The sequence below is a fragment of the Pelodiscus sinensis genome, chromosome 7 (assembly GCF_052426305.1).
Source record: "Pelodiscus sinensis isolate ZL-2025 chromosome 7, ASM5242630v1, whole genome shotgun sequence".
NCBI classification, from domain to species: domain Eukaryota; kingdom Metazoa; phylum Chordata; order Testudines; family Trionychidae; genus Pelodiscus; species Pelodiscus sinensis.
Window position 1 is genome coordinate 8,007,046 of NC_143058.1, and position 576,716 is coordinate 8,583,761.

Genomic DNA, 576,716 nt, shown 5'->3' on the forward strand with positions numbered 1-576,716 from the left:
TTTCTCCCGGACCCCCATATTTTAGACAGTGGATTAGAAAGGGCTACGTAACTTCAATGAATCTATAAGAATGCATTCCCACTGAGTCTCTGGCCCAAAATTATCTTACTGCTGTCACATAGGTTTCTCACTGAGCTGTGGGTAGCCTGGTAGCATAAGGATGAATCCTGGCCCTGGGTTTTTAGCAGGCATTTTGCAATTCACGTCAATGGGACCAGAATTTCACTTCTGCCTGCCATTGTCCTAGAGAAGCAAATGGCTAGGTATCAATCTGCAATTAATGTAGTCCACGGTCCTTGATGACACTAAAGTGTTAAAGGACTAGAGTTGACTCTATTGCATTCTTGCTGGAATCCCTTTCTACTTGGATCTACTAGCTAGCTTTAAAATCAAATGTATATTAACTTCTGATTATGAATCATAGAAGTCCAGCCCCCTGCTCTAGGCAGGGCCAAATGAGATTTCTTCTACAAAGAGGCCAACATCTGCCGTCTCTAAGACCATCCTGTTAGAAATAATCTGGTTTTTATGTCCTGTTTCTATGGGAATTTGTTATTGGTTTATTTATTTTAATCCAAACTTATGGGAATATTTCCCAGAAGCTCTCTGTATCTCGAGTCACATCTGATCATTGTATACTTGAAATTACGGTCCACCGAGTTTGAAATGTCCTAATCATTTCTTCAGCAAACAACTGGTAGCATGGAAGATTGCAAAGTGGGAAATAAGCAGGAACAGATTAACTCTAAATTAAGTACAAAAGCAAACGGGGAAGATGAACACAACACAAACTAGGGAGACTGTGGAATCTCCATCACTGGAGATATTTAAGAGCAGGTTGGACAGACATCTATCAAGGATGATGTAGAATAGATGGTGCTTAGTCCTGCCATGAGGGCAGGGGACTGGATTTGATGACCTCTCGAGGTCCCTTCCAGTTTTAGTATTCTATGATTCTAGGTTAATCAAGTTATTTGTAAATAAAAGTGATTCCCAGCAGGCGTCTCCTATCTGAGGCTGTCATGGCTCCTTCCCCAATCTGGCATGATAAATGCAGACGTGGGGGCCAGCAAAAGTACCTCAAAACCTTATCTACCAGGCTTTGGTATAAAACATCCCCCCAAAATCTTAACAACCTAGATTTTGGGGATTAAAATCTCTGCTGCCAACACCCAAGTATTGGTACAAAAATCAGGGGAAAGATCACTTGGGAAAACTCACCTCTAAAGTACAAACCAGGACACAACCATTAACCAATACCAGGTTAATAAAAAGGAAAGAGAAAGAACTTTATTATCACCACAATATTCCTGTTGCAAGCATAATGACTAGATGGAACAGTAACAAAATAATATACTCATGGAGGAGAAATTTACCATGGGCCAGGAGCTTAGCTACAAAGGAGAGCAAAACCCATTTTTAAATGCACAGGCATCAGATCCCATTTCCTAAACCATAAAACAATAAAACCTAATGGATTTACCTAAACTTTATCCTACTTACAGACTGTGAAGAGTATTTTCTTAGAGAGAGACATCCTGCCCCTTCAATAGCTGGAGAGAAACTATGCAGGACAAAGGAGGGAAAAACCCAAACATTCCTTTGTCCCAGTTTGAAATTCCTACCTACATTTCTATTGGCTGCCTGCCACCTGGTTTAGGTAAGGGACATATTTAACCCCTTAGTCCCCAGGATGCTGGCTAACCTTCATGATCACGGACAGAGGCTATGTCTACATTTATGACAATGTGTACACTGCATAGCTCCTCACCGTGGTACAAATAGCAGTGAAGAGGATGAAGCACTGGTTAGGTAAGATACTCCAAAACTTTACAGCACGTACTTCACGTGGCTCTCTGCACGCTCAAGCCGCGTCTCCCATGTCCACTGCTATTATTAGCAGTGCAGTCACCCATTGCCTCATTGCCACTAGAGCCTTTCTCTGCCCCAGGAAAAGGCTCCAGCAGCAGGGAAAGTCTCAGGTAGAGGAGAGGCGGTGGGAACCTTTCTCTGCTGCCTGGCCCCTGACAGAGCCATTCACATGTAGCCACACACCTCAGTGGTGAGTAGCTACATGCAACCTACACGCTGGGGCCAGTGCAGACAAGAATACGATTCTGTTCCAGATTCCCTGCCTTTGAGACCTCCATGACGTTTCCCATTTCAGCCCCAGGCATGGGCTGGAGCTGTCAGCAGATGGGGACCCTAGAGCGCCAAGCTGTTGCCATGGCGCTGGGGGGAACCGGGAGCGTTGAGCCACCATGGGCAGCAGGGGCACCTGGAGCTCCAGATGGAGGCAGTCCCTGAATCTCGGGTGGCAGGGGTCCCTTCCGGTGTTTTAGGTGAAAGGGGCCCTCACTAGGGGATGTCAATGGTTAACCGGATAACTGGTTAACCAGTGGCCTGGCTGGGTTGTGGGCCTGGCTGGAGCAGCCTGGCTCTGTTTAAGCAGTTAACCAGTTAAATATAACCGTAACTGGGAACAGGAGGAGCCACAGTTCGGAGCTATGGCAGGGGTGAGGGGGGAATTTGGAGCTTCCATCCACAGTGAGGGCAGATGCTGCCACCCTCCCTGCCCCCCACAGGAGGGTTCAAGCTTTCATTCCCCCACCGCACCCCCATTTTGTCACATTTATTTTTAGTAAAAGGCTGGGGCAGGGCTACAGGTTTCTGTGAAGTTTTGTTTATGGCCGTGACCTTTTACTAAAAATATTTTTGACAAAAACTTTACTAATAAGTCATGAGTTGTGTGTGGGGGGGGGGGGGGAGCGGATGTTTTGGTTTTACTCAGAATGGAAGTAATGGGTTTTGCCCAGTGCCTCTCGGTTCATCACTTTGGCTGCAGCTGAGGGCTGCTCTCATGAATCCACGAGCCATACCCACCACTCCATGTCACACACATTCAAGGAGAAATGGATCTAGAAACATGGCTTGCGAAAACACAGACTGAGGCCACCTAAGCTCTAGGACTCCCTGACCAAGGAGTGGGTATCTTATTCTCTGTGTGGACCATCCCCCTGGAGGGTGACGTCTGTCACTCAGACACGGCGTGTACACTATGAAGTGGCCAATAGAAGCTGCCATTGGATGAGGGTTCAGAGGGGTGTGTAAACATGAGTTTGCTGGGCTTCATCTAGAGTCAAGTCCACAGATGTTCATTCCTCAAAGGTTTGCCTCCCTGGGAAGCTTGAAAGAATGAGCAGCAAAGCCCAGAGTGGATTGGATGAGGAGGATGAGCAGCTGTCTCAATATTAGAGGTGGCTGGGCGAGGTCCAGGGTTAGGCAAAACAGTGTCCCAAACGTTGCTCTGTCATTGCTTGGCCCTGCCCTGGGGGTCAGAGTGCACCACCCTTGGTGGCTGTCCATCTGGCGGCTTTCAAAGTACTCCATTTACATGAGCAATTTTGAATGAAAAGAAAAAGTATGCAAGCAAAAAAAAAATCTAGTGGAAAAAAAAGTCAACCAGTCCCAGCAAACTCAGAAAGGGGCAGAGGGTAGCTACATGAGGCAGCATGTCCTGTGGTCAGGTATGGTGGGAGGACCTCAATTATAAGCTGAGTGCCCTTCAGACAGTCATTTCTAGAAGCCCTCTTGGCTACAAAATGTGTATCCACATCCAACCGCAATCCACGCACATGGTCTGTGGATATAAAGCGTGTATCTGCACATTGGCCTGGCTCTACCCATTTCCTTTCTCCATGCCTCAGTTTCCCTCTGTAAGCGTAGCTAATGGTAGTGAATGTCTTTGTCAAGCCCTTTGAGAGCTTCAGATGCAAAGTGCTATATAAGAACTAGATGTTATTTATTTCTGTCCCACACGCACTTGAGGAAGGGGAGGAGAAGGCAATCAAGGTTAGGAGTGGGAAGCCTGCCTAAAAATGAATCTCTCCTCTGCCTCCACCTCCAATGGTATTACCTGGATAAATTTCTCTATCCCTTCCACACTGTAGGGACACACACCTTTACCCAGTTCCTAGGGCTCAAGGTGCAACCCTGTGAATTTACACACCCACCCTTACCCAGTTCCTAGGGCTCAAAGTGTAACAAACCATGGGTTGGCAGGATCTTTAGTCACTGAAAGAGCCTCACACAATAACGTCCTTATCCTCTAGTTATTGACAATTCCCTAACAGGCAGAATGCACGTGCTAAGCACACAGTGTCATGCTCACCAACCCTGATAAAGGCAGACAGACTTCCCCAGTTGACCAGGCAATATCAGTTTCTCTGGTCTTAGGCTGTTTCTCAGAGGTGAATTCTTCTTTTCCAAGTCTTCCCCCCTCCTCCTGGTCCTCTTCCAGCCTTTTCTTCCTTCTGTTACTTCTGATCTTATTCTTCTCCTTCTTGAACCCCAGTTTATATAATGAAACCTGAGTCTTTCTTAGCTAGACCTTAACCAATTATTTTAGTATTATTTTACTAAGCAATCATAACAAAATTACCTAACCAATCATACCCCACCACCTTAATTGATTTACATCTAGCAAAATTAATTATACAGCAGACAGAAAGAGTTACAAACCAGACAGAGATCACACAGTCAAACAATAGGAAAGTGCAGTGACAATGATCGTAGGATGAGGATTCCACAACATGCTCTATGGAGAAGCAATTTCTTGCCAGACAGAATGGTGTGACTTAAGTTTTCTTTACCCATCTTGGGATCTGTTTCTTTATCAGGTGACAGTGGGGGAGCTATCAGCGCGAAGTCCCCTCCTCACAGCCCAGTGTGACACTGTGTAATACAATTTAGATGAAACTGTGAGTATGTGACTCCAGGCCTTACAATAATGGCTGCTACTTTTCAGTCTGGCTACAGAAGGCGGCTTTAGTTCAGGCCTAGCACAGGCCTTCCAACATGGCTACAAAAAGCCATACTGTTACAATGGAGTCACTTTGCATTTGTTTCCTCTCATCATGTGAGCAACAGATGTACAGTAACCGCGCAGACAGCATCCCTGAAGTTGTGGCCACTGCCTGACAACACACAGGATGGACAGGAACTCAGTTACAAACCGCTTTTCATTGCAAGCATCACCACAGAGGGATAATATCCATTTCAAAGCAAGCTGCAGCGATATTGTGGGACACTTGGGGTACATGTGGCTGCACCACCTTCATGCCTCTCAAAAGTAGGAATAAGAGATCCTCCGGAAAAGGGCTTTATTCCGGAGGATCGTGCCAGTCTGGATGCTCTTTTCCGGCTTTTCCCCAAGCCAGAAAAAAAGTGGTGGCCATGTTTATTTAAATCCTGCGGGGGATATTTAAATCCCCCGCAGATTTCCCTATTCCAAAGTTAGAAATTAGCATGCCTCTTCCGAAGAAGGGGCCAGTCTAGACACAGCCTTCAGTGTGCTGTTTGTGCTTACGTGTGCTCTCATATGGAACTGAATTCTCCCTGCTGCCAATTCCCCTTCCCACTGGAGCTCTCCTGCAGGAACTAGGTTCCTCAGGATGGGGTTCTTACCACCTTGGCAACACACACAGACACTCACACCCACTAATCAGAGCACATCTGAGAGGACTGGGTACTCAGCCCTCACAAGCTGACCCTCTCATATGTCCCTGGTCTCAGCTGACTGGGTTTCACAGCAATGCCACACTGCTCCCTCATGTGCCTTTGGACTTCGTGGGCTGGATTAAACAGCACTTTAAGCTGCCATCCTCATAAGACCCCAGGTTCAGCACCCCTATCCCCACTTTCACACCAAAGTCATTCACTGGTAAACCACACGATGAGCAAACCCCACAGGATTTTGGGCACTACAGGGATCTTTTGCTTGGGTACAAGAAGCGTTGTTGCAGAGCGAATGGGGAAGCCAAAACAACACCCCTTAAGGAAGAGTGAGCAAAAGAGAAAGAAAGAGAGAGAAGCAACCAGTTTAACAATGAAAGTGATTTATTTCTGAGTAGTGAATAGATATCAAAAAGTTACAATATTAAATCTAACAATTACAATATTAAATCTAAATTGAAACTGATTACAAATGTTAGGTAACCATATAACAGTTTACATAGGGCAGAGTCAGGAGGCTATGCTTAGAGAGATAGTTGATGAGAGAGAGAGAGAGAGAGAGAGACCTCACCACTCCACAGAGCTTGCACTGATTGGGGTTCCCAGATGATGATGGTAGCCGGGGGGTCCAGAGGGCAGGAGAGAAGCAGAACAGAGCCCCCAGCACGATCAGACAGGAGATGAAGAAGTCTCAATGGACTATTGCAGTTTTAGTCCAGGTATCAGAAGAGTTTTTCTTGGGGCAAAGATAGGCATTTTTATAGGGATAGTTCAAAGAGAAAGAGGAGAGACAATAAAGACTCTGGTTATGGGTGATGTTCTTTGAACGAGCTCACAATGCAACTAGGCAGTTTCAGTATTTTAGATGTCAATAGGATCATTACTAGAATTGGTCTGATAATGACTAATTTGGGTGTGAGCAGGCCTGGGTTCATTAGCATCTGGAGCAGGGATTTCCCATCAGGCAGTGCTTCTCTGCTTTCAGTGTCCCATAGTTCACTGGGGTTCCTGCCTTGGAAGAGCTGCTCTCCATTCTGTATGCTAATGAGATGTCCCTCTGTTCCATCTTTAATGCAAATGAGTCTGGGGTGTTTCCTTAATTGTATCCCCCTTGTCTGAAGCAGTTTAGGTGTGTCTTCCCCGGCCTTTTCATTGCTTTGTCTTTGATTCTAGCAGAGGCCTGAGGGAGGGGGATGGTTTTCCATGAATGTCACTCCCTGGCTCCCCAAGAGCACAAGGCTGACAGGTGACCATGTTCTGGTTCCCCAAGAATCACAGAGCTGGTGGGGAACGCATGGCTAAGAAATCATTAGGTGGTTCCTCTAGCCTCACTCTCGCTCACAGCTCACAAGGCTTTCATGGGTCCGATTTATGGACGATTTTGCTTGTCACCGCTCATATGCTTACTCAGGATGGGGCAGTGAGCACAGGGAGGGTGCTGCAGAGAGGCAGCTTTTGCGGGCGTTGAATTGTACCCACCAAACATGCAATGCCACTTAGGTTGTGCCCTGCAGTGGGTCGGGATGCATCCTGGCCCATAGCCTCTCCGGGCCACGTCGGTTTGGCACCCGTTCTCAATAGTGCAGAGAGAGCACTTTGCCCCAATTATCCGGAAGCCCCCCAGGATGGCCAGCGTAAGAGCCCCGAGGGAGGAATGGGGCTAAGAATACTGCTTCAGCCAAAAGAAAGGCTGGAGATCAGGGAGGGGTGGGACCAGGATCTCCCCCACCTCCCAGTTGCATCCAGGGTGGAGATATCCCATGTCCCTGAGGGAGGGTAGGAACGCCACAGGCCTGGGCCCTCTCCACTCCTCATTCCCTTATTCAGCCCTCTCCCTTCCCTAGCACAGTGCACCCATTGAATCTGGAGACGACGTTCACCCCCTAGCTTGCAAAGAATGCAGCCGATACACACGCACATCCTGGCCCTGTGGTCCCAGAGCAGTTTGGCAGCCGTCCTCTAGGCCAATGATTCTCAAACTTTTTGGCCCATGGCTCACCCTGTTCACTGCAGACCTTTCCACGAACCACCCACCCATGATGACAAAATGGGTGCAGACAGGGGTGCGGGATCTGGCTGGGAGGTAGAATGCAGGCATGGGCTGGAGCTGGGGGGTCAGGAGGAAGAGTGAAGAAGTGGGGTGGAGGTGTAGGATCTGGACATGAGAGGGATGGGGAGCACAGGTCCCAGACACCGCCCCCACTGTCCACTGCTCCCATTGGCTGTGATTCCAGCCAATGGGAGCAATGAGCAAAGCCTCCAGGTGAGCAGTTTCCCCCACTGCCGTTCCTCCAGCCAGTGGGAGCGGGAGCATGTGGAGACATTTCCATCCTGCACAAGCCAGATCCAGCCTACAAGGCTCCCCCCACCCACAACAGGAAGCCAGCACTGGTACTCCAACGTCATGTGGGGGGGGCAGGGCTAGAGTCAAAGTGCATGCTCCCCACTGCAGAAGAGGGAGCCCCGAGCCCACAGACCACCTGCAAGACAGTGGTGGAGCATTAATGGTCCATGGACCACACTTTGAGAATCACTGCTGTAGGCCGAAGCACAGGAACAGATCTGGGGACTTGCAGAACTAATGTATGAACTGCCATGGCTTGAGCTAAATAGCCACGGCTCTCCAGCTAATGCGGTAACTGATTCCTGTCCTACATGGATCAAGCATGGGGAGAGACCTGCAACCCACACCCACCTGTGGGTTACGCTCACACACCAACAGTGCTATGCAACAACTCTGGCCCGGGTGAACACAACGGTGATACCTTTGCTCACACAGTCACGTGGAGTTATACTAGCCTGCTAAGGCAGTCAGTGGCAATGTGTCTGTCCAAAATTGACGTGCAGAGACAAGCAAAGCAAGGCTTGATTTTTGCTTTGCAAACTCTTGCTAGTCTGATTGAGCTGTGGAGGGGCTGATTTGACTCCGGTCTTTCTCTGGGTTGAGTGCCTTCCGATCCTGTCATTGCTTTCCACTCTGAGGTTTGTAGAGCCCCCTGAAAAGCAGGCAGAGGAGGAAGGGTTCAGATAAAACTCTTCTGGTTTTGCTTTGTACATTCCAAGGAGACAGGATGGGCAATAGCAGGGGAAGCTGCGGGTTTGTTTCGGATCCTTTTCTCTCCAAACCTCAAATCTTGAACTCAAGGGATGGTTACGTGGTTCAGGTTTTGGTCCACCTCTTCTGCAAATACAGCCTCAGCAAACCCACCCAGTCAAAAGCTGCTTCTCTTGGGCCAGCTCTGGCAATAGAGGGCATTGATATGCAGCCGTTGCACCACAGTTGTGACTGAGTTCAGGAATCATGCCAAGCAAGGTGGTGCACCTTGGTGTCCCGGGAGCCCTCACAGCTCATAGTGCTAGTACTGCTGGTGCCTGAGATCTGGGAACCTGCTGGAAGGCCTTGGCAGGTGCTCTGGGTGCAATGTGTTCCTTTCTGTGCGCTTCATCGTAAAGCCTGTGGTTTGAGTAACAGCGCTTGCAGTGCAAGAAAGCAGGGAATTCCAAGCAAAACCTGATCCACCGGACTTTGCTTTGGACTATTGACTTTGGATCAGGCCTTAAGTTTCTCATGCTATTGTAAGGACGGCCAATACTGTTTTGAATCCGCCTCTCCTACAAGAACCCTAAGTTATGTGCACACTGTAGCTCCTGTGCTCTCAGCAGATGTCCAGATGCAATATCATTAAGAGCTGAGGCCCTGTCTTAATTAAATCAGATTCCATAATGAATTCTTTTTGGGAAGCTGTACTGGTGACCTGCGTGGCTTTGCGCCTCTGAGACCGGCCGCCCAGACTAATGAATTGGATTGGGAACAGCAGTGGGGAGGGACACTTTGCATCTGAGCTGTGCTGTCTGACGTGAGGCAGCTTGGATTTCTTGCCAGAGAAATCAGCCTCTCTCAAAATACAGGACTATGTAGCACTTTAAAGACTAACAAGATGGTTTATTAGATGATGAGCTTTCGTGGGCCAGACCCACTTCCTCAGAACAAATAGTGGAAGAAAATTGTCACAACCATATATACCAAAGGATACAGTTAAAAAAATCGAACACATATGAAAAGGACAAATCAAATTTCAGAACAGAAGGGGAATGGGGGGGAAGGTAAATGTCTGTGAGCTAATGATAGCCTCTCTCATGCACCGGCATCAAGTGGCTCTGTCGCAGGAAGGCCCATATTGTGTTAAGAAGCGCTCGCTGCTGAATGGGAGGATTTATAAAAGCTGTGTGAAAATGCTTGGACGGCTACAGCACAGTGACGAGGGAGATCACTTATTTGACCCTCTACCTCAGAGGTCCCCACACGGTGGGTCACACCTGCCTGGGGGCATGAAGGAACATCCAAGGGGGCATAGAGGGGCCTGGGCCAGTGGGGAAGCCGCATTAACCAGCTCTCCCCACCCCCACCTCTGCTCCATTCCCACCCTCAGCTGCAGCCTGGGCTCCCTGCCCATGAATCTAGCTCCTTCTGCAGCCTCAGTGCAGCTCTGTTCCTGGTCCCACCCCAGCCTTGACCCTGGCTCCATTGCCAGTCCCGTCCCCAGCCTCAGCCCCCATTACCCACGTCTGCATCCCCCTACCCACCCCAGAGATCATCGAATCATAGAACCCTAAGGCTGGAAGAGATCTCAGGAGGCCTGAATGATAACGGGATCGTTAACGCCTCCAGCCACGGTGAGCCTCAAGCACCTCAACAGACCAATTTTTACTGTTCATTTCAAAGAAGGCCTGTCTTTCCTGACTTGCATTGTCTGTTGGAGGCTGCTGTATTCTGCACTTACATAACTCCTAGCGTCTTCATTGTTTATTCACTAGCCCGTGACAGGGCAAAATACTTCCTCAGGAAAAAGTTAACTTTTCACTTAAAAAAAACCCCAAAAAACACCACAAAAACTCAATACTTTTCCTCAAAAAAACAGCATTAAAATGGAATTTTGAGTTTTGGCAGAAAATATTCAGTTTGGACGGGTTGGGGTTTCTCACCCCAAAAAATCAAAAAGAGCGGATGATGTTTCCACACAAAAAATTTCATTTAGGCTACATCTACACTGCAGGCTACTTACGCGAAAAGCCTTTTGCGCAAGAGTTTTTGCGTAAAAACTTCTTGTGCAAGAGCATGTCCACACCTCAAAGTGCATCACAAAAGCGATGTGCTTTTGTGCAAGAGAGCGTCCACACTGCATGGACATTCTTGCACAAGAAAGCTCTGATGGCCATTCACAGAACACCTGTGCTTTTCCCCTTCTGGATCGTCCACACTTGCCTTCTTGTGCAATAGCTGTAGCGCAAAAGGGAGTTATGCCTCGTAGAAGAAGGTTTACCTACACTGGCAAAAGCCCTCTGTTCTGCCATTTTACTGCTGAGTTACTTGCGCAAAAGCACAGTTGAGATGTGGACGCTCCACAGGTTTTTGTGCAAAAACGGCCATTTTTGCGCAAAAACCTTGCAGTGTAGACGTAGCCTATATCAATAACCCAGTTTTCCAGTTATAGTGCTGATGGGTTTTTGTTTTGTTTTTGTTTGGTTTTGAGCAGCTTATATATTCACAGCAAAGGACATGCAGCACTAGCAAGAACCCGAAAGTCCACCATAATGCTGAACCTCTCATCAAACAATAGCCCATATTTGGCAAATTAGAGTGAGGCAAAATACCCTTCTAAAGCATCTCACTGATACACAGGAAAAAACGTAGGAAAGCATTTATTCTTTGCTTCTGCTGGTGATAAATGTATGCGCTTATTCATGTGAATTAATCAGACTTGTGAATGTGAATTTACCTATTTTGAATGAAAATGCTATTCCCACTTGTCTACACTTTTGAATCTCCCTAAATTATGTGCTTCGAGGACCATGTTGGGGGATTTTTTTCAGTTTGTACCGCCAGTAGCATAATAAGATCCTGACCCTTCACTGGGGTTTCCAGCTGCTAATGTGACCGAAATAATAAAATTACAATGATCATGTCCTCCCACAGTGAGATATACTGTAGTAATAGGTCACTGATAACTGTGGTACATTTTTCCCAGGAAAAAACAAAGTGAAGCGCACACATTCAGCCAGGTGATCTTTTAATTTGCAGAGGACTCAAGTACATGCTGTGAGCAGTCTTTGCCAGCAGGTGCAAAAATCTTGTACGTGAACATACTACACACCATCTTGTACATGATGGCTACGTCTAGACTGGCATGATTTTCCACAAATTCTTTTAACGGAAAAGTTTTCCGTTGAAAGCATTTGCGGAAAAGAGCATCTAGATTGGCACGGACGCTTTTGTGCAAAAGGACTTTTGCCCAAACGGGAGCAGCATAGTATTTCCGCAAGAAGCACTGATTTCTTACATGAGATCATCAGTGTTCTTGCAGAAATTCAAGCGTCCAGTGTAGACAGCTGGAAGGTGCTTTTGCGGAAAAACTTGCCAGTCTAGACGCAGCCGATATCCAGTCTGAGGTTAGAGGTACCAGAATCACACTGCACAAAATAGACTCTCCCTAGAAGGCTGGGGTTTTTTTCTTTTGAATGCTCAGGTAACTGCTTTTCCCCACCCTCTCTCTTACCTATGCACTCCACTCATCCATAGCTAAAGTCCCTTCACATCATTCCACTACGAATGAAGTAAAAGCCTTCACGTGCCTTTGTTTTTCTGACTCATCATCCTGCATTTCTCTTTTAAACATCTCAGATCATCTGCAAATCTCATTTTATACATATGATTTGACAGGGATTCTTTGGATTAGTCCTGCTTTTAGCAGGGGGTTGGACTCGATGGCCTTCTGAGGTCTCTTCCAACCCTGTGATTCTGTGAAAGTATTTTGGAATAGTGCTTGCCTGAAAAACCTTCTGCAAAAGAAAGTAGTACTGGACCGAGGGCCTTATACAAAGCTGATTGGGGTCAAAGGGAATTTTTCTGTTGACTCCACCAGGCTTTGGATCCAGTCTTATTGTATGTATTGTTTTACAGGAGCTCAGCAACATGGGTGACTGAAGGGGGTTTACTAACACACACATGGGGTGGTAAACAGACAATGTCAAGTTTAACACTGAAGCAATTTTTTCCCATCTTCCAGCTGCAGGCCTGAAACAGCAGTGTAAGCAGTGTTAGAATTAAGCAATTCTATCTCATTGGAAACCCTACTGTGTGTGACATGCCAACTGCGTTATGCAAGCGGCCATTTTTCATGGGAATGAGATGCTGAAGTACCTCATTTCTGACATGATAAAAAATCATATGTCAAGGGTATGCAATACAATTATCCCTCTCTCCAATTCAGGGCGCTTGTGAGGCATTTATTAATGGCTAGATTGTTAGTTTCCTTTACCCATTTCCATTTGCCTTCCACTGTTCTTCATCTTCAAGCACTTTGTGTCTATTTGCTAGCACGATTGTAAACTCTTGCTCGTTTGTTTTTGCTTGGTGATGCTGTGATGTGGGCATCTGGTCTATACTTCTTCTTTACATTTATTCTCTCATTAGCTGCCCACTACAGTCTAATTTGTTGCCACATCTTCCTTGTTCCTACAACATACATCTAACTTCGTTCACCAATATTTGCAAAGAGGTACTGGAATTCAGGAAAAAAACATCACAACGAATGGGTCTCTGGGGATACATGGCAAAAATAGAAGAAAGATGCAAAATTAAACTGAAACTATGGCCTAGTCTACCCTTCACTGCTCGGCCTAGGTAAGGCAGCTTACGGTGACTGAAGTATGTTAGTGTACACACTACAGTCTTCTGCCACCGATGTACACCGACATAACAACTCCACCTCCACAACAGGCTTTGGTCAGTGTAGTAAGAGCGATGCAGTGTCTCTGCAGATGCTGTCTTCCTCAGACTGGCTGTTGGATGTCTCGGGAGCCAGATTTCCTCTCTTCTTCAACTCAGGCAGCTGCCCAAACTCCCCTCTCTCCCACTGGGAGCTTCCTGCCTCTGGGTCTAGGCTCTGTGTTCCCCATCAGGGGCACACCAGCCAATTGGACTCTGGGTGCAAATCTCCCTCCCCTGAGGCAAGAACCCTAGGCAGTTTCCAGCCCCCCCACTTCTGGCTGGGAGCCCAAGCTCCTTACAACTGACTCCTTTGTCCCCCACTGTTTGCAGGCCTGCTGAGACACACACACACACACGGAGACACCTCCCCTCTTTGAAAACGTTTCTCTTTGGGAGTGCATTTTTGGTTTTAAATTGTGCGCATGTGAAAACAGGGAGACTTGGGCACCTCTCCCTTGTAGTGCTGGGAGACTGTAGTTCTTAAAGGGGGTCTTTTTTTATTATCCTCGCCGTTGCTTTTTGAGCAACAGGAAAAGAAAGTTATTTTCCAACTTTAAAAAACCATTGCTTTCCGCACTTTGCTGAGCAGGGCTATTGCAAGAACAGCTGGCGAGTGAAACTTGGCCTCCTTTGAGACCAGTGCTTTCGGTTTGTTTGAAAAATAAAATCCTGCCTTGCCTTAATAAAGCTGCTAAGAATCTAGGTCAGGATGATCTGTGCCTCTTTCTAATGCAGAACACTCAGATCGCACTGTAAACGGAAGCTGGTCTGAATACAGATTTAGACCTCAGTCGCACAGCTAGCTCTCCACAAGCAGATCCTTGCAGTGAAAACGCTGTGGTTCTGTGTGGATCCAAGGCCCCCTACGGGAGCTAACTGAAGGATCAGGGTCTAAATATGAGTAAGCCCACGGATTGCACAGTATTTAATGGGCTTGCTGGAGAAATGCTTTATGCGGAGTCTGGATCCAGCTGGCTGACCATAACAAGAGCTTCATAAGTCTCCTGTCCACATTCGTCTAGACGCTCCGTCCTTAAAGTCACAGCCACAGCTCTTCAGCCAGGCCCCTTGCCACTCCCTGGCACCTGGAAAGCAGCTGTAAAATTCTGGCTTGGTATATCAGGCCTGGATACCAAAGGAATTTAGGCTCCTGACTTCCAGGATCAGGGCCTGAAGCTCTCTCTGCCCCCACAGTTGTATATAACTACACAATGGGCCAGAGAGTGGGGAAACCAGGGGCATTGTTCCTTCCACTGTCTTCAAAGTGAGTCTGTGTGATGGGGAGTACAAACTCCGTAGGCGCAGGCACTGACTTTGCAGTGTGCTGGGGAGAGGGATGCTCGATTCCCGCCTTTGCCCCAGGCCCTGCCCCCACACAACCCCATCTCCCAGGAGTATCCAAATTGGTTTGTGCTTAGAGGAGTCTCTTCACCGCCTGGTACCTCAGTTTCCCCTCCATCAAAGGGAGAGCTCTGGTTCACAGGAATGCTGGGAGAAGCCAGTGTGCCTGGGTGCTCTAGTATTGGGCAGGGGCCATCAGCAGCAAAGCCTAAGGACCTACACCTAGTCTGTGAGACCGAAACTCACAGATGTTGGTGACAGCGCACGGGGGCCACTCATGAGGTCCCTCAGTGGTCTGAGGAACTTGCAGTGGCAGCAGGAGAGGCAGGGAAGGGCCTGAAACACAGAGAGAAGAGGAGTTGTCCACCCACGGGTGTATACCTGGAGAAGCAACCACTGACACAGGCAAATACACCCCGAGGCTCATGAGTGACTGAGGCTGGGTGGAGAAGGAGACTAAGGGGCAATGGGTATAGTCAGGGGAAAGCACTTCCCAAAGCGCCAGCCTGGCCCACCCGTTCTCTGCCCCCTGAATGCCTGCTGTAGGCGTACTGGGGGTGAGTGTTGCTGCCCCCAAGCACCCGCCCTCCCCATGCTCTGGGGCCGTGGGGGCTGGGACCATGTGCCACCTCGCTTGCCCATGCTCTGGGGTCAGGGAAGCTCAGGCCAGGCTTTGCCCACCCCACCCCCTGTGTACCGGGGTTGGGGCTGCACTCTACTTGCCCTCCCCGTGCTGTGGGGCTGGAGAGGCTGGGGTCACCGGTCACCCGCCCTCCCTGTGGTGCGGGGGGTGGGGCAGCATGGCTCCCGTGGGGGCAGAGCCTGGGCGGAAGGGGTGGAGCTGGGGGCAGGGCTGGGGACTTGCCTCCTCCAACCCTCCCTTCACCCGCTGCCCATGTTCCTATTTAAGAAGAGCCTCAGGCAAGGCAGCTTTAAGAGCAGACCTACACCAAAGTCTCGCTCTGCCCCAGGAGAGAGCCACCCTGCTTGCTTCCTGCCATGATCCTTCCCCGCTTTGTTGGCTTGTTTCACTGACAAGCGGAATGTGGCTGAGGGAAGCTGGGCGCAAAGTCTGATCACCTGGGCCTCAGCTTGGGCCACCACTACGTTGCAAACCGGGCTGGTGCAGGGCAGCAGGAGGGTCTCACTCTCCTGAGAATCTTGACTTCAGCTCTGGGTCACACCTGCATCCCCCTTGCTGCACACCTCACGCTGTGCACAAAGGTGCGTGGCTCTGCAACTTCCTCACCACAAGCTGCGGGTGGAAACCGTAAACATCAAGAGATGTTATCTGGAATCTTCGGTGCAGTAGTTTGTGACTCCATTAAAGGACACTGTTGTTTAAGGCAGACAGAGAGTGAAGGAATGCAAGAGAGTGTCTGAAAGCACAAATAATTTTTTTTCAGAAGGGAAGCTATAGGTCAGATAATATGAGTCCCATAATATAAGAACTAGGGTCCACCAAATGAAATTAATGGGCAGCAGGTTTAAAACAAATAAAAGGAAGTTTTTTGGCACTCAGCACACAGTCAACCTGTGGAACTCCTTGCCTGAGGAGGTTGTGAAGGCTAGGACTATAACAGGATTTTTAAAAGAGAACTAGATACATTCATGGAGGTTAGGTCCATTAATGGCTATTAGCCAGGATGGGTAAGGAATGGAGTGCCTAGCCTCTGTTTGTCAGAGGATGGAGATGGATGGCAGGGGAGAGATCGCTTGATCATTACCTGTTTGGTTCACTCCCTCTGGGGCACCTGGCATTGGCCACTGTTGGCAGACAGGGTACTGGGCTGGATGGACCTTTGGTCTGACCCAACATGGCCATTCTTATGTTCTTATAGTCTTAAAGACCCAGTTGCGGAGAAAGTAGACAACAGCAACAGAGGCATTCCAAGCTGCGGTAGGAAGCAACACAGTAGAAATGGTTAATTGCCTGACTCTTATATGGTATTTTTCATCCACAGGTCACAAAGTGCTCCACGAAGGCAGCAAGTGTTCTTATCCCCATTTTCCAGCTGGGAAAATTAAGACATGGGATGTATGCCCAGAGTTGCCCAGTTCTCTGTCCAGTGGCAGGTTGAATGTCTTAGCATAATTCTGCAAGGCTGGATGTGAGATTTGGCCAGGATGAAGGGCAGTCTCGACTTTTGTTGTGTATTACTTCATCAGCAGTATTGCCTATAAGCTGTGTGTGTGTGTGCAGACTCTCAAGAAACATTCCGATGCTGCCCAGATGATTAGCAGAAGGTCCACAGCTAGGTTTTGTGTTTTTATTGGTGGTGCACATTTGCGCATGCTGTGGTGCACATAAAATTATTCCACACGTGGATGGAAAAAATCCATACATGGATGGAAAAGATTAGAGGGAACATTGCTGACCACTGCAATATAAATTTGGCAAATATGCTCTTGTGTGCTGAATATAGGGCAGGAAGCAGAGACTATTGCAGCCACGACAGCAGTGAGAAATGTAAGCATGGTAGATGGAATTTAATAACTGAAGTTGTCATGTAGTCAAAACACGAGGGTAATAATCACTCCCTTCTTGAGTAAAGCTGATGAGACCTTTAATGAGCATTAGGAATCAGGATGCTGATTCTGGGTAAAGCTTACTGGAAAAAAATGCCTTGCAAATGTATCTGCCAGGTTTGGCCTGGCCTTGTAAGTAACTATTTCCAAAGTGTTTCTTTACTCTGTGGATTTATTGCTTTTAAGGGGATCTGATGCTTGAGCTGTGTTGGTTGGTTCTGATTGATGAGAAGCCACATGGTATGTTTTTCGGTTTCCGGCTTGGGCGAGTACACCAGCACTTCCAACACAAATATTTACGCATGCAAATCTAACACTTGGTTACTGCACATACCCGTATGCTGTGAACAATCAGGCCAGTGAAACAGGGTCATAGTAGTGCCCACTGAAAGTGAACACAAGAATCCCAGGGGAATGAATTCCATTGAAGTACCACAGTGGTTTGTCATTTGTTGGGTGATTGCGGGGATGGGTGGCCTTGTGGTCCAGTTCTAGTTCCAGTCTGACTCCAGAAATGCCAGCCCTCTTGTTGCAGAATGCCTATCCCGGCTACCGCACTGGGGCACTGAGTCAGTACTGACTGCCCCTTTGAGAACAATGCACCTTTGGTATGCCCAATACCCTTTCCCACAGCATGCTGGGTTATTACAGCCTCACCCAGGCTGGTATCCGTGTATAAACTAGAAGAGCATGTTCCCTCTGCGCTAAGGGAACAATAAGCTAAACTCAAGCTACTGCAGAAGGACTGCGGGGAGCATGAACTATGTCACTGCGCACACAAGGCTGCACGCTGTGGTTTTTCACTTCAGCAAGAGTGCTTGCACCAGCTGCAGCCCTACCTCACGCCTCAGGGTGGATGGAGGGTAGCTTTGCTCAGATGCCTTGCATGGCCCTCGTTCCACATTTTGCATTCTGCCTCCTCTCCCTGCACTTGCGACCACAGCGCTGCCTGAGAACGTGGCGTGTGAGGTTTCACAGCAGCTCTGAGGGGGCTGGGCGCTGGCAGATGGTGGGTTTGAACGACTTCCAAGCCCCTCCTCCCCCACCTTGAATCTCTCTTTTGCTGTACAGTGAAGTGTGGCGCTCTAATGCAAATAGAGGGAAATGACCAAGCCAAAGCAGCAAGGGGCCCCCTAAATGCAAGGTTTGGATGAGCTCATCCCTAATTTACAGTCCCACCTTCAGTCCCAAATGCCCAAAGTCATTGCTCCATTTTATAGGCGGAGCAGCGTCAATGAGACATACAAAGCACAGAAGCTTTTCTTTAGGACATGTCACTGAGACCTGATGCACAATGGAAGTGGAGCTATTACATTTATTGTCTTTGCCTAACGATTGCCTGCAAGGAAGCAGAATGTGGTGAAAGAGGAGGGGTTGGGAGAACTTAGTGCTGTGGCTGAATTTACCACTGCCTCCCTATGGCAACTCGGGTGAGTTGTTACACAGCTCTGTGCCTCAGCATCCCCAGCTGTAAAATGGGAATACTTAGGCATTCAGTATCACATCTTGAGATGGAAGAATGTCCTATGAATAGTTTATAGTAATGGCTTCAGATAAGGGGGTTCCAAACAGTCTGGTTCAAGATTCACACTGAATACCATAAGCCAGGAAAGACAGCAGGGCCATTTGATACAACACTATACAGCAGGCATGTCCAAAGTCCGGCCCGCGGGCCAATTGCGGCCCGTGTTCCGGTTTAATACGGCCCCCCAGGTAATTTGGCAATATCTATCTTTTATGGCCCCCAACGAATCCATATGTATTGAGATGAATACATTGTAAAATCTCAGTTAATGTCAGTTGGTCTAAATCAGTTATAAATATATTTGGACACAACATGTATAGTTGGTGTTATGTTCCTGTTCATATTTTTTTAACTTAAAAGTTGACAGACAACCTTTATTACCAATAATATGTCATGTACTTTACAATGTTCCTGACATATATTTCAGCTTCCTGGATTTTTTTTTTTCATCTGGCCTTCAGATATGAAAGGCAGAGTGATTTAACACCTGTTTAGATTTGTCATCCATGTGACGAAATGAAAAGTATGCCGTTTGCAATAAACTTTGCATAAAATAGTTAATTTGCATTTAATTTTAATGGTTCAAAGAATGTCAGGCAAAATGGTCGGCCCTCACGCATGTTCACTTCATCAAATCTGGCCCTTGTGGAAAAAAGTTTGGACACCCCTGCGTTTCCACTGCCTTTCTCTGAAAAGTATGATTCTCTCTAAGCCAGGGGTGGGGAACCTTTTTTGGGTCAGGGGCTGCTGGCCCACAGAAAAATCAGTCAGGGGCTGCACGCAAGAGAGAAGTAGCAAAACACAAAAACCAAAACCCTCACTGACATGCTCCCCCCCAACCGAGAAGGAGAAAGACACTCCCCCAAGTTCCCTCGCACTCCAGAGCCTAGATTGTGTGTGCTCTGGGGGAGGGAGGGGTGCACCAGTGTGGACTCCCTCATGCTGGGGGCCAGGTCCATGCAACCCAGGGGCTGCATCTGGCTCCCCAGCCTTAGGTTCCCCACCCCTGCTCTAATCCAAGATAGGCCAGCTCGCTCCAGTGACAGTAGTCTGATTCTCTAGCTCCTACCTCAGGGAAAAACTGCCATCTGAAATGGCTGCTCATCATTGACAATGGGGTAGACCTGCTGGCTTCTCCTGCCCTGGCTGCCTCCCTGCAGCCCTAGTGATCTCAGGCCTTGCTTCAGACCCTGCAGCCTGAGAGTCTGCCTGGCCAGAGCTCCCAAGCCCTGCTCTAAGTTAGGACACCTCTGGCAACTAGCTCCCACCTACTCCATAGCTAGAATGAGTCTGTCTCCACCCCTTCAGGTGCTCTTATTTATATATCCCCAGCTAGGCCCTAATTGGCTGTCTCTGCCCCAGCTGCTGGCTCTCCACCCCAGCCCTCTGGCAGGGCTGGGTTTTAACACTTAAAGGGCCAGTGTGGGGCACAAGGGCATTCAGCCAAATCCCACCACGAGGTTGCATTGCCCCCACTGGAGTTGCCTAGGAGTCATTCTGGTGCAGCCATGCCTGGCTAGGCTCAGACCCGTGAATGAGGTTGGGCTTGCCTCAGGCAGGGAGAGACAGTCACCTGCTGATTCCCAGTGTCTTGTGCATTGTGCCTGTGAACTCCATGTCCAGCTGCTCATGGATTTCTGTGTCCAGCTGTTAAAAGTAGACAGACCTCAGCCTATTCCAAGCAGAGGTGGCACTAAAATTCAATGCAAAACTCAGTGGCTGCGTCTAGACGGGCATGATTTTGCGCAAATACTTTTAATGGAAAAGTTTTTCCGTTAACCGTATTTGCTCAAGAGAGCATCAACACTGGCATGGATGCTTTTGTGCAAAAGACATCTTTTGTGCAAAAGCATCCGTGCCAGTGTAGACGCTCTCTTGCGCAAAAGTGCTCTGATGGCCATTTTAGCCATCGGGGTTTCTTGCGCAAGAAATTAACGTTCCTGTGTACACTGGCCCTCTTGCACAAGTATTCTTGCGCAAGAGGGCTTATGCCTGAGCGGGAGCATCAGAGTATTTGCGCAAGAAGCACTGATTTTGTACATTACAAAGTCAGTGTTCTTGCCCAAATACTCGCGGCCAGTGTAGACAGGTGGCAAGTTTTTGCGCAAAAGCAGCCACTTTTGCACAAATCTTGCCAGTCTAGACACAGCCACTAGTAAGTTTCTCTGGGCAAAAAACTGCCCTTTACTACAGCCAGAGAGAAAAGCAAAACTGGAGACATGCAAACCCCCTTACCTCACCCCATCCCCCCGCAAGGGTGAATGAAAATCCTGGCTCAGAGCCTCAGGTATTTGGACTCCTGACTTCCGCTGATTTTGGCAGCACGCAGAAGGGGAAATACTTTTGAGGCTCTGTGTCTTTGCCACCAGCCTTGCCAAGGGCTCTCAAAAATCCCTGTAACGAGCAGTGTATTAGCCCAAACCACATTTCATGAACAGGGGAGGCAAATATTATTATGGAGGCAGAGGGACATAATCCTGCTCTCATGAGAAAAGTACCAGCTATCACTGAAATCCCATGGGCTGGTTTTACCCTCCAATGGCATTATGGTAACGGCAGCATCATTTAATCTTACTCGCCCTTTTCTCCCTCTTCAACACACACTCATTCCTATCACACCTGTTGATATTCCCACTAGGACAGTCTCCTGGATTGTATTGTCAAAATCTACACAAGAGATTCCAGCTGGGAAGTAGAGCACACAGAGCCCAAAGCTTTGGGGAATCGCTGTTTGTCAAATTGACACTGTTTGTGATTACAGGAGCTGCATGCAAGCTCCTTAGAGCAGGGACTACATCCCTGATCCTCCTCTGCCTTCTTCCTTCTGCAATCTTCATGCAATGCACAGTCAACCTGTGGAACTCCCTGCCAGAGGATGTTGTGAAGGCCAGGACTTTATCAGAGTTCAAAAAAGAGCTAGATGAATTCATGGTGGTTTGGACCATCAATGGCTATTAGCCAGGATAGGCAGGAATGGTGTTTATCAGAAGCTGTAAATAGTTGACCGTGGAGAGATCTCTTGATGATTAGATGTTCTGTGAATTGCTTCTGGGGCACCTGGCATTGGCCACTGTCGGCAGACAGGATACTGGACTAGATGGACCTTTGGTCTGACCCAGTATGGTCGTTCTTATGTTCAGTCACATTTGTGCAAAGCAAGTGTGCTGTAAAACAACTCTATGCCACCCTCGTTGTGTAATCAAAGCAGCTGCCATTCCACCCACGCTCCCTTTTCAGAGATGTAAATTACCAACGGAGGTACAAATTTGTGGAGAATCTGGCCTTGCTTTTTAAAGATTCCCCATAGATTTGCATCTAAGCACCCAGGACAGTCAGGATGGTACCTAATAGAGAGGCGCACACTCTGTGGTTAACCTAGACTAAAAGGACGTCTACAGTTTGCATGGGAACACTGAAATGGATGTTGCAGGGAAGAGACATTGGGAGAAGCAAAAGCCACCCCTGTGCAGGCAGTTATGAATGCAACAAACATCCTTCAGGGCTGCTAGGCTCTTGTTCAACAGAATCATGTTGTCATTAATTAAGGCTCAGCATAAGATGCTTCACAACAAGCGTCCACATGGCTGGCTTCTTAGCTCATTCTGGTTGCTGCAGCTTTTCCCTTCTCCCAACTCTCACTTTCCAGTATTTTAATTTATTTCCCTCTTTAAATTCCCAGGCAGGATTATACTGAAGAGACTATAATGCTCACAGCAAATCTCTCCCCTGATCCTACTGGCTAAGCTGCTGCTCTTCGTTAATGCAGGCTGGGCCTACCTCAATCACTTTAACCCATCAAATGCCAGGATCTCCTAAACAGCTGGCGTAACAAATGCTATGGAGTATTGTTAAACAATTGCAATGCACATAAGGAAAGAGAAGCAACCACATGGGTGAAAGGGGACACTGGGGGTATGTCTAGACTGCATCCCTCTGTTGGCAGAGGGATGCAGATTAGGCAGGTCGACATTGCAAATGAAGCAGGGATTTAAATATCCCGCACTTAATTTGCATAAAAAATGGCCGCCATTTTTGCAGACTCAGCACTTTATCCACAAAAAGCGGCAGTCTAGAGCTGGATCTGTCGAGAAAGAAAGCCTTTTTTGACAGATCCCTTATGCCTCCTGCAAGGAGGTTTCTTTCTCGACAGAGCCCCTTCTAGACTGCCGCTTTTTGCCGACAAAGTGCTGAGTTGGCAAAAACAACAGCAATTTTTTTATGCAAATTAAGCACGGGATATTTAAATCCCCGCTTCATTTGCAATGTCAGCCTGCCTAATCTGCATCCCTCTGCTGACAGAGGGATGCAGTATAGACATACCCACAGTATCCTCAACTGCACTAACACAGAAAAGTGATAAAAGACAAAACTCACCCCAGGGATGAAAACTTTTCACAAAGTGATCACTCCACATCTGACCTCACAGGAAACCTGCACAACACCTTCAGAAAAATATGAGGCTGGGAGCTTACATTCATTGCTCTGCCAGAAACTAAAAATCATGGACTGACTTGAGATACTGGATTTATAGCTTATTACAACAATCTATAAGCAACATGCCTCCATTTTTTGGCCTATAACTACAGAGGTGTTAACTGGTCAGGACACATTGAATGGACTCTTACAATATGTGTTAAGAACCTACGCTAAAAAATCTGCTCCACTTAGTATTTATCTGTGGCATTTACCTAACCTGTGGAACTCCTTGCCAGAGGATGTTGTGAAAGACCAGGACTTTAACAGGGCTCACAAAAGAGCTAGATACATTCATGGAGGCTATTAGCCAGGATGAGTAGGAATGGTGTCTATAGCCATTGTTTTGCAGAAGCTGAGAATAGATGACAGGGGTGGGCTCATGTGATGATTGCCTGTTCTGTTCATTCCCTCTGGAGCACCTGGCATTGGCCACTATCAGAAGACAGGATACTGGGCTAGATGGATCTTCGATCTGACCCAGTGTGACCATTCCCAGACCTGAAGGTGAGCTCTATGGATGCACAAAAGCTTGGCACTTTCCCCGTCAGAAGTTGATCCAAGAAAAGATTTGTGCTTCACCTACCTTGTCTCTAAGCCTTCCAGGCCACTTCCCCGCCAGTGACAGAGAGCTAGGCCACACTAGAAGTGCTATATCACATTCCTGTAGTGCAGCTGGTGCAGGCACTTTATGCCAGCCAGAGAGAGCTCTCCCATTAGCCTAATTACTCCACCTCCGCAAGAGAGCCCCTCCTACCACCACAGAGCTGTCTGAACCTCCACTTGGGTCAGTGTAACTTGTATCAAGCAAGGGGGTGGCTTTTTCACATTATGATGTAAGTTATAGCAACAAAGCAATAGTGTAGACCTGCCCTGAGTTCAGTCCCAATGCCTAAGGGTTAGAAATAGGGGCTCTCTAGCCCAGATGTTCTCAGTTTTCTGATGGGCTGCAGAGCAGTTGTTCTTGGCTTTTGAAGGCCTTTAGAGTCACAATATTGTTATAGAATCAAAGGGTTAGACAGGACTGGAAGGGCCAGCTAGTCTAACCCCCTGCCACAATGCAAGATGTGTTGCAGCTAACCCACCCAAGACAGATGGCTAACAAACCTCCATTTGAAAACCTCCAGGGACTCTCCCCAGGCAGTTTGTTCTGCGTCCTACTGTTTTTACACTGTTTTTCCTGGGATTTCATCTCAATCTGCTGTGCTGTAGTTTCAGCTCACTGTCTCTTGTCCTGCTGTGCCATGCACAGAAAAGCTAGTTCACTCCATTTTTAGCAGTTTCTAAAAATAGGAGTTACTTTTCTCTCCCCCACAGGGCAGTCTACTGGCTGAATTCTGATCGCTGTTACCCTGTTGTAAATCCAGAGCACCTCCACGGATTTCAGTGGTAATTTAACAAATGTAAAAGAGGTAGACATTAGCCCAGGGTAAGTAAGGTACCAGGCAGAAGGACACCAAAACCAACAATACCATTAAATGGTAGTCCAGACGCTCTCAAACATTTTCCCACTCTCCTTTCCGTAAAAGTATTTGGCTACTGGAGACCTGGAAGCCATGTATATAAGTAACTAGCTAAATGCAGGGGGAGGGGCTCTGCAGAATTTGTGATGGGGGAGGAGCGCTATGAAGACCTCACAGGCACTCTTGAAACGACATGTAAGTCGTGCGTTGATTCACCATCTGGTATTATGCTGATAAGCGCTTATCACATTCGCTACAAGCAAGGTTTAATTCTGCCTTTGGGTAACTTAGTAGCAGCTCAGCAGCAGATCATTTATTTAAAAAGGAAAACCTACTCCTGTCCGTCCTCACGCCCAGCCTACACGTGGAAGGGGGCGTGCAGCACTTCAGGCATAAGCTTGGTACTTGGGAGACCAGGATTCAATTCCCTGCTGTCACAGGCTTCTTGTGTGACTGATGAAGGGCGCTGTTTCAGGGGCGCTGCCGCGCGTACCAAGACATGGCGTGCTTTTCTGCCCATCCCCCTGACTATCAGGGAGCGAAGGAAATGTACTTGGATTCTGTGCTTGCCTCTCACTCCTGGCTGGAGAAGGGAAGGGACAGAGGAGAAATTCACGTACTTGCCCGACTCCCTGATAATCAGGGGAAGAGGAAGAATAGCCAGCTGTGTCCCAATACACACAGCTGCTGCCACTCCTGCCCCCTGCACTCCTGAAACGGTGCCCTTGTGACTGGACAAGGGCATAGGTGCTGCAAGTAGGAGTGCGGGGCTGGGGGAAAGAAAGTAGTTTCCATTATGCAGAGGGTTTACAATTTGGTTCAATGGCTCTCAGCACTCCCAATATACAAATTGTTCCAGCCCCTCCCCTCCCGGGCAAGGGATTTGCCTTGATTTCAGGGAAAGCCAGGAGTCTAAATATCTTAGTCTCTGTGTCTCAGTTCCCCATATGTGTAACGGGGATAATAGCACTGCCCTGTCTTACGGGGGGGGTTGTGAACATAACTGCATTAAAGATTCTGAGGGGTTCAGATGCTGTACTTTGAGGGGCCCATATAAGTCCACATGCTAGACAGAATCATAGAATCACAGAACACTAGAACTGGAAGAGACCTTGAGAGGTCATCGAGTCCAGTCCCCTGCCCTCACGGCACAATCTAGACCCGTGGTCACCAACCGGTCACTCACGAGCTACTGGTCGATCTCGAGGCCTCGACCAGTTGCTCGCGAGGCATCCTGTAAGCCCCGCCCCCATTTCCCTCCCACCCCCCAGAAGCCCCACTACTTACCTCCAGAGAAGACGGAGGTAGTGTCGGCTTCCGGCGCACTGGGGTTTGGCCCCAGGGCTTCCCGGCGCGGGGAGGAGGTTGGTGCCAGGACAAGCGCCCGGGGGGCTTCCCGGCGTGGGTAGGGGGGTCGGATCCCTGGGCAGGCGCACGAGGCTTTCCTGCACGGGAAGGCAGCGGGGGTTTGGCCCCAGGGCAGGTGAGCGCGCGCGGGGCTTCCCTGCGTGGAGGGTGGAGTTGGCCCCGGGGCAGGCACTCACGGGGCTTCCCTGCGCGGGGGGCTTTGGCCCCGGGGCAGGCGCATGCGCGCGTGGCTTTCCCTCCGCAGGTGGGGGGGTCGGCCCCCTGGGCAGGTGTGCACACGCGAGACTTTCCTGCGGGGGGGGGGAGGGGTTGGCCCTCTGGGCAGGCACGCGCTGGTTTCCGGGGGTGGGGGAAAATGCTGGGAGGAGGGAGATGCAGGGGACTCTCTGCCTCCACTGGCATCCCACTCCCCTGTCCCCACTCCCTGAATTCTGTCCCCATTCGCGTCCCCACTCCCCGAACTCTGTCCCCACTGGCACTCTGTCCCCTGCTGCAGAACCCTGTCTTCTGCCCTCCCACCACCCTGTTCCCTCTCCCCTGCCCCCAGCCACAGTACTCTGTCCCCACAAAATGTATAATTATAAATGCTTCATTTTAGATTTAAAATAGCATGAATAAAAAACAGACCATTTATTTCATAGCTATAAACACGTGATTTTAATTGTATGTGATTTTAATCGTATGTATCGCATAATTTAAAAATAAACTGTTTATCAGAGTGTGTAAGTAAGGGCTGGGGATAGCAAGTGATGGACAGGAGGAGAATAGAGAGGGCGGGGCTCCAATGAAGGGGCGGGGCTTCAAGGAAGGGGCGGGGCGGTAGATCTTCGCCTGTTCTGAGATTTAAAAAGTGATCTTGGGTGTAAAAAGGTTGGAGACCACTGATCTAGACCATCCCTGACAGGTGTCTGTCTAACCTGCTCTTAAATATCTCCAGTGATGGAGATTCCACAACCTCCCCAGGCAATTTATTCCAGTGTTTAACCACCCTGACAGGTAGGAACTTTTTCCTAATGTCCAACCTAAACCTCCCATGTTGCAATGTAAGCCCATTGCTTCTTGTCCTATCCTCAGAGGCCAAGGAGAACAATTTTTCTCCCTCTTCCTTATAATGCCCTTTTAGATACTTGAATGTTTCTATCATACCCCCTCTCAGTCTTCTCTTTTCTAAACTAACAAGCCCATTTCTTTCAGTCTCCCTCATAGGTCATGTTTTCTAGACCTGTAATCATCTTTGTTGCTCTTCTCTGGACCTTCTCAAATTTTTCCACATCTTTCCTGAAATGTGGTGCCCAGAACTGGATACCGGACTCCAGCTGAGGCCTAATCAGTGCAGAGGAGAGCGGAAGACGTGGAGTACCTTGTATTTGTCTTTATTACACTTAAGTGAATAGTACATCTTTTGCTTCTCCCTCCCAAATATGTTTAGATCCCTGGCATAGCAGAAAGCAGTAAACACTATCTTGACACCATGCTAGATCCATGCTTTGAACAATAATGCCTCTAAACTGTATGCACGTCCCCACATCGGAATAAGCCACACTGACACATTCATCTCAGGTAGTTGCATATGCAAATAAGCACTTAAACAACCACTCTTTATGGACTAATGTGCACTTTGCTGGGACTGTGAATGCATGTGCCTTTTAAGAGGTATGCTCTAGGCCCACACATATCAAAATTTGACACTTGATGCATGACTTATCTCTCTTTGGTAATTTGCCTTTGCATTAGCATCTGGTAGCACGATCAAATCAGAGTTTCACATACCGCATCTGCATAGCAAACCCAGTAACTCTCAATACAACTTCCTCACCTCATGCTATTTCTCAGCAAAGACTTCATTCCAATCCGATGTCATGGTGGCCTCTTAATTGCTAAGGTTTCATTACTGTTGGCTAAACATGCCACACCACTTCCGCTAATACACTACGAAGCATTATTAAAGGCAATGAAGCTTAAAGTACATTTTGAAAAGGGCAAAAGTTAGAGCAGAATTTGACGTTGCTTTTAATTCGGGTCTCTTTTCAGATTTTCTGAAGAAGGAAAAAAGTTACACAACTTGCTAGTCTAGGAGCAGTTTGCCGTACACTCACTTGCGCTCACCAATACCTTCTTCCACTTCAGCGGGACTATGTAGCCCACCAGGGCTCAAGGAGGACCTGTTCCCCCTCTGGGTCAGTGGGCGGATACTCCGCCTCAGTCCAGCAGGTCAATGTCGTCCTTGTGCTTGGGCCTGTGGTCATACCGAGCCGACAATTAATAGGTCAAGGCCTCCCGGGCAGGCGACACTAGTCCTGGGGCTCAGGCGGGTGGTTGGGCCGAGCCAACAGTCAATGCTCTATCGGACCCAGGCCCTAGGTCAGGGCAGGGCAACAACCAAACAGTTAATCCTCTTAGGCCCAGGCCCTGGTTCAGGGCAGGGCAATAGTCAGACAGTTAATAGTCTATAGCAGTGGTCCCAACATCAGGGGCGGCCTGTGACTATAGGCAGTCTCGGCTGTCGCCTAGGGCGCCGCCTTCAACGGTGCCTGATGATGATGTCATGGGGCACCCGGGGGGCCCGATGATGATGTCATCCCATTGTCGGCCGTGCAGGTGGGGTTGCCGATCGTGCGTTCTGCCTGGGGCGCCAGCTGCCGCAGCTCACCTCGGGCCACTCCTGACTAACATGTAGATTGGGATCTACCAGAAGTTCTTGGAGCCTCTGATAGGGGATCCTGACTGGTTCGGCCAGGAAGCTATCAAGAGCTGGCACTTCAGTTGCCCCACCTCCTACTGTCATGCTGCTCCTGCCCTCTGCTTTGGAGCTGCCCTTCTGGGAGCCTCCTGCTTGCTGTGCAGGGTGTGGGAGAGAGAAAGGAGGGGGCTGATGTCAGCATGTCCCTTCTCCCACCACTCCTGTACCCGATCTCCACACAGAGAGAAGGGGGTGGAGGGAGCTTGGCCATTCAAATCTCTGTCACTCTCACGCACTGTGTGTGTCTCTGTCATTCTCACACACACACACACACACACACACACTGTCCTTCCCTCTCGTCTCCTGACCCAACACATGTGGGGGTTTGTTGTTACTTCTTCTACTGCTTGCAAAGTGGGTTATTTTGGGGGTTTGGCTGGTCTGTGCATTTCATAATGTTCATTTCCCTCTTATGCTTAAATTTCATTCTTTTGAGTAGTGAGTTCTAAACTATCTAAGCTGTCACGGCTGGAGTCATTATCCCTGTGGTAATTGCTGCTCCTCAAAGTGGCTGGCATGTCCCTGCAGCCCCTGAGAAAGGCAGAACAGGGGGAGTCTCCACATGCTGCCCTTGCCTGCAGACACCACTCGTGAAGCTCCCATTGATACCAATAACTGGGAACCACGATCAGTAGACGCTGTGGGCTAAGTGCCTGTAGATGAGGGGCAGCACATGGCACCATGGAGCCATCGCTGTACATGCCAGCTACTTTGAGGAGTGGTCCAGGACCAGGGCAGGAGTAAGCCTGCCTCAACCCCACTGCTCCACCACCCAGAAGCCGTCTCAGTTAAACGGTGCTCAGCCAGAGCCTGCTCCCTGAACCCCTGTCCCTGCCCTGAACCTCCTCCTGCCCCCAGCCTCCTGCCCCAAATGTGAGTCCCCCGGTGCCCAAATTCCTTCCTAGAGCTTGCACCCTCAACCGCCTCCTGGACCCCAATCCCCCAGCCTCGGCTAAGCCCGGAGCCCCTCCCACACTCCAAACCCCTGGCACAAGACCAGAGCCTTCGCCCCCAATCCCTTACCCCCGGGTGAAAGTGAATGAGGATGGGAGAGGAAGGAGGATGGAGTGAGCAGGGTGAGGCCTCGGAGCAGGGGTGGAGCAGGGCCGGGGCCTCAAAGAAGGGGAGGAAGGAAGCAGGGCAAAGGTATTTGAGTTGAGGTAGATCTTACTGTACAAGGGTGACCCTGCCGGCCCCGTTTCGGGGTCCTCTGACCACGTCCCGCGTGGGCTTGGTTCCCACTCAGTGGTTAGTCTTCCCACTTTCAAGGCGGTGGATTCGGGCTGCCGGTCGTGCCTTGTGTCGCCGCACGGCCGGCCCCTAGCTCAAACGTTTCTCCCCCCTAGGGAGGGGGAGGGAAAGGGGGGCCCGGGCCCGCCCTCACTCACGGGCCCCAGCCCAGGGCCCTAAGGACACGGAGATATTTAGCTCCGGTCCGGCTGACGGGGCTCCATGCCGAAACGCGTCAGCCCGCCAGCTCCAATGAGCTCTGCCCTGGGCCGCTTCCTTTCCCTCCTCAGGTGCCCTTCCTCCCCCTCCTCGGGGCGGTCACCTTGGGCTCGTCCGTCAGGCTGGCGGTCGGGCGTCCGTATGCCCGCACCCTGCGCTGGGCTGGCTCCACAGCCCAGAGGACTGTCGTGGCCGGGCTCAAAGGGAGGTGGTTTCTCCCGACCCCCGCCTCTTTGGCAACAAGCCTGCTCGCGGCTGCCGCCCGACTCCTTTCTCTCCTCCCCCCCGTGAGCGGAAGGGGGTCCATTTTAAATTCCCCGCCGGGCGCCCGCCTCCGCCTACGTCACCGGGCGGGCGATTCCCCTATCGCCCGTCCGGTTTCCCCATTGGCCGGCTCCCCTGTCCCTCAAGGCGGGGAAATGCCGCCCCCGCTATCTCCGCGCTGTCCACCACGGCGCTACCGCTTCGGGGGGGGGGGGCGGTCGGCTTTCCCTGCCCCGGCGCGGCTCGCGTGCTCGCCGCGCAGCCCCGGCAGGGCCCCCCTATTTCCCCCAGGAATGCCTGCTCGGCGGCGCCCCAGGGACGGGCGGGGGACGCCCCGTCACACTTACATTGCACTTAAATTGAAAAAATGAGCTTGTGTCGTGGCAGTGTGTCGGGGACCCCCCCAATCCTGCACCCCCGTAGCAGCCAGAACAGACTCCGCCAGCCAGTAGAATAGAGAGGGTTTATTGCTTCTCCAGGATGCAGCACAGCACAGACGTGATGTGGCTACAGGAGTCAGGGCCAGGATGCCTCAGACCCCTTGCGTTAGGGGGTCCATCGCCCCCCTCATCCCTCAGCAGTCAGCTGAGTCTGTTCCCTTCATTTTTCCCAGCCAGAAACTGCCTCACTCCCAGACTCTGCCCCCCAGCCAGGTGTTCGTCTCCGCCTCCCTCCTTTTGTCTCTCCCCCTGGGAAGAGCTTTGCTAACTGCCCAGGCTGGGACTAGGTGTCTGGGCCAATCCACATGTGGGTGAGTCAGTGGGAATCACACATCAATGACATTGGTGCTTCCCTTGGCTTGGGCCTGCCATGGTGATGCCCTGCAGGAGCCAGCTGCCCCCTGTTCGGCTGCTGCATGGCTTTGAGGGGGCCGATGGGGCCCACTCTCTGCGGTCATACCAGCCCTTCCACTTCCCTAGGGCTCTGCCCACGGTCTCTCTGGCCGGGCCCATGAGCTCAGCGAGACTTTCCCAGAAAGCCAGGGCATCCTCCACCCCCGACTCTCCATTCAGGGAGGTCTTCCCCTCCCATCGCTCTCTCAGCATGTCCAGCATGTCCCCTTCTGCACCCTGACTCGGTCAGGGAAAACCTGGCAGACCCTCGGTGTGCCTCCCTGTGTGCAGACAGCAGGTGGGGCAGGTACTTGTCCCAGGCCTGCGGGTGCTGGTGCATGAAGGCCTCCCCTGGAACCTCCTCACCAGCCCGCTGGACCAGGAGCCATATGCTGGGGCCCAGGTGAGCCAGGCCCTGTGCTTCTCCCACAAGCAGCGGAGCAGAGCTGACATGAAGTTGGATCCCTGGTCCGTGAGGACCTCCTTGGGGAACCCCACCCTGCTGAAAATGGCCAGCCGTGCCTTGATAGAGGGCAGAGCCACGGTCTCGGGAACTACCAGGATGTATTTTTTCCCCATCCCGGTTGCCTGGACGACAGGCCCCACTATCTCTATTGCTGCCTTCCAGAACAGCTCCTCAATGATGGGCAGGGGCCTCAAAGCAGCTTTCCTCCCACCTTGGGCCTTCCCCCACCCTCTGGCAGGAGTCGCAGGACCGGCAGTACCGCTGCACGGCCACAAATATCCCCGGCCAATAGAAGTTTTGGAGCAGCCTCAGCCGGGTGCGCCGGATCCCCCAGTGCCCTGCAAATGGGACGTCATGGGCCCGGTACAGCAGCTTGCAGCGATACTTTTGGGGAACGACCAGCTGCCACTGGAGCCCCCATATCCCCACCTTCCCTGGGGGAAGCCATTCCCGGTACAAGAATCCCCGCTCCCACAGGAATCTCTCCTGGCAGCCTCCTCCCAGGGGCTGAGCTGCGTGGAGGCCAGTCCGGTCCCTCAGCATCTGTAAGGAGGGATCCGCCAGCATCTCAGCCTGGAATTCCATAGCTGGGGCAGGGACAAAGACCTGTCCTCTCCCCCCCTTTGCCTGCTGGGCCCTGTGTCTGCTGGGATGGGGCCCTGAGCCCCCTGTAGGGAGCCCTCCCCTGGGTCAGGATCGCCAGCCCCTCGCTGGCTCTGGCTACGGGTGGTAACTAGAGCCCTGTGGGATCCATCTGGCCACTCCTCTAGGTCCCCCCCCCCCATTAGCACCACCGTGGATAAATGCCGGTGCACCCCCACTTCCTTGGGGCCCTCCTTGGCCCCCCATTTCAGATGCCCCCAGGCCACAGGCACCTTAAATGGGGTCCCCTCTATGCCCCTCAGGGTCAGCTGAGTGTTGGGTACCATGTGGTCTGGGGCAACTACCTCAGGCTGGGCCAGCGTCACCACCGCACCCGTGTCCTAGTAGCCCGTCGCCTCCCTGCCATCCACCTGCAGGGGCACGAGGCAGTCACCCCTCAGGGGCTGCCCTGCCCCCACCCAGAGGGTCAGATCTACCAGGGGAGTTAGCCTGAGCGTCCTTCCCCCCACTCTGAGCTGAGGTTTGCCTTCTGGCCCCTGCCTCTGGGGCGGCCTGCCCTTCCCTCAGCCCCAGCCAGTTATCCCTGGAAAGTCTCGGTTTGTGGGACTTGTCCTGGTGCCTAGGGCACTGAGCCCTCTTGTGGCCTCTGCCCGCAGCGATGGAAGGTTAGTTCCGGCAGGACCCTTCAGGCTGTCTCTATCCAGGCCCTGGCTGTCTCTGGGGGGCCGCTGACCGGTCGCTGTCTTCTGGTCTCTCCCCGTAGGTGATTCTCTCCGTTGCTCAGCCGAGAACTGGTCTCTCCGGGACTCCCTTTCTCTCCGGGACCGGCTGTCCATGAACTCGTCCGCCAGCTTCCCGGCCTCCTGGGATCTCTGCCTCAGGCTGGGCAGACACGCTTCATAAAACTGACCCAGCATCATCAGCTTACGCAGCTCCTCTGCGGTCTGGGCTCTGACCCCACACACCCGCTTGAGGCAGGATTGCACCATGTGAGAGGCCATATCTACATAGGTCTCCCTTGGCTCCTTCTGCACCCCCCGCAACTTCTTCCTGTACGTCTTCGGGGTTAGCTCAAACTTCTGCAGCCTCTTTGACCCGTTTGTAATCAGTCAGCTGCAGATTCTCCAGCTGCTTGAGCACCCTGGCGGCCTCCTCATCCAGCAAGGGGGTGAGCTGCTGGAGCCGGTCCGCTGGGGGGATCTGGTGCAGTTCACAGACCCGCTCAAAGGAGCTAAGGAACCCGTCCATGTCCCCCATGTTTTTACATTGGGCCAACACGAGCTTCTTAAAGTATCTGGCCACCCTGGGCTCTCTGGGGTCCTCTCCACTCCCCACAGCCGGGGACCCTTGGCTTCTCCGCTCTGCCATGGCCAACTCATGCTGCCACGGCCTCTCTCGGTCCCGGCGTTCCTTCTCTCATTCCTGGCGCACCTCCCTACGATCGTCTAATTCCTCAGCTCAATCTCCAGCCACCGCAGCTCTGCCGGGATGGACCCCGCCCTGGATGAACCGCTGCTGGTAGAGTGTGGCCTGGTGGGCACCGCGTCTGTCTAGTGGACTCCAGCCCTCCCTCCAGTCTGAGAGCCTGAGGCGCTCTCAGGAGGTGTCTGGCTGCTCTCCGCTGGGACAGGATCCAGGCCCCTGGACTGGTCTTTCTCTTCCAGCTGGATAATCAGCTGGGCCTTGGTTGCTTTCCCCATGGGCGGGCCCCTCTCTCTGCACAGCCCCACAAGGTCTGCCTTCAGGAGTCAGGTGTAGGCCATCTCCCGTCGATCCCCGGGGTGTAGACTCACCGTCCGAGTGCTGCAGTGCCCCACAACTCCCAGGAATCGCTTTGCTCTGCCTCCAGCACACTTGGCTCTTGCAAGCCCCTTCCTTCTCCTGCTCCTTGTCACTCGCTGCTGGAAGCTCCAGCCCAGGGGTGCAGCGCAACCCACTCCTGTTGTCACTGTGGCAGTGTGTCGGGGTTCCCCCGACCCTGCACCCCTGTAGCAGCAAGAACAGACTCCGCCAGCCAGTAGAATAGAGAGGGTTTATTGCTTCTCCAGGATACAGCACAGCACAGACGTGATGTGGCTACAGGAGTCAGGGCCAGGATGCCTCAGACTCCTTGGGTTAGGGGGTCCATCGTCCCCTCAACCCTCAGCCCTCAGTCTGTTCCCTTCATGTTTACCTGCCAGAAACTGCCTCACTCCCAGACCCTGCCCCCCAGCCAGGTGTTCGTCTCCACCTCCCTCCTTTTGTCTCTCCCCCTGGGAAGAGCTTTGCTAACTGCCCAGGCTGGGACTAGGTATCTGGGCCAATCCACATGTGAGTGAGTCAGTGGGAATCGCACATCCCAGCGCAGGGGAACCCCGGGTGACAGAGCAGACAGCACCCCCGCTACATCACAGTGGTTAAAAAGGTTGGAGACCACAGGTTTAGAGACCCAGGCCTTGGTTCAGGGCAGGGCAACCAAACAATGAGAAGGCAGTTTGGGCTTAGGCCTACGCTCGGACATAGCAATAGGGACTAGACCCAGGCCCTGGTTTAGGTTGGGGCTGCAAACACACACACAAATTCCAACTGGGGAAAACAATTGGGTCTCCTTGTTCCAGCAGAGATCCAGCCATGAAGCATGGCCTCACACGTACAGTGCATGCCAGGTCACACTGTGCTGAGGTTGCCATTTTGCATTACAAAAAATGGCCTTCTCCATGCAGTTGGGAACCATCCGTCTGAAAAAGGGGTCAAGCATGCAAAAAGTTTGGAAATCGCTGCTCTAAGACATGAGCCTGGATGACCCAATCTACCCTTAATCCAGCCAAGTCCTGAGACTCCCCTCTGAAGTGCCTGTCTTGACAAAAGTGACTCACATTCACAAGTGTTTATTTATACAATGAGGCCTCATACCCTGGCTTCTCCTTTCTTAGCCAGCTGGGCACTGAAAGACTGTAAATATTACCGAAGCTCCTCAGGATGTGGTCCTTTTCGCTTTTATGATAACATCACTCTGTTTTCTTTCCCTGCCACAGTCTCCAGTAACTCTGTCCGTGTCCTATACCTTTGCAGAACTGTCAGAAGCCATACACTTTAATTTCCCTCCACAGACATGATGAAACTTCTTAATTACGAAACCGTCTGTGCTAGTTCACTGGCAAGAAGGCAAGCCCTGTATGTTCTAACTGTTTGTTCCCCTCTGTTTCCTTGGCACAGGATTTTTTTTTTTTCTTGTCGTTGAACTAATTCTTTGGACTTGACATTCACAAGAATCTGTTGAATTAAAACCAGTTGAAGCTTGCAGCCCTAAATCTTTCAGTGAAGGAAGGAATGGAGAAAATCTCTTCCCGGGAATAATTTCTTAGGGTGGTTAGTAAGAAAATGTAGTGCCTAGAATGCTAGTAAACTAGAAGAGCTGACACTGGGCAACTCAGAGCAAGATGTTAACCCTCCCATTCCTAAGGCCAGGTCTGCACTAGACCCAGCAGCTCGGCTAAAGGTATGCAACTCCAGCTATATATTTTACATAGCTGGAGTTGGCTTACTTTAAGCCGAGTTTGGCAGCATCCCCATAACAGGAAGCTGAACACTCTTGTCGGCTTCCTTTACTCCTCACAAAAGGAGTCCCGGATGCCAATGGGGGCACCCTCTGAGTTCGATTTAGCGAGTCTTAACTAGACTCGCTAAATCAAACTCTGGAAGATCAATCAGGGCAGCGGCAATCTTCCTTTTAGTGTAGACAAGGCCTAAGTGCTTACATCTGCACCTCTCTCATTGTCTCGTGTCCATCATTAGACTGGAAGCCCCGCAGGGTTAGGAGTGTGTCTGACTCTATATTGTCTAAGGCAACTAGCATAGTATGGAACAAATAATGATGCAAAAAAAGTGAGAGGAGAACTAAAGCCCAGGAACTTTAAAATGAAGGGGAAACCAACAGGGAAAGCTGATCACCCGAGTCCTTTGATGTTACCCTGAGATTCTGAATTCCCTACAGGGCTGACAAGGGAGCACAAGCCCTGCCTTAGCTGTAACACACTCCGACTATCACTGAACTCTCAGTAAAGTTTTTGCCAGGAGATGAGGTCTATGCCATGTTTATCCAGCACTGATCCTGTAATAAGGGTCTGGTATGAAATTCATTAAGGCCAATACCTATTTCCTTGGAAGTTTCACTCTCATCCTATAGGAGCACTGACAGCAATCTTACAGCTAAATAATCACAACAGCGGCTTCTGACTATGCAGAAACCTGAGGTACCGCCATGTTAACTCTTCGAGCTCTCTTCTCGTTACACCTGACCCAAAGCCCAGAGAAGTCCATAGAAAGACTCCACATATTTCAGAAGACTTCGGCTTCATTTCTTCATCTATAATCATTTGATCACAGCCCACACAGGCTCCGACTCAGTGGGTTCTCCAGGGTTGGAGCACCCATGGAAAAAATAGTGGATGTGAGTCAGCATCCACTGGGAGTGCCATGGATTGGCTCCAACTCTCCCTCCCCACTACCTCCTGCCTGCCAGTGCACCACTGATCAGTGACTCCCCTTCCCAACACCTCCTGCCTGCTGCAATCAACTGTCCAGTGGTGTGCAGGAGGTGCTGGGGGAGAGGGAGAAGAAGGGTTAGGGTATTCTCACCGAAAAGGGTGACGCAGGTGCGGGAAAAGGTAAGGTGGGGGTGGGGCAGGGGCAAGAAGAGGTGGGGGGGGCTTGGGAAAAGGGACGGGAAGGGGTTGAAAACCCAGCTCCATGTTTCTGCCAGCCTGATTCCTACTGTACCCATCACAACTTGAAACCAACAGAACCCACTAGGGATGTAAAAAGTCGTTTTTAAAATGTAACCACATAAGTGGTAAAAATCCTAATGGTTACACTCACAGTTTACATAAGCTTTATACTGCCAAGCCCTCTGCAGGGGGGGGGAATATCTCAGTGGTTTGAGCATTGGCCTGCTAAACCCAGGGTTGTGAGTTCAATCCTCATGGAGGGGATTTGGGGCAAATATTTGTCAGGGATGGTACTTGGTCCTACTGTGAAGGCAGGGGACTGGATTTGATGACCTTTCAAGGTCCCTTCCAGTTCTAGAAAATAGGCAATCTCCATTAATTTAAATTTAATCCCTGGGAGGAAGGGCTGAGCCAGGTAAGAGGCTGGCAGCAGTGGATAAGAGCTTGATCTCCCAGACCATCAATCCAGTGCCACTCACCAACACTAAATTCACTCTAAAAATGAGCTGAACACAGCAGACCACGTACCAGATTCATTCTGAGACTCAGTGCGTGCACCTAGAGCAGAGACGACACCAGAAATGCAATTGGTGAGAGCCACAGTCTGTACTCCCGGAGCAATGGAAACGTCTTTCCTTCCATTTTCGTTATTTTGTGACACTGAGTCAACTATGACTAATTGGGATTGGTCCTGCTTTTAGCTGGACTCACTGACCTTCTGAGGTCTCTTCCAGTCCTATGATCTTATGATTCTATGATATCGGCTCCTACAATGGCAAACTTAATACCGCAACATTCAAAGTGTTTATTTGCTCCACTGTTTTGGGGGTGAGATTATTTTTTTTGCCCAGATGTTATGCGCATTCACTTATTGCTCTCAGCAAGCTCCAAGTGGAACAAAATGGAAATAAAGAGCTTCCTTTTACAGAGTCAGAGCTATCCATTTTTGTAAGGGTTTGTGTAATACACAACCTGACTTTACAGAGCACCTTGCATGCTGGCTGCATGCGATGAGGTAAACAGTCCCTACAAGCAGCCCTGCCTGCCTCCCCTGGGATGAAGAGCGGGATGTGGAGGAGATGACGGCCCTACTGTGATCAACAGGAAGCTGTGGAGGGAGGGGGGAACCGCTGAAAACTGTGGAGAGAGCAGGCCTGCTGACAGGGGACAACCAAGGGGGAAATTGCCTCAGGACCCTGAGATTCAAAGGGGCCCGGAGCTCCCAGCCAAAGTCCCGGACCCCTCTGAATGGCCACTAGAGCTAGGGTTGCCAGATAGTTGAAATAAAAATACTGAACATGAGCCCCTCCCCCCCCCAAAAAAAAACACCAGGAAAAAATTCTGATGAAGGAGGAAAAAAAGGGGGGGGGGGAGACCAAAGTTGTTGAGCAAAAAAAAAATTAATATAAAACAGCATGTCCCCTTTAAGAGTGAGTGCAGGGATAGGAACAGGGGAGCGGTTGAGCACTAAGACTCTGGGGAAGCATTGCTTCCCCTTTGTCGGCAGCCATTTTGTGCCGGCAGCCTTGCAGAACCAGGTATTTTCATCTCCTGGCTGGGTAAAAATCAGAAAATACCGGACATTTTAGGTGTCCAGTATTCTCTGAATTTTTTTACGGGACAGGAGCGAAAATACCGGACTGTCTGGATAAATACCGGTCACCTGGCAACCCTAACTAGAGCGCTGCTCCATGTGGCTCTGAGGGCCAGAGAGTGCGTGGTCTGGGCGGCGCTGAGAGCTAACTGCTCAAGGACCCCTTCCCCCTCAGCCGGCCCCCTCACACCTTGCCCCGGGGCTTGCGGTGGCTGTTGGATCCGCTGGGGGATAGTGAGAAAGGGCTTGCCAAAGGGGGACAGTTGCTTCATCTAGGAAGGGTTGGGAGCAGCTTGCCAAAACAGGGAAGATCACGGTGGCTTAGGTCGGTGCCCAGCTGAAGGCCTAAGGGAAGACTTTTGTTGTATGCTTTTTTTGAACTTAATCTGCTAGGCCCTGAGGAGAGATGCTGCTGCCTGTGTAAAAGCCTCTGTTGGTAAGGGGTAAGAACAAGTATCACAATATACAACAGATGTCCTCATGGCTAGATCTTTGAGAAGCCTTAACGTTTGTATTACAGGTTGAGCTTCTCTAGTCCAGCACTTTCTGGTCCGGCAACATCTGTGGTCCGTCATGATTTTAGTTAGCCAGATGTCCTCTTATCATGGATGTGACCAAGTTTCTCACAGTCCCATCAAGTTTGTTTTCAGCCACCAGCCCCGGGTCTCTGTGTTCTGTGCTGTTATTTAGTTCTAATTTACCCCTAAATGTCTTCTAACAGCCCAGTAAGCAGTGGAAGTGTTGGTAATACTGCTAGATAATATTGACCTCCCATGGTCTGGTAAATTCCTTGTTTTGGCACAGTCCAGGTCCCAAGGGTGCCAGATGAGAGAGGTTCAACCCGTATTATCTTATGCACACAATCTCTACCTGCCAGGCACTATGGTCATTCCAGAAACTACATTCTGTGTGAGTTAAAACTCAGGTTGTCTGTTCCAGCATCTCAGAATGTACTTTGATCCTGAACTGGGACAAAAAGATTAGATTTCCCATAAAACAAAACTAACAAAAAATGTCATTTCATAAATATCAAAACAGCTATAAGTAAATGATTTATTTTAACTTTGTTATACAGCCGGTCCCTGAGTTGCGAACGGTCGACTTACGGCCGTTTTCATTTATGACCGAAGCTGTCGTAAATGGTGGACCCCGAGATACAAACACGATCCGCGCTTACAAACAGTGCGTTCACGTGCAACTCTATGGGGTCTGACTTACGAACAAACCGAGTTACAACCAATTGCTTGGTCTGTAACCGGTTCGTCAGTCAGGAAGAGGCTGTATTAGTCCGAACGTATCAACTTTTATATCAAATACATGAATACAACAAAGTTGAAACAAAGCACGCTGAAATGTTTTCGTCAAAATAGCAACAGTGTCACAAAATGTTTGGATTTTGTCAATTCGCTATTTTACTAGGAGAAAACTCTTGTATCTTAACAGCGTGAATTTTCCAGCCTACCTTTCATACTGGCCCTATTGGCCCATTCCTGCCCACTCACAAACCTCCATTGGAAAATGGGGGCTAGCAATTCTAAAGACATGAGTATGAGTCTTGATGAAGAGGGTCTTTTCCCGAGGTATGATGGCAGCCCAACACACACACACACACACACACACACACACACACACTCATTGTGACATTGATGTCACTCCAATGTGTGGCCTTTAAACGCGAACACAGAGGAGCAATATAAGCAAAGGTTTTATCCAATGTTGAGTTGTGAGTTGTGCACTTACAACTCTAACTAACTGCAGTGAGAACCTTGACTACAGGAGCAATGCAGGATCAGGGCGCAGTGGTGAGTGCAGCAGTCAGAGACCGCGGATGCAAGGTGAGCAAAATGGGGCCACAGTATCAGCAGAGCACCACATACTGCCCAAATCTGCAGGCACCGCCCCTCAGCTCCCATTGGTTGGGAACCGCAGGCAATGGGAGATGCAGGGGCGGCATTTGCAGGTGAGGGCAGCACACAGAGCTGCCTGCCCCCCTAGTTGCCGCAGGGACATGCCAGTGCAGCAACCGTACACTTCTGAATCCAGGAGCTGCCAGAGGTAATCACCCACACTGCCTCCCACAGCCCAACCTTGTGCCCCATCCTGCACCTGCTCCTGCACTCTAGCTCCCACCCAGAACCCGCACCCCTATCCCTGACCCAGCCTTGAGCCCCCTTCCACATCCTAACATCCCTACCCAGAACCCAACCCTGAACCCGCACCAGCACCCTACCTCCCACCCAGACCACACATCCCCACCCCTACCTGGGGCCCTCTCCTGCATCCAAACCCTTGGCCTCAGCCCTGATCCCCCTCATGCACCCCGACCCCTTCATCTCAAGCCCCACCACAGAGACTGCATCCCAATCACAGCTCTCACTCAGCTCCCAGACCCCAAACCTCATTCCACGAGGCGTACAGATAGTTCGGATTAGAAGCCTAATCCGAACTATCTAGTCCGTGCCGCGTGTAGCCGCGCGGCACGGGGTTCGCACTAGCCGGCTTTTAAAAATGGCGGCGCCGGCTTTATGCTAATGAAGCCCGGGAAATTCAAATCCTGGGCTTCATTAGCAAGTTCGGTATGCATACATTACCCCCCTAGTTCGAACTAGGGGGGTAGTGTAGACATGCCCTCTCTGTGCTCCTGCTACTAGATTTGCCTGCAGAAATAAGACAGCCTGTGTGCAAAGCTTAGGGAATCAGTAAGGTATTTCTCTCCTCATCAGAGTGGAGCTGTATGTGTTTTGCTGGAAACTAAATGGGAGTTAAAGTTTAGCAGATCCTGTGTCACGTTCTGGTTTACCTTGAGCACAGACACGCACCAGATAACAGCATGCAAATCCACGATCTTGCAAGAGCCCTTCAAGGAAAAGGACTGCGCATACATCTCCAACTTTCACATGCTCTTACATGCTCTCTTTCCCCCCTAAGCCACTTCCTGCATCTGTACACACACTAAGCCTGGGCCTACTCTAGGGAGTTATTTTGAAATAACCCTCTGAAGGTCGAATTCATAAGGGGAGCGTCCACGTTACCAAGCCAGTTATTTTAAAATAACGGGCTGGTTATTTTGAAAATCTATATTCCTGCTTTCCTCGGGGAATGACACTAATTTCAAAATAGCTATTTCAAAATAGCGGTCGTGTGGATGCTCCATTGCTGCTATTTTGAAATAACGACTCCCCAAAGTCATTCAAAGTAATTACTCCCCAGTACATCCACACTAACGGCGCCCGACTCGGACTAATTTCGAGGATTCCCCATAGTGTGGACACACTGCAGGTTGGACCTCCCTGGTCCGGCACCCTCAGCACCAGACTGGTCCCTAACAAGAGGGTTTGCCAGACATGGGGAGGTCCCTTGTCATTGGTATTCCAGCTCCCATCCCCCTTGTCCCTCCCTACTGCCAGCTGCTTCTGGCCAGCGCCTGACCCCACTGCTCCCAGGCTCGGGCTCCAGCCCTGAACCTGCTTCTGCCAGGCTTCAGTACCAGCCCCCCAATGCCAGCCCATCGGGGCACCCCAGAGCTGGAGCTCCCCACTGTGCAGCCAGAGCCAGAGCTCCTTGGCGGCCAGAGCTCCCCACTGGACCCACTGCTGCGGGAGCCTGGGCCGGGTCAGAGTTTCCCCCTGCTTGGCCAGAGTTCCTTACCAGCTGGGACCAGAGCTCCTCATTGCACCGCCGGAGGCATTGATGCTAGGGCTGGGGCCAGAGTTCTGCACTGTGCCACCACACCCTACCTCCCCCCCATCACGACTTCCTCTGCCATGCTGCTGGCCTTGTCGCTAGACCTCCCTGTTGCTGGGCTCTGTGGTCTAGCAACCGCCATGGTCCAGACCAGAGAGTACCAATTTAGGGAGGTACAAACTGTATTTTGATTTTGTTCTTTTGGGAGTGTCATGGCCATGAGGGATGGCCAGCAGCCTGGGGACTAAGAGGTTAACCTAGCGAGGTATCAGGTCAGCCAATGGTAAGGCAGGTAGGGATTTCCAACAGAGACAAAAGAATTTTTAACTTTTCCCTCCTTTGTCTCTGAGCCATTTTTGCTCTCTAGATACTGAGGGAGACAGAAGACATGTCTCTCTCCAATAAAAAGACTCTTCATAATGTATAAGTAGGGTAAAGTCTAGATAAATCCATCAGGTTTTATTGTTTTCTGGTTTGGGAATTTGGATCTGAGGTCTGTGCTGTTAGAAGTGGTTTTTCCTCTCTTTTGTAACTAAGTTTTGGCCCATGGGGGGATCCCCCATGAGTATATTAATTGATGGCTCTTACCATCTAGCCATTCCAACTACGCTTATAACTGTGGTTTTGTTTTGACAACAAAAGTTTGTTTCTTTTTTTTATTAACCGCTATTAGTTAATTTTTGTTTCCTGGTTTTACTTTAGGGCTGAGATTTCCCAAGTGATCTCTCCCTTGGTCTTTTTCTTACAAATACTCGGATGGTGGCAGTGTTTTTTATTTCCGGGTATTGGAATTGGAGGGGGGCGACTTTTGTGCCAAAGCCTATAGCGATCAGGTTTTGGGTTGCTTTTGTGGGCCCCCACTTCTGCATTTATCATGCCAGAATGGGAAACAGCCTTGACTGCGAATTATTAAATCGATTTTCATTATTTCGAATGAGTTTTCTGGTGTAGACATGCCCTAAGTGTTTGTGCTTGTTACATTGTGTATCGCTACATTGTGGATATGAGAACCAGCAACTAAAGGTAACATTGCTGAGTGCTAATAACATCTCTACCATTGACCTGCTGTGTGGCCTTGACCATGTAAATCATTGTGTGGCAATTAGGGATGAGGATAATACAAGCGTGCTGTGAGTTTTAATAATTCAGGCCCCTGCAGAAAGAGAAGATGTTTAAGTGCAATAAAGCTGTGACATCCAGGACTCTGGTAAGAGACTGAGCCTCATTATCTGGCCCAAGTTATGCATCTGGGTGAGGATTATAAAAGTCTCACACCCAGGGCCAGCCTGAGCATAGAAGCGAACTAGGTGGTGTCCTAGTGCACCAGACTTTAAGGGGAATCAAATTAGATGGAAGTAATTCTTTTCTCTATTTAAAAAAATACATTAATACTAGCAGATGTACCTAAACTCCCCGCTGGCCTCCCAGCCCCCTGCCCTGAGCCCTGCACCTCCCACTCCCTGCCTATGTTCATTTTCCTTTTATTTTCCAAACAAATCCAGAAACCCATTACCGTGAATTAGCGTCTATAACCCGCACTCGAGTATAACCCGCGGCTTTTCCTGATTGTGTAGAAAAAGTCTTAGGTAACCCGCAGACGAGTATATTCTGCAGGTTCTATATGCTAATTCACGGTGATTGCACATACCAGCTGCCAGCGGGGGAACAGAGAGCACAGTGCAGGCACGCTGGCTGGCCTGCAGGAAGGGAGCCGCACTTGCCCCCAGACTCTGCGCAGCCTCAGCCAGGCAGGAATGGACAGCACAGCGCAGGCTTGTGAGTAAAAATAAACGAGTATACCCCGCAGACATGTGAGGGCGGCGCTGCTCTGGTGGCGGGTCTGCCATGGAGCTGGGGCTGCACACCCTGGTTGGTGGTTCCTCACCAGGGGCCGTGGCTACATTGACCATCCAGCAGCTCCTCCTTGGGGGGGGGGGGGGCAGGGATGCACAATCCAGCTGGTGATTCTTCCCGGGGTGGGGGGGGGGGAGCCTCAGACTTCAGATTGTCCACGGGGAGGGCGAGGGCTCCATGAGCTGGCCCTGACCTCCAGCTGCCCCCCCCCCATCTTGTTTGGGGGTGGGGTGGAGATCCGTGTGCTGGCCATGGCCTCCAGCTGCTCCTCTACCCCCTGGGGCTCTTGCTTGTCCAGGGAGGGCCTCTGTGGTCAGGCCCCAGCTGCTAGCCTGGTGGGGGAGGCTGTAGTTCCGTGGGCCAGCCCAGCTTCCAGAAATCCCCCCTTGCTCTGCAGCTAGTTCAAGGGGCAGGGCTCCAGAGGCCAGTCCCAGGCTCCAGCAGCCCCTCCCCCGCCTTGCAGCTGGTTGGGGGAGGCGGGGCTCTGGGGTCTGGCCCCGGCCTGCAGCTGGTCCAGGGACAGGCTGCAGTTCCCAGCCCCGGCTTCAACTCCGGGAGGCTTTTCCTCAGGTGGGTCTCCTGCGGGGGGGCCAGGCCATGGTTCCCAGCCTCAGCCTCTCTTTGGCCACTCTCCTGCTGGTGCGGCTGCCCCCACTGGTCACCCTGGAGTATCCGTGTCCCCCATGCTCACCGCCCCCACTGGTCACCCTGCAGTATCCGTGTCCCCCACGCTCACCGCCCCCACTGGTCACCCTGCAGTATCAGTGTCCCCCACGCTCACGGCCCCCACTGGTCACCCTGGAGTATCGGTGTCCCCCACGCTCACTGCCCCCACTGGTCACCCTGGAGTATCAGTGTCCCCCACGCTCACGGCCCCCACTGGTCACCCTGGAGTATCGGTGTCCCCCACGCTCACTGCCCCCACTGGTCACTCTGGAGTATCGCTGTCCCCCACGCTCACCGCCCCCACTGGTCACCCTGGAGTATCGGTGTCCCCCACGCTCACCGCCCCCACTGGTCACCCTGCAGTATCAGTGTCCCCCACGCTCACTGCCCCCACTGGTCACCCTGCAGTATCGGTGTCCCCCACGCTCACCGCCCCCACTGGTCACCCTGCAGTATCGGTGTCCCCCACGCTCACCGCCCCCACTGGTCACCCTGCAGTATCGGTGTCCCCCACGCTCACCGCCCCCACTGGTCACCCTGCGGTATCGGTGTCCCCCACGCTCACCGCCCCCTATGGTCACCCTGCAGTATCGGTGTCCCCCACGCTCACCGCCCCCTATGGTCACCCTGCAGTATCGGTGTCCCCCACGCTCACAGCCCCCACTGGTCACCCTGCAGTATCGGTGTCCCCCACGCTCACCCCCCCACTGGTCACCCTGCAGTATCGGTGTCCCCCACGCTCACGGCCCCCACTGGTCACCCTGCAGTATCGGTGTCCCCCACGCTCACGGCCCCCACTGGTCACCCTGCAGTATCGGTGTCCCCCACGCTCACGGCCCCCACTGGTCACTCTGGAGTATCGGTGTCCCCCACGCTCACTGCCCCCACTGGTCACCCTGCAGTATCAGTGTCCCCCACGCTCACTGCCCCCACTGGTCACCCTGCAGTATCGGTGTCCCCCACGCTCACGGCCCCCACTGGTCACTCTGGAGTATCGGTGTCCCCCACGCTCACTGCCCCCACTGGTCACCCTGCAGTATCGGTGTCCCCCACGCTCACCGCCCCCACTGGTCACCCTGCAGTATCGGTGTCCCCCACGCTCACCGCCCCCACTGGTCACCCTGCAGTATCGGTGTCCCCCACGCTCACCGCCCCCACTGGTCACCCTGCAGTATCGGTGTCCCCCACGCTCACCGCCCCCACTGGTCACCCTGCAATATCGGTGTCCCCCACGCTCACTGCCCCCACTGGTCACCCTGCAGTATCGGTGTCCCCCACGCTCACCGCCCCCACTGGTCACTCTGGAGTATCGGTGTCCCCCACGCTCACTGCCCCCACTGGTCACCCTGCAGTATCGGTGTCCCCCACACTCACGGCCCCCACTGGTCACCCTGCAGTATCGGTGTCCCCCACACTCACCGCCCCCACTGGTCACCCTGCAGTATCGGTGTCCCCCACACTCACAGCCCCCACTGGTCACCCTGCAGTATCGGTGTCCCCCACGCTCACCGCCCCCACTGGTCACCCTGCAGTATCGGTGTCCCCCACGCTCACTGCCCCCACTGGTCACCCTGGAGTATCGGTGTCCCTCACGCTCACCGCCCCCACTGGTCACCCTGGAGTATCGGTGTCCCCCACGCTCACCGCCCCCACTGGTCACCCTGCAGTATCGGTGTCCCCCACGCTCACTGCCCCCACTGGTCACCCTGGAGTATCGGTGTCCCCCACGCTCACCGCCCCCACTGGTCACCCTGCAGTATCGGTGTCCCCCACGCTCACCGCCCCCACTGGTCACCCTGCAGTATCGGTGTCCCCCACGCTCACCGCCCCCACTGGTCACCCTGCAGTATCGGTGTCCCCCACGCTCACCGCCCCCACTGGTCACCCTGCAGTATCGGTGTCCCCCACGCTCACTGCCCCCACTGGTCACCCTGGAGTATCGGTGTCCCCCACGCTCACCACCCCCACTGGTCACCCTGCAGTATCAGTGTCTCTCCAATCAGCCCCCTCCCTTTCTGTGTTATGGAAAACAGTCCCAAAGGAGGCACTTCCCATTTTCCTGGCACAACCAAACCCTCTGCTTTAAGTTAGAGTAAGAGGAAGCTGCCTACCAAACGTGGTGGTCCTAGCTTTTATCGTTTAGGAGGCGCTCTTGAACAAACAAACTCACAGGCAGACACACCAACTCTCTAAAGTATACAGCGAAATCTTCTCACTCATCAACTAAAGTGTCAGATATTGTACTTATAAAACAGTGCAGCGTTGCCTTGTCCGAAGCTGAGTTATTTATTTCACACTGTGGAGCATGACTGTACAGTATATGTACACACAGTTAAAATGCTTCCCAAGAGCACCCCTGCGTTTGCTGCCTGGGGGCACAGGGTCTGGCAGGTCAGTCATTCTCAGTAGCCCAGTCTTGGCCAATCATACAGCTGAGTCAGTGTTTCTTGCCACTTAATGAAGGCCAGCCAGAGTGCTGCAACAGCTGTTCTCCTGTGTTATGAGCCATGATCTCAAAGATGCTGTGCCCACAAAGAATCCGTATTGTGCTGGAGACTAACAGAAATGAATCCTCGGGTGTTTTTCATCCCTTGCAGTGCACATTCCCTGAATTTGGTTGTCAGTGATGCTGCCAGATGTTGTTTGGAGGCAAATAGTTTCTTTGATCTGGTGCAAGACACATGTGCGCTTTTTTTCAAGTTCAGCATGCCCAAATTCATGCATATATTTGCACAAGGAGAATGGGGGAAACATCGCCCTAAGAACAAGTAGTGCAGGAGATTCAGAAGGATGGAGCTAGGCCCCTTTTAGCAAAGGCATTGCAATGACTCCGTCGAGGCTCCTTTCTACTTTTCGCTGACTTTCTCAAGGCAGCCTCAGTGGGGTTTCTGCTTGCCTTCAAACAGCTGCTCCCTTATTCTTAGGGTGAGGTTGTCTGCAAGCGTAACTGCTATTGATTTTTAAGATTAAATCTGCTGATTACAGCACTGCCTTTAATCAAGACCCGCCTTTCTCAAACTGGACTATCTCTAATTCTGACGGGACATGGTACAAATCAGTCTCACAGGGTGAGGCACGGCATTTTAATTCACTATCGCTAGCAGCCTCCCACCCGAACTAGTTAATTGTGGAGCTGCAGCTCTTGAAATAAAAGCTGTATTCATGGCAGACAATATGCTGTTGTCCTTATTTCTATGGTGCAGCAAATCTGTCCAGTATGCACTGGCTAAGCAGGTCCAGATGAAACAATGAATCCATTTCTGAGGACCATGTTTGTCCTAGTGGCAGGATGTTGCTCTGTGTCATATAAACACACCTAATCTGGTTTAAAATGCCAAGAGGAGTTAGCAGTGAATTTTTTTAAACTATTCAATAATCCTGTGTAAGAAAAAGAATTTAAATCTTTGGTCATTTAAATCATTGCTAGAAAAAGCCTGATACTGTGGCCAGCTAGGGACTTTCAGTTCTCAGGTTTTACCCATGAACGCTGATGCTCAAATAAATCTGTTAATCTCTAAGGTGTTACAGGACAACTCATTGTTGTTTTTTTCCAGTGAAGCTGGTAAGTATCAAAGAAGCTTCGCAACATGTGAGACTGGGTCCAGAATCTGGAGTTGCTTTAGCTACAGTGGAACGATAAGAGTTGAAACATCTTCATGTTCTTCTTATTCCCTATTGGTCATCCTGCTTGGATTCTGTTCAGGTCTTGACTCACACCAGTGGAGGGATAGTTCTGCTTGCAGTATGAGACCATAACCCGCTGGGATCAGAAAGAAGTTTCTCATGCACTGCAGAATTGCACAGCTAGCCATTCTAAAGCCAGAAACGGATAGAGCGATGCTGTATGCTGAAGTGAGGAAAATCTCACCCAGGCCTATTGTATTAATTTAGATGTAATATAGGGGCTAAAGATGTTAACATAATCTAGTCATCATCCAACATTACACAGTATTAGACAAGGTCAGGGATTTGATATCTAGAGACATTTGCCTGCTTCGTACCATGGCAAACACCTTACAAAATTCAGAGCAAAGGTTAGAAATGTATTAATTGAAACTCACAGAAAGAAAACAAGGTAAAAACATTAGAAAGAAAAGTGATTGTTTATGCAAACCAAACCAAATCAAAACTTATCAAAGTCCTTTCTGGAGACAGTGAATATTGGTTGAATTGTTTTATTCAAACAGTCCTGGGGAGGGGGGAGTAATAGAGAAAAGAGAATCACTTTCCTGGTTTTGACTAAACAGACAGACACAGGAGAGAGAGAAGAGATGGGATAGGACAGATGAGGGAATGTGGCTTTTGTTGATGTCGTTGTGGCGTGGGCACATGCTTTGGCCTGGCAGGTCAGCCATGACAGCTTTTGCTCTGGACACTGGCTCCCTTCTCTGTGACCGTATCATGTGGCTGGTATGGTCAGGTCCCGCTCCTTCACTGATCCTTCTTAGTGTGAACTGGATGGGCCATGTCATCTCCCCATGCTGCTGTTGTGCAGTGCTGTTGATCTCAGGGTCCAGTGAAAAGCCAAGAGGGAGGAAGAAGATGGGGGCAGGCAAGCGTGCACGAAGGAGAAGACAGAGCAGGATTTCATACGTATTAGGCTGGCGTCCAAGCTGGGGCAATGGTGATGGTCAAATGTCCCCACTAAAATATCAAGGTCTAATATCATAACAACAGTCCTGCTGATCTCACCTAGAGCCTCTTTCTAAGGATCCCAAAAAAGGCCATGATGAGCCAAATAGCCCATTCTCATGATTCCGTCCACCAATTAGGTCTCATTTCCAACACTTCAGTTTTGGTTCTTTGATTTCCAATTTTCTGCTGCTCTTCTTTACTAGTCAGTCTTGACCCGTCTCCCTGAGTGGTATCAGAAAACCCTTTTGGCTTAAATTCATTCATTTTCTCCTCACCTCTTCTCTGAAACAGAGCATAGTGGCAATTCATGAAATGTTGCTTGCTTTTCACCAGTTGAGCACATGAAAGTAAATTTGTGGGCCCACCTATTACCACAGGCCCCTCTGTGCAAAAATTCAGATCCCGAAGCTGAGGTTTGATTCATTTAGCCTGCATAACTACAAATTGGAATGACACACGAGCGACGACATTTTGACCAGCTTCTGCAGCTCAGGCGCTTGAAGGTTTGCATGAGATGAAATGGAAGCCCAGCTCACTCCCACACCCTCATTTACTGTCGTCCTTTATTATGTTTGTCCAAACTCTTCAAACAAGGGAGCTGTCATCTTATACGGCTGCAAAGCTGCATATGCTCCAAAAAAACAAATCATTTCCCCATGCGGGAAACACCCATTCAGGGGAGAAGAATCTTTTACCCATAGATTATTGTGGCTGGAAATAGGAGCTCAAGTGACAGTTTGGGATTGGCAGAGGAATTAATATTCAGGCCAAGTCCTTACTGGGGGAGGGAGGTATTTTACACACGTTAATTAACTCATAATAAAATCCTAGTGTAAAAGGAACCTTAGGGTTTCCCTCCAACAGACTGAAACCACAACCGCCTAATCTACATTTTCTATGAATTTGTCATGGGGGGGGGGTTCCCAAAAAGTCTTTTTTAAGCTTCCTGTTGGACCAGTACAACTCCTGGTGCTTGATTATATTCCTTCAGCAGCCATGCCAAGAGTGCTACTGACACAGCGGCCAATAGTCAGTTCCCACACTAGTTTCTAGGGAAGGATCCAGTATTAGAGGCGGCTGCCAGGCCTAGCTAGTCCTATCTTATTTCAGGTTCCTTAGCACTGCCCGCCTGTCTACTATGCAGTCCTAGTAAAGGGTGGTGAGTATGTCCACCCAATTAGCCCCTCAGATGTATCGCTACTCGGTTAATTGGCACCCTATGCCAGAAGCCTGTCTTTCAATCAGCTCCCAATTATCTGCACCCTGGTGGGGATTTGAGTGACGGGGTATGGAGTCAGCACATCCTGTTACAGGGTGAGTTAACACAGATTCAAATGCACTTTTTTTCTATTCCACAGCCTGAGGTGCTACAGGGATGAGGCTTGCATGGGTACTCAGATAGGGTCCATCAGCAGTTGCCACCATATCAGCCTAATGCAGGGTAGAACAGACAGAGCCTTGAAACCCCATATGGGCAGATCTCTTCCCCCTTCAGCTAAGAGGCCTGTAACTTTGCACTCCCTCTCACCCGTCTGTGAGTTTTCAGTCCCTTCCACCCTATCACTGTTGCAATAGGATGCACGAGCCCCTGAAGATTGGCAAGCCTGGGAGAGCTAGATAGCCTTTAGCCTTTCCCCCCTCATGTGTTTGGTTCATTTCCTGCTGGCCTGCCTGCCTCTGCTGATAAACCCACACAGAATTGCTCCTCGTTCTGTATCACCTGTGTTGAGAGACACCTTCCCCAGGGGCCACAGGGACATGCCAGGCACTTCTGACAGTGGCATAGCATGGAGAGAGGGAATAGGGAGCCACATTAGCCCTGCTGTGCTGCTGCTGGCATATCTCTGCACACTTCTTAACAGGAAGAGGCAGCGGGTCCCGGTGTGCTGCCTCGGGGCGGGGGCCATTTATGCAAAGCCACCTCCCCCCCCCCACCAGGGGCACGCAGAGACGTACTAGCAGCCAGCCGCTTCCGGGAGTGGCATCGGACCAACAGCCATGACATGCAGAAGCCTTCCTGCCTGAGCCCAGCTGCGCTGCTGCATTTGGGGGGGCTGTTATTGGGGGGTTCATGCGATATCAAACAGTGTGTTTAATGGTAAAACCACTCCTGCCACCCATCCCTCCTGTTAAATGTAAATGCTATGAGCTGCTGAAACTAGCATAAAACAAGTGTTCCAGCTTCCTGAGTCACTCTCAGCCAGTGACTAAGCCTTCCTGTGTGGTGAAAAACAACAAGTAGTCCTGTGGCATCTGAGAGACTAAAACAAATATACAGTGTCATGAGCTTTCGTGGGCAAAACCCACTTCCTCAGATGATAAGCTGGAGTGGAAATAAAAGACCCAAGATATTTGCAACAGAGGGGGAGGAAAAAATACCTGCCAATTGTAGGACCAGTGCTAATAAGGATAATTAAGTGAGCTTGAAGTGTCCCATTCTTAGCTTTGGATGTAAAGATGCAGTTGTTGCAAGCAAGGGAGAATGGTTTTATAATGCGACATCCAGTTAATGTCTTTGTTCAAGCCCAGGGAAAGTGTCAAATTTGTAGATTAATACCAATTCCACTGTCTCTCTCTCTCTCTGTAATTGGCTAGTGAGATTACTTTGTAGAAGGACAGCTACTTTTAAATCCATGACCGAGTGACCAGGCAGGTTAAAATATTTCCCTACAGGTTTATGTGAGGTGAAAAACAGAATCTGATTCAGTCACATCCTTCTTGACTGGATGCTCCTCAGCTATTTCATCTCTGCTGCCTGTAGGACTCCATCACTCTTCCAGAGCCTGGTCCCTTTCAACCAGAGCCTCTTCTGTTCTCTGAAGCCCCCTGTGTCATCCCTCAGGCTTTGCTCCCCCTCTGTGCTTCAGGCATTTTCTTACTGGTGAAATCCTGTCCTGAAGTCATCATATGTGCAGTTCAAGTCATATATCTGATGGCTGTAGGATTGCTTTCTTTTCAGTAGCGTCTCTCTCTTGCTCTCTTTCCCCTGTTTCTATTCTAAGCTCTCACGGTGTCTTTCCTTTTCCTCCATGCCCTCTTTTTATTATTAACTAACAGATTTACCTGGTGTTGCTCGGGTCCTTAATTCAATTCATTTTTTTAAACAAAAGGACATGTACGTGCTTTATTTGAAACGATTGTATTTTTCAAAAATAAAGCGTTATTTTTATTAAGTTAATTTTAAGTAAATGTTTTAATTGGGAATCCCATCAAGTGTATTTCTTTATCTTCATCCCCCATAAACGCTTATCATTTGCTATGTTTTAACAAAAAAGAGCTATCGCCATTTGGTTTCCAATAACGTTGCCTTCTAGTTTTCCAGCCTTAATGATTAAGCTGTGCCAAAACAGAGCACTATTCCAAATTTCTGTTGTATCTCTTTTCTGTAAGGGTACGTCTAGACTACCACGTTTTGTCAACAGAAGTTTTGTCGACAGTACCTGTCGACAAAACTTCTGTCGACAAAGAGCGTCCAGACACATTGAGTTCTGTCGACAAAGCAAGCTGCTTTGTCAACAGAACCCTGTAGTCTAGACGCAACCCTACAGGCAATAACACCTTCTGTAGACAGAACTCTGTCGACAGAAGGTGTTATGCCTCGTAAAATGAGGTGTACCAGCGTCGACAAAACTGCTGAGTTCTGTGGACGTTATGTCGACAGAACTCAGCGGTAGTGTAGACGCTGGTATAGTTTTGTCGACAAAAGTCCACTTTTGTCGACAAAACTCAGTAGTCTAGACACACCCTCAAGTTTATTGAGAAGCAATCCTCTTGCAGGTTCATCCTATTTTTCTGGCTCATCTTGTTTCAGTCTCTTTCAACATTCGCTCAGTTATGTCAGTTCTGAAGACTGTACCTGATGTGGTGATTCCATCTCTTTTCTGTTTGGTTTTATGAGAAGAAATCCCATTCCAGGCACATCTCATTTTCCTGGCGCAACCAAACCCTTATGTTGTTTTAAGTTATGATAAGATGAAGCTGCAGGCTGAATGTGGAGGTCCTAGCTCTTACTGTTTAGGAGAAGAACTTGAACAAACAGACAATCGCTCTAAAATATATAGTAGATTATGTTTATTACCGTAGGAACCAGTCAGAAACAGGACCCAATTGTGCTAGGCACTGTACAAATACTGCTCCAGAGAATTTAGACCTATCCACACGGTCTGTACTGCAGCTGCAGTGATGTAGCGCTTAGTGAAGATGCTACCTATGCTAATGGGAGAGCTTCTTCCATTGGTATAGGTACCCATCTCCCCAAAAGATAGCTATGCCAAGGGGAGAAGCCTTTCCATCAACATAGCACTTTCCACACCAGGAGTTAGGACAGTATAATTGTATTGGTTAGTGGGGAGTGGAGATTTTCCATACCGCTGGGCAACCTAGTAATACCAACATACATTTTTAATCTCTTTTCCTGTTATCGATCCCGTTCTCCTACCAGGGGCTCACACGATAAATTGCACAAATGTGCAATCCATGACTCTGTTCTTCTTGCAATATACAAGAGCCACAATGAGTAGGGACGTGACTGAGACACACAATTCTGATATAGTTTGGGGTCTGGATTGTGTAACTTCCCTTCTGCACCACCACTAATATTCAGGTACATTTGGTTTCAAAGTGTAGGTGCAAGCCAGCTCTAGGGATGCATCGCATATAACACGACAGAGAATCCAGCATGGACTCTTTATGGATAGTTTCTATAGCTCAGCTTTAAACTCATAAAGAATCACTAAGCTAACCATACTTACCTAGGTGATCATACAGTCAAAGAAGCCACAAATGGGCATAAACGCTTCACCAGAAACTGAAGTTGGTGACCCAAAGGAGTTCACTCTTTAACAAGAACCAACATTTCAACTGATACAAAGTATCAATCAGCGAGGCTTTATCCAGAACATTGTAGATTTGAGCATGGGGGAACAGGTTCTATAGAAATCTATTTATTTTCCTGTTATAGACCGAAATGAAAATGTGATTTCTCATGGAATGAATAGCTTACAGCATGGCCTATAGCACCACCTAGCAGGCTAATTGAAATAGTGATCTATGAGCCTAGATCTTTGTTCATGTGTATATAATAAAGTGACAGCAGAGTTCTGTCCTACCATATCATCCTTGAATGCAGAATCCAGTCAAGTTTGGGATTAGACACTGAAAGTTGACGTACGATACATGAAACTCAGCAGGGTTTGAGGCTCCACTTTTTTCAAATAAATCTTATTTATTATGAAATCTGTGACATGGCTGCTAATTCCCATGAGGCTTTGGACATGAAGCCATCCACCTTAGGAAACTGCATCTGGTACAGAAAGTGGTGGAGTAACCCCACAGAAACATGGGTCACTATAAGCTTATCAGACCTGTTCATGTTCTGGGCCAAAAAGACTGTAGAACTCTCTGATGAGGATCATGATGAATCAATTTGCTCTACTGACATATGGGGACTTTCTATTGCAAGAGTAAGGCCAGGTCTATAGTAGACCCAGAAGGTCAGCTTAAGGTACGCAACTCCAGCAACATAATCATGTTATCATAACATGTTATCATAGCTGGAGTCGACAACCTCAAGCAGAGTTTGGCTCCATCTTCACAATGGGAGGCCGACAGGGGCAAATGCTCCCATCAACTTCCCTCACTCCTCACAACTGCAAGGAATACCAGTGCCAAGTAGGTGTGCCCTCAGCGTTTGATTTGGTGGGTCTTTACTAGACCTGCTAAATCGAATGCCAGAAGAGCGATCTCCAGCACAGCAAGTGGAGACGTGGCCTTAAGATCATCTGTGCAAGATAGAGTTTCCTGGAGGGCCGATGCCAGAGAGTGAAAGGAACTCTCACAGGACCTAAGAGCCATCACGAACCCCACCGCTTCCATTCCAAGTGCAAGACTCTATGTAAAAAACAAACAAAAAGTAAAATAACTTTCTACACACTGCCCGTGCTATCCTCCCTCTGCTGAGAGGACGGCACAGGGAATGACCACACACAATAGACGTTACTCACATCATTGAATCCATGGCTACTAAGATATTACAGTGAAGAGGGTGAAAAAGACCCTACATAGAACCTTTTTCAGGAAAGCATTTGGAGTTGCTGCACTGGAGCACAGGTGGATAGAATGGATCCATGGAAATTCACTTTCTCCTAATTGAAGTTGGAATAATGACTAACATTTTTTTCTGAGCAAAAACTACTATAAGAAATTTGTAGTCTCCTGGCATTTGAGTTACATTTATGTTGCACATCCCACAGACAAAATAGCTTGTGTCTCCAAGATGTGAATTCTCTTTTCAATACACAACTTCTTGTAAAGTTGGGGCTACACTGATTGTAGGCACAGCCCCAAGGAAGGAGTTGAGGTGCCAGTGATACCACCTCTGGGATCCCATTAGCTTCAGTGTCATGCCCAGGCAATTAAGACCTTAATCCAGGAGTGGGCTGAATCAGGCCTGCCAAGCGTATTGATCCAGCCCGCGGAGGCCCTTCCGCTCCCCAGACCCCAAGCCAATTAGGGCCTGGGGGCGGGGGAGCACATAAAGCTTCCTCCTGCCCTGCCAGGAGCACTCAGCGCTTTGAAGCGCTATGTGCTCCTAGCAAGGTGGGAGGAGATGTCATGCGCTCCCCCACCCTCAAGTAGGGTTGCCAGATGCTCTCCCAAAAAAAACCCGAACACATGGGCTAAAAATTTTTGTCGAGCAAAAAAAAAAAAAAAAAGAACACACGTGCATACCAAAAAAAACCAAACCCCGCACCTGCACCACCCAGCTTCCAGCCAGTGCCTGCCAAAAAAAAAGAGAAAATATTCTTTTCTGAATTTTTTTACCAGACAGAGGGCACAGCACAACCACAAGTGATCCACCCCCTCTTGCCTATTCCCAGCCTCTGGCAAACAGAGACCAGGGACACTTCACGGCTCGACTTCGCAGGATATTGGGGCGTCTGTCAAAGCACCCTGGGATGAAGTGGCGGATTGAGGGGGGCTCACAGAGGGAGGGTGGGAGGAGGCACGTGGGGCGAGCTGTGGGGAGTGGGGGGTTCACAGGAGCTGCCTGCCCAGGGTGAGGACCTGGCGCCCGCACGTGCCGTGTGTCTCTGACCTCACACGGTGCTCCGGGCGCGGCTGCCGGGTCTGTGCGCGGGGCGGGTCCCAAGCCCGGCCAAGCCAGAACACTCCCACTGCCGGGACCCAAGCGGCGGGTCCGTGTCTCACGCCGGAGGCGGAGCCCAGTGACGTCGCAGGGCCAGGGCAGCCACTGGCCACAGCCGGAGTCCAACAGGCCGAGCCCACAGCAGGCAGTCCCTCAAGTCGCGTGCAGAAGCCGGGCGGGAGCGGAGGGAGTCCCAACCTCTCCCCCCGCACGGCTTTTGCAGGCGACCACAGGCTCCCAGCGCCAATTACGGCCCTGCCTCCCAGTCGCTCCCCCGCCCTCGCCAGGCTTCCCTCCGGCGCCCAGCCGGAAATTCAGAAAATACCGGAGATTGCACATGTCCGGTATTTTCTGAATTTTTTTACCGGGCAGAGAGCACAAATATCGGACTGTCGGGTAAAAAACCAGACTCCTGGCAACCCTACCCCCAAGTCCTGATTGGCCGGGGGACGGGAGGAGTGTGTGAAGTTTCCTCTGCCCTCCGCCACCCCACCCACCCGCAAAAAGGGCATACGCACGCAGGATGGGGGCAGGGTGAAGGAAGTTTTGCGCTCTCCTCCCGCCCCCAGGCCAATCAGGGCCTGGGGAGCCGCTCGAAACTTCCTTCCCCCTGCCCCAGTCCTGCGAGGAGCATGCGGCACTTCAAAGTGCCACGTGTTCCTTGCAGGGCGGGAGGAGGCTTTGCATGTTCCCCTGCCCCCAAGCCCTGATTGGCCTGGGGGTGGGGAAGCATGTGAAGCCTCTTCCCACCCTACCAGGGGCATAGGTGCCTAGTGGGAAGGGGGGGCAAAGGGGCTCCCCCAACCCCCAGACCAATCATGGTCTGCAGGTTGGGAAGCCCAGAAGCATCCTGGCCCTGCCCCTACCAGGGCGGCCCTGGGCCACTTCAAAAATTATTGTCCACCCCTCCCTTAATCACATGGGTCAGAGTTCAGGGATCTGGCTCTTCGATTGTTGGATTGTCAGGACAGAGAACTTATCACTTTTTTTTTAAGCCAGACACCTCTCTGCAGCGTTTTTGTATTACCCATAGCAGCAAACCCAGGGCCAACTGCAGGTTGCAATATGAGAGATAGATGGGCCCCGCTTTTGATGGTAATGCAACATTAATTTCTGCTAATATTGTGGACACACATCCCTCATTGGCACATGCTACACTCATAACATTTTCTGGTTGTTTTGTGCTGTCAGTAGCCTATTCTTTATTTGTTGACATAGACTTAACCGCCTCCTAACAAACCAGTTCACTCTTCTTTTTGAGTTAGGAGAGATGGTTTCTTCTTCCCATAATGCATCAGTGTCAGATCCCTCCCCTCTCTGCATGCTTTAAATAACTGCTTGTTCTTTGCATCTGTACTGGATACACTTTGCACAGCTGCATACAGCATATGTGAACAGGCAACTTTTCCAGCTGGCACCAATGAACAATTCAACAGCTGCTTCTGGTTTTTCTTCCCCAGAGGTATGGTCGTATCAACAAACCATTACATGTTTTAACGGAAACCTTGCGATGCCAGTGTGTTTGGGGAAGTTTTGTGTGATGAATCATGCCTTTCTGTTAATCTTGGTGATATGCACAAAAAAAATCACAGGGTGAAATCCTTGTCCCATCAAAATCAATGGGAGTTTTGCCTTCAGAGCCAGGATTTCACTCAGGGAGCCTAAAATATTGCAAGTGAAATGCAGAACTTCTGACTGGCAAAAAAAAAAAAAAAAAAAAAAATTGGAATAGGACAGGATGAAAATGCTCTATATTTTTCACAAATAACGTTTTACAAAAAAAAACCCCACCCAAATATTGTGATTTGCATTTAATTATTTAGATGTCGTTTTTTAAAAAATCCAATAAAACCAAAAGACACAATTTTTGTTTTTTGGAAAACAGACACTTTCAGAATCACTCAGCCCTTTTCCTCTTCCTTCCTTCTACTGCCCTTGAGGAATCTTCTATAGTCAATATAAGCAGGCACGCTAACATCCCAGAGATGAACACACCTAAAGTTGGGTTTCTTTGATCTCCAGTCCTGGTTGCAAATTCTGTGCCACTTGCTTCTCTGGAAACAATATTAAAGCCTGCAGAAGTCTAACATGGGTTGCCAGACTTGCCACGGTAGCTGATTTTTCAAGTTGAGCTGTAAGTAATTAAAACACAAATGCACTAAAAGAGGTGGCACGTCCTCAGCGGGGTGTAACACTAAGAGAGTCCTGTCTGCCTGAAGGTGCAATCACACCTGGAGCTTAGGACTTGAGCTTCTACCGCATGGACTACAAGTCAGCCGGCTATTAGCTAAGAGTGCAGAGCAGACTCATTATTCTCTCTGTAAGTGGTCTCAGTGCCACTAGAAGGGACAGCGGGCGTGTGGGTTACACAAGCAGCATTCACTGGCTGCACTCAGCCTGTGTCGCTATGACAACCGGCCACTTCCCCTGGCTGCTTTGCAGCCCTTCTTAAGTTTCTTTTTCACTACAGCTCTCTGCTTTACGGCCAGCGCTTCCTCCCCTCCCCCAAGAGGCTCAGCTTCCCAAGTTCCTATTGCCCCAGCTGCTGCAGACTAGAGAGGCAGGTGAGACTCTGGAGGGGTTAATGCCTGCTTTGGGAATACCATGTGTAAAGCCAAGGGGGGGGACTTGAGTTTATTTTTTGCAGTGATTTGCTGTGTTTCCTTTGGCTGCAGTGAGCATGCAGCTGAGTTACCTGCCCATAAGGGAGAGAAGAGTTGAGCTCTGCACCCCCCAGCTGTTATAAGTCTTGTGAAATGCCTTGGCTTTGTTTTCTTTTCATGAAGCAATGATGAAAATCCGGCTACCTCTCCGTTTGAACCCGATCCTGCTTTCAGTGACCAACAAAATTCTCAGGGCCTTCAAGGAGTCTGAAACCTGATTCCCAGTGGTTCTGTCAATTACTTATGCTAGTATCGCTCCATTGAAATCAGTTACAGTGGTGCATAGGAATGGGAGGGAGTTTTACTCACATGAGTAGAAAAAGAGACGTTTAAGCACCTGGTTCCCAGCAGACTTTCACTGGGTGTTACCATGTGCACAGCAATGCCAGTTATGATATTTGGTGTTTTCGGTAAAGTTCAGGTTCCAGGGTGATGGGATTAGATCAGAGTTTCTGCTTTGATGTTTAATAAATCATTCCTACTCCTTGAAATGGCAGGAAAAAAATTGAAATCAGTAACCCCTTAGGGGAAAGGCAGGCAAAGGAAAAGACTTTTCTTAAAACTTCGTAACTTTTAAACCAGGTCTTGTAAAAACTAGGGATGTAGAAGCTTGATTAATCAGTTAACCAGTTAACAGACTAAGCCAGAGCCCGGGCAAGGACTGCTCCAGCCTTGCTGGAGTGCCCTCCTCTCACTGGGGCTGCCTGCCAGCTCCTAGCCCCTGAGCTGGAGTAATGGTGGCTTTTGGTCCCACCGTTGTCCAGATGTGACTCTGTAAAGCAGAGGAAAGAGGAGAATCGGGTGCATTTATTTTAAGTAAAGGAACCTCTCTTACGCTGGGCACTGCAAGGCCAACACTAATTTGGGAGTATAATTGGCAGTATAAAAATTATTAATGCTGGGGGAAATTGAAGGGCAAAAGTTTCCTAATATAGCTTTTGCCCTGCCTGCCCTCTATTAAGAAGTCATTTCAGCAGGGAGATAATACAACCAAAATAAAGGGCTGTGATCTTGCAGTTCTTTGCCACTAATCCTCATGGACTTTAATAAAATCTCCTTCTGTGAGTTAGGGACTGCAGACAGGATGAGGCCCAATGATAGAAACATAGCATCATACCTTTTGTTAGGGCCTAGTGTTGTAATTCTGTGTGTGACTTCAGTGCGGACTAATCAAATGAATAAGGAAATCCAGGGTTTGTGCCATAAGAACAACCCTTTGTGTGTTGTAGAAAGTTAAGGGTGGAATAGGTACATATAGGACCATGTTCTCAGCTGGTGCAGACCTCTTCTAAAGTAGAGATGTGAGTATATAACCGTGTAAATGGTTAAGTCCAGGCTTATTGGTTATCACTTCATGTTCACGGTTACACGCAGGCTCCTGCCCTGCTCCTAGGGAGCCAGCTGCCACCCTCCTACCTCCCTGGGAGCCAGCTTCCTGCACACAGATGCTCCCTGCCTCTGATACAGCGCTGTCTGGGCTGCACACACTGGCTCCCAGAGAGCTGGCTGCAGGTGTATGTAACTGTGTAATCATTGAGTTTTTCAGCAGTTAACGCATTTACACAATTACCCTCATTTTAACATCCTTAGTCTAAAGATTGGGTACAATTTGAAAAAACTATTGAGAACCAGTTCCTTGTTTTTATTACGGTAGGCTTTTATGGAAAAAACTGCATGGTTATTTCTTCCAAATTCCCCTCGTTCTTCTGCTTATTTCTCACACTGTGTATGTGGTACAGCAACTTGGTCCAAACCTGTGTTGAGCTCAGCCCGGACATAAGGGTCATCCCACATAGCTTCTGAGCTCTGTGCAGAAAGAACTCATTTGTAAGACCTAATGAACCCTTATCTGCTATGGAAGTTACTTTTTCAAATTGAGGATCATGACTTGAACAAGGAGAATAGGAGAAACTGTGAATGACAGTGTTGAAATGTGCATCATCTATGCAGACTTCTTCAAACTTTCAAATTTTGCACAAGGTATTATTTTGTTTTTGTTTTTTTCTTATATGATTTTGCTTTTTCCTTTTTTTTTTTTTTTCTTTTTCCCCTTTTAAACTTTTTCTGAAATCTTGGTTCCAGCTAAGCCAGCCCCACAACTGGAGAGTGGAGTTTTAAGAAAACTGTTTGTAGGCCTGTTGTTTTGTGCTGCTGTAATCTACTGATAGTGGCTATCCTGTACCTCCAAGCATATGAACCTTTTGACCACCTCTTAAGAGTCTGGCTCTTTGTCTGAAGCTGAAACAGGGTGTACTTTTAGTTTGGAAAGTCACTGGTTCAACTCCCCATCTGGCTGAAGATGGCATTTGTCACATTAGTTTTTCCTTCTGAAGCACTGGCTGCTTCACTTTTAAATGAGTGACATTTTCAGTCACACATTAGTCTTGTGAATATGCCAAAGGATCACTAATGCCAAAGAGGTTTTTTAGGTTTATCCTTAGCAGTTCCCGAAATGTACGACTCTGCTGATATCAAGCGGTTTTATTTCAGTGTGTTAGGGCCTAATCCAGCAAACTGTGCTCTTTAACCTGATCTTCAGGAATCAGCTGTCCTGGCTCGTGCTAAGTCCCTCCTGCTGCACTTTAGTCTGACAGGCTCTTAATCCATTTAAAAGGTAGAGTGGGGTTAGCTCCCAGGCAGGAGCTAACCCTGCTGTGGCTCCCCGCTTATTGAGTTATTGACTAGTTGATTAAACTAAATTTAACATCCCTAGTCCTGAGAGTTTTCATAATGAAATCTACTCATAGTGGCACTTTGTGCCACGTCTAGTGGTTAGAATCCCTTCCCAGGTGTTTGGACAAACGATTCCCCTTTCCTTTATCTTAGACCTTGTCTATGTTGACCTGGAAGGTAGAATCAAGATCTGTAACTCCAGCTACGTTAATTGTGTAGTTGGAGTCAACATACCTTAATTTGACCTTCGGTGCCATCTCCACAACAGGAGGTCGACAAGAGCATACGTTCATATTGACTTCCCTCCTCACGAATCAAGGAGTACCAACATTGATGAGGGTATCCTCAGTGTTCGATTTAGTGGGTCTCTACTAGACCCCTAAATTGAACTCTGGAAGATTGACCGCTGCAGCCTCAATTTTACCGGAAGTGAAGACCTGGCTTTTCTATCTTCTCTCTTACAGACAAAGAAAACTAATTCTTCCTTGGTTGTTAGATTTAATTGTTAGAAAGCATACATTTTTAAACAGTTCTGCATCTGATGAGTTTGAAAATGTTTTATTTTCAAATAAACTGTTTTTTGTGGGGGTTTTTGAAATTTTTTCAAGCTCTGCTTGGAAAAGCAAATGCATTGGTTTTCAGTTGTCGAAAACCGAATCATTTTCAGTATTTCACTCAAATTTTGAAACTGGAACTTTGCTTGAAAATATTTCTGCTTTGTCAGTAAGTCTTGATGAACTCTTAACCATCTTTTCTTTGATGGAAAGCAGTACAGTGAAACCTTTGTTATTTGACACTCTGTTAACCAGAAAATTTTGTTAATCAGCATTGCCACCAGCCACAATACTGTCACATCTTCAGGCACACAGGCTTGGCCTGGTTTACTATGATTGGCTTAACAAATTTTTATTTAAGAAGTACTAATCATCTTAAACTCAAAATAGAAATGTGAGACCAACTACGTCACATAGGATTGCCAGGTGTCCGGTATTGACCCGGACAGTCTGGTATTTTCACCTCCTGTCTGGTGGAAAAAATTCAGATAATACCGCACACCTAAAATGTCTGGTATTTTCTGTTTTTTTCCCTGCCAAGAGGCAAAAATACCAGGCACCTGGCAACCTTATGACACACTCAGCAACTGGGTCCAGCCCCCGGCCTGCCCCTCTCCCCCAATTTCCCCACCCCTGGGCTCCCTGCTTACCTGGGGGTGCTCGATCAAGAAAACAAGATGGCTGCCGGCAAAAAGCCTAAGGACCTGAAGCAAGGAGAAGCAATGCTCAACCTGTCCACTCTTCCACTTAAAGGGGTTATTTTATTTTAGCTTAATAACTCTTGGGGTCCTTTTTTGGGGGGGGAAGGGAGAGGTGTTCTGCATTTTTGGTTAAACCATGTGGCAACCCTAACCTCACACTACAAAACTACCAATATTAAAAACTTGAGTTTTATTATTATTGTCCGTTGGTTTTTCCTAGGTTGATGGGACCCTTAGATAACTGGAATTTTTAGATAACCGGAATGCCCTAATCCGCGAGCATGCTAGATAACACAGCTTTTACTGTATATAACATAGCGCATGTTACAACAATTAGTGCCAGTCACTATGCTTTTATGGAAAGTAGGCATTGTCAAACAAACTAGATCTTGTTCTTTGAGGAGATTACACATTTGGTTGATTAAAAACAACTGTGCATGTTATTGTATTTAGAATTTAATGAGGCATTTGACTTAGTGCTACACAGCATTCTGATTAATAAGAGGAGTTATTACTAAAAATTATTAAGAGCACAAATTAAATGAAAAAATGATTGCCAATGGGTAATCCTAATTGAATATATCTCTTATGCATCCAAATAAAATTAAGTTAAAAATTTGGGACCAAGGAATGCAGGTGATGCCTACAGAATTAGAGATTATATCCTGGAATGCAGCAACTCTGAAAAGGAGTTAAGGGTCATAATGGACAAGTGAGTCAATGTGAGCTTTCAGTGTGATGCTGTGGGGGGAAAGGGCTATTGCCATCTTTTCATGTATAAATGGGGGAGCTTTGAGTAAGAATAAGGAGGCAATTTTACCCCTGTATATGACACTAGCCTGGAATCGATCTCACCATGATGGCATGGTGGACAAAAGTGGACAGTTCTGGTGTCCACATTTTTGAAAGGTTGTTGAAAAGTTGGAGAAGGAGCAAAGAAGAACCACAAAAATTATTTGAGGGCTAGAGAAAATGTGTTGCAATGAGAGTCTTAAAGCGCTCAGATCTGCTCAGTTTGTCAAAAAGAAGACTGAGAAGTGACTTGATCACAGTGTTTAAGTTCCTTCATGGGGAGAAAATACCAGGTATTAAAGGGCTCTCTAATCTAGTGAAGAAAGGCTTAACAAGAACCAGAAGCTGAAACCAAACAAACTTAAATCAAAAATGAAGCATGCATTTTTTAAGTGGTGGTGTTTTTAATCACTAGAACAGACAACCAAGGGAACTGGTAGATTCTCCAATGCTTGATGTCTTCAGACCAAGACTGGATGCCTTTCTGGAAGATATGCTTAAGTCCAACACAATTTATTGCATTTGATACTGGGTAACTGGATGAAATTTAACAGCCCATGTTATGCAAGAAGATAAGACTATGATCACAATGATCTCTTCTGCCATTAATATATCAACTATAACAAAAAACAGGACTATGTAGCACTTTAAAGACTAACAAGATGGTTTATTAGGTGATGAGCTTTCGTGGGCCAGACCCACTTCCTCAGATCAAATAGTGGAAGAAAACTGTCACAACCATATATACCAAAGGATACAATTTAAAAAAATGAACACATATTAAAAGGACAAATCAAATTTCAGAACAGAAGGGGGGGGGGGTAAATGTCTGTGAGCTACTGATATTAGAGGTGATAATTGGGGAAGCTATCTTTGTAATGGGTAAGATAATTAGAGTCTTTATTCAAACTTAGGCGTAAAGCGTCGAATTTAAGCATGAATGACAGTTCAGAGGATTCTCTTTCAAGTGTAGTCTTAAAAGGCCTTTGAAGCAGGATGCAGGTAATCAAGTCTGGTTAAAATGGCAAGAAACTGTTTTTTCTTTGTGATCCTGTCTTATATCTGTTTTGTGGGCATTGATGCTTTGGCGAAGTGTCTGAGACGTTTGTCCAATGTACATAGCAGACGGACACTTTCGGCACATGATAGCATAAATTATATTTCTGGATGCACAGGAATATGTGTTCTTGATCTTATAACTCACTTGGTTAGGTCCAATAATGGTATCAGCAGAGTGAGTATGTGGACAAAGCTGGCAACGGGGTTTGTTGCAAGGGAAGGTACCAGGGTTGGTATTAGTGTGGTATGTCCTGTGGTTGTTGGTAAGAATCATCTTGAGGTTAGGTGGTGGTCTATAGGAGACTATGCTTCAAAGGCCTTTTAAGACTACACTTGAAAGAGAATCCTCTGAACTGTCATTCATGCTTAAATTTGACACTTTACACCTAAGTTTGAATAAAGACTCTAATTATCTTACCCATCACAAAGATAGCTTCCCCAATTATCACCTCTAATATCATTAGCTCACAGACATTTACCTCCCGCCCTCCCCATCCCCCTTCTGTTCTGAAATTTGATTTGTCCTTTTCATATGTGTTCATTTTTTTTGTAATTGTATCCTTTGGTATATATAGTTGTGACAATTTTCTTCCACTATTTGATCTGAGGAAGTGGGTCTGGCCCACGAAAGCTCATCACCTAATAAACCATCTTGTTAGTCTTTAAAGTGCTACATAGTCCTGTATTTTGTTTCAGCTACACCAGACTAACACGGCTACATTTCTATCACTATATCAACTATGATTGTGATGGGACAAAAGTTATCTGAGTCTCAGAAAACTGGTGTGGCAAGGAGCAGATACGGGATATTGAGTAAAATAGGGTACAGGTTGAACCTCTCTAGTCTGACACCCTTGGGTCCTGACTGCTGCTAATCCAGAGAATTTGCCCTATTAGGGGAGGTCAGTATTGTCTTGCAGTACTATTAACACTTCCACTGCTTACTGAGCTCTTATATTTAGGGGTAAATTATAACTAAATACCAGCACAGAACACTGAGAGCTGCAGGAAACTTGGTCACACCCATGATAAGTGGACATCTGGCTAACTAAAATCATACCGAACCATGGATGTTGATGGACCAGAATGTGCTGGATTAGAGAGATTCTACCTGTACTACCTTCAGCATCTGCTAGTTAGTAGTTGGCTGTTGTGATGTTACCATAATATTTCTGCATTACCCTTAATACAATAAACTGGATTAATGGAGGTAGAAGGGAATTAATTGCTTCTGGACCTGTTGGTTTGCATTCTGAAGCATGAGAGTTTGAGATTAAATCTTTGTATAACAAATGTATTCAGCATTTTCATTGTTATTGCCGTTTCACTGCTCTTGTTTTTGTATTTCTGTCTAAATACAGTGAAACGATTTCCCAGATGTTGTGCTCTGCTTGTTGAAAATAATCTGGAGAGGGGATCCATATGTGCATCTTTTAATTCCCTGTTTCTATGTTGTTGTGAACAGATTAGAAGTTGGCTATGGCTGTTCTGTTCCTGTGGAAGGCAGCTGCGTTTGTACAGAAGCACAGGACTGGCTTGTTGGCAGTTTCCTGCGCAGGACTGTTTGGGGCTAACCTTTCCTATCATGTCTGTCCTGAGCAGACGTTCAAACTGTGGTATCAGTGCTGGACTCGGGGGCAACCGGCTGAGCTCTCAGAGAAGCTACGCAGCCTCTTCAGTGACGTCCTCCAAGATGTTGGCGTGAAGTCTACGAATTGTTACCAACCCTTTGCAGCTTTTGGCTTCCATCCAGTGAGCGCTGGGATCCCATGGCTGCCTGCAGGCTCTCTGGTGGGCCTCCCTGCCAATTTCAATAGCACAGCTGAGGACAAACAAGGAATTGTCAACCGTGTCATCATGATAAATGGCAAAGAAGTGGATTGGGAGAGTAAAGAAGGGCTAACTTTGAAGGAAGCCCTGATATTTTCACCAGAGGCTCAGAAGTTTGCCATTGCCAGAGAGATTGTGTATTTGCAAAGCAATAGCCCTGTAGTTTATGCAGCTGTGCTGCCTGTTTGCCTGGCTGGCACATGTCTCTCTGGAGTGGCTATAAAGCAACTTCTGGGCTTGTATTCTGGCCCCATGGTGTTTCGAGGCATTTATAACATCACCCTGGCAGCCGTCGGCCTTATTGGCTACTTTCTTGCTTACGATGCCGTGAGCCAGGCACTTGACTACAGGTCGGACAGGCAGGTGGCCATAATTTCCAAAGATTACGCCAAAGGAGGGGTGGAATTCTACAACAAAGTCCTGTCCCGCAACAGGACTCTCCGTACTCTTTTGGGCAAACAAGGAGAGAAAATGTATGCCCCTAGTGGTAATCTTTTCCCTAGGTATGGGTTCCGATTAAAACACGCTCCATACACCTCCAGGAGAGACTTGATCATTAATATTTTAAGAGTGCCCCAAGCATAGGAAGTGAGTGATTAGATTTAAAATTTGTAAATTATGTATTCACTTGGAACGCCACTAAGATGCCTCCCTCCCCACGCCCTCGCAACTTCGTGCGTGCTCTATTTTTTATTTTGGCATATAGTCTTGAAGTAGTGTTTAATTTTTCATTCACTAGATGCGTCTCTTAAAAAATTAAAGACCTATTTCAAGCGTTCTCTGTCCTACATGCATCTTAAACCCCGAAGCCCACGGAGGGAGTGTTACTTCTCAGACACTGCTCTGGAAATGCTGGCTCTTTACTGGCCTATAGTTTTGAAATAATTTCTAAAGAATGGAAAGGTTGAAGTATGATGCAGAGAATGTTTGTGGAATTGATTTAAAGATGGGTAACCTCAAATATGTAATTGAACAGTTGTGTAACTGCATAAAGTTTTATGGGGTGCCAGATGGGAGCCAGTCTGTGAGGGGAAACCGGTTTAAAACCTGCTCCCTGTGCAGACCGGCTGCCTGCCGCCCTGCACTGCTGCCTCTGATACAGAGGCAGTAGCACGGGGTGGCAGCAGTCCCTGTCCACGGGACAGAGTCCAAGTTCCCTGCGGACAGAGGCAACAGCAGGGGCAGGAGGAGCAGCCTCTATCTGTGGGGAGCTCGGACCCCCCACAGACAGTGGCTCCTGCCGTAGAACACCTTCTGTCCATGGTGGACCCAGGCTCACTGCAGACAGAGACTGCTCCGTGGGATGCGGAGCTGCCTCTGTCCGCGGGGACCTCGGACCTTCCCGCAGACAGGGGCTGCTTCTGGACCAGCCTCTGGCCATGGCAGGCCCAGGCTTGTAGGGGTCGGGGGGGAGGCAACTGGCTTGAAAGCCAGCTCCCTGTGTGTATTGATTGGCTCCAGTCAATCCCTCACCTTCTGCGTTGCTGCCTCTCAATCAGAGGGCAGCAGCAATGGGGGGGCAGGAGGGGCAGGCAGATCTTGTGTTTGTGGGGAGCGGGCTTTTAAGCTAGCTCCTCCTGGACACCGGCTCCCATTCTCCCTTCCCTCCTCCTACCCCCCATTCCCTTGCTGCCACTGATACAGAGGCAGCAAGGGGAGGAGGGGGAATGCATATAGTCAACAAGATTAACCAATAAGCCCAGGCTTATTGGTTCATCATTAGTCATCTACACATTGACATCCCTAGTGAATATTATACCTGTTCTCCCTCCCTCAAATGATACATTCCAGAGGAATGGAGGGAGCTCTATTGTTTCCAAAGAGGCATTTAAAATAACTTAGGCCACACAGTGTAAGTTGCTCTTGTTCTGCTCATGAATTACATTTCTTTGCCGCTTATGCTGTAAGGCACCGTGGTTCCAAGTGGTCCAGTGTCTTATTCTCCTCAAGTCAGGGCTGTGGCGAAAAGTCAAGAGGGCCATTAACTGTTCCATTTTCAGCTCACTCAGAACTGGGGAGCTACCATCTTGCTGCCCGTTAGTGAATTAAGACCTGAAAAAACTTGCTCTCCCCATTCAGTTGCATGGGAGAAGCAAGGTGGTTTGACCAGGGTTTTTACTGTTTTGTTTTAAGTTGGACTCTTTATGGAAAGAACATATTTCATTGTGTAGCTTTGCACAGGAAGGGTCATGGGAGGGAGGCCAGTAAGAAGAGCGGAGGGAGCGTGGCTACTGCCAGTGAGGGGTGAATCTGAAAAAGTCTGGTGGAAAAGCAAGGCTGGGAAGAACTGTAAGTTTCTAGTGAGTGAGATTGGAGAGCTTGGGCAGGGAGCCTGGCATTTGAGCAAAGCTTAGGCTAAAGTTCGACTGATTTTGAGGCATACAGAGGTTTTAGGAAACAGTTTGATGGAAGCTTTAAAGACCACGTGTAGCCCTGGTGGATAGAGCCCTGGATCAGGACACTGGTCTATTCCTGGCTCTGTCATTAGCTGGCTGGGTGGCTTGGGCAAGTCTGTGTGCCTCAGTTTCTCCATCTGTAAAGTGAAGACAGTATTGACTTTCCTAAAGCACTTTGAGATCTGCTGATAAAAAGCTCTATCTAGAAGAGCTGGATTTTATAATTATTAAGGAAAAGCAAATAGAGCTAAAGGGAGGGTAAAAGCAAAGCGAAGTGTTTATGGGTAGGTGGGTGCTCTTCCAAAACCGGTTCATACTTGCCTAAAAACAGCAGCATTCCAAGACCTCCTTTAAACTTAGAAAACAAGTGGACCTGGTGTGCCATTGCCACACGTAGTCATTTTTCCCAGCGCAAAGTCAATATGAAATGCCACCATTCTGATGTGTCATTTACAGAGTGGGTGTAAAATGCTTACACCAAGCAAAGGTGTTTGTTCTTTCAAAGTTCTCTCTAACAGTAGCCACCACAGGCTACGGACCCAGCCAAAGGAATATTCCTACTTCTTCAGGAACTTCTATAGCTTGGAGATCGTGTGTATGCGATTATTTTTATGGAGAATTTTGATGACACCTCGCAGGAATTTTCTCTTAATATCTAGTGACGTAACAGAAATATTTGACTTGGGTAAAATGCACTGCACAACATGTGCCAGATGAAGAATTGTATTGGGTTTGGCACCATTTGCGCTGTTGCTTGCTCCTTACTGGTGACCACTGAATGTGTTCAGATATAAAGATATTTGTAGAAAGAGAATAGACACCAGGGATGTAAAGTCCCATTTATTTGGGTAACCATCTAAGCATATTGTTTAACCGGTTGGCCTATTAAAGTAGGGTTAGGTGGGGAGGCCAATGGAGCAGCTCCTATCTGTGGCACCCTTCCCACCCCCACCCCCCTCCTCGTGAGGCTGAAGCAGCTCTAGCCTGCGGCAGGTGGGGAGCTGCTCCAGCCCCCACCAGTTAACCTTAACTGTTAACTCATCTCACCCGTTAAGGTTAAACATTCACATATGTAATAGGCACCCTTTCTGAAAGGAAAGCATAGAACCCTCTGGCTCCTAGAACACAAGTTAACATGAATCTGTATTTCATTTTTCTATTAAGCATTCCAGAAGCTCATCAAATGAGGGACAGGGGGGAGATGAAGTAAGCTTTGGAAACCAGACATAGAATTTTCAGCAATATCCATATCTAGAAAGGACTGAAGCTTGGAACAACAAATGAGAGTAGAACAGGAAATGTTTAGTTAGACGCAATCAGGTTATTTTCTTTATTTTGAGGTTTGGTTAAATTCTGTGCCCTTCCCCCCTCCCAGGGACGGACACACGCACATACAATAACAGAATTGCTTCTCTGGGATTCAGTTTCACTGTGCCCTGGGACATTGAACAACCAAGTATGACTTACCAATTTGTTTTGTTAATAAATTTACTTCTTTTAAGACTATGATCTGTTTCCTAGAAAGCAAAAGATTCTGTGTGCATGTGCCTGAGACTTAAGGTCTGCTGTTAGGAGTTAGTTAGTTTCAAGCTCTCTTCTAAGGGAGAGTTAAAGAGGTTGGAGGTACCCCACCAGAAGAAATTCCCAAATGTGTATTCCTTGGTTCCAAAAGGGGGGGTTACATTTGGATGGTAGCAGCGTACCCCCAAAGTCAGGGAATCTGTGACCTTGGGTTTTTTTAAACAGAAGATCTTAGTGACAGGGTATTTTAAGGTCTCTTAGGGTACGTCTACACTACAGCGCTAGTTCGAACTAACTTAGTTCGAATTAGTTAATTCGAACTAAGCTAGTTCGAACTAACGCATCTAGAACTAAAAACTAGTTCGAACTAGCGTTTTGCTAGTTCGAACTAGTAAGTCCACATTGAGTGGACTCTGAACAGGGCTTAAGGATGGCCGGAAGCAGTGCCGGCAGGGCATAAAAGGAGGACTTAGAGCATGGAGATGCTGTCTCAGGCTAGCCGAGGGCTGCGCTTAAAGGGTCCCGACCCCCACCCCGGACACACAGTTCTAAGGGGTGCCCCGCTTGCAAAGAAGTTCTGGCTTGGAGTGCCCTGAGTGCCCACACTGGGCACATCACACCACTCGGCCATCAGCCCGGCTGCACTTGCCGCAGGCTGCCATCTGGGGAGAGGGAGTAATTGGGGGGCTGCAGGAGAGCTTCCACCCCCAGAAGCCCGCAGAGCCAGCCCAGTCCTCCCCATCGGGGGCTCGTACCCCATTCCTCCCTCACCTCCTTCCACTTACCCTTCCCTAGCCCCCCTTCTTATTGATGTACAAAATAAAGATAACGTTTCTTCCAACATTGACTCTGTCTTTATTGAAAAAAACTGGGGGAGACTGGGAAAAGGAGGTGGGAGAGGGGAAGAGAAAGGCTGGGAGAGGGGAGGGCAACTAACATGATCAGGGGTTGGGAACAGGTCCCAGATGAAGAAAGGCTACAGAGACTGGGACTGTTCAGCTTAGAAAAGAGGAGACGGAGAGGGGACAGGATAGAGGTCTCTAAAAGCAGGGGTTGGGTGGAGAGGGTGCATTCAGAAAAGTTCTTCCTGAGTTCCCATAAAGAAGGACTAGAGGACACCAAAGGAAAGGACTGGGTAGCAGGCTTGAAACTAGTAAGAGAAAGTTGTTGTTGTTGACAAAGCAAAGAGTTAACCTGTGGAACTCCTTGCTGCAGGAGGCTGTGAAGGCTAGAACTAGAACAGAGTTTAAAGGGAAGTGAGATAAAGTCATGGAGGTTGGGTCCATGGAGTCCTATTAGCCAGAGGGTAGGAGTGGTGTCCCTGCCCAAAGTTTGTGGAAGGCTGGAGAGGGATGGCACGAGACAAATGGCTTGGTCACTGTCTTCGGTCCATCCCCTCCAGGGTCCCTAGGGTCGGCCGCTGTCGGCAGACAGGCTACGGGGCTAGATGGACCTTTGGTCTGACCCAGGACGGCCATTGTAAGCTCAGGGCTCAGTGTCGGGGGTCTCAGTGGACCCCCTTGATTTTCATGCACACCTGGTCCTGGGTGGCCAGGCTGGCAGCTCTCCTGCCCTAGACGGCCACTTTCCTGTGCCTAGTGCGGAGATCGTGGACGAGGTCCACGATGTCCGCACTAGCCCAGGAAGGTGCCCGCCTCTTGCGGTCCAGGGCAAGCTCCCGGGAGCCGCCAGCCTGGTCCCGGCAAGAGGGGGTGGGCTGGGGGGCATCGGGTGGGTGGCTCTGTGCCGTGCCAGGTGCAGGGTCTGCTAGCTGGGTGCTGGCAGGCTTGCACCCGGCACGGGCACCGTAGCCAGCCCGTGCCCCTTTAAGGGGTCCGGGGCCAGGAGGGGGGCATAGAGTTTCCCTGGTGTTGGCCAGAGTGGCCACCAGGGAAACCTGGGGAGGGCTAGCCTCCCACTAGTTCGAACTAAAGGGCTACACAGCCCTTAGTTCGAACTAGCTAGTTCGAACTAGGCGTTAGTCCTCGTAAAATGAGGTTTACCTAGTTCGAACTAAGCGCTCCGCTAGTTCGATTCAAATTCGAACTAGCGGAGCGCTAGTGTAGCACCTATTAAAGTTAGTTCGAACTAATGTCCGTTAGTTCGAACTAACTTTGTAGTGTAGACATACCCTCACAGGCCCCCTCCTTCTGCAGCTGAAGTGCCAGACCAGGGAACAGCTTTGACAGTGACGAAGACAAGATCCCCACTCTTGAGTGTGGGAGTGGCCATATAAGTCCTGACCTTCCATAACAGTGGGAGCTGGGTGACAAAAATGGAAGTATCTTCAGAAACTGACACTTGAGGACTTCAGAAATTCAGAGTTTGTGGTTAGAATTATAATTAAATCTGCACTAAATCTGGAGTTAAAATGTTGAGGCTTATGAGGAATTGGGTTTAATAAATAAGCTTTTTTTTTTCTGGTAAATATTTACAATTCATGAGTAAAGAACTGAGTTTCTGGACTTTTGTATAATGTTAGTACAGAAAATAACCAGGAGTTTAACTTAAATGGAAGTTTGGGGAAGATGAAGATAGGAACTAATGACTGGTGTGGAAAAGGTAAAGTGTTATTTACTCCTCATAACACAGAAGTAGGGAGTCACCAAATGAAACTACAGGCAGCAGGTTTAAAACAAACACAGGAAGTGTTTTTTTCATACAACACACAACCTGTGAAACTCTCTTCCAGAGGATGTTGCAAAAAATAAGACCGGTTCAAAAGAGAATTAAATTACATTCATGGAGGATAGGTCCATCAATGGGTGAAAGGGATGGTGCCCCTAACCTCTGTTTGTCAGAAACTGAGAATGGGTGACTAGGAATTAATCGCTTGATTCATTCTGTTCTATTCATTCCCCTGGAGGTACCTGGCATTGGCCACTGTCAGAAGACAGGACACTGGGCTACATAGGCCTTTGGTCTGACCCAGCATGGGCATTTCTATATTCTTATAGCAAGTTTTAAAAAGGAACAAAGCTTCAGATATTGGAATCTACAAAATAATAAAAGCAGAGGCCATTCATAAAAATGCACAGTAATTTTCAGACCTGAATAAAATATCATTAAGGGTAAAATCTAAACAGTATTAAAAGAAATGGACAATAACATTACTAAACAATGTACAAAACGGATATCAGACAAGATCACAAAGAGAAAACAGTTTCTTGCCATTTTAACCAGAAAGGACACTCTCTCAATGACTTAGCCACCTGCATTCTACTACAAAGACCTTTTACATCTGCACTTGAAAGGGAATCCTCTGAACTGTCATTCATGTTAAAATTCGACACTCTCCAAAAAGGAATGAACAAACACTCGAACTATCTTACCCATTACCAAGATAGCTTCCCCAATTATCACCTCTAATACCATTAACTCACAAACATCCCACTCTCCCCACCTCTAATATCATCAATTCACAGACACTTACCTTCCTTCCTCCCCCCCCCCCCCCGCATCCCCCTCCTGTTCTGAAATGTGATTTGTCCTTTTCATATGTGTTCATTTTTTTTTAATTGTATCCTTTGGTATATATGGTTGTGACTATTTTCTTCCACTATTTGATCTGAGGAAGTGGGGCTGGCCCACGAAAGCTCATCACCTAATAAACCATCTTGTTAGTCTTTAAAGTGCTACATTGTCCTGCATTCTGCTTCTACTAAAAAATAGTTTTTAAAAAAATTTATCACCACTTCGTATATCAGATTAAGTGACTGCTGAACATTTTTAAATCTCTCCTTTTATACCATCTTGGATTAAGAGTAAGAGTGAGACATGATTGAAAACCAGTCAGTCTCACGGTTGGATAGCCTTTCTTCTGGAGAATTGAGTAAAATTAAGGTGAATCATTCTAGGGCAATGAGCATGATGGAGACGTGATGAAATTCAGGTTCTTTCCTAGTTAGCTATTCTGTGCAAGTACTAAATGAAATGAGATGACCATGTTTAGATAGAAAAATGATGTTCAGTGATAACTAGAGTTGAGTGAATAATTGATTTCTTTAAAAAATATAATTAATTTCCTGAATTTTTTTCTCTCTGTTTTTCTTACATGTGAAAAAAACATGGGTAGTTTTGTGTCATTTTGGGGTGGTTTTGCCCTTTTTTTAAATTTCGCCCATTTTCTAAATAAAATGTCATTTCAAAAGGAAAAGTCAAAGTATTGTTTTGAAATAGTCATAACAACCCATTATGATCCTTATTTTTAAAATTCAATTTTTTATGAGAACACTGTTCACCAAACTTGGCCTGAATTTGTGAATAATTTAGGTGCCCATAAGAGATGAATTTCTCTGTTAGTTTATTTTTTGCTGAGAAAAAAAATCACCTAACTCTGCTTACAGCAGCTAAGTGAAAAGAGTGTAGTAATATGAGAGCCTGAAACAAAAGCTCATGTAACAAAGGCCTGATTTGCGGCTCGAGGCCTAGCTAACAGTGGCCAAATAGGGTTGCCAGATGGTTTAACCAAAAATACCGAATTATCCCTCCCCCCCAAAAAAAAACACCAGGGAAAAAATTCTGTTGGGGGGGGGGAAGGAGAGGAGACCAAAGTTGTTGACCTAATATAAAATAAAATTAAAAAATAAAAAAAAAAACAGCGTGGGCCCTTTAAGAAATGTTTTTGAGGATTTTTGGCCCTAACGGGCTGCCGGCTGCCATCTTGTCTCTGCTTCGGGCCAGACAGCTCCCCTGCAGAACCAGGTAAGCACCCTAGATTTTTCGCCTCTTGACTGGGAAAAAAATCAGAAAATACCGAACATTTTAGGTGTCCGGTATTTTCTGAATTTTTTTTTACTGGACAGGAGGCGAAAATACCGGACTGTCTGGGTCAATATCGACACCTGGCAACCCTATGGCCAAAACTTTGCTAATACAAAGCAAAGCTAAGCTGGGAGCAAGAGGCAGGCTCCTGCTCACAGAACTTTGCATGAACAGAGCTGATAGTATAAAACTCTAAGGGTAATAGGCCCGGGTGTAGAACAGTAATTGGTACTAGGTATTGTCTGTAAAACAGTAATTAGTATGGGGCAGATGGTAGAAGGATGGTAACAACACCTCATTTAAAAGGACCTTGGTACCCACCCTCCCCACAGATAACAGGAAAGGGTCTGTAATGACAGCAAGATGGATAGATGTTCTGATGGAACCAGGAGGCGCAGGGTGGTAGCTAAGTAATGTCAGAGGTGGCAACCTGATATGCCAGGACTGATGTGTAACTTGTTTGTATCTTGACACCTGTATATACAGTTGTGTCTTGTAGGGGCTGTCTTTTCCTGCCTCGGAGGCAGCATCTCATTCCTGGCACTGATTGCATCCTATCCATTGTCAGGGGGGACATATGCGTAGTGGTTCAGTAGAGTCTACTTATAACTATTACTATACTTCATTTGACAATAAACCTGGCCAGGCGTCTTATTTGTGGTCTTGTGGCTGTCGCGTAGTCTGCTGTGTTGACTACTTGCACAAAGGCAACACAATGCATAAGAGGTGCACGCATACACTCAGCCGAATGGTTATCCTCACTGATGGCGCAGGAGACCCGCCAGGACACCACACCAGTGTATCCTCACTACCACGTAAAACTTCCCTGTTGTCTTCTCAGAAAAGGAAACTGAGCTCTGGAGATGGCAGCCATGAATACAAATCTCCTGTCCTGGTGCCATGTGATGAATGGTTAAAGTGTCATTACCAAAAGGAATATGTTTGTGATGAAGGAAATATTTTTGTAGTAAAGTATCATAGCCTGTATCACAATAGAATCTTCTTAATAGGAATACCCTCTTCCCCATTGAAAGGAATTCCAGCACCTGCTTCATAAGAATGACCACGTTAATAGTAATGCAGCTGTCTGAGTAGCACAGTCTATCATGTTACTGGAGCGGGAAGAGTCAGGACTGGGAACTGAGCCTGCTGCTTGCCCACAGCCTGTAGCAATAGCAGCTGTGAGATGCCCATCATAACGGACAGCATGTGTGGCTGGCATAGGAGCACATTTATTGTTGTGACTCGAACAGTACTTTCTGCCTGACTCACAGCAGTGGGTTGGATCTCTTCAATTAAAGGTGAAAACTCCGAGAAACTTCCGATTCAGACCAGCAGAATAGTAAGCCCAGTTAACTTCATTGAGGGCATACCCGTTAGATGGAACGGTCATCCCTATTAAGCAGTAGTCTCACAGCCCAAAACGTGGGGTACATCCAGCAATTGATCTATGCTCCGTTCCAGTGGGACTTCCGCGCAGACCACATGGGCGAGGCCTTGCCTTTTAAAGCTTTATGCTGCATGTAGTACACTCATGCTCAGATAAAATATAATAAAGCAGCCCAATGCACACAGCAAGCGCTTGCTGATTTACATTCATCCCAGGAGGAAACATGTATAGCTGGAAGAAACAAAGTACTAAGTAGATGCATGTTAACCTAGGAAGGAAAAAATAATTAGGATCCCAGTAGAGAAAGTACCAGGGGAGGGGGAAAATTGAGAGTCTAAATCTGACTGCTGGAGAAACTAGATTACTACAAACACACACACAAGCTGTAAAATTATTGTAAAGGAAACAGGCTGCAACTTGTTAGACAAATCCTAAAAGAAAGCTGAAAAGTGACTGGTACGTAATTCTTGATAGTTTTCATTACAAGTACGCATGTACATCCCACTGCTGTCCCACAACCTCCCTGTGTGCCAAAGTCTCTCTCTGCCCCGAACCTGTAATGCGGAATCACAATTAAAGCTAAGCAGAGACTAGGACTAGAGTTTCTAAGGAATTTTTTGAGGTTTTGATGAAAAATTGAAATCCAGAGTATTTTGATTCCCAATGCTGTTGCCACCGTGCTTCATGGGAACTGTAGTTCTGATGTTTCGTACACCTGTGATTGGGCATGCTTTCTAGTCGGATCACCTGCTTTGGAGTGTACCAGTCTCTTTTGGGAAGGGGAGGCGGTATATATGGCAATCGTATGTCTATGTTGAATCTGAGGTGATGTAGTCAAGCCAGAGAGCCTACCCCTTAGAGGACAATGGGAGCATGAGACACCAGAGCGACATTTCCCAATCAAAAGGGATGGCTCGAGGTGGGATTGCAGCAGGCACAATCTCTGCAGCGTACAATGTTAAATGGGAACAGAATTTAGCTCAGTATATTACAGGTTGAACCTCTCCAGTCTGGCACTCTCTGGTCTGGCAACATCCATGGTCCGGCATGACTTGTTAGCTGGATGTCCACTTATCATGGCTGTGGCCAAGTTTCCCACAGTCCCATAAAGTTTGTTTACAGCCACCAGTCCTGGCTCTCAGTGGTCTGTGTTATTTAGCTCTAATTTGCCCCTAAATGTCTTCTGAGAGTCCAGTAAGCAGTGGAAGTGTTGGTAATGTTGCTAGATACCATTGACCTCCCATGGTTCAGCAAATTCTCTGGTTCGGCAAAGGTGAGGTCCCAAGGGTGCCATACTAGGGAAGTTTAACCTGTACCTCTAATTTATTATCTGGAACCTGGCCTCCAAGCTGGTTGCACTGCCAGTTTCATCAAACTGTTTATGAGTTTATTTTACTTTTGCTTTTTGGGTATTTTAGAGGGGGCGAAGGAGGTTTCCCATTTGCTGAAAAGAAGCAAAAGCCCATTTTCTCTATTCCCAAAGCTTTAGGATGAACACATCACAGACTTCTTGTTCAAAGACATTTTATATTTGCTGATGGGAAAATATTCTTTCAAGAGACTGTTGCAGCCATGAGGATTTAAACATCAAGAAGAAAACGTTATGCAGAACCAAATGGAATAATCACTCATCCCTTTATTATTATTCATTGGAAACATTTAAGTTCCCATCCTTACACAACTGCATACAGTATCAGAATAGCGATAGGTTTTAAAAACTTGCATTTAATTTTTGGGATGTCTGTTTCACGGTTTGCTGGTCCACCTTTTGTACTCCCCGCACAGTTACAGTTAATGTATACTATTCTGGGTGATGTTTTTGGTCACGTCTCCACTTATCAGAGGATTGATGCTATGGTGATTGATCTTCCAGATTCGATTTAGCAGGTCTAGTAAAGACATTCTAAATCAAATGCTGAGGGCACTCCTGTAGGCTGAGAGTACTCCCATTGACTTCTGACTGTGGAGATGGCTCCAAGATTGGCTTAAGATATGTTGATTCTAGCTACATTATTTACATAGCTAGAGTTGCCCACTTAAGCTGACATTCCTCCCCCCTGGGCTACGTCTACACGGGCCCCTTCTTCGGAAGGGGCATGCTAATTTTGAAAGTGGGAATAGGGAAATCCGCGGGGGATTTAAATATCCCCCGCGGGATTTAAATAAACATGGCCACCGCTTTTTTTCCGGCTTTGGGAAAAGCCGGAAAAAAGCGTCTGGACTGGCCCGATCCTCCGGAATAAAGCCCTATTCCGGAGGATCTCTTATTCCTACTTCAAAGTAACTGCATAACTTCAAAGTAGGAATAAGAGATCCTCCGGAATAGGGCTTTATTCCGGAGGATCGGGCCAGTCTAGATGCTTTTTTCCGGCTTTTCCCAAAGCCGGAAAAAAAGCGGCGGCCATGTTTATTTAAATCCCGCGGGGGATATTTAAATCCCCCGCGGATTTCCCTATTCCCACTTTCAAAATTAGCATGCCCCTTCCAAAGAAGGGGCCCGTGTAGACGTAGCCCTGCAGTATACACCTGGCCTTTGTCATGAGGACAAATCCCCACTAGGAATTAGGCTGACCTTTCAAAACTGTCACCAGCCCAGTGCACTCATTTATTATTCCAGTACAAAGACTCACTGGCCAGCTCTCCTCCATAACCTGCAACCCAGACAAAGTTTCCCCTCCCTATTGTGACACACATATTGTTTTGTTGTCTTTTTTCCTTCAGCTAACTGCCTCACTTCCACCATTTCTGTACCAGTGCAGACTTCTGTGGGATTACTCATAATTTACACCCAATATGATAGCAATCAGAATAGGATCTTCTGAGTCTCTTTGCAAATTAACCCTCCTCTAACTCAGATTTGCCTGTCAAAAAATTAATAATTCATCCCTCCATCTCAGGCAATTGGACAGAAAGAATTTTGCAAATCGGGTTGCCATTCAACTCAACAGATAAGCACCGGGACCTTAATTTGTGATCGAAGACTCAAACCCATATTCCAGATGTGTGAATATATAGAGAGCAAATTAATGGACATAAGTATAAGATAAAGCCATATACATTATGCCAGTCTGAAGCTGTATTCATTTTTAAACACAAAATTAATTACTGTAAATTGAAATCCTGGTTCTGTGTCTTAATAAATAATGCCTTTTTAACCCCCTTATGTATTTCCTCGTTAGAGAACAGGCATGAACAAATACGTTTTTAAAACAGAACAGGAGAAGAGTTGTTTGGTAGACCGACTTTCCTTGTAGGATTGCTTCTTAAATTAAATGTGTTCCATCCCCTCTATGGCTGTATTATAAAAGCATGTTATATAATTCTCTATAGATATCAACAGACAGATGTATCTATGGGTTTTGGCAGCTCAATGTAATTTGAGCATAAAACTTGAAGTATGTTTTATAGTTTCTCATTAATAATATTTGAGAATTATGTTCATCGGAGGCAGCAAACATAAATTTTAATGTTTAGGCATGCTTTATACGGGGACCCTGCAGAGAGCCTCATCGGGTCCTATTCTGATTTCTGTTGCATTGGTGTAAATTCGCTATATGCCTAAAATGATTGGACGTTGTCACGGGAAAATAAAAGCCAGGGATCCCAGAAGCCTTTTTTTGTTTTATAATCTGTCAAGCAAATGTGGAAAATTCTATTCATTACTCTCTCCCTTGACATTCTGAATTGTAATGAGAACCATTGGTTGAAGAACTCAAATTGGAAATGAGACGTTTCGCCCCATAGTTAGCTAACTGTCGAGGCACCTTACCAAGGGAAGTGTTAATTGCAATGCTTTTTTTGTGATGGTACCCACTTTTTTGAGGAGCACTCACTGCTTTCCCCCGGCACAGTCCCCAGCTGGCCCTGGGAGCACTTGATCCACACAGAACACACGGTAATTAAAGGGGGCCACGTTTCATCTTGGTGGGTAGTTTGGGTTTTTTTTCTCGACAATTTTTTGTTCAGCAACCCAGTACCGGCACTTTTTTTTTTTTTAACAAAAAAAAGTACTGGTTAAGTGTTACATCACACAGAGATTTTAAATCAAGACCAGTTGTCTTTCTCAAAGATATGCGCTAGTTCTCTAGTGTTTGATTGCCGTTGATATCAATACTCTTCACTTCAGGGCTACTCAACACACAGCCTCTCTGTTTGCGGCCCACAGTGTGGTTTGTGTTTACGTGAGGCTCAAGAAATGTCCTACGAGTGGGAGGCAAAGCAAAAAAGTAGTCAATGTAGTCATCTTCTGTTGATATGCTTTTTGGTAGTTATATTCCTGGACTGTCATTGCTCAATAAAAGTGCTGTCATATGGGTGGAAATCAGGTAAATATTGCATTTTATTAATATCAGCAGAGCTGACTTAAATGGTGCCTGGGTATTGTGTAGTCTTGCCTTAATCTTTATATTCATGCAGTCAGTGTGAAAGAAGCTATTTGCATATTTTGCACATATATGCAACCACGCTTGAGTTGTGGCCCTTGGCATGTGATATGAGTAGCATTGTGGCCCCCAGGGCTTCCAAAGGGGAGTAGCCCTGACTTACATCAGAGGGAAGAACAATTCTTGCCAAACCAGGAATTCCTGTGTTTCTTAAACTGTGTGAGGCTGTTGGAGGTGTGCTGCAGAGAACAACAGACCCCACTCATGCCGGTGTGTGTGTGTGTGTGTGTGTGTGTGTGTGTGTGGAGATGTCCCCTGCCTCTGTGTAGACTTTGTGGAAGGAGGGTGTCCTGCTTTGTCCCACCCCAGAGTCAGGTAGCTGGGGCCACATGCCCAGGGGTGGTGGTATGGCACAAACTTGCACATGCATAGGTTGCTGCATGATCCGTGGACAGCAAGGCCCACACACGCAGTCCCTGGTTTCCATCCCCCTCCTGAATAAGGGGACAGTGATGGCACTTACAGATCATGCGTACCCGAGGGCTCTGCAGGCCCACCTGTGCAGTGGAGGGGTACCAACAGCAGCTCCTGGGGGCACTGCGAGACCTGCTAATAGATATTTCGAAATAACACTGTAGTGTAGACACACCCGGAGGGAAGAGCTGAGGAAACTTTTCAAAAAATATTTATTTGAGGGGTATTTTCCCCCTCCCAAATCTTTATCTAGGAGTATCTGGAATGAAATTCAGAGAAGGTAGATTTGAGCTAGAAAACACAGGAAATAAATCTAAACTGGAACATAATCTGTGAAATAAATACCCCTGGGAAATAGGGGTATCTGCATTACCCTCTGATATCTGCATTCAAGGGAATAGAGGGCCTGTGAAAATTATTTTGTCTTTTAACTCACTAACTTCTGATTCCCGGCATACATCTATCTGGCCATATACTTCAATTGGCATCCTGGGTTTGAAACCTATTTAACATGATTTTTAAAGCTGATCAATAAACTACTCCCAGCCTTCTGGGTCTGGGATTGTTCAGCTTTGAAAAGAGGACTGGAGAAAGTGAATAAAGAAGTGCTGTTTACCTCTTCACATAACAAAAGAACCAGGGATCACCCAGTCAAATGACTTGGCAGCAGCTTTAAAACAAACATAAGGGAGTGCTACTTCACCCAATGCACAGTCAAACTATGTACCTTGTTGCCTGGGTCTGAGGTGAAAGCTAAAAGTGTAACTAGGTTCAAAAAAAAGAAAGGTTAATGGAGATTAGGTCCATCAGTGGCTATTAGCCGAGATGGTCAGGGACACAACCCATGCCCTCTCTGACCCTAAACCTGCCTGCCAGAATCTAAGACTGAAAAACAAGGAATTATCCTGTTCTGTTCATTCCTTCTGACAGATCTGGCACCAGCCACTGTCAGGAGACAGGATGCTGGGCTAGATGGACCTTTGGACTGACCTTGTATGGCCATTCTTAAATTCTTATGTCGTCTTTCCAGCACTGTGTTAGAGATTGGACACTCCCCCTCAAAGCAGCATGTATCATTTTCCTCTCATTACCTTAAGCAAAGTATTAATGATTTTCTTCTGACTTCAGTAGCTTCACTGTGTAGACTATCTTCTGTATCTTTTCTAAATGTCTGTGACAACAAAAGGTGCAGATATTTGCATTGTATGCTTCTGATTTCCAAGTGGGTTGTGCAGTTGATTGCTGCTACTTTTTGGAATATTTGTCCTAGCTGGCGAGGAATGAATGGCTTTTTAAAGAAATTTCCTTTGGCCATGTTTCTTTTTCATCATTATCATGAATGGCTAATCCATTTGGACTTGGCTGTATTGCTTGTGATGACTCTATTCACAGCCCCAGAGGTTGGAACACTGCGGACTTTCATTTCTCCCCTCAACAGGTATAGTATAGGCCGTAGCAATACAATACGTTGTCCCACCAAAGTACCTTAGTCCATGTATCTTGATGCATCATCGTTATGGGGAAGGGAGTAATTGAGTTGGTAGACCCTTTTAGTCCAAGACTTCTTTGCCAAGAATGTAAACCTGGGACTCAGTTAGGACAATGCACGTTATGAGGCAGAGACTTCTCCAACCGGAGCTATACTGAACATAAATTCATTTTACTTGGGCCCTTGGATGTTAAAGACTTCCTGAGATGCCTAAGGGAGTAGAATACACAGTGTCCATTAATTTTAATGGGAATTTGGCATTACTTAGGCAGGTCTGAAAATATCAGCCTTGATCTCTTCATCAAGCACCAACTTGTGTCCTGAAGTAGGCAGCATTTCAAAGCCAATTTCAAATCCAATTGAGCCATCCAACCCTACAGGTGAATGGTTAATCTTCATTGGAGCAGTGTTATAATATTTGATTATCTTTCTTTGGCACACATTGTTGTATTCTTTTGCACATCTGGAGTGAAATCCTGACTTCAGTGAGACCAGAATTTCATCCCTGATTTACCATACTGTTAGGTACAGTATCACAAAGCCATTTGTCTGTGAACAATTCAAATTTCTTCCATGCCTGTTTTGGAGAGCTAAGGAAGTTGAATATTTTCATAGTTTGCTTCTCCAAAACTTCCCCCTTCCCACTTTTCCCTTGTTTTACTTTCCTTTTGACAACAAATAACTTGTCTTTGGAAACAGATGTGCTTGTAGGGGGAATCTTGAGAAAAGGTGATTTAACTTTGTCAGCTGACAGAAAACGTTCCATTCTTAGGACTAATGTTTCCCTCGGGGATGTATGTCAAGATGAGGTTGCCGGTATACATCTCAGACGCAACTTGCACTAGGATTTCTGTAATTTTCTCTGGTGCATTATGGACATGTTACCAGAGTCACACATTTACAATTAAAACTAGCTCATTTTTTATTTCTTTGTGGCACCCATTTATTATTTCCAGAGAACTTGGTTTTCTCACCTCTTTGATTTTGTGCTGAGAGTCCAATAAGAGATTCTCTCTTGAAAAGTCAGGCTTAGGCCAGACAGATTTCCGAGGGAAAATCTTGGGTGTCTGTATTGGCTATCTCAGGCCAAAAACTGATGGGCTCTTTTCCCCAATATAGCAAGAAAACAAAAAAATTTTGGAGAGGTAACCAAAAGTTCCAGTATGTAGATATAAATTTCAAGCTTAAAATGTTACTGCTATAAAAACAATGAGGAGTCCTATGATACCTTAAAGACTAAGGCTGTGTCTAGACTGCAGGGTTTTTTCGAAAAAAGTAGACTTTTTTTGAAAAAACTTCACCTGCATCTAGACTACAGCCATGTTCTTTCAAAATTAAATCGAAAGAACGCGGCTTTTCTTTCGACGGCGGAACTCTTCATTTCACGAGGAATAACGCCTTTTTTTGAAAGCGCTCTTTGGAAAGCATCCAGACTGCCTGGGTGCTCTCTTTCGAAAAAGCAACTTGCTTTTTCGAAAGTACTGATTGTAGTCTAGATGCTTTTTTTCGAAAGAAGCTTTTTCGAAAGTATCTTTCGAAAAAGCCTCTTTCGAAAGAGGCTTGCAGTCTAGACGTAGCCTAACAGACGTATTTGGGCATATGCTTTTGTGGTTAAAAACCACTTTGTCAGAATCAAGATGTTATTTCTGCGTTATCCTTTGTATCTTGTCTGCCCTTAAGTGTGCTAAATTTCACTTATCAGTTCATATGTGGAGCAGAGTAGTTAGGAATTGATTAAGCAGGCACTCTAGACGCATGCTAGGGCCCTGGGCCCTGGAATCATAGGATGGCATCAGAAAATCTCAACTTTAATTGAGGGGAAATAGTTACTAAACGTCAGGGGAGCTGACAGCTATGCCGAGCCCCTGGGCAAAGTGGGAGAGAGGGGGCAGCTCCACGCTTCTGGGAGGGACTGGGCCTCAGGGAGAGGGTCATAGCTGAGGCAGCCAGCCCTCAGCACTGCCTGGAGCATGCCAGGACAGCCCCCTCTCCACCCCAGCCCTGAGAGTTGCCCGGAGCATGCCACATGGTTCTCTGGAGGTGATTAAAAGAGCCCCGGGCTCCAGCCGCTGCACGGCTGCAGTAGTAGCAGCCAGGAGCTCCTAGCCCTTTAAAACTGCTGGGCCCTGGGGCAACGGCCTCCTTTGCCCTCCACCCACATTGGTGGGTCTGCTAACCTGTGAGTAAAACCTTGGAAATAGGTTCTGAAGGTAACCAAGGCATTTATTTCTGCCTGAGTCGGTTATGAAACGATAGCTCTGAGAGGTGTGAATGGCTCCATTCCTCTTAAAGGGGTATTTACTACTACTATATCTTCTCATAAAGGGCTATTAGCCAGTCTGGGTAAGGAATGGTGTCCCCAGCCTCTGTTTGTCGGAGGGTGGAGATGGATGGCAGGAGAGAGATCGCTTGATCATTACCTGTTGGATTCACTCCCTCTGGGATACCTGGCATTGGCCACTGTCGGCAGACAGGGTACTAGGCTGGATGGACCTTTGGTCTGACCCAGTATGGCCATTCTTATTTCACGTATTTATTTTTAAATCAAATGCAGATAAAATGTTGTATCAATCCAAAGTAACAACACAAACTAAGGGAGCCAATTAGTAAAAACAGAGAGCTAGGAGGGAGGTCAGAGTAGACAGGATTATTGTGTGGAATCAGTTCCTTATTGGACAAATCTCAATCATGGCTCTCTCTGAACTTGGGGGGGCTCCGTGATCACATGGCCACTGATTGTTCTCAAAACACTCCCTTCTATACTGTGGTGAATCTGCCACCTGGTGTCTAACTGTATTTTTTCCCACTGTCAGTGATGAGGAGGGTATGAGTTTGTTCTGTAAATACATGAGCACTCTCTCTCATTTCCTGAATGTTATCAGACGGAGCCAGGATCCTTCTTGGTCTTGCTTAAATGTCTTCTCTTCCTCCTGTGAGACAGACCCTTAGCAGCAAGGGCGATTTATATCTTTGGTACAAAGAGTACAGGCATTGCTTTTGCAGGTTTTCAGCCACCCTCTCTTTGAAATCTGCAGTGGGGAGGTGTGGCTTGCTTATCACATCCGTTTTCCCGATATAGCACCATTTTGAATCTGCATCAGGGTTTGCCACATTAGCCTCAAGATTTTTATCGCGTCGATGCTAAGCTTTTTTTTTTTTTTTTTGCCTTCCATTCATGAACATCAGAGCGCTGGTCCTCGTCTTGCCTTGTTGTGAGGAGCATTGCGACGTTCCAACAAAACTAAGCCCTGAATCCCTTGAATCACAAAGGTGATTTTAAAAACAAGCTTATCGCTACTTTTGCCGACTTGAACTGACGCATCGGAAAAAATTGCCAAAATGTGACATTACCAAATCATGCCAACTGGAAAGGAAAAGATGAGACGACTGGAAGAGATGCATATGAAAGTCTGGTCTTCAGATAACACTGTGGTAGCATGAAGCCCTTGGTGGTCAGAGTAAAGAAGATTTGTGCTGGAGAAGCCCAACGGAACCTAGCTTATACAGAGCACTTCTACTTTCTCCTGAGAAGTAGGGTTAAATGCTGAAGGCTTGCACTCTGATCCTACAAAATGACCCATATGTGGGTCATTCCATACATCTTTAATTCCTGCTCTTTTACTTCTGCTGCTTTATTAATTTGTTCCTCGTTTTAGCAATACACAAGCAAGCAACAAGCTGTACCGTATGTCCTAGGGGTAATGCCTGATTTGCTGCACTCAATTAATTAGTCCTACAAAACCCAGGAACAATCTACATAATCTTGAGCAGTATCTTCTAATCTAGTACCTTATCTATTAACTAACTGGGTGTCACAGGACTACTACTCCTTTTTAAAGATACAGACTAACCCAGCTACTCCTCTGAAACATTTGATGAGGTTCCCAATACACACTAATCCCCTTCTTCCTTAACAACTGGCAATAGGAAATTAACTAAAGCTTAAAAAGGCACCCATGCCATGTTCTCTTTATCTTTCTTTCTTAAAAGTAGCTATGACTGATAGATATTTCATTGATAAAGTGCATGATTAAATTGCTGCCCAGTGCAGAAAATGCCTGATTGACTATGTATCAGAAGATGTTTGGTTTAACTGCAGCCTATCATGCGAAGCTGAGTCACAAAGAAGTTAAGTGATTGGCGAAGTGGGAAATAAAATCTGAGTAATCTCCATTCCCTTCATGTGACTACAACCTGAATGCTGGAAACGGTAAGAATTAAAAGAAGATAAATAGGCAAAGATGAGAAAACAAATCACAATGACAGTGAACAGAATAAAAAAATCCCCACCAATCTATACAGTTATACTAAGCCAACTCACGGTGTTATATTTGTAACCCTGGTTCTGTATTTTTCCTACTTCCTTCTTCTAGTTTGTCTTCTCTCATTTTATCTCTCTGCTTTGGGACCAATCCTGCAAATCTTTCATGTAAACATAGGATACTCCTGTTTAGAGCAGCTTATGGAGTTGAAATCTAAGATTGTAAGCTCTCTGGGGCTGGGACTTATACAAGCCAGTGTAGCACCCAGCTCAGTGAATCAGTGATAATTAACAAATGATAAATTGATTTGTAAATAATTAAATAGTAGGAAATGCCAATACTTGCATAAAGTATTAGCTGCATGCTATTATTCAACTACCTATGAAGGCACTGAATACGGAAAACATTTATTTTCATTTAAAAAATTGCCCAGATTTGCAATGAATTATTTGACCTATTTTAGTAATGTGTGTGCATGACAGTGTAAATTATTCATCTCTTTATGCTATGGTAGAATGAATTGCTATTAGCTAATAGATGTTTCTGTCCTTTGGTCTGCAGAATTCTATCAAGGCCTTACTTGCAGAGGTGATGAGCATCCATAAGTCCAGATGACGTCAATGAGAGCTGTGGGTACTCAGCCATCTGTAAATCAGGCCATAAAAGCCATAGGGAATCTAATTTATAGAACCATAGAAATGGAGAGCTGAAGGAGACCCTCACAGGCTATCTAATTCAGCCCCCTATATTGAGGCAGGACAACATATAGCTGCACCATCCCTGAGCAGTGTTTCTCTAACCTGTTATTAATGAATTCACCCTTGCCTACATATGACAAAGGGTAATGTGATAAACTGAATTCTTAGATACATTAATTTCACGGAAATACGCCAACGATGAATTTGTGCCTAAATCTTTCTTTCTCTGCACAAATCAAAACTTTAAAAAAAACCATTTTGCGTATACAAGTTGATTAGATGCTGAATCAGTGGGCACCGCAAATAATACTGGATCCAGGAATGAAGTATGACAAGGTGTAAAGATTCGAACATATTTTGCAAAATAGTCTAGAAACTACATATCAGCGAAAATATCTCTGCAGTGTCACTACTTCTGTTCAAATGTCACAGATATTTAGGAAGGCAGTTCAAATCAACAAACAGAATACAGAACAAGAAAAGATTCTTCCCTTATGTGGTTACAAATTAAGTTATCCTTGACAGAGATACAGAAGTTTGGTTATTTGTAAAGCAATAGGAAATGTTGTGCAAGATAATTAATTGATTGAAAACAGTTTGTGGCAAGTGTTTTGTACCAGTAATTCAAAATTAAGGATGTTTGGATAGTTGGGGTTCAGTATAAAACGGCATGTTGAACTTGCATTGCATATTATTCTATCGGGTTTCTATCACTTCTATGATTCTATCAAGTGCTTTGGAAGATAGGGTCATAATTCAAAACGATCTGGGCAAACTGGAGAAATGGTCTGAGATAAATAGGATGAAGTTTAATAAGGACAAATGCAAAGCACTCCTCTTAGGTAGGAGCAATCCATTTCATACATGCAGAATGGGAAGTGACTGTCTAGGAAGGAGTACGGCTGAAAGGGATCTAGGAGTCATAGTGGACCACAAGCTAAATATGAGTCAACAATGTGACACTGTTGCAAAAAAAGCAAACATGATTCTGGGATGCATTAACAGGAGTGTTGTGAGCAAGACATGAGAAGTCATTCTTCCTAACTGTCAGGATGGTTAAACAATTGCTTAGGGAGGTTGTGGAATCTCCATCGCTGGAGATATTTAAGAGTAGGTTGGATAGACCTCTATCAAGGATGATAGATGGTGCTTGGTCCTGCCGTGAGGGCAGGGGACTGGACTTGATGACCTCTTGGAGTCCCTTCCAGTCCTAGTGTTCTATGATTCTATGATAACCTGCAAGTAGCTGACCTACTTTATCACACAGGCTTGTTTTCTTTTATTTGGAATAGAAGCATTAACAATAGATCTGATTATTTTTTATCATCATCCTTATTTTATTCTGCATGAAGCGGTTGATAACCTTCACCTGCTCCTCCAATTCCAGCATAATCTATCCTGGTAAATCTCCAGGAAAACAGTTAAGAAGGAGATCTAGTTAGAAAGAAAATATGGGTTGGAACTTACTTCCCTCCTACTGTCTTCATGAGAACAAGATTATGTGATTTCTATGGCTGAAGCTGGAGATAATACAAAGCAGTTTTGTTTAGCTTATTGGCTATTATTTTATACACCAGCCAATTAGCCCATCATAAAATGGGATTTTCAGGTCTCTCCTCCACGTCGGTCTTCTCTCCTGAGCCTCCGGTCTCTCTCTCTCCTCCTCCTACTGCCTCCCTCCCTCCCCCTCTCAGCTCTCTCTGCCTCTGTCTCTTTCTTTCTCTTCTCCTCCCCCTCCTGCCTCTCACTCGGGGGACCGTGGAGCCCAAACAGCCGTGGGATCTGCACTCCCTGTGCTGCATGGGGAGCGCGGAGCCCAGATGGCTGCTTGCGCCACTTAATCCCACGCGGCAGCCTGGCTGAACAGCACGGAAGTCAGCCGAGTGCCGCGAAAGGGGGCGGGGTGGTGACGTTCACGGCCGGGGGCAGGGCCTGGAGCCACTGTCACACCGCACGTCACCGCCTTGCCCCCCTTCACCTCCTCCCGTGGTGCTCGGCTGACTTCTGCGCCGCTCAGCCAGGCCACTGTGGGGGCGCAAGCGGCCATTTGGGACCACACTCCCCATGCAGCACAGGCCGCCCAGAGGGAACAGCCAGCATTTCAGGCAACAGCACCCCCCAGAGGGAACAGCCAGCATTTCAGGCAACAGTGCTGCCCATAGGGAACAGCCAGCATTTCAGGCAACAGCACCCCCCAGAGGGAACAGCCGGCATTTCAGGCAACAGCGCCCCCCAGAGGGAACAGCCAGCATTTCAGGCAACAGCACCCCCCAGAGGGAACAGCCAGCATTTCGGCATTACAGACTCACAGACCCTGGGCTACTATATATATGATGATAGGCTGGCAACGCAAATAATTAATTATGTTTGCACAAAGCAAGCCTGGAAGCATGTAGCTGTTATGATACAGTCACATTTGAGCAGCTGCAGATGAACCACCCCACTATAGGAGATGTAATCTGAAGAAATTCCTGGTGCACTGGGAGGGGCACCATAGCCTATTTACCATAAACGACTTTGAAACAAATGCTTCAGGGGGTAGCCGAGTTCATCTGTACAGGATAAACTTAAAAAACAAAAACTGGTCTGGTAGCACTTTACAGACTAACAACAAATGTAGATGATATCATGAGCTTTTGTAGGCATAGCCCACTTCTTCAGATGACCGGAGTTTTGAGTTTAGGATGTGCAGACTCAAAATAAATAGGGGAGAAAGGGAAAGGGGAAAAAAGGAAGGGGGGACAGAAACAAGAAGCAGAGGTTATGAAAAAATCAAAAGGAAAAACAGGAAGGCAGAATAGGCAATCAGTAAATTCCTGAAGACTCCTTGTGGAATGAGGAGTAATGGTAGTTCGAACTAGGAAGCCTAGTTCGAACTACCTAGTTCGTGCCGCGTGTAGCCGCGCTGCACGGAGTTCGAACCAGCCGGGATTTAAAAATGGCGGCACCCGGCTTATGCAAATGAAGCCCGGGAAATTCAAATCCCGGGCTTCATTTGCAATTGCGGTATGCCTACATTACCCCGCTAGTTCGAACTAGTGGGGTAGTGTAGACATACCCCTAGTCAATAGATTGGGTGGATACTAACACAAGAATCTACATAAAGAGCCGTTTGCACCTTCATTGAATGTTAGTTTGGCAATGGCCCAGCCATCCCTCATCCCCATTGAGCCTATCAGCATGAGAATTGAACTTGCAGATGAACTGTAATTCCAACACTTCTCCGTGTATTTGACTGGTAGAATTTGTTTGTGACAAGACGGCCACCTGAAGATCTTTTAAAGAGTGATTAGATAGACTGAAGTGCTGTCCAACAGGTTTCTTATGTTGTACCTGTAAATGAGTTGTACCCTCTTGTAAGCTTTGTCAGTTGTAGCCCTGCTGAAATCTGGGCTACATAGGAATGCCTTAGTTACTCAAATATCTCCCCGAGGCAACAGTCTTTCCAGGTAATACTCACTCTTCTGTTCAGAATACTTATCTGGGCCTCTACTTTAGTACAGGCCTCATTCTGGGCCTTTAATACAAGGTCTCATATCTCAGGCTGTCTTTCTATTACTACATCTTGTAATTGTCAACATCAATTTAAAGCATCCCATTCAAGCTTAGAGAGACTATAGAGCAGGGGTAGGGAACCTAAGGCCCAGGGGCCACATCTGGCCCCCGTCTTTCCTGGATCTGGCCTCTAAAGCTTGGGGCTCCCTCCCCAGAATTGGGGAGCCTGTGCTGGTGCTTCAGCCCCTCCCAACTCTTTGTGGGGCTGGAACACACAAAATCTACTAGCCATGCCCCCCCCTCCCAAGCTCTGGTGTGTGAGGGGAATGTGGAGAGTGTCTGATAGAGGCAGCAGCGGGGGAAGGGGGAAGCAGGCAGCACCCTGGAGCCAGCTCCCCCCAGCACTGGCTCTTGTTTTCCTCCTCCCCTTGCTGCTTCTGATACAGAGGCAGCAGAGGAGGGGGGAAGCGAGTAGTCGAGTACTCGACTCGACTACTTTTTGACGTCTCTATCTGGTTCCTGGCATCTCCTATAATCAACATCTGGTTCGTGATACTGCAGATGCAAAATCCCACATTCATATTGCACTTTCACTGATTGTATTTGCACTGATTCGTACTGTATTTTCAATGATCTGTTACGGCCATCTATGGAACTGACATCCTTCCCCATGCTGTTGCTGCCAATTGGCGTTATCAAGGATGACGTGATGGATGAGAGAAAACAAAGGAACAGCTGCAGCATTCTCACCAACAGTTCATCTCTGTTGCTGCAGCTACCACCCTGCTTTCTGAGTAAGACACGGGGAGAAGCTCTCTCCACTGATAGCCCATGCAGCATGCAACGGGGGAAATGGACATCTACTGCTTCCCAACATTCTGCTACCCGACGTCCATATTTATTCTGCAAAAACATGCTGTGCACATATTGTAAATGGGAGGCTTACTAAAGCTGTGTCTGCACTACCACTTATTTGGGGTTTGTCTACACTACAGAAAAGATGGAGGCTGCCGCAGTGGATCTTCCAGGGTTCGAATGAGCAAGTCTAGTGAAGGCCTGCTAATTCGAACTGAGAGCGTGCTCCTGTCAGCGCTGGTAGTCCTGCTCCTCACGAGGAGTAAGAGAAGTCGACTCCAGCTGCATACTTAACGTAGCTGGAGTTCCGTATCTTAAGTCAACTTTCTTCTTTAATGTAGACCGGGCCTTCAGTATAAGATATGTGACTCAGAGATGTGAATAAGCCACCTTCCTGAAGGACATAAGCCTCACTAATCTAAGTGCCAGTGTGGACAGCAGTAGCTATCACCATTCAGTAGAGTGGATTAATGATATTGACAAGAGAGCTCTCTCCCATTGGCTTAGCGCATGATACAGCAGAGTGCTTACAGTGGCCCAGCTACATTGGTGCAACTATGCTGCAGTAAGTTCCCTAGTGTCTCCCTAGTGCTGGGTTTCCCAGCCTATGGGTTTGGACCCAAATATGGGTCACCAAGTGTCTCCGCCCTCCCTCCTCCCTCTGTTTTTGAATTGCCTTGGGTCACCAAGTCTTCCTGAATTGTCAAAATGGGTCCCCCTCTGGAAAAGATTGGGAACCGCTGCCCTAGTGTAAGAGAAACCCATAGCTACACTACATGCTTTTGATATTGGCCGAAAGATCAGTACATGGCTGGGATAGGGGAGAGATTTGTGTCCTGCCTATCCCTGCAGCGGGAGACTCTTGATCAGAGGTGGGCAAAAGGGCCTCCGCAGGCCGAATCCAGCTCGCCAACCAGGTTGATCCGGCCCACGGAGGCCCAGCTGCTCCCCCACCTCCAGGACAATTAGGGCCTGGGAGCAGGGGGAAGCGCATAAAGTTTCCCCGGCCCTGCCCCTGCCCTGCCCTGCCCTGCGAGCAGTGCACGGTGTTTAAGAAGCGCCACATGCTCCTGGCAGGGCAGGAGGAGACTTCGTGTGCTTCCCAGGCCTTGAAGTCTCCTCTCACGCCTGTGGCATGAGCACCAAGGGAGAACTGGTGGAAGCGGGTAAAGGTGCTCCCTCAGACCAATCATGGCCTGGGGTGGGGAACCTGGAAGTATCCTGGCTCTGCCCCTTCCACTTGAGGCCCCGCCTCTTCCAGTGTGGCCTGGGGGCAATTCAAAAATTTCTGAAGTGGCCCCCATCAAAAAATTATTGCCTACCCCTGCACTTCATAACAGTTGCCTGTGATCAGGCTCCATTTTTCTAGGGCTCTATTCAGAATGTATGTTTTTATCTTGATTCCAGCAGAGGGCGCAGGTGTGCTTGAAAAAAAAGACTGAAAAAGAAATACTGCATTTTCCCACATAGCTTCTGACAAGGAGCAGAATTTTTCAGCACTGTAGAAAGAAATCAGTTTTGACACCCAAGAACTAAATTCCACCTGCCACGGGAAATACGCAGGACCAAAAGGTTAACTGTTGGAAATGAAATAAGAGTAACTTTATCTATTGAAAAATGAGTAGTCCTGTGGCTCCGTAGAGACTCACAAAACTACATAGGATCGTGAGCTTTTGTGGGTAAAACCCACTTCATCAGATGAGTTGGAGCTACTCATTTTTAAAGTTACAGACTAACATAGCTACTTCTCTGAGACTTTATCCATAGGGAATATAACCTGATATACTGCTTTGGTAAGAACCAGAGCTAGGAAATTAAATTTTCTTTGTTCCTTCTAGTTTGTTTGGACCATTTTGTCCAGTCCTGCTAGTGATTTACTGAGCTTCTGTTCGAGAGTGTTAAGGATGAAGCTTTCTCATATTAAAAAGCAAAAATAACGCAGTTCACAGAAAAGCTGGTATCTGGGCAGCGGCGGATTTAGGGCAGGGCGAGCCAGGCGGCTGCCCCGGGCCCCACACTTCCCGAGGCCCCGCGCATGCGCCTTGGCACCACGGCGCATACGCTGCATCAAAGGGGGGGGCTGCGAAATTTTGCTGCCCAGGGCCCTGCAGCGCTGCCCTGGGCCCCGCGGCACTCTCATCCGCCCCTGTATCTGGGTATCTCAAATATTTCCGTTGGGAACATGTGCCCAGAACTTATACAGGTGTTCTCTGCTGGAACTGGAAGCCTGCTTTTGGTATGCGTATCCAGAACCGACCCACACTTCCTGAGCCTGCAGCATTTGGTTGAAAGTCTCAAGACTGAGCTCTCTGGTGTGATACCTACCGTAATTCTTGCTTCTAGTTTGAGATATATGGCAGATTCCCCCCCCCCCCCAACAATTTATTCACAAAGCTGGTATTGCTGTATTCATCTTCATACAAAGAAGACTTCAAAATGCAAACTGGGTCCAGATATTTAGTAAAATGGCTGCTGCTATGTGATGATAACCTTTTATAGATAGACTGACTACCCTCTCTGCAGCCTCCAGCCACCATAACAGACCTATTTTCCCTTTCCAAACCTCTGTGGCTTTCTTTGCTGCCCACCAAGACCCCTGAGACCTCTCTGCTAGGTAGCAAGTGCAGAGTCTTAAAATGCTGCTATGGCAGAGGGAGGGGACAGGTAGGAATGTCAGGGTATAGAAAGGGTTATGGGGAGGGAGTTCTGGCCTGAGGGAGAATGAAACAAAGAATACTGAGGTTCTGGAGAATTCCAGAAGGGTGCTGCTTTGTCTGAGGGAAGGGATAGGAGGGAAAAATTCCCAGCGATTTGGGAAGATATTTGAAAAGAAGCCTCAGGAAGGAGGAGGAAAAGAGACAGGGAGCAGTATCCAGATCCATGTGTCTAGAATCTGGTGGATGCTGATGAATAACCCCGCTCCGATCAATCGAGAAACAATGGGATTAGCTCACACACTCTTTTGTTCAGGCCTGAAATCCTGCCAGAGGGACCGTTGCAAGCACAAGGGTTATTATACAGAAGGGTGAAGAGAGAAATAGGAGACGGATACAATAGGAACAGTGAGGAGGGAAGTCTGGGCTAAGTGAAAGGGGATTGTGGCATGGTTGCCACAGAAAAAGGGGTGTAATTTTTCTGTTACTGTACAGAAAATAAAACTAGGGAGACATTGCTCAGTTTTTATTTCACAGTAAAAAGCTTTGTGGGATCTAGATGGCTCCCCTTTTCCCCAAACATGCTCCATAATAGGAATGACATTCATCCAGATTTTTCTGGGATTTTCCTTACTTAGAATGGGTTGGACATCCTGCAATCGTGATCTTGAAATATCAAGAAATTCGTGATCGCAAAAGAGGCTTGAAATATCTTTAGGTGCCAAAGAAAAAGTCATCCTAGAACAATGCTACACTTCCACTGGTCCACTGCAACATCATGATATGTAGTTATGGTGCCACATGATTATCACATGCAAGAACAATAGTTACTGCTAAACTCGTGACATTTTAGAAAGGGCTAAAAAAATCACGCTGAAAAAGCATCACCTCTTCCTTTCAGTAACAAGTTCATCACATGGGCATTCTTGTCGAGGAGATATCTTTTCTAATTTTTACAACTAGCAATGCTTTCTATTGTTGATGCTGATGAAGTGAATATGTTGCTTTTGGAACCTTTCTGCCATGGACTTAATGACAGCAAAATGTCTAGGGTCCCCCGTAACAAATAACTGTACACTGGGAGCAGGACTAACACCCCCCCCAATTCATTCACACAGGGTATTCACACAGCCATGATACCATAACATCTTTCAGTCCATATTGATCTGGAATGAAGCTGAATCAGTCAGCTAGAGATTAAATGTTCTGTATGCCATTTACTATTCCTCTGAGGCATCTAATCCCCTTACAAATAGCAATTTTCCAATTTTCAAAGACCATAATGACGCAAATTCCATTTCAGACATTTCCTTTCGTTAGGCTGCATAGAGAATTATGACTTAATCAAATTCACTGCTTTTTCTTGGTTTTGCATGTAAAGAAGTTACTGACCAAATACATAATCAGAGAATTGATTATTTAAAAAACAACAACTTTATTTTCAATGTGCATTCAGCCATAGACTAGTTGGCTGGACTTCCTTTTTAAATTAAGCTACTCGTAGTTCTGAGCCTGCTGCTTTTTCTCCTGACTGTGCAAAACTCTCCCGCGGCTGCTGCCCATGGCTTTCTGCCAAAATGAACACTCTGTCCTGGAACACTCTATTGAGAAAGGCCATGGCTCAGGGCAACGTTGTAGCTCGTCACTGGCTAAGCTGGTTGAACTTTAGCACAGCTACTAGGAAGAAAGAAAAGATTTTGTCCCAGGTACCCCAACCCATATTTTTGCCAAGCTAATGTGAGGATGGACATAGTGAGACTGGTCAGTAGGAAGGCAAGGCCCATGACAATGTGTTAACATCCTCGGCCAGATCCACAGCTAGCATAAATCATAGAAATCAACAAAGCTGGGCCAATTTACCCCCTGCTGAAGATGTAAATACAAACTACTAAACTGATGGCTTTTCACCCATCCAATTCTCCATTTCACATTAACAGAACATTGTTTTCTATTCAAACTTTTGTCCTAAATCCTATCCATATATTTAAAAATGGTGCAGCAGGTCAAGGAGCAGAGAGGGTGTTTTTGTGGAGTGTATCCCTTTCTGTTTTTGCAGAAGAGACAGCACATCAAGGATACTATCAGCGAACCTTTAATCAAGACACATTTCAGTTTCACCACATTATATTTATTGTTGTTTCTTATGACAATAAAACAGTTGTGTTGTAATATACTGTATGTGGACTGCACTTCCATGAAGCATTCCAAATGACAATTTGTGGGTAAGAAACAGCTGACCTCTATGACTGTTGGGTGGGAAAGAATCTGGAAGCCTTAACTGGGGCAAAATGCCAACTGGATTTTGGTTTGTTTTGCTTCAGTAAGGACCCCAGAACAGGCCTAATTTATTTATCATATACACTTGTCATACAAGAAAGCCTGTGCAGAAATGCTTGGTCTAGCCTGCATAAGCTGAGAGGTAATATGAGCCTATTCTGGTTTGCTAGGAGTATATTGCACAATACAAAATATTTACAAGCTAAAAAGCTTTGGCAGGCTTCCTGAAAGCTGCACTATGTAACACTTCCCGGACTGGTGGTGTCAAAGGCTCACACAATACTAGAGAAAATGATGTTAGGCTATAATATTATTTGAATGGTAACCATGCACAGTAAGATTCCTGGAATGTATCATTTAATGTACAGCTTCTCCTGTTAGTCATGCCTAATTTATGCTTCCTAATATGAAATGCATAGGAAAAATGAATGAGCAGTCCCTTCTATTGAGGAATATTCTGGTCTGTAAATTTCAGATAGTGCAAAACATTCTCAGTAAACTATTACACATGTTAGAATGTTTATAAACTGTGACTCCACTTGAGCAATATCAATACTATACAGTAGTATGAAATCTCAGTGCCTAGTTTTAATTTCACTCACGCTGCTGTAAATCGGAAGTAAATGATGAAGACATTGGAGTTTCATCAGTGTAAGAGATATGAGAATCGGATTCTCACTGTACAGTGATATAAAAAAACCAAATGTAGACGTCTGATAACCCAGAACCTTTGGGACCTAGGTGGTGCCAGAATATTGGATATGCCGGACTATCAGGAGGTACTATAAATTGGTTTTATATATATATATACAGAGAGAGAGAGAGAGAGAGAGTATATTCTGTATATAAAGTGTTTTTAACCCTTTTTATTATAGCACAAGCACTCTCCAGCGTCACACGATGCCAGTGGCAGCCTGACTCAGTCCTGTCCGGTTTCGCTCAGTTGAGCTGCTGCCGCTGCTACCTTGTGACTCGTTTTTTGCTGAAGCTCGTTCACTAGGCTCTTGCCATTTTGATGCCGGACTATCAGGAGTGTCGTACAATTGGATGCTGGACGATTAGAGTTTTACTGTAGATAGTCCCTGTTCATTTTAAATACGTTATTCTGCAGTAAACGTGTTATTTGGCTCAATAAATGTTTGATGGTCTCAGTGTAGCATCTAGTGGAGAGAGGTTAAATCGCATAGCCAAATCACTGTGGCTATGTCCACGCTACAGGATTTGTGCGCAAAAACAGCCTTTTTTGCGCAAAAACCCGCGGAGCGTCCATACCTCAAGACTACGTTTTTGCGCAAGAAAATCTACAGTCAATCGACAGTACAGTGGGCTTTTTGCAGTGTAGATATACCTCCTTCTATGAGGCATAACTCCTTTTTGTGTAAGAGTTCTTGTGCAAAAAGGAGTGTGTGGACGCTCAACTGGGGTTTCTTGCGCAAAAAGAGCCTATCTGAAAAAGCACAGGTGTTCTGATGGCCATTGCTTTCTTGGGCAAGTATGTCCATGCACGTCTCTTTTGCGATGCGCTTTTGAGGTGTGGATGCGCTTTTGCGCAAGAAGTTTTTGTGGAAGATCTCTTCTGCAAAAGCTTTTTGTGCAAAAACACTGCAGTGTAGACAAAGCCTGTGAGCACAAATAAGACATAAGTGGGTGCCTTGAATATTACATATTATAGGGATGAGAAATGCTGCAGTGTGCAGAATATTCACTTCCCCAAAACTTTCAGCAAAAACTCAGAGGATTACAAAAAGTGGCTACAGTTAGCTGTTTAGAGTGAGGGTCTTGTAATCCTGGAGGAGGATGATGATAAATCTGGCCAAAATCCAGTTCAAACATGGCTCCATGTCTGATGCACATAGACAGGCTGGAGGCAAATTGTCCTTTGAAAACTGCTCTCCCTCCTTTTAATTCTGATCTCTCTCCTGCACTTGCACAAGTGTTTCCATGTTGGCTTATAGTCAGCTTTGCTTTTCATCCCTTTCTGCTGAATGCTGTTTTCATCCTATCTGCAGAACTGATCTGCAAAGGGACAAATTCTGCCTGATTTCTAACCTGTACAAAGCTTGTCAATGTTAATGCAGTGATGAGTGCATTGAAAATATCTAGACAATATTTGGTTCATTGTGTGTGCTTGGCTAAAGACGAATCTCTCCCACCCAAACCTCTCAGCCAGGAAATTTTGGGTTTGTGCATAAATGGGTTTTTACTACATCCCTCATGGCGTTAATCCAGAGCTAACATACTTATTTTTACTCCTATCATTTCCCAGCAGTTCCTGGATAAAATGTGGTAATCAGTGCCGTTTTTCTAACGATAAATTGTCCATAAAGCATGGGACTAAACTAAGTTGCAAGTTAAAAATCATATTTGACATCTCTCCTTTTTTTTCTGAACAGCATTAATATTCATAGAATCATAGAACCATAGAGCTGGAAGAAACCTCAAAAGGTCATCAAGTCCAGCCCCCTGCTCTAGGCAGGACCAATCCCAACTAAATCAACCCGGCCAGGGCTTTGTCAAGCCAAGACTTAAACACCTCTAGGGATGGAGACTCCACTACTTCCCTAAGTAACCCATTCCAGTGCTTCACTACCCTCCTAGTGAAATAGTTTTTCCTAATATCCAACCTGGACCTCTCCCACCTCAACTTGAGACCATCGCTCCTTGTTCTGCCATCTGCCACTACTGAGAACAGCCTCTCTCCATCCTCTTTTGAACCTCCATTCAGGAATTTGAAGGCTGCTATCAAATCCCCCCTCACTCTTCGCTTCTGCAGACTAAACAGATCCAGCTCCCTCAGCCTCTCCTCATAGGTCATATGCTCCAGCCTCTGCATAATTTTGGTTGCCCTCCGCTGGACCCTCTCCAATGCATCCACATCCTTTTTGTAGTGGGGGGCCCAGAACTGGACACAATACTCCAGATGTGGCCTCACCAGAGCCGAATAAAGGGGAATAATGACATCTCTGGATCTTCTGGCAATGCTCCTCTTAATGCAACCTAATATGCCATTAGCCTTCTTGGCTACAAGGGCACACTGTTGACTCATATCCAGCTTCTCATCCACTGTAATCCCCAGGTCCTTTTCAGCAGAACTACTACTTAAACGGTTGGTCCCCAGCTTGTAACTATGCTTGGGATTCTTCCGTCCCAAGTGCAGGACTCTGCACCTGTCCTTGTTGAACCTCATCAGATTTCTTGTGGCCCAATCCTCCAATTTGTCTAAGTCACTCTGGACCCTATCTCTGCCCTCAAGCATATCTACTTCTCCCCCTAGCTTAGTGTCATCTGCAAACTAGCTGAGGGTGCAATCCATCCCCTCATCCAAGTCATTAATAAAGATATTAATAAAGATATTTAGAAACAGGGCTCAGCACGGAGTCCTGCATAAAGATACTTCACTCCAGGAGCAGCACCAGAAGGTGATGTGACTCAGTGACAGTCCTCTGAGGCACAATTCCCTCCCCTGTTCTCCCTTGTTGAAGGAAGATTTGCGTTTTGCCTTCCGTCTCCAGCAGCAGCAAATTATGACACTACTAGGGTTTGCCAGGTGTCCGGTATTGAACTGGACAGTTTGGTATTTTCGCCTCCTGTCCGGTAAAAAAAATTCAGAAAATACCAGACACCTAAAATGTCCGGTACTTTCTAATTTTTTCCCAGCCCAGAGGCAAAAATCCCAGGCTGTCCAGCTCAATACCGAGACAACCAGGCAACCCTAGTGCTTACCGGGATCCACAGGGAGGTAAGGGCCAAAAAGCCTCACCATGTGGTTTTTAAAGGGGCCACAGTGGTTTGGGGTTTTTTTTGCTTAACAACTCTCAGGGTCAACAAACTTTTTCCTGGCGTGGGTTTTCTTGTTGTTGTTTGGTATTTTTTCTGAAACCATCTGGCATCCCTAGATGCTGCCCAGATTGGCTAACTGATTTGGCTGGTACATTAGTGGGTGCAGAGCCTTATTCAGGCCATGTTTACACCAGTCGATTATTTAAAATTTACTAAGTTTGACTTCTGGGCACCCGATTTTACAATCAAAGTTCCGTGTCCTCGTTATGGGGAAGAATCAAATATAGTCTGAGGTAGCACGTCCACATTAATGGAGCCTGCCTCAGACTCAGAGCCCCAGGAAGCGCTCTGGGGAGCTGCAGGAGATCTCCCAGAGGCCAAATAATTTAAATAGTGGCACCAGAGCATCCACATTAACGTTATTTCGGACTTCAGGAATAGCGTTGCTCCTTGTGAAAAGCAGGACTGCAGAGTTTAAATTCCATGGCCCCTTAATCCAGAATAACGGGCTTGATAGTATGGATGCATCGCTTAGAAAATCAACCTTGAGGGGGCTAATTTTGGACTAAAAACTCAGAGACTTTCCTTATTCTGTCCTACTCACTCCATGCCCACCTGCCCTGAGCAGAACAGCACCTACTTCTGTGCTCTATGATCCAACATCCAAGTAACCAGGAGTACAGGCAGTCCCCGACTTACGCGGATCCGACTTATGTCGGATCCGCACTTACGAACGGGACTTTTCTCGCCCTGCAGCTCGCGGGCGGCAGGACCGCCCAGAGCGCAGCGGTCCCGCCACCACGTCCTCCGGGGCGAGAAAAGCTGCTCCGGGTCTCCCTGGTGTGCTGGGGGGGACTCCCCCCCAGCACAGCAGGGAGACCCGAGCAAAGCCGCAGAGGCGCGGGACCCCGCTGCCTCTGCTGCTTTGCTCCAGGTCTCCCTGGTCTGCTGGGGGGGGGGCGCAGCTAGTGCGCCACCCCCCCCAGCAGACCAGGCTTTTGTTGTGGACGCCTGGGGTAGAGCAGCTGGGGTGCTGCTGTGTTGGTCCTGGGGGGACCTACCCGGCAGCGCCCCAGCTGTTCTGTCCCAGGCTCCAGATTCAGCCGCTGTTGAAACTGATCAGTAGCTGATTCCAGGAAGCTGGGGGCAGAGCAACTCTGCCTCCGGCTTCCTGTAGTCAGCCCCTGGTCAGTTTCAGCAGCAGCGGCTGCATCTGGAGCCAGTTCCGAGTTACATACAAATTCAACTTAAGAACAAACCTATAGTCCCTATCTTGTACGTAACCCGGGGACTGCCTGTATATGCAGGAGTATACAGGCAGGGATTCTCACTTCTCTGCATAGTTATATAGTTTGTCACAATCTACGCCTTTCTAATTTATTTGTTTAAATGGTTTTCCTATCTAGTTGTCAGCTAGCAACTAACTGTGGGCTCTGATTATAATCAGATTCTGCAACAATACACCAATGTATAACGTATAATGATTCTGCAACAATACACCAACAGGAATCATGATTACCTACATTACATACTAAGCACCAGGTGTGATGAAAGTACAGTGGGGATACATGAACCTCACCTTTTCATCTTTGCAAAACACAAGTAAGTACAGAAGCAAAGCTCTAGCTATTTGTCTCCTTTTCTAGAAGTGGTTTTATTTATGGATGTGTCATTATTGTCAGTGCCAAGAATTCAAAAAAATCAAGAGCCAAGTGTTCAAAGATCATGAGATTAGTTTAAAGACTATAAGATTTCAAATCCATAAATGAATTGCATTTTTATTTCCCCTCTGGTGTTTGGATGCTTAGAAATAACATTTTCAAGCTTTCTTTCTGCAGTTATGAGGCTTAGAAACAAACTTTTTTAAAGAAAACAAAAGCTGAGATTCTCATATAATAAAATAATTCCAGAAATTCTGTCTTTCGAAATAATGAATTATCATGAGACTTGCAATGAAACAATGGGAATTGGAAAAACTGAATTCTGGTTATAAGGGGATGTGTGTCTATATTAGAGATGTATTCCACTAGAATTGGCACTAGTGGGCACCCTTGTTGCTGGCATCATAAAAAGTCTGAAGGACTGAATGACTCTGGAAAGTGAACTACCCTCTGACCTAGACGGTGGTTCCTCCGTGATAATACTGAAATACGTTGGCAGGCCGGTTGGAGGGAACTCATATCGTATCTGTTCTGTGGGGAAAGAATGGACTCCAGTCTCCAGGTGTGTCTGTCACCTTTCATTGACTTCTGTGTCTTGTGACTCCTTCCCTTCTCAGGGAGCGGTCATTGTTGTTCCTGAGGTGGAGTCTCCTTTTAGGGTTTAACACACAGCACAAAGGTCAAATAGACTCACACTTTTATTGGGTTATATCTCTCTGTGGTTCCTGTGTGTTTGGTGAGATGGTGGCATTGAAGTTTTTGTATTGAGGCCCCAGGCATTCCACAAAAGTTGCCTGGTACCTTTCACCAGTTTTAAAAGTTTAGCATATATATTTGTAAACTAAACACAAATAATTGGTTTTGCAGACTATGGTTGTTAACACCATTTTCACTCAGCAGTAAAGTGCAGAGGACCAAATATGCTATAAATCCTGACACCTTCATTTATTTTGACTTGGTCCATTTCTTTACAATATGGCTGTTTTGGAAATTTTAGTGAATATAAAGTAAAAACCGTAAACATTAAATAAGCCATGAAATGAGTAGTCTAGGACTTGAGGATTGAAAACAATTTGTACTGTTCCTAGAAGAACTCAACTGGTCAAAATTCCTCTTGCTGATTTTAATTACCTTGTGGTGAAACCCAAATGTAGGCAGTTCAGGAAATAGTTTGCAAACATGTTTTGGTTAGCTAAGTTGCTGATGTGCAAGTTTTTGTCTTCTCTATAAAGGTTGTTTTTGGATGGATTTGGTACTGTGCACTCAATACAAAGTAAAACAAAGCTACCATGGTCACTATACTGTTTTCCCTCCTCCTCATAATTACTGACATACAAAACCAGTTTATTTCTGGGAGACACATAACAATCCAACAGAGAAGAAAATCCTATGAGCGCAGTTACATTTCCGAGTGTGTTTTTCCTGGGGGGAGGGAAGGGGGGAGAGGGAAAGCTTTCAGTTGGTACTAGCTGTTGGCAAACAATGTAGACTACAAAACCTCAGCTGTGAAACTGCAGAGCTGGTGGGAGGTGACATCTGGTCTTCCCTATGTTTCACATGAATGAGTATTGGCTTCTGCGCACACTTTTAGGAAATGCCTGCAGAGAGGGCAAAGAAGCCAGGAACTACAAATTTTAAAAATCCCAAAGAACAATATGGGAGGGGAGCCACGTCTCACTTTTTATTTTATATATTTAGTGTTTTGATCAGGCTTCTCGGGGGGTTTTTTTTGCATGAGAACGGGCATACTGGGTCAGATCAAAGGTCCATCTAGCCTATTATCCCGTCTTCTGACAGTGCTCGATGCCAGGCGCCCCAGAGGAAGTGAACAGAATAGGTGATCATCAAGGGCTTGTCTACACTGCAGATAAGATCTAGTGAAGACCAACTAATTCAAACTGAGGGGGCTCCCCCATCGGCTCCGGTAGTCCTGCTCCCCATGAGAAGTAAGGGAAGTCGACGGGAAGGTGTGCACTCATTGACCTTTCACTGTATGGACAATGCGAAAACTCAATTTAAGATATTTCAACTCTTTCTAGGTAATTAACAGAGCTGGAGTTGTGTATCTTAAGTCGACTTTCCCCTTTAGTGTATACCAGGCCCAAGTGATCTATCCTGTTGCCCATGCCCAGCTTCTGACAGAGGCTTGGGAACACCAACTCTGCCCATCTTGGTTAATAGCCAGGGTGGATCTATCTTCCACGAATTAATCTAGCTCTTTTTTGAACCCTGTTATAGTCTTGGCCTTTACAACATCCTCTGGCAAGGAGTTCCACAGGTTGACTTTGAGTTGTGTGAAGAACAACTTCCTTTTGTTGTTTTAAACCTGCTATCTATTTCATTTGGTGACCCCCTAGTTCTTGTATAATGGGAAGAAGTAAATATCTCTTCTTTGTTCATTTTCTCTATACCATGGTTTTATAGACCTCTGCCATCATATCCCGTCTTTGTTGTCTCTTTTCTAAGCTGAAAAGTCCCACTCTTATTAATCTCCTTATATGGCAGCTGTTCCATATGCCTAATAATGTTTGTTGCCCTTTTCTGAACTTTTTCCAATGCCAATACCTCTTTTTTGCTTGGGAGGGAGTGGCGTGTGATGCAGAGAGTCAGGTAAGCACCTCCCCCCGTTTCCCTTCCTCCATCCCCGCCCTGGGAAAATCTTTAATCATGTGTGTGTGTGTGTGAGAGAGAGAGATTTTTTGGCTATTTGCATTTTTTTTTATAAAACCAAGGAATATGGAGTTTTCATCTACAAACTATTAATTTCAATATGCTCATTGGCATTTTTTTGTGTCTATGAGTGGCAACTCCCCCGCCCCCCGAATAAAAATAATGTTTTGAAAATTAGGCCCTTTAGGACTATTTTTATTAAAACTCTTTCTTTTTTCCTCCTCCCAGATTTCAACAAATTTTGTGACAAATAAACAGCAACAATCAGAAGCCTCCAGTTGTGATTCTTCACTGGACTGCTTAATGTAGGAACCAGACAAGGGGGAGTGTCTTTCTAAAGGGTGTAGTAAAGTAGAAACCACAGTTATGGGCTTGATGTACAAATTACTGGGTGAGGTTCTTTGGCCTGTTGTATTCAGGTCAGATTATCACAACAGTCCTTTCTGGCCTTAAAATATGTCTCTATGAAAGCAGTTTAGCTAAAAATAAGAACATTATGGTTTTTGACCCAAACATCAAACTAAAGCGCTTTCTTTAAGATTAAAAAATTTTAGTTAGCTTTTTATTTGGGTTTTTCATTTTTGTTTTCCACAGGTTCTGGATGTGATTGGAAGCAGAAAGGCTGAAACAGTGCGATACGTTATTCTCACAGTTTTTCTGTAGCAGCCAGAAATATAAAGTAACAAATATCCCACAAGACAGCAATGTCTTCATTAATTGCCAGTCATATTTTATACAAGAAAAAAGCTAAATGTTTGATATAATGGCTATTCAATAGATATTTGTGACTCAGTGGTCTCATAAACAAAAATGGGAATAATAATAGCTTACATTTATAAAGCATAAGAACAAAGGAATGGCCACACTGGGTCAGACCAAAGGTCCATGAAGCCTAAGATCCTGTCTTCCAGCAGTGGGCAATGCCAGATGCCCCAGAGGGAGTGAACAGAACAGGGAATCATCAAGGCTATACCTACACTACGTTTTTTTGTGGAAGAGGTCATGCAAATGAAGCGCTCATTAGCATTTGTTCACACTTCGTTGGCATAATCTCTTCCGATCCGTTTTGTGCAAGAGGTTTTTGCGCAAAAACAAGCAGTGTGGACGTGTCCATTTTGTGCAGAACCCCCTTTTTGTGCAAGATCCTTATGCCACACTGTCCATTTTTGCGCAAAAACCTCTTGCGCAAAATGGATTGGAAGAGATTATGCAAATGAAGCATGAGAAAATGCTAATGAGCACTTCATTTGCATTGCTTCTTCTGCAAAAAGTTTGTAGTCTAGACATAGCCCAAGAGATCCCTCTCTTGTCATCCATTTCCAGCCTCTGACAAACAGAGGCTAGGGACACCATCCCTACCCATCCTGGCTAGTGGCTACTAGCCTTTGGTGGACCTAACCTCCATGAATTTATTTAGTTCTTTTTTGAACTCTGTTAAAGTCCTAGCCTTCACAACATCCTCTGACAAGGAGTTCCACAGGTTGGCTATGAGCTGCATGAAGAAAAACTCCCTTTTGTTTTTAACCTGCTACCTATTAATTTCATTTGGTGACCCCCTAGTTCTTATGTTATGAAAACAAGTAAATAACTTTTCCTTATTCACTTTTTCCATACCAGTCTTGATTTTATAGACCTCTATCATATCCCCTCTCAGTCTCCTCTTTTCTAAACTGAAAGGTCCTAGTTTTTTTAATCGCTCTTCATATGGCACCCATTCCAAATCCCTAATCATTTTTGTTGCTCTTTTCTGAACATTTCCCAATGCCAATATCTTTTCTGTGATGAGGCGGCCACATCTGTATGCAGTATTGAAGATGTGGGTGTGCCATGGATTTATATAGAGGCAACAGATATTCTCTGTCTTATTCGCTATTCCCTTTTTAATGATTCCTAACATTCTGTTTGCTTTTTCACTGCTGCTGCACACTGAGTGGATGTTTTCAGAGAACTATCCACAATGACTTCAAGATCTCACTCTTGCACATAAAGATCTTTGATTAAAAATTATGTATGTATAATATGGCAGTTTTCACTATGGTATTGTAAGGAACAGGGCACGGTAGATAATGGTGGCTAGCATTTTTTAATATTTATCACATTTTTTATCCATGGTAAGATCACAGAAAAGTAGGTGTAAAAGAATGATTAGATCATGAAATCCATCCTCTTGCAGCAGCATACAGGTCCTGTTACAATAAAGCACTTACAAGTGTGCTTAACCTTAGTGCATATTGAAGTCTATTTCTGTTTAGCAGTAAAATATGTGCTGGCATCCTACTGGTTTCAATAAGGTTTAAGCACACAGCATTATAGATAGGTCAGACCAGAAGGGACCTTGATAGGTCATCTACTTCAGCCCCCTGCACTGATGCAGAACTAAATATTATCCAGATCATCCCATTTTTCTAATCTGTTCTTAGAAATCTCCAGTGACAGAGATTCCACAATTTCCCTAGGATATTTGTTGCAATACTTATCATAGAACAGTGTTTCTCAACCAGTGGTACGAGTTCCCTTAAGGGGTTCTCGAGAGAAGTCTTGGGAGTACGTCAACACAACTGAAATTTGGAGAAAACTGAATTTTTGTTTTAAGTTTTACAGCGCTTTATTATTTTTGTACTTTTTACACCCAAAAATGTCATCACCTGTCCAGCTATGATTAAGTTGTTTAAAGAAATGTATTGCAATGGTAGAAAAAATTTGCGTGTGTCTGAAAGCTGTAGGTACTTATATTTTTTTTTTAAAAGGGGTACTTTATAAAAAAAAGGTTGAGGAATACTGTCATAGAACACTAGAACTGGAAGGGACCTCAAGAGGTCATCAAGTCCAGTCCCCTGCCCTCATCCCATGCGCCATCAAAGAGCATCGCTGATAGACGTTTATCCCTTACCCTTAGGAAGTTTTTTCCTATGTCTAATGTTGCTGCAATTTAAGCATGTTACTTCTCATGTTCTCAGTGTATGAGAAGAATAATTTGCTGGTTTTCATAAAGCTCTTGGATCCTGGAGTCCTCTGATTATGGAAGAATTTGAGCTCCTTGCCCCTTTTAAAGGACTTTTTTAGTTCTCATAATGCAAAGCAAAGTTTGAAAAAAATGGTCAAAGTGCACCTAAAGATCAAAAAGGGGAAGGCAAATAAAAGCAAATGCATCCACATTTTAAAATCTATTAGGGAGGTTATTGTAATTTCTGGAGCACTGATTCATGACTTGTTAGTGTCTCACGTTATAGCAATTTAGAATTAAAATTTGCAAAAAAAAATGGAAAGCCCCTCAAAAACACGTGCAAAAATCTGGAACCGGAGCGCGATGTAAATGTATCTGCCAGCAGGTGTCACCCAGCTCCCTGACACAGCCACTCCTCCCCCGCCCCCCTTTGCGAGAAGCCCTCAACTTGCTCCAGGGAAGCCTCAAAGCACGGAACGTAAGGCGGGCGCTTTCCCGGACTGACCGCTCAGAGAGCCAATCCTCTGGCACGCCCCAATAGGCGTGACCTTGATTGAGCGTAAACTCTGCCAATCAAAGGTGCTAGAGGATACCCGCCCCGGACTAGTCGGACGGCTACTTTCGACGGACAGGCAGCTCAACCAATCCCTTGGCAGAGTTTGGGGCAGGAGGCGGGAGCCGTTCTTTCAGCTCTCGCGAGATCATCCTTCCCTTCGCTGGGTGACTGCGCAGCCGCCATGTTGGTTGCTATGCTGCCTCTGAGGAGGAGGAGGAGGGAGGGAGGCCGGGCCTGAGGGGAGGAGGCTACTGCCCCCCCCTTTCCCCAAGCAGCCTCCCTCACAGCGGCAGAGAGCCCGCTCGCACGCCTGCTGCCTCCGCCCTCTCTCCGTTCACCCCCCCACAGGAGACCCCCCCCCCCGCTGAGCGGGCGGCGCCCCTTTCCCCCGCACTCGTGCCGCCCCGTGGCGGCGGTTGGGGGGGCGCCCGAGAAAGGGGGGGAGGGGTTCGGCCCCCCTCCCTCGGCCCGGCCGCCGCGACGCGATGTGCTCCTCGCCGCTGCGGCTGGGAGCGGGGCGGCGGCGGCGGCGGCTCCCGTGAAGGCGGCGAGCGCGCCCCGGGGGGTGCGTGTGGGAGCGCGCGCGGGTGGGGGGGTCGTGGGGCGGCAGCGGCGAGCCGAGCCCCGCGGGTCCCTCCTCCGCGCCCCTCTCGCCTCATCTGGAAGGACGCGGCTGTTATGTGAAGGTGAGAGGCGCGCGGGGCGCTAGCGAAGGGGGGGGGGCGTTTTCCTTCTCCTGCCCCCCCCGCAACACCCCAGCTGCGAATGGAAATCCGCCCCCTTGAGAGCTCACCAGCGTGCGTGGTTCTGCTCCCCCAATTCCTCTACCTGGCCTCATGATTTCGGAAGAAGGCTTAACCCCCCCCACACACAACACACTCCACGGCACACTAGGGGGTTCAGAAACGCCATTCAGAAAAAGGGGGGGATGAGGAGGATCGGGGCGTGTGTTTCTCAGCGATCCAGCTGTGCAGGAAGCTCATGAGGTTTCTTGCAACCAGGAATTCTTAGCTTTGGAATGGATTTAATCTTGAAAACTGTCCTAGTTCCTAGGTGCACGGGTAAGTTTCATTGGACAGGAAAAATGCGTTCGGGTGCAGTCTTTTCATTCCCACCGTCCCTTGTGTTTTTTAGTCTCTCCCTGGAGCAGAAAGCCTTTATAATCTCCCACATCTTGCATGCAAAGGAAGCTTTTATTCTTGCTGGTGATGGAAAACTCACGAACTCATTGCACTGCCATTTGGGAAAGGAAGAATGTTGCCTGCTGGGTTTTTTTTTTCAAAGCAAGGCTTTTGTTAAAACTAGCTAGTTGCTGGTTTACACGAAATATTCCAGTTGCTTAAGCAAGTGCGTGTTTGTAATGACCACTTTTTTTGTGCCACTGTTCCTACAGTACTAGTAAAGGATGATTTAAAGAACCTAACTTTACAAATTTAGTAGAGGATGATTTTAAGTTAGACACTGGTGGCGAAGCTACAATAGCCGATGCATGTTGTCATTTTGTGTATTTCTCTTGCCTGAACTAAACTCTGATATGAATGGTAGTGAGGTTTTATTAAGTGTGTGTGTTTAACTATTGATACTGGTAAAGAAATGCTTTGTAATGGAAGGAGTTACTGATGTGCTGGATGGTTCTGAGTTAATTTCACGTTAAATGTATTGTAGTAATTCATGAGTATAATTTAAATTGGATTTTTTTAAAACCAGATTTCTTGTAAGATATTTGTATTGTGCCAAAGCTTTTTCAGTTTGCTGACTAAACATTTTGTGGGTGCTTTATTTTTTACAGTATTTCTTGCTTCATTGATCTAAAAAGTTACTTTTTTCCACTCCCTGTTTTTTTATAGCATAAATCTCAAATTTGTTATGCTTCATCATCAAACTGAGCAGGCAGTCCTTGGGGAGGGCACACACTTCAATATATACACAATCCCAGAAGTATTTATGGTTTACAATCTCAGAAATGCAACTTTGTTTACATAGCAAGAAGTGATTTTGAGCATCAATTTTAAACATTTTAACGTGAACAAGGCATTGCAAAATAGATGTTTAAGAAAACCACCAAACCTCTTTACTATCTTTAATTTTTCAGTTTCCTTGCATTTTTTCAGAATTTTTTTCTTGTCTTTTGTCATCTCTTTTGCCTGCTTGAAGATGTTGCAAAAATTGAAACCTTTATGAACCTTCTTCAAAAACGTGAATGTGCTGGTGTATTGCTTTCTTTGTGGCTCATTCCCTGTGTACTTAGATTCTGCTTTGTTTGTGGTTTATAATGAATTTGGAATAAATCTTACTGCTTTTATTAGGTAGCTAGCGCCACAAAATATATGCATGCCTTTAAAGTTGTTAACTTTCTAATTCCTAATTTAGGCTGAATGTAAAGACAGTATTGATTGAACACCCTTGCTGAAAATACTTTCAGGGTTGGATGTACTTGAAATGTTCTCATGCTAAAGTTAATATGAACTGCCCTTCTTTAATAAGTATTTACAGATTATTATTATTAGCGATTGTATTTATGAAACAAAAATAAGAAAACAAAACCCTAGCCTGTTAAAAGTAATGTGTTAATTGCTGCTTTCAGTGAATGAATCTCTAATATGGGATAGAGGGGTTATTTATTAACTGTTAAAATGTCACTTTAATTAGCATGGTGGTGGTGAATATATGGCAAGTGTACGCCTCCCCAAGTATTGTATTTTTGTTCTGATTATGCAATGACCTCTGTGCAGGCAAGGGTTCCACCTACACTGAAGTAACATTGCAGCATTTAGGGCCTTAATGTTCATTCTAGAAAGACTGGGCAATTATTTATTGTGAGCATTTGCTGCTAGAGAATGGTCATGTTTAACACCTATGCCTACTTGGAGTCATGGACTAACCTGGAGTTAGAGAGCTAAAATCAAAAGCTTGAGGTGTGTAAAAGATTAGGTACATTGACTATTTAGTTTTTCAAAAAGTAACGTTGTAGCCACTTTTTATTTTTGTTGCTTAAATCAGTGGTTCTCAACCCGGGGTATGTAGAGGTCTTCCAGGAGACCCATCAACTCATCTAGATACTTGCCAATTTTTACAAAAAGCTTACGATGTACTAGTGAAGTCAGTAAAAACTAAAATTTCATACAGAAAATAACTTGTTGATACTGCTATATATACTATACACTGAAATGTAAGCACAGTATTTATATTCCAGTTGCTTTATTTTATAATTGTATTGTAAAAATGAGAGAGTAGACAATTTTTCAGTAATAGTGTTCTGCGATACTTATGTATTCTTACGTCTGGTTTTGTAAGACAGTAGTTAAGTGTGGTGAAATCTGGGAGAGTGCAAGACAAGTCAGACTTCTGAAAAGGTTACAGTGGTCTGGACAGGTTGAGAGCTACTGGTTTAAATTGTGCTCCAAAGTCCCAGTCACAGCCTATTGTTGGATCCTGACACTGTTGGTTGGTTGTCGTGGAAACACGTCAATTAAAATATCACAGAGCCAATATCTAGTTAGAGTATAAACACAGTTTTATTTCTTAATTCTGTAGCTAGGAGGATCTGAGTATCTCACACATGCTTATTTTTTTAAGGAAACCTATTCATATATAGTCTTTGAGCATTTTTTTTCAAAAAGTCACTGCCATAAGCTATAAATATATTGGAGTGGAGGACTTTCAAAACAAAAATCAAAGTCAAAGTTAAAGTTAATCATGCCACCATCTCATTAGGCAGGTGGTGTTTAGCATGATGGTGGCCCTTTCTTTGGAAGGCTTTTTGCTTTAAGTTCTGTGATCTGAACACAGCAGGTGAGAAGTAAAGTAGGATGGCACAGGTTGGGCCTTTCTGGACCAGGACCCTCAGGACTTGACTGGGCCCGGACTTTTCTGGACCAGGGAAAGTTATTTCTGGCTCCCTGCTTCTGCCTCTTCTCTCCCCCCCCCCCCATAGGGCTTCCTGGTTTCCCCTGCAGCCCATTTGAATGAGACACCACTCCCCCCTTCCCCCTATGGGCTGCCAGCTGAGCTGTGTGCTAGCTCCTGTCACTCCTCCTCTCTCCTCCCCCCACTTCCCCGTGCAGCCCAACTGAGAAGCGCACCAGCTCCTGCCCCTGAGTCCAGCTGGGCCCCATGTTACCCTCTCCTTGTACAGAGCCGGGCTCCCAGCCCCCACTGCTGCACTATGGGACACTCTGACCCTGGAACATCTGTGGTCCTTATGGACCACAGATGTTACCAGACCCCAGAGAGTTACGGTTTATAGAGGTGCAGCCTGTGTTTTAACCCAGTGGGTGTGGCAGATCAAGATTAATGGAGAGCTTAAATTACTTGTGAAAGCTGGTATGGGTAAAAATGTAAAGTGAATGTTTAGATTGGATTGAAACCTGATTTAAAAGTAAGTAAAGCTATACATAAAATATAAAACAGGACTATGTAGCACTTTAAAGACTAACAGGATGGTTTATTAGTCTTGATGTTAGTCTTTAAAGTGCTACATAGTCCTATTTTTTGTTTCAGCTACACCAGACTAACACGGCTACATTTCTATCACTACAAATAAAATACCCTATTAGTGTATTGTTTAATACTGATATGTAAAATAAGCTTTTACTTTATTATGTAGAATGCTGCTAACAATTGGTTTGTATGGTGCATTATGGTGCATCTATCTTCTGTTCCCACTTTTCTTTAAATTTGAGGCAAGATCACATGTATTGCATGCCTTCACATCCTGCTTCTGTACCATCTCATTTGCACCCATATCAACCATAACAGTTATTAAACTGGAGAATCTTTCAGCATATGCACATGAATGTGCTTTCTTTATACACCACTTTCACTCTCATGCTACTGCTGCTCAGAAACTGATGGAAGGGCTTGAAGTTCTCATAAGTTTTTTTTACTATGCTTCTGTTTGCAGTTCTGTGAAAGTGGTGTGCACAGTAATAGTACAGTGTAATTGCTTGCAGTGGTGGAGGGAAACTGAAGGCAGAGAGAAGAGGTAGTAAAAATTATTCGTGTGAACGGATGGGAGAAGTCAAAATCATGAAGAGGAAGACCAGGATCAAACATAGTATTTCCCATCAATGTTCTCGATGATCTTTTAATCTGGAATATTTCTTTGGGAATGGAAGCGAAGTCTTGTCTTCCCCTCTAGTGACCTCCATGTTGTTCAGACTAAAATTGTAGCACAGTAATAGTTTTAACCTAGTCTTTTGGAAATTACTCTTGATTTCAAAATAGCATCAACAGACATGTACTGATTACATGGTTTCTCTCCAGCCCTGAAATTTATTATGACTGGCATGACTAAGGAGTAATTTTGAGATTTCCATGCTATGGCAGCATCATCCTCTTCACAAGTTAGGCATCTACCTTTATACCTGGGGTCAAGAATGTTAGCAAGAAAATAAGATGAAGTTAATGCTTGATCCATTCACTTTTAGTTGAACTTTCTGGTGAGTTTTTATTGTCAATGTCTCTTGAAGTGTATCAGCAATTTCTGTGAAGTTTGTTAAGGCTATAGAATCATAGAAGTGGAAGAAACCTTGAAAGGTCATTAAGTCCAGTCCCCCTGCACTTATAGTAGCACCAAGCATCATGATCTTACAAATCTCCTGTGATGGATAATGAGCACATTCTCTACATTCCTCTTTTATCCAATGTTAGATACTTTGCATGAGATATTTGCATTTATTTAATTGTGTCCTCTCCCGCCCCAGTTTTATGTGTTTATGTTAAAAATAATTAACCACAGAATTCCATGAAACCTCTTGAGAGAGAATTAGTTTGGATCTACCTGCTGTCTTCACTGAAGCTGAAGCAAAATGGTTGGCACAGAAGCATTTTGTGACTTCAGTGACATCATCTTTTTTCCTAGAGAATTCGTACTTAAGTCTCTGATGAAAAGATGCATTAAACGGGCACTGTGGCCATATGTTAAGGGGCATCCTTCCTTTTTTTTTTTTCTTCTGAGTATTTTCTTGTCTTAGCCACTGTTGCAGAATTGTCTATCTGCACATGTGAAAGTTGAATGTTGGATCATAGTTGACTAGGGGGCTGTGCAGGAATGTTTTTAATATACATATAGAGAGACATTATAGCTTTCACTGCCATTTCTTTTAAATATTCTTTTGTGGGGATATTTCCTGATGTATCCATTGTTTCTGAAAGAGAGGTAACCCCATCTTCTGTTGTCACCCAGCCACATCTTACTAGATCATTGTGTACATTGCTCCACCCATTATGGATTATACTGGCAAATTTCCCTTTCCCCCCAAGTATTTCTTGCACACTGTTAAAATTCCTTCTTGTACACTGTATCTAGCAACCTTCCATAAGTGTCTGCTCCAGCGGTAGGATTGTAGCCTAGTCTTAAAGACTCAACTACCGTATATTTCGGCGTACAAGACGACCTCTGATGTTAAAAAAACATCCCCCAAAAATCGGGGGTCGTCTTGTACGCCGGGTATACATCCCAGGCGCGCCTGGGATGCCCCGCCGCCGGAGCCCCTCCGCGGCTTTGAAAGCCTCGGGGGAAGCCAGCGGCGGGGCATCCCAGGCGCGTCTGAGCTGCCCCCCCGCCGGAGCCCCTCCGCGGCTTTGAAAGCCTCGGGGGAAGCCGGCGGGGGGGCAGTCGCTCCTGGGCGGCGCGCCTGGGATGCCCCCCCGCCGGCTTCCCCCAAGGCTTTCAAAGCCGCGGAGGGGCTCCGGCGGGGGGGCAGCCCAGGCGCACCTGGGATGCCCCGCCGCCGGCTTCCCCCGAGGCTTTCAAAGCTGCTGCGGCTTTGCTCCCGGTGCCTCTGGTCTGCTGGGGACCATCTCCAGCAGACCAGGGACACCGGGAGCAAAGGAGGCGGAGGGGCGCTGGGGTATAAGATGAAACCCTATCTTTTAATTAAAAAAATAGGGGGTCGTCTTATACGCCCAGTCGCCCTATACGCCGAAAAATACGGTATGTCAATGAAAGTGTTTATTAACAATTCAAAACGGAGAATTTGTGACATAAATGAATTGAGCAGTCTTTTCATCTAGGGTGTCTTGTTGGTATTTGCTTGTTCTTATTACAAATCCATCCATGGTGGTGATTTTACTGGATGATGGATGTGAATAGGTAACTCGTTAACCAGTAAGCATCACTTTGTATTAACCGGTATCCAGGAGCAGCCCCCCCTTGCAGGCGGAGGGCTGCTTCAGCCTGTGGGGATTGGGAGCCAGCCACCCCATGAGCTGATCTGTTGGCTCCTGCTGCTAGCCTCCTATTGGGGGAGGGGGGAGCAGGTGGGGTGGGAGTGGGTTCCTGCTTAATTGGTTAACTGGCTAAACCTAAATTTTAATGGGTTAACTGATTAATTGGGATTTTACATCCCTACTGGATGATTGAAATCTTCTGCTTACTACTGATGCTTTGTTGTCTGAAATACGTTTAGTTGAAACATTGTTGCTAAAAGTACCAAATTACAGACCTTGAAATTATTGCAGACAGTCTAAGTCTCATGCTTAAATGGGATTCTACAAAAATTCAGAAATGCTTTTTATAGAATCATAGAACACTGGAACTGTAAGGGACCTCAAGAGGTAATTGAGTCTGGTCCTCTGCCCTCAAGACAGGAGCAAGCACTGTCTAGATACGTGGTCCCCAACCCGGTGCCCGCGGGCGCCATGGCGCCCGCCGGTCTCTTTACATGCGCCCGCGGAGCAATCTGGGCTGGCAGGAGCCAGCCCTGGGCGCATGGCTAGTCCCGGCCCCGGGGGCGCCGCGCGTGCCCTTGCCGGCTCCGGCCTTGGCCCCGCCCCCGGGGGCACCGCGCGTGCCCTTGCCGGCTCCGGCCTTGGCCCCGTCCCCAGGGGCACCGCCCGTGCCCTTGCCAGCTCCGGCGCCGGCCCTGGCCCCGCCCCCGGGGGCGCCGCGCGTGCCCTGGCCCTGGCCCCGCGGCGCTTACGGCGCGCCGGCCCCGGGCGCGTGGCTATGGGGGGGGCCCCGGCCCCGGGCGCGTGGCTATGGGGGGGGCCCCGGGCGCGTGGCTATGGGGGGGGCCCCGGCCCCGGGCACGTGGCTATGGGGGGGGCCCCGGCCCCGGGCATGCGGCTGGAGGGGGCCGCCCCCGGGCGGGCAAGTGTCCCCGCCCCCTGGCGCCCGGCGGGCGAACGGCCACGCCCCCTGACGCCCGCCAACCTGAAAAGGTTGGGGACCACTGGTCTAGATGATTCCAGATAGATGTCTATCCAGCCTGCTCTTAAATATCTCCAGTGATGGAGAATCCACAACTTCCCTAGGCAATTTAACCATCTTGACAGGATGTTTTTCCTAATGTCAAACCTAAACCTTCCTTGCTGCAATTTAAGCCAATTGCTTCTTGTCCTATCCTCAGAGGCCTAGGAGAACAATTTTTCTCCTTCCTTCTGGACTGAGCCGTCGATCAACTGATCTCATCTTCTATGATGCCACTGATGAGCGACTAAACCAATCCTTGATCGGCAAAGCCAATTTCAGATGTCACATAGATAACCGCCAACCACAGGCATAGTATGTTCTTTTCAGATCCTACACTTTTCCTGTAATGCCTGGATACACTGATTCTCAAAGCAATTAAGAGCCAGTGCAGTGATTTTTCCACCATCATTGGGAGATGTGCCACATGACTTCACATTGGCCTTTAAGATGTCTTTATAGCACTTATACTGACAACCGATAAAGTGTTTTCCATGAGCAAGCTGGCCATAGAAAGACCATCTTCGGTATGCACGTATCATCCATCCGCATAACATGACCAATTCAGCAAAACTGTTTATTCACAAGCATTGCTTCCATGCCCATGACACCACACAGCTTAAGAACCTCCATGTTAGGAATTTTGTCCCACCAATTCATGTGGGTAATCTTCCTCAGACAACGCATATGGAACTGATTAAGCTTCAAAACATTGCGACGATATATTGTCCATGGCTCGCAGTCATGGACAATATATCGTCGCAATGTTTTGAAGCTTAATCAGTTCCATATGCGTTGTCTGAGGAAGATTACCCACATGAATTGGTGGGACAAAATTCCTAACATGGAGGTTCTTAAGCTGTGTGGTGTCATGGGCATGGAAGCAATGCTTGTGAATACGGCAGGATATTCAGGACAGCTGCCTGTTAAAAAGCTACCTTGTTATGGAGTTTGATACCATAGTCATTCCATAGGCGTTTGGTCAGTTTTCCAAAGGCAGTGCTGGCTTTGGCCAATTGAGCAGATATATCATGATCCACGACTATGCTAGAAGACAGTACGCTTCCTAGGTAGCAGAACTTGTAAACAGCCGTAAGGACTGTACCAGCAGCAGTGATCATTGGAGTGCTGGGCTCTTTCCAAACAGGCTGAGACATAACTTCTATCTTTCTGAGGTTCACTGAGTCCAAAGCGGTGAGCAGAAGTAACAAAGCGATCAAAAATCTCCTGTGCACAGGAGCTTCCTTCTTGTAACACCGTTTTAGATACCTGAAAACCACAATCTTGTCCCCTCTCAGTCTTCTCTTTTCTAAACTAAACAAGCCCAATTCTTTCAGTCTTCTCTCATAGGTCATGTTTTCTTAACCTTTAATTATATTTGTTGCTCTTCTCTGGACCTTCTCTAACTGGACACAATACTCCAATTGAAGCCTAATCAATGCAGAGTAGAGAGGAAGAATGATGACTTGTGTCTTGCTCTCAATGCTGTTAATGCATCCCAGAATCATGCTTGCTTCCTTTTTTTTTTTTTTTTTTTTTTTTTTTAACATATTTAGCTTGTGGTCCACTGTTACCCCCTAGATCCCTTTCTGCAGTATTCCTTCCTAGAGAGTTGCTTCCCATTCTGTGTGAAACTGATTGTTCCTTCCTAAGTGGAGTACTTTGCATTTGTCCTTCTTAAACTTCATCCTATTTATCTCGGACCATTTCTCCAGTTTGTCCAGATAATTTTGAATCATGACCCTATCCTCCAAAGCATTTGCATCCTCTCCCAGCTTGGTATCATCTGCAGATTTAATAATCATGCTTTCTATGCCATAATGTAAATCGTTAATGAAAATATTGAACAGAACTAGTCCCAAAACAGATCCCTACGGAAACCTACTTGTTATGCCCTTCCAGCATGATTGTGAACTGTTAATAACCTGAGAACGGTTATCCAGCCAGTTATGCACCCACCTTCTGGCTGCATTTTTTTTTTCCAGCAAGGATGCAAATCCAATTCCAAATTACCTAAAAAGCTAAGACTAACTGAGCTTAGAGTGCGCTTAATTTTAGCGTACGCTCCTTTGAACTCACTAGGGATGTTAGATATTGGGTAATTAAATAGTATTGTAACCACAAGGAATCTTAGTGGTTAAGTGACTATTCGATAGTCCCCAGGAGCGAGGCTGGCCTAATAGAGGCAGCAGCGCAGAGTGGCAGGGGGAGCCATTCCAAAAACCAGCTCCTCATGCAGACCTGCTGTCTGTCACCCTGCACTGCTGCTTCTGATACAGAGGTGGCAGAAGCCCTGTCCGTGCAGGGTCCAAGTTCCCCCCGGACAGAGGCTGTTCTGTGGGATGTGGAGCAGCCTCTGTGCGGAACCCCAAACCCCCATAGACAAAGGGTGCTTCCATGAAGCAGCTTCTTCTCGTGATGGGCCCAGGATTGCCACGGACAGAGAGTGTTTCATGGCAGCCTCCCCTTCCGTCCCTTCTCCCTTGCTGCTGCTTCTCATAGAGGCAGCAGGATAGGTGGGGGAGGGCAGGTGGCACCATGCAGCTGGAGGGTACTGGCTTTTAAGCCAGTTCCCCCTGGTACTGTTTCCTGCTTTCCCCCCTTGCTGCCTGTGATACAGGCTTATCATTTAATCATATATTTGACTATAGATTGACATACCCAGAACTCACTAGCACTTGTATTTGTGTTCTGAAGAAAAAAAAATAAGATGGAGTTCCCTTGGGAAAGCTCAGTTATGCTGAAACAAAATAGTGAATAGATTTATGACATCATCTTAATGGTCTGTGACAATTAAGTTCCAAAATAAGGGGCATGTAATATAAAATAAAAACTGATGGTGGCAATTGGAAACTCTAGATTTCTCCTTAATATGCAGCTTTCTGTATTGTATACTGGAGAGGTAGATTCTAAACCTAGTTAACTAGTTAAACTATAAGGATTAAAAGCTTCAGAGGGATAGCTGAGTTAGTATGTAACAGGAAAAAAACTTAAAAAAAACAACAAATAGACTAGTAACAACTTAAAGACTAACAAACATGTAGATGGTATCATGAGCTTTCATGGGTGCAGCCCACTTCTTCAGATGACTAGAGTGTTAGAAGTCCAGATCCAAGAATAAATAAGGGAAAGAAAGGGTGGGAGGGGAGAGGGAAAAAAAGAGAAAAAATCAGGGAGAAAGGAGGAAAAAAACAGACAGTGAGTAGATGGTTCAAATAATAACAGGCTGATAAGAACAATTAGCACCTCCATTGTTTTGTTTGGTTGGTTGTTAGGATGCGGAAGGTAGTGTGTGAGCCAGCCGATGTCCTTGTTCATACCATTTGCATAAGAATTAAACTTGTAAATGAAGTTAAGTTCCAATCCTTCTCTGTGTATTTAGCTTGTAGAATTGGCCTGAAACAAAATGGTGACGTGGAGATCCATTAATGAGTGTCCAGGCAGATTAAGGTGTTCTCCAACAGGTTTTTGTGTATTGCCTTTTCCGATATCTGATTTGGGTTCATTAATTCTTTCCTGTAAAGAATGTCCGGTTTGGCCAGTATACGTGTCAGTGGGGCATTGTTGGCATTTGATAGCATAGATCACAATAGTGGATGTGCAGTTAAATGAGCCTCTGATTTGGTGGCTGATGTGGTTGGGTACAGTGATGAAATTGCTTGTGTAGATGTGTGGGCAGAGTTGGCACCGGGGCTGATTGCAGGGGTGGGTTCTGGATGATTATGATGGAGGTGTGTTCTGTGGTTATTGGAAAGAATTTGTTTGAGGTTAGGGGGTCATCTGTAAGCGAGAATTGGTCTTTCCTCCAAGGCCTCTGAGAGTGTGGGATTATTTTCCAGGATAGGTTGTAGATTGTTGATAATGCGTTGGAGGGGTTTAAGTTGTGGACTGTAGGTGATAAGTGGAATTTTGTTGTTTTTCTGTTTTTTGGCCTGTCTTGAAGTAGTGCTAATTGGAGGTGCTAATTGTTCTTATCAGCCTGTTACTATTTGAACCATCTACTCACTGTCTCTCTTTTTTTTTCTCCTTTTTTCTCTCTCCTCTTCTCCCCCCTTCCCCCTTATTTATTTTTGGATCTGGACTTCTAATATTCCAGTTATCTGAAGAAGTGGGTTGTGCCCACGAAAGTGCATGATACTATTTACAGTTCATGTTTTGTTAGTCTTTAAGGTGCTATAAGGATTAGCTAAGCTAAACTTTTTTCCCCTTAGAAACATCCAATATAGCAAACAGCTTGGCAATTTACATGTTAAATTGCACTCTACTAAAAGGCATAGAGAGGGTCTTGAAGAAGACTTCATTTGTAATAATTCATTACAAAGTGAATTATTTAAGTTACTAACCAGTCGATCCACATTGTTCTTCAGAAATATCCGCATCTTCATCCACATCATTTTCTCTTGCTAAGCATTTTCCTTATGTTTCATTCTTGCAAGTAGGTCATGCATTTCCTTCTTGCACTGCTTACATTTGACACGATTTTTTTTTTTCCAGCAAGGAACAAATTTCTTCAGAATATTCCCAGATAGGGTTCCTCTTACGTCCAGAAGCAATGACAGTTTTCCTGTGGCAAAAACGTGAGGGAATATAGGAAGCCGAATAATGTCTTTCCCTCTCCCCAGTCCACTGCACTGTTCCTTTTTATGCTACCTCTGTCCTTTCCTTATATATTATTTCTCTGCCTCCAAGGCAGTGTTTTAACTAATTCCTCTTCCATGCTTGGAGTATGTCCACCATCACATGAGTACAGAAAAGAAAATTCCTGTCCAGCCTGTCTGTCTCTTTGCACATGTGACTTTAGTTTGCTGAGAAATAGAAAACCCAGAACTTTCAAGAACCAAGAGTTGGTAGGTAGGCTGGACAGACTAGAGCCATTAGTTCATTTTTATGAGACTGTAAACTTACGTTTAGCATGTTTGTGATGAGATTTAATTGCAAATTATTTTTTAAATGAGAAATTTCATATTTTTTAAATAAGTCTGATTTAAGTTTAAAAATATCAGTTATTTTAAAAAATTAAGTAGCAATAAGCTATCCTCCAGTCATCTGGTATAGAAGCTGATTTAGATAAGTTACATACCACAGTTAATAGTTCTGTAGTTTCAAATCTGTGTTCCTTTAGAACTCTTGGGTGAATACCATCTTGTCCTTGTAACTCTCAATATTATTTTCTTCTGAAATTTTCAGTTTAATTTCATTTAATTATTCATAGTAACATAAATGTATTACCTAAGATGCCCTTCTTCATTATAGGAATGTGAACAACTAGTCATTCTCCCCACCCCCCCCCCATCACAAATAGGCAGCGGGGGGAAGGAGGGGAGGAGAGTAGGGGGCACTTCAAAGTGGCAGTGCTGCATGGAGCCTGGGTCCACACAGTGCTGCTGCTTTGAAATATCTTGTGCAGCCCAGGGCTGGCTGTGGCTGTCAGGTTCCTTGCTTCATTTCAAAGTGGTAACGCTGCACAGAGCCCAGGATCAGCTGGGGACTCCTCCACTGATCCTGGGCTCTGTGCGGTGGTGCCATTTTGAAACATCGCATGGAGCTTGATGCTGGACTCCCTATGGTGTTTCAAAGTGGCAGCGCTGCATAGAGCCCAGGGTCAGCGGGGGAGTACTCAGCTGATCTTGGGCTCCACAGGGCACTGCTGCTTTGAAATGCCACGTGGAGCACAGGGCCAGTGGGGGACTGCCCTGGTGGCCCCCTGCTCCACAGAGAGCTTTCGCCTTTGAAGTGTAGCAACAGCCCTGGGGCTGTTTCTGTACTTCAAAGGTGGAGGTTCCCTTATCGACTAATCGACTAATCAAATAGTTGATGGAAATTGCATCAACTATTTGATTAGTAAATCGAAATTTAACATCCCTACTTCCATTAGTGTTTACGCACTTCAAATGTGTATGTGTATAAAGTTGTCACATTTCCCCATTTTGGTCCCATTTTAGCCAAACTCTGAATATTTATTTTAATATTTCGTACTAAATCTGTCATTCCAGTTCTAAAAGGAAAACATTAACTTTAGAGGTATTAAGTTAAAAAATGGAGTTTTATGTACTTATGCATACTCATGAGTACTCCTGGCCAGGTGTTGTGGTTATACAATCTTTTTTCCTATGCTTTTCTCTTCCCACACACCTCCCCGCTATGTCCTTTAAAAATTTATTCTCTCTTACTCTGTGAAAGACCTGCATCAATGAAAATAACTACACAGGAGAAACACTGAAACCGGTTATACACAAGGTATATCCAAAGAACATAGTGAACAACCAAGAAGAAAAACAATTTTTCTGTGATACTAATTTTAAAGGATTCATGTAACTGTCATTTTCACACACATGTGATTTGAAAAAGAAATCAGCAGGAGTTGAAACCAAGGCTTTTAGGTCCACAGCAGAAAACTTGAGCTCAAGAAGTAGCTTAAAGCAATAGTAAGTTAGCTTTTAGATATACTAGCATCTTCACTAATGTGACAGTACACGAGCCTATGATTTATGCAGCTTTTTACTTGACAACAGAGGAAAGTTAATGAGGATTCCTAGGCTTTAGTCTTGGAAGCGAAGTGTGATGTAGTGGTTGCAGACAGCACAAAGATTTGATACGTACCGAAAGGCAGTGTGGCTTATGATAATGTGATTCAACTGCACCATATTAGAAACCTAGGTTCTATCTTTTGTTCTCCAAAGAATGATCTTATTCAGTCTTTTACCACATCTGTAAAATAGTGGCAGCAGTGCTTACCTGTCTCTTAAGATGCAGAAAAAAAGTCTTTGGTCAATCATAGTGTACAGAACTAATACCTGTCAGTGAAAGAGCTGAGACTAGTGCTAATGTTGTAGGTAATTAACTGAAAAGGAATTTAATGGAAGATGGAAGGCAATCTTAATTGCAAGTATTGTTACCAGTTCCACCTATCTTGGACAGACCATAGTTGTCCCTAAGTCTCTTCCTCCCTCCCACTAAATGTTTATATTTGGGATTAATCCCCAGATGTTGTTTGTAATTTTCCTGATTGAATCTTCCTTGATTTCATGACTGTATTTTCAATATCACTTTGTATTTCTGTCCTCTGACGTTTGCAGCATCTCCTTCAGTGTCATATAATAATGCATCATGCTGTATACTTCCTTTTTCAGATCGTTAATGGAGATATTACAGATGATGAATGCTATCAATATGGCACCCTAATAGATGTGTCTACTATCGTTGTTCCATGTGATATAGTCATTTACTGTTTCATTCACACAGGCATTGTCACATTATTCAGTGGTCCTCAACCAGAGGTCCAGGGCTCCTTAGGAAGCTGTGGGCAGACTGCAAGGAATATTGCAGGGCCTTGAGGCCTACCATGTGGGGTTGAAGGCTCAGTAATTTAGGTTTGTGGGTTCCCAAGCAGTTTTCCCGCTTTCTTACCTCTTAGTGCCAGTCCTTGCTTTTATATGCAGAAAACCAGCTGTGGCACAGCTGAACTGTAACATTTTTATAGCATGTTGGAGGTGTGTGTGTTTGGGAGAGGGGGCAGGGATACTCCAAAAGAAAAAGATTGAGAACCCTGGTGGTATTCACCTTCAGAACTTGCAACGCTGAACCAGGAAGGTGTAACCTCTTGTTAGGCTACTGCAATGCACTGCACTCTAGTTGGAGTTTCCCATGGAAAGCACCCATCCTCAATTATGCAGTATTATGGGGTGTTTCTTACATAGGTGAGGTGCCATCTGGTTGGCATCTGTCATCTATACTGATTATATGTATACTTCAGAGAGCACTTCTGGGGTTGTTGAGTCTATAAGGTCCTAATTGTTATGGGACTTAGCTATGTGTAAGATCAACTGTTCCCTAAGTCATCTGCTTTAGATGCTACAATTTTACGCTTTCTTGTTAGAACTGTAACACAGTACTGATTTTTGGAAGTTCAAATGCTGTCTCAACACAGCTGTTAGGCAAACAGAACCCCTTTAAAGGCTGAGTTTTGCATGGATAATCTCCAGGTGGAGCACATGAAGAAAAAGGGCATGTAACAGGAAAATGTGATTAGTCGTTGGGGATTTAAAGCAGATTTATTGGCTCAGTCTAGGAGAAACTGAGGACTGGGAAAGACTTGGCATGAGCTTCCCTACAGCTATTGGCAAGATAGTTGTCTGGGTGGCAGTGTAGCAGTGAAGGATCTAGAATTGGAGGCTGGCGGAGCTCCCTGTGCTGAAGTAACTTGAAGCATGAGTTCAGAAGCAAGATTAGTGAGAATCTCTGATGCAAGGATGATGATTAATTCCAGGCAAAAGTCAAGAGAAGACCTAGGAAGCCCAGATCTAGGAGTGAAGGGGGTATTTTTTGTTTAATCATACCAATAAACTAGACTCTCTAAGGAGAGAGACTAGTTGAAACAGTTATGTGGCACAAATGTAGGCATCATGGGACATGACAATTGTGATAGGCCACCATCACCATAGTATGTGAGTACTGGCAAAGGGATTTTTCAGTGTGCAGTTCATGATCTTGGGGATGTTGCTTCTTGTGTCCCTCAAACATGGAAGTTGGTGAGTTTTAGAGCGTGCTATAAAAGATTATGTTCTTATGATTAATTTGCTATGCTTTTGATAGGGTAAGTGTTTGGTCTGGGCAGTCCATCCAATCACTCCCAATCTACGGAAGCTCTTTGTAAGTCAATCTCTTGTTGGGCCTTCAAGTTTGAAGATTTATTTTGTTTGTCATCTTATAAATAATTGTTTTTTAATAAAGTAATCTGTGGAGAATCTGAGCCATTGGCTTGTAGCTCATGTATGAGCATTTTCTCTAAATGAGAATTTTTGGAATGCTTAGTATTTTTTCCTGTTTGTTTGGCACCAAAGAAGACTGAAGAGAGCACCAACCATGCTAAGAGTCAGAAAATAAGGAAGTTACAGTTCTACATGATCTTTTCCTTCAACCACTAACCATCTGCTCTTACTTCCATGTCATCATAATTAGAATTCTGTCATAAAATGAAACACCTACTGAAGTTATAAGCAAATAGAAAAATAAACAATTATTTGTTTCTCTTGTACCCCTCACCATCATATTTGGGCTTCATATGTACATGAGTTCCATGCACCTCAGGAGTGTGGAAATGAGATGACTAATGTGATAACTTGGTCTTTCTTCCATGGAACTGATTTCCTTTAACAAATCCATTAAAATAGAAAAAATTTGATCTTCTTTTGATGCCCTTTGTTGTTTCTTTGTGTCAAACTTGACATTAGTGCAATTATTAGGATGTCATGACCTGAAGAGTCTGTCTCTGCTAATGGCATAGTGGAGGCCAAAGCATATTGCACTAAGAAAACCTCAGTACACCTTTTCCTTTCTGGTGTTAGGCTTTACATTTACAGCTGTAGCACTTGCCGTCCTTTTTTCCACCAGTGTTGAACATGAGATGAAATTTTGAGATACTACAGGTTGCAGAGGCAACAGGATGTTGACATATGGCTGAATTGCTGCCATTACCATAATTTAGCTGTCTGAATGCCTCAATAAATTAACTACCTGGATAAAAAGCAGCTGGCTTAAGTTCAATCTGTATAAGACAGAAATAATGATAGGATGAAGGAAGTGCTTTGAGGAAATGGCAGAAGCTCTGACTTAATCTTCCTTTAAAAGCTGCTGATGCTTTTTTTTTTTTTTAAAGTTAATATGTTTCTAAATTGTCTGGGCACATTTCTGTCTCTGGACACCAGAATAACAGCAGTGATTCCAAAGTTACTATTTAATAGTCCCCTTTCCTCAGGGATGATATCTGTATGCTTGACCCTCATTCAGGTTGGGCTATTAGAAGGTTCTACCTGGCTTTGAGATCAGCAGACTTGCTTTTACTGAGGTAGCCTGACTTGACATGGGGGGCACTATAAGCTGAATTGGTAAACCAGATTTCATGATTGGCCATTTATTTCTGTGGCAAGCTCTCTACTGTCCCACTCCCTATCTTCAAGCATCAAAATGAGCCTTCCTCTATTTTAGTTTATATGTAGCACCCTATAATTTGCAATGACAGAATTGCTATTGATTTTCAATGAATATTTAAAAAAATCTTATGAAAAATCAGTGACAGGATGAATGAAGTCCTGTTCAGTAACATGTGTTTGTGGACCCTAAATACCTAAATAGAATGTTTGTATATGCTGCAAACTTATAAGTCCATGCCAAAATAGCTCATTAACTCTACCACATTAGCCTTTGTTTTTATAGTATATTTCTATCTATTTAGATGTAGGAGCTATACAAAGCAAGTATTTGTGTTTGGCTTATTTTCTGATTTGTCTTAAATTCCATACAAAAACTTGCTAGTGTTAATAATATTATTATGCAACTTAATACTACCTTAGGCTGACAGAGAAAATAAAACATGTTTATGGAATATGATATGTAAACAAGTAGTTTTCAAATAGAACTGTCAAACATTTTTGTGGTAATTGATGAAACTCAAATCAATATGCAAGAAAATCTGTTTTCAATTAACTATTCTTACCTACCAGTTAGCGTTCCCACATTGTTTTCCCGACAACTAGCGATCAATTTTTCTCTCATCGTTTGAGTTTAAGAAATAAACTTTTAATGCTTAAGTGAGAAATGTAGTGTACACAGGCTGTATAGCAGGACAAGATAAGTCTATTGATAAATTGTACCTTGAAGTCCTAATAAGTTTTCTGAAGGACTCAACGTTGACCTGTGTCTTTGAAGCCATTAGCAGTTTTACTATTGAATCAGTCAGTGCTTTAAAAAAATCCTTCCCTAAAACTTGTAGTACTCTTCCGTTGTACGACTTATAAAACAGTTACATGCAATTTATGCCTCAATATGTTCATTTTAAGATTGCTGTTCTATTATAATTTTTCTGAACAAAGTTTACTATTTCAGTTTTGTGGAACACTACAACGCTGATCATACTTTTTTTTTTTCTTGATGTGCAGATAGAGATCTATTTACCATAATGACAATTCATAGTCCTATACAGGCAGTCCCCGGGTTACGTACAAGATAGGGCCTGTAGGTTTGTACTTAAGTTGAATTTGTACTTAAGTCGGAACTGGCGTCCAGATTCAGCCACTGCTGAAACTGACCAGCGGCTGACTACAGGAAGCCCGGGGCAGAGCAACTCTGCCTCAGGCTTCCTGTAGTCAGCTGTTGGTCAGTTTCAGCAGTGGCTGACTTGGGGACGCCTGGGGCAGAGCAGCCCCCCCCACTCCCAGCAGACCAGGGAGACGCGGAGCAGCTTTGCTCGCCCCGGAGGACGCGGGTGGCGGGACCGCGGCGCGTCTTGGTGGTCCCGCCGCCCGCGTCCTCCGGGCGAGAAAAGCCCCGTTCGTAAGTACGGATCCGACGTAAGTTGGATCCGTGTAACTCAGGGACTGCCTGTACTGCCTTCAAATTAGATGTGGAATGTCTTCGTATACCATTGATTGTACTTGGGCTTCTAATAGGGATGTAAAATCCTGTTTAATCAGTTTACATATTTTTAACCAGTTATCTATTTAATCAATTAACCACTTAATGGGGGCAAGTGAGCTGGAGCGCCCTTCTGTGCCCCCCTCCCCCCCCCCCCCCCGGACTGCCGCAGCTGGGCTGGAGCAGTGCCCTGCTGTGCGGGATGCATTCTCTGGCTGGGCTGGGGAGCATCCATCCAGGCTGGAGCAGTCCTTGCTGGTTAACCATAACCTGTAAGCATCACCCAATATAAGAGTGATGCTTACTGGTTAACTGTTCACATCCCTATTTCCCCAAACTCTGAAGTGCATTATTTATATCTTCTTTATAATTTTCAAAATTTATGGATTTTGTGAAAAGCCTTTCAGAGAAGTTGCATGGTTTTAATAAGCTACACATATCTTCTAATTCCAATTATATAAAAAGACTATGTAATTATAGGTTGTGAAAAAAGTGCCTGTCTTATGCTGGTTAGTTACAGTGCTTGTGCTGATAACTAACAGTGAATATTTTAATTGCTTACTTCAGTTCCATTAAATAGCTTACAACTGTCTTGAGAGTTTCTAATCTTTTATTTAATTAATCTTTAGAATGAAATTCTCCTGTAGGAATTTGCTGTTAGGAGTGCAGAAATATTGTCAGACATGAATTTTTGCATAGCTGGTTCTTCTGTCCATCTTGGTATTTTTTTTGTTTTATCCTTGTTCTCTTTCCCACTCCATGTGTGCTTCAAATCAGAAATTCTGTTTTAAGAGCAGTAGTTGGAATTTTGCTAAGGTTGTGCAATTTTTCAATTATTTCAATATTTGTGTTGTTTTTCTTCAAAAATAATGATGTTCTCTCAATTTTTTTTGAAGAGTCGTTTGTATTGGACATGAAATGAGGATTTCAGTTTTTAAAATCATACTTGTTCTTAGTCTGGAATGGGATTTGGAAGTGTGTGTCTTTAGTTCTAATAGAAATTTTCTTTTGACAGCTTTTTACTGGATTCAGATTTTTTTTTCTAAGTTTTTCAAGTCCTCAGTAGTTCTCAATTTAATTTTGAAAGGAAACTGGTTCCCCTGCTGCACAATTTATAATAAAATGTTTTATTATTTTAGTAACTCAAATCAGGACTCTTCACTTTGTAATCTTTATTGAGAATGGCTGCAATGATTTGCCAAAGACTGTCACAGTGGTTTAGTGTAATGGTCTTTCGTTTATGGAGACTTCTGTGCCGAAATCAGGCTGAGATCATAAACAAAGTGAATTATTCTAATTATATTCCAATTTCACTCCAAGAATACTATTAGTAAATATTGTGTTAAGACACAGCAGTAGGCTGATCAGCAGGAATGTGTGGAGCTGTCAGGATGGCATGACATGGTAATTTATCCAACCCCAATATTGCTACAACCTGGACTTTCCAGCTCTGCTTTATAGTATTAGGGATGTTAAATAGTGGTCAGGAAGCTAATCAAGTAGTCAATGAAATTTCCATTGACTAGTCAATAAGGGGGGGTTGCTGTTGCTCAGGTTTTTAAATGTAGTAAGAGCCGCCAAGGGTGCAGGAGCAGGCTAGAGATTGTGATCAAGACTGTGGGTGGAAGGTAGGGTACAGGAGTGGAGGGATGTGCATGAAAGGGTTGCGGGGTCTGGGCAGGAGATAGGGTACAGGAGTGATGTGGGATGTGAGTGGGAGGGGGTACGTGAGTGGAGTGGATGTGCAGAGTCTGGACGATATGGGGAATGTTTATCTGGCGCATCTCCCTAGGGATGCACACGGCTCTGTGTCCCTTACTGCTCCCAAGCACCACCCCTTGCTGCTCCTATTGTTCGTAATTGCAGTCAATCAGAGTGGTGGGGGGAAGAGCCTCCAGTCTTCTCTTTGCTGTGCTGCCATTTTCCCAGGGCCTCAGAGTTGGATCTGGTCCTGGCTTTCCTCACTCCATCCTGCAAGATTTGTGGCTCCCCTGTCCCCCGCAGCAGGGAGCTGGCTTTGGCACTCCAGCTCCACGGGGGTGGGGCACAGGGCTGGAGCACCAGCGGTGGCTCCCCGGTGTTGGGCTCAGAGCCCTGAGCCGTGGAGCTAGATACAGGAAAGCCAGGGGCTAGATCTATCCCCCAGTCTGTAGGTTCCCTATAGAGCTTATCTCTCTAATAGTTATAGTTTTTCCACTGTTCATATCTACTAAAATACCAAAAGAGTATTCGCAGCAAAGCCAACAAATTTGGAGTTTCTGGGCCAGACCTTCCAACCCCCAACGTAAAAGGGGTGAGAGAGGGACTTCAGGAACATATACAGACTATTTATTTTTCTTTTCTCATGTTTTATCCAAACTTCCCAATTAAGAAAAGAAAGTGAGTTAAAGTATAGTATGTGAAATTTCAAGATGAGTATTGAAAATTAGCTTTATATTGTTAAACTAACTTATGCCATGCTCACTCGCTAATCATATTTTCCCATCTAAAGTGTATGTTATAAATGCAATTCCTACAGGAATATTGCAGTAAATTTGTATCATAGCTGAGCATGGGCGTCAGGGGTAAAGAAGATGGGTACAATGTTAATTTATTCTGATGATCCTAAGTTTACTTGCTCCTGTCTCTATTTTTTATTTATTTTTCCCCAAATGTGCTAGGTGCTTTACAGATATCTGGAAAAGATGAGGTGACTTTGCAGTTTGCTCACATCCTTAAACAAGTGGGCTGCTTCTTAGATTCTGTCTCCCTTGGGACCTTTTTGACAGAGTGGTCATGGAATGTTGTCAGAAAACTTCTGATTTAGGAGCTAAAGAAGCAGCCATGGTCATTTGTGTCCTGTGTTTCCAGAACTGCTTTCTCACTGCCTCATATAAATTCACACTTGGACCCAGGTTTGTTCAAGAACTACATTAAGTGCTTCCTTGCTGTCAGTATTATCACAGTAAATTAATCATATCATTAGTCATTTTATTCAGAATAAACAGGGTTTAAGAGAAATAGTTATTAGTCATCAATTTAGTGTGTTCAGAATTAGGGAGGAAAAATTAAGTTTTTTTTATTAATATTGTCTGATCCAGAGGTTCCCAAACTTTTCTTATTGCATACCGAATCCAGATCTACCAGCTGCCCACATATCCCTACCCTTCATGTCACTGACACTTCGTGTGGTGTTCTTAACATTACCTGTAGTTAGCCATCTGTCCGCATTTCACTGTTACGTATGGATATAAGTGCAACATGTACAACTGAAGTCTCCCCCTCCCCCCAAGTTCTGAGCTCAGTATGATTTCACTGTTGCTGGGTAACTGAAGCAGTGCTGTTTGGTAATTGGAGGTAAGGGCTCTGTACATCAATGTCTTTGTGTGTCTGTGTTCTCATTGGTGCATCCTTGAAGTAAATAAACTGCTGTATTTATGTAATAAATTCCCACAGAGTTTTAAAGCTTTGATTAGCTTGTTATGAAAATGCAATAAATAATAAATTAAATGTCATTGCACAATTTCTCCCACATACCCCCCTAGAGATGTCTCTTGTATCCCCAGATGTACACCTACCACAGTTTGGGAGCCTTTGCTCTATTCTAAGGATAATACAACCCAGAAGGGTGTACACTGTTAATGTTCTGGTTTACAATAAAGCTATTGTATGTGAGATTTATTACATTGGTTGTTCACCTAAATCTTGTATACCAGTGAACTTGTATTCCTGAAAAATGTATCGGGTTTGAAGGAATAATATTCTCTCTCTCACTTTAAGCTTTTGAGAATGAGACGGTCTCAGAGGTTTGTGCTTTCAAAACCTGCTTGAAGAGTTCTAAGTCTATTTCTGTCTGAATAAAATTGCTTTGTAACAACACTGTGCCTTTGCTTTTAGAGAGGAACAAATAACTATGTGGTAGGGGTTTCAGTTTCTGTGATGTGTGATGCAGATGGTAGGAAGTAGGCTTTAGCAGTAGTTGCTTCAGGAAAATGGGAAGATATACTGTGTGGGCTAAAATGAGGAAATGTGTGGAAGGCATTGCAAATAAGAGGATGAGACTTAAGAGTCCAAAGCAGACTGTGAAGAACTTCAAAACAACAAAAACAATGCTAGAACACTGATACTAGTCAACACTTTTTTATACTGTTGACTGGCTATTGTTTTTCTGACTTGAATTTTTGATTTTCCGGTAACAGAAAGTTTAGCTCTAAAAAGCTGTATGCCAATGTCATTGATCAGCTATGCATCAGCTATCAAAATAACTTATTTGCATATTGAATTCTGATTTTTACATGTGGTTTGTTGGTTCTCTTTCCAGGACTGTTTTTCTGCTCTTCTTTTAGATCGTTGATGTGATAAGTGTCAGCCGACAGTCAGGGCAGTGAGTGGTGTGTGTGTGTGTGTGCTATACACCCGAGACTTCAACTGCTGAGACTGGGGTCCCTTGCAGCGGGCAATCTGGGGGAGGTTGACGAGCACCCCAATAAGTTTGCAGGGAGAGCTTATTACACTTCAGATTTTAGCTGCTAGAATCTGTGATTCCTTTGCAGCGGGCAGCCTGGGGGAGGCTGAGAAGTGGCCCAATGGATCTGCCACCTGGGAGTGACAAATCCAAATGCCCAAGCTCTCCCTATATCTGTCCCTTAAGACCAGCTGAAGTTCTTTTAAATTGTGCCTGGTTCTGTTACAGCAACTGAAGGAGTCAGGTTAAAGCTTAAACAGTTACAGGTTTATTGAGGAAGCTTATAAATCATATGGTTGCAATGGCTATTGTTCTATGTCTTAACTGCTAGCAAAATATAGATCTTAAAAATGGTTACAAAGAAGATAAAGATAGGAAAAACAGAAATAATAGTACCTAGTAACAGCTTAACCTTTAAAGAGCTCTAAGTCTGTGTACACTTAAGACAGAGGACCACATCCAGGTACAATTTTTACCCCCTTCTGTGCCTCTCGACTCCAGCGTGTCAGGCCAGGGCCGGTCCCTCAATTCCTAGGAAAGACGAAAATACGAGGTGGGCGTCCCCATAGAACCTCGGGAGGTCAAACACCTAACCCGACCAGCAGGTAGAGGGTAGATTGACACTCAAAAGTGAGTGTGCTGCTGTACCCATCTTTATACCCATGGGGTCACGTATTTCTCTTTCTTATCTGTGATGCCAAATAGTGCTGGTCTGCTGGTTCTTACAAGGGAGTTGTGAACTTAATTTACACTTGTAAGAGAGAGTTGAGAGGATTAAATTGGAAGCACTGGAGTTTCTTTTCTCAGTGGGAGATTTCTCTCCCAGGGACGGCTGTGTGTTCGTATCAACATGGGTGCCAGCCGGGCACTTCTCGCAGCCTCGAGGCCAGCTTATTGCCTTAACCGCTCTCTCCTCATATCTATGTTTTCAGTTTCTCAGGATCAGATGAGCCAGCATAGACTATGCTGATTTTATTGCTCCTTCTCTGTCCTGTATGCTTCAGGAACCTCAGAGAGGCAAATAAGATGGATGAGATGGGGGGGCTGCTATCTGGCTACAATAAGATGCAGAGGTTCTTTCTGAGCACTGCAGCCAAGGCATGAATTGTCTTACTGGTATAAAGAAAGGAGTAATGAGGCAGGGCCAATAGCTGAAGCTCAGAGTTAAAGCAGATAAACGGAATTCTGCGAGTCAGAGGGAGAATTTGGTATGAGGTAACTTGAACCTGGACCTTTCATTTGCATTTCTGATTGTAAGGGGTTTTATACTGGTTAAAAGATAGGAAATAAAGGGTAGGAATAAATGGTCAGTTCTCAGAACGAAGAGAGGTAACTAATGGTGTCCCCCCAGGAGTCCATATTGGGACTGATCCTATTCAACATATCCATAAATGATCTGGAGAAAGGAGTAAAACTGTGAGGTGGCAAAATTTGCAGATGATACTAAACTGCTCAAGATAGAGAAGTTCAAAGCAGACTGTGAAGAGCTTCAAAAGGATCTCACAAAACTAGGTAATTGGACATCAAAATAGCAGATGACTTTTTAATATTGATAAAAGCAAAGTAATGCATATTGGAAAATATAATCCCAACTATACATATAAAATAATAGGATCTAAATTAGCTATTATAACTCGAGAGATCTTGGAGTGAGTCATTGTTGATAGTTCTCTAAAAACATCCACTCAATGTGCATCAGCAGACAAAGCAAACAATGTTTAGGAATCATTAAAAAAGGGATTGATAATAAGACAGAAAATATTTTATTGCCTCCATATAAATCCATAGTACGCCCACATCTTGAGTACTCTGGTTGCCTCATCTCAAGAGAGATTTTGGCATTGGACAGTGTTCAGAAAAGGGTGACATACATTATTAGGAGTATGGAATGAATGTCATAATGAGAGATTAAAAAGACTAAGACTTACCTTAAAAAAGAGACAAGTAGGGAGGATAGGATATAGGGATATAAGCTACTATTCGACCATCTGATGAGCAAAAGCTTATTGGATAATCGACACACTAGTCGACTATTTGCTTCCCTCCCCCCACGTGCTGCCTCTATCTTAAGCCAGGAGGGGGTGGGGCGGGGCGCAGCGGCGTTCCAACTTTGAAATTTATGAGAGTTCCACGGGGGCTCTTGTATATTTCAAAACGGAAGTGCCGCGTGGATCCCGGGGTCATCAGGGGACTCCTCACTGGCCCCAGGCTCCATGCAGCTCTTCGCTTTGAAATGTACATGAGCCCTAGTAGGGGCTCTTGTGCATTTCAAAGATTGAAACATCCTGGGAAATCCCCTGCTGGCCCTAGACTCCATGTGGCATTTTAATCTTTGAAATGCACAAGAGCCACAATAGTCCTTATCGAGTAATCAAGTAGTCAATGGAAATCCCATCAACAATTTGATTAGTTAATTAAACAAAATTTAAAATCCCCTATATAATAGAGGTCTATAAAATCAAGGTTGGTATGAAGAAAGAAAGAGTTATTTACTTGCTCCTATAACATAAGAACTAGGAGTCACCAAATGAAATTAATAGGTAGCAAGTTTAAAACAAACAAAAGGAGGTATTTTTTCATACAATGCACAGTCAACTTGTGGAACCCCTTCCCAGAGGATATTGTGAAGGCCAGCTCTTTAGCAGGGTTCAAAAAAGAGCTAGATAAATTCATGGAGGATAGGTCCACCAATGCTTATTATCTAGGATGGGCAGGAATGATATCCCTAGTCTCCGTCAGAAGCTGGGAATGGGCAACAGGAGATGATCACTTTCTGATTACCTGTTTTTTTTTTTTTTTTTTTTTTTTGGTGTTACATCTGGGGCACTTGGCATTGGCCGCTGTTGGGAGATAAGATACTGGGCCAGATGGACCTCTGGTCTGACCCAGTATGGCTGTTCTTATGTTCTGTTCTTATGTTAAATCCTGTTTTCAAACTTTCATAATACAGACTACAGTTAGTATAGCAAATGAGGAGTACAGGATCTTTCAAAACGGGGCATTTTTGTTGAAACTGCCCTGTCTAAACTGCCATTTTTTTCGAAAACCCCCTTTTGGAAAAAAGCGGCAACCACCATTATGCAGATAAAGTGTGCAATATTTAAATCCCGGCTTCATTTGCACTTTCGATGTGTCTAATTTAAATCTCTCTGACAGAGGGGTGTAGTTTAAAGACACCCTCAGACCGAAGGTCCATCTAGCCCAGTACCTTGTCTCCCAACAGTGGCCAAGGCCAGGTGCCCTAGAGGGAATGAACAGAATACATAATCATCAATCATCCCCCTCCTGTCATTCATTTCCAGGCTCTGACAAACAATTGCAATCAGAAGAACTACCATGTCTCTCTTGTGATCACATCACATTTCAAAGGCAATGTAATGGGAAAATACTTTCTCTTAGGAGTGTCCCTGTGCATGCTCCACTTCAGGTTCTGGTGTGTTCCCGTGCATCTGATTGGACCATTTAAACAACAGTGTTCCTTTGGGTCATGTGTGCATTCTCCCTATCTTGCACTATTGTCAGAGGCTATAACCTCCTCAGTTCCGTCTCAACTTTCCTTAGCCTGAGACAATGCTCCCAGTGATGTTAAGACTGAAAGCTATACTTAATGTTCAAAATAGCTCACAATATTTGGGTAGTACCCTAGTTAGATATACTTCTTCCAAGGAGTCACCAAAAAGATGCACTCTGTAGCCTACTTTATATCCTTGATTACTGACCACATCTTACCTGAGTACTTGTAGATTACCCAGATCTTTACCATGTGGACTGAGAAGCCAGGGACCCCACAAAAAGCAATCTGAAACCTACCCCTTCTGCTATGGCATCGACAGAGCCACATAGAGATGCAGTACCACTATGTTCTACACAGGGTATGGCATTGTCTCCCATTCCAATAGGGCAGAGCTCTTGGATGTCAATACTCGCAGCCCCAAGTCCAGTGTCATTAGCACAGACCATCACAGTACTGAAACCGTCAGCTCTGCACTTTTTTTCATACCTTATGGACCTGCATGTTTCATTGATACCAGAATACCTCTTTAGCACCAATGTTTCCCCACTGTGTCCAGCACTGTGTCAACCCACCTCCCCACTAGAAAATGTAAGGCCCAAAGGCAGGGAGGGTGCCTTAGCTCACCACTCTTTCTCATCCAATCTACTATAGCATTGGGGACATCTGTGCAGCCTAAATCTCATCAGAGGGCTGCCATTGCCTATGCCATTTCCCACTCAGTGGCCCTATTGAGACCCTGAAGGAAATATAGGTGACAGTACCCCAGACCCATAAGTCCATACAAGGAGAGTCTTGGATCTCACCCAGAATTATCAGGAGGTTCTGGAGTCCCAACACAAATTACTGGACATTCTACACACTGCCTCCTTGTAGAAAATTGTTCTTCCTGTAAAAGATGCACTTACAGAACTCGTTAAAACATAGCAACTCCATGATATCAGCCACATTCAAGAAAACCCCACTGATTCCATGTTAGTCCCTGTGCCATTTCTGCATTCTCTCTTCAGCCTGTGGGACCTATACTGACACCTAATTCTCCGAAGGAAGGGTGGCTGAGGATTGAGAACAAGGTTCTGCTATGCATGAAAAAGGCATGGGAATAAAGAGATGAAATGGGCAGTGAAAGGACCAACCTCTATAATCAGTGTGTTCTGTTTTTGGGTACTTGTTGAGAAGGAGCTAGAGGCAGTAAGTGGAGTAGAGCTGGACTGGGGTACATGGAGGTGCTAAGAAATTATTTAAATAATATATTAGGTGCCCAAAATTGTAGTTAACTCAAAGGTTAAGTAAGTTACTTTTTTATTCTAGAAAAGCACTTTAATTTCTGAAAACCAAGTAAAGATACAATCCGCCTTCACAGTGCAACCTTAACTTTGTGTTCTTTGAACTGTACCCTGACATACCAATAACACACATACCAGTAGTTTACCCTTACAGATGCTACAGACAGCATGAGCATCGTAGGGCAAAATCTATCACCATCCCTCCTGGGCTAAGATGAAACTTTGTAAAATGCTATTAGGGATGTAATAGCGCAGGGGTGAGCAACCTTTTCAAACCAAAGAACCAAACTACATCAGAATTCAGAAGTGGTCATCAGAAGTGGTCAACAAAGAGCCGTATAAGAATGTCCATTTCCATCACTGAAATATACAACCTAATATTATTGATAATTGACAATGATTAGTGATAACATAAATGAAACATTATACTCACAGACTATATTTAATGGGATTCTGCTGCATCTTCTCTCAGATTTCTTTGAAGTTTACATCATAACTGGTCAAATCCAGCTTCATGCATGCATTCAGGCTGTCTTCTGTCAATCTTATGGCAGGAGGCTGTGGATGTGGAGGTATGAGGGGCTCCGGATGGGGTTCAGGTGTATGATAGGCTCAGGGCACCGGGTTGGTGTGTGAGGGAGCAGGAGTATTACGGCAGGAGACTGAGGATGTGGGGGTGCAGGAGTCTGGGGATGTGAGGGTACGAGGAGCTCAGGGCAGGGATTCAGGTGTATGATGGGCTCAGGGCTGGGGTGTGTGGGGCGTGCAAGAGTGTTACGATGCTGTGGCCAGATGGGGACTGGGCCCCAATTGGGGGCTTGTTGGTGAGGCTTCATTTTTAAATAAAGTAAAATTTATATCCAACATGCAAGGTTTCAACATTATCTTTATTTATGGCAGCAGTGGGTAACCTTTTTAAAGTCAGGAACCATTGACCCATAGAAAAATCATTTGGGGATCAAGTGAGAAGGAAAACAAAAACCCTCTTAAAACCCCCAACCCTCACTCATAGCCTCCAACTGAGACACCTCAGTGTAACCGTTGAAATAGGTAACTGAGAAACATAAGCATATCGTTTCCTGTAACCGTTACACACCGGCTCTGGGCCCCACTCCCAGGAGCTGGCTGCTTCTCCTTGCTGTGGGCATTACAGGAATCGAGAAGCTCATGTTTATCAGTTAACCCTAAAAATGAAATTTCTATTTTCAGCATTATTTGATAAATGTATATTTTGTGAGCGATTGTGGCCTTTATCAATAATTATTTATTTTTATTAATCCTTTTTAGATAGTAAGTTATTGAGTTCTGTGGACAATAGCTTATTATGTGTGAATGCATTGGAAACCATTTTTTATTTCCTAAGGTGAAGAAAGCTACTAAGGGGATGGCTGTTGTCAATTTGATTTTAACAAACTGAGGGACTGAATGAGAACTTGAAAGTAGAAAGCACCTGGGGTGAAAGTGGTCATGAAATCGTAAGAGTTCATGATTCTAAGGAATAGTAGATTCTAAGGAATAAAGACAATAGATTTCAAGAACACAGACTTTACCTACCATCTCCCTGAGTTTACTAAGATCCCATGGGAAGCAAAAGGAAGGAAAAACAATTGAAGACAGTAGACAGTTTTTCAAAGGGATGTTATTAAGGATGCAAAAGCATGCTATTCCACTCTATAGAAAAGATAGAAGTATGGCAAGAGGCCACCCTGGCTTAATGAGGAGATCTTGCATGATCTAAAAATAAAGGAGTCCTATAAAAAGTGGAAATGAGGACAAAATTCAAAGGATGAATATAAACAAGTAACAGAGGTATGTGGGAGCAAAATTAGAAAGGGGAAGGCACAAAACGAGCTCAGCCTAGATAGAAACATGAAGGGTAACAAGAAAATATTCTATAAACAGAAGCAAGAGAGAGAGCAAGGACTGTGTAGGCCCATTGCTCAGTGAACAGGGAGAAACAACAGAAAATGTGGAAATTGAAGAGGTGCTTAATGACTTTGTTGTTTTGGTTTTCACTAAAAAGTTGGTGGTGATGAGATGCCTAACGCGATGAATGATGTTGAGTTGGGGTAGATTCAGAAGTTAAAATAAGAAAAGGACAAGTTAAAAAGTACTTTGAAAAGTTGGGTGTCTTCAAGTCACCAGGGCCTAATGAAATGCATCATAAACTATTCAAGGAGCTGATTGAGGTATCTGAGCCATTAGCTATCATCTTTGAAAAGTCATTGAAGACGGAAGAGATTCCAGAAGACTATAAAGGGGCAAATATAGTCCTCATCTATAAAAAGGGAAATAAGGACATTCATTGTGGCTTACCAAGCAAGTAAAAAAAGCAGTGACAGATAAAAAGGCATTTAAAAAGTGGAAGTTAAATACTAGCGAGGAGAATAGAAAGGAACATAAACTCTGTCAAATTAAGTGTAAAAATATAAGAAAAGCCAAAAAGGACTTTGAAGAACAGGTAGCCAAAAACTCAAAAACTAATAGCAAAATGTTTAAATACATGAGAAACAGGAAACTTGCTAAACAACCAGTGGGGCCTCTGATCAGTTGATATACCAAAGGAGCCAGAGTATCAGGTGATAATGATATGGTGGACACTAGTTACCCTGCTTAATAGGGATGTAAGCGACTAGTCGACTATCCGATAAGCTTACGCTGATGCGACTGGTTGCTTCCCCTCACTCCCTTGCTGCCTCTATCAAAGAGGCAGCAAGAGGAAGGAGCAGGAGCCCGTGCAGGGAGAAGCCAGGTGAAGGCATGATTTTCCTTTACAGAAACCATGTTGACTTTTCCCCAACAAATTATGTTCATCTATGTGTCTGACAATTTTATTCTTTACTATAGTTACAACTAATTTGCCCAGTACCAATGTTAGACTAAAGATAAGGTCATTGCGGAGAAACTAAATGAATTCTTTGCTTCGGTCTTCATGGCTGAGGATATTAGGGAGATTCCCATACCTTAGCCATTCTTTTTAGGTGACAAATCTGAGGAATTGTCCCAGATTGAGGTGTCATTACGGGAGATTTTGGAACAAATTGATAAACTTAACAGTAACAAGTTACCGGGACCAGATGGCATTCACCCAAGAGTTCTGAAAGAACTCAAATGTGAAATTGCGAAACTATTAACTGTGATTTATAACCTATCCTTTAAATCAGCTTCTGTACCAAATGATGGAAAGATAGCTAATGTGACGCTAATATTTAAAAAGGGCCCTAGAGGTGATCCTAGCAATTACAGACTGGTAAGTCTAACATCGGTACTGGGCAAATTAGTTGTAACTATAGTAAAGAATAAAATTGTCAGACACATAGATGAACATAATTTGTTGGGGAAAAGTCAACATGGTTTCTGTAAAGGAAAATCATGCCTTCACCTGGCTTCTCCCTGCATGGGCTCTTTGATAGAGGCAGCAAGGGAGTGAGGGGAAGCAACCAGTCACATCAGCGTAAGCTTATCGGATAGTCGACTAGTCGCTTACATCCCTATTAAGCAGGGTAACTAGTGTCCACCATATCATTATCACCTGATACTTTGGCTCATAGGTTCCAAAGCTAGACGGGACCTCCATGATCAACTAGTCTGACCACCTACACATTGCAAGCTACAACCTTGACTGCCTTCTCTTGTAATAAATGCATAACCTCTGGCTGAATTACTCAAGTTCTTGAATTCTGATTTTAAAGACTTCAAGTACAATGTGTCCACCATTTACTTGAATTTAAACCTGCAAGAGAGTCATGCTCCATGCTATGGAAGAATGCAAAATTCCGCTCGGGGATCTCAATCTCACTTGGAGGAAAATTCCTTCCCATCTCCAGATATGGCAGTCAGTTGGACCCTGAGCATTTCAGCAAGAATCCAACAGCCTGGCAAAGAATTGTGTATATAGTAATTCAGCTTCTTTCCCATTTTGCGTCCTATCATTGACTAGAGGGAGTATTTGCTCCCACCCGTGGCATATTGGCTATATGCCTTTATAGGCAATATCATCATATCATCCCCTCCATACATTTATCAGGCTCAGTCTTGAAACCAGTTAGTTTTTTTTTTTCTTTCCCCACTTCTCCCCTTGCAAACCTATTTGAGGACTTCATTCCTTTGATGATTAGAAATCTTAAATCTAATTTCAAGCCTAAACTTGATACGGGTCAGTTTATATCCATTTGTTCTTTTGTCAACATTGACCTTAAATTGAATAACTCCTCTCCCTCCCTACTATTAATCTCTGTGGTATGTTTATAGAGGAATCATATATTCCCTCAGCCTTATTTTGGTTAGGCTAAACAAGTTAAATTCCAAGTGTCCTCTCATAAGGTAGGTTTTCCATTCCTCTGATCATCCTAGCATCCCTTGTCTACACCTGTTCCACTTTGAATCATCTTTCTTAAACATGGGAAATGGGAATTATGTATGGTATTCCAGATGAGGTCTTACCAATGCCTTGTATAATGATGACTTCTGAAGGAATTCTATACTGGAAAAAATTCTGTGCATATTTTAAAAATCTGCATATTTTGTCAAAATAGCAGAATATTATCATGTCATTTGGAATTATTTTGGTAATTTATTTCAGAATACCTGACAGCAAGTATGTCTGTAACAATACAGATGACAAGATTCTGGAAATAGTTTTTGACAAATAGATTCCTTAGTAGGCCAATTAGCATATTTGTGGCTCCACAGGGCAGGCAGTAATACTAATATTTCCATGTATGTCAAGCACAGAAGACTTTAAGGGTATGTTTTCATAGCAAAGATAAACTCATATCTGATGAGTGCCAGCTGATTCAGGCTTCAGGGGCAAAGGCTGTGGGGCTCTTTCTTTACAGTGCAGGTCTGCAGGCTTAGACTGGAGCTGAAATGCTGGCACCCTCCTGTCAAGCAAGGTCTTAGAGCCCGGGCTCTAATTCTAGTCTAGAATCCTGCACGGTAGTGGTACAGTCTCATAGTCCATGTCCCACAAGATGGAGTTGGCTGGTATGGCCAACCATGAGGTTTTCTTTGCTGTGTAGACTTGCCCTAAAAGGCAGCACGTCTTCTGGAGTGAAATTAGGCCGTGATATGTCATAGAACTTAAATATATGTATGAAGTTCAGCAGCTGAGTAACCCCATTGAAACTACTTCTTTGCCAGTCGCTGGCCTTAGTGAGTCGCATGGCTAAGTAGTACGGTAGCATGTGTATGGTCACTGGTTTAGAGTTGAAATTGTTGCAGACAGTAGATTAGAAGGGCAATTTGAATGGAAGCTCCAGAATGACAGTGGTGAGTGCAAGCCATTGCCTACACAGAAGTAGAGATCACCATGCAGGTCTCTTCCCCTTCCTCCTTCTCCCTCCAGAGTGCAGACTTAGTAGTGAGGCTGCACCCAATCCTAACACACAGGAAAGGCTGGAACTGCTTCATAAACATTTTTGAGCCTGCCCCTCCTTTCTAGGTGCACTGCGATACTAGAAGGTAGTCTCCCATTCTTGGCAGTGATTTATGTTTTCCCTGGCTGTTCCCGACACCTAAACCAGATGCCAGCTTCAGACCACTGCCTCAGAGAGGCATATAAATCAATTATTCCAATAGGGAAAGAGTAAAATCTGAGCGAGACATTAATTCTGTGCTTGTGCTGTTGTATGGAATTCCTCCAGGAGTAATATGGTACTGACACTTCTTTCTCCACAGGAAATAACTCATCTATGATTGCATTAACCTTTTTCATGTCTACATCATATTGGCAGCTCATGAACATCCTGTGATCAACCAACACACCTGATCTTTCTCCTGTTCCAAGTGATAAGGCCTCATTTTATGGCAAAAATTGTTGTTGGTGGTCCTTAAGAACATGACCCTGCACTTTGAAATATTACATTTTACCCCATTTCTATTACTCCAGTTTTCAAGGTTGTCCATCTCGTTTCATATTCTAGTCCTGCGTATTGGCAGTACATCCCAATTTTGATATCAACAAATTTTATTAGCACACTCCCACATTTTGTGCCTGAGTCATGAATAAAACTGTTAAATATGATTGGTCCCATGACAGATTCTTGTGGAATTCCACTAGTAACCTCTTTAGCCCAGGGGTGGGCAATAATTTTTTTTGAAGTGGCCCTGGGTCTCTCTGGAAGGGTTGGGGGCCTCAAACGGAAGGGGAGGGGCCATAATACTTCTGGGCTTCCCCACCCACAGACCATGATTGGTCTGGGCATGCGGGAGCCCCTTTTCCTAGGCACCCATACCCCTGTTGGTGGGAGGAGACGTCCCATGCCCCGTTATCCCAAGGCCAATCAGGGCCTGTGGGTGAGGGAGCACATGGAAGCCTCCTCCTGCCCAGCCAGGAGCGCGCGGCACCTCTAAGTGCCACGTGCTTCTCGCGGGGCAGGGGCAGGGCAGAGGAAACTTCGTGCACTGCCCCAGGTCAATCAGGGCTGGGGGGGGGGAGGAGCACGCAACGCCTTCTCCCGCCTTGCCAGGAGTGCGCAGCGGCTCTGGCAGGGAGGAAGAAATTTGGCCTGGGGGCGGGGGAGTGGCAGGGCCTCGAGGGCTGGATATGGCCTGCTGAGGCCCTCTTGTCCACCTCTGCTCTAGCCTGTCAGTTTGCCTTTCAGTATGACCCATAGTAGTCTTTCCTTTAAATCAGGGACCTAGTGGTATCTATAGGGCTAGCTCTGGCATCCTTTGGAGTTGCATGTGAATTCAGCAGTATAAACGGCTCCCCTCCTGCCCCGAGTGCTGTGATGGTGTTGGAACATCCTCTTGCCTTTAGCAAGTGTTTTATTTCAGTGGGTCTCTTTCAAAATGTGTATATAGTTTGTTTTTTAACAGCCATATGAGGTCAGACCAAAGGTCCATCTAACCCAGTATCCTGACCTCCAATAGTGGCAAATACCGGATGCCCCAGGTTATCAAGTGATCCCTTTCCTGTCATCTATTTCCAGCCCCTGGCAAACAGAGGCTAGGGACACCATTCCTACTTATTCTGGCTAATAAGTATTGATGGATCTAACCTCCATGAATTTATCTATCTCTTTCTTGAACCCTGTTCAAGTCCTGGTCTTCACAACCTTCTCTGGCAAGGAGTTTCACAGGTTGACGGTGTGGGGAAAAAAACACTTCTTCTTTTATTAAACCTGTTACTTATTAATTTAATTTGGTGATCCTTAGTTCTTATGTTATGGGAACAAGTAAATAACTTTTCCTTATTCCTTTCTCTACACCAATCATGATTTTATAGACCTCTATCATTTTCCCCATTAGTCTCCTCTTTTCTAAGCTGAAAAGTCCCAGTCTTTTTAATCTCGTCATATGGCACCTGTTCCAAATCCCTAATAATTTTTGTTGCCCTTTTCTGAACCTTTTCTAATGCCGATATATCTTTTGAGGGGAGGCAACCACATCTGCACACGTTATTGAAGATGTGGGTGTACCATGGTTTTATATAGAGGCAATAAGATATTCTCTCTTATTTTCTATCCCTTTTTTAATGATTCCTAACACTGCCACTGCACATTGAGTTCAGTTTATATATAGTAGTTTTAATAATTAGGAATAAGTGAGGAAGTCCTTTAAGGGACTTAGCCCAGAGATGGGACACATTTCCTGATCTATGGGCTTCAAACTGAGCGGTGCAAGAAGCTCAAGACAATCAGTAAACCCTTTCCTCTCAGAGCTGCTTGGGGGTGGAGGTGGGAGGGAGACCCATATGCCTGACAAGTGTAGAATCTGGAAAGGATTAAAGTCTTGCACTGAAAAGAAGCAGGACATGAGCCTAAAAGCGCTCCTCATGAAGTCAGATTTTGCGCCCGCTTCCAAGCCAGTCCTCTCAGACTCAGTGCCGAATACCTCAGTGAGAAGTGCTTCGCTGTCACTGACCTCTGTCCAGCATTGATCTCCACTGCCTACCAAAAGGCACAGAAAACATAGTGGGAGAGGAAGGTCCCTGCTATCTCATAAGGACAATGGGAAGGTCAGAGATGAGCACAAACCCACAGTGGGCAGCTTGTCCTCCCCAGAGTATAACAGGCAGCGGCCTCGCCTGTTTGACTTTCTAGACCACTCTAGGACCCACCTCCCATCCACTTCCTTACTATGGAGTCCTTTCAGGAAACAAAAGACATTGTCATTCTTGACACCTCAAGAAGACGTGGTCCTCTCTAGGAGCAAACCTGCACTTGGGACCTTGAAGTGATCTCCATCACTCTGGTATTGCTCCCTGACACTGCAATAGTTGATGCCATGCCAGTCTCTGAGACTGTGCTATTGGTCTTTAGAGACCCAATTGAATCCCCAGCACCAATCTCTGGACTCCTGGCACTGGTCCCCAGACTAGTGGCACTGATAACTGGTCACTTGGCATCGGCCTCCTGAGGCATTCTGCCAGTCATTAGAGTGCTACTGCCGCTCCCTGAGCTTGAGGCATGGTCACTGGAATACTGTTGCGGGTCATCAGACATGTGGCATGGCACTGCAGAGCCTTGTTACTGCTTCTCACATGTGAAACACCAGGCCATAGGATCATAAGGTTGGATGAGACCTCAGGAGGTCATTGAGTCCAACCCCCTGCTTAAAACAGGACCCGTCCAAACTAAATTAGCCCAGCCAGGGCTTTATCAAGCTGGGACTTAAAAACCTCTAGGGATGAAGATTCCACCACCTCCCTAGATAACCCATTCCAGTGTTTCACCACTCTTCTAAGGAAATAGTTTTTCCTGATATCCAACCTACACCTCCCCTACTGTAACTTGAGACCATTGCTCTTCATTCTGTCATCTGTCACCACTGAGAACAGCCTCTCATCATCCCCTTCAAGTAGTTGAAACCTGCTGTCAAATACTCCCTCCCCTTCTCTTCTGTAGACTAAATAAGACCAAATCCCTCAGCCTGTCCTCACAAGCCATCCGGTACAGTGGTGAAACGGAGACAGAAATGACACTGCCCTGGGGTTGCCGAGGGAAAACCTTTCCTCCTCTGCTTCTGAAGGCAAGGAGTGGGGTTTCCCTCATGGCTGTCAACAGGTGCATGGCATCAACACCTGTGGCCAATGCTCTGGCAGTTCTGGAACCCTTGAGGGCCCCCTGTCATGGAGTCCCCTGTGTGTATCTCATTCTCTGGGGTATCTCCTGCCTTCCTCCTGATTCAGATGAGGGAATAGTTCATGATATGTAGGAGTCTTCACTAGCCTTGGATGAGGCTGCCCCAGCCGGGGAAGCGGAGCCTGTCCATTTCCATGGTCCCACCTCTTCATCTTCCTCACCTGATGAGGCATTGGTGGGACCATCACATGCAGGGCTGCAAGATGATTTTGTGTCACACTCAGAACTACTTACACATGTGTCTGAAAACCTTAACCTTTGGAAAAGTGGTGAAGGAGTCCTGTGGCACCTTATAGACTAACCGAAGTGTTGCAGCATAAGCTTTCATGGGCAAAGATCCACTTGGTCAGATGCATGTCGTCAGATTCCCTACCAGGAGTCAGATTCTAGGCAATGTCAGATCTGGTTGCCGGAGTCACAACCCATCTGCTCATCATAGCCCGACTATACCTCTTGCTGCTAGGGCAGAGGGTAGCATGTGCCTATGTGGTTCAGCACACAAAACTGTCTTTGACACTACTGGAGATGTGGTTAGTGTTGGTTTACTTTTCAGCCATGCATCACTTAGGCAAGATCCTCACAATCTCACTGCAAATACTGATTTCCCTTGCATGGTGATCATACCTGTACAAGGTAACAGAATGAGTTCTAAGTCCACGACTTATGGTGTCCCTGGTGTTGGATACCTTGGACTGGGGTTAGAGATGTGAACGACTGGTTGACTATCCGATAAGCAAATGCTTATTGGATAGTTGACAGGCTAGATGACTAGTCACTTCCCTCTCCTGCCCCTTGATAGAGGCAGCAAGGGGGGAGGGGAAGAGGAGAGGGCACTTCAAAGTGGCAGTGCAGTGTAGAGCCTGGGGTCAGCGAAGGAGTCCCTAGCTGACTCCAGGCTCCATGCAGTGTTGCTGCTTTGAAAACACCACTTGAAGCCTGATGCTGGGCTTCCCATGGCGTTTCAAAGTGGCAGCGCTGCATGTAGCCCGGGGACAGCAGGGGACTCCCCCGCTGACCCGACTCCAGGCTCCATGAAGCGCTGCCACTTTGAAACACTGCATGCAGCCTGACACTGGGCTCCCCGCAGCATTTCAAAGTAGCAATGCTACATGGAGCCTGGGGTCAGTTGGGGAGTTCCTACCTGACTCTAGGCTCCATGCAGCGCTGCTAATTTGAAACACCACATGCAGCCTGACACTGGGCTCCCCATGGCATGTCAAAGCAGCAGATCCGCATAGAGCCCGAGGTCAGCAGGGGAATCCCTTAGGGTTGTTGCAACACTTCAAAGGCGGAGGCGCTCTATTGACTAATCCAGGGGTGGCCAACCCATTAAACGAAGAGAGCCAAAACAGCGGCAGAAAAAATGCGAAGAACCGCACCAGTACTGTTGCACAAGAAAAAAGACGCTGCCTCTTTAAAAACTGTGGGTTAGGCTTTTTGGCCACATCAGGCTCCTGTCAGCCACTGCCATCTTGCTGCCTCCATTTTGCCGTGCCGGATGGCTCCCCTGCATCCGGTGAGCACAGGAGCTGGGGTCTGTAAGGGCGCACAGGGCAGCTTTGCAAGCCGCGGGTGGGGGGGGTCTTCGCGAGCCGCACTTTCAGGGCTGAAGAGCTGCATATAGCTCGCGAGCCGCAGCTTGGCCATCCCTGGACTGATCGAATAGTGGATGCAAATTGCATTGACTACTCGCTTAGTCAGTTACTTGAAATTTAACATCCCTACTTGGGGTAGAAAGCCTATCTGCGTACCCTTAGGAGCTCAGGCTTGCGGATATGACACAAGCTGTTGCTAAACATAAGCGTCCTAGAACTCAGGGCCATCCCGGAAGCTTGCAAAGTGTTCCTTCCTCAGCTCTCTCACAAGGTAGTACATGTGTTGACAGACAATATTGCTTTGATATTCTATGTCAACGAGAAAGGGGAAACATGGTCATTATTTCTCTGCCGAATAGCTGTTTGGCTGTGGGTCTTCTGTATCCAACTTGCTATCCAACTGGACATTTCACATCTCCGCAAGGTCCAGAACACACTGGCAGATCGCCTCAAAGTCCTTTTTCACTCACCACAAATGGTCCCTGTAACCAGAAGTTGTAAGGACCATCTTCCAGAGGTGTGGAACTTCACAAGTGCATCTGTTTGCATCCAGGTATCACTGAAAATGTCACCAATTTTGCTTCTTGCCAGGTCTTGACAGCAGTTTGTTATCCAATGCCTTTCTCCAGTCATGGGCAGGCAATCTGAGATGTGCTTTCCCTCCAAGGCCACATCAGCAATGTTTTCCTGAAGATGAAAAGGGGCACAAGGTGCTAGTCATCCATGAGAGGCCCAGCTATGGTAACATTGTTGGGGCTAGTTCATGGATTTAGCTGTGGCAGCCCCATGGATGCTTCCCAACTATCTTCACCTGCTTTTCAAGAACATGGAAGATTGCTGCACCCAAACCTTGCTTCCCTGCACCTGATAGCATGAATGCTGCATGCCAAAACTTTGAACAGGTCTGTTCCACACAGCTTTTAGCAGGTTTCCTTAAAGCTGAACTTCATCGGAGTTGCTTACCTGCCTAACTGGAAATGTTTCACTTGGTAGGCATTTGAACAGAACTTTTCTCTAGCTCAGTCTTTACAATCCATCCTGGAATACCTGTTCTATCACAAGCACCAAGGTCTGGCACTTGATCAAAGTGCGCATGGTAACCATATTTGCTTTTGCGGCACCTGTGGCACCTGCACCTGAGGTGCGTGCATCTGACGAAGTGGGTCTTTGCCCACGAAAGCTTATGCTCCTGCACTTCAGTTAGTCTATAAGGTGCCACAGGACTCCTCGCCACTTTTGCAGATTCAGACTAACACGGCTACCCCTCTGATATTTGCTTTTGACATTCTCATTCAAGGTGGATCAGTCTTCTTGAATGCATTGATGATCAGATTGCTTTAGGGCCTTGAAAAACTCTTCCCACAGGTACGGGAACAAGTTCACCCAATAGGATTTCAAAACTGGTACTCTACAGGCTCACTGGTTCTCCCTCTAAGCTTGGGGCCTTGTGCTTTCTCCTATATCTATCATGGAAATCAACTTTCCTTGTAGCCATCATAGTAGCAAGATGACTCTCCAAGATTAAGGCCCTAACTTCAGAATTCCTTTATTTGATGTTCTGCAGGGACATAGTTCAGCTGTGCCTCATCCAGTCTTAATGCCAAAGGTGGTATCCAAGTTTTATGGTAGTCTGAGTTCATAAGCTTCTGGCAATTGCTGTTTGCACATGCTTGGTAGATTTAGCTGAATTTTCCAAAAAATCCAAGTACAGTAAAACTCCAATAGTCCGGCACTCCTGATAGTCTGGCATCAAAATGGCAAGAGCCTAGTGAGTGAGCTTCGGCAAAAAATGAGTCGCAAGGTAACAGCGGCAGCAGCTGAACTGAGCAAAAAGGGTAAAGAAACTAAAACATTACAGTATACTGTATATAGTATGTGCAATAAAAAGGGTTAAGAACACTTTATATATAGTATATAATGTATACTGTGTATGTGTGTGTATATATATATATACATACATACATACAGGCAGTCCCCGGGATACGTACAAGATAGGGACTATAGGTTTGTTCTTAAGTTGAATTTGTATGTAAGTCGGAACTGGCTCCAGATTCAGCTGCTGCCACTGAAACTGACCAGGGGCTGACTACAGGCAGCCGGAGGCAGAGTTGCTCTGCCCCCAGCTTCCTGGAATCAGCGTGATCAGTTTCAACAGCTGCTGAATCTGGAGCCTGGGACAGAACATCTGGGGCGCTGCCCGGTAGGTTCCCACAGGACCAACCGCTGGACCCCCCCAGCAGACCAGGGGGACAGGAGCAAAGCCGCCCAGGCGGCGGGAGTCCCGCTGCCTGGGTGGCTTTGCTCCCGGGCAAACGAGCAAAGCCGCCCAGGCGGCGGCTTTGCTTGGGTGTCCCTGGTCTGCTGGGGGGGTCCAGCGGCTTTGCTGGACCCCCCCAGCAGACCAGGGAGACTGGGAGAAGCTTTTCTCGCCCCGGAGGACACGGGCGGCGACTCGCCACCCGTGAGCTCTGGGGCGAGAAAAGCCCCGTTCGTAAGTGCGGATCCGACATAAGTCGGGGACTGCCTGTATATAAAAAACCATCTTATAGTACCTCCTGATAGTCCGGCATATTTGATAATCCGGCACCAACGTGGGATTGCCCAGGCTTACTGTGGACAGAGATTTCTCCATGGGATGCCGGCACAGCCCCGTGCTGCTGCCTCTGTATCAGAGGCAGCAGCATGGGGTGGCAAGGAACTCCCTGGGAATGGGCGCGGGAGCGCACTGGCTTCCCTCCCCGTCCCTAGTGGGGGGGACTATTGAATAAACATGTAACCCAATAATATTTGGTGCAGTTACACGATTTATTAAATTACATGGTACTTATCATCCCTAGTGGGATTAGCCTGACTCTGGTCCCATTGGTATGAATGGGAGGCAGTAATCTGCAGATTCAACATTATGGCTATCAGTAATGCTGCCATTTCTCTGCAGTCATTTTAACTAAGGGCAGCAAAACTTTGTATTTCCTCCTAGTAATCTCTAAATCCTAAGACATTTTTTTAAAATCCCCAAATATTGTGAGTTGGCAACTTTAATTACTGATCAAGATGGATTAAACTTCTATATCTCGAGTTTATAAAATAATATTCAACTTGCTTCATTTAAGAACAGTTCTTATGTAGTGATAGTTATATTTTAAAAATAGTAATAAATGTAATATGACTCCTCCTTGCCCTAAGTCTGTCTTTAACATTTTGACAATACTGCTGTGGTTGGTCATCTAGATCTGAAACTTGGTGGGTTATCTTTGAACTAGACTGAAAGCATTATTGTGTTTTAAAATGAATCTGATCCAAGTATTAGGAGTCATTTCAGATAGATATATAGATTTACTTTTGTGAGAGGTGAAACTTGTTCACAGTGTGCTAAGGCTGTTCCGTTTGGAGACCTGGATGTAGAAGGGTTGAGCAGATACATCCTGTAAGTGAATAATGATAAAACATAGACTAGGAAATAGGTTTAAAATTGATGACAAAGATGTTAACAAAGTGATTCATTGGCTACTTTTTGTATTACTTTTAAATTGTGGCATCAAGGAAAAATTACCACATAGAATAGTTATCTTCATCTTGGTAATCTTTGTCCCTTGCTGTCTTCATAATTACTCAGAAGTCGTGATCAGGGCAGTTTGGGGGCGGGCAGGTGGGGGTGAGATCAGCCTCTGGCCTTTTCAAACTGCTACATTGCTGAACTGTGTAGGGAAAATATTTGAGTTTCTATCAGGCTTTTTTTGGAATTTGTTTTTTCCAGTCATCATGCGTTAGTTCTAACTGCTGAGTATTGACATGTAATTAGAAAGAAATTTTCCTGATGTAGCTTGTGGTTCCTTTCAGTACTGGATCTTAGTTCTGCATGAGGAGAAAAGACTGTGATGAAGCGGCTTTAAAACTTAGTCAAAACAGAAGATAGAGACAGGTTATGTGGGGACTAAAAGCAAATATTACTGGAGTACAATACTTGTTCTGATATAAACTCTCTAGCTTTCTCTGCGGGGGTTCTAACACCCTTTACTAAATTTTGTAATAATACATATATGCATACTTTAGAAATAATTAGGTTTTTGAAAAAAGATATTTTTAGACCTAAGACTTTTATTGACTTTTTTCATTTTTGAAATGGTTGGTGCTATGGAACATCTATATGAATATAGCATATTTTAAAATTCCTATTTGGAACTGTTGATTCCACTATGAAAATAAAATTTTACACTGTTGTGCTCAAATTCCTGAAGAAGCCATCCAAGAAAACAAGGAAAAAGCATAACAAGGGAAGTTTTTATCATTTGTTCAGACAGTGAAAGTAAAATGGAAAAATGAACACTTAGGTACTGTCTGTGACAGGGTGGGGAATGGGTCTGTGTCCAAAGTGTGAATTCCCATTTTTGTTTCTCTTACCCAAAATCTTAAGGAGATTGTACTGGCTGGTACAATCAGAATTGCTATCCCCTGTTCAGTAATGCTTCCTTTTGTCTTGCAAGCATTCTTGCTACTGTGAATAAAAATAGTAGAGCAGAGATTGAGCTATATATCCACCAGTGGCCAGAATTTTGTTTTACATCTGTATGCTTCAGTTGCATTTTGAAGATCTGTTTGAGACAGTTTCTTTCAGAAGTTTACAATGTAGTGGTTTATTTTATACCCTTTGCAGTGGTTTCTTTAATGTTCACAAAGCAATTTGACATTACATGATAAAACAATGACAGCAAAATCATAAGTTTAGGTTCTAGTTGCTGTGTTCAGTTGATTTCTGTTTCTCCATTGAAGATGCCGCTGGAAACACTGTGAAAACCATGCTATATCTGCGCATGTAACAAGGCGTACAGTTTAAATTCTGGAAGCTAGAGTTTGCTTAGAGCAACTCAAACACTTCAGTAATTGTGTACTACCATATTACCTTCAGGTTTCTAAGTAGATCACCTGTTCCAATATTCAGTTACTAAATTTTCGCCATCAGTTTTCTTGGTCCACTTCAATTATAATACTTTTCACTTGCATAGCTTCCTTATCTAATGATCTAGAAATACTTTACAAAGTCAGTGTAGAATTATAGGGCTTGCACAGGCACTGATCCAACGAAGTACATAAGCATGTGTTTAACTTTAATCTTGCAATTTGTTCTATGAAGTTGAGGACTGATTGCTTAATTAAAACATACATATAAGTATTTAGCTGAAAAAGTGTAATGTGTAAGAATTTGATTTTGAAAAACAAAAATAAGAATGAAAGTTGTGTATTCCATTTATTAGTACTTAGCCAAATGGATAGTTTTTGGCTTGCTCTATATTTCTGTTTGGAATAGTTGAAAAATTTTGTAGTGCAAAACAGAAACAATCCAGGTATGAGAGTAAGTTATACAAGCTGGAGGTGATTAGCTTCTGGTAGGGTTTCAGTTTTTAAAATGTTATAGAAAAGTAAAGTACATAGTGTGATGAGGAAAAGCTAGATGATTACCAGAAAGTAATACAAGACAAATAATACTAGCCCTCGGCTGAACAAACCTGACTGCAATGGCAACCAAATGGCAGTTACTTAAGGTTAATTAAGACAATTGGGGTCAATTAAGAAACTCCTAGAACTCAGTTGAGGCAGTTACATTAATTAAGACACCTGGAGACAATCAAGAAAATGCTAGAACCAGTTGAGGCAGGTTGTTTTGGACACCTGTCCCAAACAATTGGTTAAAAAGAATTGGTTAAAAGCCTCCCCTTCTGTCGATTCTGTGGCATGCTAGGAGTGATGGGAGGAAGGTGCACCTACTGCTACTCAGAAATGCGGGGCTTACTGTGAAATAGAGTTTTGTTACAATACCTCATGATTCCTCTTTTTGATGTAATGCTTATGACTGACATTTAAAATCTTTTAGGTATTAGTTTACAATATAAAAGAGATTATGGGTGTTTGTTTTTTGCATATGCCTGTTCTTTGCCTTTGCTGCTTTTTTCCACATGAAATTTCTCTCTAAAATATTTGATTAAAGAAGTTTGTGTTTTGCTATTTTATAGCACATTTTCAATTAGTTGAGATGTTGAGTTCCTGGAAAATTGGTAATTGTGATGCTATTAGCTATATAATGTCTACTTGCAAAAAAAATTCAAAATGAAAATGCAGTTTTGAATACAGATACTAAATTTATTCAAGTGCTTAACCATATATAAATTCCACTTTAGTTGTGCACGTGGCAGAGATAGCACATACTTTGCTAGCCATGTCCATCTGGGCCACACATACGACCTTAGGGTGAGAGTGGTGCAGCACTAAATGCCACTTAAGTTTCTTGGCCTGAGATGAATACCTTTTAGCATTTTGTAGAACATTTTAAAATACTTTTTTTAGTCTATTGTTCTCATGTAGTGCAGAGTAGTGTAAAATTTACAGTTGGCATTTAAATTGTAGTTATATTTTGACAGCCATAACTCCCCTACTCATTCTGTTTTCTAGAAAACGAGGTTTCTGGTTTTTTTTGTAATGTTCCAAATCTCCTGGATTGGTATTTTGAGAGTCTTGTGAAGGAACATTTTCTCTTCAAAGGTGAACATATTGATTACCTTTCCTGATTCGGGAAGTCGTATGTTCCCGCTACATGCAGCGTGTGCAAATTGTTCTGTGGAAGAACACAAGGAGTCTATGGAAGCAAGGCTACAGATATTTGTTTGTCTGGATATCCCCCCACCTTTCATAAACAGATTGCAAGATTGACTGGTGCTCTGCCCAAGTTAAATGAGAGTCAGCAGTGTGATGCTGTTGCAAAGAAAGCAAACATGATTCTGGGATGTATTAACAGGTGTGTTGTGAGCAAGACATGAGGGTGTGTTGTGAGCAAGTCTTCTGCTCTACTCTGCGCTGGTTAGTCCTCGTTTGGAGTATTGTGTCCAGTTCTGGGCACCGCATTTCAAGAAAGATGTGGAAAATTTGGAGAGGGTCCAGAGAAGAGCAACGAGAATGATTAAAGGTCTAGAGAACATGACCTATGAGGGAAGGCTGAAGGAACTGGGTTTGTTTAGTTTAGAAAAGAGAAGATTGAAGGAGGACATGATAGCAGTTTTCAGGTATCTAAAAGGGTGTCATAAGGAGGAGGGAGAAAACTTGTTCATCTTGGCCTCTGAGGAATAGAACAAGAAGCAATGGGCTTAAACTGCAGCAAGGGAGGTTTAGGTTGGACATTAGGAAAAAGTTCCTAACTGTCAGGGTGGTCAAACACTGGAATAAATTGCCCAGGGAGGTTGTGGAATCCCCATCTCTGGAGATATTTAAGAGTAGGTTAGATAAATGTCTATCAGGGATGGTCTAGACAGTATTTGGTCCTGCCATGAGGGCAGGAGACTGGACTCGATGACCTCTCGAAGTCCCTTCCAGTCCTAGTATTCTGATTCTATGATTACTTCCAGGGCCTGTTCCTCAAAGGAGACTTCCTGTAGGAAGTCTTAGTGGGAGTTACACAGGGGTAGTGAGGAACACCTCTCCAAAGGAATGAGAAGCACATATTTTCATAAAAGCTTTGAGGTTGGTGGGAGGGGAAGAGGTCAATTTATCCTCTTTACTTGTAGGAAGACTCCATAGCACTATATGGATACTGCTCTGGTTTTGAAGGATCATGATACCAGAATTTCAGTAGAGTGGCAGAAGGGCTTTATGCCTGCTCCAAATATTGAGTCCCTTAGTATACAGGCCTCTTTGGTATCAATGAAGTCAACCCAGTTGCTTCTACTTCATTGGCACCAAGTAAACATTTGGAACCTGCTAAATATTTGGTTCTGGGAAATTGAACAGACTTCATTAGCACTGACGCTGGTTAGCAATATGGAATGAAGGACCTGCAGGTCTCTAATGAACTCAAGTCCTCTCTGTTGTCTGAAGGTATATATTTATTTATGAAGTAGTGTGTCTGGGTATGCTTACTGGACACACTACCTTCATACGTTGTCATGCTTTGAGACTGACTCAGGTAAAAGTTAATTCAGCCTCTGGATTCTCCAGTGCAAACTCATCAGACTCCTTTCAGAGGAGAAAAAACATCCTTCAAAGGCAAATGTGCAGGCACACTAGTCATCTGGTTTTTTCTGAATGAGACAGTAATCCCTTCAGCACCAACATGTCCCAATGATTATAGGAGCTTTTGAGACCTTGTGTAAAGAGGTAGGTGATACATTTTAAATTTCTCTAGAGGAAATTCAGAAGGCTTCTCACAAACTTTTAATCATTTTACATGGCCCTCTGGCAGGGTGAGTTGTCTGCTCAGTAATAAAGCATTTTCAGCCTGTGAAAAATCTGGCAAACTCCAGCTTCCATTGCCCCAAATTCTAAGACAAAGGACAAGTAATAAATATTATGCACCATCCAAAAGGATGTAATATCTTTACTTTCGCCTGGAGCCTGGCTCTTTTGCGGAGTTGGCTATAAATGAATGGAGTAAGCATTTTGATGTAGTCCCATGAGAAAAGGATCTGAAACATTTAGGCTTTCTTGTGGGAATTTTTTTTTTTCAGCAAGCCAGCAGTTTAAAATAACCAGCTTGCTCAATGGCAACATCTGAGGCATTAGGAATGTGAACAATTAGTTGACTGTCCAATAATCAAATGCTTATTAGATAGTCAATACATTAGTTGACTAGTAGCTCCCCCCCTTGCTGCCTCTATCAGCAGCAATGTGGGGGGGGAGGGGGGAGGGAAATGAGGCTGGGGTGCTTCAGAGTGGCAGTGCCAGCTGATCCCAGGCTCCATGCGTCACTGCCACTTTGAAATGCCACCTTGTGGCTGTTTCTACACTTCAAAGGCAGAGATGCAAATTGCATTGACTATACAATTAGCCAATTAATCTAAATTTAACATCCCTATGAGGCATCATTGTGACTTCTGTTGTTTGGAATCCCAAGAGAGGTCCAAGCCACAGTGGAGGTTCTTTCATTTGTAGAATCAAAGCATTTCAGATTAATCTAAATGATTCTGTGCAACACTTTGGTCCCTTGGCACTTACATTCCTGCAACCAAGAGGAAATAGTATAAACCTCAGCCTTTTCCTATATCAGTGGTTCTGCTGCGAGGCCAGCAGCTTAGACTTGTTGAAGATGATGACCACAGGCCACGTCTGAGGGCTTCAGTCTAGGGGCCTGTAACCTTAGCCCTGGTGCCATCTTGACCTGGGATAATAGGACTTTGGCTTTGGTCCCCGACCTCCTTGGTGTGGAGGGTCTTGGGCAGGCTCAGTTTGCTCCCTCCTTCGGGGGTTCCTTGAGTAATTTTTGTTGTCAGAGGGTTGTCACCATGCAATGAAATTTGAGAACGCCTGCCCTGAATAAAAGACTATGCTGCTTGATTTCTATTGCTAGAGACCTACTGAACCCCCTCAGGAAACAGCTAAGGTTTCAGAAAAGGTGGTTTGCTGTTCTTGCTTTTTCTTCAGAGCCAGCTATAGCTAGTAAGACCAATAAGGCTGATCAAGAGCTGCAACCCAATGTTTCCTTTGGATTTGCCTTCCCCATCATTTGGAAACCACCTTTCCCTACTTCAGGGGTCATGGAACAACAAAGTGGACAAGTGGGTCATAGAGATCATAACCTCTAATTATGCAGTTGAGTTCCATACTAGACCTATTACCTCTTCACCCAGATACATACCTTCTCTGTTCATTTTCAGGGATCCCTCCTATGAGAGGATTCTCATCTCATAAGTCAGGGGTGGGGAGCCTCAGGCCCAGGGGCTGGATGCGGCCTCTGGCTTGCCTGAATCTGGCTGCTGAGGTTCAGGGTCCCCCTAGCATTGGGGATCCCATGCTAGTGCTCTCCCTCCCCCCCCTTCACTGCTCCACCATGGGGCTGAAGCACAAAATCTATTAGTCTGAGCCCCCCTGTGCTTTGGTGTGGAAAGAGAATGTGAAATGTCTTTCTCCTTGTCAGTTGGGGACCACATCACTTGTGTGTGGCCCCCAACTGATTTTTCTGTGCTTCAGTGGCCCCAGCCCAAAAAAGGTTCCCCACCCCTGTCTTAAGTAATAGAAGAGGGGTTTTCACCTTAAAGGGGGAAAGGTTTCTATTCCAGGTATTTATTCCTAAGAGGAAGAGGGACATTCGTTTTGACAGCTCTTTGAGGCCAATTCAGAATCTGGAGTTCATATTCTTTCTTTCACTTTTCTATCAAGAGCACCCTCCTTTCTCCCACCCTTTCAGCTCAGATGGTCACAATGAGTGAGTGGGGCTCTAATGGTGAACTGTCCCTTAGTTTTTTCCATTACCAAGATATACCTCAGACCTTGCCCAAAGTTTATACCTAAGTCTAAACTGTGATCTGAGTCTCATTCGGATCAGTGTATTCATTTTCCAGTATTTTCCCCTAAACTATACTTTAAAAATGATGAAGCCATGGATCTTGGATAGTAAAAGGATCCTTGCCTTTTACCATCAGACTGATGGTCTTTTTGGTCTCCTCCAAGACACTTGATGTCCTTCCTCATTTCAATGATAAGGGCTACTCATTTTTCCCCACCCAAACATTTATTAAAGTGGGTGTTGGGGTACATTAGGCTGTGTTATGAGTTGACTAAGGTAGTTTCACCAATTAATGTTAGGTTTCAACTCGGTCCTGATTTAAGTTCCCTCTAAAGCTGTGTGGTCATGCAGCACTCTGTTAAGCACCATGCAGACTCTCAGGGCTGTGGTAAGGAGAGGTGCTTCTCCCTTCTGGCCTCAGAATATCTTTGACACAGAACTGTAGCAGGAGGGAAAGGCACTCCTCACCCAGCCTCAGCAGGGACCTTCCTGGGACTTAGGGGAGAAGCGCCCCTCACCTAGCTCCAACACAGCCCTAACATGGGCCTGCCATGGCCAGAGCAGAGGCACTTCTTACCCCAGCCTGGGCAGTGCTGTGGTGGTAGAGTGGGGAGGGAGTCCTCTCTACCCACTGCAGACCCTGGGCAGCCAGCACCCACAGCCAGAGTCTTCTTCCTCCTGCACTTGAACCCTCTGCTCCCCCAGCTCTGAGCCACGCATCTCTGGCCCCCCCCAAACCCAAATTCTCAGCCTAGCCCTGAGCCCCCACTTCCAAACTCCATATCTCTTGGCCGTACCTTCACCAAATGAATTTCATTATGTGCACTAAGGAGGTGACATCACAGACATTGCTCCTAGATTGGAGCACATAACATAATTCATTCCACACGTAGAGAGGGGAAAAAATTAGAAGGAACACTGGATCTGGATTATCTTTGTAGTTTCCCCAAGGAATGTCCACATTAGTGATATCTGTAAAGCTGCCATATGGAGTTCCTAATACTGTCTCCAGGCATTGAGTTAATAGCAGCTTCTGCAACTGATACCTCTTTTGATAGAATAGTCTTTCAGACTGTGGTAGATACTTAGATCACTGCTTGGAGTCACCTGGTGTGGAATACGCTTATGGACGAAAAAAGGGAAGAATACTTATCCATAGAGCAGAGATCCCTGAACTGGGGAAGGTGTGGGGAGAAATGTTAGAGGCAGGTGCAATGCGCTAAGATAGCCCCAACAAGGTGTGGAAGGGAGCATCACCCAGTCCCATCCACAGCTGTGGCCTGGCCCTGGCTCCCCACTGCAGCTCTAGTTTCTGGCCCCAGATCTCGGCCCCATGCTTGACATTATCCCCAGCCTTGGTGCAGGTCCACACTTGGTCCCCCGGGGGCCCAGGCTCGGCCAGCTTACCCTGGCCTGTGTGGTGTTCTCTACCCACTCTTTCCTCCTCCAGAGTCACTGCTCTGCTCTTGGCCCTGGCTCCAGGGGTGGAGGCAGGGAGTGTGACCCTCTACAGTAATGGTCTGCTAACTTTTAAGTAACGAGTTCTTTGAGATGTTGTTCAAATGTGTATTCCATGAGTTTCCCTCTGCTTTAGAATTCCTCTGTAATATTATGGAAACCATGATAGAGAAGGAACTGGTGTGGTGGTTGATCCTGTACCCCTCTTTATATTTTTAATAACAGGTGCAAAAGTAGTCTTGTGTAGACCAAATAGAAAATATGAGCAAAAAATTTGCAGTCTCTGGGAGGGATGTTAAATTTAGTTTAGTCGATGAGTGGGGGAACAATGGCGGGGTTAGCTCCCAGGGCCGGGAGCTAACCCCGCTGCGGCTCTGCCTTTTAAATGTATTAAAAATGTATTACTTTTACTTTTTATTAAAAACGTATTACATTTAAAAGGCTAAAGTGCAGTGGGGAGGACTCCGCGTGAGCCAGGACAGCTGATTCCCAGCTTGCGCTGCGCACCAGCCTTAAATGTAAAAAGACTGGAGCGCAGTGGGCAGGACTTGGTGCAAGCTGGGAATCAGCTGTTCTGGCTTGCGCTGAGTCCTCCCTGCTGTGCTTCATCTGATTCCCAGCTTGTGGCATCCTCCCATGGAGATATGCCGAGGGGACTGGCTTTTAAGCTAGCTCCCCACAGCACCAGCTCCTGCTCCGCCCCAGTCCCCCCTTGTGTCTGAAAACTGTAGGTACTGGGAGTACTTATAATTTTTTTTAAAAGGGGTACTTTAATTAAAAAAAGATTGAGAAATGCTGTTTTAAGTCAAGCATTTTTGCTTTCTTAAAGTTCTGTCAGTTACAGGATTTCTTTCAATTTTGTTTTTTCTAAAGACCTTGTGTGGACAGTAATGACCGCACGTTTCCGATTGCCTGCTGGCAGAACCTACAATGTACGAGCATCTGAGTTGGCACGAGACAGACAACATACAGAGGTGGTCTGCAATATTCTTCTCCTGGATAACACTGTACAAGCTTTCAGAGTTAATGTAAGTACAGCATTATATTTTTGATTTAGTAACAATTTCACCGTGTGCGTCTCTTAATTTGTATGTACAAAGTACTTTTCTTTACTGAACTCACATAAGATTGACTTCCAAACAAGACATGAAACATATTAAATGTCAAAAATATCGTAACAAAGGTAGATACTATATTTGAACAAACATACTTAACAAGTATATAATTAGCCATCTTGTATATCTCATCAGTTTTGTCGTCCTCTACAAATATAGTACAAACGCTTGCATTTGAGAAATGAGTTTAAGAGCATAATCTTCTGCTAGCTGATCCTATTTCTGTTTAAGGCTCCTATACTGCATACCAGTGTTCCTTCTTAGATTTTCCATCCATGAGCAGAGTGAGTTTTTTCCTTTGTGCCCATAATCAGGTCATGTGTGCTTGTTTAGATGTGTGACACGGCCCTGAGCCCTGCTCCCAAGCATCACGCCCTCCCCCACCTGCTGGGGAGAAGGTGAGACATACCCCCTGTACTGGAGCATTGTCCCCAGGGCAGCCTGTGTGCAGGGCAGGGGCTGCCCTCCGCAGGGCTGGCTGCAAGACCCAACCTGGGGCAGAGGGAAGCTGCTGACAGCGCCCACAGCTTGCAGGCAGTGAGATGCCGGAGGTGGGGCAGCAACATATGGGGAGCTGCCAGAGAGTGGGAGGGGCAGGGGGCTCTGAACGTCAGAGGGCAGTGGGGGGGGGGGGGGGGGGAGAGAGGTGTTCAGGGAACCACAGCCCCGGCTCAAGCTTCAGCAGCTACCTGCCACGCAGCCCACCCAATGAGCAGCCAGGCAGCCACCATGCGGCCCTGGCTGCAGTTCCAGCCATGGAAAGGGGCTGGAGCTGCGCTGCCTCTGGAGCAGTCTCACGCTGCCACATGGCCCAGTGGTCCCTGGAGCCATGGGCGGCGAGTTATATGGGCTCGTGGTGCCCAGGCTCCAGCAATATTTAGAGCCGGGGGCCCTGTTCCACCAATATTTGGAGCTGGGTCTCTCCCCCGGTTCTGAATATTGCCTGTCCTCCCCACCCCTGCAAGAAGACGCCAACGGCTGCAATGTCAGAAGCTGCACAGCCCGACACACCTCGGCGCTGCTGCGCGTGCTCCGGCGGCCCCAGGCACTTCAAAAGCCGGGGCCGCACACCATGAAGCCGGTGGAGAACGCAGGAGGCCTTTAGGTGAGTGCGGCCCCTCCCAACCGCCCGTGTGCCCCCTGCGGCCAGCCACCCCCTCCCGTGCGCACCTCTGCAACTCCCCCTCCCCGCTTGTGGGCACCCCCCCGCCTTTGTACCCCCTACTGCCGGCTGCCGTCTCCGGTGCAGCTCTGGCGACGGCAAAGGAGCCGTTCACAGTGGGAGGGGGGCAGCTGAGCTTCCTGTCTCGCCAGTGCCACTCGCCTGCCTGCGCCCCAGCTGCCAATCGTGCGCCCCAAGCCTGAGAGCCACCCTGTCAGTGCTGGGGCCGTGGAGTCTCGCCACTGGCGGGGCTGTGCCGCGCCGGAAGGAGTGCCTGACTGGGTAAGGGCACTGGAGGCTAGAGGAGGGAGGGGGAGGTGCTGGGAGAAAGCTTGAAAGAAGGGGTGGGCATGAGGAAGATGGGGATGGAGAAAGTCATGTGTGAGGGCACAGAGGCATGAAGGGAATGGGGGCAGAGGGTGGTGAGGGGGTGGACATCAGGGGAAAAGGGGGCAGGGGCAGTGAGGGAAGGGAAAGGGGAGGCACCAGGAAGGTGCAGGGGTAAGGGAAGGTGCAGGTGCCAGGGGATTCTGGGAGTGAAACAGAAGGGCAGACACCTGCAGGGAAGGGACCAGGACCAGAGGAGAGAGGCAGGGCAGGTGTGTAGAGGGAGGTGTTAGGAGAGAGGATGAGGAGCGGTAGCTCACATGATCAGAGTGGGACTACGGGAGGAGTGGGCACAGGGGGGAGAGACGGGCTGATGGAGGGGGGCAGGTCGCAGGAGGGCTGAGGGCAGTGAGAAGGGCAGGGAGGATGAACGGTTGGGGCAGGCACTAGGGGAGCTGATGGAACAAGAGGAGGAGACATGGCAGCAGAGAAAAAAGGCAAAGATTTAAAAATATTTATTAATAACTTGGGTACCACAGTGGCACATCCAAACAAGCCACATGAACTCAGTACTAGTGCATAACACAAAATTCATTCTGTTCATGGGAGGAAACTTAGGCTATGTCTACACTGGCGGTTTCTTGCGCAAGGGTTCTCGTGCAAGAAGTCTTGTGCAAGAACACGTCCACACTGCCATGTGCGAGCTGTGCTTTTGCGCAAGAGCATCCATGGCAGTGTGGACGCTCACTTGCCCAAGAAAGCTCTGATGGCCATTTTAGACATAGGGGTTTCTTGCGCAAGAAATCCCTGACAAGCATCCACACTGCCCTCTTGTGCAAGAGAGCTAACACCTGTTAGAAAAGAGCGTAGCTCTTGCGCAAGACGCCCTCTCTTACTGCGCCATACTGTAAATTTCCTTGCGCAAGAGCAGGCGGGCAGTGTGGCTGCTCTGTGGGTTCTTGCACAAGAACGGCTGTACTTGCACAAGAAGCCGTGAGTGTAGACATAGCCTTAGAGGGAACACTTCCCCCAGCTCTCTGCCCCCGAGTTATTGTCTCACACATTGGATTAATGCAACTGCAGGATAGCTGCATGCGGGGGGGGGGGGGGGGAGAGGGTTGGTGGTGGCCAAACTAATCCCTGTTGGTAGGAGGATGTGGGAAAAGCCCTTCGAGAGGGGTGACATGACACCTTTTACATCTGATCATGTGTCCATCTTGCCCCGAGTGTGTTACCTCCAGAGGCGTAGGGGGGAGGTGTTTGCCAGGGGGTGTGGCTAATGGGGCACCACCAAGAACTATACTAACCTGCCGCCCATGCCTGGAGCAGCCGTGGCTCAGTGTCATCCGGAGCAGTCCAGCCCCTGGAGCAATCCTCTTCCGCTGGCTGCTGCCTGTGGCTGCCACTAGAGCAGGAACCGAAGCCATGGTGAGGCTGCCCAGGGATAGCCTCCCCACGCCCTGGGTCCTGCCATGCTCATGGGGCAGCTGCCGGCCATGCAGCCCCACTTGCCGCCCGAGCAGGAATGCACTGTGCTGCTCACCTTCCAGCAGGAAAGTAAGTGCTGCTGCGCGACTCCGCAAAGGAGGTGGGCGGGCATAGAGTTGTTTGTGTGCTGCTACGCGTGTGCATACCTTAGAGCAGGGGTGCCCAGCCCATTTAACAAAGAGCCGAAACAGCGGTGGAAAAAATGCAAAGAGCTTCACCAGAATTGTTGGGGGGGAGAAGACGCTGCCCCTTTAAAAAACATGGGCTTAGACTTTTTGGCCACAGCAGGCTCCCACTGGCCACTGCCATCTTGTGGATGCCATTTTGAATTGCCGCTGGTGGACGGCTCTCCTGCCCCAGTGAGCCCACGCATATCTATCTTTGAAGATTGAAAAAAGCATTGGCAAAGACCCTTAGAAGAGGCTATCCAAGAACACAGATGTTGTCATGGAATGAAAGCTAAAGCACTATTGTGGGTTAGAAACTTGTTAAGAAAGAAAAAATATTCTTAGCATGGCAAAAGGGTAGCATTGCAGTGCTTCATTCTTATAAGGACAGATGTTCAGTTTATATTTCAGTCATTTGGGGGAAAAAAAAGTGAACAACGTGGTGGCAAAATTTGCTGATGGTATGATTATTCCAATTAATCAAGACTAGAAAATACTGGAGATTTTGGAGAGTTAGATATATAAGCAGGATGGTGGTTGATTGCGAAGCAGGACTTCAGGCAGGGAATAAAGGTGAAGTGGGGTTGAGGAGGAGCTTCACTCTCGTGAATCATGGATGGACTTGAATATTTTTTTTTCTGTTGGAATGTTTTGAGGAAGTTGTAAGCAGAGAATTTTTTTTTAAGAAACATGAACAGCTGTTCAGTTTGGCAATTGGGAAGTTATTTTGGATATAAGACAGAATCATGTAACTGACTGATTATTTCATTTAAAGTACAGAATAAAAACTGATTTTTTTCTTTCACGATTCAAGTGGCAATAAATCATTTCCAGTCTTTTCTCAGTTCCTTCTTACCACCCATCATGGTCATTGGAACGTGCTCTTGCTCTCCCCTAGCAAGCGCCCTTTAGCAGTTACTCATTTTTAAAGTTCTTTGTTCTAGTTTCAACAGTTACAGTTCTTATCAGTTCTCTAAGTAGTTAAGTACTGTTTTCTAGTACTAAGGGCCCACAGTGATCCTTGCTCCACAGGTTCCACGAGGCATGCCCGGCCCTCAGGACTTCAAACCCCGAGAAAAGTGCCAGAGGCCTATGCCCTGTGGTGACCCACACACTCTGCTTGCCGTAAGTGCTTGGGAGAGGCTCGCTTGTCTGAGGCCTGTAAAATTTGTAAGGCGTTTAAACCTCGGACAAAGCAGGAGAGAGAGTCGCGCCTGAAAATCATTCTAATGGAAGGGGCTTTGTCTGACACCGGCATCGGACCCAGCAACAGAGTGCACTGGACTCGGTGCGGGAGGCGTCAGGCCACTCGCGCACCTCCCCGGCACCTTGCAGACCTTGGCACCATTCCCAGTCCTCGGTGCCCAAGAAAAAGAGATCTAGCAGGGATAGGTTGCCCCCACGGCGCGTGCCCTCTGTGCACCTTCGAGTGGGGCATGTGGCACCATCAGGCGTCGAGTCTGGACTGTCTCAGTCGAGCAAGCAACCAAGTCTGCACCGGTACGCCAACCCAATGGGGACTTCCCAGAGCCCTTGACTCCGGAGGCTTTCGAGGTGGCCAGGGATCTGACTGAATTGTCTCCCTCTCTACTCCGGTACCAACCTCGGGAAAGGATCAGGACCCCGGGTGGCATTGATCAGAGCCTAGGGCACCAAGCACCCTGGCACTGGATCCTAAGAAGCACCACTCCGCTACGGTCAGCTCCCATGCCTCTCCGGGCCTGAGTGTGGCACCACCTGCAAGGCTGTCACCAGCGGTGACCTCAATCCTGGCCCTTGCCTTGGAATCGGACCCGGCATCTGGGCACGGATGTCGACAGGAACCGAGCGTGGTACCACCACTGATGGCTCCATTCAGGGCCTCTCGGTCCTGGGCCTGGCCATGCCTTCTCCTCCTCCCCCTCCCCACTGGCACCGGGGTAAACTGGAGTCGATGGCTCAGAATGTCCCATTAGCCAGATCACCAACTGCGTCTGCCTCCGCCCCACCATGGTCCACGTCTGAGTAGACAACCGACTCAGAAGTGGAGTCCAGGTGGTCATCCAGGGGAATCCAGGTCCAAATCCTGCCACCAGTCCCACTCAACCAATCACGGCACTGGAGTACCCCCGCTCATCAGCAACAGCATCCATGGGCACTGGTGATGCAGCAGTTCTGGCCCCCACAGGCTCTACGCCCATCTCAATGGCCGTTTTGGACCCCATGGGCCTGCTACTAGAGCCAGGACATGGGCCCCTCTAGGCCAGAGTTTGTCCTCTCTGGGTCCAGGGCGCCCCCTTCGGCAACCCCGCTGACCAGGTCGCCCATGTCGGGGCTGTCACTTCCCCCAGACCAAACCTCCCAACAGCCCTTGGAGACTGAGGGCCAGGTGGTCCAGCCACCCACAGGGCCCTCACTGGCAACCTCTCAGGTCCTCTCGCAGGCTGAGGCCACTGTGGAGACGGGGCTGAAGGGATCGTCCTCTTCCTCCCCTGACGAGGCCCTGGTGACACTCTCCCTTCCATGCCCTCCATGGACTCAGGCACACCAGGACTTCCTTGGACTCTTGGCCCAGAGCCTGGGAGTCCAGGGTGAGAGGGCGTCGGAGGACTTTGACCCATCTGTCAACATCTTGCAGTCTGATAGTCCCAACAGATTGGCCTTCCCCATTAACAAAATGGTGGCCAAAATATCTGAGTCTCTCTGGCAAACCCCAGCTTCTACCCACCAACTGATGAGAGGGCTGAGCATTGGTACTTTGTGTCTCAGGAGGGGAATGAATATCTTGTCTCCCTTCCCTCACCAGGGTCCCTAGTCATCCAGGTGGTGAACCAAAGGAAGAGACAGGGACAACCGGAGGCTACACCAAAAAATAGGGACGTCATAAAAATGGACCTGTTAGGCAGGAAGGCCTACATGTCGGGAGGCCTACAGTTTTGCATAGTGAACCAGCAGGTCCTGCTGTCTTGCTATGCCTAAAGCACCTGGGCCTCCATGGCTAAGTTCACAGAGTTACTCCCCAGGGACTCTCTGCTCGAGTTTGCCCTGCCTTCCTCCGAGAGGGCTCTAATCTCTAGGGCTGTGCTCCTGGCTACCCTCAATGCGGCTGACACGGCTGCACATGCCATGGCTATGGGGCTGGTTATGCACCGCAGTTCCTGGTTGCAGGGGTCCAGGGTGCCCCCTGAACTACAGAACACAATACAGGACCCCCCCTTTGAGTGTCCTTTCTTATTCTCCGAGCAGACAGACCAAAGTCTTCACGGCCTCAAAGATACCCGGGCCACCTTAAAGTACTTGGGGTGTGAATACCCAGCGGCGCTCCTTCTGAGGCAGGAACGCCCCTAGATCTTCCCAACAGGGTGCACACCCCAACTTCTGTCGCCGTAACAGGAATGGCAGATGCAGTTCCCAGCTGACCCAGGACCAGAGTCAGGGTCCACCCAGTAAATCCTTGGGACCTCGCCAAGGGTTTTGAGGGTATGCCCGAGGACAGCCTACCAGCCTTGCCACTCCTCTTCCAGGACTGTCTGTATATTCCCTTTCCACTGGGCCTGGGAAACTATCACTTTGGACCATTGGGTCCTAGAAACGGTAGGAAGGGGGTATGTCATCCCCTTCCATTTTCCCCCTCCCTCCCATTCCCCTACCCCATCCCTCTTCAGAGACCCCTCTCATGATCTTCTCCTGCGGGAGGAGGTGCTTCAGCTCCTCACCCGGGGGGCTGCAGAGGTGGTTCCCTTGGGGGTGTCGGGCAGGGGCTTCTATTCCCAGTATTTCCTGGTCCCCAAAGCCAAGGGTGGGCTTTGTTCCATCCTGGACCTCTGAGATCTCACCACCTTAATCGTTGAGAAGAAATTCAAGATGGTGACTCTAGCATCCATCATTCCTTCCCTAACCCCCGGAGACTGGTATGCTGCCCTCGATATAAAAGATGCCTATTTTCACATTTCTATTGTGCCCCATTACTGTCAGTTCCTCCGTTTTATAGTGGGCAGGGACCACTATCAGTTTACGGCCCTCCCCTTTGTGCTTTCCACGGCCCCGTGGGTCTTCTCAAAGTGCATGGCCGTTGCTCTCAGAAAACGAGGCATCCAGGTGTTGCCATACTTGGACGACTGGCTCCTATGGGGGCGCTCCACCAACCAGGTATGGGCCCACATCACTCTGGTTCAAGGACTCTTTCAGGAGCTGGGTCTGCTTCTGAATGTGCCCAATCAGACTCTATTACTGGGATAGGCACCAGAGTTTGTGGGCGCCAATCTGAACTCAGTGACAGCCAAGGCCTCCGTCCCCAGATCCTGCTTCCTGGTAATCAGGTTGGCTGTCTGGGACATGCACACGTTCCTGATAATCATGGCCAGGGCCTGCATACACCTCCTGGGCCTAATGGCCATGTGCCCCTATGTTATACAGCACTCCAGGCTCCGCATGCGCCCACTGCAGATGTGGCTGGTGCGGACTTTCAATCCATCCTTTCATGTGTGGGTCAGGGTAGCGACAGTTTCCCTCGATGTCCTTCGCTCCCTGGACTGGTGGATCCGGGAGGAGGAAGTCTGTGCCGGAGTCCTGTTCTCCAAGCCATTACCGACCCTCCAGCTCATGATGGATGCATCAGATACCGGTTGGGGGCCTGTCTCGGAGACATGTGCATGCAAGATATGTGGTCGAGGGACAGTCTCTTCCTGCACATCAATGTCAGGTAGCTGCGAGCAGTCCACCTCGCCTTTGTGGCCTTCCTCCCCCGGCTCGGGCAAATCCATCCTCATCCTGTCCGACAACATGTTGGCGGTTTCATACATCAACAGGCAGGGTGGGCTCTCCTCACCTGTGTCGGGAGGACCTTCACTAGTGGGACCTCTGCATCGGAGCAGTTATCCACCTGATTGCCTCCTATCTCTTGGGCTCCCAGAACAGTCTGGCCGACTGGCTGATCAGGTCCTTCTCTGGCCACGAGTGGACCCTCGGGGGCAATGTAGCCGTGGACATCTTCGGCAGGTGGGGATTTCCCTGTCTAGACCTGTCCACCACATGCCAGAACAAGTAGTGTTTTGGGGTTCTGTTTCCTCATGGGTCTGGGAAGGGGCTCTCTAGGAGATGCATTGCTAATTCGCTGGCCCAAGGAGTGGTTGTACTCGTCCCAAGGAGTGGTTGTACTCGTTCCCATTGATCCACCGGGTGCTCCTGGGTGTGCAGGAATTCAGGGCATCTCTGATCCTTTTCATGCCCGCAAGGCCCAATGGCTTGGAGAACAGGACTCCTGGTTTTTTCACCTTCCTGAGCCTGTTGTGCGACAGGCCAGTCGCGCTCCCGCTAGTCCCCGACCTGATCATGCAGGACTTTGGCAGATTTCGCCACCTGGACCTGTGATCCCTGGACCTGATGGTGTGGAAGCTCCATGGCTGACAGCGGTGGAGCTTCAGTGTTTGGCCCATGTGCAGGAGGTGTTGCTGGGGAGCAGGAAACCTTCCACTAGGGCTACTTATCTGGCTTAGTGGAAGTGGTTTTATATCTGATCTACCCAGAGGCGGGTGCCTCCTATGGACTCCCCAGTCCTCCTGATCCTGGACTACCTTCTGGATCTTAAGCTTCAGTGGTTATCCTCCTAGATTAAGGTCTACTAACAGCTGTCTCCGCTTTTCCCCCGGGTGCCAGGGGTAAGACCCTCTTTGCGGACCCAATGGTAAACAGGTTTTTTAAGGGCCTGGACAGGCTTTATCTGCATGTTCGGCAGCCCGTTCCCCAGTGGGATCTTATCTTGGTCCTGTCCAAACTCATGGGGGCCTCCATTCAAACTCTTAGCAATGTGTCACCTTTTCTACAAGGTATCCCTGCTGGTGTCCATCATGTGTGTCCGAGCTGAGGGCCTTCACTTCAGAGCCCCCTTTCACAGTTTTCTTTAAGGACAAAGTCAGGTTACTCCCCCACCCCGCATTCCTGCCCAAAGTGGTGTTGAGCTTCTGCGTGTCTCAGGACATTTTCCTGCCAGTCTTTTACCCCAAGCATCGGGTAAAGAACATCGGGTAAAGCATTACACACTTTGGATGTTAGAAGGGCTTTAGCCTTTTATTTAAAGAGAACAAAGCCCTTCTGCAAGTCACCTCAGCTCTTTGTTGCCATTGTGGAGCAGCTGAAGGGCAGCTGGTGTCCGTGCAAAGGATCTCCTCCTGGATCATGGCATGTATTAGGGGATGCTACGGGCTGGCGGAGGTCCCAACTCCTCCCCTCATGGCCCACTCTAGGAGAGCACAGGACACCTCTGCAGCTTTTGTGTCTCAGGTCTCAATCCTGGACATCTGCAGGGCTGCCACATGGTCCTCTGTCCAATGGTCTTCGCTAACCATTATACACTGACACATCAGGCAAGGGAGGATGCAGTATCTGTCGACAAAACTTCTGTTGACAAAGAGCGTCCAGACACATTGAGTTCTGTTGACAAAGCAAGCTGCTTTGTTGACAGAACCCTGTAGTCTAGATGCAACCCTACAGAACTCTGTCGACAGAAGGTGTTATGCCTCGTAAAATGAGGTATACCAGCGTCGACAAAACTGCTGAGTTCTGTCGACGTTATGTCGACAGAACTCAGTGGTAGTGTAGACGCTGGTATAGTTTCGTCGACAAAAGTGCACTTTTGTCAACAAAACTCAGTAGTCTAGACACACCCTAAGATGGAATGGACATGAGCAATCATTCAAAGAAGAAAGAACAGTTACTTACCTCATAACTGTTTTTCTTTGAGATGTTCTTCATGTCCATTCCAAATCCCACCTCCCCTGCCTCGTAGTAGGAACTGAAGGGGTGGAGGGCCAGCAGGGATATATATTAGCCGGTATACCGGCGACACTCCAGGGGGCTCCCCTGCTGGTCGAACGGGTACTGCTAATGGAGAAATTTCCGATGTGTGCACACTGAACGCACACACCTATATAGCATGGACATGAGCAACACATCTCGAAGAACAACAGTTACAAAATAAGTAACCATTCTTTCCAAAGTCTTCCCATGGCATTGTGGCCTTGCCTCTGATGTTCTCTGAGGCTGTGGTGCTGGGGAAGCTGAGGCAGTAGTGCCAGGGGAGGTGATGCAGGAGAGCAGGTGGATCTCTTAAGTTACTGGTTTGGGACTTGACTCTCTTTCCATATTGCTGGTCTCTGTAATATGGGATCTGAGCTTTCCCTGATCTCCTTCACATATTGCTGTTCTCAGTAGTGCAGTCTTCTGAAACCAATAGGTCAATTGCAAACTGAGTCACCATTTTGCAGTGACTGACCTGGTGTACTAGTGAAATCTATTTTTAATGTTCAAATGAAAAAACTGATAGTACACATCTCCAAATCATTTAATAATATCTCATTGTAGCATTCTCTTTAGGTTGCTTGATCAGGGTTTGCTAACTACTTTTTGAATAATTTTTAACAAACTAAAAATTCCCTCAGGGGCCATGTTAAAATGGAATTATGGCTGAAAATAGGCATCAGTAATTCGTGGTGAAAAAAGTTACAGGAATATTGTAATCATCCTTAAACTAAGTACTGTACATCCTGGAAATTCAGAGTTAAGTTTACACTTAAAGGAAATCAAGACATTAAGAAATTCACAGTAAGGCATCCAACAGTCTTAACATTGTTATGCCTCAAGAGAAAAGATGTAAAATCCATGTTTAATCTGGTCTGAGCGCAGAAACTCTAAATACCTTAATTATAATTGTATGATGACTGCATGATCTTTCTACGTGGCAGAATTTAGGTTGTGTGGATGCCTTAACTTTGCATTCCTCCTTCTAGTGTGTTTGGGGTTTTTAAAGTGTAATCTTAAGTCTGAATTTCCTTGATCTATAATACTTTTGCTGATATCCCTGTAATGTATTTTAACCTTAAGTAACTGACGTATTTTCAACCTTATTTTCATTTATTGTGTTTTTTTGGTGAGGGAATATAAAATAGACACAAGAGTCACACAACAAAAGAAAGAGTGTATTACTCAGGATGTAGAGATAAGATATATAAGATCACCAGTCACTTAATGAATTTGGTAATGATGGACAGCTAAAACTCCTCTTACTAGAATAACTAAGAGAGGAGATTGTGGTTTGCACTGAATTACTTACTGATATGGAGGTGAGAAGTTGGTCAAGAATGAGTGGTTCCAAAGCAAGGTACCTGGGTGAGGATTAACGTAGTGTAAGTGTAAATATAAATTAAATTTGTAGAATTCTGATTTAACACTGACATAAATAAAAATATGGAATGCATAGCATTCATTATAGTATTTCAGATACTATTTATTTAAAGGAGAGCATAATTTACCATGTGAAACAAAAATATTTTATGAATTGATTTAATCTGTCACCATTTCACAAGTGTTGCTAAACAATGTAGTAGGAGACATTAACTACAATACAATTTTACATGTTAAGAGTTCAGTAATAGTGCTAGCTCATTTATTTTAATATTACTTTTAGGCTGATGGTAGCTTGAAAGGATGCCAAAATAGTAACATATGCGTTAAAATATGTATGTTTGCAATGAAATAAATAAATGAGGATGTCGTGTGTGTGTGGTATGTTATGTGTGTGTTGATTATAGAATGAAATCCATTTTATAACATTATAAATGAAGTGTTGGAAGTGAGAATATGGAATAAGGCCTTTTGTGTCTTGCAGAACTTACTGCATTTTTTGTGTTCTGACAATGAATCTGTTACACCAAATTTCCATCAATGAAAGCAAAGAATCGTGCTGACCTCAATAAACCAAAATGTGCATCACGTCTATGAAAATAAATGCAATTTATCACTGAAGTTTGACTTTTAGGGATTGCTAATGGTAATCAGTTACTTGGATCACAGTTTTTATTTTTTTTCTATAGGTGTACTCTCTATTTCAATGAAATATTCTGTAAAAATGAAATAGGAAATAATTGGCTTTTTCACTCAAGATTTCACGGGTGGGGTTGTGGCTTTTTTTTTTTTTTTTTGGAGCACTACTTGGGTGCAGGTACATCGGAGTGTCAAAGTTTGTGGGAATGCCAAATTGATCTAAGTATAGCATTACCTACCTATCTTGGTTGTAATATGCTTAAAAGAATGTCCTCTGTCCTTATGTGATGGTGGTTTTGTTTGCATATACATGCCTGATTTGCACAGGTAAAGCTTTTTGGATATAAATTTTGTGACTGGCTGTAATAACTTATTAAAAGAGATGTATTTCACTGTTAATTATATAATGTGATAAGTGTAAATAATGTGTTACCATAGAAGAGTTGTAGAAAACAAACTAAGAACTTAAGGGACAGGATCTAACCCTTTAAGAATGTGCTTTACAAACCATAAAATATAGAACCGATGCAGAAAAATATTGTATGGGGGAGTGCTTCATGAACTTTTTGGTCCTTAGCATTTATTTTACCAGATAACTAATGAGGAATCTTTGCATAAAATATCTGAAAGGCAAAGAGTACAGGATGGCAAAAATTTCAGAATGGGGGAAAGAGTTAAAGGGAGTGGCTGAGGGCTTGTTCGCAGGACAGGCACAGTTAGAGCACTGGAGAGCTATAGTGTAGAAGTTTCTTACAGTGTTGCAAATAGTTTTTTCATTGTTATAAGTAATCCACATCTCCAAGTGGCAGTAGTTAGGTTAACAGAAGCACTCCTCCATAGACTTAGCTGTATCTACACAAAGGATTAGGTGAGCATAGTTCTAGCACTCAGAGGTGTGAATTGTTTGCATCTGTGAGTGATGTAGCTATCTTGTACTAAACTAGGTGGGGACCAGATGTACACAAGAACTTGGGAGGAGGGGGAGAGAAGTTGGAGTAGATGAAGGAAAGAGATACCTAATAAAGGTGAAGCTGGATGTATTATTAGAGAAGATTTAATACAATGTGGTAGAAGAAGTGAGCGCAGATATTTTAAGGACATAACAAAATGCAATATATTTATCTAATTCAGAATAATAAAAACCCCATACTTACATAAAGAGTCATTGTGGAATACATCTGTCAGGTATTTTTTTTTGTTCGCTTATGGGAGCGAGCAGTAACTCTTCTGTTTGATATGCAATCCACAATGGAACATATTACAGAAGCTTATACAATGACATGTGTAATCAAGGACAAGGCTTTTATTATGGTAGCATCCAGGATCCTCAGTCAAGGATTAGGGCCCCATTGTGCTGCACTGATGATAATAAAGAAGACTGTTCCTCCCCAGAGAGCTTGCCGTTTGCATATCAAACAGAACACAACAAGTGAATGAAACAAACAATGGCAGGGTTGGGAGTATCAGTGGAGTAACAACAATGAAAGGAACAAAATTTACCAGGAAAGTAGAAGTAAAAATCATGATTTAACCACAAATTATTGTGTAAGTGTTTCATGGTTTGAGACAGCAGGGCTACAGTGTCAGAGGAGAGATGTATAAGCCCAAGGCTAGGTAAGATGTGGTTTCCTGTAGATTACAAAAGGCTACTATAGTCTAAATGAAGCACCTGTAGCCATTAACTTGTGGTGCAGAAATGCCAACACTGCCAAAGCATGACCGCTAGGGGCCAGAAGAGATAGGGAGATGAGACTAACGAATTTGCTCTGGGAGAAGTCTCTTCAACTGTCAGACCCAAATAAATTGGCGTAAGCGGATCCCTTGACTCTGAGGAAAAGAGCCCACTTACCTCTGTCCAGGGTGTCACTAGCACAGTTACTGCCGGCAGTGCTGACAACATCCTGCACCGCCCATTCTCTGGTTTCATTCACCTCCAGCATTGCCGAAAAGTGTAAAGCAGAACCAACAAAGAGAGCAGAGTTGGCGCCAAAGAGTAAATTGGGCTCCTCCTCACTGACCGGCACAGGCTCTCACCCGGCACCAATGACCAAGGCAGATATGCCGCTTTCCCTGGCACCAACGGAGATTGCAGCACTGACTCAGGCTGCCTCTTCACAATGCACACACCTAAACAAACGCCAGCACTTGAGACCACAGCAACCAAGACCCATAAGAGGTCTAAATCTTGGCACCGCACAACACAAGTGCTGAAAACGCCACTACTAGTGCAGGCTGATGATTGATTGCTGCATTCCCCCACGCTTACGGAGATTAGCCCACGCTGGCATCAATCTAAAGACATTTCTTTTTCACCCACTCTGTCCTCCCTTGGTACTAGTCCCGGCACCGGGCATGGAAGTAGGTTTTCATACCAGCATTCCTCTCCCACATGTTCAGTGGCGTTCAACCGAGCAGAGGGCCTGCGAACGTTGACCTCAGTACCCTTGGTTTAGTCACCAGTGACCATACCCACCGCAACCATAACATCCTCAAAGGGCCCAATGCTGCACACATCGCCACCATTCACAAGAGACTATAACCTCGACTCCAGATTGTATGTCAGCTTGTTCACCACCAGCTCAATTGCCACAGTCACCATTGGCGATGACTCAGACCCAATGGAGGAGGAGGATGACCTACCTCAGTCTGATACAGAAGATCGTTCCCTGGCTCCCCAGTTGTCATGCTCTCCTGATGAGGCAGTCTTCCCTTCCTCCTCTTCCACTGGCAGACAACCTGAAACAATTGCAGGAATTGTTCAAATGGGTTGCAAGCTCGCAAGATATCGCATTGCAGGAAGTGCAAGAGTACAAGCTTAGCAAATACCGTCCTGCTGTCTCTCTCCGAGGAAGCAACGTGGGAGTTCCCTTCCGACAGAAGCTGCTTCACCTTCACAGTTTGCTACTGCCTCTGATAGAGACCCATGGGGACTATCAAATAGTCACGTAACCACTAAGATTACATGTGGTTAGACGACTACTCAGTTACACAATATCTAACATCCATAATTTACATTGGTTTAAAATTATTTAAATCAAACTGGTTTAACTTTCTTGTTCACATGAGTCCCTAAATACATTAGGATCAGCAGTTTTACCCTGAAAGAAAAGCAGGCTCAAAAAAGAGAAATGTGTTTTTCCTTGACCAAGGAAAGATGCTCTGTCTGGGTCTCCAGTATCTTTCACCTGAGGAACTCTTCTACTTAAGAGCCTGATTTCACTGTGGCATGATAATCATTGTTAGGGATGTTAGCATATAATCAAGTAAACGATTAATGGTTAATCCTGTCGACTACATGCACTCCCTCCCCCTGCTGACTGCCTCCGCCTGCCACCCTTTTTGGTAGAAAAACATTGGTGTGAGGTAGCAGGGGGCGCCCCGGGAGTGGTGCCAGAAGTGCACTGGCTGCCACCCCTACCCCCAGGGACTATCAAATAGTTGTGTAACCAATAAGATTTCATGCGGTTACACAACTATTCAGTTACACAATACCTAACATGCGTAATAAGGGTGATGTGTACAGAGGAGACATTTAACTCTTGGGTGAAGTCAAAATTCAGAAAGAGGAGATAATCCAGAGAGTGATTGCTTGGTAATATTTCAAAAAACTCCATTTCAGTTTTTTTTCCCCAGAATTACCTCAAATTCCTTTTTTGTGAGATTGCCAGAGAGTGGGCGGGGGGGATGCCAATACCAATTCAGAAATCTGTGCAGAGTTCTTAGGTCATCCTATTGCATTCAGAGTTGACATTCATTTCACTTGCACGTATCTGTAAATGTCTTGTTCACAGGACTTCTCTATAAAGGTAATATTAACTCCACCCTGACATGTAGCTTCTTTGGTGACTTCTTTGAGAAACCTCATTATGGCAAAATATCCAACTGTTTAAGAGGCATCTGGCTTTATTTTAGTATTTGTTCTTTAACATGATCTGTTAGATTTTACCACTTGGAACTTACACTACTTTCAATAACCCTCCACTGTCTTAATATACATTTGTTGTTAGTCCATCACTGATAACAATATTGTCACAGTTTAACCGGTTAACTGATAACCAGGATTTTACATCCTTAGGACTCAATTCAAGCTTCATGAATGTCTCCTGGCTGTAGGATGCTCTACACTTGCAGGTGGGAGGGGGTGAAGCTTTGGGACAGAGGGTGCAGGTAAGGGGGGCGGTCTTGTGTACAGGGATTGGGCTGACAGCAGAATTTTAAAATGTGTCAAAATAATTCAAACACAACAATATAATCACTATTTTCAAATATTTTGGTAAATTATTTCATAACACTTGTCAGTAAATACTTGAAAATGGTGTGATTTATATTGTATTATTTGGACAAATACAGAATTTTGCAGAATATTTCAATTTTGGCACAGAATTTCCTCTGGAGTATTACATGCTGATCTTGTCAGAGGCTACCAGTGAGTCCTATTCTGAGCTATTTGCTCAAGTTCTATGGGATTGATGCCAACATCCTGTAGGCTGCTCTTCAGATGATCTTTGAAACACTTCTGTGGGCAGCTAGGGATGTTAAGGACTAGTCGTGTATCCGATAAGCAAATGCTTGTCGAATAGTTGACTAGTGGATTCCCCACCCCACCCACTGCGCCTCTATCAGAGGCAGCAAAGTTAGGGAAGAGGGGTTCCTTCAAAGCTGCAGTGCCATACAGCTGAGCCCGGGGTCAGCTGGGGACTCCCCAGCTGATCCTGGGCTCCAGTGCAGCATTTCCGCGTGATACTTCAAATCGGCAGCACATCGTGGAGTCAGTGGGGGACTCTTGTACATTTCAAAGCTGGCATGTTGTGTGCAGCCCGGAGTCAGTGGGACTTCCCGGGCTGCACATGGAGTTCTGCATTCCTCTCCATTTCAACTGGGGCTCTTGTACATTTCAGAGGAGGAATGCGGAAGTGCCTATCGACTAGTTGAGTAGTCAATTGAAATTCCTATACAAGATCTGTTTTAGGAGACAGTGGTCTTTCATTCTGATGACATGTCTGGTTCACCTAAGTTGTGCTTTCAGTACCAGTCTCTTAATACTAGTTGTGTTTGTTCTTTCATGGACTTTAATGTTGGTTAGTCTGTGCTGCCAGTGAATGTTTATTATTGAGCAGAGGGAGTGTATCTGAAACTGCCCAAGCTGTTTAATGTGATGTCTGTAAAGAGTCGATGTCTCAGAATCCTATAGGAGAGACATTAGAACTACTGCATATAGATCTTTAGTTTGGTGGAGAAACAAATGCTGTATTGGTTTTGTTTGGAGTTTGACAGGGGCTTGGCAGGCTTTACTAGTTCTGGAAGCACTTTCTTTATCAAGGGACCTCACTTGAGATGATACTGCCCAAATATGTGAACTGAGCCACATTTTTTGAACTGGTTCAATTTTTCTGTTGTGTTGCCAGTGATTGGTGGGCATGAAAAAAATCTTGTAATCAAGTGACAGCTGAATATGCACCTGCAATGTTAAAGGCTATTCTGTTAAATTTGGGAAGCTTGTTTTGTGGAGGGAGTCCATGTAGATTAACCACTACTCTTATCAATCTGTGGTTTGTCAAGAATTCTGCACTATAAATTAGGCAAATACAACTAAGATGGGGCTACTATAAGGTGGGTGCATAAGTGGTTGGATACCGTTCTCAGAGTCGTTATTAACGGTTCACAATCATGCTGGATGGGCATAACAAGTGGGGTTCTGCAGGCGTCTGTTTTGAATCTGGTTCTGTTTAATATCTTCATTGATTTAGATGATGGCATAGAGAATATGCATATTAAGTTTGGAGATGATACCAAGCTGGGAGGGGTTTCAAGTGCTTTGAAGGATAGAGTCATAATTCAAAATGATCTGGACAAACTGGAGAAATGGTCTGAGGTAAATAGGATGAAGTTTAATAAGGACAAGTGCAAAGCACTCACTCCATTTAGGATGGAACAATCAGTTTCACACATACAGAATGGGAAGTGACGGTCCAGGAAGGAGTACTGCAGAAAGGGATCCTAGGGATCATAATGGACCACAAACTAAATATGAGTCAACAGTGTGACACCATTGCAAAAAAAGCAAACATGATTCTGGGATGCAATAACAGAAGTTGTTGTGAGCAAGACACGAGAAGTCATTCTTCCACTCTACTCTGCACTGAAAGGCCTCAGTTGGAGTATTGTGTCTAGTTCTAGGCACCACATTTCAAGAAAGATGTGGAGAAATTGGAGAAGGTCCAGAGAAGAGCAACAAAAATGATTAAAGGTCTAGAGAACATGAGTTATGAGGGAAGGCTGAAGGAAATGGGCTTGTTTAGTTTGGAAAAGAGAAGACTAGGCGGGAAAATGATAGCATTTTTTAAGTATCAGAAAGGGTGTCACAGGGAGGAGGGGGGAAAATTGTTCTCATTGGCCTTTGATCATAGGACAAGAAGCAATGGGCTTAAATTGAAGCAAGGGAGGCTTAGGTTGGACATTAGGGAAAATTTCCTAACTGTCAGGGTGGTTAAACACTGGAATAAATTGCCTAGGGAGGTTGTAGAATCTCTCACTGTAGATATTTAAGAGCAGGTTAGGCAGACATCTGTCAGGAATGGTCTAGATAGTGCTTGGTCCTAGCGTGAGGTGCAGGGGACTGGACTCGATGACCTCTCAAGGTCCCTTCCAGTTCTGGTATTCTGTGATTCATGGCTCTTCTAATTCTTACATGGTGGATGTCTCGTTGGTGGGTGATAACATAATCAATCAGGTGCTATGGTTTGGACTATGGATGCACCCATATTGTTTTATATTTATTATTTTCCCTAAAGATGGTGTGAGAAATGAGCAATCTATGTTCTTCACATTTCCTGAAGAGGAGTCCATTGCTTTTCATCTTTCCCACTCCATGTGTCCTATCACACCCCTCTAGTCACTGCTGCCACTCCAGATTTAGCTTTCAAGTCTCCCAGCAGGATGAGCGTGTCATACACAGGGGTTCATTTGATAATGGAATCCAGGTCTGAGTAGAACTGCTCCTGGCTTTCCTTTGTGCTTGTCAGTGCATGCATAGGCACTGATGATAGTGATACGCTGTAAGGATTCGGGGGAAATGGAAATTTCATGAGCTGTTTACTCAGGACAACAGGGAGGTAAAGGAATTATTTCAGGACAGACATTCTTATTGCAAATCCAATTCCCTGGATTCTGTCTTCATCCTCTGCTTTTCCTTTCTAAAAAGTCACTGATGAAACCACCTCTGGCCAGTTGAGTCTCACTCAGTACTGCAAGATCAATATTGTAATGGAACATTTCTTTGGCAATTAGCTGTTCTTCTCTCAGGCCTTTGAACATTGCCTCCATCCATAAGGGTATGGGCTTTCCATGCTCCTAGAATGAATCTTTCCTTTATTGTCTTTTGACTGCAGTAAATGATCTACTATCCATAGTAGTCTGACCAGATATTATGGGGCAGGCAATGTTTAGGGAACCTTTTCTAGTTGCATCTTTCATTCACATTATACTGGACTGGGTGAAGGTTTTACACAGCAGTAATAGGAAGAAAGTAAGCCTAAAACCCAGGGGGGAAACAAAATATTATTTTTGTGAGCATATCACCTACGCAATGAATATAAAAAGCTTGGAACATGGGTAGACTCAAATTATTACTATAGAGTGTTGTGCTTGTTCCCATGTGACATGATAGGTGATGAATAGAGGAAGGATTTTGATTCTGTGCATTCTTGGAGGTAGAGCACAAGCAGTAAAAATTGGGTTATTCTGTATTAGGGACAGTAAATGAACATAATAAATAGAGGAAAAGTTGAAATATGCAGAAGTGGGAACTTTTCAAAAGCAATTTCTGTCAACACAATGCTTTGCATCTAATATGAGATATTAAGGTAATTTCTGGCAGAACCAGACCTCCCTTTAATCACATCTTACATATTTGTGTAGTAATCTTGAAAGTCTGTCAGCCCATATGAATCTGAAGATCTTTCAGTAAAAGGTTTGAACTGGAATTTTCAATAGTATCACACTTAATAGCTACCCTATACATGAAACAAAATTCATTTTTCAGGATTTAGGACTCTAGACCACTCAGAAATTCCCAATCCCTAGGTATGTGATTTGTATTGAATTTTAATATATTTGAAAATGAAGAATAGTGCAGTATTTTATTTGAATACTTTGAACCCTCAGCAATACTGATGGACCTTTAACACTTGAACCAGAAGACTAATTATATCAGCAGGTGGCAGGCCACCTGTCCAGACAAAAGATGGATTACTGGATTCCAGTGCTGGGTATACATGGGAGAAGAGATCTGTCTGGTCTGGAGCGCTCTCTCTCTCATCCTCTCCTATGTTGGGAACTAGGAAAGCTCTTGACCCACATGATAAGCTGTGGGGTGGAGACAGGCCACTGAGGCAGTGTGTTGCTTTCAAAAGACTGCAAGGGGAGAGTCCAGCCTGCTACATCTGCTCAAGTTCTGCTCAGACAGACATTCTCAATACAGCATGCTGCTTTTGCTGTGGACACAGCATCAGGTATTCCTTAGACTACTTCAGATTGATTATTTTTGGCATCCCACCAAAATTTTCCTGAGAAACACCAGGGATGTAGCCATTTTAATCATTTCTACTTCAGCAGAAGCTCAGCAGAATATCATAGTTCAAAGAAAAGGCACGTCTGTAGCCAAAAGCTATTCCCACTACAGAATACCAGAGGCCTGCTCCAAATAATTTCATATTTTATTTTCCATTAAGTTTTTTTGCTTGTTACGTCATTCATTCTAAATGTATTCTGTAGGGAATGTACAGGGGATATTAGGAAAAATATATTGTGTTCTTTAGAGAATAGTTAATACGCTTTGGTCCCCACCTACACCCTGTTCTGACCTGTGGCTGCAAGTACATGACAGTGACCACACCGCAGTAAACCGCTTCAACAAGAGGGCTAAACTAGGTGAGGGGTCTTTTAGGCGAAGGGGGCACAGAGAAGCAACATGTGGAGATGAGCACTGTGGTCATAACCACAATACAAAAGGTTGTGTAGGCAGCTTTGGGCCCAGTGGCCATTCAGCTCCATTTCCAGGGCAACAGAGAAGTTCATCAGCAAGCTAAGCACCTGAGTAGCCCTCTTTAGGATAGCACTGCTCACCCCTTTAATGCAACCTAATATGCCATTAGCCTTCTTGGCTACAAGGGCACACTGTTGACTCATATACAGATTCTCATCCGCTGTAATCCCCAGGTTCTTTTCTGCTGAACTGCTACTTAGTCATTTGCTCCCCAGCCTGTCACAGTGCTTGGGATTCTTCCATCCCAAGTGCAGGACTCTGCACTTGTCCTTGTTGAATCTCATCAGATTTCTTTTGGCCCAATCCTCCAATTTGTCTAGATCACTCTGGACCCTATCCCTTACCCCCAATGTATCTATCTCTTCCGCTAGCTTAGTGTCATTCGCAAACTTGCTGAGGGTGCAATCCATCCCCATCTCAAGGTCATTAATAAAGATGTTGAACAAAACCGGCCCTAGAACCGATCTTTGGGGCGCACTGCTTGAAATCAACCACCAACCAGACATTGAGCCATTGATCATTACTTGTTGGGTCCGACAATCTAGCCAGCTTTCTATCTACCTTACAGTCCATTTATCCTATCCATACTTCCTTAACTTGCTGGCAAGAATACTGTGGGAGACCGTATCAAAAGCTTTGCTAAAGTCAAGGTATATCCCATCCAGTGACTTCCCCATGTCCACAGAGCCAGTTACCTCATCATAGTAGCTAATCAGATTGGTTAGGCATGACTTGCTCCTTGATGAATCCATGTTGACTATTCCTGATCACTTTCCCCTCTTCCAAGTGCTTCTAAATGGGTTCCTTGAGGATCCTCTCCATGATTTTTCTAGAGACTGAGGTAAGACTGACTGGCCTGTACTTTCCCTGGATTGTCCTCCTTCCCTTTTTTAAAGATGGGCACTGCATTTGCCTTTTTCCAATCATCCGGGACTTCGCCCGATCACCACGAGTTTTCAAAGATAATGTCCAAAGGCTCTGCAGTGACATTTGCCAACTCCCTTGGTACCCTCAGATGCATTAAATCCGGACCCATCGATTTGTGTACGTCTAGCTTTTCTAAATAGTTCTGTTACCTAGAGAGCGGAGGTAAACAATTGCTGTGGGCAATTAATTAAAGCCTAAGGTACTCTCTCCACAAAAGTCAGATTCGCCCTAGTACCCTGTATCTAATCACCAGGTAACAAATTTAGTAATGAACAAGCCAGACAATATTTTAGGGCCAAACCATATATTTTTAAGTATAAAGAACAAACATCAGCAAATACAGCAACTATAACTGTCCCACCCTAACCCAAGAAAGAGAGTAGATAGTACAGTCCCAAACACACAAGGGTATACATTACATAAGACGGCGATTGATGTCCGTGACCTACAACCTCTCAGCTAATTTAAAGCTTTAAGGGAGGACTAATGGAGAGATCCTTTGATGTTCGTTGTTGGTCCGGATCTTGGAACCGCGTGGGCCCTCGCCTCACCCGATCCACTGCTCAGGATAAGCACCGGATCTTGTCCGAATGTTAAAGTGCAATAGAGCTAGATGTCTGATTATAAGTCCCAAGGTCTCGAAATATAGTAGAAGAAGGCTTCCCTTACTCCTTAAAATAATATCCCAAGATATGGGCTGTCTCGGTTCGATCGTAGGCTGGAACCTTGGCCTCCTCGGGGTACAGTGATGACACACATACACGGACATAGAAGAGCCAAAGAACACGAATGTTCTTCAAAGGAAACTTATAAAGAATGTAAGGCGGGAAAATAAACTAGCGAGCGGTGTGCAATGATTGTGGGCTGGGTGCATAAGAAAAAGGGGTCGTGTGCATAAGCAGGGGTGCGCTTGCAGGGCATAGTACGGAGTGCAAAGGTTTTGAACCGTGTGCACAAACAATAAAAAGGAGTGCAAAGGCTTCTTTCTCCAGGTTTTGGCGGGAAAGATAAATGAGACTTCTTAGACTCCATTTTGAATCTGTATACCTAGGGCAACAGTTCTTAACCTGTTCTTTCTCCATGGAGGGCTGCCTGCCTCCTTCCCATACTGTGTTGCCTAGTGCTGTAGTCTGGGAGCTGACCTTGTCTGTGAAGACAGAGGCAAAGAAAGCATTGAGTACTTCAGCTTTTCCCACATCATCTGTCACTAGGTTACCTCCCTCATCCAGTCAGGGCCCCACATGCTCTCTAATCACCCTCTTATTCTGACATGCCTGTAGAAACCTTTCTTGTTACCCTTCACATCCCTTGCTAGCTGCAATTCCAATTGCTCTTTCACCTTGCTGATTACTCCCCTGCATTCTCAAGCAATATATTTATACTCCTCCCTAGTCATCTGTCCAAGTTTCCACTTCTTATAAGCTTCCTTTTTGTGTTTAAACTCGCCAAGGATTTCCCTGGCAAGCCAATCTGGTTGCCTGTCATATTTGCTTTTCTTATTGCGCATCAGGATAGTTTCTTCGTGTGCTTTCAATAATACTGCCAACTCTCCTGGACTCCTTTCACCTTCGTGTTAGCATCCCAGGTGATCCTGCCCATCAGTTGTCCATCATTCCCACTCTGGAATCAGGAGTCTGGTATGTCTCCCTCTCTCTGAAGAACAATACTTCCCTGTGGTGATCTTTCCAGGTCACAAATGTTTTCTTCAGTGTGTGTGCGTGCGCACGCGCGCGCTACCAATCTATGGTTCTCCTCTTTGGTCTGGCTATGGCACCAAAGGTGTTTACCAAGTGCATTGCGGTGGTGGCTTACCTTAGGTGTCTGGGTGTCCATATTTACCTCCAAAACTAGTTGGTCAGGGGTAGCTCCAGGACCCAAGTCTGCTGCTACATAGTGGTTCTCCTGAACACCTGCCAGTCCTTAGGATTCCCAGTCAAGAACAAAAAGTCCATATTAGTACCAGTTCATTAGTGTGGTGCTCAACTCAACCTGTGCAAGCATGTTCCTCCCCCTAGACAGGTTTCAGGCTCTGATATGCCTCATTGCTGAAGAGTGCATTCCCCAGACCACAGTTAGGATCTGCCTGTACTACACCAGGCTCCACATTCGACCTCTCTAGCAATGGTTGACATCAGCTTACTCCCAATCCTGCGATCACTTGGACAAAGTTGCCATGATTCCCTCACCAGTATTTACCATCATGCAGTGGTGGAGCACTCCAGCTGAGGGGACTCAACTAGGGTGCACTGCAAGAAATAATTATTTACCAAGCCAACACTAAACAGCTTCTGTATTATTCTGTTGGTCAATCAGAAGTCCAAACCATGAAGTTCCCTTAAAGTATTCAGCCATAGTCATTCACCTAGACACCCTAGTCAAATAGAAAGTTCTACCAATCCCAAAGGATCTAATACATTACCTTCTAGGTAAAGAAATATTTCAGACCTTATCCCAAATAAACACTTAATAGTCAATTCTTATTAACTAGACTAACATTTATTTAAAAAGGGAAAAAAGAAGAATTGGTTAAAAGGTCAGTATACATACAGTTATGCAGTCTGTTCTGGACCTCCTGCTATAGTTCAGGAGCCAGGGCCTGGCACATTTCTCCATCAGCCTTCCTGCTGAAGGTTGTTTTCTCCTTCCATGTGAAGTAGGATATATTCCTGCCTGTGTTGTGTCTCAACCCAAAAAGAGGAGGGCATGTACATGGTCTGGGTGTCTGAAGGACCTTGTCTTTCTACCTCAAAGGTACTTAGCCCTTCCATTTGTCACGGCAGCTCATTGTCGCTACAGCTGATAGGATGAAAAGCCTGCCAGGCAATGTTCCCTCAAATTTTTTTCCACACATGGTTGGAAAAATGAGTTATGTGCACATAGGCATGTGCTGATGTGCACCACCAATAGAAAAACATGCTGCTGGCTATGGGAGGTGGTGGGTGCTTTGCTGATGAGCTGGTCAGCATTTGAATTTCCCCAGAGTGGCCGCCCAAGTGCTCAGCTTATAGGAAGCATAGCAACAACTTTTCAACAGAACTACCTAGTGCATACAGAGCATTATAAGCTTGCAAAGGTCCCTCCACCACATATCATTGGGCCCATTCAACCACAGGTAAGGTGTTGGTGGTGGTTTTCTTGGTGCATGAGCCAATCCAGGATATCCGTAGAGCTGCAACATAGTCCTTGGTCCATACGTTTATGTCTTGGTATGCCATCACCCAGCAAGCCAGAGATGTCTCTGAGTTTTGTAGAGCAGTGCTGCCATCAAAGCGGCTGTGAACTCATATCCACCTCCTTGGGTACTGAGTGGGTACCTAATGTAGAATGGACATAACAAGCACGCAACAAAGAAAAGACAGTTACCTGTTTCATAACTGGTATTCTTTGAGATGTGTTGTTGCTCATGTCCATTCCATGACCCATTCTCCTTCCCCACTGTTAGTTTTGCATCAAGAAGGAACTGAGGGTGGAGGGGGAGCATGTGCCACTCCTCAGATGGCGCTATGAAGGTGCCATTTCAGGGATCACCAGAACCACTCTTCTTCATCTGAAGAAGTGGATTGTGCCCATGGAAGCTAATGATACCATCAGCACTTTGTTAGCCCTGCAGCACCTTAGAGACTATTTGCTGTTAAAGTTTTCTCACTGTTCTACAGATAGTGCTCAGAGAAATTTCTGGCACCAGTGCATGTGATGACCACTGTGGAAGAAAACAACTTTGACATGAGCACCACATCTCAAAGAACATGGGAGAATGGATCTCTTTTAAAATGTACATTTTTGGGGAGAAATTCTGTGGGTTTTGGCTTGTAAATTTTATGAACACCTCTGAAATAGTCTATAGCTATTGTAGATGCATTAAACAATTTGTCCCTTTGAAATTCTCTGATTTTAAACAGTGACTTTTTTCTCCTTCCAGAAACACGATCAAGGACAAGTTTTGTTGGATATAGTGTTCAAGCATCTCGATTTGACGGAGAGGGATTACTTTGGTTTACAGCTGGCTGACGATTCCACTGATAACCCAGTAAGTTCTATGTGTTTTCTAAGCTTGTGTGTGCGTGCGTGCGTGCGTTCGTTCATAGAGTTGAGGGATCCTGTTTCACACAAATTGATTGTTTTGAACTTCTGATCTAATTCTTATGTCCATGACAGCTGAATTTTTTCAGCAGACTTTTTAAATAAATCTGACATATGATGCAACTTTTCTTAAGGACCACCTCTAGTCTGTTGTTTAGATATAAAGTTGTCTGAGTTATTCTTACAGGTGGAAGTTTTCACTTGGTATCTCTCACACTGGGAAATAATTTTTCCCCAAACAATTAAATTATGGTTGTACTTATTTTCTCCTCCTAGCTCTGTTTCAAAATGTGAGAATTGGATTAAACTTTTTTTTGAGTGTTTAAGAGGCCTATTGAGGTTCTGAGAGAACATTGGAGTTTCTCTGAAGAGATACCTAAACTAGTTTTTGTGTCTGAAGATTTGTCTTTACTGAGAGATAAGGTCGAATTTATTAAGGTCAGTTTTCTAGCACACCATTTTTTAAAGTCTGAAGGTGCATGTCCCCACTGTGCATAAGAATTCAACATAGTTCGATGTAGTACATCCCCAGAAGGATGGCTTCTGTTGATTTTGAGAGTGATGCATAGAGGTAGCTATCCCACAGTTCCTGCTGCTCCTTTGCATTCAGGACTATGCTAACTGTTCAGCAGGTTGCTCTTGGTACATATCATCAGTATCCTATAACTCACTCATCTCCTCCCACCCCTCCTGCTTGAAAGCAATGACAGTCTTTTTGCACCCTTTTTCCCTGGGAGACCACAAATGTACTCTTCTGTGAAGCGCTTGAGTGTCTGGCAAATGCCACCAACATTTGATCCTGTTGACACACAGAACACTGGTTCTGGTGCCGTTAGATAAGCACAGATTGGTGGGACTGCATAGTTATGCAGCTATTGGATGATCAGCAGTGGTTGCAAAACTTTGTATGCACAAGGCCACTTTCATAGAAGTTTTTGAATTGCTCTTCCCTGCCCTGAAGTGCAGGAATACAGAAAAGGCCCATTCTGACAATTGAGAAGTGAATGGCAATAGTTCTGTGGAAGCTTGCAATGCCAGAGAACTACCAGTCAGTTAGGAATCAATTTGGAGGGGGGAATCTACAGTGGGGCACTGTTGTGATCCCCACTGTATAGGCAGAGTGGCCTCCGCAGATCACACCCAATTGTCTTAACCCATTTGTAGCATGATTAAAAAATATAGTCACCAGAATGCCTTTCCCAACATCAGGCCCCAGCAGTGGGGCATCCTGTCAGGAGGGGATTATCTCCAAAGTTATAAAAAGATTCTGGCTATCGCTGAGATGAGATGCCCTGCTCACCTGCTGACCATTCTCCTCCTCCTCCTCCTCTTTCTCATCCACACTGTCCTCCATGGTGCTTCCTAAGGCTGCCTGAGGAATGTCTTGGGAGGAATCCACAGACTTGCTTGGAAAACTGGTCAGGTCCCCCATAGAATTCCATGAAGCTGCTCATAGAAGTGGCACATATGGGATGATGACCCAGACTGGCCGCTTGCCTCCTTTGTCTTCTGGTATGCCTTAAGGATGTTAAGTAATGGTTAATTTACTAGTCAAGTAGTCGATGGCATTTCCATCGACTAGTCAATAGGCACTTCTGCATTTCTCCTTTGAAATGTACAAGAGCCCTTGCAAAGGAGGAATGCGGAACTGCGTGTGCAGCCTGGGGCCAGTGGGAAGTAATTTCAAAGTGGCAGTGCAATATGGAGCCTAGGGGCCAGCAGGGGAATCAGAGTCCCCTGCCAACCCCGAGCTCCATGCTGCGCAGCCGATTTGAAATGCCATGTGGAGCTGGGGTCAGCTAATCCCGGGTTCTGCGGAAATGCCACACTGGAGCCTGGTATCAGCTGGGGAGTCCCCAGCTGACCCTGGGCTCCACACTGGCAGAGCCGCACAGCTTAACCCTGGCTCAGCTGTGCAGCGCTGCCCTCTTTGAATGGGACAGCACCACACAGCTGAGCCAGGGATCAGCTGTGCGGCTACCCCTTTGAAGTACCCCTTCTGTCCCTCCCTCCCAGCCCCCCCACCTTTGGCTTCCTCTATCTGATCGAGACAGCAAGGTGGGCGGGAATTGACTTGTTGATTGAGTATCCCATAAGCATTTGCTTATCTCAATGTTTCCCAATTGGTGCTCCGGGGAACCCTGGGGTTCCGCGAAGCAAAACTAGGGGTTCTGCGAGGAGCTGGCACTCCCCCACCCCCTCTGAAAGAGAGAGAGCCGGCTAGCCAGCAGAGGCATGGGCAGCGAGTTGTATGGGCTCATGGTGCCCATGCTCCACCAATATTTGGAACTGGAGCAGGCCCCGGCCCCCCCACGCGTCCTCCCACCCCGGTCCCAGAGCATCTCTCCCCTGTCCCCGTGCCCGTCCCCGCCGTGCGCAACCTTCACTGAGCTTCTCCTTGCTGGCTGCTGCTGCCCTGCACAGCGTGCTCAAACCGGTAGGCAGGGAGATGCCCGGGTGTGACGTAATGTCACGGCCCGGGATTTTAAAACTGCTGGGTGCTGCGTTGTGCCGTATGGCTGAGTTGCGGGTTTGGAGTCCGGGGACGGAGTGCAGACTCTGGCCCCACAAAGTGGAAGGCAGAAGGTAGGGGAAGGGGAAGAGCTGGGAAAGGAAGGGGCTTGTGTGGAGGGGGAGGAGAGAGGAAGGCACCAGAAGGACAGGGTAGAGGAGACACACATGCCAGGGGGCCAAGTGCAGACAATGAGGAAAAAGGCAGGAGGGGAGGTTCAGTGGGAGGGGGACAGGGTGATGCTGGGAGGGGAGAGGGTAAAGGCATTGGGGGCTAGAGAGGGGACAGGAGGTGCTGGGAGAAAGCTTGAAAGAAGGGGTGGGCATGAGGGAGGCTGGGATGGAGCAAGTCATGTGTGAGGGCACAGGGGCATGAGGGGAATGGGGGCAGAGGGTGGTGAGGGGGTGGGCATCAGGGGAAAAGAGGGCAAAGGAGGAAGGGGCAGTGAGGGAAGGGGGAGGCAACAGGAGGGTGCAGGTGTAAGAGAAGGTGCAAGTGCCAGGGGATTCTGGGGGTGAAGCAGAAGGGCAGACACCTGCAGGGGAGGGACCACCACCACCAGAGGAGAGATGCAGGGCAGGTTTGTAGAAGGAGGTGTTAGAAGAGGGGATGAGGAGGGGTAGCTCACATGATCAGAATGGGGCTACTGGAGAAGTGGGCACAGGGAGAAGAGAAGGGCTGGTGGAGGGGGGCAGGTTGCAGGAGAGCTGAGGGCTGTGAGAAGGGCAGGAGTCAGGACAGCAGAGGAAGGTGAGGAGTTGGGAGGCAGCAGGCACTAGGGGAGCTGATGGAACAAGGGGTGGAGACATGGCAGCAGAGAGAAAAGGTAAAGGGTTACAAATATTTATTAATAACTTGGGTGCCACAGTGGCACATCCAAACAAGCCACATGAACTCAGTACTGGTGCACAACACAAAATTCATTTTGCTTATGCGAGGAAACTCTTAGGCTATGTCTACAATGGCGGTTTCTTGTGCAAAAACATCTTGTGCGAGAGTTCTTGTGTAAGAGTACGTCCACACTGCCATGTGCGAGCTGTGCTTTTGCACAAGAGCATCTATGGCAGTGATGACGCTCTCTTGCCCGAGAAAGCGCTGATGGCCATTTTAACCATAGAGCTTTCTTGCGCAAGAAATTCATGTTGCCTGTCTACACTGCCCTCTTGCGCAAGAACAGTTGCACAAAAGGGCTTATTCCTGAGCAGGAGCATCATAGTTCTTGCGCAAGAAGCCCTGATTTCATACATGAGAACTCTGTCCCCTGCTCCCACCAGCACATTTGGGACCACATTAGTGAGGCTTGGGGGTCTTTGGAGGGTTGTTGGGGTTTTTTTGCATCTCACTTGCATGGCCCCAACAGACTTTTCTGTGGGTCAGTGACCCTTGACTCAAAACAGGTTCCTCACCCCTCTCATAAAGACAATGCTAAAACTTTTTGAGTTTGACATAATATTTTATTTAAAAATGAAGCCTGGCCAACAAGCCCCCAATTGGGGCCAAACCCCCATCTCTCTGCAGCATCATAACACTCCTGCACACCTGACCGCAAATCTGAGCCTATCATACACTGGAACCCCCTGTCCTGGGCCTCTTACATCCCCAAACTCCTGCATCCCCCCATCCTCCGTCTTCTGCTGCAGCACTCCTGCACCATCCACACATGGCAAATCTGTGTCCTGAGCCCATCATACTCACAACCTTCTTGCCCTGAGTGCCTCACATATCAAGCCCAAACTCCAGCACCCTCACATCCACAAGCCCATGGCTTGCTCAACACCCCAACCTTACACCTGAGCCCAACACTCCCCTGCCTGGAGCCCCCTCCCCGAGCCAACATCCCCTTCTCCTGCATCCAAATTCCCTCCCAGAGCTTGTACTTCTCACCCCTTCCCACATCCAAATCCCTCATTCCCACCCCTCACCTCCTGTCTCAACCTAGTGAGAGTGTATAAGGGCTGGGGATAGCAAGTGATGGAGAGGAGGGGAACAGAGCAGATGATGCCTCAAGGAAGGGGGGTGGGGGTCTTGGGGAAGGAATGTGATTTTCATGCTTTTTTTTTTTTTTTGACTTGACAAACCTAGGGGTTCCTTGAAAAGCTGAAAAGGGTTCCTCGGCCAAATTAAATTGGGAAACACTGGCTTATCGGACAGTCAACTAATTCTTAACATCCCTAGTATGCCTGCTTTAGCTCCTTTATTTCACGTGATGCTGCTGGTCGTCCCTGTTGCATCCTTTCTCCTTCATGCCCTTTGCGATCTTGGCATAGTTATCAGTGTTTCGTTTGTTACTCCATAGTTCTTGCCTTGACAGATTCCTGTTCTCTCACAGCGAGGTTCAGGATCTCCTGAATGATGGGAACCAAATTAACTATTACCACTCAAGAGAAATCGTGGAGTCATTGTGGATAGAGTTCTCTGAAAACATCCATGTGCAGCATCAATCAAAAAAGGAAATAGAATGTTAGGAATAATTTAAAAAGGGATAGAGAATAAGACAGAGTATTTTATTGCCCTTATAAAAATTTGTGGTATGCTCACATCTTGAATACTGTGTGAAGGTGTGGTCACCTCCTCTCAAAAAAGATACCTTGACAATGGAAAAAATTTAGAAAAGGGCAACAAAAATGTTTAGGAGGTTGTAATGGCTGTCATATGAGGAGAGATTAAAAAGACTGGGACTTTTCAGCTCAGAAAAGTGGAGACTAGGGGGGATATGATAGAGGTCTATAAACTCATGGCTATTGTGGAAAAGTTATTTACTTGTTCCCATAACACAAGAATTAGTGGTCACCAAATGAAATAAATAAGTAACAAGTTTAAAACAAACAAAGGAAAGTTTTTCTTCATGAAATGCACAGTCAACCTGGGGAATTCTTTGCCCACAGGATGTTATGACAGTCAGGACGTCAACTCGTTCAAAAAAAGAACTAGAGAAATTCATGGAGGATATTCATCAGTGTCTATTAGCCAGGATGGGTAGGAATGGTGTCTTTAGTCACTGTTTATTAGAAGCTGGGAATGGGTGATAGAGGTGGAATTACTTGACGATTAACTGTTCTGTTCATTCACTCTGGGGCAACTGTTGGAAGACGGGATACCAGGCTAGGTGGATATTTGGTCTGACTCAGTTTGGCTGTTCTTATGTTGTTAACACCTAACCCAAACAACTCAAGTAAGACTAAAGTGATCCCAGATGGAGAAGGAGAACACTCTGAAGAACTAGCTGGAATGCCTCAAAGATTTCTCTTGAAGGGTAATATGTTGGTCGCCTTCAATTTGTACATATAGTTAGGATTATGTTTTCCAATATATACTACTTTGCATTTATCAGTATTAAAATTCATTTGCCATTTTGTTGCCTAGTGGTTTGTGAAACTCTTCAGTCTGCCTTTGACTTCACTACGTTGAACAGTTTGGTATCATGTGCAAATTTTTCCACCTCACTCTTTACTCCTTTCCCCAGCTCATTTAGATTATTCAGGTGATAGCCTGTAGTCATTACTACATGTGTATCATGTTGATTGTTGTCTGGATAACAAAATATACCTTTAGTTATCAGCATATTGATGACAGAGGGGTCTGTGGCACCTCAGAAATTCTCCAAGGGGTCTCATGTAGATATTTGCGGTGGAAAGAAGACACCTTGTGGGTGTCCACAGGTGAGAAACTTTTAATAAGAGGACCGGTTGCTATCATGACACACTGGTGACTGGTAAAGAGGAATAATTAGATCCAGTACTGTCATCTTCTCCAGCTGTATCTTATATGGGTTTGGTAGGATTTTCTATATATTACAGAAGCAGCCTATAAGGACAAGACAGATCCTTGTTCTTAACTGTCCTTTGGGGCTAATTTGAACTTGGTAGAATGTGAGGCTTCTTTGCTAAAATTGGTAAGGTGCCAATAGCAGTGGATCTAAACTAGGGTGCACATTCTCCTGGGGGTACACAAAGATCTTCCAGGGGGTATGTGAACTCATCCAGACATTTGCCTATATTTAGCAGGCTACACAAAAAGCACTACAAAGTCTGTGCAAACTAAAATTTCATGAAATAACTTATTTATATTGCTCTGTATACACTATATGCTGAAATGTAAATAAAATGTTTATATTCAAATTGATTATATGGCAAAAATGAAAGTGAATAATTTCTTAGTAATAGTGTGATGTGATACTTCTGTATTTTTGTCTGGTTGTCTCATTTGTATGTCTGAAAGAGGAAAAGTAGGCTGGACAGGTAGACAGAGTGACTGCCATATAGAATATTAAAAATAGTAAGTTTTCACTTGAAACTATTTTTATTAATCTGGAAAAAAGCACAGCAGTGATATAGTTTAAATGGGAGATTGACCTAGGTTTAATTTCTAAAGAAAGACTATGTGTGAATGCCTCTTTAATAATAAATGTTTATGTCCCTGCATTTTTATTAAAATATATTTAATATATTAAAAATTCTCCAAAATAACTTACCATATTCACATTAAAATAGTCATCTCATTCACACTTTTGTAAAAAAAAAATACACATTATGAAATTTATGTCCTACATTTTATATAAACAATTATTATTTATTTATTGTATTTCATTAATGTGGTCTGAGTTTTTCATTTCATCCCTTAAAATATTTAATGATTTTAAAACTAGACTTTACTGATTGTAGTATTACTATTCCTTCTGATTTTCTGTTCTGAGGTTATGTGTGTGACTCTTGTGTCCAGACTTAGAGAATCTACCCTTTTTGTGACAAGATAGCATTTTTATTCTCAACATGTGCATTGGATGAACAAAAGAAATCAGTGACCTAGAAAGCAATTCTTGAATGTTGCGTGTACAGTCAGTAATCTACCCCTTTGGCTTTCAGTGGACACTGAATGCTCTTTGTTCCTTAGTATGGATAGAAAGAATTGGGCTTCCATAGTTTCACAAAGGAAAGCAACAATTTAAAAGGAGGAATACTGGCTTATGTTCCCTCCTCCTCTCTGAAGCTTTCTCTTTCTTCTGTTTTACCGTTTATCTAATGTATTTAAGAGATTGAAGTCCACTGGTTGCTATAATAATGTATCTTAATTTGTTTTATTATTGAGAACTATCTCTGTGATACTTTTGTCCCTGGAATGTGATAACACAATACATTGACTATGATGTTGACTGATTTTTTTCTAAATTTATTTTCCCGCCTCTTCCTAGCAGCCCATGGTTAAACCAGAACTCAATGTTTATTGCCAAATAAAGCTGTTCAGCACATTTTAGATGTTTTTTAATCGGAGGTGGAGGGGTTGTCCGTGATTATATCACTTGTAAGTAGTTCTGGTAGGGATACTATCAAGATAGTAATCAGATTTAACCTCTTCATTCCAGACGCTTTCCTCAAGAAATGAGCATAATGGGGAGAAAAAGACTTGTATAACAGGGAAATTAATGTGGATGTGGGAGAGCTAGTAAGCTGTCTTTAGATTTAAATAAGAGGCTAGTAGATTTCAACCAGATTCTTTATTCAAAAGGACTGTCAAAATTTCAACTGCTGTGGCCGTCTTATTTTCCATTTTCTCTTCCTGTCTCTTGTATCCAAACTCCCTCTAGTGTTCTGCTCTGTATGTGTATTTATAATGCTAATTTAATACAGAGGTGCAATAATGGGAGCAGCTGTAATTAAGAGGAAGCCCTGCAGAGTTTCCTTAGAGGGAGACTCAGAGTTATCTAGTGAGCATGTGATTAAAAGGTTACAGTGTTTTTTTTTTAACTTCTGAAATCTTTTGGGCTTTGAGAAGATAATTACATGCCATAAAAGGGGCATGTCAGAACTAGAATGAAACAAACAGCTCAATGGTGGTGGTGTATGCATTTGTAGAATATTCAATTATCATTACTTTTAGGATTTGTGTTATTACTTTTTGCATTTCCACCCGTTTACCTGATTGGGGAATCTTGGGGCATGCCTCAGCGTGGAAACCAACTTCTGTTGATTCCAGAAAGGCTACATTTTCCAGATTCACAAAATCATTCAGGCAAACTTGGCACTTATCTTGCTTAGCAAGATGGGTGGGGAGAAGAGGAAGAACACACTCAGATTGAGGAGCAGCTTATTCCAGTAACCAAGGTAGCAGTCCCTAGTACATGTCCCTTACCAGACTATTACAAGACTTTCCAAGAACTGCTGCACTGAATGGTGAATGCCCTTGAGATTCTAGTGGAAATTGTGCAAGAAAAATCACTTGGACTACTTGACATTTTATATACCGTAATGCCTAGAAGATTGGCCATTAGATTTATTTGGCAGGAAGAGCTGTTCTTCCTCAAATTTACAAATGTGTAGTACTGTTTATTAGGTCCTCTTAAATTGGGAGAAAATATATTGGAATTTCAGTGGTGGAGACTCACTCTATAGCTGTTCTGTGTACATCCCAAAGTAACAAATCTGACATGTTAGTCAAAAGCCACTTGGAGCATTTAGCACAGTGTTTCACAAACTTTTTTTATAAAGTACCCCCAGTACCTATAGTTTTCAGACGCACACAATTTTTTTCTACCATTGCAACACATTTGTTTAAACAACTTAATTGTAGCTGGGTGGGCGATGAAATTTTTGGGTGTAAAAAGTAAAAAAATAATAAAGCGCTGTAAAACTTAAAACAAAAATTCAGTTTTCTCCAAATTTTAGTTGTGTTGATGTACCCCCCAGGTGTCTCTTGAGTACCCCTTAAGGTACTCGTACTGCTGGTTGAGAAACACTGATTTAACAGATCTATTTACTTTTTCTATTTCTCTTCCTTTCTTTTGGCAGTTGCCATTTTCTCTTTCCTTTCTGTCTCTTGTATCCAAACTCCCTCTAGTGTTCTGCTTTTGTGTGAATGCCTTTAAAAAAAAAAAAAAGGCAACTACTAAAAGAAAAGAAGGGAAAGAGAAAACATAGTGACTTGAAATCACATCACCGTGGAATCTTAGGAATCATCAGAATGTGAGTGTTCCATTCAGTTTCAGAACCTTCCTAACACTTATCCCTCTTCCTTATCCCTTTAGGGGTCCCTTGAGAGATTATTAAATGTGCTGTGTCAGACTCTACAACAGCAAGAGCTTAAGTGCCCCCAAAACAGAGTCTTTACCATAGTAGGCCTCATCAACCAGCTGCATGTTTACCATTAGATGTGAGAGTTTGCCTTGGTTTTCTTGATCACATTGTTTCCTATATTTACATCACACGGTATGCAAGACTACACCTACCTTACAAATACAGTTGAAAATGGTGTATCTACCAAATATCACATGAACATGGGGTATTGATCCCCTGAATACTCTAATAGTTAAACGTGTAAAAGTACTTTTTACGGGTATGTAAAGGGGATACTGTTTTTTCCACTTGTCACCAAAGCACTGCTAATAGACACTTGTGTGCTTGGTTACAGAGCTCTGCACCACTTTCAAACCCAGGGTCTATGGTCTCCTGAAAAGAATCACCTTGATATAAGGATCAGGCAGTATCTACCCAAAGATCATTTAAATGGGTCTCTAATAGTATTAAATCATGCTATGAGTTGGCTAGGTTAGATTCATTCATGCAGTTTGGAACACAATCCATCAGAGCTCAGATAACCTTCCCTCGATTTTTCTGAGACGCCACAAGGAGATCAATCCACCTTTTATATAGTATAATTCACTAATAGAGGATTAGTGTTAAGGATGCTAAGAAGTAGGTAATTGACTAATCGTGTACTCGATACAATTTGTATCGAGTACATCAGTGGTCCCCAACCTTTTTGTGGCCAATAGCACATTCATGTTTTCAGAAGAGTGTGATGGGCGCCAACAAAAAAAGGCGTCAAATGTGAAATTGAAGGCTATTTTCATATTAAATGTGAATTGGGTAAATTTGATAGAAACTTAATTTAGTTGGATAATTTTTATTTTAATATTGTAATTCATTTTTTAAAAAATTCTGCATTAATAAAAAGGGGGGGATGTCCAAATGTTGAGCAAAAAAACCACCCTCCTCCCCAAAAATACCATGGCACCTTTAAATCTCACACTCCCCATCCCCACCATGGCAGGGGGAAGAATGTCAATTTTGTGGGCCCCACCCCCATTGGAGAAAAAATAGAAAAAAGGCGTCAAAGGTGAAATTGAAGCTATTTTCATATTAAATGTGAATTGGGTAAATTTGATAGAAACTTAATTTAATTAGATAATTTTTATTTTAATTATATTTTAATTCATTTTTAAACAAAAATCTGCATTAATAAAAAGGGGGAAGATGGCCAAATGTTGAGCAAAACAAGCACCCCCCCCCCGCCCCTCCAAAAAATCATGGCACCTTTACATTTTACACTTCCTTCCACATGGCAGGGGAAGAATGTCCCAAGTGGCTTTCCAGCTGAGAAACTGAAAATACTAGACATTTTACTGGGGGGGGGGGGGGAGACTATAATAGAGTTTAAAGAGAAGCCAGATAATTTCATGGAGGTTAGGTCCATAAAAGGCTATTAGCCAGGGGATAAGATGGTGTCCTTGGCCTCTGTTTGTCAGAGACTGGAGAGGGATGGCAGGAGACAAATAGCTTGATCATTGTCTTCGGTCCATCCTCTCTGGGGCACCTGGTGCTGGCCACTGTCGGCAGACAGGATACTGGGCTAGATGGACCTTTGGTCTGACCCAGTACGGCCGTTCTTATGTACGTTCTTATGTTGCAACGATAGAAAAAAGTGTGCCTGAAAACTGTAGGTTCTGGGGGTACTTACAATTTTTTTTAAAGGGTACTTTATAAAAAAAAAAAAAAAAAAAAGGTTGAGAAACACTGTTCCAGATGGTGGAAAAAAGACAGAAAGGTTAAGTAATTGAGCCAGAGTTAGAATGTTGTGGTTCCATGTTGTCAGTCCTTGCTTTGTCCAGTAGCACATTAACTAGCAGCCCCTAGTAATGAGAATTAATATTTATAAGGCTTAAAATATAAATGTGAAAACACTTAATGATGGGTTCTCTAAGTAGCCAGCTCAGCTGCAGGCAACCACATGTGTAGGCAGTTGGGGGCAGCCTTAGTTCCATAAGGTATACAGGGACAGATGCCAAAGAGGAAGTAATTGAATATGTCTGTGATAACCTGTGATCTTTCAGACAGTTACTGAATTTTGAATGCCGAAAGGCCATTTCTACATAAGAAGCTCAAATATTAAATAACAAGAAAATAAATGTTTCTTGACACGATCATGTCAGTCTGTAATTTGTACAATAAGTGTTGCTTTCTTAAAATATATATACATATATAATTCATCTATTTTTTTTCTCCAGAGGTGGCTGGATCCAAACAAACCAATTAGGAAACAATTAAAAAGTGAGCTCATACATTTATTTGGTCTATTTCAAATATAATTTTTATCGAGTAAGGATTTAAAAGTAACCTAATTACTGCTTTTATTAATTCCAGGAGGATCTCCTTACAGTTTAAACTTCAGAGTCAAATTTTTTGTAAGTGACCCTAACAAGCTCCAAGAAGAATATACAAGGTAGGTTTAGATATTACCATTGCAAAACTCTTCTAGAAGTTTAGAAGTAGAACTAAGTATTAGCATAAAACATAATTAATTTTGAAGGCATTGATTATTGGAATTCTTTCACACTAATTAATTTTTTTTTAATGTGTGTGGAATTTTCCTTAGCTGATAACTAAAATTCACATGCTGTAAGCACACAAACTACATCAGAAATTTTAAAATGGGACCTTTGAATACATATTGTAAAAATATAGTGTACATAGGAAATAATCTCACAGAGAAAACATTGTTCAGGTGGAAATAGGAAAAGGAAAAAGGAAACGTTTAAAAAAACGTTTTTCTTTTTCTCATTTATCGGTGGGTACAAATATACTTTTAACCAATACTTGTCTTATTTCTGAAAGTTTCATATTTTCTCTGGAATTATACTAACTCTTCATTCATTTTGTATATTCGTTCCTTGATGATTTTTTTTTTACCTGCTGTCATCAGTGGCTCCAGGAGAGCTATGGGGCAGCAAGCAGGGCTGTTCTCCCTGCCTGCGCCCTGGAGCCGCTGATGCCTGCAGCTCCCGGAGACGAAGCGGCGCTAGCAGGAGCGGCAACAGCGGCTCCAGGGCATGGAGCGGGTGAATGGCCCCAGTGCCGCTTCGTCCTGGGAGATGTAGGCATCAGCGGCTCCAGGAGAGCGACGGAGCAGCAAGCGGGGCCGTTCTCTCGGCCCGCGCTTTATCCGATCCTGCAGCTCCCAAGGACAAAGCGGAGCCAGCAGGAGAGCGACAGGGCAGCGAGCAGGGCCATTCTCCCACTCTGTGCCCTGGAGCTGCTGATGCCGCAGCACCGCTTTGTCCCCGGGACCTGCAGGGCCGGATAAAGCGGAGTGTCAGATTACCGAATGATGGATAATCCTGACTCTACTGTATATATAACCTTTGGGTGAATACATTATGGGTCCATGTTAAAACTTATCATGTGTAAAGTATTTCATTTCTCAGCAAATCCCTACATTTTCATGAAACAAAAAACAGGACAGAAAGGGGATTGCGGGGAGTGGGGGAGGGAGGTAAATGTCTGTGAGTTAATGTCAGCTTTGTCCACATACTCACTCTGCTGATACCATTATTGGACCTAACCAAGTGAGTTATAAGATCAAGAACACACATTCCTGCGCATCCAGAAATATAATTTATGCAATCGTGCCTAAAGTGTCCGTCTGCTATGTACATTGGACAAACTTCTCAGACACTTCACCAAAGGATCAGTGCCCACAAAACAGATATCAGACAGGATCACAAAGAAAAAACAGTTTCTTGCCATTTCAACTAGAAAGGACATTGTCTCAACGACTTGATTTCCTGCATCCTGCTTCAAAGGCCTTTTAAGACTTCACTTGAAAGAGAATCCTCTGAACTGTCATTCATGCTTAAATTCGACACTTTACACTCAAGTTTGAATAAAAAAGCTAATTATCTTACCCATTACAAAGATAGCTTCCCCAATTATCACCTCTAGTATCATTAGCTCACAGACATTTACCCCCTCCTCTCCTCCCATGCCCCTTCTGTTCTGAAATTTGATTTGTCCTTTTCATATGTGTTCATTTTTTTAATTGTATCCTTTGGTATATATGGTTGTGACAATTTTCTTCCACTATTTGATCTGAGGAAGTGGGTCTGGCCCCTGAAAGCTCAACAGTTGCTCTGTTGCTTCCTGGAATCAGCGGCTGATCAGTTTCAGCAGCAGCTGACTTGGGGTTCTTAAGTTGAATCTGTATGTAAGTCAGAACTGGCGGTCAGTTTCAGCAGCGGCTGAATCTGGACGCCAGTTCCGACTTACATACATATTCAACTTAAGAACAAACCTACAGTCCCTATCTTGTACGTAACCCGGGGACTGCCTGTATGAGCCAAATCAGGCTAAAATCTTCAAATTGGGTGCCTAAAAGTAAAAGCCTCAATCTCTACAATCATATGAGACTTATAAATACTTGAATACATCTGAACAGTAGGCAATTTTTACTTGGGTACCTGAATTTCAACTTTGTGTGACTTAATTTACAGCACTAAAATTTGATAGTTTTGTTCTCTTTATTTAATTTTTCACAAGGCAGCATTTCCTCTTTTCTCTATCGCTTCTTTCTTTAGGTGAAATTTCAGTAACTGGTGTGATGTTTTCATGCAATGTAACATAAAATTGGATGTTCTACAGAAGTATACGGTTGAAACTTGTGGGTGTATATATACATGACTTTAACTGCCAGCTATCTCTTAGAATCTTAAGAAATAATTACATCTGATGAAATTATTGTAATGCAGTAGGCCCCAAAATGGCACCAAATATTTCAGCTTTGTGTTAAATTAGGAAGACAGTTCTGTCTAAAAATACAATCACATTTCATCAACCAATTTTAGTATTTTTATTTCTTTAAGGTACCAATATTTTTTGCAAATTAAACAAGACATTCTTACTGGAAGGTAAGCCTCTTTTATTATGTTGACCAATATATACAATTTATGACCAGTTTGCAATGAGTAAAATATATTTTATTTAACTTTTAGCAATTAATAATTTTATATACAAATTTTAGCCATGTAGAATTTGCTGAAAAATGATGATAAAATAGAATCATTCTTTTTCTTAAGTACCTGCAAATGGAAATATTTGTAATAAAAATGTATTCAGAAAAACCTGTGCTTTACTGTTCATATCTGTGTATGGCAAATAAATTAAATCTTAAGACATTTAAAATGGTCATAATTCACATCAGGTGTATATTTTTTCTTTTTAAAAAACAAATATAGATTGCCCTGTCCTTATAATACTGCTGCTCTTTTGGCTTCCTACTCTGTTCAGTGTAAGTATAATTACTCACTTATTTCAAAGAATGCCTTCTATTTTTCTGACTTTACAGTGATCAGTTAAGTCACCGTAAGTTAATGAATAGTAGTAAGCATATAAAATGGATTTGTGCGATCAGAGAGACCTAAATCTGTATAAAAATAGTAGTATTATTTTCCATCAGTGAGGAAAGGTAAATCTTTTTCTTTCATCCATTTTATGGTATTTTCACGAAAGTGGACATGAAGTTATTTTACCGTAAGTCCCTAACTTTCCATATCCTCTTTATATTAATGTTTATAGTATAGTAATGCTTTTTGTAAGTCTCTCTATGCTCTAAAATGGGTTACCTCCTCAGTAATAAGGCTAAAGCTGTTTTTAGACATAGAAAATGATGTTTCTTACTTTGCACATCCAAAAGTGTGTGGAACAAGGTAGTGTTCTAGTAGTGTCTAGCTGAATAGTTCCAGTTCATACAGTTTATACACAGCTAAGCCTATTTTAATGACATATATTACATATAAAGTATATAGCTTAGATTAGTAACAAAATTTGCAGGAATATTTGGCTCACTTACGTTTCCAACTCAGTTAACTTTGTAGTTAAATGCCTTCTCATATGCATTGCTCTTAAGAAAGACTGAGCTTCTGGTTGTAAATAAAATATATAGTACAAAAATGCTGTCAACATTTTTAAAATAAATACTTTAGAAAAGAGCTTACTATATAAATCACAACAATGAAATACATCAAGTGAAAATGTTTTAAAAATATAAAATGGGTAAGGTGCAAAATGTTTCTGAAATATAATAAATTATCATGTAATCGGACTACAGTAAAACTCGAGTTGTTCGGCATCCAGTGATGCAGCACTTCCGATAGTCTGGCACCAACTGGAACCCGGAAGTGCTCTGGTCAGCTGGACAATTGGAGCTGCTCTGCCCCCGGTTTTCCCAAGTCCAACGCTGGTTACTTTTAGTAGCAGCGGACTTGGGGAGCCGTGGGGCAGAGCACCCCAGCTGCTCTGCTCCAGGCTTCCCCAAGTCTGGCACTGCTGAAACTGACCAGCGGCGGACTTGGAGAAGCCAGGGGAAGAGCAACTGGGGTGCTGCCGGGTTGGTCCCGCAGCGCCACCCCTCACCTGAGCGACGCTGCGGGACCAACCCAGCAGCACCCCAGCTACTCTGCCTCCGGATTCCCCAAGTCCACCGCTGCTGGAACTGACCAGCGGCGGACTTGGGGAAGCCGGGGGCAGAGCTTCCTCAAGTCCGCTGCTGGTCAGTTCCAGCAGTGGCAGACTTGGGAAAGCCGGGAGCAGAGCCTCTGGAGTGCTGCCCACGCTGCGCAGTTCCCTTCCCCTCCCCCCTCCAGACCCTTCCTAGCCCCCCTTCCGGTACTCCGGCATATAAAATTATCCGGCACCCCCTGAGTCCCAAAGGTGCCGGATTATTGGAAGTTATCATAGAATCATAGAACTGGAAGAGACCTCAGAAGGTCATCAAGTCCAGCCCCCTGCTCTAGGCAGGACCAATTCCAACTAAATCAACCCGGCCAGGGCTTTGTCAAGCCGAGACTTAAACACCTCTAGGGATGGAGACTCCACTACTTCCTTAGGTAACCCATACCCAGTGCTTCACCACCCTCCTAGTGAAATAGTTTTTCCTAATATCCAACCTGGACCTCTCCCACCACAACTTGAGACCATTACTTCTTGTTCTGCCATCTGTCACTGAGAACAGCCTCTCTCCATCCTCTTTGGAACCTCCCTTCAGGAAGTTGAAGGCTGCTATCAAATCCCCCCTCACTCTTCGCTTCTGCAGACTAAACAGACCCAAGTCCCTCAGCCTCTGCTCATAAGTCATATGCTCCAGCCCCGTAATCCTTTTAGTTTCCCTCCGCTGGACCCTCTCCAATGCGTCCACATCCTTTTTGTAGTGATGGGCCCAGAACTGGACACAATACTCCAGATGCGGCCTCACCAAAGCCGAATAAAGGGGAATGACGACATCTCTGGATCTGCTGGCAATGCTCCTCTTAATGCAACCTAATATGCCATTAGCCTTCTTGGCTACAAGGGCACACTGTTGACTCATATCCAGCTTCTCATCCACTGTAACCCCCAGGTCCTTTTCTGTAGAACTACTACTTAACCGGTTGGTCCCCAGCTTGTAACTGTGCTTGGGATTCTTCCGTCCCAAGTGCAGGACTCTACCCTTGTCCTTGTTGAACCTCATCAGATTTCTTGTGGCCCAATCCTCCAATTTGTCTAAGTCATTCTGTACCCTATCTCTGCCCTCAAGCATATCTACCTCTCCCCCCAGCTTAGTGTCATCCGCAAACTTGCTGAGGGTGCAATCCATCCCCTCATACAGATCATTAATAAAGATATTGAACAAAACCGGTCCTAGAACCGAACCTTGGGGCACTCCACTAGAAACCGACTGCCATCCTGACATCGAGCTGTTGATCACTACCCGCTGGGCCCGGCCTTCTAGCCATCTTTCTATCCATCTTACCATCCATTTATCCAATCCACAATCCCTTAACTTGCTGGCAAGAATATTGTGGGAGATCGTATCAAAACCTTGCTAAAGTCAAGGTATATAACATCCACTGACTTACCCACGTCCACCGAGCCAGTTACCTCATCATAGAAGCTAATCAGATTGGTCAGGCACGACTTGCCCTTTGTGAATCCATGCTGACTATTCCTAATCACTTTCCTTTCATCCAAGTGCCTCAATATGGATTCCTTAAGGATCCCTTCCATGATTTTTCCAGGAACTGAGGTAAGACAGACCGGCCCATAGTTCCCTGGATCATCCTTCTTCCCTTTTTTGAAGATGGGCACTACATTTGCCTTTTTCCAGTCATCCGGGATTTCTCCCGATCTCCACAACTTTTCAAAGATAATAGCCAAAGGCTCTACAATGACATTTGCCAACTCCCTCAGTACCCTCGGATGCACTAAGTCCGGACCCATGGATTTATGTACGTATAGCTTTTCTAAATAGTTCCTAACCTGTTCTTTACCCGCCACGGGCTGTCCATCTTCATCCCATCTTGCGTCACTTGGCGCAGAAGTCCAGGAGCCGACCTTGTCCGTGAATACAGAGGCAAAGAAAGCATTGAGTACTTCAGCTTTCCCCACATCATCTGTCACTAGGTTACCTCCTTCATCCAGTAGGGGCCGTACACCCTCTCTGATCACCTTCTTCTTGTTAACATGCCTGTAGAAACCTTTCTTGTTATCCTTCACATCCTTAGCCAGTCGCAATTCCATTTGCGCTTTCGCCTTCCTGATAACCCCCCGGCATTCTCGAGCTATACCTTTAAACTCCTCTCTGGTCATTTGTCCAAGTTTCCACTCTTTGTAAGCTTCCTTTTTGTGCTTAAGTTCACCAAGGATTTCCCCTGTAAGCCAGTCCAGTCTCCTATCATGTTTGTCTCTCTTGCTACGCGTCGGGATGGTTTCTTTCTGTGCCTTCAATAAAGCTTCTTTAAAATACTGCCAGCTCTCCTGGACTCCTTTCCCCTTCATGTTAACATCCCAGGGGATTCTGCCCATCAGATCTCGGAGGGAGTCAAAATCTGCTTTTTTGAAGTCCAAGGTGTGTATTTTACTACTCTCTTTTCTTCCTTTGGTCAGGATCCTGAAATCTACCATCTCACGATCACTGCTTCCCAGGTTGTCACCCACCTCCACTTCCCCTATTAGTTCCTCCCTGTTTGTGAGCAGAAGGTCAAGCTGCGCACGGCCCCTGGTCGGATCCTTCAGCATCTGTGTCAAGAAGTTATCCCCAACATTCTCCAAAAACTTCCTGGATTGCCTGTGTACTGCCGTATAGGTTTCCCAGCAGATGTCAGGGTGATTAAAGTCCCCCACGAGAACCAAGGCCTGCGATCTGGAAGCTTCGCTCAGTTGTCCGAAGAAAACCTCATCTACCTCATCCACCTGATTCGGAGGCCTGTAGCAAACACCAACCACAACATCAATGCTGTTGTTTGCTCCTTTAAACTTAACCCATAGACTCTCAACAGGTTTTTCTCCCTCTTTATACTGGAGTTCAGAGCAATCGTAGTGCTCTCTTACATATAGTGCAACTCCTCCTCCTTTTCTCCCCTGCCTGTTCTTCCTGAACAGTCTATACCTTTTCATGACAGCGCTCCAGTCATGCAAGTCATCCCACCAAGTCTCTGTTATCCCAATTAAATCATATTTCTTTGTCTGGGCCAGGGCCTCCAGTTCTTCCTGTTTGTTGTCCAGGCTTTTTGCATTAGTGTACAAACACTTCAGGTAACCAGTTGATGGTCCTATCTTCTCCATTCGAAACATGGGTCCTCCTTTCTTGCCCCTTCCTCTCTGCATTTCTTCCCGGTATCAGACTTTCCCACTCCCCTCAGGGTTTTGGTCACCGTCCCCCGACGAACCTAGTTTACTGTATATTGTAATGAATGTACCCACTTTATCCTTCCTGCAAGTTAAGCAGGTCTTTGGCTATTTGTAAGAAAAGAGGGGGCTCCCTTCTAAGGGCTCCATGACAGCAGATGGGGAGATGGGGCAAAGTTTACAGAGATAAATAGGAAGGCATGAAACAGTTGGGGGTCAGGTCAGGAGAAGGACATTGCATTTCCCTCCTGCTCATCCAAGAAATGTATGTATGGAGGGGAGAGAGGTGGTGTTTATATCCCACTTAGCCTAAGAATGCCTTCTTCCAGGATCAAGCTATGGTAGATATAGACATGCAGTCATATTATTGGCAATGCCTGATGTTTGAATGCTTAAAAGTACAACCTTAAGGTTCTTAGTTATGTTTGTGAGATATTTTATGGCATATCTAGAGGCGTTAGTCTGTGAGATACTTTATACAGGCAGTCCCCGGGTTACGTACAAGATAGGGACTGTAGGTTTGTTCTTAAGTTGAATTTGTATGTAAGTCGGAACTGGTACATATTGTAGGGGAAACTCTAGCCAAACATTTCTCCAGAGCTCAGTTTTATTCTCCCACACCTCACTTCCCTCAGTCCTTTATTCTCAAGGTGAGGTGTCTACTGAGAAAAGCCGCTCCGCGTCTCCCTGGTCTGCTGGGGCGGAGGGGGGGGGGAGTGCGCTAGCTTCGCGTCTCCCTGGTCTGCTGGGGGGAAGCAGCTAGTGCGGGGTTGCCTCACCCCGTTTGTAAGTAGGGATCCAATGTAAGTCGGATCCATGTAACCTGGGGACTGCCTGTATATGTGTATACACAATAGTTACAAGGAAATGGTATTCAGACAATCTTTAAATAAGTGTGTTGTTTCTCCAAAACAATAAACCAGTTAAAAGATCTGAAGTAGATTTGATGTTTCTGTGATATTAATGTACAATAATAAAATAGATTTTGAAAAATTGTAATACATGTTTAGTCTTCAGTTTTGAATAAAATGATATATCTGAGCTGACATAAAAATAAGCAGTTTGTGGTTTTGGAAAACCTTGGCAAGAATGCATAAGTTATTTTTGCAGATCTTACATTCTATAGGATACAATTATAGTAGCACAAGTTTTAGAAAGATTGAAAAAGTGAGTGCTCGTAATAAAAGGAAAACATGGATACACACACACAGTAGTTGATTACAGAAATACCCTGGAGCAGCACAATTGTTTATTTAGGGTTAATCATTATATAGGCAATAAGTATGTGAACTAAATTACAACATGAATATTTCATAAACCATTTTGCCAAGTCAGCACCATCTTGTCATTCAGGCCTTAAAAAAACCAACCCTACTACTCTGATACCCATAACACTTGTATCTCATGTGAAAGAAACAAGGTGAATTCGAGTTTGTCATCTTAGTCTCTTCTAGATCATAAGTTGTTTGGGGTCAGGACTGCATTCAACTTTGGGTATTGTACAATGCTGAATATATTGTTTGCACTGATAAGTAATAATCATTCCCTTCAATCTCTTAGCCGAATTGGGAGACTACAGCCATTCAGAAAACTTGCCAGGCTACCTCTCAGACTACTCTTTCATCCCTAGCCAGCCTCAAGACTTTGAAAAAGAAATAGCAAAATTACATCATCAGCATATGTAAGAATTTACAGAAAAAATTACCCCTACTTTGTCATATTGTCTATAGATGTTTCATTTTTTTAAACTTAACAGGTGAATTTTTATGATGCAGTATTTTACATGTCTTAATATTAAGTATTGACACAGTGTGGAGGAGGAGGAAGATTGAGAATGAATGTGCTAATCTTGAAATTGGTTTGAAGATAGGCTTTATATAAGACCTTATTTATTGATAGTGTGGATTTTTATAGGACATTTTTGTTTCTTTAAGAAAAATCTTCACTCATTCCTAATGATCTCTTCATAAGGTTTCTGTATATGTTGCCTTTACGAGTATCAAGGAATTACTGTAGAAGAGTGTGTGTATGCATACATTCAGAAGTATATTAAAGAGGACCTATGTGAACTTCAAAAGTTTGTAACGCCACCAATTTGGTCCAATAAAAGATGCTTCTGCTATCTTGTGTCACTCATATCCCGGGACCAAGATAGCTACAATAACACTGCAGGTAACTCAGGAAGATACCCCATTTTGCCATTTAAAATGGAACCTTCACAACATAGAGAAGGAGGAAGCCAGAGTGAATAGCAATATTCACTTCCTGTGCAGATGCAATAAACAAAATAATTCTCTGAGGATTCACCATGCACAATCCTGTGACAACTGCTCAAGACTCCAAATATGCTGAACAGTTCTGCAGAGAAATGAGGAACCATCTCCTGAATTTCACATACTACAGAAGGGACAACTTCAAACAAGAAATCATCACATGCTCTCCCACACTGGTATTAAAAAAAAAAAACCAAAAAACAGGAAACCCCAAATAACTATTAAAAAAAAAAATCCAATGAAAGCCAACAACACAGAACCCAAAAGTGAAGCCAACTACAATTCCACAACTGACACCACTACTTCTGAGTGACACCATAACCACATCACAAGAGCACTACATAACACTCAGCATCATAAACCTATCAAGACTTCTATATAGTAGTATAGGTAGCACCTCCAAAAACCAGTAGTCTCTGGTCTGGCAACATCCTTGGTACAGCAGGGCCATGGATGCTCTTGGGCTCTCTGTTGCCCCGGACCCTGGCTGGCTTGCCAGCTATTAATACATTTAAAAGGCAGAGCCACAACAGGGTTAGCTCCTGGGGCTGGGAGGTAACCCCACTGCAGCACCCCCACTTATCAACTAATTAACTAGTCAATGAAAAACCCATCAACTAGTCGATTAGTTAATTAAACTAAATTTAACTTCTCTAGATTGCCCACAGACTCACCTGCAGATGAAACCCCATACACGATGATTACATTGCTTACTTCAGGTGAAAAATTGACTGAATTCCTCAAAAAGCTTTATATCGCTAGAACAGGGGTGGGGAACCTTTTTTGGGTCAGGGGCTGCAGACCCACAAAAAATTGGTTGCGGGCTATGTAGAAGTGAGAAAAACAATAACAAAAAAATTAACAACCCCTCACTGAGGTGGTCCCTGACTGAGGAGGAGAATGACACTCCCCATGTTCTCCTTGCACACCAGAGCCTAGGGGGGCTTAGGCTAGTACATTGTGTACTCCAGCCGCACTGTGGGATGGCGGAGGGGGTGGGGCTAGAGCACCAGCGCAGGCTTCCCAATGCTGGGAGCGGAGGGGGAGGAGCCGTGAGCTTCAGAGGCTGCATCTGGTTCCCGGGCCTGAGGTTCCCCATTCCTGCCCTAAAATCTCTCTACCACTCTGAAATCCAACCAGGAGGAAAAGGAGGTGCCGTTGTAGTCTGTAATCATGATGGTTACATCAATGAGGCCAGCACATGATTCTAATACCAACTACCATAAAAGACTCGAAGAAGGCCTCACATTACAGTTTACACAGGGATTAGAAGATAACATCAAGTCCTTTCCCCAACAACTCCAAGAAAAACTCTACACAAATGTATTAAAAAAACCAAACCCCAACCTCAGACAGACTCATCATTATCTGGCCATGACATTTTCGTGGTACGAATATCAGGACTCAATAGAAACCATCCTCAAACCATTCATCAAAAGGCCATCTTCTTCCAATACACTGCTAACTTTCTCCAAAAACTCCAACATAAATAGCCTTTCGGAATGGCTTTTGCCATTATAGATGACATCTTCTGATGCACCAACATCCCTCACAGTGACGGCATCACTGCCAAAGTGTATTTAACAAACACTTTTGCCAAACCATGAATACTAGACGGCTCCCTAATATGCCATGCTCTTCATGGCCTATCTCAAGGAAGAATTTCAGGAAAAATGCATCACAAAGCCATGCCTGAGATATATCAATGATATTTCCATCCTCTGGACAGATGACCTAAATTCCTTGATAGATTTTTCCCCACAACTTCAGCAACCACCATGCATCAATCAAACTGTCTTCCGAAAACTCCCACATTAGCGCCAACTTCCTGGATAACACAATCAACTTCAACAGTGGAATCCTACAAACAACTCTTTGCTTGAAATCTATAGATCACCCCTTTTACACAGTCCCCAGATGCAACAATCATCCCAGACATGCAAATGAATCTGTTATCTGCAACCAAGCACTCAAATACTATAGTGTTTGCTCTGTTGACCAACTCTAGGATACACAGCTAAATACACTTAAAACCACATTTGCCTAACAAGGACACTCGACCAAAAATGTAAATCACCTCATGGAGTGGCCCAACCACATACTCCAGGAAAATCTGTTTCAATGCAGAAATAAATACCCCACTCACTGCATACCCCTCGTTGTCATTTACCATTCCACATTGTAACCCATATCATCAAATAGTTACAACTCATTTGATTGGGAGCATATCCTGAAAGAAATCTTTCCTGATCCCTCTATTCTGGCCTTCCAAGAACCCTCGCATCTAGCTAAGCTTTTCAGAAGCAAGCTCTCGCAGCACCCACCATCTCAAAGCAGCACAACACTTTGCCAAAACAGAAGATGCAGAACTTCAGCTACAGCCAAAACTCTAGTGCTCTGATGATCATTATCCTCACAACACATCTTTCAAAATGTATGGGTCTTGCACATGCCCATCACAGTGTGTGTCATTTGATGGTCTTCATCCAGTGTACCAGAAACCTAACCCGAACAACTTTGGTGAAACCAGACAATCCATATGCTCTTGAATGAACCCTCACAGAAAAATGATAAAATAAAAATATCCTGTCATCCATGCGTGAGTGAACACTTTTCATGAAATGATGACTCCATATTGGTCCTCTAAGTAGTTATCCTCAAACGAAACCTTCAAAAGGCAAACTTGGGAACTTATTCATAATTCTGCTAGACTCTAAAAGCATGAAGTGAACAAAGAGATTAGTTTTAGGGCTCAGTACAACCATTTTAACACGTCTCACTGCATACTAACCCTTAATCAACCACTTCATTTTAAGTGATGTCCTACACTTAGCATATTAATCCCTTTATGCTTAATAATTTATCCCATTTTGTAATTAGCTCAGTTCCCTTCTCTAGACCAGAAAAAGCTCAAAACCTTGATCTTGCAGAAACAGAAGTTGGTCCAACAAGAGATGTTACCTCACTGCCTTGTCTTTCTTAGAAGTAGGCAAATGAGTTTTCAAATTCATCATTTTGTCATTTATATGACTCTTTACTTAGAGCCAAAAGGATAAAAGACAAAAAAATCTTTTGAATTGTATGCCCTAATTTGTAATAATATACAGTGGATAAACTTTCAGTTAAAAAGACTCTATTAGTATGTCAGGAAATTTGCAGTAAAATGTTTAACTGGTTGTACTCTGTTAACAGATTTATTACAGATAGGGAGTATTGCTTATTTTAATAATTACCAAAATTGCTAATTAGTGATTGACTTGACATTGCTTAGTTTTGGTCAAACCTATAGCAAAGTAGAGAGGTGGGGAAGTAATGAAAATTAAATAATTTGAACTTGGTGATGGCACAGTTATTAGCATCTAGGGTGGATCCTTCAGTGAAGATATTAATTCAAAATATAGTACAATTTCAAGAGCTGTTTCTAGAGACTTTTCTGCCAACCCAAAGGTTTTAGGTACTTTTTAAGGCACCTATCACTGAGCCATTTGAAATACAACCTATATATGTTAATTACATATTGCAGACTTCATTTAATGACATTTTTGTTGTGTGGGGCAGAAGTTACAGAATTCTGAGTGCATATCTGTGAAGACGAATCAGTGAAGTCTCAGAGAGGTAGCAGTGTTAGTCTGTGTCTGCAAAAACAACAAGGAGTTCTTTGGCATCTTAAAGACTACACTCATATAAATCTGTTAGTCTTTAAGATGCCACAGGACTCCCCGTTGTTCTTGCAATTAATTAAGAAGTGTCTGTGAGGAAATTGCTTGAATCTCTAGCTTCCAAAATTACTGCATGTCCATCAGTATAGATAGTGGAGTTAAGGGGGAATTGGGTTATCTGAAAAAAATGGGGTTAAAGTAGTGTCTTTTTAAATCTGCCTGAGTTAACCAAGGGTTCTGGATATTTTATGTACTTTTGGGCTGCTTCTTATTTAACCCATCTTTGTCATTATAGAGGCTTGTCTCCTGCAGAAGCAGAATTCAGTTATCTCAATACTGCACGTACCTTAGAACTCTATGGAGTTGAATTGCACTATGCAAGAGTAAGTTTGAATGAATTCTCATACCGTAATATATAGGTAGATTCATGATATTTTCAGGAACAGGTTAGTTACAATTTGAGTATATTGTTCAAGGCTCCAAAGTACTTAGTCATGGGCCTAACTTTCAGCAATTGGAGTAGACCTTATTTGACCTCAATGGGACTGCTCATGCTTAAAGTTTCACAAAGGATTAAGTACCTTGCTCAGACTGAGCCTAAGTGAGATGAACATCAGGTTTGGCCAAGTATTTATAATCATATTGGATAAATGTGCTTATAGAATGTGTCTTTGGATTTAGGGAACTTTTGGCTTCTGAATGGTTTTGATTTAGCTTCAGTTAATATCCTGATAAAATGAATGGGAAGTTCTCATGTTCACTATCTCACTTGAGTTGCAAGTTTCACAAAGCTTTGTATAGTTTAAATATTGTGAAGGATACATCATTGCAACCAGGGCATTAATGCACTTTGGACTGTGCAGATTATGGTCAGTATCCAAGTGTGTATATGAGACATCATTATCTCAGTTCTAAGTATGTTGAAATGTATCATTTGTAAGTAGGTCATTTGTAGGAAGAATTTCCCATCTGTTTCTTGAAGCCCCCCAACACAGATTTACATTTCACTTAAAACGCTAATCTTTAGACCGCTTGTATTCTTCTATTCAAAACAAGTTGTGTTCAGATTACTGATCTTAATTCTACATAAAGAAACATGCTAAGTAGGTTTTCAGGTACTTACAACGTTTACATTACATAGATGCAACCAATCCAACAGATGTTGGGATATAGTAGGATCTGCTATGATTAGAGTGTAAAGCATTTTAGAAAAGTACAGTGTGAAAAAGCAAAACTCCTATTTGTGCTACGATCTACCACCTCCAAGCCTAACACTTAATTTGACCTAGCTCTTTCAATCAGATATGTAAAAATGTTGTGCCCTGTGAGACATAGATCAGTCTAACCCTTACAGTAGATGCAACCAGAATGATAGAAGAATTCTTCCTTCAGCCTAACAGCTGCTTTTTTAAGGGGGTGGATTTACCTTAGAGGTATAAAAACTAAGGTTGTTAAGAGGCAGATAATTGGGTAATCATGTAGTTGATAAAATTTGTATCTACTACACGATTATTCAATAAGGGAAGGTGCTCAGAAGGAGCTACCCCTGCTGCAGCTCTGTAGATGAAATGTAGTAAGAGCTGGGCATGCAGGCAGCCCGGTTCTACTACATTTAAACTAGAGGTGCAGTGGGAGTAGGTCCCAGACTCTGCATGAGCTGGGACTGACCTAGGCTTGCACAGTCCCGGGTCGTGCCGGGTCCAACAGCCCCTGTCGACGGGGGGTCCCACCGGGGAGCTGCCTCCCTTGGCCCTCCTGCACAACTGAGGAGGAAGTAATGTGGGGGGCGGAGCCAGCAGCTCTGCCGAGATGGTGCTAGAAGGAATTGGCTCGCCCCAGGACCAGCTTCTGCTCCCTTCTCCTGGCTGCCTCTGATATAGAGGCAGAAAGTGTGCGTGGTGGGGAAATGCATGTAGTCAACTGATTGACAACTTTTACATCCCTAATAAAAACCCCTTTATTCTCTGCAGTAAATATCAAACACGTAACTGCAGCACTGTGCTGTGTCACTGTAGTACAGACCAGTGTTTCCTCTAATCTTTTCCATCCATGTGTGAAATGATTTTTTTTATGTCCATCAAGGCATATGTGAATGTGCACCACCACTAGAAGCAAAAAGTCTAGCTGTGAGTGCTATGCTAATTTGCTGGATGGCATTTGACTCTCTACTGAGTGGCCGTACGAGTGCACATCTTATAGGGAACACTAGTGTAGATCTCTCAGAGGGGTAGCCTTGTCATTGGTTAAATTTTACTAGTGTAGACAGTACCATAATAGCTAAAATTTTATTACCATTTATATAAAAGTATAAGTCATTAGTTGAGTTCACAGTTGGGTTGCTGTCAAGTCAATTGACTGAGCTTATGATTCATAATCATCTGTGTTTGGTTATATTGTGTAACACCGTGGTCACCAACAGGTCGATCGTGAGCTACTGGTCGATCGTGAGGCCTCGACCAGTCACTCGCGAGGCGTCCTGTCCGCCCTGCCCCCATTTCCCTCCCACCCCCCAGAAGCCCCACTACTTACCTCAAGAGAAAACGGAGGTAGTGTTGGCTTCAGAAGTCCTGCAGCTTAGCGCTACTTCCGGCGATTCCAGAAGTGCGCTAGCTGCACTGCCGGCCGGGTGTACTGCGGGAGGGAGCATTGGCTCCCTGCACTGCATAGGAGGGGCGAGTCATCCCTGCGGGAGGCACGCAGGGGGTTTCCTGGCGGGGGGGGGAGGGGGAATTGGCCCCGGGGCAGGTGTGCGTGGGGCTTCCCTGCATGGGGCTGGGGGGGGTCGGCCCCGGGGTAGGCACACGCTGGTTTCCCTGGGGGGGTGGGAAAATCCTGGGAGGAGGGAGATGCAGGGGACTCTCTGCCTCCACTGGCATCCCACTCCCCTGTCTCCAGCCCCCTGTCCCCAGCTACAGAACTCGGTCCCCACTCCCCTGTCCCCAGCCACAGAACACTGTCCCCAGCTACAGAACACTGTCCGCACTCCCCTGGCCCCAGCTACAGAACTCTGTCCCCACTCCCCGAACTCTGTCCCCACTCTCTTGTCCCCACTCCCATCCCCACTCCCCGAACTCTGTCCTCACTGGCACTCTGTCCCCTGCTGCAGAACCCTGTCTTCTGCCCTGCCAGCACCCTGTTCCCTCTCCCCTGCCCCCACCCGCAGAACTCTGTTCCCACAAAATGTATAACTATAAATGCTTCATTTTAGATTTAAATAGCATGAATAAAAAACAGACCATTTATTTCATAACTATAAACACGTAATTTTAATTGTATGTATCGCATAATTTAAAAATAAACTGTTTATCAGAGTGTGTAAGTAAGGGCTGGGGATAGCAAGTGATGGACAGGAGGAGAATAGAGAGGGCGGGGCTTCAAGGAAGGGGCGGGGCGGTAGATCTTCGCCTGTTCTGAGATTTAAAAAGTGATCTTGGGTGTAAAGGTTGGAGACCACTGGTGTAACACATTTCTTTAGGTAATTTTCACTATTGGCATTTCTTTGAATAAGTTGCCTTCTATTTCAAGGCGTTTAAGCAGATAATTGCATTAGAACATAAACACAGGAGTATCTGTGTGAAACTGAAATAGATACATTCTTCCAGAGAATGGATTTCTTGTTTAAATTTCTAAATCAATATTAAGTGTCATCATCTAAAAAGGGTACTAGGCCTATTATACAAACTGCAGGAATGTGCACTTTCCCTTTCGAGCCTGTCAAAGCTAAGAATCTTTAGAAGGTCCACTAATTAATAATAATCTCTCTCACTTGAGCACTCTTCAGTTTATCATTAGCATAAAAAAATTGGAATTATGTGAGGAGGAAGAGGCAAAGGCTATGATATAAATAGGGGTTTCACTACTGTATAATCTTAAAAGTGGTAAGTTGGAATTTCATGTTGAATTTGGAAAAAGCCTCAAAGAGGTAACTGTTAGTCTGTAACTTTAAAAACAACTTTTAAAAATGATGAGTAATCCTGTAGCACCTTAGAGACTAGCAAAATATATAGATATAGTATCATGAGCTTTCGTGGGCAAAACCCACTTCCTCAGATAAGATGATCTCGAGAATCAAGAAATTATCTTCTTTGCATGCCTTTGAGATTCAAGATTATCTCATCTGAGGAAGAGGGTTTTGCCTTTGAAAGCTCATGATATTATATATAAAATATTAGTCTCTAAGGTGCCATAGGACTACGTATTGTTTTTAAAATTAGTATTGAATGAGGAAGGAATTTAAAGTAGTGAGTCATAGGATTCAAGAGGCATGCAAAGGAGATAATTTTAGTTGTTGGGCATTGAATGTACTAGATTGTGTCTAGAATAGAGTGAGGGAGACCTTTACTGTACTACAGGTAAGTAAAAAGGGCATGAAGCAGATATTTAACAGTGAGCACAGAAGGTTTGGTGGAAAAGGAAAGATGTGAACTGTATTTGTGAGGACAGTACTTAATGAAGAGGGGAAAGGGTAAATTTTTAGCTCAGGTTAATAGGAACTATGCCATTAAATGTGTCTTGCATTAAAAACTTGTCCCATTAAATTAAGATATGACTTAGCTGAGGTGGGGGAGAGAGTGAATGCGCATGGAGGGGGATGTGGATGGTCATATACGGGTTTCTACTGTGTGTGTGTGTGTGTGTGTAATTGTTTTGTGTTGAATTTATTGTTTTGTTCTCTTTTAAAGGATCAAAGTAACAATGAAATTATGATTGGAGTGATGTCCGGAGGAATACTAATTTATAAGAACAGGGTACGAATTAACACCTTTCTGTGGTAAGGAAAACTGCTTTTGTGTGTTGTTTCATAATATTTTCCAAATTAATTACAAGCACTTTCATGTAGATAAAGAGACTTAAAATTATTCATTATTAAGTATCGCGGGTATAAATGATTCATTTCATATATTATGTACTGGATACTGCATGCAGATGTTTTATGAATGAAGATTTTTCCTTCTCAAATGTCTTTAGGCCAGTCTTTAGGGGAACCTTTTTTGGGTCGGGAGCTGCTGACCCACAGAAAAATCTATTGGGGACCGCACACACATGAGAAGTGTAAAATAAACAAAAAGCAAACAAAACCCCCCACCCTCAATGACATGGCCTCCAACCGAGGAGAAAGAGACACCCTACATTCTTCCTACATACCAGAGCCTAGGGGACGCATCCTAGTAGCTCAACACCATTTATCCCTGTACTCTTCTCTCCTTGGGTATTAAGATTCCTTGCTGCATAGTGACTGACTATAAATTTGTTACTCAGTATGGCTTGTTGTATTAGAAATTAAAGTAACTGCTATCAAACTTTTATAAATGTTAAAACATATTTCCATTTTTCTTATTAGTAGTCATTTTTCAATTATTTCTGTTGTGTAGAATCAGTTTAGGTTGTAACCTATATCACACATCTTATTGAACATATTGTTACAGAACTGTGAGTGGGCTTTGTCTGCCTTACAGTTGTGACTGGAATAAATCAGCCTTGCAAGGCTGGACTAAGTCCTTTTTCACTGAAGTTTGATTCCTCACAGAAATGTCTTTGGTAGTCAGGCAATCAACAATTCCAAGTATAAATTTGTGTTTAAAGCTACAACACAACAGAATAGTAATCTCAGCATGTGAAATTAGTATAGAAGTTAGGTCACATAATTGTTAACTGAAATTGTATTTTACTGGGACATACAGGAGATGTGACAAGATGGGAACTGTGGCCTGATCTATAGATTATATATTAATATAATGATTACTTAAGTAATTCTTAGTTATCTCTTAAAATTCCAGCCAAAATGTTTAAAAAAAAACCCCAAAAAAACCACAACCAACCCACCAAAATCCATCTTTTGGTAGACACAACCAAACAACGTTTGCACAGGTCTTCCCTTTGCACAGGCCACCTCCATGGATGATACTCAAAATTGATGCCTCTCTACTAGGTTAGGAGAGTATACCTGTGCAACCTCATGACACAGGCCTGTTTGTCCCCTTCTGAAACACCATTACGCATAAACCTACTGTTTCTCCTTTGAGAGTTGTCCTTGTGGTGCTCCAATCTGGTGTCAGTACGTCTTCGCACCGGCAATCAGAGATATTTAGCCTAGCTGTGCCTCCCCATGTCACATATGCGCAGTTGCCATCTGACGCTCTTTCAGTCGGTTAGCTGTGTGTGCAGCACAGGTCCTCTCAGTTCCTTTTCTACCATCCTTGGCAGAAGACCAGTTCCGAGCAATGCTCTTCTGACTGGAAAAGACTTTTAAAAAATTAGTTAAAAGTAGTTTTATTAGTTGTTAGTTAGCCTTAGTTTGTTTTCTTAAAAAAAAAACAAAAAAAAACCCACAAGCATTGCTCTGCAGTTTTCTTTCTAAAAGTTCTCTATACCCCAGTTTCTTCATTATGCCGTTTTCTCCTGTCTTTAAAAAAATGCAACTCCTGCAGAGACTCAATGCCCACTTCAGGCAGGCATGCCTCATGCATAAAGTGCCTTGTCAAAGGCCATGTGGCACAGAAATGCCCACACTGTTACAATATGACTGCCAGGGCAAGAAAAGACCTGGAGATGAGGCTCAAGAACTTGCTGTGGGAGAAATCCCTTTAGCTGATACAGTCAGACAGTGGCACCTTCGGAACCACTAACTCTGAGCAAAAGAGCCAATTCATCACCTATAAGGGACTCCTGTAGATCCCGGTTCTCTCTGGAACGGTTCCTTCCAGCTATTTTGTTAACATCTCGTGTCATGGGCTCACTGGTGTGTCCACCTCCAGCACTGCGGAAAAGTGGAACGCAGAACTGATGAAAAGGTTGGAGTCAGAGCCAAAGAGAAAAGCCAGCCTCTGCACTGTCTGCAACTTCCCATTTGGCACTATCTAAAGTGGACATGCTGCCACTGGTGCCGCTGGATATGCTGGCACCGGCACAGTCTTCTGACTCGCAGTGTGTTCTAGGACCTAAGCATGAACTGGCACCAGTAGAAAGCCCAGAAAACAACAGAGTCCCCATACTGAACACCACAATCACCAGTGCCATCATCACTGGTGCTGACAAACAACTCACTTCATTCTCCCATAATCAGGGAGTCTAGTCTGCACTGATGCTCCTCTGAGAACATTTTGTTCTCCTGTCTGGGCACCAGACCCAGCACCAGGCATAGGAGTATGTTCTCCTCCCAGCATGCATTACCAACAACATTCATCAGTAGCTTCATGGCATTCAAGCAGGCACCAACCACGATACTGTCGCCCACAGTATTCTTAATTTAACCACCCGTGTTCTTACCTTCTGCAGCAATATCAACCCCAGTGGTCACCCTGGGAACCATGGAGACAATATCATATTCACTTTTCACATCAGCACCCATCATGAGAGTCAGCCGTAGCAACCCTGGCACACACAACAATGTGGTCTCCTACGACCGCTATTTAATCCTTGCCAACCTATCCCCCACCATCATTCTTTGCTACCACTCAACAGATCCCGCAAAGGAGGATGACAACTTACCTCAATCCAATTCAGACAGTTACTCTTCACTTCTCCAGACTTCTTTGTCCCTCAGTGAGTCTTTTTCTTTCTTTCTTCCTCTCCCCTGCAGATGACCTGAGGGTGGCACCGTCCCAAAACATAGCTCTGCAGGAGGTACAAAAAAAGCAGCATACGTTGCTGAAGATTTTATAGTCCACCACATCTTCCAAGATAGCACCACTAATTGACAAGGCTCTCATGGAACCATCTGATAGAAACTGGCCTCTAGCTCCCTCCCCCATTAATTGCAGGGCAGATAGAAAATACTTTGTCCCGGCTAAGGGGTGGGTTTTCTTTTCTCCCATCCCCAGCCGAAATCCGTGGTGGTAGATTCTGTACACCATCGTTTCAGACAGCCACAATTTAAATCAACGTCCCAGGACAAAGAACATAAGACTGGACCTTTTTGGAAGGAAAGTTTATTCCTCCGCCAATCTGCAATTCAGAAAATCCAACTATATGACTCTCCTCGCCAGCTATGATTGTCAGTTACATCAGTCTGCAGGAGCTTTTAAACAACCTTCCTGAATAGAAGAGGCCACAGCTACAGTTTAAGAAAGAGGGCCAATTCATCGCCGGAATGGTACTTCAAGCATCTATAGACTTAGCAGACATGGTGTCCAGGGCAACAGTAACAGCGATTGTCATGTGCTGCATATCGTATCCCCCATGAACTGCAGACAAAAGTAGAGGCTCTGTACTTTGACAGGAATCAATTCTTTGCAGTCAAAACTGAAAAAAGGTCCTTCACTCAGTGAAGGATTCAAGTACAACCCTTCGAACACTAGGTATGTACACACGGCCTAATAAGAGGAGATACACCCCATATTAAAGACAACATCAGAGACTGATCATGGATCTAAACAGTAGCCTACTAGGAGAAGAGCCCAGTCATCAACCTTTCATTCATTGGTACCAAAACAGTAATTTGAAGGTGTGGTCAGGGGCCTGAGCGATCTCCCCGCAGAACCAGTGCACCATCCACATAATACTTCACCATCTGAGGCCCTTTTTACCATCAGTGGAACCTCATAACTACGAACCAATGGGTCCTTGATATCATCTGAATAGGCTATATGATTGCCTTTATTTCTGTGCCCCTAAACACTCCCCTTCCCTATCCCTCTTCAGGAAACCCCTTAGAAGTCCCATTTACAAGCAGAGGTTCAAAAACTACTCGACTTGGCAGTGATAGATCAGGTTCCACCCGAATTTCAGGCAAGAGGGTTTTATTCCAACAATTTTCTTACTGCCAGTAAACAGGAGGATGGAGGCCCATATTAGATCTCAGGAAACTTACCAAGTTTGTCCACAACCACAAATTCAGGATGGTGACCTTAGGAATCATCATACCTGCGCTTGGACAAGGGGTACTGATTCTTAGCCGTCGACCTTCAAGACACATATTTCCACATAACTATACACCCCTCTCACAGAAGGTTCCTCCAGTTTATGGTAGGCAATGACCATTATCAATAACTAGTCCTTCCCTTTGGGCTTTCAACAGCACTACATGTTTTTCCATGATGCTGACAGTGGTGATGGCCTTCTTCAGGAAGCAAGGCATTATCATATTCCCATACTTAGATGACTGTCTGATCAAAGGAACTTCATAACAAATGCTAATCACGACAAACATTACAGGCGACCTTTTTTCCTGACTGGGTCTGCTCATAAAACTACAGAAATCCGCTCTGGAACCTACCCAGAGAATAGAATTCATCAAGAGCGTCATTAGCTGCTGTGATGGCCAGGGCCTTCTTCCCCTACACCGCTTTCAAGCCCTGTGCAATAAAATAGACAGTGTATGTCATGTTCCTGTTACAACTGTTTACACACACCTTCAGGTCCTAGATCACATGTGACTTTGCTCCGGGAGACGGTCCCCAGCAGACCAGAGGCACAGGGAGCAAAGCGGCAGCGGCGGCGGGGTGCCACGCCTCTGAGGCTTTGCTGTGGCAAAGCCTCAGAGGCGCGGGACCCCGCCGCCGCTGTGGCTTTGCTCCAGGTGTCCCTGGTCTGCTGGGGACCGTGTCCAACAGACCAGGGACACGGGGAGCAAAGCCGCAGCGGCGGCGGAGTCCCGTGCCTCCCCGGCTTTGCCAGAGCAAAGCCTCAGAGGCGCGGGACTCCTCTGCCTCCCCGGCTTTGCTCCAGGTGTCCCTGGTCTGCTGGAGACGGTCCCCAGCAGACCAGGGGCACCCAGAGCAGCTTTTCTCGCCCCGGAGGTTAAGGTGGCGGGACTGCTGCGCTCTGGGCGGTCCCGCTGCCTGCGAGCTCCGGGGCGAGAGAGCCCCGTTCGTAAGTGCGGATCCGACATAAGTCGGATCCGCGTAACTCAGGGACTGCCTGTATAGCTGTTGTCTTTTAGCAATTTTCTGCCAAATTAAATTTCATAGGAATTAAATTTAGTTCTCTGTAGAAAATTTACATTTCAATAAATGTACCATAATAATTTTAATGGTTTAATTGTCCTAAGTGTATAAATATTCTGATTTTATTTTTCATTTAGGTTGAAGATTGTAAAAATTTCTTTTAAGTGCAAACAGTTTTTTATTCAACTTAGGAAAGAATTGGTGAGTACTCATCTTAAATTTTGATCTCCTGAAAAATAGGAATGAAATTTCCCCATTAAGAAAAGGCTGCATTATACTTTTCCTGTTACAGAATTAGTGTATCTTTATCTAGGATAAAACATTGTTCCACCAGCTTGCTATATAATTCATTAGTTATCCAAAGGGCAACTTATCTGTTTTAAAACACTTCCGATTTTAATTTATTTTGAATTAGTTGGCTTGAATATTCAAATGTTTTTAATTCTGTCTGCGTAGACTAGCTAAAATCAGCAGTAAGAAAATACAGCATGGTCTTACTTTTAATTTTGGTTATGGCAGAAATCAAGCTAAATTGAAGTTAAATGTAATGCTTGACATTTATTTGTAATTTTTTGAGTTTGTAAGTAAACTCTTAGTTATGTTTTTATCTGTATTCCTGACTTTATTAACATAGTTTGGCTTTGTCCCACTTAAATATAAATAGAAAATATGACAATTTCTTAATAATTCTAGACAGCATAATATAGAAATATTATTACTTTTAGAGACGTCTGCCTTCTTAAAAATATATTTGAACAGTTATTGGTGTTTTCTATAAAGAATAAGTATTCTGCTGATTACGGTTACTTGACATCAGTATGCAATGATACTGAACTTGGTGAGTAATGACCTAGTCCATGCCCCAAGGAGTTTACAATCTAAATTGGTAAGAGAGGTCACTGAGGAAGAGAATGGGCATGGGAAATGGAATGATATAGTTCCTGAAGTATTCCACTGAAGGTAATGGACAGGGCTCGACAAATAATGCAATCTACTCGCCCATGGCGAGTAGATTGCAACCCAGAAGAGCTGGACAGCGTAGCAGATCGCCGGATAGCGTAGCTGGCGAGCGGGCCTCGCCATGGTTCGGCGAGCCCTGGTAATGGACATGCATAATGTGCCAGGAGCCTGAGCTTTACAAAGGCCAGTATTGCTTTGCTGTCCCAAGGCAATAAAGGGAGGGGCTGTTTGGCCATCTCTTCCGTTCCTTCTCACTGTTGCATGGTCTGAATCAGAGCTTCTACTGATATGCCTTTCTTAGTCAAGCACTTCCAAAATATTTGACAAAAACAGTTCTTATTTTCATTTATAGTTAGGATTTTGTTTTTCATTGTACTTTGGTAATTTGTAGCAGTTTTTATAAATAAGGATCTTGGATGCTGCTTTGGTAGCTTTTCCCACCAAACATATCCCCATCTTGCCCTCTCTGCCAAAGATGCCAGGATTCAGAGTCTGTGCTTCCTGCTTTTGCTCGTTTTCCATCAGCAGTGGAAACCAATGCAATTTGTACTGTTTGAAGGAAGTCCACATTGCCTCTGCATGCAGTGTCTACGCCTCCTTCCTTGCCTGTTTATTCGAAGGCCAATTCTCTGCTTCAAGAAATATCTCATAGAAGTAGTCATAGTCCTGAAGTCAGAACCATGCCACAGATCTCCCTTCTTTTTACATTGGCCTGAGAAATCCAAGAGTGCTTCAGCAGAACCTCCCTCTGGGTCTGCTGGTACCAAAGCTACAGACCCATGTTAGGGCCTTGCTATGGAAGCATGCACATATGTATGGGAGTAAGTCACTGCATCATCCACAAGTTCCAGCCATGGAGTTGCTGCACTCTCCAAGGTGAACAAGCATAAGAGGCCACACTGCTCAGCAGAACCTTCAATGCTAGATCCATTTACTCCTTATGCCTCAGCTATGTCAGCATACTGTGAAATGCTGGTGCTGAGACCAGGCCACTTTACCAGATCCATTCCCATCAATAAACTGATACCATTTACTTCGGGGAGAATTGGAAGTGCTCCTGGCCTCATGAACTGTTAACCTTGGAAGAAGTAAGTTCTCCACATGTTCTAGGGCATTCACCTCTGCGTAGGGCTTCCTCTTGCATTATGTTTACCTCTTGCTGGCTGCATCTTTCTAATGCATCACATTCTGACAGCTCCATCAGCACTGCCATACACACAAGACTCCAAGGACCAGGAGGGTTGGCATAGTCCACTGCTTCTGTTCTAGAATCATGACTACTTGAGGGTTTTGATGACTCCATGGCAATTTCCTCTTTTTCCTTACCCAAGAAGCTGGTATCCACAAATACAATGACTGCAGGATCAACTGAGTTAGCCATATTGAAGCTTGTGACCCCAGCATGTGCTTTTGGAACAGTCTCAAGTTCAGCTTGGGAGAACTCTGTTTCAACAACCAATGCTTCTTACAAGAAACATTCAGAAATAGGGCTATATGATGTACCAATCAGCCTGGCTCCAATCACACCAGCCGACTACTATTCCAACCAATCTGATAGCTTTCTTTGATAGGATATCACGCCTTGTGGATAAGGGAAAAGTGGTTGATGTGGTAAACGTAGACTTTAATAAAGTATTTGATACAGTCTTGCCTGACCATCTTATCAGTAAACTAGGGAAACACAACCTAGGTAGAGCTATTATAAGGTGGGTGCATAAGTAGCTGGATAACTGTTCTCAGAGAGTAGTTATTAACTGTTGAGTCACGCTGGAGGGGCATAACAAGGGGGGTTCTGCAAGGTTCTGTTTTGGGACAAGTTCTGTTCAATATCTTCAGCGGTGATTTAAATGATGACATAGAGCAGGGCTACTCAACATGCGGCCTATGGTGCAGTTTGGCTTTACGTGGGGCTCAACACTTGACCCGTGGGTGGGAGCCAAAATAAAGTAGTAATCAATGTAATGGTCTTCTGTTGATCTGCATTTTAGTAGTTAAACTCCTTGATTGTCATTCTCATTAAAAGAGTTTTCATATGGATAGAAATTGGGTAAATATTGCATTTTATTAATATATGCAGCCACACTTAAGTTGCGGCCCTTGGTGTGTGCTGTATCATTGTGGCCCCCGGGGCTTCCAAAGTTGAGTAGCCCTGAAAGAGAGTATGATTATTAAGTTTGCAGATGATACCAAGCTGGGAGAGGTTGCAACTGTTTTGGAGGATAGGCTCATAATTCAAAATGATCTGGACAAACTAGAGAAGTGGTCTGAGGTAAACAGGATGAAGTTTAAAATGCAAAGTACTCCACTTAGAAAGGAGCAATTTCACATATACAGTACAGGAAGTGATTGTCTAGGAAGGAGTACTGCAGAAAGGGATCTAGGGGTTACAGTGGACCACAAGCTATATATGAGTCAACAGTGTGACACTTGCCAAAAAAAAAAAAAAAAAAACAAGTATGATTCTGGGATGCATTAACAGGAGTGTTGTGAGCAAGACATGAGAAGTCATTCTTCCGCTCTACTCTACACTGATTAGGCCTCAATTGAAGTATTGTGTCCAGTTCTGGGCACCACATTCCAAGAACAATGTGGAGAAATTGAAGAAGGTCTAGTGAAGAGCAACAAAAATAATTAAAGGTCTAGAAAACATGAGCTATGAGGGAAGACTGAAAGAATTGGGCTTGTTTAGTTTGGAAAGGAGAAGACTGAGAGGGGACATGGTAGTGGTTTTCAAGTATCTAAAAGGGTGTTACAAGGAAGAGGGAGGAAAAATTGTTCTCATTGGCTTCTGATGATAGGACAAGAAACAATGGGCTTACATTGCAGCAAGGGAGGTTTAGGTTGGACATTAGGAAAAACTTCCTAACTGTCAGGGTGGTTAAACACTGAATTAAATTGCCTAGGGAGGTTGTGGAATCTCCATCACTGGAGATTTCAGAGCAGGATGGATAGACATCTGTCAGGGATGATCTTGCTCCTGCCATGAGGGCAGAGGACTAGACTTGATGATCTCTCAAGGTCCCTTCCAATTCTCGATGATTCTATGATTCTGCTGTCAGTTTCAAGAACTTCCATAGAAAATAGACATTCTGCTCTCATTGGCACTGAAAAGGGTGGCCATATCAATTAGTGATGCCGTTTTTCAGCAGGACACAACAAACGGTATATTCCAGCTGAGGATGCTCCCATTGCGCTTTTTGTGATGGTAGGGCCTGGAATGGCGTACTGTAACCTATTTTCCCAGCACATAGAAAAGAAATTATATTTCCCCCATGCGTACCTGCATCTATTTTCCTGGGGCGGCTTGTCTCCTGATGGACGCTTGCTTGGCACATGAGGCGTTTTTTGTTTCCAGCTCCCAACATGGCATTTCAGTGAGGTGTTCCTCCCCTCCCCCCCAAACAAGTTTGAGCCTGGAGTACCAGCACCATTTTCTCTTATTTAAAAAAAAAAGCCATTGGGTGTGTCAACCCTAAAGGAGGCTGATAAAAGGTGCTATACCTCTCCCATGCTTATACCTTTCTGTTTTGCATTCTCTGCATAACTCTGGTAATACAGGCTGTGTCATAGTACATCAAACAACACCCATGCTTCCATCCTCATAGATAGGGAGTGTAAGATAATGAGCCTTGGCAGGATTACAGTTCTGGATCTCTAACTACTTGATACTGCTGGCCAAGTATGACTTTATAATCTATGGCCAGAATTTGAGCAGTTTCCAGATAAGCTACTTTAGCAGAATCATATTCTATTCCAAACAATTTACAGGAATGCAGGTTGGTTGCTACGTCCATACTTGAGGCTATATTTGGTTCAGCGGACATGCTTAACGTTCATGGAACCTTATCCTTTTATTTGGATAGAACAAAGCTATTTAGGCAGACCCTTAAGGTATTTTTATGTCTCACTCAGCAATCAAAGGGCAAAGCAATCTTTCCCCTCACCAGAGAGTCTCTAAATGGATATCAGACTACATACATCTGTTACCAGTTGAAAAGAGTCCAGCCTCCTGCAGCAATCAAGGCACATTCTACTAGATCCAAGTCCACTTCCATAGTATTTCTCCACAATGTCCCCATTCAGGCATATGCAAGGAAGACACGTTATGCTGTCATGCACGGTGCATCATAGAACATTTGACTGAATTGAGCTGTCTTATCAACTATCTTACCAGATGCAAAGTCCAAACCATCCTATATCTGACAACATGGTTTTTGGATGGACACCTCTGTTAGCCCAAGAATGTTTATTGGTGGTGCAAGATATCCTCTCCAGTAGCCAAAAGGACTCCCCACCTGATTCTTTCAGGTCAAATGGAAATGTTTCACTTGCTGGGTCCAACATTAAAGTTTTGACCGTGAAGCTGTGGGCATTCCCTCTTTACTCCACATGAAAATCATGAATCTTGCTCTTAGCTGTATCAGAAGGCATTCAGCCACCATTACTTCCTTCCATCATCATGTGGCAGTCAGTTGATTTTTACCCATCTTACAGTCTAGTCCTTACCTCTGTAATGAACTCTCCCTCTGAAGTGCTGGGATCCTGCACACTCTGCCCTCCCCAGGAAAGTCCTTTTCTTTGTCATCATTACTTCAGTGAGGATGGTTAAACAACGAGGAACAATGATGGCAAAAGGGCAAGGTCTCGCTATGACAGCATTCCAAGTTTCTGCCAAAGGTGGTTTCACAATTCCACCTCAGTCAGCCTCTACATCTGCCTATCTTCTGTCCAAAACTACACGCCTTAAAGAAGGAATGGTAGCTTTATGCCCTCAGTGTGCATAGGGGCCTGACTTTTTATGGACAAAGCCAATCCAAAAATCTTCCAATTTAAATATCTAAATTAATTTAACAACTTGGAGGTTTTTTAATTGGTCTGATCATCTCTGATGTCAGTGCTGTGCATTATCAACATGTGTAAAGAATAGTTCATCCGCTTTTAAGAGATTGTGGGCTTTAAGTCTATATGGTGCTGGCAGAGCCACTAAAGAAGTGTGCTTTGTAATATATTCTAACATGCTGTGCTCTACCTGCCCAGGTAGATTGTGCTAACACACTCTAAAAGTTATCTAGTTACCTTTTACATAGCACAGATCTACACTAGAAGTGCTACTTCAGCATAGCTGTGCTGCTATACCATAGCTGGTGAAGTTGCTCCATGCCATGGAAGAGTGCTCTCCCATCAGCATAATCACTGTGTCTCTGTGAGAAGTGGCCACTTCGTTGATGGCAAAGGGTCTCCTGTGGACAGAGCACTGGAGTAGACAGTGCTTAAGTTGCTGTAACTTGTGTCCCTGGGGGATGTGTTTTTTCTTACCCAGGAACAATGTAAGTTAGGTCCACACTACTGCTTAAATTTATCTATCTGTAATCCTGTCATATCTTTTACAATGCCCTAACAGGATTTATGCAGGGAAGTTAGAGCATATCAAATTAATATGCTGTATAAATCACCTCCTTCTGGAGAGCTTTGCCATGCTGTGTAGACAAGCCCTTTATCTGTGTTTAAATAAATCATTGAAAGGGAGTTATGATGGCTGAGAGCATTTTCTCTGTTAAAACTCCAATTATTACAAATTCTATATTAAATTTTTTTGAGAGAATGTTAAAATGTACTTCAAGTTGCGCATAGGATGTTCATGGATAAAATTTGTTATGAACCTTTTCAGAGTCTGTCCAGTTTTGTAACTAGTTCATAGAGGAAAAAATCATTGCATACTACCTTCTTTTGAAAATGTTTACACTTGCAGCTGTTGGGCCCAACTGTGTGAGCTCTCCACATGTGGCACTGTGAGACTTCAGGGAGTATCACAGACTGTTAGGCTTATTGCTTGTTCAGTCCCATACTCTAATCACCCTCTGCATGATTAAACTGTTCCAATATTCCAAGAAGGGTCAAAGGGGATGAGTCTCAGTTGATTGGAGAGGAAGCTAACCAGCAAGCAACTTTGAAGGAGGATACTGCAACTGATAAACAATGGCAGATTAAATGTACTGAAGCCAATCTTTTGTTTGAGAGCCAAGTTAGCATTGGTTATTGTGTTAAATACCCTGGCTAGTACAAACTTCCTAATTTGCCAGCTTGTCCAGTACCTGCTAGCCTTGTTCTGCTGTTCCTACTAGTAAGCACTATAAAGATGTTAATTACACAGAACTGAATGACAGCTGTCCTTGAGTTTAACAATGGTAGTACCTTCTTCCCATCCTTTCTCTCTCATGTGCACATGCTTGCACCTTACTTCCTCTACTTCTCTAAACCATTAGTGCTAATGCTTACGCCCTTCACTCTTGTTGGAATCTTGGAACAGAGAGGCAAGGTTTTTGCAATTTCTCTTTCCTCCTTCAAAGCACCCAGGCATAATAGCTGAGAGGTGGTCTGTTGGCAGCAACATCTTCTCTGCAGCTGTGAGTTCTTCCAAGGTCATTAGACCTGTGGGGAGACCCTGTTGCTAAATTGAGAGCAGGATCATTAAAAAGAAAAAATGGATATAAAATTAAGTGTGTGTGTGTTAAGTTAATTTAACTAGCTAGAGTGACACTTGAAATATACTCTGAGAGTGCTTTGTACTCTTTTAGAAAATGTCAGTGTTATCAGTGAACAATAATCTTAAAATACATTACATAAACATAAGGAATCATAATTTCTAAAATAAATTAATATTTTTCTTTTTTAGCATGAATCTAGAGAAATGTTACTGGGATTCAATATGGTGAATTACCGAGCATGTAAGAATTTGTGGAAAGCTTGTGTTGAGCATCACACATTTTTCCGATTGGACAGACCACTGCCACCTCAGAAGAACTTTTTTGCACATTATTTTACTTTGGGTTCAAAGTTCCGGTACTGGTAAGTAACTGTTGGCTGTGATAAATTGATAAAAGCTAACAGGGTGTAAAGCTAGAACAAGAAGGGACTGAAAGAGAGGTTTAGGTTAGATAGAGAAGTTATAAAATCATAGAGCAGGAAGAGACCTCCTTAGGAGGTCATCAAGTCCAGCCCCCTGCCCAAAGCAGGACCAATCCCAGCTAAATCAACCCAGCCAGGGCTTTGTCAAGGTAAGACTTAAAAACCTCTAGGGATGGAGATTCCACCTTCCTCCCTAGGTAACCCATTCCAATACTTCACCACCCTCCTAGTGAAATAGTTTTTCCTAATATCCAACCTAGACCTCCCCCAGTGTAACTTGAGCCCATTGCTCCTGGTTCTGCTATTCATCACTACTGAGAACAGCTTCTCTCCAGCCTCTTTGGAACCTCCCTTCAGAAAGTTGAAAGCTGCTATCAAATCTCCCCTCACTCTTCTCTTCTGCAGACTAAACAAAGCCAAATCCCTCTCTCTCTCCTCATAGGTCATGCACTCCAGCCCCCTAATCATTTTGGTTGCCCTTCGCTGCACCCTCTCCAGTGCATCCACATTCTTTCTATAGTGGGGGGCCCAGAACTGGACACACTACTTCAGATGTGGCCTCACCACAGCCAAATAAAGGGGAATAATCTCTTCTCTATATCTGCTGGCAGTGCTCCTCCTAGTGCAACCTAATATGCCATTAGCCTTCTTGGCTACAAGGGCACACTGACTCATATCCTGCTTCTCAACCACTGTAATCCCCAGGTCCTTTTGTGCAGAACTGTTACTTAGCCAGTTGGTCCCCAGCCTGTAACAATGCTTGGGATTCTTCTGTCCCAAGTGCAGGACTCTACACTTGTCCTGTTGAACCTCATCAGATTTCTTTTGGCCCAATCCTCTAATCTGTCTGGATCACTCTGGACCCTGTCTCTGCCCTCCAGCATATCTACCACTCCCCCTAGCTTAGTAAAACAAAAGGAAAAAATAGGTAGCACTTTAAAGACTAAGATAGTTTATTAGGTGATCAGCTTTCATTGGCCAGACCTACTTCTTCAGATGACCCTAGCTTAGTGTCATCCGCAATCTTGCTGAGGGTGCAATCAATCTCCCCATCCAGGTCATTACTAATTAGATATTAGGAAAGATTTTATAATTTGTAATTAAAAGGATAATTAGGCTTCAAAGGAGGTTAAGAAATTCCTATCATTGGAAGTTTTTAAAAATACATTAGGCAAACACCTGTCAGGGATGATCTCGGTTTAGTTGGTTGTGCCACGGCACAGGAGGGTGATTTCTCAAGGGTCCCTTCTAGCTCCGTGTTCTACATTTCAGAACTGTTTCTCAATCAGTGAGAGAAACAATAACTGAAAATGTTGAAATGACAAAGTATTAAATTACTTTGTCAGTTTTCACCAAAATGTTAGTGATTAAATGTCAAATGTAGTGAATGCCAGTGAAAAGGAGGTAGGATCTGAGGCTAAAATAGGAAAAGAAAAAGTTAAAAAATACTTAATGTCTTCAAGTCACTGGGTCCTGATGAAATATATCATGGCATAGTCATCTGAGCCATTAGCTATTATCTTTGATCCATTATGGAAGACGGGAAAGATTCCAGAGGACAGGGAAAAGGAGAATGTTTTGCCCATCTATAAAAAAGGAAATAACTTGGGGAATTGGAGGCCAATTTGTTTAACTCCAGTACCTGGAAAAATAATGGAGAGGATAAATAACAGTATGGATTTGTCAAGAACAAATCATATAAAAATCATCTAATAACTTTCTTTGACAGGGTGTATGCTTTGTGGATGGGGGAAGTGGTAGATGTGGTATATATTGACTTTAGTAAGGCTTTTGATGCTTGCAAGACCTTCTCACAAGTACATAAGGGAAAGATAAGATAGATGGAACTATTAGAAGGAGGGTGCGTATCTGGTTGGAAAACAGTCATCAGTGGTTCATAGTTAAGCAGGAAGGGCATATCTAATGGGGTCCAATGGAGATCAGTTCTGGGGCTGGTTCTGTTCAGTATCTTCTTTTAATGATTTAGACAATGGTGTAGAGAATACACTTACGAAGTTTGCAGATACCACAAATCTGGAAGAAGTTGCAAGTGCTTTGGAGGATGGGATTAAAATTCAAAATCTGGACAGACTGGAGAAATGATCTGAATTGGATGAAATTCAGTAAGGACAAATGCAGAGTATTCTACTTAGGACGGAATAATCAGTTACATACCTACAAAATGGGAAATGACTGCCTTGAAAGGAGCATTGCAGAAAGGCATCTGAGTTAAATGGGTGTCAACAGTGTAACACTGTTTCAAGAATAAAAACAAATCATTCTGAGATGTATTAGCAGGAGTATTGCAATATGACACAAGAAGCAAGTCTTCCACTCTATTCCATGCTGACTAGGCCTCAGGTGGAGTATTTTGTCCCGTTCTGGATGCCCTGTTTCTGGAAAGATGTAGACAACGTCCAGACTTGAGCAAAAAAAACCAATTAAAGAGCTAAAAAACAAGGCCTATAAGGGAAGATTAAAACAACTGGGGTTGTTTAGTCTGGAGAAGAGAAGACTGAAAAGGTACTAACGTTTTCAAGTATATAAACTTTGGTTACAAGGAAGGAGACAAATATTTCTCCTTCACTTCTGAGGCTAGGAGAAGAAACAAATGGGCTTAAATTGCAACAGGATTGCAGGGTTATGTTGAACATTAGGAAAAACTTCCTAACTATCAAGGTGGTTAAGCACTGGAATAAATTGACTAAGGAGGTGATGGAATCCCCATAATTGGAGATTAAGAGCACATTAGACAAACACTTTTCAGGGATAGTGTAGATCAGTGTTCCTTAAACTTTTAAAGAGATGAACACCAAACAATTTTTTTTTGAGGAACACCAGGGATATTTTTGTTGAGTTAAAAAACAAAAAAGGGTCAGGAGAAAGTTATTGAGGGGGGAAAAAAAAGGTCGCCTGCCCCTTTAAGGGCAGTCATTTTTAAACTCTGTTGTTCTCCGTGGCACACCCCTGATTGCTTCGCGGCACGGAACACAGTTTAAGAAACACTGGTGTAGATGTTATTTCTGCCGTGAGTGCAGAGGACTGGACTAGATGACCTATCAAGATCCTTCCACGTCTATGATTCTGTGTAGAAGATGGTAGGAGAGGGAGGGAGGGAATACAACACAATAAAAATAGGCTGTTGTTGGTGTGCTCTATCAAATTTGTCATAACAGAAGTAACTTGGCTTCCACAATTGATATTTATCCTCACATATGCATAGTTCTGCTAGATAGTTTGAAACTTTTTAGAGTACATTTACATTTAATATTTTTACTATCAGAAAGTAAAAGAAATAGGCAAATACTAGTGATTATTGAGCTTAGTGTTCTATATAATATTCTGGTGTCCTAAAAAATAACTTAACAATTAGCATTGCTTATTAGACACTGTAAGCTTGTGGAAGTGACAAAAAATGGATATTCACTTCATCTGTAATGATTTTTCTTAAATATTTATCTAAAATGTTTTGGAAATTTTGTAATAATATAAACAACTAGGATCAGACTGACATTTAAATTAGATTGCACATGCAAGCTGTACATCTTTGTTGGCTACTAAAAGGGAACACTCTTATCTCTTATCTCTTGCAATATTCTTAAAATGTCTTCTGACACATCTTCACATTAATTGGCATGTGAAGTTAACAGAACTTCTCTTTAGAATCCTGGCAAGTGTGTTCCCTGAAGTCTTGTCTACGGTAGATAAATGATGAATTACCAGCAACTGGTGTTAACATTGGGTCATTTTGAACTTGTAGTTGAAAATAGCCTAGTTGCTTGTATAGTGCTTAAGAGTAATTGTTTCAGGTATGTATCTGTCAGTTTTACATCTACTTTGCTATTTGTTACTAGATTGGCAAGAAAATGTTTCCTTCCTAAAAATCATGAAATATTCTTTTTAACATAGACTAGTTTCTAAAATTAATCCCCCTACTACTTATATTTTTTGTGTTGTATCACACGGAATTATTCAAGAAAGCTATGTTACAAAATCAAAGTTAAAGCAAATGAATGTAAGCATAGCACTAAATTATGGTATATTATCAGCCGGAAATATTCAAAGGGTTGTGAATGTTTGCCACTGCTATACAATGAAAGGATGGATTGATGGGGAGGGTACTATTCAGGAATTTTTCCACATCTCATGGAATTTGCTTACACATACTTTGAGTGTGACAATTGTACCAGAGACTTTATGAGCACTTTATCCGTTACTTTTTATAGTATGAAAACACACAAATACTTCAAAACCTTGCTAAGTCCTACCCTACTCCTCTACACTATGGTGCTCCTTATCCTTCCATTTCTATCCTTAACACAAATGGCAGCGCCCCAGAGAAATTGGAAGGAAGATGAGGAGGACACACGGTGGGAGGAATTGTGAGAGAGGAGAAGAACCAGGAGAAGACAAAATGGTGGAAGATAAGAGAAGTCAAAATGCCAAGAAGAGCATGATGTCAAGTGTCAAAACCAACTGACAGATCAAAGAGGATGAAGATGGATTATTGGATCATAGATTGATAGGTTCTAAGGCCAGAAGGGACCGTTATGATCACGGCCTGTCTTAGGCCATAGAACTCCCCCAAAATAATTCCTTGAGCATATCTTTGAGGAAAAAATCTTGATTGCCTGTGGTGATCTGCCAACATTATTGGTAAATTGTTCCAGTGATTATTTACCCTCTCTGTAATTTTTTATTTCCAGTCTGAATTTGTTTAGTTACAACTTCCAGCCAACTTCAGTTTAATAGATCTTCTCTGCTAAATTGAAGAGACCATTACTAAATATTTGTCCCCAATGTAGATACTTACAGTTTGTGATCAGTCATCCTTAACCTTCATTTTGCTAAGCTAAGTAGATCCGATTCCTTGAATATGTCTCTGAAAGGCATGTTTTGTAATCGCTTTATCATTTTTGTAGCTCTTCTCTGAACTATTTCCAACTTATAACATCCTTTTTGATTTGTAGCTCCAAGAACTTAAAACAGTAATCCCAATAACAGTTGTACCATTGCCTAGCACATCCTTACTCCTATATGAGCTTCCTTTATTTATGCATTCAAATGCAATGCACTGAAAACTCATGTTCAGCTGATTATCCACAATGACCCCCAAACCATTTTCTGAGTTGCTGCTCCCAGATTAGAGTTCTTCAGTCTGTAAATATGGCCTATAGTTTTTGTTCACAAATGTATATATTTACATTTAACCTTATTCAAAAACATATTGCTTGCTTTCACTCAGTTTACCAACTGATCCAGATTGCTCTGTCTTCATTATTTACCTCTCCCTCAATGTTTGTGTCATCTACAAACTTTTTTTTCTTCCAAGGCATAGATGTTCAATAGCATAGGGCTGAGAACCAATCATCATGGAACACCACTAGAAACATCTGCATAATGGTGATTCCCCATTTACAATTTGTGTCTGGTTTCAATCCATTTGATGTGTTCCATATTAATTTCATGTCATCGTTTTGTAATCAAAATGTTGCGTGATACCAAATCAGATTTTTTATACAAGTTTTAAATGTATTGCATCAAAACCAACAGAACACCACTGGCCATCACCTACAGTCCCCAGCTAAAACCTCTCCAACGCATCATTAGTGATCTTCAGCCCATCCTGGACAATGATCCCTCGCTCTCACAGGCCTTGGGAGGTAGGCCGGTCCTTGCCCACAGACAACCCGCCAACCTGAAGCATATTCTCACCAGCAACTACACACCGCACCATAATAACTCGAACTCAGGAACCAATCCTTGCAACAAACCTCGGTGCCAACTCTGCCCACATATATACACCAGCAACACCATCACAGGACCTAACCAGATCAGCCATACTGTCACTGGTACATTCTCCTGCACATCCACCAACGTAATATATGCCATCATGTGCCAACAATGCCCCACTGCTATATACATCGGCCAAACAGGACAGTCCCTACGTAAAAGAATCAATGGACACAAATCTGATATTAGGAATGGCAACATACAAAAACCTGTAGGGGAACACTTCAATCTTCCTGGACACACAATTGCAGATCTAAAAGTAGCCATCCTGCAGCAAAAAAACTTCAGGACCAGACTTCAAAGAGAAACTGCTGAGCTACAGTTCATCTTTAAGTTTGACACAATCAACTCTGGATTAAACAAAGACTGTGAATGGCTTGCTAACTACAAAAGCAGCTTCTATTCTCTTGGAATTCACACCTCCAGATCAGCTGCTAGAAGTGGGCCTCATCCTCCTTGATTGGATCCACCTGGTCATCTCCAGCCTGATCCTGGCCTGCATATTTATTCCTGCCTCTGGAAATTTCCACTACATGCATCTGACGAAGTGGGTCTTTGCCCACGAAAGCTTATGCTCCTACACTTCAGTTAGTCTATAAGGTGCCACAGGACTCCTCATCGCTTTTGCAGATTCAGACTAACACGGCTACCCCTCTGATACTTGCATCAAAATTGTTACCTTTATCAACCAAATTTGTAATATCAACAAAGAAAAGACATCGTTAGTTTGACGGGATCTCTCTTCCGTAAACCTATGTTGATTGGCATTAATTATGTAATACGTAAGAGTCCATTTACCAGGATTAATGTCAGCTTGATGGGACTATACTTGCTTGTTTGCTTATAGAATTTCTATCTAGTAATGGACCAATACTATAGTTCAGGAATATATTTATTCCTAAAATATTTTTTTTAAACTACTTTTTTGGTCTTAATTGTACTGGCCCTAGATGTCTCCTTGTGTTCCTTTGCTTCCCTTATCAAATTTCTGCAATTCCTAACTTCAGATTTATATTCATAACTATTGATTTTCTTTTTCTTCTGTTCATTGTTACTTTTGTATTTGTATAGCTACTTTCAATTCTCTTCTGAACTGGGTATTTTTTAACCAGTTCAGAAGAGAATTGAAAGTAGCTATACAAATACAAAAGTAACAATGAACAGAAGAAAAAGAAAATCAATAGTTATGAATATTTTCCACAATTCTTAGATTGTGGCTGTTGGAGCATCTAGGTAAAGTTTTCTTAAACAATTCCCAATTGTCATTCACGTTTTTCTGATTAAATTATTTTTGCAGCTAATTTGGTTATAATTTTCAGCTTTGTGAATTTTGCCTTTTTAAAACACCAGTTTTATATATTAACTCAATCACCCACTAACTAATAGCTCTATCTGGCATGTTGAGAAAATGAGGGGAGGAATGCCTGTTAACCAAAAATCCTTGGTAACTAAGAGTTATACTTAGCAAAGGAATACCAATTTTCAAAGAATTGTAATACACTAAAATGAATAAAATATAAAATAGTATACAGATACTCACCAATCCAATAGTAGTGCTGTACTGCAGAATGGTTGGTTTCTTGAAGACTTAGGTGTATACAGGTGAAGTTTTCTATACAGTAGATTATTTTATTATACTACATATTACTATGGGCAGCACATTGTGCACAGTGATCACTAAAAATAAAATTAGAACTATACTGAACTAGGGTTGTTAGATATTGTTTTAGTCAATAATCTTGTAACTGCACCAAATCTCATCAGTTACAATTATTCGAAACAGGCTCCTCGTGCAGACTGGCTCCCACTTGTCACCTCATGCTGCTGTCTCTGATACATAGACAGCAGCATGGGGTGGCAGCAGCCTTTGTCCATTGGGGGCCTGAGATACCTGTGGACAGAGGCTGTTCCGCCACCCCATTGATACAGAGGCAGCAGTGTGGGTGGGGAGGAGCGCCTCTCCCTGAGCATTAGTTCCCGCCTGCTCCCCCTCCCTTGCTGTCTCTGTGGGGAGTGTCTTTCTCCTCAGTTGGGAGGTGTCACGACAAGGAGGGGGTTTCCTTCTCACTTTTGAGCGGTCCACAACTGATTTTTCTGAGAGTCAGCGGCACCCTACCCAAGTAGGGTTCTCCATCCTTGGTCTATGTGAATTTCCCCAAGAGTATCAAGTAAGTGTAAAATGTTTTAAGGTGCCCTTACATTGTCAGAGTAGTGTAAAGGACAGTGTGATCTTATAAATGCTTACAATGTGTTCGTTATTAGAACTGGTCTAATTTTTTGGATTGAAATAATTTCCTATCAAAATATGCTCCATGTATTATTTGCTACTGACCTTTCTGGAGATAGTCAGTAGCCAGTATAAATTGAGTTCGATTTCACCATCCCTCTCTTGTTAGTTGGCGATGATGTAGTACTGAGCATATGGCTGCTTACGTTGTTGACTAATTACTAGAAATAAATGGTCAAACTGAGCAACATTTCTGGTAGGTTATGTCTACACTGGAAAGGTTTGTCGACGATTGTGCTGTCAGCATGCTGCAAACTCCAGCATCTACTGCAAGAAATCCTGGATCCTACACTTCTCTCCCATGTTGTGATCAATGTGCTTAGGGCATCATGCATTGCAGCAGAGCTACTTATGTAATTAATAGCAGAAAAGGAAGATTTGAAAGCGGATGACAATTGGCCTCAACTGCAGTGCCAGGACACTCAAATGAGAGCTGCTTTCTCTTGGTAAAGAAGCATGTTGCCATTGCTTTGTGCATCTTCAGGAACAGTGGCCTGTACAGAAAACTGCATATTGAGATTGTTCTTTCTAGATCAGAAAATTAGTGGGGATTTGAACATGAGAACCGCCATACTGGGTCAGACCAAAGGTCAATCTAGCCCAGTATCCTGTCTACCGACAGTGGCCAACACCAGGTGCCCCAGGGAGGGTGGACCGAAGACCATGATCAAGCGATTTGTCTCCTGCCATCCCTCTCCAGCTTCTGACAAACAGAGGCCAAGGACACCATTTTATCCCCTGGCTAATAGCCTTTTATGGACCTAACCTCCATGAAATTATCTAGCTTCTCTTTAAACTCTATTATAGTCCTAGCCTTCGCAGCCTCCTCTGGCAAGGAGTTCCACAGGTTGACTACACGCTGTGTGAAGAAGAACTTTCTTTTATTAGTTTTAAACCTGCTCCCCATTAATTTCATTTGGTGTCCTCTAGTTCTTCTATTTAGGGAACTAATAAATAACTTTTCTTTATTGGCCCTCTCCACACCACTCATGATTTTATATACCTCTATCATATCCCCCCTCAGTCTCCTCTTTTCTAAACTGAAAAGTCCTAGTCGCTTTAACCTCTCCTCATATGGGACCCGTTCCAAACCCCTAATCATTTTTGTTGCCCTTTTCTGAACCCTTTTCAAGGCCAAAATATCTTTTTTGAGGTGAGGGGACCACATCTGTACACAGTATTCAAGATGTGGGCGTACCATAGTTTTTGGAAATGCCTGTAGTGTTCTTAGGTGATGCGATTTACTCCTTACAGTCCTGGCTCGCAAAGCCTTACACAGTGCACCTGGACAGTAATAAGGAATGGTTCAGCAGGCTAAGCTGATGCTGCATGGTTGTTGAATGTGTCTTTGGCAAATTGAAAGAGAGATGGAGGGGTGTCTGTGGCATAGAGGGAGGATTGCTGATTAAAGAATTTTACATGCGTGACCATGGAGGCTGATGTGTGGGCGTGGAGGAACAGTTGCTGTGAAAAGAGTTCTGTGTGTGTTGATAGTGAGGCCTTTGGTTCTGTTCACACTGCATCTTGATAAGACACATTAGCATCTCACTTTGGTCTTCAGCGAGCTTTACCATTGCATTCAGTGGTTTCTGTTCTGACTTGCATCTTCCTGAGTCAGTTCTTCTTTGCTCCCTTTTCTCTCTTGAATGATACAACACATCCTTCAGCTTGTCCTCCGAGGTTTTTCCTTAGTTGACAATCTATCTGCTGGTGAGCATACCTGTCTTCTCAAAGTCTGGTCTGGAAAAGTAACCATTAACAATGGAGTGACTGTACTTTTCATGATAAAGATTGTAATACTTCACTAACATGCACGTCTGGGAACAAAATTTCTTGTCACCCCAGATCAAACACAGATCTCTGCAGAACTTCTCATCGTGGTGAGCTTTAAAGGTGGGAGAAATAGGGGAGGAGGAGGGTTGGCCATGGGTCCCCAAGAAAGTATTGTCAATGTTTGTGCAGCAGGTGTTTATGGAAACAATTTGTAATAATCCTACACTTGTCCACAGGCTGCCATTATTCTTACTGAAATACCCTTGCTGAAGATTAACAGGAAAATCCAGGCTCGGCTTCTGGATGTGAGTGGGGGGACGACTCACTCCTTATGCAGCCAAACTCTGGGCCACTTTTGTTCTGGCAGCACAGTATGAGGAATGGTTCGTACCACAGTGGTGGGGAAATGGCAGCCCTGCCGTGGAATCTCTGTGAGAAAATTAATAAGCACCTCAGGCAAAGCTTTGACACCATCTCCCAGCAAGATTGTATTGATATTTCTGTGTACATAGATGTTCTATTTGGACAGAATGCAGCCCCTCAGTGGCACACAGCATCTTTTGTCAGTGTGTTGTAAAGTGTAAATGAAGGCTTATTTCCCAGGGATTTAGATGTTCTAGTGTTGCTTCATTGATAGGGAGAGCAACTCTCCCAGGAACCAGTTGTTGGAGAATGCCCACCAATGTGTGGATGTTTCCTGCACAAAACTCAGTCTGACTACTTGAAGTGAATGCCATGCATCTGAGCCAATCCTGGTATAACATGAAGTCTTCTGGTACTGGGGATGAGTACTCAAGTGCTGTTGTGTCATCTGGTGATGAGGAGTAACATGCAATTGGGACTAATGTAATTGATTGAGGAATGATGTCTGAGGGCCCCCAAAGTTCAAGCTGCTCTAATGCAGAGGGAACCTCCTCTGTTGGTGTCTGCAGGACTGGTGGCTTATGCAGGGAGCCTTCTGGAGGTACAGCTGGTCACTAGAATCAGTAGACAACTGGGACTTTTCCAAATGAAGGATTTCCTAGGGATTCCACTGATGCCATTGAAGATAAGGAATTGGCCGCCCACCAGAACTAGTCCAGTTCTCTTGTCTCTACTATGGGGAAGGGATCAATCCTTGTGTCCACTGATATCCATTGTGTGTCAATAACCTGTGAGATGGAGAAGGGGAGGGAGATGCCTCTGAGCTTGACTTGAGCATCTCTATAAATAGCTTGATGGTGACAGTGGGGCAAATACTAAATGGAGCATCTAGTGTCATCCATGTCCTAACCTGACCATGTCATCACTATCAGAGGAACAGTTGATGGTTTCTTGAATTTTCTAGCCTCAAACTCATCCTGGAAAATTCCAAAAGAAGAGGCATCATTATTGAAAACTTAAGGTGTCATGGGCCAGCGGGTGCAGACTTTCTTGTAGTCAGCATCGGTACTTAAAATTCCGTTCACACTGATGCCCTCAATGCTGAGCAAAAATCTGAAACAAGCCTCTGTGGATAAACTGTAGTACAGGTGACAGTACTGGCAATGACAGTGTGTGACATCAATCTGGTATTGGCTGAGAATGATGTCACTGTAGTCAGATCCAGAATAAGCACTGAGTAGGGACAGGCAGAGACAACCAATCTGCTGCTTCCTGATACGCAGTTGGAATGGAAATTGACAGTGCCACAGACAAAAGTACTGGAGTTAGTGCGATGGATTCCCCTTGATCCTGCCTCAGTACCGCAGAGCATGTCAATGGCCCCATATGTTCCACATACCAGGAGCTCGAGGGTCTTAGTTTGCACTTCTCTTAGAGCAGATGAATCTCTCTGACCTCTTAAACTGCTTCAGCCTGTTTCGTGAGTTGCTTTTCTCAGGCAGCCTGATGAAGAGAAGCAATGTCTCTACTTTGTGGGCAAGTAATCTGAGCTCACTTGAGAAGTACCTGTCTGTACTGGCTCAGGCACACTTTGACGGGACCAGTGCTTTTTTTGTGTGTTTAAAAAAAAAAAAGAAGTGCTGGTACTCCAGGGGAAAAGTTGCTGAGCTCTGACTTAAGGTGCTAGTTCTGCGTCTGGAGGTGCTGGTAGTGCATACTGGGCAGTACTGTCTCAAAAAAAAAACACTGGATGGGACTGACAGTCCACAGCAGTCCCCAATGCCACAACTGGTCTCACTGCCTGCTTGAGAAACTGCTACTTCAATTTTAAGTCTTTAGCCACTTGCATCCTCTTTTCACAGGACTTAGAACTTAAAAGCTGGATCCCCACAAGTGCTGGATCCTGTAGAGCTGCCTGCCCCTCTCCCTCTCCTTCCCCCCATGCTGTGCTGCTTCTAATAGAGAGGCAGCGGGGGGAGGTGGGAGGAGCAGGCAGGAGCTGGTACACACGGGAAGCCCTCTTTCAAGCAGGCTTCCCTGTGCCTTCTGGCTCCCACAAAGCCACCTGCCCCTTCCCTCCCCCATGCTGCTACCTTTTTAAAAGCCAGCTCCCTGAGAGCACTGGCTCCTGCCCGCCCTCTCCTCCTGTGTAAATGTGTAATGCCTAAAAATTCAAGCAGTTACACATTTACACCAAAACACATTACTAACATCCCTAGTACAGGTGTGGTTAAATCAACAGTGCTTGTCAAAATTCTCTGGTCTCAGGTGCATGGAGTGCATGTGTGCCCACAGTGAAATAGACATAAGGGCCAATACTTGAAGAAGAACTCAGCAATCCTTACAAGGAAATTCTGGAATGCTTTTAAGTCATCTGGTACCAGTACCACTTCATCAGGCAGTGGAGAAAAGGACCTGTAGAAGTGATGTAAGTTGTTATTGTTACTGGCCCCTTCTTCCTGATCTGACTTAGGCAATCTGGCTAGAGACGGTGACCTCGTTGAGTGTGGCGTACTGCAGTACCTCCAATAGGGCTGTGGTGCCATAATGTAATATGGCTCACTTGTATACTTTGGGCCAGGCCAGCACCTTTCTTGATGAATTCACAATGTCCAAGCTCTGATGGGAAAGCCAGTATATCCTGCTGTGGTATTGATCACGGACCTCAGAGGAGAGGGTTCTCTGCTGAAGACGAGATGAGGAATAGATCTACTCTGGGGGCAGTTCAGCTGCATATGTTCTTTGTAATGGGATCTGTACTAGTTTGTACATCCTAGAGGTGCATCAAAACCAGAGTATGTCACTGGAGCTGGGGTCAGTGTTGAAGTTTGTGTATGCGTCATAAGCTGTTCATGAAACCATGCGAAGACTGGTGGCTTTATTTCTAGACACTTATTATCTGTCCTTATAGGTGAATGATGAGCTGTCTTGAATCTCCAAGCACCTGCTCCTTGTGCAGAATTCAGTGCCCCTCACTCACTGCATAGTCCCTCCCATAGCTATATAAGGGCAGCACCAGCCCAACCTCCTAACTACCTGTAGCTAGCTTTGGAGCTTTTAGTGTGATCTTTCCTCACATTTGTCTTCACAGCTCTTTGTGACTTTGTACCTTTACAAGTCACAGAAGGTATCTGTATTAGTCTGTAACTAAAAAATGTAAAAAACCAGTAATGATCCTGTAGCATTTTAGAGACCAGTGTTTCCCAAAGTGTGGTCCTTTGGAAAAAAAAAAATACTGGTCCTCAGAAAAATTTGCATGCATGATTCTTGGGAGAGAGCCCGCCACCCACGGTGTGTCTGCTGGGCATGCTTCTGGGCAACGGGGCTAGATCTGGTGGGCGCTAGGACCCAGGAAGAAGGCCAGGCGCACCGACGCAGAATGGGAGCCAGCGTCGGCTGATAAAGCGGCTGGGATTGGGGCCAGGAGGGGGAACGGCTGTGCTGATGCTACCTGCAGGGACCACAGAGGTAGCGCAGGCTTCTTGCGGGCTCGGGGGGCAGTTCTACATCTGCACGCCAGGTCCCAGAAGTTCACGGGCTGCTTCCCACCCCCAACAGCCAGCGTGGTACCTGAAACACAGGTCCATCGTGTGCTGGGGAGGAGATGGGGATCCAGGACTGCACCAGCTTTGGCTGCTCGGGCAGCACGTGCTGCGGTGGGGAGTGGAGGAGCAAGGCGCACACTACCCCAGTGGTTGTGGCTTGCACAGTCCAGGACTCCCCCTCCTCCCGTGCAGGCATCAGGCATGCAACAGACCAGCGTTTCAGTTACTGTGCCGCTGTTTGGGGAACAGAGGAGCAGCCCACACACTTCCTGGGCCTTGGCGTGCAATTGCAGGATCCCTAGGTATCAGTCCCTGTCCCCTCCCCTCCCACCCAGAACCCCACAAGCACTCTGCCCCATCACCCATTGGTACTCTGCACCAGAACCCTGTCCCAGCACCCACAAGCACAGTTGGGGCCACATTAGTGAAGTTTGTGGGCTTGTGTTTTTGTATCTCACTTGTGCCCTGACTGACTTTTCTGTGGGTCAGTGACCCCTGACTCAAAACAGGTTACCCACCCGTCTCATAAATAAAGATAATGCTGACAACTTTTGTGTTTGACAATATATTATTTAAAAATGAAGCCTGGCCAACAAGCCCCCAATTGGGGCCAAGTTGTCATCTGGCCACTGCATCCTAACACTCTTGTACTTCCCACTCCGGCTCCAAATCTGAGCCTATCATACATTGGAACCCCCTGTCCTGAGCCTCTCACATCCCCCAAACTCCTGCATCCTCAATCTTCTGCCATAACACTCTTGCACCATTCACACACTACAAATCTGTGTCCTGAGCCCTTCATACTCCCAACATCTCTGCCCTGAGCCCCTCACACCCCCAACCCAAACTCCTGCACCCTCACAGCCACAAGCCTGTGGCTTGATCAGCACCCACCTGGGCCCAGCACTCCCCAGCCTGGAGCCCCCTCTCTGAGCCAGCATCTCCTTCTCCACATCCTCCTGCATCCAAATTCCCTCCCAGAGATTCTACCGCTCACTCTTTTCTACACCTAAATCCCTCATTCACACCCCAGAGCTCCGCACCTCCTGTCTCAACACAGTTTCTATGCATTTATATTTTTGGGCCGCAAAAAAAGGTACTGAAAAAAACCAGGTTCCAACTATATAAAGTTTGGGAAACCCTGGGTCCAACAGTCTAGCCAGCTTTCTATCCATCTTACAGTCCATGTATCCAATCCATACTTCCTTAACTTGCTGGCAAGAATACTGTGGAAGATGGTATCAAAAGCTTTGCTAAAGTTGGCACTGGGGGCTTTGGGAGGACCAGAAACAATTTATTTGCATATTCATCATTTGCTTAATGAATATGAAAATAAATGTTACCGGTCCTCCAAAAGCTTGTGAATGGGTTTACTGGTCCCCAGTATCAAAAAGATTGGAGACCACTTTTAGAGACTAACCAAAATATAAAAGAGTATCATGAGCTTTCGTGGGCACAACCCACTTCTTCAGGTGACACATATTTGATGCTACAGGACCATTGTTGTTTTTTAAGGTTTTTTTGTACCTTTAATTACCAGTTGGATAATTTTTTCCAGTGGGATGCCCTCATCAGGGTTTTTCACCCTTCCTGTAGGGCAGCTCTCCCTAATAATGAGTCTCACTGCTCGGAGAAGGGCATATTAAAGAAAAGTGCATGGTTCACGGGAACTGACTCCTGCCTCTGTATAGAGGCAGCAAGGGAAGGTGTGTGTGCATGTAGTTGTTAGCTTTAACCGATAAGCCTCGGCTTATCCGTTGTTTAAATGATTATACGCTAACATCCCTAAACTGTACCCTTGCTCTCCTCCTGCTTCACACTGGGGCTGTGTCTAGACTGTATCCCTTTTTCGTAAAAGGGATGCAAATTAGACACATTGCAATTGCAAATGAAGCGGGGATTTAAATCCCCCGCTTCATTTGCATAAACATGCTTGCCGCTTTTTTCCGGCTTGGGGCTTTCCCGGAAAAAAGCGCCAGTCTAGACGGGGATCTTTCAGAAAATAAAGCCTTTTCCGAAAGATCCCTTATTCCTTTTTTTAAGATCCCTTATTCCTTTTCCAAAAGATCCCTTATTTCTTTTTTTAAGAGGAATAAGGGATCTTTCGGAAAAGGCTTTATTTCTAAAGATCCCCATCTAGACTGGCGCTTTTTTCCGGCAAAGCCCCGGGCCGGAAAAAAGCAGCAGCCATGTTTATGCAAATGAAGCGGGGGGGATTTAAATCCCCGCTTCATTTGCAATTGCGATGTGTCTAATTTGCATCCCTTTTACGGAAAAGGGATGCTGTCTAGACACAGCCTAAGAGTATAAGGGGCACGTCTTTTGGCTATCAGTCTTGTTGCAAACTGCCAGATGGTCCTTTGTGCACTTCCCACCCTGCTCTGACAACTTGCATTTTGACTGCTGAGCCCTACTGACAGATTGTTCCCTCAAAACTAATTTCCCAGCATGGAAAAGCTATTCTGTATGAGCTGTTCAAAATGCTACGGGCCTGAGCCTCATAGACTTTAAGGCCAGAAGACACCGTCATGATTAAGTTTAATCTTTTTCATGATTATTTTTAGTGAAAGTCAGACAAGTTGTAGGTAATAAAAACTCATGAAGAACACCGACTTTTCCATAACTTTCATTAAAAATAAGGGCAGGGGTTTTGATGATATTTGAAGCCTAGGCTGGGGTAAAGACAACCTGAGCCCTGCTGGTGAAGGGGAGGATCTAGCAACTACCATTGTGGGGGGAGCAGCCTCAACAGCTCTGAACTAGGGATTTCCTGCCGCCTGTGGCAACAGCCAGCTTTGGGGTCCTTCCACAGCAGCTCGAGGCTCTGGGGTGTGTCTCATTTTGTAGAGATAAGGAATGATCTTTTTTCCCTCCCTGGTAAAATGGTTTTAACGTGGATAACTGTTTTCTCAGCCACTTTGCCTACAGAGTTCTGTGGAATCATTTTGTTAGTTTTTAAGGATTAGAGGTAGGGAAGTTACTGTACATTGGGTAACTAAGACAGAAATGTATTCCTCTAATGATCAGGCAGTGCAACTGTTAGGACCATCAAGCTATGAAAAAATTGACTTACATTCATTTTCAGAATATGATCCACAAGTTGGTGATTTATTGTCAGTAGATACCTTTTACGAAAGTGTTCACAATGGCAAATAATTTCCTGGTTTTTTAAAATAGCATTTATGGGTGTCAACATAAATGCTTATCTGACTCCTAAAACAATGTTTTTCTCTTGTTTGATTATTTTAAACTAGCAAGATGTTCTGGTTTGATTATTAATACCAATCATTTTACTATCTGAATTTATTTATTAATAGCTAACTGCAGTACTGAATGGTGAATAGGGCCATATCTCTTTTGCTAAGTACAGAAGTACCTGCCTTGGAGTCCTGCCATGTGCACATCTAAAATCTAAGCATGAACTCTAGACTGGCTCCCTAAAGGAAGTAGGGAGCAATACAGAGAGCATGCTCTTTGTTTTATTAGTGTTTGTGGCAGGGAGAATTTATAGTGTTAAGTGCCTGCAAAGGGTGGAAATATGTGACTTAGGGTGTGTCTAGACTACAGGGTTTTGTTGACAAAACTGGACTTTTGTCGACAAAACTATACCTGCGTTTACACTACCGCCGAGTTCTGTTGACATAATGTTGACAGAACTCAGCAGTTTTGTCGACGGCTGTAAACCTCATTCTACGAGGAATAACGCCTTTTGTCCACAGAGTTCTGTCTACAGAAGGCATTATTGCATCTGCACTGTCCTTTGCATCTACACTGTCATGTCGACAAAGCGGCTTGCTTTGTCGACAGAACTGGATGTAGTCTAGACACTCTTTGTCGCCAGAAGCTTTGTCGACAGTATCTGTCGACAAAACTTCTGTTGACAAAAGCCTGTAGTCTAGATATACTCTTAGACTCCTTTCTCTGGATGCGTTATAATGGAAAGGATATAAAGCTTTATTCTGTAGATGGAATGAATATTACCACATCTCTGTTACAAAACATACTCTATAATGTGAAAGAGGAGACTTGGGATTGAATACTTAAATCGAAATTCCACCCTTAGTTAAAACCTGCTGAAGTCAGTGGGATGGCTTGAATGTAACTGAGAGTTAAATTTAGCATTTAGGCCAAGGGAAGTACAGCTTGCCTATATTTATTAAGTGGAGAAGTTTTCTTTTACATTTCCAATGTTGTAATTGTCTTTCAGTGGGAGGACAGAGGTCCAGTCTGTGCAGTATGGTAAAGAAAAAGCAAACAAAGACAGGGTATTTGCCAGGTAAGCCATTTACATTTGTTTGCATGGAATTTAATGATGTGGTAATTAATACTTTCAACTTAGGCATTTTAGAAGGTTGCTTTGTCATAATTTTGACACAGTGGTGCACTTCAGTAAGCTTTCTCCCAGTACCTGTATATTTGGATGGAGATGTTAAGATAAACTACTTTTCTCTATTTTTTTTAAATTAATGGACATGCAGGATTTATCTCTTGTGAGCTGCTCTTTTGGTGAAGTTTAATCTATGCTGTGGAGTTATAATTTGAATACTAAAGCATATCTTTTTATCTGAGGCAGGCAGGAAGACGTGGCAGGGAATCTCATAACAGGAAAAAAAGATACTTTGTCTTCATTTTTGTGTGTTTGCAAATAAAAGATTGCAAACTCTTCAGGATAGGGACTGACTTCTTGTCTGTAGTGTACTTAGCACAATGCAGGGAGGGGCTCAGTATAAATAATAAACCCTACTGTAAGGAGTTTCTTACCTTCAGTCATTCTTTTGGGTATTTATGTGTTTATTGGAATAGTTTAAAATTTTAATTTCCTATGAAATATTTGCATAAAATGTCAGACTCTTCTAATATGTGCTTCAGCACTATTTCCTGATACTATCATAATTTTGCTATGATTTCTCTCGCGAATGCCTTCAGAAATGATTAATTATAACATAATTGGCTGACTACAAAATGTTCAGCTGAAGTGCAATTCTAATAATTATTTTTCTGCTGGATTCCGTAATGACCACCATATTCTAGGCCATTGGTCTCCCATGTTTTTATGCCCATAATCACTTTCAGAATTTAAGGGCAACTCAAGATCTACCCCGCCACTTCCCCAAAGCCCTGCCCTGCCCACTCCATCCACATGAGGACTCACTTTTACTGGGCTGGGGCAGTGGGTTGTGGTTCAGGAGGAGGATTGGAGTGTAGAAGGGGGTATGATATGGATGCTGGCTCTAGAAGGAGGCTCCTGTCCTCAGTGGCTGCATACGAATAGAAATTAATAAGACTGGGATTTCTCAGCTTGTAAGAGACAATTAAGGGGGAATACGATAGAGGTCTATGAAATCATGACAAAAGTGGTGAAAGTAATTAAGGAAAAGTTAGTTATTTGTTCCCTTAAGACAAGAACTATCGGTCATCAAATGAAATTACCGGTAATAGGTGGCAGGTTTAAAACAAATAAAAAGAAGAACTTTTTCCACACAATGCAGTTAACCTGTGGAACTCCTTGCCAGAGGATGTTGTGAAGGCCAGGACTTTAACAGGGTTCAAAAAAGAGCTATTTAGACATGGTCAGGAATGGTGTCCTTCTGTTTGTCTCTGTCAGAAGCAAGGAATGGGCAACATGTGGTAGATCACTTGATGATTATCTGTTCTGTTCATTCCCTCTGGGGAACCTGGCAGTGGCCACTGTTTAAAATAGGATACTGGACTAGATGGACCTAGAATGGCCATTCTTTTGTTTTTATGTTCGTATTTCATCATGTGGAACCATATGGACCTGAGTCATGATGAATATGGAAACTAGGTCCTTAGATCCAAAGGATAAACATTTACCCCTCAAGACAAAAGAATAAGCAGATAGCATTGGTAGGCTGTTATCCTCTGTGTACATCAGACCCTGGAAAATTGTGGTTAGTGGTTAGAGAGTACAGTCAAGCCTTAAACTTGGCATTTTCATTCTGAATGTACAGCACAGTGCAACATAAGTTATGTCAAAGAGATGACTAATTACTACTGAATCCCCTTGCCAGGACCTCTAGATCTATGCCTAGAATTTAATGGGATCATTGTGAGTTAGGAGCATCCAGTGCAATTGGCATTCATGGAATTGTGTTGGGCAGGGAATCTCCTCACTACAGAGGTAGCTCCATGAGGCTCAGAGCAGTTGTTCAAAATTTTTGCAGCTAGCCTCTGATAAACTGTACTGATTGTGTAGACAACAATTTTCAGAAACTTAGAACTTTGCCAATTCTGAGTGGATTTTCACAGATCCTCAAAAGAGATCATCCTGATCCAGGAACCAATTTCAAGTACCTTCTCCGAAACTTTTGAGACTCTAGAGTTCTTTTAAAACACGGACATGAGAAAAATAATTAACATTCACAGAAATAACTATTTTTTGCTAATTTCATACTCTGAGATGACTGAAATGTTTTTGCTTGCAACTTCCTGCATAGATTAAAAAAATCAGCCTGGGGAAGAAAAAGGCATGGGAAATTTCAGTGTGAACAGTTAAAGAAAGGTATAATCAACCTCTATCGTTAACAGTGTTAGGTAGCCTTAACTATAGATGTCGCTATAAGCTCTGTTCATAATATTTCAGAATCTGAGTTGTCTTTTTAAAGGCCTAATAGAAAAAGATGCCAACTTGTTTTTAAAATGAATAAGAGTAATCAGTCAGTCAAATATTTAGTTCTTTAAATTAGTCTATTTAATTTGTTTACTAAACTAATATCTAAGTATTTTTATAAATGAGGCTAATAAATTTGTCCTAAAAAGGAATTGTTTTGTATTAACTTTGCTGCTGTAAGTTTTGATTAACTGAATAATTTGATTTCTCACTCATTTTATTGCGATCTTCATTACATATACCATTGTACCATGCTTATATTTTCCCATGGTTGCATTTTTTCCATGTTCTTTTTGGTATATAGAAACAGTAGTATGGCTTAAATATATTTTTCTTTAGGTTTTCCCTTTCTCTGTGTTTTGTTTTTGTTTCTTACTGGGCTCCTTATAAATGCACATCTTTACAGTGGGTTGTTTTTTTGGGGGAAGAACTAATACTGCAATCTGTGTACTTAAATGCTTACCTCTATAGGAACATTTTGCTTTGTGTTCTAGTGGCTTTTTTGTCTATTAACATGTGATTTTTATTTTGAAGAATACCAATAGTGAATGAGTAAAACTGTGTACAAGACCATCTGTGCAGTTACTACTTTTTAGAAATTTCTGACCAGTTGAAAACTACACACCGTTCATATTTTGTTGTCATCTTATCAGATCTCAGAAGCTAAGTGTGGTTCAGCAGATACTGTATTTGGCTCCAGGAAAACATAGATGCCTCAGAATGTTGGAGGAGTCGTACTCTTGAAATTTCAGTAGACAGCACCCTTCTCTTTGAGTCAATTCCATAACGAATGCCTCGGGGTGCTGTGGGCATTGTGGCTTGGGAAGCTATCTTTTTGATTAAATGTGAAGTCAGGAGTATGATTACTCCAACATTCTGTTGAGTTTCTATTCATAAGAATAGATTTGTTTAATTCAGGTGTCAACCTAAACTCCCTCCTGCAGTTTCAATTGACTGCAACTTTCTTCCTCATATCTATTCTAAGCTGTTTCAGGGCTGTTCTTAACAGATAAACATCTGGTGCTTGTATCCTAGATTTGACTTGCTTTTGGTGAATAAAGCAATCTATGTATTGATTGCATATTAATTTGTAAGGTGCACTGGGACTTCTCAGAATGAAAAGTGGTACGAAATGTAAGATGTTTGTAAAATACACTACATATGTACAAAGGGCTGACAAACAATTCCTCTGAGACCTATATCTTTGCATCGTTTACCTATTGTGCATCTAAATGCCAAACTATAATACTGAGTTTTCGTTCCTTCATATTAATATAGAGGCTAATTCTTGATCACATACTTTTGCTGGTGTTATGTGAATTTTTTTCCTATAACTTGCTCTTCTGAATTTTGAGCCTCACTAGACTTTTTTTTTGTTTGTTTTATATAGATCTGGTTTTTTTTAAATGTTGGCAGTTAACATTTCTGTTGATATTACAGTTGGTTCTGATAAAGCAGGCTTGTGTTGTTGTGTGTTATGAAAACAAGAATATTAGGAAAGATGCTATAGGATGATATAATAGGCTGCTTGCAGTGGAATATGTAGTATTTAATATCTAAGGTATTAATCAATTTGTAAGCACCTAGAGGATAAAGGTAATATGTGAAGCTGTGTTTTAGTCAGGGGTATCTTTAGTAAAAGCATGGACAGATCATGGGTAGTAAATAAAAATGTACAGAACATGATCTGACCTTTACTTCTACTATATGCCCTGATTAAATTTTGGGGTGTGAACAAGGGATACCGTGTGTGTGTGGGGAGGGGAAGAGCGGCAGCCTGGGAGTGCAGTGGATGTTTGGGGGGAAGCAGTGACAATGCACGGCTTGGTATCTTCACTGTTACTTGGAGCAGGGGAGGGTTGGCAGGGCTGGCAGGCTCCCTTCCTCACTCGAGTGGGAGCTGCGGAGGTGGTGCCTGCAGGCAGAGACAGCGTGCAGAGCTGCCTGACTGTGCATCCACTGAGGCACTAAGGGAGAGAGATACCACTGCTTCCAGGGAGCCTCCTGAGGTAAGCACTGCCTAGAGGCTTCCTGCTCTAAACCCCAGCCATGAACCCCTTCCCAATCCCAAACTCAGGTGCTGATGACTCAGGGCTTCCTGAGTTCCTCAGGTGGCCCCCTCGGTCAGTTGTAATGGATGCTGCAGAAGTCACAGAATCGGTGATCCCTGTGACACACTCACAGCATTAACACTAATGACTTGTGTAAGGGAATATAGAGTTGATTTATAAATTTGTAGATGGCATCATGCTGTAAGAGAGGTTGCTAGTACAGGATGGGATAAAACGACAGAAGTAGAAATCAAAACAACTATCACCAATTGGAGAATTGGTCTGAAAGCAGGAAGATGAAATTCAATAATGAAAAGCACAAAGGTACGACACTTAGGAAAAATCAAATGCACAACTACAAAATACGGAACAAGTAGCTGTGTGCTAGTACTGCAGAAAAGGAACTTGGGTTATAATGGATCGAATATTGAGGATCAAATATTGAGGATGAGTGAAAAATGTGGTCTCTTTGCAAAAAAGGCTGATATGATGTGATGAATTATAGAAGCATTGCATGTAAAACTTGGGAGGTAGTTGTCCAGCTGTCCTCAGCACTAGTGAGCGTCAGTTGGAATACTGTGCCCAATTCAGGATGCCACACTTTAGAAAGATATGGGCACGTCGGAGAGAGTCTAGAGCAGAGCAACAATTATAAAAGGTTTAAAATACCTGACCTATGAAGAAAGGTTAAAAATAACAGCGTGTGAACCATTGCAAAAAGAAGACCGAGTACACCTAATAATGAAAATGTTCTTATAGAAAGGATGTTGTGTGATTGTTCTCCTTGCCTGCTGAAGATAGGACAGGAAGTAAGAGGCTTAATCTGCAGGAAAGGAGATTTAGGTTAGATATTAGGAAAATCTTTCTAACTATAAGCTTCAGAGGGGTAGCCAAGTTAGTTTGTTCAGGATAAACTTAAAAAACAACAAATAGTCTGGTAGCACTTTATAGACTAACAAAACATGTAGATGGTATCATGAGCTTTCGTGGGCACAGCCCACTTCTTCAGATGACTTGGAGTGTTGGATGTCCAGAACACTCCGACCCTATATCCAACACTGGACATCCAGATGGGGACCCATTTTGACAATTCAGGAGGACTTGGTGACCCAAGGCAATTCAAAAACGGGGGGAGGGAGGGAGGGCAGAGCCACTTGGGGAAACACTTGGCGACCCTTTTGAAATGTAATGGCAACCCATATTTGGGTCCCGACCCATAGGTTGGGAAACCCTTCTATAAGCAGAGGTTTCTAAAAACAGGCTAAAAAACACCTGCTTATAGCTGGTCCTGACTCAGTGCAAGGGGCTGATCTAGATAATTAATGTTCAAATACAGAATACCAAATTTGCCACATACATGTATAAAAACCTCTAATAATTGCTGTACTTTCTGCATGAAATTTTGCTTCAAGATTATGCATCTTGATCCAAGGTCCATTAAGGCCTATGGGAAGACTCTCTGACTTCAGTGGACTTGGGACTAGGCCTCAAATTTGTAACTACAATATTAGTGCATATCTTACCCTTGTTGAGCAAACTGAAAAATACAGTGTATATTGTCGTAAATTTTAGCAGTTTTGTTAAATAGCTGAAGATATTGAGAGAGGTACTTACTTCCATATGTAGCTAGCTTGATAAGAGAAGGAGACATTTATAAACTTGTAATGTATTTTTATTTTTGGTCACTGCTATTCATGCCCCAATTCATTTACTCTTTTCTTCTCTTCCTCACCTAACTAGACTTTTTTTTTCCATGTGCTTCCTGAGTGTTGTCTCACTTGTAAAAGGAAGACTTGATACATGTTAAGAATTGGTCAGATTATCTGTGCTGAGTTGTTTCGTGTGACAACAGTGTGAATTAAATCAGAGTGAATAAAGCTCCTCCAACAGTGGTGAAAAGGTGAAAGTGCCTGACTGGCAAGTTATCTGTTGTAATGTGAGAACCACTCCATGTGTTTATTTAGTCCTTTCTTCTAGGTTTCAAATTTGCATATGAATTCCAGCTCAGCAGTTTGTCTCTGCAGTCTTAGATTCTGTCTGAGAATGGCAACTAGCAAGTCCGAAACTCTGTGCCCAGGGAGGTTAAAGTGCTCCCTCACTGACTTTTGGATGTTTCCATTCTTAATATCTGATAAGAATTGCAACAACCAAAAACTATTGGTAAAATAATAAAAAAAAAAATCCTTTGCCAGTAATTTAATTCAGCTACCAAGAGGAGGCACCTATATTAATCAGACTATTTACTACCTGTAACAGATATAGTGTGGATACTGATTCTTTTCCTTTGCACAGCAATGGCGTAAGTATTTAGAAGATCTTTGCAGTTGTTCAGCTTTGGTACAAGATTTCTTCCACTAACATTTGCATCATCTTTCCTTCAAATGTATCTGTCAGAAGACATCCATCAACCATAATGACCTATAAAAAGAAAGCAGAGAAATAGAGTTTGTAGGAGCAACAGTATCAATAGATGAGAACAAAATTATTTGGAAAGTTCTTGAAAACTATTAATTGAGTGATCTCTTGGCTGTATATTGTCCATACAGCCCTTGAGAAAATACATAGATTCATTAATCTCTGGTGGACCATCAAAATACATTGCTTGGCCCAAAAGCAAAGGCAATATTTATATTGTGAATAGCATCTAAAAGCCCCAGACACAGACATGTATTCCCTGGCACCAGTATGGAAGAGTACTTGTCTCCATTGCCCTAAATCCAATTCAGGTACCTCATCCATCCATCCATCTAATTGAGATTTATGAGTAAATCATCTGTCTGGGATTTTATACTGTGTCTATCACTATGGCATAAGAGCACACTGGTAGTGGGCAGGTATCACCAATTCTGCTGTAGTATGTAGATTGCCTTATACTAATGATTGTTGTTTAAGTGTTGGTCTCTCTGTGGATTCCAGACATAGGTGTGAATGTGCCTTATGCTCCAGAGCCAGAGAGTTCATAGTAGTGTCCATTGATACCTTGTGTTGGCTATGTGGCGTGTCCAGGGCTTTAAGAGGTTGCACATGTTGATGGCGTTCTAGTTCCCTCTTAAAACTGCATGGCCAGAGTCAGATCCCCTGTTCTTCAGTGCTCCTAGCTTGCTTAATAGTACTATCTTTTTCCTTTTTGCCTCGTATATCATTTGTTTCTTTTATAACCATAGTTAGTTGTCTGTTTTAGATAGCTAAGTGTCCCTCATTGGTTTTCTCCTGTGCTGGACTATCTTCTGACCTGGGGACTATGCCCAAGTAAGCTGGCTTTAAGTACTTCGTTTCATGCGTGCCTTCGCTCCTCTGTAAGCAGCTAACACCAACACTGCCTTTATTGTGTAGGCAAAGCGCATATCCCAGCTCACTGCTCTGTATGCTGCTCCTTTCTGTCCTGGATTCAAGAAGCTCAGAAGTTTTGTCTCCATATATTCCTGATGAAAGAAGCAATGCAGACACATGCCCCTTCTGATCTGTCAGAATGACAACTGGCACCAGCAAACCTATCTGTCTCACTTTGGCTTATCAGCCAACTCATAGCTTACCTACGCGCATGGACCGCCCATGCCAGACAACCCCTATATTTGGCCATTCTAGTCTGCTTGGGACACTGCTGCCACTGTGGCACCTCATGCCTACACCACCGACCATCTTTACTTCCCACTGATCCCCTCTCTGTCTATGGGGATCCCTGCAAAGTCCCCACTTTTCCAGCACCCTCTGTCCTGTACCGACAGCTCCCTCAGACCTGAATGGGGCTTATTTGTCTCCTCATGATGCCATCATCTCACCTGCACACTCTCCTCTGGAGGACCATGTCCAATACCAGAGCCTTTTCCATCATATGACGATGGTGCTCATTGTCCCCGTGGAAAAGGTCAAGGACCGTCACAATCCGTTCTTAGACATTTTGCAGCCTGCTGGGCACTCCTGAACTGCATTGCCCATACATGATTGCATTCTCCAGCTGGCACAAGCAGTTTGGTTCATCACAGCCTCCTGCACCCCCATTCAAAAAACAGGCCAAGTGCAGGTATTTTGTTCTAGCTAAGGGAACTTCTTGTTCCCTCCCACCTCCAACCTCCTTGGTAGTCCGGGCAACCACAGATTGTGTTTACCAGGAATATCTCCATTTCACTTGCTCAGACTGAGCCGGAAAAACCTTGACCTCATTGGCCACAAGGTCTGTTCCTCTGATTGTCTACAATTCCACATTGCCGGTTACCAGATCATTCTGGCAAAATAGGACTTCTTGTCCTACACAAAATGAGGAATTTCAAGTCTTCCTGCCCCCACTATATAGGACATTAGTGCCATCTGGATGAGAACAAAGTTAGTCACCTTCAGGCAGCAGTCAATGCCACTAATACTATGTCTCATTCCCTGGATTTTAGACTAGTTCACCAACGTGACTCCTGTTTAAATCCAGTAGTTTGTTTCCCAAAGGAGGTCCAAACCACACTTGAGGGCCTTCCTTGTGACAATCAAAAACTCTTCAGCTATGAAACAGATGAATCCCACTCTAGGAGTGCTGGCTCTATGTACACTGCCGCTACAGACAGACAGCACCCATTATCCCTCTGATCCTGTTTGATGTACCAAGCCTATGCATGGTGCTAACTTGAGCACTTTCATTGCCACCCTGTCAGCTGATGGTCAGGGCTGTGTGTGTGTGTGTGACTCACACGCAAGTCTTTAACTGCTGAGACACAAGGTCCCGTCGCAGTGGGCAGCCTAGGAGGCTGAAGGGCGCCCCGAAAAGTTTAACGTCCATGTCTTTTACCGCTAGGACCGGAGTCCCGTCGTGGAGGGCAGCCAATAGGCTGACAGACGCCCCAGAATTTAACGTCCATGTCTTTTACCGCTAGGACCGGAGTCCCGTCGCGGAGGGCAGCCAACAGGCTGACAGACGTCCCAGAGTTTATAGGAAGAGCTTATTACATCTCAGATTTTAACTGCTAGGATACATGATCCCTTCGCAGTGGGCAGCCAGAGAGACTGAGAGATGCCCCAATGGATCTGTCCTCTGGAAGCGACACGATCCAACGCTCAAGCTCCCCTTATACCTGTCCCTTATGACCGGTTGAAGTTCTTTTAAATTGTGCTTGGTTCTGTTACAGCAACTGAAGGAGTCAGGTTAAAACTTAATCAGTTACAGGTTTATTAAAAAGGCTTATAAAGCATGTGGTTACAATGGCTATTGCTCCACTTCTTAACTGCTAGCAAATATAGATCTTAAAATGGTTACAAAGGAAAAAGGAGGATAGAAAATAATGGTACCAAGTGATAGCTTAATCTTTAAAGAGATCTAACGCTATGTATATACTTAAACAAAGGACACATACAGGTACAATTTTTACCCCCTTCTGTGCCTCTTGACTCCAGAGGATCAGGCCAGGGTCGGTCCCTCAATTCCTCGGAAAGACGAATACGAGGTGGGCGTCCCCATGGAACCTCGGGAGGTCAAACACCTAACCTGACCAGCAGATAGATGGTAGATTGACGCTCAGAGTGTGTGTGCTGCTGGACCCATCTTTATACTCCCTAGGGGCCCGTATCCTCTTTCTTATCTAAGATGCCAAATTGTACTGGTCCGTTTTGTGGCGCCAGTTCTTACAAGGGAGTTTGAAATAATTTACACTTGTAAGAGAGAGAGAGCTAAATTAGGAGTACTGGACATTCTTTGCTGGGGGGAGATTTCTCCCCCCTGGATGAGTGTGTGGTCGTATCAATATGGGTTTCAGTCAAGGGCACTCCTCGGCAGCCTCTTGGTCAGCGATTAGTTTGACCACCCTAGACACTGCACCTCTGCTTTTTAAATGTATTAAGAGCCTACTGGAAATTCCATCGACTAATCGATTAGTTGATTAAACTAAATTTAACATCCATAGTTGTAGCAGCTTTATAGCTTCACCTCAGTTATAATACAGTAAAACTCCAATAGTCCGGCATCCAATAGTCCGGCACTCCTGATAGTCTGGCATCAAAATAGCAAGAGCCGAGTGAGTGAGCTTCGGCAAAAAATGAGTCACAAGGTAACAGCGGCAGCAGCTGAACTGAGCAAAAAGGGTAAAAAAGGCTTAAAAAAACTAAAACATTACAGTATACAGTATGTACAATAAAAAGGGTTAAGAACACTTTATATACAGTATATAATGTATACAGTATATATATATAACCATCTTACAGTACCTCCTGATAGTCCGGCATATCTGATAATCCGGCACCACCTAGGTCCCATAGGTTCCGGATTATCGGAAGTCTACTGTATATAATGAATGTCTTCATCGCTGAATGTTCTTGGCTATTCATTTTCCTCCATGCTGTGCTACCATACTGAGTTTCTCCACCTCTGCCTATGTGTTTGGCTGGGCAGGTATAAAAGTCAGTCCTTATTCCTGTTCAGGTAGTGCCTTCTCCCAACTCCGTGGACCTTGTAGCATCTCTGATTCTGCAGATTGATTAGACTATGGGATTAAATCTTAAAATGAGTGTATTGCTAAATGGTCCCTTGCTCTCAAGTGGGAAGGGAGGCCAACCCAGTTTACTGTATCAGGGAGCAGCATTTGGGCTCAGGTCTCACTGGCAGGGCTGAGCTGTAGCTGCATAGTAACATGCAGCAGCAGTCTGATGCTTTCACCCCATTGGGTGGGACACAGCTGTGAGCAATGATTAGGCCCAGCCTTCTAGCTGGGAGTAATTAACAGTCTTAGCTTCTTGCCTTTTGGATGGGACAGAGCAGGGAGTAGGACTTAGCCTGAACCTCTTGGCTAAGGCAGCCAGCAAACACACAGTTATAGGCTCACACGCTTGTGGCGGGTTCTGAGCAGAAGCCACAAACCAAGCAAAGGCTTTCTGGCTTATGGGGGCAAATGCCAACACCCCACCTGCCATCCCTGGGTCAGTGGCTAACCCTGCCCCAGAAACAAAATTGGACTAATGTCTGGCTTCCTGGAGGAACTTCTACCACATTCTGAAGAGGGGATTCTTCAGTCTGAGTCCTCTGTCTCCTCAGGACACAATGTTGATGACTGTTCCAGCAGCTTCTCCCTAGGGTTGGTCTGCCCCCAAAGGCAGGGCACTGCACTGTGTGGGGTCAGGTAATAGTGGTCGACAGCAGACTGGAAAGGTCTGTTTTCCTTCAGAGATTTCTGCCCAACTGAGCTGCAGGGCCCTCTCTTTATGATTCCTGCCCCATCCTTGTATTTCCAGTGAGTGGGGTGGGGCAGGTCTGGCTCCAGCCACCAGGGGCCAGCGTAGAGGTCTCTTTCTCAAGTCTAGAGGGAGGCCACTCTGCCTCACTACAGATGGCTATTCTTTTTAATAGAGAAGAAAACTCATCCACTGATGCATCTAGATTGAGAATTCTAAGGGAGCTTTCAAAGGCCATACAATCATTCGGAATGGCTTGGTGATTTACTTCCTCCCCTCATTAGAAAGTTATTTTGAATAATCTTAACACTTAAAGTGATGTAGAAGAAAAACTAAATCAATACTTAAAATATTTTAGATTATACCTAAAAGTTATCCAAAGAGAGACTGTGTAGAGTTAGACATAGAGATTAAAAATTAGCACTCGGGTCAGAAACCAAAAAGCCACACCATCGAAAAGCTCATGCTATAGTGGGGAAATTTCGAAGAAAAAGTTACCACAAGAACAGGAAATGGAGGCAACAAACATAAGTGGGTGTGACACTGATGCTAGAACTGTTAATAAAATAAAATATTTCAAGTTAAACATTGCTGGTGCAATTGTATATGATGGTAGCAGAGAGTAGTATTCAAAGAGATCAGAACCTGAATGTAGAAAAATAAGGTGAGTTTTTTCCTTGAGTGACACTGTTTGTAGATTAAAAAACATGAGCTTTTTTATCTTAGAGAAAGTTGTATTCACCTTTATTTCATCTGTTACTGCCTATAAAAAGTGGAGGAATGTTTTCAAAGTTTAATATCTGAAGATTGGGGTAGTTAGAGCAATATTGTTTTAAAGAGGTGAAAATTATCAATGTCATGAAGTCCTAAAATATACTCCTTTTTAAAATGATTCAAACACACTTGTGAATGTGAAAAGTTGTGCCTCTAACTCTGTTTTAAATGTTCAGATTTTTAGCTGCAATGAAGCATCACATTTTTCTAATTCAAAATTTGATACATTTTTGTGTTTAGTTTATAAAATTTCTGTTTTTGTGATTTCCATCTGTTAGTTTTCCATAGCTTTCTTCAGAACATCAAAGTGTTTTGCACTTTATACTTACTTTTGTGCCCAATTCGAAATCTTTGTACTACACTAACTTGAAAGCAAGGTGCATTGGTGTGAAATACATCTATACCAAATACCTAACCATGTTTAGTTCTATGGAAAGCATCTTAGCAAATCCTACTAATACCAGCTAGTATGTCATCCTAATTGTTTTACTAACTTAAATAAATAAATGTAAAGTAATATTCATTTGTAGCTATTATGTTATGCAGGGAAAGGTAAATTCTCTTGTAGCAAAAACAGGAAATACAGCATGATAAAATCATATTGAAAGTACTATATTTCCCCCCATGTAATCTTATCTTTATCTTTCCACCTCCCATGATCTTCGGATTTTTGAGAGAACTTCCAGAATTTTGTTGTGTAATTTTTCATTATCCTGATACAATTTCAAATCAGTTATTTACTTCATTCTTGTAGATCCCCAAGCAAACCCTTGGCACGGAAATTGATGAGTGGGATGGACTGGGAGGTAGTAAGTAGGAATTCACTGACTGATGACAGATTAGAAACACAGAGCCTACCATCACGATCTCCACCTGGAACCCCAAATCAGTAAGTAGAGTATCCTGTCTGCAGTCGTCATGGTCTGTTCACCTCTTATTTGTCCCTTATTGCTATGTTAAAACAAAACATTTGTTCATTAACAAAAAAGTGGGGTCTTTTCAACGAGGAAGTTTCTACAAATTAGCTCTTAACATCTCTTCATGTGGAATTCAGTGTTTGAAGTTTTGATTTTGCTGACAATCTTTGGTTTATGATCATTCTAGACACATCTCAAAACATCTAACCTATAAAAATAAATATTTTTCAATAAATATTTTTCAATAAATAGTTTGAAGAGTTTCTCCAGAAGCTTTCTTGAATGATAGCTAAAAGCTAGATTAGAATTACAATACATCTAATATATCTGACAGTGCTTATAGAGTATGAGAGATGATAAATATGGCTTTAAAAGATGACATTAATAAAACTCAGCTGTATAATTATTTTATTCAGGAATCTTTTTATAATTTAACATATTGGTTCTATAATACAATACCTCATTTTAAAATGTATTCTACGTCTAGGCTATAAAAAGTACTAATGGGTTAATTTCCCTGTTTTTCTTCATTTCTTTTGTTCCCTGCAAAATTAACTTTCCAAACTTCATGAAGCTTCTTGTTTTCTATTCAGTGAACTAAAAGAATTCTTGGTTGTTTTTTTTAACAAAATTGCAAAGCAGTTCTTTTAGAATGCTGAAAGTGATGCTGAATGAGAACTATCTACAGTAAAACTCCAATTGTCCAGCATCTGATGGTCCGGCACTCCTGATGGTCCGGCACCATCAGGAACCCGGAAGTGCTCCGGGCAGCCGGACCATTGGAACTGCTCTGCCCCCAGCTTCCCCGATTCAGCCGCTGCTAAAACTGACCAGCGGCTGAATCGGGGAAGCCGGAGGCAGAGCTGCTCTGCCCCGGCTTCCTGGAATCAGCCCCTGATCAGTTTCAGCAGCGGCTGACTTGGATACACCTGGACAGAGCAGCTGGGGTGCTGCTGGGTTGGTCTTGCAGCGCCAAGGGTTGGCGCTACCAGACCAACCCGGCAGCAACCCAGCTGCTCTGTCCCAGGCATCTGGATTCAGCCGCTGTTGAAACTGACCAGTGGCTGACTCCAGGAAGCCCGGGGCAGAGCAGCTCTGCCTCGGGCTTCCTGGAGTCAGCCGCTGGTCAGTATCAGCAGTGTCTGACTTGGGGACAGCTGGGGCAGGGCAGCTGGGGTGCTGCCACGTTGGTCCAGTAGCGCCGAGGAGTGGCGCTGCGGAACCAACCCTGCAGCACCCCAGCTGCTCTGCTCCAGGCGTCCCCAAGAGCAGTTGGGGTGCTGCCGGGTTGGTCTCGCCGCACCAATGGTCGGTGCTACCGGACCAACCCGGCAGCACCCCAGCTACTCTGCTGCAGGCGTCCCCAATTCAGCCGCTGCTGAAACTGACCAGCAGTGGCTGAATCGGGGTCGCCTGGGGCAGAGCCGGACTATCGGAAGAGGGGGCTATGAGGGGTCTGTGGTATCATTCCCCCCACCCCAGATCCCTCATAGCCCCCCCTTCCAATAGTCCGGCAAATCTGATAATCCGGCACCTCCTGGGTCCTAAAGGTGCCGGATTATCGGAAGTTTACTGTAGTTGTATATTACATAAACAGTGACCTCTTACTGAATGTGCCTCATCTTCAGAACATTTATTCCAACTTGTTATGCTAATATCTGAAACATTTTATATTTAAAATATTTAATAATAATGCTTAGATTGTACATTTTATCCATTGATCTCAAAGCATTTAAAAATGAATGAAATATAAATGGACCCATTTTTCAGATGGGACAACAGAAGCAGAAAGTTGAAGTGTGACTATCATGGGGTTACAAAGTAAGGTTGAGGACTGTTTGGAATAGAATGCAGAGCTGAAATCCTGGCCTTATTTAAGTTAATGATAGTTTTGCCATTCTCGTCACTAGAGGCAAGATACCGCCTCAGATCCTCTCGACTGCCAGTCAAGTCTATCCACTAGTTCATGTGGTTATAAGCAAAATTTCTTTCTTTAAAGTTTGGGAGGCATGTTCACATTTTTAGTATTTGTGGCAAGAGAGGGTTTTTCAAAAGTTCCTTTTACAAAATGATAAATAAACCATTCTTCATTTTCTTTCTGATTTGGTTTCAGTATTTTTGAAGTAATAAAAGGAGTTTGGGAATTTGAAATAATGGAATTGAATGAAAATGAATTAATGGAATTACAATTCAATGTTTAAAGTTCTTCAGTAAAATGTATATGAATGTATGCTTACATTTAGAAGTAAAGTAAATATTTTTTTTTAAATTGTGCATTTATAGTTTTAGGACAGTGAAGATTAAAAGTGTCAATAGAAGAATTTTCTAGATGCTTAATTATTCTTTTCACATTTAGTCGCAACTCTGCATTTACTCAAGAGAGAGCCCGTTTACGTCCATCTTCAGTTGGACATTTGGTGGACCATGTCGTTCACACTTCACCAAGTGAAGTTTTTGCAAATCACAGATCTCCATCCTCCACCCAGGCTAATAGCATCATTCTGGAATCATCACCGTGAGTTCAGCAATTATATTATTTTATTGCTGTAGCACATTTGAGGCCCTGATAGAGATAGTTCTTACCTTGGAAAGTTTATGTAGTTCCCTTTAGTATTTATCAATAAAACCAGGACCAGAAAACATAATTTGTAAATAAGTATTTTTAGATGGCAGTAATATATATTTATCTGATGATAAAAAGATAAATTGCTAGCATAAGAACCTATCCTTCAAGCATTATGGTGGTGTAGGATTTTACTCATGTCTTAACTCCATCAAACCATCTGAATCAAAGTATGAGAGTATCACTCTTAATACACAAGATTTTTCTGCAAAAAGGATAATACATGATTATGTAGTATGATGTAAAGGATTTAGTGATGTGTTTGGAAATTCTGCATTATTCTTATGGGTCAAAAACTGTATGCTCTTTCTCAGACTCTCCCTTGTTCTGTTAAATAGCTGATTTCTTGTAAAGGTCACAGAAATTAGTCTTGAAAAGCCCTTTTTGGAAAGGATAGTGGCTTTGCAGATCATTTCAGGCATGGATGTTCCTTGTATAAAAAGTGGCATGGAGGAAAGTGGAAAGACACTGTTCCTAAGACACAGTAATTTTAGGTATCTAAGTTCCATTTTAAAACATGTAGTATGTCACATGAGTGACGTATGTCACTTTTGAAAATAGAACCTAGGCTTCTAATCATTTATGCATTTATGAAATGTTTACTTTATTGGTTCTTTGAAATGCCAAAATATTATTGATTTGGGATTAAGGATGTTAAATTTAGATTAATATCTAATCAAACAGTTGATGTAATTTTCATCGACTATATGATTAGTCGATAAGGGAGCCTCCACCTTTGAAATGTAGCAAGAGCTTCACTGGCTCTTGCTACATTTCAAAGGCGGAAGGGCGTGGAAAGCACAACCAGCAGGGGACTCAAGTAATCCCTTGCTGGCCCTGCACTCCTTGCTTTTGAAATGTACAAGAGCTGGGGGGGGGGAGGGAGGGAGGAGAAGACTCTCGCACATTTCAAAAGCAAAGTGCCTCCAGGAGCACAGGGCCAGCGGGGGACTGTTTGAGTCCCCAGCTTGCCCCATGCTCCCGGCAGCGCTGCTTCTTTTGAAATATAGCAAGAACCCTTGCTACATTTCAAAGGTGGAAGTGCCACCAGCTCCCTGTTGTGCCCCTGCCACTTCTCCCCCTGGAGACAGTGCTAGAGGGAAGCAGCTTTTAAGCTGGCTACCGCCCAACACCAGATCCTGTTCCCCCCCCCCCTTTCTCTTATAGAGGCAGTGAGGGGTGGAGATGCGACTAGTCGAGTCACTAGTCGACTATCCAATAAGCATTTACTCATTGGATAGTTGACTACTTGCTTACGTCCCTATTCAGGATTTGATAACTATAAAAGGACAGAGAAATCATTATTTTAAAAAAACCTGTGGACAAAAAATTAGTTTTAAATCACTTTGCACCAACTTAGAGTCTGGATAACATGTTGCAGACCACTTTTATGTATTAAAGATACATAATACAAAAGTGATTTTTATGTTTAAAAATTTCTTTGGACTGTAAACTGAGAGAGCTTAACGTTAAGGAACTAAGAGGGTTATAGCTCTTGGGATCCTTGTAGTATTAAGCATGCTTATATGTGGCATATTCCAGAAGAGATGCCTTGCGTTACTTACAGATTCAATTAATTTTAATTTGAAGAATATACTTTTCGCTGCCAGAAAGATTTATTCTTTATTGTGTTGTTTTAATCAACTACAACTAACGGGTTTGCTGAATTGTGTTTTGATTACTTTTATTGTGGAATGTTTGCAATAACAGATACTGAGATCACTGCACTTTCTTTTAGCAGAATGGAAAGGTCTGTAAATAAGATACAGCTCAGTGCATATTTATGGTAAAAGGTTTTTAAATAAAATTAAATCTAATTCCAAAGTTAGAGACTGTATATCCTGGTACCTGTAGTATTTGGGGTCAATGAATCCTTGACCTAGCTTACTTTATTGCAGACACAGCTGGGCTATCAGTGCAAATTACAGGTGTTTCCTGTATTCTGGATAATAAACTTTCAAATCTTACATATAACATGCCAGATTTTCCTTTTGACACATTATCCTCCACAGCAAATAAAGGAAAGTATCTGTTGCAGAACAATGTAGAAATGTGTTCATAGTGAAGTACTGTGAATAACAGACATTTGAAGTACTGTGAATAACAGACATTTATTGTGACCATAGCATGTTGTTTGTCCTCGTGTTCCTCTAGCTATTTCATAGTCTGGTGACATGTTTGATTGCAATTTCCTGAGATAATTAAAATACCTCCTATGTTAATTTTAAAAATACATGGCAGGTGTTAAATTTAATAAATTCATGTTACAAATATGAAACTATTTCTTTTGGAATATTAAAAGGCAAACTGGATATTTATAACAAGTACATGCAAAGTTTGTCAGTGTGGGGTTTTTTGTTATGTTTTGTTATGCAAATTGTTGAATGTGGTAACACAAAGCTGCTTTGACTGCAAAATAGGCTGCTTTCAGTGACATTGTCTAAGCATTCATAAGGAAATTCAGAGCTGACTGAGCAAATATAAAGCAATGAAGGATTTGCCCAAGAGCTGATTATTAGTTCTCACAATTCATTATGCTAATATGTTACTGTCCTTTACACTGTTAATACTAAAGTGCTCATTTAAGTATCTTTTTTCAAATGTTTGCTATAAGTTCCTATCTTCTATAGGATTCATTAACTCGTACATGCATATTGATAGCCAAAAAGATGATTTTTTTTTAACTTTGTTTTTGGAATGATTTGTTTTTTGAACTTTTAAAATCACAGCTGCCCAGACGTTAACATTTACACAAAGACATATCTTACCTATCCCTTTTAAAAGATGAGTAAACTGTCAGCCAGTGTTAATTGAATAAATATTCAACTAAAAGAACTCTAAGCACTTATAATGGGCCAGTGCCTAAATAATGTATAACTGCCTTGAAAGTTAATTAGTAAATGTTAGTAATCAGTTTTTCTCTCTCCACAAAAACTGATGAAAAACTGTTTCCATTGCTGCTGTTGGAACTTTGCAGAGAGGGTAAAATAAAACACATGTTGCCCTTTTCTGATAAGAGTGAACAAGTTACCAAGTTCTTTGTGGAAGCTGCTATTGAATAAGCATGTTTCCTAATATGTTTTTATTTCCTTCTGTTATAAGTCTCAGCTTCTGCAGTCATTACAGTTTGAACAAATAATTGCCAGCGGGATGGAGGGGTGTTTCAACCATCCTGTTGGTGCAAAAATTGTAATTTGATAAAATTTGGAAGTTAAGCATAAAAATCTGTGAAATGTAGAAATAATAAGTCTGCCAAGGAAGGTGTCAACATGACTTAAGATTGAGGTTTCTAATAGCTTATACTTTTAAAGTAGACATTTTATTATGCTTAATCTTTTCATTTTCTTTTCCTTGTTTGTTTGGTTTTCTTGTTTAATTTCCTAGAAATGTATTAGGTTTTGTTTAAAAACTGATAAAAACCTGAAAATTAATGTGAAGGGATATTCACCATGTGCCAGTTGAAGAATTATTCCCCTTTCTGCTGTGGTCAGGTGGTCTCTTCTGTGGGGAACCTGCTCTCTGTCTTCCTCATTTTCCACTCACATCCACTACCGCCAATGTAGAGGAAGGGAACAAAGCTGAAAAGCTGAGGTCAGGAGGGCAGCAAAGACTGTTTTATCCCTGTAACACTGAGTTCCTTCCTGCTGCCATTTGTTCAACCAGATCCCATTAGCTTTCCTGCATAGGGTCTGTGGGGCAGAGGAAGTAGGTGGAGCTCTGTGCCCTAAGGCCAGTTGCTGCAATTACAGTTCTTGGCTTACCCAGGACTGAGAATCACCTTGTTACTCGCTGCCTGGGATGTGAGAGTTTGCTTGCTCCACAGCCATTCAAACACTCCTCTGAGCGAAAGCACTGGAGACTTCCCAAAAGTATGGGGGAGGAAGCCCTTCCCCCAAAGATTTACCTGTGAAGACCTCACCCTTGGCCAAGATGGAGTGGGGCCAGGGAGACTGACCCCCTGCTCCAGGTGCAGGAGGGTGAGCATCATATTGCCCTCAGCCCCCACATTGAGTGTTCACAGCTGCCCATGCAACTTTTATTATGGTCAGACTATGGCTCTAAGGCTCCTCACCCTTGCTGGAGCCAAGTTCTAGGAGACCCATACAGGCAGCTGTGGTGAGCCAGTGCACGTTCATGGACCTTCTGCCTGTCCTGGGCTGGGCAGGAACACACACAGCCCCCACACACAACCACAGGCAGGCTCTCTGACTGGGTGCCTTGCGGGCCTGGCCTCCAACAGGAAAAGGAGGGGGGGCGGCCATGCCTCCCCATCCCTATTCCATCACCACTGCATCTGTGCTATGCAAAGCCTTGCAGGTCTTTATCTGCAGGTTAATGGGTGCACCCCTGTTCCATTGGAATCATTCCCAGTGATATCCAGTGACTTGTTAGTCAGAAAATACGTATTATGTTCCCTTATTAACTGTTACTAGGATAACAACTGCCATATCTTTCATTTTTACCTAATGACCATTGCCTTGCGACTTACGTTTTGCTTGAAATACAATTAAATAAATTATATAGTATTGAATTTCACATGTGGCTGTCCAAGATACTTTAGATTTTGCCAAAAATCGAGTTAAAATGTTACAATGTCTCATAATTAAGTGAAAAAAGTTAAAAAATAATGAATAGTCCCTGCAGTACTGTAGAGACTAACAAAAATGTAGATAGGATTGGAGCAAATCTGGTTGCATCTCATGACCTGCAATCCCATAAACAGAGACAAACACCTACAGGATCTCTGTCAGGCATTCTGAAAACTAATATCCACCTGGGGAAATGAAAAAACAGAGGAGCCAGACAAGTACCCAAGCATCAGCTTCTTCAAGGTAGGCCCAACAAACAAAATAACAGAACACCACTGGTCGTCACCTATAGCCCCCAACTTCCTGCAGCACATCATTAACAATCTACACCCTATCCTGGAAAACAATTCCTCACTCTCACAGGCCAATCCTTGCCTACCAAGAGCCCCTTAACCTGAAATACATTATTTCTAGCAACCACGCAACACACCTCTGTCATACTTACCCAGGAATCCATCCTTGCAATAAACTCCAGTGCCAACTCTGACCACACATCTGTACAAGCAACTTCATCACAGGACTGAACCATGTAAACCACCACATTCGTGGCTCATACAACTGCACATTCACTATAATGGAATCTACGCTATCAAGTGCGGGCAATGCTCCTCTGCCATGTATATTGTCCAAGCTGGACAAAGTCTATGGCAAAGGATTAATGGACACAAATCAGATATCCGAAATGGTAACATACACAAACCTGTTAGGGAACATTTCAACTTGCCCAGGCACTCATCAATGGCTCAAAAAGTGGACCATACTCTTAGAAAGCAATTTAAAAAAAAGCAGGAGAGAGAAACTGTGGAACTTGCCTTCATATACAAATCTGACGCATTTAACCAAGGTTTGAGTAGAGACTTGAAGTGGATGGGCTGTTACATTCAACACTCAAATGACATGAAAAGCTCCACTTAAAGCCCACTGTTGCCTCCTTTAGCATGGACACTTTTTTGACAAGATTGTTTTTCCTTTTCTCTCCCCATCTCTCGTCTTTCTCTGCTATTTATTTGTACCTCTGGACTCCTTTCTCCATTCATCTGACGAAGTGGGTTGTGCCCAAGAAAGCTTACCATCTACGTTTTTGTTAGTCTCTAAGGTGCTGCGGGACCATTTAAGTTTTTTCAGTTACAGACTAGTACAGCTACCCTCTGAGATTCATAATTAACGGTTAGCAAAATAAGTCTTATATGTGATCAGACCAAGTAAGTGCGAAAACTCACATAGGTAAAGTTATGTGCCTAATTGTTTTCAAAGTTAGGCCCTGTCTTCATTGTAGTACTCCATCTGAGTTATAAGTATGTAGGTACTTAATAAAAACAGGTTTTAACTAAGAATGTAAAATCCCATTCAGTTGGTTAACCTGTTAAACATACTGTTTAATTGGTTAACTGATTAAAGTGGGGTGAATGCTCCAACCAAGGAGGGTGGGCAGGCAGGGGGCTCTTCTGGCCCTACACAGGACTGGGAGCTAGCTCCTGGCCCTGCCTGGGAGGGCTGGAGTAGCCCTTTGCCCGTGGCCTGCTGCAGGCAGGGGGCTGCTCCCAGGTACCAGTTAACTGTTACCCAGTAAGCATTATCCATTGACGGTGATACTTACTGGGTAGAAGGTTGACCAGTTACCTATTCACACCCCTAGTTTTAATGTAGTTGGTGGATAAGAAGGACTGTACTACTGTTAGTGTTTAGGGCTGATTTTTAAAGTCAGGGGAGTTTAAGCACTTGACTGCTCCTTTTTACCTCTGAAAAATCTCCTTCATTTGTAAGTATAAATGCTTAAAATAAAAGATGAGTCCTACATTTGTCATAAGAAAATTATGCAGTTAAATTCCAATGTCATAGAAGGTGGGCATGGGAATAGCAGGATAACCAGATCTCATTTTTTCAAAGAGGCAATCCTGTATTTAAGCCTTTCCTGAAAGTGTCCCAACTTTTTCGTAAAAACAGGCAAGTTGTCCTGTATTTTTGGTCTTCCCCACTAGCCCCTCCCTTCTCCATAAATACTGGTATGTTCTGTTCCTGGCTAGATCCAAGCTTGACAGCTGCCTGTCCACAAGTGGTAAATGGCGGGGGGGAATCCAGTGACCAATAGTGGGGGTAGGTGTGGAAGACTGGTAGCAGGACAAAGATGCAGCTTGTGTGGCTAGCTGCAACCGCTTCCCCTACTACATGTGGGCTCTTGACCAGCAACGCCCTGTACTCCATCCCATTTCTGGCCAGCACTGGCTGCGAACTGCAGTGGTTGATGAGTGCCGGCAGGTGCCAAGCAGCAGTCAGTTACATGTCTCCTCTGCAGCCCACCGATCAGCACTTTACGTGCTCCCCCTCTCGCTATCCTCTCCTTGCTTTGCCCCTTTTTCCTGTTGAGCCCATTTGCTGTTCCATATCCCCAGCGGAGAGTGCATCGAGCTCCCAGTGCTGGGTGGAAAACCAGCCCCTGATTGGCGCAGTCAGTTCACCAGCAACTTGGCTAGCAGACTCCTTCCTTCCCTCAGTGCCTCTGGCTGGGCCAGTGCCCCAGGAAAGTCCAAGATTCTCTGGCCCAGGGTTTTGGGTAGGGAGAAGCGAACCCTGCATATATCAAAGCCCTGTTCAGCACTAGCATGGGTAAGTCTCTCTGCCCCTCAGCCAAGCTGCTGCCTGGCAGGGAGGAAACAGTTTCCAGCCTGTTCCTGCCCCAACTTTGCAAGCTCCACAGCAGGCCCTGGGGCAGTAACTTAGCACCCTGCTCACCTCCTGCTCTGGTTCCTGCCCAATGTTCCCTCTAATCTTTTTCATCCATGTGTAGAATAAATTTTTGTATGTTCCCCAAGGCTTGTGCCAGTGTACACCACCAGTAGAAACATAAAACCTAGCTGTGGGCACACTGATAATCAATGGGTAGCATTTGAATCTCTCCTGAGGAGCCGCACAAGTGCACAGCTTATAGGAAATACTGGTCCTGCCCCTAGGGAACAAAAGGTTTCTCTGTCTCCTACATTTCATCTCCCAGGAGATTTGCTGAAGTCCCTGTAGTCAGATTCCTTGGGCCTTGTTGCACACTGCGTCTTTAGGGCTGAACCTTTTCCTGCATATGCTGGAGTGGGGGAGTGGCCGAGTTATGTCTGTGGCCAGCAGTAGCCTGAGGGTGTTAGTTTCTGTTCACACAGTGTCAATAGGCAAGGGAAAAGTGGATCCCAGCTGTGGGTTGGGGGGGAGAGAAGGAAGAAGAGATGAGCTCTGTCAAGACGGACTAGGTCATCTCTCCTCTGCCCCTTTCCTACATCTGAATACAGATTCTGTCCCATCCCTGACCTCCCGCACAGTGCCAAAAGGCTGCTGCTGGTCACCTTCTCTGGCAGAAGTCTGGGAGCAGGGGGCATGTGCCCTTCTATGCACTCTGCGTATGTGTTGCCTTAGGAAGACCAGAAGAGGCTGGTCCACCAGAGGCCCAGACAGGCAGAGGTGGTCACCTTCCCCTGCCTCCCATTTGAGAGAGGTATATTGGAATGCATGTGTCACCTCTCCCCATGTTCATTGGAAGGGGGAGCTAGGAGTGTGTGTGTGTTGCCCCTCCCTGTGTGAGCCCTAAAGCCACGGGTGGGGAACTGCAGGCCCGAGGACCAGATGCAATCCTCAGCTGTCTGGATCTGGCCCCAGAGGCTCAGCCCCACCCAATATTGGGGAGCCTGAGCTGGCACTCCAGTCTCCCTGCTGCCTCCCCGTGGGGCTGGAGCGCACAAAATCTACTAGGCTGGGCCCCCATAGGCTCTGGTGTGCAAGGGAAATGTGGGGAGTGTCTTTCTCATTCAGGGGCCACAGTGAGAGGTTTTTTCCCACTTCTCAATTGTGTGCAGCCCCCGACTGATTTTTCTGTGGGTCTGCTGCCCCCAACTCAAAAAAGGTTCCCCACCCCTGTCCTAAAGCCTTAAAGAAGGTAAATAAAAATAATCCTAATTATGCACTATTTTTTTAATGGGGCCTCAAACAACTAAATATTAATTTGAACATCTCTACTGCATCATTCTGATTGTTGTTGAACTCACTTTAATACGAGAAGTTTTGCCAGGTGTCCCATATTCAGCATAGGGAAATACGGTCACACTAGGGAGCAGCCACTATAGTAAATACATGCATGGCATAAACTAGTATGTTAAGATACAGCACTGCAGTCTAAAACCTAACATGAACGTCTAATGGTACTGTTCCTTCAGATAAATCCATGATAAAAATGCCTTATGAAAAAAATGCACTGTACGTATTTTCTCTTTGGCTAAATTTGGTATGCAAGGCCATATTTAAAAACTTCCTGCTAAATAATATGTACTTAATTACAAATTAGACAATGCAAAATTGTGAATTGCATGCATAATTATATGTATAGTACTTGCCAATTAAATGTGGTTTTGAGACGCTGATGGACAGTGTGATGTTTTTTTCATGTTGGTTTCGATTTTGAAATCATTTTACTGTTAAAAGTACAAAAAATTAGGATTGTCAGATTCAAGTGCTAATTTACTCAAAAGTAGATTTTGCCTGTAAATTAAACCTTAAAAATAAAGCTGTCTAAGATGTAAATTGATTTTCTTCTTGGGAAAATATAAAACGATGTATATTTTGTTTACAAATGGAGTATATTACTAGGTATGTGTGAAATTATAAAAGGATTCTCCAGTATATTGATCAAGCAAATTAAAAGAGTAGGTAAACAGTTTAAAAGAAACAATACACTATACAAGAACACTCTAGCTGAATCAAACTTTGAATGTTAATGATTTTTTTGAAATACACTCTACATAACACATGAATTTGCATTTACACTGTAGTAAATATATCCATGAAATTGAACCCTTCAGATAACAATGTCAGATTTTTTGTAACTCTCAAACTCTGAGATACTTTTAGCCACTTATACAATTTACCTGGTGTCGTAAGAATTTTCAAATAAAATGTTCTCCTTCTGCCATTTTATTTTTATATCTAGATCCCAAGAGACCCCTATAGATGGGCAGCCTCCTGCATTACCACCCAAACAATCTAAGAAGAACAGTTGGAACCAAATTCATTATTCACACTCCCAGCAAGAACTGGATAACCATATTAATGAAACATTTGATGTTTCCTCATCACCTGAAAAATCTACAGTAAGCGATAGGTCAAGTTTGATCATCTTGTTTTTCCTCTGGATGAGGTCCTTATGCATGGAGGGCGGGGGGAGTGTGTCAGATTTGTTCACTGATCCCCCATTAATTTTTCCTTTTTTGTCAATCTTTCCTTTTGTGTGTCAGTTTCACTAAACTAAATTACTGGAATATCACACAAAGACATTGTAAGGGCATTCTTTATCCCTCTGATACTTATTTTTCCCATACTTGCTGATGTTTCTAATGAACCTCCTATTTTGGTAGTGAATTTGTCCATAGGTTTAAAAAAAGGAAAATGTGAACTACTATATAAAAAGTATTGCCAGTCTCTCACGTGCAAAAATCATGTCAGAGTCCCAAAATTTAAAGTTTTAAAAAGAATAAATGTTATTTTCTTTCTGAATTTTGAGCTTTGAGGGTTTCATTTAGGTCACATTTTCAACAGAGTATCTGCAATCTTGAGGGCTAGGAACACTTTTATAAATGGAAGCATGATTCTTGAGCTGGGGCTTTAAATAAAATACCAGATATCGCTTGCAATAAAATTGAGAGAGTTGGCAACACTACATATATTTTGTTTAAATTAAACCATGACATAGAATTTTGAGTCCTTTTTGTGGCTCTGCTCTGAAAAATGACTACGTAAAAATATCCTCTTCCATTGTTGTATGCAGTGTTCTTGTAGCCATGTCAGTCCCAGGATATTAGGGTATGCCTAAACACCAAAGGGAAATCCATGGCTGGCTCTTGGCAGTTGATTTTGGTCTCCGGCTCTGGGAGAGTTTCATTGCTGCTTAGACTGGCTTCAGGCTGGAGCTGACCTGAAGAAGAGCTATGTGTAAACACAGATGCTTGTCTTTCTCATCAATAGCGGCTGGACCCATACAAGATGTTTATTAAGCTAGAATGAGTTAAATCTGTGTTCAACCACTACAGGTAATGAAACTGCACAAATATTGTTGAAGGTCTAATTTGGTGAACTGAGCCCTTAGATTTGAATATCAGGGGATAGGAAAAAAATGGGTTCATGTTAAATTTGCAGTGCTTGCAGTTGCACAAAGCATCTTTCCTTTTGAAAACCTGAAAGTATTTGATATAAAAATCCTGGAGATACAAACACAGGACTCATATATTTTTGAAGAGGTTGCTTGTAGAATCACACTTAAAGTTCTTCAACAGATATAATTTCTTCTCTCATTCTGCCGCATTTCAGAATATTATTTTAAGGACAAATCCCCACGTCCCCCTCTTTAATCCATTTATTTCCTTAATCTCTCTCATATGTAATGGACCCAATTAAAACGTCTTAGGAGCAAATATTAAAACAAGTGCTTTTTCACATGATTTGCAAGATCTTTAAAAGCCCCTCTGATGATCACTTCAATTGAGGAGTCTTTTGAAGTAGTTATGCCGGGGTCTCCAACTCAGTTTGCCATAGGGTCAGTGCCAGTTCTCTCATTCTCCTAGCAGCCCAGCACACGCCCCTTCCTTTCTTTATCTCATGCCTCATGCACCACTATCAACTGTGATTGCTCTGATTTAATAGATTATGCTTGTTTGTTGGTACATGGTATTAGAAGAGAATCCCAGTTTTTTCTTTTTCTTTTTTCCTTTTTTTTTTTTAAAGGGAGACTTTAGGTCTCATGGTTTGTGGGGGGAAAAAAAACTAGAAAATATGCCCTTATTTGGCCAAAGACATCAAACATGAGATGCCAAATAAAAAGATCTCCAAGTGCATTTTCATCTGATTTGAATATGCCATTCTCTTTTGGGGTTGGGGGAGCTGATTCATGAGTTTTGAAGACTTGAGGTTAGCAGTACAGTACATGCAAGTTGATAACGGATCCTACAAAAGACCTGATACTGAGCACTCACCCTGACACCCCCCATCTCCTCATGCGGGAATCCTGCCTGCTCCTCACCCCTCGGTGACATCCACATCCTTGCACTAGGATTTCCTACCCCTACCTGGTGTGACCAACAGTGAAACCTGCTGGCCCTGCCCTGCAGAAGTACATCAGCTCAGGCAGCTCCCTGGCCTGAAAGGTTTGTGTCGCAGGAGAGGCAGGAAGCATGGCTTCCTGGACAGAGTAGCACCCTCTGCAGTCAGGACCATGTGGGCGCTGAGGGTCTGAGTGCGCTGTTTCTACCTTCGCCCTCCTACTCCCTGGGCTGGCAACTGAGAGGGCCTGATTAAATAACTTTTTCAAAGAATTTTGCGGGCCAGATTAGGGAAGTGCTCAGGCTGTAGATGGCCTCTGGGCTAGGAGTTTGAGACACCTGGGTTATCCCCACAAATACCTAGAACCAGTTTGAAAAGAACCCTTTTAGTGTTCTAGAACTAGAATTTTCACTGCAAGATAGTCCGCAGGGGTTGCTTTTCAAATATGTAGAAACTGCTCTTCTCCTAATAGTTTGTGTGTGCGTGTGCATGTGCACACGCTCTGGTATACAGTGACACAAAATCTTCTGCATAAGTGAGATGGTTTACACAGCTGGGGAGTTCAGACTTCCCTTCATATAGTTAGCAGAAACAGTATAAGTTAGACTATGTAGCGTGTCAGGGACAGGTTAACTGGCTTGCAGGCAGGAGGTTTCTTTTGAAGGTTCGAGTTCATCAAATGGATTCTCCTGGTCAACTTTCTAGCCCCTGCAACCACATGCTTCAGAGTTCTTTTGCAAGTTGAACTTTACCAGGATAAAATAATCCTATGTGGTAGAGGGGCAGGTTTAACACAGTTAAATGATGTACAATGAATAATCCACCTCAGACCCTGGGAGAGAGGATAAGTATGAGGGGCTAGATCAGGAGTGGCCAGTCCATTAAACAAAGAGAGCCAAAACAGTGGCGGAAAAAATGCGAAGAACCGCAACAGATTTTTTTTTTTCAGAAATTTTTGTTGAGCTAAAAAAAAAAGAAGAGCCTCTCCCACCCCACCCCTCAGAGTTCAGCCAAAAAAAAAGTTGAGCCAAAAAGACAAGGCTCTTTGGCCACACCTTTGCCCGTCAGCCACTTCCATTTTGAATCGCTGCACCCAGTAAGCAGAGAGAGCCATTTCTAAGGGCGCAGAGGCTTCGCGAGCTGCATTTTAAGGCTAGATCAAGCATATTCAAAGCCATTGGAACAGCACCTTGTTGAAAGGCACAAGATTGAGGTGTCAGCTTCCACAGATGGCTATGCCATACCACATGAGTCAGTTCTGTTCTGAAAGAACACACAGAAAAGGTGTATAAATCAGATAAATGACATGAGAGGGTGGAGGAGAGGGGGGATGATCATCATCATCATCACCACCAACCTCTATCAGCATAGGGTACTTTATATTCCTCTCCACACAACCCAGGAGCATGCGTAATAAACCTCACGTTACTATTTCAAACTCTTCCTGGACAGGTGGGATGTAGGGCCAGCAGCTCCCTGCTAAACTAGCCCGTTATTAAGCCCTAGTTGCGACTAGTGCAAACTAAGACATACAAATTATGCGATCAGCCCGAGCTATATAACAGTATATTTTTACTGCAGGCACCACCAATTTGTAACATCTCCATTTGATATTCAGTAACTTGTAATTTTATTAGTTTATGGTTTCGGACATTCCCTATTTTACCAGCTTGCTACCAGGAGAACACATTTACAAATTAGCTGTGCATTATCCCCCAAATCAAACTAGGGTGAGAGAGACTACTTGCATGGCTGCTGCTGCTGCTTTCTCAACGCCTAGTAGCAATTGGACATTTGATGAGGATGTATGGAAGAGCTGTCTTATTAGAGTAGTCTTTCATTGAAGCATAAATAAATTTTTAAATAAATGGAGATTACCTATCTCCTAGAACTGGAAGGCACCTTGAAAGGTCATTGAGTCCAGTCCCCTGCCTTCATAGCAGGACCAAGTACCATCCCTGACACATTTTTGCCCCAAATCCCTAAATGGTCTCCGCAAAGATTGAACTCACAACCCTGGGTTTAGCAGGCCAATGCTCAAACCACTGAGCTATCCCTCCCCTAAGCATGCATGAGCAGGACAAATTACATGTAATGTTATATACTTCTTTTTTGTTTAGCCCAATGGTGGTGTTCCCCCTGACAATCTTGTTTTGATCAGAATGAAACCAGATGAAAATGGAAGATTTGGCTTCAATGTAAAGGTAATGAAGAATAGATATGTATCCATGTTTGTAAAGATTGTTCAGCAACGCTCATGATTTGTGACTTGCTGTTTTTGTTTTTTTGGTTTTTTATAAGGGAGGATCTGACCAGAAGATGCCTGTAATAGTGTCCAGGGTAGCTCCAGGAACACCAGTAAGTTATAAGAGTAATTTGGAAGTGGTGGTGTTTAATTAGGTTTGTGCAGTGTTGTTGTAGCCCTGAAGGTTCCAGACTATTAGACAAGATGGTATGTCCTTTCTTTTGTGTGTTCGTTTTCCTTGATGGAGAACATTCTGCCATGCCTTGCTAGGAATAAAATTATTCTAACATATTCACTTTAGTATAGTATTTCCTATACCTTTTGGACAGCTTGTTCTTTGATAAATTGTTGGAATTAAACACATTTAAAATGTGACGTTAAAATACCTTTTGCTAATTAAATGAGAACAATGGAATGAAAATAAACTAAAGATAGAATACAGTGTCCCCAATGTCACTTACATATTCTTCTACAAATTCCTGCAATAAATTAAACTGCTTATATTGCCGTCTGTGAATTGTCCTTTTTTATTTATTTAAGGAAACTTAAGAGTTCATATTTTAGTGTGGTCCATGCTTTAATAATAAAAAAATCACTGTACAGCATTATATCACTGCAAGTCATTGCAATGTGTTATAATGCTTGTTTCTTGAACCTTGATAGATAATGCCTCACTTATCCTAAAACATTATTTAACTTATTTTTTTAATTTAGACATTCATGGTATTTTGTGTCAAATTATACCGAGAAAAACATTTATGCTGTTAAAAAATTGCAAATCCCTTTGTTTTTACTGAAACGTGCAGTTGTGGGTAATGCAAAGATTTAGATTAAACCAGACATAATGAATCATTCATTAGGTCTGATTCTGTTATTTTTTTCTGGTGTTGAAAACTAGGCACAATATTGTGGCGGTTGATTGCCAGAAATAATTACCTGGTATTCAGGCATTGTGATGCCAGCTCTTTGTTGTGCGCCTGTCAGAAATCAGTAGAATAAGACACACATTTGATTACATTAATAAAAAGTAGTTTCATCTAAATAAGCTAATTAAAGTGTATATGTTGGCATCGTTATGTTAGTTTGTTCTTATCCTAATTAATTAGTTTTTCTTACTTTATTTTCTGTATCTCAAATTAGTTTATATTGCGGTTAATTTTGGATAAATGAATTAAATATCTAGCAATGCTGTGGTGATGATAAATAGTGAATGCAGTATTCTCTGAATACCATGCTTAAATTGTAACTTAAATAGCACTTTCACTTGCTGATTCTATTCACTCAGATTACCTGAATTTGTTGCGTTTCCTTTGGCCCCGATCTTTTTATTGCCATGAAAATGACATTAGAAGTGTGCAGCCCTTCGGCTTGTGAAATTGAACTGGACAATGTTTTGATATGCTACTGCCCTGCCTTATGAGATATCTGAGCTTGTCCTGCATCCAGTGTTAATGCAGAATATAATTCAGATAATGGAGAATTTATCCAACCATTCAGCTTCAGCGTGCATACAAGGATTAGGGAGTAACAGTAACAGAAAGACATGTTGAAATGACAGATCCTCCTCTCAGTTGTGAATTGAAATGTTCGTATGAATGGCACTGTCTGCTGTGTTGTGTAACACTTCATATATCATTTGATCCAATGTGGCAACCATATCAATGAGTCTGACAGAATCCACATTTGTGAATACAGTTACGCTGTTTCTTATGTTGTTCTGCGCTGTGTTTGTAAAACTTAATTTGCTTAATGTTGCAGGCTGACCTCTGTGTCCCTCGTTTGAATGAAGGGGACCAGGTTGTTCTGATAAATGGCAGGGATATAGCGGAGCATACCCACGATGAAGTTGTTATGTTTATTAAAGAGAGCTGTGAGAGGCACTCAGGGGAACTTGTGCTCCTAGTTCGACCCAATGGTGAGTGATTTATATGTAACACAGCAAATCTAACCTCTCCTCTTGAACCTTTGCATTATGTCCTGGAATAAGGATACTAATACACTTTACAAAAAGGAGCTTCCCCTTAGAAAAATGCATATAAGAGTACAATAACAAGTCAGTATTTCAGTCATATACACATACAGAGGAGTAATTTTGTACTGCAAACAATTTGTGCCTGTAATAGTAAGTGTTCAAAACAAATTTTAAATCCCAGAAATTGGGATATAAAAAATAATCAGGTGTTCTTAGCAGGAGGTTTTACTTAAAATTGTCTGAATCACATTAGGTACAAACTAGCCAGATAAGTATGCAGATTGGTTCTAGTGTGGAGGGGTAGTCTATCCCAAAATGGCAATTGTAGATGTTTTTGGAAATTGTCACATGGGTGAGATGGTATTCAGGGACTTAGAATATTTTTGTCTTCAAAGTAATTGAGAGTTATTGGTAACATTGCTACTGGAGGTGGCTTAATAAAAGAAGATGGGTAAAGAAAACAAGCTTGTACAGTTTGTTCATAGCATATACACTGTTGGAATGTTGCCAAGACTTAGCTGCTGACGGTTTAATTCTGCTTCACTAACCAATCACAATAAAGAGCTATGTAACAGAAAAATAATTGTAGCAGAGAAATAATTGGAATAGTTGAAATCACTCCACCATAGTACCTTTACCAACTGGCAAATTATTCTGGTATCCTTTATTTGTGTTACTTCCCATTGTATGCATTTAAGCCATTTCATTGTTTTTGGATATTTTTTTCATCTGTCGTATTCATATAAAATACATTCTGCTAAATTGGTGTACATATTTATCAAGTTAATACCCCTTTGTGAGTTGATTATACTTGCGATTTAAATAAATAGCGTTAACATGCAGAATTTAAAAGTAGCTGTAATTTCTTACATAAGAACGACCATATTGGGTCAGACCAAAGGTCAGTCTAGCCCAGTATCCTGTCTGCCAACAGTAGCCATTACCAGATGCCCCAGAGGGAGGGAACACAACAGATAATCCTCATGTGATCCCTCTCCTGTCATCCATTTCCAGAAATACAGAGCCTAGGGACACCATTCCTACCCATCCTGGCTAATAGCCATTGACGGATCTAACCTCCATGAATCTATGTAGCTCTTCGTTCACATTTTTAGTGTTCCACTTTATAGGCAAACTTTTTGAAGAGCATATGCTTGTGTGCTATGGTATGTACTTTACTGTGTATATTTGAATACAATGTGTTTACAGGCAGGACTGTCGCACAGAGTGTTTGTAGAATTGTAGTAGGGCTTATGAGAGTGATCTGCCAAATTAATTCCATGCAAAGTGACATGCAAGACAAAAAAGATAAACTTTGGTACTTGAGTGACTTGGAGGATGTGATAATGGGAATCTGGGAAGCCAGAGAGGAGAAAATTACAGTAAACGAGGCAAGATATGACTAAGTTTAGGGTAAAGGGTTTTAGCAGTCTTAAGTGAAAATCCATTTCTTACTCAACAATAAACAGTGTAGTTTTAGGTGGTGCAAAATGGTTTCAATGCTGATTTTTTGTTGTTGATTATGGATTAAAGTCCCAGATTCTTAGTGGTGCTCTTAACATAGATTTTCCTGTACGAGAAATACTGAATTGCCATTTTTCTTAATTTAAAAGATGAGCATTCACTTTTTACAGCCAAAGAGCATGCAAGATTAGAACCTCTCTCAGCCTTCCTACCTTTATTTATTGTAGCTGTCTACGATGTGGTGGAAGAGAAGTTGGAAAGTGAGCCTGACTTCCAGTACATCCCTGAGAAATCCCCACTGGACGCTGTCCATCAGGATGACAATGCTCTGAGGGAATCTATGATTCAGCTCTCAGAGGGGCTTATCACTGGAACTATTCTGGCTCAGTTTGATGTAAGTAATGTACAACCTGTATGCGCACCCCACCCTCTTTCTTGGTAACAGTGAGCTTCAACAGAACAAGCTTGAATAGCGTTGGCTTGAGTTTAGACTCTGTCAGCAAGGTTACTGACTCATCTGCCGTAAAGAAAGAACAGTTGAGTATCATATAACTTCTGTGTTGAAACACCATAGATTTGTGTTCAGTAAATTATATAGAGTACTTTTCATTGCTGTTGACACTTTTATTGCTTGGTATCTATAGTAAATCCCTGGAAGCTTGAATTTTTTTCCTTGACAAACTCTTTCCTTCATCCCATGTTTATATAGTGGTTAGCTATCTAAGGGTTACTCATTTCACTATATAATAGACCTCTTGTTTTCTAAAAAATAAGCATTCAGTTTGTACTAAATGATACAAAAATGCATGCATCTTGCAAATAGTTATAAAAAAGCAAAAAAAAAATCAAATTTTGGTTTATTAATCTTGTGCTTCTTTAAACTGAAAATTTTTAAGACTAAAGCAATGCCTTATTAAGCCTATTGAATTAAAACTAAGATTACTGAAAATTGGTTGGCTTTAGTCATTAATTTTATGTAGAACTATTAAACCTAATGCTTTGAGGAAATACTGCATTTCAAATCATTTATGTGTTTTGCATGACATAAAATAATTATTTTATCATTCCTTTTAATTTTATGCAGGAACTTAAATAGCTTTTGGTACCATTGTGATCGTATTCAAGCTCACTTTTCAGATCTTTTGCTCCTTGTTCAGTTGTAAATGGAGGCAGAATTAGAACTTTTTTTGTTCTACTAAGGCAAAATTTACTCTAGAGTAAATGAGTATGATTCCAATGGACGATTTGTACCTGCCTAACCTCAACAGTAAACTGTGTAGGAGTGCAGGAGCATTATTGTGGCAGGGTCAGGGTGTAATAATAGCGTAGCCAGTCAGATTATTCACCAGGATGTATCTGCTAGCCCAAAACATTAAAATGGTAAATTTATGTTTAAATATATAGTAAAACTCCATTGGTCCGGCATCCAATGCTCCAGCACTCCTGATGGTCTGGCACCATCAGGAACCCAGAAGTGCTCTGGGCAGCCGGACAATTGAAGCTGCTCTGCTCCCAGCTTCCCCAATTCAGCTGCTGCTGAAACTGACCAGGAGCTGAATCAAGGAAGCTGGGGGCAGAGCAGCTGGGGTGTTGCCGGGTTGGTCCCGTAGCGCTGCCCCTCGGGGTTGCAGGACCAACCTGACAGCACCCCAGCTGCTCTGCCCCAGGCATCCCCAAGAGCAGCTGGGGTGCTGCTGGGTTGGTCTCGCAGCGCCGAGTGGTGGTGCTATCGGACCAACCTGGCAGCACCTCAGCTGCTCTGCTGTAGGCATCCCTGATTCAGCTGCTGCTGAAACTGACCATCAGCGGCTGAATCGGGGACTCCTGGGGCAGAGCCGGACTATCGGAAGGGGAGGCTATGAGGGATCTGGGGTGGCATCCCCTCCACACCACCCCAGACCCCTCAGAGCCCCCCCTTCTGATAGTCCGGCATATTTGATAATCTGGCACCCCCTGGGTCCTCAAGGTGTCGGATTATCGGAAGTTTACTGTACTAATGGATAACTATGGTTCATGCAGTTTTGTGTTAGCAAAATAGTAGGTGATTGTAAACTATGTTTCAACTAATGTGTCAACTGTGCCTCTGAAATAAGTCTATGTGAAGCATAAAGTGATGTAGAAAAAATTCCTTAATGATTTAAAGCAGGGCTGCTCAACTTTGGAAACCCTGGGGGCCACAATGATACCCACAGCACATGCCGAGGGCTGCAACTTTAATGTGGTTGCAAATATATATGCAAATAGCTTCTTTCACACAATGCCCCGGCGCTGCTGGCACCTCCTTCCTGGGGGCTAAAAACGCCAACACCCTGTACCTGTCTGTTCCAGCCAGCCTCTCTGTTTGCCCACCCCACCTGGGAGATGCCTCACCGTTGAGGAGCGTGTTCCCAGTGGAACCCATGTTCAAAAGATCCCACCCACAGGCCACGTGTTGAGCCCTATATAAATCCAAACTGCACTGCGGACCACAAACAAATGGGCTGTGGGCCACATGCAGCCCACGGGCCACATATTGAGTAGCCCTGATTTAAAGTAATGATTATGGTATCAGCAGTCATAAAAATAGATTGCTTTGCTATCAGTTTTTGTGGTGGTTATATCCAGGGCTTGACAAAGTATTGAATCTACTCGCCCGTGGCGAGTAGATTTCAGCCTGGTGTCCCGTTCATTTGCGGCGTGCATGCTCATTGCGGATCTTGCGCATGCACAGTGCGGGGCTGGCGAGCGGCTTTCACCACCGTTCGACAAGCCCTGGTTAGATCCCAGATGTGATGTTGGGAACTGAGGTATTCAAGCAAGGATTAAAAAGCAGTAATCAAATGAATTGTTAAGAAAAATCCTGTTTCCATGCTTGTTTTGATTGAAATGCAATAGCTGAAGAAAAATGCAGAAAGTGTCGTTCCAAAGTTTCTCTTGAGTGATTTGTAGTTTGATTCAAACTAAATGAAACATACCACGTTTAAGGTACAATGGACTGAGTATGTAAGTTCCCTCCCCCCACGCCCTCCCTCCCCGCTGCCTTTGTCAGGCTACGTCTACACTGCAAGCTTCTTTCAGAATAAGCTTTTCCGGAAGACATCTTCTGGAAAAGCTTATTTTGAAAGAAAGCGTACATGTGCAAAAAGCGCAACAAAATAGTGATTTGCTATTTTGAAAGATTGCGTCCAATCAGTGTGGATGCTATCTTTCAAAATAGTAAATCACTATTTTGTTGCGCTTTTTGCGTGTGGACAGTCTACCTCACATTTAGGGCCACCCAAAACTAGTTCAGGCACAGCATTAGGTCAGCAGTTGCTTCTGGGTACTGCTGCTTTAGGCTATCTCAGATGCATGCGTAAAGGCCCCCCCCTCCCCCCCCCATAGCCATTGCTCAGCTTCTTCTGCTTGCTTGCCTACCTCTCCGAGGGACTGCAAAGCATTTGCACTGTGCGCTCTGGTTGCCCGGCTTCTGGACCCTACAGCACTCCTTGCCATGGAGCCGGAGCTGCCTCCGGGCATGCGATGGCCCCACAATGCCATGCTGCAGTTTCTGCAGGCTGCCTTCATGGTCCTCTGCGAGAACCTCTGCCTGTGTGTGGGAGCAATGCCCTTGCAACCGCACCCTACGGTGAAGAGATGGTTTTGGAGGCTGGACACCAGTTCTGACTGGTGGGGCCGGCTGGTGATGGAGTGGTGGGACAGCCTGCAGTGGCTCTACAACTTCAGAATGAGGAAGGAGACATCCTGGCTCACCCCTTCCTTCCGTTGATGGGACACCCAGATGCAACCCGCCACCTGCCTGGAGAAGCGGGTCGCCATTGCCGGCTGGAAGCTCGCCGTGACAGACAGTTACCAGCCTGTGAGCAACCAGTTCTGCGTGGGAAAGTCCACATCAGGGCCCTCTTCATGGAGGTCAGGCACTCTCAGGCTGCAGTCCCTGGAAGAGGGTAGGTGGGGGAGTACTGGAAAGTGAGACCCTAGGGAAAGGGGGGATTAGGATTGCCGGGGGAGGAAAATCCTCGTCCAGTGTTGTGGGGGGAGAGGGCTCTGCAGTTTTGCCCTCACACGGCCCTGCAGGGGCAGGGGTGGCTTCATAGGGAGTGGCTCCTGGGGTGTTTGGGGGTGGAGGAGGCAGAGCGCAGGGACCTCCCAAGGGCTCAGGGACCCCCTTTGATTCTCTGTTTTGTGTCTGTCTCCTTCTGCAGGTGACGGGGGCCATAAACACCATCCTGCTGTGCAGTCATTTGCCTGGGAGACCTGCACCCCATTGTGGCCGGATTTGCTGCCCTGGGCTTCCCCAACTGCAGAAGAGGGGGGGCAATAGTTGGAACCCACATCCCCCTCCGTGACCCCAACCACTGTGCCATGTGGTTCTATGGTCCTGCAGGTCCTGGTCAACCACCATGGACAGTTCGGACAGTTTAACTGGCTGGTCAAGGAGGACGCATGACACCCGTGTCCCACAACTCCAGTCTCTACCAGGAGCTGGAGGCTGTCATATTCTTCCCCAAGCACAACTTCAGGGTCGGGAACGTTGAAATGCCACTGTCCTTTGTGGGGAACGCGGCCTACCCCTGATGCAGTAGCTGATGAGCGTGTACACCGGCCACCTGAACACAAGCAGGGACCGTTTCAGTACCTGTCTGGGAAGGGCCTGCATCTGGGTGGAATGCTCCTTTGGACGCTTGAAGGCACGATTCAGGTGCCTCTGACCTGCCTCAATATGAGGGAGCATAACATCTCCCAGGTGTTGTCAGCCTGTTGTGTTCACCACCACATTGTGGGAAGGAAGGGGGAGGCCTTCCTTCTGGAGTGGGGGACAGAGGCTGGCTGGGAGAGATGGTCCTTCGAGCAGCCACACACAGTTGCTATCCATCAGGCCCATCACGTGGGGGTGCGCATCCGGGAGGCCCCGAGAGAGAGTTTCTCTGAAGGACCTCAGTAACTCTCCCCAGGACCTCCCCACTAGGGGCCTGTTCCTTGACCCTCTCTGCCTTTCCAACAACCCCTCCCTTCTGCCCTTCCCAGAGATCCAATAAAAACAATGGTTTTGTACAAAAAAACCCTGTTTTTCTATTTGGGATAAAAGTAACTGGGAGGGAGGGGGGAAGCTGAGAATCTGGATATGGGGAGGGGGAGTGAAAATCTTGGAGAGGAGAGGCTTAAATCTGGGGCTCAGACTGGCACGTAGTTTGAGTGGTTTGTCTACCTCGTGTCCAGGGACTTCGACGATCTCGGGAATTGGAGGGTCCTGGTGGAAGAGAGGGATAAACAGCTGGCGGGCGGGTCAGGGCTGACATGGAGGGTGGGGGGGGTGATGGGTACTGGAGCAGGGACTGGGACTGGTGTTGGGTACGCCATGGTCTCCCATACAGTGGCGCAGATGTTGAGGCCCTGCTGCAGCAGCTTGGTCCAATCTGGTCCCGCCATTCTGCCTTGTCCCAGACCCTCTTGGCCAGCATCTGCTGCATGTCCCGGAGGACAGACACATGTCCCTCATCAGGTCCTCGTGGACCCTCCGATGCCTGCAGTTCCCACGGGGTCGGGCAGCTGACTGGGCTGCTGGTGATCACCCCACAGTCACAGCTGGTCCGGCTGAATAGAGAGGTGGTCAGTCATTCCTGGAGACACTGTCCCTGAAGCCTTGCCCTCATCAGCGTGCCGAGAGCAACAGTTCTCAGGGCAGAGGACGGTGATATCCAGGGAGAAAGGCCATGTGTGGCCTGGACAGCGGGCCCTGCTTCCATGTCCCCCCTCCACCCTCGCATCCCACAGATAAGCAGGCAAGGGAAGTGTTTGGCCAGCTGCACTCCCTCACCCTGGGGTAGCCCTGTCTGAGCTCTTTGACCTTGCTGCAGACCTGCTTCAGAGTCCTGTGGTGGCCCCTCATGGCCAGGGTCTCAGCCCTCTGGCCATATGTCGGTATTTCGCCATCTGGAGTGGAAATCCTGGAGTGTCTCCTCTTCACCCCATACCTCCAGTAGGGCCAGGATCTCTGCCCCAAGCAAGGACAGCACACACCTTTTCCGGTGCCTGGCAGAGTCCTGGGAGCCGAGGGGAGGGGCACAGGATCCAGTGCTGGGGCAGCTGGTTTAAAAGCCATTTCCCCCCAGCACTGTCTCTGTGGGGAGAAGGGGCAGGGATGCAGCAGTGAACTGGTGACGCTTCTGCCTTTGAAATGTATCAAGAGCAGGGCTCTTGCTATATTTCAAAAGCAGAAGCACTTCAGGGAGCATGGGGTGAACTGGGGACTCAAATAGTCCCCTGCTTGCCCCGCACTCCTGGTGGCACTTCATTTTTGAAATGTGCAAGAGGCTCTTGTACATTTCAAAAGCAGAGAGCAGAGGGTCAACAGGGGACTCCTTGAGCCAGGGGGGCTCTTCCTACATTTCAAAGGTAGAGGTGCCCTTATTGACTCATTGAATAGTCAATGCAAATTACATCAACTATTCAATTAGTTGACAAATCTAAATGTAACATCCTTACAATGGACTCTCTTTGCTATTGCCACACAACTAGTAGCATTGAACTTTGTCCATATACGTGCATGCTGCCCCAGCTTTCAAATCAGTTTCTCAGCCTATGCTTTTGATCAAATTTATGGAACATTTAGTCCAGCTGTTTGAGTGATCTTGTAAAAGAACGAAATGAATGCTGTATTTTGCTTAAGAATAGAAAAGAATGTTTGTTTTATCCTATTTTAAAATGTCTGTAGAAAACTGAAAGCCAACAAGCTTTGTGTTGTGCCTGTTACTATCTGACCATCTTTTTTCCTTTTAGCAACTATATAGGAAGAAGCCTGGAATGACAATGTCTTGTGCCAAATTACCTCAAAACATTTCCAAAAATAGATACAGAGACATTTCGCCTTGTAAGTTTGTGTATATGTATAAGTTTTTAAGTTAAAATATTTAATTGTACTTGGTAGAGAAATACCACATGTTCTTTAAATATTTTTCAGATGATGCTACACGGGTCATTTTGAAGAGTAATGATGACTACATCAATGCAAATTATATAAATGTGAGTTGAATGTTATGTCATTCATATTATAAGAAAAGCATGGCAACCTTCTGGAGAAGAACTGATTTATAAGCAAAGTTCTCTCTAATCTTTTCCATCCATGTGCTGATTTTCCCATCCACGTGCAGAATATTTTTATGTGCATCGATGCATGTGCCAATGTGCACCGCCAGTTGAAACAAAAAAACTAACTGTGGGCACTCTGCTAGTCCGCTGGGCGGCATTTGACTTTCTCCTGAATGGCCATGCAAGTGCACATCTTACAGGGAACATGGTTATAAGTTGCTACTGCAGCTTTTCACGGAAAATATGAAAATAAAATAATTTACTCTTTTTGAAAATGTTTCTCAAATCTAACCTGGGCTACCTTGGATGGGAAGTACTTTCATAAATTGGTGTAAATATTTAGTAAGTTTATGTATCTGAAAGACAGTGGTTGATAATTTCCTAATAACGCTCCATCAAATTGAGAGATTTTATGTGGAGCAATGAGATCCTGAATTTAATTTCAGATGGGGTCATTGTTGGGAGAAAGTAAACATCTAGAGCAGTGTTTCCCAGTTTCATTTGGCCACAGAACTTTTTTAAACTCAAAATAATTTTGTGGAACCCCTAATAACAGTCTTAGCTATGGAGCTGAAAAAGTAGACCACAAATGAGTAAGGATAATAATAAACAAATGGTAAACAAGATAATGAGATCTACAATTAGTTTAATTGCACATAATTAAAAACAAAACTCACATTTAATGTGTACAAAAATATTTTTTAAATCATAAAATGTTATTGTAATGGAATTTTCTCGTGGAACCCTTATGTTCATTTTGAGGAATCCCTGGGTTCTGCGGAACACCATTTGGGAAACACTGATCTAGAGCAGTGTTTCTTAAAATTTTTAAGACCGAGGAACACCAAACAATATTTTTTGTACGAGGAACACCAAGGATTTTTTGTTGACCAAAAAAAGAGGAGGGGGCGGGGGAGAAGGGCCAGGGGGATAGTTATTGAGGGGGGAAAAAAGGGTTGGGAGAAAGTTATTGGGGGAGAGGGGGAAAGGTCACCTGCCCCTTTAAAGGCGGCCATTTTGAATTCTGCTGTTCTCCGCAGCACACCAATGTGCCACGGAACACAGTTTACAAAACACTGATCTAGAGTTAAAAGTAGTGCAGAGTAACCCAGTGCACATTGTTGTAGCAGTTTTCAGTACTAGTAAAATTTAGCTTGCTAGTTCTTTGTTGCCAGGAAAAACGAAAGTACAGCTAACTTTTCACTTTAGAAATACAGAGGAAAAATTATTTGATTCCAGGATTAGTAGTTAATTAACAGATATTATAAACAGTGAATTTAATGCGTATATGTCTACTCAAATTATTTTGATGCTGAACTGTCACATTTTTTCATATGCCTTCATTGTGACCTGTGGTTTTTTATAGCTCGGTATTTGGCGCCAAAAGTCTGTCAGTTATTTAAATGAAAGATATTTGGATTTCTTTATGGTTTTAAATACAGTTTTTCTCAAAGTTGACAGACTTTGTTTTGTTCTGTGTGCTTTTTTTAACTGTGGTCTGTAACAATTGTAAAATTTTTATTGATTTCATTCTTCATTTTTTGTAAGTTTAATTTAAATTATATAGTAAAGACTAAATTTATGGTGCATAAATTGATGTATTGGCAACTTGAATATTGTTTAACAGAAAAAATAATTATCGTTTTGTTTTCTTTTAGATGGAAATCCCTTCTTCCAGCATAATAAACCAGTACATTGCTTGTCAGGGTCCATTACCGAACACTTGCCCTGATTTTTGGCAGATGACTTGGGAACAAGGTTCATCTATGGTTGTAATGTTGACCACTCAAGTTGAACGGGGCAGAGTAAGTAAAAGTTTTGACTTAAATTCCAATCACCTATTTTAAAAATTCCTTTTTGAATCTGCCCATTTATGGCAAGAACAGGGCCTTCAGGAATTTCTTTTTTATGGTGGTGTTCACAGGCATTGCTACTGTTAGCGGTCTTCTGTGTTCCAATTTTAAACCCTTTCTTTCTGGGGTATGAAGCTTGTCTTAACACATAGTATACATTTATATTTATTTGTCTTGATTCTCATATTTCATAAATGAATTTTTAAAGACTTTGTCTGTTTTTACAATGAAGTAGTAAACAAAGTTTACATGCTTGGAGTGTGTTCTTTTTTTTGAGCTCTGTCAACTCAAAAAGCTTCATAATTTTTTCTAGCTTAAAGTTTCTGCACACGGATTAATTAATCCTGTAAAGAGGCTTGGACCAGTGTTGTATTCTTTGCTTTACAATGTCATAAATTAGCCTTGCGAGGTCGCAATATCACAACAATCACCAGTTATACTGTGGAGCTCTTTGGAGAATTGGATCCAGATCCATGGGTCAGCTTTAAATCCAGCATTATTTTCAAGCTGTACCTCCACACAATGCAGTAATGCTTCTGGGTATTTGCTTAATCAAATGAAAGATCATTAATGTTTGCAAATTGACTACAGCACAGGCAATCATTTATTTAAAGAGATTTATTTCTGACTAGTCAGTCAGGTTAGTTCTTAACTCCATTTTTATATATGCTACTTTTAATTCAAAATGATGGTATGTTACATGTTGTTAGCTGCATATTTATAAATTATAAATAAGTAATTATGTGTACATTGCCATAATGGCATCACCTAATTTTACAAAGGAAAGTCAGCTACATCTGAAACTCTGGTTGATATTTTCTCCTTAATAATTTTGCCCATTGTGTTTCTTCTTTCCATTGAAGTACCATTTAAAAATTAGCATATACATGGTGTATTTCATAAAACAGCTGGTATAGTATTTCATCATCATTCTATGTTTTATTTAGAGGTTTTTATAGTAGATATCTATCATCCTGGCTAGCAAAACTGGTTTGTGTTGAAGATAATCACATTAATTCAGACTTCAACTGTGTGTGCATTCTTGTTAAAATAACCATATACCATATATACTCGAATATAAGCCTGTTTGTTCATAAGCCTCCCCCCTGTAAAACTTAGAGAAAAAATAGTAAAAAGTCATTTACCCATTTATAAGCCGACTCAGGAGTACACTCGTAGCTCCTCAGCTTCAGCACTGGCTGAGGGACGTGCATGGAGCTTCTCCGCTCCCATTGACTGCAGTTTGCTGTTCACAACCATTGGGAGCTGAGAGGCTCCGTGCCCTGCAAGCAAACAAATATGCCAGCAGAGTACAGTAGAATCCGCAGCACTTCCCAGGATCACTTCCCAGCCCATCAGAGCAAACTACTGGGACGTTTTGTCCATGGAGAGCATCTGTAGGCTCGGAGCCTGTCAGCCCCCAGTCCCTGCCATTCATCGTTCCAGGTCAAGGGGAGTGGTGGTGAGCGGCCACCAGCACATCTTTTGGCCAGCGCTGCTTCCTAAGCTCCCACCTGCTTTGTCTGCTGCCCATCCACGGAGGATACAGCGAGTGGGCTCTCGTGGCCAAAGGCAGCTCCTGCTCTGGCACTCTGCCCTTGGCCAGGCACCGAGCCCTAGGGGAGGAAAAGAAAAGAAAAAGAAAAATAAGGATTGGGCCCACCTCAGGACTGGGATGGGGAAGGCGGCTGGAGTGTAAACAGCGGTGCAGCTGGCGGCGGGAGGGCAGATGGTGCCTCCCAGGGTATCAATATCGCATCCCAAGGGCCGGAGGCAGTGTGCATGCGGCTGGTCACAAATGTTGAGCCCCAAGCGAGAATCACCTGGCGGAATGTATCTTTTCCATTTCTTTGATGTTTTTTCCTTCTCCAGGGCTCTGAGCCCAGCCATTGGCAGAGTGCTGGGGCAGGAGCTGCCTTTGGCTGTTTGAGCCCCCTCTCTGTGTGGGCAGGGGATGAAGGGGGTAGGAACTGAGGCAGCAGCATGGGCCAAGGGATGTACTGGCTGCTGCTTCCCATCGCTCCCCTTACCCCGAAATGGCAATTGGCAGTGATTGGGATCTGACTTCCAGTCACTGCCATTCACTGTTTATGCTGATCAGTTTATAAACCAACCCCCGCTCTTCACAGTGGGCTTATAAACAAGAATATATGGTATTAAAATGTTAGGTGTATTAATGTTTTTATTATTTTACAGTGAATCAGTTTTACTATATGATACTATGTGCTCCCAAATGACATATTTAGAGGGAATTCTAGTTCAAGTCCCCTTTTAGTTTTATTTCATTTTCTTTGCTGATCTATTAAGAACAGATCCACAATAGCAGTTCTCTAAGGTTTTTTAATATTGGTATTTATAGAATTTTTGGGGAGTTGCTAAATATTGAAATAAAAGGACTTTATCTTATACCCATCACCAGACTCCCTGCTCCAATGCTAAGCATGGGGCTACTGATATCATTGTCCCACTGCATACCAAGTGTCTCAGTAGAGCAGGAAGTCTGCAGATATGGCTGCTCTTACAGGTGGGTTAGCAAGATAAAATGTATTCATGAACTGAAATATCCTCTCTTTATATTTGGGCATTTAAGCAGTTTGTCATAAAGTTGGTTGTCTTTAAAGTTTCCATTTAACTATAAAGACTGTTAGTAAACCCACCACCCTAACATCTTATTTTGTCCAACAATGAAGCAGTCTTAGTCATTGGTTACTGGCCATCTCCTCCTTTCACACTATAGCAGTGTGTTTTCTTTTTCATATAAATCTGCCTTAAGGAAGGATTGTTGTAGGATTTTAGAACTTAGATGTGGATCTCAGGTAGCAGCTATCACTACAGTGTCAAAATGGAACATTTAGTGGATACTTAAAAAGAAATACTATCAAAATTTAAGGCATCACTATTCAATTACACTAAACTCAAGAGTTGGTGCCTGTGTGAAGGAAATAATATAATACTTACATAGCTAGATCAGATGAAAAGCTTGTTACCTGCAAGGTGAATGGCAACTGCACATCCTGCAATGTTAATTTAAACCATATTTTGCCCTCAGATATGCATGGAGTTTCTTGCATTTGGTCCTTTGATTATGTCATAAGAGCAAAATAGTTGAAAGTAGCTAAGTGTATTCATCTGCTTAGGGCTAATATCAGTTATGCTCATTTGAATTTTTATATCAGTTACACAGCTAATAGCTCATTTTCAGTTATAAACAGATACTGTATGTTCAGTAACCAAGTTAGTGTAATTACAACGTCCTCAGAAGGGAACTTTGTTGAATCCTGAAAGGAGGGAAAATAACATTCTGATTCTAAAGGCTTTCATCTTTGAAAATCTCTTGACTTCAGGTTAAGTGCCATCAGTACTGGCCAGAGCCTACAGGAAGCTCATCATATGGTAATTTCCAGATTGCCTGCCATTCAGAGGAAGGAAATCCTGCTTATGTCTTCAGAGAGATGACATTGACTAACCTTGAGGTAAAACTATATTATACTTATTCAAATTCTGTGGAATCCTCAAAGTAGAATTACCTAACTGTGGACATGCTTTCCATTTTTAAAGCACGTCCACATGTTAGACTATTCAGTGTATTTATTTAATAGATCATTTTAAAATCCTATAGAAAATGAGATTTTTCTCTATTTGTAAAATCTTATTTTGTGTTAAGTATTTTATTTTTTACTAGTAGTGTCGCCTGGGTAAAATATAGTAAAAGGTGTGATGAATGAACTACGTCAATGACATTAACATAGCATATTTTATTGGAAATACATTTCTCTTGTACATTATTTTAAGAAACTAACATAGCTAGTACTTTTTCTGTTATAGGGAAAAGATCTCGTAGTTGAAGTTTATGTGGCACACATAAAAGTCCAGCAAATGCCTATGATCAGGTGTTACTAAAAGCTAATTAGTGGCCCAATTGGGGCTCTGGGGAACCAATTTCAAGATATAACCAATCCAGTTATTGAAGTTAGGAAATCAGTAGTATCCGTGCAAAATTTTGTGTTTCTATGATCAGGCACTACTAAAAGCTAATTATCAGTGGGCCCAATTGGGGCTCCAGGGGAACCGATTTCGAGATGGAACCAATCCAGGTATTTAAGTTAGGAAATTAGTAGTATCCGTGCAAAATTTGGTGTTTCTAGCTCTTACAGTTTCAGAGATCTTTTGGGACAAACTAACTTTCGGAAATATTTATAAGATGAATACAGTACATACCTTTTGTTCACAAAGTTTTAGTGGCATCTTTTCAGAGAATTGGATAGAGATTTAATCTGGTTGTTAATGGATACAGCGCAATACATCAGTCATACGAGATGAGTGTTAATTATCAAAGAATTGTTAAGTCCAAGATAATTCTAAAGCTTTAAGCTTCATATTTTTAAATTAAAGCTTGTGTTTTTGATATATGGTGGCAAAATATATGAGGGCAATTCTAAATTATGGGAATACATGTTACAAAAAACTATGGTTACAGATAAAAGTATCCTTCGTGTATTAACTTGAGGAAAAAGGATTTGCAGTATTACTAATTCCTAGTAACTTGGAAAACAAGAGAAGATGAATGTTTTCAAACATGGCTCTGTTTGAGGTGAAATGGTTACAATTAAGAAATGAAATGAATGGAGATGCCTAATCTCCTAGAACTGGAAAGGATCTTGAAAGGTCATCGAGTCCAGTCCTCTGCCTTCACAGCAGGACCAAGTACCATCCCTGACAGATTTTTGCCCCAGATTCCTAAATGCCAATGCTCAAACCACTGAGCTATCCCCTCCCCCCCCCCCCGTTCTTCCAAATTTAGTCAAAATACGTTATCTATAATTTTGACACTTATCACCTAATGACAGAAAAGTTAGGCTTCCATTTCTCACCCCTTAAGTAAAGAGTTTATCCCAGTAAGCACTATAGCATCTGTGCTCAGAGTTATTCACTGGTTGCTTTTTCATTTCCAGGTGCAATTCAGAATGCAGGTGATCACCTCTGTGTGCGCGCGCGCGCGTGTGTGTGCATATTTTTATATATATAATTTTTTTTCCTGTGGGACGACAGAGTGATGTCATCATGTCACTTTGTGTCCACAGGCTCCATCTTCGCATAGGCTCCCTACCTGGACACTGTTCAGCTACAACAAAGCCACCTGTCAGCTCACTCCTGCCTCTTCCCCGGCTCCTGCCCTCTACCCAGAAACCGCACCCCCAGCCTGTTCCTTCACCCTTTCTTGCTCCTGTACCCTCCCTCCTGGCCAGACACCCTCCCCCAGCCTGCTCCTGCACCCAACTTCCCACCCTGAACTTGCACCCTTAGCCCCTCCTGCATCCTACCTCTTGCCCAGATCCTGCACCCCCATTCCTATCCCACTCTCTGGCAGCCCTGTCCCACACACTGAACCCATTATTGGCCCTACCCCATAGCTTAGGGGGCCCACAAAATCCACTAACCATGGAACCCCAGAAGAATTAATCTGTCCTGAGGCCTTGAACCTCAATCCCGCCTCCCACCCCATAGTGCTGGAGTATCAGGGAAGTGAAGTGTCTCAGTTGGGGGCCACATCAGTGAGGGTAGGGGGTTTTTGGAGGGGCTTTTTTTCCTTCCCACATGTGATCCCTAACTGATTTTTCTGTGGGTCAGTAGTCCCTGACCTAAAAAAGGTTTCTCACTCTTGCCATAAAAATGTTGAAATTTCTTTGTGTTGGACATATTTTACTTGATTTAAAATGAAACCTGGCCAACAAGGCCCCAATCGGGACCCAGCCCCCTTCTGGCTGCAGCATCCTTTCCCCAGCCCCAATCCTGGGGCAGGCCCTGTGATTCAGCACCCATTTGGACAGAGAAAGGGCTGGTGGCGCCCTCCCCCACCCCACTGCGGCACAGGTAGGAGGAGAGGCCATCATCCGGCTGCAGCAGACAGAGGGGGTTGACGAGCGTAGTGAGCATGGGGCACAGCCCCCCCCCCCCAGTCTTTTAAAACATTGAACTGTGTGATTCCCCAACTAACCAAAATCTTCTGTTAACTGTACTCTTTGCATTAGTTAATGTTGGTTCCTTAGGCTGAATTATCAAGAACAGTCAGTTATCTGTAAAACTTCTCATAGAGCCTTGTGTAGATACAAGCTATTTTGTACCTGCTTCTGCATCTGCAACTGCAAAAATGAACAGTGGATGTCTGCAGATTTGCAGGGCTCTTACTCATAGACTAGGTCTATTCTTCCAGTGTTCTAAACAGTATGTTATACATAAAAGTGAATAATATGTCATAGAACGACATCAGAAAGAATAAGATTATCCTAAGAGAAATTACGTCATAGGATTACGTCAACAGTTAATGGAGGCTGTTAGTCAAATGGCTGTTATGGTGTAATTTCACAAAAAGGGAACAGTTGTATTTTTCTTTTTTGAGAAGTCTAGGGTTACAAGAATCTGAAGATGTAATATAGCAGTATCTTCCAAAATTTTAGGGTTTGAGGCCTACCCATAGTCCTCCTAAAGCTGAAGAAATCTGACAATATTTTTAGTATCAGAGGGGTAGCCGTGTTAGTCTGTATCTGCAAAAGCGACGAGGAGTCCTGCATCTGACGAAGTGGGTCTTTGCCCACGAAAGCTTATGCTCCTACACTTCAGTTAGTCTATAAGGTGCCATAGGACTCCTCGTCGCTTTTGCAATATTTTTAGTGTTTCTTTGGTCTAGCAGGCATCTGACGTGTTTGTGTGGGGAAGGCCTTCAATAAATCAAATAAGGTAAGGGTAGAAAACAAAGTTGTGGCTAGGCTTATAGACTTTGGAGGACATCTTGGTTACTGTATGTTTTATAGTACTTTTTATGTAATAAGAGCTTAACTATGTTTGTTATAAATTAAAATGTAACTCTGAAACCCTGACTGAGCATTTAATTATTGTATCAGAAACTACCTAGTATTTCAGAAGGCTGAAATATTCCTACTATATAGCTGCTTCTCCTGTTCCACTACTGGCCAATCTCTCTACATTTCAGTAGTCTTTCACACCCTGGTGTATACCACATATAGCTGCAGATGTTTATAGTCGGATACATTCAGGTTCTCCCGATCTAATTGTCCCTCTCTTTCTATTTCCATCACCCATCTGCTTGCATAGCCCTTTTCCTTCCCCGTTTGCCTTTTCCACACACTCCCCTTCCTCCTGTTATTTCAGTTTTCTCTCATATAGATAGAGTTTCTACCACTGACTGCAGTCCACTTTCACCAGGTCATGTTTATTTTCCACACACGTGGCTCTCCTAATTTCCTGATTTTTTTTTTTAATTTACATTAGAAATTATAATAATTTTAGGCTACCCGTTGTGGTTAAGGTTAGAAAAGAGAGCACAAAAATACCTCCTTATTCAACAGGTTTGATCCCTGAGCATATGCAAAAATATATGTTCCTTGTTAGTCCTGCAAAGCCAGCAGAGTTGAGAATGTGTTAGCTAGATTCTATTCTGGAACACATCAGAATAATTAAACTTTTGTTACAGAGCCTTTTATTTCTAATGATGTGTGAGCTCCTCTCCCTGTGCCCCTCCCCCGCCAAAAGAAAACAAAAACAAAAAAACCCATAGCTAACTATCAGATACTGGGTATTAGTGGGAAAAAAATCTTTTCAATTTAAAACTGGAAAAATGTGATCTGCCATTAAGGCGTAGCAAAAATGCAACCCATAGTCTTATTTTTAGAAAGTGACTTTTCAGCGTATTTCTGCATTTTAAAAGTGATTTTTTCTTATGTATTATTATAATTAAATATATTAAATTGCATGTAATCAGCTAATCATGTTAAAAACTATTGTATTAGTTGATAAGGGGGAAAACTGCAGAGCTGCAGTGGGGTTTAGCTCCCGGGACCTACTACGCTCTTAACATATTTAAAAGGCAGAGGCATAGCAGGTGGACCAGCTGCAAGCTGGGAATCAGCTGATTCCTGGCTCCCACCTGGTCTCCCACACTAGGCCTCTGCTTTTTAATACATCTAAAAAGCAGAGGCCCAGCGTCTGGGACTGGGAGCAAGCCAGGAATCAGCTGATAACCCAGTTCACGCCCGGACCCAGCTATGCCTCTGCTTCCTCTGCCCCCCCCAGATGGTGTTGTCGGGAACCGGCTTTTAAACCGCCTTCCTCCAGCACCAGCTCCTGCTCCCCCCCATTGCTGCCTGTGTCTGACAGTGGACTGCCTATGTCTGCCTGAGTCTGACAGAGGCAGGAAGTGTTGGGGAGTGGGGAAGCAACTAGTCGAGTCACTACTCGACTACCCGATAAGCACATGCTTATCGGGTAGTCGACTAGATGCTTACATCTCTAATTACAATAATGTCTCCTTGCTTCTTTGTTGATCTGATATATGGTAAAAGGTAAAGTGACAAAAGTAAAATCTCTGCAAGCTGCATGGGAACTTTTCAAATATACCATAATAGAGGCTCAACTTAAATGTATACACCAAATTAAAAAACACAGTAAGAGAACCAAAAAAGTGCCACCATGGCTTGGCTTAACCAGATAAAAGAAGCAGTGAGAGATAAAAAGATATCTTTTAAAAAGAGGAAGTCAGATCCTAGTGAGGAAAATAGAAATGGCCATAAACATTGTCAAATTAAGTGTAAAAATATAATAGGAAAATTGTCAGATATATGGATGAACATAATTTGTTGGGAGAAAGGCAACATGGTTTCTGTAAAGGGAAATCATGCCTTACGAATCTGCTAGAGTTCTTTGAGGGGGTCAACAGATTTGTGGACAAGGAGGATGCAGAGGATAAAGTATACTTAGATTTCCAGAAAGCCTTTGGCAAGGTTCCTCACCAAAGACTCTTAAGTAAAGTAAGTTGTCATGGGATAAGAGGGAACGTCTTTTCGTGGATTGATAACTGGTTAAAAGACAGGAAACAAAGAGTAGAAATAAACGATAAATTTTCTGAGTGGAGAGAGGTAACTAGTGGGGTCCCCCAAGAGTCTGTCCTGAGACCAATCGTATTCAATTTATATATAAATAATCTAGAGAAGGGGTAAACAGTAAGGTGGCAAAATTTGCAGATGATACCAAACTGCTCAAAATAGTTAAGACCAAAGTAGACTGTGAAGAGCTTCAGAAAGACCTCACCAAACTATCTGATTGGACAACAAATTGGCAAATGAAATTTAATGTTGATAAATGTAAAGTAATGCACGCTGGAAAAAATAATCCCAACAATATAATACAATATGATGGGGATTAATTTGGCTACAACTACTCAAGAGAAAGATCTTGGAGTCATTGTGGATAGTTCTCTGAAAACATCCACTCGGTGTGCAGCGGCTGTCAAAAAAGCAAATAGAATGTTTGGAATCATTCCAAAAAAGGATAGAGAATAAGACAAAAAATACCTTATTGCCTCTGTATAAAACCATGGTACACCCACATCTTGAATACTGCGTAGAGATGTGGTTGCCTCATCTCAAAAAAGATATATTGGCATTGGAAAAGGTTCAGAAAAGGGCAACAAAAATGATTAGGAGTTTGGAACGGGTCCCATATGAAGAGTGATTAAAAAGACTTGAAACAAAATACAGGACTATGTAGCACTTTAAAGACTAACAAGATGGTTTATTAGATGATGAGCTTTCGTGGGCCTTGGACTTTTCAGCTTAGAAAAGAGGAGACTAAGGGGGGGATATGATAGAGGTCTATAAAATCATGATTGGTATGGAAAAAGTGAATAAGGAAAAGTTATTTACTTATTCCTACAATAAATGAACTAGGGGTCACCAAATGAAATTAATAGGCAACAGGAAGGAAAGGGAAATTTTTCTTCATTCAGCGCACAGTCAACCTGTGAAACTCCTTGCCAGAGGATGCAGTGAAGGCTAGAACTTTAACAGGATACAAAAATGAGCTAGATAGATTCATGGAGGTTAGGTTCATCAATGGCTATTAGCCAGGATGGGTGGGAATGGTGTCCCTAGCCTCTGTTTCTCTGGAGGTGGGTGACGGAAGGGATCATGTGGGGATCTATTGTGATCCCTCCCTCTGGGGCATCTGGTATTGCCCACTGTCAGCAGACAGGATACTGGGCTAGATGGACTTTTGGTCTGACCCAGTATGGCCATTCTTATATACTTTATGTATTTCTGTACAGATTGCTCATGTTGATTTTACAGTGCACTTTGGTAGTGAATTTTAGAAATGCATTCCAACCCATTTCTAATGCATTGTATTTATATTATGGTAATGTCTAGGAATGCTAGTCAGGGATCAAGGGCTCTTTGTCCTGGGCGTTATACAGACAAATAACAAAGTAAGACAGTTTCCCCAGAATGTTTCCTAGACCGATGGAGTGGGTTGAAAAGATTTAGGTAACTCTAAAACAGACTTCAGCAGAAAAGCCAAAGTCATAGTGTGCCTGTTCTAGAGATGTACTTTTTACATTTCTTACAAAGACATATTAGTGCCTTTTTATTATTGATTATAAGCACAAATAGAATGAAGAGTGGTTAACCAGTAAGTCTCACCCTTAAAGGGTTCCAGTTAGCTGGTAGGGAATGGAGCAGCTCCCCGACCGCCGTGGGCAGAGGCTGTTCTGTCTGTGACAAGTCTGGCCCAGGCAGCACCACTTCAGACAGGGACTGCTCCAACTGGACAGAGCAACCCCTCTCTATGGCAGGCCTGGCTTTCCCTCTGCCCCCTGCCTCCACACCACAGGCAGGGGCTGCCCAGACCGGCTGGCCAGAGCAGTTCTGAGCTGGAGCACCCCCCTCCCTTTAGTCAGTTAACTGGTTAAACATAATGTTTGACCTATTAACCAATTAATGGGATATTATATCCCTAATAGGATTCTAAAATATGTGTTGGCCAGTAATTAGTATTGATAAAGTGTGCTTTGAGATGTAATTATAGGCGTATATTTGATTATCAGTGGCTTTTATTTGGAAGTTTTGATTACATTTGAACAAATTTTATGTTTCTAATTAGAAAAATGAAACCCGTCAGCTCACCCAGATCCAGTATGTAGCATGGCCTGACCATGGGGTTCCTGATGATTCCAGTGACTTCCTGGATTTTGTGTGTCTTGTACGAAAAAAGAGGGCTGGCAGAGAAGAACCAGTAGTTGTTCATTGCAGGTATTTGTTTTTTCTAATTTTCCTAAATAGTCTAACTGAATGCCTCTTTCCAACTAGCACTTTCTTCTGGATTTTATTTCATCTTTTATTGTTCACCCTTTCCTATTATATTCAGATATATATTTCATTTGTGCTCTTCTTGAAAGAGAGAAAGGGATTTAAAATTTGAATTAATCAATTACTCATAATTCTCCTCACCTTTTGATACTAACGTTACATTCGAGGTAGCAGTTTTCAAAGTTTTTCATATAATTAAAATGCTTATGGATGGTAATGATCTAAATGGAAATTGGGTTTTTCCCCACTCGGCACTTAATTTTGTTGAACCTCATCAGATTTCTTTTGGCCAATCCTCCAATTTATCATGGTCATTCTGGACCCTATCTCTATTCTGCAGCATATTTACCTCTCCCCCCAGCTTAGTGTTATCTGCGGACTTGCTGAGGGAAAAATCCAACTCACCATCCAGGTCATTAATGAATGTGTTGAATAAAACTGGCCCCAGAGCTGATACCTTTGACACTACACTTGATATCGGTTGTCAACTAGAAATCAAGTAATTGATTACTGCCTTTGAGCCCAACAGTCTAGCCACCTTATAATCCATTCCTTGAAGCCATACTTCTTTAACTTGCTAGAAAAAATACAATGGGAGACCATAGAATCACAGAATACTAGAACTGGAAGGGACCTCGAGAGATCATCGAGTCCAGTCCCCTGCCCTCATGGCAGGACCAAATACTGTCTGATAGACATTTATCTAACTTACTCTTAAATATATCCAGAGATGGAGATTCCACAACCTCCCTAGGAAATTTATTCCAGTGTTTAACCACCCTGACTGTTAGGAACTTTTTCCTAATGTCCAACCTAAACCTCCCTTGCTGCAGTTTAAGCCCATTGCTTCTTGTTCTATCCCCAGAGGCCAAGATGAACAAGTTTTCTCCCTCCTCCTTATGACACCCTTTTAGATGCCTGAAAACTGCTATCATGTCCCCCCTCAATCTTCTCTTTTCTAAACTAAACAAACCCAATTCTTTCAGCCTTCCCTCATAGGTCATGTTCTCTATACCTTTAATCATTCTCGTTGCTCTTCTCTGGACCCTCTCCAATTTCTCCACATCTTTCTTGAAATGTGATGCCCAGAACTGAACACAGTACTCCAATTGAGGCCTAACCAGCACAGAGTAGAGCGGAAGAATGAGTTCTCGTGTCTTGCTCACAACGCATATCATAAGCTTTGTTAAAGTCAAGGTATATCACATCCACTGCCTTCCCCATATCCACAAGCCAATAGTTATATCATTGAAGGCAGTCAGGTTGGTTAGACGTGATTTGCCTTTGGAGAATTCATGTTGATTGTTGATCTCCTCCAAGTGCTTCAAGATAGGTCCTCAAGGAATCTGCTCCATAATTTTCCAGGGACTGAGGTGAGGTTGACCAGTCTGTAGTTTCTCAGATTCTTCTTCGAGTGGTTGCTCATGTCCATTCGAATTAGGTGTGCGCACCGCGTGCACCGCGTCTTCCGGAGCGTTTTCCCTAGCAGTACCCGTAGCGCCCACAGGGCGCCCCCCCTGGAGTGGTGCCGCCATGGCGGGGCATAAGTGCCCCTGCCGGCGCTGCCCCACCTCAGTTCCTTCTTATCGCCCGTGACGGTCATTGGAGCGTGTCTCTCTCTCTTAGATCAGTTAATGGTTCCCGTTTCTCTTAGCATTGTAGATATTTCTAAATAGTTCAATTAGTTAGATAGTTAGTGTCTCTTTGACATTCCTCACCCCCGAAGCGGGAGAAGGAAAAAACAGGGCCGCAAAGTTTTAAGGCGTGCGCTGTCTGCGCAAAGTTCATGCCCAAAGGAGACCCTCACGACAGTTGTCTGAAGTGTCTGGGTGAGGGCCATCTTACAGACACCTGTAAGATCTGCAAGTCTTTTAAGCCGCGCACTAAGAGGGAGAGAGACTCTCGTCTAAAACTTCTCCTCATGGAGGCGGCTTTACAGCCGTCAACGGCTGGGCACTCTGCAGTGCGCAGTGCACTAGCATCCATACGAGATGCTCCATCCCGAGGCCGGGCCTCGAGGGCCCGGCACCGGTCTCACTCTCCGTTACCGAAGAGGTCAAGAACGTGGTAGGTCTCCTAGACGGAAATCCAAGTCGAGCCTACACCGCGGTGCCGAGTCACTGGTGCACACGTCCTCATCCTCCATGGTGTGGCATAAGCGAGCGGGATGTCCGTCCAGTCCAGGGCAACTACCCTCGCACCGCCCTTCCACGCCAGACACCTTTGAGGCGGCACAGGACCTCATTAGCCTCACTACTTCCCCTCCGTCATCGGTTGAAGCGGAAGGGTAGAGGTCGCATACGCCGGAGGCTGTGTTGGCTCTGGCTTCGCCTCTGCACCAGCATGACTGGACAGCTCCGGCTACTTATGCAGCGGGACCGTCCCGTGGGACCAGTACCGCCTGCCTCCTCATCAGTGCCGATCTCAACGCAGGCCACCAGGCTTCACCCGGCACTGAACTCGACCTTCCTTGGTGCTTGGTGCTTGTGGCAATGTCTACGGCACCGTCATCATCGACGCAGGCGTTGAGCAGCTTTCCGGGGTGCCGTTCCTGTCGTCAGCACCGGGCCCTTCAGCATCAGCCTCTTCAGCACCGATACACGTTTTGGCACTGTCGCAGGCACCGGCATCGGCCCTGTGGACCTTGCCGGTACCGCCATCGACGGTGACATCGGCTTCTTCGGGGTTCGTCTCCCAATCGGTACCGGCTTCTGCAACGCAGCCATGCTCTATGTCGGCACCGCAACCGGGACCTGTTTTCCCGGTTCCACAACCAACTCCACTCCCAGCACCGGGACCTGTTCTCCCGGTGCTGCAACAGGCACCACTAACGGCACCGGGACCGGTCTTCCCGGTGCTGGCACGCCCTCATCGGGCACTCGCAGGCAAACCCGAGTCCATGGCCAGGTTTGCCCCTCCATCGGTGACAGGACATTCGTCATCTGCGCCTCCCTGGTCAGAGTCTGACTACTCGTCGGATTCTGATGCGGCATCATTCAGGTCGGAGTACTCGGGAGCTTCCTCAGCTCATAGGTCCCGTTCCCGGCACTGACGTGATCGTTTGCGGGTGCAGCAGACTTGGCCGCCCCAACCACAGTGGCCCTTCTGGATGCCGTGGGCTTACCACCAGTGGCAGGGACCTGTGCCCTCCTCTGTGGTGTCAAATGCAACCATCGGCGTCGTTGTTGTGACCAATATAGCAGTCTGGGAGCTGATCTTGTCTATAAAGACCCAGGCAAAATAGCTTTTTCCTCATCATCTGTTACTAGGTTTTCTCCCCCATTCAGTAAGGGTCCCACACTTTCCCTAACCACCTTCTTATTGCTAAGATATTTATAACAACTCTTCTTGTTGTTCTTCACATCCATTACTAGCTGCAAATACAGATGCGCTTTGGCCTACCTGATTACACCCTTACATGCACAACCAATATTTTTTTATACTCCTCCCTAATCATCTAAGTTTCCACTTCTTGTAAGCTTTCTTTTTATTTTGAAGCTAACCAAAGACTTACCTATTACACCAAGCTGGTCGCCTGTCAGCTTTGCTATTCTTTCTGCGTATCAAGATGGTACATTCCTGCACCCTCAATAAGACTTTAAAATACAGCCAGCTTTCCTGAACTCCTTTCCTCATGTTAGCTTCATAGTGTGTCTATTGCCACATGGAAAACCATATTCCCCAGGGCTGTGTCTATATTGGCATCCCTTTCCGGAAAAGGGATGCTAATGAGACACATCGCAATTGCAAATCCGCGGGGGATTTAAATATCCCCTGCGGCATTTGCATTTACATGGCTGCCGCTTTTTTCCGGCTTGGGGATAAGCTGGAGAAAAGCGCCAGTCTAGACGTGATTCTCCAGAAAATAAGCCCTTTTCCGGAGGATCTCTTATTCCTACTTGAAAGAGATCCTCCGGAAAAGGGCTTATTTTCCGGAGAATCATGTCTAGACTGGCGCTTTCCTCCGGCTTATCCCCAAGCCAGAAAAAAGCGGCAGCTATGTAAATGCAAATGCCGCGGGGGATATTTAAATCCCCCGCAGATTTGCAATTGCGATGTGTCTCATTAGCATCCCTTTTCCGGAAAGGGATGCCAATGTAGACACAGCCCAGAAGTGTGGAGAGGATTGTATCCATGGTTGTAATTTTATCAACAATTTATAATGGGGGCAGCTCTCTATCTTTAGATCCCTCCCCCCCAATCAAGATTCATCCAGAAGATGGGAATCTTCACCAAACCAGGCTGCCTTTGAACTACAGATGTAATATATACTCGATTAACCGATAAGCCAACACTTATCGGTTAATGCTATAGGCTACACCCATTTCCCTCCCATCTTCCTTGCCAGTAAATTTTTTTAGCAGGCTGGTCAGCTGCCCGGCTTAGTCCTGACTCATGACAGGTCCAGGACCTATACCTGCTGTGGCTCTGCATTTAAAGTGTATTAGGAGGCAGGTGGGCAGGCCACCTAGCTCAGTTCTGGCTTGTGCCGGGTCCAGGAGCTCAGATCCCCCCCTAGACAGGGGCTGCTGCCAGCCCGCATTGCTGCCTCTTTATCAGAGGCAGCAGCACAGGGTGACAGACAGTCAGTCCGCGAGGGGAGCTGGGTTTTAAACTGGCTCCTTTTGTGGACCAGCTCCCACCTGGCACTCTGTGCTGCTGCCTCTGATACAGAGGCAGCAGCACAGAGTGGCAGCGGGCTCCCCAGGAGTGAGGCTGGAGTGAGGCTGGAGGCCCGAGCTTCCCATTGGCAGTACTTCTTGAGAATGACTTACAGTGGAGCACTACTTGAAGAGGAGGAGGAAGTTAATCAGTTTGGGCAGTAACTGGTTCTTTGAGATCTTTGTCGTTATGGATGCTGCTCAATGCACCCTTCCCCCCTCTACTTAGGAATTCTTCCCAGAGACTCTGTGATAGAGTAGGAACTGAGCGGGTTCCCTTGTGCAATTCTGGTTAGCCTTGTGGCAGAACATTAATGGGGGACAGCACATGTGCAGCCTACAGCTGCTATTACCAAAGTTCTCCGATCAGCAGCACAGGGATGCAAGCATAACTACAGTGACACATCCATAGGGGGACACAGCTTGAAGAACCATCATAACTGCACGAAGTGGCTAACTTCCTTTTTCTGTTTTATCATCAAAGAGCAGTAACATGGGGAATTGAAAGTGAGTGTTAAGTAGGGTTGCCAGGTGTCTGGTTTTGAACCTTCTGTCAGGGAAACAAATTGAGAAAATACCGGACATATAAATGTCCGGTATTTTCTAATTAAGTAAGGTTTATTATTATCATGAGTATCAGTACATAGTTGCATACTGCCTCGCTGCGTGAGCATGTCCACCAGCCAGACAGTACGCAACTACACAGTGTGGGGAAGAGGGGGCGAGGCCAGGGCGGGATGGAATCCCTGGGGCTGGACTCGCCCATGTGCCCCACCAGGGCACAGGATGGGCAGCACCCCGGGATCTGTGTGTGCTCGGGTCCCCCCCCTTTCTCCCCATCGATCGGTCCTTACCCGCCAGCCCCGCTCCCTGCTGGCCGGTTCTTTCCTGGCCAGCCCTGCTTCCTGCCGGTCAATCCTTTCCCTCCCCACTCCCCCCCGATCTCCCCTGGCCAGCCCTGCTCCCCGCTGGCTGGTTCCCCTCCCCTGGCCAGCCTCACTCCTCCTGGCCTCCCTCCCCCACATCTGAGATTGTGTGTCTGGTATTTTTTTGAAATCATCTGGTAACCCTAGTGCTAAGCTGAATTATAAGGGCTACTCATTGTGTCTTAGGGTTGGATACATTTTTTCTAATTTTCTAAAATAACTTAAATTTGTCTAATGAAGGATACAGTACAGGCAGTCCCCGGGTTACGCGGATCCGACTTATGTCGGATCCGTGCTTACGAACGGGGCTTTTCTCGCCCCAGAGGACGCGGGCGGCGGGACCGCCCAGACGCGCCGCGGTCCCGCCGCCCGCATCCTCCGGGGCGAGAAATGCTGCTCCACGTCTCCCTGGTCTGCTTGGGTGGCACCCCCCAGCAGACCAGGGAGACGCGGAGCAAAGCTGCGGAGGACCCGGGCAGCGGGACGGCGGCGCATCTGGGCGGTCCCGCCGCCCGGGTCCTCCGCGGCTTTGCTCCGCGTCTCCCTGGTCTGCTGGGGCCCCCGGGCTTGTTCTTAAGTTGAATCTGTATGTAAGGTTTGTTCTTAAGTTGAATCTGTATGTAAATCGGAACTGGCATCCAGATTCAGCCGCTGCTGAAACTGACCAGTGGCTGACTACAGGAAGCCCGAAGCAGAGTTGCTCTGCCCCGGGCTTCCTGGAATCAGCCGCTGATCAGTTTCAGCAGTAGCTGACTTGGGGACGCCTGGGGTAGAGCAGCTGGGGTGCTGCCAGGATGGTCCCCGCAGCGCCCCAGCTGCTCTGTCCCAGGCGTTCAGATTCAGCCACTGTTGAAACTGATCAGCGGCTGATTCCAGGAAGCCCAGGGCAGAGCAACTCTGCTTCGGGCTTCCTGTAGTCAGCCGCTGGTCAGTTTCGGCAGCGGCTGAATCTGGACGCCAGTTCCGACTTACATACAGATTCAACTTAAGAACAAACCTACAGTCCCTATCTTGTACGTAACCCGGGGACTGCCTGTAAATCTTGGTACAGTGTATATCTATCTTGATAGGTGGAGCATAAAAATCCTGAGTATATTCCTAGCTGTTTAGTTCTGTTCAAATATGGTATTTTCATGCCATTTTCTGGACAACATTATAAAAGAACATGCTAACATTTTTAGAGTAATATAATTCTGAATTGTATATAAAAATAAAATGGATTAAGGTAAGTTACTGTTTGTTAATGTGTGGTTATAAGATTCAATTTGCTTAAAAGCAAACATTTTCACCTTAGAATGAACCCTTCAAACTGTATCAGTTAATATACATATGACACAAATATGAGTTCCCAATCATATTGATAAATGGAAAACACTGGTTCCCCTATAATACCAAATGTATTCTTTGTGATTTGTCTTAATATGAAACGTCTTAATTTAAAACAACATTTTTTATCATGCTTAAAGAGTAAATTGCCTCAGTTTCTGAGATCTGCTAACTCTGGAAAAGTGTGTACACGTGCCTAAAGAAATTTAAAGTGTGCCTTTTTGGTTTTAATTTTTAATAAATATCCTTTTTGTAGGACTTCTCACTATTTTGCCACTTGGGAACTTACATGTTTCAGTTTCCCTTTTATTAAAATACATTGATAGTAGCTTTTTATGTAGACACATCCCTAAAGCCTTTCAGTGTACACAAGCAGGATATTGCTAATGCTTACCTTTTGAAGCAGAGATTCCTAGTAGAAGACTATTTTATTTAAACATTTTGTCACCAAATTTTGGTTTTCACATGTCCTATTTATTATCTCTGCCAGAAATGTTTCATGACTAAAACAGTGGACTGGGGCTGACAAAACTATGCCATTTCTTCATAGGTACAGGCAGAATCGTGTTTCAATGTGCTAGATTATGCATTGTTTTTACAAATCAAGGCTTTCTGCTGGCTTCTTTGCTTCTTTAAGAGCAATGTTCAGTGCAGAATGGATTGGAGGGGACCAAGAGTGGCATGCCATCCCTTGACACTGTCTTGCAAGCCAGTTCCAGCAAGTGTAGGGACATTTAATGCCATCTAAGCAGCAGAAAATGGAACACAGAATCTGACTCTTTATCTTCAGTTCTTCAATATTACAAATTGTAATCTCAGTGGGGAATTCACTTCTGATGCCCTGCTATGTGACTATGGTGTTAAATAAGTCCTTAGTGATTGTCTAAATAACATAATACCACACAGAGTAGTCATGGATTTTTAGACATCTGCTCTGACCAGCCAAAATTTGTCCTCAGCAGTTGCTGGCCTCCAAAGAGACAGCTGTTTGTTAAGCAGTGACAGATGCTCTGGCCTCTGTTTCAAGTTATATGTGCATAGAAGCAGCAGCATGGTGTTAATTTCAGCATCATCAGCTACCCAAGCTTGCCAGCTTCACAGGGTTAATTGAAGACTGCACTTGTTCAGTTATCATATACAGCAGTCGAGCTAATTGGGACTGATGTTGCCTTAATTTGGGACAGAAGTCACTCAGTAAAAAGCTTTTAATGGGGTATTGTGGACTGAAGGTACCCTCTCTCTGCCTGACAATTCTGAAATAGGCCATTAACTGGGGTAAAGAAAGAAAGTTGTTGTTAGGCTTGATGGTCCTTTCAAAAGAAATAATTTGGAGGGAACTTCCTGTTTGAACTTGAAGATTTTGTTCTCAGCAAAATAATATTGAATGTTCTTCTTCTGGTAGTCCCCGTGGGTGCTCCACATCTGGTGTCGGGCTGGTCCCAGCGCCACGAATCGGAGCTTGCCAGAGCTGTGTTTGGCCGGACCGCTCATGCTCTAGCCGGTTTCGCGCCTTTCATGTGCCGCGCGCGGTCCGGTGCCCGCCAGTTTCCTCTAATCTGCCCCTGGTCACGGACGGAGCTCCCCTTCCTCTCCTCAGGCTTCCTGAGGGAAAGTTCAAAACGATTTAAACTTCTGTTTTTTTCACTACATTTCAAGTTCATTAATGTGTTCCTGATTTTAAGTTAATACCTTTATAGAGTTATCAGCTGTTTATACTTATATTTGAAGGTTTCAGCTGTCTCCGCCGCGCAGCTCTCAGAGCCGTGGCTCTGGCAAAAAAAAAAAAAAAAAAAGAGAGAGAGAGGCATCATAATGATAGCAAAAGAAACAGTTACCATTTGTATATAGTTATATTGTTGCCTTCTACAGACGTTTTCCTGTTCCTGTTTCCTCCTACTTTCCAAAAAAAAAAAAAAAAAGGAAAAAAGGAAAAAAGTAAGAAGAGTTACATTGTTACCCGGCTAGCTCCGCTTGAGCTAAGTTCAGTAGTTCTCGGACCCTTTATTCAAACATAGTTATATACACATACACGTAAAGGGGGAGAGGAGAACAAGACTCAAATAATAAAATAGGCTTAGTTACAATTCCTAAAGGAGAGAGAAAGGGGCAGTCGGTGAAATGAGAGTAAACCCCCTTCAGACAGCTGGTATGCTGGGCTCCTCCGCAGGGACTCAATGCCTGTCTCTGACGGACATTCGGCTTGTGTCCGCTGCCTTGGGGAGGCACATATCCCCCAAAAATGTAGTCACTGTGCAAAGCTCACGACAAGAGCCCGCATGGAGCGGGAAAGACGGCTGAAGGAGATCCTCTTTGATAAGGCTCTCCTGCCTCCCAGCGCTCCAGGCTCCTCCGCATTGGACCCGACCGAATGTCTTCCCCTAAGAGGAAGAAAGCCTCTCTTGCTCGTTCCCTGCAGATTGCCCCACAGCAGCGGGTGAGCGCAGGTGATAAGCCGGGCACTTCAACTTTAAAGACAGCCCGTGCTCACAGGGAGCTGTCTTCAGCACCCCCTGCACCCATTGTACCCAGCACTGAACAAATGACTCTGTCAGCACAGCCACCTGACCCTCCAAGCTTGCAGCCTGCAATCTCTGAGCAGCTAGAAGCAGCTTCTACTAGTGCAGCACCAAGGACAAACATCTATGAAATTTCCCTCTCCCCCTCCCCGGTGTCCCCTCCAGAGCCATCGCCTCACTCCTCCACGTCTGCACACCATGCAGCGGGGCGTAAGGAGCATCATAGGGAAAGGTTATCCTCTCGCCACCATCACTATAGGGAATGTAGCTGCTCACATTATAGATATTCCAGATCTCAATCCCCGTCAAGGCGATTCCATTCCCCAACTCGCGTGCCACACAGCACTTACTATGTCAGGCACGGCACCGTGGGATCCTCTAGATGTTCATCACCTGCAGCCTCTGATCGACATTCCATGCATTACCATAGATCCTATTACTATGGGTCACACCATCACAGCCGCTCGCGATCTCGCTGCAGATCACCATGCTCCTGTCGATCGACCAGCCCGCGCTTGATGCATTCTGAACCTCGGAATCAATCTCTGCCCCAACCTACGTTACCACCACGCTTCCCACCCCCTCATCCACAATCAGACATGGAAGAGGGCCAGCTCTCCGAAACGGAACCGGATATGTCTCCTAGTGTTCGCTCTTCCGCGCTCGCGCTGGGAGAAGCAGTAACCTTGGCCGAGACATCACCCCTAGATGATCTTAAAGAGTTCCAAGACCTCTTTAAACGAGTGGCGCAATCTCAGGAGGTACAACTCACGGAGGCTGGGGTGAAACGGCATAAGCTGTTTAAGAACTTACATCCTAAACATCAATGGAAGATCGCCCTCCCTATAGATGAGGCTATCATGGAGGTAGCTGAGGAGATTTTGCAGACACCAACATCTATACTACCTATGAATAAAAGGGCGGACAAAAAATATTTCATCCCCTCCAAAGGCCTAGACTTTCTTTTCAATCACCGACAGCCTAATTCTTTAATAGTAGATGCTGTCCGCCACAAAGCTAAGACGCCCCATTTTAAGACCTCCCTCCCGGAGAAGGACTCTAAAAAATAGGACTTATTCGGCCGTAAGATATATTCTTCCGCAACCTTCTCCGAATCGCCAACTACGCGGCCCTCCTATCAAACCACAACTTTGATAACTATTCAAGCTTCCGGATCTGATGCAACACCTTCCCGACTGCAAGAAACCTCTTTTAAAGGCTATTGTCCAGGAGGGGTATACCGCGTGTAGAACATCACTTCAAATCGCTGCAGACATAGCAGATACGGCTGCACGAGCCATGGCGACGGGCATCGCCATGCGGAGAGCCTCCTGGCTCCTGTCAGCAGAGCCCCTCGAGAATTGCAGTCCAAGGTCGAAGATCTGCCATTTGATCGACAGAAGCTGTTTGCCTCCACGACCGATGAGATTCTACATTCAGGAAAGGACTCTCGTACTACCCTCCGAACCTTGGGCATGTACACCCCTCGGTTCAAGCGTAAACAATACTACCTCTTCCAAAGTAGGTACGACTCTTCATCCTTCAAACAGCAACAACGCGGACCTGACCAGTCCAGATTTAGACAGCGCAAGCGACAGCAACAGAATCGAACATCTGCTCGGCCTGCTTCTAAGCAGCAGGTTTGACTCCCATGTCAAGGACTCGAACAAGTCTCTCATTGTCATCACACAGAAGCCTGCAAACAACCTCTTCCATCATCGGCTGAGGCCATACCATCATCAGTGGGCCAGCATTACCTCGGACCGATGGGTCTTGGAAGTGATATCATCAGGCCTCACGATCCCCTTTACCTCAGTTCCCCCCACTACCCCACCCACCCCGTCCCTTTTCAGGGACCCATCTCATGGGGTCGCTCTTCAACACGAGGTCTACCACCTTCTACAGATCGGGGCCATAGAATGAGTACCTGCGGAGTTCCGGGGGGAAAGGCTTCTACTCCAGGTATTTTCTAGTCCCCAAGAAGTCCGGGGGGGTGGAGGCCTATCCTCAACCTGAGAGGCCTCAATCGCTACATTCGAAAGCAGCACTTCAAGATGACCACGCTGGCCAAGATCATACCGGCGCTAAACAAGGGAGACCGGTTCGCAGTCCTAGATTTACCGGACGCATACTTTCATATCACGATGCACGTAGTGCACAGACATTTTCTTCGGTTCGTAGTGGGAGACGAGCACTTCCAATACAGGGTGCTCCCTTTCGGCCTGGTATCGGCCCCGAGAGTGTTCTCAAAGACACTAACAGTGGTGGCCGCCCATCTACGCAAAACGGGTCTCAATTTTCCCGTATCTCGACGACTGCCTCATCAAGGGTCACACGCAGTCGGAAACACATTACACGGTAGCCGCAACGCGGGATCTATTTGACTCCCTCGGCCTCATTGTAAACATGCAAAAATCACGTCTGCAACCGACACAAACTCTAACCTTCATAGGAGCCCGACTCGACTCTCTCTCAGAGTGAGCTCATCTTCCGGTCGAGCGCTTCCAAGTCATAAAGGACTTAATAGGCACAGTCTTACAAGCTCCAACACTCCCAGTACGGGTATATTTGCAGCTCCTAGGCCATGTGGCAGCCACTACGATCATCGTGCGGCATGCAAGGTTGCATTTGCAGTGCCTGCAGCATTGGTTGAGCACGGTGTACAACCCCGTCAGACACAACACCCGAAAACTCATGGCTCTACCCGTACATGTAAAGAAGTCCCTCCATTGGTGGGCCAACCCTAACAATATGTTGTCAGGAGTCCCCTTCCATGCGACACAACCGTCAAAGGAGCTAACAACAGACGCTTCTCTCGTGGGATGGGGTGCTCACATCGGCACGGAAACAGCTCAGAGCCGCTGGTCCTCATTGGAACGGATGTTACATATCAACCTTCTCGAGTTGCGGGCGGTGTTCCATGCCTGCAGACAGTTCAGGACGCATATAAGAGGCACGACAACCAGAATTCTCACCGACAACATCGTCGTGATGTATTACGTGAACAGACAAGGAGGCGCCCGGTCCCTCTGCGCGGAGGCAGTCCGCTTATGGACGTAGTTCATTCGAAACAACATCATTATAGTCGCATCATACTTACCCGGTGCGAACAACACCATCACGGATGCATTGAGCAGATACTTTCATCACGATCACGAGTGTGTGGTCAGTACGGAAGTCCTCCTACCTCTTTTCCGTCGCTGGGGCTGTCCGATGATAGATCTCTTCGCCACTCGGGCCAACAGGAAATGCGCAGCATACTGTTCCCGAGCAGGAGCAGGCACTGGTTCCCTGGGAGATGCCTTTCTCCGACACTGGAGAACATCATGGTTATATGCATTCCCCCGTTGTGCTCATTCCCAGAGTGCTCGAGAAGATCCTCATGGATAAGGCGAGAGTCTTACTCATAGCTCCGGCCTGGCCCAGACAGCCATGGTACTCAACTCTCCTGCAGCTGTCCACGCGACCACCATACAGCTTCCCGCATCAACCGGACCTCCTGACGCAGCAGAACGGCGCCCTTCTGCATCCGAAGTTGAACACTCTGCATCTAACTGCATGGATGATAGATGGTTCAGCGCGTCCGAGAGTCTTTGCTCGGACCAGGTGAAATGGGTATTGCTGCATAGCAGGAAAGACTCTACCAGGAAAACCTACCTGTCCAAATGGTCTAGGTTCACACGTTGGTGTGTTCCAAAGGGCCTAAACCCTTTTCTCTCACCACCGCATGTCCTCTTGGACTATATCCTTCAGTTACAGGTTGCCGGGCTCTCCATATCATCACTCAGAGTTCATGTAGCAGCAATTGCGGCCTTTCACGGCCCGGTAGAGGGCAGGTCAATCTTTTCTCACCCCATGGTCAGAAGATTTCTTAAAGGCCTGACTAACCTTAATCCACCTAGCAGGCCCCCACCACCTGCATGGAGCCTAGACCTTGTGTTGGACACCCTGACGCGTCCTCCCTTTGAACCCTTGGCGACGGTACCCTAGCCTATACTGGCAATGAAAGTACTCTTCCTCTTGGCCGTAACATCAGTGCGTAGGGTCAGCGAGCTGGCAGCACTAATGGCATTTGCCCCCCTATACAGTATTTAGTAAGGAATCTGTAACATTGAGATCTCATCCGGCTTTCCTACCTAAGGTCTGCACAGAATTTCATATTAATGAGCCAATCGTTTTGCCATGCTTCTATCCAAAGCCTCACATCTCTCAGCGGGATGCGCTCCTGCATACCCTGGACGTCTGTCGGGCATTGGCATTCTATATAGATAGAACCCGCAACATCTGGAAAACAGATTGCCTTATTATTTCGGCGTCAGGCTGCTTTAAGGGCCAATCCCTCTCGGCCCAGCATATTTCGAAACTCGTCGTCTCCTGCATTACCACCTGTTACACCATTCGCGACAAGCCACTCCCATCGCAGCCAAGGGCCCACTCGACGCGAGCAGTGGCGACGTCGGCAGCATTCGTTAGGGGAGTTCCTTTACGCGACATCTGCTGGGCAGCCACTTGGTCTTCCAATACCACATTTTCAAGGCACTATGCAATCACGTAGCACCTAGCTTCCGATTCAGCAGTGGCTCTGGCAGTACTCCCTAGCCACCAAAATCGTGATTCTACAGCCCACGTCTAACTCAGATTAGTGCTCTGGAGTCACCAGACATGCAGCACCCACGGGGACTACCCGAAGAAGAAAAAGAAGTTACTCACTTTCGTGCAGTAACGATGGTTCTTCGAGGTGTGTCCCCCGTGGGTGCTCCACGACCCGCCCTCCTCCCCGCTACGGAATCTCCTCTGTTTCTGTCTTGCAGAGGGGCAGTGAGAGGAAACTGGCGGGCGCCGGACTGCGCGCGGCACATGAAAGGCGCGAAACTGGCTCGAGCATGCGCAGTCCGGCCGAACACAGCTCTGGCAAGCTCCGATTCGTGGCGCCGGCACCAGCCCGACACCAGACATGGAGCACCCACAGGGACACACCTCGAAGAACCATCGTTACTGCACGGAAGTGAGTAACTTCTTTTTATGCAGGACTTTTGAGCTCTTATGATGAGCTGAATATCTCTCCAGCCATTGAGAATTTTGGTAACCCCCTAAAAATAGATTGATCATTTACACTGCAGCAAAATATCTTGATATTTTTCAAGGAAGAGAAAGAAATGCATGGAAAACTTATTCAAGAAGATAAGAAATCCATCAAATGCTATGAAAATTTTCTACTGTGTTTTCCTATCCAGGAAAGACAGAGTGTGTCCACTGTTATTCAGAAACACTGTTCTTATAGTAGAATATCATCAGTAGCCCTCAATTGAAACAATCATACATTTCTCTTGAGTATATTTAGGTATTGAAGATTTAAATGTTAATTTTTTGTAACATTTTAAAAAGGAGAGAATTCAAAGGTGTTTATTGAAATGACACATTTTTCTTTTCTAGTGCTGGGATTGGACGGACAGGAGTTCTTATCACTATGGAAACAGCGATGTGTCTCATTGAGTGCAATCAGCCTGTTTATCCATTAGATATTGTGAGAACAATGAGAGATCAAAGGGCCATGATGATCCAAACACCCGTGAGTATCATATTTATAGAAAAGTAGTCTCATGTTACACCGTAGTTTCATTCTCACTGAAAACAGTAACAAGTGCTGGATTTTTTTGAAAGAGTGCAGCTTAACTAAGCATGCTATGGCCTTGGTCCATTGAGAACAATAAGATATCTCAGGCATTTTGAAAGTGTGTGATTTTTCATGAGTTTCTCTGCAACAGCTACTGCTGACAGACATACTTTTTCAATAATGAAAATAAATGGCAAAAATCTCTGTTCATTCTAAGCATTTTGTTTTAGAAGCAGTCTGTTGCACCAGATCTGCTCAATGAAGGGAGAGAGTAGGGAGGTGAAACTAGAGGTGTGGGAAGGGAAGGTGACAAAAATGAGCAAAATATTGTAGCATGTGTGAAGGGAAATGGAGAAAGTACCAGGAAACAGGAGTTTGGATGAGATGAATTACAAGGGAAGCTGGATGATACAATCCAGCTGTGTAATTCTGCTCTGGCATTACATAAAACAACTTGAACTCCGCCCTAGAGTGACACAATAGAGAGACTGAACAGAAGAAATCTAATGTGTCTTAAAAAATTAATTTAATCTAAATTGGGAACATAAAGTATTTCATAGTATCATAAGAGGACACATCATAAAGTGATTTTGGATGCCTTATCTATCTGTTTCCATATCTTAGCATGTTTGGGTTTTCTTAGGTATATAATGCTTGGTTTGGGGATAATTGCAACATCCTATAATGTACTTTAGCCTAAATTACTGATATGTATTCTCTACTTTACTCTATTTTAAGGTAATTTTTGTTTGGGGAATAGATTGAGAATCTGTTTAAGAGCTTTCATTTGTAACGTAAGTTACATCTGACAGCTGTTCATAGTTGAGCTTAATAGACATAAACAAAATTTCAGTGAAATGCTTCCTTTTAACTATTACATCAGCAGTATAGCAGACTAAATAAGATTCATTGTTTTACTCAAGGACAGCATAAAATCTGCATGTCGTCATTGTTTCCTTAGACTTTTTCCTCCTACCTTTGCAATTCCGGATTGATACATGCACTTTCCACAAGGTGGCACTATGCCATGTTCATGCTTTCCAAGTAGTAAGTGAAAAGAACTAAGAGTTGATTTTCTAGTGAGATCTTCAAACAGAAAAACAGCAAAATATACTGATATATATAAATCTAGCTATACTGATACACTTGTAATGAACAATAAACAATTAACATTTTAAATCTACATAACTAGATCTATCATCTGTTCAACAACCAGGCCTAGATAAAAATGGTTTAAGACACTGCAAAGATAAAAATACTAACTTTTCAGTAATACATATTGTTATACGGCAATTGTTATATCTGTGAAACTTTGAAAGATAATGGCCGTATTTTATAGCCTGATCTGGAGTATTGTTTTGCATTTTTTTGTTTAGTTGAGACATGGTTTTAGTAACTTGTATCTCAAGAACCGCTGTAGTTGAAAATTGAATGTGGTAGAAATTAAGAAGCCAGGATTCTAGCTTTGATATAAAGCACTGGTTTCTTTTTCTAGAAGTTTTGAGATGTGAGCAACTAATGTCAAAATCAATATAATGAGGAAATAAACACCTAAGTGGTTTAAATACAATATTTCTTAAAATATTAGAGGTAGAAAAACCTAAACTAGTTAAACCATTGGGTTGGAGTGAAACTTTGAATTAGTTATAATTTAAATGAGTGATGTTAAAATTTGTGGATGTGATTTTTTTTTTCTTTCAGTAAAATACAGTCTGTTCCATCTTTTGCTTTTCTTTCTTAGGATAACTTCACTATAGTTTTGTTTGTCTAAGCACACTCCTCAATGCAGATATTTAGCAAAGTACTGCTTTTGATGAGGCACAATTCTGCCCTGTCAAGATAGGATGGGTCATCTAACTTACATGATTAAATTATGTTTCTTCCTCAATTAACTTAATCAACTTTCTTTTCAGAGTCAATACAGATTTGTTTGCGAAGCTATTTTGAAGGTCTATGAAGAAGGATTTGTTAAACCTTTAAAGACATCGCTGCATAAATAAGAGTACAAGGGCTAGGATTCATATTGAAGTATCCTGTCCTCTATAAAAAAAAAAAAACTGGCACTGTTCATTGTGCCATAACTCTGCTTGCAGGAAATGGCATCAGAGAACAATGAAGAATTGACAAAGGACTTTGAAAACTTCAGCACTGTTGCACTTTATGTTGAAACAAAAATCAATCTCAAAAACTCTATTACTTACATGTGTTTGAAGACTCAATTATTTTCACGCTTTGCTCCGAACAAACCATAAATTGAATGAACTGAGTGTGTTCAGGGTAAATTATGAGATCTCATTGTAGTGCCATATGCTCCCCCTTCTGGTTGAATTGCTACAAACAAGGCTTGGAATTACTTCACTCTGGTATACAACTGCATCTTTTAAAAACATAACAAAAACCTACACTAAGCCATGGCCTCTTCCAGTGCTAGATTTATTTACTGTGTATGGATCCTCACTTTTGTTTCTTAAAACATCAGCAATATTGCCAATATTAGATAGGGAGACACTGCCTACTGATGCAGCACACTTTGCTCTTTACCCCTATTAGGGACTAGCTGGTTATTACAGGAAAACTGGAATCTTAACCCAGCAGTAGCTGCGTAATGGCCACTTACCAGCATCTTGTAAAATATAAACTGCATTTATTTGAACTAATGGCACAGTTTATTTCTGTGTCATAACACTGGTGTATTCCAAATCATGTGACTTAAGATTACATAATGGGAACTAGTGCATGCATTGCGTCTTAACCCCTTAAGTGCCTTGAGACTTACAGTGTATGTCTAATGAAAAGGCACTCACATGACCCTATGGGGGAGATATTATCCCGTCATATTTATTTTAATGGGTTCATATTTTAAAACATGGCCCTTGGTGCTTTGAATATGGTACTTCAAGGGGTCACAGAATACCATTCCCTTTTTTCCTTATGCAAATACCTGCATACTACTGTGGGTAGCAATTGCACCTCTGCCTACTTAATGTGTGAGCATTGTTTGCTGCTGTGAAATTATATGGAAATCCTAACACATTCCTTTCAATTGGTAATTTATTAGCAACAGATACTGAAAAAGTAGGTTGTTAGAACTTGTTTTACCCTACCATTGAGAAAATCTGTCTCATTTAATTAAATTATAACTTTTTAATAGCACTGATATTTAAGCTTAAACTTACCATCAAGTGTGATTAATTCCTTTTTCATTATCTGATAACCATTTATTTTTCTAAGGCCTCATCAGTTGATTTCAAGCCATGTTCGTACTGGACTTCTTAATTATTATTATTATTATTACTACTACTAAAGTAAGGAATAAAACACTGTCAGATTGCCCCAAAACTTTATTTTAATCTCTTAATGACCCCGGTCATTTTTTCTGTTATCCTTGTATAAAATTAAATTGTTCCATTTTGTGTGTGTTGTTTCTTATTTAAGTCATTAGCATATTTTGTAATGAGCAGTTTGTCTGTTTGATACAGTATCTGAGCTCATTGTAAGCATGTGTATATCTTGTCCCTTTTAAATATTTTTTCTGGTTTGGGAGAAACCAACTGATAAGCAAGGTGTCTAGCTTAATAAAGGGGTTCAGTCACTTTTTTGACTACCCTGAAAAACCTAACTTTACATGCCCAGTATTTAAGAGGTTTGTTGTTTTATTGTTTCCTGGAAATTATCTATTTGATTTTAATTAGCTATATAAAGTGTAGAATTAAGAGATAAAAGTTCCAGACTGAGAGAATTTAAATATTGTAACATTCTTTTATTTAATATGCTCTCTTCTGTGCTCATTTAGAAGAGACCGCAGTTATAAAATATTTTAAAAAACAATTCAGGTTAATTGAGGTCCTGGTTTATGAATTTGTAAACACCAAGAATCATGATGCCAAATAGAGACATAGAGTTTTAAATATTTTTAGAAATGAAAAGAGCATAATGAATATTAGGTGGGCTATAGCCCTTATTTACAAAGAAATTCTGCTATGTATATTTCTAGAGTTGACATTCAAATCAATATTATCATCCCCCTGTGAACAGGTTTATCTATTTCAACATTCAGCGTAAACTACTACTGCCAGGTAACTGACAATATGCCTAGAGAAATTAATGTGGACAGGTAGTAATTTTATCCAAGTTTAAATTGAGGATTTATTAATCAGAATGGATTGCCAAGAACATTCTCCTTCAGTTTATATCCTCCAGCCTGTAGGATTGCCATCTGTATTTGCTGTACTACTTGTAATCCTGATAGGTGCTCTGTACCTCAGAAGGAGGCACTCAGCACCTTGTAGGATTGGAGCCTTTTGGTGCAGTTTCAGAAACTTTGCCGTTCTATCACTCAGGTAGCAAAAAAAGATTTGCAGTATAGGCTGTTGTTTTAACACCTCGGATGATGGCAGGAAGACATTTTCCATGGAAGTATTGAAAAAATCCCTGTCCTCAGTAGTCCATTTGTAGTCAACAGAACATGAAATCACAGGATGTCATCTTACACCTAGATACCTAAGTATGTGATAAAACACCTTTGAATATTAAGCCAAAAGTAGCTGTTCCTATTTTAATGGCCATACAAAATGAATACTTTATCTCAATTAGTGAGACTGAAAAATAATAGTAATAAACTGCTTTTAATCTTAGTTTTGTTTTAAGCGATCTGCAACAAAATTGTTACCCTAGCCTGTACTACTTTGGAAAGCTTTCAAGCTTTGAGTTCTATGTGGCAGCACTTTGAGTCATAATATTGGCTAGCTCGAAGGCTAATTTAACTAAGCACTTAATGTTTAAAAAATTAAATTTTAAAATATACATCTATTATATTAAGATATTTTATGTTCATAACCAAGTTGTAAGTGAAAATAATGGCATTTCCCTTTTTCGTACTCTTACTGAGAGAAAGCAGGAATAAAGAATTAATAGTGACATTGTGTAATACTGGTATTTTACATATTTAAATATTCTTATGTAAGGTTGCCAAAGCAGTCTGAGTTCACAAGATCCATTTATACCACAATTGAGTGGAGTGTATATTATTGACTGTTTTATGTATTGATTTCAGATAGAGACAAGAATATAATGTTTCTTAGAAGTCTTCATCTGCATTGACTTAAACTGATTTAGTGTACTGACCGGTTACAGTGGGGGGGAAAATTCAAAGTATCAGTATATTAGCTGAAATTACCAGTTTTACCAGTTGATAGACAAATGTGAGGGGGCTTTTTAGCTTTCTTAAAGGCACATATATGGTGACAATTAAGACTTTGTTGGGCAGCATTGAAAAGCATCAAAGCCCTTATTGCACCATAGAATGTTAGTTCCAAAAAAACGTCTACCTGTTGTGGTATGAATGGCCTTAAAATATTTTTCTATGTCTGCAAATAGTCAAAACTGTTAAATGTTTTACTTTGGGTTATGAAGAGCTGTATCATTAGCCTCAAAAGAAAAAAAAAAGCCTGTTTCATGCTGTACAAAATGTGAATGTATATTTCAGACATAATAATATACAAGTGGTTAGTGTTATGACTTGGATTTTATGGATAATTATTTTCATACCATTTGTTTAAAATAAAGTTGAGGTGGGAGGGGAAGAAAGGAAAAAGTGTTTAAAAAAATTGTAACACTTCCATGATACTAATGCAGTTTTTTTTAAATCAAGTGGCTTTGGTTGTAAATAACAGCAATATTATGAGAGTTTGTGCCAATGTATAATGTTACAGATTTTGGGTTTTTTTCTTTTTGTTTTGGCTTCATGATTGAAAACTGCAATTGCCATTTTTTATTTCAAGTATCTTTGCTAAAGGATTTTTTTTTAATGCAGAAATTTAGGGCTCTTGAATTTTTTGAGTGTTTCGAGGGAAGAAGCATGATTTTTTTTGTTTGTTTTTGCTAAATATGAAGTAATATACAGCTATCTTCATGAAGCATTACAGAAATGTCAGCCAATCACTCTGAGAAGTAACTTTAGATAAGCCAGCCAAATGTGATTTATCAGCATTCAGTTATGTTGCATTTGGAGGCATTTTTTAGTGTTCAAGTACATTATTCTTAAGCAATAAAACTTACAACTATTATGCTCATTATTGCAAAATTTTCTGCCCCAGTCACTAATAACAGAAGTCTTGATTATTCAGACCCTTACACTTAGCATTAGGTCACGTTTCTTCCACGTTTCCACAAATTACAATTTGAAATTATTGTAGTTTACATGTCTCCTTCTGCAACAGCATTTTGATAGCATGTCTTATTCATTCTGCCATCCTCTATCACAAAAAACATTAAAAAAGCAGTTGAAGAGACCGAGAAAGATCTGCCGTGGAACCACGAAACTGTCACCTTCCCTTGAGAATGAGCATATAACTTTGCAAAACCCAAAGGAAGGCTAAAATGTTGCTGAACTGCTGCAGTTTCACCATGCAAGGAGACAGAAAGTAGAGAAGGTCATGCAGGAAGATGCTGTAGCCCCCTGGGTGCAGTGGAGTAGAATTGCTCGGTATTCCAGCTGTTACCATATGTATGAGGCACGGGAGTGTTCAATAGTAAAGGGACTTTGCAAGGGCATTTCCTCTCCGTCAGTGAAGTGTATGGATCCAACAGCTACAAACCTCCAAGTAGGGAGCAGGAAATCCAACCCGTGTGCTGTAGGAGAGCCAGCAGACCTGCTTGCAGGTGCCCCATGCCTTGGTTCTGAGGAGGCAATGAAAGATTCTGGTTTTACATTCAGATTTTGCAAAAACAATAAGGAGTCTTGTGGCACCTTAGAGACTTAACACTTCTTACTAGGGCATAAGCTTTTGTGGATAAAATCCACTTCATATTATCCTTGAAAGCTTATGCCCTAATAAATCTATTAGTCTCTAAGGTGCCACAGGACTCCCCATTTTTGCAGATACAGACTAACACAGCTACCCTTGTGAGACTATCCAAATTTTGTTTACCCCAAACTTTGTATACGTGACAGGAATTTTAGCCCCTAAAGTCACCTATGATTAAACATTTATAATCTCATGTACATCACAAATTCCAGGTCTCCGGTTTGCTATACATTATGTTGCATCAGAACAGCTATGTCAGCTTACCTGTGTCTTGCTCATTCCAGTACCTAACTTGTCTTTGAAACAAGTAAAGCCTTTCTTTTAAAATAGAAAAATAGGATCAGAGTGTTCATTTGTTTATATTCCATTGCTAGGGTCCAGTGCAAAAATCCAATAAATATATCCATTGTGTAAGGGAGTGTCTCATCTCATTTGTTGAAATTGCAAAGATAAGTATATTAATGGCAATAGGGAAGGTGTTAGGAGAGGAAAGGGATTTATTTGCTTTAATAAACCTATTTTATCCTATCTATATTGTTGCATTATTATTACAAACCAAAGCTGAAATTGTTGGGTTATTGGCTTGCAGAGGAGAGATGGCTAGGTTAGATGAAACATGCTAAATTCACCCCCATGAAGAACTTGTACAGACCTATTCACCACTGCAGAGGATTTTTTCCAATTTATGGGTTAAACTGGTGCATAGGCTTTAATCTGACCCTTGCAGGTTGGTGAATTTCACTCTCTGTGATCTGGGTGGAGAGAAATTGGAGAGGAATGAATCGTTGAATTCTTTTAAAAACAAGAGTGGTGGATATGTTGACGCTTCATCATGTTAAAATAAAATGTTCTGGTTATTTGCTTTTTTGGGCTAGTTGTTGAAAGAACACAAAAGAACCAAAATGCATCATTTTGTGTATTCCTCAACATTAGTTCTTGCTTCACAGACCTTGGCTGACAACTTTTGCTTGTTGCATTATTTCATATTTAGCAAGATTTAATATGTTTATGTTTCTTGAATCCTAAATAGTAGCACTTTATGTCATGCTTACTACTGACTGATCTATTGGACAAAATAAATTATGGGCTTGGAGAGAGAGGCTTAACTGATTTCTGTACAGAGTTGATTTGGATCGCACCCTGGTACAAATGCTTTACCGTTTTCTAACAGTTTTTGGCTTACTTCAAGTGCCTCTGGCACTATCAAACAAGTCTTAATAATTTGTAATCTCTGTTTTACTGTGTTATAATTTAAAGTCTGGTACTAAACACAAGGTGCAAAAACAAACTACAGGGTACTCTTGAACTCATCTCTGTTCTCTCTCAGCTAGCTACAAATAAGCTATGTTTACTGTAAGTATCTCTGCTTAGCATTATTTTAACATTTGGTGAATAACCTGGAAATCAGGTATTACTTTTTTTGTACTTGTGTTATAACTTATTTTGAGTTTTGATAACTAAAGATAAGTAGGTAATGCACAATAGTAAGATTTTAAAAGTTGTAACCCTTTTACTCCTAAGTAGTCTTGAAACATGAATGAAAGGATTCACAGTTTACATTAAGCTGTTTTGTTCTCTGTCTATTAATTAGAATATATCCACAAATAGCCCAGTGCAATTATCTCAGTATATTAGAACTCCACAGTAACAATCCATAATAACATCATCTTAACAAATAAGAACTAGGCTTTAATTTCCTATATCTACATGTAACTTTATTTCAGATAGCTCACTTATCAGTGATCTAGTTTTAACTAGTGAATTTGGCAAAGCTATTCTTGTGTGTTTTTCTGTAACAGGTGCTATGCTATGTGTGTAAATACAAAGGGGAAAAATCTTGTCTGGATTATATTCACATTCATTGGTGGCAGTATTTATTTGCAAATTACCTACAGTATAAGTTTGTTTTCTCTGCTGCAGCTTTGCATATGTCTGATTTCATTTGGGTTTCATACTGCTCAATGATTGACTATGAATGTGTAAGTAAATTATCCCCCCAGGGTTGAATAGCTCTTTTATTTATCCCAATTCTATTAAAATCTTTCTATTAATGTTTAAAAATGCTCTTCCCACAAGTAGATTTTTGCCTATGAATTTATGCAAATGCTCATTAGATAAACCTATTCAGAAAGCACATCATCTAGGTTGAGCACCTAGGATGCTCATTTGAAAAATAAACTTGAATTTGGTCAACACTGGACAATGTGAAAAGAAATTCAGCTTTTGTCACTGCAGCTACTATATGCTTTAAAGAGCCTTTTGTCCTCATTCTGGTAAAATGAAAGTTCTTGCCATTAATATGATACACTAACATTCTACAGAATACCAGCAGTTCCCAGTATAAATATGCTAGTTAACATTTAAGAAGTCTTGTTTTAGTCTTAAGAACAATTTCATTCTATTATGTGAAATAAATGCTGTTATACATATTTTGTGGATATATTTAATTTCAATTGACAAATAGTTGTCTAGGTACAAACTTGAAAATATATAGTTTACTTGTGAATCTTAATTGTTTAATTGCAAAATAAAGATGTGCTTTAGTATAAGTTTTTTTTTTTGGAGATTTTCTACCTACTATACACATGGTTTTGACATGTCATTCCTGCATAAACTCTGTGTTTTTAACATGATGTAGTATTACCGCAAATACTGTTCTGCTTTAGTGTAGGTGAGGGGTTTTGTGTGTGAACTGTATGCTAGTAAAGATTCTAAATTAATGAAGGAAGTTTTCAGTCTATAGAACAAGTAGAAAGTTAATAGTGGAGGCAAAAATTTCTTCCATGCTTTCCAGACAACATATGTACCTCAGTTTTACACTAGGGAGAACCAGACCTCTACCACTAAAACCATGGTATAACCTCATCTTGAATACCATGTACAGATGTGGTTGCCTCATCTCAAAAAAGATATATTGGCATTGGAAAAGGTTCAGAAAAAGGCAACAAAAATTATTAGAAGTTTGGAACGGGTCCCATATGAAGAGAGATTAAAAAGACTTGGACTTTAACCTTAGAAAAGAGGAGACTAAGGGGGGATATGATAGAGATCTATAAAATCATGATTGGCGTGGAAAAAGTAAATAAGGAAAAGTTATTTACTTATTCCGATAATATAAGAACTAGGGGTCACCAAATGAAATTAATAGGCAGCAGATTTAAAACAAACAAAAGGAAGTTTTTCTTCACTCAGAGCACAGTCAGCCTGTGGAACTCCTTGCCAGAGGATGTTGTGAAGACTAGGACTTTAACAGGGTTCAAAAAAGAGCTAGATAAATTCATGGAGGTTAGGTCCATCAATAGCTATTAGCCAGGATGGGTAGGAATGGTGTCCCTAGCCTCTTTCTCTGGAGGTGGGTGACAGAAGGGATCATGTGAGAATTACCTGTTATGTTCCCTTATCCTGTGGCAACTGGTATTGGCCACTGTTGGCAGACAGGATACTGGGCTGGATGGACTGTTGTTCTGACTCAGTATGGCTGTTCTTATGTTCTTATTCATCCTTTATATAAAGTATTCTGTGGTTTTTTTTTCAAGCTAAAACAATTAGTTTGTAGAGCTTACAGCCTGAAAAGATAAAATTTTGTAGGTGAAGAGATTATGGATGAAAACAATGACAAGTTCTTGATCGAAGTAAAAAACACTGTTGAAGGCATTTAGTGTTGGGGGAGTGACATGAGATAATTTTAAATAATAATATTTTGTTTGAACTGGAATAGGGAGAGATGAGTGAGAAGGCTGGATAGTAGGAAGAGTAACTACTGGTCAATTCATTGACAAATGGTTTGAGGAGTGAATATAGTGAGGAAAGCAGATTTTAATTATATGACAGAGTAATCAGTGTTATGATTTAGCAAGAGGTTGGATGTGGAAGGGGAAAATTTAAATGTCATAAGATGGGAAAATGAAAACTGTAGTATTTGTCAGTGGTGATGGAGATTGGACACTAGGAGAGGCATTAGGAAGGGATTCAGTTTTGGGAGAGATTGAAAGGGGGGCTGGTGTTAGGAGGACATTGTCTTCTGTGAGATATGGCATGCCAAGATGTATGCCAGAGTGCAAATAGAGTAGCAGCTGTGTGGTCTAGATACCTGTGAGCTGAAAGCATTGTGTTTTTGCAAAGATGATGGATCAATCAATTGCTCTGCATTTATTGATGACTTGGGAACTACAGAGCAAAGTGAAATTGATTAGTTTCTCATGGGCTACGTCTAGACTGGCATGATTTTCCGGAAATGCTTTTAACGGAAGAGTTTTCCGTTAAAAGCATTTGCGGAAAAGAGCATCTAGATTGGCGCGGAGTTCGTGTTATAACGATGCGCTTTTGCGGAAAAGCGTCCGTACCAATCTAGACGCACTTTTGTGCAAAAAAGCCCCGATCTCCATTTTCGTGATCAGGGCTTTTTTGCAAAAAACAAATCTCAGCTGTCTACACTGGCCCTTTTGTGCAAAAGTTTTGTGCAAAAGGGACTTTTGCCCGAACGGGAACAGCATAGTATTTCCGCAAAAAGCACTGATTTCTTACAGTAGGAAGTCAGTGCTTTTGCGGAAATTCAAGCAGCCAGTGTAGACAACTGGCAAGTTTTTCCGTAAAGGCGGCTGATTTTCCAGAAAAACTGGCCAGTCTAGACACAGCCATGGAGAAACTGGGTTTCCCCTTTTCCTCCCATTCAAGTTTTCAAAATGCGCGTGTGTTTCCTGTGGGCAGTGTGAGCAGACCACATCCCTTTCACTCAGTACAAAGTGCATACTAGCATCCAGGAAGCATCACCTTTCTAGGATTTGCTTCATTGCTGAAATAACATGACAAAAATGTCAGCCTAAGTTACTCCTCCTCCCCCCCCCCCCTTCCCAGTCGTTTGCTTTGTTCCTACCATTTCTGCCCGAAGGACCATTCTGTCTTAGCTTCTGGGTCCCTGTCTCCAGAGAGACCTTCCCAAAAGCCTATCCTAGTTTGTATACACAAGACCATGTCTTATCAGAAATTTTGCAACTTTATACATTTTTCTAGCGACTGACATGAATATGATTCAGCAGAAGAGTTTTGCTTCAGGTAATAGTTCCTATGTGCATCCCATTGTGGGTGCACATGTGTTCCATGCACCTAAGACCAGAAGATTTTTGCTTCTCCCATCTCCCCGAGGCTGGAAACGACAAGCCGCAGCCAGTGGGAGCTGTGAGGTTCTGTAGCTGTGGAGCTTTATAAAGTACACAAAGCATCACAAGCCTGCCAGGGGCTTTCCCTGGTGGGTCTGCAATCCAAGCTTGAAAACTCCTGCACTAGTCTTTCTGTTCCCTCCCATCCTGTACGTTCCTTGACCTTGATTTGGATACCACATTCCAGGTAGCAGTGGATTACCCAACATTCATACGTTACATAATGTGTGTGTAATAAACACTGATGCATATGGCTTTATGTTGGGTAACACTTCGTATTTTTGTGGTCTTATGTAGCACGTAAATGGAGAATATATCTTTGTATTTGTCTTGCAAAGTAAGCCCCCATGTAGGATACATCTGCTGCTCAGACACCTGGCCTGTGCTGGCTGACTCAGGTCTGCAGGGCTCGGACTTACGGTAAAGATGTGTAGCACAGATGTTTGGGCTTGGGCACCAGCTTCAGGTGCCTCATAGGGTCCTAGAGCCTGAGCTTCAGTGGCTACACCTCAGTTAAACAGCCCCTTCACCCGAATCTCGTGAGCCTGAGTCAGCTGGCACAGGCCAGACGTGGGTTTTAATTGCAGCATGGATGGATGCTTCCGCTCTCCTGTTTCAGAGACTCCTTTTCTTTCACCCTACAAATAAGTCAGCTGCAAGACTTCTTACCCTCAAGGCCTCTTGGAGCAATTACCAGCTCTAGTAAATGGCACACAAACCTTCTGTGGCTGTGAATGTCCATGTAATTCCTTAGGCCTATTCACTGGTTAATATTTGGTGCTTTGAAAAAAAAAAAAAGAGGGTAAAGTGCTGAGCCATCTAAAATGTGGTGACTGAGGTTGAGCTGACTTTTGCATGGGAGGCAAATGGCCAGCTCCCAGTGGCATTTACCTTTACACAGCTCTAGTGTCAGGTCGTGCCTCTAAGGAAGTTAAATTCACCTGCAGCCCCCTTTCCCCAATTCGTCTGTTCACGTGTTCCGTGATCATACTGATGCCCCGAGCAAAAGTTCCTCTAAGGGAACTCATGCAGCAAGGGCCCAGCAACTACAGTTCTGAGGGCCTTTTAGGTACCTAGCTGTTTAGTGAAGAGGTGTTCCTAGGGGCTGCGGGGTCTGGGGAAAGTCCCCCAGTGCCCAAGATATGGGGCCTGAGGCAACCCCTCCCGCAGGCCCTGCCCTATCTCTGTTCCCTCCCCACTCCACCCCTTCTGCCAAGCCCGCCCCTGCCAGACCCCTTTCCTGCTCCTGCAACGCAGAGTGCTTTGGGGCTGAAGCACTCTGCTTCTTGCTGCTGTGGAGCCACCAAGTGCAGCATGCTGGGAAAGGGTGGTGGCCAGAGCAGGCTGTCGGGCAGCCCCAGCTCCTGCCACCTTGGTGAGTGGGGGGGGGGGGAGAACCACTTGCTGCCGCGTTGTACCAGGTATATCTATAGGACAGTTGAGGTGGTGCTGCGGGGCCCTCCAAAGCTGGTGCCTATGGATGAAATGGTTCTGGTCTATTGGGGGGAGAGAGGGAGGGAGGCAGCAGGAACTGGTGGAATTGGGAGGTTGGAAAGCAGTCTGGGAGAAAGCGAGAGCAGTTGCAAAACATGAAGGAAGTAGGTGGCAGAGAGGAATGAGGGGGCAGGTGAGAGAGAGGAGACTGAAAAGACCATGGAGGGGGAGAGTGAGTAGGGCAGGAGGAAGGCACCTGTGTTGTCCTCCCCTTCGTGTCAGATATTCCCATTTTGTGTTGCCGCATTACTTTTCTTCCTCAAGCACAGTATTTTGCACTTGTCTGGGTTGAGTTTAATGTTACTGATTTCAGACCAATTCTCCATTTTACTAGGGTCTTTGTGAATGTTTTAATCCTGGCCTCCAAAACATTTGCCCCCTCTCCCAGCTTGGTGGCATCCACCAATTTTATGAGCTTGATCTCCCTTACATTATCCAAGTCATTGATGAAAATAGGCCTGGATTCAAGACAGCCTTTTGTATCACTAAATCTCCTCAAGGCCAATGTATGGTTGACATTGCACTTATAAATCAATCAGCTTGGAGTTGTTAATACTCTAAACCCCCTTTCCACCCTTTTAACAGGATCTGTGGCCTGTTGCTCATTGTTTGTCACAACCTTCAGTGACACTGCATTTTTGAGAGAGAACAGAGGCTCCTGTGCTCTTGTTTGAGCAATGTCGTTCTTTTGGGTGTTGATTCTACTCCACAAAAGGCATCACTCCTTTGATGAAAGCAAAGTAGAGGGATCAGGTGGGATGCAAAGGGTATTTCCCCAACTCTGCTGCATTGAACATGGGTAAGGTTAAGATTTTGTCATGATGTTTAGTAAAAGTCACAGACAGGTCATGGGCAATGAATGAAAATTCACAGAAGCCTCTCTCTCTTACTGAAAATAATTGGGGAAGGGGATGAGTGAAGCCCAAGCAATGGAGGAGAAAAAGAAGAGGGAATCAGCACCCATTGGTGAGGCAGCTTGAGTATCTGGGGTCTCCCCGCTGCTCATGGTGGCTGACAGCTCTGGGTACCCCCTGTCATCTGCTGAAGTGGAAAATGTCAGAGGTCACTGAAAGTTAAAGGATCCGTGGCCTCTGCAACAATCTTATCCTTACATGTGGGTCACTGTCTTGCCTAAAAGCCAGTGTTTAAAGTAGTTTGAATCAGAGGGGATGTGCTCATGCAAGCAGTAGAGGAGAGAAACCTGCTTACCCTGATGGGGGAGGAGAGAAGGCAGATCCTTCCCCCATCCCACCATCAATATTACCATCTTTGATATAAGGCGTGTTTCTTAAAGCTCCAGCTCCTGGAGACATGACTATGTGAGAATCTCGGCTTTCATTTTATTTTCTTTAAAGTATCTAACCCACATGAGGGGAAGGAGAATCCTAAAGACTCAAGAGGAAGAAGGTAAGTTTAAAACATTCTTTCCTTCTTAAAAAAAACCTTGTAATTATTGTGGCCTGACTCATGGTTTTGGAATGGATGGGGTTGATGTTGCTGTCTATTGTCATTCCTTTGATCCATGTCTAACTGAGACTGGAGAGCTCTTTTCAGGCTGCTTATCTGCTTTTTCTGGACATGAACAATGGTGAGTTGCTGTCATTGCCACCAGGGTGGAGCGAGGGAAGGGAAGAGAAGTGGGAGGTGCACTGGGACAGCTGTACGTGTCCTAATTAGGCTTCAGAGTTAACATGTGCCTAAAGGGGAGAGAGCACCTTCTCCCAGACTCTGCAAGCCTGAGGCATGACCCAAGGGAGGGGACCTTTATCTAAAGGAGGGAGTGCCCCCTGCTCCTCCAGTCTCTCTCCCCAGCACTACTGGCACTGCTCTAGACTCTCATAATGTAAGAACCTTCCCATAACTTAATTTTATTTGGTGACCCTTAGTTCTTAATACAGAGCAGGTTTAAAACAAAAGGAAATTTTTCATCACACAGCCTCATCTGTGGAACTTCTTGCTGGAGGAGGTGGTGAAGGCCAGGACTTTAACAGGGCTCAAGAAATAACTAGATAAATTCATGGAGGTTAGATCCAACACTTATTAGCCAGGGTAAACAGAAGGTAGGGATACCACCCCTGCCAGCCCAAGGCTGGGAATGAGTGACGAGCAGAATTGCTTGAAGTTTCCCTGTTCACTCCCCCTGGGTCCGGGGCATTGGCCACTGTTGGCAGACAGGGTACTGGTCTAGATGGACTTCTGGTCTGAGCTTGTGTGGTCACTCTTATGCTCTCTCAGGTGATTCAGGCTGGTGCCCTGTCCTGCTCAAAGCATGCTACAATGAGGGCCTTTTTAAGAGAGCAGGTACCTGTTACCTACCTCCTATTCCCAACCACTGTATGGTGCTACCCTTGTGGGGGTAGCAATGCCCCTTTAAAGGGAGCTTGCTCTCTAGGCATCCTCTGGGGAGTGGCACAGCCTCTAAGGAAATCATCTCAGTGGGCCCTCCAGCTAGAAGCATTGCCCCTTTAATGGGCAGCTAGCTTTAAGAAGGAATCAGAGGGGCAGTCCTGCAAGTAGGCTTCAGCAGAAACAAGGAGGGGGCGGCCGGCACTGTAAAGACTAACTCGTTTGCTAGGCTGTAAGCTCCGGCCAGCTCCCCTCAGGCACTGCGGTGAGGGGCAGCTCGGGGGGGGGGCTTATCTCCAGATGAACGTGGCTGCTCTTCAAAGGGCCACCACACTCTGTTTTAATCTTTAAGGGACCCTCTGTTCTGTGGGCCGCTGGCGGGTGGCTCCCCGTGGGCCTCAAAGACTGCGGCACTGCTCCTTTAAGAGGAGGGGGCGCTCCCTGGGTCCTGGAGAGTGCGGCATTGCCCCTTTAAGGGGAGGGGACACTGCCTTGGTCCCGGAGAGTGAGGCATTGCCCCTTTAAGGAGAGGGGACGCTGCCTGGGTCCCGGAGAGTGAGGCATTGCCCCTTTAAGGGGAGGGGACGCTGCCTGGGTCCTGGAGAGTGAGGCATTGCCCCTTTAAGGGGAGGGGACGCTGCCTGGGTCCCGGAGAGTGAGGCATTGCCCCTTTAAGGGGAGGGGACGCTGCCTGGGTCCCGGAGAGTGTGGCATTGCCCCTTTAAGGGGAGGGGACGCTGCCTGGGTCCCGGAGAGTGAGGCATTGCCCCTTTAAGGAGAGGGGACGCTGCCTGGGTCCCGGAGAGTGCGGCATTGCCCCTTTAAGGAGAGGGGACGCTGCCTGGGTCCCGGAGAGTGCGGCATTGCCCCTTTAAGGGCGAGCTGACACTTTCGGGAGGAGGGGCTCAGTCCCTTTAAGGGAGGCGGGGGCGGGGCCGAGCGGCCATTTTTGGCCCGCCCCGCCCCGCCCCGCCCCCCCAGTGCTGAGGAGCCGCAGCCGGGCTGGCCTCCGCTCCCGAGCCGGGCAGCAGGTGAGGGAGGGAGAGAGGGGGGTTCGGGTTCCCGCATGGTAGGGGGCGCCCCCCCCGGCCTCGTCATCGCGGGGGGGGGGGGTAATCCCGGGAGAGAAGCGGGTCCGGGTGGGGGCGGGGCCAACGGCCCGCGTGGGGCGCGCTGAGGAAAGCGGCCCCCCCCCCCCGTGTCCGGCCCGGGCTCCAGACCCTGAGGGCTCGGTGCCTGCGCGTCTCCCCCGGCCCCGCCCGCGCCCGGCGATCGCCGCGTTCCCTGCCACAGCGAGAGCCGGGTCGCCCCGCCCCGCCCACCCCGAGCGGCAGCCGGTGGCCCGGGGCTGTGACGCGAGCGGCGCGGGTCACTTATTTAACAAGCTCTCCTGCCGCGGGGCGTAGCGACCAGGCAGGGGTTGCCCGTTCGCCCCTGAAAGCTCGCGGCGGGCAAGCCCGGGCAGAGGAGACAAGGGGCGCGCGCTCGGCTTGGGAGCCGGCTGCTTTGACTCAAGAATGACTCATGCAGGGTGCACATGGCTGGTGCTTGTTACAACCGTGTCACCCACTGACTGGGGGGGGGGGGGGGGATCTTCCGGATAGCAGAGCCTTGGGCCTTTTGTACCCACCTGCATCCCACGAAGTGGGCCCACGAAAGCTGACGCTCCTGCACTTCAGTTAGTCTCTAAGGTGCCACAGGACTCCTCGCCGCTTTTGCAGATTCAGACTAACACGGCGACCCCGCTGATACAAACGCTATGGAACCTGTCTGCAGAGGAGACATAGCGTGAACTATAGCAGTGGTCCCCAACCTTTTGGGGTTGCCGGGCGCCAGGGGGCGTGGCCGTTCGCCCGCCGGGGGCGGGGCCCCCCCCATAGCCGCATGCCAGGGGCTGGCGCTCTCCCATCAAGCGCCGCGCGCCCGGGCCGGCGCTCTTTCCCCCCTCCCTCCCCCAAGCGCCGCCCGGAGCCGGCGCTAGCGCTTCCTCCCCCCGCAAGCGCCACGCGCCCCGGGCCGGCGCTCTTTCCCCCCCATGCACCGCGGGGGCTGAATCCACAGCGTCCCCGGGGCCAGCGCTCACCGTGTGCCACGCGCCCGGGGCGGCTCCGGCACTGCGCATGCGCCACGTGCCCAGGGCCAGGCCAGCCCTGAGCACTTGGCGGGCGCAGAGAAATGGCCACGTGGTTGGGGACCACGGAACTATAGTGATAGAAATGTAGCCGTGTTAGTCTGGGGTAGCTGAAGCAAAACGCAGGACAACGTAGCACTTTAAAGACTAACAAGATGGTTTATTAGATGATGAGCTTTCGTGGGCCGGACCCACTTTGATCTGAGGAAGTGGGTCTGGCCCACGAAAGCTCATCATCTAATAAACCATCTTGTTAGTCTTTAAAGTGCTACATTGTCCTGCATTTTATATCATGAACTAGTTACAAACGTTTTCACGTTGTAGCATAGACTGGCTATTACCTATGCTGCATATTACCTACCAGCCTACACCTTTCGTGTGATTTATGGTCCAGATCATCCTACAAACTGGATTGACTTTTAGGTTTCCTTGGCTCCAAACTACTAAATCCCTGCATGGAGCATAATTGTAGTCACTGGGGTTGTGCTAAGGTTCAGGCTTCCACCTTGCAGATCAGCTTACAGAATGGAGGCCCAAGTTTACAATTAACTTAAATTCTCTGTTGTGACCAAAGTCCCTGAGGGGATTGTGTGTGTGTTATAGATCAGAGCTTGCAGCCTAGGTGGGGTTTGCCAGTTCAAAAGGCTTAGGCACTCACCCACCTTAAACAGGTGTTTCTGTGAGTGAAAGGGGGTAAATGTGTGCACACACCCTCATTTGTTTCTACATTGGAATTTTGCACTAAATCCAAAGAATGTTATGAAGAACTGTCCGTCATTTGTTCCTCATGAAAAGGGGGAGTATATCAATCAGGAAAATAGCCTGGGAGAAAGTGTAACTAATTTAGGGACATCAAATAAGTTGGAGTGCCATGGATATAAGACAGTGGTCTCCAACCTTTTTAACCACAAGGTCACTTTTTAATTTAAGTGCAAGGTAAGATCTACCTCAAACCCAAATGTCCTGCCCTACTTCCTTCCTGCCCCTTCTTTGAGGCCTTGATGCTGATCCGCCTCTTCTCTGAGGCCTCACCCTGCTCACTCCATGCCCCTTCCTCCCCCATCCTCACTCACTTTCACCAGGCTGGGGCAGAGGGCTGGGGTGCAGGCTTTGGTCTTGGGCCAAGGAGTTTGGAGTGTGAGAGGGGCTCCAGGCTTAGCCCAGGGTGGGGGATTGGGATCCAGAAGGGCTTTCAGGGTGCAAGCTCTGGGAATGAGTTTGGATGGAAGGGCACTCACGTCTGGGGCAGGGGGTTGGATGTATGAGGGGGTTCAGGTCTATGACGGGTCTAGGATGCAGGCTTTGGCTGGGCACCATTTAACTGAGAGAGCTTCTGGATGGTGGAGCAATGGGGTTAATGCAGACTTGCTCCTGCCCTGGCCCTTCACCACTCCTGAAAGCATGGCACCATGTGCTGCCCCTCATCTACAGGCACTGAGCCCATAGCTTCTACTGGCCACGGTTCCCTGATGAATGGGAGCTGCAGGAGTAGTGTCTGCTGGCAAAGACAACATGTGGAGACCCCCTGCCCTGCCTTTCTCAGTGGCTGCAGGGACATGCCAGCCACCTCCAGGAGCAGCAGTTACCATTGGGATAATTACTCCAGCCATGACAGGTTGGGCATTTGAGAACTCAGTACTCAACAAATTAAATGTAAGCATAAGAGAGAAATGAAAAGGATGAAATGCACAGACTAGTCCAAAACCAAAAATAACCCACTTTGCAAGCTGTAAAAGAAGTAACAACCACCCCCCATGGATCTGTTGGGTCTGGTGATGAGAGTGAAGGACAGTGTGTGTTTGTGAGAATGACAGACACACACACTGGGTGAGTGTGACAGAGATTTGCATTGCTAAGCTCCCTCCTTCTCTTTCTCTCTGTGTGGAGATAGGGTACAGAAGTGGGGCAGGAGGGATACCCTTTCATCAGTGCCCTCCGTTTTCTCCCTCTCACACCTTGCACAGCAAGCACAAAGCTTCCAGGGGGGCAGCTCCAAGGCAGAGGGCAGGAACAGCATGACAGTGAGTGGAGGGGCAACTGTAGTGCCAGCGCTTGGTAGCTTCCCGGCCAAACCAGTCAGGATCACCTATCTGAGGCTCTGAGATCTACCGGTTGATCCCGATCTACTGGTTGGAGGCCACTGATACAAGATGACTGTTAACTATGTGAGTCCTGAAAAAGGAGTCATTGGGCTTCCTAAAATACTTTACTTTAAGCCAGTGATGGGCAATTTAGGCTTGTGAACTGTCTGCAAAATTGTAATAACCAAGACAGTCTCCCAAGATAGGGTAGTTTTGCTAACTGTGCTTAGGTACCTAGAATTTGTGAGGTGAGCCTATTGAACCATATCAGCATTTTGGTTGCATGCAGTGGGAGTACACTCGTCACAGTCAGTGTTGTGTGCATCAGCACACACTTCATATGCCCTTGCGTTATGTGTGTGCCATTTCAGTAATATTGGTAGGAAAAAACCTATGTGGATGAAACTAGTAGAATCTGGCATCCCTGCTCTTGGGCATTGTCTCGTGGGCCACACCCCAATGGGCAACATCTCAGACTGCAGATTGTTCACCACCGCTTAAAGCACTTTGTCTAAATAATATGGTCCTGGGAACCAATCTCTGAAACGGTCAGCATTTCACTAAATTGGGATTTCCTAAAGAGCAAAAGGGAGTTAGGCATCCAGATTCCTAAGCAATTCAATTGAATTTGAGTCTGTAACTGCCTTGTGACCCCTGGAAAATTGAAGACTTCTTTAAGTGCAGTCTTAATTTTTTTCACTTTCTTGAAGTGTTAACATCTGTCTCTTCATTCTTTGTCTTGGGGCTCTGTAGCAAAGATGTTGCGTTTCTTTCGACGAACGCTGGGACGTCGGTCTATGCGCAAGCATGTGGAGAAGGAGCGACTGCGAGAGGCCCAAAGAGCTGTCACCCACATCCCTGCAGCTGGAGATGCAAAATCCATCATCACTTGTCGAGTATCATTGCTGGATGGGACTGATGTCAGTGTGGACTTACCGGTATGAAAGAGACAGCTGCTTTTTAAACACTATTGACTTGCATCTGTCAGGTTGAGTTCTTTATTTTGTATGAGCTGGGTAAAGTTATGCCTATTTGTCATAGCTCCTAACCCAGATCTGTTAGTCTCTGATTGAAAAGATAATGCAGTGGTTAGTGCTTTCACTTAGCATGTTCATAGAAATATCATTGTGCTGTAAATATTAAATGTGTTTCACTGGGCTAGTGTGTGGTGGCAGAGCAGGTCTAACTTAGCAACACCCATATTTTCATTTCAGTGTCCTATGCATGCAAATTGAGGGAGAAGCTAAACTCATTTGTTTAATTCAGTTAATGGGAGTGATATACAAAGACATGAGAATGGTTTCTGAAATTTGGCTACCTTTTCACTGAGCAGCTTTCTATCTGATATATGAGAAGAGAGAGTACTCTTGGCATGTACTAGACATGCGGTTCCCAACCTGGTTTATACTGCGGACTGGCAAACCCATTCACAAACTTTTGGCAGACTGGTAACATTTTATTTGCACTTTTGCATATTCATTATACAAATAACAAATATGCAAATAAAATGTTTCCAGTTCTCTGCAGTTGTCATGCAAATAATAAGTATGCAAATAAAATGTTACTGGTCCACCAAAAGCCCCGGCCCCCAGGGACGCCGCAAACAGCTGGCTTCAGCTCCAGCAGTCACTGTGTGGCTAGTACATGCTGGCCCCCCATTGCCAGCCCTAGCCCCTAGAGGCCACCACCCCTCAACCCCCTCCCCCCCCTCCAGCCACTGACCCGAGAGTCCCCTGTACTCAGTCCCCCTCAGTGCCAGTCTCCCACCCCTTAGATCCCACCTCCACCGAACCTCTCAATGCCAGCCTCCTGTTTCCAGAGCCTCACTGCTCTCCTCACTCCCAGTGCTAGCCCCCAATCCCTAATATTAGCCCCATCCCCAGAACCCCCCAGTGCCAGCTCCCCACCCTGAATGCCCCAGTGCCAGCCCCCACCTCTTAGAGCCTCCAACCCCCGGGTTCCCCCAGCACTAGCCCTGCTCCCCCAACCCCCAGTGCCTACCCCGCTCCCCTCATCTAGCCCTGCACTGCCTGCCAGCTGCCAGCTGAGCACTACTGCCTGGGTTGTGACTGCTGTAAGACTGCTGTGCCAGGCTCCATGCAGCTCTCCCACAACACAGTGAACCGCTCTTCCGTGTCTAGGAGGTGATTGCTGCCATTCACTTCCCTTTAGTTTGTACTTAGCTATGCCAGTGATGGCTGGTTTGAGTTTGAACAGTCCCAAGGTTTAAAAACCATGGCTCATTGAAACTCTCTTAACATATGGTTAGATCCTGAGAGATGCTGACTTTAGTAATTGTTTTACAGTACATCAGGTTGGAGCCACTGGTCAAGAGTGATTGCTCTGCATCTTGTGTCTTAAAGTAAATGAACTTTCTCTTATAGATGTTAAGAATGTTAAAATCGCATTGGGCAGTCTAGGGAAAGCCCCAAATTGCTTGAGTGTAGAGTATTGTGGCAGTGGTGAGAGAATGTGGGTGGAGAATAATCCCTTCTCCAATATTTGAGACAGAGTTACTTTGATTTTTTTAAATATTAGAAATATTGCATTTATAAAGATGTCAAAAATGACTAAAGACTTTTAGAACAAGTGGTAAAATAATGCGCCTCTGTAAAGGTTGTTGAAATAATATAATTAACATGTCCAATGCTGTTCTGTGTGTAAGATACTTTACCTGGGGCCAAAAATGCTCCCCCCCCCCACATACACACTTCATAAGCATAGCTGAAATGGGAAATAATAAAATATAGTGTCTGTACACAACTAGAACAATAGTCTTTCTGCAGCTGGTGCTGGCCTTACAGGCAAATGCCTATAATAACAATTTTGATTCTATGAGGAACTTCAATTAATCTTAGTTGTCAGACTTATCAACCAGGTGCCTAAATGTAATGGTGAAGGTGTAAGTTACTTTTTTTTCTTTTCAGAAGAAATCTATTATTCCTCTTCCTTGCCTCTTTTGAGACACTCTTACAGGCTTCTCATTATTAGCCAGGAAAGTTACTTTACCTTTTAAGAAATGACTTATCAACTTTCCAGTGTTTGTGCTTCCTTAGTCCAAGTCACCATCACAGTCACTCTGTCCAGGAGAACAGTAACTGCAGATGGCCATACTGTACTTCTGCAGCTATGTGTAGTATTCATAGGGTGCTGTTGGCAGTTAGCACAAGTGCTTGCTTTCCACAGTAACACTGCTCATTGGCTTCTTCAGATGACTTATTGGACTCTCTGGCTTCTGACAGTCTGCCTTTGGTTGCTAGGGAAGAAAGAAAATGGTGGAAATGCAGGCTGGAATGAAGAATTTGAACTAGTTTAATGTGGTGAACGTATGGGTTCAGCATAGGGTCTGAGTCTCCCACTGACCCCCGGGCTCCATGCTGCCCTGCCACTTTGAAATGCACAAGAGCCCCCACTTGGGACACTTGTACATTTCAAAGCTGGCACGCTGCGTGCAGCCCGGAGTCGGTGGGATTTCCTGCTGGCCCCAACCTGCATGCAGAGTTCCACATTCCTCCTTTGAAATGTTCAAAAGACCAAGTAGGGGCTCTTGTACATTTCAAAGGAGGAAAGCGGACGTGCCTGTCGACTAGGCAAGTAGTCAATGGAAATTCCATCAACTACTCAACTAGTAAATTAACTGATACTTGACATCCTTAGTCTAATTAAAATTCCAGCATGGGATTTCCTACATGTTGAGTGGCTGTGGAGGAGGAGATAAAACCTGTTCTAGAACATATCACTGTTAGACTGTTTTGTATTTCTGACAGGAAGAGGAAGAGTGGAAACTTTATTTCCTGAAACTTCATATGCATTAACTGGTCTTAAACAGAGGTCTTTTGATCATATATTTTACTCCATACTGAAAAGTGTTATGCAGTGGCCATCCTGAGCCTGAGAAGGCGCCACAGTTTAGCTATGTCCATTGCCAAAGAGCTACAGTAATTTGCAAGCAGTCCCCATCAGGCGCCTCCTTCCATCTCCAGCATCTTTTCCCCACCAGCAGTCCCACTGATCAGTGCTTCCTCTTCCTTCCCCATGCCTCCTGCCCACTGTAATCAGCTGTTTCATGGCACTCAGAAGGCTCTGTTGGGGAGGGAAGGAGCAAGAGCGCAATATGCTTGGAGAAGGAGGTGGAGACACGAGTTGAGCACTGGAAAGTTGGCACCTGTAGCTGCAGCCCCAGAGTGAGTGCCTGAGCAAGGAGCCGCATATTAACTTCAGAAGAGTCACAAGTTGGCCACCTTTGCCCTGGATGGATTAACCCAAAGCAGTAAAAGGCACTCTATTCTGGAAGAGGCACATCCACACAGAACAGTATTCCAAAATAGCTATTTTGATAAATTTCAAATGTAGACCAGCCCTTAGACGCTCTGCACATTTAAAGATTTATATTAGTCCAGCCCACACACCGAATTCCGTGCTGTTAAGAGGGGTTTTTTTTCCTTTTACCTCCAGCCTAGTTTAATAATCTACATTAATCAAGTGTTGGGATTTCAAACAATTACATGTGCATGAGGAGGTTAATTTGTCCCCTGGAGGCAGAACCAGTCACAAATTTAGGTCTGTTTGTGGGTTAGATGGTTAATATTTTATTGGAAATCATTAAGCAACTTGAAAGTGCTTAACTGCTTGTCCTTTGAGGTAAACTCAGCTCTGCCAAAACACACAAGATAACAGTGAGATCAAAATACCACTTATACAAAATTGAGTGTTTTCTACAACTGAATTGTTACCCTATAGTCTCTTAAATGGAAATGCATCTTTGATTTCTTTAGAGTGTGCTGGAAATGACAGTTTTATTGAACACAAGTAAGTTTATGTAAACCCATAAAAAGGAACTTATTGCAGAGTTTTGTGATGGGTTGGCCTCCATTAGTTAAATATAGACAGCTACATCCTTTAGGAATGCAGGTGTATCTCCCAGGAATGTAGTTTTCAACTAAAACTTCAAAATTTGTTTAACTTTTATGAAAGTAAAATACCCATTTATGTATTCAGTATAAGTTTACATGAAACTGTGTGAGGGATGGTGGATTGACAGTCCCAGTGATTAAGTCAGAGAGGGACTGCCTCCTGTGTAATTCTGTCTCTGTCCATTTGGTCTTTACCTGCTTAGACTGGCACAATAGATGCCACTTGTGATGTAGGAATCCATCCACTGGGAAATAAACATCCATGAATTTCAAGTGTCACTGAGTAGCTTTTGCTCAGTAAAAGCTTTTACAACCTGAGCCAGAGTCAAACTGACATCTTAGATAAAGGGCTCTCCTTACCTGTTCATTCAGCTGTAAGAGTTATAAAGCTTAAAAATATATATATGGAAGAACATGGAAGCTTTCCCTTGGCTTTAGACCAGGCACAAGGTCCTTGTGTGAGCCGATGCCTTTGGTAACTTCACCTTTTCCAAAGGCTGTATTTATTCCACTTTGAGCCTGTCTTTCCTGTTGTTTATGCAGCAGAAAACACCCACTTGTTAAGATACAATATAAATAACTTAGTGGTGTTCTGTTTTGGAAGAAAGGACCTTGGTTCAAATATATTAAATGTGGAAGAAAGTATTTTACAATTGGTTCAAGAATTCTAACCAAGTTGTTCGGAGCAATTTTATCAGTGTTTAATACATTTTTGGTGGTAGTGAATCTTCTTATCTGAAACAGAAGAAACATGATTATTGCTGTGCATATATGTGAGATTGCTTGCTGTTCCATGTCCTGAGACTTGGTAAGAAAGGAGTTACGAAAGTGCATGGTGGCCTGAAATTAGTGTCTAGGTGAGAGAGCCTCAAACTGTGGGGTGTGACCCGTATGGGCATGAACAATGTTTGAGGGAGCACCACCCAACCTCACTTCCATCCCAGCTCAGCTCCTGGCCATGGCCTCATTCCCAGCCTCAGGCTCCTTACGTCCACGTCCCACCACCCTGGGATCCACAATCTCACACCTAGCCCTGGAGGGGGGCATTTATTAGGGGTGTAATAGTGTAATCCCGCGTTTCTCAAACTGTAGGTCCTAACCCCCGGGGGGGTTGCGAGCAACTTAGAGGGGGATCGTGGTATCACAAAGTTTGAGAACCCCTGGTGTAATCAATTAACAGATAAGCAAGTGTTTATCAGTTAACGTTATCAACTACATGCAACACACACACACACACACCCCAGCAAGGAAATTTTTTAGCAGGCTGGCTTGGCTCACGCCAGGACCTGGCATCAGCTCCCTTGCCGGCCCTTAGTGCTCTTAGTGCAGAGCCACAGCAGGGGTTGATGCTGGGTCCCAGCACGAGCCAGGACTGAGCCAGCCTGTCCACGTGCCAGCTCTTAGTGCCGGGACCCAGCATCAACCCTCGTTGCAGCTCTGCGGTACAAGTGCTTGTAGTGTTGTAGAGCTGCAGCAGGGCTAGTTACCGGACCTGGCAGGAGCCGGGATTGAGTGGTAGCAGTGCTACCACTTATCGGTTAATCATGTAGTTGACAATATTTCTTACCATCCCTAGCATGCACAGGGGCAAGGAGGGGTATGACCCTGAAAAGTTTGGGGACCACCGGTGTATGCTTCTGTCATATTTAACTTAAGCTTTCTGTATATAATGTAGGTTTGAATCATATTGCAAGAGACGTTTAACCCAGGACCATGGTTACAGTTTTAATTAAATGCCAGGTATTTAAAGATCAGAGTACCACAGGGTAGTAAAAAGTCTGCTTGCTCTTTTAAGTATGGAATTTAGTGGCTGAAACAGAGATGGAGGAAATTCTGCAAATAAGAAATCTAGCTAGTTCTCAATAATTATTTTAAAAACAAAGACAATTTTGTAGCAGAAATTATTAGACTGTATTCAGTGGCTTTTTATCTGTGATCAGCTCATTTGAATGTTTTTCTCTGGCTCAAAGGCCAGGGTGCCTCCCCAGTCTGGCCCTCTCCCCCACCCCTCCCACACACACTGGGGCTCTGCAGCAGGGCCCTCTGCACCCCGCCACAGGCCTTGCCGTCAGCCTCCACCCCCACTGCCGGCGCCTGACCCAGGACTGGATGTCCCTCCAGCAGCTGCCATGTAGGCTGGCAGCTGCCAGAGTTTAAACTGAGTTGTGCGGCTCCTCGGCTGTCCTGGGTAAAGGAGGGGGGAGGAGAGGGTATGGGAGCTACAGGGGCTTCGGTGAGGGGAGAGAGCGTGTGGGAGCTTGGCTGGGGGAAAGTGGGCATTGGAGTTGTGTGCCCTTGGTGGTATGGGGAGGTGTATGGGAGCCGCAGAGCCTCGTGGGGGCTTGGGTGAGGGGAAGGGGGACATATAGGACATGTGCAGTGACCCTGGTGGTCTGGGGGAAAGGGGGTGTGTGGAAGCCACGCGGCCTTGTTCCTTGCTGGTAGCGGGGCCGGAGCCGTGTGACCTCCCTCTTTGTGGTCAGAGGGAGAGAGCCGGATGCTGCACACCCTTCCTCCTCCCTGCCAGAAGGCAAGGGCCAGGCCAGCTGCAGCCTCAGCCTGGCCCAAACCTCTCTCCCCCCCCCACGCCTGCTCCCCAGTGGCCTGAGGGAGGGAGCTGGGCCAGCTGTGGCCTGGGTCCAGCCCAACCTTCCCCCTCACCTCCGGTGGCCAGAGCGGGAAGAGCTGGGGCTGCCTACCCCAGGAGAGGGGGTTTGGCAAGCATAGCGAGCAGGGAGCACTGTCCCCTAGTACTTGATAAAAATAATATATCTTTCACAACAGTATCAGAATCTTAACTCTTAGCTATGGATTTTCCCAATGGATTTTTATTATTTTGATATTGTAGCTAAATATTTTTTTCTTGCAGGGGATAAATGAGAAATACTTGTTAAGATTGAGCAGATAATAAATGTTGATAATCTGGGGTATGGGGAGGTGTGTGATACTCTGTAACTTTTAAAAAATGAGTAGTCTTGTGGCCTCTTAAGAGACTAACAGATAATGTACACCTATATAATAATATCATGAGTTTTCATGGGCAAAACCCACTTCTTCAGATGAGATGATCTTGAGTGGAGAAAAGAAGGGAAAGACTCAGAATAAGAAGGGAGAGGGGGAAAAGAAAATTACCTGTCATTTGCAGTCCTGGCGCTATTGTAGCGGGCTGGAATTGTTGCATATTTAGCTTTTGATGTCAATAGGATTTGAATGTAAGGAAAGCCAGTTTTATAGTAAGTTCAAACTTGTTCAGGCCAAGGGAGATGCTGTCAGATTTGCATATGAACGCCATTTCCTTGAGAATATTATTGTTAAAGGAATTTAATAGGGAGAGAGTGTCGCATTTTTACATATGTGAAAATTTGACTTGTTTGAAGTTTATCACCTGACACCAATATGTGGAATTTAAAGGTTTGATTTTTTTCAGTGATGTTTTATGTTTATACTTTGTATTAGAGAAATATGGTATTTATTTGGAATCAGAGATAAGGTTGCTATTCTATGATTATGTATATATTTGACATTTGAAGTGATTGGGTTTTATAAATGATGTGTTAAGTAATGTTCACTGGTGTCTCTTAGCAACTTGAGCTATTTCTTTAAAGAGTAGCTTTTGGTATTTTGCCAGTGGTTTTTGTGTATGCTGGTAATGGAGATAATAATTTAAAAAAATAATGAAATGACTCACCAAACTAATCAATTCAAGGAGTGAATGGTACATATTTCTGTTGATAAACAATACATCTCTCCACTATGTTTGTAAGTGTTGTAAAATCACTTGCTGATGAGACTCCACTGTGCATAAGAGAAATGTAGCTTGAGTAGCTTTGCTTTTGTCATTTGAAATGATTTGATGACTGAGTGACTGTAGAGTATATAGTCTTCATATGTGTTTTTCCTTATCTGCTTCAAAGGTGAAGATTTTAATATTGGATTTCAAATAGTAGGTATTTCTTAAGCATTTCACTATGTGTGTCCTTGAAAACTGCCTGATGTATTCGGCCAGGGGTGGGCAACCTTTTTTTGGATTGAGGATTGCTGACCAAAGAAAAATCAGTCGGGGGGGCGCACAGAAGTGAGAAGCAAAAAGCAAATAAAGAAAAAACCCAAACACTCACTAATATGGCCCCTGATTGAGGAGGACAAAGACCCTCTCCATATTCTCCTTGCACACTACAGCCTTGGGGGGTGGGGGAGGGCGGGCAAGGCTACTAGATTTTTGTGTGTTCCAGCCCCACAGGAGGACTGGGGGAGGAGGGTGCGGCACCACCAGCGTGGGCTGTTACTGAGTGGGAGCCTCAGTGGCTGCATCCCGTTCCCAGGCCTTAGGTTCCCCACCTCTGCATTAGGCAGTCTCAGAAACTACCTTTGTTTCCAATCTCATGGTATAAAGTGCCTTCAGTGGCATGTAGGAGGAAACAAAGCTGTAGAGTGCAGTGCTGAATACTTCCAAATAATTGGCATTTGGCACTGGCTACTTTTAAAGATAGGTTTAAAAATCTTCATGTACTAAATTGAAGGCATTTTCATTTACTTGGTTCTCTGCCAATGCCAGCAACTCTACTATTGTAGAGATGTTGCCAAGTTTGTGTTTGAAACGTTTTTTGGCATACTCAGTTTGTATATTCTTAGCCTTGAAAAGGTAAAGGAAGTAATAAAATCTACCTGTTACAGGCTGATTTATTTTGCAATTCCAGAAAAAAGCCAAAGGCCAACATCTGTTTGAACAGATCATGTACCATTTGGACCTCATTGAAAATGACTACTTTGGGCTGAGGTTCATGGATTCTGCACAAGTGGCAGTAAGTAACTGAGACTTTTTTTCCCCTTAGTAAATTATTAAGCTTAACCTTTACTGTGACAGATCAACATGTTATCAAAAAGCAAATAGTTTGTGTGTTACTTTGTAGAGCATATAAAAGTTTAATCAACCCCATATGGGCCAGCATAGTTCCTTACATATTCTTGCCTTTCACTTTTCTGACCCATTCTTGTGCCTGCTTTCTGATTTTAAAGTCAGGCCAATCATTGGACCAAAGTACTATGGTAATGAAGTCCTTTTGCAGCAATGTTCTTTTACTAATGAGGAACTGGTTGAGATTGTTAGCCCAGTCTTTTATTCTATAGGCAGTGATGCACAGAGGGGCTTTCCTGGGAGACTCGGCCATCAGATAGATCGGCTGGCCTCTCTAGATTCTGGATGAGCTGTTCCCAAATCCCTGTATATCATGGTGGTACCCTATATTAAAGCAGTCTCCATGTATCTGTCTTCACACTTAACTTGTAGTGCAGAGAGGGGTTTTCTTTAGCAAAATGTGACCATGAACATTTGATCCTTAAGACCACTAATGACTTGAGTAGGTGCAATTTCACTCTTAATTTTAGTTGCCCTGGGCCTTGGTCTACAGATAAATGCATTAGAGTTGTGGGGGAGGGGAGTTGGCAAATAAAATTACTAACTGCTCTTCCTAAGGTTTTGCAATTGTGTGTGAAGTGAAGGAATATCTTACTTTGGTCACCTTTCCTCTGTATTCATTTTTAGTTTAGTGGATAGGAATATTTTGGGGCTATAAAAAGACATGCTGGCCAAAAGGAGTGTTTGCACCAGCTTCTAGAGCCATGGTCACCAATTTGTCAATCACCAGGGCTTGACCAGTCGATCGTGAGGTGTTCGGGCCCCTCCCCCATTACCCCACTCCTGAGAAGACCCACTACCTACCTCCAGCAAAAATGGAGGTAGTGCCGGCTTCTTGCGGGGTGGACGGAAGTCCTGCAGCTGCGCGCCACTTCCAGGGGTTCCGGGAGTGCGCAGGCTGCTTCCCTCCCTCAGGTCTGTGGCGTGCCGGAACTTGCAGGGGGATGGTCCCCAGGTGAGGCGTGTGCCAGGACTTCCCTCCTCTGCGGCAGGGGAGTTGGCCCCGGAGGAGGGGCGTGCGGGCGCTTCCCTGCGCTGCGGGAGGGGGAGCTGGCCCCGGAGGAGGGGCGTGCGGGCGCTTCCCTGCGCTGCGGGAGGGGGAGTTGGCCCCGGAGGAGGGGCGTGCGGGCGCTTCCCTGCGCTGCGGGAGGGGGAGTTGGCCCCGGAGGAGGGGCGTGCGGGCGCTTCCCTGCGCTGCGGGAGGGGGAGTTGGCCCCGGAGGAGGGGCGTGCGGGCGCTTCCCTGCGCTGCGGGAGGGGGAGTTGGCCCCGGAGGAGGGGCGTGCGGGCGCTTCCCTGTGCTGCGGGAGGGGGAGCTGGCCCCGGAGGAGGGGCGTGCGGGCGCTTCCCTGCGCTGCGGGAGGGGGAGTTGGCCCCGGAGGAGGGGTGTGCGGGCGCTTCCCTGTGCTGCGGGAGGGGGAGTTGGCCCCGGAGGAGGGGCGTGCGGGCGCTTCCCTGCGCTGCGGGAGGGGGAGTTGGCCCCGGAGGAGGGGCGTGCGGGCGCTTCCCTGTGCTGCGGGAGGGGGAGTTGGCCCCGGAGGAGGGGCGTGCGGGCGCTTCCCTGTGCTGCGGGAGGGGGAGTTGGCCCTGGAGGAGGGGTGTGCGGGCACTTCCCTGCGCTGCGGGAGGGGGAGTTGGCCCCGGAGGAGGGGCGTGCGGGCACTTCCCTGTGCTGCGGGAGGGGGAGCTGGCCCCGGAGGAGGGGCGTGCGGGCGCTTCCCTGTGCTGCGGGAGGGGGAGTTGGCCCCGGAGGAGGGGCGTGCGGGCACTTCCCTGTGCTGCGGGAGGGGGAGCTGGCCCCGGAGGAGGGGTGTGCGGGCACTTCCCTGTGCTGCGGGAGGGGGAGTTGGCCCCGGAGGAGGGGTGTGCGGGCACTTCCCTGTGCTGCGGGAGGGGGAGCTGGCCCCGGAGGAGGGGCGTGCGGGCGCTTCCCTGTGCTGCGGGAGGGGGAGTTGGCCCCGGAGGAGGGGCGTGCGGGCACTTCCCTGTGCTGCGGGAGGGGGAGTTGGCCCCGGAGGAGGGGTGTGCGGGCGCTTCCCTGCGCTGCGGGAGGGGGAGTTGGCCCCGGAGGAGGGGTGTGCGGGCGCTTCCCTGTGCTGCGGGAGGGGGAGTTGGCCCTGGAGGAGGGGTGTGCGGGCGCTTCCCTGCGCTGCGGGAGGGGGAGTTGGCCCTGGAGGAGGGGTGTGCGGGCACTTCCCTGCGCTGCGGGAGGGGGAGTTGGCCCCGGAGGAGGGGTGTGCGGGCACTTCCCTGTGCTGCGGGAGGGGGAGCTGGCCCCGGAGGAGGGGTGTGCGGGCACTTCCCTGTGCTGCGGGAGGGGGAGCTGGCCCCGGAGGAGGGGTGTGCGGGCACTTCCCTGTGCTGCGGGAGGGGGAGCTGGCCCCGGAGGAGGGGCGTGCGGGCGCTTCCCTGCGCTGCGGGAGGGGGAGCTGGCCCCGGAGGAGGGGCGTGCGGGCACTTCCCTGCGCTGCGGGAGGGGGAGTTGGCCCCGGAGGAGGGGCGTGCGGGCACTTCCCTGTGCTGCGGGAGGGGGAGCTGGCCCCGGAGGAGGGGCGTGCGGGCACTTCCCTGCGCTGCGGGAGGGGGAGTTGGCCCCGGAGGAGGGGCGTGCGGGCACTTCCCTGTGCTGCGGGAGGGGGAGCTGGCCCCGGAGGAGGGGCGTGCGGGCGCTTCCCTGTGCTGCGGGAGGGGGAGTTGGCCCCGGAGGAGGGGCATGCGGGCGCTTCCCTGCGCTGCGGGAGGGGGAGTTGGCCCCGGAGGAGGGGCGTGCGGGCGCTTCCCTGTGCTGCGGGAGGGGGAGTTGGCCCCGGAGGAGGGGTGTGCGGGCGCTTCCCTGCGCTGCGGGAGGGGGAGCTGGCCCCGGAGGAGGGGCGTGCGGGCGCTTCCCTGCGCTGCGGGAGGGGGAGTTGGCCCCGGAGGAGGGGTGTGCGGGCACTTCCCTGCGCTGCGGGAGGGGGAGTTGGCCCCGGAGGAGGGGTGTGCGGGCGCTTCCCTGTGCTGCGGGAGGGGGAGTTGGCCCCGGAGGAGGGGTGTGCGGGCACTTCCCTGTGCTGCGGGAGGGGGAGCTGGCCCCGGAGGAGGGGCGTGCGGGCACTTCCCTGTGCTGCGGGAGGGGGAGCTGGCCCCGGAGGAGGGGTGTGCGGGCGCTTCCCTGCGCTGCGGGAGGGGGAGCTGGCCCCGGAGGAGGGGTGTGCGGGCGCTTCCCTGCGCTGCGGGAGGGGGAGCTGGCCCCGGAGGAGGGGTGTGCGGGCGCTTCCCTGCGCTGCGGGAGGGGGAGCTGGCCCCGGAGGAGGGGTGTGCGGGCGCTTCCCTGCGCTGCGGGAGGGGGAGCTGGCCCCGGAGGAGGGGCGTGCGGGCACTTCCCTGTGCCGTGGGAGGGGGAGTTGGCCCTGGAGGAGGCACACGGGGGAGAGGCTTCCCTCCTCTGCGGGCGGGGGGAAGTCCTGGGAAGAGGCTGGCACAGGGGACTCCCTGCCCCCACTGGCACCCTGTCCCCTCCCCCCGGCACCCTGTCCCCTCCCCCTGGCACCCTGTCCCTTCTCCCATGTGCCCTGCTGCAGAACCCTGCCTCCACCGCAGCACTCTGTCTCCTGCCCCAGCACCCACTAGCACCCTTCCCCAGTACCAAGTCTCCTGCTCCCACCAGTACAGTTGGGGTCACATTAGTGAGGCTTGGGGGGATTTTGGGAGGAGTTTTTTTTAGTTTGCATCTCCCTTGTGTGGCCCCAACTGACTTTTTTGTGGGTCAGTGACCCCCCCCCCCGACTCAAAACAGGTTCCCCGCCCTTCTCATAAATAAAGACAATGCAGAAACTGCGGGGAGGGATAGCTCAGTGGTTTGAGCATTGGCCTGCTAAACCCAGGGTTGTGAGTTCAATCCCTGTGGAGGCCATTTAGGGATTTGGGACAAAAATTTGTCAGGGATTGTACTTGGTCCTGCTGTGAAGGCAGGGGACTGGACTCGATGACCTTTCAAGGTCCCTTGCCTATCTCCTAGAACTGGAATCTCCATTAATTTAATTTAACTTTTTGTATTTGACATAGTATTTTATTTAAAAATGAAGCCTGGCCAACAAATCCCCAATTGGGGACAAGCCTCCATCTGGCTGCAGCATTATAACACTCCTGCAACACCCCCCCCCAGACCCTAGATCTAAGCCTAGACACTGGAAACCCCTGCCCTGAGCCCCTCACATACCCCAACCCAAATTCCTGCACCCTCACAGCCACAAGCCTGTGGCTTGCTTAGTACTATAACCCTCCATCTGGCCCCAACACTCCCCAGCCTGGAGCCCCCTCCCTGAGCCAGCATCCCCTTCTCCTCCACCTCTTGCATCCAAATTTCCTCCCAGATTTTGCACCTCTCACCCTTTTCCACATCCAAATACCTCATTCCCACCCCAGACCCCACTCATCCTGTCTCAACCCAGTGAGAGTACAGCTAGACTGCAAGAGCTTTTCCAGGATTCCAGAGATATCCTGGAAAAACTCTTCTGCATCCAGGGATGCATTTATTCTTCTGCTTTTTTTTACTGGAAGAGCAAACATGCTCTTTTGGTAACCCCTATATTCCTTGTTCCACTAAGAATAAGGGGGATTCCAAAAGAAGGGGTTTTTCTGACATTTGGCCCAGTCTAGACAGGCCAAATGTTGGAAAAACCTCTTCCAACAGAAGAATTGGAGGGGGAAAAAAAGTGGCAGTGTAGAGTGTATAAGGGCAAGTGATGGAGAGGAGGAGAATAGAGGGGGCAGGGCTTCAAGGAAGGGGTGGGATCTTAGGGGAAGCATGGGGTGGTAGATCTTTGCTTGTTCTGAGATTTAAAAAGTGATCTTGGGTGTAAAAAGGTTGGAGACCACTGCTCTAGAGCATCAATGAGCAAGCTAGGCTAGTGAGTGGTCCTCCTTCATCTCAGTGGGCTGCAAGATTGTAGTAACCAACAATGAGTAGTTTTGCTAACTGCACTTGCATACCAAGAATTTGTGGGTGTGTCCATTGAACCGTAGCAGTGGTTTGATTGGACGCAGAGGGAGTGCATGGCTTTTACAGTCTGTATTGTGTGCAGTCAGCATGCAACTCAGTTCGTGTGCCCTTGCTGTAGGCACACGTCACTTGAGTAATACTAGTAGAGGAAAAACACTACAGTGATGGAAACCAGCAGAATCTGGCAAGCCTGCATGTGAGCAACCGTAAACAAAATGTCTTTGGGGCCACACACAGAACCCCAAAGGGACACAGGTTGCCCACCACTGTTCTAGAACATTCAGCAGTTGGGCCCAAAGCTCAAATTGTCAGTGGGTAGGCTGCTGTTGAATTCAAATAGCTTTATATATCAGGTCAGTGTCAAACAGTCTAACCCAGCCTAGCGATGTGGAAAGTAAAGATGATATGAGACTGGTTAGGTTAATTACCTTATCATTAGTGAGTCAAATGTTAGTGGGTTATGAAATTGCTAGTATTTAACAAAAATAGCATAATACTTCAGATACAGTAGCTCTTAATGCTGCACATGACTTGGATATCATTGTCTAAATTACAGAGCAGTTAATTCCACATAGCAAGAGAAAAGCTATTACTTCCCGTCAAACAACATTTATTCTTATCACTTTGTTTAAAAAGCTGCTATTTATATTTATTTGCTTTCCCTTTCCAAAGTAATCCACTCCAAATTGTTTTAGGAATAACTTCTAGACCTTTTTGTTTGTTCAATATGCTGTTTTCATTGCTCATTAGTGAGTCATTCTTTGTGACTCTTAGATTTGGATAAAGGTACTAGAGTGTGTAGTGTAAATTTTTTCATCAGCCTCTTTTGGATTTCATCTGAATCGCTTGGAATAAAAGCAGCTTCTTCCCTCCTCCCTGTCCCTCCAAGATGTCCTGTGTATAAAAGCAGTTACGTTATTCCCCCTTCCTCCATGGTCCCCTCCCCCTTTACCATTCAAACTGAACTCCTAGAGGCATTGGTGATAGGAGCTGAGTCAAGTAAAGTGCTGTCAGTGCCTGCCTCGGGCCTCTTAACTGCCTACCACTGGAATGTGGAGGAGATGAAAGAAAACAGATTGGAGATTAAACAGATGTGCACGCAGTCCTGAGGTCTGAAAATGGCCTTCCCTCCCTATCTTACCTTTTCTGATTATCTGAACCAGCAGGCCCCTGTGTGAGGAATGTGGCCCCTAGTTTAATCAGGGGAGCACTGCTGACTTATGAAACTCAACTCAAGGAGACATCGGAGGTCAGCTGACTTAGGTGCCTCTTTGAGCATCACATTCCAGCCAAAACGTGGTACCATGTTCTAGCTGTTGAGTCAGTGTAGTTCACTTCTAGGATAATGCAGCATCTGTTACCTGCCCATGTCACATGTTTTGGACAGATCATTCCCCTCTGACATGGGTATGTGGTGGGCTCAGCTCTGTCACTGGCCAATTAATGGGACAACTTCTGTTTTACAGGGAGTACGGCTGCATGAGTCCTGGACATATTGCATATGTGCCTGTGCCAGGATTCTTTCTTAACTCATGAATATGCAGCTTTCTCTCCTGTCGGTCTTATTTACCAACATAAAATGAGTCACTGTTTTTTCCCTTCTAAGAATTAACTGTGGTATCTAGACTTATTGAAATGTTGTGGTATTTTCTACTCCCCCTGCTTTTTTCCTACCTCTTAAACTTTACTATTTCATTTTCAGCATTTTTAAAAGTTGTTTTATTTTTAATGAATATATATAATTCCTTCATTTCCCCCCCTTTTCCAAAGGGTATATCACAATCTGAGGCCAATATCAGACATTGAAATCCTTATTTAATGTGATATGAATGTATATCACACTGTCTGTGGTGGGTTCTGGAAGAACTTATGGTCCATTAACATGGATTGTTTGTATATCAGTACTCCAAACAACTGATGCTCTTTGAGGACTGACTTTTGCATGTTTATATTGCTGAATGGATACGGTCTTCTGTAGTCACTTGAAGCAAACTCTCTGTCTTGAGTTGATTTCCAGTTAAAATGATCTATTGTAATGCAATATGATGTGGTCCTTCTATGCTCATTTATCCCCTAAAAAAGTCTCTTCTGTGACACACATTTTGTTTGGGTTAATCCACATAATTTAGAATAAAATGCTTTCATAAGATGACATGGTTGTTAGCCGTAATGGATTCAGATTACGCTTTGTTTTAGTGGGGCTACTCTGTATTTTTAAATATTTTAATGCATCGTGAACTTTTGTGACTTGTTGTACATCTGTTTCTTTTTGTAAAGATATATTTTATGATAAAAAAAATTTCAACTCAAGGATTCTGTGTCTTTCAGCATTGGTTGGATAACACAAAGAGCATTAAAAAACAAGTTAAAAGTAAGTGTCCTTTTAGTTGTTGGGGTTTCTTAGGCCAGTTGAGTATCAGTATACATTGTGGGGATGTAGTCGAGTGTATTTGCTATGTTAGAAGACACCGTGGCAGGAGCAGGCTGTGTTCTAAACGGGATGATGTGGTGGTAAAATCGTGGCACATGCCTAATGGTGACTTAAAAACACTTCCTGATTCCTGTTACTTAATATAATGTAGTTTTCTTTACGCCAGAGGATCATTAACTGTGAAATGATTTATTTAGCATAATAGCCATTGGAGATTCTTCACTAGCTGTAGAGCCTTGTCCTCCCTAATTGTTTCATAATCACCTCAGCTTGATGGGTTGTAGAATGCCTTAATCTACATGTGATCTGCCTATCAAATAACCACATCTGATGTAAAGTTTGGTAGTAGCTCATTGGATAGATTCAGAGAAGAGCATGCTGATAACTTTGGATATGTTAGGACACATCTAGACTTGCAGAAAGATAGATGCTGCGACGGTCAATCTTCTGGCGTTCAATTTAGTGGGTCTAGTAGAGACCCGCTAAATCGAATGCCGAGGGAATTCCCAAGGGTGCTGCTATTTGACTTTTTTTTTCCTTCCTTTTTGCCCCATTCTTTAATAAGCTCTGCTAATAGGATGGCATTGGTTCTGAGCTTATAAAGGAACCCTCGAGGGTGCTATTCCAGTAAGGGAAGTTGATTGGAGCATTTCTCCCATCGACTTCCTGCTGTGGGAATGGTGCCAAAGTTTGGCTTAGGGTATGTTGATTACAGCTACATTATCTACATAGCAGGAATTGCGTACTTTAAGATGACCTTCTCCCATAGTATAGACCTGGCCTTAGTATGTCAATTTTGTTTGACTTTGTTCAGCAGCAGCTTTGCTGATAACTGTACAGTCTTTTAGGATCTTGAGATGCTATTTTAATAAAATGTTAATCTTGGAAGAGATGTCAGGGAAGGATCCTAGTTTCAATGCATAAATCCATCTAGAGCGCTGCAGTTTCAAAGAACCATTAATCCAGTTTTTGGATTAACTATGTGCCTTCTAGAAAGATGATGCACAGAGGGACTATTAAAGTGCACCAAATTAGGTCTAAAATCTGTGGAATATGGTGGCACAACCCATCAACAGCAGGCACTCCCAGAGCTCTGCAAGTGTTTTATGCAGACCAGTACGGTTGCTAAGAATTTGGCTGAGTATAGAGCCAAAATCCATGGCTCTCTACGTGATGGACAGAGTGCTTAAATATTAGGATTAACCTAGATTTGTCTGTTCTTGGCAAGACAAATCAACTTAATGGTTTATGACAGCTGGGTTGACTTGTAATTAGTGTCTGTTAATGTGTAATAGAAAAAAACATTCTTGTCATAAGGGAATTCTTTTCTTGAACATGTTGTGGTAGGACACAACCATTGATAGGCAGACTTTTGTTATGTGTGTTGCTTTTTGTTAATACATTTGGACCTTCTTCAGGTCTCTTGTTATCAGTGTCTTAAATTCATTTACTTTGCAGTTGGCCCACCATACTGTCTGCATCTTCGTGTAAAGTTTTACTCCTCTGAACCTAACAATCTCCGTGAAGAGTTAACAAGGTAAATTGAGTGTGATCTACGTAATTTCAGGGCATATGTTTCTGTTGTCCTAGCCTCTGTTTGCAGAGCTGTTTGGCTGCTGTTGGGATTTACTGGCTAATGTGTTCATTGTCCTTTTTTTTTTTTTTTTTTTTTCCTTCCCCAATATTCATTTAATACATTTGGCTTTTTTTTCTTCCTTTTTGCCCCAGTCTTTAATAAACTCTGTTAATAGGATGGCATTGGTTCTGAGCTTATAAGGGAAGCTTATGTTTTGTGACACTCCTGTCTTCAGTCTTTTATGGGTTATGGTTAATTTAAAGCCATGTGATATCTATGGTTTTTTTTGGAGAGAAAAACATAAAAAATGTATTTGTAACTGAGGATTTCTCTCCGGTAGAAATGAATTCAGTTAGGCCCCATCACTTTCAGGATCTATGCAAAACATTAGCAAAGTGAAGATTATTTCACCGTCATATTGAGATACAAGTCCCCGGTGTTTTTAATGCAGGATATAAGTCATGTCTAAACATGAGTTCCTATCAGAAAAGAGCATTTTTGAATCCCTTTTCATCTGGGACTAACCTGCATATGAATAGACACACACCATGGGTCTTTTTTTTCCCTGCCGAGTTCAGAAGAAGGGTGAAACTTTCCAGGTTTGAACAACAGAGATTATTTGTAGAAGACCATTCTGTTTCTGCAGTGTGGATCAGTCCTATTAGTGGAGAAACTGTCTCAGCAAGAGTAGTCAGTTCTTACTCAATGTTCACCTATTCCCATTAATTGTAAGCATTGCGGATCCACTGTTACTCATCAGCAAGGCAATGGTGCATTGCTAGTTCAAAAAGTGTCAGTGTAGATCTTTGTTTAAATGCATGTTTGCCTCTTGTGTGAACTAGATTTTTTTATTAATAGCAGCATCTGGAGCAGCTCATGCACCTTGTGTTGCTTTGTACTCCTATACCAGGACATAAAGGACAGGGTGGCGACAAGCCTCTTACTTCCTATAGCAACAACACTGAATCTGAAAACTGTCCTAGCAGTTAGTTCTTAGCTCAGGTTAAATGTCTACAAATCTTTGGAAAAAAACCCAAACCCTTCATAATTACTTCTGATCTGTATCTGACACCATGAACCATTGCTCTCTGTCTGAGCTGAACTCTGCCAATCAGAACCTCCTGAAGAGGGATCCTTAGCATGATGGTTTCAAAACCTGTCTCAGCCCCTTATCCTCAGGGCTTTAAGCCTTGTCCATCCTAATGAACTAATTATCCAGACTGGTAAGCACAGCTATTGATTCTTCTGTTTGGGGGAATTTCATGTACTGAGCAGATGCTTAGTCTGCAAATTGTTCTCTACCAGAACATGTAAATCATAAGATTTGAGGCTAAAGTTCCATCTTCTAGAACCTTTCATTAAGGTCACATCAGTCAGAGAGGAGACCAGTTCTAGAGTTTTGCTGACAGACAAACCAGCTTCATCTTCTGCCCCATCTACCATACAAGCGATGCCCAGAATAGGTACAGAATAACAGCAGTGAGGAATGACTCCTCACCAACACTTCTGGTGTCAGTCTTGTACACAGAAGTGCCACTCCACTCAAACACTGAGGCAGAGGCGCCAAACAGAGCTCAGTGTTTTCCTAGAAGGACAGATGTCATAAAGCCTATGAAGATAAATCCAAACCCCACATGGCATCTAGGATTGAGGAGAAGGGGTGCTTCTAACTTGGCCTCCAGCAGTGACCCCGGCTCCAGTAACTCATCTATCAGTATCAACAGACTCAGGAAGGTGTGGTGAGAGGAGAAGCAAGATTAGTGTTGGTACCATGATGCAGACTTGAACCAGTATTGAGAGCACCTTACTCTTCGGTGCTGCCCCTGGGGGAGGTTGGGTCCTCACCATCACTGGGACATGCATTCTCTCCATCTTCCAATAGAGAGCCAAGGTCAGCTGTCAACACTGCCGGTAGTCCTGTCAGCTTACCCTTCAGGGCTCTGCTTCCACCAGTTCATTGGGAATGGGTATGGATTGGCCAGTATACAACAAGCCAGACTTACTTTTATGGCACACCACTATTGCCCCATTGGGGTGCTGGAGCCTGCCATCTTAGGCATTGTTCTCTTGAAAAAGGAAGAGGATACACCTCATCAGCATCTGTGGCCAGAGTACCAGAAAGTGTCCAAGGGCACAGCAGTACCAATGCTGTGTACTGTCATGAAGGGACTAGTCATTCTCATCACCTGGTAAAGCACTATTTTCAGCAGCAGGACCAGCAGCAGACAACTCTATAAAAAAGCATTCCAGGTGTTCTTTTGGATGATGGCAGAGACTTTAGAGTTCAAGACATCAGTCATAATGGAGAAATTCCACAAGCATTTTTTATTCCTTGTCTGCCTGCAGTTCCAGCTAGTATTGCCCTTCCTATACATGAGTAACTGCTTGGTCCTGCCACACTAGCTGTGGTACAAACTGGCACTCTGAAATGAATCAGGAAAAGGTACTAAATGCCTCCCATGGAATCCGAGTGTTCTATGTTCTTCTCACCTAATCTTCTTTGCAATACAAGAAAAGTTGAAGTCCAGTAAGCGCTATCCCCAACAGGCTCTGTTTATTTGGTAGAAAGTTGTACTCTGCTGTACACACCTGTGGATGGCTGAGGAACAGTAAGGATTTTATGTTGAGCGAAAAAAACAAACAAAGGGTCGGGGTAGAGGAGTTATTGAGCCCTTTAAGGATGGCCATTTTGAATTCTATTGTTCTCTGCAGCACACCTCCGACTGCCTCGCGGAACACAATTCAAGAAACACTGGTCTAGAGTATCTAGAAGAAACAATTACTGTATAATAAATGACATTTTTTGTGTAGCTTCTTTTTGAAGTACACCCATCAGAAGGAGAATAAAAGGGTAGTTCTGTTTTTCACTGCCTGGTTCCTTTCCAACCCAAAGGAAGAGCAGTCTGTAAGTCAAGATTTTCTGCAGGGCCTTCCTATGAAGATCAAGTTTATAACCTGCCACTTTATTTTCTTCCAGCTCCACTCTTCTGAGGCTGGTTTTCAGGAAGGGGTCTAGGGAGAGGCAGTTCTGGGAAAAATTTTAGACAATACTTTTGAAAGATGTGTGGTGCTGACTGTCACATGATGCATTACTGAGTCCTTGTGGTTAACTAGAGGAATAAGCAGGGCTAATCCTGCAGCACCACCTTCTTGCTCCTTTAGGTCCTTGATCGGAATTCTGGTAAGTCGTCATTTGGGTTTATCCTCCTTTGAACAGTGTGCAAACTACACACAGTCAGATTGAGAGGCCTTGAAAGATCAGTGTACAGCATCTTAAATTTAAGTTTCACCTTATTGAGTTCTTACAGGTCAGGTTATGGCTCCCTCTGTCCATCTGCTGACTGACATTAGAACTGCTAGCTCTTAATTCAGCACTTCCCAACCTTTTCCAGGTGGGGACCCATTTTGATAATTCAGGAAGACTTGGTGACCCAAGGCAATTCAAAAACAGGGGGAAGAGGGGGCGCAGAGCCACCTAGGGAGACACTTGGCGACCCTTTTGAAATGTAATGGCGACCCATATTTGGGTCCCGACCCATAGGTTGTGAAACCCTGCTCTAATTGATGGTTTTGTCCCTTTTTTTTTACCTTCTTAGGTATTTATTTGTTCTTCAGCTAAAACAGGATATTCTCAGTGGAAAGTAAGTACGTATTGGTATGTGTGCTACATTAAGTCTCTCAGGTAATTACAGTGTGTTTTAACATGAGGTTTAACAACACAGTTTCTAGGAAAACTAGGAAACCCAGCATTCACTGTGATAAGAATTTTTTTTCCCATTGATACTTTCTGTGTATAAGCAAATAAGTATTTTTGATGTGCTGGCTCAAAGAACCACATTAGAGTAGCCTGAATATTAGTGCTTATCTCAAGCATCAATTTACCAAAGAGCCAACATTCACTGCAACCCTTTGCATCTCCTCAGCTCTCAAATGCTTAAATGTTGTCTCTTTTGCGAACACAATCATACAGAGATTTGTCTACTTAAACCGTTTTTCCTATGGCAGATTGGAATGCCCGTTCGACACAACCGTCCAGTTGGCAGCTTATACTTTACAAGGTGAGTGGGATGGAGGAATTTATTATATTCTTCCTTGTGGTCTTATTTCCTTCTTCCTGCCACTGTGGTGCAAGGATATTCATTTTGCCCGGGACTGAGTGATCCTAAAATGGAGAAATGTATTTTCCTTGACTCTTTAATTTGTCGTCATATATTACAGACCGCTTTGTCGTGTCAGGGAGGGGTTTAAGGAGCTTCTGAAGAAATCATTTCCTTGGCTAAAATATAATTGTCAACAGGCACTTGCATAATGCAATATGAACTGTACAAATTAGAACATTTTAATGGAAAATAAAAACTTTTCTCAGACTTGTAAGTGTCCACTTTCAGACAGTGTTCACTGCTTGAACTGCGCTTATGCAGGAACATAGCTGTCCTCCTGGTGACTGTGTCATCACCGTCTGAAGTGCCATCCTTGCTCTCATGGAATCACACACCAAACTCCAGTGGCTCCAAACAGGGTTTGTTTACATAACCATTGCACCCTTTAAACTAATGCTGCACCAGTCTAGTTAAACCAATGCAGTTTTGTATATGGACACTCCAAATTGGTTTACATTTGTATCCTGTGGGTTTAGCTCTCGCTAAATGTAACTACATTGGTGTAACTTCTACGTGGAGCATGCTGCTGTCTTTTTTCCTTCTGCTTCCAGTTGTGTTGACTGTTTTAAAGAGGATGGGATCCACCCAGAAATGCAAAGCTTTAGTTTGTTTTATTGGTGCAAAGGGAATTGTGCAGGGAAATTCTTTTCAATTTTCGGTTCTGTGTTTAATGTACCATGTAGCACTCTGGAAAATGTCCTGCCCTGTATATTCCTAATGTCATATAAAAACCTCTTTGGTATTGTGCTTATTCTTGCTGTGAGTCATTAACAAAGCTAAGTCAATCACTAAAAACTTTTATTCTCCTAGGTATTTTAGAAAACATCTGCTTGCCTTAAATATGAATGATGCTGTAGGATCTAGTGTAGATATTGGAGTCAGTAGGGTGGGGAGTGCATTGCAGAGAAACCTGTTGCTTTTGCCTTTTGGTTGAATAGTTAGAATGCATCCCATTCTGAGGTGGCATTGATAAATGCTTTTGATCTAATACTACAATAAATGAAGTGTTTAGAAATGCATGGTGAACTTGATAGGTCATATATCCTACTCTTAAATATTGGCATTTTCTTTCTACTTTCAGAACTGTTCTTAATTCCCAAGTTAGGTCTATGGCAGTGCTTTAATCTTACTGTCTGGTTGACTGCTGAGCAGATTTTATTTAAATCAGCTGGAACTTAAGCAGGCTTTGACAACATTCTTTTCAAAAGAGGCAGGCGGTATAGTGGGAGTAAATTACTATAGATCTACAAACTTCCTCTGTTAAGTTTTTTTTAAAAAAAGTATGAAAAGGCTTTTAAAGGTATTGTGTTCAGAACACCTAGAGATAGATTTGTGTATAAATAGTACAACAAAATAGTTAATTAACTCAGTTTTTGCACCTCTGATATTTTATATATTAAGTCGGCTTTTCCTTTTTTTCCCCCCAAATTTTTCCTTTTTTATTTTTACATAAAAGATTTGCACTGTTGCAGCAAGTCCATTTCCTGCTTGCACTTTTGACTGGAACTTGGGGAGCCAAACGTTATGTTCTTCTTCGAGTGGTTGCTCATGTCCATTCGAAGTAGGTGTGCGTGCCGCGTGCACCACGTCTTCCGGAGCGTTTTCCCTAGCGGTACCCATTGCGCCGGCGGGGCGCCCCCTGGAGTGGCACCGCCATGGCGGGGCATAAGTACCCCTGCCGGCGCTGCTCCACCTCAGTTCCTTCTTACCGCCATGACGGTCGTTGGAGCGTTTCTCTCTCTTTGTCTGCTTAGGCTTAGATAGTCAATGGTTCCCGTTTCTCACATTGTAAATAGTTTGTGTAGTTAGGTTTTTTGTTTTGTTCCTTCCCCCTTGGGGGTAAGGAATGCCAGGGCCGCTAGGCTTCAAGGCGTGCGCTGACTGCGGGAAGTTTATGCCCAGGGGCGACCCACACGACAGCTGCCTTAAGTGTCTGGGTGAGGCTCATTTGGCAATTGCCTGCAAAATCTGCAAGTCTTTCAAGCCCCATACGAGAAAAGAAAGAGTTTCCCGCTTGAAGCTTCTCCTTATGGAGACGGCGCTTCAACCGGTGCCGCCAGAGCAGCCTGCGGTGCGCAGCGCACCGGCCTCCACGCGCGAGGCCGCACACCGGCACCGGGCATCGACATCGAGATCCTGGCACCGGTCTCATTCTCCGCCGTCTAAGAGGGTGAAGAAGTCCCGGGGCAGATCTCCGTCAAAGAAGCCAACTTCGGCCGGGCACCGCAGCGGCAGTTCACTGGTGCGTGTTTCCCTTCCGGTGTACCGTCGGCACCGAGGGGGCCTGGTTAGTCCTGGTCGCCTGCCCTCTCATCGTCCGTCCACACCGGACACTTTTGAAGCAGTGCAGGACCTAATTAGTCTCACGACCTCTCTGCCGTCTTCGGTCGACTTGGACGGGTCGAGGTCGCCCTCGTCGGAGGCTCGGCGGGCACCGTCGTCGCCCCTGCATGGCCCAAGTCGGCATGCTAAGGTGGCTTATGCGTTGGGACCACCCCCGGTGGGGTCAGTTCCCACTGCTACTGTGGCACCCTTCATAATGCCGAGTCATCAGTCTCAGGGGGCTTCGAGTCATGGCAGGTCACTGCTTACCGCTTTGCCAGGGCCCCGCCTGCCGGTACCGGTGCCATACCCCCATGGCCATGTGGCATCCAGGCACTCCCAGGAGTCAGCGTCCGTCTCCGTGCCGAGACCCCACCCCATATCAAGGGGGTCTGAGGCATCCTAGGCCTGCCCTGTAACCTGATGACATCTGTGCTGTGCTGTATCCTGGAGAAGCAATAAACCACCTCTATTCTACGGACTGGTGGAGTCTGTTCGTGCCATTCCGTGGGTGCAGGAGACGGGGGACCCCCAACACGCCGTCACACACCCGCAGTGGCCTTTTTGAACTCCCTGGGCCTATCATCAGTGGCAGGGTCAGCCGCCACCATCTATGGGGTCGGAGGCTTCAGGGCACCGTTCCCGTCCGTCGGCGTCCCTGTCCAGGGCGCCTTCCTCCCCCCTTCGGGTGCCGCAACATGATCCTGCGGCACCGCAACCACCGGCACTGGAGGCAGGCCCAGCGGAAGCTCAGGCCGTCCAACTGGCCCTGCAGTTGGCCACAACCGCTCCTGTGCCACTTCAGGAGTCGTCGTCGTCCTCCCCCAATGAGGCACTAGCGGACCCAGCACCTGGTCTGCCATCAGTGGATGCCAGAGCACACCAGGATCTCCTGCGGTGCATGGCTTCCAATCTGGCTGTTCCGGTGGAGCCCATAATTGAGGACACTGATCCGATGGTGGACATCCTCACGGAGGACGCCCCTACGCGGTTTGCCTTACCGCTCAATAAAACTGTTTCCAAAATTACTAATGCCCTGTGGCAAACACCAGCAACCTTGACCCCTACCCTAAAAGGGGTAGAGAGGTGTTATTTCGTCCCGCAGTTGGGGCATGAATTCCTTTACTCCCAGCCCATCCCGGGATCCTTGGTCATGCAGGCCGTGGCCCAAAAAGAAAGGCTTCCCCAGCCCGGGCCTTCTCCAAAGGCAAGGGAGCCTAAGAAGCTGGACCTGTTGGGCCGTAAGGTCTACGCTACAAGTGCTCTACAGCTCCGCATCGCTAACCAGCAGGCGATGCTGAGCAGGTATGCTTTTAACACCTGGCAGCTGTCGAAAAGTTTAGAGACCGACTCCCGATGGAGGACCGCCAAGAGTTTGCGGCTATGGCTTCTGAGGGTAAAGCCATAGCACGAACTGCCCTCCAAGCGTCATTGGACACTGTGGACTCGGCAGCCCGCACCATGGCGACTGGCGTCGTTATGCGTTGCGGGGTGTGGCTCCACGTCTCGGGGATTCCTCGGATGTGCAGCACACTATCCAGGACTTGCCCTTTGAGGGGAAGACTCTGTTCTCGGAGCACACCGATTCCAGGCTCCATACCCTAAAGGCCATGAGGTCAACTCTGAAGTCCTTGGGCATACATACGCCAGCCACGCAGCGGCGACAACTGCCTTATAGGCAGCAGGGTAGAGTGCAGCCCCAGGTCCCCCGTGGGGATTTCTGGAGGCGCCGCTCCCGGGCCTCCGGTGGAGGTTCCGGGGTGGCTGCGCACCCTCAAGGGCCTAGGGGCCGACATCGTCGCCCTACGTCAGATCCCCAGCAGGCAGGTCCCCACGGCCCTTCCCATCAGGGCAAGCCCCAGTTTTGACGCCGTGTTCGAGAGTCCTGTACCAGTCTGCCATCCTGGCCCCCCGTTTGGGGCCAGGCTATCCCGTTTTGCCCAGGCATGGGCCCTGATAACATCAGATGCCTGGGTCCTGAACATTGTAAATACGGGCTATTCTATCCCATTCCTGGGCCCACCGCCTTCAAAACCCCCTACTCTGTCCCTAGTAAGGGACACCCCTCACGAACACATCCTGTCTCAGGAAGTGGCAGCGCTCCTCGAAAAAGGAGCAATAGAGGGGGTCCCTCCGCATCTGCAGGGCAGGGGGTTTTACTCCCGTTACTTTGTTGTTTCGAAACCAAAAGGGGGAGTTCGTCCTATCCTGGATCTGCGATTCTTAAACAAGGCGGTTGTAAAACACAAGTTCAGAATGGTGACTTTGGCCTCAGTCATCCCAGTGCTACAACTGGGCGACTGGTACGCGACTCTCGACCTAAAGGATGCCTACTTCCATGTGGCAATCAGGCCCAGTCACATGAGGTTCCTCCGGTTTATGGTGGGCCATTGCCATTTTCAGTTTACGGTACTCCCCTTTGGGTTATGTACGGCACCAAGGGTATTTACAAAATGTATGGCTGTGGTTGCCGCCTTTCTGCGCAATCGAGGGGTACGTGTGTTCCCATACCACGACGATTGGCTGATCCGAGGTCGCTCGTAAGAGCAGGTAGAAGCTCATGTAACACTCATAAGAGCTCTCTTCTTAAAGTTAGGGCTCATGATAAATGTCGAGAAGTCATCCCTGACCCCCTCCCAGAGGATAGAATTTGTGGGAGCCCTCCTCGATGCAAAGGTGGCAAGAGCGTTCCTGCCCCATAGCAGGTTCCTCTCCATAGTGGAGCTGATCTCAGGGCTAAATCAGTCCCCCATCACAACACCTCGGGTCTGCTCCAGGCTCCTGGGCCATATGGCGGCATGTACATACACGGTGTGACATGCCAGGATGAGAATGAGACCTCTGCAGGCGTGGTTGGCGAAGGTCTTCTGCCAATCCAAGGGTCTCTGGGACTCCATAGTAACAGTGCCCCCGGACATTCTGGACTCCCTACTCTGGTGGACCCAGGAAACCGTGGTGCGCAGCGGGGTTCCCTTCAACGCCCCTCCCCCCTCACTGACGCTGGTCACCGATGCGTCCGACCTGGGATGGGGAACACACCTTGGGTGCCACAGAACTCAGGGCCTCTGGTCCCTTTCTGAATGGACCCTGCACATCAACGTCCGGGAATTGCGGGCGGCAAGGAGGGCCTGCGAAGCATTCCTGCCGAGGCTCTTTCACCGCTCGATCCTGATGTGTATGGACAACACTGCAGCGGTTTTCTACCTCAACAAGCAGGGTGGGGCACGTTCGCCACCCCTCTGCAAGGAGGCCCTGCGTCTCTGGCACCTGTGTGTCACGCACAATATCACGCCTCAGGCGGAGTACCTCCCCGGCTGCAAAAACCTACTAGCAGACACACTGAGCAGATCCTTTGGAGCCCACGAGTGGTCGCTCAAGGACTCTGTCCTCAGTCAGGTTTTCCGCAGGTGGGGCTATCCCCACCTAGACCTGTTCGCCTCGGCACGCAATGCCAAGTGCAGGAACTACTGTTCCCTGCTGGGGCTGGGGAAATTCTCCAGGGGAGACGCCCTAACGACCACGTGGCCAAAGGGCGTTCTCTATGCTTTTCCCCCGTTTCCCCTAATTTCCAGGGTATTGACCAGAGCAAGAACTTTTCGGTCCTCGATCATCCACATAGCCCCCAGGTGGCCCAGACAGTTCTGGTTCCCCATCCTGGTGGACATGCTGACCCAAGACCCTATAGCACTCCCTCCAGTTCGGGACCTGCTTGGGACGGGGGGATAATGGTTCACCCGGATCTCCGGTCTCTTCACCTAACGGCCTGGTTTATCCGTGGTTGAACCAACCAGAAAGGGAATGTTCCCAACAAGTACAGATGGTGCTCCTTAGCAGCAGGAAGCCCTCTACTAGATGGTCGTACGCTGCCAAGTGGCGGCGCTTCTCGTCTTAGGCATCCCAGAGAGGAGTACGCCCGTCCTCGGCCCCTATTCCAACTATTCTCGACTATCTCTTTCAACTCCAATCTAGTGGCCTGTCCTTTTCTTCTATCAAAGTCCATGTGCCATCTCTCTCCGCCTTCCATGTTGGTACGGCAGGAGCCTCTCTTTTTTCTAACCAGGTGGTTAAAAGGTTTCTTACTGGTTTGGAGAAATTGTACCCCTCGGTGAGGGCTCCACACCCTGCCTGGGACCTCAACCTGGTCCTACACAGGCTTATGTCCCCTCCTTTCGAGCCATTGGCTACGTGTTCATTGAAGCACCTTTCATTGAAGGTTGCTTTCATAGTAGCCATTACGTCTGCTAGAAGGGTATCAGAGTTAAGGGCGCTAACTATAGAACCGCCCTACCTTGTTTTTTCGCACGATAACGTAAGGCTACGGCCTCATCCGACCTTCTTCCCGAAGGTGGTTTCACCTTTTCACCTGTCCCAGGAGATTTATCTACCGGTGTTCTTCTCTAAACCCAACGACTCCCCTAAGGAGCCAAGTGATGCCAAGCGAGCGCTGGTGTTCTATATTGACCGAACCAAGCCCTTCCGTAAATCCCAACAATTCTTCGTTGTGTTTGGGGATAAGGGGAAAGGTTCGCCTATTTCAACACAAAGGTTATCAAGATGGGTGGTGCAATGTATAGCAGAGTGTTATCAACTGGCTGGTAAACCCCCACCCAGGGTGAAGGCACACTCCACCAGGGCGCAGGTGTCCTCGGTAGCTTTTGGTGCCCAGGTACCAATAACAGAAATTTGCAGGGCAGCCACGTGGTCTTCCCTCCACACGTTTACAGAGCACTACCCGCTATCTCAGCAAGCTAGGGAGGATGCAGGTGTGGGTTCTGCAGTCCTCGAGTCAGTACTGTAAATAGGTTAATAATGTCCTGTTGCCATTGTTGTAAATTTGTGCCTTATAAGTGTTGGATTGTTCAAATCTGTTTATTGTTCACCTCTCTCCATGACTCTGCTGGTATGACTGCTCCGACCCCTCCTCCGTGGGGTTAGCTTGGTAGTCACCTACTTCGAATGGACATGAGCAACCACTCGAAGAAGAAAAGAACGGTTACTTACCTGTAACTGTTGTTCTTCGAGATGTGTTGCTCATGTCCATTCGACTCCCCCACACACACACACCTCCCCTTCGTTGGAGCATCCGGCAAGAAGGACCTGAGGTGGGGCAGCGCCGGCAGGGGTACTTATGCCCCGCCATGGCGGCGCCACTCCAGGGGGTGCCTCGCCGGCGCTACGGGTACTGCTAGGGAAAACGCTCCAGAAGATGTGGTGCACGCGGCGCGCACACCTACTTCGAATGGACATGAGTAACACATCTCGAAGAACAACAATTACAGGTAAGTAATCGTTCTTTTCTTGATTCTCAGAGCTGAGTGAAGCACCAGCTACTCCCTTAAAGTCATTGGAGGTGGTGACTGCTTTTCTCCTCTGACAGTGAGACCATGTTAATTTATGTTTCTAATTGCAGATATAAGCACTCTTCTTTGGGCAGTTATGTTTGGAAAATGTTGGCCTTTTAAGTATTAGCAGCTGTGGAAAAAGGAGCCAGTTCTCTAAGAATGCTCAGCCATTGTGACACTAGTGTGCTTACAATGGTAGAGGGGAAAAAATAGTTTTCTACCCTATGCTGGCTGTCATGATTATGAGGGTTAGCCAGCAGCCTGGGGATTAAGGGGTTAACTACACCTAGCCAGGTGGAGTGACCAGTAGGAATGTAGGTGGGACTTTCAAACTGGGACAAAGGAATTTGGGTTTTTTTTCCTTTCTCCTTTTGTCTCTCGGGGTGAGTCCTCTGCAGCTACAGAGAGGGACAAGCATGTCTCTTTCTCTCCAAGACACCATTCTTCATTTTCTGTAAGTAGGGCAAAGTTTAGGTAGTTTCGTTAGGCTTTATTGTTTTAAGGGTTGGGTATGGGATCTGATGTCTGGCACTGCTTAAGAGATGTTTTGGCTTTTCTTTGTAACTAAGTTCTAGGCCCATGGAGTTTCTCCATGAGTATATTTTGTTACCTTCCCATCTAGTCAAACCCCTTAATCGCCAGGCTGCTGGCTAACCCTCATAATGTTGACACCTGCAACAGGAATATTGTTCTAATAATAAAAGTCTTCTCTTTTCTCTTTATTAACCTGGCATTGGTTACTTGTGTGTCCTGATTTTTATAATAGGGGTGAGATTTCCCAAATGATCTTTCCCCTGATTTCTTTATCAATACTTCTGTGGTGGCAGCGGAAGTTTTATTCACAAGATCTAGGTTTTTAAGATTGTGGGGGAAGTTTTATACCAAAGCCTGGTAGATAAGGTTTTGGAGTACACTTGCTGGCCCCCACTTCTGCATTTATCATGCCAGAGTGGGGAAGGAGCCATGACACTGGCCATTTTGGTTTTTTGTTTTTGTGTGTGTTGCAGATGAAAAAATGAAGAAAAAAATCATTTTAAAACTATTTCCTTCTACAGGATTCAAAATGGGTCTCTGTTCTTGAAAATTGTACAAGTTTCTCTATTTTTTTAAAAAATCAGCAGTTTACAGTTGTGACTGAAATACTGTTTGTTTTTAAATAGTTAACATGTTGTTAAAAATGTTGCAAGAGAGTCAAAGATCTTAACAGTTCAAAGATGTTGACAGTTTTCCACAAGATGTTCCATTTTATTAAAGTTATTTATTTATTTATTTGCTGGAAACCTTTTTGCAGGAAAATTTTTGAGAAGCTCTACTAAGAGCATTTCATCATCAGATGCAGAAGTTCTGTTCAGAACTTAGGCTGTAAGGCTATCTGTCAGTGCCTGCAGCTACCGCATCAAAACAGGTGGAAACAATAAATAAAGGACAGAGAGAGTGGGAGAATTTTTAAGTCTGGAACACTTAAAGTAAACAAATCATGGTAGATTTTCTTCAGCTCAAGCCAGGTCTTGTTAATGCTATTGCTTTTGAATGGAATGTCACTTGACAGTGTTTTTTCTTTGTAGCTGAACTTGGAGACTATGATCCCGCTGAACACATTCCTGACCTGGTGTCTGAGTTTAGGTTTGTGCCCACTCAAACTGAAGAGATGGAACTGGCCATTTTTGAGAAGTGGAAGGAATACAGGTACTATAGCTCCTGATCCATGTGTGCCAAATCAACTTTCTGACTCTTACATGAGTAGAGCATATGATACAACGGGGATGATGCTGACTTTTCCATATGATCTTTCACCCACCTGTAATCTTAATGTGATTCCATCATAGAACATAAGAAACTAAAGCTAACAATTCTTGGTTGAGAATGTAAAGTGAAAATTGGTATTTTTACATGTCTGCCTTTTCAATCCTGGATGAAATTCTACTCCTGTCCATGAATGGTAAAATTCCATAGTTTCAGTGAAATCATTAATTTGTCTAATCTTGTAATTCATTGCTTTTTGCAACAGTCAGCATTTCAGGTTAAAATTAGCAAAGGTGACCTTGATGCTCATGTAACTTTGAGAGAGACAGCAATGTTTGTTTTTTGTTGACCCACAAACATTTTTTCCCTTTATATGCTAGTTTCTTTTCCTTATTCATAGTTTTAGAGGATTCTGTTTTAACTATAAATAAATTTATTTCAGAGGCCAAACACCAGCCCAAGCTGAAACTAACTATTTGAACAAAGCTAAGTGGCTGGAAATGTATGGGGTGGACATGCACATAGTCAAGGTAAGATTGCCCACAGGATGACCGCTTTGGAAATGGTTATTCTTGCAGGTCAAATGTTCCAAGTGTTGTGCAAAACTAGAAGTGTTGTATAGGAAAACTAATAGGGCTGTCAATTGACCTGCGTTAACGCCTGTGATTAACACAGGATAGGATTAACATGTTAATTTTATTAATGCATTAATCTCAGGCATTAATGCTGCGCTGCCCCTTTGGAGCGCCAGAGCGGCACTTCAAAGGGGCTTAGCAACACGGAGCCAGGGATCAGTTGGGAGTCCCCAGCTGATCCCAGGCTCCTAATGCGCTGCCCCTTTAAAGCGCAGAGCTTTGGAGACTGTAATTTTCATCTGTCTATATTTATATTGTGTGTTAAATATGAGATAGATGCTTCAGATTTCAATCAGCCTGAAACCTGTGTAAAAATCAGAGTAAATGAAATCAAAATTGGATTGAGATTTAATATGGTATCACTTTATGGTTGTTGTATAGAAAGATTAAATAGACTGTAAAGGAAGAAGGATAGAGAAAAACACAAGGAGGGTCTTTAGCCCATAAGCATATAAAGAAAACCTTCCTGCCTTTATCCTGATCTCTTTCTAAAGTTGTGGATAAGAGTAAGCTATTTAGGAAGGTTTTTTAATACAACCATATCTCGTGAAAGTTTTATTATTGTAATAAAATAATGATTAGTATTTCATCTTAACAATGAAGGGATGGATATTTTGTACACTGGAATGATTTATACGTGTATGGCGTCTTCCATGTGCAATTGAACATAACCTCTTTTGGTCTGTGATACTTAGGCAAGGGATGGCAATGATTACAGCCTTGGACTGACCCCGACAGGAGTTCTGGTGTTTGAAGGTGACACGAAGATTGGTCTTTTTTTCTGGTGAGATGGCTAATTGAAAGACTTAGGTATTTTACAGTGCATATTCTTAACTCTCTTACACTAGCCAAATTCTTGAACATTAGTGGCTGCGACCATTTATCAATATTAGTAATCTGCAATATACTTCATAGCTTAACATGAAAGACTTTTTCAGTGTCCAAAACATTATTTTCCTTGGTTAACATCCTTGACACATGTCAGTAGGTTTGTGTGCTTTCATCTTTCTCCTATGACATATATGAAGCCAGTACAGCATTGCTGTTCTTTTCAAGCATGCCTTCCCAAGTTGTTCTGCTGCTTTATTGGATTCATTGTATATGTATTTATTACTGGCTACATGGGAGATAGCTGAAAGCATTCGACCAGCCAAGCTGGCAACTAAACTAGGGATGTCAACATATCAACAACTACACGATTACCTGATAAGCTTAGGTTTACTGGTTAAGCCTGTTGACTACATGCATTCCACGCGCACACACACACACCCGTCCTCCACCCCTTGGCTCTGTACCTGATAGAGAGGCATCAGCTTGGAGGGTGAGGGGGCAGGCAGGAGCTGGCTTTTAAGTGGCTCTCTGTGCATGCCAGTTCCACGGACACCACCCCTCCCCTACTGCCTTTGTAGGGGAGCAGGCAGGAGCTGGTGCTGGGGGAAGCCAGCTTAAAAGCTGGTTCTAACTGGCTTTGGGATGCCGCCTCTTCTCCCCTCTCCCCCCTTCACTGCTACAGCATGGACAGGGGAGCAAGGAAGAGTGCTGCACAGCAGCTTTTGTCCACGGCAGGTCCGGGCTCACTGCAGACAGAGAGTGTTATTGCAGAGCAACCTCTGTATCAGAGGCAGCAGTGAGAGGCGGGAGGCGGAGCTGGTCTGTGCAGTGAGCTGGTTTTTATACAGAGGCAGCAGCACACAGTGGTAGGGGGCTCCCCCGGAAGTGGAGCTGTGGGAGCATACAGGCTCCCTGGGAGTGGGACCTGGAGCACACTGGCTGGGAGTCCGCCTGCAGAGACAATCGAATAGTTGTATACCTGCTAAAATTCGATGCAGTTACGTGACTATTCAATTACATGCTATCGAAGATCCCTAAACTACACAAAATGTTGTGATTTTCTTTTCTGGGGGGTGTGGCTACTGGAACCCTTTGAGTGCAAAACATCCTCAGGGTTGGTTTCTACACTTTTTTTGGAAATGCCCTATTTCTGCTCCCACACATACCACAGAAATGAGTTCAAGTTTAGATAAAAGCGCATAACCATAAAGTGTGGTAAAGAGTGTGAAAATGCTTACCAACACTTGCAGTTCTGTTCCAGAGGCTCTTGGGGGGATAACACCAGAGGTATGTTGTTTTGTTTTTGTAGGAGGTATTTGGAGCAGTCCCATAGGACTTGTACAGTTGCATATGGTTGAAAAGCAGGCAAAAGAAGGGAATTCACTTTCTGGTTTGGGTGTAGGCTTAAATAAGGTATAAGGATCCAAAGTTATTTTCCATGTTTCCTACTTCCTATTTCTCATGCTTATTATCTTGCTAGCTGGGTACGGATAGGAAAAAAGTCAAGTATTGAAATCCTGTTAGTCAGGAAGTTTGTTTGGATACAATCTAATTGTACAAAATACCAGTTTTTACAAGTTTGGCACAGTTAATATGGGCATGAATAAAGATATTAACTGGTTAATGCACTACAAAGCCAATTTCCTCGGTCTTTGATATTCACGTTTTCACATCAGGCTGGATGTGTCCCATTCATAGCTACTATCTAATTAACTTCATTAACATGGGTCCAACATTTGACAGGTAACTCCTTTTGCTGTATTCTGTATTTTCCACTCCAACTCATCTGATCAAGTGGGTTTTACCCACTAAAGTTCATGATCTATTGTATTTGTTAGTCTCTAAGGTGCCACAGGACTACTCATTGTTTTTAAAGATAGACTAACACAGCTACTCCTCTGAGACTTTGTTCAAAACACAGTTTGTTTTAACTACCATCTTCTTGCCAAGAAACAATAGACTGTACTGATGTCAGCTAAAAGTCCATTTTAAGACTCCCTGCAGAAGCTTCATCTTTTTAAAAGTTGCTATAGATTTTGAAATCGCTTCACCTCATAACTTCTTAACAATAAAGTCCTAAAACACTGGCTAAACACACCTTACTCGGATAATTCAGTTTGGCTCACTCTGTTTATCTCCGTTTTTAAAACGTGAGTCCTAGAGCTGAACACTGAATATAACTTTAATATATTGACCAACAAAAACGTGTTCACACACTTCTTTTATTGTTCATCTGACAGGCCAAAGATAACCAGACTGGACTTCAAGAAGAACAAATTAACACTAGTAGTTGTTGAAGATGATGAGCAGGTAGTTAAATTTTGCTATTGGCTCTCTTAGCTGCTTTACTAGGATTTAAGGGTTCTAGTTTGTTCCTCCTGGTCTCATTCATACTTAAGTTTGCAGGAGTAATGTGGCAGCATTGGAGTGTTTTTAATTATGACTTATTGAGGACAGTAAAGTGTTTATGTCAAAGAAATTTAGCAGTGTGTCTGATTTGCTTTGTATTTTAAAAGGGCGATGCTTTCTTTAACTAGTGTGGGCCAGACAGTTTGGAAAGAGCAGGTGCACTTTGGTGCATGGTGTGAAAGAATCCAATTTGAACTAGGATGTGAACGACTAGTTGACTAGTCGCGCACACACACCCTCCCTCCCCACCCCCGTTGCTGCCTCTCTAAGAAAGAGGCAGCAAGCAAGCAGAGGGGAAGAAGAGGGGGTGGTTCAAAGCAGCAGCGCCACATGGAGCTCCATGCAGTGCTACCGCTTTGAAACACCGCAGGGAGCACGGGGCCAGCGCTTTCATCTTTGAAATGTAGCAACAACAACTATTAAATTAGCCCATTAATCTAAATTTAACATCCCTAGTTTGAACTCCTTCCTTAAACAGATTCCAGGAATGCCCCCAGGAGAAAAAATTGCTCTGAGTTGAGCATATTATAAAAAAGCGAGTATTGGTAACACACGGAGGTGAATCTGATTTGAGACAATCACCAGTCAGCCACAGGGGGAATATTCCAACATAAAGAGATTTCTCATCAGTCTAGTTGTTTTGAGCTTGGCCTCTAAGGTATGACTACAGATGGATAAAAACCCATGGCTGGCCTGGTCAACTAACTCAGGCTTGCAGAGCTAATCTTTGCATGTAAACATTCAGTTCTGGGATCCTATGAAAGTAAAGGGACCCAGAGCTCAGGCTCCAGCCTAAGCCCAAAACTCTACATGACTTTTGGCCCTGAAGACTGAGCCACGGTCTGGACTAGATGCAGCCATGCTGTGGAACTTTCATCCCTGTGTAACGTTTTACGTGCAGCTTACATACAAGTCTGTTATTGTAGCGTCTCTTGAATGTGGAGTTGCTAACGTGAATTTTAATAAACCGTTTCAATGCTGCTGCCCCACAATCACATCTCTATTGTGTATATGTTTTGGGCAAGCCAGAATGGACAGTGACCCTTTTAAGATGCCTCGCATATGTAGCGAATGCATTGTGTAGTTACAGTGCTATATGCTAACTTGTTAAAATCAAATCTTATTTGATGTTAGTGACACCCTGATGTGTTGCTCCTAGCACAGAGCCATCCCGGCACTAACAGGTATATGTAATCAATAATTTATTCCATGGAAAAGAATTGGCCAAATCTTGTTCCTGGAGATAAAAATACCAGATATTCTCTTTAGCTATTGCACTTGTATTTGCAATATTTCATCCATCTATTGTCAGGTAGAGATAAAGGGGGGAGGGGTTTTTCAGCACAAAGGAATATAAATTGTATTCAGCATTTATTAAATTGTGGGGAACTCTGCCCTGTATGAGGCTGTTCAGATTCACAGTGTGTTTTGTGTGCTTTAAGGGGAAGGAGCAGGAGCACACTTTTGTGTTTAGGCTGGATCACCCCAAAGCCTGCAAACACTTGTGGAAGTGTGCAGTGGAACATCATGCTTTCTTCCGCCTCAGGGGACCTGTCCAAAAAGGCTCAAGCCGATCAAGCTTCATTCGACTGGGGTCACGGTTCAGATACAGGTCAGAATAATTTCTCATTTGATGTGTCTTCTCCCCGTTTCCATTCCCTTGGGTAATGCACAAGAGAGGAAAGTGGTATCCAGTTTCTATAGTGTATAGAACAGAGAATGTAACAGACTGCATTTAGATAAATTATTTAAATTAGGCTGTTAAACTAGTCAAAATAATGCACAGTTTTTAATAAAATCCATTCCAGATTTGCTATCTGAACTTAGGCTTTTTCTGATCTGTTCAGTAAAATGTGCTAGGGAAAGTTTCCCTAAGCCAGGGGTCAGCAACCTTTTCAAACCAAAGAGCTATGCTACGTCAAAATTCAGAACAAGTGGTTAACAGAGCCAGTATAAGGGTGCCCATTTGCATGACTGAAAATAAACCATTTAATATTATTGATAATTGACATGATGATTAATAGTATCATAAATGAAACATACAGACAATTTAATGGGACTTCTGCTGTTGCTGGGGGTGCAGTCTGTGGATGTGGGCATGCAGGTGTATGAGGAGGTGTATGAGGCGCTCAGGGCAGGGGGTTAGAATGTGTGGGAGGTGAGTGCAGGGTGCTGGGGCTGGGGAGTAGAGTATTGGGGGGGGGGGTCGGGGCCTGGATTACCTTACCTAGCTAAGGCTTGGCTACTGCACCCAGGCAGCAGTGGGTAGACGAGGGACTTGACCAAGATCATCACAGCCAGATCATGGCCTCCCTTCCTAACCATGCCCGGCAGGAGGGGGGCCACCGCCAGCCCTTCCTGCAGCCAGACGGGGCCCAGACCATGGGGCCTGTCCCAGGATCAGGGCTGAGGCCAGGACACTGCAGCCAGACGGGGCTGGGGGTTGGGCCCTGATTGGGGCCTTGTTGGCCAGGCTGCCATGGCCGGGCTGTGGTAGCAGTTGTGGGGCCACCTTAGGAACATGGCAGTTGGGGACAGACCGCGGCAGTCAGATAGGGGCTGGAGCCAGGACACTGCAGCTGGATGTCCCAGCGTGGAGCGTGCACGCATCCCCTACAGGATGCCTCACCTGGCCCTTTAAGCAAGCAGAGTCCCCTAGCTGGCCTTTGCTGGAGGGCAGCCAGCTGTTACCGGGGCGCACCTCCTTACTTACACCTCTGGTTAAAGGGGAAATAGACCAAAAAACACCATCTTGACGTGAGTAATTATGCATTTTTAAAATTTTGAATGTTTTTTTTTTCATTTTAATTTAAAGAGGTGCATGTATTTTGGGAATGACAAAAGAGCTGCATTTGGTTCCGTACTGAGCCATAGGTTGCTGGCCCCTGCCCTACGCCAACAGGTTTTCCTGTTTCTTATATCTACTGTACATTTGGAGAGTTTGTGTCTGTCTGTCTCTGTCTGTCTGTCTGTCTAAGAACTCCTCCTAAATGGAAAGAGCTAGGACCACCAAATTCAGGATATAGCTTCCTCTTATAACTGAAAGCATGGTCAGGGTTTGGCTGTGCCTGGAATGAGATTGCGTCTCATAAAACCATATAGAAAAGAGACAGAACCACCAGGCAGGTGAAAGGGACTGGCTAAGGGCACAGCCCCTGTCCCTGGGACTGCCACAGCCCCAATCCTCCCTTCCCGCAGGCACCCATTAAGGCGAGGGGGGCGGGGGGGGGGGCTGAAGCTTTCCTTCACCCCTCCCCTTTGTACGGGAACAGTTCTGGCTGTTTTCCTTCTCAGCAAGGGAAGGGAAAGTGCAGAGTTTGCTACATTCCTCACTCTGTCTGTGGAGTGCCAGGGGCAGAGGATCCTGGACATACCCCAGGTGGGGGACGTGCACCCCTCCCCCAGCTATGCCTGCTGAAGCTGCAGCAGCCCTGGAGAGGTGCTTATCACTTGGCCCCAAGCTGCGCTGGCTGGGGCTGTCCCTTCTCCCTGGGGCAGCCTGTATCCTGAACCCCTCCTCCCAGCCCCACCCCAGAGCAATGATTCAAATGAAGTGTGCGCATTTACATTTTGTTTTCCAAAAAAACAAAATTGAGTTTAGGACCTGAGCAATGCTTAGTAAATCTAGTACAGTATATTATACATGTGCTCTGTACGTTACCCAAGCTTTCCATTTACTTCCAAATACAATTCAAGTGGTTGGTTTTGATTCATGAAGCCCTGCAACTTTGGTTCTGGTTGAGAGTCTACTTCATGGTTCATTTAACTGAAACGCTGTAGACTTACACATTTGATGGCAGACAAGGCTTTTGACTCTGGAATTGATATTATTTTTGTTAAAGCCCAGTTAGGATCCAGGCCCTGCTGTTTCAGACACTGCATAAGCATATAATGAGGCCTTGCCTTTGTCCTAAAAAGCGCTCTGGAAGATGCTCCATCTTTTACTTCTAGGGTTGCCTTGCTAGAGGAAGCAGTTTTAGTTTAATTTGTCTGGGGATTTTTTAAGTGCTCTTTATTGGGACCTGTGTCAGTTACCATTTTGGTGTATTGATTATGTAAAAGCCATCTGCATACATATTAGGGATGTCAATGTGCAGACGACTACACGATGGGCTTATCGGTTGATCCTGTCCACTACACACCTTTTTTTTCCTCCCGTTCTCTCCTCCTCCCCCCGCTGTATCAGAGGCAGCAAGGGCAGGGAGGCTGGAGCCAGTGCTCATGGGGTGATAGAGGCAGCAGCATGGAAGCGGGTAGGCCAGCTCTCCATGCATGCTAGCAAGGCAGACCTGCTTGCCCTCCCTCCCCCTCCCCCCCCCCGCTTGTCTCCTACAGAGGCAGTGGGGCGAGGGGAGGCAGAGAGGAGCAGGAGCTGGTGCTGGGAGGAGCCAGCTTAAAAGCCACTGCCTCCCCCATCTCCCCCACATGCTGTTATCCCAGCAGAGGGGGGCTGCGGGGAGTCTGAGCTTCCTGCAGACAGGCTGCTCTAGCATCCCACAGAGCAGCCTCTGTCCATGGCAAGCCTGGCCCACCGTGGACAGAGGCTACTCTGCAGCAGCAGCACCGAAGCAGCCCTTGTCCATGGGGAGCTCATACCCCTACGGACAGGGGCAGATGGGAGCCAGTCTGTGTGGGGAGCTGTTTTTAAACCAGCTCCCCTCATAGACCGACGCGTGCCTGCCACCCTGCACTGCTGCAGCAGAGGCCAGGAGTGCACTGGCAGCCACCCTCACCCTTGGGGGACTATCGAATAGTTGTGTAACTGCTAAAATTTGATGTGGTTTCAGGACTATTCAATTACACACTGTCTACAAATAGATATTGTGATAAGTGCATTTTATAAATTGAAAAATATAATACATCTAGGTTTTACCGACATTTGTAAAAGATATGAGGGTCACTCAAAGGACATTGTCAAATAGAAGTAATTTACTTGTATAGTGTCATCTGCAGTTTCAGCAGAACTTCTAGAAAATGTAACAGGTCTATTAAAGAAATAAATGTAGGGCATGTGAAAAGCCATTGGCTTATTAGCTCCAGAGAACAAAGTGACTTATATCCACAAACAGAGTACAAGCAGCGGCTGTCCAGAGTCACCATATGCTGCCTTGTGTGAGTAGGCAGCTGGTTCAGATGCTCAGCAATCCTTGGCCTGTCTAAGAGCTCCAGCAAAGGTGCCAGCAATGTGTATAGTTTTTATATGGGTTCCTCCTATCTACTAGGAACTGTACAGAATCTGCAGGCTCATCTCCTATGTATAGTTCACTAAACTACAGTGAGCTGGTAGCGACTTACAATCACTTGTGAGCTGTGCTGGATTTAAGCAAAAGAGATGGAGGCTCTGTATTCCAATCTTATAAACCATCAGGTTCCTCTTTAAAAAGGAAGACAGGTCTTGAATAAAACCACTCAGGATTGGGAGTCAGCACATACAATTTCTAATTTTTCTCTATTATAGCCTTCCTATAGGACACCAGTGGAATGACAAGGCATGTATTTTGAGGAATCTAATTCTTAAGGAATCGTGCCTTCAATTTCCCCTTCAGGAAATGGGGATGATAGTACCTTCCTCAGTGGAGGATGAAATTAAAATGTTCGCATAATTGAGCCTTTCTGATGAAAGGCACCATAGGAGCGTAATATTTATTTCTATGCAAGTTAGGTTTGCTGAGACCAAAGCAAACATCTACAAGTAAGCCAGACAAGTTATTTTGTCCCAGTTATGCCTACATTCTGCCCTTGTAAACAAGTGCTTTATCCCATCATTGTGTACCTTAACTTGCATTTTTAGTGGGAAAACAGAATATCAGACAACCAAGACCAACAAAGCCAGAAGATCAGCATCCTTTGAAAGGAGGCCCAGCAAGCGATATTCAAGGAGAACACTACAAATGAAAGGTAAGTGGGTGCCCATGCATTGTAGCCACAGTGAGACGCGAGTAGAGTAAAATCTCGTGCTAATTCTAGACAGGAATTTTTGCGTTTCTCTTCATCTTGGAGCATGATTTTTATAACGATCCATCTTGCCTTTGAGTCATTTCTCTTGGGACCTATTTGGAACACAGTGTGCTTAATAAACTGGATGAATTCAAGGGTTTTTTTTGATATTTTTATGAAGTTGCCTAACAGCTAAGTCACCTGTGAATATTGTAAGATGTTTATATAGAAAAATAACCGGTCTAATAAGTAAAGAACAATCCCTCGTTGAATCCCTTTGCTCTGTCTCTTCTTTCTTTATCTTAAAACTCTTCATCCTTGCAAGACCTTGATCAACTCTTTCACTGCTTGCTTCTCAGCCATTGTCCCACCCTGTGACCTAAATGCAGCTAGTTCTTGCTATGGTGTATCTCCTTTGTCTCTCCTCATGATTGCTTATCCCTGGAATGTTTCATGTATGTTTTCAGATCCCTTCATCAATCCTAATCTCCAGATTAAAAATGTGTTTTTCATGCTTCATACATATGAGTGTCATGGATATTTGTGGTGGTATATCGGGATGTAAAATCCTGTGTAAATTGTTAGCCAGTTAAACTGTAGGTTTAACCGGGTAACCGCCTGCTGCGTGAGGGGTGGGAATGCATGCTGTAGCCGACCCATATGCCAATGAAGCAGTTATGCTGGTAAGCATACCAGTAAGGCAATGATTACTGGTTAAACCTTTACATCCCTAGCGCTATATAGATAATAACAAAATGAATGTATATTAAATTTGTAATTGATATCTGGAATTTTTTTGCAGCAAACGTTGCAAAACCGGAAGAAACAAGGTAGGAGACATTCTGCTGCTTAATTTCCTTTCTGTTCAGTCTGCATTTAGTCGTGTGTGAATGGAGGCAGCTGTAATGTTAGTTCAGGTCTAAAGGAGTACTATTAATTTAGATTTTCAGACCTGAAGGGACCATTTGGTTGTCTGCTGTGACCTCCTACATAACACAGGAGGTGAAAGTTGCTTTTCAGTTTGGTAATTCCTTGCTATTTTTTCAGTGGAAAGCTGCTTGTGGAAAGGGTGATGCTGTCATATTGTAGGATTTTGCCGAGCATTCTTCCTAGCAGGCAAAAATACTTTTGAATTCTAGGGTGGTAGGTTTATGACTAAATCCAGTTGTCCTTGCTTGCTTTCAAGTATTGATGAGGATTGTTCTGTCATGCCTTGTAAGAGAGTCAAGCACACAGGAATAAGATGATCTCTTCTTGCTGATGTGACTCTGCTGTGATGTGATTGAAATGCAAAGCTAATGGGACTCAGGAGCGGGGAGGAATACTGTAGAACTAGACATTTCAAACAAAATGATCTTCATTTTTACACTTATGCCTTGACCTGTAATAATAATCAGTAGGGAAAGTGACCAACACTTGAAGTGAGTCTGTAATTTTCTTCTGCATTGGACAACATCTAGCTCAGTAGAATCTTGCCCAATGTCTGAGACTTAAGTACTACTGCAATACAGATAAATCTTACTATACATTTTAGAAATGTGTCTGTCCATCCGTCTGAGAGTCAGTTTGTTCAAGAACTCCTCTTAAACAGTAACCTCTAAGGCCACCAAATTTGGTTTGCTGCTTCCTCTTATCAGAACTTAAAGCAAGGGCAGGGTTTGGTTGTGCCAGAAAAATGGGATGTGTCTGGAATTTGATTGTTTCTTATAAAATGGAAAGGGAGGATTCTGGCGGGAGGGATATTTATACAGTGGAGTCCGGATTAACTGACACCCAGTAATCCGACTCTGCTTTATCCAACCCTCCAGCTCCCGGGGACTTTTCCCCAGGAGCTGCAGGGTGGGATACAGCATAGGCAGGGAGAACAGCCCCGCTTGCTGCCCCGTTGCTCTCTAGGAGCAGCTGCTGCCGGGACGCTTCCAGGCAGGGGCAGGAGCGGCAGTGGCAGCAGCAGCAGCGTCTCCTAGAGAGCAAGGGAACATCTGATGCCGCTCCTGCAGGGGGGAATATCCTGGCAGGAGTGGCATCAGCTGTTCCCTTGCTCTCTAGGAGAAGCTGCTGCTGCTCTTGCCTGGAAGCATCTTGGCAGCAGCAGCTGCTCCTAGAGAGCAACGGAACAGCTGATACTGCTCTGCTGGGGACGCTTCGTCCCTGCAGGAGCGGCATCAGCTGTTCCGTTGCTCTCTACAGTAGACTCAGTATTATCTGACATTCGGTAATCCGACCATGTGTCGGTCCCGTTTAGGTCGGATGATAGGGACTCTACTGTACTGCAGAATGGCCTTGGGGAAGGGAGTGGGGAAGGGCAGCAAGGGGCCAGAGACAGGGACCAGAACAACTATATATTTTAGAGAGAATGTCTGTGTGTCTGTCCTCAAGCTGGCGGATGTGTACCCCTCTGGCTGAGCCTGCTGCAGTAGCCAGGGACAGGTGCTTCTCGCCTGGGCCCAAACTGCTACAGTGAGAGACAGCTGGGAGTGTCCTCTCTTCCGGGGGCAGTCTTCATACTGAACCCCTCTTCCCCAGCCCAGAACAGTGATTTAAATGAAGAAAAACAAAACGTATTAGAGTTAAGAACCCGATTAATGCAGAGTAAATCTTCTAGTAAGTGATATTCTCCAGTTACCAATTCTTTCTACACTTTAAAAATCAACCTGTTCCGTTACTTCAAATTCCTCCTCTTCCTTCTTGAAAGGGGTCTTCCAGGATTTTATTATCAATGTAGTAGTGATGCACGTTTCTAAAGCTTGTACCAGTATCGTATCTTTGCACTTGTTCCTTGTGGATGTGAACATTCATGTGACATCTCTCTGCTTCAGGCTTCAGATCCTTGTAACTTGTAAAGTAAGACACCAGATGCATATGGGCCAACCACCTTGTTGCCAACCCAAAGGAGTTGCAAAATGTACACTAAAGGTGGCAAGCCTTTGGACTCAGATGATTCTCACCTCTCTCCCTTGCATATAAGGGTCACAGGGAAAGCTGTCTGAGGCACACCCCTCAGTTTTCCCAACCCTGCCTATGCACAGGACTTCTGAAGTGCTTGTAGCCCTTGCTGGATCAAGACACCAAATTTTGTGCCAGACTGTGTGCACTTGATCCAGCAAGTGCTAAAAGCTTCCCAGAACTACTCTGCTTGGGGAGCATAGATTGAAAATGAGAGGCTGTGCCTCAGTCTTATCATTCACCTCTGTTTGAATAGATCAGTGCCTTCCAGTGCTTCTTTCTTGGAGACAACATCTTTGTCCTTTCAGGGGCTCTTCTGGTTCCAACCCTTTGGCTGGCTCACTATGGTCCAATTCCCCATCCTCTATGATTTCTTAAGATACAGGTCATTTCTCCCCCATCTCCCCCAAGTGACTAATGGGAGGTGCAGGGGACCCAGTACCACCCCTAACTCAGGGCCCCAGCCCAGGGACAATGTAGGTAATAGCTGTCTTCTATGTCTGTTCCTATGCTGCTCTAATTCCCAGAGCCACTTCCCCCATGGCCCTGCGCTGTCTTCACCCTTACCTCAGGGTTCTTGCCATGCGCTCCCTACACTGAGCTGTCAGCAGAACTGCTACTCTTCTAGCTAGCCAGCCAGTCACCCAGTTTTTGCTCCTTGCAGCATCTAACTGCTGCTCTGTTTTGCAGAACCTTTTATTTGGCCTTCCTGGCCCTGATTGGCTGCTTCCCCTGCAGCCACTCTAGCCTGCTTGGAGGACCTCTCTACTGTTCTTTTTCTGGAGTAGGGTGTAGCAGGACCACAATGCCTCTAGAAAGAGGTCTCCGGGACTAGTTTATCCCATTACATTTCTTTATATAATTAAATTTTTATAATGATATTTATTGACATTGCCATTGTCATTTGTTCCAGAGAAAACCTGACCTCTGTATACTTTTATAATACTGTAATATTGCATACTATTAATTGAGACAGTTGAGGTTCAGCACACCCTCCTCCATCACCCCCAGCCTGCTATCTTTGTACACCAGTATGTCTTGGAAAGGTGATTTTTCTGAGAGCTATGCTCAAAGTAAAGTTTATGCAGGCTGTGAGGAGTCTGTAAGTGAAGGAAGCTCCATGCTCTTTCTTCCCCCCACTTGTTAGCTTTATAGTTTTGTTTACGTACCGTGTAAAAAAACAGACCTTCATGGTCTTGCCTGAAAATCGGGCTAGTCAGAGGATCAAGTACACGTTCCTTTGTCTTAGGGAGATCAGGTTACCAGCTCCTCCGATATCCTCAATTTAAACACACTTGAGTTATAATTCCAACATGCAGCCATAACTCTTAATACAAACTTTGTGCATTACGCGAGAATATAAATGATCAGTGAAATATTGGTTTTTAGATGATCCCTCACAAGACCTATTTTGTACAGAGATCAGTTTAGTATTGTGTAGGGTATGAATACTCCAGTGCTTAAGGTCTCATACGTTTATAAATACAATTAACTTGCTCAAGCACATCAGTGTACTTGCACTCCACTTCCCATGGTACATAGCCTGGGATATTTTCCAGTATGAGGCTGGCAGGTCATCCTTTTCTCCACAGTGCCTCCTGTATAATAACATTCCATAGGAGCATCATCTGTTTCCAGTGCCAAAAACATATTCCTTTTGAGGGCGACTAAAACAAGCTATTGGCTTTTCTTCCATGACGCAAGGGGGGATTAGGTTTGTTTAGCTCATTGAATGTAATGTTTCAGAGTGACTGGAATGACCTCATTTTTCTTCTGTTTCTTCCTGTTCCTGGACATTCTACCCTGCTTTTTAGTTGGGTTCCATTTAATAACTCCATGCAAATCTAGCCCATTAGGAGGCACTAGTAGCTGGGACTGAATGGGTAGAGCAGAGATGAGAAACCATGGGTGAATGCTGTCACTTCCCTGGCCTGACAGCCACCTATTAAAATCCCGCTGTCCAAGTATTACATGAGATTTAAAAACATAATAAAATCCTCAGTATGTTTTGTTGAGAGCTGTTTTTTTATTCTCAGCTGTTCAGTAATCACTGATGCTGAGGGATATTTGATCTGGCAAGTTCAGTGTGTAGAGGCAGGTGAAATTTACAATCCGTAAAAGTGTAAATGCATGCTGTGTCAGGAATGCTAAAAGAAAACAGGGTGAAAGTAGGATTGGAAGAGAGGGAAGAGTTTGTAAAGAAAATTTGTGTTGGAGAAAGGATAGGCATTTTGAATAAATGGTCTGTCACAGCAAGGAGGAAGTTGGGGTGTTTGAAGGTGAGACTTGAATGGTATGAAAACCACTTCCACCAGTGGCTCTTAACAAGCAGTACACTGGGGATACACAGAGGTCTTGAAAGGGGTACGTCAGCTCACCTAGATCAGGGTTTTTCAACCTGGCGGTTGCAGAATAAATTTGGGCATCGGGCAGTCAAACGTTCAGGGCCATCGTTAGGGGGTGGCAAGTAGGGCAGTTTCCCAGAGCCCCACACCACAGGGGCCCAGGAAGGTAAGTTAGGCTTTGTCTACACTGGCAATTGAACAACAGAGCTTTTGTTGTTCATGAGTGCTTAAACACTCCCCCTTCTTCCCACCTCCCCACTGCCCCAAACAAAAGCTTTGGGGGCGTTGGCAAAAGCGCTAACAGCAGTGTTTACATTGCCTGACTCTTAGTGACATGGTTGTGTTGACATAGCTGTGTTGCTAAAAGCTGTCGGCGTATTAGACGGTACTCTTAAATGCTTGAGTCCCAAGCAGCAGGGTCAAGTTTCAGACTCCTGAAAGGGATATAGTAGTCAGGAAAAGTTAAGAACCACTAAGCTACACTGGCCACGGCTGGGTGAGGAGAGAGATCCCTTCTTCCTTCAAGATATGAAGAGTAATAGCAACTGAAGACCAAACTGGAGGAAGTGCCTGTGTAGATAGGAAGTCACGGAGAGCAGGTTGAAGTGAAAGTGACAAGGAAGCTGATAGATTTCAGAGAGCAAAGTTTGCTTTTGTTCCATCTGGATGGACAGGGTTTTAGTAATATTTGGTTAAAGGGCTGTCCATCTGTATAATGAGGTTAATATTGATCCTAGTGATGGAGGATATTGGAAAATTTAATTAAAGTCTGCAAAGGGCTTTGAAATCCTCTGATGGGGCGTTAGATGTGTAGCTTATTTATTAGTGCTAATAATTGCTCTTCACATTTTGTTAGTATGCTGTTTTACTTGAATCTCAGGTTGAAACCAGGCTGGGTGTAGGAAGAGGAGCTCACTACAATTTCCTTGCCTGCCAGTGATGAAGGCTTTAGTTTTTCTGATACTCATCTTGGTGTTGTCATGGCACATTCACTCCCAGAGCAATCAGTGCTGTTTCTGAAACTGCACACTCAAGCTTCACTAATTAAAATGCATCATGAAAGATGCATGTTGTTCCTTTCTTTTGTGTTAACTCATTGGTGAAGAATGTGTTTGCTTGTACAAGCACTCTTCAGTATTTTTTAAAGGTGCAGTACTCTGTGCCTGTAACACTGTTCTGCACTTCTCATTCAGAGAGTGTGGTGAGAGAACAGCCAGAGTGCAACTTCTTTGGTGGTGGTGTTATACCTACAGGACTACTGAATTAAAAGGACTTCAGAAATATCGAAACTAGTTTGCTCAGCAGGCTCACAGTATCGCTGCTTTATGCAAATGATACCAGTTGTCCCAGGCCAGAAGCAACTGGGCATTAATTGAATTAATAAAACCTGGGTGAAGCTTTTTTTAAAATGGAAAATTGGAAAAGACGCTTCTTTTAGACCAACTCTTATCATTTTTGGTTATAATCCATAATGGCATGTATATGTGTATTATAGTGTTTTTCTATTCCATGTCTTTCTGTGCCATAACCAGCATGTGAGGAAAACCTATGAGACAGCCCCCTTAATTCCTTCAGCATCCCCTCTAGGGATGTCAACGTGTAGTCGACTATATGATTAATCAGTAAGCCTAGACTTATCGGTTAATCTCATTGACTAAACATACTTCCCCTCCCCAAGCGGGGGAGCAGGAGCTTGTCCCTATGAGGAGCCACCTCAGGGCCCTCCATGGACAGAGGGCAGCAGACAGCCAGTCTGCAAGTGGAGCTGGTTTTTAAATTGGCTCCCCTCACAGACTGGCTCCACCTGCCACCTCGTACTGCTGCCTCTGATAGATAGGCAGTAGCACAGGGTGACACGGGACTCCCTGGGAGTGGAGCTGGGAGCACACTGACGGCTGGCCCTGCTGCCAGGGACTATCAAATAGTCATGTAACCAATAATATTTTGCGCGGTTACACAACTGTTCTGTTACACAATAGCTAACATCCCTTCATTGCAGCTGCCATCTATCTAGTGAAGAAGGTTAGAGGGGGAACACATTTGGATTCCCACGTTTAAATGCATTGGAGTCAGCGTTGTTATCTCCAAGGATATTTGGTGGCTTTTCCTAACGTCCCTGCTCTTAGAGTCGTGAATACTTGAGTATCAGCTTTCATTTACATATAACGTTTCTATCCCTTATAATTGTGAAGAAGGCCTTCAAAATTTGACGTGCACACGCTACTGATTCCGAAATCAGAAACAACTCATGTTTTTGATAGCCCGACTCATTCTTTTTGAATATCTGATTGGGGTTAGAAGATTCTGAGTTCTGGTGCTTCTAGGGAGAGTAGCCTTGTAAACAGCGTGAATCATTGCTTTAGAACCTTCCTTCCAAGCAACTTCATGAGGCTTCACATAATAGCAGTTCTGCAATCTCAGCCATTTTCTGTCCAAAGTTATACCAGGAATATATGACCGTAATGAATAAGAAAGATATTTTCCCCATCTGTCTTGTGTTGAATGTTTAAGTTCAGTATATGCAAAAATTGCATTAAGGGTTAAAAGGCATGCCTGCTTAGTGTCCTCCTTTCATTAAGGGGATTTCATGTAATCCAACTAGACAGGATGCAATGTGAAGGGAAAATGTGAGACCGCGTATAGTGAAACTCCAGCCTGAATCAACTGGGAGTCTGGTAGCCCTGCTCTCCTTGGAATGAGGTTGCTGGCTAGGAATGTAACATCCAGTTTAATTAGTTAACTTGCTAAACATTAAGTTTAACCAGTTAACTTATTGAATAGGGCCAGGCAGGGGAGACGGGGTGATGCTTACCAGGTAACCGGTTACCCTTCCACGTCCCTATTGCTGACTGCAAGTGTAGAGTTTTTAACTTTCTTTGGATAGTGATTTTTATATTGAATGCAATCGAAAGACCTCTAATGAATTGGTATTGTACTTGAAATCAGTCTGATTTTTGATTCCCCACAACATTTATAAACATTTATTTTGATCCCTGAAAGATTCTGACTTAAATTTTTCTTGCTTTTCAGCATTCCAAACAACGTCTTAAATCAAAATAATGGATCACAAGTAAGGCAATCTCTAAGTCATTCATTTCTGAGATTTTTCTGTAAATACCAAAGCATCGTAGGTCTTCACAGGTTTCAGGGTTGCAGCCATGTGCTTACCTTTTTACCTGCAGTAGCTTCCTTTGACTAGAGTGACTGGATGTCCCATTCTAAAGGGAAAGCCCCATATTTAAGGCTTCCTTTCTCCCCCGCGGGTGTCTTAACTTTTTCTGAAAAACAGGCAAATTATCCTGTATTTTCTGTCTTCCCCGCTCTCTCTCCCATAAGTATTGGTAGGTCCTGCTGCTTGTCAGATCAGTGTTTGCCCACTGCCCGATGGGGATAGGTGTTCAAGGCTGGTGGCAGGACAAATATGCAGCACATTAGGCTGGCTTCTCCCACTTCCCCTGCTGGTCTGTCAGAACAAAAGTCCAGTTTTAAATTAAAGGAAGAGCTGTTATATAGCCAGTAGGGGTAACAGCAAGGACCACCATCCAGAAATGAATAGGTTAGATCCTTAATCCTAATTAGGGATGTAAAAGGTTAACCAGAAAGTCTCACCCTTAATGGGTAAGTCTTACTGATTCTGGTTAACCAGTAGGGGCTGGAGCAACCCCCGTCCATGCCAGCCAACCGCCTCCGTCCCTTCCCCCTCATGCTGCAAGTTACACGAGCTAACAGCCCGCTTCTGGTAAGGCTTCGCTGTGGGCTCTGCAATACAAAGCTAAGCTTTATGCTGAAAAGCCTGCAGCATGTGTAACCGTGAATCCGCTAAGATTTTAAAATGACTCTTTACATCCCTAGTATTACTAAAGTGATACCCATGTAAAGCAAGGACCCATGAAGTGAGGTGCATGCTGATTGCACACATTGACTGTGAGAGTCTTGCTGAGCTCTGCATCCAATCCAAGTGTCGCTACAATTCATACAGCACATGTGCAAATTCTAGGTACGCAAACACAGTTAGCAAAACTACCCTATCCCAGGAGACCATCTCAGTTACCACGGTCTTGTGGACCTCTGCGATGGTAGGCCACTCATGCAGCTCACTGACTAGCCCAGTTACCTATTGCTGAGTCACACGTTCAACTAGACTCTTTATTTTAGCTACACAGTGACAAGTGGGATCATTGGCATGGAGAGTTTTTTCTAGATTTCCTCACACCACCACCATGTAAACAAACTGTACATAAAACGATTAGCTATGTATGATCTTTGAGTACAATAGTAATTGGCAAAACTATACTAATGATCTGTATGCTACACTGCATACATAGGAGGGGCAGAGCCTTCTGGTAGTTTTGCTTCCATCTATTACCAGTGTTCTGCACTATTGCTCTAGTATTTTGTAAGGGCAATGTACTTCTGTTACATCAAGAATAAATTACTGGCAAAATCTAATATTGTGTGCGTTGAATAAAAGTTTTGATGCATTCATCCCCTCCGCATTTGTGTGTAGTAGGTGCTGTGTGTCACTGAAAACAACCATTGCCAAAACAGCCTTCTCCAGTTATTAGAATGATACATCAGAGAGGTCAGGTTCCAGATGCATGGGCTTTTTAATGGGAATGCCTTGCCACCTGTTCTGGTGTAAGTCAGCCGAAGGGGCAGCCAGGCAGTACAACAGAGCAGGATACCACAGACAGATCGCTATTGGGGGTGATCTTCTAGGCCAGTGTTTCTCAAACTGTGCTCCACGGAGCCCCAGGGCTCCACGAGGCATCTCCAGGGGCTCCATGAGGTTGACAAACTGGAAATGTCGATAGGTACAATACATACGATCAGTGGGCTGCTGGGGTGCCGCATAAATTTTTACGTATGTAAAGGGCTCCGGAACCCAAAAAGTTTGAGAACCGCTGTTCTAGACCACTAAAAGTATAATTTCTTCAGCCTCACCTGGAAGCAAATTTTGTGTTGGTGCTCTGTGTTCATAACGACTTATTCCACTTACTCTCTGAGCTGCTTCATTCAGCACCATCTGATGCTTCAGGTGCTTACTCGGGGGTAGATGAATTGCAATAATCTAGCTTTTGGGTAGTCACAGAAGGGAACAGTTAATGAATCCAAGTCAAACCAGGAATGAAAAAGGGAGCTGTAGCTGGTGCCTGTGCAAATCCAAGAACAGTGCTGTATCCTGCATGAGCTCTATGTTACTGGCACTTGAAAAGCGGGACATGCATCTCCAATGGAGGAAAGTATCTACAGGAGAATTCTTGTCAAGCCTCATGTTTGGGCAGGAGGAGGAGTTGTGTTTTTCCATATGGTGGTGTCATGTAGGAAAGCATCTAAGATGATTTGCTTGTGTTTTTGTTTCCCAAGAGCTGGAATGCAAAGCCGACCCTGCCTGTCATGACAGTTTCATCGGGCCCAGTCTTAGTGGAAATAGAAAACCTTCCTAGGAGCCCTGGAGCCAGCCTGCAAGACAAGAAATGGTGCGTTCTACAGACCCTTGCTAGTTTTTCTTTGAAAACCCGTTTTGTTAGTTAAGCTCCTGTTAAACTACTTGTATAGTGTTTTGGCAAGAATAAATTGTGGGCCAGATTAGTGGTGATGAAGCTGGGTCAGTGCTTTGAGAGTAGGCTGGGTGTAAAGCTATGGCAACCTGCTTAGCTTCTGAGGGAACCTTTGCTGCTATTTGTAATGGAGGAATCTGCTGGACCATTTTCTATCTCTAGTGGGAGATGTTCCACCCTTTTCAGTCAACATAGTCTCTGTAACCCAGAACATGGAGGCATGTGGACTAGGAGCAGAGATTAGTGAATGACTGCCTAGATCCTGGGGAAAATGTGAAAATCATAAATCCAAGCTCTTTCTGGAAGTCTCCCAAAAACCTTATGAAGTAGGCAAACTGATTCAGCTATGTGACTCTGCAGTGCAGAGAGAGGAGTTTGTTTGGGGAAACTGAAATGGTTGAAGATAAGAGCGTGATTTCATTTTAATTAAAATGTCTGCTCTTGGTGCTCCAGAATTGGGTGTGTAGCAAGATTCAGATTGTAGCTCTCAGTCTTTAAGCCCATCGTATTCTGTAGGGTGGGCTGTGACTTCAAAGGGGGCTGCAGTAATCTCAGAAGGGAAGCTCTGATTTGTTAGACTTTGAGGAGCAGCTGTGATGGGATGCAATGCATTTAAAGCTCTTATCCTAAGCGGTTTCACTCTTCAAAAGGTCCTCCATTTGGCTAGAATCTTATTCTATTTCTCTTGTGTGTCTCAAAAACAAAACCATGGTTATCTGACAACACTGATACAAAGGAATGCATTCTACTAATCTAATTACATATTACGTTTTTTTTAAATATATTGGATCTTGGATTTAAAGAGAGAGGTTAATTCTGCTCTGCATGTGCTGCATTGTATCTCTGCTTCAAAACGTTTGATGAAATGGTGCTTTCTCTTTTTCTTTTACCCTTGATTTGCCTAGTATCTGAAATCTCTAGGTTATCTGGTGATCTCGTTGATCGATCGATTCCTCCCTCTTGGTGGTGGTGGTGGGTGAAAGGTGGTTGTATCTTTATTCTTTCGGACTTCTCAGTATGATTTTGTTTTGTATTTACTCAGTCTAACTGCAAGGTGCTTGCTAGAATCTGGTAACTTCTTTGTTCGGAACATTTGACTCCAGCTCCAAACAGCTCTACGTAGGTGTTTCTGTTGGAAGCAATAATGTTACATAGCAGTATTAAGGCTTCTGTTGAACGTTACAAGTTCCGCTACTTCTGTTCAGAAGCTGAGAGAACTTGCAGGCCCATCTGTGGCAGTTTTGATCCCAGTGTGCCTGTGTTAGGATTAAGATCCTGAGCCTGTGTTGCTGACAGACATTGTCAGGAAATCTAGGCTTCTTTGCTAGATTCAGCTGTGGAAGGTTTGTCTGGAAAAGAGGGTGGTTGGATATAAAATTTACCTGCCTGTTACCTACTGTAACATAGCCCAAGAAAACATCCATTCCTACTTGACACTGTTTTAATATTCACTCAGAAGAAAATAACATTTTTGTGTGTGTTTTATATAAAATATTGTTGGCAGTTTTTTTTCCTGGAAATGTGGTTTTAACATGGTTAGCTAGCAGTCGTTCTACTTGCTGTGGTAAGGGATTAACTCAGCCTCAAAATGGAGAAACAAAGAACAGTTTGGAGCTGTGTTGTCAACCATGTGTGCTGCATTCAGGTTTCACAGGGTAGGTGGATGCATTGCTGGAATGTACGTGTCTAGTTGAAGGGCTGTGACTTAGCTTGGTGTCTTGTTGCAGCTAATGGTTTATCTTTCTAAGCTGCCCTCTGCCTTAAATTGTCCTTTTTCTGCATGAACTGGCTTTGGCTTCTGTCACAGAAAAACAGTCCATCTTTTTGAAAGATAATGTCCATGGATAGCTGAAAAGACAGAAATATTTCAGGGTTTTTTTTATAGTGTTGGTGGGGATGAAGGGGTTAGGATAAAGGATCTAACCTGTACGTTTCTGGGTGGTGTTCCTTGCTGATACCTCTACTGGCTCTGTAACAGCCCTTCCTTTAATTTTAAAATTGGACTTTGCAGGTGTCAGTAAAAATGAGCCAGATCATAAGGAGGATTTTCAGCGTTCTCTTTTCTGATTTGAAATTCTCTGCTTCATGGTTTAAATTCCTCAATAACAAAAGAGGTTTCTTCACCCTTTTGGCCATACAAATACAACAGTAACCATCAAACAATGAAAACAGTACTTGCTGCAAAACTGGAGGTCCCCAAACACAAGCAGCATCTTTCTAGCTTTGTGCTGGACTTATACCTCTGGGATAAAATGGAGACAGGCGCAATAGTAGGTTAGCAACTCTATTTACCTGTCATGGAGCACATACATGTCTTACTGCCAGTTACCATGAGCAGCTGTTTGCTTGGTTTCTTAAATGTTGAAAATTAGGAGTAACTTAAAAATAAACCATTTGATAGCTTTTTTTTATTCTTTGGACCTCATATGCCATTTCTTCACAATATGAATTGTGAAGAACAAAATTCTGAGCACCTGCGAGTGAATGTCAGGCAAATCTTCTTTCTAAAGGAGGACTGTCTTTTCCCCTTATGAATCCTGCATGTTTCTTTCTGCTTCCTTGGCTAATGTGATCTTCTAGCTAGTGTTCTGCCTGCTCGATTGTTTGATGTGGTTAAAAGTATTAAGCTACCCTTAGTGGGACTTGAGAACTGATGAAATCTGAACACTTTGTAGCTGTATCTGATGATCCACTTGTTTATGGTTAAACTAAATGACTGAATCTAAAATTACCATATTTAAAGGAGGATATTTTAGGAATTTGCTCCCTTGAATAGCTTGGAGAAAGAGAGCTTGTTTTTTGGGAGCACGTTTAACAGAAGTTTACTTCAGCCTCTCATGTAAACCATTATAATGAAGGGTTCTGAATCGGTTAGAGAGAACCATTCTGGAGCAGTCTCTTGTGTTCATTTTTCCATCTTGAAGCTGTTTGTAAGAAAATGCTTAATTCTAAAATCATATCATGCAGATGTCTGTTCAGTGGAGCAAGTTATTTATCCCAAGTCCTAACTGTTTGCTGCAGAAGAATTGCTTGAGACATGCATAAATATATTAATGTCAGGAATAGTGTGGCACCCTGTTAGTTTTTTCTTCCTGACCTCTTGAGGGCTTTATTCCCAGTGTGGAATGCATTAACACTTGCTATCTACAGTCACTTTTTTGTTATACTGCCTTTTTATATTAACATACAAAATTATCTTGTACATTTAGCAAACAAATTGGAAGACCAGGTGTTGGCCATTTCCTAAAATAATTAACCTCCTGTCATATTCAAGTTATCATGTACAGCTATGATCAGGTGCTTCAGTAATGACTAATTCTAATGAAATGTGAGATGTGCTGCAGTGTTCCCCCTTTTCACTATAAAGCTTGTTTTTATTATATAGTTTTTCTTCCTTTTCCCCTCTTTTCATTTGCCTTGAGAATCTGCCTTTTTTAATCTTTGAACCTTCCTGTTGCATGTAGTAGTTTGTTTCCATTGTGCATTGAGAAATGTCATTCAAGCCCTTTTAATGCTGCTGAATATGTAAAGCACTGTTTTTTCAAGATGTAGTCCTTCTTGTCTTTGCCTGTTTTCCCATCAGTAAAATGGGGATAACATCTGTAATATGTAAGTTATGAGTGTAACAAGTCTTGAGTTTCCATTTTGAAGTTTTTAAAGAACAACATACACAATCTTGCAGCAGCAATGAAGGGGTTAATTTGACATTTTAGTAATCTTATTGTATGACCTTACACACTTCCTTTACTAGGCATTTGCCATTCAGCAATTTTAGCAATTTAGTTCTTTCTTATTGCTCTCTTTTATCACATCATTCTTCCTTCCCTCCCTTCCTTTCACCACCTACTGTCCTTTGCTCCCCTCTCCTTCCATTGCTAATTACTAACTGTGCCCCCTCCCAATCCCCAATGATCCAGGCCCCTTGATGCTGCCGACCGCTGTCAACATGGTGGAAGTGTGTGGAACGCATGGGCCCCGTCCTCGACCCACTCTGCGGATAGACACTACACTGCTTTTGTCCATGAGCGCAATGTGAAGAATTCAGGAATTCATAGTGATGCCATTGGTTATGCTGTCCAAACGACCATGACTGATCTATGAGACATGATCCTTTTTGGAGCTTGAGGCTGCTCTGTAACTCAGTCTGAAATGTTACATTTTCTGAGTTGACTTTAAGATAGGGACAAAGGACCCAGAGCTGTTTAAAAAAACCCAGACCTTGTGCCCAAGCCCCTGCATATGGTGCTGTTGTATAGAATCTTTTAAAGAAAAAAATAGCATACACACTACTAGTTTGTTACCCCAGGTATTCTTTTACTGAAGAGTATGTGTATCTTTTTAATTGTGTTAAGATTTTTCTTAACAATTAAATGATTTTAGTTTGTAACTCCGAGGATCCCTGGAGGAGTTCATATTTGTAACACAGCTGGGTATTGTACGTGTGGTATTAAGTGTGAGTTTAGAAATCTATCAGTGATATGTAACTGCCCTTCTTCTTGGGCCATAATTATTTGTTTTAAAAGGCATGGGAGAAATGGGTGACTTACAGTTCAATCGCTTTGTGGGTAACAGGAGCTGTAGTTATTTTATTTGAAAATGTTTCTTAGATTTTAAATGAAATTTCATTTTAAAAACTCAGAACAAATCAGAACATCTGAAAAGGTGCAGAAGAGAATTTTCTTCTTTTGTTTCTTCCCAAGTTTTCATTGTACAGAAGGCTTGAAGGCTTTTGCTATTAGCAGAACAGCTCAGTCCATATCTGTACGTACACTTAAGAACAGCTCAGTTCTTAATACACTGAACCAAAGGCTTTATCCCACTCCTGTTGTCATTGTCCTAACAACACTTGCCCCAGTCTGTTTGGATAAACACCGTTACTGCTCCTCCAGAGCACAGACCGCAGTGAGTTTTTTAGCTCCCTAATATTTTGCTTATTGATACTAAAATAACAGGTTTGAAGCAATAGTTTGGAAAATGGTTTGACTTTCGGAAAACACCATTTAATTCTCTGAACTTGGTCATGGGAGTTGATCTCGTACACACAAATACATTTTGAACAGTCTGAAGTAAGTGTGTGAGAGAGAGAAGAGAGCGTGAGTACTTAGACTTGGTCTGCACACAGACTTACCTACTATATAGTTGAGAGTTTGTTGTTTGGTCAGTCTGTCCATCTGTTCAAGAACTTCTCCTAAATGGTAAGTGCCAGGACCACCAAATTCAGTATCCAGCTTCCTCGTATCATAACTTTAAAGCAAAGTAAGGGTTTCGTTTTTTAGGGGGGAAATCTTTTATTCAGGATGGGAGAGCAAGAAGTATAGCTCTCACACCTGGCAAACTCCCTTTATACTAAAGCTGTTGATATGCCATGACCTTTAGAGCCCATAGATCGTATTCCTAAACCAGGGTTATAGTAGAGCACAATGGGATGTGGCTGGAATGCCATTATTTCTCATAAAACAGAAGGGGAGGGCTCTGGTATCCTGAATAACTACAGGGGGGGGCAGCATGGGGCCAGAGTTGAGGACCAGGACTGCTCTAAACCCATTTGGGCAGTAGGGAGCAGGGATGGTGAAAGAGACAGTTATCTACTATATATTTGAGCAAGTCTGTCTGTCTGTCTGTCCAACCTTCCATTGACTGCCTGCTGCAGCGGCCTTGGACACGTGCTTCTCACCTATCCCTAAGCTGCTGCAGTGGTAGAAGGCTGGGTGGTAGAAGGCCCCTCTCCCTGCAGCAGTCTGCATGCTTTCATCTCTAGCCCCACCCCAGAGCAATGACTTAAATGAAGAAAAACAAAACTTCTTTGCATTAAGAATCTGGCTATCGCTGAGTCACTCAGGTGTGACAAATCCACAGCCATGAGCAATGCAATTGTACTGACTTCAATCCTGCTGTGTACTGCAGTGTGCCGCAGAAGAGCTTCTGGTGACTGAGCCTACTGCCCCTTGGGGAATTGGAGTGTCTACGCCTACACCTATGGGAGATGAGACGCTCTCATGTTGGTGTAGGTTACACTTTACTAAGCACTGCAGTGTTGTATGTTAAACTTGCTCTACAATGATTGTCATCAATATAATGTGTTACGTTGAATCACAGATTTTCTTTCCTTATCTGGCCATTGTCCCTGCCTGTTACTCTGCTATATCCCTGATTTAGGAATAGGATCTATGGGTTCTGAAGGTCATGACATATCACCATCTTTGGTATAAAGGGGGTTTGCCAAGCCATAAGATCTATAGCTCTATGTTCACCATTCTGCCAAAAAAGGATATTTTTCCCTAAAAATTGCAAGGATCTTCCGTTGTTTGTGGTCTTGCAATTAGGAAATGCACTTCTTTAAAAAGCCACTTATTGATGTCTGAACAAATAACCCAGTTTACTGGCTTAATGAGAATCTTGACCCTGCCCTAATTTTGTTGGTTTTATAGCCAGATGCTGTTGCAGTTTGGAGTCTCCAAAGTCACACTTGATGCTTCCAGATAATGATTTTAGCTTCAAGGGGATGTGAATATTTCCGGAAATTTGTGGAGTGAGTCCCAAATTCATTTGGATTTACAGAAAACATATTCATGATTAATTTTTTCTTTTTCTCTTACCTGAAAACAGTAGTAGAATTGTGAGAGACATGAAGCTATGAGGACTTCATATTGTACTCTTTCCTCATGTGAGTTGTCTCATTGACTCTCTTTCCAGAGTCAAAAGACCACTCAGGTATTTAAGAACTATTTCAAATCTATATTTTTCTCCAGGCTAACCTGTATCTTCTCTGAAACATATCTTAATGCAAAGCTGTGATGTTGTTTCCTCTGTGCTTTGTCTGGTCCCTGCTGCTGTGCTTTAGATCAGCAGTTCCCGACCACCAGTCCACAGACCAGGGCTTCACACCCCTGCTTGCTGGGCCGCAGCACCCTGCCAGGCCATGCCCCTAGCTGCTAATAACCTCTGCCTGCTGGGGACCTTCATTCCCTATAAGATGCATGCCTGCATGCATGCACAAAATTGTCCTCCCACCCGACCTCGGTGAGTGACGCTGTGGGCAGCTGGGTGTGCTGTGGTTGGAGCCGAGCCGCGGTGAAGCTGACCCTGGTTCTTGCTCTGTGGCTGCTCTTGGGGAAGGGATGCTCTGGGGGTGGCTGGGCCATATGGCCCTAAACCGTGGAGGCTGGTTTGGAACCTCCTGATGGGGTGGCCCGGACTGAGCATGGGCCACCACTACCCAGGCGGCTGGGATGGGGTGAGAGGACAAGACTGGAGTCACTGCTCTGCCACTTTCAGCCCAGCCTCTCCCCAGCTTGGTCCCCCTTTTTTCCCCTCCCTTCTTCCTTTTGGCCACAGCCCCCTTTCTCCTGCCCTGTCTGCTATACCCCCTTGCTTCTCTCTTTGGAATGTGGCAGACTCCTTCGAAACTCCTGCTGCGTTGCATTAAAGTTTTCCTTTCCTTTCCTTTTTTAAAATAATCCCGAGGCCAAAGCCATGGTTGGCTCCCAGCAGAGGGAGATTTTCCTTTCATCCCATTTTCTCCTTTGCAGAGTTGCTCAATCATTTTCTTGTGGCAAAAATGTTTGCAATGTTTCATGTACGGATGTAAGTGACTAGTCGACTACCTGATAAGCCTCTGCTTTTTAAATGTATAAAGAGCCTGAGGGCTAACCCTGTCCTGGCTCTGCAGTTTTCTCCCCTTTTCAACTAATCGAGTAGTCAATGGAAATTTTGTTGACTTCTTGATTAGCTAATTACCCACAATTTAACATCCCTAGTTTCCTGACCTTAGTGCCAAAGCTGGAAAATACGAATGTGCCGAATGTGTCAGACCTGTTAACTACTGCCTCTAATTCTGGTCCAATTGAGGCAAAAAGTTTGGACTGGAGAATACTCTTTAATAAAAAGTATTAGCAACTATTTTATTGATTTAAAATGTGTGTGCGCAGCAGTTTTTCAAATTCTTGTTAACCATCATGTCCCCCCTCCTTTGCCTGATATACCATGGGCTAAATACCTTTAAAAATACTGAAATATGTTGAAACTTATATTCATGCATGAATAAGTTACATTGAAGTTAATGTGCTGGTTTAAGTTGCTTTCACCATGAACAACTTTTACCCAAAATGGATTACTTAGAAATCATTAACTCTTAACCACCCACTCAAAGAGAAGCCAAGATTTACCACGCTCCAAAACACTGCTATCTTGCATTGTCTTCACATGCAGCTCTTAGAAGAAGCTCAAAGAATCTTCAGTAGTTTGTGTATTGATTAGTATTCCAGCTGGAGGAATATTTCTGTTCTAGCAGAAGTGTTTGGATCGCTATTATAAAAATGAGGCTTCTCCACAAATTAGTGAAAACCAGAACTGTTCTGCAAAAAAGCATGCCATCTGTTTCGCAATGTATGATTTTGATCTTCCACACTATATGTTTTTATGCCTTTAGACCCCACATTATTTGGGGAAGGGATACTTCACTAGTGCCCGGCTTTCCTACTGTGTAACTCTGCATTCACAGATAAAACTATGGGGAAAAAATAATCAATATTAGCTTAGATTTTAAAAAACTAAACTACATTATTAAGTGCATAGGAATCAGCACATAGGTTAAGGCCAATACATTACATGTATTGTGTGCATACAGATGTAATGTAAAATAACACATGACTGCCTAAAATTAATTACCACCATCAATATGCAAATTAACTACAATAATAGTGGTAGAAATGTAGCCGTGTTAGTCTGGTGCAGCTGAAACAAAAAACAGGACTGTGTAGCACTTTAAAGACTAACAAGATGGTTTATTAGATGATGAGCTTTCGTGGGCCAGACCCACTTCCTCGGATCAAATAGTGGAAGAAAATAGTCACAACCATGTATATCAAAGGATACAATTAAAAAAATTAACACACATGAAAAGGACAAATCAAATTTCAGAACAGAAGTTTGAGAACAACTTATACCTCCAGATCAGCGGCACAGCCATGGGTACACGCATGGCCCCACAGTATGCTAATATCTTTATGGCTGACCTAGAACAATGTTTCCTCAACTCCCGTCCTCTTTTACCCCTTCTCTACTTACGTTACATTGATGACATCTTTATGATCTGGACACATGGCCAAGAAACACTGGAGACATTCCACAGAGATTTTAACAACCTACACCCCACCATTAACCTCAGCCTGGACCATTCTACACGAGAGATCCATTTCCTGGACATGACAATACAAATCAGCAATGGAAAATTAGACACCACTCTCTACAGAAAACCCACTGACTCATACAGTTACTTACATGCTTCCAGCTCCCATCCAGAACACGCCATACGATCCATCATCTATAGCCAAGCCCTTCGATACAACCGCATCTGCTCTAATCCCACTGACAGAGACCAGAAGCTTCAGGATCTCTACCAAGCTTTTATAAACCTCAACTACCCACCCAGAGAAATAAAAAAGCAAATTGAAAGAGCCAGACGAATACCTAGAAACCATCTACTTCAAGACAGACCCAAGAAAACCAACAACAGAACACCACTTGTCATCACCTACAGCCCCCAACTTAAACCTGTCCAACGCATTATCAATAAACTACAGCCTATACTGGAACAGGATACTAAACTCCCAGAGGCTCTGGGAGACAGACCCATAGTCTCCTATAGACAACCACCTAACCTCAAGATGATTCTTACCAACAACCACAGGACATACCACACTAACACCAACCCTGGTACCTTCCCTTGCAACAAACCCCGTTGCCAGCTTTGTCCACATATTCACTCTGCTGATACCATTATTGGACCCAACCAAGTGAGTTATAAGATCAAGAACACATATTCCTGTGTATCCAGAAATATAATTTATGCAATCGTGCCAAAAGTGTCCGTCCCCCGTCCCCCCCATCCTCCTTCTGTTCTGAAATTTGATTTGTCCTTTTCATATGTGTTCATTTTTTTAATTGTATCCTTTGGTATTTATGGTTGTGACAATTTTCTTCCACTATTTGATCTGAGGAAGTGGGTCTGGCCCACGAAAGCTCATCACCTATTAAACCATCTTCTTAGTCTTTAAAGTGCTACACAGTCCTGTTTTTTGTTTTAACTACAATAATGAATATGCAGATGTTTCAGTGCCAGTCCACCAAAAGTTTCTGAATGAGTTTGCTGGCCCACAGCATAATAAGGTTGGGAACCACTGCTCTAGATGAGTTGGAGAAGGCTGTCTGAAGGCTACGCATTCTACCAAATATTCATGGAGATGGCTGTTGGTTGAAAAGTCAAAGCTGCAGCATTTGTTTTTACTTGTGTTTTTTGTATGGGAACTCTCTGAAGAACAGGAAATCTCACTTTCTCTTGTCAAAATCCAAAGAGTAAAATGGACACACAGGTGTTTAAAAAATTCTCCACTATTCATCTTTCAGAGTAGGAAGTGTTGCTGAATATATTTGATCAATACTGTTTTATGAATAATTTTCAAATTGCTGATTTCAAATTTAATGTTTTTAAAAAGGAAATTTTACCTTTAAAATGTGTTAGCCATGGATAGTACTAACAAAATAGGTGTAGTCAGGGCATAATTGCCATTTCTCCTTAGATATGTTGGCAGTAGTGTAGAAGGGGAGATAATCAGATTACCGATTAAATTTAAGTTTCCGTTTTCCATTATATTGTGTGGTTTGATTTATTTTAGATCCATGGGAAACCAGGACACACCAGGGCTACTTAACCACGGTCTGATTTATTGCAAGCTTTAAGCAATACACTTAATACACTTGTTTAAGTTTTACAAGCCTTAAGAGCAATTACTATACAATTTAAACCTTAAATACTATAAATTCTAAAGCAATTAATACACCACAAAGCAATGAAAAAGAAATTACTATAAGATCTACTATATACAATAATAAAGCCTAATTCACTTACACTTCACCCATATGCTACCCTCAGTGCCAGACAGGAGGTCGTGGTTCCGTTTCTTCCCACCCATTGGAACGCCATGCACTGGGCCGCCGGTGTGAGGGGTCTAATTACTTCTAGTTACATAGAGCAGGACGTGTGGGTCAATCCTAACCCTTCCATCCCATCAGTTGTTCTTACTAAGCCCAATTTATAGCTAAGCGAGACTTGGTCGTTCCAGTAATATTTACCAATTGATTACGTAGTGTGTAGGTTATGTAAAATGCCTAGTATCCCTATTTGGGGTACATAATTAGCAGCAACATCCTGAGCAGCAGGGTGTAGTTGACAGTTTTATGGCTGCATCTGTACTTTTTGCTTATCAGAAACAAATACCAGCACAAGCCACTTGTCCTGTGTTCTTGACGTGGTCTCGCGTACCAGGCTTCATCTGCACTGTTATGCAAAACAGTTCCTGACACTCTGGCCCTGCCTGCGCGCTTTAGTGCACTGGACTTGAAACAGGCCAGAAATCCACACTTTGGATAAGGCAGAGTCACCATTTATTACCAAGGCAGGGTAGTCCAGGCTCCCCCACAGTACTAAAATATGATTGCCGTGTATACATTTTCCATAAGGTGAGAGGAGATGACTAGAGTACTCAGACTCCTTTTAGGTTTATTTGCATAATTGCTTTGTGGTAGTGGATGGTAGGTTTAGACAAAGGCTTTCTTACTAAAGCAAAACTACTGTTCTGTGTTAGTTTCTGCATTTCAGGAGTACTAGAAGAACTTAGATGAAAGTTCCAAGCAGGTACAGAACTTTTGTTTGCCAGCTAGATATACTATGAGTAAGAGGGAAAGAACTCACTAGAGATGGAGTGTGTTTGTATGCGTGTGTAATGGAATGACAAAACATCCCTCTTTTTTAAAAGGTATTGTTGGAGCTTTGTCATAATGACAAATACTTATTCCATATGCTGTCCAAGAGCCTATGCTTAGCTCCAACATGAATGCTGGTTCAGGTTACTGCAGATACTGACTGAAATCCAGATGACAGGGAGCACTTGGTGGAATGAAGAAATTAGCTACCTCATCTAGCGGGTTGTGGTGTAATGCATGTTAGGTGACTATTGTGCTACAGTTGAATTATGAAAGTTTGGTTTTCATATTCATTATATAAACCCTACTCATTCAAATGTGAAAAATCAACTCTGATTGATGTTGTCCTGGAATGGACTAGCCTGGAAATTAATTTATTCTTAGCATTGTATATATTACATGTTAATGCTAGCTGGGTTTGAATCTCACTTGCTTCTTAAGAACCTAATGCTCCTCTGTCACCATATTTATATTGGCATAATTCAGTGGATTTGTGTCTGATTTTCATGAGGGTAAGTGACAGAAGATTGAGGCCCCGAGCTAGTAGACTTAGAACTGAAGACCATTGGCCATCAACAATCTTTTAGATGATGGTGTCAGGGCTGTTTCCCACTCTGGCACTCGGAGTGCAGAAGATGGGAGCCCACAAGAGACCTTAAATACTTTGCCTCAATAAGCCCTGTTTACAAAAACTTCCCAGAGTCACAGATAAACTGGCTCTGAGAGAAACAAATTAAGTGATTTAAACCCTAAAAAAACCCAGAAAGGAACACTTGAATTCCTTCCCCAGGGGTAGCCCAAGCTCTTTTGCCCTAATAGAGCTTGAAAAAAGGAGAAAAAGAAAACAAGCTGCAGTCTCTGGTAGATCATCGCTCAGTCTTAGACACACACACATACCCCTACCCACCCACCCGCTCTTGTGGGAGAAGTCCATATCCCGCAAAAATGCAAACACTGCTGCAGCTTGACGGCAAGAGCTCCATCTCAGAATGATTTTACTCAAAAGAGCCATGCAGCCTTTGGAGGAACAACATCCCTACCAGTCACAAGAGGGCTTGGCCGAGAAAAGAACCGCCTCACCGCTGCCTAGAAAGGCTTCTAAAAAGAGAGCTTCCTCAGCATGCTCTCTCCTTCCTTCCTCTTTCCCAAGAGTCAGCAGGAGGGGTGATAAACTGAGTACATCCGGTACCATGGCATCAAGAAATTCTGCTGTGGTTCCACACCACTGGTACCGCCCCCGCCACCAATCAGTGCCTCTTCGGTGCCATAAAGAGCCCCCACAATCTTCAGCTCCAGCACTGTTGAGACTTGGCACCGCCCGCTAAATACGCATCGCCAAAGTCAACTTGACCAGCACCAACAAGCTTGGTGCCGAGCCCCATGCCGCCACCTTTAGCCCCCACGGCACCGACCCCATCACCTGGTACGGGTGGCACCGGGAAGACACGGCAGGCACTACCACTTGCATCCAATCTCCAGGAACCCATCCTTACCACCATCTTCAACCCACACCTCTCCAGGTCTCAGCACAGTGTCCTGACCAATGATGACTGCAGGAGTATGTTCATATTGCAGCACTCTTCCATGGGCTTTCGGTCATATTACTACCAGAACAAACCTAGTCATCCTGTCTGGTACCCACACTGATCATGTCCTCCCCCACATTACCCACCCCAGTGGCTGCCCTGGGAACACTGGGGCCCGTATAGGCACAGATATACTACAGCTTAAATTCTGGCTAAAAAATGCCCATCCCCACTCATGCCCTCCCTCCACCCGACGATTCGGAGGAGGAGGGGGGCACAGTTCCATGACAGGGATCTGGACCCTCATGCTCCAGACACACCCCCAACAGATATTCTTCATCGCCTGATGAGCAGTCATGCCCTCTGACATGTGCCTGACCAACAACCTTAAACAATTCCAGGAGCTGTTCAAAAGAGTGGCAGCAATCCGGTGGATTCTTTTTCAAGAGGTGCAGGAAAAACAGCACCAGTTGCTCAACAACTTACAACCCAGGACGCATGGGGAAATTGCTCTGCCCATTGACCCAACAATCATGGAGACATCAGATGAACTGTGACAAACTCCTGCGTGCATTCAACCTGCTTTGCAAAAGAGCTGACAGGAAATGCTTTATTCCTGCCAAGGACATGGATTTCTTATTCACGCATCCCTTGATGGAATCAGCACAGCACAGTTCTAAGCTGCCACAATATAGAGCTGGAAATCATGATAAGGACCACAAGAAGCTGGACCTTTTCGGGAAGAAAAATATACTCTTTCTTCACATTACAACTCAGAATTGATAATTATTCGCCCTTTTTGCAAATCATGATTTTGATAATTACTCAAAATTGAGGGAGCTCATGGAACACCTTCCGACTCAAAAAAACCCATGTCCTAAAGGCCATAGTCCATGAGGGCCACAATGTAGCCTGCATAATCCTGCAGACATTGCTAGACATTGCAGACACTGCTGCCAGAGATACGACTACTGCCATTGTCATGCGCAAAGCATCCTGGCTGTAGGCTTCTGGGGTTCCCTGAGAACATCAGTCCAAAGTAGATCTCCCATTTGATAAACTGTTTGCGGCCAAAACTGATGAGGTGCTACACAACAGCAAAGACTCACAAACCACCCGTCGTATCCTTGGCATGTATACCCTGCCTTATCGCCGCAAGTGGTACGCTCCATACAGTCCTAACAGGGATAGGCAGTGCAGCTGCCCACCACAAAGATCTTACCATCTAGACAGTGACCACAGTGGAGATGCTCTAACCAGGGCTGTTCCTCTGCTACTCAGACCTCAAAACAGCAGGTTTGAGGCTGTGGTTGAGGGTCTGCATGACCTCCTTCATGATTCAGTGCCTTCAAAAGCATGCCTTTTTTTTTTTTTACCCACCTTTTTACAACACTGGGAGTCCATAACATTGGACTGCTGGATATTGGAGATGAGCCATACTGGATAAGTCATCCTTTATTTCCCTTCCCCCTACCCTAAACCCTCCCATGAGAGCCTACCAAGACAGGAGATCAATCGACGCCTGCTCTTGGGAGCCATAGAGAGGGTACCCAAACAATTCCAGAGAAGAGGGTTTTATTCAAAGTACTTTCTCACTGAGAAAAGAATGGGGGGTTGGAGACCAGTCCTCTATCTCCACAAACTGAAAAAATTTCTCTGCAAACTGCACTTCAAGGTGGTCACGTTAACAACAATCATTCCAGCATTGTACCAGGAAGACTGGTTCACAGCCCTCAACCTACAAGGTGTGTATTTCCACATCACCATACACCCAGCACACAGGCATTACCTCTGCTTTACACTGGGAGCTGATCATTATCCGTACAAAGTCCTACCTTTTGGCCTTTCCTCTGCCCCTCAAGTATTTTGAACGGTTCTCACTGTAGCAACAGCATATTTATGTCAACAACACATAATCATCTTTCCATACTTTGATTGCCTTGTAAAAGGACAGTCGTGAAGGAAACCACCTCCATGATATGCAAGACCAAGAATATATTCGGTCATCTCGGCCTTCTTATCAACGAGCAAAAATCTACCCTACAACCAGCGCAGGATGTAGAGTTTATTGGTGCTCAGCTAGACTTGGTTTCAGCTCGGGCATATTTACCTCAGCAGCACTTCAAAGCCACTCAAGATCTCATAGACATTCTGTCCATGAGCTCTTCCAATATGATAGTCACCTGCCTTCAATTGATGGGCCATATGGCTGCAACTACCTGCATGGTCCGACATGCCCAACTACATTTCCGGTCCCCACAGCATTGGATGGCGTCTGTTTACATTTCATTGTGTCACGCACTACACAAGAAAGTCACTGTACCTCCAGATGTTCTCTCTCTACCATGGTGGACGTCCGCCAACAATATTCTCACAGGGTCACCTTTTGTTAGCCCCAGCCTGCAGTGCAGATCACAATGGTCACGTCTCTACTGGGTTGGGGCACCCAACTGCGCGATCATGTGGCTCAAGGCAGGTGCTCCCTGGACATCATACTCCTGGAGCTCAGAGCAGTGAGTAACACTTGTGCACACTTTGCTTCCAAAATTATCAACCACAGTGTCAGGATCTTGTTGAAATATTGTCCATCAAAGTTCTACATAAACAGATGAGGAGGTGCACATTTTCATCCCTGTGTGTGGAAGTTGTCTGTGGAATTGGTGCAGTTGTGACCAGGTGACACTCCTAGCATACCTACCTCGTTCTAGACTGCTTGACCAGTCCTCCCTTTGAGCCTATGGCCATTGTTTCACTCCCCTTCCTTTTTATGAAGGTCTCCTTCTTAATAGCCATCATCTCCATAAAGAGAGTCCATGAGCTTGAGGCCCTCGTGGCACATCCCTCTTATATGGTTTTTACAAAGGACAAAGTTATGTTGAGACTGCACCCTTCCTTTCTGCAAAAAACTTGTACTTCATTTCATGTTAATGAACTCATTGTGCTATCTACTTTCTACCCGAAGCCCCATGTGTCCCTCCCTCCTCCCCGGGACACGATGCTGCGCACTTTGGACATTCGATGAGCACTGGCTTTCTTAGAGAGAATGTGAGCCTTCCACAATTCTTAGCTCCTTTTTATCTCTATTGTAGAACACTCCAAAGGTACACCAATTTCAACCCAGCATATTTCTAAGTGGATATCGACCTGCATAGTCAAATGCTATGCTCTTTGCAATAGACCTAATAGGGGAAACTGCTTTGTTTGGCTCTGATTTGCGGTTCTGTGGGACCTGTTACCAACAGTGGCACCCATAGGGGGACAAATCTCGAAGAACAGTCATTACTGCATAAGTGAGTAACTCCCTTGACCATAGGAAACTTGGCCATGCCCATGATAAGTGAACATCTGGCTAACTCAGATGTTGCCGGACTAGAGAGGTTTAACCTGTATCAGCATGGCTGAATTTGAACCAGTGAGTTAAAAGTATTTTATTTTCAGTTCCCTGGCTCATATTAAAATTTCATTGAAATACCATTAAGTTGCAAAGTCAAGCACACAGAAGCTAAGAAATGTCAGAATTGAGGTTGTCATTTCAGTCTTAATTTGGCTCACTTGTGCATATGCATTATGACTGTACATTGATGTAATTTTTCCACAGCACCTCTTTAAATACATAGGACACATGAGGGCTGAATTAGGGTTACACAAGCCACTGCAAATCTGTCAATTCCTAATTTTCAAGTCCTTGACTGTATCTTACTGTTCTTTTTAACATTTTTGCATGTTGTTTCTAATTATTTCAAAGGAAATGGGTTAAAAATCAAACCCCCTTCTGTTGTGCGCTATTGTATGTATGTTTGCCAGGTGTCTGGTATTTTCTGATTTTTTTTTTCCCCCAGCCAGGAGGCGAAAATCCTGTTAGGGCCAAAAAGCTGCAAAAGTATTTCTTACCGGGGCCACATTTTTGCTCAACAACTTTGGTCTCCCCCCTTTTTTTTCCCTCAACAGAATTTTGTACTGGTGGGTTTTTTTGGAGGGGGGGGGGCGGTGTTCGGTATTCATTGTTAAACCATCTGGCAACCCTAATTGTAAAAACCCTCATCTATCACATCATTAGGATTTGAAGCTGGGTGGAAAAGACAGACATGGGCTCCTGGGCCCAGCACCCTAGCCTGGTCTATGTGCCCCTAATGTGGGCCTGGGTCCCTGGCTTATGTGATGCATCTAAATCCATCTGTCTTTCTCCACCTCAACTACAAGAGCTCTGTCAGTTCCCAGTCACTCTGCTCTGGTATAAGCCTGGCTTCAGAATGTGGGAGTTGAGGTGCGTGGCACTAATGCTGCTGTTTTGCAGTGTGTAACAGGGCTACCTACCTGGTCTGGCTTCTGGCTAGTTGTGGCCTCAGTTTATTCCTTCAGGTTGTATCTCCTGAGCATCCCAGGAGGGATTCACTGCCATGCTCTAGTCCCCTTTTGGGCATAGTCCTATTCCTAAATGAAAAACTCCAAAACCAAAAGCAGTTGCTTTGCCGACACTAGGCTGCTGCTCCACGGGCTTTCCCCATCCGTGCTAAAAGGAGGACCTCCCTTCAGTCCCCCTGCTTCAAGAGACTACTGCTGGAATCTCCTGTTGTTCCTCTCAGTTGAGCTCTTTGTCTTTTATAGCAGGGCTAGGCAAGATGCAGCCCTGCGGCCGGACCCTGCCCACAGATTGCATCTGGTCACTTCCTGTTTATATCCTTTATATATACAAAGGTTGTCTCTGCCACCGTATTTCAAGGAGGTGGCTCAGGCAGCAATTTAAATGGCTCATGCATTGCCTGGCAGCAGGGCTTGTGACTCCGATCCCGGCTGGGATAGCACAGCTACTGGGAGCCCAAAGCAGCTGCAGGGCCAGAAGCTATGAGCCCTTTGGTTTTAATTCAAAACCTCTGGCCCCAGATAACTCTTGAAAAGAGGCCCTTCCACACCAGGCCCCGCCCCTCCCAGGGGTTGAGCCGGCCCGTGACCATCTATCAAAATTCATTGTCGCCCCCCCCCCCTGCGAAAATGATTGCCCACCCTTGCTTCATAGGTATCTGAATCCTTCCCAGTTAGGTCTCATGATTGGCTGGTTCTTGGCCCCACTCAGAATCAGGAAATTTCAAAAGCCACAGTTCTCTTTAATTTAGTTACATTACACACTTTGTATTTAGTGGCATATGTCATGGCTCCTTCCCCACTCTGGCATGATAAATGCAGATGTGGGGGCCAGCAAGTGTACCCCAAAGCCTTATCTACTAGGCTTTGGTATAAAACTTCCCCCAAAATCTTAAAAAAACCTAGATTTTGGGAATAAAACTTCCGCTGCCACCACCCAAATATTGATAAAGAAATCAGGGGAAAGATAATTTGGGAAAGCTCACTCCTATTATAAAAATCAGGGCACACAAGTAACCAATGCCAGGTTAATAAAAAGAAAAGAGAAGACTTTTATTATTACAACAATATTCCTGTTGCAGGCATAATGACTAGATGGGAAGGTAACAAAATATACTCATGGAGAAAGTCAATGGGCCTAGAACTTAGTTACAAAGAAAACCCAAAACATCTTTTAAGCAGTGCCAGACATCAGATCCCATACCCAACCCTTAAAACAATAAAGCCTAACGAAACTACCTAAACTTTACCCTACTTACAGAAAATGAAGAATGGTGTCTTGGAGAGAGAGAGAGAGAGACATGCTTGTCCCTCTCTGTAGCTGTAGAGAACACACCCAGAGAGACAAAAGGGAGAAAGGAAAAAAACCAAATTCCTTTGTCCCAGTTTGAAAGTCCCACCTACATTCCTACTGGTCACTCCACCTGGCTAGATGTAGTTAACCCCTTAATCCCCAGGCTGCTGGCTAACCCTCATAATCATGACAGCATTCATTACAATACAATTACATTAAACACAATACATTTAGTGGTCAAAGAGGAGCATGAAACACTACAGCCAATACTCCAGCAGGGATTCTGGACCAAAAGTTAATTCTGTGCACGGTGTTTTTTAATTCTGCATATTTTGTCAGAATAACATAATGCAGTCATGTAAGTTTGTTATTTGGGTTATTTATTACAATACAATGGATGGAGAAGGTTAGTCAGGAGCATTGGATGAAATCACCAGCCCCCCACCTTTGTTTATTAGTGTAGCTAAATGTTTGACTTTTTATTTCTACTTGTAATCAACAAATAGATGCAGCCATATGCTCAGTATTACATGAGATGCAAGTGAAGAGCAAGTGGGGGCTGGGGACTCACTCACAGAAGGTGAATAGTAAACAGTTCATGGAGCATGTTTTGATAGGAACATTTTTTCAGTCCAAAAATCCATTTCTAACCACTAAAGCACCATAAGTCTCACCGGCACTTACAATAAGGCTTCTGTACAGCATTCTGGCAATGTTAAGGGGCCTTAAAACTTTATACCTGCTTTCTGCTCCTGGGGGGAATGCATTAAGAATGGGGAACACTCACAACAGCGAGAATAGCTAAACAGGCAGGCTGCTCTGTCTGTGGGGGACAGATCCTGCCTCCTGCCTTCCAAACACCCTGAAGCCCATGTCCCCAGGCCAGGCATGCAGCAATGGTGAGACTGAAGGACAGTCTCTCTTATTTGCTTGCTTGTCTGCTGAGCCATGTCCCCATCTGGCATAGTAATAGAAATGTAGCTGTGTTAGTCTAGTCTAGCTGAAACAAAAAACAGGACTGGGTAGCACTTTAAAGACTAACAGGATGGCTTATTAGGTTTATTATTCTTCCACAATTTGATCTGAGGAAGTGGCTCTGGCACACGAAAGCTCATCACCTAATAAACCATCTTGTTAGTCTTTAAAGTGCTACACAGTCCCACCTGGCAGTGATTGACACCTTCCCGTTCACGTCCAACACCCCCCTTCCTCCAATTTATGTCTCTCTTGTCTGCTCGGAGCTGTTGGTGAAAGGTGAGTGAGTACTCTTGTGGCTTTCTTTTGCTTCCCCACAGAACTGTGCTGCAGAGAAGCAAAGAAATCTGGGGGCCATGGTAATTCTATGCTCTAGACAGTGGTACAGAATTCCCTCAGTAGTAAAGTCCTAACACTGGCAAAATCTTAAATTGGGGAGTTTTTTAAATCCTGCAATAGCTTCTCTGATTTTTTTTTCAGTGTGTTGATGAAGACTTCCCATGTACTAAAAGGTGGAATTATTGTTTAGTGTTTTGTTCCTCATTTAGGTGTCTTATTTAAGTTTATGCATCTTAACGAACTAGATAACCTCATGTGTAATAAATAAAATCTGCATTTGCTTTTTGTAATTAAAATTGCCGTCACATATTTTAAATCCCCATTTTATTCCTGAACTAAATGACTTTCTCCAGTAAGATGGATGGTCATCTTAATCAGTCTCTCTTCTAGAGCCAACCAGTTTATTTCAGTCTTAAAGGGAGACTGTCAACTGCCTGAAAATGAGTTTCTGTTATGTGAATGATTCTTTTGGATTCATGTTCTTATGAACTGCACTATCCGTAGTCTGCAAGTGCAGCTACCACTGAAGTCAGTAAGAATTGCATGGATCTAAATATATGGCTCTAAATCCCCTTCCTGCCCACGCTTCAGCTAGGGAACAGGAGGTGGCCAGGTTATGTCAGTGGCCAGCAGCAACTTGCAGATGTTATAGCTGCCTTTCAACTCTGTGCAGGCAGGCAGGGACATATTGCTTCCAGCCAGAAGGGAGTGAGGCTGGGGGGAGGGCAAGAAGAAAGAGATGACTTCTCAAATACAAAGGCCCGGTCGTCATCCCTACTTCCACTTCCACCTCCCCACAGCTGGAAGCTTCATCCCTTCCCTCCTGTAGTGTTGAAAGGCCATGCTCTGGTGTGAACACTAACAGAAATCTATGGAGGGGCTGTCTGTGACCCTGCATGCTCCCCATACGTTGCCTAAAGAAGACACAGCACCAAGTACTAGGAGAGGTGGATCTGTCCCGGGGGCCTAAGCAGGCATGAAGGGTGGAAACCACTGGGTGGGGAAGGTTAGTCATTCCCACTCCCATGTGAGAGGTATTCAGGAGTGTGTGTTTCAGTTCTTCCTCTGCAAGCTTTAAGAAGGTAGGTAAAGACTCCAGCTATACACTATTTCTTCTTAGGGTTGTCTCCAAGCTGCTGCTGGCCACTGACATAACCCAGCCACCTCTTGTTCTCTGCTAAAGTGCGGGCAGGAAGGGGTTAAGCCCTCAGTCACCTTCATGTTGTTTTGAACCTTGGTACCTCAGAGTTGTGATTGCCGTGAATTCCCTTGAGTATGAGTGATGTTACCAGGTGTCCCGTATTCAACATAGGGAAATATGGTCGCCCTACACAACAGTGTGGCAGACTAGCTGCTATTCCATTTGGAAGGTTCAGCAAACTCTGGGAGGCTTAAAGACATTTTGATAAAAATCAGTGTCTATGAGGCAGCTGTCATGCCAGTACTACAGTATGACAATGCTGGAGTATAAGGAAAGGCAGTGAAACATTTTGACTGCAGAAATGAACTGGCTGAGGGGATACTAAGACCTTGTCTACACTGGTTATTTAGGTGGAACTTAGCTGCATTAGGTCAGTTTTCTAAACAATGAGTCAATACCACCAAGTCCGTTCCATTAACTTTTAAGGACACTTAAGGTGGATTTTGAACTCTTGCTTTTCATGAGGACTAATGCTAAACTTGACCTTGCATGGCACAAAGCTGGGAAAGTGCATGTTTTTGGCCTCCAAGAAGTGTCCTGCAGTAACCGCTCTGGCCAGCACTTTCAACTCTGAAGCTCTCCAAGTGCATAGGAAAAGCCCTGTGAAAATTTGAATTTCACTTCTGTGTGGCCAGTGTGACAAGCAGACTCAGATCAGTCCTGTGAGGGAAGAGGATTTGTCCTTGCGGGCTCTGAATTAGCAAGAGAAATTCCAATATCTATGCCAAAATCGCAAAGGGCATGGAAGAGAGGATATGCCATGGGCGCCCAGCAATGCCACGTGAAAGTGAAGGACCTGAGGCAGTCCTACCAGAAGACTGAGGCAAACAGACTGCATGGATCAACACCGCAAACATGTCATTTTTGTGAGCAGCTGCATGCAATCCTAGAGAGGGACCGGGCCGCCTTCCCTAGCCAGTCCGTGGATTCCTTCCAAGACACGCCTCAGGCAGCAGAGTTGAGGAGGAGGAGAAAGGTCAGGCAAGCAGGGCAACCAATCTCACTGACGGCCAGGCACTTTTTTATAACTTTGGAGACAATCCCTTCCTCCCAGGACTTCTCACAACCTGTCCCTGATGTCGGGGAGGGCACTTCTGGTAAGTTCACATTTTTTTTACCATGCTATAAGTGGGTTAAGGCAATTACGTGTGATCTGTTGCAGCCACTGTGCCTACACAGCAAGGGCTCCCTGGAACAGCTTGTTAATGTGTCTGGATGCAGTGGTAATCCTCCCTGCATAGCTCCATAAAGCTCTCATAGAGGAACTCTTTAATCCTTCTCCCAGGGATTCTGGTGTGGCCTGCCTTATTCTGTCCTCCAGAATAGGCAGTGGCGACTAGTGATGAGAATGGGGGGGGACACAGAAGCCCTCCATCCACAGAAGGGCTGGGCCAATCCCCTTTCTCCCAGGCCCCATCCGGGGGATGGTGCCGCCCCACGTTCAGGGGTGGCAGTGGGGAAAGCAAGGCAGGGCAGCTACAGCTCACAAGGCACCTCTTCGAGGAAGCACCAGGACTGCTTTGACACTCCCCAGAAGCAGAAGTGGCATAGCTTCTGCTTCCAGGGAGTGCTGGGGTGGTCACGCCCTCCCCTTGTGCAGTGTGGCTGGGAGCTGCCTGGCCTGTGCCTTACTCACTGCTGGTGCAAAGGGGGGAAGGGAGGAACAGACGCCTGCTGCTGCTAAACCCCCCTCTGGCCGCTGGCCAGCCTGTTTCGCACTGAAGGGGTTGTACCTCGGGGGGGTGTATGTAGCTCTACATGCACCCCCTCCCATACATCACCTCTGAGTAGGGCACCTTTTCATGCCAAGCCAGCAGTAAGTGGTCTGGCGGCATTGCAGCTTAAGATGCCCTGCCAACATGCCCATACCTTTCCTTCCTTCCTCCCATATGCTCCTGTGGGAAGGTAAAGTTGCACTCTCCCTGCAAACAGGGCACTGAACACTCGGTCACCATGTGAGCCCCTGACTTGCCTGGCCACCATGGTCAGACTCCCTCTCCCCTGGCTGGCTCAAGCCCTGACCTCTCCCTTGCCATGCCTGCCTCCAAACCAAGTCTAGCTGTTCCTCTAAGATCCATGTGTGTACCAGCTGCATAGTGGACACTTAAAAACGTAAGTGTGGCCTTATACAGAACACATTGTACATAGTCTTTAGACAGACCTTCCTTTTATCCTAAGAGATTAGGTTTTACACTCGACAACGACAACGTATCTCCTGTAAAGTCTGCCCTTTAATTTTTTGTTCTTACAGCAAGTGCAGCAGTGAGCAAGCTGCACGATCCCGTCTCTACCAGCTGTCCAGCTAGCACAAAACTGAAGGGGAAAACATACTCGGGATGACATGTTCAAGGAGCAAATGCAGTCTGCCCACTTAGACAGGGAGCGATTGAGTGGAGAAATACACTGCTGTAGGAGATGCAGGCAGAGCATGAGGACAGGAGAGCATGCTGGGAACTTGAAGTGAGGAACCCGGAGAGTGTGTTGACAGCCATGGTGGACATGATGAGCCACATGGTGGCCTTCCAGGACAGCTACATGCACAGGCACCCCCTTCAGCCCTTGCGGACCAGCATTCCCTCCTCACCGAGTTCCATCGCCTCCTCTCCCAGGGGCCCTAGAATGTGGGGATGGGGGGAGAGCAAACGCAACCTCACACTCAGCTCCAGAACTAAAGGCTGTTGTCCTCACACCCATGGTCACCCTCTCCATAGCTCCCACCCTGAACTCCTTTTCTGTCCCTACTGTGTTCCCTAAATAAAAAAGCATGATTTTTGAAGTGTCTCTTTATTGTTTGTGTTGGGGAGGGGTGGGGGTTTACAGGCAAGCACACTTCATTCAGGGGCATCTCATGCATGACTCATAGCACAGTCTGGCCATTCATTAAAGCAGTTTTTTAAAGCCTCTCTGATTTGCAGTGCCCCTCTCTGTATTCTTATTGCCCTGGTGTCTGGCTGCTCATAATTACTGGCTAGGCACTGTGCCTTGGCCCCTTCTCCCCTCCTGCCATAAAACTTGCCCCTTTACTCTCTCAGATATTATGGAACAGCAGGCTGCCACAACATGGGAATGTTGCTTCTGCTGAGGTCTTAACCTAGTTAATAGACAGTGAAACCTTCCCTTTAAATGCCCCAAAGCACAGTCTACCGCCATTCTGCACTTGCACAACCTGTAGTTGAACTGCTCCTTACTGTGGTCCAGGCTTTCTGTGTACGGCTTCGTAAGCCACCGAAGCAAGAGGTAGGCTGGGTCTCCAAGGAGTGCTATTGGCATTTCAACACCTCCAATATTAATTTTTGGCTCTGCAAAAAAAGTTCCAGCTTGCAGCTTTTTGAAGTCAGGCGTGCCTAACGATGTGTGTGAGCAATGTACATTTCTCGACCATCCCATGCTGATGATGGTGAAATGGCCCTTTGTGATCCTGTAGCACCACTGCGAAGTACCTCTTGTGGTTTATGTACTTAAGATGGGGAGATGTTTCATCTGTCACCCCACCACAGTTAGAGAACCCCAATACAGCAAAACCCTCCACTATGTCCTGCATGTTGCCCAGAGTCACTACCCTCTGTAGCAGAAGGATATTGATTGCCTTGGCTATTTGGATCACAGTCGCCCCCAGTGTAAATTTCCCCACTTCAAATTGATTCCCAACTGTCTGGTGTTACAAGCTTCCACAGGGCTTTAGCCATTCGCTTCTTAACTGTCAGAGCAGATTTCATTCTGGCATTCCTGTGCTTCAGGGTGGGGGGAGAGTAGAAAGCAATTCACAAACTTCCATGAAAGTGGCCTTATACATATGAAAGTTTTGCATCTACTGCTTGTTGTCCCATAGCCGCATAACTATATTACCCCACTTGTCTGTGTTTGTCTTATGGCACCAGAACCAATGTTCCGCTGTGTCTAGAGGATCGAATACCGGCGGCATTTGCCAGTCACTTAGCTCGAGTGCTACGTAGAAGAGGGTGTTCTTCCTCATTCTGGTGGACCCTGGACTCAATGACCTCCTGAGGTCTTTCCCAACCCTATGCTTCTATGATATTCTGGATATACTCCATCATAAGGCACACCATGGTTAATATGCTTGCCATAATACTTATGCTGTTCCATGATGGGTTCCATGCTTATCCTGCATCTGCACAGATGACTAGTGGGGGGATGGGGGAGAAGGGTGCAAAAAGGCTGATTGACATTGCTTTCAAGTGGGGGGGGAAGGGGCGGGAAGATGAGTGCATTTGGAGTGCTGACATACCTGGAATGACCCGCTACACCGTTTTGGTCCCATTGGGCACTGGGAGCATAACCCACAATGCAAAGGGGTAGTAGGAACTGTGGGATAGCTACCCACAGTGCATCATTCTCAAAGTCAATGGTAGCTACCCGACGGGATGCACTAAATCGAATTCTTGTGCACAGTGGAGACGTGCACCTTTGACTTTACAAAATTGGATGCTAGAAAATTGACCATCTTTCAGTGTAGGCAAGGCCTGAGAGTTTCAAGACTTCAGAAAATAAATAAGAGGAAGTGCTGGCACTGTTTTAGAAGATTCAACAAGATTACTGCAATTGTTTGGCCATGTGTCAGAGATGGATCCAGAAAGAGTTCTACACATGATGGTACATACCAGAGTGCAAGGAACTTAGAAATCCAGGAAGAGCAAGGATGGGTGGGATGTCATTAAAGAATAGCATAGAACAAAAAGATTTAAAGGTGAATGAAACTGGCACAAGATCGAAAGTGATGCACAGACTTCATTTGGCCCTGTCATCAGTTTTCAGCTGACATGAAAATCCAATCTGAGATACCACCATTATTTTTAATTCAAAGCCTCAGGGAATCTGAGGCATCTCAGATCTGTGGTATCAGTTGGGAAATATTTACTCTTTTAAGACATCCGCCATGCATCTAACTAGGCATGTTAGTGCAAACTTGATTTCTATCAGCAGATGATGTGCTTCCACACAGATTCTGAACACAATTGTACAAGCCCATATTTGAAAATCAGGTTCTAATCTCCAAACCCATCTGCAAAATGAGAACAAATATCTACATTACAGAGCTACTCTGAGACTGACAAAGTGCCTTTAGATCTTTGGGCATAGAGTAGTAGTAGTCTTGCTACCTTTACCTTGTCTTACCCTGTTCTCTTCCTTTCCTTGTGGTGTTCAGTTCTTAACTTAGATTGTGAGTTCTGCTGGGGAGGGAGAACCCAACTTTGTTCTGTAAAGTGCCATGCGCCTCTGTAGCTCTGTGTAAATAATACTACAAAGGGGGAAAATGTTGTGGAGTTTGTTTGGTTTTTTTGCAAAGGGATGCATTCTATCTTAGTTTTTAAAATTGTATTAAAAAGTACTGAAGGATTTGGCCTAAGTTAAATTTAAATAGTTAGTTGCATGTCCACCTTTAAAACAATGGATAGATCTGCTTTATAAAGCTTGGATCTAGGTTTTGGTTTGGGATTTCAGATTCCACATAGCAAGGAAGGATTTGGATTTGCTCTTTGGCTATTATAAGAAATAAAATTGTTGCATGATGCAGCCATTCCCATGTCCTGTGTGCGCATGCATTATCCATAGAAAAAAATTCAGTGAGATTGTTTGAAGATGCTTTTTGCTTCCAGTCTGGTCATGCTGTGCTTATGATCACACCCCACAGGAAATGAGATGTGATCTGCATTTTTACCTGAGGTTTGCTTATTTTAAATCCTTGCCATGTGTTGTCACTTTTCTGAAATGACTCTACCTATGTCTGTCCACCTTCCTACTTTTGCAGCATGCCTCTGATTGTTGATTTACTAGACAGCAAGGAGTTGCTGGAGTCTTGCATTGACGAAGCAACAGGCTTGCCTGTTCCTAGTTTGACAACAGGAGTTCCAGAAGAGATGGCTCTTAGTTTCCTTCCTGCTGACACACAGGAGAGAGCTGCTGAAAAAACAGATCCTGCTGGTAAGGAAACGTACTGAATCATTGCCATTATTGCATATAGAGAGAGTGGTATGTGACACTGGAATTATTTTGTATCCTTGTAGATAGAACATGGTGTATAACTATATTGATGACGGGAGAAAAATATGTTTCAGGATTTAGGAACAGCACAAATACTACTGCTTTGTTTTTCCATTGCCTGCATTTTTCAACCATACTGTGTGCTGATTGCATCAGGGCTTAGAATACTGGTAATACAATGATCTTAGCTGACACTACTAGAATCATGGCATTCTGAGTGGTGTATCTATCTCTCACCACCTTCCTTAGGTATTTAAATAGCTCCCATTACCTCAGTGCCTCACATATTCAATGTATTTATAGTTTTGTGAACAAAGTAATTGTGGCCTGATGGGGAGTGAATTTACTGTTGCACAGCGCAGAGAATGCCAAGCTTAGGATACAGCACCACCCCAACTGCTGACCTGATGGCTGCTCAGTGTTAGACTACCTCTTTAAAGAGAGTAACTCAGATTTTTTTTAAAAAAATTGTTGTAATCTTTTTGCTATGAATAACTATGGCTGCATGTAAATATTAGTGTGACTGTTTAGGACAGCAGAGTGAGGCGGGGCTTGATAGTTATTTCAGCTGGGAACAATTTATTTCTCAAGCCAAATGTGTATGAGTGCAGAACCAAGAGAAAATATAATGGTTCTTTACGGGATTTACAAGAACCCCTAAATGGTATATATGCACACTTTTCTGAGGAGCTACTTTGAAACCAACTAATTCCCGAGAGAGAGATTCACTTATCTTCCCACACTCATATTGAACTTAATTGTCATTCAAGACTCCCTCCCTTTTGGATTCAGCACGTACAACACTAATTCATGGAAGTTAAATTTCTCAAGTGTGAACTAGCAGCTTTATTTCATACCAGCCAGATAGTTTGATCTTTTGCTAATTAGTAATCAGGCATGGTAAAGGTGAAATGCTAGATAATGCCATGCCAGCATTAACAGGACCTCAGGCTGTGTCTGCCTTTTTCAGCATTTGAAGACACATTGTTGAAACTGAAACATTTGGAAATGGAAGCCAGCCCAATGTCAGTGCCCTGTTCCAACATAAACATCAATATCAACAAACAGGTACTCTGGTTGCATTCCTGCAAGTTACTGAGCATGTTGTGATGATTTGGGGAACCCTTTTTCTTTATGATTTACATGTCTCACCTGCAGGTTTTTTGAAAATGTCTATAAATGATGTTGGAAACTGAAGCAAATCAAATGCATATGCTTTGTTTTACGGAGTTATTTTGTATGTTAAGTGAATAATTTGTGCTGGAAAATTAGCTAAAGGCCAGATTTATAAAAAAGTAGGTGCCTAATGGGATTTTCAAACATGTCTAGACACCCAGCTTCCATGTATACAAATGGTGCACAATCTAGTGCACTAGTCAATTTCATACAAGAACAGAATTGGGGGAGGAAGGCAAGAGGGTTTTTTAACCTTTTATTCTATTGTTTCCAATAGAGTTCTCAGTCCAATACACAACAAAGAATACACTATAACATAGGTTCATTAAATATCCTGGCAAAATGCTTACTGATTTTGGTATGGTCAGGATTTTACCCCACTGCACTTCATGGTTACTGTCTGCAAAACAATATTATTACATGAGGAATAATAACTTCATTTCATCTTGTCAGGAGTCTACTTCCGTCAAATAACTTATGTTTATCAGTTCTTTGAATGGAGATTTAGTGCAGATTTCACTGTGCTCATTTTCCTTACAAGGGAGTTGTACATATGAATTTTTTTGTTAGTTAGTATTGCCCTTTGAGCAAATACAAGGAAAGGTGCCATGAGGGCCATGGCATGGAGCCATGGTCTATAAAGCATTAGCCTAATAAAAAGTGTTTGTAAACAGACAAGTCACATAGAATGCAGTGTCCTATGTCTGGCTTCTCATCCTTTGCCTATATAAGTCTTACAAGCTCTTTGGGATTGCCCAAGAATGTGGGCTACTTTTTCCTTCTGCAAAGCGATCTGATTAAAAGCAATTCAGTCCTCATGTTACAAACCCAGAATGCTCATTGTATTTTAAATAGGAAGCAATAGCAAAATGACATTTACTACACCACAGGATTAGCCCAGGCAGGCTAAGGGTTTTTTGCTCTATCTCCCATTGAAGTCACTGGAGTTGTCTCTTTCAGTGAAGTTGGATCAGGATCTATTAAAGGTTTGGAGAAGTACATAAGTAGGTTGACTTGTGTGACTGCTGAGCCCATTGCCACGTTTCCTCCTTATTTTGAGAGAACGCTGTTGCTTCTGCATGTTCATAGCTATTACATATTGTGTTCATGTCTCTTTTAAGGGCTGATAACAGGGATGCCTGGTGTACCTTTCTGTATGGTGACTGCATTACAAAGATTACCAAGTCTCTAAGAAGATTAGTGGGTAGCTATGGGTCCTGTTATGCCAAAAGTAAACAAAGGCAAATGAACACAATTTATTTGAGAGTATCTTGATTGTTCATCTCCCTGTTGGCTTTAAACAAAAAGGTAAACAATTGTGTAATTAAAATCGAGAGAATAGAGTGAAATCCACTGTTCATAGTGTTCAGTTATGCTAGGGTAAACTAAATATGAGACTCATGTAATGAACTAGTCTAACAAATGGGTACTTGTACAGTACAGACATGATTGCGCAGACATCGCACAGGATACTGAATAACTGGATAATGGGAGTTCTGGATAATCAACAGATTTTTAAATGTAATAGATATTGGGCATCATAATGCTGTTTACATGAGTTTTACATAGCTGAGGTCTAGATAATGAAAGCTGAATTGTACTATGATTGTTTAGTTTCATAAATTAAGATGTCTTTTGCTAAGGACCTGTGGGTAACATTCTAAAACAGAGTTGTGAAAATGTAGTGTGTAAATGCTATTTGAATCAGTATTTTTCCTATAGGAGAGAATTGTTTGAGTAAAGCTTTTCAAGCTTTGCTGAGTCTAAGCGTGTGGTAATTTGAGAGAGATGGGTAAAAACAAAAAACTAGAGATTGACAGCTCAAATTGTATAGCTTATTTCAGATTTAGCCCTGCTATGTAGACGTGCCCTTGGAAATTCACAGCTTGTTGATGAAATGTTTCTCATGAAATAATCCTCAAAATAGTGATCTAAGAAGAATACTTAAAAACAGTATGGGAGTTGCTTTCCCTCCTCTCCCTTTTTTATCTTGTTTCTGAAAGCTGCTTCAAAAACTCCTGTGTACATGCCATACATAAAATCTGCTACAAAGTGCATACGTACAATTTGTACACGAGCATACAAATTGCATTCCAGCTCTTGCCTTGTACAAGAGCTGGAATGTACGTGGCAAGAGCTTGTCAGAGGCATGACAAATTGCACTGCCAGCAGAATGGGTCAGTAGTTCTCTGCTTGTGAAAGCAAAGCTGTGTCTGGTACCAGTGAGCAGAGAAGCTTCATTAAATGCCAGCGAATTGTTCATCAGCTCTGTTAGCTGAAAAACTCGAACTTCTTCTCCAAAGATCAGAGCTTGTTTTTCAGCATCACTTTTAACTGGTTCTTTGGTAGGAAAATATCTACCTATCTATCCATCCCCTTAGAAAGGGCAGAATCTCTTTGGAATGAGAGTTCCAAAATGAATGGCTTTATTCTTCTAGGCTGGTCCTGGCATTGCCTAGCTGCTCGCTGCCAAAATCTGTTTGAATGGAAGTATGTAATTTTGTCATTCCCAAACTTTTGACTAGCACGTTGGCCAAATTTCAGGAGCCTAACAAAGGAGAGCAATTAGTTCCTAAATACACTTTCAGACTTTGGATATTTGCAGACCTGAGTTAGATCTCTTTGCCAACTACCCACATTAATTGTCATATAATTTAGATATTGTTAATAGATGTCATGTGCCAATTACTTTTATCCTCCACCATTTCTCCTTTCCTTAAACACAGAATAAAACTGGCACAGGGAGATGTATGCTAATCTGAATAGAAATGTTTTCTTGGCATGAAAAGAAAAGCAACAATATGTTTTTATTTAAATATTTCCCTACACACATGCTACTGTATGAGAACCAGAAAGTGAAACTGGTGATAAAGAAGAGTGAAAGTGGTAGGCTAGATTCTAAGGAAACTGCAAGAAAAATAAACCACAGAATAGTGAAAAGTAAACAATATGCCTATATTTTTAGTTTTAATAGTCCAAGTTACTGATAGAACATTGTTACATGGAACAATGAATTGTAGAAATTCCATACTACAGTACAGATTTAGAGTCTCTCTGGATTTTTTTTTAATATTTCCAGTGTTTTCTGCAGAAAGTAAAGCTTTCATTTATAAAAACAATCTGGTTTCAGCAATAACCTTCTAAATGTGAACCAGTGCAGAGAAGATGTAGTGAGTTCAAAAAGGGTTTAAAAAAAACCTAGATAAATTCATGGAGGTTGGGTGGAGCAATGGCTATTAGGCAGGATTAGCAGGGATTGTGTGTTTCAGTTCTGTTTGACAGAAGGTGGGAATGGGCAACAGGGGATGGATCCCTTGATGACCACCTCTTCTGTTCATTGCTTTGGGGCACCTGGCATTGGCCACTGTGGGAAGACAGGATACTGGCTAGGTAGACAATAGGTCTGACCCAGTATGGCCGTTCTGATGTTCTTATGAGTTTGCTTTGCAGATAAACTTGGGGCCAGCTATTTAAAAGAGCTCAGCTCTGATTTAAGCATTTAAATGAGGCAGCTCCCATTAAAAAGAAGTGGAGCTGCTGGATGCAGAGCATGTCAGAAAATTTGGTCCTTAATTGAGAGGTCAGAAATGTCTCCTGTTCTTTTGAGTGAGGTATGAACTCTGAAGTCCAGTGTGGTTGGATTAATTTATAAGGATAGTTCACAGGAGTGAGGTTGGAATTTCAGCAGAATAAAGTCTCTAATAAAGTCAAAGCAGTGGAGGATTCAGAACAATGACAGGATGTGATTCTTTTATATACTTTCTCCTGTCAAATATCATCAGTTGTATCCAGAAAACACTCTAGCTAGAGCTGGAAAATTGTCAAGATGCAGCTAATATCTAAATATTCCAGCTTTCTCCCCCTTTGTTTGCCATATAGCACTGAGGAAGGGTTCCCAGAAGGAAAGATATTAGAGAAATGGAAAGACAAAGAAGGGAAGAAAAGATCTCAATGATATGGAGAGGAATTAATGAGAAGGGTTAATTACTTGGTACAATAAGAAGCTTGTTTTTGTTGTTAAATTATTCCATGTAGTTACAAACTTCTGCTAAATACAGTAAACGCTGTGTTATCTGGCACTTCATCAACCGGAAAGCTCAAATAACCTGCACTTCTGATACCTCCCAATACAAATCTTCAATCTAGTAACCAAGACTAGTGGACTGCCCAGGAGGTTATGCAGTTGCACATTCTGCACTCCTCTTTTATGCAAAAGAGGCAGAAGACAAGGAAGCAAGCTGCTATCAGGGATTTGTTAAATAAAGCAGCTCCCAGGGTGTGTCTTAGGTCGTTAGAATCAGTCCAATTTGCTACACCTTCTAAAGCTACGCTGGTAATTGGTGGTGATAATGATGGCCCTGAGGCAATGTAAGATCCTGAAGTACCTTCTGAATCATCAAAGAAAGATTAAATTATGTTCAGTGTAGCTTTAATGTTTGTGTAGTGATCTGGGTGTATGCCCTGTGCTGCTCATACTGCTATGTAGTGTCCTAAGATAACTTTACCTGTAAGTGCCTTGAGAAACCAGATACTCTGCAGTGCAGTATTATACTGGATTGGTGAGTATCTGTGTAGTATTTTATACTTCATTCATTTTATTGTATTCTAATTCTTTGAAAATTCGTATTCCATTGATAAAGTATAACTCTTAGTTAAACAATTTTTAATTAATCTGCATCTTCCATACCTTCAGCATGGTGGAGAACAAAGATTTTTACTGTATTTTTATTAGCATTTCATATATTTACAGTGACTGTGTCCCTTCACCCCCAACATTTGTTGGCCATAATTATTGGCAGCACTGGTTCAATTAAAAACAACCTATTTTACATTGGCAGTGGCTGTTTAAGGTTGGCACAACCTTTGCCTTTGGATATTGCTGAGATAGGTGAATATTTTCACATCTGTGTTTAAAGTTAGGTTTATATGTCCATACTTAGAAACCTAAATAAGTGCTGAACATCCATCCGCTCTTACTGAAAATCTTCATCATTTGTCATTCCAGTTACTAGAAAGGTCATCCTTTTCCTTGTTGTCTTTGGTGATGAGCACAGAGAGTATTAAAATGCTTTCTGCTTACAAGCCTATGGGCCAAATACTGCTCTTTCAATGCCCAGCAACAGCTCTGGCTTCAGTGGGAGTTCTCCTGTGACTAAGGCCAGCAGGATTTTGGCAATATGTTGAACACTGTAGGGGGGAGAAGATTTGCTTGAAGAAGAATCAGTCTTGCTTCTCAAGTGATTAAGTATATGGTGAGGAATGTGGGGCTCTGAAACTTCCCCTGCTGTGTTGCGCCCTGAGAGAAGGGTCGTAACGTTTTAGTTTCCACTTGGTCGATCAGCATCTGTCACTCACCAAATAGCAATTTAGCAGATTGAAAACTTGATTAACACTGTGCAATTAAGGAAAGAAGAACATAGAACCAAAAAATCCCAAACCCCTGTAGAATAGATATTGCAGCTTTTGACTGATCCTAGTGTGTGTCTGACTAGTACATTACTCTAAAGTCATTTAGTGAGAAAAGTAGTGTGGTAGCATTACGTGTCTGGCTGTTGCCTCTCCTATACTACTGGGCCTAAAGGGGGGAAGCTCTTGAAGTTGCACGTGAGAGCTGCCTACTTAGGATAAATTGGTTTAAGGTGAAAGATACTTTCTTGTTTAAATAACTAGGATTCAACACCCCCTTTCCCCCCCCAATGCCACATGGCTACATTCACCGAGTGTCATAGTGTGGAAGGTTGAGCATTGCTCATGTAAATTCTGAGCTCCTTGTTTTTAAAAGCTTTTCTAGTCCTACAAAGCATTATGTGCACAGGGTGGTACGAGCAGATCTTTGCCAACATGCTATTAGTAAAACACATTATTTTCTAACAATAGGATTTAGAATAGTTAGCACATTTCATCTGAAGAGCGTTTTGCCTGTCCTTGTGTACTGTCCAGTAGTGTGCACAAGGGCTTTGCTTTACAACAAGACAGAAGCTGCACGTAACACAAGTAAGGCTATTGACGCTGCACACAACACCAGCACAATCATCTGCACTGAGCAATGGGTGAGTCTATCACCCCCATTATGCACCTACTCCCATGTGCGCCAAGTGGAGGACGGCCAGGTGGAGCTAACAAATGGATGTGCCCAAGGAGACATGGGCTGAAACATGTTCCTCAATGTGGTAATGAAGAATTTCACTCAGTGCTCTCCTGACACCTCACTGCTGCTATTAGTCAGGAGGTGCAGTGGTAGGCTCATTACAGGGGCAGGGGGCAGAGTCCCTTGTGGTACACCTCTTGTAACACTCAACCCCCGCGCTGTGTAGGATCAGACCCTTGCTAGTTAACCCTTTAACTACTGTTTTAAAAAAAGTCAGAAATTGTTTCCCTGTGCTTTGAACATTTGCCTTTTCTGATATTTTTCCCCGCTGAAGCCTTGTGGTACTGTGAGTGTTTGTTGCCTCAGCCCAGCCCAGGCTTTGTCATGGAGCGGATGCTCCTCATGAATGTTTTCCATTTCTAGGATGATGTGGTGAAATTGACAGATAAGTGTCTTAATAACGCAATTGAGAGCCCAGCGGCAACATCAGAGCGTCGTCTTCCTGCAGACATAAAGAGCAACATCCTGAAGGCACAGGCAGAGGCAGCACACAAGGTACACACTTTGCTAAGAAGGATTCTGCCATTCTCTGGTGTTCCCTTTGGGACTGGCTAGAAGGATCACTATCAGAAAGCCTCAAAGCATAACCCTTTCTGCTTTGAGTTTGACTCTCATGATACACCACTGTATTGGAGAGGCTGGTTTACTGGTCTAGTCTTTAGCTATGAAGACTCTGTAACTAGGTGGTCAAACCGTGGCAGAGTGGAATTGCTTTCTGCCCTTCAGATACACTGACCACTGTGCCAGTCTTGAGCTATAATATCGCAGTTTTTCCTTTCAACAGAGATAAAGAGCTGAATAAGCACGGTGCTTGCATTGCTAACAGCTGTGTTAAGAAATAGTATTTGTTTCTTTGAGGACCTGGCTGGGCGGTTTTCCATTAGCACTGAGGTGTCACGAGGAAAAAAAATAATTCAGACTGCTTTGTTTGAGTAAGAGACACGTGGCACGCACACACCCTGGGAACGGAAACTCCAGGCTTCTCCATGAATCTCATCAGGGACACAAAGTTGGAATTAAATGTTGGAAGCTTATTTTTATATTCATTTTCTTTTAGGTCACAAGGGAGGATAGCGTCTCAGACAAGAACTCCAATAATCAGGATGCCTCTGCCAGGTACTGCATAGGACTAGGGGAAAGAAGCAGTGTGCTTATATGACCTGAGCATAGGACCGAGAATCTGCAATGCTGCAGGCATATTCCTATATCAATTCTTAGGCCACGGCTATACTTACATGCCAGAGATCATTCTTCTGGCATTTGATATAGCAGGTCTAGTAAAGACCGCTAAATTGAACACTGATGGCACCCTCGCAGTCACAAGGAGTAAGGGAAGCTGAGGGGAGCATTGGCTCCCGTTAGCCTTCCGCTGTGAAGATGATATATCTCAGCTTAAGCCAAGGTATGTCAACTCCAGCTATGTAATTTATGTAGCTAAAGTTGCGTACCTTAAGCCGAGCTTCTAGGTCTAGTATAGACTTGGCCTTACTAGTGGTTTAGGGCAAGTCATTTAAGTCCAGCTGTGAAAAGAGAAATAAGTTTCCACATCTGTTAATTTAATATCTTGTAAGGTTTAATTGGGTAGTATGTGTAAAACACTTCAGAGATAAACATCGCTATGCACTGTACTTGCTAAGTATTGTTTGGTATGTGTGAGAATTCATATACTCATAATCTGAGCTTTCCATCTTTTTCCTCTTTAATCCAGCAATAACATTACCTTTTTTAGGAAAAACTTAAAAAACAATGAATAATCTAGATGGCACCATGAGCTTTTGTGGGCACAACTCATGTCTTCATCTGAAGACGTGGGTTGTGCCCATGAAATCTCAGGATACCATCTCTACATGTTTTGTTAGTCTTAAGGCGCTGCAAGACTATTTGTTGTTTTTTAAGTTTTTCCAGTTACAGACTAACTCGACTACCCCGTGGATCTTTTTTAAGGTAATTTATCATATTGAAAGTTGCTACATGGGCAGTCTGAGACAATGAAATTGTATTGTGATACATGGAACAAGCACAGTACATGCAGGGACTATGCATGATATTCCACATTTCCCCACTAGAATATTTCAACTCTGTTCCAGGGAACAGTGAATAATTTAGTCTCAATGGCTTACCTTTTGGCCACACTGCGCAGAGTTCCAGCAAAGGAGTTTTTAATCATGTGAATGCCTGTGTGCAAGAAACTAACATCTCATTTCACACAGAATGGCTAGATTTGAACTAGGTACACAGAGGTTAAAGGGTTAAAGTAATAACTTTGTGACAAATTATTTGAGATATTTGTGTGACAGGCCCCAGTACACTTGCATAATCAAATTCTAGGCAAGAGTTTAGCAGGGAAGAAAATATCTCCATCCTGATAGGTGGATAAAGAACTGGCAATGAGGATTTGTACCTGGTTTTTTTTGCAGGAGCAGCCTGATCTCAGGGAAAGCACAGAGCAGCCTGCTGCCCACCAACCCAGTATTTCTGGAGTCAAGAGAGGCGCTGAAAGAAATCCCTGCCTCAAATGCCTTCCTTCCGTAAGTGCTCTGGGAAGGAATGTTACCGGGATAAGGAAACAGCTCTGAGATTAGCCTGGGAAAGATGAGAAACAGCTGCTAGCTAGCAGAAGGAGCAGTCAAACCTCGGGAAGAGGAGGAGAAGAAAAGCTTGGCTGGCTTCATCTGCTGACTCTTCTTTCACACACACTCATTAGGATCTTCAGAGTGCATGAAATTAAATAGCAACAGAGCAGAATAATACCACAGAATGTGCAGATAATTGCTCTTAACATTATCCTTTAGCCTATGAAATTACCCCTTAAATTATTTAAAATCAAATAAGTAGCTAAAAGGAATTTGATCAAGGAAGTGGTCGAAAAAATACCTAAATAGAATAGAAATACTAGTGTGTTTGAGGTATTTTAGATTACTGTGAGAACAGGGTATTTTAATGCAATTGTTCCTGTGTGAATCTAAATGCAACTGCAGTGCCTCAGAACGGATATATGAGAGAGTGAAATTAAGCTAGAAATGAGCACCACTCTGGAGTTAAGGCCTGGATCATTGACCCTCTCTTCCTTAGTGTTTGTCTGTAAAATAGAGATGAATGCTTACCCACCATAGTAAAGTCCTTTGAGATCTATGGATGACAAGTGCTAAGCATGGCCATTATTAGGGATGTGAACAACTAGTTGACACGCTAGTCAACTAGTCACTTCCCCTCCCCCCAACCTTGCTGCCTCTGTCAGAAAGAGACAAGAAGGGGAGGAGGGGCAAAAAAGAGGAGGGGGTGCTTCAAAGCGGCAGTGCCGTGTAGAGCCTGGGGCCAAACCCCAGGCTCCACACGACGCTGCTGCTACCTTGAAATGCTGTGTGCAGCCTGAGCCATCTGGGGACTGTCCCGCTGACCCTGGGCTCCATGTGGCACTGCCGCTTTGAAACGCCGCAGGAAGCCCGGGGCCAGCGGGGAGCTGCTTGAGTCCCTGCAGTGCTTTCACCTTTGAAGTGTAGCAACAGCCCTAGTCATTATTGGTTTTATTTGCAGGCTTTTCTCTGGCACTAAGGGCTATAGCATGTGAGCCACTCAGAGTAATGATGTCGGTAACAGTGGGAACAGAACCCAGATTCCCAGTCTAGTGCCTAAACCACTTTTTTCCTCCAGTAGAGTTGAGTTAAATTCTGACAGTAGTTGGCCTCCAGTACCTGGAGAGCATCACCTGTGCTAAGAGTTACTACAGGTTGAACCTCCCAAATCCGAGACTCTCTAGTCTGGCAACATCCATTGTTCAGCAAGAACCCTGGCGTTAGCAGGGACAGGTGACTAAGGAGTCTCAGCCACAGCTGGGCAACCCCTGGCTGCAGTGGGGCTGCCTGTGGTCAGGCGGCCCCAGCCAGGAATCCTGGCAAACCCCCAGAGGCAGCAGGGCCGGGGTTATTGGGCAGCCTCTGCCAGGGAACAGCCTCCCTCCACTCCCCGGCTGAAGTGGGGCTGGCGGAGGCGGGCGTCCCGAATCCCCAGCAGCAGTGGGGCCAGCCCTAGCAGGAGGGTGGGACAGCTGGGCGCTCCAGCTGGGGAATCCCCGACAGCAGCAGGACCGGCAGTGGCCAACCAGTTACTGCTGAGAGCCTGGGGAAGCAGGGTAGGGGAGCTGTGCCAGACCAGTGTTAGGGGAGCCAGCGGCAGGGCAGGGAACCTCAAGGAGAGGAGCCCGGGAGCGGGGCAGCCAGCAAGGGAGCACTGACCTCCTCTGGTCCAGCAAACTCCCTGGTCTGGGACAGCTCAAGTCCCCATGGTGCTGGACTAGGGAGGTCCAACCTGTAGTTTAACTATCCTTCCTGTGTGGAATGCAAAAAAGCAAACAGCATCAATCATGGAAAAGGTGCATTAAATTTTAGTGACATGTGTAATTGTTTCTTCCCCAATTAGATTACTCTGAATCCTGCTCTCAAAATAGAGGTGTCGCTAACATCAGCATTTGGCCCCTAGTGTATTTATCTTGGTGGTGTCATTTTTATAAATGGTTCTGTTGATATACTGAGACACATTAGTACACAAGCTTCATTCTAATCACATCTCTAAAGCCTCCATGGAAATCAATGTGTCAATGAAGATTTTCAGGAGGAGTTTATAACGTTATTTATTGAGCTGCTACCTTGATAGACTTCCCTTGTGCATGGACTAAATACTATAATTGCACATATATTTGAGGGGCAAAATATATATTCACATGGTTCTTCCTTTGCTTAATCTCTTGTTCCCAGAGAAGAATTAGCATTGTTTGTGATTTACTGCCTGTAGTGCCTTTAATTTCTGAAGGTCTTTTCCAATCCTATCAAACACGAACATAAAGAGCTGGTGAGTGTTTGCTCAGCTTGCTGACGTGGTGTCAGTAGCACAACATGTCAGAAACAGAAAATCATATAATCTGAGAGAGCAGATAATCATGAGATTTCCATAGGGGACAAGGATGATTTGTCGTCTTTGTTCCTATACTTAAATCAGTTTGTCTGCACTCTCTCGTTGTACGAATAACATTTAGGAACATATTCATTGCTAGTCTGGATCAGTCCTATGAACTGTCTAGCCCAATATCCTCTCTGACAGTGGGCAGTACCAGATTTTTCAGAGAAAGGTGCAAGAATCCCACAGTCAGCAGATATAGGCAAATCCACCTATGAAGGTCTCATTCTGATCCCTTAGAAACTGGCCGAAATCCAGAAGCACCATGGTTTTATATCCATTCCAAATTTTCTCTTAGCACTAACTGTAATAATTCTGGAAATTCTTATCAACATATAAATGTCCAATCTCTCTTTGAATCTTAGCCCATGTCTTCACTCTGCAGAAGATCAGTATTGCTGTGATGGATCTTCTGGATTCGATTTAGCAAGTCTAGTAAGACTCACTAAATCAAACTCAGAGGGCACCAATAGTCAATAGAATGTTTATCAGCTACTCAATAGGGGAAGGCAGTCCTGCTCAGTCCTGGTTTGTGCCAGGACCAAACCCCACTGAGACGCTGCAATTTAAAAGGCAGTAGAGCCGGACATCATGCCCCCCCACCTCCTACTGCATTTTAAATTGCAGAGCTGCAGTGGGACTTGGTCCTGGATTGGCAGCCTCTCCCTGCCCCTCCTCCCCTCTGATAGAGGCAACACTGGCTCCTGATGCCCTCCTCTCCCACCCCTCTGCCCGCTTGCTACCTCTAATATAGAGGCACCAAGTGCGGGGGTGCCGGCGGAGAATGTGAGTAATCGACTTGACTACCCGATAAGCTTAAGCAGTTGACTAATTGACTACTCTCTTACATCTGTTGTGTAGACTGGTCTTAGTAAATTCTTATCCTTAGTGGCATCCTGTGGCATTGAGTTCCAGAGTCATTACATGTGGTGTTAAAAAGTATTTCCTTTTATCAGTTTGAAATATGTCATCTTTCACTTTCATTAACTCCTGTGGTTTTGTGTTGTGAAACAATGAAAACTGAAATTTCCGATCTGTCTTCTAGAGCACTCCTTGTTTTATTACATCCCCTTTTATTTGCCTCTCTTGTAAGGCAAACAAATCTGTCTTTTCAAACTCGTTCATAAGTGTGTATCCATGTCGTTGATCGTTTTTGTGGCTGTTTCTATGAACCCTTTAATTCTGCAATATCCTTTGTGAGAGGGGGTGCACGCTGTATTCCACACAAAACTAAGTATTATAATCTTTTTATTCTCTATGCTACTACTTGTGCATCCTTGTTTGCTTTTTCATCATAAGCTGAGGTCTTCATTGGGTTCACAGTGACATCCAAGTCTCTTTCCTGAGTTGATGCAGTTAATTTGGAATACTGTAAGGAGTCCAAGTAGATAATTTTTCCCTTTTAATGTTAATTAATTTGCATTTATTAACACTGGGCTTCATTTGCCATCGATGTTGCCTATTCACCTTACTTAGGTCACTCTAAAGTTCCTGACAGATGTCTTTAGACTTGACACAGTTATGCAGAATAGCCATCTGCAGATTTTTCTGCCTCACTGCCTGCCCTCTTTTCCAGATCAGTAGAACCTCAGTGTTATGAATGTCTCAGGAATGGAGGTTGTTCATAACTCTGAACAAAGCATTATGGTGGATGGAGATGGTTTGTAACTCTGAACAAAGCATTAGGGTGGTACTTTCAGGTTTTCAACTGAACAGTGGTTTAATACAGTTTTGAAATTTTACTATGGTGAAGGAAAATGCTGCTTTTAACCATCTTAATTTAAATGAAACAAGCACAGAAACCTTTTTACCAACAGATAGACGGGGTGCTCAATTTTTTCCCCCCCCGAATACACAGAGGTTCCTCAAAGGCATAGTGAAGTTCTTCCTCCAACCCAGACTTCCTATCCCACAATGGGATCTTCATTTAGTATTCAAATGGCTGACAAGCCTGCCCTCTGAACCTGTGGCTACTTGATCTCCGTCTCACCTTTCCATGAAGACAGCATTTCTAATCACCATTGCCTCAACAAGAATGATGGAGAAGATAGCAGCTCTGATTGTGCATCTCCCCTTCACAGTGTTTTTCCCTGACAGTCATGCTCAGACCACATCTAAAAGTTCACACTCAATGTGACATCCAAATTCACATGAACCAACTCATTCACTTTTAACCCAAGTTTCACCAGGATAATAGGGAAGCCATCTTCTTCCTCGACATAAGGAGAATCTTGGCCTTGTATTTGGACAGGACAAAAGCTTTTGGAAAATCTGCTAGGTTCGTCCTCTCCCTTGCAGATAGGACTAAGAGCATAGTGTTTTCAGCTCAAAGATTCTCTCAATGGGTCTCAAATTGTATCAAACTCTTATTGGATTTGCAATTTAGCACCTCTGTCTATAATACACGTGTGCTTGCTAGATAGACTTCCTCACCTGTTGCATTCTTCAAGGGTGTCCCTGTATCAGAAATCTGCAGAATGGCTACCCAAGCACCTGCGCATACCTTTAAGAGCTCTGTGCCATCCTGAGGCACTCCGCTGCAGACGCCAGATTCAGCTCCCCGATACTCTCATCCATAAAAGGCTCAACTCTGAAGCCCCGATCTCCAGTAGGAGACATTGCTCAGGACTCATCTACAGTGGAGCGCCCATAGGGACACAACATAAAGAAGTGGAAGTTACTCACCTTGTGCAGTAACAATGGTTCTTTGAGGTATGTCCCTCAGTGGGTGCTTCCTGACCCCCTCCTCCTTCACTCTATTTCAGAGTTCTCCTCTCAAACTCTATTGTAGACAGGGAACTGCGGAGGGTTTGCCTGCGTAACACTCGTTAGCGTTGTGGCAGAGCAGAAGGTGGGGATGGGGACATTGGGTATACAGGCCAAACAGACACAGTTACTGAAATTCTCCAATCAGCAGCATGGGAACGCGCAAGCACACCTACAGTCGAGCGCCCATGGGGGGACACCTTGAAGAATCATCGTTAACTGCACAAGGTGGGTAACTGCTTCATCTCTGTATGCAAGCTTGAGATGGGCACTGCAAAAAATCTCCTCTGGGAGGATACTGTTTGCTGCCTGGGATGTCTGTAGTACTTAGGCTTTCAGGAATCTATGCCACATAGCACTAGACTACAGTGGCCAGTACTGAGGTGGCTACAGGTCACTTGGCAATCACATCAGCATCTTTCTTCATGTACATGAATTTCCTCCTTGCTCTATATTGATTTGTTGTGTTTCCAGGCTAAGCTGTCATAAAAGCAGTGCTGATTATTTCACACAGCCTCTGTGGTGGGATGAGAATGTTTTCTTCTTTCAGGCATGCACTAGAGGAAGATAATGCCACCTCTGGTCCTGAAGAATCACCGATTCCAGTTATTCTGGCTTCCGCAGAGGAGATTGCAGTTTTAAAGGTTTGCACCAGCTGTTTGTCCACGTGTGCAGCTCTTCATTTCACACTAAAGCACTGACACTTATCAGTTTAATACAAAAGGAATGGCTCTGTGCAAATATTAAACTTTACAGCAGCATACTTGTCTCACACTTTTACCAAATTGTGACCCCATTTTAAACCCCACTCTGGGCTATGTCCCTTTGTGTTGTCTAGCCAGTATTTTCTAAACTGGCTGGCCAGCTCATCGCCTGAATGAATCTGTTTTTATCCGATGGTTTTGGTGTCTCTAGGAACAAATACTAAACGTGAAATTCTACCATTTGAATGCACATGTGCACCTCACACTGAAGTCAATAGTAAAGGCAGGGTTGGGGTCTGGAGTGTTTGTTACTTAGATTTTTGACATAGTGAGCACTGTGTTTCCATCTTGAGATAATTAAATGACAGTGACATGGGATTCCTGTGATATTACATTAGGTTAAGGGGCTTTGTATGTGATTCTGAATTCTCATTACAGAGGACTTATTAGCAGCTGGCCTCTAACCAATATTATGCTGCCAATTTCCGTGCACAGCTACATCTGCTTTTCCCAAGTATAGATCCTTAATCCAGAGACTCCACTTAAACTATTGTATTATCCACAAGTGCTGTGGATGATTTTACATCTACACAGCAACGTGGGTGTAAAATCAGTGAGCACAATACCTAGGCTGGGGAGCTGAGAATAGAAGAGCATGTTAGTAAAGACCATTTGATGATAATCTTTTCTGTTTAAAAATTAACAAAACTCAGGCCTGGCAATGGGACTGTTAATTGAAGACGGTGCTCAGAAATCAAGAAACCACTAGCATACTCCATCTTGTGACTAATGGGGATTTAATTAATAACTAGCCAATTAGCCTATCATAAGACGGGATTTTCAGGTCTCTCCTCCACGTAGGTTTTCTCTCCTGAGCCTCCGGTCTCTCTCTCTGTCTCTCTCTTACTCTTCTCCTCTCCCTCCTGCCTCTCACTCAGGGGACTGCAGAGCCCAAATGGTCGTTTGAGCGCCGCACTCTCCGTGCTGCATGACGTTCACGTCCAGGGGGCAGGGCCTGGAGCCGCTGTAACGCCGCACGTCACCGCCCCGTCCCCCTTCGCTTCCCGCTGTGGCGCTTGGCTGACTTCTGCGCCGCTCAGCTGGGCCACCGCGGGGAGCAAGCAGCGCAAGTGGCTGTTTGGGCCCTGCGCTCCCCATGCAGCACGGGCCTCCCAGAGGGAACAGCCGGCATTTCAGGCAACCACGCCCCCCAGAGGGAACAGCCAGCATTTCAGGCAACCACGCCCCCCAGAGGGAACAGCCAGCATTTCAGGCAACCACGCCCCCCAGAGGGAACAGCCAGCATTTCAGCAACCACGCCCCCCAGAGGGAACAGCCAGCATTTCAGGCAACCACGCCCCCCCAGAGGGAACAGCCAGCATTTCAGACACTGGGCTACTATATTATATTAATAATAATAATAATAATAATAATAATAATGGGTTATTTTACAGAGCAGTCCAGATGACCTTGATGTTTCGTTAATATCACTGGCGGAGAATCTAATTGACTTTACAGAAGCCGTTCCTCGGGTAACTGTTTCAAAAGCAATTTTGTAAAAAGAACGTAGATTTGATTCAACTGTTGACTATTTATAAAGGAAAATGTAATCTCTTTATAGATAACTGGTCATTTGGCATCTGTCCATTGGATTTGTGAGAGATGTAGCAGCAATTTCATGGCTGCTGGTCTAATAACAATCCAAATGAGCCTTAGGTGACTGCTCTGACCTGTTGGGGGTTTATATGGATACTCTCCACATTATGGATATGAATAGGGGAGCCGACAGCCATGCTGGGTCTTTGGGAAAGGTGAAGGGGCAGTTCTGTGCTCCTGGAAGGGGTTCAGGATGAAGGGGCGGGGTCAGGGACAGCCAGCTCTCAGTACCACCCAGACTACAGCGCCACCCCCTCCTCCGGCCCTCAGAGCCACGCAAAGCATGTTGTGCGGTGCTCCAGTGGTGACTTAAAGGCAGGGGCGGCCCATGGCTATAGGCGGACTTGGCCACCTCCTAGGGCGCTGCCGCCCGGGTCGCCCGATGATGATGTCACAGGGCGCCCGCTGATGACGTCAGGCCATTGATGGCCCTGCAGGCAGGGTCGCCGATCGCACGCCCCACGTGGGGCGCCAGCTGCTGCAGCCAGCCTCAGGCGACTCCTGTTTAAAGGGCCTGTGCAGTAGCAGCAGCAGCAGCTGGGAGCCCTAGGCCCTTTTGAATCGCTGGGCCCAGGGGTAGTTAACTCATTCCTCCCTCCATCAGTGGGTCTGGCTGTGAACCAGCAGCGATGTCACCTGACTTGGTTACAAGTATCATAGTTTAGTTTGTAGCAGCTTTCTGTCCACAGCAGGGATAGGGAAGGCATGCTCCCAAAGCAGCACCCAGGGCAGTGTACTCTGCAATGTCTGTATTGCACGGGGGGGGGGGGGGGGGAGAGGAGGATGATCTGCCAAACCAGGTGTAGAAAAGGGGTCTGATCCACACCTCAAAAAGCAGTGGGCTAAACTGGTTATTGCAAGGCAGCTATGTGCTGAATCACAGCTGGCCACTGCACTAATCAATTATGAGCCACGCAGCCTGCAGACACACATCCTATTTAGAGTCCATCACTCTTACAAGCATCTTGATTCAAAGCCCTTAGCAATGGTGCAGGCTGACGAGATATAAAAGCATGACAATGCTGCTAGCAGCAAATTAACTTTTGACTCAAAAATTGTTTTGAAGAAACAATGTTTCGAAAGCATTTTGCATATCATTGAAACTTTTCCAGCATGTTGATTTTCCTTTGGCAGGTGTCTTCCCAGCCCACAGTTACACCCAGGTGGATCGTGCCAGTGAGTTATTCAAACATACTTTTTGTTTATTTGAAATTCAGAGTGGAGATTTAATGGTATGTTCTCAAAAGTAGTTTAGTTTTGTGTCAAATTTTATACAGGCAGCTATTTTTTGGCACAGCTTGTTTAGAAAGATCTCAAAATGGATTTTGAGATTTAATCATCCTTCCCACCCTGTTCAAAAGCCATATTCATTAATATTGGGCTGTTGGGATCCAGGTGGTGAAACTGACCAGCTGTTTGTCGGCTCTGCGCCGCAGCCATGTAAATTTAAATGAAGCGTGATTATTTAAATCGCCGCATCATTTTACTATGTCTGGTAGCCTAATCTACTTGCCTCTGGCGACAAGAGGCATGTAGTCTAGACGTACCCTTAGGCACTACTGGTAATGTACTTGTCCCCTCAACACAGTGCTTTTGACCCTAGTTTCCTGTTCTATTCTCCCAAATTCAGAGTGGAATGATTTCCAACGGGCCTTTGGGGAATGATGTTTTAGCTCTAAAGGCAGTGAAAGGCAGCACGGAAGCATTGTCGCTCTCAGCTGGCTCTCCATCACAGCAGACAGCTGAAATTCTTGCAAGGTAAGGGCTCTTCCCCAGCTGTCGCCTGTTGCCTTGGGTGGAGGTTGGGAGAATGTTGTCTTGTTCAAATATCAGCTGGAGTAGTTACATTCTGTCCATTCCTGCAGTTGGGTACGGTATGTTTCACCTCCTCTCCTGTGCTTCCGGGCACTGTGGCTGTACTATGGTTTCATTTCACCTTACACTGCTGTGTTTAAGTAATTGCTGTCTATAGTTTGTGTAGAGGTAGATAGAGCAAGTGATGAAAAGCACTATACAAAAAACAAAGCTTTATTTTTAAAATGCTGACAAGGAAAGTGAAGCACAACGAATAACAGAAATGCAGTTGGAGAGCTCAGAGGTAAATCTGTCATCATAAAGTCTTCCAATAACATAACAATTTAGTTAGCTCTGCATGAAAAAGGAAACAGAAGTTGTGAATTTCTGGAAATCTCTTCCACATCCCAGTGGACCAATATAGAACAACATACCCAGCAGGTTTAAAAACCTCAAAGACATCAAAGACAAACACGTCGTCATTTACAGGGACATTTGAAATGGGTCCCCCACCAAAAAAAGAGAGATTAAATACCAAACAAACATTTTGGAAATGAGAAGAAACATAAATGGCATAATTAGATATTTGGTCAGAACTGTTTCTGGAAATTTTTCAGCTGAGTTTATACTTTCTTTAGCCCTTGACTTCATTTTTGTCTTGTTCCAATTTACAAGGCAATAAAATCTGCTGAGTATCATCAAACTTGTAAAAGCCCCATGCTTTTGACCTTTAAAAAAGAATTCCTATATTGCCATTCTGCTCCCGATAGTGTCTGTCTACCCACCCTTGAAAATGTTTTGTAATAAACTGAATATTTTGCTCTGACCATGGGTAATGCTGACTAAATAAGGTTATTTATTTATTTACATCAGGGGTAGGCAAGAGGTGGCTAGCAGGGCCAGATTTGGCCCACCAACCCTCTGGATCCATGGCCACCTCGCCAGCACCCTTACTACACAGCAGCTCATGCTGTTTTAAACAGCTGACTGCTGGTTGCTCTGCAAGCTGGGGACGGATGAGTGAATCTGTGTGCTGTCCCTGCCCCCAGCAAAATCCTTCAGCTCCCATTGGCAAGTTTCTGGCCAATAAGATCTGAGAAATTTTACTGGAGGCAGGGGCAGAGCGAAGCCTCCTTTCTCCCTCCTTCCCAGGCTGGAGCAGAGCCATGTGTAGTAGACAGGCGGAGGCTGTCTCGGGTTCCTGCTGGGCTGCTGGCTGGGAACCACCTAAGATTGTCTCTGAGCCACAGCCTGCCTCTGGCACCCCTCTTCCTCTCTCTCCCCCAACTACCTGCCCCTGATCACTGCCCCCTCGGGCCTTAGGTCACCACCCAAACCCTCTGTATCCCCTCTCCCCATCTCCTCCAGGTCACAACTCCCTGCCAGACCCTGCACCCTCTTCTACCCCCTCCTGCAGGCTAGACTCCTCTCCTACCCCATCCTGCAGGCTAGACTCCTCTCCTGCACCCATACCTCCTCCTAGACCCCTGCACCCCAAGCTCCTGCTCCAGATCATAACCCCCTCCTTCACCCAAATTCCCTTAGACACCACACCCCCTCCTTCACCCCAGTCCTCTATCTCCAGCTCCCTTCTGCACCTCACCTGCCACCCCAGGCTCTGCTCCTCCTCCATAGAAGTGTGGCCCTTGACCACTTAACAAAATCTTAGTGGCCTCCCATTAAAAATTATTGCCCACCCCTGCTTTATGCCAAAGAAAACTCCTTTGATTCCAGATTAATAACATGCCATGTTCTCTCTCTCTCTCTCTCTCTGCCCCCCTCCCCCCCCCCCCCCGCCCCAGTGGAGGAAAAGGAGATTGGAGACTTTAGTCATTCGCGGGTGTGAAAAAACACCCCCTAAGCAATACTTTTAGTGTTGAAAAGCACCAGTATAGACGGTGCTTTATTCCCAGGAGAGCTCTCCCCAGCGATTAGTGTGACTACACTGCCCATATCCTAGTGCTGTAACATGGGCAGTGTAAACATACCAACTGCTAATTGTTCTTCTGCACTTTGCTCTTGAGCAGTCGAGCATGTAGGCTAGTTACTGGGTGTACTCTAGGCAGCAGACTGTGTCCTTTTCTCCTCCATAGCTGTGCGCGCTTACGCTCCAGCTGTCATATAGTTTGTTGGGACCCAGCTAAACTCATGGTCTTTGCCCTAGTAGTAGCATCCTGCATACTTCCCAGCAGATTGTTCCACAGAAGAGCATATTTACAGCATCTTCACTTTGCTTTTCCCTCTAGCCCCATCACGGAGGATCCTGCGATAAGGCCGAAATGTTTACTCACCACTGAACTCTGAGAGGAAGGATCTTCAGTGTTTCCAATCTGCTGAAAACTCCAATCTTCTAGCATCTTCAAGGAGCCCTTGGAAAGAACCTTCCTGGAATTAAGCTCTTGCTGGATGGTGGCCACAAACAATCAGCTGCTTTGCTGAGACTCTGGAGGGGAAACTCACCTTATTTGCAGTTGAGCTAGAATTTGAGTGTAAATTATGACTTAAAGCTCCAAGGAAGTATGAGCTTCTCTCTGAGATGGAAACATACACTGGAACCAGTTCTGGGCATGAATAACAAAATCTAGGAGGGTTTTATCCATATTTGATTTAATCTCTTTACCTTTTACTGCTCCATAGATGGAAGGTGTCCACTGTGATATCAGCCCTTAGCTTTGTGGAAAGTCATGGTTCAGGGCTTCATAACTTGACACTTGGAGAAATTAGAAGAACTTTTAGGGCCACCTGCTGGTCATTAATATAAATGGTGGCTAATAGTCACGGTGACAGTTTTATACCGTTAAGGCTGTTCTTTTCTCTGTGTATGTGTGTCCCCTCTGCTTGTTTCCTTTTGTATCAACATGGACAAGTTTTCTTGGCCTTAACCCTCTTTGTAGTCTTTGCATCTTCTCTTCACAGAACTTGGAAATAACTGAAAAGCCAGCCCATGGGTGCCCCTTTACCTCATAACTGCGTTTCATCTGCTGTTCATAGTCAGAGAAGGGAAGAATTCTTCTGCCAAACAGCTTAGCATTCCTAGAGAAAGGTATGGAGGGCCCATATTTTGTCCCAGACATCTTCATTTCCTAGAAGACTTAGCGACCCTGTTTAAATATATTTTAAGCCATAGACATGCACCCTAGTTTGGATGAGAAAGAGAGACCTAAGGATGAAGGGCATGAACATGGGGACACTCTACAGGCTGGTCTTCTCTAATTTGTTATATATATTTTTTTTTTAGGGCTAGAAGGGATTTTTCACTGTTGATCTTGGTTCTGTGCATGTTTCCAGCTGCTGTTGTTTAGGAATAATCAACTCACTGGTTAGTGGCACAAACAGAACAGTTAATAGGCCCCTGCATTCTGTTCTAAACTTTGATAGCAGGTGTGGGTGGGAGCAAGAATGGAAAGAGATCAGGTGAGAACAGAAAGAGGATCAAGGGTCCAATGTCTCCTAATGGCAGTTCCCCAGCATTTCTGTAGGTGGAAGGTCGGAGCGTTTAAGCAAGAATGTTGACCAGACTACCCATTGCAAAGTGCTGGCCTTCCTGTAGCAATGGTGAAAGTATCTGCTAGCCAGCATGGAATAGGATATGAACAGTAGGTCAGCTTGAAGAGACTATTAGGGCTGCAGGCAGCAGGGTTCCCAGCAGACATCATTTAGGTCCTGTGATGAGTGATATAGAAGATTATTAACACAAGGCCAAAGGAAGGAGAAGGAGCCTAGTTGGACCATAGATTGATACCCTTCATTATCATTAGTGTAGACTGACAGGAATGCATAATTGAAATTGCAAGGGCACTAGGCTTCTGTTTTTGTGACGGGGCCAGAAGCTGGCCCCTGCGTAGAGCCATGTTTTATATTTACATGCAGATAGTTAGTGTTAGTGGAAACATTTTAAAGAAAGTTTTTAAACTTTTAACTAAATTCTGCACCTATCTAAATGTGGAAAATAAAAACTGGACTAAGCCACTGTGGTGGGATGCAAGAGTGGGTTAGCTGTGGGTTGGCTTTTCCCTCAGCATAAGAATTCTGCTGCTGAATATGGCTGGTTCTGCAAGATCCTTATCGAGAGTGATCTTGTTAAGGAAGGAGTTGCTGATCCTACATGGCCACTCCTCGGTCTCTTCCCCTCCCTTACCTCAAAGGCCTTGTGTAGAGAAGTATAGAAAACATGAGTAGCCGTGAGGCTTGGAAGACCAGGCTGTGATGGTGTGTGGACAGTGGTTCTCAGGCAGTGCTACAGGATCCAGTGCCGGGGATCTGTGACTGGTATTGCAGATTTTCCCACACACTCTACTGCACTGATTGAGAGAGGTATTGAGTCCTCACTGACTCCAGTACAACTTCCCCTCACTCCCATTCAACTGTACCCACGGCAGTAGAGCTTTGGATTGTTTGCTCCTTCCAAGCTTTGCTGCAGTTTAGGATGCATGTGGCTTTCTGGCTCAGATTTTAGTCTGGATTAATACACTTGCCCAAAAAGGTTGCTGCAGGAACAAAGCCATTACTGTGACGGAGAAACGTGGCACTTCCTGTTAAACCATTTGCTCAGCAGCTTCACCTGCCTGAGAGATCTGTTGGTGAGGTCAGAATTTTAATTTAAGACCAGTTTGTTAGTTGATGCAGCAGGTTGAAGTGAACTGTGTGCTTGCCTCAGGCACCTCTTACGAAAATAAAATAGTGAAGCATAGTTTGTAGCTAGGGCCCTGCCAAATTCACAGAGCATTATGGTCTATTTCAGTCATAGGATTTTAACAACTGTACATTTTTTTCAGATATTTAAGTCCAAAACTTTATGGTGTTATAATTTTAGGGCTCCTTACCCAAAAAGGAGTTGGGAGCTGTGGTATTGCTTCCCTTTGGCACTGCTGCTGGTGGCATTCCCTTCAGAGCTAAGCTGTCAGAGAGCAGCGCCTGCTGGCCAGGAAGCCAGCTCTGCCTTCAGAGCTGCTACCAGCAGCAGTGCAGAAATAAGGATGGCATGGTATGGTATTGCCACCCTTACTACAGTGCTGCTGCTGGAAGGGCACCACCTTCAGAGCTGGGCACCCAGACAATAGCTGCTGCCCTCTGGCCGCCCAGGTCTGAAGACCATGCTGAAGTTAGGGTGCTAGTACTGCAACACCCCTCCCCCCCCCAAAATAACCTGGTGCACCCTCCTCCCACCCAACCCCCCTGTAACCTCTTTTTGGATCAGGATGTCAATTTGAGAAATGCTGGGTTCCCCTGTGAAATTTGTACAGTATAGGACAAAAGCATACACAAGACCAGAATTCATGGTCCAGTATGGTTTTTTGGCAGTGAATTTGGTAGGGCCCTATGCATATGATGTGCAATCCTTCCCTAGTGATCTGTGCCCAGTAAATTATACATGGTGGTGAAAGTATTGTGGCCCTAAATCTAAATAACTTAAAGTGGCAAAAACCTGAATTAATTCGTGTGATCTTTTAAAGCCCTCAGTACTGTGGCAGGGGTTTTCCCCAAAGTAGTTAGTGAGTTTAGATGCTTGGATTTTTGGGTGTTCAGCTTCAGGTATTTGGGATGAAATTTTGGCCCCACTGAAGTCAATGGCTAAATTCCTGCCAACTTAAAGGGAGCAAGGATTTTAATCCCCTCCCCCCCCAACACACACACACTTACTTTACTAATTTTTAATTCCATTCATTAAATGTTACATTTTACCTCTTCCCCCTTTACTGTGTTGGTCTTTAGTTTCTAGATATGAAACAGGGTTTAGTAAAACACTTTGCTGTTAAAATGTGACTATTGTAAAAACATTGCAGAAGTATGGCTGGACCACATGACCACCTTGATCATGGAATGTAAATAGAAATTAACCTTATTAGAAGTGATGGCTCTTGAAGCTCCAGCGCTGATCTTTTGATGAGCACTACAGAAGCAGGTTGAAGTCTAAAATATTTAGTAATTTCCATTGAAATGCTTATATAGTGAATTCCATAGCTACTTACATCATATTCTGTGTTATGCCATATACATACAGCATAAGATTTAGAGTGCAGGATCTTGGAGACCAAAAGGAATATGGCTCTAATTAGTAGGACAGGCAGTTGCAGTACAGATGTATGTATGAATTTCTATAAATATAAGCATTAGCCTATGTAGCACAGTAGGACTTTATTTTGGACACATTTTCTGATCAAGTAACTTGGGAAGGGAAAAACTTGCTGCTCCAGGAAAGAAACTCTGGATAATACTCCAGTTTAAATGTGGAGTTCTTTCCACAAACCTCCTCCTTTCAGTCTAGTTCTCCTCTTGCTGCACACACCACTTTATCTCTAGCCCATTGTAAACTCTTGCAGGAGATATGCTGTACTACATGGTCATCCTTCCCCTTAGCAAGAAGTACAGGCCTATGTTGTCATGTAGCAAACTTATATTTCCATCAGTACAAGTTAGGACATTGAGCTAGCACCTGTGTCTTTTGGCCAATAGCATTTAAGGTTCAGCTTGTCATGTCATAGGAGATGTTTTATAAGAACTTCTTGGATTAGCACCCAGCTCTGTTAGCACCACACAATCCCACCCAAGGCTTTCCATAGGTAGCTGGACAACAGTAAATTTGTAGCCAAAAAAATTCTTGTTAATGGCCTTTGTTAAACTGGGTTATGCTTGCAACACTAAGAGTAGCAGAGTGCTTAGGTCACATAAGAAGACCCAACAGATGCATGTTTAAAAATTTCTAACACAACAGCCATTTGAAGATGTGACAAGCTCAGACATACATTGCTGTCTGCTAAACCATGGGAGTGGTTTTCTGGCCCAGAATAATCCTCATTCAATTTGAACCTTTCTTAGGACTCTAATTACAGGCCTGCTCACTCAACTGAGTTGAAGTTAAATGACTTTCGTAGGCATACTAGGATTTTATGGTTAGAAAGCAGGCAGGCAGTTAGTCTGCATTTGAGACCTGTGATCTAGAGCATTGGGACACTGGGCATCAAAATATTCCCCTTCAGTTCAAGTGCTGAAGCACCATCAAATGAGGGGGAGAGCAGGCATTGTAGGAGTCTGATGTTCCCAGCCATTTTACTCTCTGGCTGAGCACTTTGCTGCTTTGGTTTCCTCCTACACACACAACTAATTACCCTTGAAAATCACACCAACCGTTGTATTTTTACATTTTATATGTAAAGCTTGACACTAGCTCAACGTATAATTTATTTGTTTTTATAAAGTGCACCCTCCTGCTTCACGATGATAGCCACTGTGTAACTGTATTAGAGGCACTGCACTGAGTTTCGCATTGAGTCTGTACATGGGAACAAGAACTGTGATTTGTAGTCCACTCAATTGTGAATTGTTGCTACTGTAGTTTTCTCTTAAATACATTACATCTGTGCAACATGGTCTGCCAGAGCCATCTTTCCTTCGAACGTCACTTCCACAGAATTGCGAGGCAGCTAAAGTGATGCCAGCAGGGCAGGAAGAGTCAGGGTAGGAAATTACTCATTTGGGGTTGAAACCAAAGCAAAAGAGCTACTTGTAGGTAAACCTTGGGACTGTGAAAACACTCCATCTTTGCTGTGGTTCTTGTCTGTAATGAAGTTTTAGCCCTACCCACTGTAAGCCACATTTTTCTCCCTAAATATTAAGCCTTAGTGGAAGCCCATCCTTGAGAGTGCTGCTTGAAAATACTCTACTCTGTTCATGGAAGATGTAACACATACTTTGCTAAACAAGACTCTGACCTGCTCTTCTTCTCCCCCCCTCCCATCACAGACTTGTTTGACTAAAACTAAAGTGCAATTTAAGACAGACACATTAAAACATGGATAAGTCAGAGCATTAAGTGCCAGATTTTTAAATGGGGGTGGGAACAACAAAGTCAACAATCAATCAAGCAGTCCACTGGCCTCTGCCTGCTGCTGCCAAATCCTCCATGGCTGATAGGGGAATATGGGCCAGCCCTCTACTAAGGATGTTGACGACTAGTCTACTCTCCAAATGCTTACCGGAGAGTCAGTCAACTAATCAGTTTCTCCCCCCCCCCCCCCCCGCCCTCCGCCCATCAGAGGCAGCAAAGGGGGAGGGGGGAGAAGGGGTACTTCAAAGTAGCAGCACTGCCCCCTCTGAAATCAGCTGGGGAGTCCCCTGCTGACCCCAGGCTACATGAGGGCGCTGTGGCTTTGAAATGCACAAAAGCCCCCACTGGGAATTCTTACACATTTCAAAGCAAGCCACACCTGCATGCAGCCCAGAGTCAGGAGGACTTCCCGCTGACCCTGGGCTGCACGCAGAGTTCTGCATTCCTCCTTTGAAATGTACAAGAGCCCCAGTATCAACTAGTTGAGCAGTCAATTAACTGCAATTTAACATCCTTACCCTCTACTCCAAGTTCCAGATCAGGAGCCCTTCCTTCAGCAGCTGGGACCTGCCTTCCTGCTTTCTCCCAAGTCTCTTCTGGCTTCACCAGCCCCCTGACTCCAGCTTACTTCCCTACAACCTTTTTCTGTTGCCAGCTGCTGGGATTTACACACGCCTCTCCTGTTTCTGTCCAACTGAGTCTGTGCCCAATCAATTCCCTGTTCCTTGGCCACTGCTCTAGAAATAGCCTGTGGAATTGACTCACCTGGAATCCCTTTTGGTCTTGTGTGGGAGTAGACACCCTATCAGTCCCTAAATGTATAGCTCAGTTGGAAGTTCGTTACTTGAATACAGACACAGAGTGGTTGCTCTTGAAAATTCAATGTTTTCTAAGATACAGGAGCAAATTCTATTTTTTTCCCTCACACGCTGATAGCTGTTAATGTTGACTAATTAATTGCAACCACTGAGCCCCTAAAATGTAATTTTATACTATATAGGTAGTGTTGTCCTTTGACTAACTCTAAGCAGTTCCCTCTTAAAACTCTTGGGTTTTTTAAATTTACACAAAAACCATGTGAATACACACTAATTTTCAGCTGGAAAACCCACTTTGCGTTGCCCATCTCACAGCTTCTTAAAAATAGCGCATACCAGGAACATTAAACTCCTTCAAAATCAACTCATGACAGTGATTCCTGGTAGGGCAGCTTATTTTGAATCTTATTCACAGATAAGATAAAATCCTAGAGAATTTTAATGGTTTCATAGTGTTCACTTTTTTATTACTAGTTCATAATCCCAAGGCAAAGACTTGGAGATATCCCCAAAAAGGGAGGGAAAGGGCCTAGGGGAAGAAAGACCTATGCGGAGAAAAAACTAATATGGGTCAATCATCAAAATAAATGGGATTATTTTTTGCTCACTCCTTACATCCATTTAAGAACATGGCTCCCTAGAAGGAGCATCTGCTTTCCTCTTACCAGAAAATGAGAGAGCTAAGCAGCTGAATGTTGTCTTCTAGCCATATAAACTTAAAGCGAAGAGTGGGTTAAACTAAGGTCCTGTAGACCAACACCGTGAGTTTGGAAACTAACAGTACATACCTGGGGTTGGCAAATGCCTGTTAAATGGTCTCATTACCAATGGACTGGTTCTTCCACAGGTTCAGTGTTCTGCTAACAGGTCTGGCAGGCTTGTTCACTTCTAACTAGATCCTTTCCGGAGGAAACAGAGCCACGGAACAGGGATAGGACGACCCAATGGTGCCCCAAATTTTCGTATGCTCTATGCAACTCCACACACTGTATGGCTAAGGACTGCTCTGGTGGGTTAAAACAAAAAGGAAGTGAAGAGGTCTAGTAAAGGCGTCAACATAGTTTAATTCAACTGTCTTTTTCAAGCCTGCTTCTAAAGTTTGCAATAAAATCATGAAACAGGTCAACTTAACATACTTTTATTGAATTAGAAAAAGTAAATTTGCCTTTAAAAAGTGTCTGTTTCGCTGCTAATCCCCCTCCCTACCCCGAAATTGATAAACACAGTTTCTTCTGTTGTTCAGGAGTAGCAAATGGTAAACAATGAATCAGAATATTTTGACTAAATATAAATTTACTGTAGGTTATAAAACATTGTAAATCAATAAGGACAGATTTGGTTTTGTATCTTAATTCTATAAATAGACTACTTTAAAATAGTCACACTCTTCAAAATAACAGTACATTTGCAGGTCCGGAGCAGATTAAGACACATCATTCGGTTATATCCTTTCACTCTATAAAGTGAGCGTACTACTTACAAAATGTTTGAAGCCTTGGACAATAGTATTGTTTCGCCAGTGAGTAGGTACAGGACAGATGGCAGCAATGCAAGCGGCTCCCATGCTGGCCTGCTCCCTGTGCTTAAGTGAGCAGCTCCAGTGGAGAAATGAGTCCCTTCTCTGCCCGACTTGCCAACAAAAATGCTAATGGCAGTGATAGCTGCTAACTGGAGCTAATCCACAGATTATTTCACACAGACCACTGCAGTGCCACCAGATGGTGATGACTTTTGGTAATTACTGACTTGGGCCAGAGTTAAACTATGACAATATCTGAATCCTTGCCAAGCTCATCAGATAGGGTGAGCAGATGCAACAGGGTTACGGAGTGTTTTGTTCACGTCGGCTAACTCCCTCCTTTTAGAAAGAAATGTTTTCATTAAAATGTTCTACATAACGAGAGGCACTGGTGATGCTCTTCAAGTTCCTGGAAAACATTCCCCCAGCAAGTGTTAGTCCTAAAGGAAGGCGGCCCCAGTGATAGGAATGCAGTGCTGAAAGAGTTCAAGCTTGCTATGGCAGCAGGCTAAAAATACAAATATTCAGGGCAAAAAGACACTCAGATGCCCCAGCAGTGGAGAGCTCCTGTGTGCAAGTGATTGTTACAAGCAAGGTTGATTCCTCTGAATTTCAAAACCTCCCCTTCCAGGCCTAAGTCACATTGGCTTTGAAAGATGTAGAAGCAAGTCAGCCAGCAAATGAACAATCTTAGCTGGCATCAAGGGAGAGTGCTCTACAGCAACCCTTTGCAGCTACATTCCCACCTCCCCCAACCAACCCTAGCGAAGACAAGTCCGTATGGTTCGTGCTGCCTCTGGCTGACAACAGACCAATCGGGTAGCCAGCGGGCTGCGGATTCAAGATTTCTATACTCCGTCTACACTTAGCTTGGATGTCACTGAGCCCAATGATGAGATCAGAAACGTGGGTTCAAGCAGAGCCTGCACCGTGACCAGTCACTTCACGCCAACCCAAAAGACAGCACCTATATTTCCACTGAAGACATGAGACTGTTTGGTGGGGGTAATCAATTGGAGGCCTCAGGAACTTCTACCGTCTAATCGCTGGTTGGAATTGTTCCTGTGCCCATGTCAGAAGAAGTAAGTTCTGGTGTTTATAACGTGTAAAAGTCAGACCATGATTGAAACTAGAAAACACGTAGTAAAAAAGCATGAATTAAAGTGTAGAAAAGTAATGCAGGCTTTGTACAGCAGAATGTCAGTTACCAACAGACCAGACAGCCATATGCTTCATTTGGAACCAAAAGGATCTAATCAGGCAACAGCAGACAAAAAAACCCAAATACGATACTGTGATCAACTACTAAAAAAATAAAGGGAAGGCAGCATTTGTCTTCTGCATAACAAAGGTTCTAAGCTGTTCAGCTGTAAAGTTTTGAAATAGCCAGAATGTTTTGTTCCCAGATACAAGCAACCTCCATTTCCGAACTGATGGTAACTCTGAGGCTCTGCTGTACTCTGGTGTCGTTAGAACTGTTCTTTTTAGATATGTAGGAATTAATTTTCATCCCAGCTACCTTCACAGCAATTTGAAATGATTCCATGGCTACTCAACTTGCCTGAATAAGTACCTAGCCTTAAGATAACACTGCTACCAGTATCATTAATCCTAGCATTTCATTACTGACATCAAAATTTTAAACATTAGGTTATTCCATAGTTAATTTGTATGGAAATATCAAATAGCTCTCTGGGCAATGCTGACAAATGCACAATATAATAAAGGCAGATATTATGCCACAGTATTTTAAAACATTACACATCCACTTCATGAAACTAGATGGGAGATTTTTTTTAAACACACTAAATCCTTTGCCATATACTTGCACCTTGTTGATGTATGCTACAATTGGCCTTCATTTACAAGTTACACATCCATGTATTTTTATGACCACTGATTAAAAACATCATGAAATTGAGAAAAATAGTCTGCAAGGTCCTGAACTGCATGAGAAATGCTGAATATCCCTAGTCCCGTTGGACTTCAGTGGCAGTTAAGGGTGCTCCAAATACTTCAGAGTGAGGCCATGAGATGGCAGCCTCCAGTCCAGCAAAACATTTTTTCAGTAGTATGAATGTGTACATTCAGTACTTGCACCTTTCGACTTTACCCAGCATTCGGAGGAGAGCCCCTTCTGAGATCTAAGGAGATGTTCCGGTTTTCCCTTTGAGTTCGCTGTAGAAGGGAAATGTGTGAGGTGCACGCATTTTCCTATTTTAAGGCACGTGGAATCAATTTTTTTTTTTAATTAACAGCTGATGGATTAAAGCAGAAATTAGAAAGTGGCCTTTCCCCTTGACTGTGGCCCCAGGTTTTGAACATGGACGATTTCTCAGTCCGTTTTGTTCAACCAAAAAGCTCACTTAAAAGTTCTCTCCTTTTCCAGGGAGAAAACGTCCAAGCCTTTTAGCATGCTGTTAGTCCTAGGATCGAACTTGCAGAGCTACATTCTACCTTCTCCGTGGCCACGTATGCTGCCTGCAGCATGGTGTCTTCACCCTCCTTACACGTGGGGTAATTTAAATGCTGTTCAGCTCCATTTGCCATAGTGAAATTTCACAGAGGCTGGCCCATGGCTTGCCCCCAATCAGGAGTAACACATCAGGACCGTTGGTAGCTGCCAAGCTTGTAGGTTGCACGAGCTGGGCGTCAGCTCCTTTCCTGTTTGCTATATCTTCAGGGAGACCTTGTGCTTTGGAAGAGATGAGATGGGAGAGATGCTCATTCTTAGACCATATGCTCTGTTCTGCCTCTGAAGGGGTCTCGATTGAGCAACAGCCTGGCAGCTCCAGGGGCTGGCTGAAGGTTTTCATTTCTATTTCGTTGCCATTGCTGAATGCTTGCTTGGAGACAGCCAGCAACTTTTGAGGCTCTTTCCCCCTTGGACCCCAGTGAATGCTGGGGGATGCACTAGAGAAACCTGGCATCTGTTGGAAACCAACACCAACTCCCAGGATGCAGTGATACCGTTTAGAAGAAAGATTTACCTCTGTTGTACTAGCCAGTTTTTCCCACCTCTGGGAACTGAAGTGGTACTTCCACAAGCTGCTGTTAGGCCTGGAGCTTGAAATCCCTCCACCGAAAGTCAGCATGGAGTCTTGAAAGACCACAGAAGAGTGTCCCACCACTTTTGGAGGTCCCTGGCTATCAACACAAGGACGGGCAACACTTAGTGTGGGTACGAAGAATGACAAACTAATACTCACCATTTTGGCTGGAAAAGAAAATGGTCATAATGCTCCGGTTGGCCCCAGGGCATGAAACCTGTCCAGCTGAGAACTGCCTGGGCACCTTGCTCAAAGGCCAAAGTTACTCTGCCATAAAATAGAGCAGACTGCGGCCACTTTCATCTTTGAGATGGCAGGGACAGAGACCAGAGGTCTCAGGGCACTAGGCTCCCTCTCAATATGGGCAGATTTTACTGAGATTAAAATGGCAACATCCCACTTGGCCACAAGAGTCCCTGCAGCCTATCTCTTCCTATACAAATAAGGGCAGCCAGAAACCACGTCTCTTCCATCCTTGCTCTAGTTCCCTCTGACTCAAATTGAAATCCAAGGACGTGTAAAACCCGATCCAATGCAATTAGCTGAAATCCCTCAATCACTGCAATTGCAAAAATCTTCCCGTGTGTTCTACAGGTGAACAGTTGTCCCAGGTATTCTACTCCTTAGTCCGCTGTCTGATTTTCAAAGATTCCAATCTTTCCAGAGCTTCAAACTCCGCTTGCCTGATTACAGTGCCATAGGGAGGGACTCACTCTTCTCTCTCTAATATATTTAGTTCGGCAACGGATGAGGTTTACCTTGTTCTGATAGCAGACCACTTGCGGCTCATAAAGTCCCACTTCCATAGATCCCTCTGTTCACTCAGCCCCATCAGTCCTCCAAACAGGTACATGCCTGTGCCATGAACCACAGCTGAGTGACCATGCCGGGGCCCTGGACCAGTGGCACAAGACAGGGGAGGTACCTGTGACCATTCCCCCAAATCTGAAAGCAAAAAGTAATGTTAGAGCTACCAAGCATGTTTGATTACAGAAAGCCACCTTGTTTAAAGAACAAAGGAAGATGTAGCTCTGGGAATAGTTTTATTTCCTCTCCATTTCCTAGTTAATCTGGCATGAGATGCCATGGCAAGATGTTACATCTAAAGGACGATGGTAAAAACAAACAAACCCAAAACCTATTTTGACATGTCAGTGGAAACGAAAGTTCCATATGGGCAACCCTGGAGTCATTTATTTATAAAGCAAGTACTGCATCCTTCCTAACACTGCTCCTAGGCATCAACCCTGAGCTGGAAACACAGGGAGGAGGTAGTCTAGCAGACACCGTGCACTCTTGCTTACTAGTACCTCTGCTGGCAGTGATTTGGAGGAACAAAGGATAACGCAAATACGGTCGTATGGTACTGAGTACAGTTGCGTGGTAGCTGACCACTGATGGGTGAAATCAGGGAAGATCTCAGTGCAGCTGAGGCTTATGGTTTTTAGTAATCCTGTTTGAAAACTTGAAAAATGAGAGCGAGCAAAAGCCATCGACTGATCTCTGCACAATGGACTCTGAAATGCTGCTGGAGACCTCAGCCCAAGGGACTAGTGCAGAACAGGCAGACTGCTCCAGAACTATGTTGCCCAACTAGTTTTAATTCCAGCCTAACATGGGTTTTCTCTGCAATCAGAATGTGAAGGTGGGGTGGTTAAAATGAAAGATGAAATTCTGCCCATAGCAAAATCAGAGGGTTTGGGCAGGGTTCTGTACCACTGCTCTTGAAAAGTTGCTGCTTAAGAGGCCTGTCCACCTCCCACCGCAATCATGATGGAAGCTGTCCATTAAGTTCACTAGGCATTGGATCAAACCTAAGAGAAGCTTGAACTTACCAAAACGTAAAGCCCAAAACTCTTGTGAAATCCCTTTGAGGTCGAAGTATCCCCCATAGATGTACATGCTGGAACTGTAAACTACTGCGCTATGGCCCTTTCTGTTAGCTGGAGCAATGATCTGAAAACATTTAAGTAATGAAATGAAAAATCACTTACAAACTTTGACAGACATCCTTGATTTATATAGGTTTATCTCCGCACCACTTTTTACCTACTTTTCAGAAGAGAACATAGTGATATCTGGGTGAAAATCTTAGTAATTTCAATTTGGGTGATTTCATATTCCAGATTTTATGAAAGAAACTTTTGCACTGAAACATTAAAGTTCAGATCTTCACTGATCTCAAATTTAAAAAAAAAAAGCCAACCTCTACACTGATGTGTTCATTCAAAGAGAAAAGTGGGTATGTTGTTTGTACTTACTGATTCACTTTTATTCAAACAAGTCTCTAATTTACAGTGAAGAAATTAAAATCTTGCCAGATTTATGTGTTCTGTTTTTCACAAACTTGGAGGTTTATGAATATGGTCAATATTTTAAAGCCTAGTTTTAAGAGAATAATAAGCTTGTTGCAAATTGGCAACCTACACTTAATATTTTCCCTCTTGATTGAAGTATTTTTAAAAGAACAGTAGAGGTAATGACATTCAGCATTTATATCCTAGGGTCAAACTGTTTTGCAAAAGTAGGTGGAACCCCCAGTATTGAAACTGCAGGGAAATACAGCAGGATACTTTATAGCAACATGTCCCTTGCTAGGAATCTAGACTGGAACTGTTTTGGGGAACACATTTTAAAGCAATCTGTTTAATCAACCTGCGTATGATTCACGCATTCTCACTTGTTCCTTACCTCAATCTTCCCTGTTGCGTGCCTGCACTCAGTCCATCTTGCTGAATCTAAGGGATTGTTTTAAAACAAAGTGTAGTTTATATTTAAGACCACAAGAGGACACTGTTCCTTTTCAAATTGCAATTCTGTGTAAGTGTCATCTTGGTATGTTATTTACTGCATAGCAAGGATGAAACACATAACACTAAAGCTACATCTAAACTGCACCCCTCTGTCAGCAGAGGGATGTAAATTAGACGCATCGAAAGTGCAAATGAAGCCGGGATTTAAATATCCTGCGCTTCATTTGCATAATGGTGGACACCGCTTTTTTCTGAAACGGGGCTTTTCGAAAAAACGGCAGTTTAGACGGGGCATTTTCGACAAATGCCCTGCTTCAAAAGATCCTGTACTCATTTTTTGAGGAGTACAGGATCTTTTGAAACAAACTGCCAGATTTTTCTCGAAAAGCCCCATTTCGAAAAAAAGCAGCAGCCGCCATTATGCAAATGAAGCACAGGATATTGAAATCCCGGCTTCATTTGCACTTTCGATGCGTCTAATTTACATCCCTCTGCTGACTGAGGGGTGCAGTTTAGACATAGCCTAACATAGCAGTACAGGGAGCTAACAGAAGGAATAGTTTAATGGCCAGGGCTCGACAAACCACTGCATCTACTCGCCTGTGGCGAGTAGATTTCAGCTGGTCGCTCCATGCGCCCCATTCACCAGCGCTTGGCGCATGCGCAGTGCGGGGCTGGTGAGTAGTTCTTGCCAGGGTTTGTCAAGCTCTGCTAATGGCCAATATCTAACTTGTCTTTTCAGACTATGAGCTAAGAAAATATTATATTACGGTCAACCTACACCAAGGTGTGTGTGTCTGTCTCGCCATGGACTATTCTATGTTACATAGGGATGTTAAAATGTGTGTATTTGTCTAAATGTATAACTGCTGAATTTTTCAGTGGCTACATGTTTACACATGGGGGAAGAGGGAGAATCAGGAACCGGTGCTCACAGGGAGCCAGCTTTTAAGCCAGCTTCCTGCAAGCATCAGCTCTTGCCTGCCCAGCCCACCCTATCCCCCACACTGCTGCCTCATGGGACCGAGAGGGTTAACCTGTTAGCTACTAGCTATGCTATCCCTCATGGGAAAAATATATAATATGCTTATCTAATGTTATATTGAAATATTAATAGTAAATAATTTTATATGCTATTAAAATACTATAATTTCCTAGTGACAAATGTATAAAAATTATTAGATATATATATAAATTTACTACTGCCTTTATTGGAATTAAATCAGTGATACAACAAATAGAAATGTTGGTTTTTCAAGTCAAGAAAAAATATTACATGTTTTCATTTTTTCCTTTTTTCATTTCAAGTCGTTTTCTACTTTATTTAATCTTTGCTATCTCTGTATTTCTCTCACAGTGCAAAATGTTACTATTTTCCTCCCATAATAGACAAAATTATGACTTTGCCATGGGACATAATTTATTAAAAAAAAAAAAACCTAAGCTCTAAGCCTGTTATTTCATTGTGAAAGAACTCTGAAGATCAGCTCATAAAGCTCTCAAAATAAGGAATCTGCTGAAAACCTTGAATACAGAAATGTTGCTACAAAAAGTTCCCCGATGGAAAGAAAAATGGATTCTTTGGCAGTTTAATGGCCTAATTTTTAGGACAAAATTCTATCTGGTTTTGCATGTAAAACACTCACTGAAGCCAAAGGGAGATGTGGATGTGCAAATACATGAGCAAACACAACTAGGCTCTTGCAATTTATTGTAATCTGTGGAATTACTGCGTAATGGAGCAAGACTCTTTTGGTGCCTTTTGGAACAAGATAACCAGACTTTTCCATACCAATGTCATACATCCAGAGAGGGCTCTTCAGCTGCGTAAAAGCCGAATCCACCATCCCACCAAAAACATAGAGGGTGCCCTGCAAGCACAATGATGAACAAACATTTATCACCTACCACCAGCTGGTATAGTACAAAAAAAATCTAAAAATAATTTTGTAGAGATAAATAATCTCCATCACCAAATAAAACACACCAAAACGCACAGCCAATCTTAACCAGTCAACAGACGTGCCACTAAGCTGTGTGTTTGAGTGATGGTACTCTAATTCTTATTTATTTAGTACCTTTTTCACAATATTTTACAAACCACACAAAGATCACCACTGAAATACAACCATGTCTTGGGAGAAAAGTGACAACTGTTTCACAAGACACAGCAATGCCTCTCAACAGTTTGTACAAAAGAAAAACAGCTGCTAGGGGCAGGCTAATTTAAACTCACCTGATAAGCCACCATTGAATGTTCTTCCAGTTCTTCTGGGCCTTCTGAACAATCCAGTTTTTCCCATTCATTGCTTGCTAGGAAACAAAAGGAGAGCTAAAAATGGATACACAAACCACATGGAAGTCAGAGGAGGGTGAAATCGAGATGCTTTGAAGGAGGCATCTTCTAAAATGAGCTCAAGATTGATATTCGGGTCAAGCACACTTTCCCCCTTGTCTGGCACAGGAAGGTGAAAACGTAAACAACGTTAACGGGATTGTTTTTTCTCCATTTTTTTTCTATTAGCATGGAAGGTTGAATTATTTCCTCCCACAAAATAGGTTTGTACTTTTATATTTGGCAAACAATTTTCTCAGTTTGAAAAGTGTTACAGATTGTTGCAGGTTTGTATGTATTATACCCCAAGTCCTTGGTATCGCACAAGCATCAATGTCAGCATAGCCCTGGGGTTCATGCTAGATAACTGATGCTAACGGGGCCAGAATGGGAGCATAAAACACTAGGATGTTAAATGAACTTCACACAAAGTGTTTTAATTTCTTTGTAATGGACATTGCACATTTTGATAATCAAGCCTTACAAAATCCAAGCATTTGTTTCTGTACTAAATTGTTGCAGTAGTTATGTTTATTTTTAATATGCAATTTGAATTAAGAGTATTTTAAGGGACAGCATTAATTGGAAGTTAAAATAATTGAGGGAAAACAAATCCTATGCTTCAGCATCTAATAACAAGAACATATGTGCATATCGCTGCATAATTAGCTAACTATTATGGGCTTTTCACCTGTCACAACCATTCAGTGCTGGCACTTGTGAGAGGCACAACAACATCTTTGATGGATCGATACGGTAAATGTGGTACGTGAACTTGATAGTCCATCTATTCACTTTACAATCTTTAAGATTGGCTCCCAAACTGTAATGGTTCACGTGCCACAGTGACCTTGAGAATTAGCTGTGGAGTGGCTCTGATTTCACAATGATCCATGTGAGTCTGCATCTGGATGTATATCGGAAGGACAAGCTTACCCATACTGTACCGCCAGAAGTCACTTAGGGTGCTATTGGACCGGCCCCCATAAAGATAGACAAACCCTCTACAGACGCTGCAGGCATGTTTGAACCGATTACATGGAGAAGGCTTGTTCTGGGGTACCGGTTTCCATAGATATTCTGCAGTTTTCCTTCTCATCCCTACACCTGGGTTCTAGCCAAATCCATGGTCTTCTATAATAGGAGTTGTACTCGGGAGATTCACCCAAAACGTCAGGGACTCCGTCTCATCTTGGGACAGATCTGTGAATGAGAGTGAGGGAGGATTTAAAAATCAAGTGTGAGAACACTGATGAAGGCCTATGACACCAAATGTTCCTGTTTCCTTCCTGCCCCACCAAACCTAACAACATTGAAATGGTCAATGAACTTCACAGCTACACCACTTCTTTGATCAATTGTGTAACATGGTGATCATAATAGATTTGGACTTGAGTAAAACATCTTGATACATTGACATGCAAAATCTTCCTTTCCTAACCCATCTGAACCTAAGATGTCTGTGACAGACAAGTGGTTGAAGAACTGCAAATAAAGACAAGTGACAGCGTGGGAAAGGGGTGCAAAAATAAAGCCACAGGGACTGAGGCTCTTACCTCCTCTTGGAATCAGTCTGATACATAGTGGGGAAGATGGAAGTGGGGTACTACACTAAGTATAACCCAGACTAAATTTAGACTGCCATCCTCAGAGGCATCTGAAATCAAGATAGTGCTGGAGAAAATAATACTTTAGTCTCTTTTGCCACAAGACAAAACAAAAAAAGCAGCCAGGTAGCACTTTAAAGACTAAAAAGGTGGTTTATTAGGTGATGAGCTTTTGTGGGGCAGACCCACTGCCCCACAAAAGCTCACATCTTGTTAGTCTTTAGTGCTACCTGATGGCTTTTTTTGTTTGTTTGTTTGTTTGACCAAGATCAGCCTAACAGACTCTGTTACTTTGCCACAAGATGTCACTGTATTCTCTGCAAAGAGAGCAACAGCAAGAGCATTCATCTACTTTTGTTCGTTTAACTCTTTGTGTTGGGTCACGGGTAATGCTTAGTGCAGGAGTGGGCAAATACCAGTCGATGGGTCTGAGGCGGGCCACCGCCACTATATTACCTGTACAGCCGCAGATCCCAGCGATCACAGCTCCCATTGGCCAGCGATCGCCATTCCCAGCCAATGGGAGCGGTGGCACATGTCCCAATCCATGCCACTTCCCACTACTCCCATTGGCTGGAAACGGCAATCTGCGTCCAACAGGAGCTGCGATCGCTGAAGCCTGCTGCCATGCAGGTAGAGGCAGCAGTCCGCCGGGGGCTCACCCTGGTGAACCCCCACCACGTTACTGCCCACCCCAGGCTTAAAGGCCGCTTATTTAATGGTAGCACAGCTAACCGTCGAAAAGACACACCAGTCTGAAACTGACTCTGCCTTGTTCAACCGGACACTCTGCTGTTGGCCCAAGTTCAGAATAAAAAGACTTAAAAAGGCTCAAGGGGGAAATCTACGATGACAGATCACAAAGGGCAGGCAAAGCACATTTGAAAATAAGTCAGTGAAAGTCGGGTCGTCTATGCACAGCTAGTGCTCTGGAAAACCATCTGCCCTGCTCCAGGACTAGGGAGGTTAGCGAGCAGTCGACTAGCGTAGCATACACCTATCGGGTAGTCGAGCCGTATGAGAGAGGCAACAAGGGGGGGGGAGGGAGACAGGAGCCAGTGTTGCGGGGAGTCAGCTTAAAAGCCAGTCTCCCCGCCCCGTCTCCACAGTGCTGCCTACCCCTCGCCGCCTTTATCAGAGGGATGGAGAGGCTGCTGCGAAGCGGCCATGGGCAGAGGCTGCTCTGGCAGCGGTTCTTGTCCGCAGGGGTCCCAGTGGGGAGCTAGGCGCTCCCATGGACAGAGGCTGTTGCTGGAGCAGCCTCTGTTCTCGGAAGCCAGGTCTGGCCATGGCCGGGGCTACTCTAGCAGCAGCCCCTGCCCACGGCCAGGGGTGGCTGGGCTCAGTCCCGGCTCGCGCTGGTCTGGGACGCGGCGCCTCTGCATGTTCAATGTAGTAAGAGCCCAGTGGCTCTTACTCCACTTACAACGTAGCACTGCAGCGCAGATGGTTCCCGCAGCCAGTACGTTCCGGGGACTGTTCTGTCCTGGCTCAAGCCAGCTCCAGGAGCTGCCCCTGCTGCGGCTCTGCAGAGCAGCCCTTATCGACCAATCGTGCAGTTGTTACAAATTATACGGTTAGCCAGATAACTGCAGGTTAACATCCTTATCCCTTTCTATTCCCAGGGCATCTGCTTTGAATATTATAATTACAAAGCAAAAATCAGGGTATGTTATCTCTCTTCAGTGACTGAGGATCTGGAAATATCCTAAAGCGACTTAGAGCAATGGCACAAGATAAATATGCCAAGCCAAAAAACCCCCACAAAAACCCTCCACTCATATGCAAAAAAGTTTGCCTTTACATTTACATTAAATCTAGTTGGGAAGTAAAGGACTATGGAAGAAGAAACATCTTAATAAGAGGGCTCAATAAGATGCTATCCCTCCCACTCTGTTTTGTTATGGTTCCAAGATTGAACACTTGAGAAAAGGCAGCCAAAACTGCCTGTCTTCTTCAGTGCTAGAAGACTAGACTGGTTGGGTGCATCTAGACTGCAAGATTTTGTGCAAAAGCAAAACTGCTTTTGCACAAAAACTTGCCAGCTGTCTACACTGGCCGCTTGAATTTGCGCAAGAACACTGACGTTCTAATGTAAGAATTCAGTGCTTCTTGCGCAAATACTTTGACGCTCTCGCTCAGGGATGAGCCCTCTTGCACAAGAATACTTGCGCAAGAGGGCCAGTGTAGACAGCATCCGTGCCAATCTAGATGCTTTTCCGTTAAAAGTATTTCTGCAAAATCATGCCAGTCTAGATGCAGCCGTTCAGTTTAAGGATGAAGCAAAGTAACAGAGAACAGGTATTGAAAACTTTTATCCTCCTGATGTGATATGAGCAAGCGTGCTCCAAGAACACCACCACCACCTATACACCCTCACACACACAGAAAAGAGAGACAGAGAGAGAGGAAGGACTTTCACTGGTGTCAGCGGAAGAAGAAAAGGTCTGTACTCTCCAAGGCAAATATTAAGAGTGAGCAGAATTCAAGGACCCCTTAATACAGATCCCCCTCCTTGTTAAGTTGTTGTAGGGAGAAGGTTGCGAGTTATATGAATAGAATCCATGGGAAAAGCAGATAGAGCCCTGGTTAATCTCATTTATGGGGATAACTTTTGGACTTTTAACTACTGCTGTGTTACCAATATTTTTGGATTTATCACTTCACACTGAGGAACCTGAATGTGTGTAGTGATGCCATAAATACCTTTGGGTTGAATTATAAAGGACAGTAGCTACCCCTTCCCTTCCTGTCCACTCGTGTTGTACAATTACTATGTGCTGTGAAACAGGAGCTGCAGTGGAGTGCCAAGAAATGCTATTTCTGAGTGCAGTGCATGACGCGCTCTGGCATCCCAGGGGATAAGAGGCGCAATATAAATCTGAATGAGGTTTGCATCTAAAGCAATTCCACCCCCTGAGCCTGTAACCAGAGAGCTCCTTTGCCTCTGTTGCTGCTCCCCGCTTTACTGAGCAGTGGCAGAGCGGAAACGATCCACAGCAGCTATTCGTAACAGTGGCCAGTTAGTGAAACCGTCAGCGTCGTGCTTGGCAGCCTGCGGAAGCAAAAGCAGGCCCTGGCGTTGCATTTCTACGCCGAGGGCAGCAGTTCCCAACCTTTCCCAGAGGGGGACCTGGTTTGACAATTCGGGAAGACTGGGTGACCCAGGGCAGCTCAAAAACAGGGGGAGAGCAGAGCCACCTGCAGAGACACGTGGCAACCCTTTTGAAATGTAATGGCGACCCATATGCTCTAGCGTAATGACTCAATTCTCTAGCTCAGGGCTTCTCACCATACAATTTTTGAGGGCCCGGGTGTGTGGCCAACTTGCTGGTGGCTGCTCTTAGCTAGTGACGGTATTTGTATCTTACTATCATTCCTCACAGGCCTCCCAGCTAGCCACCGGTTCTGCTGTGAAAGGTGATATTAACTAACAGCCCTTCACAGGAGTCTTGCTCAGCCCCAACAAGCCTGGGGCAAATTAAGCCCTGCAGAAGGAGGCAGTGATGACCAGGGGTGATGGGGGAGGGGTCAGAGGAGGCACCTGCCACCACATGGCTGAGGATGGAGGCCAGAGCCCTGGTGCCTGAGCCAAAAGTCCTGCAGCTGGATTCTGGTCCCTGTGGCTAGGAGCTGGAGCTTGGTGCCAGGGACAGAGAAGGCAGCGAGGCCTGGCGAGATAATCGGGGGGGGGGGGAGAAGCCCAGGCTCGAAGCCGGAACCAGCTCTCACAGGCAGAAGTTCGAGGCTGGAGGAGGCACTGGGAAACAGGGCAATGGGGAGGGGTGAGAAGCCTGAAGCCACTGCCATGCAACGGGAGCCTGCCAGCCCTCACCCCCGAACTGAACCTTGACCCCACTGCTCCCAGAAAGCAGGGAACTCACTGGCCACTAAGGAGGTGACTGGTTAACCGGCAGGGGCTGGAGCAACAGGCTGCGGCCACAAGAAAATCCCCTGATGGCTGCATTTAAGAAACGCTGCTTTAGCTAATAGCTCCGTGGTGTCCACCTATGGCAAACTAGCCACACTCAGCCAGCCAAATAGCCACTAGTGGCTAGTAGGGAAGTAAATGAGGAGTCGAGTCGACTACTCGCTTCCCCCCACCTTGCTGCCTCTGATATAGAAGCAGCAAGGAGGGAGAAGGAGCTGGTGCTGGGGGGAGCCGGTTTAAAAGCTGATTCCGCCCCCCCAGCACTGTCTCCGCAGTCCTGCTCCCTCCCCTCCCCCCCCACCACACACACACCCCCCATGCTGCTGCCTCTCATAGGCAGTAGTGCAGCAGGGGGGAGGCTGCTCCAGCAGCAGTCCCTGTCCACAGGGGGTCCCAACCCTTCCCCTTCTGGGACCTCCCACAGACAGGAACTGCTGGACCCGGCCTGAACCAGGACTGGGCAAGCTCGGCTCAATCCCGGCTCGCGCTGGGTCCAGGAGCTACCCCTGCTGCGGCTCTGCAGTGTAAACGTAGTCGGAGCTGGGCTGCCTGCATGCCCATCTCACGCTACATTCAAACTGCAGAGCAGCATCAGGGGCAGCGCCTTCCCTTGTCAACTACAGGATTGCCCAGTTACCCACCTCTTAACATCCCCAGAGTGTTGGACACCACCATAATTGGGGCTTGGTAAGTTTTTGAACCTGCCTTAGCCTCACTCAAATTATAGAGCTGTAGCAGTACCATTCGACATCCTTTCAGCAACAGGACTTACTCTTTATATCTTCCTGTCTGCAGAACTAACAAAGGCATTCCGTTTGGCTTCACAGGCAACATAACTAAACAGGCAGGCATGTTACGAGCTGCAATCGCACTAGAAGCTGCCAGGAAACCTCCATCAACAAGCAAAGTGAAAACAGCAGGTCAGATCAGAAATATCTATGAATTGGCAGAGGGCAACCTCCCATTAAACTCCTCTTTAAATCAGAGCAGTGATACAGCTGGAAGTGCATTTATCCAAATTACTCACATTGCAAGAGCTGTTTCTTTAGCTTGCTCTCGCTCCAAAACTTGAAGTGGAATGAGGAGGAGTGGTTTTAAAACAGTACTTTGCAGCAGGGAAGCAAGCTCTTCTCTCTTAATATCAGCCTTGTGTCCAACTGTTATCATACACAGACACGAATTTCATCCATGCAAGCGAGGTCACACGGACACAATATAAATAGCAACGCATTGTTACACACACATTTCTTTTATTAGAATCCACTCTCCAGAAAGAAGGTTGGATCCTTGCAGAGGGTCAATTGAGTTTGCTCTGGGCACTTTGCAAGCACAGTGATTGCTAGTCTTAGATTCTAAAGGGCAAGCTTCTTAGGCCTAAATTTGGGTATTTCTGTCATGCGTATACACGCGGATGATCTAAAACCATATTTAGCTATATTTAACTCAGTGAGGTCACACAGCTCTGATTACAGAAGTAGAGCTATGCAGTCACACTAACTACAAAGTAACTTTAGACCTCTGAAGTGGCTATTTGTGTCCTATGCTGTTATAGAAGAAAAAGTGATGCTGTACTAGATTCAAGGATTAATGAACTCTAATACACAAGAAAATCCTGCTCACAGATGGATTTTGTAAAGTGGCTGTGTTCATATACACATGTTGGCTGAGGAATAAGATCCGGAAGTCAGGAATGATCCGGTTTCATAATCCTTTGTTGTTACAGCCTAGAATAAATCTACCCTCTTTCTTTCCCCTCTGAAATGCTACCGAGTACCTTAGATTTCACTGCTACATTCAAACCCCAGTTGTGGTGTAATAGGGTTATCAGTATTCATTCACTATAGGCCTCACCCTGTCAACCTTTCACCGCCCTATGCAGTACAACCTCACTTCTTCAAACATTAGATCCCCTATTCACTTTCAAAACCAATTACAAATGGCTGTCCTGGTTTTAACGAAAAGCTTCCATGGATTTATTCCAAGCAATCTCATGGCCCATACTTGTATCCACGACTTTCTGCTTCTTCCCTCTACTCATGAGGGAATGACGGTGAAAGGAGGGAGAAAACTTGTTCATCTTGGCCTCTGAGGATAGAACAAGAAGCAATGGGCTTCAACTGCAGCAAGAGAGGTTTAGGTTGGACATTAGGAAAAAGTTCCTAACTGTCAGGGTGGTCAAAACACTGGAATAAATTGCCCAGGGAGATATTTAAGAGTAGGTTAGATAAATGTCTATCAGGGATGGTCTAGACAGTACTGGGTCCTGCCATGAGGGCAGGGGACTGGACTCGACCTCTCGAGGTCCCTTCCAGTCCCAGTATTCTATGATGAGAATCCTCTTCCTCTTTGGCCCTTCAAACAGTCTCTCTGGTGTTAGTGCACTAGCTTCCTTCTCTGCAGCTCCTGTCATCACCTTCCTGTATCTTTTCAATTGACATCAACCATCCATCTCACCTGACATTTCAAATAAAATCCCTACGCTTCCTCCCCTTTACTTATACCTCAGTCTCTCTCTGCTGTTACTGATCTCTCTTCAAACTTTCATTAGTTACACCTGTAAAACAACAAATGGCCTGGTAGCACTTTATAGACTAGCAAAACGTGTAGGTGGTATCATGAGCTTTCGTGGGCACAGCCCACTTCTTCAGATGACTGGAGTGTTTGATGTCCAGTGTCGGTTATAGTGTTGGAGTGTTCTGGACATCCAACACTCCCGTCATCTGAAGAAGTGGGCTGTGCCCACGAAAGCTCATGATACCATCTACATATTTTGCTGGTCTATAAAATGCTACCAGACCATTTGTTGTTTTTTAAGTTTATCCTGCACAGACTAACTCAGCTCCCCCCGAAGCACCTGTAAAACAGTTCAGGATGCAGTTGACAAGAAATATGGGGCACAAAATGAAGCTATATTGCACCACATAAAGTGTTACCCTGGGGATCACAATAGTTCAGGCCCCGATTTAGAGCATAGGTGCTGTTAGAATAGTAAAAAAAAAAAAAAATCTCAAATTATTTATTATTCCAATTCTCAACAAAAAAAGTAACAGCAGTGTAGCGCAAGGGCCCAAACTCCTGTACTAGTCAACTTAGTGGTACCTACTAAATAGCACCATGCAGTTCATGGGACTAAACTCACTAATAAGTGTTTACAGGTTGAGGCCAACGCACACTGTCTTGATTATGGGAAAGCTTTCTGGTTGATTTCTTTTCAGTTTATTTTAATGTTAAGATCATCTAATGAACAAGAAGTAAAGAGACAAAGGAAAAACTAGTTACATGAGGGTAGCTATGGAATGCAAAATGTGTAACACCTTCAATTTATTTCTGATGTCACTGGAGGGAACCCCAGACTGCCACACTGGATGACATGAAGCCCTTTCATCTTTCCCATGTGTAAAACCAGAGCAAATCCACTGAACAGTAAATATCTGAGAGCCTCTCGTTGGTACTATAATGCAACTTCCATAGCTGGTGTTACTTAGAATGCACTGATCTGTTTTATATAAAATAAGGTGAAATTTATAGCTACATTGAAATATTTTTAAACATTCCTCCAACAGAGAGTTTAAAGACACTGCTTTTATGGAATAGGGATGTTAACTATCAGGTATTTGTGCGTGTAACTGCTTGAAATTTTAGCATTTACATGCAGATTGGGGGCGCAGGTGAGAGCCGCTGCTTGCAGGCAGCCAGCTTTTAAGCCTGCTCCTCCTGAGCACTGGCTCCCACCTTGCCACTGTGAGAGGCAGCAAAGGGGGGGCAGGCAGCATAGAGAGATGGCTTAAAAGTCAGCTCCTTGCACGAGCCGGCTCCTGCCTGCCCCTCCCACTGCCTCTGTGGGTGGCAGCCACGGGGCAGGTTCCCTGTGCATGCTGGCTCCCACCTGCCCCACCACGCTGCTGGGAGGTGGGGGAGGGAGGGGCAGGTGGCTCGTGCAAGGAGCTGACTCCACACAATCCAACTGCACATTGGACAACAGTGTGTGAGGGGAGAGGAACATTTACCATGATGGCTACAACACAAAGTGTTAACCATAGCACAGAATACACTTGTGCATTAATGCTGTCCCACTGGTATTTCAAAATAGAAAAATTAAGAAACAATTTCAGGAAATACAGGGGGAAAATAATTTCAGGAAATTCATATAAATAGCTATCTGTATATTTACTAGAACATGATTTTTCAAGCAGCCTGAGCAGCTCAGGTTTCCTGTAATAAAGTATTAATTAATTGAAATATACAAGCTGATTTCTCAGCACTGCTTTTGATTCATTATCCTCTATTTTAATAGGCTGCTTAGAAAAGTTTAAACCAAGAGAATCAAAAACTTTAGAACTGTATCAATTTCTCATCCCAACATGTATGTTTCATGTGCACACACACATACAAAATGTCAGCTAAAGTTTTTTTCTTGTAATGTTTTAAATATTCAAATTCTTATGCATGCAATCCTGCAGCCTTTCCCCCCAGAGCTCTCATTGCAAATGGTGCTGTTGTGTGTTTATTGAGAGCTTGACGTTATAGTGGTGGCACTGTTTAGAGAACTATACATACACGACAGCTTTTGGTGAACTTCATGCAAGAACTTATACTGCAAACCCTTTGTCCAGTGAGTAGTCTTATTTGTGCAAATATTCCTGTTGGGTTCCTTGCATAAGAAAGGATGAGACTATGAACTTTGAGATGCAAGGGGAATTAGGAAGTATTACACTTAAAAGACCATCTATTTAGAATTAATTGACAGTCCCTACAGAAGTCTGGCTCTACTATATCACAGTTACTTGCAATGCCTGAATATTTCTGTTACAAATTTCAGTATCATTAGGATGCAGTTGTAATTATTCTTACATTGTAGTTCTATTAAACTCATACCACATTTCTCAGGATATATAAGGCCTAATTTTCAGAGATGCTGAGTTCCCAAAATGCAAAATGAAGTCTGATGTAGCTCTCAATATTAAGCACTTAAGAAACTTGAGCTTCTTACATATATTTTAATCCTTTCTTTAAATTGGAGTTGCCCCTAGAGGCACCAGCCAAAGTCAGGGCTCCTGTGTGTTAGATGCTGACACACTGACAGGCTCCACTTTGAAGAGTCTACAGTCTAAAATAAGACAAAGGGTGGGAGAAGGAACTGGTATTATCTCCATTTTACAGATGGAGAAATAGATGCATAGTGAGAGAGAGAGAGACTTGCCCAAGGTCACAGAGGATCTGAGACAAAGCCAAAAATAGACTTTGGAGCTCAATTCCAATCCAACTCCTTCTCTAGACTAGGGATGTAAATGGTTAACCTGTTAACAGCACTCTTACTGGGTGATGGTTACAGTTAACTGGCAGGGACTGGAGCAGTCCCCCTGCCCACGGTGACTGGGGGCCAGGTCCTCTGGGCCAGGCTTCTCCAAATGAGCCGGATATTGGATTGGGAAAAGTACTGAAAGACAATGGGAGAAAGGAGTCGTATGGCACAAAGGGGAAAAGTGTAGGGAATGAGAAGACGACAAAAGGAGAACTAAGGCATAGCCTGGGACAATAGTCAGTAGTAAGGACCTTACAGAGGTAGAAGAGTTTAAACACTACACAAAAGAGACAGAAGCCAAATGGGAGATTCAAGTGGGGAGGGAAGTAACATGTTGAACTGGTGAGACAAACAGATGGATATGGTCTGACTTGACGGGAGACACCTGACAAGCTGGGGGAGAAGCCAGATAGGAAAAGGCTAAAGTTATCAAAATGACAAGGGCTTATTATATCAGTGCACCAGCAATTAAAAAGAAAAAAACACTTCAGTTGATTAGCTTTGTTCTTAGCCAAAAATACAAGGGCTGCATTTAAAGATGCTGCTGATTTCCTTTAACCTCAAGGTGCATTATGTGTATCTCTGTAATAGAGACTGCAGTGACAGGCGCTCATGCGTAGATGTGAATGACATCTACCCACACAAATAATCCCAACAACTTCAGTGGATTTACTCACGTGGATCCACCTGGTGTTTGTACTTAATAGGACTTGCTAGAAGAAGAGGTGGCAAGTTGTCCTCATATTATATAAGGTCCAGGACCAGAGACTCTCCCATATACCCTGGATTCTATAGTTTTCCACTCCAAGCCATCTGATAAAGTGGGTTTTAACCACACAAGCTCATGATACTATCTTTGTGTCTAAAGTGCCACAGGACTACTCGTCGTTTTTAAAGTTACAGACTACCACGGCTACGCCTCTGAGACTATTTATAACTAAAGTTGTCCAAGCGTCATCTCAGACAAGAAGCAGGATGGGGAGAAGGGAAGCCGGAGGAAGTCAGAAAAAGGAAAACGTATGGTCTTGTAATGAAGGCTCAGAAGATTTGGTTTCAATTGCTGGCTTTGCCACAGACTTCACATGTATGACGGGTAAGTCACTTTATTTCTCTTTTCTTCGGTTCCCCATCTAGAATATGGAACGAAGACTTCCCTCTTCTCAACTTTTGTCTCTCTCATATAAAGGCAAAAACTGTTGTTTACTATGTATACATACTGTAATGGGTGCACTATGCCCTGATCTCAGTTGGTGCTTCTAGACATTGTCATCCATTCTGGTAATCTTGGCTATTTTTGGCCCCTATGAAGATGTGGAAGAGAATGTACTTTTCTAGTGTAAGAAAACACTGAGAAGCTATTTTGGCTTACATATGCCACTTGCCATCTGAAATGCTCACATTGCCTGTTCCTTAGTAGAGAACTGCCAAACTCTTCTCACCTTATAAATGGAAACGCTGTAGCCTCCTTGAGCCCGGATAGGGTGGCTTGCCCCTTCCAAAGGTTGGAAGTCTGGAATCAGCCAGCCTTGGCCAATTATTCCTGCCTGTCCCACCTGGGATGCGGAATGAGATGGCGTTTAATTAGTAGAACCAGCTGAGCATTTATTCCCCAATGAAAAGCAACAGAAAGCTACAGCATGAGAAATGCTCGGGGAACCTAACCACCACTATGAAGTGGGAGTGAAATACTCTAGAAATGTCTGCGAATGCACAGACCACACCCTAGCAAGGAAATGTTTTCAGGCAGGGAAGGCCTAGGAGTGTGGTCTGCAGGGGGATTCTGGGTACTAGGCTGTGTTGTTAAATTCATCTCTGCACTGCGATGTTGATGAATCAGAGATCAGTTTGTGGTGCTGAGCTGAGCTGAGCGAAGGGGCCCTGAGTTACAGACCAGGGACACAGAGACAGGAGCCTGGGGAAGCAGCAGCCCCCGAGCTCCCTGCAGACAGAAATTGCTCCGGGGAGGCTAAGTGCCTCCCTGGGCTCTAACAGATGTAGGGAGCAGGGCTTGAATGCCAGCTTCCCAGGTGTGCAGCTCCCGCCCCCCCAATGCTGCTGCCTCTGTCAGCAGCAACACAGAGGGCAGGAGCGCAGCAGGACCCGGTGCTGGGGGGGGGGGGGGGACTTAAAAGCCGGCTCCTGCCTTTCTCTCCCCCCCCCCGACAGAGGGGGGGTGATTTGGATTAAGGGACGAGCCCGGGGTGAATCATGTGCAGGCTGTTGGCTCACCCCCCTCACTAGTAGGCGAGCACAGGGCAGGGAAATGGGCACGTGGGGGGGGGGGCGCAGTACAGCAGCTAATGCACCCCCGGGAAAGGGCCGGGCTCCTGGTTGGCTTCAGCGCCAGCAACAACCCCCCCCAGGACCCCCGCCCCGCGCTCACCGCCCCGCCGCGCAGCTGCTCCAGCCCGGTCCCCCCAGGCCTGGCGCTCCGGGCGCACGGACCCGCCCCGCGCTTCCTGCCTGCGCAGCGAGCCGCGCCCCCCCTCGGGGCAAAGATTTAAAGGGGCCGCGCTCTCTGCACCCCCCCACCCCCGCTGGGGCTCCCCCCGGCACCCCAGCTGCAGGAAAGGGGGGGCAAAGCTCCCCCAAATACCCAGCGGGGGAACTGCCCTTTGCTCTCTTGCGCGCACCAGAGGGGGAGCCTCCCCTCCTTGTAACAGCTCTGGAACTGCCCCCCCGGGGCAAACCCCCGCACCCCTCCTTTTCAATGCTCCCCGGGGCAGCAGCCTCCCCGAGAAGGGGTCCCCCAATGCAGCAGTGAGTTTGGGAACTGTAGGGTGCGTGCCTGGCCAGAGCAGGGGTAGGAGCTGTTATGTTGTTCAGGTCTCCTTGGTTGAGCAGCTGGGCACATGTGGGGAGGCAGGGCCCCACTGCCTTCAGGGTCACGGGCCCAGCTGCCCATCAGGAATGGAGGGGAACATGGTAGCCAGGCAAGTTTGCAAGGCCCATGCTATAGGTAATGTAACCTGTGCACAGCGTAATAACTGGGGATGGGGTTAATAAATCCACAGCAATACTGTGTAGTAGTGCAGCCGTTCACATTTTAATCCTCGCTAGCAAACACGCTGGAACAATCAGCCCTGATCGTGTGGCCGCAATAGTGCAGTAATAGTATCATTGTCATTAATAATTAAACCCTGGCCTGATAAGCTGTAATGGTGTAATGGTGCATGCAATAATGTTACTTAATAAGCAACTGGTCAAACGATAACCCCCCATAGCTGTAAGTAATAATGTCAGACTCATCGTTAATCATCAAATGCCGGAACAATACACTCAATAGCAGCTGTAATAGTGCATGCAATCGTATTATAATCAGTAGTAGTCAAATATTAGAATGATAACCCTGATAGCAGCTGAAACAGTGCATGTGGTAATGTGGAAATCATAAATCAAGTGTTCGTACTGTAAACCCAAGAGTATGGCAGCAAGGTGTGAAGTGAACGTATCATTGATAATCAAACAGTGGAGCCATCAGAGGGACTATAATGGTGCATTCCATAAAAAATGAATAAATAATAGTTAAACACTAGAATGATAAACCCAATAGAGCAGCTGTAGTAGTGCTTGCAGTGATGTAATAATAGTAAGCATTTGTATTAATCAAATGCTAGAACAATATTTTCAGTCGCTAGAACAGTGTACTGATACAAAATCTGTATCCGCAGCCAATCTGCAAAAACGGTCCACAGATGTAAAATAATATCTGCAGATGCAAAGCAGTTATCTGCAGATATGCAGGACACTACCAGTCACACACCTCAATCCTTAGACTCCTCCTTGTGCTCACTGTGTTGACTCATGATAGTATAACCCTGATTTCGTTTTCTTATTTCACCGAAGGGCTTTTTGCTGTAATTACAGCTACTGTTTCTACTTGCGCCCAGACAAGGTAGGAGATAGTGCAGTGGCTCTAAATCTTTCCACGCAATTGCACTCCTTTCAGGAGTTCACATCACTAAAAAACTGCTTGCAAAAATCCCTCATTTTTACCATTAATTATAAATCAATTGGAATATAAATATTGTACTGACATTTCAGCATATAGTATATAGAGCTGCATAAACAAGTCATTGCATGAAATTTTAATTTATACATAAGCTTGCAAACGGGGGCTGTTAACAGGGAGTTTGGAGAGAGAGTTCTCCAGATAAAGGAGGAAGCGAATACAGGACCCTTGAGGGAAGTGGTCTGTCTGTAATGTGTGTTTGTGTTTGGGGTTTTCTTGCTGTGTGCGGAGCTTGTGTTTAGCTGTTGTTTTTTCTCTCCCCTCCCCTGGGAGTGTGTTCTGTGGCTGGCAGGTAGAAGCTGTGAGCTTCTAATCAGGGTTTGAAATCTTGATGCCTCTGCTCACTGATTGAGCCTTAATCAGGGGGAGGGGCTATCAGGCAGTCTAGTGCTTTATAAAGGAGTGAGTCAGCAACCAGGGGCTGTTAACAGGGAGTTTGGAGAGGGAGCTGGGAAGGGAGTAAGATACACTCACCATTCCTTAACATCTTTTCACTACACTCCTTCCCTTCAAGGAGGTGTTTAATAACAACTGAGGAATCTCTCAGAAGGAAGGAAGGAAGGAAGGTAGGTATGGATGGTGATAGGTCTTCTGTTGTTACCTGCACAGCATTAGAGGACTGGAGGCCCAAGTATCAACCCTATGTTCTATCAGAGAGGATGAAGACTTCCTCCATAGAAGGCAGCGTTTAATCCTGTAGGCACAGCAGGCTGAAGAGCCAGTCAGGGCAGAACAGGACAAGGAAGAAAACTGGCAGCATGTAACCTCTAGAATGAGAAGAAAGCCAACTATTAGCCAGGGGATAGAATTGGTGTCCCTGGCCTCTGTTTCTCAGAGGCTGGAGAGGGATGGCAGGAAACAAATCGCTTGATCATTGTCTTCGGTCCACCCTCTCTGGGGCACCTGGTGCTGGCCACTGTCGGCAGACAGGATACTGGGCTAGATGGACCTTTGGTCTGACTCAGTATGGCCGTTCTTATGTTCTAACTCAGGTATACCCCATTCCTGTAGAAGTAAGTAATCGCTTTCAGGCTCTCTCCACAGGCACTGCAGTGGAGAATGCTTTGGCAGGGACTTGCCAGGGAAGAAATCAGAAGGGAACACCATCTACCGGAAGGTATGGGATGCATAGTTCTAGGGGTGGGGGTTCCATGATCTCTACCCTCAAAAGGTGGTGGTGGTCAGGGACTCCCTCCTAAGAGGGACTGAGTCATCCATCTGCCGTCCAGACCTGCAATCTTGAGAAGTGTGCTGCTTACTGGGAGCTCACATTCAGGCTATGAGCGAGACTCGTCTTCCGAAAGTGATTAAACCTTCGGTTCAGTACCCCTTCCTGCTTCTCCGTGTAGGAACTAATGATACGGCCAAGAATGACCTTGAGCGGGTCACAGCAGATTATGAAGCACTGAGAAGAAGGATCAAGGAATTTGAAGAGCAAGTGGTGTTTTTGTCCATCCTTCTGGTTGAAGGAAAAGGTCCGGGTAGGGATCATCGAATTGTGGAAGTAAATGTGTGGTTGCGCAGATGGTGTTGGAGAGAGGGCTTTGGTTTCTTTGACCATGGGACTCTGTTCCGGGTACAAGGATTGTTAGGAAGAGATGGGATCCACCTAACCAAGAGAGGAAAAAGCATCTTCGTGGGCTGGCTTGCAAACCTAGCAAGGAAGGCTTTAAACTAAGTTTGTTGGGGGATGGTGACCAAAGCCCTGAGGTAAGTGAGGAAGTCGGACACCACGAAGAATCACAAGGAGGAACGAGCAACAAAGGAGGACCCCTGATTCGGATGGAGAAGGCAGGGCAATCAACTGGTTATCTAAGGTGTTTGTACACTAATGTGAGAAGCCTGGGAAACAAACAGGAAGAATTAGAAGCCTTGACCCAGTCAAAGAACTATGATTTGATTGGAATAATGGAGAGTTGGAGGGATGACTTGTACGACTGTAGCACTGTCATGTAAGGGTATAAACTGTTCAGGAAGAACAGGTGGGGGAGAAAAGGAGGAGGAGTTGCATTGTATGTAAGAGCAGTATGATTGCTCGGAGCTCCAGTACTTGGAGAAAAGACAGTTGAGAGTCTGTGTGTTAAATGTAGAGGTTGAAGCCACAGGGGTGATGTTGTGATTGGTGTCTGCTATAGACCGCCAGATCAGGTGGATGAGGTAGATGAAGCTTTCTTTGGACAACTGAGAGAAGCTTCCAGATCACAGGCCCTGGTTCTCATGGGTGACTTTAATCACCCTGACATTTGTTGGGAGACCAGTAAAGCAGTACACAGACAATCCAGGACGTTTTTGGATGATGTAGGGAAAACTTCTTGGTACAAGTGCTGAAGGAACCGACCAGGGGTCATGTGCAGCTTGATCTGCTGCTCACAAACAGGGAAGAATTAGTAGGGGAAGTAGAGCTGGGTGACAACCTGGGAAGCAGTGATCATGAGATGGTAGATATCAGGATCCTGACCAAAGGAAGAAAGGAGAGTAGCAAAATACACACCCTGGACTTCAGAAGAGCAGACTTTGACTCCCTCAGAGAACTGATGGACAGGGTTCCCTGGGATGCTTACATGAAGGGGAAAGGAGTCCAGGAGAGCTGGCAGTATTTTAAAGAAGCCTTATTAAAGGCACAGGAAGAAACCATCCCAATGCGCAGCAAGAAAAGCAAATGTGGTAGGCGACCAGATTGGCTTACCGGAGACATCCATGATGAGCTTAAACACAAAAAGGAAGCTTACAAGAAGTGGAAACTTGGACAGATGACTAGGGAGCAGTATAAGTGTATTGCTTGAAGGCAGGGGAGTTATCAGGAAGGCAAAAGCATATTTGGAATTGCAGCTAGCAAGGGATGTGAAGGGTAACAAGAAAGGTTTCTACAGGCATGTCAGAATAAGAGGGTGACTAGAGAGCATGTGGGGCCCCTACTGGATGAGGGAGGTAACCTAGTGACAGAATACGTGGGAAAAGCTGAAGTACTCAGTGCTTTCTTTGCCTCTGTCTTCATGGACAAGGTCAGCTCCCAGACACATACACTAGGGATTGCAGTATGGGAAGGAGGTGGGCAGACCTTGGTGAGGAAAGAACAAGTTAGGAACTATTTAGAAAAGCTAACAGTACACAAATCCAAGGGCCCGGATTTAATGCATCCGAGGGTACTGAGGGAGTTGGCAAATGTCATTGCGGAGCCTTTGGCCATTATCTTTGAAAACTCGTAGAGATCAGGAAAGATCCCGGATGATTGGAAAAAGGCAAATGTAGTGCCCATCTTCAAAAAAGGGAAGAAGGACGATCCAAGGAACTATAGGCTGGTCAGTCTTACCTCGGTTCCTGGAAAAATCATGGAAGGGATCCTTAAGGAATCCATTTTGAGGCACTTGGAAGAGAGGAAAGTGATTAGGAATAGTCAGCATGGATTCACAAAGGGCAAGTCGTGCCTGACCAATCTGATTAGCTTCTGAGATGAGGTAACTGGCTCTGTGGTTGTGGGAAAGGCAGTGGATGTGATATACCTTGACTTTAGCAAAGCTTTTGATACGGTCTCCCACAATATTCTTGCCAACAAGTTAAGGGAGTATGGATTGGATAAATGGACTGTCAGATGGATAGAAATCTGGCTAGACTGTCGGGCCCAACGGGTAGTGATCAACGGCTCAATGTCAGGTTTGCAGTTGTTTTCTAGTGGATCTGTTCTTGTGCCAGTTTTGTTCAATATCTTTATTAATTAACTGGATGAGGGGATGGATTGCACCCTCAGCAAGTTTGCAGATGACACTAAGCTAGAGGGAGAGGTAGATACGCTGGAGGGCAGGGATAGGGTCCAGAGTGACCTGGACAGATCAGAGGATTGGGCGAAAAGAAGTCCTTGTTGAACCTCACCAGATAAGTGCAGAGTCCTGCACTTGGGACAGAAGAATCCCAAGCATTGTTACAGGATGGGGACTGAATGGCTAAGTAGCAGTTCAGCAGAAAAGGACCTGGGGGTTACAGTGGATGAGAAGCTGGATATGAGTCAACAGTGTGTCCTTGTAGCCAAGAAGGCTAATGGCATATTAGGTTGCATTAGGAGGAGCATTGCCAGCAGATCAAGAGATGTCATTAATCCCCTTTATTCGGCTCTGGTGAGGCCAGATCTAGAGTATTGTGTCCAGTTCTGGGTCCCCCACTATAGAAAGGATGTAGACGCATTGGAGAGGGTCCTGCGGAGGGCGACCAAAATGATTAGGGGGCTGAGGCGCATGATCTGAGGAGAGACTGGGGGATTTGGGTTTGTTTAGTCTGCAGAAGCGAAGAGTGAGGGGGGATTTGAGAGCAGCCTTCAACTTCCTGAAGGGAGGTTCAAAGAGGATGGAGAGAGGCTGTTCTCAGTGGTGACAGATGGCAAAACGAGGAGCAATGGTCTCAAGTTACAGTGGGAGAGGTCTAGGTTGGATATTAGGGAAAAGTATTTCACTAGGAGGGTTGCGAAGCCCTGGGATGGGTTCCCTAGGGAAGTGGTGGAATCTCCATCCCTAGAGGTGTTTAAGTCTCGGCTTGACTAGCCCTGGCTGGGTTGATTTAGTTGGGACTGATCCTGCCTTGGGCAGGGGCTGGACTAGATGACATCCTGAGGTCTCTTCCAGCCCTGTGATTCTATAAGAATGGCCATACTAACCAAAACAAAGGTCCATCTAGCCCAGTACCCTGGGCCATCCGTAGCAAGGTCTGTCAGGGTACGTCTAAACTACATGGCTCCGTCGACGGAGCCATGTAGATTTGTTTTTTTGGCAAAGGCAAATGAAGCCGCGATTTAAATGATCGCAGCTTCATTTAAATTTACATGGCTGCCGCGCTGAGCTGACAAACAGCTGATCAGCTGTTTGTCCGCTCAGCGCGCTAGTCTGAACGCTCCCCTGCCGACATCAAAGTCCTTTGTCAGCAGCCCCGATAAACCTCATCCCACAAGGAATAACGGGGCTGCCGACAAAGGGCTTTGATGTCGGCAGGGGAGCATCCAGACTAGCGCGCTGAGCGGACAAACAGCTGATCAGCTGTTTGTCGGCTCAGCGCGGCAGCCATGTAAATGTAAATGAAGCCACAATCATTTAAATCGCGGCTTAATTTGCCTTTGCCTATGTGTCTAATCTACATGCCTCTGACGACAGAGGCATGTAGTCTAGACACAGCCTCAGAGGAATAAAACTGCCAGCCAGGTAGAGCACAAATTGGATCCAGCCCAACTTGCATGCATAGGAACTGCCAAGGGAAACCCAGACTTATTTGAGAACTGCATCTCAATACAGTGTCCTGTTATTTTACAGAATAGTTGGGCGTTATTGGTCTGTAGCAGTTGTATGTTAAGGTGTCTCTACCATCCTTCATCCCAAGAAGGGAAAATAAGGATTTTTTAATAGCTGTGGGTGATAGCTAAGGGGATAGGGAAGCTTGCTACTTGCCTGAAAGGCTGGCTGGTACCTTATGCTGGTTATTCTAAAGTGTTATCTTAGAATTAAGTAAGGAGGGCCGTTGCCTTTGTGTGAATACATCTATTATTGAGATGCAAGGCATGGCCCTGTGCCCTGACTAGTAGAGCTCCAGGCAGGTCTAGCCTGTTCCTGCAGGGAGAATATACGATGGATAACCCAGACTGATCTGTGGCTACAGTTTCCTGTAATTTTACAGAACTCCATGGAACTGAGACAGGGAAAATACCATAAAGAAGCAGTTATAGATTGAAGGCCAAATGTCTACAGCACTGAATCAGGCTCACACACGGTTTCTAATAGCTACAGTCATTATTTTCTTTCTTCTTTGAAGTTGTGTATACCTGCAGTTATGTGGCTGCTGAAACATCCAGTTGCACAATAAAGCTGAATGTTTTATTGAATTGTCAATAGAACACTCGGCATGGGCCTGTGTGAAAGGAGATCTCTGATTTGTAATAACCAACTACAAAAGCAGCTTCTCCTCTCTTGGGATTCACACCTCAAGATCAGCTGCTAGAAATGGGCCTCATTTTCCCTGATTGAATTAACCTCGTTATCTCTAGCCGGATTCTGGCCTGCATATTTATACCTGCCCCTGGAAATTTCCACTACATGCATCTGAGGAAGTGGGTCTTTGCCCACGAAAGCTTATGCTCCAATACATCTGTTAGTCTATAAGGTGCTACAGGACTCCTTGTCGCTTTTGCAGATCCAGAGTAACACGGCAACTCCTCTGTTACTTCAGTCTTTAGTTAGTGATGTTAGTCTAACTAGGGTTCATTCTAACTGCTGTGCTGTAATAGTTGATCATTAGCAAGTTATCCATAAAAAAGAAATTGAAATTATTACATGTGAATGGGTAATTACATGTGATTACATGTAATAAATTAAGTGTATGTGATTAATTAATTGCATGCAATTACATGTGAATGGGTAATTATAATTTCTATTTCCAGTATTTGGAAGGGTTCCTACAGAAAATCCAGCTGTAGTCTCTTGCAACAATAGAAACTCTTGGCCTATGCAAATACTTTGTCAGAAAGAGGAACTCTGTAGCACAGAATGGGTAAATAAATTGCCTTACCTCCCCTCCCTTCTAAAAGGTTAAAATAGTTTTGCTTCATGTGTATTTGTTGTTGTCACTCCTCACACAAGGCAATTTGGAAAGAATTTTCAGATACTGGTCTGATGGGTAAGGAAAATGGGGTTTGCAAACCGCCTGCCTCCTTCAGCTATTTCCTTCCCCATCCAGATAAAGAGACTATGAATCTCTCAGGTGATTTTTAAACTTTCCTGCATTGTGACCTCATGTTAAAAAGTTCAGGACACCCTCCCCCCTTTCCTGTTTAGGAATAAAGAGGGTCTCAATCCGCTAGTCATGACCCCAGGTTGTGATCTATATAGCATCTACAACTAACGCCAAGCCCTTCACACCCTTCCCTTATGTTCATTCAGATTACTCACTGAAGCACAAGCTCAGTTCTTCTGGTCCTCACCTATTTAGACCTTCTAGCACGTTCCTTGTTATGCCCCACACTCGAGACTGGTGGTTCTCCACCTGTTCTAGTCTACAGCACACAAAAGGACTGGACAACCTCCCTATTCCTCACCACGCACTACGGGAACCGACTCATCTGTTACCTGGGGACTTAGGTAAACAATTACTGTGGAAGCCAAAACCTGTAGTGAAGCCTAAGGCCTATGGCAGGTTGCCCCACCCCCTGCCCACACACACACAGAAGCCATATTTGGCCTGGTGTTACGTATCTAGTCACTGTTGGATTGGGTAACCACAAATCAGGCGAGAGACCAATGTTTAGGGCCAAACCATATATTTTGAAAAATCAAACGCACAACAACAACAACGGTATAAACCCACCCTATCCCAGAAAAGAAAGGCGATAGATAGGTCCCGAATACACAAGGCGTATACTTTACAATATCAGAGGCGGCAATTGAGGCCTGCGACTTTCCACCCTGCGGCTAATGTGAAGCCTTAGGGGAGGACAGCAGGACGTCCCTTGCTGACAGGAATCAGTCCAGTCAAACAGGTCCTCCTCTAGGTGGATCCTCGCCTCCAGCGGAAAAGGTAAGTTCCTTCAGGGGTTGGCACTCGATAGTCCTTCGACTCACAGCCCAATCCAGTAGGTAAGGATGATGGTAATAGAGTCCAAGTCCATGTGGCAGAAGCCAGCAACCAATTAAATGGGGGTATTCCCACAACACGAGCTAAATCCTTGTACCAATATCCACGAACCAAAATGGAGCACTATGGGAAACAGACAAACACTGACAGGACTCTAAACGGTAGACAGTGACTGACTGACAATAGCACAGACGGACAGTGGCGAACCCGAAGCCCTCTTTGGTCAGGGCTTATAAACTCTTCAAGGCGGGAAAAGGTGGTAAGGGTTGGGTGCACAAAATGGTGCTGTGTGCAACATTCGAGGAGGGAGGAGTGCACAGTTTCTGAGTGGTGTGCAGCTCATTTGAGTGCCTAGTGCACAGTTTGAGCTGAGTGCATAACTATGGGGAGGGGTGCACATAGCATAGTGCGGTGTGCACTTAATGTTTTGGCGGGAAAGGAGTGGCAAAGGAAGAAGAAAGCAAAACAAGATGGAGTCTGAAAAGACTCCATTTTGACAAGCAATTGCTCTAATTTTCCTTACCCAGGCAACACATCAGAAAAGGACTGTAGAATATACATTGACTTTGTATGGCCATCTTGTGGGTTGCAGATCAAAACATAAGGGGCAGAGGGCCAAGAGGGTGTAGCGATAGTACCACTAAACCTGCCACCTGTATGTCTGCCTCTCTTTGTGTCACTCTAGAATATCAGCCCAGAACCTTCCTCGATCCCTCTTCTTACTATGGGGTCAAAACAACAACAAAAACAACAGAATTGCTCCTCACACAAAAATAATTCTCTGGTCATTCCATAGCATGAGGGAGGCTCTCAACTCTTTGTGCATGAAGGACTCCTGACTCTGGCTGATTGCCCACTGATTTCAGTGGCAGCAGCAATCCCTTAGGGGCAGCAGCAATCCCTTCTGCTAAAGCAGAAGCCCCCGCAGAAAGCTTTAGCAAGATAACCATCCATGTGAGGGGATAGGATACTTGTGTGAGCCATTAGCCTCTGTGTCTGTTTTCCCAGCAAACACAGGAACAAAGATGTCTTTTGTAAGAGCTTAGAGGTCCATCTAATAATGGCGATTGCTATGTAAGAACTAGAGTTTTCTTGGCATTGATGAATCAGTATTTACTTTTACCATTTCTTTAGCACTTTATTTAAACAAAAGAGTAAAAGATGGATTCAGGCATCATGGTGGGAGGATACCTGGCCCTCACTAGGAATTGGACCAGCTACCTAACCAATCCCTGTGCAATATTAGCAGTTCTGCTGTTCAGTATAGGTTGATCCCTGGAGGCGCCAGTGTCCTGGATGGGTGCACATCCACGTTGCCCTTAAGTCTGTGTTGTGGACCGACTGGTCTTTCTGTGGACTCGGTAACGATTCTAAGTCTCTCTTGCCCTCAAAGGCAGGAGTCTATGCAGCAAGATTTTACGTTTATTTCTAAACAGTTTGCTGGGTGTAGAAGATCATAATCACCAGGTAGTATCTCAGACATAGCAGCCGGATGTGCTCTATAGCCCATCTCTGCTCCAAATCTCCTTCTGAAAAAACATTAACCCCTGGACAAGCTGCAGGGAGATCAGCTCCATGCCCCCAGAAGGGGCAGGGCCAGGCTGGTCAGTCAGCTTCCCACCCCCACCCCATCCTCATAGCTGAGCGGTGTGACATTCCAGCGGTGACTTAAAAGGCCCGGGACTCCAGCCACCATTGGTGCCCAAGAAGCAGTAGCGGCAACTGGGAGCCATGAGGCCTTTTGAATTACCAAACCCTGGGAACTGCTCCCGTTGCCCCCTCCTCTGTCGGCACGCCTACATATGCCACATGGAGCAACATTGTACCCAAGTACTATTTAATCCAATGAAGTCATCTAAAGTAATTCACCTGAGTAAGTATTTGCAGGATTGGGGCTTCTTCGGCAGACGTAATGTAATGACTTACAATTCTTCTGATCCAACAGAAATTGTCTGTGTCTTCAGAATCAGGGAATAGATTTTATTTTTTAAGCGTGAGGCTAAGTGTGACCTTCTGAAGACTTGAAAAAATGACAGATTGCACTGTAGGTGGCATGAGCATAGCTTGTATCTAACCCCACATTAGTAATATCTGCGTTGATTTAAAACAACAGTTTTAATTTTTTTGGTACTGTAATTTGCCTGGTCACAGGAAATGAAAGAGCTAATGTACTGTCCTACTATACAGGTATATCAAAATGCTATGCTATCATGCTTAGGTCAGATTGTATTAATTTTAGTCCAGAGAAACTAAACAATGTTTCAGTGTTGAAAGTACTTGTTCTTCCATGGAGAATGTTTGGGGATTTTTTATCCTCCTTTCCATTTTAGAGGTGTTTGGATATGAAAATTTGGTTTGGATCCATCACTAGTTAAAATACGATCAAACAATTTTAGTGTAATTGGGTGCATAACTTGGCATTCTCTAGAACAAAATTAAATGTGATGTTGAGAAATTCCGGGGCCCTGCAAGTCATGACAAACGTCCAACTACTCAAACACAACCAGCTAAATTCCTCTCTAAGAATATGATTCTGCTCCCACTGAAGTCTGGCAAAAATTCTGTCATTTTGAAGCCAGTAGCACTGGGGCGGATCTGGCCTCTTGCCACGGTCCCACGGCCCAGCAGAAGCCTTGGGCAGGTTCCCTGCCTTACATGCCCCCGCGCGCCACTCAAAGCAGCTAGCTGTGGAGGCCATGTGTGTAGACCACAGAGTTTTATAATGTTTTATGTAATATGCTTAATGGGTAATGTGAGAATAAATGTTAAACAACTATAACTCTGCCAGCTACCATTCTCTGCTTAGCAGGAAAGAACAGTCTTCTAGGTCCTTAATAAAGATCCATCAAGCAAACTGCTTGGCTACGTCTACACTGGCCCCTTCTTTGGAAGGGGCATGCTAATTTTGAAAGTGGGAATAGGGAAATCCATGCGGGATTTAAATAAACATGTCCGCCGCTTTTTTCCGCTTTGAAGTAGGAATAAGAGATCCTCCGGAATAGGGCTTTATTCCAGAGGATCGGGCCAGTCTAGACGCTTTTTTCCGGCTTTTCCCCAAGCCGGAAAAAAAGCGGCGGCCATGTTTATTTAAATCCCGCGGGGGATATTTAAATCCCCCGCGGATTTCCCTATTCCCACTTTCAAAATTAGCATGTCCCTGCCGAAGAAGGGGCCAGTGTAGACGTAGCCCTTGTGTTTGTATCTCATGCCAAGACAGAAAGATCAGAAGGATCCTTGTGATTCAGCATGATCACACCGTTGCTCTTAGGAGTAAGTAGAAAATAGATTGTGTTAAAGAAAATATAATGAATTAAAAGTTTGTTCTAATAGAAGCTTTGTATTAGGAATTAGATTGATATCTTTTGTATGAACAATTGTGTCCCTTTCCCATATGTGAAATGATTGTGTAGTTCCTGGGGAGAGGGAGTGAGAGAGTTTGGAATGTGATTGTTTGGAGAGATAACAACTTGTAGGCTCAACAGTTTCAGAGTCCAGACAGTGGAAGAGGGGAGGGGGCAGGGAAACTCAGAGCAGTCAAGGTACCATAAATTGGACCCAATAGAACGCTGGCCAGTGGAGACCATATGGATGGCCTTGGAGTGTTAAGAAGCAAGTGCCCTTTTACAAACAAGACAGCCTTGAAATAACACTGGAAAGGAGACACCAACTTACTGACTATAATAGAGTTTAAAGAGAAGCTGGATAAATTCATGGAGGTTAGGTCCATAAAAGGCTATTAGCCAGGGGATAAAATGGTGTCCTTGGCCTCTGTTTGTCAGAGGCTGGAGAGGGATGGCAGGAGACAAATCGCTTGATCATTGTCTTTGGTCCACCCTCTCTGGGGCACCTGGTGCTGGCCACTGTCGGTAGACAGGATACTGGGCTAGATGGACCTTTGGTCTGACCCAGTACGGCCATTCTTATGTTCTTATGTTCTTATGTTATGTTCTGATGTCAGAGTAAAGGAATAACTCTCAGATAAACAGATATTAAGCAGAACGGATGGTGATTGATTAGGAGCTGATGAAGCAAAATGCATAGACCTGAATGGGAGAAATGTCCTATAAAAGATGGGATGTCTTGCACCAATCTCCAGGTCTTGTCAACATCGGAGCATCAGTCCAGACCGAGAGAAGCCCCCGCTCCTGCCCCTCACATTTAACTTGCGTGGACGGTAAGTTAATTTGAGCAACAAACTGGTAATTTTAAGCAACGACAAGACTTTGTGTGTTTTGTGTGTGTGTGTGTGTGTGTGTGTGTGGAGGGGGGGATTGTCTTTATAAAGCATATGCTAACTGCTTTTCTACTGTATTCTCAATAAATACGGCGTATTGCTTTTCCCCTGAAAAAGATCCCGTGTGCATCTTATAAGCATAATGTGTGTTCTGTGTGCTGCAAGCCTCAGGGATGGGGGATTTTGCATGTTATCCCCACCCCCAGCGCAATCCCATAGCTCCCGTTAGCCAGAAACCAGCCAACAGGAGCTGCCTGGGCCATACTTGCAGCAGCATGCGCACATACACACACACACTGAGTTCATGGCACTCAGACTCAGAGATCACATGGCTCTGGCAGACAGCTGCTTTGAGCAGTGTATGGAGGTGTGGAAGGCAGGAAGCCTACCTGAGGATCCCACTGGGCTATTGGTCAGGAGCTGCTCAGGTTAGTGCCTCCTGGCCAGAGTCTGCACCTAGCACCCAGGACACAACCCAACTCCTGCACCTCTGCCCCAAATCACAGTCCGTCCTCCCCTCCCCCCCCAGATCCTGCACCCTCTCCGGTACCCCTATTCCAAGATAAGTCCTGTCTGGCACCCACACCCATAACCCCTCCCAGACCCTGCACCTCCTCCTGCACCCCAGTCTGCTGCTCCAGGTCACAACCAGGATGGGATCCTTGTTTGCTGGCTTCTAAACTGAATTATTATCAGTGCAGAAAATAAAATGGGTTTTACATAGATGTAAAAATGCTCCTTTCACAAGCATTTTCTGTCTGCTGAGAGAATCCACTGCAGACACTGCATGTCTCTCGAAGCCAACTCTCTGCCTTACCAGGATCATCTGTAGCTCTGACCTCAGGACCCCGGGTAATTGAATTTCATTTAAGAACTAAGATGAATGTGGAACACTGACAGGAACACTGCACCAAATGATTTAATCAAGGTGCAATTCAGTCAAACAAATTCATGAATCATTTTAATGCTGCTGTAATGCAAGAGATGCCGATAACTACAAAGGGAAGCATTGCAGACTGGAGAGAAAAATTAAAGTGGATTATTACCTTCCACAGCAAGTAAGTGGCTATTACCAGAATTGTTTGGAAGCTGAACAAACGTACTTTAATGGACCAAATTCACATCCTTGGAAGATCTCCACTGACTCAAATGGAATTCCACCAGGGATCGCTGGCCCTCCTTTCGTACTCACTAGATATTTGGAAATCTGGCAGCTGGGCACCTAAAGGGGTGCCGGCAGAGTGTCATTCTTTGTCACAACTTAGCATTCACCCACAGAGGTAGAATTAAAATGAGCACCTGCAGTCCTGGAGGTCCTTCGTTTTTAAAATGTGGGTCACTATTTTTAACAGGGAAGGTTGGGTCATTAAAATACAGCCTTTTCCCGACTTACGAACTGATTACGGACCAAGCAATTGGTCGTAACTCAGTTTGTTCGTAAGTCGGTCCCCATAGAGTTACATGCGACCACGCTGTTCACAAGCACGGATTGCTTTCGTAACTCGGGGTCCGCCATTTACGACAGCTTTTGTAGTAACTGCAAATTGTCGTAAATCAACCGTTTGCAATTCAGGGACCAGCTGTAAACAATACCTTTTCTCTTGCCCTCTGAACTGTCAGCTATTTAGAGGGGAACTTGCACCGACTTTTTTTTTTCATTCCCACATAAATATTTCTTCACATTTGGTTTCTGGCCAGCACCAGAAGCAGAAAGACCAGGAATCTCATACCTGAAATTGTTCTTGTGAAACACATTTTGTGGTCCAAATATATTCAGATTATTCTCAGAACAGTATTTAATACATCAGGATAACAATACAGGCAGTCCCCGGGTTACGTACAAGATAGGGACTGTAGGTTTGTTCTTAAGTTGAATTTGTATGTAAGTCGGAACTGGTACATATTGTAGGGGAAACTCTAGCCAAACATTTCTCCAGAGCTCAGTTTTATTCTCCCACACCTCACTTCCCTCCGTCCTTTATTCTTAAGCTGAGGTGTCTGCTGAGAAAAGCCGCTCCACATCTCCCTGGTCTGCTGGGGGGAGTGCTAGCTTCACGTCTCCCTGGTCTGCTGGGGGGAAGCAGCTAGTGCGGGGTTGCCTCACCCCGTTTGTAAGTAGGGATTCGATGTAAGTCGGATCCATGTAACCCGGGGACTGTCTGTACCACTGAACCTAAACTCTGAGCCTTTTGGTTCACCCATTTTTAATCTTCATAGTTATTTTTAAACAAACAGCAAATTTAAAAGTTGTGTCTAAACCACGTCATTGTGGAAAAATGACTAAAACCAGTTATCTTTGCCCAAGCTAATCTGAGCTAGGCAGAAGATGCCCACCATACTTGCCAACAAACAAACAAGCACTTTTCCCATTTTAGGGTTATTTCTTTACTTCTGGTTTCCAGCCAAGGCTAGAGGTAGAAGAGCCCAAGCACTGAAAGGTTGTTTTCATGATCTATCTGCCTAACCAGTAGCAGGAAGTATTGTAAATCTTGGAAGAAGTCTGTTATGCTGGTCCAAGAATTTGGGTACTATTCCTGGATATCAGTGGCTTGCTGCCACTTAGCTTATCTCTTTGTAGCATAACTATAGTTCTGATGATATTTGCAAACCTCCTGGGTTCTATGGGGCTTGATTAATGTCTGTAAGTGTGCTATGTGTATAGATTGCACTGAACAAAACTCACTGCCCCTGAGAAAGGTAGGCAAAGGTGACTTAAAGCCACCTTCAAAGCTCTTCTGATTCTGGGCTGTTTCAGGGTCAGAATGGTCCTCTGCGTAATTTAGAACAGCTCTGGTAGGCCTGCCTGGGCAGTATATGAGTAGCTGTGCATCTTGGATTTATTTAGAATGGCCTTCGCATTGGAAGTTAGGACCCTGCTCCAAACACTCCCCTTACATTCCTGCTGCCATTCCTTACACTGGAGGACTTACAGGTTTGGGAGGCTGCCACTGATTCACCTAGTGACTGCCAGGGGAAATTTTCTCGCCCCCAGCTCATCATGGGGCTCTTATAGCTCTTTACACTGTTTCCCCACACCTGAATAATGCAGTACATTTATTTTTATTATTTCTTTTCCTGTAACATCTTGGACTCTTGATCTCAGCTAAGGTCTCTTTGTGCTAAGCCCTGTACATACGCATAGCCAGAGCCATTCAATGCCTTGAAAGGTTTACAAGCTTAAATAGATAAGGCAGACAAAGGAGGTATTATTATCCCCATTTTACAGATGGGGAAGTGAAGGCAAATGAATTACAGGTTAAAGTAGCAGACTTTGAGTCAGGGTTCCTGTTTTGTATTCACAACACTCTACAGCCTTTTCTATTCTAGGCCTTTTCCCATGGCTACAATTTCCTATCATTGCTGTATCAGTTGAGTTCCAGGTGGCAGCACTTTTGGGAGCCCCCATGTACACAGTGTATCAGGGACCCTGGCTCTTCAAACACTGTGTCTTCTAGACCTACTCTGAGCAGGGTTAGAAATACAGCTGTTAATCCATTGGCACCTACCATACACTAGTTCTCTCACCAATTAGGGCCAAATCCCAAACCCACTGAAGCCAATGGGAGTCTTTCAATAGAGTCAGTGGGCTTTAGATCAGATTGTTTATTGCTGCTAATATAAAAGGGAGTACTATTGGGCTTTAGATCTCCTGTCTACATACACTCATCAGGATACTTCCTGGTGCTCAATAATCCAGCTCAGATACATTACCATGTGATTTGTCCTTTTCATATTTGTTCATTTTTTTAATTGTATCCTTTGGTATATATGGTTGTGACTACTTTCTTCCACTATTTGATCTGAGGAAGTGGGTCTGGCCCACGAAAGCTCATCATCTAATAAACCATCTTGTTAGTCTTTAAAGTGCTACATTGTCCTGCATTTTGCTTCAACTACCCCAGACTAACACGGCTACATTTCTATCACTAGATACATTACCAGACTTTGGCCTGCAGTTAACTGTTTTGCTTCCCTTGGAAATATGTTTACATTACATAGCAGCTTCACTCCGCTTCTCACTATTGTTATTCGCCATCTTTTTCACAGGAAGCTTACAAAAGGAGAGAGCAGGATGACCTATGGAACTGCTCAAACAGCACTGGCAGAAAAAAAGGCTGTTTTAGCTCAGTGTTTCGGGAATGGAAAAACAGATGCTCCTGGGTCACATTTTACAGATGTTATTCTGGCCTGCACTGAAAATTACAAAATGTGGATCCCAGGAGTTTATACATTTCCAAAGTATTCTTGGAATGGGATAGTGGAAATTTCTTGTTGGAGCATAAGCCTTCGTGGGCAAAGACCCACTTCGTCAGATGCATGCATGTGACAAAGTGGGTCTTTGCCCACGAAAGCTTATGCTTCTGCACTTCAGTTAGTCTATAAGGTGCCACAGGACTCCTCGTCGCTTTTGCAGATTCAGACTAACACGGCTACCCCTCTGATACTGGAAATTTCTTGCTGTCGTGCTCAAGGATTCAGCAGTGCCATGCATTTCACACTCTCTGCTTTTTCACATGGAGAGCACATTAGCACACTTACCACTAATTTGTTTGTGCATTGCTGTTCATACACCAGAGGTACATGCACTAGTGACGAGATACTACACAGCAGAGCTACCTTAAACAACTGCACAGCGTGGCTACATTAGATTAAATAATCGTGATTATGGCACTGGAGTGAAACTCTAAAGGGCTCGTCTACATTGGCCCCTTTTCCGGAAGGGGCATGTTAATTTCAGAGATCGTAATAGGGAAATCCGCGGGGGATTTAAATATCCCCCGCGGCATTTAAATAAAAATGTCCGCCGCTTTTTTCCGGCTTTTAGAAAAGCCGGAAAAGAGCGTCTACACTGGCCCCGATCCTCCGGAAAAAGCGCCCTTTTCCGGAGGATCTTATTCCTACTTCAAAGTGGATCCCAGGAGTAGGAATAAGATCCTCCGGAAAAGGGCACTTTTTCCGGAGGATCGGGGTCAGTGTAGACGCTCTTTTCCGGCTTTTCTAAAAGCCGGAAAAAAGCGGCGGACATTTTTATTTAAATGCCGCGGGGGATATTTAAATCCCCCGCGGATTTCCCTATTACGATCTCTGAAATTAACATGCCCCTTCCAGAAAAGGGGCCAGTGTAGACGTAGCCTAAGGCTCTGAGTTCAGTTCTTAGCTCTGCCACAGACTGTGGCCTAGTGCAAATTACTTGGGGTGTGACTACATAGCACCCTACCCTCGAAATAAGAGACACAATTTGCACTATGAAAATTACGTATCTTATTTCAATTGAATTTCAAAATTTGGGGTGTCTACGCAGCACCAAATTTCACTCTATTTCGAGACGTCCCTTAATCTTCATGGAATGAGGGTTACCTGGATGCCAAAATAGAACGCCTGTTATTTTGAAATAATGGGCAGCTTCTGTAGACGCAGGGTAGATATTTCCCTTAGTTTCTTTGGTCCTTGGTTCCCTGTTCTCTCTAAAGCTCTAGGAGACCAGCAGTGTTGAAGGTGCAAAATTCCTTGTTTGTACTATGAAGTGTGGGGGAGGAAAATAATCTCTCAGGGAAAACGGGGCAAAAGAAATACTTACTGTCTTCTCCTGAGTGTTTTTGTCAGAGTAGTTGATTACCTACAACAGGAGTCCCTCAAGCAGAGCCTTGTACCTTGGAATGGAACCCTATAGTTTCCATACAGGCACTGGGATCCCCTGTACACATGTAGTGGCAGGGTCAGGCCCTGACTTTGTATCGTTTGCACTCATATTGGAAAGCCAATGTGATTAGGGGATAGCATGTGTCTGATTTTTTTAAAAAGCTGTAATCTTTTCCTTCCCAATCCACCCAGGTCAAGGCATGGAGGAAGTAGGTCCTAATCTGGAAAAGCATTTCCGAAATTGAAGTAGAGATGCAACATTTTACTGATGCAGGGCCTTGGCAAATGCGGATGGGGTTGGCTGTAAATTACCTCAGGAAGGACAGGTCTGCGTGCGTAGAGGAAGCTTGCTGAAGGCAGATAGTGTTGGAAGGGAAAAGGGAGTCAGGCTGCTTGTTGGCAGCTGCAAGGAGTTTCCTGAGTTGACCCTGTTTGTTTAATTTCTGAAGAGTTTGATCCCTTTTGAATAAAATCCCTGGACAGCCTTTTCCCCAGGACCTGGGAGTACGACTACTTCAGATGTATATTGGTACGACGGCCAATAAACTGCCCTGTTCCAGACAATATATGCTCTGATTAACTAAGACCTGCTCAGCCACACAGGGTTGTGTAGCAGTATAGCTCCTGAATGGTCCATAGCACTTCAGGGCTGTGTCCAGACTCAGGGTTTTTTTCGAAAAAACTTCACCTGCGTCTAGACTGCAGCCGCGTTCTTTCGAAATTAAATCGAAAGAACGCGGCTTTTCTTTCGACGGTGGTAAACCTAATTCCACGAGGAAGAACGCCTTCTTTCGAAAGTGCTCTTTCGAAAGAAGGCGTTCTTGAAAGCAAACAGGCTTTTTAGAAAGAGAGCATCCAGACTCACTGGGTGCTTTCTTTCGAAAAAGCGGCTTGCTTTTTCGAAATTCCACGTGCAGTCTAGACGCGCTCTTTCGAAAGAGCCTCTTTCGAAAGAGGCTTGCAGTCTAGACATAACCTAAGAGCCTCTGAAGTCAGGCAGTGTATATATGCAGCGGGTTGTTATCAATGAGAGGTTTGAAATGGGATAGTTCAGTTACAGAGGGGTTTTTTTGGTGAATGATGCCTTCATCTGCGCTACACTGCCCAGAGTGGACGAACTGCTCATGCTTTGATTACACCTGTGTCGTGGCCCCACACTACAGAAACACACCCTAAGTTCTGTAGTGTTCTATGCCGCCTTTCCGGAGCAAGCTAGTATCTTTGCAGTGCCCAACCTGCCTTTGTGTCAAACAATGAGGAGCACTTTGTTTGCTGGCACCGGATCAGGAGGCTCTGCAATGGTACTTTGTTGTCTTAGAGTGAACCTCAGCTGTGAACTTCATCCGGGGCCCAGGACTGGTGCCCCAAAATATAGGGTGGGTTGAAACTCCCTCTTCCTCAGCACTGAGGGCATCACAAAAGTTGTGGTCTAGGGTTTCAGCAAGGCATGTTGGGAAAAGGGTCTCTATAAATGGTATTGGATGAATTCAGAACTGAACAGCTGTATGTCATAGTGCCTAGACTGTTAGAAATTAATGAAGATTCTCCGTTAGCAAAAGTGCTTTCGGAGCAGGAAAGCAGTAAGTTATATAGTCATTGCAGTCATCGTGAGTTCTGAGGGGCTGTGGCATGTGGTACAGTGACATCCTAGATGTCCGTGGATTTGATATAGCAGTACTGTGCCATTTAAAAAACGGAAATTATAATGAAGGGAGTTTCCAGAGGGGCACTTCTTTTGTGGCCTCTCATTTGGGGTATTTTTAGCCTCTCTGCATAGAAATCCTTTTTCTGAGTAGCAGAACACCACTGAAACTACATGGCTACCAGTCTAGGCAGGGTGTTGGATTGGGTTGGTTTTAATTGTGAAGTAATCAAATTATTTCAGCTACAGAGATTTGGAGAATATCTTTCAGTAAAACCAAGGCAGCAATGACCATGTTAGATAGTTGATGCTGCCCATACGGGTACCAGTCAGAAAGGCAACATGGTCTTATAGCTGATTGCAGGTTTAGGAGCTAGAGAACTTCTGAAATCTATACTGGGCTTGGCCACTGCATGGCCCTGGCTACTTATGGACAAGTGATTAGTTACTTAGGGCAGCACAAAGTGAATTTAAAGCTGGCCAAGATTTGGACCGGAGAATTTTCCCCTGTGGAAAGGGATATCCATTGGTGGCAAGCTGACCACAGAACTAGGAGCTAAGAATACCTGACACTCCTTTACCAACTGCTTCCCCCACCCTTGGGATGCGTTGGAAGCCCATCAGGGATGGCGTGTGAGTGGGAGCAGGGAGTGGGGGAGCCAAGCGCCACTCCACCTGATTCTCTGCAGGCAGAAGCTCCACTAAAGCAGAGGGGCCAGTCTAGTTTTTACTGCTGTAACTTCCAGTGGGGCTGAGCCAGCAAGAGCCAGGTAGCTACAACCCCTTGAGGCTTCCACTTGCGCTGCAATCTCCCGGAATCTGGCACAGGAAGGTGTACGTTGCACCTCCTGGTGGAATCTCCCACTTTGGACTGGGGATCGGGGGGAAGCAGGATATTCATCACAAAGAGGGGGACAGGTTGGGTGGCTACTGCCTCTCCTCCCCTGGGATTTCTAAAGAGTGGAGGCTTCACAGAGCATGGCCCAGTTGTGCAACAGATCTGACCTTCTCTCCCTCCCCGTGATAGCAGAAGGAAAAGTTCAGTGCCGGGTGCAGCTGCAGGCTTTCTGCCATTAGAAACTACTCTGGAGAAGCTGGCATGGAGAGTGGCAGGACGTAGCCCCTTGCTAGCTGTGTTTCTCCATCTGTCAAATAGACACAGTCCTCTCCTACTTCACCAGAGTATTGTGAGGATTAATTAGTTAATGTGTTTATAGCACTAAGTATGATCTATTATTCAAATATCCTTAATCATAGCATTTCCTGCCTGCTCTAAACCTCTTGGGATTTACCATACACTCACTGCAGGACCTACAGCTAAGCTCTCTATGCTATTTTCAGGCATCTGCATCCCACTTAACTTTTTTTCTGCTGACTCCGTTGCCTCTGGGTGCCTGAAAGTGATTGTAACACCATCACACTGAATTCTCCTGAGCACAGAAATAGTAAGTAAAGGCAGAGGATTCCTTTTCCAATGTGCTTTTTTGTTGGTTTCAGTGTTGGGAAATTATTCATAGAATCCTAGGGCTGGAAGAGACCTCAGAAGGTCATCGAGTCCAACCCCCTGCCCAAAGCAGGACCAATCCCAACTAAAGCAGGGCTTTATCAAGCTGGGACTGAAACACTTCTAGGGATGGAGACTCTACTACTTCCCTAAGGAACCCATCCCAGTGCTTCTCCACCCTCCTAGTAAAATACTTTCCCCTAATATCCAACCTAAAACTTGCCCACTGCAACTTGAGCCCATTGCTCCTTGTTCTGCCATCTGCCACCATTGAGAACAGCCTTTCACTCTCCTCTCTGGAACCCCCCTTCAGATAGTGAAAGGCTGCTATCAAATCCCCCTCACTCTTCTCTTCTGCAGACTAAATAAACCCAGATCCCTCAGCCTCTCCTCAGAAGTCATGTGCTCCAATACCCTAATCATTTTTGTTGTCCTCTGCTGGACTTTCTCCAATACATCCACATCCTTTCTCTAGTGGGGGCCCCAGAATTGGATGCAATACTCCAGGTGTGGCCTCACCAGTGCCGAATAAAGGGGAATAATCACTTCTCTAGATCTGCTGGTAAAGCTCATCATAATGCTCCTCCAAATGCACCCTAATACACCATTAGTTTTGTTGGCTTCTTGGTATTATTAACACCTCCTACTGCTAAATATTTAGAATTTTTAATTTCTGCAGGAAGTCATGATATCCTAGAATAGCAATTGCAGTGCATATTGGAAAAGCATGCCTCAACTCCACGGGCTTCAAGAGAGTTTCTCCTGATTTACACAGGAATGAAACGAGAAGCAGATCCTCTGTATGTGTGTGTGGACATGCATTGTAGGAATCACAACAGCGAGTATTGAAAGGCAGCCTCTTTTGGGGTAAAACACAGCAGCTGTTTAATAGTTCACAGCAACTGTTTGCAGTAATTTAGGAGCAAAGAATGAATATACAGGTGAAATTATCTGGAAACCTAAGGAAGTAGAAAATTGTAAATTAATTTAAGTGCCAGCCATGGTCAAGACACTCTGGAGGTTGTATTTAGGAATGAGACAGGTACCTAAGCTATAACTAATTTTTACATGGTAGCATTTTAATATTAGTCCTGCTGCCTCTAAGTGACTTCCTGTCACTCCCCAACGCCTGTGAATTTCATATCCATGGTGGCTTCCTCCTTCCCTGATCACTTGCCTTTACCTCCTATTCACCATCCCGCTCTCCTATGCCCCCCACAATACTAAAGTCTTCTTTCTTTCATTCTCCCCAGCTGTGGTTCTCTCTCATGGCCTTCTCCAGCACCTATGACCCATCATCTCCCAGAGTATCCAGATCTATTTTTACTGTCTGATAATGTGAGAAGACACACTGACTCCAGAGAAGGGAGGCCCTTTTTGTATGAACTGGCTTCAAACACTCTTGAATCGCTATGCAGGAAACACCTGACGTACCAACAGTGCCATATCAATAATAACAACATATGTCAAATCCATGCAGAGCCTCAGTGCTTTACAATGAAGGAGTCAGAAGGTTCAATGAAAGTTAACTTCTAAATTAAGACAAGGTTCAGAACTAAGATCAAGGGTCTGCAGTAATTATCCCTGTGGTAATTGTGCTCCTGGAAGTGGCTGGCATGTCCCTGCAGCCCCCAAGAAAGGACATGCTATCCTTGCCTGCAGACACCACTCCTGCAGCTCCCATTGATCAATAATGGAGATCCGTGGCCAGTAGACGCCGTGGGCTCAGCTGGATCGGAAGAGCTGAAGGGACTAGGCGTTTAAAAATCAAATAAAATTGCAAGCATTTTGGAGAAACAGGCCTTTCTGACAAAGTAAAGAGCACGAGAATCCCCCCCAAGGAATCCATGGAAGGGACCAGCAGAAATTGGTAGCACAACAAATTGGCTTAATAAAAGTGGAGCAGAATTTTACATTGTGGGCCTTATTCTAATCGGCTACTGGCAGGATTTTCTGGAAATGCTTTTAATGGAAAAGTTTTCCGTTAAAAGCATTTTCGGAACAGAGCGTCTAGATTGGCACGGACGCTTTTCTGCAAAAGCACTTTCTGCAGAAAAGCGTCCGTGCCAATCTAGACACGCTTGTCTGCCATTTTCGCGATCGGGGCTTTTTTGTGGAAAACAAATCTGGACTGTCTACACTGGCCCTTTTGCGCAGAAGTTTTGCGCAAAAGGGCTTTTGCCCGAATGGGAGCAGCATAGTATTTCCGCAAGAACACTGACAATCTTACATGAGAGCATCAGTGCTTTTGCGGAAATTCAAGGGCCAGTGTAGACAGCTGGCAAGCTTTTCCGGAAAAGCAGCTGATTTTCCGGAAAAACTGGCCAGTCTAGACACAGCCATCGTGTTTAGAATCACAGGGCTGGGAGAGATCTCAGGAGGTCATTGAATAGTCCAACCCCCTGCCAAAAGCAGGGACACTTCCGACTAAATAATCCCAGCCAGGGCTTTGTCAAGCTGGGACTTAAAAACCTCTAGGGATGTAGATTTGCACTGGAGTCAATCAGGTCAAACACACACAGGTGAAAAATCAGTGTGGAGCTAAGAACAAAATTGGGAGCAATATGTTTGGAGCTACTCTGGGGCAGCTTCTTCAGATAGGAGGTTGCTTAATAAAGGTGATTTCTTGTATTAAAAATCAAGGTGGAGGGAAGAGAAACAGAAATTTGCCATTTTTTCTGGGGGAGGGGACTTCATAGTCTCTAAGAGGCATAAGAACATAATATAAGAACATAAGAACAGCCGTACTGGGTCAGACCAAAGGTCCATCTAGCCCAGTAGCCTGTCTGCCGACAGTGGCCAGCACCAGGTGCCCCAGAGGGGGTGGACCAAAGACAATGATCAAGCAAATTGTCTCCCGCCATCCCTCTCCAGCCTCTGACAAACAGAGGCCAGGGACACCATTTCTATCCCCTGGCTAATAGCCTTTTATGGACCTAACCTCCATGAATTTATCTAGCTCTTTTTTAAACTCTGTTATAGTCCTCCCCTTCACAGCCTCTTCTGGCAAGGAGTTCCACAGGTTGACTGTGCGCTGTGTGAAGAACTTTCTTTTATTAGTTTTAAACCTGCTACCCATTAATTTCATTTGGTGTCCTCTAGTTCTTATATTATGGGAACAAATAAATAACTTTTCTTTATTCACCCTCTTCACACCACTCATGATTCTATATATCTCTATCATATCCCCCCTCAGTCTTCTCTTTTCTAAGCTGAAAAGTCCCAGTCTCTTTAGCCTCTCTTCATATTGTACCTGTTCCAAACCCCTAATCATTTTAGTTGCTCTTTTCTGAACCTTTTCTAATGCCAAAATATCTTTTTTGAGGTGAGGAGACCACATCTGTACACAGTATTCAAGATATGGGTGTACTATAGTTTTATATAGGGACAGTAAGATATTCTTTGTCTTATTTTCTATCCCTTTTTTAATAATTCCTAGCATCCTATTTAGTTTTTTGACTGCTGCTGCACACTGCGTGGACGTTTTCAGAGAACACTCCATGATAACTCCAAGATCTCTTTCCTGATTAGTTGTAGCTAAATTAGCCCCCATCATATTGTATATATAATTGGGGCTATTTTTTCCAATGCACATTACTTTACACTTATCCACTTTAAATTTCATTTGCCATTTTGATGCCCAATTACTCAGTTTGATGAGATCTTTTTGAAGTTCTTCACAGTCTGCTTTGGTCTTGACTATCTTCAACAGTTTAGTATCATCCACAAACTTTGTCACCTCACTGCTTACCTCTTTCTCTAGATTGTTTATGAATAAGTTAAATAGAATTGGTGCTAGGACTGACCCTGGGGGAACACCACCAGTTACACCTCTCCATTCTGAAAATTTACCATTTATTCCTACCCTTTGTTTCCTGTCTTTTCATCAGTTCTCAATCCATGAAAGGATCTTCCCTCTTTTCCCATGACAACCTAATTTACACACGAGCCTTTGGTGAGGGACCTTGTCAAAGGCTTTCTGGAAATCTAAGAACACTATATCTACTGGATCCCCCTTGTTAACCCCTTCAAAGAACTCTAAGGGTGCGTCTAGACTGGCAAGATATTGCGCAAAAGCAGCTGCTTTTGCGCAAAAACTTGCCAGCTGTCTACACTGGCCACTTGAATTTGCGCAAGCGCACTGACTTTGTAATGTACAAAATCAGTGCTTCTTACACAAATACTTTCACATTACCGCTCGGGAAAAAGCCCTCTTGCATAAGAATACTTGTGCAAGAGGGCCAGTGTAGACAGGGAAGAACTGTTTTGTGCAAAAAAGCCCCGATGGCTAAAATAGTGATCGGGGCTTTCTTGCACAAAAGAGCGTCTAGACTGGCCCCAGATGCTTTTGCGCAAAAACACTTTTTGAGCAAAAGCATCCGTGCCAATCTAGACACTCTTTTGCAGAAATACTTTTAACGGAAAAACTTTTCCGTTAAAAGTATTTCCGCAAAATCATGCCAGTCTAGACACAGCCTAATAGATTAGTAAGACATGATTACCCTTTACAGAAACCATATTGACTTTTGCCCAACAAATTATGTTCTTCTACGTGTCTGACAATTTTACTCTTTACTATTGTTTCAACTAATTTGCCCGGTACTGATGTTAGACTTACTGGTCTGTAATCGCCGGGGTTGCTTCTAGAGCCCTTTCTAAATATTGGCGTTATGTTAGCTATCTTCCAGTCCTTGGGTACAGAAGCTAATTTAAAGGATAGGTTACAAACAACAGTTAATAGTTCCTCAATTTCACATTTGACTTCTTTCAGAACCCTTGGGTGAATGCCGTCTGGTCCCAGTGATTTGTAACTGTTAAGTTTTTCAATTTGTTCCCAAACCTCCTCTAATGACACTTCAATCCAGGACAGTTCCTCAGATTTATCACCCACAAAGGAGAGTGCAGATTTGGGAATCTCTCTAACATCCTCAGCCATGAAGACTGAAGCAAAGAAATCAGTTAGTCTCTCCGCAATGGCTTTATCGTCCTTGATTGCTCCTTTTATATCTCGATCGTCCAGGGACCCCACTGGTATTTTAGCAGGCTTCCTGCTTCTAATGTACTTTAAAAAGATTTTGCTATTATTTTTTGAGTTTTTGGCTAGCTGTTCCTCAAAATCTTTTTTGGCTTTTCTTATTACATTTTTACACTTAATTTGGCAGTGTTTATGTTCCTTTCTATTAACCTCACTAGGATTGGACTTCCACTTTTTAAAAGATGCCTTTTTATCTCTCACTGCTTCTTTTACATGGTTGTTAAGCCATGGTGTCTCTTTTTTAGGTCTCTTACTATGTTTTTTAATTTGGGGTATACATTTAAGTTGGGCCTCTGTTATGGAGTCTTTGAAAAGTTTCCATGCAGCTTGCAGGGATTTTACTCTAGTCACTGTACCTTTTAATTTCTGTTTAACTAACCTCCTCATTTTTGTGTAATTCCCCTTTTTGAAATTAAATGCCAGAGTGTTGGACTGCTGAGGTGTTCTTCCCACCACAGGAATGTTAAATATTGTTATATTATGGTCATTATTCCCAAGCGGTCCTGTAATAGTTATTTCCTGTACCAGATCCTGCACTCCACTCAGTACTAAATCGAGAATTGCTTCTCTCCTTGTGGTTCCTGTACCTGCTGCTCCAAGAAGCAGTCATTTAAGGCATCGAGAAATTTTATCTCTGCATCTCATCCTGAGATGACATGTACACAGTCAATATGGGGATAATTGAAATCACCCATTATTATTGAGTTTTTAATTTTGATATCCTCTCTAATCTCCCTTAGCATTTCAATGTCACTATCACTATCCTGGTCAGGTGGTCAATAATATATCCCTATTGCTATATTGTTATTAGAGCATGGAATTACAATCCATAATGATTCTATGGAACATGTTGATTCATTTAAGATTTTTACTTCATTTGATTCTACATTATCTTTCACATACAGTGTCACTCCACCACCCGCACGACCTATTCTGTCCTTCCGATATATTTTATATCCCGGTATGATTGTGTCCCACTGAGTGTCCTCATTCCACCAGGTTTCTGTGATGCCTATTATGTCAATCTCCTCCTTTAATACGAGGTACTGTAGTTCACTCATCTTATTATTTAGACTTCTAGCATTTGTGTAGATGCACTTTAAAAAATCACCACTGTTTATTTGTCTTCCCTTCCCTTGTATATGTGATTGTTTCTTGTCTGATCTGGCCCATACTTTACCATCTCCCCTCCTCTCTTTCTGACTGAAACCTAGAGAATTTCCATGAATGGACTCTCCTCTAAGAAAAGTCTCCATCTGATCCACATGCTCCTCCGCACCAATCGGCTTTCCCCCCTCTCTTAGTTTAAAAACTGCTCTACGACTTTTTAATGTTTAGTGCCAGAAGTCTGGATCCACGTTGGCTTAGGTGGAGCCCATCCTTCCTGTATAGGCAATGCCTGTGTCTGTTGATATAGGTTCCTACTCTACGCATCACACTAGCACTGGGGGACCTTAGTTCATCTGATTTTCCTGCCCAATTTCAGGTGCCACCAGTGCTCACAACACTCATAGTTATTGGAGGTGTTTAATCATCCATTGTCGAGTGGAATCAATTAGAAAAGTCCCACAATGTGACCATAAAAGCTTTAGCGCCAAAATGTTTGTGTGTTTCAAATGTATTTTGTTGGCTATTTGCTCTTTTGGCAGGTTTCTTTGGGAACCATAACAACATTTGATAAATAAACATTTTACCAGATGCTGCTGCTAGCAGGCTGTAAACTACTGTTCTTCCTTCTCTTCTTAAAATAAAATTGTTGAGTTCCTGATATTGAAAGGCTGTGACTTCTACTGGCAAAGAGCACAAGCAGAACAACAACAATGGCACCTAAGGACGTGTTTAAATACTGGAACTGAAAAGGGAACACCCTGCTGTGCAGATCAGAATGAAGGGTAGCTCTAACAAATCTGAAATATCCCAAGGATCCAGCTACTCATGCCTGGAAAGCTACAGAAGACTGACACAAGAGTATGGAAATAGGAGATACTGTGTTGTGTGCTGTGGAGGCCTGTTCCCAGTGCGTAGCTTTGATTCTGAATCCTGAAGGAGCTGAAGCCCAGGGATAACTACGTGGAAGCAAATGGGGAATTGTAATCTTTGGAAGGAGATTTGGAAGGAGTGTCTGCATGCGATGCAATGAAGCAATAATTGGCCCTAGCAAACAGCATGGAAAACATTTGTATGTGTTCAAAGACTGTGTAATGACATTATATTGCTTTCTCCTGACTCTACTTGAGCTCATTGTATTAGCAGGGGGTATCCTGACAATGAGGGGGAAAATGGGTGTCAGTTAATTTAGAACATCTGCTTAACTCCAAAGACTTACTCTTTCCTATTTTAAAGAATCTAAGTGGTAATCTGAGAAACTGACTCACAATGACATGGCCTGGATTGGTTTCACAAAGGATTACAATTACAGACTGGCTTGAGACACCAAGACTAGAGTTTGGATCCAAACTTGCATGTTTGACTTCCAACGACATTGAGGAACCCAAGTGCCTCCGTCACTGCTGGAAGCAGGGCTGAGGCTCCCCAGTTACTGAAAAGCTTTTTAAAATTGTGCCCATGGTTGCGACACTAAAGAATTTAAGACAGGGTCCTGGTCCTGCTATTGGATCAGTGCACGTGGACTCTTGTGCCCTGCGTGTGTGTTGTTGGAGGCAGTGGAGGCCTGTGTAGGTGCAAGGATTTTCCTGTGGGGCTCTGATCACAAGATCAGGACCTACTGCTCATAGTATCATGAATGGCGGCAACAAACAAAGGAAGCAGAAAAGGGGGACAAAGACCTAAGCAGCAAGCCCCTGGGGTTGCTGGGTGGTTATCCACTTTTCAGGCTGAGCCTGGGGTTCTTTACATTGTCTCTTCTAACTAGTCTTTTCTGTTTGTTGTATCTTGTATTGAGAGAGGCAGGGGGAGGAGGCCCGAGATATTGTGCATCCCGGGGCTCTGAAAAATTGACATTTCAGTTCTCTCTGTTTCCTGGATGTATGATATCACATCCTGAGCCCTTCCCTTTTCTCCTTGCTCTGTGAAGCACTAGGAGGAGTCCAGTCGCAGTCACCGTGTGAACTGGCCTGGAACGCTGTAGCTGATTGTGTGGAGCTTTTGCGATTGCCAGCCTGCTTCATGCGTGTGCTGTAAGACAGAGCAGCGAGAAGACGAACAGCCCTTCTGAGCACAGTGAGTATCAGCTAATGAATTTCTCTAAATCCGAAAGCTGCTTTCGCAAGAAAAGTGCGTGAACATCCTAGGAAAGTTAATACAACCCAAAGGATGACACCTCACTTTCAGTTTCCATCAGTGAAGCAAACGTGGAACAGATGAGTTTCCTGGCACAGCTGGAGTGAAAGGGGCAGCAGATGGGCTGTCTAGTGTACAAAAACTACATCACTGGTGGGGGGCAGAGATGGAACAAAGCATATTGTAAGAGGCAATGTAGCACTCGCTGTGGAACTATAACGAGGGAAAACTACTACTTTGTTTACATGACTGTGAATGAAAATCTGATATTGCAGTAATGTTGTATGACAAGTACCTCTTACTTTTGCTGTATCTCCTTTGACTTACTGAGCGTCACAATACTAGATGGCAGTAAGCTTAATATAAAGGGAATCGAAAGACCATTTTCCTCTGCTAATCTCGGCTGATCCCTAAAGCACACAGACTGAGCAAACTTCTCAATAGTGAGTCATTGACACTCCTTAGCCTAACTACCAAATGTTATTGCTCCTTCTGCACTAATCTATATGTTTCTAGTGCTACAGTTTAGTGCAAAGGGAGACAGAGAAGACAAATCTACAGTGTGCCTTGTACAATGTGGTTCTGCAGATGCAAGCTAAGTTATGCATTTACGCAGAAGCTGCCTTATTTTAGAAGGCTACCGTCAATTTTCACATTTCACTTACCTTAGCAGCCTCTTAACATAGGGCCAGATTCTGCCATCCTTTACTCACATTGAGTCTTACCATAGTCTGACTTTAGAGGGACTGCTCACAGTCAGGTACTACTTGATAAGAGTGGCAGAATCTGGCCCTTAGATTTTATGAAACAAAAGACAGGACTATGCAGCACTTTAAAGACTAACAAGATGGTTTATTAGGTGATGAGCTTTCGTGGGCCAGACCCACTTCCTCAGATCAAATTGTGGAAGAAAATTGGCATGACCATATATACCAAAGGGATACAATCAAAAAAAGTGAACACATATGTGACAGACCAAGTCGGGTCTGGGCACAGCGGAGGGCATCCGCTCAGGGCGAATTGCTCAAATTTGGGGCTCCTTACAGCCCCCCGACTGGAGACCTTCCCAAATAGGCCACAGACCAGTCCCACAGAGCACTTCAGTTGCCTGCCAGAAGCCTCACGAGTAAAACCCCTCCGACACCCCAGCAATATCTGTGCCCCACATGACCCCGGGCCTCATACACAGGTGAGGGGTCTTAGAACCCAATCTCACCTACCCCAAACAAGTTCTGTCCGGTTCCAAGAAACCAGACACAGTTCCCAAGTCAATTTACACTCTGGACCTTACCCACAAATCACGCTGAGCCAATCCTTTAGAATCTACCATCTAAAGGTTTATCACTACAAGAAAGAAACGCATGAGAGTAAGGTTGTTAAAGTATCATACATTACATGCATCGAATATCCCAGTTCTCGATGCAGGCTTGCAGCAGAGATGTTATAATTGCTGGCTTAAAAGTACTTGGTGCACATCCTATGCCAGGATGGGTCCACAGTTCTTCCCGGCTCATGAATCCCTGCGAGGCCGCATCTGGGATCAGGAGCAGATCTGGAGATATCATGGAGTTGGCCACATCGCATCTTTCTATCTCCTTCCTGGTTCCTTCCAAGCTGGCTAGAGTCACTTGGCCAGTGGTGAGGTGTATCTTTAGCCTCCAGAGATCCATTGTTCCCTGGAGACTTGCTCATTAGCATGTCCATAGGCAAACATTCCTAGCCCATTACTCAACCACATACAGAGAAACTTCCAGTCTCCATATAGAGTACATATTCATAACTCCACATACAGGCATTATACAGATATATGAAGAGCATATCCAGAAGCAATAGAAAGTAAGCTTTTCTTTTATACCTCACATGGCCCCCTTTGTACCGACTTTTGGGGTGAACACCCCCCATGGGTGCAGCAGCGACCTGGCTGCTCCCCTCAAAATCCAATAACGTGACAACATAAAATTGACAAATCAGATTTTAGAATGGGGGGGAGGGGAGAGGCGGAGGGGGGAAGGTTAGTCAGCAAGACTAGACTGACACGGCTACATCTCTATTACTTAGATTTTATGTCACTCATACCTTCCCCAAAATGTAAAATATCAGCATTCAATAAAAAAATGTATCACTGCCGTATAAAACATTCAAATCAACCCCTCATTTCTAGTTCATGAAACAACCTCCTTCCTAATTGCGTGCAAAAGATGTTCTATTAAACTAATAAATGCCAGTCTGATTCCAAAGTGTTCTTTTAAAAAAATAGTTACAATTTCTAGAAGACACACCACCAGTAATATGCTGTGTCTGTGACCCACATGCATGCACTTCATTTTGAGTCAGACCTACAGAAAGTATGGCTATATTTTTGAGAATGAAAGGGTGAGACCAATAATTGTGGCTCGACTTGCTAATAATATAGGCATAAGGTGTCCTAGGTTCCCCAGATTCTTCAGTGATGTGTGCCAACTGCACAGTGAATGCTCTTAAATGGGTCCTTGTATTAGTATATTAGTCTGATCAGTATCAGAACTTTGCAGGAACTGCACATCTTTCATTATGTGGTACCTGCGTGCATCCTCCTGTTGCACTTCTTATCCATCATTCCTCCAATTACTGTAGTTTTATCAACTCATACATAGCAGCACCTGAGCAGGAGAACAGTAGAAAGGGTCTTCATCTACTCTCATCTCCTCTATCTTGTGAGTTTTCCAGAGAAGAATCAGAAAGTAAAGAGCCTAGAATTGTCATACAGGCAGCCAAGTCTGCGATGGAGGGGGCAGGGAGGAGCACAATTGCCCAGGAAAACATCCTGGAGCCCCAGTTACTGCTGTGCCTTGCCCCTCTACCCCGGCCAAACAAGCCTCAGATCAGCTGTAGCCTCCCCTCCCTTCCCCAGACCCACCTGCTCTGGGGGAAAGTGTCTCTTTCAAAGTCATTTTTTATACTCCCCATGCAAGTTTCAAGGCAGCTGAGTAACAAATAATGCTGAGTTGGGCCTGGAACGGGCAGGGCTGCAGTTGGCCGGGACTCCTCCAGGCAAAGGAGGGACAGGACTGTGACTGGCCAGAGGATCCTCTAGTCAGGGTGGGGGCCGCCTCCGAACAGGTGAGGGATGGCAATGTGACCAACAAGGGGGTCCTCTGGACAAGGGGTGGCACTTTGGCTTTCTCTGGCGGGGGGGAGGGGGAATGCTTCTGGCTCCAGCCAAAGAAGGGACACAGGGAGCCCATTGATGGTTCTGTCCTAGGGCCCAGAATTCTTGTCGGTGGGCCTAACGGCAGCTTTCTATTGGAGAATCTTCCACTGCAAATAATTATTTCTCTGTCTGCTCCTCCATTTTAATAGTTCCTCTCAGTTCTAGAAGCTCTTACATGCTTGACTTTACCCAGAAAGGTCTGCTTCTTCAGTGCAGCTAGGACACCAGTGGGGAAAAAAAAACCAGGAAAAGGGGAAAAAAGAGATTTCTCTGCATGAATCGAAGCATGCTGGTAAAAGCGGGGGGATAAGTGCATCTAGTTCCACTGTGTCTGTCTAACGTTCTCCTGCATGCTGCTGGATCTAGACTTAGGAATGTAGGACCAGATCAGTGGTCAACCTGCTGCAGAATCCTGTGTCAGATGCTTCAGAGGAAGATGCAAGAAATCCTGTAGTGGAAAATGTAAGGAATAAATTGTTCCTAGAGGAATATTCTCTCTACAAGCTGTGTGCTAGTGGCTGGCTTATGTCCTGAAGTGTGGGGGTTTATACCCATTTTATCTCATCTGATGTAACTGTGGATATTCTCATTTCCATGTAAATGTTCAAACCCCTTTTTTAAACCTACTAAGCTCTGGGTCTACATGATATCGTAGCATATAATTATAGAAATGTAGAAGCAGAAGGGACCTTGAGAAGTCCACACCCAAACCAAACCTAGACTCTCCTGACGTATTAGTCCAACCTGTTCTTCACGACCTCCACTGATGGGGATTCCACAACATCCCTTGATAACCTATTCCAGTACTTAATATCCTCATAATTAGAAAGTTTTTCTTCTACTATCTAACCTAAATCTACCTTGCTGTACATTAAGCCCATTACTTCTTGTCCTACCTTTAGCAGACATGGAGAACTGATCACGGTTGTCTTTATAGCAGCCCTTACCATATTTGAAAATTCTCATTGGGTCCCCCTCTCAATTTTCTTCTCTCAAGAATAACCATGGCCAGGATTATTTTAGCTTTCCTCATAGGTCAGGTTTTCTAAATCTTTTATAATTGTATACATTTTGTCCATTGGACACTCTCCAGTTTGTCTACATCTTTAGAATATAAGAACATAAGAATGGCCGTACTGGGTCAGACCAAAGGTCCATCTAGCCCAGTATCCTGTCTACCAACAGTGGCCAGCACCAGGTGCCCCAGAGGGGATGGACCGAAGATAACGATCAAGAGATTTGTCTCCTGCCATCCTTCTCCAGCCTCTGACAAACAGAGGCCAGGGACACCTGGCTAATAGCCTTTCTATCCCCTGGCTAATAGTTTTTTATGGACCTAACCTGCATGAAATTATCTAGCTTCTCTTTAAACTCTGTCATAGTCCTAGCCTTCACTTCACTTTCCTAAAGTGTGGTGCACAGAATTGGACACCCTACTCCGGCGGAGGCTTCAACCAGCATCAAGCACAGGACTATGTCCTCCCATGTATTACATCTAACACTCTTGATAATACACCCCAGAATATTTAGCTTTTTTTCACAACTGTATCACATTTTGATGGTTCACTATAGCCCCCAGATACTTTTCAACATCACTACCGCCAAGCCCATTTTTCCCCATTTTGCAGTTGTACATTTGATTATTCTTCCCTAAGTTAAATACTTGGGATTATGTTGTCTTACTGAAATAAAGATATGTTACATCTTCTGCTTCTCTCCTGGCTACTAGCCCAGTAATCGTGAGGACGATAAGTTCCAAAGATTATGTATTTTGATAAAAACAGTTTCATATTACCAGATTTAAACTTGATGCTTTCAATTGCATTGGATATCACCTTGTTTCTGAATACAAGAGGACTAGTCATTTTACCTTCTTATATTTTGCCATACCAAAGATTGACCATTCATCCTTACTCTGTTTGCTGTAGTCTAGACATGACTGCCAAGTTTCTTTATATAGCCTTCCCTGAGAGCCTTCATTGACCAGTTGGCCTGTTCTCCACTATTTTACTGTCTAAGGGTACATCTACGCTGCACTGTATCTCGGAATAAGATACGCAATTTGAGCTACGCAAATTGTGTATCTTATTTCGATGTTATTTCGAAGTAGCTTATTTCATCATTTGGCACTGTCTACACAGCACCAAATTTCAAAATAAAGCCTTATTCTGAAACGTCCCTTACTCCTCGCAGAATGGTACAGGGGCATTGGAATAGCAAGCCCGAAATCATGGGCTTGCTGTAAAGACACGGGATAGCTATTTTGGGATAGTCTGATATCCCAAAATAGCAGTGCAGTGTAGACGTAGCCTAATAGATTAGAGTGACCTGACTTTCCTCTGTAGAAGCCATGCTGATGTGACCCTATAATATCACGTTCATCTCTATGTTTAATAACTTCTGTACTGCCTTCCATTAAAATACTTGTAAGCATGTCACAAACATTAACCAAATCTCACAGAGAACTTGTGAGGTAGGTCAGTATTCTCACTTCCCTACCCCTGCTTTAGAGTGGCAAGGGGAAACCGAGTCATTTAAGATTGTCCAACATCATATAACTGAGTCATTGCCCAAGTTATAATGGGAATTCAGTCTCATCTCCCTGTCATGTACGCAACAGACCCCACTTCAGTTTGCCAAATTTTGCTCATACAGGTTGAACCTCTCTGGTCTGGCAACATACCAGGCCACTGATATTTCTGGACCAGAGACCCATGGCAGCTGCTAGGAGTGAAGCTGGACTGGCAGCCCGCAGCCAGGGAGCCCAGTTGGGACAGACAGTAGAGCTTGGTGGCCAGGGCCGTCAGTGGCATAGATGGCCAAGAAGGGAGCCTAGCCAAGAGGCCGGTGGCTCCCTGGAAGGGCATTGAGGTCAGCAGCAGAAGGCCAGAATTGACCTCCCCTGTTTTGGTAACCGGGTTTGGTTCTTTAAAGGATTTGAAACCACAGACAGAGGAATACTTCTTTTTGAGGTTAAACAAAGATTTTTTATTTTTTCTATTTACTTTATAATTAATTTTTCATTTAAATTAATTCACTATTTTTGATTCTTTTAAGACAATATAATATACAAAGAAAGAGTAGAAAAACAGTACAGTTAAAAAAAACCAAGACATAACTTCTCCTACAGATATACCCTCCTGATTTACCTTTAAACAATTTATGGAGTTAACAAATATATAATACTCATGTTAAGAAAGATAGAAGCATTGCTTAGATTCAGGAGATATTCTTTTCTTTATGTTTTTCCTTTTTGGGGATTTTTCATTGCAACTTACGACCGGTGTTGTTCCCCTTTCGCAGCTTAAGTGCGGCAGCGAGATTCAGCGCCGGGGAGGGAGCTCTGGTTGATCAGACCTAGCTTTTTGGATTCGCAACCCGTCCACTCTTGGTCTGTTCCATCCAACCTTATATACCCTGTTTTGGTATTTTGGTACTCCTCCACTCGCCTGACAATTGCTCTCTCATTCTGCCCTTACAAAAACTTTCATCTGCTCCATTTGGGGTAATCATCACTTTGTTGCATACTGCTGTCTGAGTTACTTACTTCCCTAAAAGCGGGGTTATTGTTGGTCATCCAATCAAATTTTGTTTTTATTTTGCATCTCCTGTATCTCACAATGCTGCCTTTCCTTTATACTTACAATTAAACTGGTGCTCATTTGACATATTCTGGGTAGGCCTCAATACTTTCCTTTCACACCCTGGTTCAGCAAACCCCCTTGATTGGGACCGATCAGATCCCAAGGGTGCTGGTCCAGGGAGGTCCAACCTGTAATAATGCTGACCAGCTCCAAATAATTATTCTCAAACAGATCTCTGCTGGCAAACTAGAGACACACTTCAAACATATTTTGGTCTCTTTACTGACAACAAGTCAATGCCCCTTTCTATGCTCTGCAGCAGTTTAACATAATAATGCACATAACTTCAACAAATGGAGCATAACGATGTTATTGCCCCCTGGAGCCTAAAAGATCTTGCTGCTGGCTATGTTCTCTCTAAATGAAATGTTGCCTTTGGCATGTGAGAATAATTGCTTCTTTAAGAAGTATCTGCTTGGATGTGCAATTCTGTGGTATCCTCTCTGAACAAAGCAGTGCCCAAAGAGATACAATCTTTGAAAACAGGTTTAAATGAATCTTGCCTAGGCATTATGCTTCCGGCAAGTCATAACAAGTTTTAGAGATGTGTTGAGCATACTCTGCATATTTTTTTGGATTCATGAGGCTTTCTTTTCACACTGCTAACAAGGGATTATAGACTTCATTTTCTGGTCTAGTAGTAGGAAGAAAAAATGGGCCAAAAACATGTGTAGGTTGGAGTGCGGGGAGGGACTAGTGGCACCTTGGCATGCTCCCAAGTCCCAGAGGAAGCTGTTAGACTGAACATGTATGCCTGAATCAGAACTCATTTGAATTCTTTCATTGCTCTATTAAGTGCCAAGCACATGTCTTACTAGGTATAGGACTTAGGGTTGCCAGGTGTCCGGTATTGAACCGGACAATCTGTTATTTTCACCTCCTGTCTCGTAAAAAAAAATTCAGAAAATACCAGTCACCTAAAATGTCTGGTACGTTCTGATTTTTTCCCAGCCAGGAGGCAAAAATCCCAGGCTGTCCGGCTCAATATGGATGCAGCCTGGCAATCCTAGTGCTTACCAGGTTCCACAGGGGAGCTGTTCGGCATGGCGCAAGGAGGCAAGATAGCAGGCAGCCGGCAGCAGCCTGTTAGGGCCAAAAAGCCTCACCGCGTGGTTTTTAAAGGGACCACAGTGCTTTTTTTTTTTTCTCAACCAACTTTTTCCTGGTGTGGTTTTTTTGTTGTTGCTGTTGTTCGGAGTTTTTTCTGAAACCATCTGTCAACCCTAATAAGACTCTGCTTTCAGCTACACTGGTATAAATAAAAGGCCCTGCATATAGCATTGAGTATCAGGAGGCATGCCTGTGATGTGGAATTCAGTGCAAGGCAGATGGCACCAAGGTTGTTATCAACAATAACTATGTTAACCTACAGGGCACCAATATAAACCAAACTACCTCCTGACCTTCCCTTGCCCTCCCCCCACCCAAAAGTTGCATATAACATCACACATGCAGAGCAAGGCTTTGAAAACAGCCTGCTAACCTAATTGGCCGTTGTGATAGGGTGAGGTCACAGAAGACCCCTTCGGGGGGCTTCCGGGAGTGCTGACAAAGCCACTACCACTCGCCTTCCCATTCTCTGGGGCTTCTCACCACCTGACCCTGCTGGGCCAGCTCCGCTGGTCTCCCCCAAGCGAAGTCACCGAGCTGAGATCAAAGCCCCTTGCCCCCCAGAAGCAGTACAGACACTGAACCTCTTCAGGTCCAAGGAAAGTGTAGTTTAGGGCCCAGCTTCCTAGGATGCCACTCCCCACATAGGATCAACCCCCCAATTAATCATTTGGGTAAGCCCCCTATCACAATGAAAGGAGGATGTACACACTGATTGTTCCCCCCCGGTAATAACTATTTACACAGGGCTTGATAGTAAGTATCAGTGGTTTTATTAAGTACAAGCTGTAGGATTTAAGTGGCTATAAGTGAGAATAGGCAGAGCAAAGTAGATCACAAATGAAAAGTAACAGAAAATGCTTCGCTACTTCTAATACCAAATCCTCAGTACGAACTTATTACAAACTTACTACAAATTCATCTTAAAACTGTTTCTTTCCTGGCCAAGCCTTCCAAAACCAGGGCTGTTCCTCACACTGGGGTCTTTGGTTCTTTGGTTGCCAGCCAACGACTCCTACTTTTCTATTGTTTTTAAAGATTCTCTTATTGCATGGGGAGTCACCTGGCCCGTCCCTACCAACCACTGCTCAGACTTAAGGACAAAAGGCTATTTGCATAGGATTGCCCAGACACCGAGGCATCCCTTGATGGCTTTCATTCACACATTTAAAACCCATGAAGTATCCACTACTCCGCGTCTAAAGAATGATACACACGCCAAAATCAAATAAACAGATCCAGTGGATTAAGACACGAAGATTGATCTGTGACATGAAGTAATTTGCTCAGAGCACCTTTGAGTTATGTGCATTTATGTCCATAAGTCTTTTTCAAAAAGCCTGGGTGGGGGAGGGGTGAACTGGCACAGCAGTAAATCAGAAAAATAAACTGAAAGTTTAGCTGCTTCACCACAGAATGCAAATTCAAATTCTGTGTGGTTGAGACATTCAGAGTATGTCTAGACTACAGGCTTTTGTCAACAGAGGCTTTGTCGACAGATACTGTTGACAAAGCTTCTGTTGACAGAGCGTCTAGACTACATCCAGTTCTGTTGACAAAGCAAGCCACTTTGTCGACATGAGAATGTAGACGCAAAGGACAGTGTAGATGCAATAACACCATCTGTTGACAGAACTCTGTCCTTTTCATATGTGTTCCCTTTTTTTTAATTGTATCCTTTGGTATATATGGTTGTGACTATTTTCTTCCACTATTTGATCTGAGGAAGTGGGTCTGGCCCACGAAAGCTCATCATCTAATAAACCATCTTGTTAGTCTTTAAAGCGCTACATAATCCTGTATTTTGTCTTTTGAAAATGATGTTAAAACTAGGGCTCTTGTCTATTGCTCAGTACTGTGCAGATGGTATTTAATGGCCTGATCCAATGCTCATTGAAGTTAATGGAAAGTCTCCCCTTGATTCAGTCGATTTTGGATCAGAGGCAAATAAAGCTAAGTAAATAACTGAAAAATTGTTTTCCATGAATATTTGCTCAAAAATAAATCACTCTAGCTGTGCCTGTGCTCCTTGTGTGTGCAATTGCTATGAGTAATCTAGCAAACAAGTTTACCAGAAGGAACGTTTGTGAAAATTGCAATTTTTAATCAAACACTATTTGAAAATATTTGTACAAAGCAAATTGGGATTCATGAATGTGAGTATTCTGACAGAAACCCAGGTCTGAGTTACTTATCTAATCCAGAAATGGAAACACAACGTGGCCAATATGTCTGACAAAAACTAATGAGAACTACAGGCTGTACCTCCCTTAACCGGGACTCTCTGGTCCAGCAACCGAGCCCAGGAACAGAGAGGTCTGGCGGCAGGGCAGGAGTGTGCCATAGGAGGCACCGGCAACTCAGCGGGGAGCCCAGTGTTGGGGGTAGAAGGGAGTGGGCAGCATGGTGGGGAGTTCTGGCCCCGGTGGCCATGAAGCTGCAGTCCCAGCAGTAGCCAGGGAGCTCTGGGCCCGGCCATGGAACTCCGGCCCTAACCCCATTCTGGCTCCAGCGCCTGGAGAGCTCCAGCCCCTACCCCAACCCCAGGGACAGCCACGGCACTCCAGCCCCAGGTAGGGAGCTGCAGAGCTCTGCCCCAGCTCTGACGCTCCAGTCTTGGCCGCGGAGCCAGGTGGCTGCAGAGTACTGCCCCAGCTGTGGAGCTCCAGCCATGGTACTCAGGCCCTGGCAGCAGTGGGACCAGCAGCATCTAGAGAGCCCCAGGGGGCAGAGGCAGGAGTGCGGGCAAGCTGGCACCCTAACCCAGTGGCAGCACCGGCCAGGAGGAGAGGGACTTCCCCTGGTCTGGCAAATCCTCTTGTTCGGGACCAGTCAGGTCTTGAGGGTGCCAGACCAGCGAGGTCCAACCTGTAGAATTTCGACCACTGAATAGTCACAAAGAGCTGTGCATGAAGAGTCTATAGACTAAGAAATATATTCACAGAAATGTATTCAGCAAATATCTGAATAATCTATCAGTTGGAGAAAATTGCCCATGGATAATCGGAACAAGAAGGAAGGGAGTTTAATTTATTATTATTAGGTAGACAAAGCACTGGCAAAGAAATGGGGCTTCTATTTTGGTCCTGGAGACAGTGGGACACACAATTATTCTCATCCGTTGGGGAACAGAGCTAAGGAGTAGATAGTCACAGAAGTTTGTAGGTTAAGAGGACATCATGTCACTTCACTTTAAGCCTCAAATTTATTTAAAAAACAGTTACAGTGAAAACTTGAGTAATCGAGACTCATAGAGTCCCATTAATAGTTGCTGTTAAAGAGGTCCTGCATGCTCTTGTATTGCATTGTTTCAGCACAGAAGGGAAGCATTCTGGGGATAAGCAGTTCCTAGGAGTGATGGGAGTTGTAGACATGGCAGCAGTGCATGCTGGGGGAAATGATATGAAAATATCCCTTTGCCCCTGTAGGACAGTGAAAAAGAAACAGAGGTACAGCCATATCTTTGCTCTGAGAAGATAAGCTGTGGATCATGCATGGTTGCAGAAAGGGTCCTTGAACTCTCTCTGCAGAATTAAGAATGCAAATGCAACATTGTTACTAGTACATGAGAAAGTGAATTTGCAAAGAAACTGAGACTAAGTGAAAGTGAATTGACAGGCCTGTTTTCATTGTGAAAACGGAGTGAAAGGCACCAAGTAAATAAACAACATAGATGTGGAAAGATGAATTATCTCATTATGTTAAATTACATTAATTACCTAACAAGGTAGGCAAGATCGGTTCCCCCAGCATTCCATTATCATGTGCTAATCATAGCACTCTGAGGAAACATTTAAAATATCTTAGATCTTACAACATATAAATTCCAACTGGAATATTTCTTGCAGAAACTGGATACAGTTATACAAATACAAGATGAAACTGTTAATCTTGGGGGGAAGCCTTTTGTGTTTGTTGGAACAAATGAGTTTCAACAGAAGCTATTTTGCTTGAGGACTAATTTGTTTCCAGCTGTGGCTGGGTTTCAACAATGACAGTTTAGAAGACTAGCTTTGGGCCACAGAGCAGTGTTTGCACCTTGCTTTAATGGGCGGATGTGTTTAATTAACCTTTATTTCTGAAGTAGCAGACATTCTGGCAGGATCAAGGAATGTTAAGGGCAGACAGTTGTCATAGCAATGAACCGAGATACAGTCTATACATCCAATAACACTATTAGCAATGTTAATATATTGTTTATGTTTAGCCAGGATAGTTCCCTGGAGATAAGTCCTAATAGTTAGGGTTGCCATTGGTCTGAGTTTTACCCAGACTTCTGTTTCCTGATGCCATTTCCCAGCTTTCGACTGAAAAGTCTGGTCAAAAATGGACCTGGCAACCCTAATTTATAGCGCCCGAACCAAAAGTCAGGTTACCACAGGGTAGGGGGAGGTGCTGGTTTATTAACCGGCACCAACCACTGCTCAGTTGAGGCTGCCTCCAAACTGCAGGCAGGCTTGTTGAGATGATCCAGTCAGCAAAGACGAGAGGAAGAGAGAAGTCGATGTAATGGGGATGGGTCCTCAAAGGAAGAGGTAGAGAAGGGAATGGAGTCTTGAGGGAAGAGGTGGAGCAGAGGTAGGACCTTGTGGAAAGAGGCAGGGCAGGAGCCCACGGGTGTGGTTACCAACAATTAGAAAGATAGCAACCCCACTATTAGTAATAATCATAAGTAGTTTAATAGAGAAGCTTTATTTCTCCACAGTGCTCTACAACTATTAATCATAAATGCTCACAAGATCCCTGAGGATTATATTATCCCTATTCTATAGATGGATAAATTAAGAGGTTAAGTGACAGGCCTGGTCTCTTCTAAAAAGTTGGGTTGACCTTGCTACATCACTCCGGGGCATGAAAATCTACAGTCCCGAACAATGTAGTTAGGCCATCCTAAACTTTTTGGTGAGTCAGTGCTAGATGGACAGAAGAACCTCTCAGGGAGGTGGTTTACCTACCTGACACCCTCCCATTAGCATAGGAAGTGTCTATACAGAAGCGCTACAGCAGCAGCACTGCAGCCATGCTACAGTAGCATTTCAACGGTAGGCAGGTCCACAGAATAAATAATCAGCGGTGCTAAAACTAGAATTCCATTCCTGATTTTGAGCTGTGTGCTCTGGCTGCTCAGTCTAGCATATGAAGAGTCATAAGAACAAACTAGACGTCTTCTGGGAACTGAGGAATAAGATAGCTGATTAAATTTAATTGTTGGATTAAGAGTTTGCACTTCCCATCTTCAGATGACTCTGACTGATCTCTGTTGGTTTCTACTGGAAGCCAATAGCTCCAGCATCATGTAAGAGTATAGGTCTACGTCTATGCTACGAGTTTTCTCGGCAAAAAATATGCTAATGAGGGATCATTTGCATGAGTCGCAATCTCATTTGCATATTTTCTGCTGATCTGTTTTTGCGCAAAAACAAGCAATGTGGACGTTTTCTTTTTGCGCAAAAAACCCTATACCGATCTTACGGAAAAAGGGGGTTTTGCGCAAAAAGAAAAAATCCACAGCCTCCCCAGCTTTTGATATTTGCAGTGACCCCAGATTAGCCACTTAATTGACTCTTACAGTAAGCAATTTCCTCCTTCCTTGTCACTCCCTCGCCCCACAAAAGCTCATCACCTAATAAACTATCTTGTTAGTCTTTAAAGTACTTAATGACTGCTTTTTTTTTGTTTTACCAAGATCAAACTAACACGGCTACCTCTCTGTTACTACTGCATAGCCTAAGATAGTCCAAAACTTAAGAGTTGTTTAGAAGAATCTTAATTGAAGTAGCAGTGTAAATATGATGATTTAGGTACAAGAACATAAGAGCATAAGAATAGCCATACTGAGTCAGACCAAAGGTCCATCTAGCCCAGTATCTTGACTTCCAACCGTGGCCAATGCCAGGTGCCCCAGAGGGAGTGATTAGAACAGGTAATCATCAAGTGATTCCTATTCTGTCATCCATTTCCAGCCTCTGACAAACAGCAGCTAAGGACACATTCCTACCCATCCTGGCTAATAGCCATTGACGGATCCAACATCCATCAATTTATCTAGTTTTTTTGGACCCTGTTAAAGTCTTGGTCCTCACAACATCGTATAAATTACCAAATGAACATAGTCACAGAAATACAAGTTGAAACAATTATTTTATCTTCAGGGAATCTCTTTTGTTACTTGATTGAGAGAGATGTAAGTTTCAGCTGAAACTTCTGCTGACGCAGAACTGATACTGGATCCATCTGTGTCTTGGTTTCAGTGCAGGCAGCCAATTAACACAGTGGAAAACTACAATAGCTCTCAGTTATGAAGTTCATCTTGTTACTTTGATGGATGGGAGCTAATTACTTTTTTCCTCTTTGGATGAAGTACTCATATCTGTTTTTGTCAGCATGTCTGATAATAGCAGGGGATTTTCTACAGGTAATCCTGTAAAGACACTGCAGCCAGTGTCTGCTAATGTCACTCCAGACCATGTCTCAGAGCACTCTTTGCTAATAATAAAAATATACTATAGTAAAAGATGATTTATTTCTTATACTCTCATTCCTCAAGAAATAACTTTTGGGCTGCGTCTAGACTGGCATGATTTTGCAGAAATACTTTTAATGGAAAAGTTTTTCCGTTAAAAGTATTTCTGCAAAAGCAGAAAGTGCTTTTGTGCAAAAGCATCCGTGGCCAGTCTAAATGCGATTTTGCGCAAGAAAGCCCTGATCGCCATTTTAGCCATCGGGGCTTTTTTGTGCAAAACAGTTCTTCCCTGTTTACACTGGCCCTCTTGCGCAAGTATTCTTGCGCAAGAGGGCTTTTTCCCGAGCGGAAGCGTGAAAGTATTTGTGCAAGAAGCACTGATTTTGTACATTACAAAGTCAGTGCTCTTGCGCAAATTCAAGCTGCCAGTGTAGACAGCTGGCAAGTTTTTGCGCAAAAGTGGCCGCTTTTGCACAAAATCTTGCCAGTCTAGACGCAACCTTGGTGTAAAAGGCTGTGAGTTATTTTATTTGGTGCAAATCTTGAGAAGTCTTTCTGAACAAATCCAGCTTTCTTCATGAAAAGGCCTCCTTAAAATGCAGGACTATGTAGCACTTTAAAGACTAACAAGATGGTTTATTAGATGATGAGCTTTCGTGGGCCAGACCCACTTCCTCAGAACAAACAGTGGAAGAAAATAGTCACAACCATATATACCAAAGGATACAATTAAAAATATGAACACATATGAAAAGGGCAAATCACATTTCAGAACAGAAGGGGCATGCAGGGGGGGGGAAGGAAGGTAAGTGTCTGTGAATTAATGATATTAGAGGTGGGGAAAGGAAGATGTCTGTAAGCTAATGGTAGTAGAGGTGATAATTGGGGAAGCTATCCTTGTAATGGGTAAGGTAGTTGGGGTCTTTGTTCAATCCCCCGGGAGAGTGTCGAATTTTAGCATGAATGACAGTTCAGAGGATTCCCTTTCAAGTGCAGATGTAAAAGGTCTTTGTAGCAGAATGCAGGTGGTTAAGTCATTGAGACAGTGTCCTTTCTGGTTGAAATGGCAAGAAATTGTTTTTTCTTTGTGATCCTGTCTGATATCTGTTTTGTGGGCATTAATCCTTTGGTGAAGTGTCTGAGACGTTTGTCCAATGTACATAGCAGACGGACACTTTCGGCACATGATAGCATAAATTATATTTCTGGATGCGCAGGAATATATGTTCTTGATCTTATAACTCATTTGGTTAGGTCCAATAATGGTATCAGCAGAATGAATATGTGGACAAAGCTGGCAACGGGGTTTGTTGCAAGGGAAGGTACCAGGGTTGGTATTAGTGTGGTATGTCCTGTGGTTGTTGGTAAGAATCATTTTGAGGTTAGGTGGTTGTCTATAGGAGACTAAGGGTCTGTCTCCCAGAGCCTCTTGGAGTATGGTATCCTGTTCCAGTATAGGCTGTAGTTTATTGATAATGTGTTGGACAGGTTTAAGTTGGGGGGTTGTAGGTGATGACAAGTGGTGTTCTATTGTTGGTTTTCTTGGGTCTGTCTTGAAGTAGATGGTTTCTAGGTATTCGTCTGGCTCTTTCAATTTGCTTTTTTATTTCTCCGGGTGGGTAGTTGAGATTTATAAATGCTTGGTAGAGATCCTGAAGCTTCTGGTCTCTGTCAGTGGGATTAGAGCAGATGCGGTTGTATTGAAGGGCTTGGCTATAGACGATGGATCAGCTACACCAGACTAACACGGCTACATTTCTATTACTATTCCTTAAAATGCATTTCTCCTAGAATGCATTTCTGTGCTTAACCACCAGGCGTTGCTATCTACTTCTTAAAAATACTTAACTCTGTCCAGTCACAGATAAGTTACTAAATACATGTTCAGTCAGGTCTTTGGAAAAGCATACTTCCTGGGCAAGATTCCCTGGCTCGTTGGCAAGTGTTGTTCTTTTTACTGTGCGTTCACTCATTTTTTACTGTAATCTTTGCAGGAAAGGGAGGTATGTTTATGTACCTCTGGGCACCATGCATGTCTGTGTATTGAGGTAAATCAATAAAAACGAAGGAGGAAGCAAAAAGGCTCCCTTACAATGAAAGTTAGCCTCGCCAGGAACAGCTTGCAAATTCTTCTTTTGGTTATATAGGTGTAAATCCAGATTACATACTGGTGTCATAAAGAGCAGACCATGACTGTGAGTCTCCACATAGCAAGGATGCTAATGGTGATCACAGTACTGCACACTCTGACACATGTGCGTGTCTATTGTAGCAATACTTAGCAGTTTATATCTTAGATGTGCTGTGCAAATATTAAATAATCTGTACTACACACTGTGAAATAGGGTGTAAACGCTATCCTCATTTTAAAGATGGGGAAACTGAGTTGTTGAACTCTGAGGCTACATCTGCACTGCAGGCTTCTTGCGCAAGAAGCTTTTTGCAGAAGAGATCTTCCACAAAAACTTCTTGCGCAAGAGTGTGTCCACACTACTGACTGCATGGACGCTCTCTTGAAAGAAAGCTCTGATTGCTATTCACAGAATAGCTGCCAGAGCACCTGTGCTTTTTTCGATTGGCTCTTTTTGCGCAAAACCCCTCTGTTGCCCGCAAAAAGAGCTCTTGAAGAAAAAGGAGTTATTCCTCGTAGAAAGAAGAATACCTACACCACAAGAAACCCTCTCTTCTTTTGATTTACTGTGAATTTACTTGCTCAAAAACATGCTTGGGGTGTGGATGCTCTGCAGATTTTTGTGCAAAAACCAGGATAAGACATGCAGGCTCCTAATCTGGTGTTCAATCCATTCGACTATGCTGCCTCTATACTGCCTCCTGCAATAGGGTGCGAAAAACTGTCATGAGTAAGGCGCATGCATGTTTCTCACCTAATAGCAATGTTTAAAGTCTGCAAGAGGGTAAGTGAAGACTCCATTTTCAATAGGAGGAAAATGTACATAGCTATAGGGACCAGACATGGACAAATGTCACAATTGGGATTAAAAAAGCAAAACAAAAATTGTGAGTGCATACTCTGTTATTAATGAAAATTAAAAAAAAATATCTTACATTAGCATAGCTCGTTTCATATCAAAAGGTATCATAGCGCTTTACAAAGAATATGGGTGCACAGCGTGTTTAGAAGTCATACACATCAACAACATAATAAAATTATATGGTGATCACTTCTCCCACAACTGAAATGCACCTACTGCTGGGATGAAACTTGGCAGTTGGTTAACAGTGCTACACAAACAGCTTATGGGAGGGAAGATATAGGACGACTTTCTCCCTCTGAAACTGCAGGGAAATGTTCAGGCAGACAGAGTGTAATTACTTGTACTGGAATTTGGTTTGAATATCTTGCCAGCATAGGCAGGGGTTGTTGTTGAGGGAGCAAGCTGAGGCTATGGAAGGAAGAGAATGCTTCCTGTTGCTACATAGCTATCCCACAGGAAAGAGTGGGCATCCTGCCTACTCAATCAGTCAGGCAAAGCTAGTATTAGTTATGGAAAAAGTGCTTGTACCTTCCTCACTGAGGTAGGCACATGGCCAGCACCTGCTGGGAAATGGCAGCGGAGCTGTGTTGAGCAATGTTCTCTTTTGGTTTCAGTCTAATTCACTGGGAACCGTTCATCTATTTACAGAAGATGCAAAACTGAGGTATTGACCACTGATATTGATCAGAGATCCCATCATGCAGTTTGTAGGTTGTTAGCCACGGTCTCTTGGGCAGATTCCAACTTGCATATTTATGTCCTGCATCCACAAAACGCCTCAGGCGAAGAAGTTAGTCCTGACTTCCTTTTCTGGGGAGGTATAACTGAGCATTTTTGCCTACTGTTAAACAACTGCTGCATTTTATTAGTTAATTTTAAATATACTGAGTTTTGGTTACAGGTGACAGCACTTGGCAGCTGAAGGTCTGTATTTTATCCACAAACAAGGCAGAAACAGCAAACACTGCCCTCACAGTGCAATGCCAATATATTTTAATTCTGACCTGAGGACAGAGTGGTGTTCAGTTTCAGAGCCAATTCAATCCTTTGCTTCTGTTTATATTGCTCAAGTGTCAATTGCATCAGTAATTTTTGTGAGGGTAACAATTTCCACTCCCCACTGTGCCAGGCCAGGTTTGAACCAAAACCCAGCCCTTAACCATTTCACTGATGGACTGGTCCGTACTGCGGAGTAGCCAGTGATGTGTTGCAATCTCATATGTCTTGCTGTTCAGCTGGCAGCACCTTAAAGGTCTTAGAGCAGGGATGGCCAACCCACGGCTCGCGATCCACATGCCGCTCTTCTCCCCCAAAAGTGAGGCTTGCAAAGCTGCTCCTGCACCCCCCACAAATAGCCCCCACCCCCAGCTGCCCTGTGCTCACCAGGGCGGCGATTCAAAATGGTGCCCAAGATGGCAGCCGTCCATGGGCGCCTGCTATGGCCAAAAAGCTTAGGCTTGTTTCTTAAAGGGACAGCTTCCCTTTTTTTTTCTCCTCGACAATTCTGGGGCGGCTCTTCACATTTTTTCCGCCTCTGTTTCGGCTCTCTTTGTTAAATGGGTTGGCCACCCCTGTCTTAGAGAATGCATTTTCACTTCGTCTATAGTAGCTGTTGAAAAGCATCACTGTGATCTGGGAGCTACCCCTCAAAATCTTCAGGAAAAAACTGCAAGCATGGCTGTTTTTACTAGGGGAGGTGGGATTATATAGATGGAAGAAAAGGGACAAATATGACTTTATCTGTAATGTTCAGGTTGGTGCATTTGTATAGCATGGCCCCAGTGTTTAAAGTCGAAGTAGCTATGATAAAACAGTGCTTAAAGTGTGCCCCTTATCAACCTGACTCCCAGTAAAATTATTTTGCTGGGTCTATGACCCCTTGCAGCACCTTTCCTTCTCCCCCCCTCACTTTGAGTACTGTATGGCCCTGTACTGCATGAAGTGTGTCACCATTTAGTGGCTGGTCTGTAAATAATAATAAGATTTACCATAACCCTGTCAGCCAATAGAGGCATATTTTTAGCTAAAGTGGTTGAGGCCTGTCTCTTGGTGAGAAAACTCACACTATATAATTGCTCTGCCCACCCCCACCTCCAACTTATGACCTTGGTGCCCACGAGGCCATGTCGCGCTTATTTATGACTGAAGTGTTCATAGCCAAAGATTTATTACAACTGCCTTGGTTTGGCCCTCTTAATATCAGCTCTAGAAAAAGGAAGTGAGGTGAGGAGGTAAAGAAAAGGGCTTACTCTGCAGTTCAGGGATTTCTCTACTGAAGGGAGAAGAAAGAAATTGGTGAAACTGATGCTGTAAGTTGTAGGTGCAGCAATTAAGGAGGGCAAAAACATGTCAATCACATCCACTTGTTTTTACACTTGGCGCTTCTGTGAACTGACAGGACACATTCCTTTTAATTTATACCTGCTACCGTGAAACAAGACCCAGTAATTAGAAGACAGTTCACCTGTGATAGCTGTGTCAGGGATCAACACTTCAGTCATGAGGTACAGAAAACTTGTTCCATGTGCTATAACCATATGAGGATGCAGACAGCTTTAAATCAACTTGCAAAGCTCTGGAGGTAGAGGAGAATTTGTTTCCCACAGTTAGGAAATAAATCTCATTCTCATTTAACCAAAATACAGTAGCATAACTGAGGTTGTATCAGAATACATATGCTAGAATTAGAATGCATGACTGTGATGTAGTGTTATGCTTGGGATGTGGGCTGTGAATGACCCCTACTGGCCTCTGTCTGTAAGCACTGCCCAGCGGGGGGTGCCTTAAGGGCCCCCATGACAGTGACGGATCTGGTCCTACTGGTTAAAGGAAGGGATGGAACAAAGGAAGTGAGTGTTAGGGGAGGGGGCGGTCTTTGGTGGGAACCATGAAGGAGACAGACTAAGGAGGGCCCAGGCACCCCATCTCAAGGGGTCTGAGGCATCCTGGCCCTGACTCCTGTAGCCACATCATGTCTATGCGGTGCTGTATCCTGGAGAAGCAATAAACCCTCTCTATTCTACTGGCTGGCAGAGTCTGTTCTTGCTGCTTCGGGGCTGCAGGATCGGGGGAACCCCGACACACCGTCACAATGACCAACACAGATTCAAGAATTTATAAAATGTTTATCTTTTAATTGATACAGATGATTTGTGGGGGTGCAGAAGAGTCCCAGGTATAGACAATGGGGTCAAATGTTTTATTTCCATACCAAAAAGTTCCCCATTTTCAATTTTGAAATTTTAATTTTTTTGGTTTCTTCCAAAATATATATTTACCTGTTTTTTTTAAAAACTTTCATGCAATGAAGCACACCGGCCTTTTCTTTTCTCTTTTTAAACAAAGTTTGCAACAAAAGGATGCTTGAAATCACAGAGAGGGAAAATGTGAATAATTCATTCTTATAGTGAAGTTAGTAGAAAGTAAGAATCTCCCGGATCAACGCACTCTGGAAAAATTATAAATTTCAGTTCAATGTCAACTAAATATCAAAGATGAGTGTGAGGCCTCCTTCCAAATCTCAATAGTCCTGAACTCTAACGAAGGATAAAGCCAGAGTGCACAGTACTCCAGCTGATTCACAACTGGTTGCATTAATCTTGTACTATAAACAATGTAACTGAGAAGGGGAAGTAAAATATCACTTTATTCTTGTAATGGACAGAACCAAACCACAAGGCCAGCCCGTGCCATTCGTCCTCAGGAGCACGGCACCGCCCCGAGGTGTGCGACGCATGCCTGGCCCCGCCCCCGAGTGCCTGACGCATGCGTGGCCCCGCCCCAGGCGCACGGCACATGCGTGGCCCCGGGCCTCCGCCCTGCCTGGCAGCCCCGCGCGGAACCCCCTACAATGGGGCACCCCGGTCAGCCCGTAGCTTGGGCTGGCTCTGGGTCTGCAACTTTTCCCACCACAATACAGGAAAAATCATAATGGCACATGATAGCTCAGGCCCATCTCTGCTAATATCAGACAAAGATTAATAAAAGACAAACTCATTTTAAAAAAATCCCACCTGAATGTATACCCATTTCTTGCTGAATTGAAACCCTCCCCAAAAATCCTGAGAAGTTTTCAGAAAACCAATACCACAGTCATTGCTGAGTCTTTTGTCTGAAGGACTTGAAAGATCCTCCAGCTGATTCAAGCAAAGCATTCTTCCCAAGCTAATCAAAAGAGAGAGATAACAACAGGTGGGCACATTGCTTAGATTGCCACTTCTGTGAAGAATCTATAGCAAAGCAAACTTTCAGGAGGAATTTAAGCATACAAAATATAACTATACGAACTAGAATTTGCGCAGTACACATGGGTTAATGCTTTTACCTTTGGTAAAAGTGCCAGGGACTTTTAAGATGACAGCATACTGGTCCTTGGATTCACAGCTCATGCAAAAGGCTACATAGATGGGAGTTTGGTGCTTCCTTGAAACTTGGTTGGGACAATGACTCAGAAATGACTTAGAGAAAAGCCCCAAATTGACTTAATCACAACAGTCACTTTCTGCAGCATCTGGGTTTTCAAGGAAGCTTCCCCTGTCAAGTACAGACTAACCCTTAGACTAGGAGATCTAATAAGAAAGATCATATTCCAGAATAGTATTGTTGCAGGTGAGTGTAAACTATGGTTTCCTTTTGACTTATACAAAGAGTTGTGTACTTCACATATGTTTTCAGGCACTGTCAGAGTGATTCTGTGAGGTATTTTAGTGAGACATGGATAATGCAATGAAAGCCTAATAGATAGCCAACTATAACTTACCAAATGAATGTAGATTGAAAAATTGATCTTGTGTAAAATACAGTTATTCGGAAAAAAAATCCTCCTAGGTTAAGCTGGATAAAAGGCCTTCATACCCCACAATATCTGCAATATCTATTTATAAAATTAAAAAGAAAAACATGCATTAAACATTAATTAAAGCAAAATATGCAGGTTTCTTTTTAATGCATAAAAAAGCTATGGTTTTTATTTCTAGAAGAGGATATTGACCTGGTCTCTCTGTAAGAGAATAAATCCATTTAATTAGATACTATATACAGAAAAAGATATTTTGAGATTTCTTAATGTATTTTGCATTGACAAGGCTTCAGTTTGAAATATTGATCATGTCATATTAGATATCTGGTTGCTATCACATCCAGTTACTCATGTTGTTAACTGATACATCAATAATGTAATCTGGACAATTTAATGTGAGTTCCTTATTGTGGAGATTTATGAATAAGAAACAATTATTTGATCCTCTCTTACTATGCAACATTTTCCATACTGGTTCAAATCCTTTATCCCTTACTCAACTTATTTCGTGCTGTGGTGTCTAACCAGTTCAGAAGCAGTAGCCACTGCTATATTCAACTGGCCAAATAGTCACATGCATTAAACATTAATTAGAGCAAAATATGCAGGTTTCTTTTTAATGCATAAAAAGCTATGGTTTTTATTTCTAGAGGAGGATATTGACCTGGTCTCTCTGAAAGAGAGTGTCTAGCATGTTGGACACCACAGGAGTAATGTCAATAAACATCCTTAATGGTGTCTGCTCTATTGTTCCTTAGGAAAAAACTTGCTATCTTAGTTTTTCCTAAGCAAGTTTTGTTTTCATGGACATTGATAGCAAAATACTATTTGCCCTCAATGGGATCAGGATCAGGCCCTGGTTAAGGGGGTTAGGGTAAGATTCAGTGGGATTGCAAATATGAGTAAAGATAGTTCATGTGAGGTTTCAAGATCTAGCCCTAATTTGTCATGCTACTGATTATAATGCTGACCTGCAAGTGCAAGACTCTTAAACCACTTGGAATGTGAAATCCCTTACCTCACAAGCTGGAAGAGGTCATTAAGAATCTTCTCCTTACAAATTACCTCGAAGTTTTATCCTGTCACAAATCTTTGCTTTAGCTGAAGCTGCAAGATGATTTTCTGTTGAGAGCCTGTTTCACTGTGATGACTTCTGCTGCCCGTGGCAAAGAGGAAATGGTTGAGGAAATCAAACAGCCATTAACTCCTCAGAGGCCAAAAGCAGTTATATTTCTTATACAAGGAGTTGCTTCCCACATGTAGCCACTATTTCAGTTTACTCCACCTCAACTTTTTGAATCCTGAAGTTTGCAGAGCATGACAGAGCCAGTCCCATCTTTTTAAGAGGCCAAAACCATCTGTACAGTGTGGTTAGTGTTATGTTGCTCCCTGCACAAAGACCAAACTGATCTTTGTGCTGTTTTACATGGAGGGAACAGCAAAGGAAGAAAAAACAAAAGTCTATGTGAGTGAACAGACTTTGGCTGTGTCTACATTGGCGTGATTTTGCGCAAAAGCAATCGCTTTTGCACAAAAACACGCTGCCTGTCTACACTGGCGGGGGGTTCTTGCACAAGAACACTGACATTCTAATGTATGAAATCAATGCTTCTTGCGCAAGAACTATGATGCTCCTGCTCAGGAATAAGCTCTCTTGCGCAACTGTTCTTGCGCAAGAGGCCAGTGTAGACAGGCAACGTGAATTTCTTGCGCAAGAAAGCCCGATGGCTAAAATGGCCATCGGAGCTTTCTTGCGCAAGAGAGCGTCTACACTGGCACGGATGCTCTTGCGCAAAAGCCCATCTCTTGCGCAAAGGCACATGCCAGTGTAGACGCTCTCTTGCACAAATACTTTAACACAAGAACTCTTGCGTTAAAGAGTATTTGCGCAAGATCATGCCAATGTAGACGTAGCCTTGATGTATCTGACTCTTCCATCAGGTTATCTGAGAATAAATTGGCTGACAAACTCTGCACATGAAAGGTGGGCTAAATACTTTGAAAGCAAAGGGCATCAACGTTTCATACCCACATGCTGCACAGAATCTGAAAAGAGATTGTTTTAAAAATAAATGGCATCTTAACTGTACTCTATCTCCTTCAGCCTCATTCTGATCTCGCCAGTTCTACACTAGTGTAACTCCTTTGACTTTCATGATAATTTAACATGGATTGTATGTGGGGTCAGAATCAGGCTATGACTTTTGCTAGATTAATAAATAAATGATGAGCCTCATTATCTTCCCTGATCACCCTTTTTTGCTACTCTCGCACTGCAGAATGTTGGCAACATATGGCCAACTGTGAATACCCTTGGTGAGTGGAGGGAAACTATACTGATTAGTCTACATCCTGGGAATGTAGATGGATCACAGCTGTGTTCCTTCACTTCTAAGATGTCCTGTAGTCCCTTAGGAATTGTTGCCAGTTAGCACAGACCAGCGCAATGCCATGGTCAATCTACTCTATGCCCGGGTTAGGGCTGGAGTTGTTCAGGGCAGAGAACCAGGGAGTTGTAACTGGCTCCCAAACCGACTGTCCCTTCCAGTGACTAGATCTTAGCAGAGGAAAGAATCTTGCCCTATTTTTCTAACCGTCAGTGCTGCAAACTGCAATGAGGCTCTGCAGATCAAACCTCGGTTATAAAGATTTTGCAGTTGCTGCTTAGCTGACAACTACATTGAGGATACTCTCCAAGGCAAGTTATTCTTCCTAGCTTGTATAATAATTTTCCATGGCAACAAATTTGTTCATGTCAGTAAAATTAGTACCTATGATTCAAAGTCAAACAGGGATGAATCCTGAAGCCCTTATGCTGGCACACTGCTAAAGACATCAATGAGATTTTTGTCTGTGCCAGGGCTTCAGGATGAAATTTAGATCCAAGCGTTAGACCAGTGGTCCCCAACCTTTCGTGGCTGCCAGGTGCCCAGGGGCAGGGCCGCTCACGGGCCGGGTGTCCGGGGGCGGGGCCGCTCACGTGCTGCGCTTCCGGGGGTGGGGCCATGCAAGCGCTGCGTGCCCGGGAGTGGGGGCCGCCCACGTACCGAGCCCAGGGTCGGCACCGCGCATGTGCCGTGCGCCTGGGGTAGGGGCCACCCACGTGCCCTGAGCCCAGGGCCGGCACTGCGCATGTGCTGCGCGCCCGGGGCAGGGGCCGCCCATGCGCCACGTGCCCGGGGCCGGCACCATGCATATGCTGCACAGTGGGGGTGGGGCCAGCCCAGATGTTTCGGTGGGCGCACATAAATGCCCCGGTGGGCGTAATGGCGCCCGCAGGCACTGTGTTGGGGACCACTGCGTTAGATCCAAGCCAAGAATGTCAGTAAAACTCCAGTACCTGGACATGGCACTCAAGAATTTAACTCCTGAAAGGACAGATGTTTCTAAACTTTACAGGTGGAAGGCCTTTATTATAAGCACGCTCTCTTCAAAATGTCATAAATGGTTCTTTTCACAAATGGTCTGTTCTTACAAAATCCCACGCTCCATAAAACAAAAACCAGTATTGGCTTATTAGATATGCTAGCAACAGTAATAAACTAAATGCAAGAAATGGAAAGATGGAAAATTTTGGAGGGACTGATCCAGCATTGATCCACCCAATCAATATTCAGTATTATCAATATTCCATTATAAGGTATAGTCACAGGTAGGGATGTCAAAATGCATGTATTTAGGCAATTCAGTGGCTACACATTTACACACGGGGGGCGGCATTAATTCCCATCTGCCCTCTCCGTGCTGTTGCCTCTCAGAGACAGCAGTGCTGGGGAGGGGAGCCTAGCGTGTAACCGTGAAGATTAACTACGCACAGGCTCATCAGTTAACTACGTATACTTTCACATCCCTTGTTCCAGGTGATCCCAGACAGTGAAGAGCAACTGGAATGTGACAGAAGGCATTCAGTCTCAACACAATGAATCATTATCATTAAATGCTGCGTATAAGGAGCTCTATATTACACACGATGGCCCATTAGAACTGATATGAGCAGGTGTCACTCCCAGTGAAGCCAAAGGACTGATTTACCACTGCCTGTCTTCTGGTGTAGTCATTTGCATTTGTCCGAGGCGAAGACCGAATGTGTGTAAAACATTGCCAAATGAGAATTCTCCACTCATACAGGTTCTGAAGTTTCATGCCCATTCTCTGCAAGTGTAAATGACAACATGGGATAGGGAGGGTAAGGTGATGGAGAATCAGGCTCAAGAGATGCCTCACGGGACAATAACTGTTTTCAAATACATAAAAGGATGTTGCAAAGAGGAGGGAGAAAAATGATGGCTCTTAACCTCTGAGTATAGGACAAGAAGCAATGACCTTAAATTGCAGCAAGGAAAGTTTAGGTTGGACAGTAGGAAAAATGTCCTGTCAGGGTGATTAAGCACTGAAATAAATTGCATAGGGAGGTTGTGGAATCTCCATCATTGGAGATTTTTAAGAGCAGATTAGAAAAACACCAGTCAGACATGGTCTAGACAGTATTTGGTCCTGCCGTGAGTGCAGGGGACTGGACTTGATGACCTCTTGAGGACCCTTCCAGTCCTATGATTCAATACATTGTCTTCTTATACTGCCTCCTCTACCTGGAACATTCTCTCTGAACCCATATGCCACTCTATCTCACCCTCCTTCAAATTCCTCCCGAAAGCCAACTTCTTTTGGTCAACTCATTTCACTGCTAGCAAATCTAACTTTCCTATCATGTTCATCTTTCTGATAGCTAAGCTCCTTCATCCCAATTGCCATTCTCCCAGATATTAGTTTGTTTACATTATGTTGTTGTTGTTCTCAGATACCTATATATCTTATTCCTCCTCTGGAAAAAAAGGCATAATTACTGCTCCGTCACACAAGATACTGCGTTTATAATTATTAATGCTGTAGCACAAAAAGTACTCAGTCAGGTTCTCACTGTGGTAGGTACTGCACCCAGCTATAGGAAATACAATCCCTGTCACAAAGAACTTACAATCTATCTACCTATCTATCTATCTATATGATGAGAGAGAAAAGTTGGAAATAACATTCAAACAGATGGAAGTTTATCGATGATTGTAATTCCTATGAGGCAGGAATTTGTCTTCTTACTGTTTGTAAAGCATCTGGAATACAGTTGGTGCTATGCAAATAACAACATAAAGGAACTTACTCTCCTCTAAATTGATATGTGTAAAATTCCTCTCCAAAGTATCAAGACAAACATACACTCTGTAATGCCTGTGGTAACCATGCAGTTTATACTGGTTACAGTGCATCCTGATTCAAATCGAACAATATTCTTTGACCTGCCTGGATTACTTTACAAGTATAGATTTCCCCATCATGTTTGTCCAATAGATGGAGGATAGATGTGGTTACTCGAAGAGGAAGTGGCAACACTGTGTCATGGGAACCAAACCAGTTGTTAGTGTTCTATCTGAAAAAAGCCAAATCTTTACCTTTACTGAAATTCAGACTTGATTTGGCTCAAAATGTTGTACTTCGGTATATGAGACAAATTTATCAGTCATATGAGAGCTACGGTGTCATGTTTTGTCATTGGGAGAATCTGAATAATGGATCAGGAAAAAAGTAGTTTAAAAAATAAATATGAAATTGTCCAAATTGACATATGGGCTGTGTCTACACTGGGCTACTTATTCCGGAAAATCAGCCGCTTTTCCGGAATAAGCTGCGAGCTGTCTACACTGGCCCCTTGAATTTCCGAAAAAGCATTGACGATCTACTGTAAGAAATCAGCTGCTTTTCTGAAAAAACTATGCTGCTCCCACTCGGGCAAAAGTCCTTTTTCTGGAAAACTGTTCCGGAAAAGGGCCAGTGTAGACAGCACAGTAGTCTTTTCCGCAAAAAAGCCCCGATCGCGAAAATGGCGATCGGGGCTTTTTTCCGGAAAAGCGTCCGTGGCCAATGTAGACGCGCTTTTCCGGAAAAAGGGCTTTTCCGGAAAAGCATCCTGCCAATGTAGACGCTCTTTTTCTGGAAATACTTATAACGGAAAACTGTTCCGTTTTAAGCATTTCCAGAAAAGGGTGCCAGTGTAGATATAGCCTTACTGTATTAGGTTCCTTCTAAGCTTGTGTACACATGTGTGCACACACAGATGTGCCACAAAAACAACCAGAAAAACACTCAGTTTCATCACTAAAGATACTTGCTAACAGAATTTAACAATTGCTTTAAAATCAGCTCTATGTGCACTAATATTTCTTTGCCTACTTAAAATGGTTGTGATCGTGGGGTGCATGACCTCAAATGGATAAGAGGTCTTAGATGGCCATCTTTTAATGCAGGGCTAGTAACTGCAATACCATTCTGCAGCATCAGTTTAACAAGGCTGAGAAGAGTAAGGACATACTGGAGTGGGCTCAGGATTTCACCCAATAAGACCATTAACCCAGTGGCTATACTTAGAGGAAATGGGCCAAATTTTCCCATAATTTAAATGCATTAAACTTCATTGGCTTCAAATAAATATGGGACAGAAAGAAGCTTGTGTTTTTTCTGACCTCACATACACTTAAATTTTGGCTCGCTTGGCAACTTCTCATGAATCTGCATAAAGTGGAACACATGTATGTTGCCTTTATCTTTATCAGAAAGATATGACTCAGTTTGAGATCAGAGCACTATGATAGACCTCTAGTGGCTATGAGCTAGGGCCATTCAGATGGAGAAACGATTTCTGGGACCTGCAGGATATGTCTGCAGCTGGAAGCAAGCCTAGCTTAACAGGCTTGAGCTAACATGCAAAAGTAGCAGTGTGGATATTGCAGCTCCAGCAGAGACTTGGGCTATCCACCAGCCTGAGACTCTAGGGGTTGGCTGGGCTAAGAGTTGCTGCCCAAGCTGTAACATTCACACTGCTATTTTTAGCAGCTAATGGAGTCTGTTCAGACTGGGATACATGATCCTACCTGGAGTGTAGACACACAGCAAAGTCTCCACGTGGCAGGCTGCTCAGGTTAAGCTACAGGGAGTAGCCAAATTAGTCTGTACAGGATAAACTTAAAAAACTACAAATAGTGCTACCAGACTATTTGTTGTTTTTAAAGTTTATCCAGGTTAATCTAGTGTGATATATTGTAAACTATCTCCATAGGTTACTTCTTTGGATTAAATATGCAGGCAACTGCCGACTGCATTTAAAAACTCTGCAAGCTTATCTGATTCATTAGGTGAAGAGAGAAAGAGAGAGAATGAACTTTGGATCTTCAGCAACTCTGTCTTTTCATAACAAAACCATCTCCTTTCATCTCATCTCCTGTCCATCCCTATCCTCTTACCACCCTAATTCAAATAAAATATATTTTATAGGCCTGAGTGTATGTCAGCAGCATTGGCCTGAGACAAGGTTTCACAGCTTGTTGAGGATTTGATACCTCCACTCATCATGAACATTAGGAAAAACTTCCTAATGATCAGGGTGGTTTAACCCTGGAATAAATTGCCTAGGGGGTTTGGGGATCTCCACCACTGCAGATATTTAAGAGCAGGTTAGACAGACACCTGTCAGGGATGGTCTAGACGTGCTTGGTCCTGCTTTGAGGGCAGGAGACTGGACTCGATGGCTTCACGAAGTCCCTTCCAGTTCTAGGATTCAATGTCCATTGCAACTCCTTCCGCTCCCAACACCAGCCTTGCCTCAGCCACCTCCCTGTGTAACCCTCCTACCCCCGCACCAGCCCTCCCCGCACTAATCCCCCCTCCCTCATGTTTCCACCCCCGCACCAGCCCTAATCCCCCCTCCCCCCATGCCCCCACCCCCTCACCAGCCCTAATCCCCCCTCCCCCCATACCCCCACCCCCGCACCAGCCCTAATCCCCCCTCCCCCCATGCCCCACCCCCGCACCAGCCCTAATCCCCCCTCCCCCCATGCCCCACCCCCGCACCAGCCCTAATCCCCCCTCCCCCCATGCCCCCACCCCCGCACCAGCCCTAATCCCCCCTCCCCCCATGCCCCCACCCCCGCACCAGCCCTAATCCCCCCCCCCCCCCCCACTCATGCCCCCACCCCCGCACCAGCCCTAATCTCCCCTCCCCCCCACTCATGCCCCCCCCCCCCCTCTGACCCCTGTCTTCCCAATACTCCCCCCAGGCTCCCATCCCAACCCCCCCAGCCCCGCCCCCGCTCTTTCCAGCAGCTGCGCTGCGATTGGCCCGAGCGCGCCACGTGACCCGGAAGCGGGCGGCCCTGCCGCGCTCTGGGAGGCGGACCCCCCTCCCCCTCTCCGCCCCACCCCCGTGAAAGAGGGCGGGGGCTGCGCGTGGCCGGAAGTGCCCCGCGGGCGCGCGCGGCGGAACCCCCATGCGCGGGCGCGGTCGGAGCCGCGGCGGAGCGGGGGGCAGGCGCCGGGTCTCAGCCCCAGGTAAGGGGCGGGCCGGGACCTGTCACCGCTGAGCGCGGTCCGCCCCCTCCCCCAGCCAGGGCCCCCCCCCCCAGCCAGCCTGCCCGGGGGGGGGTCCCCTCCCGCCTCCTCAGGGGAGCCGCTTCCCCCGCCTGCCCGGGAGGGGCCCAGCCGCGCTGGGGTGTGGGGGGGGCGCCCCGCCGGGGGGGTCCATGGCCAGCAGGGAGCAGCCCAGGCTGAGGGGCCGCCCCTCGGCTGGGTGGGAACGTGCTCCGGGAGAGGATCTGCCATCCGCCTTATTAACCCCCCCCCACAGCCCCCCCCCCACAGCCCCCCGGCCGGTGAGTCTCTGCGGTGCTGCTGGGTTTGCAAGTTTTCCCCTCCTGGAGTAACGGATTGAGCGGGGCATCCCCTAGCCCATCTCTGGAGAAGTCATTGGCTGGAAGTCCCCCCCCCCCCCCCCCCGACCTGTGTTGGGCTGTGGCCTGGGGTGCCCTGTAACACCACAGCTGCCTGGAATCGAGATGGGGGTGTCTTTTGTGCCTGGGGGACTCAGCTTCGTTTAGAGATTTGATGTAATTCCTTGGGCCTGTGTGAAACACAAAATTTGGGGTGAGGTGGCCTTGCTGTTGTTGGCTTATGAATACCCCACTGGCTTTCATCACTGATGCTGCTTCGGAGCCCCCTGGGAGTTGTGCATTGCGTGCTAAGCTGCCATTTCCACACTGATGTGTGCAGAGATTTTTATTTTTCCCAAACTGCTGTGGGAAAGCGTGGGAAAGCACTTCAGAAAGCTGAGCAAGATGAACTGGGCGTTTGAGATGGTGTATTGTCTTTACCAGAATGGGACACTGCCTGACCTCTTTTGTCTTACATGGCTGGGTTCTCTTTACCTGTTGCAAATTGGTAATGACGCTTTCTTTGTCCCTGAAACCTTACTGGTATAGGTGTTGAAAAACGCAGGGCCCAAATGTATTGCTATAGAAAGGAAGGGTGAGAGGTGGGACAAACTAATCAGCCAAATTATTCAACTTGAGCTGGAGGTTAGGCTAGAGTTTACCATTTTTTCTAAGGAGTGGGACCTGAGGCCTTATGGGGCAACTTGAAATAATTAAGACAGATATAGTCAGTTGTTCTTCCTTCATGTGTGTTTGGGTGGTGGAAGGGAGGCATACAGATTCAACAAGTGTTCAGTACCATTCCTGTTTTTTCTAATTCAAAGCCATGATTTTAGATCCTGACTGCAAATAGGCCCAATTATAGTATCTAGGGGGAGGCGTTGGTCAAGAAAACCTTTGAAATAGTTAATATTTCCTGCTTTAAGCATCTGCTGCAGTGAGACAGGTCTGATCATCCCCGTCCCACGCACACCAAAAAACTGGGAAGTTGGGTAACTAGCATTATGAAATTTTGGGGATTGTGTTCAAAAAGTGCATTATCTGGTGTTCTTACATTTTCAACATCTCGGTAGTTAAAGCAGTAAGAGGGAATAAGAGGTGCAGTTTGGATTGTAATTGTAGATAATTCTTTAGATGGACAGACTGCTGTGGTTGGCTGATAAATGAGGCCATATCTACACTATCAGCCAAATTGACACTTCTGCAGTCAATACAGTGGTTTTGATGTAGTGAGTCTTATAAAGACATGTTAAGTTGACGAGAGAGCATTCTCCTGTTGTTTGTATTCCAGGGGTTGAAGCTATGTCAATAAGACTAAGGTTGACTTACAGGAGGAGTATCTATGCCACACTGTTATATGGACTTCAGTTATGTAACTTGCGTAACTGAACTAGTGTAACTTTTTTAGCATTACTGTGGACCAATTCTGAGTAATGGTGTTAGAAGACTGAAGTACAACAATTCCAAATACATTTTTATTGTCTTCTATGTGGTATTAACATATTTACACTATTAATTTGTGGTGGATTGGTCAAGGACAGCATTGATGTAAATAAAACTTTTAAGCCCTGAATCATGATAATCTGTCAAAATCATAAAGGAAATGTTCAGTACAAACAAGGCATTTCTAACACAAATTCCTGTAAAACAGTTGCTTAGTTATTTTTCCTTTCTTGAAAATATTTGATGAAAGGTGACTGAATATTTATTTATATTATAAATAATATCTTGGCTTATTTAAACTAATTGAATTGAATTTACCCTGTTTTTAACACTTTCTACATTTCTCTTCTCATACAATGAAAATAGGTCAGTTTCATACTGTTAACTCTAGTTATTATCTTATCAACTTTAGTATCATTTTCTCATACAATAACATGTTTGTTTCGTGCATATTGCAGGGGAATTTTTAAATATATTCAATGTGAATACTAATTGTGCATTTCCACAAAGCTTATTTTTTTAAAAAATCTCAATTTGGGGCATAATTTGAGCTGCCAGTACCCTTTTTGTGTATTTCATTTGCGAACCGGTATGTCAGATTTTTAACATCAGTTCAGATGCACAGTAGGGATATTAAATTGAGGTTAATCAACTAATCAAGTAGTTGATGGAATTTCCTACTCAGTTAGTTGATGGGGGGTGCTCGTTACTTTTGTGACTCTGCAGTTTAAATGTAGTAGGAGCTGGGCATGCAACAGCCCAGCTCCTACAACATTTAAATTGCAGAGTTGCAGCGGGGCAGCGGGAGCTGGGACTGAACAGTCCTGGCTCATGCCAGCTCTGGAACACTGCAGCTCTGCCCGCACCATGGAGACGGTGCTGGGGGAACAGGCTTTTAAGCCGGCTCTCCCCAGCACTGGCTCCTGCTCCCCTGCCCCTTAATGCCTCTGACAAAGAGGCAGCAGGGGGGGGGGGAGGGAGGAGGGGAACGAGTAATTGACTACTCCCTTACATCCCTAATGCATGGTAGGGATGTGAAAGGCTTACCAGTTAACTGGTTAACATTACCCTTAATGGGATGCTTACTGGTTAACCTGTGGAGGTTGGTGCGGGTCCCAGCCCACTGTGGGTCGGGGACTGCTGTAGCCTTTGTCCATGGTGGGCCTAGGCATGTCACAGGCAGAGGCAAATCGCAGGCAGGGGCTGCCCCCCACAATTGGTTAAGAGCCAGTTAAACTTCATTCTTAACTGGTTAACCAATTGCATGAGATTTTATGTCCTTAGTGTACAGGGTGTCTGCATAAAAGAACACTCAGCTATAGGCACTTCACTTCTGTTCAAGGCAGTAATGAACTGATATATCTCAAGGGATGACTACTACATCTAAGTGCCGTTTCATGGCTGACATGTTGAGTCTATCTACATTATCCCTTAGCTTTGTGAATAGACCAGTCTTTCAAATGAAAAAAGTATGCTGCAATCATTTGTTTGAGAGCCTGTGCGCTTGTTGCTATGTGAAATGCTGCATAACAATCGTTCCTTCTCTGTGGGATTTGCACTACAGTCAGGCAGTGCACAGGAGATGTTACACAAACAGGACACTGAGTGGCCTAATAATTGAAAAAGCTGACTGGGGATAGTGAAATATAGAATTCTAATCCTGGTTCTAAGATCTTCTGTGGTATTTGGTGAACTGTGTGTTTTTCCACTGCTATTAAATGGGAGTAACAACATCTATTTTATAGGGGGTGTTGTGAAGTAACCTAGAGAAGACTTGTAAACATTTTTGAGCAATATAACTCTGGTCATCTGAAGAAGTGGGTTTTGTCCACGAAAGCTCATGATACCATCTAAATGTTTTGTTGGTCTTTAAGGTGATACTAGACTATTTGTTGTTGTTTAAGTGTTTCTTATTAGAATTTTGTTCTTGTGCCTCAACCTTGACCAGTAAGAACAGCCTCCAAGGGTGACAGAGTAGTTCAGGTTCCATGTTTATTCAGATCTTGACACATTCTGAATCTGTGAACAAGACTATCAGTGGAGATGGCTTTTGAATGGGAACACCTGTCCACTGGCAAGTGTGCTAAAACCACTCGACCTCATCTCTGAATTAAAGAAAGTCCAGGATGGCAGTTCAAAACATAATATAATAGAATCAAAAGCATTTCAGGCAATTCTTGTGCTGACCCTACTGAGTTTTGGACCAAGTGTTGCAGAATAGTAACCTCCCAAAATATTAGGGTTTCAATAATGACTTTTTTAGATTCTGAAATATAACTGAGTTACCCAGATTTGCCCAGTGATTATCAGATTGTGTATTTCAGTTAATCAAAACTAGCACACAGAGATGCTTTTGAAACTAGTAACCTGCAAATAACTAACTTTTCTTAAACCAGTTTGTGTCAGATTTGTGATCTCCTCAAATATCTGTTCTCTTGTATGCCTTTGAATTTTGCAGGGTTAAAGAAATAGAATATAGAGTAGGACAACGTTGGGTGGATGGAGTGGCAGTGAATGAAATGCTTTTAAACAACATTCAATTAAAATACAAGAAGGTTCCTTCCTCTCTAAGGAAAAGTCTACATGAGGGAATTGGATGACATTTTTGTAAAAAACTGCTGTGTAGAAATTTAGATAAGTTTTAAAGAGTATCTCCAACTATTTTTTGGAAGTACCCCTCCCTTTGACTTTCCATGCACACCAAATACTCTACCAGCACATTTCCAAAATGCATTTAATACCGTATGTATGAATTTATTAGTTGTAGTGCATAAGCATTAATCCAATGATCTTTTGCTCTGTTAAAAATTGATTTTTTTAAGGTGCCTTAATAAAAATGTATCAGGGCCTTTAAGGTATAAAACAGAGCAGCATTTCCAAAAGAGTGCATGCCCCAGAATATGTATTTAACTAATGCAATGAATCCTAGAACTGGAAGGGACCTTTAGAGGTCATTGAATCCAGTCCCCTGGCTTCATGGCAAGATCGAGCATCATATAGATCATCCCTGACGGGTGTCTGTCTAACCTGCTCTTAAAGACTCCACAACCTCCCTAGGTAACTTATTCCAGTGTTTAACTACGCCGACAAGAAGTTTTTTCCTAATGTCCAACCTAAGCCTCCCTTACTGCAATTTAAGCCCATTGCTTCGTGTCCTATCCGTAGAGGCCACAGAGAACAATTTTTCTCCCTCCTTCTTGTAACACCCTTATAGATACTTGAAAACTGCTGTCATGCTCCCCTCAGCATTCTCTTTTCTAAACTAAACAAGCCCAGTTATTTCAGTCATTCCTCATAGCTCATGTTTTCTAGACCTTTAATCATTTTTGTTGCTCTTCTCTGGACCTTCTCCAATTTCTCCACATCTTTCTTGAAATGTGGTGCCCAGAACTGGACATATTACTCCAATTAAAGCCTAATCAGTGTAGAGTAGAGCGGAAGAATGACTGCTCATGTCTTGCTCACAACACTCCTGTTAATACATCCCAGAATCATGTTTGCTGCTTTTATTTTATTTATTTATTTATTTTTGCAACAGGCTCCACTTTGCCTAAAACAAATAGGAGTCAATTAAGTTGTGCAACCTCCAAGGTAGAAAAATGAGATTTCAGATGAAACGTGGCACCCAGAACTGGACACACTATTCCAACTGAGCCCTAATCAGTGTGGAGTAGAGTGGAAGAATTACTTCTAATGCCTTGCTTACAGCAGTCCTGCTAATACATCCCAGAATGATGGTTTTTTTTTGACTGTCTCATTGTTGCCTCATATTTAGCTTGCGAGCCACTGTAACCACTGGATCTGTTCCTTCAGTATTCCTTCCTAGTCTGTCGTTTCCCATTTTGTGTGTGCAAATAATTGTTCCTTCCTAAGAGGAGTTCTTTGCATGGGTCCTAATTGAATTTCATCATTTTTTTTTCATACCATTTCTCCGGTGTGTCCAGATAATTTTGAATTCTAATGCTGTCCTCCAAAGTACTCATACTTCTCCCAGCTTGGTATCATATGCCAACTTTATAAAAGTACTCTCTCTGCCATTGAGAGAGACACTGAACATAGGATCCTATGGAATCCTATTTGACTGTGAACCTCTGATAACGATTATCTGGAAACAGTTTTTGAACCATGTATACGTCCACCTAATAGTGGATGTAATCTAGGCTGTATTTTCATAGTTTGAGAGGGTTATGTGAGAGAGTATCAAACACCTTACTACAGTCAAGATGTACCACATCTACTGCTTTTACTCTTGTCCCTAAGCTTGTACCTTGTCAAAGAAAGCTATTAAGTTGGTGTGACTTGATCTTGATAAATCCATGCTGGTCACAGGCTAGTTCCTCAAGTCAGATCCACACGGAAAGCTTGGAATTACAATTCATATGCAAATTCAATTCAGTTACTATGGACTTAATCAAGATTTGGTCTGGTGGAACCTTTTATCAATGAAAGTGCTAACTACTTTCTGAGTAGTATCCTTCCTGCCTTATCCATCCACTGACTTTGACCTTTATCTACTCAGGTTTAGCACCCTTTCTCTTGATACTTTATGCATAGAGGTACGGGGGTGGGCGACAGAACATCTTTCTCTCCCCCCCCCTCCTATTTATTTCGAGTTTCCTTATCCCCTAATCATAACTCCGGTCATCTGAAGAAGTGGGTTGTGCCCACAAAAGCTCATGATACTATCCACATGTTTTGTTAGTCTATAAAGTGCTACCAGACCATTTGCTTGCTGTTGTTATCTTTCCTGGTACTGAGGTTAAGTGGACTCATCTATAGTTTGACTCCGATTGTCCTTCCATTCCCATCATACATGACTTTTCCAAGAAAACTGCTAATGGCTTAGATACTTCCTCAGTCAGCTCCATGAGTATTCTAGGATGTATTTCATTTGACCCTGATGACTTGGAGACATCTAACTTCTTGAAGTAACTTTTGTCTAAGAATATAATATAAGATTGTCTGAGTATATATGTAAGAACATATAAATGGTGATACTAGGTCAAACCAATTGTCCACGTAGCTCAGTATCTCCTGGCAATGGCCAGGGCCAAGTACTTTAGGGGGAACGAACAGAACAGGGCAATTTATGGAGTGAACCAACCCCCCTCCACCCCCCCCCCCCCCCCCGCCCCCCGGTCATCCAGTTCCAGCATCTGGCATTTGGAAGGTTAGGAGCTTCCAGAGCATGAAGTTCCAGTCCTGACCCTCTGGCTAATAGCTATTGAACTCCTCTAAATATCCATTCACTAAAATGAGATTTAAACAAATTGGGATCAGTACCAGAAACCCTCGCATGTTAAAACAACAGAGGCGTCCAGACACTTCATGGAAAAAGCATATGGTCGTTTTAGTAACTTTCACTATATGTATGCTGAATAATCATACTACAACATATCAAACCAGAGATGTTACACTTGAAAAAACAAGATGTGTTTTATTACTGTCTTATTTTATTTCTGCGATAAGAATAGTAATATTGGGTCAGATCAAATGTCCCTTTAGCCCAATATCGTGTCTCCGATACTGACTTGTAAGTTAATGGTATCTTGGTTTACTGAGACAGTGATAAATTAACTGTACTTGGAAGAGTAATTGCAGAATATAGTTAATTAACTTTTATTTAATAATTTGTAAGGTTGGAGAAAATTGTAACTGACTTTGGAGTAACCTGGTAATTTTTGCTAGTAAAAATGTTAATGACCGTGTCCTTGTGCTTCTTTTAATCCACTGAAATTATATCTGCAATTCTATTTTCTACTCAATTTGTGATGTGAATGCATATAAAAAATCAAAAATTCAGTAACACTCAGCTCTTAGGGCTAAGTGTTAAAAAAAGCTATGAAAACAAATTACTGATGTGAACATACAGGTGTAGGGTTATTAAAATTGAAATTCCAAGAGATTTTTATAAAAGCTTGTGTTTGATTAAAACCACGGTTTTGATGTATACATCAGTGTCTCACAGCACCCGTCTATGTGTATCTTAATTTGGGGAATCAGTGGTAACAAGGCTGCATTGCTGTTCCAAAAGGGAAGTGTGCAGCATCAATTCTGTTGCCTCCACTGATGCAGGAGTCTTGTGGGGGGAATGCTTCAGCAAGAACCTGAGAGGTAGTTGATGATTAAATGTAGACCTCTGATTCAGACAGTTACCAAATCTTTCTGAATATCTTGTATGACTGTAGTTTTCATAGGTTGTTGTAATCTATTTTCAAGATTATATGCGGAAGCTGCTGCTCAGAATTTGGCATATGTTTTTGATTTCTTGCATGATTAACAGAGGGAATGGGCAATTCTTCTGATGTTTTGATTTCTTATGAATCTGTTTTCTTAAGTAAATGCCTGCTGCTATCTGTTCTATACTTTGTTGAATTTTAATGGAACTCCTGCATAGCGAGATTATCTCTCTTTCAGTACATGATTTCTAATGAAATCTGGCTTGCATTCAGGATGGGAAAATGCTGACTGAATATACTGTGCTGTTTAATGCAGAAATGGATCTATTTTTGGGTGCAATCATGGAATGTTAAGCAATTGGATTTAAATAGTTTCAGTAAAATTCAAGAGTACTGCTGGGTTAAAAGTAAAGCAGTATGGTCAATTCATTAATGGTACATCTACACAGCATGCTTATTTCAAAATAAGCTATTTTGGAATATTTTTTCTGAAATAGCTTATTTTGAAATAGGACGTCTACTCTACAGGGACGACTCAAAATTAGTCCAAGGCAGGATTCCTTAATGTGGACATGCTACCTCGAATCAGAGCCCCAGGAGGCACTAGGGAGTACAGCCACTCCCCACCTTATGAACACACCAATTTACGACCATCCATACTTACGACCAACCTCCCATTAACCCCATTATAATATTTTAAAGTTGAGAACCATGTACGTCAAGTTTTTCGAACAACATGGGCAGCACGTTTAAGGGTATTTCAGACTTATGACCAAATCGAGTTATGACCAGGTGTTCGGAATGTAACCCGTTCATAAGTTGGGGACTGCCTATAATTACATTTAGTGGCCCTGGGGAGGAGCTATTTTGCAATAGCAGCAATGGAGTGTCCACACTACTGCTATTCTGCAATAGCGGTTTCGGAATAAACATTATTCCGCGTGTAATGACGTTTACAGATTTCGCAATAAGCTGTCCGTTATATTTTAATTATTTCAAAATAACGGAATTGTTGTATAGACACTCACATTGTTGTTTCGTGTTATTCCAAAATAATGTTGCTGTGTAGATGCACCTCAACTGTGTTGTGAATCTCTTGGCTAGATAAAGAAAATTTACTTTCTTTCAAAGGTAAATGTTACCTATGTATCCCAGCATTTTAATGACTGTACTTACAGTAGCTTTTCTTTCATGACCCAGATTTGGGGATCCACATTGACTAAGTTTATCTGTTGTACCCATGTAATGATGCTCTTTCCAGAAAGAGCAGATGATTCCAACTTTGTAAGTCTTTCAAATATCCTAATTATCAATGAAGTAACTGCCAATTTAACAATCTGATAGAAAATAAGATATAAGGAATGTAGCTTATTTGAATCCATGAGTCATTTGGGACTGTCACAGTTGTTACATGGCTATAAAAAAGCAACAGAACTTCATATCTCTTATTATAAACTTACACTGGTAAAATAGTGTGGGGAGAAGGGTCCTGAGGACAATTGGCTTAACTTGAATAATTGCTGCTGAGCAGGACATATGTTAGCGTTAGCCTCTATCAAAAGACTCCCCACTGTTTCTGAAGGATTTCCAGCTGAGTTAGTGTCTATAAAATTATGGAAAGAGAAACTGGGCACTATCCAACTGTCAGAACTCAGAAGGGGTCTTGTTGACTGTCTACAAAGACTTTAGTTCTAGAGTCCAACACAGGAGATTGAGTTCACCATTAAAGGTGTACTGAATTTTTGTGTATCTGCTTCAGATTCCAAGTCACTGGTGGAATACATGGAAAAACTTAAACAACGAATAGTCTTGCAGCACCTTAATGACTAACAAACCATGTAGATGGTATCATGAGCTTTCGTGGGTACAACCCACTTCTTCAGATGAATGGAGTATTAAAAGTCCAGTTCCAAAATAAATATTTATGAATTTTGCAGATTTCTATTTTTTTAGTTTAATCTGCAGGACAGCAAAGTAGAACACAGATAATCCTGTGTGATCATAGTGAGACCACTATTGTATTAAGATAATAAATTTATATAAAATATTAAAAATATTAATGTATTCTAGAATTTGATTTCTTGAAAAAAGAGTGAATACTTCAACTTGACTATGCTAACAGTTTCTTTTAATGGTGGCACTTTAAAAATCATTCTTTCTCCTTAACCAGCACTTGCTTAAATGAGCTAAGCTGATTAATTCATGAGTCATAACTATAGCTTTCTTGCAGTTTGTATATTCTAGCCCAGGGGTGTGCAATAATTTTAAAAGGGGATCACTTCACAAATTTTTAAGAGGTCCTGGGCCACCCCAGAAGAGGTGGATCCAGAACACTTCTGTGCTCCCTGCCCACAGACCCTGATTGGCTGGGGGCAGGGGGAGCTCGTGAAGCCTTTGCCATTCCAGGCTTAGAGAGAACAGCCAGTTATTCTGGATCTGGCCTGAGGAGGCTCTCTTGCTCACCCGTATTCTAGCCTTTTACTATAAACGATGTCTCCTGGTATAAAAGATCCATGTCAAGTTAACTTCCTCAAGCATGTTCTAAAATTGCTTTGGAATGCACTGCTTGGCATATAGATACCTCTCATATGGTAGAGGCATTCCAGGTTTGGCCTTGTGCTTCATTGAGCGCCAAGACATATGCATCTCTCACTAGGAGTTATATAGCTTTTGGCATATTTAACCTGTGAATGACCCACCAACTAGTGGTGCTACACAACCTGATTATTTTTAGTCTAATGTAACTAAGTATTATAATTGTGCAAAGATTTGATAACTGATAGCAGTAGTAGAAATTGAGAATTTCTTTGTAGCACTTGCTTTGGATGTCATGAAATCTTTATTCTTGGAGCGAAGGGGTTAAACATCCTATGTTCAAATAGGAGCTTAGGTATTGGAAGGATCTAACAAAGCACTTCTGTTGAGTCAACGGGCCATGCAGTTCTGGATTCCCATCTTATAAAACCCCCATAGAATAGCTGCGTTTCAGAACAGGGTAGCAACAAAAGGAAACATTCAAGAGTAAGAGTTGCATAGCAAGCAAACAAAAGCAAGATTAATAACCTTAATATTTGTCATCTGAAGAAGTGGGTTGTGCCCACAAAAGCTCAGGATACTATTTATACATTTTTTGGTAGTGTCTAAGGTGCTATAGGACCATTGTTGTCTTTTTTTAATTTTTTTTTTTTAGTTAAACTAACACAGCTACCCCTCTAAGAAGTTTAATCTTGGCTGTTTCTCCCACTGCACACAGACACTAAAAGTAGAATTTTAGAGCTGTACCTTAGTTTTTGTACTTATCTCTTTGTTATTTAGATTTTTTTATGAATGTGTGGACTTATGAGTCAGAAAATAAAAGTTAAAATGAACAAAGGCTAAGATTTATTTTAGCGAGGCTATAAGCATGTTTACAATGGTCTATGTGGGATAAATATAGTAAAACATGGAGCATTTACTGTAACTTTTTTTATGCTTTTAGCATCCCGTTTTTTAAAATTCTCACCTTATTTTCTGCTGAGTATTTGGAAAGAAAATATTCTGCACTTGTATTGTGAACACTTCTGGTGAAAAGAAAAGCTTTTGTATTTCTGAAAGGTTTTTATGCTTAGGGAGCTATAGGTTAGTCTTTCAGTAAAAATAAATTAAAAGGGGGTGCTGCAAGTTAATATGACTCAAAATACAGGCTCTCACAAAATGGTCTCTGCAAAGCTATTCAGTAGGGGACATGGTCTCCAGCCTTTTTATGCCCAAAATCACTTTTTTAAATTTCAGGGCAACCCTCTTCCCTGGGGCCCTGCTCCTATCCCAAAGTCATCCTCCCCCACTTTCACTGGGCTGGGGCAGAGGGTGGGGGCTCTGGGTCAGGGCTGAGAGGTTCAGGAGCAGGAAAGTGTGAGGGGTATAAGCTCGGGGAGGAAGTTTGGGTGCAGGAGAAGATACAAGGTTGGGGCAGAGTGTTGGGATGCAAGAGGAGCTGGTGGACAAGCAGGTGTTGGCTTTAGGAGAGGACTCCAGGCAGGGGCAGAGTGTTGGGATTTGGTGGAAGTATGGGGTGCTGGCTCTGGGAAGGAGGTCAGGTCTAGGACGGGGTCCAGGAGCTGGTGTGAGGTGCAGGTATAATGCCAACAGGCAGAAGGAAACCTGGGACCTCCAGAGCTTGAGCTAAAAGCCAGCTGGCGCTCTGCTAAGGCCATGAATGAGCAAAACTCATTGTCTCTCTCGATAAGTGGTCTGAGTCAGTGGTTCCTAAGCTTTTTTAATACCATGGACCGGCAACCCCATTCACAAACTTATGGTGGACCAGTAACATTTTATATGCATATTTGCATACTCATTATGGTAATCAATTTTAAGAGGTCATATGTTATTTTACATCGTGTCTGTATGCACGCAGTACATGTTGTAACGGGTCAGAGTTTGCAGATATCTACAGCGCTAAAAAAAATCCACAGAAAGGATTCCTCTTTGGCTGCTGGGTAGGCCAGTCCCTTTACCAGGGCGACTGGTGCCTGCAGAGGGAGGGGCACCCACAGGGGCAGGTGGCATGTGGGGCACCCTGTTTAGCAATATTGTCAGGGGCATAGGAGCTAGTGCCCCCAAGTACTATCACCAGACATCTCTGCCCTCCCCCTCTCCTGCCCCATGGGGTTGGGGAGCTGACATTGTATCTCCCCGATCTCCTGTACAACCCTGTGTTTCTCCCTTCCCCAGCCAGGCTGCTCATGTTCCCAGAGTCTCCCCCCAGCCTTCCTTCCCTTTTCCCTCCTTGTGACCCCCCCTCAGAGTTTCCCTTCTTTGCACCCCTGCTCCCTTCTGCCCCATAAGTCTCCCCTGAATCCTCCCAACTCCCTTCAGCATCTCCTGCCATTCCCCTCTTGATCCTGCCTCTCACATCCCTGTTCTCCCTTATCTGCCCCTGTCCCTCTTCAGCCCCCTTCCAATCCCTTCCCCCCACCCCAGCTGGCTGGCTCCCCAGCATACGTTGGGAGTTGGTGGCAGCTTCCCTGGTCCCTAGGCAGGGATCTTAGCTAGCTCTGCTGGGAACAGACCAGGGCCAAACCCTCCCCTTGCATCCCCGGGGCACCTGGGGCTCTGCTTCTGGGGTAAAAGAGGTGTCTCTTACCTGCCCCTCAAGTGCTGCCCATCCTGGGGCAAGGGTTGGGCCAGGCAGTTCCCTGGCCAGTCTGAGAGCTCTGCCCTGGGAGCGGCTCTTAGGGAGCAGAGAGACTGGCCCTGCTGGAGATTCCCCCTCCTGGTTGCAGCCCAGGCTCCAGAGACCCCACAGCAGCCCCCACCAGAGCTCAGGGATCGGCCTAGAGCCTGAACCCAGGCTCCCCATGAGCAGCAGCTGCAAGTTGCTTCCTGTCACCAGGACTGAGCCAGCGATCGCTTCCCCCAGCTCCTGCTGCTGTTGCAGAGCTTGCAGGCTGCCTGCCTGCCTGCCTCTCCCAGAAGCAGCTGGCTGCAGGCTTATCTCTGTGCTCTCCTTGCGGGAAGAGTGTTGCATGTCTCTGTGCTCTGTCCTTAGCCCCAGCATCGTTTTCACAGCTCCCCTTAGCCAGGAGCTGGCAAATGGGAGCTGCAGGCGCATGCAACTTGCAGAGAGATGCTGTCCCGCTCCCCTCAAGGGGCGCCCAGAGATGAGCTTGCAGTCGGCAGCCTGTCCAAGCCCTGCCGCATTGCTGGACTTGAGTGGCCCAGAAATCACGATCGACTGGCTGAGGCCCCAGGATTGCAATCCGCAGGCTAGTGACTTCTGTGGTAGGAGCTGAGCTGAATGCTGTGCCTCACAAGCCGGGAACCACTCTGAAACTATGTAACCATTTTAGAGAGAGGGGTGGGGAGACATGCTCTCTAAGCCTGCGGATTTGGTGTTGCAATGGTGATTACAGACAACATCACAAAATCATAGGACTGGAAGGGATCTCAGAAAGTCCTCAAGTGCAGTTCCGTGTACTCATGGCAGTACCAAGCACCATCAAGACCACCCCAACAGGTGTTTGTCTAACCTGCTCTTGAAACATCTTCAGTGATGGAGATTCCACAACCTTTTAAGGAAGGGCAGAAGGGAGAACGGATTTCAGAATGGATTTCAGGAAGGCAGATTTTGGTAAACTCAGAGGGCTGGTAGTTAAGATCCCAAGGGAATCAAGAGTGAGGGGGAAAACAACTGAGGAGAGTTGGCAGTTTTTCAAGGGGACATTAAGGGCCCAAAAGCAAGCTATTCTGCTGCATAGGAAAGATAGAAAATATAGCAGAAGACCGCCTTGGCTTAACCAGGAGATCTTGCATGATCTAAAAATAAAAAAAGAGTCCTATAAAAAATGGAAATTAGGACAAATTACAAAGGATGAATATAGGCAAACAATGCAGGAATGCAGGGGCAAGATTAGAAAGGCAAAGGCACAGAACGAGCTCAAACTAGCTACAGGAATAAATGGAAACAAGAAGACTTTTTATAAATACATTGAAAGCAAGACGAAGACCAAGGACAGGGTAGGCCCACTGCTCAGTGAGGAGGGAGAAACAGTAACAGGAAACTTGGAAATGGCAGAGATGCTTAATGACTTCTTTGTTTCGGTCTTCGCGGAGAAGTCTGATGAAGGAATGCCTAACATAGTGAATGCTAGTGGGAAGGGAGTAGGTTTAGGAGATAAAATAAAAAAAAGAACAAGTTAAAAATCACGTAGAAAAATTAGATGCCTGCAAGTCACCAGGGCCTGATGAAATGCATCCTAGAAAACTCAAAGAGCTGATAGAGGAGGTATCTGAGCCTCTAGCTTTGGAAAAATCTTTGGAAAATCATGGGAGGCAGGAGAGATTACAGAAGCCTGGAAAAGGGCAAATATAGTGCCCATCTATAAAAAGGGAAATAAGAACTACCCAGGAAACTACAGACCAGTCAGTTTAACTTCTGTGCCAGGGAGGATAATGGACCAAGTAATTAAGGAAATCATCTGCAAACATTTGGAAGGTGGTAAGGTGATAGGGAACAGCCAGCATGGATTTGTAAAGAACAAATAATGTCAAACCAATCTGATAGCTTTCTTTGATGGGATAACAAGCCTTGTGGATAAGGGAGAAGCTGTGGATGTGGTATACCTAGACTTTAGTAAGGCATTTGATACGGTCTCGCATGATTTTCTTATCTATAAACTAGGCAAATACAACTTAGATGGGGCTACTATAAGGTGGGTGCATAACTGGCTGGATAAATATCTTCATCAATGATTTAGATATTGGCATAGAAAGTATGCTTATTAAGTTTGTAGATGATACCAAGCTGGGAGGGGTTGCAACTGCTTTGGAGGACAGGGTCATAATTCAAAATGATCTGGACACATTGGAGAAATGGTCTGAGGTAAACAGGATGAAGTTTAATAAAGACAAATGCAAAGTGCTCCACTTAGGAAGGAACAATCAGTTTCACACATACAGAATAGGAAGTGACTGTCTAGGAAGGAGTACGGCAGAAAGGAATCTGGGGTTATAGTGGACTACAAGCTACATATGAGTCAAGAGTGTGATGGTGTTGCAAAAAAAGAAAACATGATTCTGGGATGCATTAACAGGTGTGTTGTGAGCAAGACACAAGAAGTCATTCTTCCGCTCTACTCTGCGCTGGTTAGGCCTCAGTTGAAGTATTGTGTCTAGTTCTGGGCACCACATTTCAAAAAAGATGTGGAGAAACTGGAGAGGGTCCAGAGAAGAGCAACAAGAATGATTAAAGGTCTAGAGAACATGACCTTTGAAGGAAGGCTGAAAGAATTGGGCTTTAGTTTAGAAAAGAGAAGATTGAGGGGGGACATGATAGCAGTTTTCAGGTATCTAAAAGGGTGTCACAAGGAGGAGGGAGAAAACTTGTTCATCTTGGCCTCTGAGGGTAGAGCAAGAAGCAATGGGCTTCAACTGCAACAAGGGAGGTTTAGGTTGGATGTTAGGAAAAAGTTCCTAACTGTCAGGGTGGTTAAACACTGGAATAAATTGCCCAGGGAGGTTGTGGAATCCCCCTCTCTGGAGCTATTTAAGAGTAGGTTAGATAAATGTCTATCAGGGATGGTCTAGACAGTACTTGGTTCTGCCATGAGGGCAGGGGACTGGACTCTGACCTCTCGAGGTCCCTTCCGGTCCTAGTATTCTATGATTCTACGAACCTCCCTAGGCAATTTATTCCAGTACTTAACTACCCTGACAGGAAGTTTCTCCTAATGTCCAACCTAAATCTCCCTTGCTCCAATTTAAACCCATTGATTCTTCTTCAATTATCAGAGGTGAAGGAGAAGATTTTTTTTTTCCTCCCTCCTCCTTGTAACAACCTTTTAGGTACTTGAAAACTGTTATGTCCCCCCTCAGTTTTCTGAGGAAATGGTTTGCTCTCTTCTTTGGAAGTACAGTTTTCTGCAGATGGCAAGAATCTTTTTAGTAGTTTAAGCACTGTAAGCAAGGGCCTACTCTTCATATTTGGCTGTAAAGAGCCATACAATCAGTGGCTCTAATAATTTTCTTTAAAAAGTGGGCATGTAATTGTGGGTGCAAACATCTATGGCAATAAATACCTTGATTTTGATTGTAAATAGTTACCCATTTTAACCAGCCTCTTGTAATTGCCCAATTTACATGAACAACTATAGAAATTCCGTGCACAAAGTTGGAATCCAATTCTTAAAAGCTTGAATGACTTGCTTGAGGTTGGTGGGCAGGAAGAGAACGGGATCTCTTATTATGAAGTTTTATTATGATGCATCCTCGTGGCTCATGTTGCCGTGAATTGGAGCTGCATGTACTGAATTTTGGAGTGTGTGTCAGATATGTTGAGAAAATGTATGAAATCCAAAACCTTATCTGACACTTCTCTTAGCCTAAATTGCTAAGTTAAGTAAGCAAACATTTTAATGAGCCCTTCTCTTACATGGTTGAGCATTAAATTGCCGTTTAATACTTCAGCTGGGTTGTATTTTTAGATTTGTGCAGAGGAGGGCTCTTTTCTAATGCCAAACAACTTAAAAAAATGTATCGCTATAAGGACATCATGTGTGGTACCTTACTGCAGAAATAGCACAAGTGCAGTGGCATTTAGCAGTCTCTTACATTAGTGATTGTAGGTTAGGCCTCTTCAATGGTTCTCAAACTTCATAGCACCATGATCCCCTTCTGTCAACTAAAATTACTACATGATAGAGTTACCAGATGGTTTCAACAAAAATACCGGACGTCCTTGATATTACATCACAATCTACATTGCATCTTATTTAGAAAATACCAGACCTTTATATTTTCTCATTTATATTTTCTCAATTTGTTTCCCAAACAGAAAGCTCAAATACTGGACTGTCCGGTTCAAAACCGGACACCTGGCAACCCTGTACATGACCCCAGGAGAAAGAACTGAAACCTGAGTCAGCCTACATCCTGTCACTTCAGGTGGGGTTGGGAGAGCAAAACTGAAGCCCAAAGCTTTCAATCCCAGGCAAGAAGCCTGTAACCAGAGCCCTGCCGCTCAGGACTGAAGTCCTCAAGTTCGGTTTCAATTCCAAGTGGTGGGATTTGGGCTTCAGCCATACAAATGTGGTGGACAAGAGATTTTTTTTTACATATGTGACCTTAAGAATTCCCAGTGCCAACTGGTGAAGGGTTTGCTGTTCCGTAACAGTAATTTCTGACAAGTGACAAATTCACTATACCCAATACATTTCTTTAATATTATTTATCTAAAGAGAGTCATGTGCGATCTCCAGTGAAAGCTTATGTCCTAGAGATCCTCATAATCATTGTGAGATATATGTACAGATGATATTTAAGGAGCTATGTGTGCATAGATACAGGAAATATGTTTTAAAGTTTGAATCAAAGCAGAATTAATAAGCAGGTTTTCACTAGATAAAAGGTGCACACTCACCTACCAGATTGGCTGGCTGTAAAATAAATATTGTAAACCTATTTGCATATAACGTATTAGTGTAAAACAGGGGTTCTCTAGCTTTTTCTGTGAGACTTCCCAATATGCCATAAAAACCCCACAGCCCATCTGTGCCACAATAACTGGTTTTCTGCATATGGAAGTTAGGGCCAGTATTAGGGGGTTAGTAAGCTGGCCAAATGTCTGGGGCCACAGCCCCCCTCTCTAGCTACATTGCTCAGACTTTGGCTTCAGCTCCAGGTGGCATGGTGCAGGGCTTTGAGCTAAAGCCTCATGCAGCGGGCTTCAGCTTTCTACTCTGGGCCCTAGTCTAATGCTGGCCCTGTTTGGAAGATCCCTCTCCCCAGAAACCACCTTGTGATCCCCCCAAGGGCCCCAGACATCTGGTTGAGAACTATGGCTGTAAAAACTCTGAAAAGAAAATGTTGATGTTTCAGGTTTCTGCTGGAACAGAATTCTGTTTCGGTGAATTCATTTCTTTTGTACCAAACAAAAACATAACAGTACAATGAACAGGGTGTTAGTGGAAAACACAGTATGGAGACATGACAAGCTGTCCCATTCTAAAAGCGAATCTAGAGGTGTCTTCAAAACACTACATGCTGTGCAGTTTTATAAGGGTACCCATATACAAACTAATTGTTCAATTTAAAAGCAAGACTTCCACTTCTTAAGCAACATAAGGACAGTTGGTTTCAGAGTGTGGAATAACTTGTCCCTTGTAGGGTTAGAACTCTTCAGTCTGTCCAGCAATTTGATCAGATAGCAGAACATCCCTGGGGGCCTTAAAACTTACTTGATCCAGGTTTCCTATTGCATTAACATAAAGTTTGTTAGTCTGTCATTTTTTCGTGCCATTTTGCTGTATGCTGGTCTTCCGGGAACTCGTTATTCTGCCATTTTGGATATGACATTCTGAAATTGTTTGGTTCGTGACTTACCTGGTTGGAGATGTAACCTATTTCTTGCCAAAGCGATGTTTCCAAACTTCTTGCAATGAAATTGGCTACACCAGCCTCATTTTGATGGAACTGCTTTCCACTGAAATCTCCATTTTCTTTTCTCCTTACCTTCTTCCATGGTGTGTCATTGATTATGTCCCTTGACTTAGGGCCTGGCCCTCCAGCCATTATTCGAGTGATTTCGTTGACTTCAAGGATCAAGCCCTTAATTTTAAAGTCATCCTAAGGACCCCGTTGTCCTTGTGTATCTCTATGGTCCTGTATTTGCCTATTAAACCATGTAAATATGTATTCCATTAACCTGGTGGTTCCCAGTTTGTGAGCAACTTACTCATGCTGGATTCTAAATCAGCATGTCCCTGTCTTCCAAATGGTTCAACGTGGAGTCTCTCAGAACTGTGGTCTGTCAGCAAACTTCCACGATGCTTACGCTTCACAGGCTGATAGCCAATGCCAGAAACATCTAGGATTTTCTCTGAGCTGCATCTGTACCATGTCGTTGGGCTTAGCATCAGATACCTGCCTTTCCATGAAGCTGAAGATGCTGGCTACATCCTGTTTAAGAAATTGTAGCCACTCAGCCGTCTCTTCCTCCCCCTACCTCTTGCTCCCTTTTAGCACATGGTAACCTTCTAGCGACATCCGAGTCAGGAGATGGTGGGACTTAGTATTAGGGATGTAAAGGGTTAACCAGTTACCTGGTAAGTATTTGCCTTACTGGAATGCTTACTGAGGTAACTGGTTAATTGGTACCCTGCTCAGTCAAATCAGCCTTCATCTGCAGCGTGGTTAACCAGTTAAACATATTTAACCAGTTAACTTTAACTGGGATTTTACATCCCTGCTTAGGCCAGTTCTACACTAGACCTGGAAGGTCGGGTTAAAGTACACTGCTCTAGCTATGTAAAATATGTAGCTGGAGGTGGCTTACCTTAAGCTGAGCTTGGCACCATCTTCACATTAGGAGGCAACAGGAGCAAATGTTTCCATTGGCTTCCCTTTGCAATGAGTACCAATGCCAACTGGAGGCAGCCTCAGTGTTCAGTTTAGCAGGTTTTAAGTCAACCTGCTAAATCGAATTCCACAAGATCGATCTCCGGGTGGTGGAGGCATGACCTTAGTGTCTGCCCTTCCTTTTGGCTAGTCTGTGATAAAATAGGATTAATCAAAGAAACATGTGAAAGTCTTAAACATGCAGTTTGCACTATGCACACTACTTACTCTGCTTGTAGTTTTGTGTCTAGGAGGGAACCTTCTCCATGTTTAAGTATGTAGGTTTGTTTATGGGCTTACTTTAGCCAGCCACTTTAGAAAAGGAATGGAAATTGTGACTGGCACTTCCTTTTTGCCGCTTACAAGAAAGACCTGGAAATGAAGAACTAGACTTGCATCATCAAACAAGCAAAGAGATCTCAAAAAGAAAAGACATGTTTACATAAAACGAAGTGTTATGTCAAAGCTAATAGAGATGTTGAGATACACAAGGCAGAAAAAAAATGTATGCCAAAACATGCAGCTGATCTTTGGCTGCTTTTGTCTGTAGGTAGAAACAGCAAAAGTAATCCCATTATTTTTAAGGAGATGTAAACCATAAGCACTACTGTCAGATTATAGGTTTTCAAACAGCAAAACACTGACAAGGAATACTTTAGGAAGGTGTTAATAGTGTCATAATAATATTTTTATTGTAATCATGATCTTGACCAGTCTTCTGCCTTTTAGGGGGAAGGGCAAAAGTCTCCTCTCCATAGAGGAAAATCTCATGTGTAATCCCTGTTGAGATTTTTTTTTATTCAAATTTTGGAATTGAGACTTACCACTTCCTGAAAGATGTTCTTTTCAGACTGAGACTTTGTTGTCAACAGGCTTATAATTCTAATTCCTGTTTCTGAAACTCTAACAAGTGAATGAGGAAAAGTTATTTACTTATTCCCACGATATAAGAACTAGGGGTCACCAAATGAAATTAGTAGGCAGCAGTTTAAAAGCAAACAAAAGGAAGTTTTTCTTCACTCAGCGCACAGTCAACCTGTTGAACTACTTGCCAGAGGATGTGGCAAAAGCTAGAACTTTAACAGGGTTCAAAAAGAGCTAGATAGATTCATGGAGGTTAGGTCCATCAATGGCTATTATCCAGGATGGGTAGGAATGGTGTCCCTAGCCTCTGTTTCTCTGGAAGTGGGAGACAGGGGAGGGATCACGTGAGGATTACTTATGATCTCTCTCTCTGAGGTATCTGGTATTGGCCACTGTTGGCTGACCGGATACTGGGCTAGATGAACCTTTGCTCTGACCCAGTATGGCCATTCTTATGTGTGCTTACAATAAATGACAGTGAAATGTAGTGTATCAAGAAAATATGCAGACCGGTATTTATCTGCCATGCCATGCAGACTCTTCCAATGTGCTAACTTTAGCAATTAAAAAAATGTTTTAGGAGTGGTTTTGTCTCTGTAACACCAAGGATGTACAGACTTACAAACAATTGTGTACTTCGTGTATGTGACTACAGTATTTTTTCCTGCAGCTCTTCAATCACCTGTTCGTTGGCAGTCAACTACTATAGATAACCAAGACGATGGCTGCCAGCAAGAACAAGAACCAGAGTTCTTTGGTCCTGCACAAAGTAATCATGGTTGGCAGCGGAGGTGTGGGCAAGTCAGCACTTACACTTCAGTTCATGTATGATGAGGTAAGACAAGTTAGCACAATCTGTTGATTAAGCTCCACGAATAATCAACAGTCATTCTGCTGGATTTTTCTCGTGCAATCAGTAAACTTCTTTTAACGTTGTTTGGAACATCAGAAAATTCTGATGCTGTCTATCCAGAAGATAAATGCAGGTTCCATAACGTTTAAAGACAAAGTGCAAAGATTGCATTGAATGAGGAATGCAAGGTATTTAAAGCAGGCATTTCAGTAGTTGTTGACAGCCATTTCAGTCCATCCACACGTGTCTACACTGGGAAGGTTTGGTGACACAAGTAATGTTGACATGCAGAAGTCGCCAAAAGTGAAAAATGGTCAAACTAGTTTTTCTGCCTCCCATTGTTGACACTTCATGACCACATTTCTAGCACCCTGACAACAGGTAGAGCAAAGCATTGTGGGTGAGCATCCCACAGTGCATTGTTGTGAGAAGGCAGAGCTGATCCTTGCACCTCTTGGAATTCTCTTGTGGCTCTGTGAGCTCTCCATACTAAGGAATGTCAAAGCAGCACAGCAGTCTCTCCAGCCCTCCCCCTGCAGTAGCAATCTGCCTGCTGCTGTGCACCTAGTACAGGGGAGAACGGAAGCGTTCCAATGATTTGTTCCCCAGCTGTCAGATACTTTCCAGAGCCTTGAAAGAGGAGGGGTGCATACCCACAGGGCAGCAGAGATCACAAAACACTGAGCAGAGCCTTCAGGGCAGGCATTATGGGATACAGGTGGAAGCCAGTTCTCTCAACAAAACAGACAGCAGAGGCCACGCTTGCTCTTCGTTGACAATAAAGGGAGGGGAAAAAACAAAAGTCTCTCTCGGGGTGGAAGTTTTTTGTCACCAAAACTGGGTGTTTTTCCTGACTAGTCACATTGTAATGTAAATGCGCTCACTGTGTTGTTGCCTAAAACTGCCTTTTAGTAACAAAACATGCCAGTGTAGACAAGGTCTCAGTCTCAAGTGTGGCTGGTGCAGTAAAACTGTGAAGTTTTTTGAGACCAGTTAGGATTCAAGTAGAAGTAAGCATACTGCTTATCTATTTTTGAGACTTATGTTAATAAAGAAACAATACCAAGAAGATTGCCAGCTCCCTTCATGCTAATTCCTTAGTGCTAATATACTGGGCACAAGCCTGTTGATGGATGTCCTGTAAATCCTTTTCTAAGTTTTTGTAGCTAATATTCTAAAGTGTACTTAGTCAGACATGTGCAACTGTCACAAGACAGGATGAAAATGTCAGAAAATATGTGAAAAATGCAATCTCTAGTTCTGTTCTAAGTAGCCTATGACCATTTCTAAGCACTCTGACAAGTCATTACAAGAAAAGCATAATACACTAAAATTACATCAATAGATGGTCTTTGGAGTCTGTTCTAAAGGTCAACAGATATGGACTCTTTTGTATCAAGTCGGGGGAGGAGGGGGTAAGTTTCAGAATCAAGCTGTTCTCCTAGTAACCATTCTGGCGGCAATTTGTTTTTCGTTAATGTGCAGGGACTCTTGGTTGGAGCACCTCAGACCATAGTTGGTACAAAAATATGCCTGGAATAGTATGGCTGCCTGATACTGCATATCTGAATCACTTCTGTTTTTAGAGGGGTAGCCTTGCTAGTCTGTTTCAGCCAAAACAACAAGGAGTCTGGTGGCACTTCAAAGACTAACAAATTTATTAGGGCATAAGCTCTCGTGAGATATAACTCACTTCCTCACATGCTTGAGGAAGTGAGTTGTATATCTCAGAAGCTAATGCTTTAATAAATTTTAGTCTTTGAAGTGCCACCGAATTGCTTGTTACTTCTGTTTTTGTCAGTCAGACCCAGTACTGTAAACCCCACCTAGAATTTTTTAACCATTTGTTGGGGTTTATAGAGCACTGATGTGTATATAGTTGCAACACTGTACATCCTTTAATAGTAGAGCTGCTGTGTTGTGCACATGCTTCTGTTTTGGAATGGATTTAAGGTATATTCCTACTCAGACAGCACTGCAGCATTCAAACTGTGAGCTGACAAAGACAATAACCATGCCAAAGTCTACATCTGAGAGAAAGTCACAACTTCTGTTGTTATATCGGTTTATGCAGGTTAGACCTCCTTGGTCTGGATCCTTCAATACGTGAACGGTCCCAGATGAGGGAATTTGCTAAACCAGGGAAAGTCTCCTGCCCCCTCATCCTGCCTCCCTTCCCCTCCACTGGCTTCTTCGGCCCTGCTGCCAGATGGGCAACACAGCTGCCCCCCTTCCAGAACTGCTGCCTCTGGCAGCACAGCAGCATGCAGCCCTAGCCCCACTGCTACGGCACCAGCTCCACTGCTGGGCAGCATGGGCCCTGGCTGAGCTGCCCTGGTCCCAGCCAAGTTGCCGCGGCAGCACCAGCTCTCCTGCTGAGTGGCATGCAGCCCTGATTGGGCTGCTGACCTGCCTTGGCCTTAGCTGGGTTGCTGCAGCTCTGGTTCCACTGCCACAGCCCCTGACAGGCTTCCTCTGCTGGGCTGCCATGGTCCGGTCTCACGGCCAGCCCGGCTATAGTGGCTCTGCCCCTGCACGCAACAGTGATCGAGCTGCCCCAGCACCAGCTCCACTGCTGGACTGGATTGCCGGGCTGCCTTTGCCCCATTAACATGGCCCCACTATTGCCACTGGGCTGCTGAGGCTTTGGCCCAGCTACCACCAGCCTCGCTGTGTGCATAGCTCTCAGCTGCTGGCCCTCCTCCCTCGGGGCTCTCTTGTTCAGGAATGTCAGTGGTCCGGCCGGATGAGAGAGTCCTTGTTTTGGGAGGTGCAGCCTGTACCAGTGGAGCATCTAGCCGCTAGCTTATTCTGGAGTAAACTCATAGTTTATCAGTTATCATGTAGCAATGGCTTCTTCTGTTGGCTGCGTTTTCTTGGAATGTGGACTCTAAACTGACGCAATGGTATTAAATCCAGTTCCCATTTGTGTCTCTGTAATAGTTAAAATACTAAAGCGAAAAACCTGGCATTAAATAGTCAACAGTGATTAAAATAAAAAGGCCTTTTAGGGATATAAATACTTTACATTGGCCATTAAAAGTTTGCACCAAAGTAAATGTCCAAAGAAAAGAGTGCTACACCTGAAAAAGAGGTACTGTAGATTTTTGTTCTTATGTTCCTCAGTTTGTGGAAGACTATGAACCTACGAAAGCCGACAGTTATAGAAAGAAAGTGGTTCTGGATGGGGAAGAAGTCCAGATAGACATTCTGGATACAGCAGGACAGGAGGATTATGCAGCTATTCGAGACAACTACTTCCGCAGTGGAGAAGGGTTTCTCCTTGTCTTCTCAATAACAGAACACGAATCCTTTACAGCAACGGCAGAGTTTAGGTAAGCACTGTAGTTGGATGGAGAGGAAAAAATAGATTCAGTTCCTCAGGATGCTTTTTTGATATTTTGCATGTATTTATATAGATCTGTATAGGTTTGATAAGGTAAATAAGGAATGTTTGTTCTGAGGCTCAGTAATGGGTAAAGGATGAAAAGGTAAACTTACTGCTCCTGATTTTCATAAACACACTCAGTGTTCTGTTTATATATAGAGCCCTCCACAAATACAAAATTTGTATCTGCGTCTGTATCCACAAAAATGAGCTGTGGATATCTGCATCCACATTTGCAGCGGTGGATACCAGTGTATATAAAGTTGAATGTCCATACGTTTTCAGGGTTCTAGATATAAAATTTGTATACATATTTGCAAAAATGAGCCGTGGATATAAAATGGATATCTGCGGATTTGCAGGACTTCCTAACACCAGAAATCTGTATCTGAACCAACCCATTTTCCTATTTAACTTCAGTTTACACATTAGGACAGTCAGCAGCTCTTCACAATTCTTTAATTATGGTTTGATAATTCTCCATTTTCCCCTACCAAGTAGCTTGAAAGTGACTTTTATTTTGTCGTACAAGTATCTGGACTAATAAAGACAAGCTTTTCAAAGCCAGCAGATGGCTTAGTATTCAGGTTCTGTTTGCCCCTCTTCCTCATTTCCCACATCGTAACTCTACGAAAAAGGTATAGCCGTTCTGATTTCAGTTGTATCCAGAAGGCATGCTGCCCATAGGAAAGCAAAACAGGCCTAGTAGTCTGTGCATGGAGACATTGTAACACCTTGCATTAAGTGCCAGTGGTGTAGTGCTGTAGACTGTGAAGAAGGGGATCCGTGTGAGGAGTCCTTCCAAGGTAAGAGAGTGAGATAGTATCAATCCCATTAAGGATTCTTCATGTCACTTTCAAGCCTTTTTTCATTCTTCCTTTCAAGGCTATTTCAGTCTAACTCACTCCTGTGCATCCATCTTAGCCCTCTTAATTCCTTTCTTGAACTGGGGAGATTGGAAGAGAGTTCAGCCTGTGTGTTTAAAAACTACAAATTGCCTGGAACATCCAGTGGGTTGAGAAACCGTTTGATTCAAATGTTACTCTGATAAATGTAGGATTTAGATTGCAATTTCATTTTGTATCCAACTTTGATCTCTATGCTTAATGTTTATAATCACTTAAAATCTACCTATAGCTGCTCTTGATTGGTACTCGCTTCCTTTCATGTGCCTGTATATTTATACCTGCCTCTGGAATTTCCATTACATGCATCTGACGAAGTGGGTCTTTGCCCACGGAAGCTTATGCGCCAATAAATCTGTTAGTCTAAAAGGTGCCACAGGACTTCTCGTTTTTGCAGATTCAGACTAACACGGCTACCCCTCTGATACTTATCTATAGTTGTTAATCTTATTTTAATGTTTTATCCTTACTGGTGAGTGGTTTTGTCTAAAGTGGTTGGGGAATCTGCTCAGATTACAAAGGTTAGCGAATATTGACTATCTTTGGCTGAAGTGTTGAAGTAATTACTGAGTTTGCATTGTTCATGAGAACCTCTTAAGCAGTGCAGAATGAGACGTTACTGGAGTGCAAGGCTGGGGATAATTATGGAGTTTCCCTGAATATAATTCATGAGTGACCTAGAGAGCATTCATACAACTCAGCTGAGTGTGTGTAAGCCTCCTAACTGCTACATCTGCCTATCCTATTAACAGATATGTCTTTGGCAGTTTGTGTCATTCTGACACCTCATTTTCCTCTGAAAAGCCTGATCTAAATACTTGTTTATAGGTCATTTTGCTTTAGCTATTCTCCATCATCCCTGAATCACTCTTGGTCCAAGCATCCAGCCAAAGTAAGCATTCTGTACTAAGTTGAGGATAGCCGGACCATACCATAAATTTCTGAACTTGTTCAGATTCCCACCCTGGGATGTGCTGTGCAAGCCCCGAAGATCACATCAAAGAGGAGGCCATCATTATTGAATAAGTTCATGAATAGTTCAGCGGCTGTCAACAGTATTAATGACAACATACAGGAGTTACCCTTCTGGCCTGACGGTTGTGTACGTGAGCCTGAAGAAGAGGCCTAGCAAACTAAGATACCAGCTATCTTATAGTCTGGCAATAATTAATTTCATGGCAATACTTGGAGATCCTTCTCTCTCTGGTGTAATAAGGCAAAGGTAGACCTCTGGCACTGGTGTCCTAGAGTTTTTTCAGGCTGGGCTAACAGACAGCTAACAGCTAACCAACTAAAGTCTAAACCAAAAGTCACAGAATTCCGAGAAAAGGTAAATTTAATACCTAATCGGATACTGAGGTTTCTGAATCTGAGCCCATGAAGGCAACATCATCATCTGCCCCTTTTTCCTGCTTGGGACTTTGAGCTTGGTGTTTAATTCTCTTGCACCCCTTCCAGATGAGCCTAGAATTAGGATTATGACTGTTCCATTTTTATTGTTATAGAATTTGTTTTTGTCACAAAATGATTGGTCAGAAGTCTTGAAGAGCTAAAGGTGCTCTTAAAGAGATTGTATGAATTTCCATACCGATGAATTGCACCTTTCTGTTCAGTCCCAAAAACTGCAAAGGAGCATAGACCTAGTTGCTTTGATACCTACATGCCTACAGTAAGGAACTCACCTAAAGACTGGCAGAATTTGGCTTTTAGAGACTGTTCCCACGCAGATTCCAAAATAGGATAAAGAATTAGAGGCCAGAAAAGCACTAGAGAAATGTAAATCATATTTGACCTAGTGGGTTCATTTGGGTGTTTGGTAGAAAGGGGAAATGGGAATTATTTGTGTCTGTGGTGTCGGCTTATGTTCATTGACAAAAGTGGCCCACCAAGTCTTCTCAACTAACAGATGGACGACTAAAATGAGCTACCTCTAACTGAAACACAAGCATCTAGATTGGCATAGGTCATCTGAAAGTGGCTGCAAATTCAAAAATATTCCTCTTTTACCCAGATACATTTTGTGTAGCAACATATTGTATGGTAAAATCTTGTAGTCTGTGCACAAGAAACACTGATGTCAGCATTGTTTTAAGGAAGGAGTAGGAAACCTTTTTCCTACCAGGGGCCACTGATCCGTAGGAAAAATCGGTCACAGGTTTCGCGTAACTAGGCAGGTGGGTCAGGCAAGAGGTGCAGACTCTGGGTGGGAGTTGTGAGGCTGGAGTAGGTTCAGGGCCACTGCAGGAGAGGATGCGGGATGCTTATTTCCAGCAGCTCCTGGATTCAGAAGCAGTCAGCATGTGCCCCTGTGTCAGGGGTCAGGTGGCTCTGCACGCTGCCCTCGCCTACAGATGCCGCCCCCACAGCTCCCATTGTCTGTGGTTCCCAGCCAGTGGGATCTCTGTGGGCAGCGCCTGTAAGCAAGCGCAGCACACCAGAGCTTCCTGGATTGCCTTGAGTCAGCACACGCAGCTTCAGCCCCATAGGGGGAGTGCCGAGACTCGGGGCTTCCAGCCTGCTGCATGGAGACTTGCTGTGAGTTGGATTAAATTAAGCTAGGGGCCTGAGGTTACCCACCACTTCTTTAAGGTGTGTGGGCCCATTATTTCTTCTGCGCCTTGCAGAAGTTGGAGTGTCACTTAGATGTTCCTCCTACCTGAGAAGGGAAACAAAAAGTCTATTTTCTTGTTTGGAGCTGGTGACTTAGGTCTCTTGTTCTGAAGCCTTAAGTGTTCTTTGGTAACTTTTTGCTAAATAATTGATCAGATTGGTGTTTTTTTTTTCTTGTTGGTAAAAATGATCTTTTAAATGCTTTAGTTGTTAGTATTTTTGCCTCATATCTAAAAAGTTTGTGGTATATTTTGATATTGATTTGACCTTTGTCTTCCACTGGAATGTTATCCCGGGAGCATCTCTCACTTCTGTAGAACATCTTCCATTTATAGCGTCTTAACACCACATATTTTGAAATGACAATGTCTCTGATTGCTGAGCCGGGAAAGAGACTATAATATTGGTTTTTGGTTCTGTCAAATAGTTGCTTAAAAATAACTGCCTTCAGCTCGAAGTGGTATTTCGGTAGCAAATAAGATAGCTGAAAAGCCTTGTGGTTAACAGTATTAACAATCTGTAATTGGAATGCTGTACCTATATGCAATAAACATATAGCAATAATTTGGCATATGATACAGGAGCTTTTGATTCTTAACAATTAATAAAAGTACCTGAGAGCTAAAAATACTGAATCTGCTCTCTGAGGTCAGGTCTATGCTGTCAACTTACATTGGTGTAACTGTGTTGGTCAAATGGCAAAAAATCCACACCCTTAAGCAACATAGTTACTCCAGCCTGGCCACTGGTGTAGACAGCAATATGTTGATGGAAGATTTTTGTCCTGTTGATATACTTAGCACCTCTAATGGAGGTGGATTAAATACCCTGATGGATGGATGGGGTGGTTACCTTGAGGGAACTTACAAGGTTCATCTACAGTACATAGGCAGTATTCAGCATTGTTGGAATTCCATTAGCAAGAAGTCTCCAACTGCACTTGTCATTCAGATTTGTGTGTGGTTCTTTCTTTAAAGTCTGAGGTAGAAAGAACAATTAGTCCCTTTTTTGCTGCACGTCTTTCCAGTTGTTTCCTGCCCTTGCTCCATGATCCAGGAACATGGTGTCCTCTTTAGGACCTGAAGTTCCCACCCCACTGGCCTCTCACCCCCTTCCAGAGGTATCAGCATTCCTCAGTCTTGCACTGGTCACTGTGGCCAACTGCAACTTCATTCTAGCCCCTTACTTCAGGAGCAAGCCACAGTCTCTGAAGGCCACTCCTCAGTTGGCAAGGTATGGCACAAAGGGGAAGAGGGGACCCAGGCCTGCCTACTACTCTGTCCCAACCCAGCGACCCTCTGGTGGCAGCCTTGTTGTGCCCTCCTTCTCTTCCCTTCTACTGCCTCCTGTTTCCTGGGCCACTTCCTCTGTAACCCCTGCACCTTCCTGGCCTTTGCATCAAGACCTGCAGCCTGGTACATGTCAGTCCTGCACCCTCCCTGGTCAGGACCCAACTGCTGTCTTTCTCCTCTGAGCAGCTCCTTCTTTATAGGGCTACCCCAGCAAGCTGCCCTCTGATGGGCTTCTTAAAAGCCTCTCCCTAATTGGCCAGTGCTCTGCAACCGCTCTAGCCTGCTTTAGTCCTTTCCAGTCAGAGGGGCAGCTGCCTCACTACACCATCTCATTATATAAAACACTAATTTAAATCTTATGCCCACAACTACTGGACAACTTTTATATTTGAGGTTTTGAAATTTGTATAGAAAAGCACCGACACAACAAAATTCATCTAAATAATTATTAGATTAACTATTGTCAGAGCCTTTATCAGAGCTTTATTTCAAGTCAGGCTAGAAATCCTGCTGATAGTCAGATTTTGATAGTTAATGTGAATATTTGCTGGTTTGTCATTTTACCTGCCTATGTGACCCACAAATGCTAACCCTTAGTATCTAACCCTTAGTATCTTGTGATTCTAATAGCTGGTTGTATTTAGGAACATAATTTTTCAATTGTAAAACACTGTGCATTTGAAGTGACCCTAATTGGAGCATCTGTTAAATGCAATCAGCTTTTAATAGAAAATAAACCGTAAGCAGGTACATTTACTGGCTTTTCTTCCTAATCTTGCTAGATTTGATACCATATTAATTTGATTGCCTGCAAAAACACATTTGTGGGTGTTTATTACATATTGTTCAGTCACAAAATGAAATATGAAAAACGAGCTAACTGTACACTTCATTTCCTAGAAGATTATATTGCAAGTTGACTCAGCATCTGCTGGTAGCAGAAGATTTCCTTGTTTAGTTTTGGCAGGAACTCTTAACTTTAACTAGCTTCCTGGATGTTTATACAATACCTTGGAAAATTATGCTGCCAGCTGTTGTCTTAAGCGCTTCTTTTTATTGATTTTAAAAGGTTAAAGTAAAGTAAATCAACTTGCAGTGGTTACAAGATGCCTTCCAAACATATTTCATTGAGCCTCAAAATGCTCTAATCAATCTTTTAGTAGAAGCAAACATACTTCCTTCTGAAGGAGGGGATTGCTATGTGATTAGATCACGTACCCTGTGCCTTTGGAGCAGGATTTTTTAATGTAACCTTCCACAAATCTCTGACCCTGAGTTTTCCCTTCAGTAATGTTGAGGATACTACTTCCCAATTTAGAGGGAGACATAGTGAGCCTCCTGTAGACTGAGACTGCTCCAGCCCCCTCTGCCCGCACCCCCTTTGATTGGTTAAACAGAATGTTTAACCACTTAACCAATTCAGTGGGATTTTACATTCCTAGTGAGGGCCCGTTCTGCTCAAGCATAGGCAACCTGAGGTGCATTTCTTCAGGAAGTACCTATGCTGTATGCTTGTAAGATAGCAACCTGGAGCACTGTCTATACTTTCATGAAGCACTATGCTTTAGTCCAAGTCTTTTTTTACTATTGCTTGACATTCACCCATATGTAGAATGCAATTGGGGACTAGTGCTCAAAATGGTAATGAAAGTAACGTATCTGTAACACGATTCTTGATGTGTAGTCCCTATCTGAATTCTACTCTCCGACCTGCTTCCCCTCTGATTTGCCTCATGAGTGGATTTGTGGTAGAGAGGAAAATAGAGACCTGGTCCCTCTGCATCTCCCCTTTATACCCTCAGTATTGAACGCAAGGAGATCCAGGACACAGACATAGATAAACTGGCAATACTTGCAAGAATTGCCAGTCTCAGGTGTGTAGTGCACCTACAGATCCCACATTTGGGATACACATTGGGATCAGACATCTGAAAGAACTTCCAGTTGCAAGTAAGCTATCTCCATTTCCTATAGTTTACAGTTTGAGTTCCTATTTTCATTGGGCAGCACTGGCTCTGAGCTTGCAATGTTGCCATTCTAAATTTGGAATCCTTTACCCATTAGCATGTATGCATGAGGCCATTCTGAAATGTTTTTTAGAAGTACGATGTGGTGCTCCTTGGCACAGTATGAAGACTGTTTGCTTATTCCTGGTGTCAAGGGTTTTATTTTTGATGCTCTCAGGAAGCTAACTCAGCTATTCCGTTTTTAATATCTGATGACTTAGGGAACAGATCCTGCGTGTGAAGGCTGAAGAGGACAAAATCCCTTTGCTTGTGGTGGGAAATAAATCTGACCTGGAGGAGCGCAGGCAGGTGCCTGTAGAAGAGGCCAGAAGTAAAGCTGAGGAGTGGGGTGTGCAGTATGTAGAAACTTCTGCCAAAACTAGAGCAAATGTAGATAAGGTAAGGCAATGAGCTTAATTTGTACTGCAGTAGAATTCGTCATTCAGTAGAGAGAGAGACTAATTCTTACTATGTTCTGGGACAAAGGCACAATTGATAGGTGGGTTTTTGTTCCTCTTTCAATAGCCTAAACTAGTAATGTTTCAGTTAATGAATATATTGCACATTAAAGTAAACATTTGTGTTTTGTTTCTATCTATGTAACATGTCAAAATCCCGTTTAATTTGCTTTGTATAGATACAAGTGTAGTGAGCCCTTGTATAATGGCAAACTTTCAGGCGATGTCTTGAAGTATAGTAGATTTCTTTGTGCTCTCAATTCACTGAAGTGCAGGGTTTCATTTATATTACATCTTGAAATGCTCAGTAGAGAGAGTTACTAACTGTAAGTTCAGCCCATTATAAAACAGTTTCAGCCAGCTGCCCCCACCACCGGTTCCTGTTCCTCCCATCTCCCCTTGCTGTGTCTCAGAGTGGGCTCTTAAAAGCTGCCCCCTCCCCAGCATCAGCTCCGCAGTGCCACCTGTCCCTCCCACTCCGCCCTGCAGCCTCTATCAGAGGCGGCAGAGGAGGCTGCTGCAAAGCAGCCCCTGTTCACAGGGGGTCTGAACTCAGCTCCGATAGAGGCTCCCATGGAGCAGGACCCTCTGTGGATAACCTCTGTATGTGGAGGGCCCAGGTGGACCTGAAGGAGGCAGAGCAGCCTCTGTCCACAAGGAGCTCAGACCCCCCACTTATAGGGGCTGCTGCCACCCCGCACTGCAGCCTCTGTATCAGAGGGCAGCAGGTCTGCATGGGGAGCTGGTTTTTATACTGGTACAGAGGCAGCAGCATGGGGTAGCAAGGAGTTCCCCAGAAGTGAGGCCAGAGCGCACTGGCTCCTGGTCCCGCCCCTGGGGACTATAGAATAGTCAAGTAATTAATAAGAACTCATGCGGTTACTCAACTATTAAGTTGCCTGATACTTCACATCCCTATAGGTAACATTTTCAGATTTCTTGATGAGCAAGCTAAAGTAATACATATCTCCCTAGTCTGGTTTAACAATGGAAGTGATGGGGGAAGGAGTAGTAGGAGAAAAGTTTTCAGACAAAGGCTTAAGAGTACTTTACTCCCTGAGTAGCCCTATTGAAGGCGTATTTCAGGAAGCACAGCTTAAGCATGGGAAACCAAGCCAGGAGACCTGGTCTCTTGAGTCCAGTTCTGACTTGCAGCATGACGTGTGTGCTTCAGTTTTATAATCTATAAAATCAGATCGATAATGTTGCAGATTTTGAGTATTTTGGGTTAGTGACTCTTCGTCTGCATTTGGAAAGTGCCTAGCACACTGCACTTCCCTTGTAAATTCACCCTGGATCTCCAGATGAGATTAAAGAAAAAATCAAAGGCTTAACTTTCTCCAAACATGTTACTGGTATCTTTCAGCTTCCGAATACTCTGGAAATAGATGTATATTGACCATATTACTTATAAATGCAAGGTATGTGGAGGGGTAACTGGTTAACCGGTTATCCAGTAAGCATTGTCTTCCCGGCATGCTTATGGAGGTAACAAGTTAACTGGCTCCTGGCCTGGCTGGAGCAGCCCAGTGGCTGCAGTGTGACAGGCCCTGCCTGCCCCAGCTGGAGCAGCCCACCCAGGCCCACTGCACTGTGGAAGGGGGCTGCTCCCATGAGCTTCCACAGTGCAACGTGCTGGGCCGGTTAACCAGTTAAACGTAGTTTAACCAATTAACATTTTAAACGGGATTTTACATCTGTAGTTACTGCATTTTGTTACTACTACGTTCTGTCTCAGAGATGGGCAGTAAGTAGCCCGGGGGATGGATGCAGTTTACCAGGGTTAACAACTGGTGGGCTGATGGACTCTTTATTTACCAATGCAGCCTGAGGTATGGCTGCTCGCCGTTCCAGTTGGCTGCGGTTCATCATTCCCAGGCACTGGGAGCAGTGACCAGCCATACCTGTGGGGACACAGGTAAATCATCTGGCAGCCTGCTGGGGGCCAAACCTGGTGAACCACGACTGGCCTTTGGGCTGCTTATTCTCCTCCCTTTCTCTTTCTAGAGAGAAAATGTCATCCTGTATAGACCATTCCGATCTAGCCCTTTTCACATCTCTTAAGGTTAGGGGCACTCCTGCAACAGCAGTGGCTTAAATTAAATGAGTTTTGTATTTGCCATGTAAACAACATCTTTGAAGTGTGTGAATTGCAACACGTGCTAGTTTGGAATCACTAGGTCTTATTTAAATCTCCTTGTCTGGAGTAAAATGAAGCATTTTTTCTTCTTTTGGGAAAGATCTCGTACTTGTGCTTTTTAGATACAGCGTCTGAGGGTCATGTTCTTGCTATGTCTCAATTATTTGTCTATTAAATCCAATAAAATATCTACTTGGGGAACTTTAAGAGCTCACTGTCACACACAAGTTAACTATTAAAAGGATTATTCCAATAGACTTCTGTAATCCTGAGAATTCCATTATTCTAGCTATAGGCTATAGATTAGGCATAGAGCATCTTTTTAACAGGTCAGCTGGTATTTTATTGTCCATCTAAACATTGAAATTGAGTAAAATTATACTTTCTTAAAAAGCATGTTCTTGTGCATCTAGAATTTTTAGTATACAGTGTAAGAAGAAAACCCTGGCTGTCTTTTAAAATTTCTTTTTCCTTTTGTGTTCTAGTTTTAGTTGAGGAAGATTTTTTTCCCCCAATTAGCATATAGGTTTAGAGATTGGGAGTAGAGTCTACTTGACATGTGATCTTTGTGTATTCAGTTAAATTCTGTTTCTAAGAATCTCTAAATTTTTTCCTTCCATAAAATAAGGTTAATATTAAGGTGACGTATTAATTCCATAATGTGTTGAAGGTACTATCCAAGGCTATTTTATTTGTCTCCTGGCTTCATTTTTCTTGAGTTAATTGTAATCATTCTCCTATGATTAGTATAAATGTCATAGATCCCTATAAAAACCCTGCATAACACTGCATATTGCTTTGCTACAATTAAGTTGATACTCATTAAAAAAGGCTTTTATCATTTTGAAACAGGCTGCCGAATGACTTAGTAGCTAGGTAAGTCCTTTTCCCTTCCCCTGATTCATGTACTGCATAAATACAGGTGTTAAATTAGTAGCATTGGGATCTGTTTAGATTACTCATTTTATTTTATTAGGTGCTTTGTTCTTGTGTTACATTTTTGTTTGCCAAATGCTCTAGTTTATGCATCAATATACCAATTTATTTTCTGCTGTCAGAACTGTTGTTTTAATCTCCAATATGTTTAACTTTCCAGGTATTCTTTGATCTAATGAGAGAAATCAGAGCAAAGAAAATGTCAGAAAACAAAGACAAGAATGGGAAGAAAAGTGGCAAGAACAAGAAAAGCTTTAAAGAAAGATGTTGTTTACTGTGATCCTTAGGAACTGTAAATATCTATCAATGGAATGAATAAGACTTGCCACTAACGGTATAGGGCTGGATTCATGAAAGGAAGTTTGTATTGATTCCCTTATCATATTTTTATTCACTTAACCGCCTTTTAAAATGCAAACATTTAATTTATGAATTAGTCAACAGAAACTTGAGGATGTGTACACTGAAATGGACTCACCTTGTCAGCAAGTTTCAAAGCTGGAATTTTACCTGCAAATATGGCTCTTTGGGCGTTTTATTTCTGTCCGCAGGAAGTAATCCTCTGTCAATTTCAAAGTAATAGCTTCTTGTTGTCCTTTTGAATCTGTTCTTTTCCCATCAAACCTATTTTGGCTTCACCAAACATCTCTGATTGTCTTAAGTTCAACTGAATTTTTCATTATCTATGCACTCACTGACTTAAATGGGGTTTCTTTTATTAATAATAAATATAGACAAACCAGTATTTGGCAAGAATTTTTCAGATTCTCACAATCTTTAAGTGGCTGTTGATATTTTCTGACTGTCACAAGTCTATCTGGCCGCTAACATTTTGAAGTTTTGGGAGTAGTCACTCAAAAGCAAATTAGTATCTGTTCAATTATTAATCAATACAATATTCATGAATCAAGCCTACTGACTGAAATCTGACTTAGTTTGGTAATGTAACATTTGGTATTTAAATGCTGGTTAGTTGTATTTCCAATTGGCTTGTTTCCTCTCATGAGGCTTTTTTTAACAACAAAAAACAATTATCTGGTGGGTGGGGAGGAGACCTAAAACAGAACTGTATTTATAATTTTTTTAGAAAGGAAACAAATTGGAAATAAATAACAACCCCCCTCTCCCCTAATTATTATTATTCTGTATTGAGGCTAGATTCATACAGTTGCGTCTACTTCATCAGCTCTTAAGATAATGATTTTGAGGAAGGGGACTAAGCTGTTTAAAGTGTAGATTATCTATTTTGTTATATTGAAAAACATGTATTCATGTCTTGTAGATCTACAAACTACCATGCCTCTGCTTTCCATTTTGTTTAAGACAAACATTTTTTTCTTTTTGAGAGAGGACATGGGGCACTGATCACAAAACCATGAGAGTGGAATGAATGTGAGGCTTTTGTGCTACCTCGCAACTTGACACAGTTACTTGGCTAGTAAGTAAGTTGCTAAATGTCAAAAACAAACTTGAAATGACGTTAGGCAACTGTTATATATTATGTTACTTGCTGTTAATTTTTAGTGTACTGTTCCTCTGCACATTTATCTAAAATATGGAGACATTTTTGCTGAGCTTTTCTGTCAAAGCCGCAGTTGAATAGTCTTAAATAATCAACTACCTTAGAATAGAAATGCAAGAAGTATATGGGAAACATCAGTATTTAGCAGTTCTTGTCTCTGAGATTCACTTAAATACTTTTTTCAACTTAATGGTTTCAATCAAGTACCATTTCCAAAAAATATATTTCCATTTTGTTGCAGTAGCAGAAATTATCACCTTTATAATTATCCTGCTTCTGGATTACATTTTATAGAGCTTCCCAATGAAGTACAGAAAAATTCCTTGAATTTTTAACAAGTAGATGCATATTATCCGAAAACTAATAATTTTTCAGCTTGTCTGATTTGTTACTTCAACTGCAGCTACGCCGAGAAAAGAATACATTGTGGAATGAAAGATGTGTAAGTGCTAAACAAACTAATATTGTTAGCTCAATCCTTAAATGGGTGGGAGCATAGCAGAGGCAGGAAGGGTTTAATTCAAAATTTAATGAAGTATCTAGGCATGGCCAAATATGTGTGTGTTAATAATTTTGACAGATCAGTTCTTAAGCATTATTTTTTTTTAATCATTTTTTTTCTTTTTCTTTTTTTAAAGTACAATTGCTGGAATTTGAGGACTGGTCAGGCACTAATTATTTAGTGACATTGAGATTCAAGGAAGTTAGGGTTTTTTAAACCAGGAGACTCAAATTGTCAACATCCCATGTTAAAATATTCAAAATAAATATCCTTATCAAATTCTGATATGTTCTTAAACAGCATTTTTCTTTGTCTGCCACTGTAATTTTGATTATCATTGGTGGAAATATTTTTTCATCTGTTTGTGTCGTGACTTCAACACTTATCAATAAAAATCAAATTCTTCCAATACTAAATGTAGCTAACCTCTAGGATTACTGAAGTATATTCCTATTATCAATTGTTCTAGATTGCTGCACTTGTGCATTCCACTTAGAGATTTGAAAAGGAAAATAAAGTTCAATATACAATGGACCTTATGAGACTGAGGTCTTGCATGACCTTCCGAGTTTCCTATCCTATAAATTCATTGTATTCCATGTCTTGGTGGTGTTACTTGTCAAGTGCCATATCAGAGAGGGAGAATCACGTATTAAATCAAGGGTGCTATAATCTATTTTATTGTTAATTTAAATTACGATATTGTTCTAGGTTGACCATTTTTTGAGCGATAGAACTTTGAAAACGTTAGCCTTTAAAACTTGACAGTTAGGGTCAGAATGGCATTACAAAGCTAGATTGACCCGGAGCATAAAAACATGAAAATGTAGGAGCTATTTGGCTCTTTAAAAACAAAAAACCCTTGTTTACAGCTATTTTATTTAAACCCCGTGCAAGAGTAGTGGGTGTAGTTATGTCATATAACATAAAGGGATGCGTTTGGATGAGATGTTATTACACACTTTACAGTGTCATTCATAGCATCTTATTGCTTAAACTTTTCATTTGTAGTAGGTCTGACTTTTTTCATTGTCTACACTCTGCATTTCTTGATCTGAAAAATGAAAATAGGCTAGTCAGTTTTACTTCTGTTTATAGTCTCTCTGTAAGTCCCTTTCAGATTCTCATAGGTAAGCACAGTGCCTCAGTATTTTTACTGCAAATATAGCTGGTAAATCTTAATTCTTGGAAGAAACTGTTCTCAGTGGCGTTTTAGAAAGATTGATGGGAACACTGGTATTGGTAAGTTGTTTTAAATAGCATATATATTTTTGGTCCAAATCTTTTTTTCCTAACCTCTCTAAAATTTTAGCGGCACTTAGACTTGTAAGAATGTATCATGTTGACCTCCAGTTTTCTTGAATAGCATTGAGAGGAAAAACAAGCATATAAAATATGTCTCATCAAGGTTCACTGGAGTGTAACATTTAATTAAAAAGTGATTTAAGTTGCTTATAAATCAGAGTGCACTTGACCAGAGTCTCAAACAGGCAGCTTATTTAGAACTGGAAACAGGTATGCATTTTGTGCTAATACCTAAAGATCCCATTAACCTTCTTAGAACGTTTGTATTATGTGATAGGAAACACTTTTTAAAAACAAAACAGATATTTTGTTATTGCACAAGGTGTTCCTGTGTGTTGTAACCCCCATCAGACTCACTGCGGGCAGAGTAGTTCTTATTTTTAATGTACAATGAGAACTGGACACTCCGAGTGACTTTCAACAGTAGTAAAAACTTGCTTTGTCTTTTTGAGTTAGACTTGCTTGTGAGGAAGATACTTAGCAGTTTTATGTTCTTTAATCACTACTCATTAACACTTTTCCAAACATCACAGCATTTGCATCAATGGGGCAGACAGCTCGAGAGAACATTCTGAGAGAGCTTTCAGTGTGTCTCTCTTTCCCAAAACCCAGAAGTAACTTATGAACTTGAGACAGCAGCTTTCAGTTCTACGTTTCAGTTATGTCAGATGCAGAAAAGAGAACTTTCCTGGAAATCTCTTCTCAGTTTGTTGTCCGTGAACAAGGGATAACTCAGTGGTTTGAGCATTGGCCTGCTAAACCCAGGGTTGTGAGTTTGCCATTTAGGGATCTGGGGCAAATCTGTCAGGGATGGTACTTGGTCCTACCGTGAGGGCAGAGGACTGGACTCGATGACCTCTCAAGGTCCCTTCCAGTTCTATGAAATAGGTATATCTCCATAACAAGGTAGCTACTTTGGTTCAAACAAAATTTCGTAAGTGGCCAACATTTATCTTCAAAAATACTTGTGTGAAGAACTGTTAGTCTGATTTTTAATATACCAGCCAGGTAATAAACTGCATTCCTGGCCTGGAAGTTGTGTGGTGGTGGTGTGTTAAACTCCTTGTCTTGGGAAGTGCCTCACACTTGGCTGTTCTCTGTCCTCCCAAGTAGAGGGAGTACCAGAGTAACCTCAGGTGATTTCCAGTTCTGTTTGGCTGGAGATACATAAACTCAAGAGGGGGTTGTTGAGACTGCGATAGTAGTTAAAGGATGGAGGAAAGAACTATGTTTTCTTGTTGGGGGCCCATAAGAAGGGGCTGAAATGAACCATTTTCTGAGCTGATCCTAATCTAGATGTGCAATCATAAATCAAGTGTGGAAAGTGGAGAGAATTTGGTAGGTTAGCAAACACATATATCCTACTACCCATGTGAATTAAAGCAATTGAAGGTTCAAAACTGCAGCTTTTGAAGGTCAGGTTTAAGCAAGATTGGGGTCACAGTCAGAAACGTTCCCATCAGATTACCATGACAGATCTTTCCAATGATTGTCCGCTCTCCTTAAAACCTGGATGCATGGAACAATATTTGTGAAAACGTGAGTCTGATAGTCACGCAGGACTAGAATGCCAGAACTTGAGTATATTACTAATGCAAAATGTGGTTTCAGTATTAAAATTGGGGGTAAACTGGCTTACATGGGAATGGGGATAGACAGTCTCTTTCCTCTGCTGTGGTACCAATACGATCCACTTCAGTAGAGAGCATGGTTACACTCTGAAGGCTGTCTAGCACATCAGGCTTCATTTCTAGTGTGTGTAGAGTTATCCTTGAGGCAACTCACCACTCATTAGTATTAATGGGCACCTTTGAATTCTAGCTCTGAAAGGTGCCACAGATTATATAATAAAGAAACTGACCTGACCCTCAACCTTACAGGGATCTCTCCAGGTCAGAGATCCATTAAAACAGTGAGGAGAGAAGCTTCCCTGTTGCTGTCCATTACTTACATGTTCTATGGATTGACGTATATTGGATATGTTAATTCAACCTCTGAGAGCCCTGAACAAATTCACATGGCGTTTTTTAGGCAACATGCAGAAGGGCACACCTGCATACTTACTGGGCGTTAGATATTGGTATGACTTCAATGGCAGCCAATCGGCGTTCCAATTGTAGCCTATAAAGCTGTTTGTTTTGCATTTTAGAAAAGAATCCAATTAAAATCACCTTAGGCATTAAAATCACAAAACATTAATCTTTCTTCAGATATAAGAAGGGTAAATCCTTGTCATACCCAAACCACACAATATACATTGTGTTAAATCCATTTAAAAAAGAAAGCTAAACAAAATTAAATCAGTGGTTTTGCAAGAGCCAACAGAATTACTCTACCTCCCACCATCACCTCCCATGAACGGTTATCTAGCTCATTAAAGTACTGAGGAAAGTGAATTTTTGATGTTTATTATAGCAGTTGCCATATGGGACTTGAGTTTGCTATATAGCTTAGACTTTTGCACCAAGGTCCAGGCCTATGGTTCATTCCAATAGCATTTCCAGTGTAATCTTCAGACCGCACAGGAATAGTAGGAGTTACTTTTGGGGTAAAAAAGGAGAAAACATCCTTTTTATTGGAGCCTCAAGTACTATGTATACCATAGTGAAGTGATACTAATGACAGGAAGGATTAAAAAGAAATTGCCTTTTTCAATTATGTATGCTGTACTACACAGTGTAAATTCTACTTTACTTCTGTAGATCAAGAAAAAATCTTTTTTTCAAACGTTGCACAAACATTTCTTTAAATGTTCATAAAAATGTATTTTAGCCATTTTGTATTCATTATCATGCTAATCCAACTGATTTGTATTACTATTGTTAATAAAAAGAGAAATATGTATAATACACTGCTTGTTTTGCTGGTTATTAGTAGTATTGTCGCACCTTCGCTCCTTCTTACTGGACCTACTATGTGTTTACAGTTGTCTTGGCAAACATCCCACAGTTATCTATCTGGTTAGCTTGCCCTGGGCTATAGTCTTTCAAGACCATTCCCCCTGCCCAGTAACCTGGCTCAAAGCAACTGTTGATTAAGTAAACTAGTGGCACAGTAGGAACTTGTGGAGACAGTCCTCTCTGGTTTTCCAGTCATGCAGGAACACTCACAAAGCTATCCTAAAGTACAGGGCCTCAAAAATTGGGTGCCATTTGATGACAGAAGGGTCGTAGTGTATGTCTTTACTCAAAATACTGCAAAAACAGCTTGAACAGGTGGATTTCACTCTGTGCTATACTTCAGGTCCCTTTTGGTCTACAAAGTGGCCTTTTCCTAATGGATTTCTTCCTTACTGAAGAAAAACATCTATTCACCTGACAATACAAAGGTGATGAAAATCAAAACAAGAGAGACTTTCAAGTGAGAGCAAGAGGTGAACCTGCTGTTACTATTTCAACGGTGTCTGGAGCCTCACTCAGGATCGAGGCCCTGTTTCCCTAAGTAACCTACAACTACATGGTAGAATTCAAGAGTTTACAATCTAAGACAAGATGTGACTATGCCCAGTTTTGGATGCACATATGAGGAAAGATTTGAACATGAACAATCCATAGGGCAAAAGCAAAAATGATAAAAGGTTTAGAAAACCTGATAGAGGATGAAAGTTTTAAGAAACTGGGCACGTCTAGTCTTAATAAAAGATGATGAAGGATCTCTTTAAGTTTTCAGGTATGTTAAGGGCTTTTATAAAGAGGATGGTGATCAATTGTTCTCTATATCCACTGAAAATAGGACAAGCAGTAATATGCTGTATGTGCAGTAAGAAGTACTTGCATTAGAGGTTAAGACAAATGTTACTGTGGCCAGGTCTACACTGGCCTAGAAAATTGATGCTAGATATGCAACTCCAGCTCTGTGAATTATATAGCTGGAGTCGACGTACCTTGCACCAATTTTCTGGGATGGCCCTGCAGTGGGAGGTCAATGGGAGAAACACTCCCAGTAATTTCTCTTACTCGCAACAGCGAGGAGTACCAGCACTGACAGGGGCACCCTCAGCATTTAATTTAGTGGGTCTTTATTAGACCTGCTAAACGAAATCCCAGAGGATCAACTGCCAGAGCATTGATCCTTTGGCAAGTGGAGACAGGGCCTCTGTAAGGATAGTTAAGCTCTGAAATAGACTTCAAAGGGAGGTTGTAGAATCCTCATCATTGGAAGTTTTTAAGACTAGGTTGGGCCTGTGACAGGTTTTCTTGGTCCTGCTATGGCAAGGGGAGCTGAACTTGATGACTTCTCTAGATCACTTCCAGACTTGCATTTCTGATGAAGTGAGTGCCAGACAACTGGAGGGAATGAAGGAGGATGGACAGTAGAAACAAACATCCCAGCTGTGTGTGTCATATGTTGACTTGAATAATTGAAAGCTCTAATCTGTACATAAAGTAGATAGCAGACATCTCTACTATACAGCTACCTCCTTTCTCCTTTAGGAATGTCTAGACGCAGCAGAGCTGAACCTTATGAACACTTCATATGCCCTGTTGGGTCTTCCACCATCAGCACATTGTGCATGTGTTATGATCTCCGCCTTCCTATTTGTGTTGTATTCTGCCTCACCTTTAACATTGTATTCTCTTGTGTGATTGTTTCCTGCACACAAAGTGCTGTCTATTTCTGTGGTACTCTAGGATAAACACTTGAGTCTATTCCTGAAAAGAGCTGGCTCCACCTTGTGGCCTCAAAGATGAGAACTTGGATATGAAGCTACTATTGAGAGAGACTGTTTGAAATTGCTCTTGTGAGTATAACAAGTATGCATTGAGTCTGTTACCTGAATCACCCATAAAGAGCCACACAGAGAGGATGCTTTTTATTCTGGTTATTCTGCTTTATGGTGACTCTCAATGCAGTAAAAGGCCTAGTTTTAATTTAAAAACTTCCTTTGCCATACAAACACTACACTGAATTCCTGCTTTAGAATTTCCTTATGCAAGAGAATCTTCAGTTTCTTATGAGGATAGTGGCTTTAGTAAGGTTTCTGTGGCATTAAACTAGTGAGTCTGGCCAAGTGGAAATGGGTGCTGATTAGCAAGTACTGATTGATTTGTATGTCAGTGAAGAAGGAAGTGTGTCGCTCAACAAGATTTTGTAATATTTCACAAGCATTTGTTTCTAGGGGTAATTTAAGGCACTGATTTAAATTCACCACAAAAAACCCTGGCCCCCCACCATTTAGGATATCTTCCATTTAAAAATTATCTGCTACCATTCTTGTAGTCAAAGAGCAGTGTAGAAATGGAAGCTAATGGCCCTGAGATTTTAACTCTAGAGCACTGGAGGCAGAATGTTAAGGTGAAATTGGGGCCATCTGATCTGGGATTTACTTTTGTTCTGATCAAGGCAGTTTGACTCCAAGAATCCACTACTTCAGTGACTGGATTGTTCTTTGGGAGTTGTGTTCTATTTTTATGTAAGCAATTTTCATTCATCGGTTGCTTTTAATAGCTCATAAAAGCACTCAGACTGCTGAAGGCTGTGTATTTAACAAATCAGTGTAAATACTGGCATTTATTGGCCTATAAATTCTGGATGCACAGAAACTTGCATGTGTTTGTGTGCCCTCAACACAGTGGCAGATGGCAGGATAGAATAGAATTCTCTTTGGATAGGACCCAGATTTATTTACTCTCTCTCCCCTCTTCCCCCCCACCCCTCCCAAATCTTGATGATCCTTGTTTTAGTAACACAACTCACTGATGATAAAAGTAATACTACCTCAGTTCCTGGAATGTTGTTGAGAACTTTTTGTACCTAAACTTAGACTTTTACTTATTTCGTGCACGACTCAAAGTGAAGTTTCTCTCATTTCAATGTACGGAAGGTCCTTGCACAGTCAGGATCTATTTATTAATCAATACAACATAACACCTTGTAGAGTGCTGAGGCCAAAGGGGAGGGAGTATGTGTAAAATAATGAATATCAGTTTGACTTCTCATTCTGTTAACTACTGTAGAGAATTGATCCAAACTACTGTGGACATCAAACATTTTGAGAAGTGTCCTGTGTTCAGGGGAAGTGTGTAAACCTGTTGCTCCCGGTTGAGATTCCATTGGTGTCCCATCTAGGAAGGATGTTAGTTTGTGGTCCGTTTCCCCAAAGCTTGGTACTTTAGCTTCAGCGGACACTAAAGTCAATGCTTTATGTTTGCAAGTCTCTGGTTCAATCCCCAGTGTCAGCAGGGGGGGAGGGATAGCTCAGTGGTTTGAACATTGGCCGGTTAAACCCAGGATTGTGAGTTCAATCCTTGTGGAGGCCATTTATGGATTTGGGGCAAAAATTTGTCAGGGATGGTACTTGGTCCTGCTGTGAAGGCAGGGGACTGGACCCAATGACCTTTCAAGGTCCCTTCCAGTTCTAGGAGATAGGCAATCTCCATTAATTTAATTTGGGGTGTTTGGTTGCTTGTCTCAAAGGAGCAGTTGAGGGTGAAGGATTCCTGCTTTCCTTACTCCACATGCCCCTGGAACCAGTAAGTGTTTGGAATGTGTGTGTTGTTCTGGGACTAGAAACGGAAGGACAGACTTAGATTGTAAGTTTCCACACTTAAAAGGGACTCCTAGCTGATCCTCATCTCATCTGAAGAAGTGGGTTGTGCCCACGAAAGCTCATGATACCATCTACATGTTTTGTTAGTCTATAAAATGCTACCAGACCACTTGTTTTTTTAAGTTTATCCTCTACAGACTAACTCGGCTACCCCCTGAAGCTCAAGGAAGAAAGACAGCTTTCATTGTACCTACTATATATCTGAGAGAGTTTGTCGGTCTGTTTATTCAAGAACTCCTCCTAAATGGTAAGAGCTAGGACCACCAAATTTGGTGTACAACTTCTGCTTGTCATAACTTAAAGCGTGATAAGGGCTTGGGTGTGCCAGGAAAATGGGATATGCCTGTAATGGGATTGCTTCCCATAAAACCATATGGAAGAGAGACAGAATCACCAGGCAGGTGAAAGGGGCTGGCTGGGGGCACCTTGCCCCAACCAGGACTGCCCCAACTTCTCTTCCATAGGATGGTGGAGGAGAGAGAAGCTTCTCCCCAGCCAGCCTCATATGGGGAGATTGCTGGCTGTTTCCCTCCCTCAGGGAGCATGGGGAAAGTGCACAGTTTGCTGTATTTCTCACTCTGGCTGGGGAGTGCAGGGGGCAGATAAGCTGTGCACTTTGCCCTTGCTCCTTGACAGTGTCGGGAAGGGGAAGAGCAAGTAGCCTTGGTAAGAATCTTTGGGGGAGGGTCTTTGGCTCCCTCACCCATCCTTCCTTCCCCCCTCACCTCACACAGACCCCTGCCCAGAGACCCTCCCCACTCCCCAGCCCTGAGTCCCTCCTGAAGGACCTGAGCAACACTGGTTAATTGTACTCATTTAAAATATTGTTTGAATGTCACAAGGATTTTGTGGTGTGGCAGTGAACTGCTTTAAAGCCCTGGCAGGATGTGTGTGAAAGGAGAGCTATGTGGGTGCCGAACCCTCTGAGTCTGTTGCACCCCACTTTTCATTTAAGCTCTTCCCACACTGGAGACGGTAGCAGGGACCTGCATTTAGCCCTTTAGCTGCACCTTGTGTTGGCCTCTGATTGTATCAAAGTCTTTGCTTTTCCCTATGAAGTGAAAAGGTGTAACGAGTTGATGATGTGGGGTCTAATTCTGGCTGTTGCCTGGGAGATGAGGATGAGGTTAGCTGCTTCTGACACTTCCCTACCTTTAGTTAAATGGATATTCTAAAATTCAACGTGTTAAATTCCATTGACGGCTGGAAGTGGGTTTAACGGCCACAACTCAATTCTGGTGCTGTGATGAGCTTTCAGAAGGCTGTCCACCTAGTTTAAGAACCAGGTTTTTTTTCGAAAAGCTCTTAATCTTGTCACCTGTAACCTACCTTCTTACTCCTCATGCTGACAACCCATCTCTAAGCAGGCATGGCAAAGGCTGTGGCTTCAAGATCAAGTTCACACTTGCTGCTGAGACGCGTCTTGCCTTGTTGTTCCTTATCTCTGGATTATTCAAAACAGGAGCTAAGTGAAAATTACGTGTCACGTTTTGTACATGTGCTTGCAAAGTTGCTCTGTGCTGGGGGTGGGGCGAATGTTGCAACACAGAGTTAGAACTCTGACTTTTTTGAGGGGGACGGGAGAGGAAATGGCTTTCATCAGGCCAAGAGGCAGTAAAGCCGCTGGGTGTACTAAATTAGGTTTGAAGCGTTCCAACTGTCAATCAATAAGCAATGCTGGGGGGAAGGGGAAATAATGTTTTTGAACACGAATGATTTTGCAGCAAGAAATCTCTGTGGAAAGAGACCACCTGCCTTGATATAAAAATCAGAGGGGTTGGCACCCTATCCTCACCCTTGTAAAACTAACCGAAGGAAGGTTACAGCCCTGTATAGGCCCACTTCCACCCACGCCCCTGCCAGTAACACCTCCCCCTCCGCACTGCACCAAGTGCTAACCAATGTACAAGTAGAACTATTGGGTGGTATGATGTATACTCAGTCACTTCCTTATTTCTTCTTTGTTTTCTGTTCAGATCACAAGCACCCCGTAGCAGAGATCTTAACTTTTTATACTTGCCTGTAAAGGGCCTTCTGCACTATTGGTGGTAGTATTTTTTTTGTGGGGGGGGGGGGGAGAAGACTTTCAGAAGTGATTTGTGATGCTGAGGGCCCAGTTTGAGACTCCCTCACACTTCTCAGTAGTTATGTCTGAAAATCTTGATCATAGTTTACCTAAGCAAGACAGTCCCAAAGTGGGGGTTACCCTGGTGCTATTAACAGCCCCAGTATGTAGGGCAGAGTATGTTGAGCCAGGATCCCACTGCTTATAAGGTCTGGAAGCTAAAAGTTCACAGTGAGAACAGAATTTTCAGCACTGCATCAGATTAGGGACCGGTGATGGCCTTTTCTTGATGCTCCTAGTTGAAGGTTGTAAAAATTCTGTATCTAGTCTACTAAGCAACAGGGTTTGCAAAAGGCAGA

At 44.4% G+C, this 576,716-nt stretch overlaps 5 protein-coding genes across 14 annotated transcripts; 4 read left to right on the top strand and 1 right to left on the bottom strand.

Moving 5' to 3' along the window:
* Positions 1 to 59,059: 59,059 nt before the first annotated feature.
* Positions 59,060 to 68,810, top strand: TMEM177 (transmembrane protein 177). The gene is made up of 2 exons (XM_006137721.5): positions 59,060 to 59,186; positions 66,530 to 68,810. Exon 2 carries the CDS (start codon positions 66,544 to 66,546, stop codon positions 67,477 to 67,479), a length of 936 nt encoding a protein of 311 aa, XP_006137783.2. The 5' UTR covers positions 59,060 to 59,186; positions 66,530 to 66,543; the 3' UTR covers positions 67,480 to 68,810.
* A 40,904-nt stretch (positions 68,811 to 109,714) lies between these two features.
* PTPN4 (protein tyrosine phosphatase non-receptor type 4) lies at positions 109,715 to 325,998 on the top strand. Of its 2 annotated transcripts, none has more exons than XM_075933064.2 (27): positions 109,715 to 109,848; positions 161,283 to 161,437; positions 187,354 to 187,461; positions 199,304 to 199,346; positions 199,440 to 199,518; positions 201,935 to 201,979; positions 202,307 to 202,359; positions 208,293 to 208,413; positions 212,960 to 213,047; positions 217,347 to 217,435; positions 222,686 to 222,749; positions 230,182 to 230,354; positions 248,383 to 248,451; positions 261,526 to 261,660; positions 264,045 to 264,203; positions 273,861 to 274,020; positions 278,083 to 278,166; positions 278,264 to 278,320; positions 279,966 to 280,122; positions 281,871 to 282,037; positions 288,403 to 288,493; positions 288,584 to 288,645; positions 290,370 to 290,516; positions 293,909 to 294,037; positions 301,515 to 301,663; positions 316,583 to 316,718; positions 318,677 to 325,998. In XM_075933064.2, exons 2-27 carry the CDS (start codon positions 161,300 to 161,302, stop codon positions 318,761 to 318,763), a joined length of 2,790 nt encoding a protein of 929 aa, XP_075789179.1. In that variant the 5' UTR covers positions 109,715 to 109,848; positions 161,283 to 161,299; the 3' UTR covers positions 318,764 to 325,998. The 2 variants fall into 2 exon arrangements, with proteins under 2 accessions (XP_075789179.1, XP_006137781.1); XM_006137719.5 differs by lacking the exon at positions 109,715 to 109,848 and adding an exon at positions 109,886 to 110,223.
* A 7,464-nt stretch (positions 325,999 to 333,462) lies between these two features.
* EPB41L5 (erythrocyte membrane protein band 4.1 like 5) lies at positions 333,463 to 443,834 on the top strand. 3 transcript variants are annotated; one of them, XM_075933065.2, is made up of 26 exons: positions 333,463 to 333,596; positions 337,531 to 337,715; positions 346,388 to 346,492; positions 353,914 to 353,956; positions 355,475 to 355,553; positions 359,189 to 359,233; positions 359,598 to 359,650; positions 368,982 to 369,102; positions 369,602 to 369,689; positions 370,490 to 370,578; positions 372,866 to 372,935; positions 374,477 to 374,646; positions 378,826 to 378,932; positions 379,774 to 379,801; positions 387,293 to 387,332; positions 389,630 to 389,742; positions 417,045 to 417,217; positions 418,248 to 418,345; positions 424,965 to 425,096; positions 425,659 to 425,717; positions 427,019 to 427,129; positions 432,868 to 432,961; positions 434,476 to 434,553; positions 435,812 to 435,853; positions 436,308 to 436,435; positions 438,718 to 443,834. In XM_075933065.2, the coding sequence occupies exons 2-26, from the start codon at positions 337,536 to 337,538 to the stop codon at positions 438,773 to 438,775; spliced, it is 2,304 nt and encodes a 767-aa protein (XP_075789180.2). In that variant the 5' UTR covers positions 333,463 to 333,596; positions 337,531 to 337,535; the 3' UTR covers positions 438,776 to 443,834. The 3 variants fall into 3 exon arrangements, with proteins under 3 accessions (XP_075789180.2, XP_075789183.2, XP_075789181.2); XM_075933066.2 differs by lacking the exon at positions 333,463 to 333,596 and adding an exon at positions 336,472 to 336,861; XM_075933068.2 differs by lacking the exons at positions 417,045 to 417,217; positions 418,248 to 418,345; positions 424,965 to 425,096; ... (5 more) ...; positions 436,308 to 436,435; positions 438,718 to 443,834 and adding an exon at positions 393,741 to 394,210.
* A 2,402-nt stretch (positions 443,835 to 446,236) lies between these two features.
* On the bottom strand, positions 446,237 to 468,086 carry LOC102448459 (attractin like homolog atrn-1-like). Of its 4 annotated transcripts, XM_089779639.1 has the most exons (9): positions 467,995 to 468,086; positions 467,051 to 467,164; positions 455,708 to 455,974; positions 454,673 to 454,749; positions 454,229 to 454,307; positions 452,375 to 452,421; positions 451,519 to 451,639; positions 450,442 to 450,628; positions 446,237 to 449,780 (listed from the first exon to the last, which is right to left on the bottom strand). In XM_089779639.1, the coding sequence occupies exons 3-9, from the start codon at positions 455,868 to 455,870 to the stop codon at positions 449,156 to 449,158; spliced, it is 1,299 nt and encodes a 432-aa protein (XP_089635765.1). In that variant the 5' UTR covers positions 455,871 to 455,974; positions 467,051 to 467,164; positions 467,995 to 468,086; the 3' UTR covers positions 446,237 to 449,155. The 4 variants fall into 4 exon arrangements, with proteins under 4 accessions (XP_089635765.1, XP_075789184.2, XP_089635766.1 ...); XM_075933069.2 differs by lacking the exon at positions 467,051 to 467,164 and having other exon boundaries at positions 467,995 to 468,058; XM_089779640.1 differs by lacking the exons at positions 467,051 to 467,164; positions 467,995 to 468,086 and adding an exon at positions 461,337 to 461,486.
* Positions 468,087 to 498,304: 30,218 nt separating this feature from the next.
* On the top strand, positions 498,305 to 570,591 carry RALB (RAS like proto-oncogene B). Of its 4 annotated transcripts, XM_075933071.2 has the most exons (6): positions 528,940 to 529,091; positions 550,496 to 550,660; positions 553,805 to 554,013; positions 561,101 to 561,278; positions 564,330 to 564,353; positions 564,574 to 570,591. In XM_075933071.2, the coding sequence occupies exons 2-5, from the start codon at positions 550,547 to 550,549 to the stop codon at positions 564,339 to 564,341; spliced, it is 513 nt and encodes a 170-aa protein (XP_075789186.1). In that variant the 5' UTR covers positions 528,940 to 529,091; positions 550,496 to 550,546; the 3' UTR covers positions 564,342 to 564,353; positions 564,574 to 570,591. The 4 variants fall into 4 exon arrangements, with proteins under 4 accessions (XP_006137777.1, XP_075789186.1, XP_075789185.1 ...); XM_006137715.5 differs by lacking the exons at positions 528,940 to 529,091; positions 564,330 to 564,353 and adding an exon at positions 498,305 to 498,457; XM_075933070.2 differs by lacking the exon at positions 564,330 to 564,353 and having other exon boundaries at positions 528,941 to 529,091.
* Positions 570,592 to 576,716: the final 6,125 nt, after the last annotated feature.

Coding starts and splice junctions, on each gene's coding strand:
- EPB41L5 (XM_075933065.2), top strand. CDS start 337,536: ATGTTGCGTTTCTTTCGACGAACGCTGGGACGTCGGTCTATGCGCAAG. Junction 359,651..368,981: donor GGCAGCTTATACTTTACAAG/GTGAGTGGGATG, acceptor TTTTCTTTGTAG/CTGAACTTGGAGACTATGAT. Junction 370,579..372,865: donor AAGATTGGTCTTTTTTTCTG/GTGAGATGGCTA, acceptor TTCATCTGACAG/GCCAAAGATAACCAGACTGG.
- TMEM177 (XM_006137721.5), top strand. CDS start 66,544: ATGGCTGTTCTGTTCCTGTGGAAGGCAGCTGCGTTTGTACAGAAGCAC.
- LOC102448459 (XM_089779639.1), bottom strand. CDS start 455,870: ATGAGAAGGAAAACTGCAGAATATCTATGGAAACCGGTACCCCAGAAC. Junction 454,308..454,672: donor ATTCAATGGTGGCTTATCAG/GTGAGTTTAAAT, acceptor TTGTGCTTGCAG/GGCACCCTCTATGTTTTTGG. Junction 451,640..452,374: donor ACGCAACAGGGAAGATTGAG/GTAAGGAACAAG, acceptor AAATGTTTTCAG/ATCATTGCTCCAGCTAACAG.
- PTPN4 (XM_006137719.5), top strand. CDS start 110,181: ATGGATTTAATCTTGAAAACTGTCCTAGTTCCTAGGTGCACGG. Junction 199,347..199,439: donor AATTAGGAAACAATTAAAAA/GTGAGCTCATAC, acceptor TATTAATTCCAG/GAGGATCTCCTTACAGTTTA. Junction 264,204..273,860: donor ATCATTCTGGAATCATCACC/GTGAGTTCAGCA, acceptor TTTTATATCTAG/ATCCCAAGAGACCCCTATAG.
- RALB (XM_006137715.5), top strand. CDS start 550,547: ATGGCTGCCAGCAAGAACAAGAACCAGAGTTCTTTGGTCCTGCACAAA. Junction 550,661..553,804: donor TTCAGTTCATGTATGATGAG/GTAAGACAAGTT, acceptor TATGTTCCTCAG/TTTGTGGAAGACTATGAACC. Junction 554,014..561,100: donor ACAGCAACGGCAGAGTTTAG/GTAAGCACTGTA, acceptor CTGATGACTTAG/GGAACAGATCCTGCGTGTGA.